The following is a 520,708-nucleotide window of genomic DNA, read 5'->3' as shown; positions in this document are numbered from 1 at the left end:
AGGAACGATCGAAATATAAAGTTCTTGTCCGAAGGTTCGTTTTTTGGCATGTTAGCTTGAAAGTCGATTACTAAATTGTTTATACTAAATACTAAATTGTTGTAATCTGATTAACTAAATATTTTCTACCTCTCCTGAGCTTTTAAAGTCCAAATATTAATAGATGTATGATAATTTGACTTTACAATGAACTTATCAAAAACGTTTCGATTATTTAAAAGAATTTAACATTGAAAATAGTTTCCTTCTAAGCTTGTCTGACCGCAGAGAAAGGCAGATTTGTACTATGTTGTTATTTTCGGCAGTTTACGAAAATTCTCTTTAATGCAACTCGCGTGCGCTTCAATCGGCAAAGGCAGACAACCCACACACATTCGCACACACACGCACACACACCTTGTAGACATCGAGTCAAACACCTGCGAAATTGAATGCGAATTTTCCTTTGTGTGTTGTGCGTTCAAAACTTATTTCCACTACTACGAGTACCAGATAGATATATATATATATGTATATACAGATCAAAAAGACGAACTGCAATGCAATATACATATATATATCCGAATCCGAAAATAGTTGGCATAACAATTTCTGCGCCAAAAAAGATGTTTGCCGCACAAAGGCTTGGAATTGCAGCCGAGAAAAAAAAACAGAATAAAAATAAATAAAATAAGAATACAAATAAATTGAGATAAGCCCAATGTTAAGGTTAAAGCTGCGCAGTAAATTATATTAAAAATAAATATGAAGAAAAAACGAGAAAGAAGTGCTATCTTCGGCACACCGAAGATTTAATACCCTTGCAGACCCAACCTTTTCAAAATGCTCATAGTGCTTTGCCCGTATCTAAGAAGCACAGGGAAAATAGTTAATGCCGAGTATGGTTAAGATATCTTGAAAAACAAAACAGGTTTCCATACAACAACTTAATTTTCGACCGATCGTTCCTATGGCAGCTATATGATATAGTTGCCCGATGTGAATAAGATTTTGCATAAGTGGAGGGAGCATAGTAAAACTAATAAATGCCGAGTTTGGTCAAGATATCTTGAAAAACAAAAAAATTCCATACAACAGCATAATTTTCGACTGATCGTTCCTATGGCAGCTATATGATATAGTTGTCCGATCTTAATAGAATTTTGCATATATATGGGGACCGTAGTAAAACTAATAAATACCGAGTTTGGTTAAGATATCTTGAAACACATAAAAATTTTCTATACAAAAACTTAATTTTCGACCGATCTTTCCTATGGCAGCTATATGATATAGTGGTCCGATCTTAATAGGATTTTGCATATATATGGGGAGCCTAGTAAAACTAATAAATACCGAGTTTGGTCAAGATATCTTGAAAAACATAAAAATGTTCCATACAAAAACTTAATTTTCGACCGATCGTTCCTATGGCAGCTATATGATATAGTTGCCCGATCTTAATAGGATTTTGCATATATATGGGGAGCGTAGTAAAACTAATAAATACAAAGTTTAGTCAAGATAACTTTATAAACAAAAATGTTTTTCATACAAGAACCTACTTTTCGACCGATCGTTCCTATGGCAGCTATATGATATAGTGGTCCGATCCAGCTGGTTTTGACATATGAGCTGCGTGCAACAGAAAGAGGGAATTCTGCAAAGTTTCATAAAGATAGCTTTAAAACTGAGAGACTAGTTCGCATAGAAACAGACAGACGGACAGACGGACAGACGGACAGACGGACAGACGGACATGGCTATATCAACTCGGCTGTTGATACTGATCAAGAATATATATACTTTATGGGGTCGGAGATGTCTCCTTCTATGCGTTACACATTTCACGACAAAATTATAATACCCTCTGCAAGGGTATAAAAACTGTGGCTAAATTTAAATTAATCAAAACTTTGCTCATCAGCTCGCAGCCCAGATATGAGCTGCACATATATTTATAAATGTTGTTGTTGTTGTTGTTATTTAACACATATCGTTGCTCTGGCTGTCAGTTGTTGTTGTTGTTGGCTTTTTACTTCGTCATAAAGCGTCAAAAGTCAGAGACAGGCAACGGCGCGTCGAACAATTTCAAAGTTGAATTGAGTTTCGTCTGCAACGCGAACTGTGAAGCTCTGCAGAGCTCCGGACTTTGCCAGGGTTTGTCCCAGTATCCACTCATTTCGTCTGGCTGTTTGTTTATCATGTACAGGGTATTCCCACTGGCGCTGCTGCCGCTGCTGCTGCTTGGCATCCCCCACTGGCAATATGCGCTAGCCGTTTGACGATAATGAAAGATTTGCCAAACCAGAAACCGAATGCTGCACAATGAATCACACACTCCGATTATATGCACAACTATATATGTCTATATATATAATGTATTAATACGCTTTCATTTGGAAAAGAAGAGTATATTGGTTGTCCATCTGGCGGTCTGTGCCTATGCAGCTTGCGATTTGTTATTTGGAATCTTTACTCTTTTATGCCTGCATTTAAGTGTTTAAAATTTTAGTGCCACGCCCACTTACCCACAGCTTTTAAGCTGGAGTCAGCCAAACTTCCACGTAAGTATTAAATACCTACATAGATACTAGCGGACATTACCCGGCCTTTTCCGTTTTTTGCTTAAAATTGTATATACAGTTTTTTCACTCAGTTCTCGCCTGTGAAAATGTTAAATCTGCCCGTACTGTCTTGAACTCCACATCTATTTGAAGTACGAAAGTTTCATGCAACTGTTTTTGGCAATTTTTTCAAACTTGCAGGTGGAATTTCGCCGCGTCCTAGCGTGCATATCCATCACAGGGTACAGTGCAAATTCAAGCTTCTTAACTCTTAGGGTTTGGACTGTGCGTTGATAACCAATCTGTTAGTTAGTCAATCATTCAGTCGGTCAGTCGGTCAGTCAGTCAATCAGGACACATTTAGAGATATAGTATATATATAATCTATTCAAATCATCTGAAGATTTGGCTTAAAATTAACAAGTCACGACTATAAAAATGTCATACACCCCTACTTTCTAATAAATGGAACTGAAAGCGAGTATTACTTGGTCGTTCGCACCCGGCTGAAAAATGCTTACTTGTTTCTATATTATATACGCGCAGTTTTGTTTTCTCAATGTACTCGAAGAACACGCTCAAACGGCTCTTGAGTCAACGTGCGCAGTTTCCGTACAGCTCTCGAGCTCAAGACTTTGCACAATGAACGCGACTACAATTTTGGACTGGCTGGAGGAGGAGCATTATTGTATTAGCCTAATGTATCTGATACCATCTGTGGCTATATGCGTGCTGCTGCTGATCTGTTATACCTACTACTGTTATCTATGCGTGCGCGAATATCGTCGCATGGCGCAACTCGAAAAGTCCGCTGCGTCCCGCCAAACCGAAATTCCAAGACGCCCGCGATTTAGCACCGTGGAATGCATCCGGAAAGTACATCAAAGCCGACAAACCGAGTTGTACTAAAAACTACTACAAAATTAAAAAAAAAAAGCAAAATATTTTAATCTAAGTATTGGATTATAATGCGTGACGCGATGGTGCGGCATTCGAGTACAAATTAAATTCTTTTTTATTGAATAAAAAAAATGGAATAAAAAAATAAATGAATATAAATAAATACTTACATAATATAGGCATTAAAAAAGCTTAATGAACATGTGTTACAAATGTAAACAACAATTGTGAATAATTAAATTGAAAAATGTGTTTTTATATTTTGTATTGAAAAATTGTGCTTGTTTATAAAATTCTTGACTTTAGGCAAAAAAAAAAGATACGAAGCCAAGACTCTAATATATAAGGGATCCACTTTGATAATAATGTGTTATATAATAATAGAAAAAAATGTGTAAAAATGAACTATTTGTTGAACAAATTGTTTATATATTAAGTGTCTGCTTTAAAAAGTCAGCTATAATTAACATACATCGCGCATTATAGCTTTATTGTTTTTATTATAATATATTACGCACGATTATATTTTTATTATGTTTTCATTGTTTTTATTATTCCATATCTTAAACATGTGGCATGCATACAGGAACTACCCAATGCCATAGTTTAAAATGGGTTTTCGTATAAACATGTAATAAATTTTATCTTATATAATATTCTTTATGAGAAAATTTAAATTTTCCTAGTTTTTACATAATTAATTAAAGTAATTCATTATATAAAATTTTACCAAGCTCAGTGTAAAGCTAAATCGTAATTGTGAAACAACATTCGAGTAGCTGAATTTCAGCAGGGCTCGCCATGGAGATACCCTGTAAGCCGAACCGATATAAATTATCTTAGGGCCTTGATATTTAGGTAAGTATATATATACCTGGTCCACTCTATTTCACAAAAAGAAACTCTATGATATGAATTCCAGAGAGCTCGCCTTGCAGATACCCTGTAAGCCGAACCAATAAAATTTATCGTAAGGCTTTAAATTATGACTACAAGATCAAACTCTGATGTATATATAAATATATATATATAGTTTTTTATAAATGAAAAAAATCCTTTGTATTCGTCTTTAAATAAATGTAATTATTGCATACAACAAAAACTAAACTATGTTAAGTTTTGACAGTTCTTCAGATCAATTCAAGAATTTCTTCTACTGGCAGAGATCATTTATTTATTTCTATTCTGATTACTAAAAAAATGATATATTCTTGGTTAAATATTTGCCTATCCCTTTGTACCAGAGTTTGCATAACATTTTGATACCCTTAGCCAGTTATGCATAGGGTATAACAGGATATATAAAGCCGATAAGCAGCTGATTGCTCATTAACATCATTGCACTGAAAACTTTTGTGATTTCTCTATTGTTTTTAAAGAATGCACTGAATCACAGCCCGCAGCCTCAAAAGCCACAAACACGTCCCATATATTATTTATAAATACCCTTTCTGATCACAAATAAATACCTTAAGTCTTCTGAACGATTTTGTTGCAGTTTGTTTCAGTTTTGTTTCCTTCGTCGACGAACACGCATAGCTTTTGTCTGCCCACCCAAAATGGATTTCACAGCAGAGTTTGAAAAGTTCTGGGCGTATCTTAACGAATCGGATAATTTTTTGCACATACCTTTGCTCTATGTTGTAATACCCTTGGCTTGTCTCACTCTACTCTTATTAAACTGCTGCTGTTTCTGCTGCCTGACCCAATGCTGCGAGGAGACTGAAGTGCGTTTCGTACCCAGATCTGTCCCCACTTTACCAGCACGTCGCAACACGGCGGATATCATTCGGCCCGGAGTGGACAATAGGCAAACGGCATCCGGCTCCAGGGCTGGGGCCAACGAAACAGACGCCTCTGGTGAGGAGCAGTCCGCAACGTGCGTCGAGCTGGATGAAAACGTTGTGGACCAAGTAAATGCCATGTACAAGAAGCGTAACTATCGGGTGCCCAAGTAAATAAATGTTTTTGTCAAGATATACGAGTTCCTTAAATGCAGCTTAAAGTGTGAAGTGTGAACGTGCCTTGGGTTGCCTTTCGAGCGGTGGGTCATAAATTCTCGCTGGCTGCGCTGTGAAGCTGCTTGTTGCTGACGTTTTCTTTTCATCAACCGCAAATTTAGCATCGCACGGCGCTTTTTGATGGCCATCAGGTGCAGGACGAAATGCGCTAATAAACGGCATTCGACATTTTAACTTAGCTGACATTTTAGTAGACGCGCGAGAGCCAAAGTACCAAAAAGCTTGTGCACAAAGTCAGGAATAAAGATGGCACCGCTGAAAACTAAATAATTAAACAGCTTTAAAAATACATTTAAAAATAGCCCAAAAATAAAAACCATATTAGATCAAGTAACTCTGGACTCCACAGACTCTGTTACCGAAGCTTTACACTATTTTTTAAGACTTTCCGTAATTATTCCAAATACTTAATGAGCTTTGACAAAGGGAGATCAGTGAAAAAACTATTAAAAGACCTAAAGCTTGATTTGTAATGCTTTTTGCGTCATTCGGTTAAAAGCACTGTTACAATTAGCCGCAAGCTTTTCGCTTTCGTGGCTTATTTAGAGAATATTAGAGAATATTGCTAGATCTTATGATAAGGCTGAAAGCACAGTTACACTTCAACGCAAGCTTTTGCAGCAGATAAAATCTGAAATCACTTTTTCGAGCTTTTGGCGAATAAAAATAATAAATCTATTAGACCAAGTATTTTTTAAGCGTAACAAGAATATCTTATTTTTTAAGCGTAACAATAATATTCTTATTGCTTAATGAGCTTTAACAAATACAAATCTTTGAAAGAAGCAATTAAAGCACATTAGAGCTTAAAGCTTGATTTAAATTGCGTATTTTTGAGACTGACGCAAATTGGCACAAGGTTTCAAAGTACATTAAAGTTTTAAATCATTTTGTATAAAGACAAAGAAAAACTATTAATATTAATCATATTAATAATACAAGTTTTACTGAGATCAAATTCTAAAATGATTACGTTAGTTAACCAAAGGTCCCAAAACTAATTGTATCAAAAGATGTGCATTTTGACTGGTAATTTAGTAAAATAATATATTTATATATATACATATATACAATGTAAAAAAATGTTATTTTTATTTAATTTAACTATATATTGAAGATTTTTCTTTTTTTTAAGTATTTATTATATTGTATAAACTATTATTATTTTTATTATTATTATTATTATTTTTATTATTATTATTATTATTATTATTATTATTATTGTTATTATTATTATTATTATTGTTATTATTATTATTATTATTATTATTATTATAATTATTATTATTATTATTATTATTATTATTATTATTATTATTATTATTATTATTATTATTATTATTATTATTATTTTTATTATTATCATTATTATTATTAAAACTGAAAAGAAATTTGACGAACAAAGGTTCGTTAAACAAAGCCTGGGTTAAATAACTTGTTTAACGACTTGTTTAACGAGCCGAACCTTAAAGCGAGGCTTGGCTTTGAACCTTGAACCGAACCGCCGAAATTTGTTGCTTGTTTTGCAGCCATGTTTAATATGCCCATAAGCTAGCCAGAAAGACTGGTTAACAAGTTCTGCAGAGTTTCAGCTATTAATTAGTTTACTAACAATATTAGTTTTGTTTTAAATGAATTGAATATAAGATACCAACAGAGTCTTTACAATTTGTCCACGCTAGCAAATTTTGAATGCAAATTGTAATTAAATGAAATTGGCTAACTTTGTGCTGGTCCAAACTTGTTCCACTCCTTAACTGGTCACCTTACTGGCCAAATTGAAACGCTAAAATAATTTACGGCTCAACTAGCTTCATACCAAGCACACCAAACTTGGCCAACCAAGAGACATTTTGGCCAGAAGGCTGATGTGTTCGACACCAACGAAATGCTCCCAGTTGGAAAATTAGTTTAAAAATACTTTGGCAAAGGACAACATGGAGCACAGCCACAGCTGCTCATCTTTGTTGTTGCTGCTGCTGTTGCAGCTCCTGCAACGTGCCGCGTGCGTTTTGGGTGGCATAAAAATTCACTTTGCCGGCCATTTGCCACGTTCAATAAAGGCTGCCAGAACTTAAGAGCGCCAACGAAGCTCAATAAAATTTCGTGTTTTACAATTTTATTATGTGACGCCTGTCGCGCGTCTCTTCGGCAGCATCAAATATTTAATAAGAACATTTTGGCCAATTGCCAGAAAAAAAAAAACACAAGTCGGGTGTGCCCGACTAGAAGATTTTCTGAGCTGTTCCGCGAGCTGCCGCTAAAAACACTTTTACTTCCTTTTATGTACACATACTATGTGAAATGTATTCTTGAAGAACTCTAATATTTATAGCGTGATATTTATGAAATTTCAGATCTCAAAAATTACATCCAAATGTGTGTAAATACCGAAGTCCAAAACTATGCTCCTTAAATATGCGTTTTTTATAATTATGTATATAAAGCTCTCCTTTGGGAGAAATCCAAAAAGTGATATATTCTGCATCGGTGAAAACTCTAAGATATCCAACATACCAAATTTGGTGTCTCCAGCTCTTATAAGCTCTGAGATATGGTAAAAATAAAGCAATATTCAATATTTCAAGCATCTAGTATATATATTAAATTTATTCTCTATTATTATGGGGTCCGAGAAGCCTTCTGCTCTCCTATTGCATTTGCAAAGTATATCTTTATTCACCACTTCGATAGGTTCAGGGCATAAACAGCCATTGACTATCGCCCACTTCTCGTGCTCTGCAGAGTTCGCAGTCGCTTTTAAGTAATTGCATTTTAGTGGACACACGTTTTATACTTGACCAAACCTTTAAATCATTTCGGCCCCTGCCTCGGCGACCGTTCAATCGTTTCGGTCTGTTCGTTGTTTATCTTGCGACCATAAATTAACGCATTACCAGTGCTGTCTCATCTTGCATTACTCTATTCGCAAAGTTAAGTTGGGTATATTGGTTTTGTTAAATCGTTAACAAGGACTTTTTTAAACTATATTGGTGAGCGGAAAAATCCCCAAATATAAATATTCCCACAGTTCTAGACTGAGAGTTACCAACTTTGTCAGCTACACAAGTTCTCCTCTCAAGAATGAGCCTAGTTGAAAAACATAGTTTTAATGTCACAGTTTGAAAGTAACAGTATGAAACAACAGCTTGAAATCAAAGTTAAAAATACAGTTTTAAAGTCACCGTTTGAAGGTCATTCTTTTAAATACACAGTTTAAAAGTTACAGTTCTTAAACCACAGCTTTAATGTCAGTTTTAGAGCCGCAGAATGAAAAGCAGTTTGAAAGTCTAGTTCAAAATTCGCATTTTAATGTCGGACGTTAAGAGTCACAGTTTCTTTGTAAGTCACAAATTAAAAGTCTGTTTTAAAGTCAGTTTAATCCAATTTATCAGGGAGATAAATTTCGGATGATTCCATGGCTGTGAACCAGATTTGTCATATCTGAGCTCTAACTATTCAATTTATGATAAATTAGATTAAATCGAACATTTTTTCGGCTATTCTGTATCCAGCTAATATGATCGAAGATTTCATAAATGGTTAATAAAAAATTGTAAGGTCGTGCTGAAGCCTGTCCTCCCCAGGCAGTCGTGCTGTGAGAAGAGGATTGTGCAGTCGGCTGCAGCTTATTGCAATGTACCCACTTGTTGTTGTTGTTGTCAGAGTCCCTGTGCCAAAAGCAGGCATCGAACTATTTGCATTTCGACCGTTGCATTAGGCCATGCAGCTGCTGCCGTGAAATTCGTGGCCATTGTGGGGTTTACACAGCGGCCGAGGTTAACCACAATCGAAGCACGAAAAACTCCCTTCTGATCATTAATTGTCCCAAAGAAGTGCGTGTGTGTACGGGTGCTTGTGTGTGTGGATAAAACTTTGCCTTCACATTTTGTTTGATTTAGAACAGAACATTGCCTTCATACACTTGAAACTTTGGCCATGGCCAAGTCAGCCAAGCCAGCCCAAAGAAATTCGGCTCTTTGTCTGCTAATGAGCCAATTTAGTTGCATCGAACGAAATTGCATTGTGTCTGCCCGTCTACGCACTTCAAAACTTGCCCAATGTATCCGGCCAATGCTTTGAAATGTTAAGCAGTTGCAGCTAGGTGTCAAATAGCAGCTGCCAGTTGGGGCATGCAGCATAATGATAGAGGGGGTGGAGGCACAAGGTATTGTGCGCACATATTGTATACATTGCACTCACAGAGGAATTCGGGGATGATATTAAAGTAAAGTGCACCTTTTGCACCTTTTCAATGGTGTTTGGTCTAATCCAAAAAGAAATGCTCAACTTGAATAAATAACTAACACACACAGGAAATTAGCGCAAAAAGGCATAAAATGTACAAAACTACCTTTCACTGAATATAGAGTATTTAGTTTTGAGTCCCAGGCTAGTGTATGGTATAATATTGTCTTTGCCGAAGGCCAGAGTAGCTAGCTAGCTATAAAGAGCAAGCGTTTCATAGATGAGAGTGGCCGACGCGGATTTACCCTAAATGGAGTGCCCAAAAGATACTGTAAGGAATTCTAGCTTACTTCTTATTTACACAAAGAAACACACACAAGCTAAGCACTTTGTGCAGCGGTTGTGCTTGTTCTTTCCACATATCCCCCATCAAAAACGCTCCGGTGCTAGCTGTCCGATTGGTTTGAAATTTTCAGGGCTAAAATGTGAAATACATATGAGCTTATATACCAAAGCCCAAGAAAATATCTATGAATATGCGGTTCCTTTTTTTTTTTTGCACCGAGCACTAAAAATGAAAGACATCGCGTGGCGGGGGAACCTAAAATTGAATATTCGATGAATACGCTAAGATATAAACCTAAAATTGAATATTCGATGAATACTCTTAGATATAAATTGGAGTGTATAGATCTTAAGAGCTACGAGATAAACTAAAAAAATACTAAGTTTCTATATAAATATTTATGATATGGAATCCCATAACTTTTGTGATATATGTTAAAAATCTGGTCTTCTAGATTGATTTTTATAATAACATTATAATACCTTCACTTTTGTGTTTTTTAATTAAATTTTTGAGTGAACGGGAATATATTTTTGGTGTCTATAGCTCATATAACCCTTGAAATTAAAAAAAAAAAAATGAGTTGCATTACTTTTGGTGTCCAAAGTGCGTATACGCTTCAAAATGTCTTCGGAAAACTAGAAGATCCAAAACGACTTTTATTGATTTCTTGGCTATTGATGATTTTAAAAAATTGAGATCCTTTCATGCATTGGGATGGCAATTTAATATTTAAAATTTAAGCAGAAGAAATTATATAAAAAGAATTTATTTACCACTTGAGATCAAGTTTTTTTAAGCCTAACCGACAGCAGATACTTGCGGCAGGCATCCAGGGAGTGTCGTTTCAGATAGCACTCCTGGCTAAAGTACTTGCCACACTGTCCGCACTGGAACTCCCAGCGATGATGACCCATGGTACGCTGATGAGAGCGCAAATTGGAGCTACAAATGGAAAATAATATTATACATTATTATTAAGTGGGTAGCTCACCGATCGGCAAATGACTTCTGGCAGTTCTGCTCTGGGCAGACGAAGGGCTTCTCGCCCGTGTGGGTGCGTTTATGTGCCACCAGCATCCAGGAATGATCGAATTTTTTGTTGCAATCGGCGCAGACGAATTGCTCGCCCGGCTGCTTGAGACGCCGTCGATCCGTTGGCTTCTTGACCAGCTCCTGCTTGATTTGCTCGTTGGGCAACATTCTCGGCGATCTGGTGGACATGACCTGTGCCGTCGCCTGCAGTTGTTGTTCGGCCCGCTTTTGGATATCCGTCTTTTTGCGTCGACCTTTGGCCTTGGTCAGCATTTTGATTCTGCCCAGATTGGTGCCGCCGCTCTTCGCCGTCTTCTTGTCTGCAAATATGCTCAGCTCCTCTCCCGGCAGCTCAACTTCCCATATCGTGTGACTGAACTCACTGCTCGGATTCAATTCAATGTCCATCAGCTGTATATCACCGGCCTCCTCCATGCGCCGGCGCTCCACAATGGGCACATTATCGCCGGCGCGCCAATCGCTGCTGGGCTCCCCACTCCCATAGTGAAATTTCTTGCCGCCGAGCTTGTGCTCTCCACCCACAGATTTCGATGCATGGATGCCTTTGCCTTGGTATACGGGAGGGCGTGGCATGGGCGCCATATTGGGTATAGCTAGACATATGGCTGAAAAATGTACAATATATGTATAGCGTATAAAGATAGCTCTGCACGACTTCGTGCTTTCTTACCTTCATATTTGTCATAGAAGCGTTCGTGCTTTTTATTGTAGCGATCGGAGAAGAAACTACGAAAAAGTTTGGGCATATTTTATTGTTTTCGATATTTTCAAATGGCACTTGTTAAGTTATTTACTTGAGCTCCTGTTTTTAATGACAACTGCTGTGGTTTTGACAAGTGACAAGGCTTTTAGAGCTGCCAACCTTTAAAATGTTTCGATTTAAAAGCATTTGAACAATAATTTGATTTATTTAATTTTATTTTAGTTTTATATAACGGGAACCTAGCTTCGAATACCAAAAATCAAAAAGGAAAGGAATCAATTTGATATATTTTTTTTTAATAACTTTAAGCGATTTGTAGTTTCTTGTATAGTTATATATAATACAATTATTTTTGTAATTATTTAACTTTTTTATTTACATGTTCAGTGCTTTGCATTTTTACCAGTGTGAAGTGCAGTGTTGCATAGTTCTAAAAATGAATTGTTAAGTACTGCAATATTTTTTTTGTTTAAGGGCAAACAGATGCGGGAATTTTTAATGGATTAAGAAAAATGAGAATAATCAAATTCTTCGGAAGTATGTGGAGCGAATGTGGTTTCAAAATGTTAACAGTTGCAGTTTCTATAAAAAGTATTGGCAATATTTGCATTTTGATAAACGTTATAATATTGAGAATAACAGCATATTTGCAACAATTATTAAATGTGTGATAAATAAGATAAAGGAGTTAAGAGAAAGATAAAAATAAATGTATTTAATTCATTTACAATAATTAGTGTTTTGAAACTGTCAAAGTGTTGCACATTTCCATTAAAAGAAATGTCAAACAAATCATTAGAAATAATTATGAAATAAGTAAAAATAAGGTAACAATAAATGTATAAAAACAATTAAATAAGTAAATAAGGATAATGAAATATGTCATTAATTAACTAGATCTGCAAAATGTTAATAACAAAAGAATCGAGCAAGTATGTTTTTAAGTGACCTTTGTGTGATATTTTAAATTCAAGTAAATTTAAATTCAAAAAAGAAAAAATAGCTTAAAGTCAATCTATGCAGAAGTTTAGTTTATTTCCTTGCAACCTGATTGGCTTAAAGCCGCTGGCTAAGCATTTCCTTAAACTGGCCTTCATGAGGCCACTTAAGACGAAACACTTAAACAATTTTCTTGTTAAAATTTTTGCACACGATTGCCATAGGACATGGAACAAGGGCTATAGAGCAGCGGAGGGTTAGGATCAGAGTGCTCATGAATGTGGTGTACAATAAAATTAGTTTGCTGGGCTAGCTTTGTGTGTGTGTGTGGGTGTTGGTGTGCTTGTGCGCGAGACATGCAAAGACGGTTGCAATTTGCCTGTAATCCTGCTGCTAGAGGTTGGTTGGCAGCTCTGCCTCAAACAAGAAGGTAGGGGTATCCACTAGAACGCTTTAAGCATCGAAATTGAATTGTGTATTTGCAGTTGGTCTTAAGCAGCACTTGGGCGCTGCCTTTAGTAAGCACTTAAGATCCTGCATTGTGCGAACAATTTTCAATTGTTTGGCAGTTTATGTATTATTTATTTGCGTTTTTATTTGTGTGTTTTAAGTGTGTTTTGTAATAAAAGCCGGAAGAAACATAAGACTTGTTCAACAGCTTTATTTCATTTATTTGGCACTTTATTACCCACGTTCTGTAGTTGTTGTCTGCTGCCGTTAAATGGCTGCAAAGGCCACAAAATATTGGCCAGCAAATTACTTGGGTAATTTTAGATGCAGCAGCCTTAAGTATGACCTACAGCATATATAGTCAAAGATAACAGAAGCAATTTGCCAGTTAAACATTAATTCATTTTGACAATTGCAAACTTACTCAGCTGTTACCCAATCCCCTCTTCTCCTTTTTTTTCTTTTTGTACCCTCAACTTGTTCAATATGTTTAAAAAGGGTATAATGGATTTGTGCACATGTATGTAACAGGCTGAAGACGGCATGTATAATAAAGATCTAGCCATGTTTTCGTCAGTCTGTTTATCTTTGTGATCCCTTCGATCTCGGAAACTACATAAGCTAATGACTTTAAATTTAACATATATATTCTTCTATAACATACACAAAATAAGATTAAAAATTTTTCTCTTCCATATCCTTTCCCATTTTCAAATTCCAATCAATATTAAGACATGGTTTTTAGGAATACCTCGGAAATAATTAAAGCCCCGAAACGAAAGCATTGCTCATAGTGTGGATTAAGAGTAGAAGAAACTTGTGGCATGTGTATATAGAAGTTAATATTATATTTTAATTAATATTTATTTTTATAGATATTTATTGTTTTTATTTACTACAGAAGATAATAAGGAAACCATATTCCATAGTGCGGATTAAGGAAAGAAGAAGCTTGCGCCATGCATGTGTGTGCGTATCCGTATGCTTGTTTGTGAGTGTGTTCATATAGATGATATATAGGGTATCTTCTAGTCAGGCACTTCAGTCTAGAACACTCACACTAGTTTATCTCTTTTTAAATGCTTATAGAAGTATTTTGTATCTGCACATTTCTCATATTGTGTGTGTGTGTCTGTGTATTTCATAAATTTTTATTTGCTCTGTGCGTCTAACGACAAAATCGCATAAATGTTTTCGACTGTCAACAAAGGCTCAACATAAAAGCGACTGCCAGCCCAATGAAACGATGCTTTCTCTGAGTCGCTCCCACTGCATGTGTGTGAGTGTGTGTTTGGGTAGGAGTGTGCGTGGGTGTGTTTGTGTCAGTTGGACTATTAAAAATCTATTTGAAGTACATTGCAATTGCGTTTGTCTTGGCACAAAACAGCGCACTTTATTGCAGATTCAAGAAAAATTATAGCATACTTTTGGGCTGGCTATAAAGAGCTGTCTCTAGCCATTCGCCAACTGCAACAAGCCAGGAAAAATGTAATGAAAAAGCATTTGCCTGACAAAATGTGTTTTGCATTTTTATGCACTGTCAGAATGCCGGCCACTAATTTGCAAAGGCAACAAACAGAACGGCAAACAAACGCCGCAAATGAGTTGTTGAGCTCGGGACAATCAACAGCCACATTTTTATGCAGGGTATTAGCATTTGTCATTCTGTTCGGTTCTCGTACAAAATTAATATATGTATGTATATGAATATCAGCTGTTGTATTCAATATAAGGTAATGGCTAAGACTTGTTAAGCCGGCAAATCGAGAGGCTGCTGCGTGTATCTTCCCTCTTTTCTACGTTTTTTTTTTCTCGATTCTCAGCCTTTTCTTGCTTTTACTGTTTTGTGATCTTTCTTACTCGTTTTTGATATTTTGCAGTATTTACTCATTAATATAAGAATTTTGTATTTTCTCTTGTGCCTTTCTGTTGTCTTTACTTATTGCGAAGCTTTTATATTTATGCACTGTATATAAACCGAGGCATTATCTCTATGTAGAGTATATATTTATTTTTCTTAGTTTTTATTGTTTTTTGCTCTTTTTGTACCTTATTTTTAGTAATTTTTGTGCAGCATTTACCAATTAATATAACAATCTTGTTAGTTCCTTTGTGGTTTTCTGTTGACTTTACTCTTTGAAGAGTTCGTGAAAGTTTTATATTTATGTATTGTTGATCAAGCGAGGCATTATCTCCCTAAAAAATATATATACACGTTTTATTGGCATGCCTAATCAATCCAGCCACCCGCTTGGTCGACTATAGAATAGCTATACTATACTTAGATTTTGCAATATTCTTAACTATATATTTTTTATTATTTGTATTTTTAAATCAATGTCCTAATTTTTGGTACATGAACATTTTAACATTCTATCTTTGTACTCCTAAAGTTCACACAAGAGATCTTAACGAATGCAATGCAAACTTTCAAAGCTGGTAGCCCAATTATAGGCTTTACAGATACATATAGATACTTATATATAAACATATCTGAGTAAATCTATCGAATTTAAGGAACATATATAAATGTTTATAAATATTAAATATTTTAGATTATTTTACAACTGGGCTACAGAGCATCTACCAGTGAAACCCTCTCGGCAAAGGCTTGATTATATTTTTTTCTACCCACACAATTCACAGGCACGCGTTTTACGTGCGTGCGTGGCACAAGGCTTATTAAGAGCTCGGTTGTCAGTTGTTAAAGCTAGTAGCCGGTTTAAGCAGTGATTGTGTTAAAAAGCAGAACGTAAGCCAAGTTAAGCCGAGTTGAAAGTTTGAAACGCAATAAATGCGTCTCGTTGCTCCCAGATGGCCTTTGGCCAAGATTGCATTCAAATTTTGTCATCAACATATAAATGAAGTATGAATTGGAAAAACGAGCCACGTTACGGCCAATAAATCTGTACGGCAGCAGAAGCCATGTCTAAGGGAAAACACACATCAATTGGTCCATTCGTCTGTTGCATATTTTCCATTTGCAAAAGTAATTACTTTAGCTGAGCCCAAAGAATTGCTTTCTTGCGACAGCGCATAACTCCATATTTGATAAATTACTTAAAAAATTGCAAATTTACCGCTCAGATTTAATATTCAACAGATACCAACGAATATTCTTTATGAAAATATATAATTTAATCAAATTGTGTGTGTGTGTGTGTTTGTTTGGGGCACGACACGATAACGACCCGGTTTGCCTGCAGGCGTTGGCAAATTAAATTTGCATGCCGCAATTCTATGCAACAAAAAAGTGTCAAAGTCCGAGCTCGTGTCGAGTTATTTACTAAAGAAAAACACACACAATTGTTTGTAGCATTTGTGGCCTGGCCACAAAATTTGACCATGCCCTCGCCACGCCCCATCAAGGTAGCAGCATAAACAAACTGCGACATAGGCAAATAGAACTTATTTTTGTTGTGCGAGTAGATTTGAAAATTTGTTAATTTGCGCAAAAGTTTGCATTGCTATTCCACTGGCGACGTGTGTGGCATAAGCCAGTGAGTGAGCCCAATTCGGGGATATGAGCGCGTGTGTCGTGTCCATTCCTACGTGACACGAAAACGATGTATTCGTGTTCAATAATTGTATACTGCGTATGTTAAACACGACTCAACACGATGAAACATACCTGAACACGGCCATGGACTGAACCTAAAGCCAGAATTGTTGAATAAAAAACAGCCACATCCGCTACTAAACCGAATCATATATTTAATTAAAGCAGGTTTGGTTCAGAAGATTATTTTAATTTTTCCTTTTCGAAATAATCTTAGAACTTTTGGAGGCTTTTGACATTGTGCTAAAGACAGTTTGTACATTAAATACTCAACGCAATCAACTAAAATATAAAATAATATAAAGTTAATTTATGTTAAACAAAAATTATTCTATTGCAAATTGAAAGATCTAAAGTTCGAGTCGTGAGTTAAGAGATGTGGAAATCTGGTTCACAAACCGAACCTTAAGGCGTGGCATTGGTTTGAACCGAGAACCAACTTAAAACTTATATTCAGCCTTAATTTGGCATTAAAAATGTGAATTTGGCTGACATACAGGTATATATAAAAAAACATATACTGCAAATATTTATTTAGCTGGCTCGAGGTACAGAGTTTATTTTATTAAAATCGAAAATGAAAACAATTTTGTATTGTCTTGCAATATATTTCCTTTGCGCCTCGGCAACAGTCTTCAGGTCACTAACACAAATACATGCAAAAATTAACAATCAAGTAATTTAAATTAAATTACTAATTAAACATTTTAAAAAAATACATTATTTTACACGTTTACGCTCTTTGAAGTGGAGGTTGAAACTGTTTCATCGTTCAATAGGTGTCTGTACAAATGGAACCAACTTTATTTTTTTGGTGTCATAGTTTTTAAACAGAGTTTAATAACATTCTTTTAAAATACTTACCATTCAAATATATAATTTATATTATAGGTAACTAAAAAAACGAAACTTAATATTAAATTTTGAATTGTATATTTCTGAAGTAAATATGTCAACAATTTTTATAGTGGCTGTATGTGATTTATTGTTCGTGCTGAAAAAAAGTCACGACACGCGCTCTTCTCCAATTCAAACTCAGGCTCAGCCCGACGGGCCTGTTGCCTGGACCGGCGATTATGCGATTTGGCTGGATTCGGTCGAGTTCCGAGTACTGGGTTTGGGTTTGGGGCTAACCACTTTGCTGTAATTAATGAACACAACACATATTTGAATTTCCAAATAAAGGCATTGCCGAAATACGCACAGTCGAAAGTACGTACAGGATTTACACTGCAATTTGCATTGTTAAAACAACAGTTCTTAAAATCAAAGTACTTTATGATACTATTTCAATTGATAAAATAATTTTTTTATTTGTTAACGTTATCTACTTTTAAACAATATTCTTCGGATATTGCATTTTAATAAGAGCTCGCAGACAATTTCTTAACAAATTTGTATATCCAGCTGTCAACATTTGAGCAAAGCTAGAAACTAGCTATATTTTTCTAACACGTAGCTCCATTATGGGTCTATTACTTGCCCAAAATGCAACAAGGCACTGAGTTGGCCAATTCGTGCTAAGAAATTGCAATCATAAATAAAACAGGCAAGTGCTCAAGATGGAAGTTCCCGACTTGGAGTTACTCTGCACTCGGTGCAGAACTGTCGCTATACGGATCTTCTTCTAGACACACAATCTGGACAATTTATTCTTGATTTCCTTCGGTGTCTACAGTCGTACAATTATGAACTTTTCAGGAAAGCAATACAGCATAGAAGTGAATACTAAGGCCAACATCTTCAACTTTCAAAATGCGTTGCTTTTTAGGTCTTGAGCAGAATGGAAATATTCGGGATCTACATAAACTCTTACATCCCAAATTTAGTATCTTTAGCTTGTAAGCTTTTAATATATGGTTAAAAAACAAAATGTTGATATAGATTTTTGATCGGTTTTGCGGCAACGAGCCAAGTTATCGGTAGTATGATAAATTCTCGTTTATGCACCAAGAGAACTTACTTTTAAAATATCTACTGCCTCTCTCTCTTTCTCTTTTTCTATCTCTCCCGTTCTCTCTCTTTTCACGACGCTTTTTCCACACAGCCGCACAGTCGGACAGGCAGGAAGACAGACAGAAAGACAGACATGTAGACAGGCAAATGGCTATGGCTAGATAGACTCAACAGCTGCTGCTGATTAGGAATATATATACATAATAGGCAAGGAAAAGCTTCGACTGCTTGTAACATACCTTTGCACAAAACCATCATTCCCATTTCAATGGCTTGAGGGTATAAATATATGACAGCATTCGCACGCCCTGGCTTTATCTCTCGAGTCGAAGTTCGGTCCATAAAATGGCCTCGATGCCATTTTTGGCATCAATGCAACATGACAAATGTTTATTTGTTGTGAGTTCCTTATTGTTGTTGTTGTTGTTGTTGCTGTTGTTATTGTCCACTGTACTTTTGCATCATTTGTATGCTGTTTGGGATTTGCCTGGGCGATAACTTATAGAGTGCACGTAGCCAATATATTTGTACAAATTGTGGCTTTAGCTCGTTGTTAGCGGCGGGGGCTGCTGTCAGCCGCATTGGCATTGAGTTTGGGGTTAATCGCTGGTAATTTACACTGCAATCATTTGGTTTACAGAAAAACAAATAAATATTAATTGAATAATGCAGCAGAGCACACGCTTCATATGCGAATTTTTACAGCTGAAAATATAATTTCCATATCAGTGGAATAAAGTGAAGCATTTCCACTTGACAGCATCTAAGCGCATTTGAATGAGATGCAGAAATGGGCGCGTCTTGTGTTTAAAGTCGTGACACGAGCACGTTGGAAACATAATGGATAACACGATTAGGCTTTTACATAATAAGCATAATTAAAAAAAATATTTAATTAGATAAGATAAAATAGATAATGCATATACATATACTATCCAATACTAAGGCCAAATGCACTCTATGAATATTTAATAACAAGATTTTAATATTTTTTTTTTTAAATATTTAAAATTGATATGAATAAATATTTAATATTTTAGAAAAATGTTAAAAATAATTGTATGAATATAAAAATGTTATTCTTATAACCTTTGTTTAAAGCAGTTTCATATTTGCTTATTATTTTAGTTTAATAAATATAAATAAAATTTGTTTTGAATGTTAAAATGTTCTTCAAATGTTGAACAGTGGAAACACTTAAAACAGCGCATGTATAAAAAATAGATCTGTATCCTGTGTGTTTGTGTGTGTTTGTTTATTGCATTGCTCATGGTAAAGAAATATGCAATGCATATGCAAATTTAATTTACACACAGGCACACTCAGTGCACACATACGCATACACAACGCACACACAGAACGCCTAGTCAAAGTCGTAGCATACTTTTCAGCGCCGCTGGGCATTAAAAAATGAATTCTCTTCAGCCAGGCGGCGTTTGTGTGTGTGTGCGTGTGTTTATTTAAATAAAAATAATCACACATGCAAATTAATAAATTCAGTCTCTTCTGTGGGCGGCACATGCAACGCGCGTACCATTCAAATCAAAAATGTTGGCCATAAATAAAATAATCGTATCCAAGGCCTTGTTTAATTTTTTTAGTATTAGTTATGCGTTGTGGCACGAACAATAAATGCTTTTTGTTTATGTGTGCCGCAAATCTGTTGCGCATTGGTTTTTGTTTATCGGACAAATAATTTATTGGCTGGCATAAAAAAAGAAGCTATTGAGGTCTTAGTTAGGCGAGCCGATTTATCAATTTATCAATTTGTCACTTTAAACCTTGGTTGTGCGGCGGCAATTTATACTTTTGTTTATTTTCGTATTATTGTTATTTCGCAATTTATTGTATGGTTTGTTAAACAATAAAAATAACTGTTAATTTACATGCCATAAGTGTCAATAGGCCGTTGGCCATTTGTAATTATGGGCAGCAGATTTACTTGGTTTCATAATTATGGTTTTCTCTTTGTTTTTTATATACTCTTACAGAGGGTATTGTGGGTTTGTTATTTAATGTGTAACGAACTGAATAAGATACGTTAGATCCCCATTAATTATATATGTATGTTCTTGACCAGCATTAAAGACGTCCATCTCTCTGTCTCGTCTGTTTCAATATAAACTAGACTATGCCGACAACTAATGTGTCGGAACCGCCCGGATCGTACTACTATATAATGAATCTGACTTTTAAATACTTGAACATTAAGTATTTGCAAACTAGTTTCCGTTTTTTTGTAGCCGGAAATAGAAACGTTTGAACCGGCCGAAAATTGAAAATTGGAGGAGTCCGAATGCGGAGGAGATTGCAGAGGTCTTATCCAATTGGTCCCTCAGATCTATTTACGTAACCAACCTATTCTTGTTAATTTTATTTTGTTAGACTTAACTGTAGAATAAGTTGTGTTTTTATTTATTCATATAAGTTTAATTTAAACAATTAAAAAAAAAAAAAAATCAATGAAAATTTAAGAAAATATAAAAAAAAATTGTAAGTAGACAGATTTTGTTTTTCAAGAACTCTTGTCCAAACTTGGCATTCACGAGTTCTACCAATTATCAATATCGGCCTACAATATCATAAGGCCCTTTATGGTATATCTGTCTGAAAAAGATTTTTTGTGTTGAAAACTTTCCGGTTTTTCAAGTTATCAAATTGACCAAACTTATCAATTATGAACTTCCCTATTCTTGTCACATTTATTCAGACCCGTAAGCTATATGTTTATAAGTGTATTTGAGTTTCGTCTTGTCATTGATCGCCTTTCTTTCTTGCTTTTATTTTGTATGGTTTATATAAAGTTTTTTTTTTGTTTTTTTTTTTTTTTAAATGGCACAAAGTACTTCATAAAGTGCATTGGCATGCAAATTACGTTAAGCTCATGAATTTATAATTTAATGAAGACACTTTGTCGCCATAATTGGTCGACAACAACGCGCGATGCGGCCATAATATTGTTGTTAATTTAATAAATGCGATACAGCGATTGCAGCTCCGAATGCGCTGACTTTTTTCATATTTATTTATTTATTATTTTTACATTATTGTCGTGTGTGTATCGTCGAAATATACGTACTTAATTATATTGCACGTTTTCGTTTTTTTTGTTTTGTTAAATTTTATTGGCGAAAAGCAATTGTGGCTTGGTGTTGCCTTTTTATGCACAGCCGCAATCATCGAGCGGCCAAGGATTAAGATGCACGGCAAGAGGATGCAAATGCAGTGACTCGAGTCACTCTGCCTTTATCCTTCACTCTGCACTCTTAATCTTTATCAGTTGGTTTATGCGTATGCGATTTATGTACTTGGAAATTTGCAGCAATTCTGAAGGATGATCGTAATATTGTACGAAAATACGTTTGAAGAACTCGAACTGTACTTTTGAATAAATAAATAAATGTGAAGATAATTTTATGTTTAAAGACATGGTGTTTTACAACTGCCTAAAATTAGTCAAATGTCAAATATACACATGAGATAATAATAATTACCCATTTTACAGCACTAAACCATGTATCAGCTAAAACTGATTTACTTTTAAAAGCACTTGCCTATGTATTGGATAATTGTAATCTATTTATAAAATAAACATAATCAGCTAACAAAAAGGGTAATAATTATTTTTATTTTACAACACTAATCCACGATTAAGCTAATTAATATAAACATTTTGTTGCACTCATCTATGTATTGGCCAATTATAATCTAATTATAATCCAAATATAATCAGCTGAACCTATTTGGTAGGTAATATTACACATTTTACAACATGTTTTTGATAATTAAAATTAATAATATTTATAAATTTTTAATAAATATTTGAAAAAATAAGTTGATACGTGGGCTATGTTTTGCCTAATAATAATCTAAGTACAATAATATAAATATCAGCTGACAAATAGGCTGTAATTATTAATCATTTTACAATACTTGCCCATGTATCAGCTAAATAAAATTAACATTTTGCAGCCCCTTATTGGCTAATTATAATCGAACTAAAATATAAATTTAAACAGCTAACAAAGGTAGTTATTATACCCTTTTGCAGCACAATCCCACGTATCAGTTAATTAACATTTTGCAGCAATTATCTATGTATTGAATAATTATAATCTTATAATCAGCTGACAAATAGGGTGGAAATTATTACTAATTTTATAACACTAGGCCATGTATCAGCTTATTAAATTTAAAATTTTGCAGCACTAACCTTTAATTAAATATAATCAATTTTGTATACATATTAATTATAATTATATAATTGTAATCAATTATAATATAATTATAAAATGCCGACAAATAGGGCAATACATTCTACCAATTTTTCAATACTAGCCCATGTATGAGATGAATTTAATTAAGATACAATCGAATAAAAATTTAAATTAAATAAGCTGATAAATGGGTAAGTGTTGTAAAATGCTAATTTAAAATAGCAGATTCAAATGCGAGTGTTGGAAAATACTAAAGGATAAGATATATGTGAATGCAATTGTTAGACGTAAATTATGTTATATTCAAATAAATAAATACTTGAAATGCTTTTTTATTTAGTTGCTTATAAATAGGAAGGGTCTTACGAAAAAATAGTTAATCCTAAGAGCAAATCTAAAGGCTTCACTCTAAGGCTCAAAATATAGCATACTTTTTCGCGTACTTCACAATACTGCACTAAACTAAGCTCTGAAATCAAGTATAGCTTGTTCTGATGCTAATAAATGTTAAAGTTTCTACTGAAATTCTCTGAAGTTTTGGGTATTATCGCACCTCAGACTGTTTCTTCCTTTCAATTATGATTTATAAGTGTATCACGAAATGTGACCGCATGTACGTCGCTGCGCAGCTGACAGCTCTGTCAGGTTTCATTCTTGCGTGTGTTTCAATTAACTTTTTGCCAGAACCAAAGACGCATGTACGAAAATGCAGTTGAGAATGTGTCGAGTTGGTGGTGCTGGCGGTTCCGGTGGTGTTGGTCGTGTGTCGGCTGCTTGTATTATAAGCAGCTTCTTCGCTTGTTTGAACATAAAAATGCGACGCTTAACATAAATTACTCGTCGGTGTCAGTTCTTGTGCGTGTTCGTGTGTGTTCCGTGTGTGTGTGTGTTGTGTTTGTGTTTTCGCGGGGCATGCAACGTTGCGCGGCAGGTGCAAGTCAAGTTAATTGTTAAGTGCTTGCCGCCTAGCTTGCAGCAGCTACGTTCGGATTAGCAGGCGCTGCTTCCTCTTAAGCATCAAAGTTTAAGCCATGTTTTTTCTTCCTATTTTTTATGTGCGTGCTGCGTTTCAGGCACAAAGTTGCCCCAGCAATTTCAGCAATTTATGTGGCAAGCGGTATCAAACAACCAAAAGAAAAGAAACTGTAAATTATAATTGCATATTTTCATATTTTACAATTGACGCCGTCAGACTTGCGGCTGCCTCACTCGCGTCCGTGTCTTGCAGTTTAATGAGAAATTAAATGTCTGCACTGCTTATGCATGCAGTTTTCTCACAAGTTTTCATATTGAAAAGCAACTGAAAATTCCGCATTTTCCGCTTGGCATTCAAAAGCCGCGTTAAAGGCGCAGCTGCTCAAAGTGCATTTGCATTTAGCGCAGCGAAGAGAATGATTCAGAAGGAATTTCAACGGAAACTAATTATTTATACGAGTCAATTATAATTGTGTATATGTGTACATTAACCAAAGAAAATTTGGGAAAGGACAGTTTGTAGAAGGGCTCAAAGCATCGGAAAGAAAAGTTCATTTGCAAAGAAGGATTAAAAGCTTCGACATTGACATTATGCAAAGTAGTTTATCTACCTGTATAAAATTGGCAACTTGGAAATCTATTGTAGATATGGCAAAACCGAATGTAATTAATTTAATACATGGTAACTACAGTCCTCATGACAAAATATTTAACTGCTAGATAAACTGCCTAGCATATTTTTTGTCGCTTGTATTCCGATGCAAAGTACTCCATGCCACCACCCGCCCCACATACTACAAAAACGAATACAAACTAAGACTATAGACTAAGACTTTCGACTTTCTAATTAGTTTAGAATAGAAAACTTTTTACGACGAAGAGAAGACTATGTAGAATTCTGTCTGGGTGAATGGACTATTGTGGCAACCAGGCTCTTTGTCATGCGTGGATGGTCAAACTCCTTAGAACGTCGCTTGATGAAACCCAAAAAGTAAAGTTGTAAGGTTTAAGAGCATATGCTATATTGGTATATTTACTAAGTGCGAAGAACATTTGACAAAGTTCAGAAAATCCCAGCGTATCCTCTTGTGTTTTCTATTAACTTATCTAAAAGCCTAATCATATAGCTTTCATGTTATGAAAAATTAAATAATATATGTTGTTAATGTTGACAGATTTCTTTATTTGTTAGCATTTAATACGGTAAATAATTAAATAATTCTTATCTGTTTTTATTCATAATTAAATTTTCTTAAAAGACTTTGCTGATTAAATAGAAAAAATTTCTAAAATTCTTTATTTCTAATTTAATTTTCTTAAGAACAATATGTACAGTATGTGCGAAGCTCATTTATTTTTCTTAAACTATCGATAGTATTTATGTTAATGACAATTATTAATGCATATAATATAAATGTGGAATAAATAAAAAACGCCTTCTTGACCAATATCAATTCGGAAATATTTCTAAATGTCTTTATTCATAATTTAATTTTCATAAAAAAACAATATGCGTTTATAATTATCAATTTATCGACAGTATTTGAGCTAATGCAAATTAATTAATAAATTATTATTGCAGCATTAATTTCACCCTGAGTTTTTTATCAAAGCCTTTAAATGCATTTTAAAATTTCGGAGTCTTCCGCTCACCCGTCTAACTTCTCTGTCGATTTTCTTACTTACCTTCACATTTATCTTTGCCGACAATTGAGAAAGTTTTCAGCCAAGCTAATGCACACACATTTTTATAAACATCTAATTTGAAAAAAAAAAGTGTGACAAAAAGGAGCAAAGAAAAAAACTAAAACTATAATGCCCGAGGGCAGCAGCAACCATGCCCACACCACACCCCCACAGCCCACTCACAGCCCCAACGAGCGGCCGATAACAAGCTGCCAATAGTTGCCTTTGGGGATGCTCGGGCTGTCGAAAAATTATTTCAAATCTGCAGCCATTTTCATGAAATTAGTTTTTCTTTTGCCACTTTGGCATTTGGATTTGGTTTAGGTTTAGTTTGGTTTTTTTTTGGCCATGGCTTTTCGCAAGCGGAAAATCTCATTTGCCTTGGCTGGCACAAAACTTGAGCACGTCGCGACAAAATGAAGTCGGATAAATTACCCCGCCGAAGTGGAGTTAATTCAGATACAATGCGTCTACGATTAATATTTTATAATTTTGCGCACGATTTTCAATTTCTGTCAGGGCCAAAATCCTGCTGTATTTGTGTGCCAGTGAAAGTTTTTCTATTTTCCATTTGCCGTTTGCCATTTTCTTTGCTTAGCTGCTTTTGTGGCTATTGCCTTGCGGCTGCCAGACATGCATTTGAATTTTAATTCCGGCCAGGTCTTGTGACTTGCCCTGCTCTGCCCACAACAAGTGAAAGGCTTTTTCTTTTCGGGCCTAATGCAAATGAATATTTGCTTAAAGAGCCGTGCTACAGTGAAGTACAGGCAAAAGCCTTCTTCTCCGTGCACTTCATTCGAGTGCACATTATGAATAATTAATTGCTGAACAATTGCCGCCCAATGTCAATGCCAGTCATCATTATTAAAACTCAAGGGTTCAGGGCCAGCAAATTTTCGGAGTACTTGAAAAACTAACACTTTACAGAAACTGCACCAGCTCCAGTCTTGTTTAACAAGCCATTCGCCAGGATAACTGGCATAAGGCGCTGTCTTTGGCGCGTCGAAAGTTTGGCGGATTAATTTCCCATTTGGCTGGCCGAACTGTAATCCTGTAAAAATTGTCTGCTTGGCCCCAAACAAGCCGAACTTGTTTGTAATTGTTAAATGCAATTGAATTTATAAGCGGCGCATAATTAAAATTAAGCAGCCGGCACGAGCAAAAACTTTTGCTACAGTTGCACTTCCTGAGCTTTGCAGCCTGATCCTGCCGAATGTCCTGTGTTCCTTTGTTGAGTTTTCCACTTAGCTGGCTTTTAAGTGGCTTTGCTTGGCTTGCTTGTCTAACAGGATGCGCTGCGCTTAAAATATGTTCAATGCTTAAAATGTCCTTGCAGCCAGGAGAAGCAGGAGCAGCAGCCATGCCTTGTGGCCATTACTTTTACAGCGGTTAATGAGGCTTTGAGCAAGAGAATGAACGCAAGTTGGGGCATTTTTTTGGACAAATCTCAGAAAACTACGCATTCACGGAACTATTATGATTATTTTCATAACCACATCCATGGAAACCGATTCCAGAGGCCATACGAGTCTAGAGACTTGAGACTTTGAACCTAGTGAACCTTTGAACTTCATAGTGCACAAGTTGATCGAGTTTATTTAAAATTTAAGCTTATAGGAGAGTATATACAAAACAAATGTATTTCTCGATATTGATACCTCCCCAGCTCCCTCCAGAAATGTTTTTAAATATTTTTTGGTGGAATATGCTTGGGCTTATATTCTTTTATATTCATTTAATTTAAGTCTTGGACATTTAATAAAGAACGCACCTTAATACCCTAGTTAATCAAGGCCTACTTCAAATAACACTATACCCATACGTGTAGAATACTTTAGCTTAAACTAAACTAGAAAAATATTTCGCTGGCTGCTGAGGCCTTCGGCTATGTACAGGATCCAATTGTTATTTGGGTCTAATGTACATGTTTTCTTATAACTAATACTATATTTTCGAAGAGTGAACTTTGAAAGTTGGCATATCGTTAAAGTGAAGTTGGAAAATAATAAATAATAAATAAGATGGGTGGTAGATATTACTTTGTTTTATTATTATTTTTATTATCATTTTTATTACTATTTTTTTCTTTATTATTATTATTATTATTTAAATTGATCTTATTATTATTCAGATAAGCCGCTTCGTACCACATCCTCGTTGTTGTTGTCGGATATGTTAACTAAATATGTAAGCCAAGTTAATACTCATTTGCTTAAACAGTTAAAGAGTTGGTCAAGTGCTCTTCAAAGTTAAAGAATAATTATTTTTCCAGCTTTAAAGCTGGTTTATAGATGGAACAAACGTAATTCAAAGTACAACAAAGATTCAGAGCCTGAAAATTTTAACATTCATTTTTAAAAAATATGTAAATTGTTAGGCATTTACTTTAAAAAAAAATCTTGGTCTAATAACAAATTTGCATTGTTTGCAGCGTACATCAATTTATTTCATTTGAATTATTTACTTATTTATATTTATAAACTCTTTTTTTGTTTTGCCTGAGCATTTTCTAGTTCTTTCCGAAAATCTAGAGCGCCTTGCACTGGCATACATATATCTCGCTTCTAAGTATAATGCGGCTGCTTATCTGCTGGCTAAATATGCAGCTGCTCAAACTAAAAGCCCAGAGAAGAACAAACAACAATTCCCATAAAGAGACACAAACCATTTGGCATTTTCATCAAGAAGATACACACATACAATCGCACACACACACATACACACACACACACGACTCATTTGCCTGTCGCCAGAGCTGTAATGCGAATGCATGAAATGCTTCTGGAAAATGCTGCTGCTCAGTTGTAAACACAAGACAACACAGAGTTTGAGCTGGTTTTCCTTGTGTTTTTGAGCCAAGTTTCTGAAAATTTTCCGCTGATGAAAAGCTGCCAAATTTGTAAGCAAAAACATTTCAGCTAAATTAGTTTTGTGTATTTTGGGCATTGCATTAACTAAATGTAGTTTTCCCGAGCGAATTTTCCAGCATTTACGGCTCGTACACAAACACTGCAGAGCTGTGCAAATAAATAGGAAATTTAAATTGATATTAAAATGACATTTAATTAAGATTAAAATTTATGCAACCAACAAGAAACATAAAAAACAACAACAAAAAAAAGGAGATAAAAAAAGTGGCAAACCAAAAATTGTTTTAAATGCATTTTGGTTGCAAATACTTTTTGTAAACTATGCTCCGCCCCCCGCCCGTTGCGCTGCGCCTTGCCTCGGCCAGGCTTAGGCTTACGAAGCCAGGCTCGGCTAAAACGAGCAACATTGTATTGCCCCAATTCGAGGCAAGGTTGTGGGCGAGGGCCATGTCAAACGGCCGACGAATGAGACGACGAGCTGCTCCGCGGGCCGTGCCCCTCGCCGTATATACCGAGCCATGTAGGCGACATGAAAGCCCGTCGTTGGTTGGCCAAATGGAGCCTATGTAAACGACGCACGCACTCGTCGTGCTGTGTGTGCGCGCGAATGTGTGTGTGTGTATGTAGGTGACATGTACCACAACAACAAGAGTCATGGCAATGGCCAAAGGTAGCGGAGTAAAAGCCAAATCTGTAGGGAGCCCATTGCTGGGGAAGTTACGTCAAACATGTTGCAAGAGGAGGAGTTTCTACGGGTTGCATCCAGATGTGAAGCAAACGAAAATATGAAAATTTCTAATTAAAATATTCCATTATTTTAACGCTTAGTTCAATTTCCACCTGTACAAAAGATAACAAAATTATTTATAATTAAAATAAACTTCTTTATAGATTGGTAAATTTATGATTCTATTTATATATGTATATATTTTAAATATATATATATGTATATATTTTAAATATATATATATATATATATATATATATATATATATAAAAGAATTTCTTCAAATATATTTGAAAAGTTGCCCAAAATATTTAGATTTTAATTTTTATTATTTTTATTTATTAATATTATTATTATTATGATTATTTTACATCTTATTATTATCATTATTATTATAATTATAATTATTAATAATTATAATAGGCTACTTCAGGCAGCTAATTTTACTTAAATTATTTTTATAATTTAAATATTTTATTCATTTGTATGTAAAAAATTGTATACAAACTTGTGATTTGATAGGCCAAGAGACTTTTGGATTTTTGAACTTTACCCCCCAGCTCTAACGTAACCTGCATCTGGGAGTAAGAATCTGTTTAGGTTTTTTGTTATATGACTTGTGTTGGATTTCTTCTTTGTCAAACAAATTTGTAGTTGTTATTGCTGAAAGCAGACAATCTTTATTGAATGTATTTGCTATCGAATTGATTTATACATTACCGATTAATCTAAATCTTAAAGACACGGATAACCAACAACATTTCCTTTTAAGTAAGTAAAATTTATTTTAAAAAGCTTTAAAGAATTTGTGGGTTGCAAAATCCAAAACTAACCTAAAAGATATAGCCCAAATATAACCCTCGTTTTATAAGAAATTCATTTCTGTGCAACTGGTAATCAAAAAAAAAAAGCCCGACCTGCCCCAAAAACGCATGCAATATTTAACTGGATTTTAAGACAACGCCTAGCAATTAAAACGAGCACACATACAACGAGTAATTCGCACATTTCATTCGTTCTCCGATCGGACATATGTATATGTATAGGTACATACATACGTAAATATGTAGGTGTACATATCAATTTACTGAAGTTCTGTAGGTGGAGCCCCCGCCTTATGTAAAAATTTATTTTTTGTTGTACGCACGACAACTGTTTTGTCTTTTGTTGGCGGGGTAATGCGCGAGCGAGACGGCTAGCGTTGAGCGCAACATGTTCGATGGGCCGAACACTTTCGTTGCATGCTGCAGGGCGCCAAAAAGTTAACCGTGGCCAAGTTTGTGCAGTGCACTGTTGTAAACATAGCGCCGCCCGCTCTTCACTTTACAGTGTACGAGAGAGCGAGTGGGAGTGAAAGAGAGCATGAATACAGAATGCCGGCCACGTGACACTGTTGCATTTCCTGTTTATTGTGCCTGTGTGTGTGTGTGATAAGCAGCAGCGAAGTTATTAATCAAAACAAAATCAAAAGAACGCGCTGTATCACTGTGTGCGTGCGTTGAGTAGCGTGAGAGAAACACGTGCCGTGCACTTAACAGTGCCGACTTAACAGCGCTCTGTAAAGGGGTTCAGTTGGCAACAAGCTGTGCGATTTGTGCACTGCCGCCGTTCATGCTGTTGATATTTCCCTTTCTAATTATAGAATTAATTCCTGTAAATGCGCCGAGCTCAAGTGTAAGCGTGAACGACCATAGTGGGGCACCCGGGGCGAATTTGCATTGCAATTAATGAGGAGCGACAGGGGACACGGTATTGATTGCATAATTGCTGTCGTTGCAGCCATCAAACTTTAACCTTGATACGCATTGAAGAGACTAGTTCATGTACTTAAGCATTAGGCAAACGCATTAAGTCAATTGCTTTGGCAACTCCCCAGGCGCTGGCTGCATTGTTGCTAAGCTCTAAAGCGACTGCTGTCAGCTTTGCTTTGCCTGTTTGCCCAACACTTGGCACACGCACACGCTTCAAATGCATCCACATATATATTTATATATATATATATTATATACATATATTTGTCCTTGTACTTTTACATAATAAACGAGTCAATGCCAAACCCGGCAGCAACAGCAAAAAAAAAAAAAACATTCATAGAAGGAAGCAAGGTGCTGCAGGAGGAATTAACAGAGCGCTGTTAAATACAGAACTGATAAGAGCCGGCATATTGCAAGGCGCGTGAGAGCGCAATTGAAGAGAGAGAATGAATGTTACTGCTGCTGCTATGTAAGCTGCAACTGTAAAGTGCCCTGTAGTTGCGTGGCACTAAGCCAACGCCAACAGTGGCCGGCTAGATGTGGGCCAGAATTCGGGGCGCCGTTGAACGAACGTGTGGCTTGCAACACTGCCGACTGCGCTGCGCTGTGCGCTGCTCAGCTGCTCTGCTGTTTTTCGTTGGTTTGCAACTACAACTACAACTTATGACAGGGTCGGGTGTTCTGGGCGTTTTAGGGGGGTTGGTGCAGCTACACAACCCTTGACCAAGGCGCTACTTCGTGCAGAGCTCGTCCGTCGTGCATTATGTACTTGCGACGACACATGCACATGAAGCCCTGCGTCTATGTATTAGTTGGTGCTGCTGCTGCTGCGCTTCTTTTGCGAGGACAGTCAGTCGTTGCAACAATCGCATTTTGCACATTCACTAGCATTCAGTTGTACGCGGCTGCTCCTTCAGTAAGGACGCACAGCACTTCCTACAGCCAAGCAAGTCAGCCAGTTAATAACTTGGCCAATTTTTCAGTGTGTTTTTGCCTGTGCGGTGTAACATGAAGATCCAACAATTAGGCAACATTTAGACTGTCTGTAAGCCGCACCACACAAGCCGGTACTGTAAACTTTACAGCGCTCTTTACATAAATTCTAAAGCGCTGCTAAGCCCTCAACAGCAGGCTATTTAATTGACTCGTTAAAAAAGGCCGCCAGCACCCCAGCCAACTTTTTGAGTTTAGTTTTGGGGGCAATGACAAAATTGCTAATTGGCAACGACAATAAATCGTTGCATGTAACCTGACGCTCCAGTTGCTCTATCGCCATGCAGCAAATTGCAGTCTAAGAGATTTCTTTTTGTGCTAAGTGAAAAGATATTGCCTCGTTCTTGTTGTCGATTTCCTTTTTTTTTTTGTGTTCTGTTGCGCTCCTGTGTGTAATTTTATTAGCCTTTCGTGCTCAGTGAACATTACTTTGAGATACTATAACATCAAAACTAACACTAAGTAGATGAACTTGTTGTTGCCACTGGTGAGCCAGGTGAGTTTCATGCCACAAGGCAGCTATTTCTTGCTTATATCTATTATTACATGCTCCCATTATGCTTAAGTGTTGATTATGTTTAGGATATTGCCTTGCTTGGCAAGTGGCTCAGCTTGTGTGCCACAAAAGGTAGGAAAAGTGCTGTGGAAAAATGTGAAAATGTCAAGAAAATGTGAATTGATTTGAACAAAGCCGAATTGCTATTCGAGTGATAGGCAATTTTTTAATGTAATTTTTGTTTTTCATTTTTTGTAAATGTAAAATTATTGATATAGTTATAACAAAATTGATTAATGGGAGCTCTTAAATTTCACTTCAATAATTTTAAAAATAAAAATACATTAAGCGATCGCTTAATAAAATCAAAGAAAAACAAAAAAAAAAATAGACTAAATAAATAAAAAACATATATTATAAAAGTAAACAAAAAAAATTAAACATTTAAAAATAATTTAGTTTTTATTTTATGCACACTGCAAACGACTGAGCTAGTTTCTATGTGAATTTATTAGAAATAATCGGTTTTTATTAGCTACCTTTTATTTAAATTTATTTGCGATTTCTATAACATGTTTTTATCAAAACAAATTTTAAACATTTTTCTCCGCTAAGCAGGAAAGTGTTGTCAACAGATTCTCGCAATAGTTTGTTATTTCATAAATCATTGTTTCTTATAATTTTGAATAAATTTTATTTAACACTTCAACATAAAATAATTAAATTTTTTGATAACTAACTATGTAATATAACAAGTTCTTTCAAATTAAAATATGCGCAATACAATTTGGTTTTAAATGAAATTTTTTAGTGTACAGATAAAATAAAAGTAATGTATAAAAGTTATTGCGAATTTTTAAATATTATAAAAAATAATAAATATATATAATAGAAGTAATAAATACAAGTTATGCCGAATTTTTTAAATAATACATTAAATAATATGTAATTATACTTAGTATGAGTGATAAAAAATGAATAGCGAATTAATAATAAAAGTAATGATGAAAAGGTTTTGGGAAGTTTTGTATTTAATTTAATAATGTAAATGATATCAAGTACAAAATATTTTAATTTAGAGAAAATATTATAAATACTCAAGAAATAAATAAATAAAATAAGTTAATAAAAATCTAAGGAATATTTTACTTTAATATATTATTTAAAAATTATGTGCATCATAAATAAAGAAAAATTAATTACAAAATAAAAAAATAAAGAATAAAATATATAAATATTAAAAAGACATAAAGACATCTCAGCAAAAATATTCAAGTCAATAAACACATTAATAAAATATATAAAAAGTTTAGAATATTTGGTTAGCTGGCTTGAAGTCCGGCGTTTAACTTATTATAATCAAAAATGAAAAGATTTTATTTAAATAACAGTAGTTTAAACTGCAGCAAATTGCATTGTTGCTATTTCTTGGTGTTCTTTTACAGATTTGTAATTTTGCATAAAGCCTCGAGGCAAAACAAATCATTTTGTTAAACAAAAATATTAAGAATAATAAACCGTTTCCAGAAAGTATCAACTATGCCAAAAAAACAACAAATACTGAGTTTCCATTACAAATAAACTGCTCAATTCTGCAGTTATTGCCAGTTCACAAAAGTAAGCACAACATGTAATTCCAATTAGATTTTATCGTTGTTAAATAATCCAAACATTTTTCTAAGCGCTCCCTTTTGTAAATGCAAAACTTTATAAGCCGACGCCTTGGTTTGTTTACACGCTTCGCAAATGCTGCAGCCGCAACAACAACAATAACACAGATGAAAATGGGAAAAAAATTTCCATATTTACACAAGACAATTTACACACTCGCCTATCTGAATGACACACGCTGCAGAAGGAGCAGAGAGGGGCTGTTGAGGGTGAGTCGAAGGGGGGGCAGCTGTCTGTCTATTTGTAAAGTCTATGAGTGAGCGAGTGTCGAGGTTATTTTGTAAATGGTGTGTAAGCCGAACTGCTGCCTGCTGAACATGTAGACAAACCGTTGCAAAGTCCAACAAGTTAGCCTGGCGTGTGGCAAGAGGCATAAATATGTGGCATGAATATGTGGCAAGTGGAAAAACGGGCAGTGTCGACTTAGGACTCGGCAGCAGGGAAATTGTTGTTATCGTTTCTGTCCGGCGGCTGCCAGTGGGGCATACACACACATGTGTGTGTGTGTGTTTGAGTGTGGCAACAACAACATACGGAAGTTATTCGATTTCGTTGGCATGTTGATGATGAGCCTATGACATTCTTGTGCAATCCACGGTCGGGCAGTCAAATAAACAGTCATACAAACAACTCTCAACTGTCTGGAGCTGTCACAATTGTCACAGCTGTGGGAGCAGGCGGACGCGGAGAGAGGTCGAGGGGCAGGCTTTATGAGGCATGCAAAAGACAGGAAGATCGTAATGCACATTAATAACATTTTGGTTATTAATGCATTTATTTAGACAACTTCCGTTGCAGGCTACCAAAAACTAATATTTAGGCCTGCAAGTGCGTATTATTATTGTAATAATTTATTTACAACATTAAATTATATTAATTGTTGCAGAGCGACAAATTGTTTAATTTAACATGGCCACAGGCGAAATGCTCGCAGTGCGGGCAGAATTATAGTGTGCTAAATTACATTTATTATTAGTATGAAAATAATGTGTTTTAAATACATTTGGCGTTTTTTTAGTTGGTTTAGTTAGTAAATTTAGTAACAATTAAAAGAATAATAGCGCTACGTTGTGAAATTAAATTGCGTATGTAATAATTTTAATTAAATTTATACTTTTGGTATGCTGCGTTTAAATACCCTGCACTTGATTTGATTCGAATTGTGTTGTTCTGCTTGCTTCAAAATTAAAGAGAAGAAACTTGGAACTGTTCTGAATACAAAGTACTTTGAGAGGTTGTAACTACATTATATATATATATGAGAGAGAGGGTATATCTCGGTCTTGCTAGTGGCAAATTTTGTGCTTAACATTTTTCAAATCAAATTTTTCCCGAGCCTGAAAGTTGTAAATTTGCCCTATCTATATTGAACTCCACGTCTATTTGAATATATTTTTAAAGGCCATCGAATAAAGAAGCGAAAGTTAGAATCAACGTGGATTTTTTTATTTTTTAATTATTTAACCCAAGCTTTAGCTGCAAATGTTTCATTATTTTCTGTAATGTTATTAATACATAAAAATTAAATAAATATTGAAACGATTACTTCAATATTTTTTGAACAACTTTATTCTTAAAAAGAGAAGCAGCTCCTTATCCTTTTCTAATCCCTAATTTGATAGAAGGAATGCTCTGCTTTTAATAACAAGATAACAAATTGCTCCACTTATATTATTTAAATTAATTTCTTGTTTAAATTAAAAAAATGTTTCACTTATTTCTTTCGTTTCTTTTTCAACTTTCAACTCAAACCCAGTCATGTTAGGTTACGAAATATTGCAATACCTATGAAGAACAATTGAATTTTAAATAAACAAAAATATATTGTCTACAAAATATTCTTTTATTTATAATTTTTATACCTCTCTAATTTGTTAAACGTTCGGAACTAGACAAAGACATTAATATTATTTTTCTATAACAGATTTATTTTTGAATTAACGTCGAAAAATTGGAAATGCATTTTTATAACTCCAATTTAGGGTCGATTCCTCTGCGTTTCAATTGAGAGTTGACAGAAAGCCGCACTTCTCTCTCGCTCGAGCGGAAATGATGTCCAATATAAGTTAAAAGCAAGTGGAAAGCAGAAAGATTGACTGAACATTCGATCTTTCTGCTTTACTTCAAAGCGGTTAACTATGTGAATAATGGGGCGAAATTAATTTCTTTAAACTAATAAAAAAGTCGTTATACATTTTCTGAAGGCTTTCTCTATGAAAATTCGGTTGTTTAAATGTGAAATAGGCATTTCTTACCTGAAAGGTGTGATATGTTGTAAGTGTTCAGGACTAAATATTGCAACATTAAATTGAGGTAAGGAAGAAGATCAAGTATACGTATTGAGAGATTTTTTTGTTACCCCTAGCCGGACGAATCTGCCCATTTCTTTATTAGTTAGTAAATCTTAAAACAATTTAAAAAGTGCTGCAAAATGAAATAGTTAATATTTAGTTCCTCCAGCTTTTGGGGTCTGTCAGACCATCTGCATACAGATGGATAATATCTCTCTAACCTACATAGATAACATCGTGTAAGCCTTCATGTTCCGAAGAAACCATGTGCTAGGGAATTAAACCATACGAGACTATTTTCTAAAATAATTTCCAACATAATTAAAAATTTAACCAGTTTGCCTAGGTTAAACATATTTTGCTATCAATTTACGCAATTTCTTTGCGCATTTGTTACACAAATTTTGCCAAAATTGCGAGCACTAAAACAATTATTAAACCAACCGCAAATTGTTAAATGAATTTCCAGGCTCAAAAGTGTGCACACAAAATTGACTAAAAATTGCTAGTCAAGTGTCAAGGGGCAAACGTTTTACATGTGAAGTCTGTCGGATTGTCGACACGGACAGGCTGCCAATTAAGGCAGACACAGAACTATCTATGGTAAATGCAGCTGCCACATAATTGCTTCAATTTAAAAATGCATGACAAGTACTTTTTGGCGAAAATGCTCAAAGTAATAAAATGACTTGAAAACTGAGAAATTGCTGGAAAATTGTATCGAAAGAGTATGGAATGGGATCAGGTTATATTTTTATTGGGCCTGCGGTTAATGCTTGCTTGTCCAACAACAACAACGACTGGGCGTCAATATTTAATTTGATTACAATCCACAAAGTACCAAAAGAGCATCAACAATGCCAAAACGTAATAAATAATTCGAAATATATCTATGAAAATGTCCATTTAAATATGCCTTTGAGCCGAGTACAGTTCAGAGTCCATTAAGGGTTGCCTGCTGGACATGTGTGGCTAGTTCAGGTGTGTGTGTGCGTATATGCGTGTGTGTGTGTGTGTGAGCCATTTACACCTTACTGTTAACCAAGCTTAAACCAATTTGATGCTTGTTCACATATTTGGCTTTAAGCTGTTGCCCATATAGCCAAGCGCATTTTATATTTTCTGCCTCTGCCTCCAGCTGCTGGCCTGCAGCTCCTGGCCTGGCCGGCAACCCAAGCCGTCCTTGTCCTTGTTGCCCGCCTGCCCTTCAGCTCGTGCTGGCCTGTTGGCTTGCGCCGGTGTCTGTTTAAAATGATAACGTTGAGAAGCCCTGGCAATCCACAGAGAAGACAAATGTGTGCCATTCAGGCGTGAAAATATTCCACTATAAATACACATGAAGCGAAAATCCGAACTTTAAGCTCTCTGTAATCTTCTATATCAAACTGTGGGCGTATGTTTATTTATGGCTGCAGCTGCTAACACGCAATTGGCAAAAAAAAAGAGCTGTTAACCAGGCGCTAAATAGATTAAATATGCTCTTAAAACTATTTGCAGTCACAAAAAATAAAACTGGCAGAAACTAAAATCGATATAGAATAACAAAAAATGACGCGCTTTTATTTCAAATGAAAGACTGTAAAGATTAATGATGGTATATTAAAGTGTCTGACCTTTCCAAGTTGTTCTTTTATATAGTTTGCATTTAATGTTAACTAGCTATAGATGTAATATATTTCACACTGGGCAAGCCCTAAATAACTGTTTTATATTCAGCATTTCCTACTCTGGCTTTCAGATGCATCCAAGCACTAGTCGGGGGCTCGAAGTCATGTCTTCGTTGTTTTAGACTGTGTCTCTTTAATACCTTATCTACTAAAAACTACCTAGAAAAGAGTTGTAAACAAAATTAAGCTTATCTATCTATAAGCAACCGAATTGTGCATATACCCTACACAAAATGTCCAGATATGTGATTTTATATATAATGCAACTTTAAGCATTATATTTATATATTTATGTTGAAAATAATTTGTAATGAATTTCCAATAGGTATTAAAAAAAACTAAATAATTGAAATACTCCTTATTCATCTATATAAATAAATTATTTACTCTACATATTAATGCAGCCCTAAGCATTAAAATATAAAGTACTTCATTTATTTAAACATTTGAATGTAGAGTATAAAGACTACTTCATTTATTTATATATTTGAATATTAAGTATAAGAGAGTATTATATATTTATTTAAATCAAATATTAAATAAGTTCTAATTTGGTTTAATTTATTTAGATAAGCTACGCTCTTTAAAAGATTAGAGCGCCATTAAAAGCTCTAGTAAACTACAATATTCCACATATTATTAAGAAAATTAAAGATAAATAAATCTCCGCATTCTAAAGCTGTTATCTTTGCTATAGGGTATATAAGAAAGTTGACGGCTTCATAAAGTTAACTGCCATTTAATTTTACTTTATTTTCTAGACTTGCCTTAGATAAACAAACGTTAAGTCAACTCTTTAAACTGTCAACTAACTTATATAAGGGTATACCCTACGTTTGTCTCTGGATGTTGCACGACAAAATTGGCAAGCATCGCAGACAGCATGCCCCTAAACCCTCTCTCCCCCCGCTCAAGCGTGTCTGCCGCTTGGCTCCTCGTTGTCGGCAGCCGGCAAAAAATGCCAGTAAATGGCAGTAAATGTAAAACGAGTTGCAAAAACCGAACCGAGCAACGGCGACCCAATTTTCTTTAGCTGTAAAATCGCAGCTTTCATTAACCGCAACGTCACACGATTGAGTCGTGGGCGGGACTGCGTCGCACGGGGCGGGACGTTGTGCGGCATTGAGTGGAGTCTGCAACAACTGTCGCGACTGTCAACGGCTGCGTGGAAATCTGCAACAACACGGCTTTCAAACAAAAACAAGCACATTTTGTTGTGGCTGCTTGGGGGTCTGGTCTGGTCTCTAGCTTGCCCCAGCCCACCCCCCACCCCTTACAGCCCTGCATGTGGCATGTGTAGCGCTGGGCGCTCTGCTAGCTTTTGTCTTGGCAAATTGTTGTTGTTGCAGGCATTTTTTTTTAACAGTATCTATGTTTTAATAAAGATATATTTATATAAACAAAATTGTTTATCCTGATTGATTGATTGACATATTGACCAACTGACTGATTGAGAATCAAGCTGATTTTTGTGTAGATTGATGATCTATACACAGCCCAAGCCGCCAGAATTAGGAATCGGATTTTTTTTTGTGAAAAACGTATCAATTCAGTTTGATGATGGTATTTAAATAAATTTCATACAACTCTTTTCCGCCAATTTGCCACAGTTGCAGGGGAAATTTTCCAAATCGCTGAAACACGTATTCATTAAATCTTTTTTTCTTCTTCTTCTTTCCTTTGAAAAAAAGATTGAAACCAATCGGACGAAACATAAAACTTTCCCCAAAAAACCATTGAATCGCATTTTCAACCGAATAAGCTTGCATTCTGCGGAAAATGTGCAACAGGTCTCAAATGAATTTTCATAAAGATCCTTGGATATGTATTCGAACCCGAAATATCCCCTACTAAATCTTTCAACCTCATTTCTACCAACAAGAGATGCTTTTTGCGGAAAATGTGAAACACTTCCCAAATGAATTTAAAGAAATATCTTTGAAAATAAGTTTGAATCCGATTGGCTGTTAAACAAAAAAGTTCATCATGTTTTTTTGAGAATCGCGGAGTAGAGATATAGCTGTAAATACTTTTCTAATGAATTTTCAGCATACACACATTTTAAATACATGCGTACATGTATATTGTTACTCTTATTTTCAATATAATAACAAAAAGTTAGGTTTATAATAGGAACTAGTTTTTTCAATGGCCTTCGCTGCTGTTTCTTAGCTTAATCCGCGTTCTCCAATATTAAGGCCACCGTCTTCTCCTTTACTCAAGGTACCGCCTCCTTCGTAGTTGAAGCCGCCGTCTCCTCCACTGTTCAAGCTGCAGTCTTTTCCTATGTTTAAGTTGCCGTCTCCTCAATTGTTCAAGCTGCCATCTCCTCCTATATTAAAGCTGCCGCCTCCTCCTTGTCTTAAGTTCACGTCTCCTCCAATATTAAAGCCGCCGTCTTCGCAATCGTTTAAGCTGCCATCTCCTCCAATATTAAAGTCGCCGCTTTCTTCTTATGAAGTGTAGCTTATGAGACTTACTTGAATTCATGAGAATCGCGTAGTTAAGAATATGTTTTTTTTTAATTTTGAGCGCAGCTAGAGATAAACTTGGTCTTTCATATAAACAAACAAACTAAATGCATACATTCATGTACATATATAAATGCATACATAATATATACATACATATACACATGTATACACACATGCATATATACATGCCAACATACATAAATTCATATATTTTTACATACATTCATATACACATGAAAAAAAACATACATGCAAACTTACATACACGTATGCCTTCATACATACTTACATGCATAAATGCACACAGAAACATATATATATAGATATATACAAATACGACATATATACACATATTAACCCAAATACATGCATTCATACATACATATAAACACACACACATACACACACACCACATGTATACACACATAGATACTTACATACATGCAAACGAACATGCATACATACATAAATAAATGCATTACATACACACATACACACATATATACATACATACATACATGCATAAATAAATGCATTACATACACACATACACACATATATACATACATACATACATACATGCACACATATACACATACATATATACACACGTACATACATACACACATGCACATACACACATGCATACTCATACACATACACATAGCAAGAGCTTCCCGGCGATGCTCGTGTTAAGTTTGATGCTTAACATTTTGGATATCAGTTTTACATTCAGTTCCAGTCGATGGAAAGTTTAAATTTACCTGCACAAAAATGAATAGTAAAATATTTTGGCTGGTCAAAGCCTTGCTGGATATACCAGCAAAATGCCTGAAGATATACCAAATATGTATTTGGAGGGCATCTGTTCACCTTTGAGCAAAGTTTAGATCTAGAAAAGTTTTTATTTTGCCTTGGCTTGCAGTCAATACGGAAATTAAATTGTCATCGCTGGCCTGGCAGTTGGCAAAAAGGATGCGTTCGAAGGATGTTTGTGTCATTTGCAATTAATTTCCTTTTGGCCAGGTTTTGCCGCTGTCCGTTTTGGGCATTTCAATTAGCTGGCTCAAAGCAAATAGGCAAATATTGCAATAATTTTCTCATGTATCGAAACCATTTGCAGCGCCTAAAAGCCGACTGCATTTTTAATTAGTCAAAGCTAATGCAATTATGCCTGACAGATATCTAAACAAGTACGCTTATCGTTATCGAACTTTTAAGCAGCCCGAGCAAAAATGTTGCCTTTTTACTTTTGATGACAAGGGGTTGGTTAGAGAGGGAGGAATGCTAATATCCTTACGGTCATTTATCCTATGCCATGTTTTGCTTGTTAAGCCCTGGCAGAAAGCGACTGCTGCTCCCATATGCTAATGCCAGGACGAATGTACTGTTACTGGGACTGCGACTCCAGGACACGGACTGCTACTCTTTTTGCAAACAACTGTCTAAATATGTATGCCAAATGTGATTTACATAGAACGTTCTGTTCTAACCAGAGGGCCACTCTTTGGTATGCCTTTTAGCTAAACTTTTGACTATGGACTTACGAGTTCGAGCGTAGGTGGCAGACAGACTATGCACTTTGTGCCACAATCAGGTATGTCTATGTGCTCCTCGGCAACCCCACTAACAGACATTTGTCAGCTTTGACGTGCTGAACCTGAGCCTGCCCAGTTATAACACCAGGCTGTGCGGCCAATTGCACTTGATTTACATGAAAATTAGCTGGATTATTTCAACCGAAGCGTATGTCATTAAAATGCTAAAATCTTACAGCGTATGCATAAAATTAGTTATCGCAAAATTTATGCATATACTCAGTACCCAGTTGCCTGTCAAAATAACTTTCAATTTAATGCGAAAATCATCATCATTTTCATTTTCATCAAAATCGAAATTAGAAATGAGCCAAACGCCAAATTTGGTGAGTGAAAGTTGCTGCCAATTTTCAGCGGCATGCCAGAGTCTTTTGTCATAAAGGCTGCGAGTTGGCAGCTACATTCCAACGAGGGCAGGCTCAATAATTATGGGCGTTGCCAGAAAATACTACACTTATTTTTATTATATCTGCAAATTTAATTCTATTTCTGCTAAACCATTTCATTATGTTTAGAAACAGATTTAAGTTATGTCTGCAAAATCTGGTGATTGGGGAACCAATTTTAGAGCGTAGCTCATATTATCTAACAGTTCCTTGAAGTGGTTACGAACGCGTTCTCAGCCCTGGACACCTATTTAGCAGTCCGCTTCTCATATCCAAATATTTGAGTGAAATATGTTCAACCCGGTCGCGTGAAATGCCTACGATCTTAGCAATTCCGTTTGGTGACTTTAATCAAACATTTTTAGTGGTGGCTAGGCTGGGCGATTCTCATTTAAAATTCATGTTTACCGAAGGCTTGTTTCAATAGTCTATTATTTTGATGATTTCGTGAAGCTCAACCGATTTCAAGAAGTTAAAAGTTTTCAAAATTTCAAAGAGCTTTATCTATTTCAGAGCCAATAGATATACCAACACTTAACAATTTTAACACATCAAAAATCGTAAATCTGAAAATATATAAGTTGGTTCATTTTCCGTATATTTTAATAAGCAATATTTAATACTTCAAATACGACTTGTATTTCATTTATCTTTATAAATCAGGTACTAAATATCGAATATAGGATTTTTATGTTTTATCTAAATTCCCTAATCAAAATTTAATGAATAATGTGCCACTGTGCTCTTTTCTTATTCTTCGCAAAAATTTAATTTTCCCAAGCTATTTTATGGACTTAATTGTTCAGATATGGCGAATATAGTCACTTCCGACGTGGCTATATCGGCTTGAGTGTTGCAACAGAATTCAATTTTTTTGTGAGAGCGTTTGAATTAACCGACATTTGAGGATAGATTTGGTGATTCAAAGACCGAAATGGATTATTAATGCAATTATTGGCAGGCAAGGCAATTTTCCTATATCAGCACTAAGAAGCCAATAAAAGCTTTATACTTTATATTGTAGATTTTAATAGTTAAGGAAAATATTACGAAAAATAGACAAATATGGGACATTTATTTTTGACAAGTTCTGACTTTAAAAATTAAAAAATGAGGAAAAAAATGTGTTTGCTAGTTGTATTTTTCTTTTCGTCAAAAAAAGTTTATTGTGCGTTGATTGATATAAAGAATTTCAACAACGATTATAACGATTTTTGAAACACATTAAATTCATTCATTCAATTTCTTAATACAAAACGTCCGTTTTGGGGAAACGCTTTCTAATACAGCTATATGATGCCTTCTTCAGATTCGTTTAAAACTTGGTTTATGAGTATGTTTATTCTACTCAAATTAAAAGCTTTTAACTTTGGTTGACATTGCTTTAAAAACACTAAACTTTTCCCTACAGCGATTGGGGTTTGAGCAAAGAATTTGGTGTATGGTAAAAAGTAGGTAAAATTAAAGTCATCCAAAATATATACTTTAAGTGCTTATAAGGTATAGGGAATACACAAGAGTATATGTTGTTTCTTGGCCGATAACTTTTCAACCTGCCTTCGTTTGGGCATTTGTACATATGTGTGGCAGAGTTGTTCTGTTGTGTGCAGCAGCAGCTAAAAGGCATTGCCGGCATAAGTTTTGTGCGGCACAAGAATTTTTCCTTTTCGACCAAGTTGCACGATAAATCTCGGCCGAAAGTTGTGCTTGGGTGCGGCAGTGGCTACCAGGGGTACGGCCAGGGATGGCTGCACGACAGATTGTGTAAAATATGCACCGCTGGGCGGGGCACAGGGCAACATCCCAGTTCAGCAGGCCCCAAGCAGCAAGCTCTTGAAGCTGACACAACGCCACAAAGCGCATTATGATTATCAACTTGGGATGGCGAAAGGGCGAGGGTTGGGAGTTACCGTGGCCAAAAAACGTTAACAAACGAGCAAAATAAATGCCACTACACACTGCAATTGGCAATTGGCCATAACTCTTCAAGCAGCTGCATTTACTAATATTTTAAATGAAAATGAAAAGCATCTCAAGAAACAATATGAATATCAAAATCTATCTATATTTGGAGAAAAAATTGTATTTCCACTCACAACACTAATTACGAATAATGGCTGTAGGCAGAAGTAAATGCAAAGTTATGTAACATAAAAATAAATACTCTATTCCATATGCATTATCCATGGCATATCAATAAATCAGGCTAACAACTCGGAGTTGTGGGCAAAGCTTTTAGCCCTTTTAGTGGGCGCTGTGTGGCACGCAGTTTTCAGTTACTTTTATTGGTATTTGCTGTTTTGGGGCATGGCAAACAGTACGTTCCTGGCCATGGAATTCGATTTGCAGCTACTTTCTATGCCAAATACGAAGTTTGGCCAATGCCAACAAGCTACTTACTGTGACCAGGGGGCTTGAAGGGGTTTTACGGTCCGCCCCATAAACACGTGATAAAAGCTTTACTTGCAATTTTAACTTTGAAGACGAGTGTAACAAGAGCAAAACAGGATTACAGTGCAACCAAAACAACAACAACTAGTGGGAGTGCTCCAGTCGGGAGTGAACGACTAGGTGATACCCTCAACCCAGCATCCAGCTGCCGTTCTATACATACTTATATACGAGCACACCTAATGCTTCCCCCTGACTCTTCTTTCCTTTACCTTACATTATGTTAAATGCCTTCTGGGTTAACTGAAGTGTGTATCTTGTCCGATATTTGTTTAATATTTATGTCTTAAATATGACGCCAAACTGTGTGTATATACCAAAGCACAAGACTTTAGCTTTTTAATTGGAGTATTACGCCCAGAACCCATTGATAATGGGTATAAAAAGGGTATAATGTTTTGTGCAAGTGTATGTAACAGGGAGAAGGTAACATTTTTGACCCCATAAAGTATATATAATCTTGGTCTTGGTCAGCATCGATAGCCGAGTAGATCTCTACATGTCTGTCTGTCTATGCGTCCGTCCGCCCTTTTTGGTTTTAATGGCTAGAGCCACCAAAATTGACAAGATGCTTCTAGAATAGTATAGCCAGATCAAGTATCTTTAATTATATTATATTTACATACCAATTTTGGTGTGACCAGCTCTTATAATCTACGAGTTATGTTTAAAAGACTAGTCTTAAGATCGATGTTTATTGATATTAACGGAAAATGATATGGAACAACAATTTAAACTTGTTCTGAATATGGTATACGAATGTATTTCAATATTTATCAACTTTTGTAGCTTATGGGATTTTGGACATGGCTAAGTCGACTCAGGTCGATGTCCTGATAAGGTTATAGAATCTTCCTTCTGCCTGTTACATACACGTGCACCAATCCATTCAAAACCTTTTCAGTGGTTTTAGGGTATTTCAAAAGATAGTTGCAACTTGCAACAAAACACAATGCTGCGTCGCGTTGGGCGTCAGAGCGACGCGTCTGCACTGCCAATGCCAAGGCAGTCAGATGGACAGAAAGACAGACAGTTTGTCCGACAGTCAGTCATATAAAACTGATTGTCTGTCTGTCCGTTTGTCTCCGTCCGGTTGTGTACTGTGCCATCTACTTACGAGCTTCGTTGGCGCTGAGAGTTGTTTAACCGTCTGTGTGTGTCGTGGGTCATTTGGACTTGGCTTTGAATTGAAGTTGTCTGCCCATTTTATTCTCTTAAATACCCTTGCCGGGTGCATTGGAATTTTCCACCAAATATTGAACGCCATAAAGAACATTGTGATCAACAGGTGAGTCGCTGTCTACGCCAAGTAGGATCTCAATTTTAAAGACATTTTACATATTTTTCTAGATTATATAATAGTTGATAGTAATAAATATGTATTCTTTTTTTTATTTAAATTAAAATTTTTGTTTGGGTCAAGCCATATTAGCAAAATAGCAAACGCTTTGAACAATCGCGTAGCTGCCATGGGAACAATCGGTTGATTGTATAAAAACCTTTGATTTGTTATTATTATTTCTTCTTATTTTAAATATCTTGCTTCACCTCACCAATGCTCATTACATTTGAGGGACTTATATAATACAGATAATATAAAAAAAAGCTAGCTTTATCACAAAAATATAAGGTTTAATAATTAATTTTTTTTATGCATGTGGGCGAGAAAATAATTTGTAGCAGGATAAACATACATAGCTACATAGATATATATTCACACGTACATCTCTCAGTCCCATATAATTTTAGCATAACAAAGCAAAAAATACTACAATACTTTTTAAATACCTTGAAGGGTATCTAAAGTTCGGTTTGCCCAAATTAACAATTCTTCTAAAATACCTTAAAGGGTATTTAAGCTTCGGCTTGACAGGGATAACCTTTACATTAGTTTCTTTTTAATAATTCTCCTTCTCTAGCTTCTTTTTTGGTTTCCTTGCATTTCACAGACATGTTGCCTCTGCTTTTATGGTAACCGCAGCTCTTGGCTATGTTTTTTCTTGATTTTGGCCTTAAAGCTGGCTGCTGCTAGAGTTTAAGTATATATGTACTTATTATGACTGGCATTTGACCTCTGAGTGTTGGCCACAAATTCAAGCCAGATATAACTTAAATATGCCACTTAACATGGGCCAGGCAAACATTTGGCCTTGGCTCATCAGCAGGCGGCGCGGCGCTTGGACTGAAGCATTTCAATTTATTTAATTTGATATTTGTTTTTGCAAGTGCAGCTGCGAATGGCTGTTGCAAAGATGCATGCCACACAGGCACACACACACACACATTACCAATGCCCCAGTGCATTGATTTGAATATGTCAGCAATTTGTGTAGTTTTGTGCTCGACTGCGTCTCGGCTCCAGCTCCTACTCCAGCTCCAGTTCCAGCGCCTGTTCCAGCTCCAGCTCCAGCTTCCGCCACGGCGCCTGAATGTATGCAACGCCTGCAGCCGTTACCGCCGCCGGGCGACGCCGCTTGTTGCAATGTAAACCAAACCAAACCAAACAATTTAAAATCATGGCGTGCATTTGGCTTCAATTCAATTTAAACTGAAATGAGCTTCATGGGCTGCGTGCAGAGGTGAAATACTGGCACAGTAGCACCGCACGGTGTTCACTTTATTAAATTGCAATTTCCACTTTTATAGAACGTTGTAAACTATTAAATTGAAAGAAGAAAAAACGCATAGATATAAAATGCTTAAATAAGGGACATACGATTGTATTCACGATCAGCAGAGCTCAGATTAACTCAGATAAAGTATATATATTCTCAGCATGATCAACATGTATGTTTCTATGAGAATTTGTCTAAGTTTTAAATGTATCGTCTTTGCATAGGTTCGTCTTTTTGTTGCAGGCAGTACATATCTCGGAACCGGCTGGATCGGATCACTATATCATATAGCTGCATTAGGAACGAACGGTCGAAAAGTAGGTTCTTGTATGGAAACATTTTTTGTTTATCACGATATCTTATCTAAATTCGGCATTTATAAGTTCCACCATGCTCCCTACATATATGCAAAATATAGTTGCATTAGGAACGATCGGTTAAGAAAGTATGTTCTTGTATGGCTAAATTTACTGTTTTCCAAGATATTGTCATCAAACAACAGCTTCACTATATTCACATGAGAGAATTAAATCTTCGGTGTGCCAAAGATATCTTTACTCTTTCGTTTTTTAATATTTCTTACAATTCTTACAAAAATTTGTGCTACTATTTCTCATCGCTAAAAGTATTGAAAATTTTTTTTTTTTAATTTGTTTTAAATATCGTTTAATATTTTTAAAGTGTTGTTTTTGCACTTGAACTTTAAACAACTTTATATCTTGGATTTTAACTGCTTTAGTTGCTATTAATCTAGCATAAAATATTGTTTATGCATTTCCCTTTGATCAGCTTATTTTATTGGTTTTTTTTAAAAAATATTTTTAAATTTGCATTTAAATTTACATCGTCATTCACAGTCTGTTAAAAGTCTCGGAAGCAGACTTCTCTGCACTGTAAACGCGCTGTAAGCACGTTACAGTGCATTTACAGCGTAACAAAATATGTTGAAGATTTTGGCCCGTAAATTTGGCCAATATTATGTGTTTTTAATACGGGCTCCACGAACTTGTGCTATTGCAATGCCAAGGCCCAATGTGGTTGTTGATGTTGAGAAGTTGTTGGCATTGTTTTTTATTGACACTTGCATACAACTGTGTCATATAATTTACGGCTAGCAATTCGTAAACAAATGACAGCCGGAAAGTGTGTGTGCGTGTGCGTGTGTGTGTGTGTGTTGTTGTTTTTCCTTTAAAGCTCAAGAACTGCAAACATATCTGAGCCAGAGACTGTTGTGCCCAAGTCTGGCCAAAAAGACAAAACAATTAAAACGTTGCTCTGGCCAATTAAAAGTTTGGCACAAAAAAAGAAGATCAACCTCTGCCGTGGCCGAAATGCAATGCTTTGCCGCACGAACGCCTAGTTAGCGCCAACTTTATATCAAATGCCAACTATTTGGCGTGGCAATTTAATGAGAAAATGTAGGACAGTGCCTGCTGCCGCTCTATTCACAGCCAGCCAGCCTGGACAGACAGTGCCTGACAACGTCTGGCTCAAGACTGAAGCCCCATTCAAAACGGTCTGAGATCCGTTTATAAAGCTATACCCCCCACGCTTTGCTCTCGTTAAATAATTCAAAAATTTGTTACGTTTTCGCAATTGGCGGGAAGCGCAGTTTATGCTGTAAAATCAGGGACGGCCAAATAAGTTTGTTTACAACTGGCAAACAAGCGGCGACAAAAGCCTCAACAGCAACAAATGCAAACTGACGTCCAAATTAATTATGACACCTGCGTTGCCAAACAATCCACCCCCCTCACCCTTTTACAACACTGCGTGTTGCATAAAATGCGTTGCATATTTTAGTGCGGCGCCGCCAGCAAATAAGTTTTGGCTGTCGCGCGTTTTGCGTGCCCCTTGGCTGGTTGCACAAGTTGTTGTAGGCTTTAAAGCTAGCCACAGTCTGGGCCAGGCACCACGAATGCCAAGTCTAAAAAAAAGGAAGAAAAGACGACACGCCGAAGATTGAATACCCTAGTAGACATATTGTTTATGATATTGCATATAATTGAGAAGCTATTAATCCCATACCTCGTGCGATTCTTCCTATAGATATAGTACTCTGATGTCGATAAGATTTGGCTTATATGTGGGGAGCATGGAGTATGAGCAGTGGGAGCAATATGATATGGAAGTATGATCCAGCCGACAGAGAGAGAGAGATTGTTGTGACGAAAGCTTTAAAGCTAAGAGACCAGTTTGCAGGGAAACAGCAAAGTGGATAATCTTTCCGACTCGACTGACCAATAACATATATGCTATATGTGTTTAAACACGTCTCCTTGTATCCGTTGCACATTTCGAGGGTATATAAATGTTGGCAGACCACAAGCATAGCGATTGGTACAATAAAAGCTGAACAGGGCAGTCAGGTGGCCATGCCCATACCCCACCCACATACCCTACTCCCGTGGCCATAAACTTTAGTGTTGTGGCCTCTGGACATCTTTACAACTTGCTGCAGCTAGCACAGCGCATGGCAGCACCTACCACTGCGTCGGTCCTCTGCCCTGGCCACTAGCTTTCACCGCTACCATTTACAGGGCTTTTAAACTGCCTTTAGTTCTTTATGATCGTCGCTTGATGTGCTCAACCATGGGTTGTTTGATAATTTAAAAGGGCTTTAAAGATTTTTGCACCAGTCGATTGGGTCACAAACTGTTTATGGCACATTTCATTTGGTTTCATCTACAATCCACTTACATGCTTGTACCATAAAACATTTAGAAATAATTGGTTACCTTTGCAAGATCAATTTACTTTTTTTTCACCCATCCCTGCACTGACGTAGAGAGATAATTTATTTGTTGACTGTTCCGTTATATTCAAAACCATCAAGTAATAAATATTACTATCAAACATTATGACATCGCATTTCATAGAATTTCATTTCTTGTGTTGTTTAGAATATATTTCTATCTTTATTACGTACTTTTAAGTAACTAATTAATAGGGTCTTTTATTTGAATTTATAAATTTATTTAAAAATTGCAATAAAAATCTGCCAGGCTGCTTGACATGACTTTGGGACTTTGCGAATTATAGGCATAGCAGTGCTTAGAAACCACAACAATGAATAAGAAGAGTGCAGAAGCTAAGATCATAGGCTGTAGCCCGAAACAAAAAGGGAAAGCAAGGACAGAATTTGTAGGTGATTTTTTTTTTGTCGAGTTGTTTGTTTTGATTATGGTTGTTGTTGGTTCTTATGGAAAATGTGCTGAAGTTTTCTTTGATTTTTTGGGAAACAGGAAATAACCTTGGTATCTTGCTTCAATCTTGCAAAGGGTATATTTATTTTTTCACTAAGATTACAACTTATTGAAGGAGAAATTAGAGACCATATTACAAATCATATTAATATATTTATCTATTTGGCTGAATTTTTTTTGTTTTATGATGTTATGCTTAAGTCATAAAAAAATAGGCAGCTTTGGCATTTTGTGCTAACTGTAAAAATGCACTTGTAACTTGATTGCAGGGTATAAAAATAATCAAATAAATATTTTAGCCTCGTCAAGATTTAAGCGCGTTGCCCAAAAGAGCGCTACAGAAATGCTTTAAACAGTTGGGCAAATGTTTGTGTTGTTTTATATGCGAGTAATTTTCACTTTTATTGGTGCACAAAAGTTGAAGAATTTAATTTTATTTTTTATTTTCAATGTCTGCGCATTTTTAATTATATGGAAACTGAGCTGAATTTTGTTTTACAGCTTGCCTGGCGTGTGGTGTGTGTATGTGTGTGTCTAACTGTCTGCCATCTGATGAGCCTGAGCTAATTAGTGCATTAGCATTTAGGCGAAAAACTTTCGCTTAGGTAATGTGGGTTAAACGCAGCTCTCGATGATTATCAGATTGTGGCTTGTCGCTATATGCTTATCTGTTGCTGATTAGTTCTGAGTGTGTGTGAGTGTGCGAGCGTGTGTGTGATTATTAACGCGTCTTATAATTGCAATTTGCTAAGCTCGCAGCGCAGATTGGTGACATGTTTAAATTGACATAAATAACCATGATGAACTTCACTTGCCACGTGCAGCAATCAGGTTGAAATGCGATTTGCATGGCCGCACCGTTAATTTAATGAGAATTTAAGCAAGAAAGCCGAACGAACGAAGATTAAATACCCTAATGCCAGAGATCAAATATCCTTACCATAAGTTTGATGAAGTAATCTGATATGATACGCTTTTGAAGATATGTTGGTGGAAAGTTAACGTTATTGCTGAGTTTGTTCAACGTTTCGACAAAACCGTCAAGTTTTTCATACAGAAAACCAGAATATATATAGTATATTGATAAGACACATAAGCACATATGTGTGAAGCATGTTAAATTTGAAAAATCGGAAAACGAAAAGTTTATTATAAACGAATTTAATTTTCGACCCATATAGCAGCTATATGATAAAGTGACCCAATTCCGACATATACCACTGGAAGTCGGACCTATGCAAAGTTGCATAGGAACAGGCAGAGCAGTTCAGAGAGGTCCTTTCCATGCGTTCCACATTTCATGACAAAGTAATAATACCCTCAAAAGGGCATAGAAACAAGCACAGTCAGAGAGAAAGAGAGACGGAGAAAGAGAAAGAGGGAGAAACTCACAGAGAGACAGCCTGTCTGACTGGATTGTTGGTCAGCAACGGCGCAAGGACGCGTTGATTTTCATGTAAAACAAATATCACTTAATGTGGCTCTGTTCTGTCGACGCTGGCTAATGGCAAAACAAAAGGCACGTAGCTGCATTCCAGTTGTTGTTGTTGTTATTGTTGTTGTCGCAGCCCACTGGACTGGCCACGTCAACGGCGTCATTTGGCCAACACGCAGCTGCTATCGCAGTAGACGGACTTTCCACCTGGACACGTGTGCGTGTGCGGCCCATAATAAAAAGTGTGCATCAGGTTGCAACGAGCGTCGAGGGCGGAAGGGGGGACGTGGAAGGGACATGTTGGCCGCTGTGCGGCATTAAAAGCAACTGTCGACAAACAACAACAAGAGCCATAGAAACGGGCCAGCTGATGGCAATAGTTGGCCGGCTCGTGCACCACTGCACCGTGGTGCCAAGTTATGTGTACAGCAAGTGAAATATAAAATTTCAATTGGAATTGGATTTTTTACGTTGACCCAATAAAAAATGGGTAAATATGGTATCATGTTTTTGTGCAAAACGTATGTAACAGGCAGAAGGAAGCATCTCCGACCCCATAGACTATATATATTCTCGATCAGCATCAATAGCCGAATTTTTGGTAAACGTTTTTGTATGGAAATTGGGATACTGACATGATGCTTAATACCTCGGAAGTATTTTTGAAAGTAAAAGAAATTAGAAATTATTATTTATTTTATTTTAGAAATATTTTTACCAATTTCTGCATATATATATTTATTATCGGTTCACGAAGTTGAGAGAGTATGTTAAATTTTATTCAACCTGTTTGAAGGCTCAGCCTTGAAATATATACCAGGTATATCCGCATTGAATTCATAAATTTTAGTTGGTCACACCACAATCTCCACTTTAAATCGAGACAAACTTTTTGAATTACACTAGTTCCTAAAGCACAGTTTTAACGTCACGGGTTGAAAGTCACAGCTTGGCGGTTATAGTCTTAGAGTCGCCTACCCCATAGTTAGGTGATATTTAAGAACACACGAATGACTTAGTGGCAACAATTCCTGTTTTTTTTGGCATTACGATTTAATCATTGGGCTTTAGGAATAAGTTAGGTAGGATCGACCCACTGTGCACTGGGCAGTGTCCATGGCACTTAATTTTAATAAACAAAATACTCGACGCGTGTGCTTGGACCAGGGCCAGGGCCTAGTTACTGGACCGGGTCTATCAGCCGCAAGGCTAGTGAATGTCATATGGAATATGGACACACACATACGTAATCTACATACGTAGCGTATTTTTGCAGCTCTGTTGGAGTTGTAATGAGCCGCACGAGAAATGCATAAAGTTTTCGGCTTAAGTAGTTCAGGGCACCGGCTCCGGGTCCCAGTAGATCGATGTCTAACCATAAGTCAGCCAGAGACGGCTGCGAGTGTCAGGCGGCGGCGAAGCAGGCGAAGCGCGACGTAAACAAAAGCCCGTAAATGGAAGTACGGGTCTGCGAATCTACGGGAATGCGGCTACGGCTCAGAGTTTTGGCTCAGTGGCAGGTCGCACGTGCGCTTGTCATTTTACTTTTAAAACTTTTGCGTTTTGCTGGCGTTGTAGTTATTCTGGTTGTTGTTGTTGTTGTTGTTGCTCATTTTATGCCTTATGTCAGTGCTTAAAAAAGGGTATTTTAGTTTTGTGCCTTATCCAAACCCAAAAAGTATATAAGTGCTTATATTTTTGATCGGGATGACGATAGTTGGTCGATGCATGTCAGTCTGGGTAACTATATTAAGCTTATACAAACATATATTCTTGAAAAGAACGACAGGAAATCATCGATTGGTGTAATTCTATGACTACAAGAGCTGGAGACTTGAAATTTGATATATGTATATACTAGCGGGTATAACCCGGCCTTGCCCGTGGCACGTATGTTATAAAATCAATGTTTTCAAAAAGCTTTGAATATGATTTTGAAACTGATCGGACTTGAGCGCGAAACGTCACCCACCAAATCTTTGACCACCATTTCCACCAAGAAGGAATGGATTTTCCTAAAAGTGTGAAACACCCAAATGAATTTGAACAAAGATCTTTGAAAATAAGTTTGAGGCCGATCGGATGGTAAACAAAAAAGTTACATACAAGGGTTTTTCGCGATTTGTCAACACTAGCGGGTGGAATCAGTCAGTCAGTCAGGACAAAAGGTTTTATATATAGAAATTTAGGGATATCATAAGCAGATTATAGTACCTCAGAGCTAGAGAGACCAAACTTGATATTTAAGTTCTCTTAAAGAACATATAATTAACGCACCAACCAACAAACGACTAAACTTCTAAACTGAAGACGGTTTGCGATGTGCAGCCGAAATATATTACAGAAATATTAAACTCAATTGTTTAAATATTTTATTTTAATAAGCCCGGACCTCGAGACAGCCAATAAAATAATTAAAGGTCGGCAAAACCAGCACTAAATGTACACACAAATATATATATTATAAATATTTATATTTTTGGATGACTTTCCTCTATTCCCAACCAATAAGTCTTTCGGCATCTAAGCGCTAAATACAGGGTATCTGCCGACCAGAACTCGTTTATTCAGTGTTGTTTTTGTTTTTGGTGCTGTTTTTGGCTGCATTTCAATTTTATTGTGAAAAACAACGGTAACTGTAAAAGGCGTTGGAGTGCTACGTGATTTACACCTAGGCGGATGTGCATCTGTGCATCATTTTACGAGCATGCTGGCTGGCACTTTCCACATGCCACATGCCACATACCACACATGCCCTACCAAACAACTTGCACCCACTGTGCTCCTTTGCCCACCTGCTGTGCATCAACCCGTTTAATGTTTATAAGGTGCTGCTTTTAGCTGACAGTCAAGATGTTTGTTTATATTTCTGTTGATGACTCGCTGCAGAATTTATTCGACTTTACAGCGCGGCCTCAACGTCAACGTTGATGCGACTTTTACGCGCGTGTTGATGCGCGTTGCTGCCACAGCTGGCAGCATAGAGTCCTAGCTGCGGGCCACTAGCTGTTGGCTTTCTGCTTTTTTTTTGTTTTGTTCCACTAACCGCTTTTCCGCCTGCCTCCAGCCATTGGCCATGTCAAAGTCAAAGCCACGCGCAACCATTGTCATTACACGCGCGAGCGCTTACACGATTTAAGTTTGGCTTCGGGATTGTTGGGCTTGGGTAGGGAAATGGTGGGGTTGGTTCTGGACTTGGTCAGATTGATTGTGGTCGCCGCTCGTTCGATTGCCACGCTGAGCAACCAGAATGCATTGCATTTTAATGAAGATGTACGACGCTGTGTTGGCCGGCGAGCAAGCGGGAAAGCGGAAAAGCGTGCCAGCCGTGTCGCCTCTCTGCCGGCGCTTGGTTAGCACTCGCTTTGCCTCTCCACATGCGTTTGTCAGTTACTCGAATTGTCGGGGTTTTAAGCCGTGTTTTGGTTACGCGCGCCTGTCATTTCGCGCGTGGTCCTGCCCAAAGGCCTTGAATGTGTTGGCGCTTACGAGTTATTAGCTCCAGTCAGTGGGACTATTAGAGTCCTGCGTGGGTGTGTGTATGTGTGTAAGTATGTGTAAATAGCGAAGGTTTTATGAGCCACAAAATCAGTTAAGGTAAAAAATGCTAGAGTATAGGATTTTAATGGTATTGAGAGATGGACGGAAATTGATGGAGAGAGGGAAAAAAGATAGAGAGATAGAAAAAAAATAGGGAAAGAGGGAAAGAGAGAGAACTAGAAAAAGAGCGTGAGGGAGAGACAGATAAAAGAAATAGAGAGGAATAGAGAGAGAGACAGAGAGATAGAAAGAGAAAACAAGACACTAATATGTAACAGAGAGAAAAAGTGTGATAGAAAGAGAGAGAGAGAGAGAGAGAGAGGGAGGCAGGAATTGAAAGCAAGAGTGAAAGCAAGAGTGAGATATATAGAAGAGAGAGGGAAGCAGGAAGTGAAAGCAAGAGTAAGATATATATCACAGAGAAAGAGAGAGAGAGAGATATGAACAAAGAAAGAGATATAAATATTATCTGCATTAGAACTTCATGAGAAGCCTTAACTCTAAAATGCTAACCGAGATTCTGTTTTAAAACACTTTTGTATAGAGAATTATTAGGACATCTGTATCATTTGGGTATCATATATCTAAATTTAATATATAGTAAAACCAAAGACAATATAAACACTAAGATAAGCAACGCCACTAGGCATACCACATATAGATGGGTTAGCTAAAAAAAGGGTAACTATTTATTTTCTGTGGATTAGGTCCCCGATCGACTTCGTTTTTATGCGGATCCAGTGAGTTAAAGAAGCATATGTTTTGGCAATGGCATTGAGTAATAAAGAGAATTTAGAAACTAGAATTGCTTTAAAGCCTTCCAATTTGCGAGCGATCCCTGTAAACTCACATGAGAATCCGTTTATCAAATTTAAATATATTACCAATTTGTGGGATATCTACTAGCAAATTAAAATGCCTGGATAGCTTAAGAATATTTTTGCGGAATAGTCCTTTAGATATATTTATATTTAGTGGTATTTTAGTGGTATTTTATGAGATAAACGTTTGACTTAAACGTTAACCTTTAGTATTATAATAACAAGACTATCAAAACACAACCACTTAATCTTTGATGTTTCACATTATTAAAAACTTGGATTAACTCTGAGTAATTCATTTTAACCCCAGCTTCCTGCAGCATTCAACTTTCACTAAGCCAGTTGGTAATAGTTTATAATATTCCGATTGTTAATTTCAAAGTACAGACATTTCAGAGAATTGGCTTAAGCGTACGCCAAAAAGAAAGAGCTACAAATGATTTCTTTGTCTTTGTCTGGCAAAATTTCTGTTTGGCTGTTTGCTTTCACTTTGTCCTCACGAAAATTCCAAGCGGCTCTGCCAAGTCCTTTGTCTTTGGCGTCAGAGCCAACTTTACGCATTAATTTTGTTAATAAATTTAATGTCTGCACATGTTTCGACAAGCCAAAGCTCACATACACAGGAAAACACACACACACACACGCAGGGTAATTAAAAATTTAATTGCTCTGTCAATATGTGCCGCCAAGTTTTTACTGTAGCACAACTCTAAAAAAAAGGCGAAAATCAAAAGTTACAAATTGCACAAAAAGATGGATTTGCATTGCAAATGACTTACCAGAGTAAGGAGTCGCTGGCACTTTATCAATTTTATAGAGAAACACTTCAAGTTGTTGGGCAAATTACGCAACCCACTCGCGATGGCTTTGGCGTCCGGCTGCTATTGGCAGCTGCCATCCATTTGTGCTGTCAATGGCACAAACCCACACGTCCGCATGTGGGATATGGGCCCACTTTTATTATACCCTGAACCTATTGAAAATGGTCAAAGGGGTATATTTTCTCACTCCACATCACTCGAAAGCTCTAAGAGCTAGATATTTTTCAATTCTCGTAAAGTATATGCAGATTAGGAATATTTTACTTTACATATTAAATGCCCCAATTCCTCCCAATTTTCAAAGGTAAAGTTCTTGGGCTTTGGTATATAACTATTTCAGTATATCATATTTAAGCCCTGAAAATTTCATCAATATCAAATTATAAACACCCGAGTTAATCAAGAATGCATTTCCCATATAAAATGTGAAATAATAGGAAGAAGAAGCACATCTGCTGTGTTAAAGGCGCAGTTTACAGCATGCTTGCAATCGTCTCTATATGTGTGTGTTTTTGAGTATGTATGTATAAAAGGAATCCAGAATCTTTGTAACTGCAGCTTGGCGTTGGGCTTAGGGTATGTCCTAACGGGACACCTCTGACTAGAGCGCACCACCTGTTTATCATTTAAGTACGTGTACTTTATTGGCTGCGTGCCGGCATTCACGTTTGAAGTTCTGGGCTCGACAAGGTAAAAGGTATTCATATAAATGCAAAATAGCCGCAATAAATGCATATTTTACTATGCATTCGCTGTGCATGCTGAGTGGAAAGTACCTGCTCCTATACTATTTCCTTTTTATTGGTCTAAACAAAGGAATTGCAAATTTTTTTTTACTGTTTGCTCTACTTTACGTTCACGAAATTAAGGCTTCACTTTATTTTTATTTATTTTCTTTTAATAATCGACTAAAGGTCAGTTAATACGAGGCCCATTAATTTTTGTGTGGATTGCCTTTACCTAGTTGTTAGTACTTTATGCCCATAACATAGTTAACAAAAAGGTTTTAAAAATAAAATGTTAAAAAATAAATAGAATATATAAAAAAAATATATCCAGGGAAATTAATTGGCAGAAAAGGAAAAACAACTTGGTTTTTATTAACTCTAAGCCCAGACCTTGAGCCGGCTAAGCAAGCAACAAATAAATAATATAAATCTATATTTACATTTAATTATACGTATAAATTTATTTCTTATATTTTAAAAATTTTAATAACATAAATTAAAAACTATATTATAAACTTCTCAAATCATTCAAGGGTTTATGAATTTAACTGCATACAGGGTACTTCTCAGTCGAGTACACTCAATTAACAGACGTCTTGCTTGCACAACTTGTCATTTGTATTTAAATTAGTCAAGCAAATTCTGTGTAAATCTGTGTAAATCGTCTAACAATAAATATTAAATGTGGCAACAAGGCGAGGCAAGTCAAGATGTTGCCACGTCCGAGTCGAATTATATTTGATTAACTGGTTGCACTTGCAACTTAGTTACAAGAACTTGGATTATTATGTAACTAACTATTGGCGCTTGCTTAGCTTAACTTTGATTTGTGCTCAGTTGGACAGTGTGGCAAGCAAATATTTGCGGCAATCATCTAGCGAATGCAGTTGCAACTCGCAGCTTTGGCCAAAATGCTTGCAACACATGTTGCACTCCAGCCGGGACTCAAGCAACTGGCAGCTGCAATGCAAAGTAGAACCATTACAATTGGTCAATGGAAAAAGTTTTATATGTTCGTATACCCTAGTAGAGGGTATAATAGATTCTTTTGGAAATGTGCTATGTATAGAGGGTGACAGAAAATATTTTTTTGTTTTTTAGGATATCTTGACTAGACTTGATCAAAATCTTATCAACAACGGATATACAACGATATAATAAAGTTTTATGGGAATAATATGTTGAAAAACGGGTTTTTATATGGAACAATTTTGTTGGTTTCAATACATCTTGTCCAAACACATCAATAACAAACATCACCATTCTTCTAACATATCTGAAAAAGTGCGTCAATTCGTCTAACTTCTCTGTATGTCTCCTATAGTAAAAATAAGTCTGAAATAGGTCTTCGCTAAAAAACGTTTTCAAGTCACTCATCTATAAGGGTATTCAATATTCGGCATGCCGAAGATAGCCACCCACCCGTCGATAAAAGTCTCGGATGAGCTGCCCAGCTTATTGTCCGCGTCAAGTGAAGGCAGCTGCTGTTGCCATTTGATTGCGCCGCTTGTCTCCCTGTGACTTGGGTTGCCAATTTCGTTAAGACTTAAATTTGGTTTATCCGCGAGACGTAGCGAACGTCTCGGCTCAGCTGGATCTGCTCCACTAGGCCAGGAGCGCCAGCTGCAGGCATCGCTGCCTAGGCTGGATACCGGTTCCATCAATTGACGGCGGCTCCACTGTTCAATGGCGCGGCGCACCACTATCGACACAAAATGGCCGGCAATCCTTTGGGATTTCTAATTAGATTTTATGCTGGCCTGAAGATACTCCCGCCCTAATAGCCCGAAACTTACCACTCATCGTAATCGTAGTCTGCGGGTTTTCTTATTCTTCGACTATATTTTGGAGACTTACAGCTTAAAGGCTCTTTAGGTCGCTTGTAGATGGGCAGATTGGAATATCGCTGACGTGTCTCTTAAAAAAATATATTTATTTTCATATGAAAATTGTACATACATATGTATTAATAAAAAAAATCTACATATAAATTTCACATTAAGGCTCACCCTCATATTGAGCATAGAAAATTTCGCGTTTCTTATTATATCGATTGGAGAAGAGGCTGTTAAACATTTTCCATGCACCTACGTCCAATTGAGAATGCGTTGCGTAATCAACTTGAGTTCTATTTTAAAGCTTCATGACTGCAAGACCGCAACAACAACGATAGCGATAAGAAAATAAACAGTTGCCAAACGTTGAGTCACAATCAGACTTTGCGACAAGTCATCGCAGCAGTCCAGTTTGATAATTGTTTATAAACAATTTTGTTGATATTCCAGCATGAGTATTTGGAGATAGAACTCCGCTCTTGTGTCAATTAATTATTCAGAAAATTTTCGATTAACAGTCAAGAGTCTGGACTCAAGACTTTTCCTTATAATTCGTCATTCATTTTATTAGGAACTTGTATACCACAAACAGATCGGTTTGATTTCACATATTTGTCAGTCTCTCATTTCTTCAAATTTATGAATATCGCCTTTCTGTGAGATTCTCAGAACTTTCCATCTTAGAAATGTATATGTTTCTTGTGTGATAATAATTGCGATACACAATTATTATATAATCTGTGTTTCATTTATTCATTTAGCCTCTCTCTTGCTTACGTTTATCACTATCCCCCTCCCTCTCTCACGCTCATCAATCTTTCCCTAAAATTGTATTCTTCTATGCGATTCTCAAGGCTTCATGCCAGGCTTACTGATTTTGTCGATTGTTAATGATTTGATGTGTGTAAAACATTCGGACGAATTGTGTCTGTGTCTGCATATATTTTGTTTGTTTATAAGTAAATAAAAAACGATTGTATTTGGGTTCCTAGTCAAGTACTCTCGAGTAAAGCACTCTTATTTCTAGGAGTACGTTCTACCTGGCAGTACTCAAATAAGTGCTCATTGCTTAAGTGCTCTGCAGCATATTTTAATACCGATACCGCTTTTAACTACACAAACCATTTTGCACAATCAAAATTATAGACTAATGTCGAGTGGTGCTCATGGCTTCCAACAGTTTTCGACATCAAATCGCAAAGTTTCAAAGCCGAGCACGTAGGGACACTATGCGAGTAACCGCAGCCACGAGCTGCACCTGAATGGGCGGAAGCTGGACACTGGCACAGACACACACACGCACACACACACACACGTTCAGCACAGGCACATGTGCGTACACATGTGTAGCTGAAAATAAGGCACATAATTGGCTATTTACGCTGCCCGCTACACAAAGCACAATGGCCAATTGCAGTTTTTGTTGTTATTGTCAATTTTTGCTAAAATTGCGTCGCGTTAATTGAATTAAAAGTGCGAAAACGGTTTTCAAGCGCTAAAATCATATTTTAAAAATACTAAATTTTAATAAACAAGAACGCAGGACGAAAACCCAATACCCTTGGGGACATGCGGCTTATGTGAGGATTTGCAAATATGTGAGGATAATTATGAAGCTCGCAATTTCAGAGATTGGTCAAGATATCTGTATTACAAGAACGTTTTTCCAAACAAAAACCAATATTTCGACTGTGTTCTCTTATAGAACTTAATGATATGATAGTCCGATGTTGTTGAGATGCCGCTCATATGTATAAAGCATCAGAGAGCTCTTATATGAGAAGTTTGTTCAAGATATTGATAAACAAAAACCTTTTTAATACAAGAACTTAAGTCTTGGCTGATCGTCCATAGTTTGCATAACAACAGAAAGGTGAAGAAGACTATATCAGTTCGTCTAATGATGCTAATCAAGAATATATACACTTGACGGGCTCAGAGATGGCTCAATCTATGCGTTACACATTTCATGACGGATTTATAATACCCTCTAACAATAAAATAAGTGAGCGGCATCTAGCTAAACAAAACAATAATGTAAATTTAATTAAATTTTGCGCATTAGCCTGAGCTTTCAGCCAATTTAAATAGGCAAAGCACGGGCAAAGCCGATTTAATTGAGCGGCGGCGTTGCTGCTGCTGGTGTTGGGGGCGGATGGCAGGACACGATATAAAAATAATCCCAATAAAATGCATTTTTCATGTCAAACGCCTGAGCTGCTGGAATAACCTGAATGCACGCACAGGACTTTACGGAATTGCACGCAAACAAAGTGGTGCACAGGCAGAGCGTATATGGCAGCAGGGGGAGCGGTGGCTGTGGCAGGGGTCTGGCATTTCTGGTAGTCCGGAATGGGCGTTGCAATTGTGTGCAGCTGCGGGCGTGGCAGCTCTTGTATTATGTAATAATAGCGCAAAATTCAAACAAAAACCAACCAAAGAACAAAATATCATTTTTACTGCCGTCGAGCTAAGCTAATAGCCAAGTCAACACAACACAAAGAGCAGCCAGCTATTTGGCTAAGAGCAGTGCGGAGGAGGGAGCGGCAGCGGCAGCGGGGCTCAAGAAAGTGCATCAAATGCAATTGCCGCAAATCAGCTTATGCTTATGCATTTGACTAAACAAGTGCACTCGCTGCATGCCACAACCCGGCTTACTGCATGCCACAGCTGGACGCCTTTGTGGCCATTTCGCTTGGCGCCAAATTCAATTTATTGTCTTAAAGCGCTAAACCACAAAACGACAGGCTAACGCAATAAAAAACAACAAAGGATTATCTCTTGACTTAGCCGTTGGCCAACCCCCACACAAACCAACCCCTCAGCTCCCACTGTCCTCCAATTGCAAAACTTAATATAACTTGTGCTGCCCCGGGGGGGGGGGGGGGATTGGGTACAATGTTAAAGTAAAAGTCAGCAAAAGTTCCATAGTGCACGCTGATAGCACGCGGCTCACAACTTTTCCAGAGTAAAATATATATAAAGAAAAAATATGCTTAATACAGGCAAAGTTTTGCAGGCGTATTACTTGTTCTATGGCATTAAAATTCCCAAGTAGTTAAATTAATTAAAAGTCAGGCAAATGCATAACGAGCAGAAATACTCGAACTGACAGGCGCCCAATTGGCAGCTGCAGCCCAGGACCCAGGTGTTTCCCTCTTACTTATCAATTAGCCTCGAAATAAAACACATTCGACATGCCTGCAAGCCACACATAATCTATTGTTGCGAATTTATTTTCTTTCGATATTTTATTCAATTTCTATTCTATTCTATAAAGCAATCTTAGAACCTAGATTTCTGCAAGCTATGGCATCCGGGCCCTTTGGCTTGCTGAAAGGCAAAAAGTATAAGATTAAATAAAAATATGTATATTTTTTAAACTGAACAGCACGAATCCTGGTATGGTTTTAGTATAGGGCTATAGTTGCCAGCTATTAAAATTGTTATATTTTTTTTAATAGGCAGATATATAGGCAAATTGAAAAATATGTTTATATTGATATAGGTTGTTAATACTAAAATAGAATAAATATTTTCTTTCTCGAGTCTCATATACTATAACTACTATACGGAATATGGAAGGGCACAAAATAGTTAAAATTCATCAGCGTGCCAAAAGTCCGACGGACTTATTAAAATACTCGCATTGCCTTTTCTTTGATAGCCACTTACGATCCAGCAGATAGCAGTATTTCACTTTACTGGATAAGTCAAACTCGCGAATATGTTGAAAAACTAATTAGGGAAAGCTTTGCTATAATTAAATGAAATCTAGCCAAAAATATTTGGAAGTTCGCATAAGAACAATTTTCATTATAAGTGTTTGGTTCTCCGTTTAATAGACGGGAAAGTATACTTTGCTTATGGTAACACACAGTGGCACGATTTGACTTTATTCGTGGAAAATAAATAAATAGCATATCTTCTTCAGATATAACTAAATTTATCTTAATCTATCTTCATTATGTATAACTTAATCTATTTACATAGTCGTGTGGGGTTCCTTTTTAACCAATTGGAAGCGTTCTAACAGCTTATTAGTTGACTAGTTATATCGTAATTTGTGTAGAAATTCATTCAATCAATTCACCTTTCAAAGAGTTTCTAGATGAATGTTCACACAGGGTGCTTCAAACTCTTCTGTAAAAGTTCTATCATTTTATTTTTGTAATCGTAATCTGTGTTGAATTTTCTTTTCGATTCACTCTGAATTATTAGTTTTTTTGGGCCCCATTGTGCTTCAAGAAGGTCGACAAGGTGACGCACAAAAGTAGGCAATACAAAAACAACAAACCGGCGGCATTGTCAACGTTGCCTTTGTTGTCGTCTGTCGGGCTTCAGAGCGACGCCAACGCACTTAGACGCACCCACACACACGCACATACACACATATACATACGCATACACACACACCGACTGCATATCTTGCCTCATTAACAGCACACAACTCGCTGCAGCAATTGCCAGCGCGCTGCAAATTTGCCGCAGCAGAGATTACTTTGCAACATTCTGTGCGCCCTGCTTCCCCGTTCAGTTCAGTAGGTGACACCAATGCGCGCGTAGGTGCCACCGCCGCCGCACGGCGTCTGGCCTATTTGCAAGAGTCGTGCCACCTTGCCGCACCGTGTGGCACAGACTGCGTGCACTTGACGCTATTGCTCCAGATTTGGAAGCGGGTGTTTGTGTGTATTTTGCTGGAATGCATACGTTGCATAGGTGTGTATATGTGCGTGCACACAAGTTAAAGTCAACGATACTCTGGGGCATGAGCGTGCCATTAGCGCCACGGCGAGCTGCCATCGCCTTGCATTTGATTTTATAAAAACTTGCCCTACGTAAGTTTAAGCTGTGCGCGTATCTCGCAGCTCTGATACGCTGACTTTCTCCCTTTAGTCAAATTTCTTACAAAGTTCGAACCGTCTCGTCCTACCCGCTGCCACGATAACCATCATAAAAACCCGCAAGCTTGCAACTTCTCTTCTTACACGTAATTATGCAAAAGTTAAACGCCGCCAACATCAACGCGTCGCGCCTCGGCTAGCCGGTTGGAAAATCAGTCAGCACTTGAGCTGTCGCGTTAAATTATGCAAGAAACAGAAAAACACGACGAACTGCGGCACGCCGAAGATTAACCACTCTTGCAGGCATAAGGCTTAATTGTGCCTTATACAAATTCTTAGTTCTTGTAGAGCTATATGATATAGTAGTCCGATTCTGAGTAGATTTTGAGATATCTTGAAAGCCCAAAAAGTTTCTCATGCTCATGCAGATGTAACATATGACTTGTAATCTGACCGATGCAAAGTTTAAAATCAAACCGAAGATCATGTCTATACTCCGCTTGGCTGTTGATATTGATCCGGAATATATACTGTGTTAGCTAGAATATATCTTCTTCTGTGCGTCACACGTTTTATGACAAAATTGTAATTTCTGCTGCAAAAGTATAAAGAGTGAGAGCACAACAAGAAAACAGAAAAGTAAGGTTCATTAAAAAAGCGCACGCGTTTGGTCATTGTATGGAGCGTTCACTGTAGGTGTATAACGCGATTTGTGGCATACGTAATTGTGGCTTGGCATGCTGCTCAAATGTGTCGGGCACTTGATGCCAATTGGCTGGAAATTGCGTTAATCCGTCGAGTGCCCAAGCAGTGGCTTACAAAATCGCGCCCAGGCATTAATGGCCACAATGCCACCGGCAATTCTTAGCAATATGCTCTTAATGCGATTTTAGCGTGTGCCTTTTCAGCCCTTAATCCTTGTACAAGTGGATTCTAGGATATTTCAATATAGTGCATAAGTTTCAAATATCTGAGTTTTTCCTTTAAGTTGAAACAGACTTATGTCTAAGACAAGATATTTTTAAATTGTACTAAAATTATTTGAAGAAATCCTGAAAAGTTGCAATATGTTTTAAAGGTATACTTTTAAATATCCAAAAAATTAAATTTATTTGTATATCTAATTATGTAAATTATACATAAATTAAATGAATATTTTTGAATATGTAAGCCAGTTTCATAAATTTTCGACTGTTTAATATTAATCAGTTTAATATTATCTAAGACTTTGGCTCTTCTGTTCATTAGTTCTGATACGTCAAGAAATGAATACTTGGAAAATATTTACTACAGTCAAGTACTTATATTTAAGGTTTGAATATTTTAGATTTTTAGCTGTAAGATTTATATTTTAGATAAAAATGTTTGATAACTTGAAATAATTAGACTTGAAATAAGAAATGTTTAGTTTTCATAAAGGCTTCGAAACGAACCGTAACCCAAACTTACCGAACCGAAACGCAAATCGGCTCATATTAATGCAGAAAATATTCTGATTTAAAATAAAATAGTTTTAAGCTATCATTAACCAAAACTAACGCTGATAAATGTTGCTAAGCAAGAGTAACAGAAGATAAACTGTAAATAAATAAATTTTAACACACAAAAAAAAAAAAAAATGGGCAGCCAGGCTCAAATCGTAAGTATACTGGATATCGAACTATTGCATTTGTCTATTGTATAAATCGAAATTCATTAAAGAAACCTAAGAACGGGGAATCGGGTGAAATTGTAAACCGAACCACCCGCTATTTTATTTGGGTTTGTAGTCGATTATATCATCATATCATATCATATTATACCATATCATATATCATGACATATTATAGCATATTATATCATAATCTCATATCATATCATACCATTGTCCACAACCTTAGATAGTAGCTAGCGGAAACTTAAACTCTTAAATATTTGAATTTTGCAAATGCAGCTAGGAAATAAATAATGGCAATAAATAAAAAAATAAATAAAATATATCAAAAAATATTAAAATCATATATTGGCATTGAATTAGGTTGTACAAATAAATATTTCTATAAATATATTTATCTAAATTAAAATCTTAAATTTTATAAATCCAATACGTTAACTGACAGTTAAAGGCAGCTTTTAAGATTTATACCCCAACTATTTGTACCGAGGCGAGACCCTTCCTCAATCAAAGGCGCTAATAATTGCTGTTTGCGTTTATTACCGGGAATGTGGACACTATCATCAACTGCTCGTTAGGAGCACTGTGGTATTGGCTAGCACTTAAAGCGACAGGCGGGGACAGGACACTTAATTACATGCATTGCGCAGTCCTGTTCTGTTGTCGTGACATGTCCTTCGCTGTCAACTGTCCGCTGTCCAGTGTCTGCTGTAGGCTGTCAATTATGGCGTGTTCGACATGTGGCTGAATCCGTGCTCTGGGTATCAATCAAATGGACATGTTACAATAATTTCATTTCACAACAAAAATTAAATGCAGTCGCGTGCCGCACATATTTACATGACTATTAAATTAAAAAACATGAATGGACAGGACACGGAAAAGATATGAGCTGGGAAATCGTTTAGTCAAGTTTGAATGGCTGCCCATAAAAATGGTTTACTGACATGCAACAATTTAAAAGTATCTATAAATATGAATAAGTGCGCGTGTATAGAGGCGGGTTTATTTGCTTTTAATAAAGTGGAAAGAGTAAATATGGTATTGCAAATATATTAAATTCTATCTTAGATATATAGTGAACGGTTAATGCTACTTTAATAATAAGTCAACTAATTAGATCAACGGTGATAGCTAGTCAGCTAAACTTTGTGCAGACGGTGCCATTTGGTTCGAAAGTAAGCTCTAAGACGGGCTTTTGTGAATATTTGAACTACAATTTGAGGAAAATGAAGGTCAATACTTATATGAAAAGGATTAAACTCGAAGGTCGCCTGATATGTGAGGTTTCCCACCGAAATACCTAAGGCCTGTGATCTTGGCATTTTAACGTCGGACCAACAAGTGCGAGAATTTAAAAGAAAATTTCCTTTTGCTTTGATTATTTTATTTATTATAAAGCTGTCATATGTATATATGAGTTTATATGTATTTATTGGCAGATACTAATAAATTCATTGGGTATCGCGTTGGGAGACATGCTTAAGCAAATCAAAAATTGTGCTGTTTTATTGCTTGCACATCTGTCTAAAAGGCGCTTGCACTTATATAAGCAAAATTATCAAATATAACACTGCATTTTTTCTTCTACTTATTTATCAATTATTTTTCCGCTCTCTATTTCAGTGCAAAGTTCCGACATGATGGCCACTTCACAAGATTATTTTGGCAATCCGTATGCTCTATTTCGCGGCCCGCCCATTACAATGCGGCCGCGCACATCGCCGCTGGGCGTGGCTGGTCATACGCATGCCAGCTATGCGGCACTCGATCTGCAGTCGCCGCACAAGCGCCACATTGAGACAGATGTGCGTGCACCGCCGCCACCGTTGCCGCCTCCACCGCTTTCGCTGCCGCCGCTGTCCGCAACATCGCCGAGGTAAGCCCGAGTCGAGTGTGCAGGCGAGAAAGCGCTAGACAAGCACAGAATTGAAAAACTTACTGAAATGCATATCATCAGCAACACATCAACACTTCTATGCTAAGTCTTCAATCAACCAAAGCGCGTCAATCACCAAAGAAAAAAAAACAAAAAAAAATCATGTTTCAGTCTAGATTTTGTTAAAACGTTTTGCTTAGCGTTTCCAATTCAAGTTAAAGTAAAAGCCCTTAAATAGTTACGGCCAAAACAAAATTAACGTAAAAAGAAAAATTAGAGTCTTGCAACTAACTTTTAATCCTTGAAAAAATAAGAAAAAATGGACCTTGATCCCATCATAGAGACAGTGAGAATTGAAGTGAGAAAAGTACTAAATGAAAAGTCCTATAAAAAGTGTTTGCTACGCTATTTGAGATAGGTTAAGATAAGAAATATATAGTTATTTGTAAGTCAAGTCTTAAAATATTTCAACCAAACTTAGCTCATTAAGCTGAACATGTGTATATGATAATCGCTGTAAGACAAAACACCAAAACAATTTAAACATAGTATAATTATAATATGATATTAAAGTCTAAAGTCCTTAGATCTTAAGCTATTGCAGAGCAGTTCGTATACAGAAAGCACTTGTACCGTTGAAGCAGTCATGTTCTTCTATAGTTCGGATAATATAACTAAAATAAATTTTTCATCTTCTAAAGTATTTAAATAATTAGCATAATTAGTTATGTCATATTTATATTTATATACACAAATATATTCTAGTTTTAGCTATTTACAAGTAGATTGCTAAACTTTGCCCAAAATCAGCGTATCTTATAGTCAAGACTACATATATTTATTGGAAATATTTAATATACATACACTGCATAACAAAAGTATACAATACAATAATTAAAGCCAATATTCTAACTAGAAAGCAAATATATATATATATAAAGCATTTTAATATACATATATATAAATACGTATTAGAGAACAGCTAAATTTGTGGGTCCACTTGTTCCCATACTTATATAACAGCAGCATATATATATGTATGTATGCACTTAAAGTTAGACAAGTAGTGAACATTTAATATTGATATACTAAACATGTTAATTGATATTCTAAAATCTTATTGCCTAATCAAGTTCTTAGTGCTTGCCATAATCAACAATAACAAAAAGGGAAATACAGTTAATGTTAACTTAAAGTATACGTACACGAATAGCCTCTTGAAATTATAGAATTTTTTGCAAGAAAAAAAACAACCTAAGTAGTTCAGATAAAGCAATAAATTAAACAATAATTCATATTTAAAAAAAAATATTAACAGTAAAAATTATTAATGCAAAAGTAGTTGAACTATTTAATATCATACATTGTATACCAACAATTCTGCTATATACACACATAAGTAGAGCGAATTAATTTCTAATTTTTTAAGCGATTCAAGTTTATGCCTAACAACTATTAGTCACTCTTAAGTCCTAGGCTTAGACACGCGCACCTAATGAGCACATTGTAAAATGCAAAATTTTAAACCAAGAGTACAAAATGTAAAAAAAGAAGTATCCAAAAAGTAAACCAAACAATTGGCTAGCCAAAAATAAATATCAACTTGTACACTTTAAGTAGTCGTAAGCGATTGTAAAGCAAACACTTTTCAAGTGACAAATCTTAAAAGATAAATAGCCAAATATCAAGCATAACTGTGAGAAGCAAAAGGAAATGAGCCCCAACGAGCGCCTGTTTTGCCAACGTCTTCAATCAACATACCCCACATTTTTGGAGCAGCTGGAGCAGCTCAATCATCAATCAACACTTTAAAAGCCGTTTATCTAGTCGACAACTATTTATTAGCTTAGTATTTTCCAAATCTCTCTCTCACTCTCTCCATTCTATATATGTATATCTCATATACGAAATGTAATCAATACCTAACCTAACCAACAATCAACATGCACCCAAAACCTGTCAACGAGCGCGGTAAGTCAAGAGCTATTTACATTTATCTGTAACTCCCCCATATCAAGCACCACTCACGTGCCTCTAGCCAACGTAGTGCGAACGTAGTTAAATTCACTTAGAACTGCATTCCGTGCGGCATGGAGCCAAGTAAAAGGGCGTTGCGGGCCGCTGCATGTGTGAAGGGCCTGCCGGGTGCTTAGTTATATAAGATTTAGACCTAGAACTTAAGATCTAGCTGCATTGTGCGCATGCCAAACAACAATTGTAAGCCTCTTAAAGCCGTCAACGGTGCAGCAACATGCAACAAAAGCCGCGTCACATATAACTAATACAATAACTTTAATCCAAACACTTACTCATGCAACAAAGGTCTTAATATATGCAACCAACCTAAACTTCCTACACAAATATAATAAAACCAAAAGAACTTCATAAAAATAAAGCAATTTTTCGTCAAGCTCATGCAAATGCCACTTTAATGTGCGATATGATGCAGATATCTGCATATATGCATTTTGCTCAATCGGGCAATATGTCCCCCAAGCATTGACGATAATCAAATCTAACGGAAATGTCTTTACAAGAACTCTAATGTACGCTATTCAAATGCCGCCAAGCACGCGAAAGTGTTCTTTACATACAAATACTCGTTTAATACTCTTTCCCCACAATTCCGTTAGCAACACTACCATAAGGAACTTGCCCATAACAAAAGTTATGTTACATAAAACTAACGAAAATTCAATAAATAAAAAAAAATTAGTGTTAGTATTTAACATGTTGAATGGTAGCGACTTTTTCGAAAGTGAAATCCTGGCGCTGTCTGATAAATTTATACATTTTATAAATTTCTCAAAATTATTTTAATCTCATGCAATGAAGTTTTTTTTATAAAGAAATATTAATGCGAATTTAATTATCGCAGGAGAGTGCATAGAAAAAATGTATATGCCTGATATAGATTGCCACAAGAGGCTTTCCCTCGATTTTTTATACCCTGAACCCATTGATAATGGGTAAAAGGGGTATTATGTATTTGTGCAAATATATGTAACAGGCAGAAGCAAGCATCTCCGACCCCATAAAGTATATATATTCTTGATCAGCATCAATAGCTGAGTCGATCTAGCCATGTCCGTCCGTCCGTCCGTCCGTCCGTCCGTCAGTCCGTCCGTCCGTCCGTCCGTCTGTCCATATGTATGAAAGCAAAGAATCTCTTTAGCTGTAGGTCCTCCTAGTCCCCGCGCAGATCGAGTTTGTTTTCGATAGTCGATAACTTGCCCCGTTTCCAAGTAATCGATAAAAATTGATATCGAAATCCTGTTATTTGAGCAATTTCGGCAAATAATATGAGCTAGAGTCACCAAACTTGACATGTAGCTTCTAGAATAGTATATATATATCAAGTATTTTTCATTTTATACCTATCGCCTGTCGGAAGAAGAGGGTTCAGGGTATCCCCTAGTCGGGAGCTCCCGACTAGAACCTCTTACTTGTTTTCTTTGAAGTTTAGCTTACGCGACGATAGAGTTGTAATGAGTCATGCAATATATACAATTGCCGCCAGTTGTTGCGCGTGTTGCATGATGTGGTGTGGCAAGTTGACAGCTGAGCGTTGGTCATGCATTTCCGGCCCAGCGTGCGATTTGAACTGTTTTGCATTTAAGCAACACGTGTAACTATCACATAGCCACCCTTATGGGGCAAGTTCGTTGCTTGTGGCACTTTGACATGCCAATCGGTAATCCTGTGACAATCTCAGCCACATTTCGTATCAGTATTAAGTAATGTCTCAATTTGCAATTTGCAAAGTGCTCGGACGATAACTTGAGCCAATTGCCCGGCAGCGTATCATATGTATTGACCCAAGCGCAGGCTAAGAGATGATTTGTTAAATATTCAGCTCGCTTAGGCCTTATTTTTAGTCCAATAGCAAAAACGAACTGCAGGCCATGACGGCCGCCACAGACAAAATAATAATATTAATGAAATGAATGAATAAAGAAAGAAAAGCTACTTGTGGCAGGCCGAAATTTACATACCCTTGTACGCATATGACCTACTGCTTTGGAAAATAATTAAGTTCGTATTTGCTGAGTTTGGTCAAGATAAATTCAAAATCAGAAATGTTTTCCACACGAATTCTCATTTCTTGACCGATTTTTCCTTTATGATATAACCTTCCATGTTGACTCGATATTTATCATATGATGAAGCATTATAAGACTCGTTAATGGCGAATTTATTTAAGAACACATAAAAGATTTTTTTAACCTTTGACCGTTCATACCAATGACAGTATCCGGACTCCTACGTGTTCAGCTCAAAGAATATATTTTTCTGATATTCGGAAAACTTTTTTCTAATTTTTTTAAATTCTTTCTCTTTAGAAAATATTTTCTCCTTTTGGCAAAAAAATTCTACGTATTAAAAAGTATTTTTTTTTCCATTTTTTTTTTTGGTTTTGTGTTCAGGACTTTTTTTATAGGATGTTTCACTTTCAAAGGCAAATTTTTAAACTTCCGGTCAATTTCGAGCTCTTACTTTTTCTAAGAGAGCAATAAAAATCGTAAGCCTTAAAACTGGGATAGAGGTGCATAGGCGGATCCAGAATCTATATGTATACACTTTATGATGTCAGAGTTACGTCGTGTGCTATTGACAGAATTATAATACCCTATACAAGCGTATTATAATAATAGTAATATGCATTGTATGCCCCCAAGTCATGTAACACCATTAGGCAGCTGCAGTTGCAGAAGGCCAAGACTGAGGCCTCTGGCAGCGTCATGTTAATGGAATTTAATTCTGTGCAGCTTTGGCAACTCTGGCAGGCACTGTGAATGCCACTTGGCTAAGTCTAATGAATGCAGCAGACTGTGGAACTGGAGCAGGATAAAGACAAAAGACCGAGGCTAAGGCTGCGACTGGGACTGAAAACTGAAACTGAGCCTCAGTCTGGGACGGGAACTGAGCGCTGTTGAGGCTGCCAGGAAGCACGCACTGACAGCAATAAACACACAAACACACACAAACACACACACACACACAAACGCACAATGCATGTGGGGCATAGGCAAAATGATGTCGCTATTTGTTTGTACGCCCGCCGCTACCCTAACCACGCCCCACCGTCGGCTAAGTGGCCCCACACTGCATGCTGTGTGAAAGGAATTGCCCATGGTTATGCCTAGCATTTACCTGTAATTAAAAAGTGCACAGCATGTAGTGCCCAAGTTCATGTGAAATTATGTTGCCGGATGTGGACAGTAAAAGCTATTGGCACCGTTCTATATAAACAACAGCAAACAGTACCAAGTGGCAAAAGTAATTGCGGAAGCAGCCACAAACAGTAGAGCATAGCACCTGCGGTCAGGACAAGTCAATAAATCACTATTGCGAACAAATTCCAAAAAAAGAAAATACAAAAATAATATATATACCAATGCAGCTGGAAAAACGAGCTGCATTTTTCATTACTTGCTTGGCAAACGTGCTGGCAGTTTCAAGGTTTCTCGAGAGCAAAAACGGTTTACACTTTTTACACACTTTGGGGTTGCGTTTCGCATAAGCTAAACAGCTTAACTTTTTGAGCGCCATTTTGTTGGTCTGCCATATTTTGCCCGAGTAGCATTTCCGCTTCCGTTTTGTGCACATGCTCGCTGCGTGGCGCCCCGTTAAAACACCTTGCCCCACAATTAGAAATAGAGAGTGCCTGTAGAGCAAGAATTTTCAACAAATTGTTGTAGTTATTAAGTGAAAATGAGACTGTTGCAATTCAGAGTATATAAATTGCACAGAACTTTTTAGATGATTATATAGTAAAAGTAGATTTTAGTAAATTTCTTTATCAATTAATAATTGCTTTAAGCTACCTCAAATCAGGTTTAAGTAAATATCCAGCTCCATGTTTGCACCTAATGCATTCTGACCATAGATTAGAGAAATATATTTATCATAATATAATATGGGATTACAATGGGTCGTATCATGTCTAGCTCTAACGTATTCCAACATTATCTTTTTAATATATATTTATCTTTAATTTTCTGTATATTAAGATCATTTGATATTTGCATACATAGGCGAAGAAAGACATCGTGAACTTTAATAACAAAATCTGATGGTACTTAAGTCAAATTTTCCTTATCACGGCTTTCTATTGCTGAATTGACTCACAATACGCAACAAGATTTATATATTATAAGAGAATCTATTTATTAGTAAATTTATAATATTCACAAATTTTATACAAAAATACCAAAGAATTTACACGATTTTGTCTAGAAGATCTTTACTAAATATTTAATAGACGTTTTATATATCCTTTTTCTAAAAACTTATTTATATTAAAGGCGTATAAAAAACATATTTTAGAAAATGTACATATATTAAATAAATTACAATAAAAATACATTCCGAAATTTACAGAAAATTTTTGAAGCACATTCAAGTTAAAATTAAGTAATTGTTGAAAAAAGCACTAAAAATCAATAGCTAACAAAGAAAGTCTAGCAAAAGCTTTCAAAAACAAAAAAAAGTTTTTCTCTCAAATGGAGTTTTTCGACTAATTGGCAGCTGACGCACAAGTTCACATAAAATGTAATAAATTGCCAAATTTATTAAAGTTTCATGCTGACTGTTTTAATAATGCACAAAGGCCTTAAAGTCAAGAACTCTGAAATGCTCTTTATAATTAACTGGCTGCACACACACACACGCAGACATATTTGCACTTGAGCCCTGTTGACACCCACAAGACGCAGAGTCAAGTCAAAACAACTGCTTTTCCGTGTGACCAATGCCACAAATCATAATTTTAAATATGTATATATAGTAGATATTTATATATAGTGCGTCTGCTTTGTTGCCACTGCAACTTATCACTTGAGCAAATGAACTGGCAGCTTCTTGGCAGGTAGCTCCTGTAAGTCGCATTGTCAGCTTCACAATTGTCAGAAAGATTCAACTCTCTGTGAAGCACACATAGAGGTACGTGCAACTCTGCCACCTGCAGTTGATGCCGCTTTCTGCAACGCTTGATTTACTGTTGATTACAATTTATTTACGTTGAGTGTCGGTGGAGTTCTGGCATTATTTACACAACAGACTGAACAAGTAAGAGTGCTCTAGTCGGGAGTGTTCGACTAGCAGATACCCTGAACAAAAACTCTTCTCAATCTTCGGCTTTCCACCTTCTTCCTTTTGCCCCAAACTATGTATGTCAAATGTCTTTTTGATTAACGTTGGTGTTCACAGTCCGATCCTTATGATGTGCTCAGGGCTGAGCAACCAAATGTGTGTAATATTCTGAGCGGAAATAGCGGTGGTATGAAAAAAGTTAAGTATTCTGAATCTTTTTCTACTCCGTGATCCTGTGATCCTACATAACAAGTTCTGGGTCTTATAATCTTCGAATTATGCTTTTAAAACCATGTATTAAAATCGATATTTATAGATATTATGAAAATGGAAGGATTTATCGCAGCTCGACGCGTTCACTCAAATAAGCTCATGATTCTGATCGTATATAATATTCTATATACAAATCATACTATCATTGTTTCCAAGTTAATTTTAAAAAGATTAAAAATGCAGTTTAACTAAACTTAATCTAGTGAATTGCAAATATTTGGAACAAGTGCAATAGCTTAAGTAATACCTTACACCAAGAATGAAGTGGGAATAAATAAAAAATACTTAATGGATTGTGAGATGATTCCTTTTTTAAGCATCTAGACTACCGTTTTTCCCAATGGGCGTAGGGTATAAAAATAAATATCAGACTGCTAGAATTTAATATGCATATTCAATTTGTCTGATATGGCATATTATGTAGGTGTTTGTTTGTTTGCCCCTAATGCAATTGTTTAATTAAATGGAAAATAGCTGCTCATTAAGCCCATTTGCTATATGCTTAGCCATACTTGGCCCTGGGTTAGCATTGCTTGCATTGGTAATTTAATTACATTATTTATTATACGCCCCGTGGGCCAGTTAAAAGACTTTGCACTTGACTTGCTGCCGGCAATTATGATTTGTGCAACATCCACGTTACGTATACGCAATGTGGCAATGTAAACGGTCGAGCTCTGGCAAAAGGCTACAGTTATTGCTCTCTCACCCTCCCCTTCTCTCTCTCTCTCTCTCTCTCTCTCTCTCTCATTGCCGGCAATTTGGGTCACTTAGCGTCGAGGTGCAGTTAGGATTCGAGTACGTAATTTGCGTTCGGGGGTTATTAAATTGCCAGACAAAATGCAAGCGTCTCGACAATGATAAAACACACTCCGATTACCATTTACACAGTCATATTCCCTCGAATTCCTTGAAGCAATTGCAAAAAATTATGGCCACATTAAATAGACTGTCTGACAAACAGACGTTTTGAGCAGTTCGAGTTTGCGGCGGGCTTCACTATGATTGTTGCATATTTGATTGCATGCTCTTGCCTGGCTGAGAAATGGGCTTAGAACCCTAACTTGGCTAGTTGGCTAGCCTAGCAGCCCCTCAGCCCAATCCTTGCATAACTGTGCTGTGCATGTGCTTTAGAACTTACACACGCGCACACGCACTCACTCATGTGCGTAACACTTAAGACCAGGTTAAAAGCAGGGTCTCGCATTGCCCCGCCTCGTTGCGTGAATGGGCCTCTGGAGAACTGGTCGTCATTTGTGCGTGGGCGTTCGAGATTTGTGCGTTAGTGTGAGGTGAAAGAACAGTTGAACATATTTTCATGCACGTGCCCCTTGCCGCTCCCCCATGCAACTGCGCTTCATGGTGCACAACATTTGCTCTTTTTCTTGCTTACATTAAGCCAAAGGCAACTTATTGAATTTGTGAAGTGCATGGCGTAGTTTAGTTTTTCTTTTAATTAATGCGTCAAAACCCTTTTTTATTTGTGCTCAAGTGTTGTGCATTTCAATTAAAATTGTAAACGGAATTGATTAAATGCTCTCAATATAGTGCGTTAAATTTGAATGCATGATTCATTCGTTGTGAACATTTTTTGATGACTTCCTCAGCTTTAAATTAATAAACAATAATTTAAATTAATAATTTGTTGATGCAACCTTGAATTTAAAGTTAAAAATAAGAACGTAACGCAATATTTTAAAGTCCCATTTTGATTTTATGGCATATAACAGTTATGATCCCTTGCTACATACTGTAAAGTCGACCAAATGGGTTTCATATATTTGGTGCCCCACTTGAGTGAGATTTGTTTAGTTGCATTGCCTACTTTTGTGCGTCAGGTGAAAATGGTGCTATGCCAGCCCAAGTGTATGCAATGGCATGGCAAATGGCAGAGCTGACATTGACAGCAAGCCAGGAGAGAGAAGAGAGCGAACAGCTAAGTAGTAAAAAACAAAGGTGCTCAATCTATATATATAACAATACACTAAGTATACCAGCATATTTATAATTTAATCTAATTAACTTGTGACACTTCGCTTGAACTACTGTGCCAGAAAGGCAGCGCCAGACGACAATAAAGGCGGAATGAAAAGGAATAGCGGTGAGGCACATGGCACAACAAATGCTCTATCCACAACTGCGAGACCATATAGAGACTTCCATACCCTTTTTAAATCAATTGAAAAGTTTACGAAAGATTTAGCTCAATACGGCTTTTGGTTTTGTTGATGGGAAATAAATAATTAAATGAACTACATTATATAAATATTGATAAGAAATAAATAACTAAATTATATTAATAATAATTATTACAAATTTTAAATCAGAGAAATATTAAAGCGTGCATATTATTTCTTTCTTAAAAAAAGTTCAATTACATTTTTCAAATTTAATTAGTTAATATTGCTGAATTTATATTTTAAATAATTCCCTCTAATACCTGAATTGAGAATTCAAACGGATTTTATTTCCTTAAATTCTTTTTTTTTTTAACCATTTTTTCATATCTTTCTCTATCTCTCTCTGCTTTGTTTTGCTCTTCTACGAACAATATACTATATGTTATTTTACATCAGGGGCTTTTTGCTCAAGACGAGTTATTTTAAAATAAAATATCTATGAATATTTCTCTCGCTGACTCGAGGTCCTGTTCATGATTTGTATATTTTGTGTTAATAAGTCCAATATATTCGATATCTTCATGGATTTGGGACTATATTTTTACTTGTCTTCGCCATTTATTTTATATCTTTAAGAAGTCCTTAAATTAATCATTGATATATTTTTTTATATATTTAATTTTTTTTTTTTTTTATTTATTTGTTTTAAGTGTAGAACCTGTACAGTCATAATTTAGTACCTTAACAACACATGGATGGCAAATGTAATTAAAAACCGAACCCCATACCGCTGTATGAAGATTTTAGTATATATTTAATAACTGTTTAACTTATAGGTATATTAATATATATTTTTATTTATTTAAACAGTTGTAAAATGTGCAATTGAACACACGCGACAGGCGAATGTAGCGCAAAATCCATACTTTTATAAGCAGCTTTTAGTAATTTTCAAATATTTCGCTTTCTTCTCGCTTGTGCTTTGGTCTTTTGCACTTTGTGTGCCAGAAGCATGCGTAACCTTCAGCGGGCCGTCACAGTTACCTGGTCTGGTTTACCTGGTCCTCCATTTTACCTTTCACGTGTTATGTGCGCAGGCCATAAATTGCACTGCATATTATTTGCCTCTTGAAAAGCAAAACTGTTCTTGAACAGTTTCAGTAAATGGTAAAACGTCGCGGCTGTAAAATCGCTGAGCGAAAATCGAATTTTATATAAATTGGCAATAAGTAATTGAAGTGTGAGTAATAAACGCAGGTCAAACGTTGACGTTGACAATTAATAGTTATATATAGAGTTAAAATTAATTGTATAATTGATGGACAGTTAAATGCCCATCGAGTGCCATTAGGCTGCACAATAATGTCAGGCATTGCCGACCATTTTTGGTCAGCAAAGTGGCACCGATTGCGGCCCCGAAGACAATGCAAATTTCAGAGCAAATTCCATTGCCTCCACATGAACCGCCGCTTGCCCATTTTGGCAGTGGCAGTGGGAAACGCTATCCATTTTACCCAATGAAGCCAATGAAGCTATTATTTGTGGGGTCTGGCAGCACACACACACACACACTCAGACAATTGCCAAAGCTGTCTCCGCTGTAGGTGTCACTTACCCGAGGGGTCTATATATATATATATAGGGAGCAGAAGTAGCAATTGGAGTTGGAGTTGCATGCCCCAATCCTCTCCCCACTTTCCGCTGCACGTGCCCACTTGTTGTCCGTTGGCCCCGTTGGAATTACAGGAGCACTTTTCGCAATTAGCTGAGAGCTGAAATTACCTGCTCGCTGCTCGGACACTTGTATCTGGGTATCTGTTTGTGCAATTGTTGTTGCATGCAACAATTTAGATTAGCCTCCGACTTTGCCATAGCAGCGTCGATTGTTCTTGTCTGCTCCATAAAAATGCATTCCTGACGGAAGACTGGCCAAAGTAGTCGTCGTCGTCGTCGTCGTCGTCGTCGTCGTCGTCTTTTTGCTTCTAATCTGAATGTTTAGCCTAGACATTTGATGGCCAACATGCGCCGTTGCCGTTGTCGTTGCCGTCACAAGAGCTGAGTGGCAGCTCCAGCTCTGCTGTCAATCGTCGTCTTCTTCTTCTGCTTCTACTTGACTCTGCCTGTTGCCCGCCAGCACCACAAACGGTGGCACTTTACAGTTGCACTTGCGGATTGGATTGCCTCCGCAGCGTGCAATTATTGTAATCCATCCGGCCTGCTGCCGCCACTGCCTTGCCACTCCAAATCGCTTCGCCACAGCATCTTCTTGGTGGGCGTATATATGTATCTATATACATATAAATGTATATATTTGCAGCGTGCCGCATTAACCCATTGACCTTGTTAAGCGGTCGAGGTGGGCGCCTGATTGATGCGGCACGTTTTTGCGCCACTTCAGATACGCTTGACTTCCTGCCGCAACCGGTTCGCTTTTGGCGCTCGCTAAGCAAAAATTCGACACCCAGGAAAAATCAATCGCACACAAATCTTATCATTAAAACATCAAAAGTTTGCCATGTAAACGCTGCCAGGCAGCAACTTAATTTCCCAAACAGACGACATTGGCAACACACAGCTGCAAACATCAGCGGCAATCAGCGGCAGACAATCAAATGGCCAGGATAAAATCTACAGGTGCCGTCCAGTCATTCACTCAGTCCTCTAGTCCATTCCAGTACTGTCCGTCCCAACAGTCTGTCTACCGTGTTGAGCTGCAGCAACTTTTCCGTCAACCGGTTTCAGTGATTTTTCAAAAAATTGTGCATTTGTGTTGATCCACGAGCTGAAACTGAAGATGATGACCAGGATTAGCCGACGCATTGACAACCATCTCCATTTCCAGCTCCGACTCCCGACTCCGATTCCGACTCCAACCTGTCTGAGTGACATGCAAAAATTATGTTTTGCCACATTGCAAACTTATAAGAGATGCCTCTGGCTACTTAACGCCCCGTTCCATTGGTCTCCTGCTTCGTGCTAATCAGTGTCAGCTGTAATTAGAGGCAAGCCACACTGGGGCAACAATCTTGATAGAGTAATGAAATTTGATTTGCCTAAAGTAAACAGCTTAAAAGTCGTTACAAGTGCATTTGTAAAAAAATTGTTCAGAATAAGTTTATAAAAGTTAAGATTTTATGTTTTTACAAAAGAATTCTTTTGATGTTAGGCTATATGATATAGTAAACTGAAAGTAATTTATATATGTATGGGTTGAATAGTTAAAAGCTATGTTCAATGTTGGCCAAAAACATATTTATCATTAAAAGCAGAATATGGGTTTCTTTAGCCAGATTATACTTCCACTTACTATTTACAGTTTTTATACATGTTTTCCTTGCTATTACAAAATATTAAATAAACATATATAAACACATTTAAAATTGCAGCGAACTTTGAGCCAGCGATCTATCGCTTGCTGGTCCGACGTATATAGCTAAACTTTCCAGTCTTACGCTCAGATATCTAAGCTACGCAGGCTTTTGACATTTCGGCAAAGCATATATATAGCCACTTGCCAGCTGAAAGCTTTTCATACAAACTTTGACCTCAATTTTCTCTTCGATGCAAAAGAAAGCATCTGTACAAATTGAAGCCTTTATATGTTATTCGTCTTAACTTATTGTACTTATCGACATTTGCATACAATAGCTACTAGCCAGACTGATAAAATATATCAGCTGCATAATCTATAGAAAACTTTCCCACAAGAATTGAAATTAAATATTTAAAGGATTTTTTTTTAATCACTCGGGAGATGCAGCAGTAATTTTATAATGTAGGAATTCCTTGAGCTGATCTCTAATATATACAAATATTATATAACATCAAATTGGAGTAATTGCATTAATAAAGTATTTATGCATATGAACGATTAGCTAGAATAATTTCCGATTACAAACTTATCATTTAAGTTTTTTAAGTGAATCCTGGTTTAAATGATGTCCTACATAAGATACTCTATAGAAATGTTCTATGAAAATTAATTATGTTACACTTAAAGTGATAAATTGTGCAACAAAACGGTTGCGCCTGTTGCATGTGCTGCAAAAATTGATTCGCCTAATAACTTCATTAGCAGGTGGATGGCCAACGATTTGTTGTCTGTTATATGTAACAGCTGGATGCTCTGCTTCCCCCCCAACCTAGCTTGGTTGCATCCTCAGGTCAAAGACAAGCGTTGGCAGCGTTTTACAGTTTTGTTTTCGCTTCTTAGCTACAAACCGTTGCTTGTTGCACCTGCAGCATCAGCAGCAGCAACCACTGGCGCATCAGTGGCATCAGCAGCAACAACAACAAGAACAACACTTGCTGCCTGCAATAAATCTCAATTTAAATGGCGCCCCAGCATGCGTGGCCAAAACGGTGCTTGGTGCTTGTTGCTTGGCCTTCCACTGGTTTTCCTTCAGCTTTTCGCTTGATTTTTCTCCAACTGTCTCTCCCTCTCTCTCTCTCTCTCTTTCTCTAGTTGCCACTGTAGCTCTCTCACTCACGCTCCGGCTAGGCATTGAGCTGCTCATTTGTAGCAGCGCGCGTCAAATTTGTTGCCGAACCAGTTGATACCAAAGCTGCAGCTGCTGCAATTGCGATCTGGGCGGCTCATCGCAGCAGCAGCAACAGCAGCAACAGCAGCAGCAGCAGCAACATCACATTCGAACTGTACTCTCCGTGTCCGTTGAATTTCGAATTGCGATTTACTGTGCCAAAGCGCGATCATTATCCTAACGCAATTTATGCGCGCTCCAGCCGAGCCCCACGCCCAGACTAATTGCAACAGGCAGCGGGCAACGGATTGCATTGTTAGCTGCCTTTTGTGTGCAACAGTAGCTGCTAGCAACAACAACAACGGCAGTCGGTAATGGCGATAATCATTATAAAAATCGAACGTTGCTCGATAAGCACAACAACAACAACAACAGCAATGTTGCTGCCACAACCCAACAGGTTCTGCACGCGTCACCAGCGATCGATAGACATCGACCCGTTTCGACTAGCATTAGCAGGCAATCTTAGGTCTTTGTCTTCCTGCCATCAACAAGATCGTTTCGCAACGACATTGAGCCCGGCCCCAAAGCCCGGCTCCAGCTCGGCCCAAACCCTGGCCAACAGCTTTTAAGTATTAACATTGCCATCAACGGATTTGTCGGTCTTTATCAATTACGCTGGCTGCATTCTGTATGCGGCATTCGACATTTGCCACATTTACAGCAAGTGGCATCCACATCGACAACATGGCATCTGCTCCTGCTGTAACTGTTCCTGGTCCAGGCCAAAGCTAGGCCACAGCTGACAGCTAGCCAGGCCGAGTTGTCCCATCGAGATTTATGCGGCCAATATGAAGATTGCTTCAGATTCCAAACGGAATTAAGATTATGCTGCGCTTTTGAATAATATAGGGGTACATATCATTTAATATATTAGGCCTTCGATCAGTCCGCTGATTGGACTATATGCTTATTATTTCTCTATTGAATTTTCCATTTTTCTTCTCTACTTTGCAAATGGCATTTCAGCGCATTTCTCACCTTGTTTCCTATATTATTGATGATATTTCCTATTGCGCAGCTGTCAGTGCTTCACCCAAGATAAATGATATTTGTGACCTATTTTTCTTTTGGTATATCCATTTTACATGATAGCGTCGACCAGGTCGACAGCTTACAAAATACAAATGCCACGAAAACACGCAGCATAACTGTGGAAAATGATTTTTCCAGCTGCTAGTTAAGGTCTCAGTTGATTAAGTTACAAGCCAAAAACAATCCAAGAAACTCAGGAATTATTTTGTAATGTTTCTTTACTTACTATTACAGGTGGAGTTAAGAAGTATATCGATTTTCTATATACTTATTAATTACATACATTTATTACATACTCTTAAATGGAGGTATTTTATATTCAATTAATTTCGGTATATAAATTCACATTCAAAATAAAACTATTTCTTCTCGAAAAGTGGCATTAAAGATTCAATTAAAATTTCTGTATTCTTGGGTGTTCTTCTCCGACCGATCACTGTATTAGCTTAAGACACAGCGACTTCATCAGTGATCAAGTACAGTTAACTCTTTCAAGGACATATAACGGCCGGCCAAGTGACAGCAACTACAGCCGCTGCTATCTGCAAAGCCACACACACACACACACTCATACGACAAGAACAAGTGCAAATAATGAAAGAAAAAAAAAACGAAGAAAAATAAAAGAGGGAAAATATGTATCTTAGAGATACTTCAGCCAATGCCACACGACAGCCCAACAGATAACTCACTTTATAAGATTTAACAGGCCAGCGAAGCCAGCCAAAAGAAACTAACAAACATAACAGGGAACAATAACGAGTACAAGCGGCGTTGATAGCTAGCCGATAACAGGGAGTAACAATAACAGCACCAGCAACAACAAGTAAGAGTGCTCCAGACGGTAATGACGACTAGGAGATACCCCGAACAAAGACAATAAATTAATATAAAACAATATTTATATTGTCTTTGTCTTCAGTCAGGCACACAGCTGCCGTCACAGATATTCTCTCTAAACATTTATACACGAAAACACACACACACAGATATAACACAGAAGTGTATAAGAAATGCATTCTTGATTAACTTCGGTGCTTAGAATCCGATCATTATGAAATTTTGAGGGCTTATAACACACAAACGTATATTGATACCAAAACACAAAGATCTACCTCTAGTCTTGTTTTCCAATTAAAGCGGGAATGTATTTAAGAAGAGATATATGCCTAATCCTTGTTTACTATAAATAAAACTACACCATAAAAAATGAATTTATTTTAAATAAGCCTATTTTTAAGAAGCCTCAAATCGATATTTATCGATATTATAAAAATATCAGGAGATATCGATATCGAAATATGATATGGTATATTAGAAAATATTTACTTAATCTTTTAAGTTTCAAACTTTTGTAGCTTACGCTTATGGGCTCTCTCCTATGGCCTGTCACATACATTTGCCTGAACGCATTATACCCCTTTTCAATGGGTTCAGGGTATAATAAACAGGGTTAGCAAAAATCGAGGAATTTTCAAGTGGATTACCCAGTTTTTGCAAATGCAACGTGAAAATAAATAAACTTGTGGCATGATTGGCTGTGCATGATTAGTCACATGCTGAAAGGAGAGTGGGATAACAGCTCTGGAAAATTGAAAGATAGAGAGAGACACACAGAGAGAGAGAGAGAGAGCGAGAGAGGTGGTGAAGTAGTTGAACAGTGAAGTGGAGCTGGGAAGCTGTTGTGCTTAATAGAATTGATATAAGCAAGGCCGGCCGTAAGATACACGAAAGATAGGCATCATCAACTGCAACTGCAGCAGCAGCAGCAGCAACTGCAACTGCAGCATTGCAATGCCGTTTTTGCTGTTGCAGCCAACAACAACAGTTATTGTAACAATAAAATTAGCTAACGATATGAAGGCAAGGCTGTGCAAGCAACAATAACGGCAAACTAAGACCAAGAAGAAAACAGGAACAGGTGGCAAACGTTGCACGAACAACGGCATTTGCAATTGCTCACCGCAGTTGCTGTTGCAGTTGCAGTTGCAGTTGCTGCTGTGCTCCTTTTTTCCCTAATGCTAATCATATTCGTGCATTTTATTTTATTGAGCCTTACGTGATATTCAATATAATCTAAGAAGCGCTCAAAATTGAAAAATTTTACATATTTCCGTCGGGTGTAAGCGACTCTTAATACTCTTTTACAGTGAAACAACAGCTTAATCAATAAAATGAAACTTAAGAAATATCGACTTTTACAATTCGCCTCGATCATACGTAGGTCTTCGGGCTTTCAGACTTATGAAGACATCGCTCTTCACGGTTTTCCGGCTCCTGGTAGGCGTGACTACACAATTTTACACCTTGTTCGCTGTGGATGTAATCTATACATATATACAAAACTGGTTGTCCTGACTTACTTACTGACTGCCTGATTGGTGATCAACGTGCAGCCCAAAACTTAAGACGGGTTCAAAATCATTGAGTAATTAAACCAAATTTCAAACTTATAAAATCGGTTAATGTGGATAAGAAGAGCTTCATACACCTTACAAGCTTTGTGAATGCATCTCCTCTACTCTAAGAGGTATACAAAAACATGACTCCAAATCGATATTAATCAATTTCATTTCGAAACTAAAACCGAAGTTTATCAAGAATGCATATAAGGGAAGAGGAAGCACAATAGCAGTGTATCTCCCAGTCGGGCACTCCCGACTAGAGCACTACTAGTTGTTCACGTCGTGAACGTGTATTAAAACCCAGCTGAGGCTAAGGACAATTGGTAATTGCCATTACCTGTTGCTCACTGGGCCCTCTGCGCTGCGCTGGCTGGCTGTGCAGCTTCTTTGAATTTATTGATTGTCTGGTTCACGCTTTTCATGTTCGCTTGCTTGCCACTGTGCGCCACCGAGCTGCCACGTCCGCCCGCACCGCCCCCGTCTTCGACGCTGTCTATGTCTCTGGCTTTGTCTTTATCTTTGCCCCATTGCTGTTATACACTTTATTGCCACATTTATGCTGGACTGCGCTTCTTATTGCCATGTTGATGCCAGGCTCAAATATGCAATTATTTTATTAACTTTTGGCAGGGAGCACAACAAGGTCTGCTGCCAGCGGTAAACAACGTGAGGATAATGAAAATGTCTTATGTTTTTTTGACACTTACCTTCTGAGTTCTGTCAGTGAATGATTATTTTTGTGTTCAACAGGACGTATGTGTAATACAGTAAATGCTTTAAACTTACACTTCAAATCATTTTATACATTGTATAAATCAGTCTAAATATTAAAATATATTGAAAATGCACTTAATTATCGAAGCTATGCAGATTTTAAGCCTGGTATCTTACTGGAGCTTGAAAACGCTCGATATTATGATTGTATGATTTTAGGCATAATTTTTGAACAAAATTTCACCTTGCGGTAGGTGACTTTCAATGAGTTTCAAAATAGACTTTTAAGCAAAATAAATAAGTCAAAATTGACATGCCATAAATAAAGTCTACAACTTCAAAATATTAATTAATTAATGTTAAAAAGAAAAAAATATATACAATTTTTAGATTTAAAGAACAAATATATCAAGATGAGTGGGGGAGCTCTTGATTAAAATTACAAAAATGTCAACAATACATATATTTGTTCATAATTGAATAATAACAAATCCACAAAAAACAAAGAACGAAAAACACTTGGGAAATGTATGCGAATGTTTATTGCTTAAGATTTTGGAACTTTAGAAGTCAACATTTTTGTCAGTTTTGGCATTTTTCTTTGACAAAAATTCATACTAATTTATTCACTGGTAATCGACTAAAAATTAAATTTTGATATTATAAGAAAGCAAATTTAAAGTTGTGTAAGGGGGGACCCTTGAATAAAAAAACAAAAAAAAAATCGAATTAAATTTCCAAAATTAATAAAATCTTACTGTTGGAATCAATATGGAGGTCAAACCATGAACAAAATATCCCCAATCATTTAAGTGGGTTATCTTAAAAGCTTAAAAAGCTTTTGGGGTAAAAACGGTATGAATATTTTTCGAAACTTAACAAGAGAAACTAAAACAAAAAGTTTGTTCTATGCCACTTGTTGCTTGTTTACTGTCAGCTTTAGCGTTTTCTATTATTAATTGAATATATTTAAATAATTTCAAACATCATCTATCATAACTAACGAAAATCAACATAGGCAAGCAAAGAAAAAGACTAGCAACAACTAGAGACAACAGAATTGAGCGTAGAAAAAATCAATTTACATAAAAAATGCATACGCCATGGCGCCCAGCCAAGAGGCGGAGACAGGGACAGAGGCAGAAGCAGAGAAAGAGAAAGAGTCAGGGAAAAAGTGCAACACGATGCTGGTCAGTCAGCTGGCCATTGAGGCGGCAAATGCGATGCGTGCGCCATTAGAAAAAGCCGATGGGCAGGCTGACATGGTGGGCAGGTGGGGAAACGGTTGCCTCTCGATGGGTTTACGTGGCTTGGTACCGTTAGGTACCGCAGCATGAAGCATCTGGGAGTTTCATTGATGGCAGCCCCGTCCGGTGCGATGCGGGCCAACTCAATCAGCCAGTCAGTTAGGCAGACATGCGCAGGGAACAGTTGGCTGAGTCGCCAATTGCAATTGCAGTCGCCCAATGGGACGCCCCAAGGATCAATGGCAGGTTTATGCCGTTATTGGCCGCTTGACTGTTGTGTAATGCATGTTAATTTCATTTACTTGCTAAATTATTGTTATTATTAGCCAGACTGCAAAAGCGAACCTAGTCAGTTAGGAGGGGAAGCTGTCAAGCATGAACGGATACCTGTTGCCATCGTGTTGTGGGGGGTATTTTTCAAGTTATACAATCATCTTTTGGCATCAGAAAGATAAGGTTTATTTTCAAATAGTTTGCTTTATTTGAATATGCCTATGATAAATATATAAAAGAAGAGAAGCTTAAATTTAAAAAATCTTGCTTCTTTGTGAAATATTTCCATTTGAATATTTTAGGCCAATCCAAACCGAATTTACAAAATATAGAAAATTATTAGTTCCATAAGTAGCTACGCGCATTACTCATAACTGGATTAATAACTGTTGCTGAAGTATTTTGGGATGTTGTTTTTATACCCTTGCAGAGGGTATTATAATTTTGTCGTGAAATGTGTAACGCATAGAAGGAGACATCTCCGACCCCATAAAGTATATATATTCTTGATCAGTATCAACAGCCGAGTTGATATAGCCATGTCCGTCTGTCCGTCTGTCTGTTTCTATGCGAACTAGTCTCTCAGTTTTAAAGCTATCTTTATGAAACTTTGCAGAATTCCCTCTTTCTGTTGCACGCAGCTCATATGTCAAAACCAGCTGGATCGGACCACTATATCATATAGCTGCCATAGGAACGATCGGTCGAAAAGAAGGTTCTTGTATGAAAAACATTTTTGTTTATAAAGTTATCTTGACTTAACTTGATATTTATTAGTTTTACTACGCTCCCCATATATATGCAAAATCCTATTAAGATCGGACAACTATAACATATAGCTGACATAGGAACGATCGGTCGAAAATTAAGTTTTTGTATGGAAATTTTTAATGTTTTTCAACATATCTTGACCAAACTCGGTACTTATTAGTTTTACTAAGCTCCCCATATATATGCAAAATTCTATTAAGATCGGGCAACAATATCATATAGCTGCCATAGGAACGATCCGGTCGAAAATTAAGTTTTTGTATGGAAAATTTTTATGTTTTTCAAGATATCTTGACCATTCTCGGTATTTATTAGTTTTACTACGCTCCCCATATATATGCAAAATCCTATTAAGATCGGACAACTATATCATATAGCTGCCATAGGAACGATCGGTCGAAAATTATGCTGTTGTATGGAATTTTTTTTTATTTTCAAGATATCTTGACCAAACTCGGCATTTATTAGTTTTACTATGCTCCCTCCACTTATGCAATTATGATATACTATATCATATAGCTGCCATAGGAACGATCGGTCGAAAATTAAGTTGTTGTATGGAAACCTGTTTTGTTTTTCAAGATATCTTAACCATAACTATTTTTCCTGTGCTTCTTAGATACAGGCAAAGCACTATGAGCATTTTGAAAAGGTTGGGTCTGCAAGGGTATTAAATCTTCGGCGTGCCGAAGATAGCACTTCTTTCTCGTTCAAGCTATGCTTGAAGCTCTTGCAGCCAAAAAGGAGAAGTTTTTCTTGCTTTAAATAATTTATCATCCATCCCTATCAAAAAGCTATCTAAAAAATCTGATAAAAAATTAAGTTTCATCTTTAGTTGTTGCACATTGCTCAACACTGCAATAACTTGCTAAGCGGGAATATAACGCTGATGGGGAAGTATTTTGTAGATATTCGGAAAGTTATGCAGTCAGCCTCCTGCAATCGGAAAGAAAAGGGCTTTTTTCTTTATTTATTACCTATACCTATTAAAAACTGCATCTTAGTTATGCGTATTTCCCAACACTGCAAGAAATTAGCAACGATTAATAGAAGTATCTCTTGCAAGTAGAAAAAATAAGTTTTCGTTTCTATTAACTATCAATGAGGCATATTCAAATTCTTTTTGCTACTATATACCCCGTCTTCAATTCAAAGCCATAGTTAGGTCCTTTTATAGTTATGGACGTTGCCCAACACTGCAATTCTTGCCAAGCAAGGATTAATAGCTGATGTTAATGTCACATTATGAAGCGCATTTGGCGTATTGTTCCGTCAACTCTACCAAGCAAATATATTGGAAGAACGCTCTCTTCTTAGATAAGTAGAGGAAGTTTTTTATAAATTATGGTTTTTATTACCTGTATTTACGTTTGGGTATATGAAGCTAATCGAACGGAAATCAACAAAATCTAAAAAATTCCTAGGTACATCGACCATGGACACACGAGCAATTTTAAACACTGTTTTATTATTAATAGAGAAACTGCTAAAGCTAACTATGGTAAGCCGAAGAAGACAAAGACTGATGATGATTGATGCTTTGAGTGGGGTATTTGCCGTTTTATACTATCAGCTGTAATAATCGAAATTGATATAGTTGCTTTCTCGTGAGTAAGTTACTTACTGACTTCTTAATATACTTACATATATGGAAGACAAAAAATATCTTAGATCTACCAACAATTATTGTTTTCGGTAGATTAGGCAGCTATGCCTAATGGCATCTTTGAATGCTACGAATTTCTTCAGTTCGTTTCTAATTGATACGCATTATCCAACACAGCATTGATTCGATGTTTATAATTAGCTCGTTGATTTATTTGGCCCACTAATAAAACCGTTTTTTCTTATTGTCTTTTTGGGCAGTCGAAACACCTGCAACCCAATAAGCTGATAGATACTTACTTTCAATTGAAAGCTTTGGCCACACGGCCGCCGTCGCTGCTCGATGGCGCGATTAGCGTGCAACAAATTGCACAGATTTATTACGCGGCGATGGCGACTGCGCAGCGACTGTGCGACGGGCGGCTTATCAAGCCGCTTTTTTTTTCTTCTTTTTTGTTGCCAATTTTGGGCAGCAACAACAACAACAGTTGCCGTGGCGCTGGCAATGGCTGTGTTATGAATTATTGGACGCTTTTGACTGCCGCCGCACGGCGTGCTACCAAATTTGTGCTCCATGCTGGCCGGAGGACCTGCATTCGTAGCTGATGCTGGCGACAACAGCAGCGGCAGCAGCAGCATCAGCAACAACAGCAGCGGCAGCGGCAGCAGCAGGAGGCGACTGCAGCAATTTGTCAGCAGAGCCGCAACGTGTCTGGGTTTGGGTTTAAGTTTGGGCAGTTGGCAAAGCCAATGCCAAATATGGCCGGGCCATGCCAAATGCCGCGTCTATCGTTGTGGCCAGCTGCCTGCCTGCCTGCCGCATGTTGCCGCAGTTGCATTTGCTGCTGAACGTTGCCTGTTGCCGCAGTTGCTGTTGCACTTGCCCATGCGCATTTATCGTTTACGTTATTTGTTGCCGCTAGTTTTCCAGTTAGCCTCAGTTAGCTGTGCTGCATTTTGCTCAAAGTGAAAGATTTACGCGGCCTCGGCCAGCTCTCGGCCTCGCCAGCTCGCCCTGCCTAACTGGGCTGGTGGTGCTGCGGTGGTTCACTTGTGGCTGTGCTGCGCATGCGTGCCGTTATGGTTTATTTAATGCGTTTTGAAAGTGCATTTTCATGTTCGATGAGATTGATGAGAAAATTTGATTTATTTTTTCTACGTATCGCTCGTACGCTCATCATATTGTATTATTATCTCTCTCTTACTCTGGCTCCCTCTTTCTCGCCCTCCCTCTCTCTCTCTCTCTCTCGCACTGGTTCTTTGCGTCTATTGGCCTGGTCAGTGGCCATTGGGCCATCGCTTGTCAGTTACACTTGCAGGTTGCGGCATTTTGTCAGAGGGACAGTTAGAAAAGGCCGCCTCGCAGATCGGTATTCGGACTGGCATTCACTGCCATAAATGGCCCCGCATGGGAAATGTGATGAAGTATTTTCCTACTTCTCTACCTCTCTCTCTCTCTCTCACTCATTTTCTTTTCCCTGGGAAATCGTAGCGCTTTGAATGCTTAAGTTGGGTTTGACATTGACATTGGCATTTTGCAGAAATTGTTTACCTTATAAATTTAGTTTGTTGTTTAGCTGCATTTACTTAAATAATTTATGGAAAAATAGAAAATAGCAATTAGAAACATAAAATTACATAGGTTCTACTTAAGACAGTGTGATTTATTTTAATAAACACTTAACTATAGTAGCTAGAAAATGCAATACATAATGCCTGCTGACTCTTTACTAAAAACCAAATTTATATTAAATTTGAAATTCTTAAATTTAAAAAAATTTTAATCAAACAAATCTAATTTAAATGAATAATTAATTATATACATATACATACATATTATTATGAATGAATTAATTAATATAATTCAATACAATAATTGTTCAAGCTTGTGTTATTTCAAAACGCGTTGCACTTCTTGTTATTATTATATTATAACATTATTATACATATTTAGATATTTTAATTTGTCTTATTTAGTTTTATTGAATCATGATTATTATTTATTATTATTTTTAATTCTTGTTATAAATATTATTGTTATTATTATTATTATTACTGCTATTATTATAATTAATGTTTTATTATTACTATTATATTGTATTGTAATATTATTTCCTTATAGCGAGTATCATGTAGCTTCTTATTTAATTTCAAAAGGAAAAACGGATTATTTTCATTTTAAATGCCAAAAAAAGAAACTATTATTTTTGAGGACATTATTTTCAAAATTGTATATGAGTTATTATAAGAACCAATTGTTAATAAATAATACAAAATATCACATTAGTATTAGACAATATTTCTTATATCAAAATAATTTCATATTTTTACTAATTAATTGCCAGAAATGTTTTCTAAAATACAAAATTAGGAAAGTGTCTGTAGACACAATACTTACTAGATACAACCTCCGCAATTATACAACTCATCTACGAAAATAAATTTTAAAATGAAATACAAAATTTATATTTAATACATAATATATGTATATATGAGATATATAATACATGTATTAATCATATTCTATTTGTGATTAATTCCTAAAAATATGTTATATTTGATTTAAAAAAAGGGCTTATCCTAACCATGGTAGCTAAAACTACAGTATACTCTCAACTGTATCGTACAGTACAGTACGACCATAAATTAGAGAATATTTCCGCGCCCATAAATTGGCAGCCACTTAATGCGATCGTAAAAACCTTACAAGCCGCGTTACATTGAGAAAGTTGCCAGCCAATTGGCAGACAACAACTGGCTGCCCAGGGAGAGGCTCGGCGACTTTGTTGCCGATATTAGTTACGTTTGGCCAATTAATTACATTGATCGTAAAACATACATTTCTAAGCGTATTGATAACGGAGATAAAGGCGCATAAAATGCGGCTCGACTGTGATTGTATTTGTGATCGTGCCACAGCCGCTGCCACAGTCACTGCCAATGCCGCTGCCACTGCCCCAGTCGTTGACGGTATCAATAAACGCATCGTTAAATGTTGCTGCTGCCGCTCGCAGCAGCCGCTCGTTATAACTGTGTGTGCTCGCATCTTGAGCTCAACGTTCTACGTTCTTCGGACTTTTTGCTCAGTTATTAAACGAAAAATTCACACAGGGGTGCTGCCGCTCGGCAGTGGCAGCCGCCACATCAGAGATTGGCTGGCAACGTGTCGCCTCATTTGCTGTGTCTGTCGCGCATCTTGCATAATGTTTATTAATGCGCAAATTTTTACGAGGCAGCGGCTCCCCCTTTTAACGATGCCTTTTAACGATTGTGGGGCCCAAGACACAACCAATGCCCGTTCAATAGGTGCCAGTTGTTGTTCCCCCTAGTTGTTATTGTTGTTGTTGTTGGCATGCAACAATCGCTTTTAGGCCTTAACAGCATTTTTATGGCCCATGGATGCGGCCGGCTGGCCAGTTAGCCGCTGCCTCTGCTGCTGCTGCTGCTGCTTACTGTTCTTTTGCAACAATTTAAATTGCAACAATTTACAATTAGCCACGTTTGTGCTCCATTTTGTCGTCGTCTTGACCATCTAACGGTCAACCAAGTGCACTATGTGGTCTCCGCTGTAGTACCACGACGCGTCGGCAATTAAATTCGCCATTTGTCGTTTGCCCGTCGCCGGTTTATAAATAATTCTGTGTCATTTTTGCTCCTGCCAGCAATTGTGCCTAATGCTCTTTAAAACAATTTATCAATATTTCTGACAACACCCACTCGGCCGGTTTGCATACTCTTGTAGAGGATATTCTTATATTGTAACGAATTGTGCAAAGCATAACTAAATTATTTTTAATGTTTCAAAAATTAATAAAATAAAATTTCACTTAATTTAAAATGTGTACACTCATAAAGTTTGAAAAAAATTCGCTTAATTTTAAAAAAGTTTGTGCTTTAGTGGAAAAATTCATTCCAACAAGAAAATATATGTCCCAAAGCTTAAATTTTTAGAAAACATTTACTATAATTTACAAAAATTTTTAATTTCGTGGGAATTTTCCAAAATTAAAATTTGAGTGTATAAAAGGGTCATACAAGGGTATTTAATCTTCGACGTGCCGTACTTGCCTTTAACTTCGCTCTGCGCTGTTGTCAGCTACTCAGCTGCAGTTGTTGTTGCTGTTGTTGCAGTTGCTGTTGTTGCAGTTGCTGTTGTTGCTGCTGCGCTAACCTTGACCAAGGAATTGAGCTAATGCTGCTGCTGGCGCATCCTGCTGCTGCAACTTGTGCGCACGTGGCGTGTGGGCGTGGCAGGCGCCTTGCGCTCGTGCGTGTCATTACATCACAAATTTGCTAACAGCTCTGATAGTTTTTTTTTGTTTTTGTTCAACTATTCCATGAGCTGATACAAAATTGGTAGTACGCCGTCTTTTGGGCTTATAATCGGTTGGCATTAGGAACACAGAAATAAAGTGCGCCCGCCTGTAATTCCATTTGCCTCTCTAAGCTGCAATTTGATGAACGTGCCAACATTAATGCTGCCTGTCATGGAAAGTGCTGCTTCTGAAATTGAAGTGGAATATTATGTCGAGGGCGAACAGCCTCAAGGACGTTTTACATTTGCTAGCCTTGCAGTGGATATAATAATATTGTTTTGAGCTATGTAACACATAGACAGTGATATCCCTGACCTCGTAGGTTATATGGAATCATGATCAGCTTCACTATAAAGTATCTTTACTATGATCCAATTTTGATTACCTTAAGACTGCCTATTCGTACCAAGCTTGTTTTATTAATCTTCTATATGTTTTTTAATAATATCTTTTTTGATGAGCTTCTATAAGGATTACATGTTAAATAAGGTGAAACACGTTTCAAACGTCGAACATAGCTTGCCGGACAGGCTGTAAATTTTCCCCCACCGGGTCGGTGATTTCCCATTACTTTCCCAATACTATGTCTTCATCCTATCTACTTAACACTCTGTATATCTAGCATACAGTTCTTTACTTTATTAACAATCTTTTTACTTTCTTTTCTCCTATTTATGATATATTCTTAAATAATATAGCAAATTAAGATTATTTTAAATTTTACTTAAGAGAACTTTTTCCTACTTACACCCTTCTTCTTAGATGTAGGCTCTAATAGCGTCACTGACAAAATTAGCTGTGAAAAGGGGCACAGCTGGCCGGACTGGCAAATAAAACACGTCCATTTGTGTGATCCAAATTGTAGAAAATCGCCAGAAAATTAACATCTTTTTCTCTTCAAACATTTTGCAATTTGTTTACGTTTATTTTTTGAGCATTAATTTATTAATTTTGTATTTATTTTTTAATGTTTGTAATATTATGTAGAAAATGCTTTGGTTGACACTCGTTTTATCGACCATTCATATATAAATAAATAAAATATATAAAATATATTAAATACATAAACCAAATGCACTTAATCAAATAAATAAAACAAATAAAATATATAAAATAAATAAAGCAAACCAAAAAACGTTTGTATGTAACTTTTTTTTTACCATCCGATCGGCCTAAAGCTCATTTTCAAAGATCTTTGTTCAAATTCATTTGAGGGGTGTTTCGCACTTTTTGAAAAATCCAGCTCCTTGGTGGAAATGGGGGTCAAACATTTGGTGGGTGACGTTGCGCCCTCAAATTCATTGCCAAGGATCTACATAAAAACTCATTTGAGACGGGTTTCACATTTTTCGTAAAATCCAAACTTCTTCGGTGGAAAGTGCTATTCAAATTTTGATTTTGGTGTAGTTTTAATTTTATTCCGATTTGCTTCAAACTTTATCTTCAAAGCTCGGCATAAGAATTTTATGAAAACGTGTTTCATCGATTTGGGAAATTCTACCCGCAACAGTGGTAAATTGGCGGAAATCGATTGTATGAAAGTTGTTTGTTGACCATCCGATCAGTTTCAAAATCATTTTCAAAGCTTTTTGAGATTTGACATTTACTTTACACGTGTCACGGGCAAGGCCGGGATATACCCGCTAGTAAATATATAAATGAACAATGAAACAAATAAAATAAATAAAACAAATATTGCAAATTAATGACTAAAATAAATAAAAAATATAAAATAATATGAATAACATAAATAAATAAATGTTATTAAAATAAGTAAACACAAGTAATACAAAAATTAAAATAAATAATATAAAATAAATTAATATAAATAGCTTACACTTGTTGAACTAAATGCATCCACCTTCCTGCGGGTACTTATTAAGATGTAAATGACTGCACCGTTACCCTGTTAAATAAGGTGAAACACGTTTCAAACGTCGAACATTCTGCCCATTGTATGTGTCACTGTCGCCAGAATGGAATGTGCTAAGCTTTTATAGTTGTTCAGTTCATATCCATGAGATTAGACCAGCTGTTCCCCTCGACGAGGTGTCAATCACGCCCCTAGAAACTAACTTGTCGAATGAAATTTCACCCGAGCAGCTGCTTTATTCCCGCGACTGTAGATGTTTTTGTCACGCCCCGCAAAACTTTTGACCTATAATTATCCATAAATGCATGTCAATAGAAATAGTGTAATCGAATTTGCAAACACTTATTTTTCGTGACGGAATTTTTAATTTTTCAATAAGGAAAGCGTTTATAGATATTGTAAACTGGACATGAGTACATATAAGCAGCGGGTGGTCTTCGCTGTTATAAGTTCGCTACTTTATGAAATAAAGTAAAATACACCATGTAAAATTTAGGGATTTAACATGGTACTCAAATGTTTGCAAATGCCAAAGAAGAAGACCATACCTTAATAATTACAATATTTTCGATTTTGGGGGATACGGGTGAGATATCCAAACACTAAAACATTCCTCATTTGTATACACTCTACGACAATCTACTCCAAGTTTGGGGAATGTAGCTAATAAAATTCTCGAGTTGTGGTTACAAAACCAAATCTCAAATTCGATTATTATCGATACTAGGGAAATGGAGTAAAATATCGACAAAGAATAATAAACTAGTTCTGTGCATGATGTGCCAGAATATATACTATATAACTATATCCTCTATATTTTGTAACTTCCAAGATGAACGCGTTCTTATAGCCACACATACGGACTTGGCTGTATTGACTTAGCTCGTCAGCCTGATCAGGTATAAATAAGCTTTATGGGGAGATGCTGTCTACTACCTTTTTCACACATTTGAACAAAACCATTATCTGTGTTTAATTCTCTTTTAAATAACAAAAAATTAACAACAAAAATACTCAACAAAAACACTCAATACAAATTATGATAGTTTCAATCAAAATTTAACGGGAAACCTATTTTAACCGGTCGGCCAGGTTCATTTGCTGCACTATGGTCATCACGCTAAATGCAAACCTGGCCATCTGAAAATATTGTTGAATAACATCAATGTGTTGTGTTACATTCATTTAGCTCTACCCACCCTTATATTACTGTTAACTGAGATAGGAAAGACGATACCGGCTACAAATACAATCGGCCGTTGCACGTGCTGTATAAATATCATCAAGGCGGACTTATATTTGCGCTCGGCATTGATCCAGTTCGATTGAGCCAATAAATTAGATAAGTCCTTGCTATCGTCGGCAAGTAAATCGCTTAGGTAGCAGCAGGGAAAAGATTCCAATAAGATGCCCGTAAGATAAATAATCGAGGAAACGCCATGAATTAGATCCGAGAAATAAAAAATGTTAATAATGGTCACTCCCAGCACTACGCCAACTAGCTGAAAATGCACAAATATGATGCCCGAGATAACTGGACGCATAATTTTACAGCATCTAGGATAGGAAATGGGAGAGGAAATTAAAAAGAGATCCCATGAGTTAATCGTCAGATTGACTTACTGCAAAATAAGCTTATGGTCCAGAATGCAGCCGACGAGCTCGTCATAGTTGTCAGCCTCTGTTTTATGTGGATCACTGCGGAGATTTCGAATACGGTCCCTCAGCACATCGATGTGGGCTCGCATCATAATAAGAAATATAAGAGGATATGTATCCGAAACCAGAAGCGTCAACCCCGTAAGGGACACAACGATTTGCTCAAGGATCGATTGCAGCCAAAATCTGGTAGATCCATTATGCCAATCGAAAACTGGATTGTAAAACAGCCACGGCGGGTGCCCATTTAATACACCAATAACAAATGCGGACGTAAGAAAGGTCCCATATATTATAGCGTAAACTAAAAATATGTAGTTTGAATCAGCAACTGCTTTGTGAATCCTTCGGCGATCGTCATCCCTACACAGCCGCTCGTCCATAATGTCAAGTATGGACTCCACCTGATTTAATCTTGAAAAAAAAAATAAAACCACGATGGTTTTAGCTGTCGCTCCACTGACGTTAAAAGTTACTTGGAGTACGTTAAAAAAATCACCGGGCGTAAAATTAGAAAAGTTCTTAATGAGGCTAAGCACAAGGCCAACGGGAGCGTACAGCTCTGCAATAGTAAACACCAAACAAGACCAAAACAAGTATAGATATCGCTGTACATCCTGCTTTGGTGGTGCGTAGCCAACGAACTTCACAGCGCGGTATAAATAGGTGAAACATTTCCTAGAACGTATTTGAACACCAAGTGGAGCCGGGTTTATTTGTCGGAATATCCTTTTCATTGCAAGAGTAACTGTGACTAGCACTGAATAGGTTGTTATATCATACTGGACTTATTTCGGAATGCCGATATACCAAAGGCAAATGGCTTTGAGATTAGGCCAGCTGGCCAGGCTTATAATTAAAAGAAACTGCTCTTTGGCACGCCGAACATTGAATACCCTTGTAGACATATGCAGTTATGTGAGAATAGTGAAGCTCGTAAATGCTGAGCTTGATGAAAATATCTTGGGAAACAGAAAATTTTGCCAATTAAATCCCCACTTATCGACCGATTATTCCTATGGCAGCTATATGATAGAGTAGTCCGATTCAGCCGGTTTCGAGATATGTACTGCCAGCAACAGAAAGACGGACCTATGCAAAGTTTAAAAATAAGAGACTAGTTCGCATGGCAAGAGACTGACGGACAGACGGATTTGGCTATATAAACTCGGCTGTTGATGCTGATCTAGAATATATATATTTTTTTGTAACGTAGAGGTTTCCTTCTATGCGTTACACACTTCATGACAAAATTATAATACCCTCTACAGGGGTATAAAAGTAACTCTCTCTGCGAGACTTGAACTCGCCCCATTAACCGAACACACTGTTTCCCATCACTCCATTCCATATCCACTTACTTACACTTAGATTTGTGGGAAGAACTGACTTAAAATATCAACACAAGCGCACATACATATATAGTAAAATCGCAATTAAAATTCTACTAATATAATTTGCAAAAGAAACGCACGCAGAAATACAGAAAATGCCCTTGTTTTGGCGCTTACAGCCTCTGTGTTTTTAACTGATCTTAATGAAATTTTCGGTAGTAGATTTTGTAGATATTAAATTAAATATATTGAATGAAATATGTTCACGTGGGTATACTACCCATTTTCATTGGGTTCAGTGTATCAACAGCTAAATTAAAGAATAATTGTTGATTCAAAGTTTACCATACGAAACATTTTTTTCTATGACCTCACCTGATTCATTCGTGAAAACAAAAATAAAACCACTATGGTTTTTGCTGTCACACCACTGACGTTAAATGTTACTTGGAGTACGTCAAAAAAATCACCGGGTGTTAAATTCGAAAAGTTCTTAACGAGGCTAAGCACAAGGCCAACGGGTGCGTACAGCTCTGCAATAGTAATCACCAAGAAAGACAACAGGAGGCTATGGCTGTGGCTTATGCCAGCTGTTAATTTGCACGACTATAGATGTACATATATTAAGCCTCAGCAAAGCGCTAGACTTTTAATAAAAGATAGTGTTAATAGAGTGGGAACTTCTAGTTCAGGTTGGTGAATAAATTCAATAGTTCAATTCGAGTCGTCATTCAAATCAATCATTTCATTTCCTTATTCAGTGGTTCATGAATACAGACATGAAATTTTTATTTATTTCAATTTAAGTTTAATATTTTATAATTCGTTATACCATATATTGCTTATAAAGTAAATAAGTAACAACGAGATAGAAGGACTATCTTCGGCATGCCGAAGATTTAACACCCTTGCAGACCGAATCTTTTTGTAATACTCATGACGAATCTGGCTAAAATATCTTGAAAAACAAAAAAGTTTTCCCAACAAGAACCTACTTTTCGACAGATTGTTTCTGGTCCAATCCAGCCGTTTCCGACATATGTCGTGCCTGCTACAGAAAATAGGACCTTCGCATAGAAACAGATAAACGGACCGACAGACTTGTCTATATCAACCTGGCTGTTGATGCTGATCTAGAATACATATACCTTATGAGGTCGGAGATGTCTCCTTCTATGCGTAACACATTTTGAGACAAAATTATATTACCCTCTGCAAGGGTAATGAATTTCAATTAATTTCATAATGCTGCCGGCCAATATATAATGCTAAGCCTATTCTAGTCGATCAGCCAGATTCATTTGCTGCACTATGGTCATAACGCTTAACGCAAACTTGGCCATCTGAAAATTTCATTGAATCATCAAAAGTAATATGTTTGAAACATCTAAGTACTCTTTTAAGGTGTGTAATATTACTGTTCATTGAGAAAGGAAATATTCCACCGGCTATAAACTCTATCGGCCGTTGCACGTGCTGTATGAATATCATCAAGAATATCATGTTTGCGCTCAGCACTGATCCAGTTCGATTGAGCCAATAGATTCGACAAGTCCCTGCTATCTTCAGAGAGTAAATCGCTTGGGTAACAGCAGGGAAAAGATTCCAACAAGATACCAGTTAGATAAATAATCGACGAAATTCCATGTATGAAATCCCAGAAATATAAAATGTTAATCATAGTCACTTCCAGAAAGAACTACGCCAACTAAGTAGTTGAAAACGTAGTAAAATGATATCAGAGATAACTGAACGCATAATTTTACAGTATCTTGACAAAGACAGATCACATTAGTTAAAGATTAATGGAAACGAAAGATTGTCTTACTTCAAAATAAGCTTGTTGTCCAGAATGCAGCAGACGAGTTCGTCATAGTTTTCAGCCTCGGTTTTATGTGGATCAGTGCGCAGATTTCGAATACGGTCCCTCAGCACATCGATGTGAGCGCGCATCATAATTATAAATATGAGAGGATATGTATCCCAAAGCAGAACTGTTAACACCGTTAGAGACAGCATTATGAGTTCGAGGATCGATTGCATCCAGAAACTTGTCGATCCATTGTGCCAATTGAAAAGAGGATTATATAACAAGCATGGCGGCTGCCCATTCAAGATGCCACTCACAAATACAGACGTAAGAAAGGTACTGTAAATTATAGCGTAAACTAAAAATATAAAATTTGAATCAGCAACAGCTTTGTGGATCCTCCGGCGTCCGCTATCATTGTCTTTGCTGTCGCTTCGCTGGCGTTGAAAGATATTTGGAGCACGCTAAGAAACTCACCGGGTGTAAAATCCGAAAAGTTCTTACCAAGGCTAAGTGAAAGGCCATTGGGGACAATAACTCGGAAAAAATAAACACCAAACAAGACCAAAATAGGTATGGATATCGCTGTATATCCTGCTTTGGTGGTGCGTAGCCAACGAACTTCACAGCGCAGTATAAATAGGTTGAACATTCCCTAGAACGTTTTCGAACCCCAAGTGGAGCCGGGTTTATTAGTCAAAGTATCCTGCTCATTGCAAGAGTCACTGTGTCTAGCACTGGATAGGTTTAGTTATCAGACTGGACTTATTTCCGAATACCAAAATGTGTGCAATGCTGTGCAATTTGCACAACTATAGATATATATCGAAGCTCAGGAATGTGCTAGACCTATAATTACATGTTGTCAATATAAAAATGCCCATGACTATGAATTACATAAGGTTGTGAAAGTTAAAATATGTACAAATTTTGATGTTTATTTGATGTTTAGAATATGTAATGAATATAAGATGAAAAACTATTTGTCCTGACTGACTGACTGATTGGTCATCCAAGTGACTGCACAGTACGATGGGGTTATGAAGAGTTTAAACGCAGTTCTGAAATGTTGAAAGGAGTTAATATGAAATTATTTTGTTTTCGGTATACTGATCTTAAATACCTCTGCAAATTATAGTACGAGTAGATTAAAACGGAAAATGGGCGTTAGAGTGATGTCTAAAATTTGAAACCGAAATAAGTACCTAAAATATATATGATAGAAAATTAAAAGTATTTGATTTAATCTCTTAGTTACAAGAGCACAGAAATGGATACTTATGCAAGCTATGCTAAATGTGTATAAATGAATTAATAGATAGATAAATACATAGGTTTTTAATATTTATCCTAAGGTTTTCCTCTTCAAACTCCACTATTTAAATAAGGTGTAGTCGAAAGTAGTTGACCTGAAAATACCTTTCGAATTATATTAAATTAATAATTGGCATAGCTTCATTTAAATCACAATTAACTAGCGTTTGAACCGAAAATACGAAAACTAGCTTCACAAAACGAAGCCAATAAATAAAAAGTTATTGGTTCAAACTCCATACGTATTCTGTTAAACATTCGACTTGCGTACTCGAAAGACAGCCAGATTTTGCCAATTAAATATTTCAAGCATATAGAATACATGTTTAGATCTTGGAAAAATAATCCACTTATTAAATGAAATTCATAATTCTATTTGGCATGTCAATGATCACGATCTGGCTATATATAAGCCACCTCAGAGGCATCAATGGAGGATCAGCATACTAGCGGTAGATGCAACTTTTACTGCTGCCATTGCCAGTTACAGTTAACATTATTAGGCCCGGCATTGAGAACAAGCCAGAAACAACAACAACAACAACAACTCGATTTGAACAACAACTGCAAGTGGCCGCTTAATGACTTTAATAATCCTGTCACCGATCATTAAAAAATCTCTGGCGAACACACAAAAGAAATTCCATGGCAGCTCCAATCAAAATAAAGTACACGCTCTTCCTGCCCAGGTTTCAACTTGGTTTCGGGGGCAGCTCTCAGAGCTGAGAGCCAAGAGCTGGCGTTGGCCAATTACAGTGAGGCCAGAGACATTGTTGACCAAATCGTAGCCAAGTTGTGGACAGTGGAGTGTTGTTCGTTGTTTTCTGTTTTTCACTTTGATCATCGCAATGGCGCGGTTTCTTCTCACATGGTATTCAAATTTTTTTAACAACATTTTAATGATAACTTCAGCAAACATTAAAACTCATTCAGGCATAATAAACATTAATAACACTTTAATCCAGCTAGCGGGGCGGGCCAGGGGGACAGGTGGGAGCGGTCTTGGCTGCTGCAGCTGCGCGCCGAGCGCTATCAAAATAATCAGAGGAGCGGGTAAGATCTGGAAAAAAACATGTTAAAATGCTTCAGTCGGACGTGTCCGACTGGGAGATACCCTGAACCCGGGCCAGGCGTAAGCGTTTTTGCCTTTTCTTAGCATCAGCCTTTTAGAAATGTGATCTTGAATTGCATCGGTGCTTATTGTCCGATCTTTTTGAAATATTCAGCGCATGAATACGGCTTTCAAATATATGCAAATGCCGAAGACTAAGGCTATAACTTCAATGGGTATATTGAATTTTGGCTAAAGCGAAATAATTAGGATCTGTATATACTCTTGAATATCCCATCTCCAAATATTGTGTTTATAGCTTTCAGATATGATACAAAAAACAGATGTTGAAATTGATTCTGATAAATTTAATGAAAAAGGGACATTTTATGAATAATTTGAAACAAATTTGATCTGCGTGGGCAATATGAAGAGCTATGGTCAAAATAAATGTTCTCACGTTTATAGTCTCGGACACTCAGGGAGTCGGACATGAATCTACTCGTCTGACAATGGCGCCTTCTGCCTGTTGCATACATGAGCATAAAACTATTATACCCTTTGTAACCATTTTCAGTGGGCTGAGGGTATGAAAAGAGTAGAAAATAGAAACAGTGCAATCGTGGACTGTGGCCGCCAGCTTGGAATAAATAATAGAGAAACTTGTTGTTGCCTGGGCGCGTTGTAAGGCTATAAAAATGCATGTTTGCTAAATCAATGCAACAACTTGGGGGCATGGCAGCAGCATCAGCAGCAGCCGCGGCAGCAGCAACTGCGGCAGCAATAGCCATCCCACATGCAGCCCGTTGGACCTATGCGCACATGTGTATGCCTCTCTGTGTGCATGTGTGTGTGTGTGTGTGTGTGTGTGTGTGTATCTACCTGCCCACCTTTCGCTTGGCATCCTTTAGTGGCAGCTCGGGCGGCTGTGTGCGATCTTGCCACTTACGTAGGCCGCGTGTGGCAGGTTGCCGTTGCTCGTTGCATTGGGCTCAGGCCGCATGCCCCATACCAAGGTCTTTCTAGCTCGCAGGCCAGATCAGTTTGCTTCCTAGTTGCACCAAGCTGTTTCATGAATTGTGCGCCCATGTATGTGCGTGTGTGCATATGTGTGTGAGTGTGTTTGTGTGTGTGTACCTGTTTGTGTGTAAAACAACTCGCCTGGTTCTTTGGCGGGTTCTAAATGTCGCTGTCCCTTGGACTATGATGTGATAGTCCGGCTCAATGAAAATACTTATGCAATATGCAACACAATTAGGTATTATATGAGATCTTATATAGATATATACTTAAAGATACTAAAGTAATAATTATTTAATCTATAAGGCAGAAGAATGAAACATTTAAGATCCATATACTTTCATAATATTTTTCATTGTTTTCTTAATCTGTTTATTTGAAGAAAAAAACAAATAGAGACAAATCAGTAATAAATAATCAGTAATAAAAGAGTAAATAAAATAGAAAAACAAATAAATATTTTTTTTTATACAAATAAAATAAAAAATATTTTATAATATAATATTATTTAAAATAATATTTATTTAATATATAATATATATATATATAATAATATATAATATATAATAATATTTATTTAAAATTTTTAAAATTATAAAGACACAAGACAAATTATATAAAAATAAAATAAATAAAAATATATATATATTCTCATAGAATAATCAATATTTAATAGAAATAGATGTAAATAATAGAAATAGATAAAACCATAAACTATATTCTCCAATCCGAAAGTACCTTTGACACCCTTCAATATGCATAAGGTTAATCTAGTAGTGTATTTGAAGGGTCTGCCATATGCATTGTACTTTTTTTGGATTGGATTCTATTACTTTTATTTCACTTATCAAGCAAACATGTTGCCGTTGCACAAGCCCCCCTGCCGTTAAGTTGTTGCCACAGGAAAACGCTGGCAATGGTGGACGATGGTCCGCTATCTTTCGGTTTGGTCGCGTCTTATGGCCTATGCGAGTAGGTCCGCCAAATAGCATTTAGAATCTGGCATCTGGTTGGGACCGGACCGGTCCGGTCTGGCATACTATTTAAAAGGTTATGTGGAGGGCTGGCTTGCTGTTTGGCTGCCTGGCTGGCTGGGACTGAGTTGAAGTGCCGGACTGCGTAATAAACATAAAATTCAATTTTCATTAAGTTGTTGTCTAGATCCCTGGGCTATTTACCGTTATAGGGCTTAAGAGTTAAGAATTATTTCAATAATGAATTCGCGATAAGCTGCTCGATCCAATGCTGGGCCATTCCACTCGCAGGCCCGAACTGAGCCCAAGTCAGCCAGGAATTTTCACTTGATACGTGCAACGGGGTTAAAGCGATCCCAGCCAACATCTTGGCTGCCGCAGTCGCAGCCGCTGCCGCCCGAAGGTTCTCAGCCAGCTCAAGTGCGCAATTTTCTCACATGGCAAAAGTAACCAGTACCTGCACCGATACCAGGTCCAGCCAGGTTGTTGCCTGCCGTCGCGACGTCCCCAACTCAAGTTGTCCCTCCGAATGTTGTAGATTTAAATGAACATGGCGCTGGTTGAATGGACGGCGGGACAAACGGGCTAATGCCCAGGCCCATGCGTGTATGTGATGTTGTTGTTGTTGTTGTGGTTGTTGTTGTTGTTGCTGTTGATCTTCCGCTTTTCCTTGCTGCGATTTTCAGCTGCGATTGCAGTTGCTGTTGGTAGTGGTAGTAGTAGTTGCCCATAGAGCTGACACCGTTCGTTGACGAACATCATCATGAGACTGGGCGGCGATAATGAAGATTAGCGGCTGGCCAGCCGATTCAGATTGCAGATGCATTCCCCTAGCCTTTTTTTTTTAACCCAAAAAAACAAGTTTGCTCCTACTGCGCAGTTGCGGCTGCAGTTGCAGTTGCCATTGCCGTTGCAGTTTCTTGCCGTTTGTTGTTGCTGTTGTTGCTATTATTATTTTCTGTTGCTGTTGTTGCAAGTGCAGCGCGGCAATATTTAAATTGTTTTATGCTGGAGTGCTGTTAGCTGCCCCTTGGTGCTGCCCTGCCCCAGCCGCCGACTGGGCCAACGCATGTCCTAATGCGTAAAGCAGCGCTCGGTTGGAGAGCTGCAACGCAATTGCTTCCTTGTTGGGCTTGGATTTACCTCATACCTCGTTCCATGTTGCAGTTGCCGTTGCTGTTGCTGTTGCTATTTGAATTGCTGTTACTGCGGCTACTGCCTGTACATGCTTTAAATTTCCGTTTATGCCTTTTGAGTGCCGGTAAAATGTTGAATAAAATTCAAATTTATTGCATTGGCCGTACAGCGATTGACGTCCGAGTGATCAAGTGATTGCCCAACCAGCTGGCCAAAAGAGCGTCTCAATGCTTATCGCAATTGCCTATGGCCAGCTACTACATACAGCTACCCAGAGTTGCTTGTTTTTGGCTAAGGCCTACAGCGAAAAACCGCGCGAAGGCATTTTTTGGGTCATCCAACTATTAAATATGCTCAAATTATTGCAAAACACATTCAGGACTCCACTGAAAATTCATATTTTCCTATCGGATTGAATTTATAAATTAACTAATGAAAACTATTTTTAGAGCAGAGAATATCAGTCTAATAAGGACCTTTCCCAAATTCTAATGCACATTCAAGACTTTACTGAAAATTCATATTTTAAGGTTGGACACATTTAAATTGATTTCAAACTATTTTTGAAGCAAAGAATATGAGTCTAATAAGGCCATTTGAGATCCTAAACTGCAATACACATTTAATACTCTACCGAAAATTCAAATTTTGGGGTTGAACAAATTTAAATTATTTAAAACTAATTGTGGTGCAGTCAGATTAGGTCATATTAGAACCTCGCCCTTGCAATTGGTTTGACTTTTTGTTGCTTAAATAAATATTATATAAAAAAAAATAAACCTTTAATTCGTTAATACATTTTTTTATTTATTAATTGTATTTCATAAATTTAATTTATTAATTCAATTTATTTGATTTATTTTATTTTTTTAATATATATTTAATTCGTACTTCCTTTTTATCATTTATTGTTTTTTATTTTGTTCTATAAAAACCAAAAATCTTTCATTTTTACGTATATTTTAATAATTTTATGTTTTCTTCGGTTATTTTATTTTAATTTTTCCTTCTTTTTATTAAAATCTTAGTCTACAATCGAGAAAATAACATCCAATTAAAGCAGTACGGTACCAGTACACTCATATGGAACTTTGCAACACTATTTAGTTATAGTTAAATACTTAAATGCTTATTTAAAAAACTTGTAGATATATTTTATATTATTCTTTTTATTTGTTTTGCCAACCAAATCGACCAGAAATTCGGTCTGTTAAATGAAAAGAAGGATATATATAGAGACCAGGTATTGTCAAACTTCTAAGCAAACATAAATTAAGCTTTTTTCTATGCAGAACAAATTAGAGATTGTGAACTATTAAATTTATTTATTAGTTTGATTTTTAGTTAAATGTTAAAGAAAAAGGGATATTAGATGTAAAAAATGTATTTAAAAAAATAAAAGATAGGAAAATATGGGTTGACATAAAAAATAACTATAAATGGTAACAAGTTGTATTTATAAAGCGAGTATTTTTGCGATTTGTTATAGTATTATTTAGTTGAGTCACAATTTCAGTGCAAAAGGGAAAATCTAAGCAGCCTCTAATACAAATTATCTAATTGGTATTAAAATTAATTATTTTTCTAAATTTACCTTATTTTTTTAAGCTCCCAAATCTTGGGCATCAAAATCACAGAATGATCTGGCATATTTGTTGTAGTTCTTGTTTGTCTTGTTGCCGCTAATGCCGCGTGGCAGGCCTGCTAAATATGGGCATTAAACGCAAAATGAGGGTAACCACAAAGCGGCAACAACAACAACACAAACAACAGCAACAACAATTTTCCACTTGACTTGAGCGGTGCATTTACGAGCAAGTGGGCAGAGGCTGGCCAAGGCATTTAGTTGGGGAGTCGCCCCGCAGGAGTCGCCGCCGCTGCTTCTTTTCTTTTTATTGGTCTGCCCACAGTTTTTTTTACCTAAAAGGAGACCGAGACCCAAACCCCGAACCCCCGACCCAGACCCAAGCTCGAACCTGAACTCGAACCTGTTGCCTACTGAAATGTAAATCTTGATGGTAATTTTAATAGAAAAAGGCAAAAAAACAAAAAAAAAAAACAAAAAACTCCGTTGCACGGCGCTGCTCTGGTGGGAGGGGATTGACAGCAGGAGGCAGACAAGAGGGTGGTCGCGGAGCAGGAGACGGTCGAGCATAAGGCTGTGATGTGGCAACAGACAAAGGCGCTGGGCATACAAAACGTTGGCTAACTAAGCGCTGGCACGGGATAACACTCCAGCGACAACAAAAACAACAGCAACAACAACAACAGCAGCCACAGCAGCAACAACAACAGCGAGTCCCACACCCATGCGAGCAGGCAACACCTAATGTTTATTGTGCCATATAAATGGCAGCATTTGCAGTTAAGCAATGTCCGCTGCTGAACGCATTCCTTGGCCAAAGTGGCTGCTTCTCAGGTACATTGGCCCAATCCTATCCAGCTTTGCGCGCTGGGCCGTCGCCCGCTGCGAGCTGTGAGCTGCGAGTGGACAAACCAGATATTGATAACGGCTCTTCGATGCTGTTACTTTGCAGCCGCATTGCTTAGGCCCTGGTTGTTGCAGCAGCAGCAGCAGCAGCAAAGAAGAAGAAGCGGCGCAACGTTGACTATCATGCAACATTTGTTGCCTGCCTCAGCAACACTCTCCTAGGTTCTTTTTTATACCCTTCTAGAGGTTATTTAATTTGCGTCATGAAATGTGCAACGCTTGCAAGAATATGTCTTCGACTCCTTAAAGTATATATTCTCGATCAGCCTTAATTGACTAGTCAATATCTACCTATTTCGAAGCTAACTTATATGTCAGTTGTAAAGCTAACTTTTCGAAAGATTGTATAGATTCTCTTTTTTGTTTTAGGCAGTACATATATCGAATTGAAGACAGGATTTGGCATTCAAAATTTAAGTTGTATGAACAACTATTTTGGTATTTGAAGAGGTCTTGACTAAACTTGGCATATACGAGCCTCATTAAGCGCCTTACACATGTTCAAAGTCTTATCAACTTCGAACTTCCATATCATATCGCTCTATTGGAAAAATCATTCAATAAATGAGTTTCTGCTTCGAAAAGTTCAAGGTCCAAAATCGACAATTGCGAGCTTCAGCTTCAAATTGCAAGCCCGTAAGCGCGTAAGGGTATTTAATTTTCGGTGTGCCGTAGTATCCTTTCTTTTTTGTTGTTTTTGTCTTTTGGCTTGGGCTGTTTGTTTTCGTATGGAATTAAACGACGCGCACAGGTGCTTGGCCAAGTACGAAGACATTGGCTTCAGGTGCAACACTGCTGCAGTTGAAGCTAGCTGCATTTTATTTGCAATTATTTTGTAGCGCACTTTATTCTGTTGGCCAATGGAATTACCTGGCCATGGCTTTGGGTTTCTGCCTGGATAGAGAGAGCGGGAGAGCGCGAGAGAGAGATAGAGCGCGAGGCTTTTATCAGCTAACTGGCCATCTTCAAGTGCTAAGACAAAATTCTAATTTTACAACGCAGCTGCGCGCCAGGCTGCACAGGGTACACCTCCTGGCCCCAAACGGTGTGTGTGTGTGTTGGGGGAGGGGGGTTAGGTGGTGGGCACAGTACCCATTTTGCCCCCATCCCTGACAATGTCGACCTGCCTGTCGCGCGCCGTTGGTGGCGCTGTTGGTGTTCATTACGCAAGAGGTTAATGCACCTATCCTCGCACCGCTTCGACTCCTGCACCGCACTTGCCCTCCAGTCATTGCATTAAATCAAGACGAACTTGTTCGCTAATTGGTGCCGCCGTGCGGTCCGTGTATGTGCCACTTAGGGACAACAAAAATCAGCCAGCAACTTGGCACTAGACACAGAAAATTCATAATTTAAATGTGCATTTTAAATTGAATTTTAATATGAAAATGTGTTCGGCTGGGGGGCAGACCAAAATGTACCTTTAGCCACAGTCAACTGTACTCAAATTCTATTCCCTGCAAAACTATACGAAAATTCTATATATATTTAATTAAATATATTAATTATATTTAATTATATATAAGTTATATATTATTATATATTAACAATATTTAATGATAAATTAAATTATTATATATTTTTTAAAATGACATATCCTTTTCGTGCTTAAAATTTGTATTTTATTATCCACTTAAAGTGGGTTCAAAGGGTATAATTGTGTAATGCAAATGTATGTACCAGGCAGAAGGAAGCATCTCCGACACCATAAAGTATATATATTCTTAGTCAGTGTAAATAACCGAGTCGATCTTACCATGTCCGCTTTTCTGTTTGTCTGTCTCTTAAATATATATTAAAGTATATACATTTTTTTAAATGCTCAGATATACTTGCTGTCAAATTTAGATTTTGCAAACTTAGCTAAGTAAAATAATAAAGCAGAATAGCTTAATAATTAGTTCTATAATTAACTTATGAAATAGCCTAAAAGCATGCAACACATATTATTGCGTTTATATGAATTTCTGATTATGGTTCTAACAAAACAAAACATCGAAACTTGTTGAACATGTTCAACATTGCACACTTAAGAATCCCTTATATCCCCTTATATCCTCTTTGCCCATTTTACATGCATTCAGGTTATAAAAATATTCTAGGAAGTATATCACAAATTCTAATTATAATCCCTAAATATTAGAAATTGGTAAATTACTAAAGTCGCTCTTCAATTTGGTTTGGAAAAAAAATGATCATAAATATAAATATGTCTGTTCTCCTTAAACTTAACCTTCTACCTAAGCTTCTTTGAAAAAACAGCAAATCTTATTAATTATTTGTGCCATTGAATGGGTTCTATTTTGTTAACGTCTCGCTCGAGTCATTCATCTGTAGATTTCTTTAATAAAAAACAAAAGACGCGCAACTTAACTTAACTTAAAACTGTATCGCGTCATGGATTATGTAAGCATTGAGAAAACATGTTTTACCAAAAAAAAATAAGCAAAATAATACAACTAAATATGCAAAAAAATAAAAATCTAAGCTCTGCGAAATAGCAAAGGTCGTCAAGCAAATCAGCAGCAGCAACAACAACAACAACAACAACAAAAACAACGACAACATTTAGCTACGATAACGAAAACGATTTTGAAGGCTGTTCTCATGCAGCGGCCCAAAACCCGAGCAAATACATTAACTAGTCGCAGCGCCAAAGAAAGACAACAAAAAGCTCGCCAAATAGCAATAATTAAATAAAACAATAACAAAGCAAAAAAAAGAAGACTTTGCAAACAAATCGATGACTGCAACAAGCGCTGAACAAATTTATTACAATTTAAGAAAAAGACAAGTATAACTTTGCAGGCGGGTGTCAACGACTGCCTTATACTCGTTCACAGACCAAGCGCTGCTGCTGTAAACAATCGCTTAATAAATTATTTTAAAAGAGCTCATCAGCATGCTTTATTCCAAATGTTTTCACTCTATCTATCAAACTGTGAAACAAAGAGTTCTGTCCGGTAAGAGGGAGCGAGTGTGGACCTGGCCAATAATCCATACATAAAGGATGTTATGGCAAGTCTATCTGCCAAATTTGTTGACTCTTGGCTGAAGACTCTGGTAGACATAGATTTTTGCGCTTGTGTGCCCTTAGTAGGCGTAGCTCGATCACTTTAATACTCTATGTGGCACGAATATATAGGAAGTGGAATATGTCCCAGGGCTGCAAAAAACTTACCCAATTGTCCTTAAGCTAAAATATTTTCATGCACAAGTTTTTCCCTAAACTTCAGCTTTATCCAAAAACTGACATCAAAATATGTTGAGATAAATGTAATGCTTATGGACTGAGTGTTCCTCAAACGGTTTTTATCTTAAACCAAAAAAAAAATGTTAATAAATGGGAATAAGTTTGCATTTCAGTTCGTCTGGTTTCGGGGTTTGCTTGAAGGTTCGCTTCATAGTCAAAACTAAGCTGGAGTTCCCGCTTAAAACAGGTTTGCCCAAAAGAACTTTTAGCACATTTTTTTCAATACCCTTGAACTTACCAGTCCGTTATTGCACAAGCTAATATACTCTCTTTTCTACACTGTAAGCGCGTATAAAAACCGCGAAAAAACGCAACGAAAATAAAAACTTCCGTATTTGCCAAAATGTTGTTGTGCTGTGTTGATTGTTGTTGCTGCTGTTGAATGTTTTTGTTGTTGCTCTACGATTTTTGCTATAAATTACGAGGCGACCTGTCATGAGGGGGCCAGGAGGGTGTCATGGGGCAGCGCGGTTGAGGGCAGCGCGCATAATTTTGGCAAAGTTAACGAAGGTCCCCGACACTGGCGTCGGAGGCCCCCGCTAGACCAGTTTTTAAATTACATGCAAAGCATTCAAAATGCAAACTAAAACATTTATTTTATTTGTTGTTGTTGTAGCTTTCGGCGACGTGTCTTCCTGCGTTTATATGGTGTGTGTGCGTGTGTGTGTGTGTGTATCAAATGTTAAACAAAATGCAAACAGAGCACCAAAAACAAAATATCAAAAGCAACAACTTTTTTTTGCAAACTAAAATTTGTTTTCAAGGGCAAATGTGCGAATTTTTTTCGAGTGTCTTTTTTATTATTTTATTTTTATTTTTTGTGATGCCGCTGTCGACGTTGCAATGCGTCTTCTTTATGGAATACCCTACAGTTGGTACGGCAATATTTTGATATTTAATTTGTTACGCTTTATATAGGTTCGTTTTTTTTTTCAAAGGTGAAGGTCGATTATTTTTTTTGTTTAAACATTTTTTTCTATTAATATATAAGTATTATAATAATCTTAGTACTCTTAAGGTAGTTAGCGTAGAATTTATTATAAATAAATCAAAAATTGATGTTTATCTTTCGAGTCGTATTAAAAATGTATTTAAATTAACTCAAAACACAGTTTTTTAAAGTATAAGAACAAGTTCTATTCTCTTAGCACTATTTAAGTTGTCAGTAACCCAACAAATGTTAAGAACGATGAGACAGGTCTTCAATTTAATATACATAAGACACGAGAGATGGATTTCCCGAAAAGTATGAAACTCTCCTCAAATGAACTAAACAAAGATATTTGCAAATAAGTTTGAGGTCGATCGGATGATAAACAAACAAGTTTCAAGCAAATATGTTACGCAATTTTTCCACACTTTTGGGTGGAATTTCCCAAAGCCCCGTATTAGCATGCACCTTTGCCACATAAGGTAACACAGTATTAATTTCAGTAAATCAGTCAGTCAGTCACTCAGTCAGTCAGTCACTCAGTCACTCAATCAGTCAGTCACTCAGTCAGTCAGTCAGTCAGTCATTCAGTCAGTCAGTCAGTCAGTCAGTTAGTCAGTCAGTCAGTCCGGATAAATAGTTTTATATATGGTATAGAGATGTCTAAAACTTTTCTTATACAAATATCATATATAAATTATTTTAATTTTTAGAGTTTATTTATAGTACTGAAACAAACAGAGATTTTTAAACTACATTTTAAAGCAATAACAATAAAGGCCTATCTATGGTATATATTACTTTCCTTAACACAACTGGGATACTGAGAATTTCAGGGGAATTGATATATATGAGAATTAAAAAACAATAGTTAAAATCCATTTTAAAAGCAAGAGATATGAGAACATATATTGATATACATCATGAATCAATATTCAGCTTAGTATATATAAAAATATTTTATGCGAATACGAGTGCAGAAAGTTTCAATTTAGTGCAGGACATTTGCTAGTCGTATACTCTTGCAATTTGTTGACCATTTTTTAGTCGATTTTTAATAAATGACGCGGCGCCAAGCCCGAAACGCTTTGTTTTCTGGGTAAACTCAACTGAAGCGCTTTAGATTTATGCGCAGGCAATTAAAATCATTAAACGAAATTTATGAGTGCCTCAAAATCCTTGTGGGTGACATAATTGATCGCGGCGAGGCAGCAAGATCTTCAAGATCTGCAGTTCGCCCAAGTCGGTTCAATAGCCTGGCTGGCGAGTAAACAATATCTTTTATGCGGAATTTCAAATTGGGCTAAGTAAATTACGCACATTCGACTCAAGCAAACAGTTGGGGTAAACAAAAAAAACAGAAAAAAAAGACTAATAATAATAATAATACTCTGTAAGGCATAGAATGTATGTGTACATTATATAGCGCTATATTTGTAGGCAGACTTTGCACCACAGCGTGTAATATTTTTGCTATAATCAAAATTTCGGCGATAAAAACCATATTGTTTTGTATAACACGCACCGATTCGGCTAGGTGTGCATATGGCGCCCTAGTTTTAGTTGGGTTTTCTGTAGCTATATATTGGCATGATATACTTAGCATTAAAGTAACACACATAAATATGCGCTATAGTACTTTCTCGAGGCGTTCCAAATTGAAATTTAGGGCAGCTACAGGCGTTTATTTGTAAAACAGGTTGTTGTTGTTGTTGTTGCTATTCTTGCTGACTAAAGCAAAACACATGTGTGCAAACTTTTACCAAATGCTAAAATAAAATTTAACAAAAAATAGATAAAAACAAGAGTGCTCTAGCAAAAAGTGTCCGACTGGGATATACGCTGAACACAGCGCGAAGCTGCCTTTAAAAATATTCCAGCTTCCTTCTATAGATACACACAAGGACACAAACTGTGATTCTTCTTCCTTTAGGCCTTCACTTAGGTAACTGCATTCTAGATTATCTTCGGTGTTTATAGTCCCATTCCTATGCGATTTCAAAGGCTTATATGGCAGGGCTTATATAAATCGCAATGTGATCGCTTTGAAAATAAGCTATTTTATATTTTAGTGCGAGCTGGCGGAGCTATCCAAAAAGTAAAACATTCTTAAACGCAAATACTAAACGAGCATCTACATACCAAGTTTGATTTTTCTAGCTGCTATAATCCTCGAGCTAAGCTTATATCTCAAAATCAATTTATTTTATAGTATGCCAATGGTAAGATATCAAGGAACAAATTAATAACCTCGTACTGCTTACGACATCTGAGGATATATATTTTACATTTGAAGTTTTTGTACATTCCGAGATGGACAACAGACGGACATGACCAGATCAACTCAACTCATGGCCCTGGTCATGAATAACGAACGGTCGCTGTAATCTGTATATTCTATTCTAGCATCTAAATACCAAGCTTAATGTTTATAGCTCTTATAATCCTCGAGTAATGCTTATATCTCAACATCAATTTTGTTCTATATTCTGATAATGGGATATGCTAATATTATCGAAAAGATTACCTCGTACTGCCTTCGACATATGAGAATATATATTTAATACTTCAAGTTCTTGTAGTTTCTGAGGTTAAAAGTCACCAAGGCAGATCGATTCAGCTCAACACCCTGATCATGAAGTATATCTTCATAGGTTTCAATATGCTTCCTTCTGCCTCTTACATACATTTGCCAAGAGCCACTGTGCCCTTTTTTACCCCTTTGCAATGGGCTCAGGTTATATTGTGCAAAATGCCGAAGAGTTGTTCAGATACACGGCAAGAACTGCGCGTTAAGCATGCGCCGCGTGTGCCATGTTGCCAGTTCTACGGCCCGCTGTTCGCACCCTGCATGTGCATAACAATAAACAACTGGCAGATTATATATTTTCGCGATTACTTGACCGCACCCAGAAGACTTCCAACTGCAATAATAACACAGGGAACCAAACAAATTCACTTTCATTTGGCTTACGACCCGTACTTATACACATACTGTACTATCTGTGCATAAATAACAACTAACAAGAGTTCATGATTGATAGCTCAGATAAGATATGGCCAAATCGTTTGCATTATTTATGGCTTTATCAAGGCGACAGGTCAGATGATAACAAACGCTGCTGAACTGTTTTTTAAATTCCCTTTTTTTATACATTTTTTGTTGTTTATTTTTAGTTGAGCGAGTCGGCAATTTAAATGTGTAAATGAATATATTACACATGTATTGCAAAAATTAGTACAATTTATAATTCAATTCCCTGCTATTAAATTATAATTTAAAGCATATATGCACATAATATACATTCAATCCCCGACTTTGAATGGTGCTTTAATTAAATGCATTTATTTTTCTTGCGCTTGAACACTTCGGGATATGAACGTTTATTTTATAGGAATCGAACTTTTAATTCAAACTTATCTGAGGCTTAAAAGTTTCAGATACAAATTTAAAGTTATCTGAGCTATCTCCAGAGAACATTATTTTCTATATTTTTAATAGAACTATATTTTTAATTTTTTTTTTAATAAGTGTATATATTATAATATATATAAATTTTGTTCAAAAATATATTCCTCTCGCTACCAAATACAGTATAATTTGCTAAGCTGCCTCGAGTACTTTGCACAGACATTAGAGTCAGCTATCCTAAAAAGGCAGTTAACTTAATTTATTTTTTTTTCCTAAAAGTGAATCGATTTGATAGTAACCTCGACTTTTTTAAGTTGCACTGAATTCTATTTAACAGGACTAAGATTAATAAATTAATTTTATAGTCTATATTAACTTTATGTATTTAAATTACATTTAATTCAATTTCAATACAGTTTATTGTATACATAAGAAAAACTAATCAAAAATCAGCACATCTGATCATAGATGGCGCAGTTAACTTACATGATATACATGGAAACTGGCAAAAAATTACTGCCTATAGGAGGCGCTTAAGTGCAAAAGGCTGTTAAGTTAGATGCACTTAACGTAATTAATTTTTTTTTTATTGCAGCGAAAAGAAAATTTCAGGCAGCTATCTTACCGATGCAGCTAAGTATCGAGGCAGCTAAGCAAATTATACTGTATAACAAATATTTTAAATAAATAAATCTCTATATATAAAACTGTTTGTCCTGACTGACTAACTGACTGACTGACTGACTGACTGACTGACTGACTGACTGACTGACTGATTGGTGATCAACGCACAGCCCAAACCGTAAGAGCTAGGAAGCTGAAATTTTTACTGTAGCTACCTTATGTGATGTAGGTGCACGTTAAGACGGGGTTTCAGGAAATTCCACCCGCAAGTGTGGAAAAATCGCGAAAAACGTTTGTATGTAACTTTTTTGTTTACCATCGGATTGGCCTCAAACTTATTTTCAAAGATCTTTGTTCAAATTCATTTGAGGGGTGATTCACACTTTTAGGAAAATCCATTCCTCCTTGGTGGAAATGGAGGTCAAAGATTAGGTGGGTGACGTTTCGCGCTCAAATTCATTTCCAGTGATCTATATGAAAAATCATTCGAGACGTGTTTCTCACTTTTCGCAGAATTCAAACTTCTTCGGGGGGAATGCGATTTAAAGATTTTTTGGGCGGCGTTTTAAGTTGTGTCCGATTTGCTTCAAACTTATTTTTAAAGCTCTTTATAAGAACTTCATAAGTACGTATTTCAGCGATTTGGAAAATTCCACCCGCAACAGTGGTAAATTGGCGGAAATCGGTTGTATGAAAGTTTTTTGTTTACCATCCGATCGGCCCCAAATTCATATTTAAAGATCTATTTTAAAATTCATTAAAGGGGTGTTTCACACTTTTTGAAAAATGCATTCCTCCTTGGTGGAAATAGAGGTCAAAGATTTGGTGGGTGACGTTTCGCACTCAAATTCATTTCCAGAGATCTATTAGAAAAATCATTTGATACGTGTTTCACACTTTTCGCAGAATTCAAACTTCTTCGGGGGGAATGCGATTTAAAGATTTTTTGGGCGAAGTTTTAAGTTGTGTCCGATTTGCTTCAAACTTATTTTCAAAGCTCTACATAAGAACTTAATAAATACGTATCTCAGCGATTTGGGAAATTCCACCCGCAACAGTGGTAAATTGGCGGAAAACGGTTGTATGAAAGTTTTTTGTTTACCATCCGATCGGCCCCAAACTTATTTTCAAAGATCTTTGTTCAAATTCGTTTGACGGGTGTTTCACACTTTTAGGAAAATCCATTCCTTCTTGGTGCAAATGGGGGTCGAAGATTTGGTGGATGACGTTTTGTGTTCAAATTTATTTCCAAAGATCTATACGAAAAATCATTTGAGACGTGTTTCACACTTTTTGCAAAATCTAAACTCCTTCGGTGGAAAATGCATTCCAAAGATTTTTTTGGTGAGTTTTAAGAGTTTTCCGATTTGCATAAAAGTTGTTTGATTCCCGTTCGATCAGTTTTAAAATCATTTTCAAAGCTTTTTTGATTTTATAACATACGTGCCACGGGCAAGACCGGGTTATACCCGCTAGTACACCTATATATTAAACATCAACAACATCCGATATAACTGAAAATGTATCTATTGAGCTCGCAGTAGATAACTCTTTTTATTTCCCAAATCTAAAGTGCAATCAAGGGTCTTTGGTTTATTTTTAAAGTAATTTTTAAAAACAAGTAAAACAAAACGTCGAAGTAAAATATTTGCCAACTAAGAAGCCAAGCAACCAATGTCAAATTTGGCAGCAGAATGCCCTTTTTTGCGAGTGGGTTGCATTGTTTTAATACCCTGTAGCTATTGAAAATAGGTAAAATAGGGTATAATGGTTGTGTGTGCGTGTATGTGACAAGCAAAAGGCGACATATCCGAATCTATAACTTATATCTTCTTGATCAGCATCATAGATCAGTGTAACTGATCAGTTCTATATCATACTGTCGATAGCTCGCAAAATCGATAAATATCGGTTTTCGATTTTTCTATAGAAGATAGAGACTCCAAATTTAGCATATAAACTCCCACAGCACAAGAAGATTTGACTTTTTTTGGATATCTCCGCCTGTCGTTTTGTATGACAGCTCGTAACTGCATACAGGGTATCTGCTAGTGAGCTAAGCTCGACTTGAGGACCCTTGCTTGTTTGTTGTTTTTGTTGTTGTCGCTCTTAACCACTGTGGCTGACTGCCTGCCTGGCTGGCTGGATGGCTGTCGCTCTTCATGGGCCACACAACAAATGCAAACAGGCAAAGTTTGTTTTGTCATTCGTTCGTTTGCAGTTGTTGGCCAAAAAGCAAACGCAGCGCCGGCAGAAGCCAAGCAAAACGTTGCCAATGATTACGACAAATGCCGAAACGACCTTGCCAATTACTCTTTGCCGCACGCCCCCAAATACCCCCCTCTCCCTCTCTCTCTCTCTCTCTCTAACTACATTCACCAGTTAGCCACAATTTTTACGTTTCTCCGTTTTTTAGCGCGCGCGCGCGCTGTTTGCGTATGCGTGGCGAATGCTGAGTGTGCGAGTGTGTGTGTGTTTGTGTGTGTGTTTAACTAAGCAATGTTAAAGGTTAAATGCAAACCTTAAAATTATTGACATATTGCGCTCTTTAAAAGCCACAAAGAGCGCTCGCTCACAAAAAGATACATCCATTATTTCATAGATACTTTTATTTATAATATGTAATATGTATTAAATACACATTTTGTGTATGCATAGGTTCGATGAAAAGAAAAAAAGCTTGCAAATAATTAGCGCAAATTTGACGCTAGTCGCTCAGCGCTGAGTGCGTGCGATCGCCTGCGTTTGTGTCTGTGTATCTATGAGATACAGCTGTGTATCTTTTGGCGTTCAAATTGTTTTCACATGAGCGCCAGAGAGAGATAGGCAGGCATAAAGAGAGCGGATGAAGCGTATGTGTTTGAGTGTGTGTGTGAGCGATAGAGCCAGAGAGAAAGACAGAGAGAGAGAGAGAGGGAGAGAGTGCGAGTGAGAGAGTATGTAAGAGGCAGAGCAACAAGCTTAGGCGCGCAAAATTTTTGTTTTTATGCCCTTGCAGACGGGCATTTGAAGTTTGCCAGGCAATGTGTGACGCTCAAAAGAAGACATCTTCGATTCCAGATGTATATATATTCCTGATCAGTATCAACAGTCCATACAGCTGCGATATAGCCATGCCCACTAGTCACTCGGCTTTAAGGCTTTAAGTCGAAACTAGCTGGATCGAAGCCCTTTATCATATAGTTGCCATAGGAATGATTACTGACAAATTTAGTTCTTGCGTGGAATACTTTTATGCCTTTCAGGATATTCTTACCAAACTTGACGTTTTACCATGTTCCAAAAAATTTTTATAAGCTTATATAAGAATTGATCGAAACTAAACTAACTTATACAGCAAGAATTAGTAGAATATATTTCCTTTAAAAACATGTGTAAACCATCTACAAAGGGTATTTGATATTCGGCCTGCCGTAAATAGCCATTCAATCTTGGTTCTTTTTTTCTTTAGCTTCAGATAGTTGGGCTGTGCGAAAAGAGCGATCTATGTGCGCTTTTCGGTGTGGCATCTTTTGTGTGTGTTTTTTGCAAAGTTTACGCACGGCCTCTGCCGCTGCCGCTGCCCCCGGCCCCTGCCCCTTTGTTTGTGTTTGCCTTTGTGTTTGCTTTTGTGTTTGTGTTTGTAGCTGGGCCAGTAGCAGCAGCAGCAGCGGCAGCGACAGCACTTCGAAAGCCACTTAAGAGCTGTTGCGCACATGTGCCGCAAGAACTGAGCAACAAACACACAAACCTAAACACACACACAAACTAACACATACACGCGTGCAGACACACACACAGACTCAGCTGCAAACCGGCAACCGATCTGGCCAAAGGCACGAAGCCCACTCGGACTTTGGCTCGGACTTGCGGGACGTCTTAGTCTTAATCTAAGTCAATTCTAATGCCATGCAAGCTGCCCTGCTGCCGAGAGAGAGATACAAACAGAGTGTGCGAGAGAGAGTGCAATTGCAGTTTGCTTCGACTACGGCATTTGCCGCATGCGGCGGCGACGTTTGCTTTTTTGCTCTCAGCTGCAACTGCTTCGGCAGCGACTGCGACAGAGACGCTGCTGCTAAAGTTGTAGCTTTTGTTGTTGTTATTGCTGCTGCTGCTGCTGCTGAACGTGTTCTTTTTAGACTTTTAGCATTATTTGCAGCATTTGCAACGAACACTCGCTAAAAACAACTGCAACCGCAACGTTGTGGCACGCGTTTCTATCGCAGCAAAAAAAAATAATAAAAAGACAAAAAAAAAAACAAACAAACATACACGCAAATCAAACGATCTTAGTCTTAGACTAATTGTGGCTAACTGTTATCAAGTGCAAAGTGCTGTTCAGAATCTCAGTCAGACAATTGGCAAACATCGGTGCAATATACACAAATATATACAATCTATGGATAAAACAAAATTTACGTCTGCTTCAAGTTGAAACCAAAACATCTTAAGCTTATCAAAACAAGCATGCAACATGTGTCGCGCAACATATTGAACTTTTTGCGCGTTCCAATGAGATCAGCGGCTATTTGAGCAACGCACACACACACGCACACACACACACGCACACACAAATACACACACCCACGCACACACCACAGTGTGTGGCAGGCTTGAGGCTGCTGCAATTCCAGTGGGTTTTCTTTGGATAGGACTTACTAATCATCATTTTTTTGACACAAAATGCCTAGGCGATAAGCTCTGGCCTTAGAAATTCTGTCTGCAGTTCTGCGAAGCAATCAACCAAGTTGGCATTTCTATGGAAAACAATATATTTGATTTTTGTTGCTATATTTCTTGGCCCTTGCTTTTGAATTAAATTTAAAAAAAAACACATACACATTTGCATATGCCCACTTATTTCTTGGCATACTTTCGTATTAATGTAATGCTATATATCCACTTATCATAAACACAATCAGAATAGAGTTCGATAGAAATGCAAATTGTGAAAATGTGCTGTAAGAGAACAACAACAAATGCAAATTGCAAATTTCCACTAAAACAACAAAAGCTGCACGCACACAAAAGGCATGCCCCAGCCCAGCCCCAGTCCCAGCCCCAGTCCCAGCCACAATCGTCCCCCACTCGATCCCGAAAGCGCAGCTCACAAACAGCTGATGATGATCATTAAAGCTGGGGAGCTGCACATGAGCACAGATCCTCATCATGTGGTATATGTCAGACCCTTTAGGAATATATCTAAACATGTGAGGAGCACATTTTGCGCACAGGCAGCCGACATCGGTTTGAATTGAATTTTATTTTATTTCAGTTTTTTGCGCTTAATTTTCAGACAATTCCATGGAATTAAAATGATATGAGACTGAGACTTTTATATATTTGAGGGGATGATGTTGTTGTTTGAGCGCGCACGAAAACGGCAACGAAAAAAGAGACAAAACAAGACTTACACACGCACACACATACACACAGCCGCACCAGATATAACGCCGAAGATCGGGTACTAGGTTAGCAGGCAAAAGAGGTATAGGAATAAAATAAATGCTCTTAAGCAGACGAGCGGCTGTCGAACAAAAAAAAAGAAATTCGCAAATTGCTCGTTTGAAAGCGAAAACCCATCGTCAGATACACAGACACTACAGCTACAGATACAGATACAGAAACCGACACAGATACAGATACAGATACAAATACAGATCGCTGCTGTAAGCGCCTTCAAGGGTGAGACAATAGCTGCGACTGCGACTGAGACTGCGACGCCGACAGCGACAGCGACGTCTTCGTGTCCAATATGCCCTTGATCGTTGCTGCTGCTGCTGAAATGTCGCCGCAGCTGCGACGCCGGCAGATGCAGCAACTGCCGACAGCGGCAAAGTATTTGTAAGCTTTGCCCGTCCCTTGCCAGGCCCGATGCCGCGCCAGCCCCGGCTCGGCCCCGAATTTTGGCAACACACAAAAAAATATATATATATACATATAAAAAAAAAAATAATAATAAGAGCGTTTGCCGTTCGCTGTTCGCCGCCTTTAGATACTCGCGCATTTTTGCTCAGTTTTTGCGCTTTGTGCTTTTTAAATTATGTTATTTATTTTGTTTACTTGGGAATTGGCAAGGGTCCGTCTGTCGCATGGTCGGAACGGCCGGCCAGTCGGCGGTACGTGCTGATGCGGTACGCTTTGGTTTCGTGTGCTTCGAGCATATTTACAAGCATATCCGTATCCGTCAGATACGAGCGCAGCTACGAGTCCCAGCTACTAATTAGCCAGCCAACTACTAGTACGCTCTCTTCACTAATTTTTACTTGCTTTCGGGGCGGTCGGGGACTCTCTTTAACAAATTGTGTAATCATTTTTTTTTTGCCAAAATGCCAACAGCAGCTACAACAGCAGCAGCAGCAGTAACAACAACAATTGCTAAAAACAACAAATATTTCGCGTGTTCTTCACAGCTCATAAAATTTTTTACTGCCGCTCGCGTAGGAAGTCGCACGTAGGCAGTGGAACGTTAGAATGCGCGTGTGTATTTGCAGATACAAAGATACATTCAAATTATTGATGATTGGTGCTACAACAAATTAATGTGCATGTTGGACACGTTAAATACTGCAGCATACCAAAAAGCAAAAAATTAAACAAAATCAAAAACAAATAAATAAATATTAAACATAATACAAAAATACACATAATCAAAATCAACTGAAACAAAAATACTCAAGCCAGATACTCTGCATGTATCTCAACTTTTTTCACACGGTGCAAATGTTATAACTGTCTTTTTGCGGAAATGACCAGGTTGGTGCTGACCCTCTAATCCATCTATTTAAACAAACAATGTCTTGTGCACATGTGTGTTATATAATAAAAAAAAAAGTGAAGGGCATTTATTAATATAAATTGATTAATATTTTTAAATTACATTGCATACAGAATATTAGCTTAAAAATAGCGATACTTTTAGATATATTATTTGCATACAATATCTAAAAGGCATTTATTAAATAACTTATTCATTTTTTTAATTATATTGCACAAAAAATATTATGTCATAAAGAGCATAAAGTACCTGGCGATTATTTTGGATATATTATTTAGATACATTATCTAAGAGTGTATTTGTGGATATATTATTTAGAAACATCATCTAAACGGAATTTATTCATTTAAATAATTTATAAACTTTTATATAGTTACATTACCTGCAAGATATTATGTTATATAGAACATAAAGTACGTAGCGATGCTTTATTTAGATAGCGATACTTTTATGTAAATTATTTAGATACAATATCTAAAAGTATCGATAGGTAAACTATGTTGCATACCACATATATTTCTTGCTTCTAATAATATTGAAATTATTTACAAATATTAAAACGCTTCAAATGTAAATTGTTAGTCCTAAAGTCAAAAATTGCCATATTAGATCAATTTGTAGAAATCTACATTTCAACAAAAGTCTTGTTCCGAATTTATCATAAATGTATCTCAAAATCATGCACAGATATAAAACTAAAGTCGCCAGAACTTTTGTCCTGACTGACAGACTGATTGTTAATCAGTTGAGAATTAGATATATTTAATATAGTTTCCTCTTAGGACGTTGTTATTAGCCAATTCCATCCACATGTGTGGAAAATTGCGAAAAACCGTTTAATGAAAGTTCTTCGATTACCACCCTCTCAGCCACAAACTTATTTTCTAAGATCCTTGTTCAAATTCAGTTGTGGAGCATTTCACACTTCTCGAAAAATGCATCCCTTCTTGGTGTAAATGATGCTCAAAGATTTGGGGTTTGAGCTTACGATTTTAAGTTCATTTCCAAGGATCTTCATGAATATTTTTTGCAGATATGTTTCACACTTTACGCAGAATCCAACATTCCTCGATGGCAAATGTCATTCAAAATTTTTATGGGCGAAGTTTTCCGTTTTGCAATTCCACCCGCTACTATGGAAAATAAGCGGAAAACCTTTTAATGGTTTTTCTTGCGTAAAATAGACGGAAAACTTTGAGTGCACTATTTTGATTCAAATCCGCTTGACTTCAACCTGAGTCATAATCCATAATATCTATATAAATTATATACAATTTCTCACGCGCGTGCAAATGCAGAAAAGCAATGTCCTTAACCTTTAAACTTGGCCCGGGCAAAACTGGGTAATACACGCTAGTTACACATATTAATTGTATTATACGTAACAAAATTTTATTTTATAATTAATGCTTAAGAAATAAAAGTATGTAACTAATCCCAAGCAACTCAAAGCTGCATTTTAAATTTGCGTACAATTTGTAATATTGGCCAATGGCTAATGACCGACACTGGTGGCCCGCATATTGTGCACAGCTTGATATCAATTGGGCATGCAAGAAAATGAATTTTTGCATCGCAAACTTTAATCGTTAGCATTAAAGTTTTAGTTAAAGTTTGAGCATAAATATCGTCTGCCCGCGCCCATATGGTCAAAGTCAAATTGCCCGCAAATGTTGCCAAATCAATTCCAATTTAGTCAACGACTTGTGAAGGACAAATACAAAGTGATCGTGCGGCTATAACTGGGGCTCAGCCAGCTGCTGGTGCTGCCAGCCAAATAGGAGCAGCTCCAAGCTCCGGCGACGTCATCAATTTAAAATAGTTGATGGCAAACAAAATACGCAATGCATGCTAATTGAATTAATTTGAATTGTGGCACCTACAACAACTACCGATTTTGCATTTGTCAAATTGTTAATTTAGTTGTTGTTGTTGTCGCTGCTGCAACTGATATTTTGACAGCTTTGGTTAGGCTCGCGTGGGCGCAAGCGTGCATGTTGCATGTTGTGGGTGGCAGCAACATCGCCAGAGCAAGAGCAACAGCAACTGCTGCAGCGACAATTCAGCTATGTCAGCCAAATTAGCTCTTTTCCAGCTAAATTTAGCTTTTTTTCAGAGTTGACGGAAACTGTTGAAATTTCCAATTACCTATCATTCAGTCTCTGTTTTTGCATATTGCCATATTTTGCAGCGACAGTTGGCAACATTTACCTATTATGCAATTTAAGTGTTGATCTTCTTAAGCTTTATCTAGCTATTTTCCGTTTTATTTAGCTGTTTGTAGGCTTAAATTCAGAAATTATTTTGCAGCGACAGTTAGCAAGCCTGCTATTTAAAATTTTTAAGCTATTTTTAGTGACTGTTAGCAATATTGACCAATATCCATTTAAATTTATGTAGCTATTTTTAGCCTTTAATTCAACTTATTTAGTTTTATAATGCTTTTTTAAGCCATTATTTTAATGATATTTTTAGCTTTAAATTCAGCTTTAATTTTGCTGCGATAGGTGGCAACGCCGACAACCGTGCTCATTTAAATTAAGAGCTATTTTAGCTATTTTCACCATTGAATTCAACCACTTTTTTGCAGCGACTGTTGGCATCATAGACCAAATGTTTGAATGTATAGCTTTTTTACCACTATTTAGCTAATTTATCTTTAAATTTGCAGCAACAGTTGACAACATTGGCCAGCCTGCTCATTCAATTTTATAGCTATTGCCTAGCTATTTTAACACTGGATTTAGCTACTGTTTTCCTCGAAAGCTGCCTGCTTACTAAATTTTATTAAGTAGCTATTTTTGCTATTGTCGTTATTTTAATAAGGTACTCCTATTGCCTCCACAGTTGGCAACAATGATCAACTGTTTGAATGTATAGCTTTTTAGCACAATTTAGCTATTTTTAGCATTAAATTCCGCTTTTATTATGCAGCTACTGTTGGCAACACTGGCCCGCCGCTCATATACACTTATAGCCGTTATTAGCCATTTTCATTATTAGATTCGGCTACTTTTTGCAACGACAGCTGGCAGCACTAGTCACCATGCTAATTCAAACTTTTAGCTATTTTCATCATAAGATTCAGCTACTTTTGTTGCCGCGTCAGTTGGCTACGCTGGAAGCAACCCCCGTTGTCTAATCAATGCAAATGCACATTTTTGGACAATTGTGCGCAAATGTAATTTATAACATTTAACATTTATTTTGTTTTCTGCTTTTGTTGCTTTATTAAACAAATGGCAAGGCATTTCAGTGATGTCATCCTGCAGCTGCTGGCTCGATCGCTGCTGCTGCTGCTGCGGCTGCGGCTGCTGCTGTGACAGACACGCGGGGTCAGGTTAAAGTTGAATCATTTGTTTGTTGCGCAAACACGATTTTTCTTTTAGCCAACATTGATACGAGCATTTGCCAATGCAATTGCCTGCTAATTAATTGAAAGCCATTTTATCGCTGCGCACAAAAGCCGACTGGCAATCAATTTCGCACACAACAACCACAGCAACAAAAGCAACTGTTGCTATTATTACGTGATATTGCAACAATGGGGCAGCAATAACGGCCAATATGAGCTGCAGCAGCAATCTTCAGTGGCAGCTTCTAACTGATGTTTTGTTAGCATTTCAAACACGCCCCAAAAATAAAAAAATTGGGCACAGGCTCGCCCAGACAAAGTCCTCCAACAAAACAAAAGCTGAAACAAACAATAACACTTTTGACAACAACAACAACAAGTAAGCTCGACTAGCTGATGCCCTGCAATCTGCCAAATGTGAGCATAAATCAATGCACATGTCTACGCCGCCCAAAACTGCTTTAATTGATTTTGCCCGACTAGCTGATGCTCTGTGAAAGTGTGCAGAAATCTAAGCGTTAAGGCTATATCTTCTGCGTCTGCTTTAATCGGATGTGCTCGACTAGTTAATGTTGCTCAAGGCTAAATATTGTTTGATTTTTCTTTTAAATTAAAGTTAATTAGTCAAATATTCTTTTTTATAGTGAAATATTCCATAATTCCAACAATTTTTAAAGCGGGATATCAAATATGAAAAAATTATCAAGCCAAACGGGGATTTATCGATGTTCATAATCAAGTATGCATACCAAACCTAAGGGCAAGACATTGATTCGAACTATGAATCGAATCCCCGAACACGTTTAAGGATTATGCAGCCAGGCATTATACGAGACATACTTAATTATATGTAACTAGTTCCCATAAGCTTTGTGCTAGGCTCCAAAAAGTAATCTGAAGATCGATTTTTATCGGTTTCATGAGAACATGGTAATCGAGAAAACAATCTTTATCTACGTGTGCATAGAAGAATCTGTAATCTAAATTTCAAGTCTCGGGCAGATCTATGAGGACGTAAGAGATGGACAGACATGTCCTTGGCTGTTGGTACTTATCAAGTAAAAACTGATTTTTATCGATTTCTTGAGAACAGAGTTATCGGGGATTTAAAACTAATCTGCGTTTGCATTGAATGAGCTGTCTTTCAATTATCTATCACTTGGAGTTATCGAAATCAATCAGGACGGAAGGGATGTCTATGATGGACATAGAATTGGCTTTTGGTGCTGATCAAGTAAAAATTGATTATTATCAATTTCCTGATAAAAGGGTTATCGAGGATTTAAAACAAACTTGATCCGATTCTACATTTTAAAGTCTCTAGTATTTAGAGTTCCACAGATGAATAAGGACGGAAGAGATAGACAGACATGGACTTCGCTATTCGTTTCGTGAGAATTTAAAGATAACTTGATCTGAGTCTCCATTTTAAGTCTTTAATATTTCTAGTAGTTACCCAGTCCCACGAAGACGGAAGAACATATAAACGGACATGGGCTTTTGGCCTATTGCTGCTGATCGAGAATATATTTACTTTATGGGGTTGCAGCTCCTTCTGCCTGTTACATAAATTTGCGCACAACCAATATACCCCTTTTCTAGCCACTTTCAACAACAGCTTGAGATTCTTTTTGGGTTTTTTTTTTATTTTTTTTATTTTTTTGGCGTTTTCAGTTTCGTTTTTCGCTTTTGTTGGCCATCGCCTGCTGGCTGCGCTGCTTAGCTGTTTAGCTGTTGGCCATTTGGCCGCTGGCTTACAACAAATAAACTGCTTTTAACCTTGAGCCGTGCGCATTTAGTTTGTAAGTCACGTCTAAGTCGCCATCGCCGCTCAAAGGTTTGACAGTCGCCGATGACGGCAACGCCGGCAGCGACGCCTGCTGCGCAGTCAGAGGCGACGACGACGACGACGGCACATGCGCTCGTTTTGGCCACAGGCTGCGACGCGTCGCGTCGCGTCGGCTTCAGCTTCGCTTTGAATTTTTTTCATTTGTATTTTTAGCTGTTGTTGTTGTTGCCATTTTTGCAAATTTTTGGCGTGCCTCGTTTTTACCCTTTTACCTTGTTCTTGTTGTCAAGAGTGTGTGTGTATTTCTTTTTTTTGGAACTTGTAAAGCGGCTGCGCCGCTTGACCAATTTGAGTTTGAATTTTGCACGCCACGAAAAAGGTTAAAACATGTTTTTGAAGTAGGTTTTCCAGTCGTTTCTAATGGCCTGCAACATTTAACCAACTGGGACGCTGAGGGGCAGTTCCGAGGTGTGAGCTGTCTCAGGTACGGGCTTATGTAATGCCAGCATGTCGGGTTAACCAAAAAAAAAGAAATAAAATGAAATAAAACAAAAAATTGAAATTCCCATTCAAGTAGCTTAACAGTATAATATCTAATATCAGGGTTAACTTGATTTTTAACAAGTTGCACAAAATCAAGTTTTAGGATATTGATTACAAGTCTGTTAGCCAAGAATGAATTTATAGTGTATTCTACATATCGAAACAAGTTAAAGTCCACCCTATTTGATACATATACATACATATGTATCTTTGCGCATGCGAAAGTTTCCGTTATTTTTACCATCAAATTTCACACATTTAGTTAAACCAAGAAGTCAGACAAGAAATTTGTTTAAATTTATCTTTAATTTAAATAATTATCTATAATTTATCAACGCTATTAAAAACTTATATTATGTTTCAAAAAATTCTTCGTCCTTAACGAAATTCTATATCTTACCCACAAATTGCCTCAACTTTAATTGTAAAAAAAAAATTACTAAAATAATTCGAAAAAAATGTATATAAAGAAGTTTAAAATTAATTTGAAAAACTCTTTAAATATTATATAACTTATTTTCTATTTTAATTTAAAGTTTCCTCCCAAAAAAACGTCTTCTTGTCAAAATTAATAGTTGTTAAGCCAACGAAAGTAAAAAGATAATTATAAAAAACTAAATAAAATCAGATGTCGGTCAATTGTTGAGTTTCAGACACTTAAGGTAAAGTGTTTGTTGTGCCCGGCTCCTATCTTGAATGAATTCTGAAACAGATAACAAAAATACATGTTAAAAACTACGGAAATCTGTTTTCCGTTCGCTTATCAATTGTTTTGATTAGAAATACAATTTTAGATTTTGTGTTTTGTTAGGTTTACATTTAACTTAGCTAAACACGCGCTCTTCCATTTGTTTAATCCACATCATTAATAGCTTTGCACACACACACACACACACACACATATACAAAAAGTTGCCAAAAAAGTCACACGCACAGAGCGATAGCACATTCAGAGAGCAAGAGCGAGAAAAACAAAGAGTAATACAGTGAGAGAAGCAATAAAAAGTGCATTTGTATTGGTTTGGCTTTGCTAAAAATTTAACAAATACACATCAATAAAAAATTAAAAGAGCACAACAAATAAAGAAACGTACAGCAGCAGCAGCTACAACAACAGTAACAGCAAATAATAAAATTTAACAGCAAAAAAAATTAATATAAACATTTTGATGTAGTTGTTAGTGGCCCATGCAAACATACATATGTACATACATACATACATATACATATACGCGCATATTGTTGTTGTTAGCTATTTCGGGTTTCTTTTAAGTGTATTCAGTTACACACACACGGACACACAGCCATAGCCTTTTGTGTGCATGTGTGTGAACTTTAAATTAGACGAAGCACGACAGCAGCAGCAAACACAACAACAACAACAGCTGCCCATGCGAACAGACCCTAATAAATTTCGCATACTTTGCGAATTTATGCTGAGAGGCAACAACAACAACAAGCAACGACAGTTGTTCACTGCTGAGCACCAGCAGCAGCAGCAGCAGCCAAGCCCAAAGGCAACAACAACAACGCCGTCGCTTCGTCTAATGGCGTCGCCGCAGACGTTGACGTTGACTGCATTTGGCAGCGTTGGCGTCGCTGCCATCGCGTCGGTTGCTCATTTGGCGATTTTGTGATCTTCTTTTGCTTCGCTTAACATTCAAGGACAAGTGGCTGGAGTTGGAGCTCTGCCGCCTGGCTGCCTGCTGCGCTGTTACTGCTACGGCTTGCGCTGGATCTCATGTGTATCTTCTGTACATAGCCACTCTTGCTCTTCTCTCTTCTCTCTAATTATGCTAAAGTGTTTATGAGATGAATCAAGCCTTTATTTGGGCTAACTTGGGCCAGTGCAGGATAATTGCAATGTGATTCCAAAATTTGTGAAGTATTTATTTCTAGTCATTGACTGTAAAATAAACATGATGTAATCTCAACCTGCATATGTATGTACATACATATTTCAAATGTTAAACCCCCTTTTGCACTTTCTTATCAAGTAGCGCTGATTACTTCAACGCGTTAGATATGAATAAGCATGAATGGATGACCGGAAAATACAATAAATAAATGAATATTTATAGTAGTTACTAAAAATTGCTAGTTTTTAGTACTATACATACATACATACATATGTATATCAATAGAATAAAAATACCTACACATTCATATGTATATCTATGTATGTATGTATGTACATATCAGAGCCAATTTACAGTAAAGGAAATTAAGAGCTAGCAATACATACAAATTTTCTCATGGCTAGTAAACACCCTATACGCAATCGCGTAGGCAATACAAAGATGGGCTTAGCTATGGAGATTTCTTTATTTTTTATATTTTAATTGTAAATCTTTCTTTATAGCCTGCTATAAGCTTTACATACATACATACATATGTATGTACATACCAACATATACTCATACATACATACAATTAGGGTAAATTGAATTGTCGCTGTCACACTCTAAGAATTACATATCTATGCTACATACATATATGCCCTTTATTATCATGGTAGGTTACGCCGAAAGAAAAACAGAGCTGAAAAGTGAACAATTTTGATTTCTCCTCTGCTCATTTCTTGGCACTCTCTTTGTCTGTCTTCAGTTTTTTTTTTTCGTTTCGCTTACTTTTTATTCGCTCTTTTTTTGTGCGCTTAATTTTTGCATGCACGTTTCGGCGCTGACCTTGAATTTTTTCTTTTGCTTTGCTTTTGTGTTTTGTTTGCTGCCTTTGTTGTTGTTGCTGTTGTCGCTGCTGCTGCTGCTGCTGCTGCTGATACGTTACTCTTGTTGTATATTTTATTTTATTTTTTGTTTATTTAAATTTTATATATGTAAGTATATTTTTATATTACGTTACTCCGCATGCCGAAAAGGAAGCAATATTCGCAGCGCAACAACGACATGCGAGCGTTTATTATATATAATAGTAAAACAACATTTGTTTTTGTATATTTTAATTATTTATAGCATATATGCATGCTATATAATATATATATAATTTTTGTTGTTTGTTAATGAGTATTTCTAAAACGGGCGTTAACCATGTGGCATTTAATACGCCAAATTTGGGCTAGCAATTAATTTAATTTACTTAAAATTATTATTATTGTTCTTTAAAGTATCTCATTTTGTTGTGATTATGATATGAAACGGGTTCACTTTGTGTTAAGTTACTGTAAATTAACAATTTAAATGACTTAATGCAGCTTTTCAACGGGAAAAGTTAAGTTTAGAATAGATTGTTAAGTGGTAGAAATAATTAAACTTTATATGGCTTAAATTATGAAAAATTATTCTCTGATTGAACGCTGCAGAAGGAGAAAACTTTTGAACTGTGTGTATTGGGTTCCAAAATCTCGACAATAAACTTATAAACTTATAAAGACCTTTGGGTAGTTTTACTTAATTAATAACTGTTTCAGAGAAAATATCCACCCTAGAGGGGTGTCCGCCTAGGAGGAATGTCCCTCAGCGATATATGTAATATTTTAAATGTAACTTGATTTACTATCCTAACGAAGAATTAGCGAAACTGTCACCTAGAAAGAGTTTTTACTGTAGTAACTTACAAAGGTTTGTTTGGAACTCAATTAACTATCCTACCTTAGAATTCGCGCCTATTTCACCCAAAAAAGTGAATCTTAAGAAGCGCACTCGATATTAGAAAGATCTTGAAAATCGCAGTAAAACAATAATTAAAATAGAAATTTGGCATACATTTGATTTAGGCAATCAAGTAGTTGCCAGATCTGGGAATTTAATTAATTTAAATGACTTTTGATTATTTGTTTTTGGGTTCTTTATAGACAATATACATATATTTTTATATGTTTTTATCGTTGCCTTTTTGCAGCTCATTAAAAATTGTCGCCAACTTTTGCACCTGTCGCATTGGTGGTGGCACCTTCAAACATTTTTACTGACAATTGCGGCCAAGTGGCAGCTACACACACACTCACACACACACACTCACACACTCTCTCTGAATTGAAATCGAAAGTGTCAGCGATGCTTGTTTTTGGCTGTTTTGTAAATTTGTAGACATCTTTCGCCTGCCAGCGCAGTATTTAATTTAGTTTTTCATTTTCATAATGTATGTGCGCCTGTGTATGTGTGTGTGTGCGTGTGCGTATTTTCATTTTTATTTATTTTTATGCGTGCTTTCGCATTACTAGTGCACATTTTGTACACGCATTTTTCTGGTTATTAATTTGACCCAATTTCGTTGACAGTTGAAAAGTCGGCAAATATTGTGTGGATGGCCAACACATTTGGGCTATCTTTAACAACGCATACTGGGCGGGCCTTAAGCATGCAAAGGTGGGTATACCCTGTAGGAAAACTATGCGAGACATGCACGGATTTGGGAATGAATCAGTGTTCAGCCTTATGAATCATTTACTTTGAATCTTATGAAGCTTTAACGTTTCATCTTTGAATCTTATGAATCTTTCACGTTTTATCTTTGAATCATATGAATCTTTTAGATTTCGTCTTTGAATCTTATGAATCCTTTACGCTTCATCTCTGAATCTTATAAATCTTTCACGTTTCATCTTTGAATCTAATAAATCTTTATTGTCTCGTCTTTGAATCTTATGAATCTTGTTCGTTTCAGCTTTGAATATTCTCTTTAAGGGTGCTTCTTTCTTAAAAAGCTTGCCTCTAAGTTAAATATTAATTGGAATTTCGGGCTCGAATTGGGTCGATTATAAGCGTTTGAACCTTGCAATATGGATGGTGTCAGACAAATGCTCTGCAATTGACGTGTTGTATTTAAAGACTTTCGATACAGGGTATGTGATCTTCTAGTTCATGACACGTACTCAGCAATTGCTAGATTTCGCGCAAGCAATGCATTTAGTGTGAAATACTATTGTAATTGAGCAGCGTTTCGTCAGAGAAGAGTCATTGCAAGGCATTTGAGTAATTTGTCAAACGCGCGCCCATCCACAGAGTCAGCTTCATTATGCAAATGACAGTTTTGTGACAGTTGCTGTGACAGCACTTTCCGCATTATTAGCCAGCATTATGCTGAACAGAATGATGAAAGCGACAGCTAAAATATGCCAATTGCGCCAGTTGGAGCGATAGATGATAGATACAAAATTTGCTAGATGAAAGCACTCTAAATGCGCTGCAGATGTTAATTCTGTCAATTATGCCATGTGTCAATTGTGAGCTGTTTGTCAATTGTTGTTAAACACGGGCGGGAATGATGCGCTAATAATTTGTTTAATTAGAGAGAGTGAGAGAGAGAGAGAGAGAGAGAGAGAGAGAGAGAGAGAGGGTGGTGGAGTGAAAGAGTGAGAAGGGGGCAGAGCGCAAGCCAAGCTGCACAACGCTGCGTATTATTAATTTTCGCACATTGCGCATACGCCACGTAAGCCGTCCAAAGACAAACAGGCAAAAACTTGTGCTGCAATTTATCATTCGGCCAGAGTGCATTAGATTTGCACGTCTACACCAATTACAAATTAAATACATCAGAAAACACAAAAGACGCCACGAAAATTAACTTGTCCCAAGCGTCTAAGTGCCGGACTTGGCAGCCGACAGAGAGCACTCCTCGTGCCCCGTCTACTCCCAGCCACTCCCGTGTCGCCACAAATGCAATATTTTGCTTGACAGAACGAGTGCAGAAAGCGAAGGCGTTGCCGTTGCCGTTGCATGCCCAGAAAGGCCGCACGTCTGCCTGTGCCGCCGCCTCCCTGCTGCCATTCTTCGGGCCGTAAAATGTTTTCTGTTTTTCTATTTTTCTGTAAATAATCGCATTTTCGTCCAAATGCAAAACATGTTGGCCATTTAATTGGGGTTTCGCGCTGGAGCCCACGCACTTACACGCATAGAAAAAAAAATTGTGAAAAGCTGTCTCTCATAAAGTTGCACAAATTATGTCTTATTAAGTGTGAAGAGACCGTCGCCCAGTTTCTGGCCACTTGGCTGCATTTGTCAAAAGCATTTTACTTGTCGCCGCAAATTATGCCAAAAGGCAATTCCAAAATGTAACAAAAAACAACAAAATCTTGTAAAGTATAGCTATATATATATCTACCTATATATATATAAGTATATATATATAAGTATATATATAGTACTTGGGCGCTGTCAGCTTGGTTGGCTTCCAGTTTCGTTTCCAGCCCGAAACATTTGCTGCTTAATTGCACCGGAAGTGCCGTCATCAAAATTTGTGTTTGTATTTGTTTTTTTTGCAGTATGCATATTATTATTATTATTTGTGTTTGTTTTTATGTGCGCACATTTATTTTATTTGTTGTTAATGCTTTTTGCGCTGGCCAATTAAATGCGGCGGCTGTTATTGTGTGTGGTCAAGAAATCAGATACACCAATTCGAATATTACTTAAGGCCCAGAGCTTTCGCATATAAATCTTGCACGCCCATGAATCACAAGCCACTGCACATATATACGTGTATTTATATGTATATATATATGTGAGTATATATGTATATATGTGTGTATAGATGCGCTCCCACATTCCGCGACAACTTTGCATAATCCTCGACGTTGTCAACTTAGCACTGCCTTTTTGTGCTGGGCTCCAGACTGGGCGTGTGTTTTGGTGCCTGCGGCCTGTGTCTGGACACTTGCGTAGCTAAATTAATTGAGTCATGCCAGACGCCGCACACACACACACACAAAGTTTGTAGATATATATATATTTATATTTAGTTGATCCGCAACCGTGAGTCAGTCAAGCCAAAATTGCTGCGCATCGGTAAGCCACCTTACAAGCTGTAACTGCAACTGCAACTTGCGGCAGCGAAGCGAGCAAAAGCCAACCAAATTGCCAACAATGTGAAAATGTGGCAAATACGCAAGCTGGCAAATAAAAACAGCAACCGAGCAGCCGACTTTTAGCTGGTTGTCAACACCTGAAGATGCTCAACTTCAAGTTGGTTGGCAACGGCCAGAATTCGGCGCAAGCGGGGGTGTTGGGAGGGGTGCATATGGGGTGCAGGAGCGTTGCTGCTGTCAGAGAAAGTTGTTGGCGTTTGCAGCGTATTCATTTCTTAAGTTTTCTATATTTAGTTTAGAATTTATCTGCAGTTCATTTTGACTGTTAAACTAACATAACAGCACAATGGAATGTTGTGTCTAATAAAAGTCTATATGCGCAGCTGGATTTCATTCTTAAACTGAAAAGATTTAAAATTAAAGCTTTTAGGAAGAAGCACAATATATAGAAAAGTTTTTGTAGATAGAAGAAGAACTCCAGTCAGAATAATAAGCATATTAATACATAACATTTATTCAGCTTAAGTAACTTGCACATACTTTGAAATCCAATTGAATCACGTTGTTACAAACATTTTGATATCATTTAAAATTAATTGATTGAAAGCTGTAATTTCTAGTAAGATTTTGGGGGTCTAGTGCGATCTGCAAAAACTATTAAAACTCAAAACTGAACGGAAGGCTTTGCCAACATCTATTTTTCCTGAGTTTTATATTTTAGTAAAAATTAAATATAATTAAATATATATATATATATCATTGTTGGTTAAGTTTTTATTCTTTTTAATTTTTTATTTATATTTGTATTATTTTTTTATTATTAGTTTCAATATTTCAGTTAAGCACAATTAATATACATATTGTACATATTCTTTGATTCAGTGCTCGACATTTAGATATTATTTCGCTATCGATTTTTATCAATTGCTGAAAACGGGGCAAGTTATCGATTAATGTGCTGCGTGGGTACTAGGAGACCTATGATCAAAATTTCAATTTTCTTGCTAAGTATTAAAGGTTCTCAGATTACATACATTTGCACAAAACCCATTTACCCTCTTTACCAATTTTCATGTTCAAGGTATAAAAAAATGAATCCTGTCTGTCTGAGTTAATATAGTGCAGATTAAATATTATTTTAAAAATTAAAATAAAGCTTAAAATATAAATATTAAATGCATTTTATACAAAGCTCTCGATTTAGTTAAACTCAAACTTAAATGATAGTTGATAATTAAGTTTTGAAATATTCATGCGTCAACAACAACCAGATAATATTTGCGAATGTGCATTAAAACCTTAAGCAAATTGACCTCCAGGGCTGGGCGCTAAAAAAACATATGCACCTAACATAAAAGTATTTAAAATCAAATACATAAAATAGAGACAACTAATAAAACAGCTAACTTTCTATGTTTTTATTTAGCTCAATTAATGCGTTTGTAACAACAATAAATTAGCAACAATTTGAATTCAAGGCTAGATTCAAGCACAAAGCTAACGATGAATTTCTTGTAAAATTTCAAAAGCAGAAACAAATTGAAATAAACCAATTTCGCATGCTTTAAAAACACAACAACAATAAAAGCAACGACAACAACAACAAAGACAAAGACAGCAACAACAATTGTAAAATAGACCTGGCAATCTATTAGGTATTCAAATGCTTACAGCGCGAACAACTTGCGACTGTATATCATAGCGGGCGGTTGTTGTTCAGCTATGGCCACGGGGTATAGGCTTTGGGGGGGGGAGTGGGGGCAGCTTGGGGTAAAGGTAGGTGGTTTTGTTGGCTACAACGAACGCCCTTTACCTTGCTGACACACATTTTATGCTAAACAGCCGACGGGCAAAACAGACGGATAATGAAGTGGTTGTTGTTGTTGTTGCTGTTGTCGTTGTTGTCGTTGTTGTTATCGTTGTTGATGTTGTTGCTTTCATTCGTGCTGGTTATGTCAGTGGGTCTAGTGGATCTGTTGTCTTCGACCCACTAATTTGGCAATAAACTAAATGTTGTAGAGTTGTTTTTGTTTTTTTTTTCTTCGTGTTTTTAACCTTCAAAAACGGCAACAGCAGCAACAACAACAACAACAACCACCAAGTAAATTTACATGTAAGCTGAGCAACTACAATAACAAATTGAGGCGAAGGTGTAGACGCATATTTACATATAGTAAAATAAATAAAAAACAACTAGGTTTTTTTAAAGTTGCAAATTTTTAAACTATTTCTTTTTCCTTATATAATTCTTAGTTTCATTTATAAAGTAAGAGCTGTGCTTATATAACTAATTGTTATATGCTTATGCGTTATATGAGCTATATAATATAAGTAGTAGTTCGATCTCGACAAGATTCGGCTCACATATAGGCAAACAAAACTGTTTTCACAACAAGAACCTACTTTTCGACCGATTTGTTCTATGGAAGCTATATGATATAGTGGTCAGATCCAGCCGAATCCGACATATATTTCTAGACGATATTTCAAACTGAGAGACTTGTTCTTGGCTATTGACGCTGATGTAGAATATACATACTTTTTGGAGCGTTAGTCATTTCATGATACAATTATAATATCCTATACAAGGTTATAGAAAAATAAAAATTAATTAAGCAATACTTAAAATATTCCCATAAATATTTGCTTGTCAGCTTAAAGCTCGTCCATTATACTTAGTAGATAGTTACTGTACTTTTGCTACCAATCCTTGGCCGTCTGCAAACTCATAACACAGGCCACCAAAAGTCGTAAAACTCTTTGGGCCAATAGCAACAAAAATTTGTCGAACAAATTTTCGGCCGTTTATGGCCAACTAAGCGGCACATTACAGTACTTATGCGTCTTTTTGTTGTTGTTGTTGTTGTAAGTAAAAAATTGTTAAGTAAAAACTATATATTTTGAATTGCTTGACTGTTTGCAATTTCTGCTGCGGCAGCTGGCGCTTGCGTAGACCTTCGCGAGGGGCTGTCTCCCCGCCGGCGTTGGCGCCAGCGGCTCCAACATTGTAAGCCGAGCGAGCGACCCCTTGCCCCTGCCCGCAAGTTGAGCTCGGCCCAGCTGCGTCAACAAAAAGCTAAAGAGGTTTTCTCTTCTTCACTTTTGCGGCTTTTTGTTTAAACAAATCAGCAGAAATTATTTAAATTTTTTGTTCAATTGTTTTGGGCCAAGTTTGTTGGCGCTTGTAAGCGATTTTTAAGATGGCACAAAAAGCATTATTTACATTTATGCATAAAGTGAACTATAAAAAAATATATAAAAATTGTTACAGTTGTCTTTTTCATTAATTGGTATATTCTTTTTTTTTTAAGAGTTGGTCTAATTATTTTTTATTGGCGAGTTATTCAGCATTTTTTTGTGACCAAAAGCTGTAAAACCTTTTACCCAATTAAAGCTTTGGTAAACGATTTCCGATTATTTTTATTATTTACTAGCGGCCTTGCCCGTGCCACGTAGATTATAAAATCAATGTTTTCAAAAAGCTTTGAAAATGATTTTGAAACTGATCGGACAAGAATCAAACAACTTTTATGCAAATCGGACAAAACTTAAAATTCACCAAAAAAATCATTGAAATGCATTTTTCAACAAAGGAGTTTAGATTTTGCGAAAAATGTGAAACACGCCTCAAATGATTCTTCTTATAGATCTTTGGAAATAAATTTGAGCACAAAACGTCATCAACCAAATCTTCGACAACCATTTGCACCAAGGAGGGATGGATTTTACACCCCTCAAATGAATTTGAACATAGATCTTTGAAAATGAGTTCTGGGCCGATCGGATGGTAAACAAAAAACTTTCATGCAACCGTTTTCCGCCAATTTACCACTGTTGCGGGTGGAATTTCCCAAACCGCTGAAACACGTTTTCATAAAATTCTTATGAAGAGCTTTGAAAATAAGTTTGAAGCAAATCGGACACAACTTAAAACTTCGCACAAAAAATCTTTGGGTCGCAGTCACCCCGAAAAAGTTAGGATTCTGCGAAAAGTGTGAAACACGTCTCAAATGATTTTATCTTTTCAAATCTTTGAACTCCATTTCCACAAAGGTGGAATGGATTTTCCTAAAAGTGTGAAACACACAAATGAATTTGAAAAAAGATCTTTGAAAATAAGATGTAGGCCGATCGTATGGTAAACAAAAAAGTTACATACAAACGTTTTTCGCGATTTTTACACACTTGCGGGTGGAATTTCCCGAAACCCCGTCTTAACGTGCACCTACATCCCATAAGGTAACTACAGTGAAAATTTCAGCTTCCTGGCTGTTACGGTTTGGGCTGTGCGTTGATCACCAATCAGTCAGTCAGTCAGTCAGTCAGTCAGGACAAACAGTTTTATATATAGAGATTGGAAGACATCTATATAATTTCTGAAGAATACCTTTGAGCCACAGTGCTTTCTTTTTGCTCTATGAGAAATATTTTCTAAATTTCGTTCCTTTAGAATAATGCGCTAGAAGCTTGAACCCGACGAATTATATATATATATATATATATATATATATATATATATATATATATATATTTTTGTTTTTACCCTTGTAGAAATGAAATGTCACTCCATAAAGTATGTACATTCTAGATCAGCACCAACAACCTAGTTTATATAGCCATGTCCGTCTGTCTGTTTCTATGAGAACAAGTCTCTCATTCTTAAAATTATTGTCCTAGAACTTTTAGATCCGTCTTTCTGTTACAGGCAGTTACAGTTATTGTATGGCAAAATATTCTGTTTTCCAAGATATTTTCATCAAGCTCATCATTCACGAACTTTACTTTTCCCACATTTCAGCAAAAAACAAATGACAAATGGGCATACTCTCTTGTTTTATTTTTTCCGTGTACATTTTTCAACAATTTTGTCAATGGTCAAGCATCATGAAGCAAAAGTACAGTCATCACTCTATTAAATGCTAACTCAGCGTTTACTTTTTTTTTAATACAAGCGCTAAACTCTGCCTAGTTATGATAAGCAAAAAGGTTTAAACATATTTTAAAAGGCTGTAATTAGGCAATTGGGCAATTTTTATGATTTTAGATAAATATTTTGTATAGAATTTTCAACAATTTTTGTTTTTTTTTTCAATATTTGAGGTTTATTTAAAATAGCTGTAACTTTGCAATTGTTTTAAAAATTTTACAGTTATGTTCATTTATTAATTTTTTGTTTGTTTGGCAAACAAGTTTATTGTTTTTTTTTTCTGTTTTTTTATGCCGCACAAAATGCCAGCAGAGCGAAGCGTGCAGCTTGGCTGAGTCGACGTCTTCCACTTTGGTTCCCGAACTAGAAGTCGCCCCTTTGGCTTGGTTACCGGATTGCCATTTGGCCATTTGGCTGCGTTTTGGCCGCGTTGCATGCGCGTGTTCTAATGCGAAATTAATTCAGCATGTTTTTAATTCGGTTTTTTATTTTCTTCTTTTTTTCTGTAAGTTTTGTTGGTGGTTGGCAAATTAAAATCTACAGAAATACAGAAAGAAACACAAAATAAAAAAAAAAAACAAACAGAAACACAAAATTCTAAAGCTAATTTTACTACTAGTTAGTTAGTCGCAGCTGCTGCTTGGTTGCGCTGCAGCTAACTGGTTTTTGCTTAACCGAATATGGCATTTTTTTTAGGTTTATGTCTTGCTATGCGCTCGATTGTCGTTAATGAACGAAGGTCAGTTTTGTGCCGGCTCACTTTTGGCTTAAAGCTCTATGGTTTAAAAAATAAAACATATTTTACGGATTTTGTATGTCTTTTAATAGAGAAAAAAATTAGAAAAAGTAAAGAATAAATATAAGATCTTTAAAAACTTATTTTTTAACTGACTGTTAAGTTGATTGTGAACCAGTTCGGCAAGCTAATCAAAACGGTTTTAAATGTGAACTAGCTATGAACCCTTTATGATATTTGCTTTTAAATTCGTTTCAAAAACCTTTTATTCCGGTTTTTGCGGGACTTTTGCACTTGCTTAAAGTGCATTTGTTTAAAAATCTAGGCTTTATTTACCGTTTGAAAAGTGACTCAAAAATGGCACCAAATATGTGGAAAAGGAATACCCTTAACATTTCATCAAGCTTCTTTTAGTTGGTAATTTATACATGGATCAATATAAATTGTGAAATCTGTTTAGAAAGCTTGGCAAATTTAATTGGAACATTGAATTTAATATTTGAATACTATGTTTTTTTATTATCATATCAATTTTACTGATTTTATAGAGCATTTTAATCCCAATTAAATTAATTTTGTACTTAAATCTGAACAGTGTAAATTAACGTTCAATTCCTCACAAAGCATGCAACAACACATAGCCCTCTGCTGATCTGTTTAAAAACAAAGTAACGATCCGCGCACCCCACCGCCGTCCCCTTGAGATATGGATATGGGCAAGCTGAAAGCTCAGCGAACCGCCCATTTCTGTGGCGCGCCTCATGTGAAATGCAAACAGGCAATTAAATGGCGTTGCAAAAGGCGCAAAAGCTTGCAATGTGCCACAGTTGCAGTTGCAGTTCCAGTTGCAGTTGCAGTTGTTGTTGCACTTGCCCAGACCAAGGCGGGCGCTCCGCATCTGTGTATCTCTGTGTGTGTCTGTTTGTCTGTGTATGAGTGTGTGCGGTGCTGCGCATGCGTCCAGTTTTTACAGTTTTATTAACTGCATTTTTATCTAGCTGCAACCAAACAACTTGCAGCAAACTGCACGAACTGGCTCTGAAACTCGGCGCATTGAGCGGAAAAAAACATTGCCCAGGTTGTTGTTGTTGTTGTGGTTGTTGAGGTTGCTGTTCGTATCGCACGAAATACCCTTTTGGCCAAGAATTTGCTGGCTAAAGGTACTGTTCACGAGCAGAAGGAGGAAGCTGTTGTGCGGCCTCAATGCCGCCTTGTTGCCGCTTAGTTGCCGCACTTGCCGCACAAACCAGTTGAGCGCCAAGCGACGTCGATGTCGACGTCGACGTCGACGTTTCTAACTGTTCACGACGTCGCGGCGGCCAGTTGGGGCAAGTGCAACTGCAATGGCCAGCCCGTTGCTGCATCTCTTGGCTTATTACTTATAGAATTTATTTGGCCAACAACAAGCCAGGCAGCGGCAAACACGACCGACTTGTAGCAAAAGAAAAAAACTAATAAGAAAAATATATAAAATAATGATAACTGCTGAATCGTAAAAAAGGTTGTGCATTTTTTATAACTACTGGCATTTGGCAATGCCCAGGAGCCAGCCAGCAGCAGCAGCAGCAGCGGAAATTGTTTGTCCTACAAAAATTAGAAGCAGAAAAAAAAAGACTATATACATATATAAAGAACAGAAAACAGGAGGCAGTCGACGGCTGCTGTTTGTTATTTGTTCCCATTGCCGTGTTCTTGGCCGTGGTAATAGAGATAGCTGCGCGACGGCACGGGCTGTTTTCCTTATAGGGGCAATCAGCCATCATCGACAACTTGGCTCTAATTCAGGTTGCAGCCAGTAGCTGCCACTGCCGCTGCAGTTGCCGCTGCAGTTGCAGTTGCAGTTGCAGTTACCGTTGCAATTGCATATTTACCAAGGAATGTCAACTATTTCCTTTTAATAATTTGCCTCAACAGACAGGTTTCTTGTTTTTTTTTCTTTTTGTATCTTTTACGCTGAACCCATTGAAAATGGGTAAACAGGGTGTAATGGGCTTGTGCAGAGGTATGTTACAGGCCCAATACGGCATCTACGATCCCATATATTATATAGTTCTTGATCAGCATAAGCAGCCGAGCCGATCTAGTCTGTCCATCTATATAAAATCGTTATCGAAAGCTAAATAATATTAAAAGTTTCACAATAGCGATAAATATCGATTTCGATACGTGTTCTTTTAAGCATAGCTCGATATTTATAAAAGCTAGATGCACCAAATTTGGTATTTAGATGTTCGATTAAAAACAGTTCACTTTTTTGATAGCTTATAAGATTATAAAATAAATTTTTTTAGAGGGAGCCCCTTGTGTTAGGTTATTATACAGACAGTTGGATAGCATATATAAGTCTCGGAAATGTTATAAATATCGGTTTATAAATACCAGAGTCAATCAAGAACGCATTGCCCATACAGAGCGTGGGGTGTATTGTACCTGTGTGTGCGTGTACATGTGTGTTTATATGTGTTTTAAGGCATGTATGTATAAAAGAAAATTCCAATTATTTTTATATTGTCAGCTGAGTGCAGGGTTTATCCTAGTCAGCCAATCGTACCCTGTTTTCGTTAGTTTTGAGCTTTTTGATTGATGCAAGAAACAATAAAGTTTCGCCACATCGGCAATTAATTAATTAAGCAAGCAGCTGCTTAGCCACAGCCTGTTGCATACACACACACACACAAACACATGTGTATATATACACATATGAAGAGGCTGAAGTGTTAAGGTGGCAAAGAGCTGCTTGGCTCAAATCCGCGCTACCGTAACATTTAAGAGTCAATATTGAAACGTGTTGCAGTGGCAAACAAACAGCCAGCGGAGTGCCGCACTTGGCTAGCACACACACACACGCACACGCAGAGACACACACAAACTCACTCCCGCCCACTCATAAGCTCCTCGGGACCTTTGCAAACCTTGGTAGTTGACTTTTGGCACCGTGTGCTTGTTTTTTTTTGGCTAGCTGCAATTGTTTTCACAGTTTCTGGAATTTCACACGCCAATTTGTGACGTCTTTTTTATCTGATTATGCTTATGAGCAGAATGCTTGATAAATATATTAACATTTTGGCATACAGCTGGGGGATTTTTGTATTATTAAGGTCAGAGCTACAGCTCTTCGTATTTTATTGTTCAGTTGCCAAAGCGTACTACTCGCAACTCGATTAAACTTGTTTATGCAGAAACATAAAATAAATATAGTATTTAATATTTAGACAATTTATATGTAAATTTATCTAATACACCATTTAACTCGATCGAAAAATGAGAAACAATCCGTGAATATATCAATTTATAATTCACTTGAACCAAGGCTCCAAGTCCTAACAAATATGTTGGGTGGTTTTCTAATATTTGGAAATTTATATGGAAATTTGAATAAAAACATAATATAATAATAATTTATGAGTATTTAAATACAACAATAGAGAAGAGTAAAAATATATTAGTTGAATATAATTAGTAGAAATATAATAATTAATTAGAAAAAAAATACAAAACATATCAAAATATATTACATATGTCTCTATAGTTGTCATTCGTGTTGATTTGAACTACGTGCATTTATTTCAATTAAAAATATTAGTAAATTATTTAAATTAACAATTATAACAATTTTAATTTAATACATATTCCTCCGATATATTTTGGTGCCGTCTCGGCAACCGTCTGCAGGGCAGGTGTTTTCCACCTCCTCGAGCCTTAATAAATATTTAACTTAAATTTAATTTGTTAATCTTTATATTTTCATTGACCGAAAGCAACTAATTTTTCATATTCACACATTATTGGAAAACAACAAAAATGTTCTCAAATATTTAAAAATTATTAATTATTCCAAAAATATGTTTCGTTTCCGGCTGAAAGTTTGATTTATTCAAAGTTTTAGAATTCCGTGCTCAAATCCAATTTGCGACTTTGCTTCGACAATATGCTTCGTCTTTGCTAAGACAATAAAATATGCTAAAAATAAATCGAAGTCGGGAGTAAGCAGCTACTTTTATGCCTTCTCGAAGGCGTGGAAATCAATTGGCAAAAAATATATCCTACCTAACGACACGTTAGGTAGGGTATATTTTTTGCCAATTGATTTCCGTGTTGCAAAAGTCGAATTTCCTTCAGACAGTTGCTGAAGCCTTTTTCTGCTAAACTTATTTAAATCGATCGGCCAGATTCATTTGCTGAACTATAGTCATCACGCTGAACGCAAACTTGGCCACCTGCAAATCGCAATGATTTCAATAATTAAGTATTTAATAAAAAAAATGTAATATTTACGTACCTTAATATTGCTGTTCAGTGAGATGCTAAAAATGCCGCCAGCAGTAAAGATAATCGGCTGTTGCACGTTGTGCATGAAAAACTTCAGCGTGGACTTATATTTGGGCTCTGCATCGATCCAATGCGATTCACCCAGCAGATTTGACAATTCGTGGCAATCATTGACAAGCTGATCGCACAGATAGCAAAAGGGAAAGGTCTCAAACAGCAGGGCCGCGACAAATAAGATCGAGGAAATCGCACGAAATAACCCAGAGAAATATAAGACATTTATCATAGTCACACCCAGTACGACGCCGACCAGTAGAAACTGTATGAAAATGGTTTTAGACATAACTGGACGCATTAAGTTGCAGCATCTAGCGGGATGGAAGATTTTATGGCGGTCGAAATAATATAAATATCACATGCACTTACTGAAGTATTAGCTTGTGATAAATAATGTTGCAGACCAGTTCATCATAGTTCTCGGCCTCTGATTGCAGTGGGTCGGTGCGCAGATTACGAATGTGATCCTTCAGCACATCGATATGGGCTCGAAAGTTAATTACAAACACAACAGTGTATGTGTCTACGATGATCACCAATATGGTCATCGATAGCATCAGAATATACTCGAGAATCGCGTGCAGCCACAAGCTGGCCACGCCTTTGCGCCAATCGAAGAACGGATTGTAGATCATCCAGGGCGGCAGGCCATTTGCCAGGCCGACCACAAACACAGACACCGTATAGCTGATATAAAGCACTGCATAAACCATAAATAGATAATTGGAACTAGCCACTGCCTTGTGGATCTTCATGCGATCGCTGTCGCTCTGCAGTCGCTCATCCAGGGCGTCCATTATCGATGTTATCTCTTGCAGACGACTTTTATAAACGTACACAATATAACTTTTAACGGTTGCTCCCGATACGTTGAAAGTCATTTGAAGTACACTCAGAAATACGCTGGGAGTAAAATTCTCCAAGTTAAAAAATAAACTTAGGCCGAGGCCAAAGGGTAGATAAAGCGATTGAAATAGAAAAACCATAGACATCCAAGCCAAGTACAGATATCGTCTAATACCATCTTTGGGTGGTATCCAACCCATTAACTTCATAGCTCGATACAAGTAGGTGCAACTCTCTCGGGAACGTATCCGAGCGCTCAAAGGAGCTGTATAAGCTAGTCTGAATATCCCGGTCATTGCAAGTGATACTGTGGGCAGAAATAAACTTGGGCAGCTTTTATAGCTGCTTTTTAGCCCTGGGATTAAGCCAGCTGCCTTATGCGCGCTAGCAAAGGTGTCCATCACAAGCCCGGTCCGGTGGCACGCGACACTTGGCCTGTAATTAGGAAAGTTTTAGACGTCAATCATTTTCGCGCCCGTGCGTGAAACTTTCAAAAACTAATGTAGAATACATATAGTATATTCATAATCTGCGCGTAGGGTTTAATTTGCAGTTTTAAAAGATGAACAAACAAAATATTTTCGGAAATAAGAGCCCCGAGTTTAAGATCTCTGCTTTAAATCGGTACAATCGAGTGGGCGTGCTCTACTGTCCCGTTAAGAGTTACTCTGTACCCACTTGAAGCTCTCAGTTTACCGGGTCCTCGTTGTCGGGCACTGATCTCTCCGCAGACCGTCGGCATTTGATGTCACAGGGACTCGCTTGCTGTACTCATGTTTAATGAAAAAGATTAAATTAGCTGATTATGAAAGATTGAAAGACATATACAAAGCAAATTTCCATCACACATCTATTCATTTGTTTTTATTAAGAACATTGGAAAGTGCTGCTGACTTTGAACCAGCTAACTTACTCTTGCAGGTCCGAGCACTTTTACAAGTTTGACCACTGTTTCCTCCAATTTGGTGGTAAATTTTTCTTTTCTTTGGACTCAGCTTCCCCGCTCCTTCGTTTTGGGCTGAACAACAAAAGTTTTATATATAACAATGAAATGTATTTCATTTTATTTTTTGTGCTGCATTAATAATTCAATCTTAGTTGTGCTTTATAGACTTTCAGATACATAGATAGCTTGTCCGTAAATGGATTACTATTGTACTCATATATTTATACTTATTTAAGCCGCGCTGTCAGATCCATTTTGTTGCACAATGGTCATAACGCTGAATGCGAACTTGGCGACCTGGAAGATCCAATTCATCATATGGAATTCAACTGGTGCATTTGTAAATAATGCTACAGACCTTAATATTGCTGTTCAATGTAATGGGAAAGACGCCCCCAGCAACAAATATGATTGGCTTCTGAACGTGTTGCATACAAATTTTCAAAGTGGACTTGTATTTCTTCCCAGCATCAATCCAGTTCGATTGAGCCAATAGATTGGCCAACTCTGCACAATCATCGACGAGAGCATCGCAAAGATAACAAAAGGGAAATGTTTCAAACAGGACATTACCAAAAAATATAGCCGAGGATAAGCCTCGGAGTAGTCCGGAGAAATATAGAATGTATAGCAAAGTTAATCCCAGCACAATGCCGGTTAGTAGAAACTGTATAAATATTGTGAACGACATGACGGGACGCATTAATTCACAGCATTTTAAAGTAGGAAGTAAATCAAAAATATGTAGTTCGAATCGGCAACAGGTTTGTGGTTCTTTTTACGGTCGCTGTCGCTGTGCAGTCGCTCGTCCAAGGTATCAAGAACCGATCTCGTCTCGTGAAGACGCGTTAGGTAAAAGAACATACAAATATTATTCAGTGAGGATCCGAATATGTTTGAGCATATTTGAAGCACACCCAGGAATTCGCCGGGAGTAAAGTTCTTCGAGTCTAGAATAAGATAAACACGATGTATGCCCAACACTGGTACAGATATCGCCTCCAGCCCTGTTTGGGAGGAATCCAACCAACGAACGTCAACCCTCCCTGGAACATATCGGAGCGGCCAAAGGAGCTGAAGAAGTAAGTCTGAATATTCCAGGCATTGCAATTGAGAATGTGCGCGAAAACGGAACGTGGCCAGATTTTATAGTATTTAAGGATACCCTTGGCATGAGACCAGCTGGTTAGTTCGCGCGACTGAAGGTTTCCTTCACAAGCCGGGACTTGGAACTTGGCCTGTAATTAGGGACATTGAAGTGTCAATCATTTGCGACTTCTCAAGGACAACCTTCTGTGAAAGACATTTAGAAATGGAGATAGGATAAGAAAGTCAAGTATGCTGAAATTCCTACAAATCTGCCTTTTGGACAAAAGTCGGCAGAAAGATGAAGTTTTAGAAAATTCGAGCTGCAAGCATGAAACGCTCGCATATATATGTGATATGCCATCGAAATGTGCAAAGTTTGCGTGACTTAGTCATCTGAGCGTCGAACTGCCAAGAGAGAGAATCTTGCAGCAATTAGATTATGAGATTAAAAACAAAAAAACGAGGCTATTGCAAATTACTTTGATTGATTTGTCAATTACAAGGCTAGCTGTGTGACAGACGCCCCTACGAAGTTTGGGGTACAAACCTCACCCAGTAAAGTCCAAAGAATAATAATGTTTTCTGTTCATTTAATACAGATGAGTATAATTAATTAATTAATTAATGATAATTACTTTCGAAGCTGTTTCACATGCAGAGAATTATTTAAATAATTTCAGTATGTTTGGATATTTTGTTCTGGTACAATAAATAATGTTCCTTAAAATATATATCTTTAGATATCTTTAGACTCATAAATGATGTGTTCAAATCAAATTATTTAAATCGATCAGCCAGATTCATTTCTTGCACTATAGTCATTACGCTGAACGCAAACTTAGCCATCTGCAAATCGCAATTAATCATAAGATATTTAAATGATTCATACATTTATAAATAAATTTACGCACCTTAACATTGTTGCTCAATGAGATGGGAAAGATGCCCCCAGCAATGAACTTTATCGGCCTCTGCACGTGTTGCAAAAAAATCTTCAGCGTGGACTTGTATTCCTTCTCAGATTCGCCAAGTCTGTGCAATCATCAACGAGCGAATCGCAGAGGTAACAAAATGGAAATGTCTCAACCAGGACACTAGCAAAAAATATAGCCGAGGATAAGCCTCGGAATAGTCCAGAGAAGTATAGGATGTTAATCAACGTTAATCCCAGCACAAAGCCAATCAGCAGAAACTGTATAAAAATTGTGCACGACATAACTGGACGCAACAATTCGCAGCCTCTGCTTAAAAAGATAGAAGATATAAATGAGAGAGAAAATGGGATATACTTCTCAGACTTACTGAAGAATCGACTTGTGGATCGGTGCGCAGACTTTGAATGTGATTCTTAAGCACGTCGAGGTGAGCTCGAAAAATATTTAGAAACATGATGGGATATGTATCCATTATAAGTATCACAGACGCCATCAAGAAAATCTCCATGAACTCAAGGAAAGATTGCGACCACAAGCTGAACATTCCCTTGCGCCAATCGAAGAGTGGGTTGTACATTTGCCATGGTGGCTGGCTATTTGCCACTCCGGCAATAAAATCAGACACCGTATAGCCCAGGTATAGTTTGCCATAAACCAAGAAAATGTAGTTCGAATCGGCAACAGCTTTGTGTATCCTTTGACGATCGCTCTCGCTGCGCAGTCGCTCGTCAAGGGTATCAAGAATCGATATCGTCTCGTGAAGGCGCGCTAGGAAAAATAACAAAACGATACTTTTCAGCGAGGCTCCGAATAGGTTTGAACAATTTTGAAGTACGCTAAGGAACTCTCCAGGCGTAAAGCTCTTTGAGTCAATTATCAGGCTGAGCATTAGGCCGATTGGTATATAAATTGTTGAGTAAGCAAAGACGAAGCACGCCCAACATAGGTACAGATGTCGCCTCAAGCCCTGCTCAGGTGGAGTCCAGCCAACGAACATCATAACACGATACATGTAGGCACAACTCTGCCTGGAACGTATCCGAACTGAAAGCGGAGCGATATATGTTAGTCTGAATATTCCGGTCATTGCAAGTGCAACTGCGGGCAGATAGCTATAAACTGAGCCTTTATACTAAATTCATAAATACCGATTAGTGAATAAATGTGGGATAAGGCCAGCTGTCTATTTGCCGCGACTGGATGTGTTCGTCATGCACTTTGATTGACCTTTAATTGCCGCAGGAGTATAGCAAAATGACTAATGATAATTAAATTGCAAAAATTTTCAATTTATTATATGGCAAAACTATTTAATATAGTCCGATTGCAGAGACGAAACGAAAATCCAGTTGCAAATTCCATTTGGTGTGTCTGGAAGTAATGCCATAGCCGAAAGTTATATATACATATATATAACAAGTATTTTGCGTGTGTGCACATGTGTGCATGCATTTTTTTTTTCTAATACCAATCGCAGACCAATCTTATTATTCGCTGTGCTCCAAATTTAAATAGCACGAATTTCTACCAAGTGCTCTACTACTCGAATCTCAAGAATTCAAGTGGGCTCTGCAGTTTTTCATGCTTAGCTAGTGGTGGACTGCTTTTTTGTTTTATTCTTTTTTTTGGTTTTTATTTTTGGTTTATGTTTTTGTATATTTTGTTTTTGAGTTTGAGGCGATCGGATAGTAAGCTTAAAAGTTTCATAAAAACGTTTTTCCAGATTTTTCCACCCACGCGGGTGGAAAGTTTTAACGTGCACTTACATCACATAAAATCATCACAGTGAAAATTGCAGCTTCCTAGCTTTTAAGGTTTGGACTGCGCTTTGATCATCGTCAGTGAGTCAGTCAGTCAGGACAAACGGTTTTATATATAGAGATAAAATATATCTATATCAAATAATATTTTAATAAATGATAAAACAATATAAAATATTTTAATACATAGTCGCAATAAATGCTTTAGACTAAATACTCTTAAGTAGTTGTGATAAGAATGTTTTATTCTTAACAAAACTTAAAATTTAATTAATAATTAATAAAAAAAAATTAAAAAGTGATTAGCCAAGGATGCATTTCTATATTACATTTCTATATTATACTTTTTGATTAGCCTGCTCGTAAAATCATTTTCAGAATATTTTCTTGTCCTCAACAATTAAAAATAGCAAATAGAAACCGGTCTTCAGATGTATTTACTTTATATCAAGTAATGTTTAAGGCGCGATTTGAAGCCTTAGTTGGATGGCAGTAATAAAATAAAAGGGAATTGATCCATATATAATATTCTGCTACATTACACTAGTTATTAAAATCTAATTTTGATTACGCTTTTTATCGTTTGCTTAAAAACGAGGCAATTCATCGATTATCGGAAACAAAATCGTACTGCGCGGGCATTAGGACGACCTATTTTGAAATTCAAGCTCTTATAGGTTCTGAGATCTATGATTTCATACATACGGACGGACAGATAGACGGACGGATCGACGAACGGACGGACAGACAGATGGACATCGCTAGATTGAATCGGCTATTGATGCTGATCAGGAATATATATACTTTATGGGGTCGGAATACTTCCTTATGCCTGTTACCCATTTTTAATGCGTTCAGGGTGTAATAACACAAAATAATATATTTCCGTGTTCTTTCTTCATTAAATGCCCACGCAACAAATTGGCAGCACTCGTTCGTGTACAAGTGCTGCCAATTGGTGCAAAAAGTGTTAAGCTAAAAGCTATTTAAATTGCTTCACCTGACAGCTGTTGCAATTTAATAAAGATTGACAGCTCTTCAATGAACTCTTTTGGGGCAGGGCACGCGGAGCTTAGTTTCTGGTTGCATTTGCTTGAGTTCTTCGTTGCCGCACTTTGATATCGCTTGATGAATTTGAAGTAATTTAGTTGCATGTTGCTGCCAGATTGGCCGCAGAAGCGGCTGATCAAATTGGCTGCTAGCTGAACGACAAAATAGAGTTGCCAGATTATTATAATTTGCACAAGGCTTACACGCAACTTAAAAGACTGGGCGTGGTCGCCGCACATGGTACTGTAGTATTAAGCGGCCGTAGTTGATAAACACTTAACTGAAGTGTATATATATAAATAGATATATAGACACATACATTACTTGTATCTAATGTAGCTTAGCTGTAAGTAGCTCAAATAATTGCAAAGTTGCGTGCAAATTAGTTGACAATAAAATATACACTAATTAAACTAATCCATAGAGCTGACATGCATATTAACTAACATAAATAAACTAAATATTATATAAAAAACAAATAAAACCAAAAGCATCAACTAAACATTTTAGCGTGACTGTACAAAGATATGCATTGAACACATTAGCTGATTAATCAATATTATTTCTATAATTTTTAAAAATTTATTTCTTGGACAAATTTATTATTGTATATAACTAATATATATTTAACTCTTTTTTTAGGTAAGTCCCTTCGAGAGAAGCATCAACCACATAAAACTGATCCGATTAAGTATTTGAGTATTTTCCCAAAATCAACGTGAGACCAGGTAATTTATCAATTTATTAAGCAAGCACCAATTTGGGCCAGTCCGTTTATTCATTTTAGGTTTCAGGTACTTATTTGATCCTCATGATTTAAATAAGTACAGATTGTGCGCGAATATGGCAACGCTGCATTAAATAAATATAAATATCTATTATGTAAGCAGCAGAGCGCGTTTATCATTACTGTTTTAATTTGGAAATAAAATTCCTTTCGACCTTGACATGATGCCAGGCAGTTTCTCTGGCTGTTAAAAATTGGCCTGAGCTTGCGGTGTTGCCACTTGGCAATCTATTGCAGATATGGCAGCACCGAATGTGTAAAATGCAATACATGGTAAAAGCAGTACTCTTGTAAAATGTTAAACTGCCAGATGAAATGCCTGATATTTTATTTTCGCGTGAACCCCGATGCAAAGTCGTGTAACATACGAACTTCCAAAACGAATACAAACTAAGACTAGACTAAGACTCTCTTCTTGCTAAATGATGACTTTATACGGGGATCAGAAGACTACAAGCTGAATACTGTGTAATGCTTTTTGTATTCATCAGAGGTCCCGGAACATCAAGGCATAGTTAGTTGAGCAAAATGTAAGCGATAAAGGTCTATATTTACGTGTTAGTCTAGCAGGGACAGAGGAGCTTTAAATACACCTTGTAGTAGTTGACAGCATGTTAAATCATTTCAATGCCTTTTAGCATTGACAGGGAAATGAGAAGATTGAATCTAGAACTGTTTGATGTATAGCAGAAAGAAAAACTCAAATTAAAAATCTTGTGCCGATTTTCATAAAAATATAATTAAAATGTATATTATATATTTTAATATTCGATATAAAGAGAAAATAAAATTAAAAAATCGATATCAACTTATAACAACTAGCAGCAATATAGCTAGATTAAATCATTTCAATCTTTTACTGAACTACATAGCATGAACAACGCACTTTCAAAAATTGTTTGCGAGATTTTTCTGGCTGCATTTTAAACATTCCGCTTTGACGCTTTCCCAGCGCCCAAATACTGACCACAGCAATGAAAGGCTAAAAACAGCGGCAACAAAAAACAAGTGGTAAATAAAGCCACAAAAAATGCCACAAGGGTAAAAAGCAGCACGCCTGAAGGGCAAAAAAAAAGAACAAACAAATAAACAGCAGAACGTTTAACCAAGTGGGTGGGGTGCGGGGTGGCGGGACGGCTGGTGCGGTGGCAACCACTTGCCGGCAGAAAAAGTAAAAGCGCAAAATTGTCATAAAAACGCATAATAAACTGGACGCCTCTCTTTGGCCACGCCCCGTGGCGTAATAATTGCCGGCCAAATAATAGCTACAATTTGGAATGTCATAAACTTTAATGTGCACACAGATAAATTTTCGTTTAAGCAAAATGATGTGAAGTGTCTTTGGGGCCAGATTCAGGTTGCAAGCGCTGCAACGTTGCGTATACGCAATATTTTAATGCTTTTGCATCTGCCTGGTAAATTGCGCTTAACTGGCTGCAATACTTTAACGACTGCAAGTGGTCCGCGTGGGCAGACATTCGGCTAATAAAGCCATAAAGCAATCAGCTACAAATTAATTAAACAAATAAACAAGACAACTTGCGGGCGAAGAGAGAGAACACAGCAGGGAGGCAGGGTAAGCTGCGCATAAATAACTCAATAACTCACAAAAGCTATGCAAAGCTGGGGAGTTGCATGATGTCAGCGTCCAAAAAAAAAACTACAGCAGCCCCCAAAAAGCTAAGCCAACAGCCACAAAGATACAAATGTATCTGTACACCGGTATCTATACACATGCATGTATCTATGTCTTGCATGCAGCATGTGGGCCGTGCAGTGCGCATCTGTCAGTTACTTTTGCCATGTTTGCGCCTCGCTGTCACCTGCTTTGCCGATGGCGGCTCTAATGGCCTTTAGCTGCCCACGATGCTGGCTGCCGCACAGCCAAAATGATCGCGTTATCTGTGCAACTTGTGGTTGCAAATGCGAGTGACCAAAAAGCCAAAAGCCAGGCATTAGTCATAAATGTGTCGGTCGCGTAGAGAAAACCTTTTTAATACCTCGTATTTATTGAAAATGGATGGGGTATAAATGTTTGCTGATTATAAGTAAATGGCAAATAGCTAAAAAATACAAAAGTATGCAGTTTTAGCAAGTACATACATTCCCGATGAATTTTTATACATAAGGCGCGGAATAAATTTATCTTTTCGATAACTTACCACATTTACTCCTAATCGATAATATCGAAATATCGATCTTAAAGACAAGAGAAACCTAATCCAGCCTGTACTATTTTTTCTACTCTTTTTTCTGCTTTTTGAATACCGTTCACCACTATCCTGAAATTTGATTAAGAGGCAAATTTAAACGTAACCTGAATATTTCATAATGATCAGATAGTATATACAGTTATTTACAAAGGATTTTCCTCAACATGGGGTTTCCAAAAGATTTGGAGAAGTCTTCCGACTCTCCCGAAAATTGAGCATAACTTTACGAAACACAACCTCGATTTTTGGTATATGCACACATTTTGACATAGCATCGAACTGTGTGTACTTTTGTGTATTGATGCGTATAGCTGAACCCGTACAGGGTATCTACTAGTCGTAGCACTTTTTACTAGAGCACTCCTACATATTTATTTTTACTTAAGTTTTTGTTTTTTTTTTTCTGAGGCAACGCGCGTTGGCGTGCTTTTGGGTCAAGCGGCAGCTCCTTTTTGGCATTGTTCTGTCTTTGGCTTTGGCTTTGGCTCGTGATTCGTAATAAAGTCAAGGAGAACATTTTGGGTGCCGGACCAAGCGAAGCCAACCGGTTCTTGTGGCATGTCAGGGCGTGGGTGTGCCACAGCCGCAGCCTCAGCGACAGCCTCGGCCACAGCTACAGCCTGTGCCTTTGCCTTTGAACAGCAGCCACGGCAGCCGCGACTCTTGTTGGCCTAAACCGCGCTGACGGATTGCTTTCTAATGGTCGCCAAATGTAAGCCGCTGCCGTCTGACCCTTTTGCATAGCTGGCTGGCCCGGCGATTTGGCGTTGGCGTGACCACAGCGAGGCCAATAAAGGCAGGCGGCACGAATAGGCAGCAGCAGCAGCCGTTCTTGTTGTTGTTTTTGTTGTTGTTGGTTGCATGAAAACGGTTAAATCGCCGCAGGCGCGTAACCTGTCTGAAGACCTTTTGCGCAAGTGCAAAAATTGGCCAAAGTGGCGACGACAACGGCAGCGGCAGCATTTAACTGCGTCTCCGTCGCCGTCGCCGTCGCCGTCTCCGCTTCCACCTTAGCCAAAGTCCATGTCTGCGCTCGTAATGTATCTGTGCCGTTGCCTGCCACATGGCCGCAGCATGCGATCGCCATATTTGGCCAAAATAAAATATATATATATGTATATGTACATAAGCTGCATTTAGCTCGGCTGGCCATTTTGGCTAGCCAAAAAATACTATTGCATGCCACTTGACTTGCCGCCTCACTCGTATTTGGTTAGACGTCGCCCTAGGCTCCAGCTTGCCACCCGGCCGCCCTGCCACACCGCTTGGCTCGCACAGACCCTTGCCTAAGCCGGTTTCCTTTGCATGCTCGCTCATAAATCCCCAAGAATTCACATTTTGTCTTCTTGTTGTTGCTGCTGCTGCTGCTGTGTCTGTTGTTAATTCAAGCTCACATTTGACTTTTAACTTTGGGCCAACCAAAATGTTCAACGTGGCTAAAATCGGTGGCAGCCATTTTGGTCATACGTGTGCCCAAATTGATTACAATTTGGGCCAAGTCTGCGAACCGCATCGCCAAGCGCACTAATATCTCTTTCTGATCTTGAAGATATGCTTGATATGCTAGGTATTACGACAGAAAGCTGATCAATATCTGTTGAAGTATAACTTAAATATATTATTATGATTATTAGGTCAATAAATAAATAAATTGTTAACAAAAGCGTTTTTAAGTTTTTACAAATATTTCTAGGAAAATTGAAAGTTTTTTTTATTAATTAGTATTAAGCAAAATATTTCTTGATTTATGACGGAGTACTTTAAATCTTAAATTATTGATGAGGCTGAGATTGTTAATGCTTAATTTAAAATATTTTTTTTTAGGTGTACCTTATCTTATTTATATTATTTTTTTATTTATCTTTATATTTTTATTTTTTTATTTTCACCTATTTTGATAATTTATTTATTTTTCTTGTATTTTAATTTTATATTTAATAAGGACTAATGACTTTTTCTATATTATTTTTATTTATTTTTTTTTCTTTCATTTAGTTATTTGTTTTTATATTTTAATTTTATATTTAATAAGGCCTAATATTTCATTTTTTTATCTTAATTTTATTTCTTTTTTATATTTTTATTTAGTTTTATTTTATTCTTATTTTTATTTTATTTGTTCTATTTTACTTTATTTTATTTTACTTAACTTTATTTTATAAAATATTTTAATATTATTTTTATTTTATTTTATTATATTTATTTAAACATTATATTTTGTAAATCCTTAAGAGATATGAATAGGTTACAAAGTAATGCCAGCTGAGTTAATTCTTGTTCCTCTCGCTCTTACCCCTTAATCCTTGTCTTTGTCTACGTCCAATTATTAACCAAAGAAGTTTTAGTTAATTTCTTATGAAATTACCTTGATAGAGAACACAATACCTAAGCCCGATCACAACTCTGTTGAAGCCAGAAAAAACCACATAAACTTAAAAAATAATAAAGTTTAATGTTAAGCTTGATTTAAAGCAGCAGCAATATCCATATTGAGCACAGTTTTTATTAAATAACTAATTTAAAAAATTAAATTTCAATATAATTTAAAATAACTGTTGCCCACTTTAAAAAGCCACAAAATTTCCTGTGCCCCTTATAAGAAAGAAAATAAAAAGGAATGGTATTTAGGAAGCGCAGCGAAGCAAATCTAAACAAATCAAATTAAGGCCACACTTTAAGAATTAACGTGGCTTGTAAATATGTTTTTAACGGTGCTGAAGTAATGCGCGACGCTAAAATCGCTGCAGCGTGCCACCAACAACAACGGCAACTGAAATGGCAGCTAAAATAATATATATCTACAGATATATATATAGAAAAAATATAGGTATAAAAACAGTAAAGCGATGCGGCTGCAGCAAAAACAACAATGGGCAAAAACCGAAGCAAGCATATTATAAACAAACATAATCGCTGGCGCCACGACACGCTTCGTGGGTCAAAAGCGGTTGCAGTTGCAGTTGCAGCAACAGCAACAGCAACAACAACAACAACAACAACAACAGCAACAACAACAACAGCAGCAACAACAACAGCCAACAAGCACAACTGGCCAACAGCTTAGTGGCAAAAAATGCAGCAACAAAAACACAGCACAAACAAGAGAAAATTGGCTAACTTGAGCACGCCGAATGTCAAATACCCTTTTAGCTAAACGTCTTACGACTTGCCCCAATGCAAGCCACATTTTGAAGCTCGTGAATGGCTGAGTTGAGTCAACATAGCTTGAAAAACCCAGTCTCAGGTATTGCTACCTCAAGAACTATATGTTATAGTAGTTCGATCTTGATATGATTTTGCAATTATGTGTGGAGCATGATAAAACCCAAAAATGTTTTGTTTGTGCGACGGACGGCGGACGGACTGGCCTGGCCATTGGGACTCTCCTGCTGATGTTGATCAGGAATATATATGATATACTTTATAGTATGTAGAATGTCTCCTGCCACGCGTTAAATAGTTCACGACAACGTAAAAGTAACCTCTGCGAGAGTATTCAAATAAAAAACACACAAATGAAAAGAAACAAAATGCACATGGAACGTCAGCGCGCACAGAATCTGTGGCAGCAACAGCAGCAAGGCTAAGGGCTATAGGGACTGAGCTTAGGGTAGAGGGGGCGTGGCATTCTGTCATGCAGTCAATGGCACATTTCATTTTAACTGCCTGCAAAGCCACTTGGCAATCCATCAATAAAATGAGCCGCGGCGCGTGCAAAGAATCAGCCAGCAGGCCAATAAGCACTGTGGGAGAGATGATGGCAGGAAGGGTATGCCTCAGGTAGCAGCTGGAGAGAGAAAGGGAGGGGGAGAGGGAGATATGGGGGAGAGAGTGAGACAGGTGCATGCAGCTTGTGGGTTTTTCATGACTTTGGCTTGGCTGCACTTGGCTGCATGCCGCCGTTTCAAGCTCATGTGAGTTGCCTTTTTTTTCGTTTCTATATAGCCTGGGTACATTCAGCTCATGTGAGTTATGTTTTTATTCTCTAAACTCATTGAAAATAAGTATTAAAGGGTATAATGGTTTTGTGCCAATGTATGTAACAGAAGCAAGAATCTCCGAACCCATAAGGTCTATATATTCCTGATCGGTTTTAATAGCCGAGTCGATCTGGCCATTCAACGTGTCGATCTCAGAACCTTTGGGTCTTGAAATTTTAAACGTAGATCCTAGCCTTGTCGATAACTTGTCCCGTATCCAAGCAATCTATAAATATCGATATCGAAATCCTGTATTTTGAGCAATTTTAGAGATCTCATTTTATAGCACTCCCGACTAGAGCACCTCTTACTTGTTGTTAAATATATACCCTGTGCACATAAAGCAGCTAAGAGCTCTAAAAAAAGTGCAGTAAATTTAGGTGAAAATAATTTAAAAAGTGCATATCAATTGCAAGACTTGCCGACATACTTTACAGGGTATGTTGCAGTTGTTCAATAAAAATTGCATGAAATTAATTTACACTCATAGCATGACGCTCAAACTAAGACATACTAGAGCAAAGACTACATCATAGTTAGCCGCGTTTTACAGGGCATCTTGCAGTCGTGCATGCCTCGCTTGCTAATTGCTAACTTGCCTCTATGGCTGCCGTTTGTGCGAGTACTTTACGTTCATGATTATCATGATTATGATTATTATTTTTTAGCAGACATTTTGCTGCCGCACATCCCTTCAGATTGCCCGCTGTGTCTGTACCGCCTTCCGTTCCTTTCCGCTCCGTTCCGTTCCGTTCCATTCCTCCTCCATTCACTTGCTGCTAATGTGGCGCACTCATTCAATCAGCGGCAACAACAACAATAAACAACAAGCTGACTGCAGCAAACAGGGCGCAATCAACGCGCGCATCAACGTTGCATATTTCACATAGCACGCTTCAACATCTGCCCCAACCTGGCTGCCACACAGTCCCCGCCACCGCCGCCGCCGCCACGCCCTTGACTACCTACACCGTGTTCACATTGTTTTTTTTTGTTGCTTTCCTGTTCTTTCCACACGTCTTTCGCACTGCTTTTTGCACATCTCATGCAGCCACTTAACGGTTTTTCAGTATGCAACACTCGCCAGTCAGTAAGCAGCCGCAGTTAATTCCCGAGTAATTGGCAAAGCGTTTCGCTTGCGTTCAGATTGTGGGGCGTCTGCCACGGCCACATATATACACGTACATATATATATATATATATATATATATATATATATATGACGGGGCAATCAGACCAAGCTTAAGTGATATATCTGCCACGATGAGACCGAATCACTAAAGATACAACAGCTATTCGTATATTTTAGCATAAGGGGCAGCTGAAAATAAGGTTCACAACCCCGAATCTCTGATTGAACGACCGACTGTAATTGATACGACATAATACTTATAATTATAATATTAATAATAATAATAAAAATATTAATAGTAACAATATTAGGATTCGGTTTACGGCTTGAACCAATTTCCTGCCTTGAACTAAGATTCCTAAGGTTTCCGTTTCCATTTTCCGCCAATTTATCACTGAGGCGGGCGAATTTTCCCAAATCGCTGAAGCACTTATTTATTAAGTTCTTCTGTAGAACTTTAAAAATAAGTTTGAAGCAAATCGGACAAAACTTAAAACTTCACCAAAAAAAAATCCTAGAACCGCACTTTCCACCGAGGAAGCTTTGATTTTACGAAAAATGTGAAATACGTTTGGAAATGAATTTGAACCATAAAGGAGGAATGCCTTTTTTGAAAAGTGTGAAACACCCCTCGAAAGGTTTTGAACGAAGATCTTTGAAAATGAGTTTGAGGCTGATCTGATGGTAAACAAAAAAGATTCATATAAGCGTTCTTTGCGGTTTTTCCACACATGCGGGTGGAATTTCCCGAAACCCTGAAAGTGCACACATCACATAAGGTAACTACAGATTCCTAGCTCTTACGGCTTTGGCTGTGCGTTAATAATCAATCAGTCAGTCTATAAGTAAGTCAATCAGTCAGTCAGTCAGTCACGACTAACAGATTTATATATACAGATTATATTAATTTTTACATTATTTATGTATTTATATTAAATAAAATTTAAACATAATCCAATAAACTTTAAACATAATCCAGCTTCCCACAAGTAATTGATTGCAAACACTTAATTGAACAACTCTAGCATATAATTATGGCTCAATAAAAGGGTGAGCTTTGCCCTTTTTCCCTGCCAACTAACTTCAGGTCATTTAGTAGCCAATTAGATACGGTCGACACGTTCACTCGTCTGAGCCATGTTTGTTGGCCATTGTCAGCAATTTAAGCCAAAATCGCAAGCAAAAAACAAGCAAATTCTTGTGAGGCGCAACTGAATGAACTCAGCTCAGCTGGCTGTATTTGCTCTACTTAAATGTTGTTGTTGCTCTTGTGATTATTGTTGTTGCTCTTGTGTTGTTGTTGTTGTTGTCGTGACACGTGCCGGCACATCATCATTCATAAAGTGCAGCAACAACAACAACAACAACAACAACTGCAAGATGCAACGGAAATAAACCGAGCAACAGCAGCCAGCTGAAAGTAGCATATGGGCTGTCTAGCTGAGAATGGAATAGCACTTGCGTATACCCTGTAAAAAGCTTCATTCTATATCTCCTTTGCTCTATTCGCTAAGGTAAAGGTAAAAAAGACTAACTCAAGACGCTCGAATTTTAATACTGGGCTAAAAACTAAACTGATTTTCTGTTTAATGACATTTGAAAATTGTTCAACCTTTAGTTTCTATTTCAAATTTTTGTTTTGTTAATTTAATATATATATACTTTTAACTATTATGAGAAATTTTCTTACCTATTTTGAAGTTTAAAAAGAACAATTTTTTATTTAATCAATTATTGCTCTTAATCTTTTTTTATTTAATTGTACCTCTCAAACGTAGTCTTCACCCAATTTTATATAATCGTTTGCAGTTCTTAAACTTGGTCTAAGCACAATTTTTTTATTGATTACAGCCCTCAAACTCAGTCTTAGATTCTGATAGAGTCTAATTTGTTTGGTCAAAAATCAGGCAAAAATCAACAACAAATTTGAATTCTGAAAATATATGCATACTTCACTTATTTCTCAAACTTTTAAAACTTTATTTATATTTATGCTTTATTTTTATTTTATATTATATATTTATACGTTTATTCCCAATCTTTTCTCAACATTAAATTTAGACCAAATGCGCACGAAGATATTTTGAGAGCACAATAACAAATGTTAGTTATTAACGATCATCTTTTAGAGAATTTTAATAAAAAGTAGATAATTTTTTCTCTCAAGCCATGCCAGAAATGACAACAATTTTGACTTGGAAAGCTTCCAAATTCATTAAACTACAAACCTTGGCAAAAACTTATAAAATTTATAGGCTTCATTTTTGGCGCCTGATTTCATTTGAGATTTGCATACTTTTAACTATAACCATTATAAAACATGTTTTCAATTTTTGGGAATTATATAAATTTATTTATTTCCCAAATTTAGAAGATTCCAATTTAATGTGTATTCTAAAAATATAGCTCAGCTATGTTGGAAAATATATTTTATATACATTTTTGTTGTAAAATATTAAGCCAATAAGTGTGTAAAGTATCTAATAGTCTAACACTTTTGATGTTAGCATTTTGGTTTTTACAATTTGTCGCATAGATAGAAGCCAGGGGCAAAAGTAACGTAAAGTAAAGAGTGCCTAAGCAGCTAACTTGGCTAATTGGCTGCCGGCAACAGCACAATTGACTCCAACAGGTTGCCGCCGGGATAGACGCGAAAAGCAGCAACAGCAAGGCAAACAAAGCTGCCAACAACACCGCCAACAAGGCAGAGAGCGTGCCACAAGCTGCCGCTGCTGTTGCTGCCTCTGCTGCTGCTGTTGCTGCAGCATTGACGCTGCCTCAACTGCTGCTGCCTCTGCTGCTGCTGCTGCTGTTGGTTGTCTGTCAAAGCAGACAGCTTGTGCCGGCAGCCAGCGCTCAATCGGTGAACCACTCACGACTGAAGGTCGACACGGCGACGTAGTCATCATTATGAACGAAGAAAAACTGACTCACGTTTCGCTCATTTGTCGCGTTGCCCCTTTCACCCAACCAGCACAGCGAGCATTCGCTCACCCACCCGCTCATTCAGTCGCTCAGTCAGCCAGTCAGTCAGTCAGTCAGTTGCTCAGTCAGTCAATCAAGTTCGTACTCTCACCAGCGCATTCGCTTCATTCAGCTGGCGCTCTCGGGGTCAAGGTGGTCGTCACTTGATAATGATTACGTATACGTCGTGTGGCCCGGCGCGGACTTTGCAAAACGAACGCGCGGCAGCTTATTTAATCTGGTTTCAAGACATTTTTTGCGCTCGCTTCGCTTTCGCATTAAATTGTGGGTCACTTGGCTCTTTGTGTTTGACATTTCATTAAATCACAAAAATCTGACTGGGAAAGATTCTCAAAATTAAAAATAAAACAAAAATATAAAAGATCGCATTTTTTCTACGACGCTCGCTGACGTTGTTTAATTTCACAGTTCAGTGCGTTACGCGGCTTAGACGCGCCCATCTGCCCAAACACATAGCTTTATCTGTAGCTCTGCCCAAATGTATCTGTATCTACATGTATCCGTAGCTCTACCCAAATGTATCTGTACCCAAATGTATCAATATGTCTGCATGCTACAACTCTTCATGCTTTGAACCCATTGAACACATCTAAAAAGGGATAATACCCTTGCTTTCGCATCTTCAACCCCATGAAGTATATATATTCTTGATCAGGCCAATCTCTACATTTACGGCTGTGCGTCAGTGTGTACGCGTCGATCTTGATAACTACAAGAGAATAATTCTTTTCGAATATCATACAGAAATCGAGTTTATCATATCTGCCTCCATTTTCTGATATCGATTAATATCTATTTTGGGAAAAGAACAGTTACAGATGTGAAAAGCCTTGCGCCTTGGTAGATACACACTCTTGTATGCCAAATTTAGGCTTTGAAAAGGTCATAGAGATCGGACCATAAGCCCCGAAGTTCTTCAAGAACGCATTTCCCCATACATAGTGTGTGATAAAGGATGAGAGAAAGAAAGGAGAAAGAAGTTCGTGTAGTTTTATGTGCTTATGAGAAGTTATATTTAAAGGGGAGGTAGAATGTTTGTAGGGACAACTTGGCATTGGCTACAGGGTTACTTCTAGTCGGTGACTTCCGACTACAGCACTTTTTCTTGTTTTGGTTCACTTTCACATTTACAAACCGCACGCAGCCATTTGGTTAGACAGCCGCCGACAGCCTCAATTTTGGTTTTTGGCAAACAAAGGGCAACAGCAACAGCAACAACAACAGCTTTCAATGTTGGCCAAAATGTAACCTTGGCTTTAAAACGGAAGTTCATGTGCGGCAACGCTTTAACTTTGGCTTTGGCCTTTTTCATTTTAATGTTTTTATTTTGCTCTTGTTTACGGCTTTAATTATATTTTATTGGTTTTTGTAGGAGCGCTCTGCATTACACGTATTTCCATTTCCGATTTGAAAATATCTAAATAATAATGTAAAGACTGTTATGTATAAAATGTTCTATTTATATTTGAACTAAAAGTCAGTATATTTTTTTTACAAATGTATTCACATATATTTTAAGCTATGCACAAGTTATCTGTGAAATAATATTTATTTATTATTTAATTATTTTCCTATTAAGATTTCACAGACTATAGTCTGAAAAGTCAAATTATTTGAGATACATGCATAATTCGCTTGGAAAAAGGTAAATTCCCTCAACCAAACTCTTTAACCTCTGCTAAGGTAATAAATAGCCCTATACTGATCCGTAGACTCTTTACCTAGACGAGGCTCACTTAGAAAACTAATCTCGTAAAGACTGGAAGCTCGAAAACAGCGAGAAATGGAAAATGATTTCACAAAAATTTAGCTTTTGCCCACATACAACTTTTAACACGCATTTTCCACTGAGGTAGGTGAATTTGCCGAATTGAGTAAACCATTTCTTCCTTGGATATTCACGAAAGATATTTGCAAATGAGTTTGAAGCTTGGTAAATGAAAGAGTTTCACGCAATTGTTTTACAACAGTTTTCCACTGTTTAGGGTGAAATTTGATCAATTTCACAAAAGTTTTATTAGGCTTAAATTCACGATAATTCGAAGTGTTTTAAAGTTTTTTTGAGTGGGAAAATGTATACACTTGTAGGTATATAGTAGTAGGTTTGCATATACAGTAGGTATTTACTGGATAATAGAACTATGTCATTGAACAAACCAAATCCAAAGAGTATCTTTACAAAATTTGCTTTAAAAAATTGTTTTTATAAAGAGTATATTTCAGCAATAATAAATCTCGCCTAGAGCTCATAATGATATGCATACGTTAATAAAATTACAATGACAGGCTCTGACACAAAGCTTTTATTGCGCTTATTTATGGCATTTATTTTTTATTGATTACAATATTTCTGCTTTTCGTTGGCGCAAAAATTGAAATGCTATTAAAGTCAATTACAACTTTTTGTGCCTACTTTTTTGTATACACTGCATGAGGGTGTTTTTAATTTGAAATGAAGGATGTAACGCTTAATATAAAATATCTTTGCAGCCATAAATTATCTAAGTATAATTCACATATTTGTCGTATTAGCTAAGATTGGATTAGAATATATAAAGCTAAAGAGTATTTAGAACTCGGCGTGTTGTGGGTAGCAGTATAGTATATGTCTTTGCAGGCCCAAAGTATCTTTATATGCTGCACATATATGTCTGCATTGGCCGTATTACGTCAGTATGCCATAGAGCTAAAGAGTATTTAAACTTCGGCGTGCCGTAGAAAGCAATGTAAAGCCTAAAAGAAAATGTCTTCTTCGGTCGGGTCGCATAGCTGAAGAGTATTTAAACTTCGGTGCGTCTTGGATAGCCCTGTAATGCTTAAAAAAAAGTGTCCTTGCCGCCATAAAGTATATAAATAATATATATCTGCAATAGTCGTATCGGATCAGTATATCGTGTAGCTATAGAGTATTTAAACTTCGGCGTGCCGTCGAAAACCTTTCTTTCACGCTAAAGGCTGCGAACTGAGCATAAATAATAAACGCTTTTCGCGAGGGCCAATTTGAAAAGCTCGCTGGCTTGGCGCAATGTGAATGCCAGGATATTAAAGTCAGGCACACAAACTGGCAGCAGGCACTGTTTGGCGACGTGTGTAAGGTTTTTTTATTTTTTATTGTTCGACTCGCGTCACTTGACTTGTCCAGCGACTGGCAACTGTTTGTCGACATCTCGGCAACGCGGCCGCTCTTGGCCATTGTTGATTACAGGGATTTACAGATTGGCGATTTAAGCCGCCAGCCACGCCCACCGCCTATACAGGCTCTTAATTACGCCATAATTTCGATGTCATGCGGCGCTGTCGCCAAACCGCGTCCGTTTCGCGCATTGTTTTTTAATTATTTGCCCAACTCTTTTGGAGTTGTAAAAGAAGCCGTCGAGGCTGGGGCTGTGGCTGGGGCTGGGGCTGGGGCTGGGGCTCGGGCTGAGGCTGTTAATGAGCCAACATTGTTGTGTTAATTTGCCAGGCAGGGCACAGTGTGCCGTACAGTGGGTCGAAACTGCACGCCCCCCGCGGTCGCCCGTGCCAGCAATTTGGCAGTTATTAAATTGACATTCGCGCTGATGGCGCGTTGATTGCAGAATTCCCGGCAGAAGGACATGTAATTTTTATGGCTGCCGCCATTTTTTGCCGAAATTCAATTTGTCATTTAATTGATTTTAATGTGGAGCAATGCGCAGAACGCGGTGCTATTTGCACAGTCCGAATGCAAATTGCTTCAATCGAGAGCTTAAAAAATGTACATCAAATATAAAGAGAGCAGCGGCAGCTGATCATGTTTTATGCATATTTTGTGGGCATTAAAAATTAAATTAAACAAGCAAATGCATTTTTGTCCAACTCTTACATACACACACATTTTTTTATTTGGCGCTTTTTACACAACGACTTCGCCCCGGGGGGAAAATATAGCCAAAAATATGCGACTATATAGATATAAATATATATATTTATTTACATATATATATATATATATATATATATGTGTATATATGTGTGTGTTTACATACCTACACTCACATGTGGGCACATTTATCGCACAGGCCACACAAATGTTGTACAAACATTTTCAAAGGGTCCCAATTGCATTGGCCCTCTTAAATATACAGTGTCAGCCTTTATTTTGTGTACATGTATTTATTTTTGCCAGCAAATGTTTTACAATTTGTTTATTTTATATTCAAATAAAAATAATTCGCACACACAATTACATAGTTAACATGCAAGACGTACAAAAAGTTGAGTGTTGTAAACTATGCAATTCCCAAGGCTGTATACGGCAGTGTTTGGTTTTGTATAAAGACATCTATGCTTTTATGTTTTCTGTGCGTCTATAAACTATTGTTTGCCCGCCAGTATTGTAAAGGCAACGTTTTGTAGAATGTTCTTGTTCGCAAGTGTTGTAAAGGCAAAGTGTTTTAGAATACACTTGATTGGCAGTGCTGCAAAGGCTAAGTGCTGTAAGGGCTAAGGGTTGTAGAATACACTTAATAGCCAGTGTTGTACAATATTAAAATATTTTGTGAGTCCATAGGTTTAGAAACAACAAGAGATTAAAAAAGGCGGTAAATATTCTTTAGGGGGAGCCGGTTCGAGTCTAGAGGATCAGTTTTTTGTTCATGAATTATATCGTAGTCCGAATTAAACTATATTTTTTCATGTTTATTTAAATGCTTTATAATATAAGTAACCAAGTTACGAATTAGAGGATTATTGAACATAAGAAAAAAAAACAAGTTCACATGGCGGGGTCTTATGCCAGAATTTCCTTTGTCTAACAAAAAGGGTATGAGTTCATAGTTCATAGAACAAAAAAACAAAGAAGTATTTTTTAAAATAATAATTCAGTGTGCCGCAGAATTAATATTATTCCAGTTTATGTATATTTGTTCAGATTGGCATATACTGGTTACATATTTCAGAAAATTCATCTCTCAGAGAACTTAGAACCAAAAAACTTAGTTAAGGCTGCACAATGGGTTTATACCGAACCGGTTCGAGTCCTCAACTGAAACATGAAATAAAGCTTAAATCTAAATAAGCCGGATTAGAAACATTAGAAACCATTTTACTAACAGAAAACGCTGGTTCAAACCTAAAATTGAATTAGCAGGAAATTTGTTTGATTAACTGCAACTACTTCTATGACAAATGTCTTTTAACTTTCAAGTAGTTTGATCTTCATATTGCAAAGGCTTTATTTTATTTGTTATATTTATTAACTTACATTTGAATAAATAATTTTAGCTGATTTATCGCTAGGCTTCTCATTGGCTTGTTAAACGATTTGTTTCAGCGATTTCTATCATTTCTGATGCTTATATCTAATACCATTTGCATGCACATATATTGGCCATATGCCTGGTAAAAAATGTGTTTTTCAAAGCCATAAAAGAGTACTTTATAAGCCCGAAGAACTTTGGGCGCAGGGCCATAAATCGCTTGGAGCCATTTGAGTCAACAATTATTGCTGCTGTTGGCCAAATGAGCAGAGGGCTAAAATTAAATATTTATTGCAATTTATATATGTGTGTGTGTGTGTGTGTGTGTTACATGGCCAAAATAAACAATCCTTGTGTTTGACAATAAATAATTGTGCTGCGAGTTAATTACAAATTGCACTCGGCGCACATTTTGTTTAGCTTATTAGCGAATTGCATAAACCTGCGACTGTGTGTGTGTGTGTGTGTGTGCGTGTGTCTGTGTGTGTGAGTATATTTTTTGACCGAGCCAAGTGGAATTTTGTGTGTACTATTATTTGGCCGGCTGATTAGTTAGACACACGTTAGCTGATTTGATAAAATTGTTAGTGTAAATATGCGAAAGTAAATGAGTTGTTGGCAGTTCCATTCTATTCAGTTCATTCACGGTTGCCCCACATACAAAGCAAAAGTATTTAAAATTAAATTACATTTCACAAGAAGAAAGCAAAAGCTTAAGTAAAAGTGCTGTAGTCGGGAGTGCACGACTAGAAGATACCCTCAGCGCGGAGAAGCCGTTAAAAACATTTGAACTTCCTTCTGTGCATATAAAGACTTACACAGACATGCACACATACATACACGTACATTGACATACATATACATATATACATACACACACGCAGTCACACGCATACATACATACACTCTCCCATAGGGGCACACGCACACACAAACGCTACAAGCTCTACTTCTTCTTCCCACCACTCCACACATTGAATACACAATCTTGAATATCTTCGGTGCTTATTGTCCGTTCAGCGTTACCCATCGGTGATGCCATGAGGGGGAATCGGGGAGAAAGTGGATTTTTCCCACACTTTTCGGTTATTAATGCTTTTCCCTCCTCTAAAAAATAACTGTGTTCTTTCCATTTTGGATGATCCAGTGAAAGTTTCCAAATAATTAAACTATTCTGATCTATTCAAATTCAACGAAATCAACAAGTCTTAGAGGATATGATAAGATATCCATAGTAGATATAAGGGATATGAAAGAACTCCATAGTAGATATAAGGGATATGATAAGATATCCATAGTAGATATAATTAAGATAAGGTATCCAAGATATGGTAAAAACCCTAAGCCGAAAATCTAAATCGAAACTGGGCGAGTTATTGTTAAATTTAAGCCGCCCGCGCAAAAGTCGAGACAAGCTTCCAAATTTCAAGCCCTTAGCTCCTATAGTTACCAGGGTCAACTGCTCTGTTGATGCTGATGCTGAATATATACATATAGTTTATAAATGGTTGGATATGCCTGCTTCAACCTGTTACATACATGTGCACAATACCATCATGCCCTTTGCTGAACATTGTACAGGGTATTTTTATTAATGAGCGCGCTAAAATGCTGATATTTATAAAATATATTAACGATAACATTTTTAATTTACAAACACTTTTTAGTGTATATATACTGAATAAATACTATACAGTATTTATCTGAGTGCTTGCTACGTGCACGCGTAACGGTATCTACGCGCATTGCATTTTTTCTTTTTGCATTTTTCCGCGCACTCTTCCCATTCCAAATCAGCTGATAAAGCATTACAAAAGCCAGCCCCTCGCCCGCTCGTCCGCGCGGGTCGCCCACGCGCCATTTACGGCGAACGTGAACTTTGCGCGGCAACTGTATCTAGAAAAGGCAGATACATATATATATATGCATATATATACATATATGTATATATATATATATAGGTATATATGTTGTATGCGCTTAAGATACTTACAGATACATATCCATAGCCGTTTCTCACGCTCACAATATGTTTTTTGTTCTTCTTTGTTGTTGTTGCTTTTAGCGACAGGTAAAATGCCAGCAAGATTTTTGCCATTTTTGGGCGCCAGAAGGTTTTGTTGCCTGAGATTTTTGCAGTTTACATGACAAGCGCCCGTTTGGGCCTTTTTGTTAGCTGATTGTTGTTGTTGGGTCGCTTTTTGGCACGGCGCATGCGGCACACGTTTTGGGCGAGTGTGTGTCAAGGCAGCGCCACTGTAAGTCCGAGTACAGCTGGCAGCCACTGTCGGCGCCGCCGCCAACGTTTACTAACTGATTTGTTAGCCTTTTATGGCCATTTTGTTGTTTTGGATTTCATATTTTTTTACTTTTGACTTTTTAAGCACAACTCAAGCAACAGCTCCTAATTATTGGGCGCTAATCGAGCTTTAATTAACTCTTGTGATCAACAGTCACGGCCAAAGTTGGAGTCTCGTGATTGAAGCTCCCGAAAGAAACTTTTTTAAAGTTGAACCAAAAATTTGATTAGTATTTCTGTAATTAGATTGTTTCAAGCATGTAACTCTACCTAAAATTAAATTAATCAAGCATTTTTGTATTTATTTTAAGATAGCTTCAAGAGAAATAGAGTATTAATTATATCTTGAAATGTAGTTCAATTATTGCCATAAATTGAATTCCCATTTTTGACTTGTTGTGTAAATAATATACAAATATTTCATTTTTAATTTGCTATATAAAATATTTATATATATATATACATATATATATATACTGTATGTATACACTGACTTCTTAAAGCGGCAAATTTTTTATGTTCCAATTTTATTTATTTTTATTTTTTTTTTAGCCCTAGTTTTTTGGGCAAACAAGTTTGTTATCTGAAAAATAAAAATTAATTAGAAATATTTCCAAGCGGACAGCTTCCTTAGTGGTAAGCGTGGGTGTACGTTCAAAAGAGCTTTCCCTGTACCAAATCCATTTTTTAGCGCAGCTCTCTTAACAAATATTTTGTACTGCCATTTCAAATATTTTCTATTCAATAACAGTTTTTCTTAAAGCTTCCCCGAACACAACTTTTACAGGACTACAAACTTTGTTTTTGCATCGTTAACACTGAAATCCCAACGCAACATGTTGCGAAACATTTGCTAGCAACAGCATTTGTTGCTAGCCTCTAAGCTTTGCTCTGCGTCGATTTCTCGTTGTCCTAATTCTCTGCCGCCATAACGTTAACGCAGGCGCAGCGTCAGCTTCACGAAACAAACGCACACACACAAGCAGACACGAATAATTCTTTGGCTGCGTCGCGACGTTTGCTAAGAGAGCTGCTGACACACGCTCTTACTTTGCGCTTCGTTCTCTTTATTGCCTGCGACGCAAATACCGTTCTTTTCATTTTTTTTTGCTATATTTCGCATAACTTTTTCGCTGTGTGCGTGCGCGTGCGTTTTTATTTAATAATTTGTTGTTGTTGGCGCTGCTGCTGCTGCCGCTGTCGCTGCTTGATTATGTGAGCGCGACGCCGCAGTCAACATTATTGCGTGTTCAGTTCTTTTCTAAGCGGCATGCCGTGTAATTCTTCTTCTAATCGCTCTGAAATTTTGCACTGCGTTCGCTCTCGCGTTATTTGTTGTAAGCAAAAAAAAAACTTTCGCGGCGTGCGTGTGTGTGAGTAAGTGTGCTGAAAGTGAAGTTTTTTGTTGTCATCGTTAGCTCGCTGATTGATATAAATGTGTACATGTGTGTGTGCTTGTGTAGCAAAAGCTCCTTGTAATAATTGCAAGCCCCAATTGACGTTCATGTGAAACCGTAGCCCCAACCGTACCAAAGCGATAATATTGCGTATTTATAGACGTCGTCTAATCACTCGTGATTGATAATCGTGTTGTCAATCGCAACCATATGTGCACACATATTAATGTACTAACATATGTATGTATGTGTACGTGTGCATGTATGTAAATGACATACATTGCGCCCTTTTACAACACAGGCAATTTAAATATTGCCAAAGCTTGTGGGTCTTGTGAATTGAACTTTGATTGGACTTGATTGCGATCCTTGTTTAAATGCGACTCACTCAGGTTAAACATACATACAAACTTACATACAGTACTCGCTCGCGACGTAGAACATTTTGTGTGGGAGCTTTCATTCGCAGATAAATTACAATTTCTGCTAGCTGAAATACTTTTTTATTTTGCTAAAAAACTCTTTAACAACTAACAAGAAAAGAGTCACAAAAATATTATTCATATGTTTTTAATAAGTTTTCAAAAATGTGCGATGCTAATTACTGTAATTTAATGAGTCCAATCGTTATACCAAAAGAACAGTTCAATTGATAATGATTTGTCATAGATAACATTTATCTACGGAGCTCCTGAAGCTTATCAATGCTTTGATTTTCAGTTTGATATTCATTCATAAAAAATCATAACACTTCTTTTTTTTGGACGCCAACATTTGCCTGGACGAAACGGATCTTGAGTAAAAGCTTTGGCGAAGCTTTACAAAGGTCACATCTGATTGGTCAGGTACAGGCACACAACAAAACACATATACTTGTATACATGCATGAGCAAATTTAAATGTATTTGTAACTGGCGGCAATAAAAAAAACAACAATTAAAAATACTCAAACGGAACGAGCCCAGCAGCGGTTTTGATTATATAAATGCAAAAAAACTGCAAAAATTCTAAATTTATAAAAAGGCAACAACAAAGCTCCATACACTTGTATTTGTACATATGTATGTGTGTGCTTCTTTTATACGCTACAACAAATTGGGCAGCTAGCCTAAGTGTGTGTGAGTGTGTGTGATCAAGGCAGCCGGCGCAGCAGCAGCGACGCCAGCAGCGGCTGTTAAAAAGGCAGCAGACCCTACACGCGCATGTAAAGTTACCCGAGCACACACACATACACACATTCAAGCGAGCGCAGAACCAAACGGCCGAATGTGCCAAAAATAAAGCAAAAAAGCAACAACAACAAACTATGGCAGCGTCAACGCCAGCCGCGACAGCGGCAGCGACGCAACTAACGCCAAGTAAAACAGGCGGCAGCAACAAATTTTGCGCTTATGGGTCGTAAAGTTGACCTTCAAAACACGAACACACACACACACAACATACACCGAAAATTGGCCAAAAAATTGCAGGTTTTTTTTCGTTGGCTATGCTGCGCCCAGTTTAAGCTTTTTCAAAAGCCAACAGCGCCCGACGATGACGCTATGTGCATGCCATTGTCGTTGTTGTTGTTTGTGTCTCATAAATGTGTGTACGGCAGCGGCAAAATCTAATTTCGTGAGCGCATTTTACAAAGAGAGCCAGCCAGTCAGTCGATCAGATCGCTGCTCAAAGCGGGGGCGAGGACGCTGCACATGCTGTTGCTGCTGCTGCGGCGACCGCTGCTTCTTTTTTTTTTTTTACTTTTGCGCGGCTTAATTTTTTTTTTTTTGCAAGCATCGCTCTCTTACTCTTGGATTTTGTTTGCGCTGCTCTTTTGCTGTTGCCAGCGTCGCTCTTATTGTGCGCAAATGTTATTTGTTGTTGCTTTTGCCTTTTGCGATTTTTATACCCTGCCCGCAGGAAGCAAAGGGTGTATGTGTTGACTGCAATTGGTATATGCTAATATATCTAGAATATATTTAAAATTAGGAGAAATAGATGCGGCGCTGGTTTGTCTGTTGAGCCACTTAGTTTGCTTAGCTAGCCTGTGGTTAGGAGAGTAACATTTTTGTATACGTTTCGTCTTACGCTGGTGAGGGGTATTTAGCAGTCGTGAACTGAGCTGTCACACTCGAACTTATTGTGCGTGTGTGTGTGCGACGCGATCGGTATCAAGGTTTTTGGCAATTTGGTTTGTGCTGCCGCTTCAGTCGGTTGGTAGGTCGCGTCGTCAACGCCGGCGTTGCTGCTGTTGTTCTGCTGCCGCTGTCGCTGCCGTTGTTAACTGCGCTGCTTGCTGCGGTTGCGCCTTTTTCTAGCTGTGTGGCTCGCTTGCTTTTTTAATGTATTATTTTTTTTCGCAAATTGCCAATGCAGAGATCAACATAGCCGCGTCGCTCGTATGTGCTCCGCTCGCGTGCGCGTTTAGTTTGTTTTTTGAAACGTTGACGTCGACGTCGCGGTCAACGCCAACGCAGTTGTTGCCGCTGCCGCTGCGCGACACTCTTAACCTATTTTCTCGCGAGCCGAACATTAGTTACAATTTTGTTGTGATGTTGCGTGGCAGATACGCGTCGGACACGGACGCTGCTTGCGCGGATTCTAAGCACGCACACTTACACTAGTACACACACACACAACTACACGCACGCACGCACACATCGTATGAAATATATACACGCATACACACACACATACGCACATACATGTGATGATTCCCAATAAGATCTAGTAACAAAATAAAAAAAATAATCAATTAAAGAACAATATTTGTTCTAGAATTTCGCAAAAAGTGCAAAATATATGTATGCACATGCACACATACATATATAAATATATATTTATAAAAGTGTTTAAATTACAGTGCCTTACAATAATAAATGAAATCGGCTTACAATTAAGGAAAATGCGGTGCCTTGGTACAATCTTAAAGTTTTATGCATGAATTCGATCGAAAGAGTGCTAAAAAGTGAAGTTTTACGACGAAATAATCTTTACCTCAACAAATCAAAATCCAAACAATAAAAAAATACCCCTTAATCGGATGAACTATTTTTGCTCTGCACCAACTGTACCTTTGAAAAACGCATCAAATTGGATTACACAAAATTTTGGCTACTGCACTCGCTCCGTGAAAGGTTTGTATCCACATCAAGTATACGCCGTGACGGTCGACAAATGATGAATGGGCCCGGGCTCGGGCCCGGCCCAGACGTAACGCTTCTCTGAACGAAAGCAAAAGTGCTTAAGTGCCGTTACACTCAATATCTGAATATATGTATGTATATGTACATAGTACGCGGCAAGTGCTGATAACGTTTATTTTTCTTTCTTGGGAATTTCAAGCAAGTTCTACAGAACTGAGTACCGGGTGATCTGCAGGAATTTGGGTTAAGCTATTGAACAGCTAAAAAGCTAGCAATTAGCTAAAATTGTCGAACCTAAGCTCTTGCGTGTGTTATGTAATACAGTGCCCGGAAATTGTGATCTCTGGATATGGGACATACCAGTTTTTGGTGTCAATAATATGCGCTCTTCATTCAGTTATAGATATTGTAGATAGATAGATAAAGATAGCCTCTTATATTTTGTGAATACATTTATAATAAATAGTTAAATAAATAATGAGTATTTATTATAAATTAAAGTAAGATGATTTTTATAGTTAAATATTAAGTGGAAATTTTGCAAAGAGAACCCTTTAAATATTTTTGCTAGATGTTAAATATAATGGATATTACGATTTTAGTGTCTGAATAGTTTGTATTTTCCTATTCCCTTATTTGCCAGCGCCTTTCTATTGGAAAAAGTTTCTAGGCCCAAATACCAAAGCGTGAATAGTTCTCGTACTACTTCTAATTATGCTTTTATCAGATTTCATAACTTTACTAGTTTAAGGTATACTCCTCCATAAATTTAAACCACATTTAAACAAAGTAAAGCCCTTTAGCTCACTGTATATATAAAACTATTTGTCCTGACTGACTGACTGACTGACTGACTGATTGGTGATCAACGCACAGCTCAAACCGTAAGAGCTAGGAAGCTGAAATTTTCACTGTAGTTAAATTACGTGATTCCACCAGCGTGTGTGGAAATATCGCGATTAAAAATTTTTAAAAAACAATCGGATTCAAACTGATATTCAAAGATCTTTGTGACAATTTAGTTGATACGTTCTTGGGTGGCAAATGCGTGTCAAAGGTTTCATAAACGAAAGTTATTATTCAGCTTCAAGACTCTCACCGCAAGACTAACATGTGCGGAAACCGTTGATTCCAACACTTGGTTCTTAATTCGATGCACTTGAAGGATGTTTTTAAATAGAAGTGGAGATCAAGATGGGTAGATTTTAATTTTCCACGGGCGTGTCCTTAGTGGAAAGGTAATATCTAAAAGTTGTAGCACAAAATGTTCCACGGGCAAGGCCGGGCAATACCCGTTAGTTATGTAATAAAAAACATTAGTCGAGTTAAATAAATAAAAAAAATTCCATTAAATTCGTCAAGGACTTTCTATAAGCACGATTTAGCAATTATGTTGTATTATTTTTGCCTATATTTCATTTATAACTGCAATTGGAAACGCAAAATGATCTTCTTCTTTTTCGCGAAAGTGCGAACACAATAGAATCTTTTATGATCTTGCTGGGGATGTCTTCGGGTCTGTGCAAACTAGTTTCTGTCACGGTCTCGACTGTCCTGTCCAGTGCAAACTGGTTTCTTTTTATTTTTGCCAGTTGTCGTATCTTATCTGCGAAGGGCTGTTCCTTAACAGAATACCCAAAACGAGGCGCTGTATAAATTTTATAATAATTGAAATTAAATATTATATCATGCACAAATCTGATTCCTATTTAAGTAAACATATATTATATATTTTTTATTTAAATTTGTTTATATATAATATAATTTATATAATGTATTTAACAATATAAAATATAAAAAGTAAAGTATATATTATTTAATATTATATAATATAATAATAAACTTTAAATGCATATATACATATGTACATACATACATACATACATATAAGTGTGCTCCCCCCTTTGACCATTATTTTGGGCTAACATCAAGTCATGCGTAAAAATTATTTTTAAATACTATAGGGAAAACTGCTAAAACATGCGAAAATGATCTATAAATTAAAATTTTTACAATCTGTGTACGATTATACAAAGCAACAACAACAACAGCAATAAATGCTGCCCAAAAAAGCTTTGAGCTGACGTCAAACGGCAACGCCAACAGCAACTGCGACAGAGACGCCGGCAGCGCCAATTTATTTTACACAATTAAGGGTGTGCGCCGTGTGCGAAAGAGACAGCCCAAAGGCTGAGGGTACGTGTGGGGCGAGAGCGGACTGTCAAAGATACATGGTGTGTGTGTGTATTTGTATACATATGTATGTATATACCTATGTAAGACACGGGCGATCACACACACAAAGACGGAGAGAATGATGTGAAAAAAAGGCATTACTATGCGCCAATTTAGATTAAAGCAACGAGCGGCCACGCCCCAGCCCCTGCAAGGCCCAGCTAACTGTCAAGCACAAAAAAAAAACAGCAAATAGGATGGCTTGCTTCGTGCTCAACTGGTAGATACCCTGTAGTCTCACTAAGGCCTACACATCAAGGCAGAGAGGAGGGAATATAATTTAATAAATTTTATGTTCCTTAACTTCCAATATCTCTGAGGTGTACTGCAGAAATCCTAGATCAGAAATTTCAAGCGAAGTTACGTAATATCTAAACAAAAAACTTCTTACCAGGTTTTTAAATCTCTCGAGCATAAATTTGAGTTTGTGAAAGATTTAGCTTCAACTGCAAACATTATACTATTATATTAAACCACTTAAACCCAACTTTGCGCCATTACAGGGTATTATACACATTTTATACACATATGAATAAAATTTGTTACCCGCTTTTAAAATAATAAAAGCAAAGAACGCTTCACGAAGCACAAAGCACTGTCATTGTTGTTACCATTTCCATATTTATTTAGTTATATATTTATGCAACATTTATTATTATTTTATGCACAAATACATGTATATATTTTTTAAAATATTTTGTGAAATAACAGCCAAAACATTGCCAGGTTTTTGTTCGCGCCAACTGTGCAAATATTGCGCGCTCTTAGTGTGTGTGTGTGTGTGTGTGTGCGGGCATGGGCATAAGAGAAAATTACCCTATCTCTCTCTCTCCCTCTCTCAACGTATGCGCCCAGCAGTCACAGGCCCTGGGCCCAGGCACATACACACACTTATGCATGCATACCGTTGGTTTTATGTGTGTGTGTGTGTGTGTCGATCATTCGCGCAGATCCGATCCACTGGCAAAATACCAGCAGAAATTGGGATCTATGTCAGTTCGCAGCCACCCGAGCGGGCACCCAGCCACCCACCTACCGCACACCTTGTGATGCTTGCGTACTTTAGCAGCAAGTGTTTGTGTGCGTGTGAGTGTGTGTGTGTGCCCATTACGACTCATTTCGTCTAGCTTGTTGTTGTTGTTGCTCGTTCTCTTTGCAGCGGCGCAAATTATTTGTTTAGCTTGTTTTATACTCTACCTGAGAGTTGTTTAATTTAATCACAAACTGGGTAACACATTAAATAACCTCAAAATTTAAAGCTATATATTCTGGTTCCGTATAAACAGTAGCATCGATTTAGCAAAGCCTTTTCTGTCCGACGTTCTCAATATTTCAGTTAACTTGATGTAACTTGGCTTCTTGCCATAGGCAGCAGATATATGCGTCGATATCAACTACATCGAATATATGTAAATATAAAAATAATACAAATATAATCTTTATAAAAATAATATATATATAAATTTGCCGTAGAAACTATCAATATACAATTTATTTATTTTTTATTTTAAAAGATGTCTTCACCAAGTTTAAGAATTAGGATTTTCTGGAAGTTTTTGGCTCAAGATTAAAACGTAAGAAAATATCCCGAGACTTAGCTAATACTATGCTAATATCGTATTATATGGTTTATTCCATTATGTATTGTATTCTTCCATTTTATCTAACCAATATATCACATATATCTCTCAGACTTGGAGCTAATACTATGATAATATCGTATTATATCGTATTAATTTATTATATATCATTTTATTTAATTTCGTCTAACTATTATATCGCATGCATCTCACATATCCGCAAGAGTATTTCAACTTTGTCACTCGTAAGATAACTGCTCTTGTTTTCTTATTGCTCTCGCAGCTTATAAATAAATTTGTTGGCAATAACAAATGAAAAGTTTAATATGATTTTCATATGTAGCCTTTGGATTGGCCGCGTTGTTCCTGTTGCCAGTTTGTCGGAACGTTTGCCAACTGGCGACGGCCCGAAAGTATTTGCAAACAAAAACATAAATTCATCTCGTGCTCGCATATATTTAGACGCATATTAATAAATGCCCGCTACCAAAAACTTACCTATTTATACATCGCACCATGTGCGGCATGCCGCATGCGGCAAGATTAAGTAATAATCAAATAAAAACAAAATTGTTAAACACTAGAAAACTCTTAACTGTTTATGCACTTTGCTTCTTTTATATGCCAATCTGGCCTAATCTATAGGAAATAACATGCTAAGCTTATCAGCCCCGAAACTTTTAGTACTTAACGGCAATTCATGACGTTGGTTCTTTCCCTCTTAAAGATATTTTGGCGCGAATGCGTCTAAGATATGTGCGATATAAATCTACCACATTTTATTTTACTAGAAGTAGTTTAGAATACAGTGGGGTATTTGGACTATCAGATGCTCTAAATTTAAGACGGGATGAGAATATGTAGAACAAGTTTGCTTTCAAATCGACTTTTTGGTTTTATACCCTTGTAGAGTATACTATAAGTTTGTCATGATATGTTTATCGCACAGAAGGTGACATCTCCGACCTTATAAAGTATATATATACTAGATCATCATCAACGGCCGAGTTGATATAGTTCCCATGTCTTAATGCCATCGTCTCGAAACTTTGCAAAGGTCCGTCTCTCGGTTGCAGGACGACTAAAATATTCCAACTTTCGGATACCTTTGGACACCTTCCCCAATATTGGAAAAATCAAAGCTACATTCCTATTCTCTATATATTCAATCGCTCAAAAAATTTAAATAATAATTGCATGACACTTCCTATGATTAATATTTATTTGCTTATTTTAATAATATTTATTATATGATGTAATTTGAGGGTCTATGAATCATAATATAGAAATAGAAAATAGGAATGAATATATAACCTCAATATAACATGTACAATATAACTAATGTATACAGATTCAAATGTTTGAAAAGTCTTTTATACGTGAATTTTGGAAACCCTTTCAGTCCTAATTCACGTCACCGAAACTTCAGTTAACTGAGGCTGTAAGAGGATTTATATTTCATAATATATAATAGTATATATAAGCGATCGGAAATAAGTGTTATACATGAATTTCGAAGCCCTTTTCGTCCTAAATCACGTGCATCCCATGCAGAAACTTCAGTTAACTGCGGCTGTTAAATGCGGCTGTTAGCTGCAATTTATTTGACAGACTGTTCTTTTTGTTCACCTTAGGCGTTTCCTGCCGCACACCTAATTGCGATCGTTGATTTTCATCTCATTCGTTTGCATGAATTAGGGCCACATGTTGGCGATCCACGATCCAGCAACAATAACAACAACAGCAACAAAGCGCACTCAGCGCTGCGGCTGCGGCTTCTGCCCACGCAATGCGCGCGCGAAAAATTTACGCGATTTGTCAGCCCGTCGAAAAATTGTTTTTGGTTTTTTTTTTCACTCAGCTTTTTTTTTTTTGCCTATTTATTGTGTGCTTACATTTCGCTTGTTGGTTCTTTGAAATGCTTGAGGTTGCTTTCGGCAGGGTTTAAGTGGGCCTACACACACACACTCACACATACACACACTCACACTGTTTGTTTTTGATACTCTGCTTGTAAATTGCAAATGAGTTTTCACGTTAGACGCTCGAAAACTTGAAAGCAAACATTCTGTAAATTAAAAAATTTAATAATACTATATTCCTACTATAATTTTTAGGCATTTTTGTTGTTTTTGTTTAAATTCTATAAACAGTTGTCCTCAAACGTCACAACAGTTGACAATATAAATAATTCTTCCACCAATGCCTAGACTACAAAGAAGGTTGCTGGCTCGAATCCCCCTGGAAAAAGTATTGTCTCAGTTAAAGTCCATAGTTGCTCTTAATAATCAAAATTGTTAAGTTGAGAGCTTATAACTACATACAATAATAATAATAATAATTTCCGTACATTTGAAATTCACTTTCATTTAAAATTCTTGTTTTTGAGAATTATTATATTATTACGATTACTAATTACATTTATTTATAATATTATAATAATTAAATATAATAATATAATAAATAATTATAAAAATATAACAATTAATTATAATCACATAGTAATTAATTATAATAATGGTATTACTATTATTTTCGATGACAACTTTAGGCATTGGAATTACGATCGTGTATAAAAGTTAGTTAAAAGATAGCCATGCCCACATTTGCTACCACAACTCTAGATCTGCCTCAATTTTAGAAGCTGCAATCTGATTACAGATGATCTTCTGATAAACCTAAAATAAACCTTAGCTGCTGCTTTAGCTATAGTCTTAACGTTACAGTTTTAAATGCACCGTTTGACAGCCACTGCTGCAGCAACTAGTTCCAATTAGCCAAAAGCTGATATTACACTGTAAACAGAGTATTGCGCAGTCGAGTGAGCCCGACTGCAATGTTTTTACTTGTTCATATTGTGTACTTATTGCTGTCGCTGATGTAGTAGTTGTTGTTGTTGTTGTTGTTGTAGCTGCTGCTGTTGTTGCTGCTTGTAGACAATTTCTAAGTGTGCTCAAATTTAGGTCAGCTCTTCTACGCATTGACGCGGACGCGGACGCTGACGCTGCTGGCTGTCAGAGTGTCATTGTAATTGCAAATATCGCAGCCAAACAGCGACACTCGCTCAGTCGGCGACTCGCCAAAAAAAAAAATGAAGGAAAACAACAACCAAAAATCACTCATACGCCAGCGTGTGCATTCGCGCTGCCCACGCGCTGCTTAAGCCGAAAACAAAACGAACAAGAAAAGAAAAGCCAAACGCAAATTGTCATCATTTTCATTTCGGGGGCCACAAAGTGCCTGCTGCAAAACTATAAATGAAAATTAGCGCATTTAATTGCCCAAAATGTGTCTGCCAAGCGGCCAACAGCAACAGACGCAGCACGACTCTTACCAAATGCAACAACAACAACATCAACTGCAACAACTGCAACAACAACACTTGCAACGTCTGCAACAAGGCGCTTGACGTAATTGCCTAGACAAGTTTTCTGCCTTGCACTTTTCGCGTTGCATTGCGCCTTTTTGACAGACCCAAACGTGAAGGCGTCTCTTAACAGCATTCGAATTTATTTCATATTATTGTGGACATATACATATGTATATACATATACATTAAATTTACCTATGCCTGTATTAAATATTATTAATGGGCTTGACTTGGCTTTATTTTACTCATGCAGGAGGCTGTTAAAATAAAATTCTTTTAATTACAGTTTGGTAATTAATCTTCTAAGCATATGTTGAGGCTTGTTAGAATGTTATTATATTAAAGGAAATTAACCGCGCTGTCCATTTCAAGTAACTTTTGCTGAAAATGCAAGTGACTCAATTTCATTTGTACTTTGCGGCGGCTACAAATCTGCATCAATTGCCACCTCGTGTCTAGGCATTTGTCCTACGCCCTACTCACCCAGCACTAGTTAACAATCCATGACAAATAAAACTGTTATAAATTGATCATAAACCGTCCTGTCGATAGAGATCCTACCCGGCTATTCACATCAACAAACAAAAAAAAAATAATTTTCTACATGTCTATTTTTACGCATCAATTGCACAAAGAAAAAAAATGTATGTACTTATTCATAAAAAAAAGAAAATATTTGCTAATTGAAATTAACCACAAAAAAAACTATCTTCACAAGGTTTTTTTTTCCAAAACTAAAATAAATATTTCTACTAATTTTTTACTTTTTATTAAGCATATTGTATTATTCTTACTATTATTATTATTTTCATTGTTTTTTTATTATTATTATTATTATTATTATTATTATCATTATTATCATTATTATTATTATTGTTATTGTTATTATTATTCTAATTATTATTTTTACTATTATTCTAGTTCTCATTATTGTTATTATTAATTTCATTGTTATTACTATTTTTAATAATATTAATACCAACAACCGAGTCAAATATATATATTATTATAAATTGGTTAATATATATATATATATTAATAAATTCTAAGCTTATCCGTTTATCTGCTTAATTCCGCAGTCACATTTCCAATTAAATCAATCACAAGTTCATCTCTACTTGTTAGCTACAGGGTATATCTAGGCCGAGCATGCTCCATAGATTAGATTAATGCAATTTGCAATTGATTTTCACGAGGATTGACATTTATTTTGTGTGCTTTGTTGACAGCGTGTTAATTAATTTGTACTGCGTTGCACGTGACGTATGCGCAATGTTTGCTAGAAAACATTGCGCATACGCCTAGTTGCTGCGACAATAAACAACGCGTGATGTTGCCGAAGCTGAGCATTTAGCAGCTAATAAAGGCCGCTGCTGCTTCTGTCAACCCTTTCGCACAGCCCTTACTTCGCCCTAATTAATGCTAATTCAATATTGGCAAAATTTGCTTTATTTTTGTTTTTTGTTTAGCTCACAATTAACATTGCGTTAATGGCCAAACACAATATTTGCCACTGACAACACACACACACACACACATACGCGCGCAGTGCTTGACAGCTGGAGAGCTGCTTAACATCGCATTCGGTTGAGTCGAGTTGATCGCCAAGTGCCTGACAAGCTGCCAAAAGGGAGTCTCGACTCGCGAGCTTCGAGCCGCAGCCTCATTTGTTGTAAAGATTCATTCGACATTTTTTTCCCATGTGTTGTTCTTGTTGTTGCTGTTGTTTTGGGGCAGCCCACGGCGAAATTCACAAACAACAAACGACTATCGAGCATCGAACCAATCGACCATCGCTGCCTTTTCAAGTGTTAACAAGTTGTTGTGGCCACGCCTCCCCACCCGTGCCCCCCTTTGCCCAAATGTGTAAGCCGCAAACTGAAAGTGGCAACAAGTTCCTTCTCTGTATGTTGCCAGATTATGGCATTTGGCACCCACAACGACAACAATAACTGGGCGACCTAACTGTAATAATTACATAGAGCTGTTACCCCCGCCCAGCCCCCTCCAGTCGTGCTTTGGCAATTGGCTAAAGTGAGTCACAGGGCATGAGGCTTACCATTGGACACATATTTGGTGCGTGCCGCGGCCAATGAGAGGCGGCCTTTCATTAGGGTCCCAGTCCCAGGCCACGTGCATGACATCATCATCATCTGTTGTAAGCGAACGGCAAGCGAAAAGCCACATCAATAGAGGCCAACATTTTGGACGCAAAACCAGGCAACGTTTTATGGCCAATTGAATAGCTAATAAATATACATACTAACTGGTTTAAGCCGGCATTGCCCGGTCTAAGTTTTTCCATTCAATTTAAAAAACTGTTTTTGACTGTTTATTGTTTCCCGATTTTCCACGATGCAGTGTGAATTTGTTCAAATGCGTAAAAAACATAATCGCTAAATTTTCACGAACATCTTTGAATAATATCTTGTCAATCGGATAATGAAACACGTATTCATTAGTTTGCCTTGATTTTCCACACCAGAGTGTGGATTTACCAAAAAGTGTGAAAACGTATTCACTAAATTTTCACGTAGATCTATTTTCATTTTCCCCGATTTTCCACACCAGAAGATAGATTTTTCAAAATGTTTCCACGAAGATCTTGGAATCGATAACTTAACACGTGGTTATTAATTTTCACCGATTTTCCACACTAGAATGTGGATTTGCCAAAAGTGTAAGAAACGTATTTTCACGAAGATCTTTGAAAATGATTTTTCTTTCTTTTCCATTAATTTTCACGGACAGCATAAAAGGTAACTAAAATGAAAAATTCAGCTTTCTATATGATGCGGCTTAGAGTCTACGTTGATCATCAGTCAGTCAATCAATTAGTCGGCTAGTCAGTCAGCTTTATTTACAGAGATGTACATTTAATATAGTCGCCCAGTGCAGCGTGAACAAATTGCAGTTGTCGCACTTTTACACAATTTCGCACTTTGCAGTAGTTTATTTGATTTGATTTTGTTTTGTTTTTTATTCGACTATTCGAACGCCCACACGACGCTCGACACAGTTTTGCGCCTGTTGCCGGCGATTTGGCGCTGCTTTAATTCAGCCCATTCAGCCTCATTTTGAACCCCCTCCGGCCACTCACCCCCCTCCCGCCTGTTAGGCGCTCTGTAAACAGTTGCGTGTGGGCGTTCTATTCCTGGCGCACGCACTGCAGAGCGCAGCGCAATTAACACATTTGTATCTGACAAATGCAATCTGTGCGCTCGTATCTTAAACCGTTCACTTGCACTTTTTTGAGATACTTTTTTTTTGCTGCCTAATAATGTGCATTGTGCACTCGTAAATAAATGTGAGACAATTTAAATTATTAAGTGCTAAAAGCAAATAAATTAAAATAAATAGGAAAAAAATTAAATGCAGTTCTCGCTTGTTTTATAAAATTGTCAGGACATATTACGTATACACATATGATTAAACGGCATCTGCAAACCTGAAGCTATTTCAAAGAAACTTGGCAGAGATCCTGCTCTTTTTGATGTTTTATTAGGCCTTTTGGAAAATTATGTCATGTGGCTGTAAACAGGATGTTTTTATGAACCTTTTGGTTGTTTCGTGTTTCTTTGTACCGTGAAAAAACCTTACAAATACTTTGCTTATAAAAACTTGTAACTGAGAACCGACTAGCAGCTTAAGCATCTGGAAAACAGAATATTTTGCCATATAAAAACCAATTTTTCGATCGATCGTTTCTATGGCAGCTATATGATATAATGGTCGGATGTTATAGATGCCGAGTTTGGCAAAGATATTTGGATAAATAAATAATTTCCATACGAGAATCTACCTTTCGAACTATCGTTCCTTTGGCGGATATATGATATAGTTTTCCGATTCAGTCGGTTCCGGCATTTGTTCTGCCTGCAACAGAAAGACGAACCTTTGCAAACAGATGGACATGGCTATAATCGGCTGATCTTCACTTTACGAAGTCGGAGATGTCTCCTACTTTGCGGTACACAACTTATAATACCCTCTTCAAGGGTATAAAAATGTGAGAGCCCAGATTTGAACCAAAACCTGGGCGCAGAGAGACTATAGGAGCTAGAGACTGGGAATTCGGCATGTAGATTCTTTTAGGGTATTCACAGATTCTGAGTATTCAACATTTTATCAAACTAGATTCATAGAGTGAATCTCAAGGCTCTCATTAGTTCGAGCCACCGAAATTATTTGCTGGAGTTGCGCCTGCTGCAAACTTTATCAAAATCGGATCACAAAATAAACAATTGCATTGAGATCAGTTTATGAAACATATTTCCACCAGGCAGCCCAAAATATAATACTTCATTGCCTGCCCGCAGTCCGTCTGCATTGGGCTGACCCACATATTGTGGTGCTCGGTCAGCTTCACCCAATAACCTTTTGGCATTTGACCTTGCTAGCAAAGCTGGCCAAACCCCTGGCCCAAAGTCAATAGCTGAAATCAGCATTTTGTGTAGCTGTAGCTTAATCAATCATGGCTAGCCAAGTATCTGTATCTATGTGTGTGTGTGTTTGTATATCTTTATATTTGTATCTGTAACTGCTGACCTTCATCTTTTACAATTTACTGCGGGACTGATGCTGGGGCCAAACCTATTGCTACTCGGTTTATTCAAATGATTTGTTGCTGTTGTTGTTGCCTTTCGGCTGATTCATTTGCCAGTTTTGAGGCATTTTGCACATTTGACCATTGAGCCAAGGTGAACTTCAAACGCAAATCTTGATCTCGTTTACCTTCTGCATAGATCTCTGTATGTCTGTGTGTGTGTGTGTGTGTATCTATGTGCGCGCATTAATAAATATTAAATTTATGTATTTTCTGTTATCTCATTTGGCGCATCTTTTGGCAATTCGCAGTTGATTTGTGCCGTCGCTTTCAATGTTGAAGGGCAATTGTGAAACACACAAAACTTTATGATCTATTTGTTGTGCGTGTGCGTGCGTGTGTGTGCGTGTGTAGCTGGCTGATTGATTTGCTTAGCGGCTGTCATGTGGGCGCACAGCTTGTTGTAACGCTCACGCGTGTTTCCACGGTGCGGTCATTCAACTTAACGGTAAATTTACAGCGCAGACAAAAAAGAAACAACAATATTAATAACAGGTAAAGCAACAACAACAACAACAGCTGCTGCTGCCAGCGACAAACGCGCAAAACCTACGCCAACATGTAAAGTTCTAATGCCAAAGATAAACAAAGGCAAAAATTCAAAATGAGCAAAGAGAAACAACAAGAACAACTACTACTACAGCAACAACAACAACAACAGCTACAACAAATATCAACAAACTACTTTGTATATATAATTATTATCGGCTCCGTCCGGCACACAGCTCGGCATTTCAAGTGCTCGTGTATCTCTCAGATACACTTTGGCTCTGGCAAACTCAACGCACCACCCATTACCCCAACGATCACCCGCCGCATTCCCCTTGCCCGGGCCATGCCCTGTTTGCGTCACCAATTTAGAACGTGTAAATTGAAAAACTATTTGGCTGTTACAGCAGCGTCCGGTGCCGGCGTCGCTGCTGCGCACGATAAGGCGCAGCTAACTAAAAGTTGAAGGCCATTGCTGATACGCCGCGTGGGACGCGTGTGTTGTATAAGTATCCATGTGTGTGTGTGTGTGTGTGTGTGTGTGCTGTTAGCATTGATTATCTAAGTACACACACACACATACATATTGTACATACATCTGTTCATATGTACATATGTATGTACGACAGGCACGTGACAATAGAATTCTGCCCATCTACATCTCTATTTGTATCTGCATTAGAGATTGTTGCGTGAGCAAAGTTTAGCGGGCGCAACTCGAAATGAATTATTATTTATTTATTTAATTCTTCCAAACATTGTTATTCCTTATTATTGTGTAGATAAAGCATTCAAAGCTGTTGCTTGATTGTAAATTAATTGTTTTCTTAAACAAATGAAAAAATGTTTGAAATTTGTTCTCTATTTAGTTAGCAAATTTGAGTTGTGTAATATAAATTATCTAAGAAAAACGTTTAAGAACTGTGAGTGGAACTGTCCGCACATGTGTTATCCTACAAATTCTGTTTCCCAACCTTGAAGTTAAATATAACATTTGCAACTTAATCTTAAAACCGCATATGCGTGTATCCATGCTCCCTACGAGTCCCGGATCTCCAATATGAAGGTAACAAGTCTCAAATAAATATTCTCATCCCAGGAAAGTAGTCTGAAATCCATGGAATGATAACTAGTTCAAATTTATAATGTGCGTAAAGGCATACCAACACGTCATGTGATTGCTGTTAAACATAACGGACTGCAATTACAGCTGTTAAAACATGTAAATGTTAAAACATAACGAGTGCTGTTAAATGCAACATTTATGTGGCAACAAAACGTAACAGAGAGCAATTACAGCTGTTAAGTGCAACATACAAATGTTAATAAAGATAACAGAGTGCAATTGCAGCTGTTAAGTGCAACAAGTACATGCAAATAAAACATAACAGAAAGTCCACTAACAGCGGTTAGATGCAGCTGAAATTCTAATACAACATAACAGAGTGTACTCACAGCGGTAAAATGACAAATTGTGTTTATGTTAATAAAAGTTCGTTGAGAGAGCGCAACAATCAATGCGATGCCCACAACCATTAACTAAAAGGGCACACCCAATGCTCAATAGCTCGCCCCATTATAATATAATCTCTCGAAGAGCTTGTCAGATGACGGATCAGACGGATCTGTTACAGTATCGCTGGCAAAGCAAACAGCGAACGGATAATGCGGACATATTTAACATATTGCGCAATTTGCTGATCATTCAGCTGAACTCAACCCTACAATTCAGCCAACTCTATGTGCTCTTCGGGTTTTATTTTGTTTTTGTTCGCTTCTGTTTGTATTCTCAAGTGTTTTTTTTTTGCTGTTCGCTTCTCCCTCCGCCGCTGATAAGCACACACACACGGAATGTATATTTCAACAATTTGACGTAAGCAGCTGAAAGTAAAAGTTTGCTACTGCCATTGCACCCATTAATTAAACAGAACAACAGGGGCCGGCAGGTGGGGCTGCTTGCCAGAGACTAGGGGGAGGGGGGGAGGGGTTAATTGTGTTTGCATTCGCAGCAACATTTGCATTAAAAGCGCAAGTGAAAATGAGAACTGCAATCGCAAATTACTTGCAAACTACCGCAAACAGCGATTCGCCAACTGCAAATCGCGTCAATGAAAACGAAAATGAAATTTTCTGAATACGTTGCGGGTTTTTATTTTTTTCTTAACCCCGCTGGCGCCGGCGCAATAAATCATTATTTTTTGTATCTCTCTTGTTATACCCTTGCAGAGGGTATTATAATTTTGTCGTGAAATGTGTAACGCATAGAAGGAGACATCTCCGACCCCATAAAGTATATATATTCTTGATCAGTATCAACAGCCGAGTTGATATAGCCATGTCCGTCTGTCCGTCTGTCTGTTTCTATGCGAACTAGTCTCTCAGTTTTAAAGCTATCTTTATGAAACTTTGCAGAAGTCCCTCTTTCTGTTGCACGCAGCTCATATGTCAAAACCAGCTGGATCGGACCACTATATCATATAGCTGCCATAGGAACGATCGGTCGAAAAGTAGGTTCTTGTATGAAAAACATTTTTGTTTATAAAGTTATCTTTACTAAACTTGGTATTTATTAGTTTTACTACGTTCCCCATATATATGCAAAATCCTATTAAGATCGGACAACTATATCATATAGCTGCCATAGGAACGATCGGTCGAAAATTAAGTTTTTGTATGGAAAATTTTTATGTTTTTCAAGATATCTTGACCAAACTCGGTACTTATTAGTTTTACTAAGCTCCCCATATATATGCAAAATTCTATTCAGATCGGGCAACTATATCATATAGCTGCCATAGGAACAATCGGTCGAAAATTAAGTTTTTGTATGGAAAATTTTTATGTTTTTCAAGATATCTTGACCAAACTCGGTACTTATTAGTTTAACTACGCTCCCCATATATATGCAAAATCCTATTAAGTTCGGACAACTATATCATATAGCTGCCATAGGAAAGATCGGTCGAAAATTAAGTTTTTTGTATGGAAAATTTGTATGTTTTCAAGATATCTTGACCAAACTCGGTATTTATTAGTTTTACTACGCTCCCCATATATATGCAAAATCCTATTAAGATCGGACAACTATATCATATAGCTGCCATAGGAACGATCGGTCGAAAATTATGCTGTTGTATGGAAAATTTTTATGTTTTTCAAGATATCTTGACCAAACTCGGCATTTATTAGTTTTACTATGCTCCCTCCACTTATGCAAAATCTTATTCACATCGGGCTACTATATCATATAGCTGCCATAGGAACGATCGGTCGAAAATTAAGTTGTTGTACGGAAACCTGTTTTGTTTTTCATGGTATCTTAACCATACTCGGCATTAACTATTTTCCCTGTGCTTCTTAGAATCGGGCAAAGCACTATAAGCATTTTGAAAAGGTTGGGTCTGCAAGGGTATTAAATCTTCGGTGTGCCGAAGATAGCACTTCTTTCTCGTTTTTATTAATTTTTCATTTTGTGCTAATTATACATTTACGTACTTATTTTGTTCGTTCCTAAAATATAAATTCTTTCGAGCACAACTGTCAAAGTGATTTATGCTGGAGTACCTAAATAATTCTACTGAATATAATTCATTTAAATTAGGTTTCCAAATATTATTATACATTTGTGGAGGGTATTTTTAATTTGTCAAGGACCCCAAAAAGTATACATGTATATTCCAGATCAGCTGCAACAGCCGAGTTGATATGGCCATGTCCGTCCGAACGAGTCTCTCCGTTTGAAATATCCTCTTGAAAGATTGCATAGGTGCGTCTTTTTGTTTTAGGCAGTACATATGTCTGAACCGATCGGATTAGAAGACTATATCATATATAGATATTTATCAAGATATTTTGATCAAACTCTGCATCTATAAGTCTATAAGTTTCACTATGCTCCCTACATATATGAAAAACATTATCTAAATTAGACCAATATATCATACAACTGCCATAGTTAACATCGGTCGAATAGTAGTTTCTCATATAGCATAAAATTCTGTTATCCAAGATATTTTTATCAAACTCAGCATTCACTAACTTCGCTATACTCACATATCAGCAAAAGGCAAATGTCTTCAAGGGTATTAAATCGTCGGCGTGCCATAGATATCCTTCCTTTCTTATTATTAGTTTAATTTAAATATATGAAATATATATACGAAAATGGGCGTTCGTTTATATATTTGATTGTTTTTAGTTGTCATTTAAATCGAACAAATCGTAAAATATGATCGATCTATATGGAATGTGTAAATATGTATGTATTATGATTAGCCTTTATTTCATGCCCAGTTCAATTTACATTATTTTCCGCTAATTACCAAGCATACATATTATGTTTGTATGTAATAATTGTGTATTTTAATGGAGTGTAATTTAAATATTTGCTGGGAACTTTATCTGTTACATATAATTGTTATTATCTAATGAATGACATCAAACGAAAGAAATTCGCTCAAATGTTTTTATATGCCAAATGCTAATAACTATTATATGATTTATTAGGGGAAACCCCAGTTTGTGATAAAAAGAAAATTTGTAAAAAAAAATTTTATAAATAAACATAATCAATTTAACAAACATTTCGTATAAAATCTAGTTTTATTGTCAGCAGGCTATAATATGAAGTTTACTATAGATAAACGAACATGAAGTATGATTGTAATCTAAATACCCTGTAAAAAGAGGATATAGGTATGCACAACATGCAAAATGAATGCACAATAAATATTTCATGGCGAAATCAAAATGTATATTACATATATTTAAATAACATACATACATATATGTACCTACACATATACATACATATGTATATGAAAATCAAATTGTAAAAGCAAATGAAAGCCGCGTGATCGTCTGTCCCTGCAAAATTAGAACGTTTGCAGAAACAAAAGAAAAAAAAGTAAAATAAATAAATAAAATGCGAAAAAAATTAACAGCCAAAGTTATTGCAAAAGTTTTCTCAGCTGAAAGCGAAAGTTCTCTGCGAGAGATAGTTTAATGCCCGTTGTATATACATACATATGTATGTATGTATGTTGTTTGTGCTATTAAATTTTAGAAGCCACACAAACACAGCGAGAATAAAATAATAATAGTACAAAAAAAAAACAATTCATTGCGGGCGTCGCAGTCGGCGCTGCAAATAAAAAAGCGCTTACGACAGCGCCGGGCCCCATGGCGCACACACAAACGTGTAGCTGTAATCGTTTTTATTGTTATTGTTACTGTTCACACATATGTATATAGATGTGCACACACACACACACACGATGTTCTCGCGATTGTCCAACTCAGTCGCACACATTCGTTGTGCGCTCTAGCGCTCGCTCGCTTACACACATTTGCGAAAAAGTTCTTTGACGTTTTGTTTATTTATTTTGTTAAGCTGCGCGCGTCGCCAGCGACAGCAGCAGCAGCAACAACAACACACCATTAATATATTTCTCTTACTTGAAAGCTTTCGGTCAGGCTCTCTTTCATGTGGTCGCGCTCTCTTGCTGGCTTTGCATTGCTTGGATGTTTTTTGTTGTATTTTAAACGTATACAAAGCGCAAAGAAAAGCAAAAGTACTTCTTATCAATTGCTTAGCGCCCCGCAACGCTGTCTTCCACTCTTCTGTTGCTGTTTGTTGCATTAGAACTTTGCCCAAAAGCAGTTAAGATTAGCGCGAGCTGTAAAAAAAAGTACTTATGCATACATGTGTACATGTGTACATATGTATGTATGCGGGACTTACAAATACGAGGGCAGCCATCAAATTATTGAGTTTGCACATACACATGTAAATATATATGTACATATGGATGTGTGCAGCTGTACATTAATTAGCATTAGCTTATCTGTGCCATTACATTTGGCCGCAAAACATAAGCCTATGTACTTAACCCCTAGTCGTTTACTGCCATGTTTTCATGGTCATTTGTGCGAGCAATTAACAGTTAGCCAGCAGTCAAAACATGGCGGCAACTAACGGCAATTAACACGCCACACACCAATGCACCAACCACCCGCCCCTAAAAGGCAAACACACGCTGCGTATCGAGAGTGAGATAGCAAATGGCACACGCCAAGCGCCTGTTATCGGCTAACGGATATGCAATTAATAATGTTGGCCCAGCAACCGTATCCGGGCCAAGCGCAGGCATCCGCCCAATTGCAATAAAAAATTCATGTTTGATGACAAATTACAATTTGTTTGTGGTAGGTAGCACAGGTAATATATGTATATCGATGTGCTGAGATAATGTAAACAAGCCAAATGCCAAAATGGGAAGGGAACTATTTCCGCTTCCGACCTGCAGACTGATAATAGCTGATAAAGAGAAATAAGCGACGGAAACGAAAATATAAATTTAGAACAGTGCTAAAACTAGCAATGGGAACAAAGTCCTATTTTCGATCACACTCGATAAGACAACACAAATTGTACAGACGTTTGTCTATTTGTTTAAGTGCAAAATTGTCAAATGCTGGCAATTATTGCTACGGTAAATATAGCGGAAAATAATAGACATATAGTGTGTGTAAAATATCAAAACACCTGTCACAGACAATACCAATAAATATACGAAATTAACATAATCATTTCCCACAAATTCTCTAGTGCTTCTTCTTATCCCTTCAAAGAAACTATCACGAGATCTTGAAATACTTTTGCTCATAAACTGGCTTGTAAATGTGTTAATGTATGTTAAATGTTAGTAATAGACTATCATTAACAACATTTTCTAAATAACAATCCGCCCTCCGTTCCTCGCCTCTGATAAATGCTAGAATATCTTTTATTCATATTTAGCAAATTTGATTAAGTTTTGGAACTGATCGAAAAACCAGTTTCAGAAAGTTGCTGTTATGATAGAATAAAAAAAATACGTAAAGTAAAATAATTAATCTTAATTGAATCTTATAAAAAGAAACTTTTTTCGTTAAATTTAAATATTAACAAGTAATTTAAAGTTTTCACCCATTTTCCACTGTTGTGGGTTAAAAGTGAAATTGATTTCGTTTACTGAAAAGGAAACTGTTGGGCAAAAAGTTTCTTGCCATCACTTGGTAAAAATAAGAAAGTTATAAACAGTACTTTTTCACTCATTTTCCACGCGGATGTGTGAAATTTCACAATTTAAATGTTTGGAGCAAAAAGAAAACTACTACAAGGAATGCAGCGAGTTAGTTCTTGCCGGATTTGGGTTAGCTTTATATATTTACACAGAGATTTGAATAATTAAAACTACTTTCTTAGCTTTGTCCCTTTAAAGCTCTCACTTGAATCTCATATTAATAAAACTGATATTCGTATTGCAGGTACAACACTGAACAAGGAGCTATGGACCAGCAATTCTGTTTGCGCTGGAACAACCATCCCACAAATCTGACCGGGGTGCTGACATCGCTGCTGCAGCGTGAGGCGCTCTGCGATGTCACCCTCGCCTGCGATGGTGAAACAGTCAAGGTGAGCAGCATAATATCTAATTAATTAAGCGGAAGAACTAATTAATGTTATTTGCAGGCTCATCAAACCATACTGTCAGCCTGCAGTCCATATTTCGAGACGATTTTCCTGCAGAATCAGCATCCACATCCCATCATCTATTTGAAAGATGTACGATACTCAGAGATGCGCTCCCTGCTGGACTTCATGTACAAGGGCGAGGTCAATGTGGGCCAAAGTTCGCTGCCCATGTTCCTAAAGACCGCCGAGAGTCTGCAGGTGTGTGTTCTTTAAGCTTAGCTCGTCTTTGTAGTCTAGTGTATTAATTCCCGTATCTTTTTTATGGGGGTTTTAGGTGCGCGGCCTTACAGACAACAACAATCTGAATTATCGTTCCGATTGCGACAAGCTGCGCGACTCGGCCGCCAGTTCGCCCACCGGACGCGGGCCCAGCTATGGCGGTGGCCTGGGCGCCGATGTGCGCGACTCACGTGACTCCCTACGCTCCCGCTGCGAACGCGACCTGCGCGACGATCTGCAGCGAAGCAGCAGCAGCCTCAGCCAGAGCGAACGCAGCTCAGCCGCCGCGGCGGCAGCTGCTGCCGCGGCCGCTGTGGCCGCAGCCGGCGGCAATGTGAATGCCGCCGTCGCAGCGCTCGGCCTGACAACCAGCGCCGGCGAACGATCTCCCAGCGTGGGCAGCGCCAGTGCCGCGGCGGCTGCCATGGCCGCCGCAGTCGCGGCCGCTGCGAACAGAAGCGCCAGCGCCGATGCTTTAAACAGTCGCGGCGATGCCGGCAGCGATCGGGGCAGCGAGCGGGGCACGCTCGAGCGGGCTGATAGTCGGGATGAGCTGCTGCAGCTGGACTACAGTACCAAGGATAATAATAATAGTAACAGCAACAACAACAATAGCAGCAGCAGTAGCAGCAACAATAACAACAACAACAGCAGCAGCAACAACAACAACAACAATCGAGAGCGCAACGATAGCAGAGACAGAGATCGGGACAGAGAGCTCTCCACGACGCCCGTGGATCAGCTGTGTAGTAGTAAGCGCAGACGTAAGAACTCATCATCCAACTGTGATAATTCGTTGTCCTCGAGCCACCATGCGAATGCGGCCCACATACAGGACAGACCCTACGCGCAGGACTCTCAGGTGAGTTACGAGCGGAACGAGAAGGCATAAAGAAAGTAATAATGATAACATTATAATTGAGCAAGAAATATGCGACTCCATAAAAGTATGCATATAATGTTGGAAGAATCGTACTAATATGTTTTTAAGAAAACAGTTCATACAGTTTATCACATACTGGCTTTCGTACGAGGTATTAACCCCTTCTGTCAGACTTCGTATAATTCAAGTATTTTTTCCGTTAAAAAAAAAGGAGTTAGACAATTGAATTTTAAATTTTCCTCTGACATTTGCCTTGTAGACATTATTTTTGCAGATACGTAAGAATAGTTAAGCTCTTAAGTGCTGTTTAATAATGTATCTTGGAAAACAGAATATTTCGCCATACAAGAAACTAGGTTTCGACTGATCGTTTCTATGACAGCTGTATGATTTAAAGTCCGCAGTTGATAAGATTTTGCATATATGTAGGGAGTATGATGGAACCTTTAACTGCCGAGTTTGATCAATGTATCTTGCTAAACAAAAAAGTTTTCCATACATGAACCTACTTTATGGAGTCGGAGATGTCTCGTCCTATGCGTTACACATTTAACAGAAAAGTAAAATATCCTCTATAAGGATATAAAAATATCAAGCAAATCTAGATGGAATATAAATATATCCGAATACCCAGCTCGCATTGTAGCCAATCAACGCGTCTGCGGTCCGTTAGATATAGATTCAACAGTTTCTAGAATTGATGCATACCATAAGAGGAGCTGGCTTTACGAGTCTGTATATACCGGTTCCACAATGCAAACACTTTTTGAAAATAAGCGCGAAATTCCAATTTGCGCCACTATTGTGGTGTTGACCACGCCCCAAAGTTTTCCTTAGCGTATAATTAAGTGTTCTATATGTAAAATCGTATGGCATATGACAAATTCCCTGACGAATTACGTATTAGATAGATCAATGCAGTAGAAAACATATCTCATAAAGTATTTTTTTTTCTATTTCGATAAATATCTGGGATATACTGTTTTCAAAGCATAACTCGAGGGTTATAAGTGCCAGAGACAACCAACTTGGCATGCAGTTACTTGTATAGTATGCCCAAATCGAGCATATTTCACATTCAAAATACCTTGCCTCATTCCCCAGAAATATTAAAAATACTACTCATTTTTAAAGATAGAGCCCTGCGCTTAGGCTTATTTGATTTAGGCGATAATTGTGTATTTTGCGATTGCTTAATGAAAGCAAGATTATATTTAATTATATAATATTATATTATAGTTAGGCTATTTAAACGAATCCTCCAGATTCAATGTCTGCACCAAAGGCAAAAACATAAATGCAAACTTAGCCATCTGCAAGTTTTAACTCAACTCAAATCAAGATGATCACCCACCTTAATATTACTGTTCATTGTAATGGGAAATGTTCTGCCAGCCACAAATATGATAGGCTTTTGCACATGCTGCACGAAGATTCTCAAAGTGGACCTGTATTCCACTGCGATTGACTCAATTCTCGACAAGCAGATCGCAAAGGTGGCAAAAGGGAAAGGTCTGCAGCAGCTGTAACAAATACAAATTGAAGAAATTGTACGAAATATATCTGAAAAGTACATAACATTTATCAAATGTTAGATATATCTCGGTCAGAGTAAATACCAAGCACGTCCAAAATAGAACTAGAAATCGCCCGACTCCCCCTTTCGTTGGCAACCAACCCATGAGCTGGATAGCCCGACTCAAATAGGTGCAACACGCCTTGGACTGATTCCTTACCAAAAGCGGAGCTGGATAAATAATTCTGAATATTGCGCTCATTTAAAGGGACACTGCGCACAAATTGCCAAGTGTTGAGCTCTTCTAAGAAATCAAGGATATGAACTTGTTGTGGAATTCCACCTGCTGTTCCATTCACACAGTTGTAGGTGCTAAGGCATTCGCCTAGTCTGTAATTAGTCGGAACAACTGGTAATATTAAATGTCAATCACATTGCAGTCGGTGACAGAATTTTAAATGCATTTAAAGTAAAAATATCAACTTTATGGCTATTTTCTCAGTGATTCATTTATCAGATCAGATCCTAAAACAACAACTGTCCGGGCTCCTAGCTATTAAATAAGTTAGATTTATATCAAGCTCGATATGTTTTGTAGATTTAATTTACTTTGTTGATTCGGTATCGATAACAGACCAATATCCGATTAAAACCTGATACCCTAGCGGACTTAGGCTCGTTGGCGCTAATCAGTATTGTGATTGGATCGGTAGCCGGCTAGAAGCAAATAAATTATCGATAAAAACGTCAATGGATCGATAGCCAGTTAGTAGCCAATAACCGAACTATAACTTTATTTATGTATAACCTTAGTGGTTTGATAGCCAGTGAGCAGCCAACGCTGATCGATTAATGCATTTATCGGTATCGTTAATGGATCTATAGCCAGTTAGTAGCCATTGACCGATCGATAAATACATTTATCGCTAATCGGAATCGGTATTCCTAGCCGATAATTTTCGATAACATATTTATCGATTTCAAACAAATACAAAATTCGTTATGGCATGACGAAAATGTACATGAAGTTTGAGTTTATATAAATTCAGCTAGCAAAACATATGCCAATTCTTGACGGTCGGTTATCAGTGCGCGTTGAAACACGGACAAACAACATTTATGTTTGGCACTTGCGATAGGCAGATATTTTGACTTGCCCAAAGAGGCGGGCCTATCAGCTGTCAGTGGTCTTTTCTGATACGGGAGGGTGTGAGCTTGTGTGTGTAACTTATCTTATTGCTGTTTTAGGCAACAGGCACGTGCCGCTCTCGCGCAGCGATTTTAACTTTTATGTCACTGATAAAAAAAGTGTGCTCCAGACGGCAGTATCCGACTAACAGATCTCCGAAACCCAGCGGCAAAACTACCATTGCAAGTATTCTAGCTGTCTCCTATACATACATTCACGAATACAAACTTACACACGTACCAAAAGCTACGCACCTTATGCTGCGGATGTGCTAATTCTTCCCTCAGTCCTACAATGTGTATAGGAAATGCATTCTTGAATGAATCTGGAGTTTATGGTCTAATATTTATCTATATAGCAAGTTTGTGTATATCAAAGCGCAAGGCTCAAGCTATGAAATTGAGTTTATTTTCTTTTCTTATCAAAAAAGTTAAATATGGTTAATATGTGTACTCTATTAGGTAGTCTAGATACCAAGTTTTGATTAAATAGATCCTGTAATCTCCGCGTTATGCTTAAAATACCCTTTCTTGAAATCGATATTTATCGATACTATTAAAATGACAGAAGCTATCGAAATCAAAGTGATAATATCGTTCTGCATATAGTTTTTGAGAGAAAATATCAAGTCTCTAGCTTGGGTAAAGACACGCCTGCTTCTGTCTCTTCATGGGTTCAGGGTTAAAGAAGAATACACTTAACTGTAAAAGTGCATAGGACATATTGAGAGAAAGTGTACGCTAATTCGTTTTATTTATTTTTGTGACCATTTTACAGGCGAGCAACTTCAAGTCGAGTCCGGTGCCGAAAGCGGGCGGCAGCACATCCGAGTCGGAGGATGCGGGCGGCGGCAGGCGCGATTCGCCGCTCTCGATGACCGTTGGCCATCTGGGCGGTGGCAATGTGGGCGCGGCCAGTGCGCTGAGCGGACTCAGTCAGTCGCTAAGTATTAAGCAGGAGCTAATTGATGCACAGCAGCAGCAACATCGTGAGCATCACGTGGCGCTGCCCCCCGAATACTTGCCGGTAAGTCTATGAATCGACTATCGACTACCTGAACCAAAAGTCAGCCCGTTCCCCCTCCATGATTAGATTTCAATATATATATATGTTAATGCGTAATGCCTTTTAGTTAGCTAAGTTTATTGTTAAGGTTTTTTCTTTTGAACCGGTGCGATGGTTCCAAATTCTGTTCTTAACCACAAAAAAAAAAAAATTGCAGCTACATTATTTTTTTTTTCTTTATACAATATTTCTGTACATATAATTGCATACTTTAAGCCAATTGCAAAATGCTTCAATAGAAAATTTACAAAAAGAAAAGAGAAAAAGAGAATACTCGAAAAAAGCTGCTAACAAATTGTTTTGTTTTGTAAAATTTAAGAAAAAATCGCATAAAGCAACGGCATGTGAGAACGAAGGATTGGTTGTTTGGTTTGGTTTTTGAAATATAGATTTCTCGGAATTCGAATATCTCGAAATGGAATATCGGCCAAGAAAAAGAAAAAATCTCAACAATTATTGCAACAGCATAAAAAAGAAAATTTAACAACAAAAAAAAAAAGAAAAGAAAACAGCGTCAAATCCTTCCTTCTACCAGTAGATTGTTTCTGCCATTTTTTCTGAAGTTGATTTTTCCCATTTTCGTTTGTTTTTCGTTTTTTGTTGGTTTGTTTTTTGTTGCGTTTCCATTGAACGCGCAGCCCAAAGCGAGCAGCACAAAAGACACAGACGCGTTTTCAGGCAACAAAAGCTCCATGCATCAGCTGCTGCTGCAGCAGGCGGTCGAGGCGCAGCTCAAGTCACTGCAGCTGCAATACCAGCAGGAAACGCTCGACAGCACCGTGCAGCGACTGCTGCAGCAGCAGCAGCAGCAACAACAGCAACAACAGCTGCAGCAGCGCCAAATGGAGCCAAAGCAACTGCTGGGTCCACCTGCAACCGCTGCCAGCAGCAGCAGCGGCAGCACTTCCCGCAAGAGCGGACGGTTCCGTGCGAATTGGTTATATCAATTCGATTGGCTTAAATACGATGAGCTGGCCAACACGATGTTCTGCAAACACTGCCGCAAATGGAGCACCGAGCTGGCCGACATACGCACCTCCTTTGTCGAGGGCAACTCCAATTTTCGACTGGAAATTGTTAATCATCACAACAAATGCAAATCGCATCGCCTGTGCTATGAGCGCGAGCTCCAGGAGCAGGACAATCTGGCCACTTTGGCCGCCAGCAGCAGCCGCAGCAGCAGCGGCACAGGCAAGCGGCAATCACCGCCCGATATAATCACCATAAATGTGGGCGAGGACAGCGCCTGATGCCCACCAATACACACAACTAAATGCACAGACGCACACCCGCACACACACAGACACACACATGATGCACTTGCTCAGGTTTAGTTTTAGGCTTAGTTTTAGCAGCTTTTTGTAATTTATTTTAAGCGGCTTGAAGCATTTTGCAATTGAATAATAATAAAATATATAAATATATATATAAAAGAAAAGAGTTTAACAATTGCGTACAACTCTCTACCCCACTCTTTCTCTCCCTCCCACTCTCTCTCTCTCTCTCTCTTGCTCTGTGTCTGCTCTCTCTTAGAGCGCTGCTCTGAAAATGCACGCCGAGGATATGTCCACGCTGTTAACCCAACACGCGCTGCAGGCCGCCGACGCACGGGAGGAGCACAACGATGCCAAACAGATACCACTCGATCAGACGGACAACATTGACGGTGAGTAGCGCCAACTCTACCAATATCTATATATATCTATATATATATATATATACAAACATATATATATATATCTAGTATATATGTGTTTCGTTATATTCTATCTGTGCTTTTAAGCTAATGCACTCGAAGCTAAACGATACCGACAAACGTTATACATATATAAAAAAAAAAATAGAGCGAAACTTGTACAATTTTTAAATTAGCTTTTGATTTCTGTATAAAACTTCATATTTTTTGTCGAGCTACCAAAGTCCGAACGAAAAAAAAAATTGTAGTAAACAACTGTAAAAAATCCGTAGTTCTTAGCTTAATTATTTTCGTATAACCCGTTCCTAACTATCCCAGCATACGTTTCCAGTAGACAAAAATTTTCTAATTGACTGCGGAATAGCTGCGGACAATGGGCATGATATAAAGCATTCTCGAGGCCCCACTGTACGCAGTTATTCCGTTTAACTTGTAAGCTCCCTAAACAATCAAAATCCTGCATGCACTTGATCGTATCCATATATACATATATATATATTATCCACTCCTTGTACCGAACCGAAATCAATTCACATTTCGATGCTGTTAAAGGGTCTTTTCACCCTACACAACTCTTTCCCCTCCCCCTTTTCCACCGCCTCCATGCGCTGAAAGACAAGTTTACTGTACCTCTACAATTTAGTATGTATATTAAGTTCTTTATTTTTATGCTTTTGTATTTATGTATTTATCTATTTTCTGTATGTATATCATTTCTCCTCTATTTATTTTATTATTTTTTTTTTTTTGGCGTTTTGAATGACCACTCTTGAGCGAAAGTTAATTCAAGAACATTCTGCCACGAGAAATAAATGCCATTTGCTAGAGCAACTGATCAACACCTCTCCTACCAAATAGTTTATGCTATATATATATACATATGTATGTGTATATATAGTACATACATTATTTCGTTGTTTGTCGTATTGCCATCATTATTTTTTTGTATTACTCTATATATATAGTTTTAGGCGAAACTACTTTAGCTGACTTATCGTAATCGTAATTGTAATCGTTAACGCAATTTCGTATATTTACGGTTTAGTTTTTTGTATGTTGCCGCATGTTGCATGTTTCTATGACGCATACACACACGCCCACTATTATTATTATTATTATTATTTTGTTTTTAGTTAAGTATCGATACATTTAATGTTATCTTTAATTGATTTTTATCATTTTAACTCGATTCCTCTCAACTTTGAACTTAAGTTACATTTTTCTCATAGTTGTACCTATATAGGAAATGCCTCCGCTGACATCCACGAATTTGTTCAGTTTAAGCAAATTGGCTCACATATTATACCATAACAAATTAAACCAAAACTCATACACACACACATGCATTCTATAAATAATAAAAACTCATAAAAGAAAAAATATTAAAACGAAAAATTAATATAAAATATTATTATCTCAAGTACCATAAGCATAAAACTTCACAAATAGACTCACACGCACACACATACACATTGAAAATTATTATTCACATTCTCTACAATTCCTAATTGCTTTTCAATGCATTTTTAATTTTTCTCTATTTAAAATAATTTTTGAAGCCTTTTTCGAGCGTTGTTTTTGCCTTCTTTTTTTTAAACATTTTGAAGAACTGTTTTTTTTGTATTTTTTATTAACTATTCATAACTGTGCTAAACTTCAAAACCCCTCAAATTTTTCAACTCTATTTTCGTCTTTAATGTTGCAACTTATTGTCTAAGAAAATCGAATACATAAAAACCAAAACCAAATTCAATAACTTTGAGTAATTCTAAAAACCAGACTTTCGGTAAAAAACCAAAAAATAAATACAAAAAAAAAAAAACGCTAAAGCTTCAAAATTCATTCAGTTTCTATATAATTTTTCTGTTGAATATATTTACACTAACCTTGCTGCATATATCATTTAATGTGAGCTCAATTTATTTGCCACCACTGTTTAACGAGCTGTAAATGGTTGTCTGTTTTCTTATAATTGGTTTGTCAATCTACTAAATGTTTTTTCGAATATCTTTTCGCCTCTTTATACATATACTATATTTATGTGTATGTGTCGTGCGTATGCCTGTGTGTGTGCGTGCCTGTGTGTGTGCGTGTATGCGTGTGTCTGTGTATGTGTGATTATAGTCTTACGGTCTTGCCCAATGCGAAGCGCAATACTTACGGCAAAGCGAAGGAATTTACCGTGCACATTGGTTACAAATTGCGCAAAAATTGAATGAAACAAAATTCCAACAAAAAATAAAAACAGATCGTACCCCATCTAACCCCTCTTAAGCTAACCACAGTTAGGCCTAATAAAAGAACTGGAATTTGCACCACAAAAAACATTAAAAAAAACTGGAATAGAAAAAATGAAAAGAAATTCAATTAAATTAAGTATTACAAGTGAAACAATGAGTATATCGTTTATTGCTGAAAAATTTGTTGCAACATTGAAGTACTAAAATAAAAGACCAAAAGAAAAGTGATTTAATAAATAAATAAGGAACAAAATTGTATTATAGTATACTGTAAATGTCCACAAATGACACACAAAACATATAAAGTTAACATTTTGATTTGTTTACACTGTTGTGTTTTCCTTATATGCCATATAATGCAATATACATACACACAATACTATCTAGTTGAATTGATTCAATAGAGCCTCTAATTACCTTACGAAACCTGCCGAAACCGAATCGAAACCTTAGCTTTAAGTGCAATTTTTAATTTGTGTTTTATAATACATTTAATTTAAGATAAAATTAGTGCAATTTCATTAAGACGCTATAAATATGTTTTCCTTTTCATATTATAATTTTGTTGATGTTATTTACAAAAAAAAAACACACACACACACATTCGATCTGATTTGAAAACCTTTAGAAGAACCCGTAAAACCAACAACTAGCCAGCCTAAGCTTCATTCCTAGTTCCATTTGTCAATGCAATTTATTTTTACAATTTTGTAATTTTTACGTTACGTTCTGATAAACCACATTTGCCACAAAAAAAAAACACACACACACCAAATCCCAATTGAAATGTATTGAGAACTTTTACAAATGTTTTACCACAACTGAAACCCAAACTAAGAACAATTCTTGTAGCTGACTGTTGTTCCAAATTCGTTTGCATATCTAAAGACAAAACATACCCATATATATACATAAAAATATATATATCTACCTATACCATAAATACAAGTAACTGCTATACAAATATACCATATACCATATATATATATATATGCAATCCTTATGGCTTGCGAATTGCGCATATCTTATTCAGTTCAGTTCCAATTACCAATTGGCCAAAGCCCACTGTGCGCATGGAATGTAAACGAGAGCGCATCCCATTGGCCAGCCATTGCATTCCATGGTCGCAAAGCTCGTTAAAACCAAATCCTATCGCCATTCGCTCACAGTGATAACGCATTATACGAAACGCAAATGTTTGCAGGTCGCGTTAAATGTTTTAACAGTGCCCGCAAGCACAATGCGGACGACGATGTCGAGCTCGGTGTGGCCGTTGCCGTCGTTGCAGCGGCTGACCAGCAAATGGCTGCTGATGAGGAAGAGGCAGAGGCGGAGGCAGCGGCAGCGGCAGCGGCGGCGCTCGCCTACCATGCCACGCCCAAGTATAGGCGTGCCATTATCTATGCGCCGCACGAAGAGAATATGCCCGCGACGGACCTGTACATGGACAACAACAACTACAATTGCGAGTACAAGTGCAAGGAGCGCAATATGCGCGCCATACGCTGCAGTCGCCAGCAGCACCCGCAGCCGCATCATCAGCTGGCGGCGGCGCCGCAAACGGCACTGAATCTGGGCCGGCACAGCAGCGCGATTGTGGCAGCCACAGCCGCCGAGACGCTGTGCGGCGCCGAGGCGGCCTACTCGCCCACGCCCAATTCGAGCAGCAGCAGCTATCGGGAGCAGATGCATCAGCAGCAGCAGCAGCAGCAGGCGCCGCACTTGAGCTACGCACTGCAGCAGTCGCCCAATGGCATGGCCAATGCATTGCAGCCGAGTCATCAGCTGGAGCTTGCCCATAGCTATGCCCACCACGGCCATCATGTGCCGCCCCATGGCGCACTCAGCTCGCCGCACTATCAGCCGGCACTCTCGCCGCAGCCCAGCTCGTCGTCCGCCTCGGGCAGCAGCACCTCAGCAGCGGCTGCGGCGGCGGCTGCGGCTGCTGCTGCAGCAAATCGTCGGGATCATAACATCGACTACTCCACGCTCTTTGTGCAACTGTCCGGCACGCTGCCCACGCTCTATCGCTGCGTCAGCTGCAACAAGATTGTGTCCAATCGCTGGCATCACGCCAACATCCATCGGCCCCAGAGTCACGAGTGCCCAGTCTGTGGCCAGAAGTTTACGCGGCGCGACAACATGAAGGCCCATTGCAAGATCAAGCATGCGGATATCAAGGATCGTTTCTTCAGCCATTATGTACATATGTGATCACTTTTTTAGATAGTTAGACCCCTGTGACGATATGTGAAACCCCCTACAAGCAATTGCAGACCCCCCTCAGTTATATAATTACGTATACGTAGAACCCTAAGAATTTCCGAGAGTTTCTTCAGCGCTCACCGCAATTTAATTAAAGACAGGTAAAAGAAATTAGCAAAAAAACAAATCAAATCAAATCAAATCGAATAAAAGGTTTTCAATTTAAACTTATAAAACAACATACGTAATCTTATAATGCTGAAAGATTAAGGTATTCGAGCAGATTTTAGCTAAATAACGAAATATATATATATACATGTATTGTACTCTTGTAGTTGATTTATCAAAAGACTTTCTATTATTTGTTATTCAAATAACCTCTAGACGCTTTTTTACATCATTTTAAAATATGGTACTACACATACATATATGATTATTATAAACCGCATATACCGAGGCCAGTACTTAAGTAAAAACTTTAAAAAGTATTACAATTAGAATTCCACAACTTTACGTTTACCAGTTAAACTTATTTGTTTAGGTTATCATTTCTTTGTTTATTTATTTATACAATTTATATAATTTATTTAAACATTTAACATGTGCTGTAGTGAGTTTTGACTAATACTATTTTGTGTGCCATATTATATAGTACTTAAACTTGTATTCTTATTAATCAATGCAACAACAACAAAAACAATAACCAAGATAAAGAAAGTAAATCAAATTTTAAGCAACAAATGCAACGAGTGAGGCTTTCAACAACGAGACTTAAGAGTAGCTAAAACTATGGAAAAGCAAAGATCAAACGTAAACAAAAGCAATAGAGATCAAAACGATTTCATAAATCATTAAGAAACAAGATATTTTAAATATATAAACAGTGAAATTGTTAAAAAATAAAACTAAACCAAAACGCGCTCAATTTCAAAGGCATTCATAAGTGCCACAGACAAATTTGAGCCCCTGCGAGCACTTCGAGCCAACTTTTATATATAAACGAGGCTGCAAACCCAACGAAATTTGGCGCTAGTTCGGTTCACGGTTCGGTTCACGGCTGGAACCAGTTTTTTCACATTCATGAAACCAGGTTTTGACACTATTGTTTAGCATATATTTTACAAATTGTAATAAAAACCATTCGATTTTCAATTTAATTTTGACCCTTCGACCGAAAATATTGCAGAGTGTGCATGTTTTCATACTTTTTCTTTTTATTTCTGCGCGGAATTGGCATTTACAAAATACAATAAATATAATTTACCGAAGCTCCTTCAAAAGATCCAATTTTTTAATACTGAACCAATTTGTATAAAAAAAGAGGTTCATATTTCGGTTCCTAGTTTATTCGAGCAATTGATTTGATTGAATATTCAGTTCACACTCAATAATAAATATAAATTTCGAGTTTGAACCAGCTTGGTTCAAACCCGCTTTGCAGCCTTGTATATATGGCAAGGTATCATCTGATATTTGCATTGAAATTGGGCGCTCGTTAAATAATTGCACTCGTATCTTTGGCAAGACACCCACCGAAGTGCATTAGTTGCATATTTATATTTGACATAATTATTTAAATTTTAAAAAATAATGTATTTGAAAGTGGTTTGCTAAAGAAACAATATGTTAGCCAAACAAATACTCAGCAATAAACAAATACAAAAACAGCAAACGCATTGTATTTAAAACAAGAACAGAAATAGTCGTAGTTTAAGCAAATGCAAATGCAAATGCAAACTCTTAAAAATATTTAAAAGATAAACACAACAAATCAGCAAGCAATACTTAACTTCTTTAACTTTACTTAATAAATCTCTTTCAAATCGAATTCCAGTTCTTTTCAATTTCAAACACAAACAAAACCCAAAATGTTTCACATAGGAACTAACAACCAGATCAACCAACTTAACCCAGTTTCTTATATAAAAAGAAAACAAAATTCGATTAATCCAAAGAAAAATTAAAAACAAAATAATAAGAAATATATAAACTACAAGCGCACTCTCTACCTACGGTAAGTTTCCATTTTCTAAGCTCTATTTAAACATAAACCTAAGTTAATTTTAAAATTTGTTTGATTTAATTTTCATTAGTTGTTAAATATTCTATAAATGTTTAAGTTACGTATTGTTTTTTATGTATGTGCATTCTTTTAACTTTTACAAACACAAGAATAAGCAGAAAGAAAATTTAAAATTTTTATAAAAATTACTGGAAAAAAAAACAGGAATTGGCCAAATAATTGAAAATGTTTACTATATATAAATACCTAATGTTTTGAAACACTTGCTCTCTCTCTCGCTCCCTGTCTCTCTGTCTCTCTTACTCACTTGCTATCTATACGTCTTTCTCTTTCGCTCTCACTCACACTCTGTATATCTTTCTCTCTCGCTGTTACTGTCTTTCTCTCTGTCTATGAAAGACGTTTTTTCTTTGTTTTTTCGAGCTCTTTATAAATGTTTGTATGCAGCAGGCAGGAGGGGTGTTGAAAATATGTTCCATATCGATGTCTCACAAATTTCCGATTTTCGAATTATTTATATATGTATATGTTTATATATATAATAATATATTTGCTGTGACTATATCGAATCAATCAGTTAATGCCCCTCTCTTATTTACCCCCCTGTATATTCATATATTAGCAAATACCCCCACAATATAAAATATAATACAACAACTACTCCTCAACACCCGTACAATTCAGTACAACATATCTTGAAACTAATACGGTTTCGGTTTACAACAAATAAATACAGAACTTAATACATGAATATATATATATATTTATATATATTAACAAACAGTAGAAACACGTTTAAACATCCAAACAAAACACACACTCATCATCTATTAAAACATATAACAAATTATAAATATTAATTATATTTATTTATAAAAAACAAAAATTGGTATAACCCAAACAAAAACACAGCTCATTGCATATGCATATGCATATATATATGCAAATATATATATTTATCTATATACATATATATATCTTATATTGTCGTATACATACATAATTTGGTTTGGGTTCTTCAAAGTATTCAGCACCTGAAAATTGAGCCTAGTTAATCTAATCGAATATTATTAATTTTTGATTATTGTAAATAATATTTTTATAAATTATTTCTTAAGCAATTATCCATTTCGCCAATGTCAACTATTTTTAATTGGTTCCAATTTCATTTTCTATATGTATACATAATTTGGTTTACCTTACCCCACACCCCGCGTGTCCAACACTTCCAAATTCAATGAAAATATTTAACTAAATTGTTCTTTGTATTTTTTTGCTGTTTTTTGTTTTGGGTGTAACAAAATTTTTGCGTGAAATTTGTTATTGAGAAAATGAATTTAAAAAAGAAAATCATCTATTTAACTCAATCAAGCTCCCCGCCACCTCTCATGGTTCCCCCCAAGCAACACACTTATGTTTCCAAATACATATATATTTAAATATTACTAAAATCCAGACAAGACGTTACATGTCTTCTCATCTCTAGATTATAAACTATTTAAACTTCAAACTCTCTTCATTGGCAATGCTAAAAAAGGGCAACAAAACTAGTAAAAAAAAACACACACAAAATTAAATGCAGTTTATGAAAACCATTGAATTATACAGCTTAAGAATAATTATAAAATAATTTTTCTGTTTCTGTGAATCACCAACAACAACATTGTTTTTCTCTTCTTTTTTCTTTACGCGTTTGAACGAACAAACCAAAACCAAAACCAAACCAAACCAAACCAAAAACCAAATCGAAAATTTTAAATATGCAAATCTTAACAATTACAAAATAAATATATGAATCAAAAAAATATATACAAATAACAAAACGAATCGAATTCCGTTATGCGGCGAACGTAGGCTCGAAGGCCTGGCACATGCGGCTCACCTTTGAGCGTCTCTCCGGTGGCTGCAACCTGCATCGCTGCAAGCTGTGCGGCAAGGTCGTGACGCACATACGCAACCACTATCATGTCCACTTCCCCGGCCGCTTCGAGTGCCCCCTGTGTCGTGCCACCTACACCCGCAGCGACAATCTGCGCACACACTGCAAGTTCAAGCACCCCATGTACAATCCGGACACGCGCAAGTTCGACAACCTAATGTCCGCCTCGGCGACAACGGTGGGCGCGGCCACGCCTACGGCAACACAGCTGGCGGCCGCATCGCAGGCGGCCATGGCGGCGGCGGCAGCAGCGGCCTTTACAGCAGCGCACCAGCAGCAGCAACAGCAACAACAGCAGCAGCAACGCGAGCAACAACAGTCACTGCAGCAACGCGAGCAACAACAGTCACTGCAGCAACAACAAGCGCAGCAGCAACAGCAGCAACTCCAGCAACATGCACATACACTGGCGCAGCAGCACATGCTGCATCAACAACTGCAGCCGCAGCATCACCAGCAGCAGCAGCACAATGCAACAAGCGAATGATATAGCCAGTACCTGGCCTGGAACTATGCTGCATGGAGTCCAGACGAATCGTCCTTGAAACAACCGCCGCCGCACTTTGCCAGCAACTATCAACATCAGCAACAGCAACAACTACGCCGGGCGCAGCCCTTCAATTTCTATGCACGCAACTACTATCAACAAAACTTTGAGGCCAAACCACAACACAACGGCAACATGAGATTGCAACAGCAACAACAACAGCAGCAACAGCAGCAGCAACAACAGCAGCGCCAGCAAAATCAAACGCAAACGATTGTCATTGATGAGAGCGACAATGAGCTGGAGGAGCTGGAGCCAGGTGGCATGGCCAGCTGTATGCGGCGCAGCTTCGACCATTATATGGCACAGCTGAAGCAGCTGGCGCCGTGCGCGGCAGCCAGCAGCAGCAACATGTGCAACAGCGACAACAGCAGCGGCAACAGCAATCAAATGGAAGCTAATACAATTACAACAACTACAACTACTAATGCTAATGCTAATGCTAATGCTAATCGTAATAATTGTAATCCCAGAAGCTACAGCAGGCAGCTGCCATAAGCAGTGGCAACAACAGCAAAAGGCAAACGTTTGATACTCAGACTAAGCATATACATATATATAGACAATTATATATATATATATATATATATATATAAAGCACAACTAACTGAATGAAATCTTAAATGTTGACCATGCATTGCAAAACATTATGGTAAGCCAAATTTATTTGTCAATTATATAGGAAAAGAAAGAAATCTTGAGTTATGAATTGAAGGAAGAAAGAAAGTATGGAATCAAATGCTGACCTGTGCACGATTCATGGTTTCAACTGGATTCAGATGTTGCAATTTCATAGTTACATAAAAAACCAACAAAAACAACAAACATTAATTAAGAAAAAATTAACAATAGTTAGAAAGAACTTGTAGCAAGAGGCAAGAGGCAACAAAAAAGGGTTTCCGAGTGCAGCCAACAGAGGACTTTATGCAGTTTGAAGGCAGTTAATCATAAACAACAACAAAAATAAATAGTACATTTCATATACAGTAAATATTAAATACTCTAACTATTTTATCAGCACATAATTCTAGTTGTTAGCTAAAGCAAAAAACATTTGCTGGCCTCCTGCTGCCAACTGTGGGGCAAGTATATTGTGCCAAGCTGTTTGCACCTGTTTGTTGTTGCATTTAACACTAACGTGCACACGCTTACAGCAAGTTTGTGTACATATATTTATATATATACACCATATAAAGCCCACCCCACTAATATGCAACCCAGCCCCAAGCACTTTATTAATAATTATTAACAGAGATTTCAAAAGGCACAAAGACATTGTTAGGCGCAAGATTTTGTGTGCAGCTAATATTTCAATACAATTCTTCATGTTAAATAAGTATATGCATATATATATACTTTAACCACACTGTAATATATTATAATAGGACCCCCCCCCCCCTCCCAAACCTACTAACACCACTTGATAGTACAGTTATATATATATATATACTATATGCTTAGAACCTAAACGAGATTTGAAAAGAAAAGATAACAACAAAAAATAATAATATTTATTTAATGTTAAACTTTGAAGACATGCATACGATGCCCTATTAGTATACAATTATATTAATTAATTAACTAATTAATTAATTAATTAATTAATGCAACATACAAAACGAAATACAAACAAACAAAAATGTTAATTTATTTATAACACACACGCTGGTGTGCAGGAGTATGTGTGCGCTGTGTGAATGAGAAAGTCCCAACCCGCCCACAACCCGCAACCTGCGCCCTGCCCCCCACCCACCTACCCTTTGTATTATATCAGCCATAACGCCATTAACCCTTTATATATATATATATATATATATATATCTTTATATATATATATATATGTGTCTGATAACTGAAAAATGCATGTGCGTGTCGGGCTAGGGCGCCTTCTGTTATCCAGTCCATATAATTTAGTTATATTAATTATTAAACATAATTTTGCAGCATTTTTTTATAAGCTACTGTATATATATATACTTATGATATATATATATATATTTTTACACATATCTTTTTTCACTAAGTAGTTTTGTAAATTTAATTTGTTGTTCTTGAAACCAACTGGTGCGCACATGAATTGCCGAAACAAAAACAAAATTAAACACAAAAAAAAAACATAATACTTTAATGAATACTATTTATTTGTTCTAATTTTTAACATGAATTTAGTTAAGTAATTAATGCTACATCAAATACTGCCCCGACTTAATGTTTTGTTTAATGTTTATTTTGTAACTTTTCGCTTTGTTAAACAACATGAAATTTATCTATATATATATGTACATATATGATGTGATAACTATAGTTAAACTTAAACACACACACAACCACACACACACACACACACACATTACAAAATGAAATTATGTTAATTATAAAAGGCAAAGATGGAATGTGGAACAGATGTCTATAATTATGATATTGATATGATGTGGTGTACATCTAATTTGTGGTATGCGAAAATGGTGCTAAATCCAAATATACTTTAAATGCAAAGCAAACCCATAGGGATACAATTCTTAACCCCAGGATGGCCCCCGAACAGTAGACAGCTTTTCAACCTATGTGCAATATGACTAGTTTTTTCTTTAAGTGCAAACTGGAAATGTGGAATATGATAAAAAAACAAAAAAAAAAAATTAAATAAAATACGTGAGAATGGGTAGTTGGAGTTGGGCGGGTGTATTGTATTTCAAAGGCAAACCATTTGAATTAAATATGAAATATACACAACATAGAAACATTTAATACGAATGTTAGCATATCACTTAAAAACTATAAATAATAGAGAATATTTATGTGTTGTATCTGTAACTGGAATATTGGTACTATATACGATTTAGCTGCAGTTAGCTACATTTCTGTGTCTATTTTAAATATTTAAATGTCATAACTTAACAATACAACTTAAATGATTAAGAGACAAAAAGAACAACAACAACAACCACACACACAACAAAAACAACAACAACTTAAGCAGCAATTAATTCAACCACGCCCCCGTCCCCTACCCCAAGCATATTTATTAATTTGTATAACCCAAACAAAAACAAAAAAAAATGAAAAAAAACAAGACTCAAAAAACAAATTGTTTCTTTTGTTTTATAACTTTGTTTAACTAATTTAACAGCGCATTTGTTGCAGTTCGAGCTGAAAAAAAGTTATAAACTTTTAACTAGTTTCAATGTAATCTTAGTTCTTAAGTATTCATATAACTTGTATTAATAAAACGCAATACAATTAATTTTAGTTTTATTTATAAAAAAAAGTAATAATAAAAATATTAAAATTAAAAAAAAAATCAAGTTTATTTAACGCTAAGCAAATTGAAGCAAGTCTCAGTTGCTTGCAGCATTTGTTAAAATCTTTTTTATATATATTTATGATTATAAATATTATCTTAAAATATTTTTAATAAACATTCTACCCATATATAATGCCAGCGTTATATTAATTTCAATTGAGTGCAAAATACCGCAAAAGCAGCAAAAGTAATCAATAATCATAATAATAATAATAATAATAACAATAAAAAAATAATAACCCAAACGTTAACTGAAGAACAGGCAAAAATCAAACGACAAAATTGGAAACTAAAAAAAATTTCAAATAAATTGAATTTTATGGATTAAAAAATCAAATAAAACAACAACAAAATGGTGATCACTTTTTTCTTTCTTTCTGAGTTGAGTACGCTTTGAATTGTGCTTCCAAAGAGTTAGAGGGGTGCCCAATAGGAACTTATCATTCACAGATATATATATATATATATTACACACACACACACACACACACACACACACACCCACACACATGAACGATAAACACATATGCATTGTGTGTCAAATTTTCAAACCTCGGCCCAATTTCCTGTTTTTTTTTACCTTTAACTTTTATAATTATTTTTTTATAATTATTATATATGTATATGTACTCTTATATATTTATTTTTATATTAACAGTTAATTTTATGTGCAACGTCAAATGTTTTTTTAGGTTTCATTTTGAGTTTTCGCTTGGTTTAAGAAAAGTTGGCAAATAGAAATGCAAATATTTCTTCGCACAAATGAGTTACACCCAAAATGAATATGTTTAAAATTCTCTCTATATATATATATTGAATTTTATGTTAAATTTACTCACAAACACACACACACACACGCACACACATGCAGCTATTTCTTGTACTTGCCATCAAGATCAATTGTGTTGCCCATTTGTGCTCAAATTTTTATTATATCCACAAATTATATATACATATATAACTACTATATATATACACCTTCAATGTACCTGTTTACCTAATCATAATTTGATGCAGCTGATTTGTGACTAATTTCATTTATATATACATATATACTACATATATGTATATACATATATATATCAACTATATGAAATCAATCAAAAAAAAAAAAGAAAAAATTTCAGCAAAACGAGAGCAAAAACTCAACGGAGGCATTTTAGAGTTAAATAAGAGCTTAGCTATATACATATATGTATTATTTTTATAGTTTAAGATTTGGTTAAAACAAAAAACTGCGCTGAAAATTTATAAATAATTTATGTTTTGAAAAACTTGCACGCTTGAATGTGAAGGGAAATATTTACGTAATATATATCACAGGCCAAATCAATAGCTCCCCATGATATAATATTTAGTTTTTTCTTATATAATTATAATTAGTTAGCTTTATTTTTCATCTATTTCCATGTCAATCTATTTGTATTTGATTGGACTTTAGTTTTGTTTTCCTTTTTTTTTTATTGTCTTTGCCCAGGCTAAGTTTTAGTTGCTTGAACGTAGTTTGAGATCTATATATGTATACACATATATATATATATAGTTTGTTTTTGTTTCTTTCTCTTTTATTTATATATTTGTTTTTTAATTAGTAACCACATAGTCTTTAGTTTGTATTATTTTGCCTATGACAAAATTATTTTGCTCACAAAAAGAATACTCTATTTCTCTCTCTCTCTCTCTGTCTGTCTCTCTTTCTTTTACCATATATCTATCATACTCTGTCTCTTTCTCTAACTCGCTCTATCTCTATCTCATTGTCTGTCACGCTCCTCTCTATCCTTATCATAAAATTCAAAAACAAAAACAAACCAAATAAAAAACAAAAAGATCTATTTCTCTGGGCTGATTTTCGTCCCGCTCGACGGGCTGTTGTGTGTCTGTTCTTCTCTTTCTCGTTCTCGACACAGGCCTCGCCGCTCGTCACCATCTCTCGACACCGCTCTCGACCTCCTCGTCGGCCTCGCCGCCGCCCTTTGGCATGCATCTATCCGCGGCCCTGAAGAGCGAATACCATCCGCTGCACTATATACGCGCCGCGGGCAATGGCCACAATAGCGGCGCCGGCGGCGGTGGCGGCGGCACGCCCCCCGCCCATGGCTATAATCCGACACAGGCGGCCGCATTGGGCGGCGGCGCCAATACACCAAGCGGCACCGGGCACAATTCACATCACACCATGTCCTATCACAACATGTTCACGCCGTCCCGCGATCCCGGCACCATGTGGCGCTGCCGCTCCTGCGGCAAGGAGGTCACCAATCGCTGGCATCACTTTCACTCCCACACCGCCCAGCGCTCGATGTGTCCCTATTGCCCGGCCACCTATAGTCGGATCGATACGCTGCGCTCCCATTTGCGGGTCAAGCATCCGGATCGCCTGCTCAAGCTCAACTCCTCCATATAAGGGCGGGGCGGGCCTTGTCCAGGCGGCTACAGTTATGCACAGGAAAGAAAGTTCAGCAGCAGCAACAGCAACATTAACAACTACTACAACAACAACTACAACAACTACAACAACTATAACAACAACAACTACAACATGTAAAGGACATCAAAAGTTTTTTTAAGTGTTTAACTCGCGACTTTTCCTACTAACGTGTAAGTTCTTTAACAACACGGAGTTTATGTACATCCAACATATTAAACGATATATAAATCAGATATATATATATGCATATATAACTGTAATTCTTTGCATTTAGTCGCCTCCAAAGTCGCTTCTGTACATTTCTCCCGCTTAGTTCGCAATTTAACCGCCTCCTCAAGCAATAACCCAAAATATATAGAACCGAAGATGCTAAAAATTATAAACATATACTATATATATACTGCGATACCGCAGGCATAAATACAAACTACATACATATATATAAAGTATGCAAATTATATATATATATATATATAAATAACGAAAAAGGAGAAGAAAACTAAAGAAAGTACATACCATATAAATGGCTAGTTGTAAACCTTTTTTTCTTCTAAATGGAATAAAAAGTTAAGAGATCCTACCTAAATTCTATAAATGATGTCTACAAAATGATTCAACTCGGCGCAAAATAAAACACTTGGAAATGGTGGCTCCCCCTCACAAGGAGTTCCTGAACTAAGTATAAAAAAAATAAAACAAGCGAAATTAGCATTGACAAAAATTTTACTAAAAAAACCAAACAAAACGAAAAAAAAAAAAAAACAAATAACTTTAAAGGTTTCTGCGTGTAGTTTCCTAGTACATATATGCATATAAAAATATTATATGAATACACACGATAAATGTACATCATTGAGAAGAAAAAACTATTATCTAGATGTAAAACGCAGGGCTTCTGGTCCGGCCACAAAGGCAGCCACAGTCACCTACTCGTACTACTCATATATTATCACATTAGTCTTTAGTTGGCATACATACAAACACGTCTATATATATATATATATATATATATATATATATATACATATATACATAAGTGTGCACATTTTAATATATATATTTTTTATTAATTTTATCGTATGCTATATAATTATATAACATTTGCAAAGAGTACATACTTTTATATAGATTACTCAAAGAACTACGAAGAAATTTTGATATACCTCAGATGCATTTCAGTTTTATTGTTGATTGATTGCTTAATTTTAATGAATTGTGTTTATATATCCACACACACACACACACACACACACACACACACATATATATATATATACATATATATAAATAAATTACCTAGCTACTATTTTAATTTAAATGCAACAAATGTTTTTAATTAACGTTCGTTTGTTTGTTTGCTGCGTGTAAATGTGTTTTTATTATTATAATTTTTGCGTACGGTTAAAGTTCTTGATAAGTTTTTTTCTTAGACTAAATGCGAACCACTTGAACCACCTCACAATTTTGTTAAACATTTACGTTAAGCTTGCTTATATTTATATAGTATAAAAAAAAATGGAAAACAAAAAAAAAATCACTTGTGTTAAACAAATAAATGTTAAATAAAATTCAAATAATTCATATCAGCAAACTACGAGGTACATTAAACTTATAAACAAGTTAAGTAATTGCTTGTGTGACATTTGACAACTACTAGAACTCAATGCCCGACGGGGAATCATTTCAGCACTATATTATTATAAAACTATTAAACAATTAAATTGATTAATTTTAAACATTTTGTGATAAGCAAAATTATGGTTTGGCACTTATTGAAATTAATAATGGCAAAATTAATAATGATAAAAGATAAATTAAAAAAAAAAAACAACAAATATAAAAATCAATGTGATATTTTCGGCACAAAACTTTACATAACAAAACTAATGAAAAAAAAAAAAACAAAAACAAACAAAAACAAAAAAATAACGAATATAATATTAAGGAGAGGCAACATGGAAATATTTTTGAAATTACATTTATGTTGCTTGCCTTTTAGTTATATTTAGTTAGGACAGTCTTTTGTTAAAATGCGTAGTACATATTATCAAAATTTTTTATATTTCGGTCCAAAGCACAAAATGTATAAAATGATTTCTTAGCTCATAATTTTTAACTACTACTTTATGACCTTTTGTTTAGTTTCGCGCACTGTTCTTTTAAGTTATGTATGTGTGTAAATAAATGAATAATTTTAATTTTATTTAGTTTTACAACTATTCAGTTAACTATACTACATAAACCCACAAAAATTGCAGCAACAATTGAAAGAAAACAACAACAACAGCAACAACAACAGCACCAAATTTAAGGCAATTCAAACAAAACACACACACACACACAGATTTATGTACCAAAAATGTAATAAATATGAAATTATATTAAAAACAACCAACATATACTACATAATATACAGATTTAGATTTGGGAATAACTAACCATAACCAAAGGATTGCTTTTTCGAGCGCAATAGGGAGTATTTTTATATATGACATAAAAAACTCTAAACATATACATATATAGATATGGGTTGGCTGACGGATAATACAAAAATTATTAATAATAAAAATAATAATTTTATTAAAAATAATCATAATAATATTGCTAAAGTCTTGCAGCACACATAAACAAGATTTTATGTAATTATTTTTCACTCTGCATTCGAACATTTTTATATTAATAAAAAGAATTATAATAAAAACGTGCTCCAATACTTGAGCGCAGCCATGTGTCCATCATTATATGAAAATTATGACACAAATGGCAAATATTAATAACAAATTTTTCGTCGTCTACCAGTTTATATAAATCAATTTGATATGCTACACCTACATAAACAAGTATATGCATATATCTTGCAAATTTATTCAAATTAAATCAAATATATACATCCCTAGCTGCATTTTAATGTCGATAAATAAAACCAAATAAACTTTATGACTTATTAAAATAACCCAGTTTCATTTAGGGCACACAATTCTATATTATCAAGCCCTCTGTTGGAAGCACAATTCAAAACGTTCGTTAGGCTTCGGGGTGAAATTCTGGGTACCTCTCTCTTTTTTCAGCCATATTTCTCTGTATAAACTCTAATATATGGAAATAAGTAAGTATTTGCTTTTTGGCTAATATATCAGCAAGTATATTAAACCAAATATAACGACATTGTAAGTATATCTCAAAAGCAAGAAATCTGTAGAAATGTCTATATACATATGTATCTAAAAAGTAAAAGAATTTTTCCTGACTGTCTAATTAGTAATAAACGCACAGCCCAAACCGTATAAGCTAGGAAGCTGCATTCTTATGCCCTGACCCCATTGAAAGTGGGTAAAAAGTGAGGGTATAATGTGCTTGAGCAGATTTATTTTACAGGAAAAAGGGAGCACCGACCCTATAAAGTATATACATATTAATAAACATATTCAGGATGACGAACTGAGATGATATAATCATGTCGCATTCTTGTAATGTCTATAAATACCGAATATGAGACAACTTTTCTAAACTGGTTAACAAATTAATCTGATTAAAAAGATGGAGCCTTGATCCTTGGTATATATACACTTTTGTATTCCATATTGAACAGCTGAAAATTGCATAAGGATCAGACTAAAAACGCCGAAATTAATCAAGAATGCACTTCCCATGCAACGTGTTGGGTAAAGGGAAGAAGAAGCACCGCCGCCACATAAAGTGCATATTTGTATGCTTGTGTTCAAATGCTTGTAACAGCAGCAGCTCAGGGTATTTCAAAGTCGGGCTCTCTCAAACAGAGTACTGTTGTATTAGTTACTTTATGTGATGTATATAACTTTTGTTGTTTATCATCTGGTCGGCTTCAAACGTTTATCCAAAACATACAAAGTCAATGTATTTTATGTTAGGAAATGAGTATTACTCCGATAAAAGAAGCTTTTGGACTCGCAAAATCCCATTTTGCAAAACAGAAACGTGATACAGCCCAATGCTATTTAAAAAAATTTGATTAGCATTTAGAATTTGTTCATTATCATGCCAATCGATAGTACTGACCTGTACGAGTCCATTAGAAGGTTAGTCATGAGAGTGGAGCATTTCAAATGTAGGAAAAACGTGTTTTGTATTCCCGCCTTATTTTCAAATACCGTACATACATATATAAATACTCCATTTTAGAGCTGCCACCTATGGTATGTTGCAATCTGCATATTCAGTATTTTTAGTATCCCGCTATGTGGTATTTTTGATGTTGTCATTGCGGTCACACAGACGCTAAAGTGCGCAGTTTTGGGATTTTTAACAGGATTTGTGTGCCCATATTTGCAGTGTGTGAAAATATCAATGTAAAAATACGAAATTAAAAATACAGACGCATAGATAAAAGAAAACGGAATAACATCAAAAGACGCGGGAATATTTTTATAACTAAACAAATTATAACAACAAAATATAAAAAACGGCGTAAGTACACAACAGAACAGCGAAATAGTGCAGCCAATGCAAAATTCGCGCGGTGCGCTGAAAATTTTGCATAAATTTGTGAAGTATATATATATATGTGTGTGTATGTGTGTGTGTATGCGCGCGGGTATATGTGAGACCAAATTGTGTGTGTGCGTGAGTGTGTGTATAGAAAAAATCCATCTCTTGGCTACGCATTTCACCCCTCAGAGCTGGTGTTGCTGCTGCTGCCGCAGTCGCTGCGCTTGGCACTGGCCATTTATTAGACATCTTCAGGGTCATTGCTGAGCAAAACTGCAGCAGTTGAGCGCCGCTGGGGACAATGCAGCGCCCCGTCGCATACCTCTCGGCTGCTGCCTCCTCGCACTGAACACCCCTAATGACGCCCACGTAATGCAACGCTTGCCTACCGCAAACCACCGCCACTGACCCGTTTTTTGCGCATTCATTGATCTTCCTGCCTCTTCTTGTGTATCTGTTGTCTGTCGCGCGTTCGCGTACAGGTTAAACCGGCTAAGCGGAATGTGAACGACCCTTAAAAACCATATTTTGGCAAGGGAGGTGTTATGCAAGTGCAGTTGCACACACACGCACCGAAAGTGAAATTGAAAATGCGTCCCAAAAAAAAATGTGTGCGTGCCAAAATGCGTGTTTGTCTGCGCCACCGTGCATTGGGTTCGTTTTGGGTCAGGTCACACTGTGGCGCTTGATTCTTTTCTTGTTTTTTGTTGTTTGTTGCGCTCTCTTTTACGCTTTTTATTCTTTGTTTATATTATGCATACACTTTGTTTTGGTTATATATTGTTATTGTTTCTGCGACTGTCGATGTGCGTGTGATAATCAAATAAATAATTTGTGATGTTTGTTAAATGTATCTAGCTACATGCTTATGTATCTACAAGTTTGCTATCTATTTAAGCCATTAATCAAAGACGTATCCTATACAATCTGTGTTATCTACACACCCACATCCACTCGCCATAACGTAAACATCAAATAATGCAAATATATTTTCCTTAGATTTTAATTTTCCGTTTTTGATGCCATAGTTCATAAATCGTAAGATAGATATGTATGTACAGTGAGGTGCGCTTAAATGAATTTTTCAAAAAATTAAATTAAATTTTTCAAACTTGTAAATACTCGTATGTACGTTATTTTATCCTAGAAGGAGACGCATCCGACCCCATAAAGTATATATATTCTGAATCAGTAGAACGATCGGTTTAAAATTAAGTTCTTGAAGGAGCAAATGTGTTTTTCAATAGGTCTGCAAGGAAGAATCGAAAAACTGAGCAATTACGAACTTTATAATTCTTCACATACATCTGCGAAACCATCAGCCAGAGAGCTTTAAGTTTTCGGCACGCCAAAGATGTCCCTTCTTTCTTGATAGCGTTGAAATAGTTTATCCGGTTCAGCTTTGCGTACCAGAAATAGTGCCGGTTCCTTAAGATCATTCGCTGTACGTTAGCAGAGCTTTTACTGTATCCCAAAATAATTTCATTGAATCCCTAGCGATACTCATTGCTATGCTTTTGCTGCTGTTGTTGTTGTTGTTTTTGGCTTGTTGTTATTTCTGCCCAAGAGAAATACTAGTTTTCCTTTCATTTTTTTTTTTTGAGCACACACGCAGTTCGATTTTGGCGGCGGCGGTGAGCGCATCTAGAGCTCGGCAGATCGTTAAGAGGCTCGAAAGAGGCGGAAAATGTTGTGTGGTCGTGCGTGGATTTATTTATAGCATTTGTGCTGATTTTCAAGACTTTTAGCCCCGAAAAACCAAAGCAAATTTCCATTTAACTGCACATTAAAAAGAAAAAAGACGGAAGACAGAATAATAGGAATAATTTTCCTAAATACTTTGATATATAAGTGAAAACATCGCTGGGCCCACAGACTTATATAACTATGTAATTGCTTTAGTCTGGCCGACATGTCTAACAAATTTCAACGCAGCTCTCCGCAAATGCTGGGCGCAGGCGTGGGTATGGACGCCTCGGTAGTCTCCTCAACGGCAAGCAATCAGCCGCGGAAACGCGTCAAACGATGCTGCAGGAACTTTGTCACGTTCATGTGTACCCAGGTGGGCGTGGGCGCCCTCATCGTTTTCTATGCCATCTGCGGCGCATTGGCCTTTATGAACATTGAGCGGGAGTATGTGGACAAGACGGCGGCATATGTCCTTGAGCTGCGGCAGAATTACTCGCAGCGTCTCTGGAACATCACCGAGGAGCATAACTTGATTGACAAGCCGCTTTGGGTGAACGAGACGAATGCGGTGCTTCGTGAATATCAGGTGCAGATAGCGGCCATCATTAAGAATGGCTACATGGGACGCAGTCCGGCGCAAATCTGGAGCTTCCCGGCCGCGTTGATGTTCTGCCTGTCGGTGATCACCATGATAGGCTATGGGAACATGGTGCCGCGTACGCCCTGGGGCAAGGGCTTCACTGTCATCTATGCCACATTTGGCATACCCCTCTATATACTCTACTTTCTCAATATGGGTCGCGTGCTGGCACGTTCGTTTAAGTTTCTGTACCGCTCCATGCACGATTGCACCCAGGAGCGCAGCTACGATGCTCGCCTGGAGGCGCTGGAGAACGGAAGTTCTCTGGGCGCCCTGACGCTGCGCAAAAAGATAATCGTGCCCTCAACGGCCTGTCTGTGGGTCATCATCTTCTATGTGCTCACTGGCACCATTATGTTTGCCAACTGGGAGAAATGGAGCTTTTTAAATAGCTTCTATTTCTGCATGACATCACTGTGTAAAATCGGGTTCGGGGACTTTGTGCCGGGCGCCTCGCTAACGACTGCCGCCGATGTGGATGCAGCCACGCATAAGCTGCGCGAAGACATATCCGCCGATCCGAATGAGGTGTCCGAGCTGCAGCGCATTACCGATCAACACTCCAAGCTAGCCATTAACTTTATCTATATGCTGCTGGGCATGGGACTGGTGGCCATGTGCCGTAATCTGATGCGCGAGGAGGTGCGCGTCAAGCTCAAGGAGATGAAGGAGGATGCCAAGCTGTGTGTGGAGGATACGCGTCTACGTTTTGTTGGCTGCTGTGGCGATCCGCGTGATTTATATGAAAATGATTATTACTAGGTGTGCGAGCGGCTGTCTGTATGTGTGTGCGTGTGTGTGTGCTTGTGTGTAAATGCGTGTGTTTATATTGTGTGTTCTATGGTGGCTGTTCCGCGGGACGCTTGGAATGATCTCTGATGATTCTCATTCCTCCCAGCTCACCATTGATCAATTTTTGCAACTGCAAGAGAGGATACGAAACTTCGAGGGCATGCTTGGCGGCAGCAGCGGGGAGCGTTTATGCACGCCAAGCACTTCGGCCGGTCCATTTCGCATATTCTCCGTGGCCGGTTTTCAGAATCGTGCCAACGACATTGTCTACTGCCCGCCAATTGTGCGGCAGCAGTCGCAACATGTCGACGATTCCAAAGCGATTATCTACTTCGGCGGCGATGTGCAGGACTTTCCGGAGAGCATGGAAACGAATCGGGACAGTCGCGGGTATATGAAGTACAATCTGGAAAATTCTGCGATATTGCTGCGTGAAGCCTTTCCGCGCTCACATATTATAGTCATACGGCCGGTTCGGTAAATAATTCAATTTACCATATTGTCAGTCATTAACTAACTGATGTTATTTCACTTGCAGCATGGAATTCAAGACCTTCAGCTGCTTCGATAATTTCGTACGTGGAAATAATGCTGGTGTGCCAGATCATACGCCCATGAACCATGCGCTGCAACATTTAGAAAAGTGAGTTGAAGAGAAATCACATATGGTTAGACTTCGTCAATATCTATGAAAAGCTAAGAAATATAATAAGTGTTGTCTGGAAATTTGTATAACCTAAAAATGTGTAAATGTATTTAGCACATGGAGGCTACTCCGACCCCATAAACTGTTTATTTCTTGGCCGGCATTAGTAGCCGTGTAGATCTATGTTTGTCCGTCCGACCGACAAATATAAGAGCTAGAAACTTATAGATCCTCCTGTTTCCCACGCAGATCTGTTTATTTTAAATTATACATTGATCAACCTGTTTCATCATATCTCAGAACGTATATATTTTATATCTCTGACTCTCCTGACTGACTGATTGGTGATCAACGCAGAGCTCAAACCGGAAGAGCTAGGAAGCTGAAATTTTCACTGTAGTTACCTTATGTGCAATTCCATCCGCATTAGTGGAAAATCGGGGAAAATTGTTGTATGAAACTTTTTTGTTTACTATCCGATCGGATTTAAAATCATTTTCAAAGACCTTTTTGAGAATTTATTTAATACGATCTTGGGAGGCAAATGCGGGTCAAAGGTGTAAACGTGTAAACGAATGTTATTATACAGCTTCAAGATTCTCGCCGCAAGACTAACATGGGCGGAAACCGTTGATTCCAACACTTTGTTCTTAATTCGATGCACTTGAAACATATTTTTAAATGGAAGTGGGGGTCAAAATGGGTAGCTATCAATTTTCCACGGGCGTGTACTTAGTGGAAAGGTAATATCCCGGCAAGGCCGTGCAATACCCGCTAGTTTATATATATATAAATTTTTATAAGATGCAAGTATACAAGAATAGTCAATTTTTTGAATACCTTCCCCCTTTCCCGCAAATTTGATGGAAAACAACTTACTTTTCGAAGTATCTCAATTGTTGATCCATCTAAACAATCTACTCTCTCAGTTTTTATATTATACTAGCGGGTATAACCCGGCCTTGCCCGTGGAACGTATGTTAAAAATCAACGTTCTCAAAAAGCTTTGAAAATGATTTTGAAACTTATCGGTAAACAAACAATTTTCATAGAAACGTTTTCCGCCAATTTACCAATGTTGCGAGTGGAATTTCCCAAATCGCTGAAACACGTATTCATTATATTCTTATGTAGAGCTTTGAAAATAAGTTTGAAGCAAATCGGACACAACTTAAAACTTCGCACAAAAAATCTTTGAGTCGCATTCCTCCCGAAAAAGTTTGGATTCTGCGAAAAGTGTGAAATACGTCTCAAATGATTTTTCTTATAGATCTTTGGAAACGAATTTGAACACAAAACGTCATCCACCAAATCTTTGACCTCCATTTCCACCAAGGAGGAACTGATTTTTCGAAAAGTGTGAAACACCCCTCAAATGAGTTTGAACAAAGATCTTTGAAAATAAGTTTGGGGCCGATCGGATCGTAAATAAAAAACTTTCATACAACCGTTTTCCGCTAACTTACCACTGTTACGGGTGGAATTTCTCAAATCGCTAAAATACGTATTTATTAAGTTCTTATGTAGAGCTTTAAAACATAAAACTTCGCCCAAAAAATCTTTAAATCGCATTCCCTCCGAAAAAGTTTGGATTCTGCGAAAAGTGTGAAACACGTCTCAAATGATTTTTCTTATAGATCTCTGAAAATGAATTTGAGCGCGAAACGTCACCCACCAAATCTTTGACCTCCATTTCCACCAAGGAGGAACGGATTTTCCTAAAAGTGTGAAACACCCCTCAAATGAATTTGAACAAAGATCTTTGAACATAAGTTTGAGGCCGATCGGAAGGTAAACAAAAAAGTTACATACAAACGTTTTTCGCGATTTTTCCACACTTGCGGGTGGAATTTCCCGAAACCCCGTCTTAACGTGCACCTACATCACATAAGGTAGCTACAGTGAAAATTTCAGCTTCCTAGCTCTTACGGTTTGGGCTGTGCGTTGATCACCAATCAGTCAGTCAGTCAGTCAGTCAGGACAAACAGTTTTATATATAGAGATGTATGTAAGGCTACTTGAGCTTTGGCGTTTGTTTGACTTATTTCATAACGATCTTTTTCATTGTCTCTTCTTATTTAAACGCTCCTGACAGACTGCTACAGAATCTATCGCAACGTCTGATCTCAATACCCGAGAACGAGATACTCGATCAGGCGGCGCAAGCCGCGGCAGCAGCTGCTGCCGTTGCTGCAGCTGCAGCAGCCGCAGCGTTGACGCTCTCGAATGCCACGGTAAACTCAGAGTCTAGCTCAGCCTCAGCGGCGGCGGCGGCGGCCAATGACAGCAGTCAGGAAATGGACATAGACATATTGCAGGTGCAGGAAAATGTTACAGTAGATGCAGATGGCGCCGTGATCTTTCCCATAGTTTCCGCTGGCACCACGGAAACGGGCACAACTGCAAATAATGTGGTGAACAACAGCAACAACAAAGACGCTGTCGCAAACAACCATCAGGAGTCAAACAGCCTACAACAGGAGCAGCAGCAGCAACAACAACAACAACAAACAGCTGCAAAGGCAAACTCAACGCCAGTGAACAATGTGGAGCACTACAACAACACAAACAGCAGCAACGATTGCGCCGCGTCGCAACCGACGCTGCCAACGCAGCCGCAGCAACCACGACCGACTACGCCAGCGGCCGACAGCAATCCATTGTGGTGGCGGGAGAATCTGAATTTGGACAAGTCCAAGCTGGTGCTGATTGGCTTCAGCAAGGGCTGCGTCGTGCTCAATCAAGTGAGTCACATTTGGTGTAAAAATCGCTAACAAAATTGATGACGCTGCCGAAACAGACGAGAATACCCTTACTGACACATTCCATGTATTTGTTGATTATGATTATTATTATTATGTTGCAGTTCATCTATGAATTTCACTATCTGAAAACGTTGACGCCGGACGACAGCAGCATGTGCCGGCTGCTATCACGTATAACAGACATGTACTGGCTGGACGGAGGTCATGGTGGACAGAAGAACACATGGATCACATCACGGAGTCTGCTAGAGACACTTACGCGAATGGGTATGCATTATGCTCTGGATTGTTAAATCACAGCTCGCTTATTTGTATTCAATTTTAGGCATGAACATACATGTGCACCTCACACCCTACCAGGTGCAGGACGATCGGCGGCCCTGGATACGCAAGGAAGAGAAACTGTTTACTGAGATGCTGCGGCGTTTAAATGCGCCCATTACGCGACACTTGCATTACGATAATCAGCCGGCGAATCTGATGACGCACTTTGAAGTACTGCAGGCATTCTGTCAGCATGTCCATTCCCTCAATCAACAGCAGCTTCAGCAACAAGCTGGCAATGAGCAGCCAAATGTGGCCACCAACAATGGCGCTGGCAGTGGTAGCAACAATCTGCTGGATGGCAGCGATGAGGCAAAGTGACAGCTTCAATTGCATCCCCATCATCATAGGCGGCGTTTACATGCGATGCGCAAAGGCGCCGCCGCAGCTAAGCGACAGCAGCTGCAGCAGCTACGCCAACAGCAACAACTGCTGCTCTCAACGGACGCCGCCTCTTCATCGGCATCTTCTCGCTTGGCCGCTGCACTGATTTCATCGGCGGTGGCTCTCAGTGCTGTAACGAGTTCAGCCGCGGCTGCCACTGCGAGCCTTGTAAATAATCATCATCAAAGCCATATGCAACAACAACAGCAACACAGTTTAGCACGCCCTCACTATCAGCAACAGGCGCATTCACAGCAGCACTCCCACAGACACCATCATCACCATCACCAGCCAAATCAATCGCACAACCATCATCAGTGTCGCTCGAAACGCAAACTGCAAAAATTGTATTATACGCTTTGCCGTTAGACTAGTACACCTAATTATAAACTATCTATACATACATCATATGCAATTCATTTTGTTTAAGTGTAGATTAAGTTACCCTCAACTCAACTCTCTCTTTTTATACCTATTATGTAAAGCTAAGTTTAGGTTCAAATATTGTGTCAATTGTTGTGCTGAAACAGATTCTAATTGTATATTTTTTCTATAATTTATGTTTGATGTCCCAAAAATATTTATTTATTTTTTTTATTATACCATATACATTTTTTTTGTCTTATACATATCCCCTTTTCATATTGTCGAAAGCTTAAGCATAAAATCTCGTCAGTGCAATAATACATCTCTTTTATAATTTCGTATATGCAATTTTTTTACTACCCTTCTTATTTAGAACGCGCACGTATTTAAATCATATTTAGACGTTTCGATCAAGAGGAATTTATATGAAAGTAAAAATGTATCCACGCAAACATAGAGCCGCAGTATCCAAACAATATTCAATATAGAAAAGAAAAGAAAAACTCTGATTAAGTATTACTTAGCGTTAAGTAAGAATAACTTAAGTTCCAAAAACCTTAAAACACATAGGCTTACAAATTCAATTAATCTTAATAGTAATGCCTTTATTGTACTTTATTTAATGAATTTTGTAAGATTACAAAAACGATTTTGCTCTATGTATTGTGTACGTAGTTGAACTTTGTACTACGGAACTTTAAGTAGCCCATCTCAATGAAAATAAACAACAATTCTAAAATAACAAAAACGTTCCTTAACAATACACAAAAATAAAATTAAATTAAAAGCAACCATCAAATCCCGGTTACCACTTATATAACAGATAAATGCATACACCCTCCTAAACTTAGCATACACAGTGATTACATACTTTACCTAAAATATCGCTATTAATCTAATAACAACCGTTTCGTACCTTTTAGAATTTGCAGTTCAAAATTGTCAGTAAAAATTATATGGCTTGAAAGTAAAGTAAATATGCTGCGAATTTTAAACCAAAAATGAAGACATTAAATGATAATGTTGATAAACAAAGCATTTAATTGTGCTTGGAATTTTCTTCATTATTAAAATAGAGTTCTATGTAAAACTGGCTTCTGATTCTTGCGAGTCTAGGAATAAATGAAATTAAGCATAAACAATCATGTGAAAGCCTTAAATGGGGGTTAAAAATAAGTGCGGTTTTCTTGGACCATGTCAACCAGTAGAAACAATCAAAACCAAGAGGTCTCGATTGATCATAATGTTAGATAATATTGTGCAGTTGCATTTTTATGATTAATGTGTTTTATTCAGTCTACTTAAACATACCGCCTAGTTATTTTTTTTTTTTTTTTTTAAATAAACTACAAGTTTATCGTAATCGTAATCAAAAATGTTCTACAAAAAATATCTTTTGTGATGCGATTTTAACACTAATATAGTAATCTTTGAGATGCGTATGAGATAGAAGTGGAGTTCTGCGCCCGGTGGTCTGCTTAGCTGCACCTAAGAAAAGCTACGCACATTTATTTTGGCACTTGGCATGTGTCGTCCATTCGTCGCTGCCATCGCAGCAATCACAAACGTTGTCGTTCACCCGAGACGCCCAAACCCAGACGTCCAGGCCACGTCCCGTGATATGTCTTTTTTGGTATTTGCAATAAAAACGCCCATTGGCGCAGGCATTCGTGCTCGGCTCATCGCTGCCATCAGCATCACAGTCGCAATAGTTGTCATTGAGATGGTCAAACGGAATCTCCTTGCTACCATCCAGGCACTTGAAATTGCCTTTATAATTGGGCTTGTAGGAATCATAGTCGAAGAGCCGTATGCCGCTTCACATGGTAGACGTGGTTATTGTTATATAGCTGACATTTACTCTGCATTAAAACGTACCGTATAATCTTAATAGCGTCTACATCTTGGGTGGCAGGCACAGCTAGATTAAGACCCCATCCGGCACCGCCTCCGCCATCAAAGTCATCCACATCCAGCTGTTTGCTGCCCAGAGACTGCATCATTTGTTTGTGTTTGCGTCGCAGCTGCTGAACGCTGGGCAACTGATTCAGCGAGAAAGCCTATTATTTACTTTTGTTTATTAAAATAAAACAATATTTAACACAAAATCGTTTACTAACCTGATAGGCAATGAATGAGATTCCAACCAAAAATATTAACAGCAAAAACATTTTGGATTTGTCCTTGTAGAATGGTTTGTAGTAGATATTCTCGCGTTTCACCCATGTTTTGCGCATTTTAATTTGTTTTTTAATATTTATTAAGAGCTCTTAACTGTATTGTTTATTTGTTGGTCAGTCTGCGTCAGCGATGTGGCCAAATAATGTGCATAAAAACAAATGTTAACCTTTATGTAAATGATTGATAATGAAAGCTTGGCTTCTCTACGTATTGTTATGCGGTTTCTCTGATTTTTTCTAAACTTACACATTCATTTGTTTAAATTCTTGGTCTATTAGTTAAAATGTCTCTTAATTATTGGGTGGCAGATATATTGATATTCGTATTGATAGCAATCTTAAAAACAAAATTTTTAAGTCATGTCAAAGGGTATCTAGTAAAACTTCAGGCACACATATCGGTTAAGTAAATCAGCTGATGTTCAATGTTGTTATTCAGCTGCGTTTGTTTTCAGTGTAGAAAAAGATTGCATTTCGCGATTAGATGTTTTTCAACACTGCAAAACATCAAAACCCAAAGAAAAATATTCATGCAACACGAATATATATAATGGAATTGGATCAATAAAGTACGAACAGCTACCATTAAAATTATCCACTAATTGGATTGTTAACAACAACCCAGCTGACGGGAAACGCACTGTTGCGGAAGTCAGAAATAAACTGGCAGACGTGAAGAAACAAATACACAAGCAAAACAAAAACATCACAATGAAGGCAACGGCAACAAAAACGCGGCTAACAAGTCTAACCGAGGACATCTCCATAATACCCGAGGATGCGCCATTTCGTGCCCGCCTGCACTTCCTGTTTGCCCAAATCGAAAAGGAATTTGAGCAGCTGTACCTGGAGAACCTGAATCGTGAGTAGACTCTTCTGAAAGAGTGCGCCAGCCGTATGAAAAATGTTGTTGATCTTTGCTTGCAGTCCAGGATAAACTCGAAATCGCCACCGCAAACACCAAAGATTCGCTGACGCCTTACGATCAACGTTCCGCAGCGGGCGGAGTCACCACTGGTTCGCTGGTCGCCACAGGCAGTGGTGGTGCCTCATTGGCAGCTACGCCCGCCACACCTTCGGCTCCTCTGAGCGACGAAATTGGCGCTAGCTTGCTGGCTGCCGCTTCCAGCACACACAAGAGTCTCAAAGCCAAGCTGAGCAGCGCAACCGGTGGCAGCAAGGTAAAGGCCAGTAATAAGATCAAAGCGCAGACCAGCCGTATTGTGTCCAGTTTCAAGGCGCAGACGGTGGTCAGTTCAGTGGTGCGCGAATTTGGTGGCCACAAGGATGGCATATGGCAGGTAGCCGCCAAAGTGGGTCAGCCCATTATTGGCACAGCGTCAGCCGATCACACCGCCTGCATTTGGGGCATAGAGAGTGCCCGTTGCTTGCTGCAGTACCAAGGACACGCAGGATCCGTCAACTCAATTAAGTTCCACCAGCATCGAGATCTGGTGTTAACAGGCAGTGGCGATGGCACTGCGCACATTTGGCAAGCAGCGGTCAACTGGGAAGTGCCCAAGTGAGAGATTATAGATTTAAGAAAGTTGCACAATTATTAGTTCATGCATTTATAGAAAGGGGCACTCGTCCGAGGAGGAGCTTGATGACAGTGATGGCCAGCTGGAGGATCGGGACCGAGTGGACACATTGCGTACGCCGCTCTGCGAGTTCAGTGGACCTGGTGGCCATCTTTCAGTTGTAGTCGCTGCAGATTGGCTTTCGAGCATGGACCAGATTATCACAGGCAGCTGGGATCGCACTGCAATATTGTGGGATGTGGAAACGGCACAGCCCCTACAGCCACTAACCGGCCACGATCATGAGCTTACCCATGTTTCGGCACATCCAACGCAGCGTCTGGTTGTGACCGCATCACGTGACACCACCTTCCGTTTATGGGACTTCCGCGATCCGATACCTGCAGTATCCGTCTTCCAGGGACACACCGAGTCGGTCACATCAAGCGTTTTTGCGCGCGACGATAAAGTCGTCTCGGGTTCAGATGACCGCACTATCAAAGTATGGGAGTTGCGCAATATGCGCTCAGCCCTGGCCACCATACGGACAGATTCATCCGTAAATCGCTTAGCTGTCTCCAGTGGCGGTATTATAGCTATACCCCACGACAACCGACAGATTCGACTATTTGATTTGAATGGACAGCGTGTGGCGCGTTTACCGCGAACCAGCCGCCAGGGGCATCGTCGCATGGTCTCGTCCGTCGCCTGGGCGGAGGAGCCTCTACTTAATTGTGACTTGTTCTCCTGCGGCTTCGATCGACGCGTATTTGGCTGGTCCATAGTGTTACCAAAGGATAATTGAAAATTACTTAAACGTTGAGCTGCATTCCAGCCACAAAAACCATTAAATCGCTCTTTTTGAAGTGGTTACACAAAATCGGTTTACTCTCGAACACATCATTTACGTTTTACTTTGTTATCTCAAATAGAAACGCGTGTATTTACTTAAATCGTAGCGTACATCAAGTATTTTGCGAACATAAACAACTATTTTAAATGCGTTCTTTATCCATTGCATGCAACTTGCTTTATGCCAAATAATCGCGATAAACATATGAATATATATACATATATATATATATATAAATAATCATTGTTATTCCCGCATATACTAAATGTGAAATGTGTAGATAAGGGATCGAAAAAATCTCCATAACTTTTAGCTGTGTTTTATTAATATCGATCATATATACGATTTATAGTAACTTAACTCTATATGTCTAAGGCATGGGTTTAACATGAATGTTAGAAGAAAATATAAAAATATTTAATAAAAGTCCATATCCACTACGAATAGATCTAGACTTTGGGATAATAAATCGATTGATGCCGCCCGCCCTTCACAGCTGGGCAAACTTTAAAACCAGCAGGCCAATGAGTATGGCCACTTCCAGAATGATAATTAATATTAATACAATCTTGTTGTAAAGAACTTCACGGCTCAGTTTGCGTATGATGATCCGTGACTTTGACAATTCCTGATCGGCATCCTCCAGGCGGCGTGTGGTGCGCAGCAGTGATTCACGCTGTTCACCGAGTTCTCCGAGCACCTGTGTGTGGCATATGAAAAAGATTATTAGCCAAGCATATTTTTTAAATGTTTCTTTTTAGTTTACCCCAGTCCCAATGTTTTCCGTCTCGATGGCCACCTGATTGGAACGCTGTATGCTTTCGGTCGTGCGCTGCAGGACATCGTAGGTGTTGGCCACCACCTGTTGATGGCGGTGCTCGTAGTCGATGCTACCGCTAGGCAGTTGGGTGTAGCCATTATAGGACATACTTCGGCTTTGGGCTGTAAAATAAGATTAAATAAAATTTGTTCAACAGTTGAACAGTTGCACACAAGTCTACAAAAAAAATGTAAATAGCATTCCGCCAGCAATTATCGACAACCCACCACAACAACTGTTAAGTGTAGCAGCCCTGGTAGCATGAAACATACAAACACTCATACATATGTATGTTGTGCGTTTAAACTTAACGTACTTGGTTGCCAAGACCCATTTGTTTAGTACTGAATTTGAACGATTTATAAGACTGACATAACCAAAACACATATAATCAATATCAACTTGCTTATCAAGCCCAGGGAATTACTCTTTTGACGCATTGTTAATTATAATTGATAGTGTCTCTTTTTTAAAATTATACGTACATATGTATGTATTTGCAAACACACAAAATAAATATATAGCACTTGAGGGCTTGGACTTTTGTATTTCGATTTATGATAAGAGAAAAACTTGATCACACGTATCTACATATATACAGTTTGTGTGCGTGTGTGAATTTATATAAGTATGCACACATATGAATATTTAGCATGCTCGGAGGCCGCCATACACCACACAGTACTTCTCAAAGGAGAGCCAGCGAGTGACAGAGAGAGCGAGAGAGTGAGCGTGCGCTACTATTGGCTTCATGTTCGCCACAGCTGAATACTTAACATCAAAAGCAAGTGAACGTCGGTGTTAACCAGACGTGTGCTCTTTTGGCTCCGTCGAGATCGTTTTAATAACCTATACAGGCGCAACGGGCAAAACAAGTTCTAAATTTAACGCACGTTCGCTTGGGGAATCTTGAATATTTTGTATTAAAAATCAGTCTCAAAACTGCAAAGGTAAGCAAGAAGACGCGCAAATAAAACAAACCGATAAATTAAGATAAAACAACAGATAAAATCGTAAGACTGTCGGGCAAGTACATATGTACATATATTGTATGTAGAATATATACTATGTACATATATATAAATTCGCGTGTGACTTCAAGGTGATCTTCTGTTAAAAAAAAAGACAGCGTGCGTACAAGGCGCCTTAACAGTGCATGTTTAAATGAAAATTAAACAATTACTGTCCCCGCACGTGATGCCTACACAGAGCAGCAGGCATCATTTGTGGGCGCAGCTCTGCGACTCGTCATGGGACTAATGTCAAAGTAAATGCCGCGACACCAGCTGACGCCCGCCACCTGCCCCCGCAGCGAGCGTAACAGTTAGCTGTAGACGTGCTGAGTATCTATTCCAGAGTATCTGTGGTCTCTCACGCACGTTAGTCAGCAGTTCGCGTTCGTGTGTGTGTGTGTGTGTGCGACCAGTGGCGTTACAGAGCTGAGTTTTATGCAATCCCCCATATCATGTGACCTGCACTTTTCTCACAGAACATCTTTAGAATGCGTGTTTGAATGTTTTTTAAACAATACTTAAGTAGCTCTCTTAATAGAAGTGCATTAATTTCAATTGAATTATGATTTATGAGCCGATCATAAATATTCACAAGCACTTCCATCAATCATTTTGATTAGAACTACTGCCGATCGTTTGTATATATTTGCTTATTCATAGGAAGTCTATAAAAGCTCTAGATTCAGACTCTAGGTATTTGAAGTATTACACTTATTAAGGGTATTAAACGCTTGGCGTGTGCTCGAGTCGTAGTCCCCACTTATATAACTTTGGCCTGGTTATCAACGTCTGGGCGGGGCTTTTGAGTCTCTTATGTTAAATATTTTCCTCAAAGTTTATCATTGCTCTTATCGCAGGCATAACATTTGTATTTTAAATTTTTTTATCAAAATGCTTGTTTTGCTTCATAGATAATAGTTATGAAAAACTGTCAAAAAATTAAGCACAAAATGATAAAAAATATATTGAATAAAAATGACCAAATAAACGTTGCACACACACACACATAGTCTTAAGTGAGCGCACAAAAGAGCAAGCGCGCATGAGAGCAAAAAACAAACAAAACAAACAATTTTTTAACGAAACTTCGTTGTCGTAGCGATATTAACTGAGCCTGGCAGGGGCGTACATTGACGGGGGTCGCCAATGCCATTAGCGTTAAACACGAAGTGCTGTTGCTTCGTTAAAATGTAATTAAGACTCACCCGCTTCTTGCGTGCATTCGGGAGCGACAGTAAACGCACACACTCTCACACATTGGCAAATGTTATGCGTATGTAAAGCAAACCGAGACACAAACTGACACCCACACGTTACACGTCCAGCCCGACTTACTCACGAAAATGACCAGCGAAAAGTAAACTGCCAGGCACGGCCAGGCAGCGGGAGCGAGAGCATTCGAGCAGACGGCAACGGTGTGTTTAGTTGTTTTTAAGTTGAACTGGTTTACAGTTATTTGCCTGTCGTTTTGTTGTGCGTGTTTAGAAACTGAAAAAATATTTGTGCCTTTTTTTGTGGTTAACAAAAGTATACATACTTACACACGATATCGGTATGCTTGTACATATGCATGTTCATATATACAATATATTGGCTTAAAAGCGCATATCGTGTTAAGCAAGGCAAGTTGAAATACAGCTTGAAAAGTTTCGTATTAATTGAAGCTTAATTAAAAACGATATGTGATTGCTGTTTGTGTGTATGACAGTTGCTGACAGTGCTGCCTAAAAAACTACACACGTATCCACATACAGTAGAAGCTCTTGTGAGAACATTTATGATTTCAACGTTCTTTTGTCCTGCTAAGAATATGGCTCGGCTTTTGAATATTATTTGGAGAAATGTTTTTAAAAAAATCTAGAAAGCACACACCCAAGCAAGGGCTCTGTACCATAAAAAGTAATCCGAAATATTAGGACTCAAAACTGACCGGCTTAAGGTGATGTCTACCCAAAAGAGGTTTCCGTTAGTAGAACTTTCACTGTATATACATTTCTAACTCGCTCCAGTTATAGGTGTGACCAAGTAGCAGAAATCGTTAACAATTTATGAGCCCTTCATTCATTGATGCCAATCAATTACCCACGTGTATGGCCCAAATTAGTTTTAAATTATACTGGCTCGCCTAGTAAAAGCAGCTGTACTTAAACTACAATGCATGTTTAATGTACATTGTACGTAGTTAGTATGTACTCTATAAGCAGGCTTCTGTTTAAGCACTAATTCAAATAGAATTTCCCAACTGTTATCTTTTGTGGAATTGCTAACTTATTTAGCGATAATTGTGTACTGCTCGAAGAATTTTTATATTCATTGCTTTACTTTGGTAGAGAACCCATAAATGTTGATAAAAACTTGTTGTAAAATTCTACAGAGAAACATTCATTGAAAGGTTCTGTCGAATCAGCCGTTGAGTGTTGATAAATGCAAAAATCGGAGACTTCCGTTTAGGCAGCACATTAACTACCCGCTGCACACATTTATCCATTACGGAATTGGCAGCTAATAATTGGCAGCGATAATTGTGCTATGCTCGTTTAATTTTGATTATTTTAATTGCGTTGCTATAAATATTCTTTCATATATTCTGATAAAATGTATTATAAAAATGCCAAACAGTACAGTCAGATCGGGTGTCGAGTAAATGAAGGAATAAAAACCAAATCTAAGCGAAAATAAGTTATTTTCGGGGTCCGATGATTAAATACTCTATAGTACTCCGATGTTGAGCGGAGCATGCTCATGATATGTTGCAAGAACAAAACAATTAAAACTTTTCCACTTTTGTACTGCCTACAGCAGAAATATGGCTCAAATCATTAGCTTGAAATCTAATTTACATAGAAACAGACAGACGGAAAAAGCTATATCAGTTATTATTATTAGTTAGTTATTAGTACATTTATTTATATACTAAATAGGAGCGAAGATGTTACACATTTCGGGAAGAAAATAAGAACACTCTATGTAAGGGTATAAAAATACCTGTGGCATTCCTCAAGCAACAGCAGCCGGTTTAAATAAGCAACAGGCGCGATAAATTTTTTTTTTTGTGTGGAGCTGCTCGAATTGCAAGGGGCTTGAATTGGGTTAAAAAATATGAATGCCTGAGTGCCTGAATGCCATGCAATTGCTGGCTCAGCTTGTATGTAGTTCACGCCGCGGACAGATCCAGGTTCCATTGGGGACAACTTCTAGGTAAGCAGCTGGCCGGCAGCCAAGAGGCTAGCATAAAATTGTATGCAAACGGCGGGCAGAAGGCGGACATAAATACAAATGCTTTTTAACGAGCATTCAGTATGTATGTACGGGCACATTTATCATCATTCTGATATGTATGTATATCTACATATGTACATAAGCTAAAGCTAATTCCTGGCCAGGCCATTAAAGTTCGATAATGTGCGACGCGTCGCACTGTCGTCCGTGTCGTTGACTGTTTCGAGTCGGATGATGTCACAGTGAACCTTGGCGCGTCGCGTCTGTGTGCTCATTCTATTTGTTTTACTTTTTATACCCTGAACGCATTGCAAAGGGTATCCTGGTTTTGTACACATGTATGCAACAACCCTCTCCACCCCGATAAAGTAGATGTTCTGGATTATGACGACGAGCTTAGTTTGTATGTGTCTTAGGGACTTTAAGAGACTGAAATATTGAAAGTAGCTCCTTCAGTTTGTTCGAAATCATCGATAAGCTGTTCGGTTTTCAGAAATCGATAAAAATCGATATGTAAATCCTGTTATTTGACCATATTTCGGAATTATTAAAGCAAGGGGTTCCAAATTTACTTATGTATACTTTTGTCTAGTATACAACAATCCAAAATATTTAAAGTTTTTATATCTTTCCTCAAGTTGCTTAAAAAACATTGGCATAGTCTTGAGCTTTGAAATTCAGGCACATTTGGTTTCGGGTTTATGCCCTGCATTTTGGATAAACTTCGGACAATAAACGTCGAAGTAATTGAGTATGGGGTATGTATGTACATACACAAGGAAGCTAGAATGTTTGCAACTGCAGCTGGGCACTGGGTTCGAGGTATCTTCTAGTAGGGCACTCACGACTAGAGCACTCTGTTTTAGCCAACAGAGAACCACCCGCAGCAGCTGCGTTGCTTAGTGCAACGCGCTCTAATTAAATCAAAAACATTAATCACACGCATTATCTGTAAGTGCCGTCGATTTCGACTGTGTCCAGTCTCATATTCTCATATGTTTTTGGCAGCATTCTGATAAAACAGATATTTATCAGTTAATATGATTAATCGACTTTGCTAGATTTCCAATATTATTCCATTGCGTCAACTAATAACACGCACAAAAAAAAAACTACTTAACATTATTAAATGTATAAAGAAAATATGCTATTCAAATATTTCAAGAATTCAAAGTATGTGAATGTATGTGAAAAAATGTCTACGAACAGCTTAAAAGATTAAATAAGTATTATAATAATAAACAATGTGATCCACACAAATTCTATTCTTGTTAGAAAACTTTTTATCTCGATCGTGAAACTATCAATTTTGATTTTTATTCGGGATATAAAAAGTATGCTTCGCGTGTAAGAATTTTTAATAATTTATTGAAATTGGGTTTTTTTATTAAATATTTAAATTGTATATTTTTTTGTTTGAGTGTGCATAAATATAATAACAATAAGGTTTTGGGGCGAAATCCAATAAAACTTCGAGAATGAGTCAGAGAAACTATCAAGTTTCAAGTTGAAATACTCATGCTTACTCTTCTTACTTAAATATATTGCAAAAGCATAAAACAAAAGTTGTTGCTGTAATATGGATTATTGTACTGAGAATGATAAACTTTCTGAGAACACAATTTCATTTACATTTACTCCCAAGGAATAATTGGAATGATTTACGCTACCCACGTAATACCATGAATTATTTTATGGTTTTCATTTCGACGGTGCATGGCAATGTGCACAAGTAATTACGATTAAACACATGCTACTGAATTAAGAAAAGGGATAAACAAATGAAAAGAACAATAAATAATATGTAAAACAAATCCGTGTAGATAAATACAACAAAATAAGTTCGCTTTTCGAAACAGCGCCAATGAAAATTTCCTCGACCGTTTTCTGCGGGCATTTACAAAATTTTATGGCGCGTGCAGCATATGCTTGCGAGTACAGTGAACGCCCGAATAACGGGCTCCGTTTCTTAGTGCCAATATTACAGAAATATGTAGAAATATAAACCAAGGTAAATGTTAACAAAAATTATTTTCATAACTTTTGAGTAGACATCTCCTGCTGATGAAGGACGAAAACATTTAAATGTGGCTGTCCGCTCAAGCGAGCTTTCCCTGCGTATCGTATACGATATGCTAGACAAAAGAAGCCATTGGCTGTCATGGTTAGGCCAAAACAAAAATACAACAAACAAAAACAATTCAAATCACTTGCCAGGCGACGACGGCAACGGAGACAACGACGACGTCTTCGTCTGGCTGCTGAATATTTTTTTCTATTTGAATTTTAATTGCATGTCTGTGGAATGTTTAAAACTAACCTGCCCCCGCATCTTCTCACTCTATCTATTTTATGCAGGGAACGTGAAGCGTCGCCAAGATGGGGGATATGTTCCGCAGTGAGCAAATGGCATTATGCCAGATGTTTATACAACCAGAGGCCGCATACACCTCCGTCTCGGAGCTGGGCGAAACCGGCTGTGTGCAGTTTCGCGATGTAAGTCCAGACGAACACGAAATATTCGAAAACGAAAGTCATTCGTAATTCCCTTTGTCATTCCCACAGCTGAACTGCACTGTGAATGTCTTCCAACGCAAGTTCGTGACGGAGGTGCGTCGCTGCGATGAGCTGGAGCGGAAGATACGCTACATCGAGACGGAGATTAAGAAGGACGGCATTGCGCTGCCGGATATCCAGGATGATATACCGCGTGCGCCCAATCCACGCGAGATCATCGATCTGGAGGCACACTTAGAGAAAACCGAATCGGAAATGATTGAGCTGGCCCAGAACGAGGTGAACATGAAGTCCAACTATTTGGAGCTGACGGAACTGCGCAAGGTGCTGGAGAATACGCAGGGCTTCTTCTCCGACCAGGAGGTGCTCAATCTGGACTCCAGCAATCGCGGCGCCGGCGTTATTGATGAAGCGACTGTCCAGCACCGTGGACGTCTTGGATTCGTGGCGGGAGTCATCAATCGTGAACGTGTCTTTGGCTTCGAGCGCATGCTGTGGCGTATCTCGCGTGGCAATGTGTTCCTTAAGCGTTCTGATTTGGACGAGCCTCTGAACGATCCAGCCACTGGACATCCAATCTATAAGACCGTCTTTGTGGCCTTTTTCCAGGGCGAGCAGCTAAAGAATCGCATCAAGAAGGTGTGCACCGGCTTCCATGCCTCCCTGTATCCCTGCCCCAGCTCGCACAACGAGCGCGAGGAGATGGTCAAGAATGTCCGTACACGCCTTGAAGATCTGAAGCTGGTACTTAGCCAGACCGAGGATCATCGCAGCCGTGTGCTCGCAACTGTCTCCAAGAATCTGCCCTCGTGGTCGATCATGGTCAAGAAGATGAAGGCCATTTATCATACGCTCAATCTGTTCAACATGGATGTGACCAAGAAGTGCCTCATCGGCGAGTGCTGGGTGCCAACGAAGGATTTGCACATCGTGCAGAAGGCTCTTTCCGACGGCTCAGCTGCTGTGGGCAGCACAATTCCATCATTCCTCAATGTTATCGATACGAACGAAATGCCGCCCACTTTCAATCGCACCAACAAGTTCACGCGCGGCTTCCAGAACCTTATTGATGCCTACGGCATTGCCTCGTACCGCGAGTGCAATCCGGCTCTGTACACTTGCATTACATTCCCCTTCCTCTTCGCCGTTATGTTTGGCGATTTGGGTCATGGCCTCATACTGCTGTTGTTTGGCGCTTGGATGGTGCTCAGTGAGAGGAAGCTGGCTCGGATTAAGAACGGAGGCGAAATCTGGAACATCTTCTTTGGCGGCCGCTATATCATTCTCCTCATGGGTCTGTTCTCTTGCTACACGGGCTTCATCTACAACGATGTGTTCTCCAAATCCATGAATCTGTTTGGATCGAACTGGGTGAACAACTACAACACATCGACCGTGCTGGCCAATCCGAGTCTACAGATGCCACCGCGCACTTCCGCCAAGGGTGTCTATCCTCTGGGCCTGGATCCTATTTGGCAGTTGGCAGACAACAAGATCATCTTTCTCAACAGTTTCAAGATGAAGCTGTCCATTATTATCGGTGTGCTGCACATGGTCTTTGGTGTCTGCATGTCCGTTTGTAATTTTGTGCATTTCAAGCGTTACGCCTCCATCTTCCTGGAGTTTGTACCTCAAATTCTGTTCCTGCTGCTGCTCTTCGGCTACATGGTGTTCATGATGTAAGTGAATTGTGTGACTTATCTTATCACATATTACATATATTTTAATTCCTTTTAGGTTCTTTAAGTGGTTCAAATACAGCGCCTTCACCGACATCCAACCCGAGACTCCTGGCTGTGCTCCATCTGTGCTGATCATGTTCATCAACATGATGTTGTTCAAAAACACACCGCCACCAAGTGGTTGCAAAGAGTTCATGTTTGACGCACAGGATGGCCTGCAGAAAACCTTTGTCATCATTGGCCTCATCTGCGTGCCATGGATGCTGCTGGGCAAGCCGCTGTACATCAAATTCACCCGCCGCAACACCGTCGCACATGTAAGTAGAGCGTAATCAGGCTGAAGGAATAGCTTTTGTTGATTTTTAATTTGTGGACAGGTCAAGCACAATGGCGAGCTGACAGGCAACATGGAGCTAGCCGAGGGTGAGACACCATTGCCCACTGGCTCCTCAGGACAAGAGGAAGGTGCTGGCGGCGCTCACGGTCACGAAGATGAGCCCATGAGCGAAATCTACATTCATCAAGCCATCCACACCATAGAATACGTGCTCAGTACTATCTCGCATACGGCCTCGTATCTGCGTCTCTGGGCCTTGTCCTTGGCTCATGCTCGTAAGTACTTTAAAATCTTTAAGTTTAACTTTTTTTAATGTATCTTAAATTACTTTCAGAACTGTCCGAGGTGCTGTGGAGCATGGTGCTGTCGTTGGGCCTGAAAATGGCGCCCTATACCGGCGCAATTGCTCTGTTTGTCATTTTCGGCGCCTGGTGCATGTTCACTCTGGCCATTTTGGTCATGATGGAGGGTTTGTCCGCCTTCCTGCACACCTTGCGTCTGCATTGGGTGGAGTTCATGAGCAAATTTTACGAGGGCTTGGGCTATGCCTTCCAGCCCTTCAGCTTCAAGGCAATCATTGATGGCGAAGAAGAGGAGTAATTGAGCCACAGCAATAGCCACAAATATATGAATACTATACATATATATATATGAATATAATTTTGTTTTGTTAAATATTTTTGTTTTCTCAATACTGTCAGTATTGTGGTGCTCTTCCCACATATTCCCTCAGTCAATGTATTCCATCCGTTGTCAAAAGATTTTTGTTATGTATTCTCATAAAAAACCGTTTCAAGCAATAATTTGATATTCGTTGTTACAAATAATTGTAAATTATCAAGTCAGTTCGGTTAATGTCTGTTTAGAATTTATGTTGCTGATATCTGTGAGCCCTGTATCCTTATTATAAATTTTAAACACACAGTTAACTAACTCGATAAAATAAAGCAAGAAGAGAAAAGCAATATTTTTGATTTATCTATACTTATACATATAATCTACTAGCGGGTATAACCCGGCCTTGCCCGTATGTTATAAAATCAATGTTCTCAAACAAATTTGTAATGATTTTGAAACTGATCGGACGGTAAACAAATAACTTTCATACAAACTTTTTCCGCCAATTTACCGCTGTTGCGAGTGGAATTTTCCAAATCGCTGAAACACGTTTTCATTACATTCTTATGTAGAGCTTTGAAAATAAGTTTGAAGCAAATCGGACACAATTTAAAACTTCGCACAAAAAATCTTTGAGTCGCATTCCACGCGAAAAAGTTTGGATTCTGCGAAAAGTGTGAAACACGTCTCAAATGATTTTTCTTATAGATCTTTGGAAACGAATTCGAGCGCGAAACGTCACCCACCAAATTTTTGACCTCCATTTCCACCATGGAGGAACGGATTTTTCGAAAAGTGTGAAACACCCGTTAAATGCATTTGAACAAAGATCTTTGAAAATAAGTTTGGGGCCGATCGGATGGTAAAACAAAAAACTTTCATACAACCGTTTTCCGACAATTTTCCACTGTTGCGGGTGGAATTTCCCAAATCGCTGAAATACGTATTTTTTAAGTTCTTATGTAGAGCTTTGAAAATAAGTTTGAAGCAAATCGGACACAACTTAAAACTTCACCCAAACAATTTATAAATCGCATTCCCCCCGAAGAAGTTTGAATTCTGCGAAAAGTGTGAAACACGTCTCAAATGATTTTTCTTATAGATCTCTGGAAATGAATTTGAGCGCGAAACGTCACCCACCAAATCTTTGACCTCCATTTCCAAGGAGGAACGGATTTTTCGAAAAGTGTGAAACACCCCTCAAATGAATTTGAACAAAGATCTTTGAAAATTAGTTTGAGGCCGATCGGATGGTAAAAAAAAAAGTTACATACAAACGTTTTTCGCGATTTTTCCACACTTGCGGGTGGAATTTCCCGAAACCCCGTCTTAACGTGCACCTACATCACATAAGGTAGCTACAGTGAAAATTTCAGCTTCCTAGCTCTTAAGGTTTGGGTGCTTTTTAACAAGGTGCGTTGGCAATTTAATGATTATGTTTGTAATGCATGTACGTATGTTTGTGTGTGAGTACGTGCATACATGCATATATGTATGTATATACATTGAATGCTTATATGAGAACTAAAAGAACTTAAACTTATTTAGAGTAACTTGTTTTTAAGATTGCCCCTCTATGCGATTCTCATGAACTTACTCAATTAAGACTTACAGGATTTCAAGCTCTAAATATAAATATTTCATAAAAAAAATTTGTCAAGGTGTGCAGGCAATCGAATGAGATTTCTTTGTTTGCATCTATGTTTATATGTATGTGTATTTCTATTTGTTTAAGCGTGTATGTATGTGTGTATGTGAGTTAAAGAGAGGCTTACAGGTTTTCATGCTTTGATTATAAGTAGGCATTATATAATGAAGTTCTGTTGGCTGTCTTATAAATACTTCATACTCGTATTTGCTCATGCCCTTACTCTGACATGCTCTCTACTTCTTTTCTTCTTTTAGTGATGTGTATTAAATTATATTAATTATTATAATTATAATGTATAATAATACGTAAGCCATTTTTTAACTTAACAAACATTGGCACATCCATACCCAAGCTTGGTATTTGAGCCCAGATCCTCAATGACGCGGTCACTTGAACACCTCATCCGTCAAGAAATATATTCTTGATTCTTAAATTCATTTAAGAAATATAAATTTTCTGTAAACTTTTCTATATTTTTCTTTCATCCAACTATGAACTTCTTTCACTGACAAATGTTTCACAACTAACGAAAGACCCAAATGAATTATGTACATAAGAACTCGCTGCAAATGGTTTTCTAATTGCGGGCCAATTAGCTTTTAATGCCTTGGGATCTGCTACAATATCAAACGGTGGACTGATAAGACACCCCGACACCATTCGATCATGTTGATAGATGGGCTCAATTGTCTGTTACCTTGTGGCAGTTTATCCAAAGCATGCGCCCGGAAGATAAGCCTGGAAAGTTGTACATAAGTGGCGTCCAAGCTATATGACCAAAGCTTCAACGAAGAAGTCACTTGACCACGACGATCAGTTCACCAGGCGTCATTAGAGTGCGCTGAGGTGTCACTGCCAGTTCCAAAAAAAAGAAAAATAAAGAGAAACTTAAAATGTGCAGCAAACTGAAAGGATGGATGTGCGGCACGGGTCCGCAGGACAGCATTTTTCGCAGCGAGGAGATGTGCTTGGCCCAGATGTTTCTGCAGCCGGAGGCGTCCTACGAGACCATAGCACAGCTGGGCGAAATGGGCTGTGTGCAGTTTCGGGACGTAAGTATATCCAAGTGATCCTGAATTTGGGTGTTTTGGTATTTTAATATGTCCTGCGCCTGCAGATGAACGAGGGCATCACCGCGACGCAGCGCAAGTTCGTCAACGAAGTGCGCCGCTGTGACGAGCTGGAGCGGAAGATACGCTATGCCACATCGGAGCTGTCCAAAGATGGCTTGAAGGTGGTTGATCTGATTGAGGACTTTCCGCCCGCACCCAAGCCCAAGGAGATCATAGAGCTAGAGACGCTATTGGAGAAGACCGAAACGGAGATCATCGAACTATCTGCCAACAATGTGCGCTTGCAAACGAACCTTTTGGAGTTGAAGGAAATGATTCAGGTGCTGGAAAAAACGGAGCAGTTCTTTTCCGATCAGGAGTCGCACAACTTTGATGTGAATAAGCGCGGCACACACAAGGATCCGGAACAATGTGACGGTAGCTTGGGCTTTGTGGCTGGCGTTATTCGTCGCGAGAGACAGGTATGACGGATGCTACGGCGGGATAAGCCCTGATCTATATTTATTTTCCATATTCATTTACAGTTTGCTTTCGAACGAATGCTCTGGCGCCTCTCGCGTGGCAATGTCCTGGTGCGCAGCTGCCAAATGGACGAGCCTGTTAAGGATCCCAAGACGGGGGACATGGTTTATAAGACCATCTTTGTGGTCTTCTTCCAGGGCGATCAGCTGCAGGGGCGCATTCGTAAGGTGTGCACCGGTTTTCATGCCACCATGTATCCATGTCCGAGCTCGCATCTGGAACGCCTCGATATGATTAAGAGCGTGCATGTACGGCTCGAGGACCTCAAGATCATCATCAGCCAGACCGAGGATCATCGGTCCTGCGTGCTAAAGGTAATCAAGAAGCAGCTGCCCAACTGGACGGCCATGGTCAAGAAAATGAAGGCCATCTATCACACGTTGAACATGTTCAATGTGGATCTGGGCAGCAAGTGCTTGATTGGCGAGTGCTGGGTGCCCAAGCGTGAGCTCGAGGACGTCGAAACGGTGCTCTCCGAGGCGTCGCTTGCCTTGGGCAGCACCGTGCCCACAATTTTCAACATACTCGAGACGAAGAAGACGCCGCCCACGTATTTCCGGACCAACAAGTTCACCTATGGCTTCCAGGTGCTGATCGATGCCTATGGCATTGCGGAGTACCGTGAGTTGAATCCAGGACTCTATACATGCATATCCTTTCCGTTTCTGTTCGCCGTGATGTTCGGTGACATGGGACACGGATTTTTGGTCTTTCTGCTCGGCTTATGGATGGTGCTGGACGAGAATCGTCTCAGCAAGACACGCGCTGGTGAGATTTGGAAAATTCTGTTCGGTGGCCGATATATTATAATGCTAATGGGCATGTTTGCCATCTACACGGGCTTCATCTACAACGATTGCTTCTCCAAGTCATTTAATGTCTTCGGCTCGCACTGGGCCGTGCAGTACAACAGGACCACGGTGCTTACGAATCCGGCACTGCAGCTGAATCCAACGACAGATCAGCGTGGTACCTATCCCATGGGCATCGATCCAATTTGGCAATCGGCTAGCAACAAGATCATCTTCCTGAACACCTACAAAATGAAGCTATCCATCATATTTGGCGTGCTGCACATGGTCTTCGGCGTTTGCCTATCTGTAGAGAATTTCGTTTACTACAAAAAGTATTCGTACATTTTGCTTCAGTTTGTGCCGCAAGTTATTTTCCTGCTAATGCTTTTCGGGTACATGGTCTTCATGATGTTCTACAAGTGGGTGCAGTATTCGCCCAGTACCACGGATATTGCCCATTCGCCGGGCTGTGCTCCGTCTGTGCTAATCATGTTTATTGACATGATCCTGATGAAAACTGAGACGCCCGCCAAGGGCTGCACATCATCCATGTTTCCGGCACAAAGGGAGCTGGAAACAATCTTGTTTGTGGTGGCTATCATCTGCATACCCTGGATTCTGCTGGGCCTGCCCATCTGGACTATGTGCAAGCGCAAGTACATGGTGCGTTAGCCAAGCCCAGCTTGGATCTTAGCTAAGTATTAATATATTTGTTTTTCATTTTTAGCGAAAGAATACTGAACACTTTGGGGATACTATCATGGAGACACTTGAAATCTCCGGCAAGGAGGTCATCATAACCGAATTCCCTGAGCACCACGGCAAGCCTGCCCACTTTAAGGAGGAGGTGGAGGAGGAAGAAGAGGAAGAACCCATGAGCGAAATCTGGATCCATCAGGCGATTCATACGGTTGAGTATATTCTGAGCACCATTTCCCACACGGCCTCGTATCTGCGTCTCTGGGCCTTATCCTTGGCTCACGCTGGTAAGTTCTATGTGAAGAAGTCCGAATGTTCCTTGATTCCAAATTCCAAACACTTGCAGAGCTCTCCGAGGTCTTGTGGACGATGGTGCTGTCGGAGGCTTTGCAGATGAGCGGCTACGTTGGCTGCATTGCCGTATTCATCATCTTTGCCGTTTGGGTGTTCTTCACCATTGCCATAATGGTCATGATGGAGGGCCTATCCGCCTTCCTGCACACCCTGCGTCTGCATTGGGTGGAGTTCATGAGCAAATTCTACACCGGCACCGGCTATGAGTTTCAGCCGTTGAGCTTCACGGCCATGTTGACGGCAGAAGACGAGGCCTAGGCGCTTATGTAATTTTAGTGGGTCATCCATTAATAAAAATCGCAGCATACCAAACCTAGCGGGTGTCTTGTTTTTATTGCTCTTTATTCCGCCTGCTCCGGGGCTGGATGGCCCACTTAGCGACGTGATTTTGGCTGAAAGAACAAAAAGGTCATTCCATTGAGGGCAGCGCTCAGCGAAAAATTCTTGCCAATTGCAGCAGATTTCTATGGAAATGAACTACTATGGAATTCAAAACTCTTTGGCGACAAACGCCAAGCGCAGCTTATTAGCTTGGCCCAGAGCCCGGCGTTGCGCAGTTGTGCAGCGAACAAGCTCCGGTCAAGTCATCTATTCCAATATGTTGTGCCCGCAGCTGGCGCTATTTTTACTCGCCCTGTTGGCTCTGTGCCAGGCAGACACCTTGGTGCAGCTCCATGTGAATCGTCCCTATAACGATGTCAACGAGAAGTTTGTCAGCTTTGCCGTCAAGCCGGAGGATCTCTATGATGCACTGGACGGCAAGAATCGCAAGGCTGTCACCAGCATGGCCGCCCTCCTAGGCGATGCCTATGTCAAGTTCATTGGCGATTTTTATTTTGCCAGCAATGCGCCGCAACGCCTACGCAATCCCACCAAGATCATATGGAAGGGTTTCAATCGCTGGACGCGGTAAGCGCCTGAGTATTTCTGTGGTTTCCCTGCTGCATATTAAAGTCTCTTCTTTAAGCGCTGTCAACTGGACCATGATTATACCGGTGCCCTATGCGCCCGACGAGTGGGATTCGATGCATACGCTGAAGATACTTAACACCTCCTACATGGTGGGCATCACCGACTGCATATGGCAGCTGGGCACAGACTTTGGCACATCGCGCGCCAAGGATTATGTGCAGGAGCTGAGCACACTGAAGCTGATGACGGACACCTTTAGTCCCTATGTGGATAACTGGCGTGTTATGGGCGCCGATATATCGGCTGGCAGCAGCGCTGAGGAGACGCGCAAATATGTGAACATGTCCAAGGATTTAAATGCGGCCTTCGGCTGGACCCAGTGAGTATTAATCTCTGTACATAAAACTATTTGTCCAAGTAGTTTAGACTTTTGCTAAATCTAACCCTCCGTGGCGGAAAAAATGGGTAAAAAATGGGGGCCACAACTTTTATGGGCGGTGCTGCAAGTTTCGTCCGACCGGGTTCATACTTATTATCGGACTTCCCACAGAAACTTAATAAATAAGTGTCTTGGGAATTCCACCTGCTACTGTGTAAAATGAGCGGAAAAGGGATGTGGGAAATAGGATGTCCGGGTATTATAAGGCAATTACTCTTTTCTAATCTGTGAATCCATTGACAGACCCGCCAATATGCTGCCTACCAGCAGCCTGGGCAGCTACATCTACGACAGCGATCCGGCACTGAGAACACTCCAGCAGCAGCGCGTGCCGCTGTGGCTGACGCTGCCGGAGGATAGGAATGCGGCACAGTCCATAAGCAAGCGGCTGGTGGGCGATGAGACGACGGACGCCTTGCGCTGGGCACAGACCTTGGGCGATGCGGCTAGCGGTGGCTTCGACGTGGTCTTCAAGCGCATGAGTCTCGAGGATTTCGAGCGGCCCAATTTAAGCTACTATGTGACGGCGCTCTTCAAGAAGGTCATGGGCTCCAGAGTGTTTCCGGCGCGTCCACTGAATGTCTTCGCGCCGAGCAACAAACTGTATACGCACTGTGCCAACGCGGTGTCGGGCGGATTGGCTTTCATGGTGGTCAACACCGAGGAGCAGCCCACAACGATTACGGTGAGGAGCATGAGTCGTTTGTCCAGCAGCGACATATGGCAATATGTGCTGACCTCAGAGGATGGTCGCATGCGTCTCAACAATATGAAGCTGTCTCTCAACTCCACGCTGCGTCCGCTAGTCAAGCCCAAGGATGCCAGCAAGCCGCTGCAGCTGATCACGCCCAGCATGTCGGTGGGCTTTTGGGTGCTGCCCAGCGTCAATCTGGAGCACTGTCAATATTCCGAAATCGAAGCCGACAATGTCAGCGCCGAGTCAGCTGCCGAGAGTCGCCATTCCAGTGGCTACAGCTCGGCAGATCGTCTGCTGCAGCGTCTGATCGAGGAGACCGCCGTCTCTCGCGGATCGCTGCAGAGCACCATCAATCGCCAGCGGCGCTTTGTGCTGGATAACCCGGAGCTGGAGGCACCGGACTCGCTGCTTGGCAGGCTTCTGCAATCATTCAATTCGCCAAAGGAGAAGCCCGTTGTAGAGTCTGTGCCAGTCAAGCGCCAGGTGAAAGCTGAAGTAAAGCCCAAAACTCAAGCCGTGCGCCCCTGTGAGGCACTTAACTGGCTGAGAAACGTCATGGAGCAGAGCAGGGATGTGGCCCAACGACGCAGCAGACGCAGTGCAGCCGACTATGTTGGGCCCTTCTTCTACAATCGTCAGGGGAAGAAGACGACGTTGACCAAGAAGATAACAGAGATACGTAAGCCGGAACGCAAGGTCAAGCCACTCTTCGATCTGGCCGAGTTTGATGAGGAGGAGTTTTTCAAGAAAATGGGCGAACAGCCGGAGCCACCACCATATACCCGTTTACCCGAGGGCGATGTCCATCTAAAGCACATTGAATCTCCGGACGGGGAGGAGAGCGAAATGCAGCCAGAACCGGAGCAGCAGCAGATCCGCTACAAGAAACGCAGGCCAGCCAAAGGTAGACGGCAGCTGAGCATTGTGCAGCGTTCCCAGGAGGACAGCGTGGAGGATATGCCTGACGCACCTAAGCAACAGGAGCGTCAAAAGCTGCGTCTGCTGCCCACGGAATTCTTTGAGGCTTTGCCGGCGCCTGTGCCCAAGCACGGTAAACGTTTGAATCTGGGCGCCACATTAAATTCGCTGCTGTTCCCCGAACCCTTCTCCAGCAAGGGCACAATAAGCAAGCAGGAACAGCAGCCGGATGTGGAGCCAGTCGAGGGTGATGACAACAAAAAGGGAGCTGGCAAGACCGGACATGTCGCCAGCGATTTTCTGCAGGCACAGCGTGAGCTTGGCAAGCACTTCCTCAGCCACATCAATGAGCACGAGCACGAGTTCTCGCTGGGGGATGAACACCTGCGCGAACCTGCGCCCCAGAAGGAAGACACCTTGAATAGGGAACTGAAGCCTCCGGCGCCCGCGAAGCTGTTGCCTGCCACTGACAATGAGGAGGATTATTTTAGCGCCAAGCGAGCTCCTAGAGTGCCCGTGCCTGCACCTAAGCGGCTGAGGAAGAAGCTCGCCGACGAGAGCATCACCTCCTGGTGGGATATGCCGGCAATGCGAAGACGTCGTGCCCTGCCCTTCAACTTGGCCGACGACATGCTCAACTCCAATACGATACACAAGGACGATCAGCAGGAGCTGTTGCCGCTGGGACGCTATTCAATCTATGAGTACAAAGTGGACTTGTCCACGGTGACGCCGCCCACCGAACCCACTGAGTCGAAAATCATGAAGATCTCTAGCACAAAACTTCCTGGCACAAACTGCCGCAAGGTCACGCTGTCCGATAACATCGTGACAACCGTAAAGTCCAAGGTATCCAGGTTTATGAGCATCATCTCACGCCACATGAACGAGTGGTACCATACCCTGACAAAGCATTTGGATAGTGAGCCAGGGAAGATGCGTGCTCCGAGTATGGGAGGCGAGAATGCCATAGATAAATAGAAGATTCTCACAGCTAAAACATTAATTGGGGATTTTGGCTGCAAAAATCTGTAAGACGCAATGTAAATATGTATTTATGTACAAGGCAATATTATTATAAAAATATGGAAAGCACAAAATCGAATTGTTCTATTATTCACGAAACTAATACGAATCTAATTGATTTGTTGTTTTCCAAAAACTCAATAAAGCCAAATGTCAGTTGGACAAATGATTGAAAATATCTAGTTTTCGCGGACTTTTGAAAAGTTTCAAAAAACTAAAATATTGGTATAATAATTTAACCTCGTCAACAATAATAAAATTATAACTATATATATTATATTATATAGTAAAATATAAAATAATATATTAGTATTTAAGTTAAAAAATGTATAAGAAAATAGTAAAGTAAAACAAATTCAACAAATTATTAGAGTTAATAAAATAATAATAATTAAATCAAAGATAATTTTCAGATAAAAAAAATATTTAGGTTATGTAGGAAGCTTAATAGAAATTTGTATAGTTTAATTAATTATATTTATGTGAAGTTCTTGAGCTTCAACTCTATGCATCAAAAATAATTCACATAGCTTTAGAAAAGTGTTGTGTAGATTTTACACTTAGCTCTGGCTGCGCTTTCTCTCTCTCACTCTCTCTATCACACTCTCACACGCTCTGCTACTCTTTAAACCAACGAAAGACCAACGCAAAGGAAAAGCCACAAATATAAGCGAGACTCTCTCTTTGGCGGCATTCAAGCTCAGCTTCAACTTGTTTCGCCGGCCAACAGCAACGACAACAACAACAACAACAACAACAACAACAACAACAACAACAACAACAACAACAAGAACAACAAATAACAGCAACTATTGCGGCTCATCACAATAGCAATGCACAGCGCTGATCGCGAGACGTTTTTAGCAGCGACTCTGCAGCCAGTCGCAGAGCAAGCGTTCAAGGCGAAGGTTGTGATTGAGTCGAGTCTTTGGGTCTGGAATCTTACGGCAGCTAGTTCAACTATAGTATATATACATATATACAAAATCAGACAACACTTTGCCAGGTGAGTGTGCGGAAATTCGCAATATCGCATAACTGACTCAGCAGTTTTAGACGTGTTGTTGCTGGCCAAAAAACGGGTCAGTTCTAGCCAGCAGAGGTTGCATTCAGGGCGAGGCAGTCAGGGAAGCATAGAAGCGTAACCACTAAACCAGTACGTCTCAAGCCAGACCATTTTTTTTGTGACGTGGACAGTCAAGAAAAAGAAGCAGCAAGCGATGCGCTGTTGTTGTTGTTGCTGATGTTGTTGTTGCTGCTGCTGTTGTTAAGGCGACAACAAAAAAACATCGGAAATTTCTGGCTTTCTTTTGCCTACCTGTAAACGGCAATGAACTTTGCCTTGGCCTCGTGCACAGCGCTTCAAAAATCGGTTTCATAATTATTTATCTTGCACATATGAAAAGTGAAAGTATAAAATTTCGAATATCATATTGATATTGAACATTTTTTTTCGTAATTTTTTTCATATATTAAAAACTGTTTAGCGGCTGCAACAAATTATTGACCAACTGAGACTGACCGAAAAACTAAATTTATTTTTTGTACGATCTTGAGCCGGTTAAATGGCCAAACGTGTTTCGAATTTGAGATAAACGAAGCTTTTTGTCTTATATAAACTAATTTGCATACATACATACATACATAATACTGTGCACAATATTATTTATAGCATGGGCTTCGTCTTGGCCTGGTTGCCAACTGATCATTATGTCCGTGATATATTCATCATGACACTCACAGCGGCTTTTGTGGCCACCTTGCTGAGCATTCGCTTCTATTTACGCATTACGGCGGGCCGTTGTTTCACTGAGGTAAACCTGAGAGACCCAGCCTCAGAACCTATTTACCCAATCCAAAACATTCCTATCCCAGCCCGAACTTCCGCCAAATGCTTAGTTATATATCTAAACAAGTCGCGATCTTTGAGGCTTCGTCCAGAGTCGTTTGTTTTGACTATTTTATAAGTCTGAGATTTGTTGAGATTTAATTCACTGTAATTAATACTAGCTAAAGATCAGTTTCCTTATTATAAATGAGCAAAGATCACCTTTTTTTTTATAAGCAGCAGATTTAAAAAGAACTCTGGAGTGTACTTTTTTCTCTCTAATATGTTAGTTCGCCAAGCCGTGACGTGGACACTTAATTAGCCAGATCTGGCAGTTACTATTACGGTATTTGTATTACACTCGGCGAGAGATCGCTTAGCTTAAAAAATTAGAAAAACAAAGCGCATGAGTTTATGAGCTACACGCTCACAGTTTCCACGGGGGTCGGCAATTAAACACGCCGCTGATGACCATAGAGAAAGAATACAAATAAAAAGAACTCAACTTAGAAACCGCTTAATACGACCTCAGACGAGAGCTATGATTATATTAACTACAAATTCTAATTTGGGTTGTTACCACTTATTTACCGGTCCCGCCCATTAAACACAACCAACGCCTAATTTCCACGCCAAACTGTACGATAATATATAGTCGTAATATTTTCTAGACAAAAATGGAGGGAAAAACTGTCATCATCACCGGGGCCAACAGCGGCATTGGCAAGGAAACAGCCAAGGATCTGGCTGGACGTGGTGCACGCATAATCATGGCATGCAGAAATCTGGAAACAGCAAATGCTGTAAAGGGTAAGTTTTTAAATAGAAAAAGGGGACAACAGTTACAGCATAAAATAAAAGTTTTGAAAACACTTTTTTAGTTAATATCAAAAATAAAAATAAAATTATTCTCTGAGTGATAAAAAATCAAACAAAATTATTTATTTATTTGAAATGCTTTCACAGTAACGTTTCTTTATTTATATTCATATATTAACATAATATTAACTAACACAATTACTATTTTTGCCAGATGAGATCATCAAGGAGACCAATAACAACAAAATTCTGGTCAAGAAGCTCGATTTGGGCTCACAGAAATCTGTGCGCGAGTTTGCAGCTGATATTGTCAAGACTGAGCCAAAGATTGATGTACTCATACACAATGCAGGCATGGCGTTGGCCTTCCGTGGCCAGACCAGCGAGGATGGCGTTGAGCTGACCATGGCCACCAATCATTATGGTCCATTTTTGTTGACGCACTTGCTCATCGATGTGCTGAAGAAGAGCGCACCGGCACGCATTGTCATTGTGGCCTCGGAGCTGTATCGCCTGGCCTCTGTTAATCTCAATAAGCTGAATCCCATCGGCACTTTTCCCGCTGCCTATTTGTATTATGTGTCCAAGTTTGCCAACATTTACTTTGCCCGCGAGCTGGCCAAGCGCATGGAGGGCACCAATGTTACAGTCAATTATTTGCATCCGGGCATGATAGATTCTGGCATTTGGCGCAATGTGCCCTTCCCCCTCAACTTGCCCATGATGGCCATCACGAAGGGTTTCTTTAAAACAACCAAAGCTGGCGCTCAAACAACCATTTATCTGGCCACCTCCGATGAGGTGGCCAATGTGTCTGGCAAGTATTTCATGGACTGCAAGGAGGCGACATTGAATGCAGCTGCTATGGATATGGAGAAGGCGCGCCAAATTTGGGAAGAATCCGTTAAGATTGTCAAGCTGACGCCACAGGATCCAAAAATCTAAAAGACGCTCCGAAAAATTATCTCTTTTTTATATAATTTGTCTAACTATATTGTGCATTATTGGGGGAGTATACCGTAAGCTTAAGTTTTTCACGTAAATGAATAAAATATCTTTTATAAAAACCTTATAATTATAAAATCATCAAATTTCTTTAAAATTAGTTTGCCTGTCGAAAATGCTTTATGGATACGAATATTAAATCAGCTGAAATTTAGTTTGATTATTAAAATAAATATTCCAAATTATTCTGAATGCCGCCGTTAAACTTAGCAAATATGTACGTTTTTTCCAAACAGTTATTTAACGGCCCTTGTTAAGCGTTGCTGTTATTAACAGTGCACAAATGTTAATGCGTTTGTCGCTCACTGTTATTAGTATTTTTGGTATTTATTCATTTAGACAAACTGTCGATTAGACTATTGGCTAAGAACTAGTTCCATAGTTATGCTTAATTCGCCGTTCTGTGTATTTTGAAAGTCAACTATTTTGAATTTTTAGCTTCTTGCCCGATTTTCTAAAGGAGTTTCAATTTCAGTTCATGAGAATTAATAAAACCGACAAATCACAGCGTCAATCGGAAACTTGATATGGCCAAAGAAGAATCACTAAACTGGCTGCCCCAAAAAAAAATTCTCACACAATGTTTGCTCATTTTGTCACCTGTTGAGGGCGGTTTAATGCAGTGGCAAAGAGAGAGCGAGGCGCAAAGGATACACTCGAGGGACACAGTTGTTGCCGCTGAGGGTCTTAATCTGATAAAATTGCGTGCGCATCTCATTGTCTCTTTGCCAAATCGATGGCACCCCTCTGCGGTTGCTGAGCCCCGATGATTATCAGCGACTGGTTGACACGTGACTTCTGTTCCGCTAGCGCCTGGCGCCAACGATGATGATCGGCGGCTAATAATATGTTAACGGCTATAATTGAAATTTAATATTTATCCAAAGGCTTACAGGATAATCATTTGCGGTTTGTCTGCGCTGATAGCGAAACGTGGCAGCTAGGATAATTGCCCGTGAATACCCACCCTCTATACAGTCCCGCCCCCTGCTGCTGTGAGAAACCGAGAAATTGTCATCGCCCCATTTGCAGCACATTTGTTTGCGGAAGTGATTCTCTAATAAAAAATAAACAACGTAAAACAGTAGCAGACAGCGTATGCATTTTATTGGTACATTGGCTTGTTGTAGCTGCCCGCACTCCCTCCCTCCGACCGACCGACCGTCCGTCCGTCCGTATGTCCGACCGACCGTTAAGGAACTTTACCCATTGATAAGGGACGAACCCTTGCTTCTTGCGGCCTCTTGAAAGTATCGTCTTACAAATTCAATTTGGCGCGCTTCACTCAAGTGTAATTTCGTAGTATCCACCAAAACATATTTCGGAGTCCCAGTTCCAACTGTAATTCAAGTCGTTTTGGGGCAGCTCACGGGACACGTCCTGCCAGTGTCCTGGCAGTTGCACAAACTGTCACATTGGCCACTTTCAGTTAGCAATAAGTCGCTATTTAATAAGCTGGCTTAGGTTTTTAATAAGAAATGGGCTATGAGCCGCACTCGGATCCCGGCTCGTCCAGCTGTCAGCAATGCTGAGTCCTGTGCCGCTGCAACGGCTGCAACTGTCAATTGGATATCGATACTTTCCGCAGCCGGAGAATGACGTGTGTGTTGTGGGCTGTTGGTTGTAGGAGTCAGTGGCCTTACATACATATAAAGCACAACTGACAGTTGTTGGGACACTTTTTGAAATAATTATGAGCTACGCATACATTGCCCAGAAACTTCCCTTAGATATAAGAAATATTGCTGCCAAAAGAAACTATACATGTATTAACTTTCTTTATGGTAGTAATCTATATATCTATATAGAACTTTTTATCCTGAACAACTGACTTCATTTTTTAAATATTTTTGTGAAAATTTATGTGAGACTTCTGCGGTTCATATTTTTCGGCTTTATTCTCATTTTTATACCCTTGTTAAATCTGTATATGGTTATGTGTTGCTCACCCCCCGGGAGTAAAATGGTCCAGTTTCTTCACATTTTTTTGTTTTTATCAGATTGAATTCAAATACATTTTCAAGTATTTTAATCATATCAGAATCCAGCGCTTTATTTTTCTTATGTTAGCTAAAGTTTTAACTTTAAACTATTCTGTATGTAAATAAAAAAATTAAATAAATTTCTCACCAGCGGGGAAAAGTAATGTTCAAAATTTGAAGACAAAAATGTTGCCCTGGCAGAACTGGATAATATCAACTGGTTTAATTAAATATTTTTACCGATTTTTATACTCTGTTCATAAAGTAACAAAGGGATTCCGAGTATATTGACTTTGTTCAATGTGAGAGACTCCTAGCGTGGAATATATACATTCGTATACACGCCAGAAGGAGAGCAAATCGGGAAGCCCCATTTTCTTATAGGTTTGAAATCCCCAAATGCGAAAGGAACTTCTGATACTGATTACCTGCGGGTTTCAATAATAAACATTACTTTTAAAAATGTGTTGTTATGGCAGCTATTTATTTTATCTGTCTCTCAAATACCATCCCTAAGCTTAAGCTAAACTTAACCTAACCCAATCCCAAAGCTAGCTCGATTTACAACTCTGTCGTGAAATAATATTTCGCACATTCCATGCCCACTTTCCCTCCATGCTATAGAAAAATGTTTTGTTTTAAATAATTGACTTTAAGATATACATATTTTGCAACATGGGAAATTAAAGTAAATATTGTCCAAAATATGTGGTGTGCCTCAATATGTTGAAAAAATAAATGCAAGCAAATGGTGTGCGCTACACTCTATTCCACAGAGCTTGTCAGTTTGGCAATGCGAACTAAAAGATATTCTAGTTATGATTAGCAAATCAATTGGAAACTGAAATCTATTAAAGAAACACATAAGTATAATTGGGCTAATTGCTGTTGCCCCCTCTCGAATGGAATATGTTTATTATAGTTATTCGGTGGCAAACAGAGATATATTAGCATGTCGAATGACTTGACTGCCAACATCATAAAAGCAAAGTGTAGCCAAGCCTGAGAAGCCCTAAGAATGCCACCCGAAAAGTATTTCATTGATTTTTGAAGCCTCTGAACGCAGAACACCGCGCCGAGCAAAAGAATACAGAACACAACGCAAATGAAACGAATGCCTGACTGAATTTGCGTTGGAGGCAGGGCAGCAGCAACAATTGTGGTGCAGGACCAGCAGCAGGACCAGCGCGGCAGGACCGAAACCAGGAGCAAATACTTTGAATAAATAATGGCCAGGCTGAGCTCTAAGTAAACAACTATCACGTGCCGTTGGCCAGTTGATAGCGACGATGCGCTAATGTGATAACAGGTACAATAGAGGGTGGTGGCTCGAACCCGCGCAATGTTTACCCACTTACTTATAGTAGATGTAACAAATCCCAGCAACGGCAACAATTTTTAAGAATTTTGTGGTTAATTGATAGATGACTGAGGCGTCCAAGCCAGCCACTTGGCTGGCGGGGCGTGTGGTGTGCACAGCTGACACCTGAGCACACTTGAAACCTAAGCGATCATTTCTAATCATCGTAAACAAGCCAAAATTGTTATTGATACCCCAGTCCGGGCAGCAAGCAGCTACCAGGCTCTGTGCTCTGCGATCCTGAGCCTAATACGTTCTGACAATCGGCAGCAAAACATGGCTCACAGCGAGGCCTCAAGCTCAGCCCAGATCCTGGACAAGTTGAAACCGATCGCTGTTGTAGCCAAGAGCAACAAGAAAGAACGACTGACTTCGGCACGCCGAAGATTAAATACCCTTTCAGACATGTGGGCCTTAATGGGTAGAGGAGCTATAATATAAGCTCGAAATCGTTGACTTTTGCCAATATATTTCGAAAAAAGGAATAGTTAAGTTTTATAGTATAGTAGTTCGATGTTCATAAGATTTAGCTCCTATGTTAATATTATGATAAGAACTGTAAATAAAGTGTTCAAGCAAGAACTTTATTTTTGACCGATCTTTATTATAAAGTAGAGCGACCAGACCGATTCCGACATCATATCTATCAAGATGATAGCTTGAAAAACGAGAGGCTAGCTTGCAATGAAAATACAGACATATCTGACTTTAAAGGCTCGGCTTTCGAATATACATATAAAGTTCTCTCCTTCTATGCGTTACACAGCTAGTGACAGGATTAAAGTACCCTCTAAAAGGGCATGAAAACTGGTTAGTGTTCCGCCAGACATTGATTATGTTGCCCAAAACTTTAAACACACACGACGCTCGACTAAAAATTCCCACCAATATATGGTAAAATGATATGGTAGTACCCGAGCAATCACTGAAAGCCCTTACACTTAACTGATTTAATTAGTTGCCAATTTCTGCGTGTGAATTTAGAGATACTTTGGAAATGGAAAGCCGAGGCTAGCCAGGAGATGCTGTTGCCAAGCTTAGACTAGGCGATGACAACTGGCTGTGAAAATAATAATGTTTCATAATTTTTTGCTCTGCTTTAACTTTTTTGCAATAAAAAAAAAAAACAACCACAAAGCGAAATATCGAATGTCGCAAATAAATCGTGTTGTTGTAACTATGCGAAAGAGCAACGATCGATGAGCTTAAATCGAGCGGAGCTCCACGCACAGATACAATTGTCATTGGTCGCTAGAAACGAGAATAAGCGCTGCCAAAGATACAAGCTACAAGATACAAGATACAGAAGCAGAGGGTTGCTACCAGAGTGCGTGTGTGTGTGAGTGTGAGTGAGATAGACCGATGGACTGATGGACTGTCACAGTGGCAGAGGCAAACATGTTTAACCACAAAGAATGGAACGAAGGAAGCAGAAAGCCGCCGTCGTTGCCTGCAGTTGACGCCGCTCCAAGAGACGATCAATGGTCGCTGTCCGGGCCGGGTCGGGACGGGCCCGGCCAGGCCTGGGGGCCACCGGCTCGGGGATATCTGGTGTCGAACTGTAAAGATATTGGGTGACAAACTAAAAACTACTGAAAACTGCTGCTGCTACGTATGAATGAGCGTGTTGGATGGGGCGTTGACGGGCTCGGGGGTTGGGTCAGTAGCCGCCGCAAAAGCCGGCATACCGGAGACGTAGGCCGGAGCGCATTGGTTGGCTGACTGCCTGCCTGCCTGCCAGGCTGGTCGTGCTGGTGGTGTTGCTGGCGGCGGTGGTTGCTGCCGGGAGGGGGTGGCTACAACAAGAACAACAACAACAACAACAACAGTAGCAGCAACAAGAGCAACACACTGCTGTAAGGGTCTCTCATATGTGATAGTATGGCATGTAGTTGGCCAGTTTGTGTCATTGTATCTGTTGTGTGTAGTTAGTAGTGTGTGTGTGTGTGTGTGTGTGTGTGTATCTGTGTGTGTGTTGCTGTTGGTTGCCTTTTGCGCCCTTTTTGTCGCTTGTTTGTAATTAAGTGAGTATTTTTTCTGTGGTTGTCGCTTTGACGCTGACGCCCTGACGCCTGACGCGGGATTCGTCGCCAATATCGGCCGAGAGACTTCGAACCGAAACTGACAATTAGTTGCAGTCTTATGCTCGTCGCCGATAGTCGATAATTGCCCGCCCGCCCCCGCGTTTTAGCCGAGTGTCTAAAGTTTAAACAATAATTCCCAAATACAAAAGGAAAATCCAACATTCGTGTGCTCAGCGATCGTCAATTGAATTTATTGATCAAAATTCATAAAGTTGTGATAAATATATATTTAATATTAATTATAATAAATATCTAATATATATACAGTGCTGTGAATTGGCCATGCGAGATATATATTTAACAACATGGTGCGTTGAGTATACTGAAATATTTTAAAGAAATCAATTGAAAAATAAAAATAAAAAATGTTTATACTATAAACATATTGTGTTTCGAAATCAGCTTTTAATGGATACACCTTAATGGATATAAGCAAAATATTAGATTCTTCTCTTAACAAAGTTGTTTGCTGTGAATAAATATTTTAAACTGCAAAGTTTTAAAGTTTTAAGAACTAAATACGTGTATATCAAATAATTGCATTTAAATTATACACTATATAACTATAATTATTATTGCTTAATTATATACTCTATAATATTGTGGAAGAAACTGCAATAGAATATATTTAAAATCTATTTATTTAATTATAAAGTTTTTAATATTGTGTATGTTAACTAATTATTTAATTACCTATTAACCTCAAAGTAACTTTGAAACACAGTAAATTGACAAAATTTGTTTAGAAAATAATATCTATAACACAGTTAATGCGACTATCGATATTCGACAGATTAGTCCAAATTTTGGGCTTGCTTAAGAACCCTTGTACTGGATGGAGATACTTAAATCAAAATGAATATGGGGGAGCAGGGGAGATTGGAAGATCTTACTTAAAGTTATAATTCGAAAAAAGTTATCTTCGGCAAAACGATTTAAGTTGGCGTTGTGATAAGTGTGACAAGTGAAATCTTCAGCTGATATAGTATTTGATTTCTCTAAAAGTACCACTTGGAATATTTCATATATCGAATACTAAATCGGTAGTTAAATTGACGCTGTCTTTGTCTATACTTTAGCCTAAAAGTGGTTGATGTCCTTCGAAAAAAATGATCCAATAAAAGTGCGACTTTTCTGTAAGATAAAATTGAGAATGTTTTAAATTTGCTAAAAACTGAATAGTTTTGGAAAAAAGTTGAAATTGGATTGCACCATAAGTGAATATATGTATATGGGACCAGCAAGTGCCCATATTTTCAACCCAAAATAAAATAAAGTTCGGGTTTTTGTTAGTGTATTAAGGGTCAACGGCTTATGTTATATATTTTATAAATATAGTATACATAGTATATCTCTATATGTATTTAAAAATATTTGTCTTGACTGACTGACTTAATGGCTGACCGTAGGAGCTAGTATCTTATAAATATAGTTTATATAGTATATATTTTATAAATAAGGTATATAAAGTACATCGACTCTACTTGTTGAAATTACTAAAAACAATGGCCTTTGGTAGTTATAATAAAATATTCCTTATCATATAAAATTACATACATATCCCTCTTTTGAACTTCACCTCGATTCCTATTTGTCTAATTTCCTGAACAAGTCGGTTGCTGAAACTGTAGGTTTCAAGTTCTTTATCCATGTCTTCTAAGAAAGTTAGGTTTAGGTAAAAAAGTTTTGCGCATCTAAGTTTTTGATTTAATTAGTTTAAATATCTTAATCTATGTCTCCTTAAGAGAGTTATATTTATTTTGGGCACACAGTTCATACTGCTGTACTTTCATCTGATCTCTCAATTCATAAAGTTGCGTAAATAAATAAATGGGAACATATGTATTTGTGTTAATTTACAGCTGGAAATGGCAATTGATGCAGCAAAATGAAACGTAGAAAAACGAGAAATAAAACGCCAAGACCAGCTGGAGTCATGTCATGGGATTGTTATATAAAGGTTCCAAACTCTTGAACATAATTCTGGGTAAGTGTTGAATTGCACGTAGTTGAGCAAACTCGCCCCAAACCGAGACCTGAGAGCTGAGAGCATAGGCAAAAGCAAAGCAAATGGCGTCGCGTTCGCTCATTTGCGCGCTTCTGTGTGTTTGTGTGTGTGCGTGTGCGAGTAAGTGTGTGCGTGCGTATTTGTGTGTGTTTAGGGGCGGAGTTTTGCGCGGCGCACAGTGGGCCGCAGCTAGCTGTGCACTGTGTGAAATGCATTGCATAACTACGCATTGCTTAGAAGCATCTTTCCAATGATTTTCTCTCCGCTTTTTATTTTTGGGCACACCTGCGCAGATTCCCTGGAAGATCAAGAGGGTGGAGCTATGTACATATCGTGCGATGTCTCAAACGGAGGTCCTGTGGAACCAGAAACGGGCTACGTGCCCAACAATCCATTATTCGGCCTGGCACTGGACAGTCCGCAGGTATTTTTCTCGCGCTTCAAAAGTTTTGCCTGGTCGGGTACTTGCAGAGATTCATATTTGTATCTCTCGCCTTTTTAGCAAGAGTGCGCTGCATCCTGCGTCGGCTGTTTATCCTGCCAAGGCAACACCGCCCTGCCCATCTCCTCCCTGACCAGCAGCGACTTCGACTGCGGCGGCTGCTTCGATCCAACGATTGGCGTGCTGGGCAGTCAGATAAATACAACACCGCCGGCCAGCAATCTATCAGCGTCTGGGAGCGGCAATCACAACAACGGCGCCGCGCTTACTGGCAACGGCAACAGCTACTGGAGCACCGACGAGATGGCGTCCACATTTCCCGGCCTACCGCCGCTGGACATTGATCCGCTGCCCAGCCTCTTCCCGTTCTCGCCCTGTGGCGCTTCCTATAATTTTGCAAGCAACCCGCATCAGGCCTCACTCTCCTACACCGTGCATCCGCATCAGATGCTGATCTCACCGAACGGCAGTCAGCAGCAGCAATCGCAGTCATCTACACATCCTCACCAGCTTCAGTCCCAGCACATGCAGCAGGCACTGACCCAGGCATCGCACGGTGGTAACGCGCTCCACAACCACAACCACAACAGCGGCGGTGGCAACGGTCCTGGTGGTGGCGGCGGATCTGGTTCAGGCAGCGCCTGCTACTACGAGGCCGCCGCCAATGCGACCGCACCGCCCATGTATCCCAGTATGAGTGTCAATGTGAGCATGAATATGACCATGCATCACGGTTATGGAGCCGACGGCGGCCCAGTGCCCATGCAGTGCTCCCAGATGAACTGGACGCCACCGAACAACTCCTCGGCGGCCGTCAATGTTCTCTATCCGCCGCTATTGAGTCCTACGCACTATCCAGCCTCGGCCACCTACTCCTTTACAGCTGACTTTCGCGCTCCGCCGCCGACAGCTTTAGGCGCACTTCCCTCGCTGGCCGACAAGGAGTCGCCATCGCCGCCCGCCTCCAGTACAGCAGCTGCCTTGGGCTACTATGCGACAGGAGGTGTTGGCCAGGGCTATACGCCGCCACACAAGAGTCCCAGCTATCAGGCAGCCGCCCTCAGTCTGGGTCTGGCTGCCTTTGAGGATGAGGAGGAGAGCATCGAGGATGGAGATGCCGATGCCGATGGTGAGGGCAGCGTCGGTGGCGATATGAAGCCGAATTTGTGCCGCCTATGCGGCAAGACATATGCGCGGCCCAGCACACTGAAGACGCACTTACGCACCCATTCCGGGGAGCGGCCGTATCGCTGTCCGGACTGCAACAAGAGCTTCTCACAGGCCGCCAATTTGACGGCCCACGTACGCACACATACGGGGCAGAAGCCGTTCCGCTGTCCCATTTGTGATAGACGTTTCTCGCAAAGTTCCAGCGTCACCACGCACATGCGAACCCATTCCGGAGAGCGGCCCTATCGCTGCTCATCCTGCAAGAAGTCCTTCTCGGACAGCTCCACGCTGACCAAACATCTGCGCATCCACAGCGGCGAGAAGCCCTACCAATGCAAATTGTGTTTGCTCAGGTGAGTCCAAATCAGAATCCTCGACTGGAAACAGCCACTGGAACCGCATCCGTAACTTACCCCCACAACTCTTGCCACACAGATTCTCGCAGTCGGGCAACCTGAATCGGCACATGCGCGTTCATGGCAACAATGCGAATGGCAGCGGCGGAGGCAGCGGCAACGGCAGCGGCAACGGCAGCGGCAGCGGTGCTAACGGCTCTGCCGGGGCTGGAAGCGGACTCATTACATGACAAAAGCCGCGCAGTGCAGGCGGTTTTCAGCATTATCATCCCCCGCACCCGCACCCGCACACGCACCCACATACGCACCCACACCACATGCATCACCACGCCCACGCTCATATGGCCAACTATGACTACGGGAATTACAGCATCGGCGACTATACTCCACCCGGCGCTACACAAAATTATTCAGGGTATTATTTCTGCGCACTCAACAAGCCACCCAAGTTCGAACGTTTCTATTAGAGCCCGCACAACTTGAAGTGGTCTCTAAAAAAAAACAAATCAGAGCACTTCCTGGAGATAATACGGTTCCAGAAAGCATTCAAAAAAAGATATATATATTAGTTTCGGGGCTGCAAACCCAAAAAACGGTCGTCCATGATTTAATTCATTCACATTCATTAGGCCAGGGTCTGGCTCACACATTTTGGTCAAATATTTTCAATATTTTTCTGAAACCATTTAATATTTATTCTATAACGGTTCTTTCCTACAGTCGTATATGATTTCATATATAAAATGGATTAGTTTAAACCCTATTCAAACAAATATTGTTAGATAAATGCAATGGTTGACCCAAATTATCTATGCCTTGAGGCTGGCTCTCCATCTAGTGTTTTTCGAAAACGGCTTTGCAGCCTTGATAAGCTTTGATCGCAGTTCTTGTAAATATTATTGCTTGACTTCAGCTCTCTAAAAACCACATTGTAATGCAATTGTAAATGCTCAAAGTTCAATTGAAATCGACAAACACGAATGAAAAAAAAAAACAAAAACTAATCGAGGCCTAAGTGCTTAATTGTATATAAAAATCATTTTGTATTTATTATTCGCATAAGATATATATATAAAATATCGCAATAGTTTATAATTCGTTTGTGTATGTATATGGTAGTTGAAAAACACGCATAAATCTATCCAAAATTAGCCAACTAATAATATTACCTTAAGTCTATACAAACCTAGGCAATAGAACTATGAATATGAAGTTTATTTTTCAAAATCATTTTATTTTTACTCAAGTTCCGGAAAAAATCATTAAAAGACGTTTGAAAATTCTTAAAAAAAAGTAAAATTACATTCAACTGTAAACAGATTGATCTGGAATATAATTATTTCAATTTCAAATATGTTCTTTAAATCAAATTCGAAAATTTTCGACTAAAAATATTTAATTATTATATTCAAAATATGTCATAACTATTAATAATTTTGTACCTTCATTTTCTCGGTTTCTTTTTGTTAGTTACCACACAGCAGCACCCAGAAATATATATTTAAGACATTGTATATTTAGATGTAGTTGTATTAGTAGGCATAAATAGTATGTGTAAGTCAGGTGCTTTGATTTAAGCCAATTTTGCGTGTACTGAAATTAAATGCATAAAATATACAAAAAGTCGTTAACTTATTTAAAATCGATTTCTTTAAGCATGGTTATCCCAAGATGTTGTCAAAACTTAAAAGGCTCAATTCTAAAAAAGGCGATAGAATTGTAATTCTTGCGATGCCGAATATTAAATACCCTTGCAGACATGGCATTTAGCAAACTTACAATGTCTTTCTATACTAAGCTGTTCTTTTTAACAAAAACTCAATTTTTGACCGATTTTTACCAGAGAATCTATGTGATATAGTATAGACATTGAAATCAAAAACATGATTTTATACTCATATTGTAACCGTTAGTTCAACTATAAGGATATGTTGGCTCGATCTGCTCAATTCTAACTTATTTTCCCCAACAGAAAGCTAAAGATATTTTAAATTTTATAAAGAAAGATTTAGAACTGAAAGAGTAGCTTACATAGATACACAGGATATCGTTATATCGGGTCGCTTGTTAATACAGGTCAAGAATATTTATATAAAAACTAGAAAGATGTCTATATATCTCGTTATATAATTACTCCCTCCTAGAGGACTAACATACGCTTTGCCAAAAGAAATATTTTGTTGACCAAACATCTACAAGGATATGCGACCTCCAATCACTCCTTTGATTTGCCCTATAAAAGTCAGAATAACAGAAAACCAGAATATAATAGAAGTAGAAATTTATTTAAAATGCAGTAGAAATCGAACAATGTTTAAACATCATTCACGATATAAACGGCTTCCGTATCGCTGCCACAGACCATCCTTGAGCCATGGACATCGAATGAATTGACCGCTTTGCGTATGTTGGTCAGGACGCCATCAACATTGACCATGGTGCGCAGCCGATCACCGCAGAGCCAGGCGCTGCTGCCATCGTTTTGGCTGGCATCAAAGTGCTGTTTCTTCTCCGACCACATCCACACCTCACCGGCCTCGGCTGCACTGAACAGCTTGGAAGGATCCTGGCGATGAAATCCTATATCGGTGATAGGGCTATTGTGTGCGCTCAGATATGAGGCCGGGTATTCCAAATTGCGCAGATCCCACACTGTAATAGAGCCCTCCTCGCTGCCGCAGATGAGTATGTGCTGCTGCATGGGATGTGTGGCCATCGCAGAGACAAAGTTCGAGCTCTTCGTGTCCTGGCAGGCGGCCATAAATGAGGCTTTCGGCTGTCCATCGCCGGCTGTGCGTACATCGAACATGCGAATGACGCCCATTCGATTGGCGGTCACCAGCTGATGCTGGCTAACATAGGAAACGGCCAAGAGTGTCATGCTGTCCGCGTCGATGGCGCGCTTCACCTGCTTCAAATTGTTGGCACTCAACACATTGAGTCGTCCATCCTCGCCAACGGTGGCTATGTCCGTGCCGTATACAGCGATTGCCGTGCAAGGCGCCCTAGTTTGACTGCATTTGAATTCGTGGAGGCGTTCACTGCGTGCCTTGCGCTGAATTTGATCTTCCTCAACGGCTCGCTGCACGTGAAACAAGCTGAGGTGACCTGCCGGAATATGGAAACATAGAAATGCAATGTTTTTAACCAGTTTTCAATGCTTACCGTCGGCGCAGCCCACAGCGAAGGTGTCGTCGTTGAGAAACTCCAAGCCTGTGACATCACCTTCGACTGCCACTTTGTCGTTGCAGCGCGGTGTATGCTCCAGACCCTGTGCGTATGGATTGGCGTGCAGACGCCACACGCGCACAAAATTGTTGTCCATGTCCCAACTGCCGGTCAGGAAGCGTTCGCTCTGCTGCAGTTTCTCTGGCAGCCAACGTACCTTTGATACCTTCTCTGATATGTAGTGGGCACCAACTGATGTGGACATTTCGATGCTCTTTCTTTTATAAACTTGAACTATTAATTGAAAAAACACAAAATAACTAAACTGATGCCGGTCTGTGGGCAAAAACATATGTTTTCGGCAACAATCAGCTTAACATTTGGCCGAACTGTTATTAACCAGACTGTAAAGGCACAACTGCTCAAATTTGAGCTGCAGCTGTTAAAAGTCACTTCAAATTTGGCCACTTTCCGACAACAGCATTATAACGAACACAGCTGCTTCCAAACATTATCGATTATTAGCCATCCCGCACTTGACTCATTTTAATGTTTATCAAGTTACCTACCTATTATGTTTTCATATTAAGAAATTTTAAAATGTGCTTGAACCGATCTTATGACAATTTCAATAAAGTGTTTAAATTGGTTTTCGTGCTTGTCTATCGATATTTTCACATATCGCTAAATTTAATGCTTATGCTATCTAATGCTAAGATATTGCGATTTTCAGTACTGTCAAATATTTTGGCGGCAATTCAGAGTAAACAAAAATATTGAAGAAGAATGGATCAATATTTAATCAAAATGCCTCCAAAATCAAAAAATAATGGTAAAACAGAGCAGGTATGTATAGCAGAACAAACAAAAGAAACGCATACTTATTTTAATTAAATTTCGTTGAAGAAAATACCTGCTAAGGAAAACACAACGAAGCCAACTAAAGACGCCAAGCAAAAGACTGCAATTGCTAATAAACGAAAGAATCAAGATACGCCGGAAATAGTGAGTAATTCACTACATATTTATAAAGAATAAAGAAATATGATTGTGTATTTTAGATTAAGGACAAGGAAAACGCCGATACAGAAAACCCACCCAAGCGCAGAAGCGCACGCTTGACGCGCAGCACTCGATCATTGGCTGAGGACGGAACTCCTTCGCCGGAGAAAGAAATTCCAGAGAAGTTGCCATTTATAAAATATCGCGGAGCCATCAAATACTATACCGAATCCCACGAGATTGCAGCCTCAGCAGATGAAGTCATGTAAGTACAGGCACCACATTGGAAAGTACAAGCTAATATTTTATATTTTGCAGGCAATGGGTAGAGAAGCAAACCAAAGCGGATGTTGTGCCCATGGCCTTTGACATGGAGTGGCCGTTCTCTTTCCAAACCGGACCTGGCAAATCATCCGTGATACAAATATGCGTCGAGGAACGTTGCTGCTATGTGTACCAGTTAAGCAAACTGAAGAAAATACCAGCTGCGCTGGTTGCACTGTTAAACCATCCTAAGGTGCGGCTGCATGGCGTGAATATAAAGGCGTAAGTATTCTATATCGAGAAAATAAATGGATACACTCAAAGTCAAGACTTTTTAGCGACTTTCGGAAGCTGGAGCGCGACTTTCCCGAGGTGGCTGCGGAGCCCCTTATCGAGAAATGCATCGATCTGGGCGTATGGTGCAATGAGGTCTGCGAGACAGGCGGTCGCTGGAGCCTGGAGCGATTGGCAAACTTCATTGCCAAAAAGGCCATGGACAAGAGCAAAAAGGTGCGCATGAGCAAATGGCATGTGATACCGCTGGACGAGAATCAATTGATGTATGCGGCCATAGATGTTTATGTGAGTATAGAAGTAAATTTACAATTTCAAACATTGCCTAATGCCAAAACATCTTAGATTGGTCAATTTATCTATCGTGAAATAGAGCAGCGCGAGAAGACGAAGCTGAAAAATGAGGCCGAGTTTAAGGAGCAAAACGGCGATTCTGCATTCAAGGCTGTCAAGGCGCTGGGCGAATCCTTTTTGGCCAAAATCAACGAGGTGACACTTTAAACCAGATGTATACCAGCTTAATTTTCAACTAGATATTTAAGCTTTATTTCCAATTCTGCTAGAGGTGCAATCTTTTATTATTTTTTAAGTATAACCCTGACTGTTCAAATAGTTATTTAAATTTTATTTCCAATTCTATTGCACCTTTTATTATACATGTATTGTTTATACTATAACCCAATTTTTGTTAAGGTTCTCACTTATAATTTGTACTTCTGAGACGACCTTATATAATTTTACTACAGCTCTTAACTTGCATTAAATTTTAATTTGGTAAATTCGCTTTTGAACATTTCTAAAATTATAATAATTATATCAATGATCAGATGCGCGCTCACTTGAATATGGGCCGGCGTGATCCAACCGCCTCCAGCTTGCGCTTGAGCACATCATTGTCCAAGTCGATCTGTCGTTGATATTTCTTTCGATTAACCGCAGCGCTTGTCAAGCGTGGCGCCGGTGGCGCCTGCTTCTGTAAAGTAGGTTGTATCTAATACTCAGATTCCATCATAGATTTACTCACCTTTGTTTGCAGATTAGTGCTGGATTTGGTTGCGTTAATGGTTGGCTTAATTGTAGGCTTAACGTTCATCATTTTCTTCAGTAAAATATTATTCTGTCGCTCAATTTCGCGCACCTGTGGATTGGTGAAGCTGAAGCTCTTGCGTCCCAAATTCTTGTAGCTGGAGGAAGCGAGTTGTACATATGAATATGGGCTATGGCATTGAATTGGACACTACTCACTTGACTTCCGAGGAGGCAACGGAGCGCGGGCGCCGAAGGTCAACATGATAGCCAGTGTTGTCACTGTTGAAACTGCTGGGTGTCTGGCTGTTGATGCGAGCCGATTGGGATTGTTTATGATGTGAATAGCGCAGCAGGCCATCGCCCTGGCCGCACTCATCCATCAGAAACACATCCTGCTCGGACTCATTAATGTCTGTGGTTGACGGGCAACGGCAGTTGCCACGTCCTACTTTTTCCGAGAGCACCGTAGCTGAAGTTTTGTCAGACACCATTGAGTCTGCCTCCTCATCCACATCCAATTCAGACAGTTTCTTGCCTTGCTTTTTCATCAGTTTTGTGGCCAAAGCCAGCTGTTCCAGTGCACTGTTGTCCGCGGAGCCGCCGTTGAGACGAAATGTTTTCATAATCATCTCCGACATTTGTGTCATTTGCTGTTCCAGGAACTTGACATTTAGCGGATCACCTGCTGCAAGTCCATCCTCGTCCAGATTATAAACCTCCTCCCCGTTGTCATCATAGATATTTTCGAGCTTGGGCACAAGTGGTGCATCCTCATCCACAATGGGTTTCCTTAGTAGATTCGGATGGTACTGATGTCCACGCTTCTTTTTTTGTCGTTTTGTCACATTTTGATTATCTGGCATAGTCATATCTCTCAGCTCAATGTCTGCTATGTCGTTTTGAGCTGTCTCGTCCGTCTCGCTTTCGTTGGCATCTTCGACATCGACTAGATCGTCGGTTGATTTCTTTAGCTTAACATCAACGATATCTCCCTCCTGCTCTTCGTCGTCTTCCAATTGCTCTATTTCCAAATCATCTTTTTCGGATTCCAAATCGTTGCCATCATATTCATTATCGGACACAATTTCCGCCTCTTCGGCCATCTCATTTTCCATCTCGTCCTCCACTTCAGTCAATTCATTATCGTCCGATTCCAGCTCGGTTAGATGCCCGCTACCGTTCTTAGCGCTGCTTGGAATTAGTGTGCGCACCGACATGGTTTCATCATCTGTCAGCTGCATTGATTTATTTACTTCGACCACAGTCTTGGTGATGACCACCCCTGATTCGTCCTCGGACGAGGAGCTGGCGTAGGTCATTTTGGTTTGGCGTACGAATCCGCTGCCGCCGCCCGAGCGATTGGCAAAGATCTGTTGACGACGTGCATGGGGCTGTGGGAGTGGCATAGGGTTGAGACTAAACTCTTTGACGGTCAGCACCTGCAGCTGCATCTGCTGCGTTGCACTTACATTACCGCGCAGAAACTCGGCCTCAACATCGGTGTCGCTTTGAGAATCGCTCTGCTCGTCAATTGGCTCCCCCTCCTCGTACTCCTGTCCGTCCTCAACCTCGGACGGCAACTCATCATCAAATGGCTCATCCATGTAGAAGTCCTCCTCAGAGTTGACTGGCGGCGTTGTCATTTTGCTGTATAGCGGCGTTGACTATAGTCCGGCTTGATCAGTGTGATTTTTATGTTTTATTTTTAGCGTTACGATCCAGATTTTTTTTTATTTTTGTAAAATAATAGGAACAAATATAATGTCTTTATCGAGTCGTATTATTGAGAATTGTTTCGGGCACACTGAAATTTATTGTAGAATATTCCCATGTCCGGGACACATCGTTCGCCGATTACTGGGTTTTCAGAGTTCGATTTCTCACTACGTTTTCTACATTTGACTGGGATGTGGGACACCGACGGGGCGACCAAACGGTGCACTGAACCCATTGTGCCCACTGCTTTTGGTTGAGCTTGTGGCAGGTGCTATGTAACGTTAGTTGCGAGCAATAAATATTTGATTTCTTTTCCTTTTACTTCGTTAGCTGCTTTCTTCACACCCGCCGCACTTTCTTGTTTCAAATTTCTCTAACACCTTGATTGTGCTCCACTTTGACTTTGCAGTGTCTTAAGGTGTTGCTGCCAACCGTCTGCTAGTCACTGGCAGGTGGAACTCAGCTTATTGGTTGCATTTATTTTTGGACTTCAGTAGCCCTTGCTGGCCGTGGTTGCCGTGGACAACGGAGCAGGCGCAGGAGGTTTGTTTATTGTCCTAGCGCCTACCAGAAGGAGCACACTTGTTGTCCAACTAATGCTTTAAATACATTAAACATATATGACGAGAATAAAATTAGAACAAATATAATATTTAAAAATAATATATTTATCTTTATATTTAAAACTGTTTGTCCTGAATGACTGACTGACTGACTGATTGACTGACTGATTGACTGACTGATTGATTGATGATCAACGCACAGCCCAAGCCGTAAGTACTAGGAATCTGAAATTTTTACTGTATTTACCTTATGTGATGGAGGTGCACGTTAAAAAAAGGTTGCGGGAAATTCCACCCGCATGTGTGGAAAAATCGCGAATAACGTTTGTATGCAACTTTTTTGTTTACCATCCGATCGGCCTCAAACTCATTTTCAAAGATCTTTGTTCAAATTCATTTGAGTGGTGTTTACCACTTTTCGAAAAATGCATTCCTCCTTGGTGGAAATGGCAGTCAAAGATTTGTTTGGTGACGTTTCGCGCTTAAAATCATTTGAAAGGATCATTTCACAATTTTCAAAGAATCTAAGCTTCCTCGGTGGAAAGTGCGATTCAAAGATTTTTTAGCCGAAGTTTAAAGTTTTGTCCGATTTGCTTCAAACTTATTTTCAAAGCTCTACATAAGAACTGAATGAAAACGTGTTTCAGCGATTTCAGAAATTTCGGCCGCAACAGTTTCAAAATAGCGGAAAACGGTTGTATGAAAGTTTTTTTTTACAGTCCGTTCGGCTTCAAACTTTTTGAGAGAATTTATTTTTTACGTGCCACGGACAAAGCCGGGTTATACCAGCTAGTAATTTATATATATCTAAGTCAATTTAAATGTTTTATGTAAGTAAAATAAAATCGCATATGAAATTTGCCTAAATCGCAGTTGTGAAAATACAAAACTTTTCTATATATATTTATTTTATTTACACTTTTTCAGAAAATGTTGTTTGTGAGCTTCTTAGTCAATGGTTCTTCAACTTATTTCGAAAGTCGTTTATTTTAAAAATCAATTACTTTATAAAATGTTTAACTTTACCGAATGCTAAAATCACAATCGCATTGGAGGTTTGGATCAGGACATTTTTAGACAAAAAAAAATGTTAATATTAATTAATTTAATTTCATTGGATTCAGGGCGTAAATAACCTTAGTATTCAACTTGTGCTGATGTAATTGCTTATGCACCGAGTTAACATAAAGTTTCAAACCTTTACAGGAAGTAAACAATTTTACTTTTAAACGTTTAACAAACAAGGAGGCAGGAGAGAGTTAAAAGTTAAACTTTTTAATGAAAATTCAATTCAATTCATATTTTTGGAAACTTTGATCAGAATGCGAATTAGCAGCAAATCTAAAAAAGATCCGTAATTCGGTTGACGGTTCAAACCAACTCCCAGGCTGAAGCTTCGGTGCGTGAGTCTGTCTTTTCTCATCCATAAGCCCAGGTTTTGGTTTAAGTCTTGAAATTTTATATTTATAATTGCCTCTGTTCATCTACCAAAAATGATTAGGTAAATGTAATGGTTGAGGTGCAAGCTTTCTATGCTTGCTCAATTTTTTGCTCATTTATTTTGAACCTAAACAGTTCTTTTATAAAATATATATATATATATATATATATATATATATATATATATATATTAGATATATTTTACCCCCCTGAAAATCATCTTAGACAGCGGCACTGTGGCGAAAAGCTTTCTTACGCACTCTCCCCACAATCGCAAAAGTTGAATGAATGCTACGCGGCGGCAACTTCAGGCGCCGCCAACTGCCGCCTCGCGTCAACTTCATATGTAAATATTGGCCCGAATGCCGAGTGCCGAGCGTCGAGCGGGAGCGAGAGCGCCACGTGGCACACGGCGCCGTCGCAGGGAGCACAGCCACCCCGTGGAGGCGCCACGTGCGAGCGGAGAGCTGAAAGCAGAGAGCAGAGCACAGCATAGCAAAGACAATCTGGCCAGCGGGCAATACATTTGACCAAGCAGCATTGTCGCGTGCGGGCGTGTTGTCGGGCCGTAAAATGCGCGCGTAAACTGATAAAAACCAGAAAGCACAAAGATTAGAAATAAAACAAAAAAGTGAAAAAAAAAATAAAAATAAAAAAAAAAAAAAAAACAGAGTAAATAAAACAAAGTGGAGCCAGAGCTGCCAAGCCTGGTCAAGCTGGCCAAGAGCAATGTGTTGATGAAGTGAGTAAAATGGCCAAAATGGAAAGCCGAGCACAAAGCTAATTAACAGCCGGCCCTCAAAATAAATTAATAATATGCAACAGCTGCGAATGCAGTTCAAATTGAGTCAACACACGCACACACACGCACGCACACACACACACTTCAACCGCTGTGGCTGCGGCTGTGGCTGTGGCCCAGATCAGCTCCGATTGCTGCGGGCTTTAACCACACGGTTTCGCCTTTTGTTTGGCTGCATCGTCGCTTGTTAAATCAATAGAAAACCTCGCTACGCGCTGTGTGTGCGTGGCTTTAACCAAACTGCGGCATTGCTTATACGCCGCGTTGTTAGCTGTTAGCAAAAATATAACTAGCCTGACTTGGCTTTGGTTCGGCGACAGCAACTGCTAAGTAATTGCGTGCACGACTTTTGCCCGCAAGTTCACAAGTTTCTTCGCTTTTTACTTTTTCCGTTTTTTTTTTTATGTGTGCCAAACTGCAGGCAATGCTCGCGCAATTTGGCTAAAAGCCGTCGCCATCGTCGCCCCTAGGTAGGTCAAAAGGCGCAGCCACAACCGCACAGCAACAGTCATGCGGCTGGAAGCTTGCCTCAGTCTGCGGCGTAAGCCAAGTCAGGAATAACGACAACAACCAACAACTATGAGCCAAATAGAGCAGTCGAAAGTCAAATTCATTAGGTGTAGGCGTGGGCGTGGGCGTGGCCATTTATGTAGGCGTAGGCCTGAGCACAGCAGCAGCAACAAAAAGTACAAAAAAAAAACAGAAAGGAGTAAGCACGCCAGGCTGCGGCTTCATCTGGCCCATTTTTCTACTATATGATGTTGTTGCCATTTATCGATTTTTGTCACTTGACTTGAGCGGGCCAAAACGCTGCGCCGGCTAATAAGGCTCAGTGGGTCAGCGGCAGCGGCAGCAGCAGCAACTTGAAGTGCGTAAGAAGCAACAGTGGCCAGCGGCAATAAAATGAAAATGAATGTGAAAACTGGCTCAGCAGCAGAAGTAGGAGCCGCAGCTGGAGCAGGCCTTAATTTGTGACATATAAAAATAGCAGGCTCTACACACACACACACAGACAAGCAACAAATCCACCCCACACACACACACAAAAGTCAGCAGACGCATTGTAAACTTCAAACGCGCTTGGCCTACTTTTTGTGTAACGGGCTAGGATGCCACAGTCCACGCTGTCGTCCACGCCATGGTACTCGCCTACAGTTCCGGCCCCAGGCCCCCGGCTCACTTGCGTGCTCGTCAACCGCAGCCAAGCTAAATGAAGCACATTGCATGGGCAGTGGGGCCAGCAGGTCTGCAAACAAATGACCAAAAGCTAAAGCAAACCAGCCGGAGTAGTCAGGACAACGGACAACGGACAACGGACAGCGGACAAAGGCCAACGGCTACAATTCTAGCCAAACAGGCGCGCGCGTTAATCATACGCCCCGTGCGCCAATCCGTGCCTGGCTGAACGCAAAGTCAATCAGCGCTGAATTGACAGCTGCAGTCAATGGCAAGCGTTGCACAGCGTCACAAACACAAAAAATTGATGGCATCATGCCACCGTTCAGCTGCAACTCGTTAGCAGCCCATAGAGATGAGCCTTATGACCAGGCCCAGCTGTGGAAACTGTGCTGAATAGCTCTCAGTTATGTGCTTAAATCGAACTTTTTCACTATTAAAGTTAGTAGTTAGTAAAGTCTGTAGTTAGTGTATTTTGTGCTTATTTTGAATATTTGTTTACGATTTTAAAAATCTGACAGCTTCAATTCCTAAGTTAAAGATTCTAAAAAATATTGATGTGAAGCTTAAAGGCATAATCCATCTGTTATAATTTGAGAAATATTTTTTGATAATTATTTTATTCTGTTATGCTTGATATATAATTTTTGTTAGCAGAAATAATATATCAATATATACATTTTTTTTTTATATTTACCATTTTTTTTATTTTTTTTTATTTATATTTATATATATATGCATTTTTTTATTATTGTTTTTATTAATCTTATAAGGTTTTATCTAAATATTGAACTATTGAATGAATCAAATTAATTTAATTTTCTTTCAAACTAATAAGAAAATGTATGCAAAATGTGTTTATTTATTCAGAGCTCTGCACATTTATCTTGCTAGCAAAAGAAAATATTGCTTAACTTGAAAATTATTTGCCTAGGTTATTGACCAAATGGAAATGTAGCTTATTGACACTTGAAAGATATTTAATTTTGTTTTGTTTTTGCTGATATTGATTGCAATAACAGCTTATATTTTCATGAATTGACTTTGAATTGGCAATTAACTTTAAAGTTTGGTAGTTTCAGGCAAAGGTCTTTTCTAATTTATTTAAATACATCGTTTCACATTATTAATCTGTTTATTATTTTTTCGTTATGAATATAATCACAACAGCTAAAATCCCAGATTATTTGATTATATATAATGCATAGACATATTTTTTTAATATTTTAATAAAGAAATTGAAATTTAGGCCTTTGAGATTTAAGCCTTGAATGTTATGTATATATTTATTCTTATTTTATTACTATTATATATTATTAATATTATGATTATAACTATTATTGTAATTATTATTATTATTATTTTTATTACTAATATTATATGTTTTATTTTAATTAATTATTATGTAGCTGGAGCTCCAGGATTTAGTTAGTTAGTTTATTAAAAACAAAAATGGAAAACCATTTTTTTTAATCTGAATTTTTTTCGATATAATTCGGCTGCACTTCGGCATTATTATATTTTTATATTTTTTATTTTTATGATTGTTATAATTATAATTATTATTTTTATTATAATTATTCATATTACTTGGGTTATTTTTATTATTATAATTATTATTGTTATTATTATTATTTTTTTTATTCTATTCTACTATATAAATATTTTTTTTTTTAATACTAGTTATTATTAGCGAACCATCATAAATAATTTTTTTTACATTTAATTCAATTTAATTCCATTCAATAAATCTTGTTTTTTTAATTCTAGCAGTTTTGTAATGCATATAAAAAAGTTCGCCTGCCTTTAAACGAAATCTATCATAGTTATTAGAACTAATAACATATGACTAGAAAACTTACTTAAATACTTAAACACCTATTAAAATTCCTAACGCTCAATTATGCCTCATCTCTAGACGCGTCGCATTATGAGGAGAAAGCACAGCAAAGTTTTGCTTCGAATGCTGCTCCAAATTCAGCCACATTCCAAAAACCTACCAACAAAAACACACACACACACACACATGTGTATATATAAGTTGCCATTTATTGGTAGCTTATTCGAATTACCGTTGGCTGCAATTTGTTTCTGTCTATGTGTGTGTGCGTGTGTGAGTGAGTGTGGCACATAGTAGTACAGAGTAGTCCGTAGTAAAGCCCGCTAACTTGTCGCGTACACCGACAGTTTTTCTCATTTTCCAAATTAATTGCCCGCCAAAGGGGGACGGAGGCGAGGAGGTGGTATGTTGCGTCGCAGTTGAATGTCAAACATGCGTCGCACGTGAACGGCAGGCAAAAACCATTTGCTCCACATAAGCGTGCGTGTGTGTGTGTGTGTGTGTGTGATGGTGTAGGTGTGCGCCCGTGCGTGTGTGTGCATGTAAATTACGAAATCGTGCAAAAAAGGTGCCATTAAAAAAAGCGCTCAAACACGCGGCTGCCTAAGCAACAGCAACACACAAATATAAAATAAATAAACTAAATATGAAAAAGAAATAATAAAAAGAAATAAAACAAAAAAAAAAGCGAGAAGCAGTCGTTGGCTGTCGTCTGCTCTGGACAGCAATTGGAATTCGCGTTTCACACGCTGCACGGCATTGCGTATACGTATACGGACGTTGCGTATACGTGGCGTGCGCCGCGCCGCGCCGCGCCGCGCTGCCAGCAGCACTTAAAGTATTTCTCCAATAATTGCAGGCGTCTTGCGGGCTGCGTGCGGCTGTAGTCGATAATGTTGTTGGCGTCGACGGTGCCAGGAGCCGTTATCCGGCCAGGCCATAATCATTATTTGAATGCGGTGAAGGTGAATAAATCCAATAACTGCAATATGTACAATAAATATACGTAAGTGAAAACGATTAACCAGCAACAAGAACAACAAGAACATTGCCCAACAGCACCACCAGCGGTCATGTTAGCAGCAAGCTTGAGCGGCGCCACAGTTAACCCCACAAGTACAGCATTTACTGGAGCAGTAGCAAAAGCAGCAGCAAAAGCAGCAGCAACAGCAGCAGCAGCAGCAGCTGGTCTTAGAGCGGCGTCATGGTGTTGAGCACCGAATGGTCGCAGGTGGAGGTTATCGATTTGATCAATGATGGCAACGGCTTGGGCTTTATATTGGTGGGCGGTCGCAGCACGGGCGTGGTCATTAAGGCGCTGACACCGGGCGGCGTCGCAGAGCGTGATCAGCGTTTGCAGGTGGGCGATCATCTGCTACAGATTGGCGATGTAAATCTACGTGGCTTCAGCTCGGAGCAGGTGGCCACAGTTCTTCGTCAGACCGGAGCTCAGGTGCGTCTGATTGTGGCAAGGCCGGTGGAGCCGACGGCCATCGATTATCATACGCTGGCCAGTCATGCGCCCATTATACCAACTAAGCTCCTCTCCGACCCGGAAGAACTGTCGCGGCATTTATTTCAAAATCCGAGCTTGGCCACGGCAACCACTCCACTGGATGTCGGCAGTCTGGTTGGCCTGGTCACTGGCGCCCCGGCTGGCGATACAGCCGATCAGGGCAATGTGTCAGCGCTTGTGCCCCTGACCCTGCCCTTGCCCCTGTCCTTGCCATTGTCCTTGCCCTTGCCCTTGCCCTTGCCCTTGCCCGCAATTTCCGCCGCCGCCGCCGCAGCCGTGCCCGATACAGAACTGGCCGATCTGCCGCTGCCGCCCATACCCACTCATCTGGCCAGCAGCAGCTCGGACAGCAACCGTTGCCTGCAGGATTTGGATATTGTGCCCTACTCAATACTGTCGCCACCGCCGACGACAGCACTCCTGACGGCACGACAATCGCTGCAATTGCCGTTGGGCCCTCGCTGGCTGGATGATGATGACGATGATGATGGCGATGGGGATGGGGAGGAGGAGATGGAGATGGCGAAGGCGCACATGGATGGCACTGTGATAGCCGGCAAAAAGTTGGCAACGACAATGGCGACGACGACGGCGACGGCAACGCCCAATGCCGATGATGGCGACTGTTGCTCTCTGGGCTCCGAGTCGCCCTCCACATACGCGGACTCACCCGAAACCGAAACGTATATCGTGGAGCTGCACAAGAATGTCTACGGCTTGGGTATTACCGTAGCCGGCTACGTGTGCGAGGAGGAGGATTTGTCGGGCATATTTGTGAAGAGCATCATTGAGGGCAGCGCCGCCGAGATGAGCGGCCAGATTCAGATCAACGATCGCATCGTGGCCGTCGATGGTCGCACTCTGTCGGGCGTGACCAATCACCAGGCCGTGGAGTTGCTGCGCAATACGGACATTGAGGTGCATCTGACGTTGGAGCGTTTCCTGCGCGGCCGCAAGTACGAGCATCTGCAGGTGGCTCTCACGGAGATGAAGGTCGGCCCGAGCGTCAACGATGGCGATGCCCAGTCGCAGCTCTCGATGCCCGGCTCGCCCTCCATAGCGACGCTCAGCTGGCTGCCGCCAAAATCCGCTGATGCGGACTCCGTTGTCACCGATGCTGGCGACAATCAACTACTGGCGGATTTTCCAGAGCTGCCCTCGCGGGACACCGTGGATTCGAATCTGTCGCATATGCTGGATCGCAGCGACCACAGTGCCCCACATCTGACCAACGGCAACGGCAATAGCAATGGCCACGGGCATGATCATGATAGCGGCAATGACACCGACGAGCAGTGTCCAGAGCCGGAGCAGGAACTGGAGCCGGAGCTGATGGCTGAGTCGAAGCCCGCAGCTGGAGCTGCAGCCGTTGGCCAGCCGGATCATGGCAAGACGCCCACCAATGAGCTGGACACGCCCACGGCCACGCCCACACCGCCCGTAGCCATGCCGCCGAAATTGTCCAGTCCCAGCGCCACGTCGCTGCGGGCGGCCTGGAAAAGTGAGTTTCCCGACAGTGAAATTTTAGTTGCCGAAATAAATAAACTTTCAGGTCTAGGGATCAGCCTCGAGGGCACCGTCGACGTCGAGTGCGGCATTGAGAAGCGTCCGCATCATTACATACGCTCGATACTCGAGGACGGTCCCGTCGGCAGGCAGGGCATACTGCGGCCGGGCGACGAGCTGCTCCAGGTCAACGAGCACAAGCTGCAGGGCCTGCGTCACGTCGATGTGGTCAAGATACTTAAAGAGTTGCCGGCTAGCGTGAAGCTGGTCTGTGCCCGCGGCACCCGTGCGCCCTGCATTATCAATACCTCGCGGAATGCGGAGGCCTTCGAGTCGCGCAGCCTGCTGCCCGGCGGCCATAAGAGCCTGCAGAATCTGCTGAGCAAGGCGCAATCGGAGAGCTCCCTATACACATCCAGCTCGACGACGCTGACGGAATCAGCAACCGCTGCGGCTGCTGTTGCCGTCGCCGTAACCGGCGCCGCGGCCTGGGCCGGGACCGGGGCAGCAGCGCAGCGCTCCAAATCGCTGGAGAATGTGTCCGGACTGGCGCTGTGGAGCTGCGAGGTGACAGTCGTGCAGATTGACAAGTCAGAGCAGGGCTTCGGCTTCTCCATACTAGACTATCAGGATCCGCTCGATGCGGAGAGCAGTGTTATTGTGATACGTGGCCTGATACGCGGTGGTGCTGCGGAGGCAACCAACCAGATCTTTCCGGGCGATCGTCTAATCAGCGTTGGCGACTATATGCTCCAGGGTCTCGACCTCGACGATGCGGTGGCCATACTGAAGGCCATGCCAACGGGCACAACGCGTCTCGGCATTTGCCGCCCACTCTCCACCTCGGACAGCAACAGCAACATGGCCTCGCCCATTGGCGATTCGGCGAGCAGCACATAGTGCCGGGCAGGGCCACAACCGGAGCGCCCGCTTCTAATGCGTGAGTATAAAAAAACAATATATTTTGATAAACATTCAATTAGATTAACGAATTCTCAATTAGTGGTCAGTTCGCATGTCTAAGCAATTCAGATTTTACTTTTTAATTTGTGGTATATACATGTTACGGTCTAATTTTGTATACCCTGAACCCACTAAATATGGATAAAAAGTACATATATTCTTGGTCAGCAACAATAGTCGAGTCGATCTAGTTACGTCCGTACATCTCTTCATCTGTCCGCCCGTGTAAATAAACGAGTAGATCTCGGAATCTATAAGAGCCTAAGACTTACATTTTAAACGTAGGTCCTCCAAGTGCCCGCACAGTGCGAGTTTGTTTCTGGTAGTCGATAGCTTGACACTTTTCCAAGCAATCGATAAGAATCGATATCCTGTTTTCTGATCCCCAATCGGACACTTCCGATTACTTTTTATACCACTGCGAATTGTATTATAATTTTGTCTCGAAATATGTAACGCATAGAAGGAGACATCTCCGACCCCATAAAGTATATATGTTCATGATCAGTAACAACATCCGAGTCGATATAGCCATGTCCGTCTGTCTATCCGTCCGTCTGTCTGTTTTTATTCGAACTAGTCTCGCAATTTTAAAGCTATCTTCATGAAACTTTTCAAACGTCCCTTTTTCTGTTGCACGCAGTACATATGTCTGAACCCTTCGGAACCCGTTCGGTCGAAAAGTAGGTTCTTGTATGAAAAACTTTTATTAGTTTTACTTTTCTCCTTATATGCAAAATCCTATCAACATCGGACCACTATATCACATAGCTGCCCATCGGTCGAAAAGTAGTTTCTTGTATAAACAAGTTTTTTGACCAAACTATTTTCCCTGTGCTTCTGAGGTTCGGTCTGCAAGGGTATTAAATCTTCGGCGTCGCGAAGATAGCCCCTTCTTTCTGATTTTTCTAATATTTTTATTGCAAATGTAGGATAATGTTAAATACTATCCACCTAACTTATTCAATAAGGCTTCGGCTAAGACTATACAACATCAATCACAATACATTATACGACAATGCATTAGCCTGGGACTCGAATCCGGATGTTCGTTGTTCAGTTGCCTAAATGCCTGGCTCACCTGGACAGCACGTCGACACAGAGAGAAAAACCGACGGGCTTATGAAAAGTATTTATATAAAGTGAGAATTTCATTTTCAACTAAAGTATTTAACGTTAAAAGTCTGGTTTTACTGTCTTTAAATACGAAGTTTATCATTTTTTTCTGTATACAATGACCGTTTCGCTGCACATAATGTAAATCAATCTGAAATTTAGCAAAGTAGTAAAATCATCCAGGTTCAAGCACAGCTAGTTTTGTATACCCTGTACCCATATAAATATATAGAAGGGTATTATGCAGTTGTCTTAGTGTATGTAAAGTCAGAAAAACACACTGTTAAGTAGATATATTTTCATATTATTATAGATTTTTTTATTAAATCACAAATAAAGTAGATTAAATGTGCGGCAATTTAAAAGTTTTCAAAAGCTTGGGAACAAAAAACAATAATATAAAACAATAATAATAAACAAAATAAATGACGCATATTAGTGCACATGGCTTACCTTTTTTTTGAATGCATTGAAACAATATTAAATGGACAAATAAAATTGTTTAATTGTATTTAAAATGCATAAAATATAAAATAAATAAATAAATATTATTATTTTTATTCCGGTGGCAATTAAATCTGTTTGTACACACATACAAGGTTTTCCCCAAATTTGTGAAATGTTAATATTTAAAAAACAAACAAATTTGAAGTAAATAACTGAAACAAAATTTACTGTTAAAAACCTGTTGTGAATCGTGCTAAAGCCAATAAAATGTGAAAAAATTTTACATTTTTTGTTTTGTTTTTCAAGCCAAATTATATCAAAATCGTGTAAAAAGTGAGCATGTACATACAATAGAATGCCGTTTATAAGTCCTGAAAATATGAAAATGATCTATTCTTTGAACACAAAAGTTACTAAAGACTTAATTTACTACTGAGTGTGACAGAGAAACGAGAACTGATTGTCCCCATGTCTGTTTATAGTTAAGTAAGGATTTATATCAAGTGTATTCCTTAGTCGGTTAATTGGCAACTCTTCCACAATTAGTCCTCCACTTGTGAAGCCATCCAAAACGTGTGTTACACCTGTTGCCCAGAGTCAAATAATATGAATACGTTTGGCATTGCGTTTGCCTGCGGCATCATTGAACCGTCTCTTCTGGCAGCTGTCGTCAATTTCCTTGCGAGTTTTTCTTAACTTTTTATTAATTTTTCAGATTTAATTTCCTTAACATTTTTGTGAGCCCAAAACGTCTGGCAGTGACAAATGCTGCCACTTCAATGGACCCTTCTTCAATGTGGCTGCCTTTCACTCCTTTTGGCTTTGTGTCGCTTTTTGAGCCTTTATTTAATTGCTGGCCAAAACAACGCCCCGCTTTCACGCCCCTCTTTTGGCAAACTTCAACCCTTTTATGGTGTGGGGCTGTCAAATTTATAGCACTCATACCCTTTGAAAGCCATGTTCATATTCGTGCCTACCAAAAAAAAAAACCAAAAACAATGGCCGAGTGCGTTCTCTGGGGAGTGTCATCCGTTCGTTCGAGTGTTTGTTTGTCCAACGGCTGACAACGACGTCGGCTCTTTGCGCTTTTGTCAGCCACTTGTTGTCCTCTAATATGCTTTGATTGCACACATTCAGCTGCTCCGGTGGGCGGGTGACCTCTGCTCCAAGCGAGCCAGGTGGAAAAGTTTCCTCAAAGAATCTGTGGCACAACCCGCAAAACTTTTCATTGCACACTTTAGTTGTGATACTCTCTGCAGCGAGGGTCTTCGAATTTTGTTAGGAAGTACATTTTTAAGAAATAAAGCTGAGTCTTTTTAGCTGACCATTTATTTATAGTAAGTTTTGAAGATTTTTTCGCTGTAGTTACCAAAATTTACAGTCAAAGCGGACCTCTTTTTTAAGCTTATACATTTTTTTCGATTTTAATATTTTTACCGCTTTTCCTTTTTAAAAAGTTCTTAACGTTAAGCGGGCCGTATTTTGGTATACATAAACAGTCTCTGAAGAGTATAAGCAACTTTTTTAATAAAGGAATTTCAAGAAAAAAAAACGTTGAAAATAAAATAAAAAAAATGAGATATGTTTTAAAAATACATAAAATTTGGCTGACAAACATAAATAGCCTAGTTCTTAGACTTCCATTTATTATATCGTTTGTGTTAATTTTTTTGATTTTTTTCTATTCCTCCAACATAGTAGTTATTAAGCAAATTGTAGGTGTACGCTCAGGAGAGTTTTTACTGTATTTAACTGATCGACCGTATATCGTATACCTACAACGGAAATACTCCCGCACAAAAACCTTTTATAAATATTTTATTTCGAGATTTTCTAAACAAATTTCACAATTACGACTTGCTGAATATACCTAAAAAATATTGATCAAATCAGATGATTTATTAAAATTATAACATTTCTTGATTACAAGAATCAACAGAAAATAGATTTCTTGAATGAAAAACTTGTTTACATTTGTAAGCTATATTCACTTTGCTCAATTGCTCAATTGTAGACGTTTTAACCTTTGTCGCCTGTTTTGCTGGTCAGCTCAGGGCCAGACGGTTAGCATGGGTCCATAGTCCATAGTCTAGAGTGTCCATTAATTTGGGCACAGTCTGAAGTCACACATAGATTGTTGCATAAAGTACAAATTCGAATACCATAGAGAACTCGACATATTACCTAAAATCGAACAGGCAGTATCTCAAATATCTTAAGTCCAAGGTAATATCAATGTTGCTTTATATATTTATACTTTTCATTTTGAGGAAAGGCAACTTTGTCCTCTTATGAGGCAGTCAATTATGATAAGCCATATATTCGCAAGAGTATGTCATATTCGGCAGCTCGAATTGTTTCTTTTTCCTCTTATGTTGTTTTAAATTGTCTTGCATAAGAAACAGCTTTTAAAGGTGAACTGCCCGCTGGTGCTTGGGGGAGACCTCAGCCAGTTCTTTTAGAATGCCTCAACATATGAGTATGCTGAAAAGTTTTTAATACACCTACACCTACTCCTCAATGTACTTTTTGGCACCTAACACACGGCAACAACAACAACAACAACAGCAGGAACAACTTTTGCCCGGGCACATTAACCGAGCAAGTTTCGTCCAGGGAGCAGACAGCTTGGTTTTTGTACCCATAAATAATTCATGCAAAGAAATAAATACGAAACTTTGAGGAGACTTTTAAGATGCACTGTAGTTGTTTTCCCTGTCCCTGTGTCTGAGTCTTGGTATTCGTTCTGGCTCGACCTGCTGGGGACAGACAACAATTTGCTGCTAATCCTAAGGGGGTCAACAAGCTACGCATTAAGCTCTTCACAAGTGTGTGTGTGTGTGTGTGTGTGTGTGTGTGTGTCTGTGAGTGTGTGTTTATGTGTGCGTGTGTGTTGGGGGTGTCTCGCAAAATCCCATAAATAGTAATTTTGTTAATTGAGTGAGTGTGTTGTTGTGCCCCCCTCCCCTGACGGCAACAGCCCGTCGCTTGCTTTCGTTTATTCATTTAATATTTACGATACATCTGACATTTGTTTAAAAAATAAAATAATAAAATAAATAATTTGCAATTGTTAAAAGCGTAAATTATGTGCACGAGTTTGCCGACTCGGCCTTTCATTTTGGCATCCTATATTAATGCCTTCGTGATTTATGTGACCGGCGATAGATAGCGATTTTTATTTATATTTTTATTTATATTTTTATTTATTTATTTATTTTTTTTTATCCGGTCCATGAAAAAATGCAGTCTATTGTCCAGCAGCTGCCCTACAAATAATAAAGTCTCGCACAGCAATTATTAAAAAATTGTTTGCTGCCGTGCTCGGTAAATTTTTACCAGACATGTGCACACACACACACACACACAGACACACACACACATATATGCGTAACTATATACCTTTATTTGTTGTTATTTGGCCATTTAATTAATTGGCTATTAAAAGTGTTGAAAATTGAAAACAAAATTTTTCGCTATTGCACGGCGCGCGTAACAAAATAAAATTGCTACACCCTCCCTCCCCTCCCCTCAGGGGCAGCTGCGGCATGCCGCCCGGTGGTCATCCGTCCGGCTATTCGTGTGTTTTCCACATATACTACATACAACTGAAGCGAGGTATACATCAAATCAGAGATACCCTGTACTAAGTTGAAGGATGACTCAGCAAATAGGTCTTTTTTTAAATGATTTATCTTTTATCATTTCATTATACTTAATTTATTTTATTTATTTTTATTATTATATTGTTATTAATACATTTTAGCTGAACTAACAATTAGGATATTTCAATTGAAAATGTTGTCCGTTTCATTCGCTTTTTTCTTTTGCCTGTTACATCCTTAGTTCTAACAGTATTATACCCTGTTCACATGATATTTTTTGAACAGGGTATTATTAAATTAAATTACTCTGTAAAAGCTTAAAAAAATGTATTTTATATACTCGCCCAAAGAGTGAAAACATGCACAAGTACACTGTATATTTTACACATTTATTATTCATGGTACTTAATTCTTTATAGCGGTAAGCCACAAACTTTCTAAAAAAACTGAATGTGAGCCCGAATAGAATGAATCTTAAAGTTTTCAATTACATCAATCCGATATACGATATGCAATCATATATATATATATATATATATATATATATAGTATTCCCTGACCTTGCCAGGGCGAGGGCCATCAAATTGAATTTAACCCTAAAATCCAAAGTTTTAGGTTACATTTTAGATTGATTCACAAAAACGATCTGAAGTCGGTCGACTGAACCAATTTGAAGAACCAAGTTAAATTCTAAGTTTTGCTCCCACTTTTGTCCCTTCAAAAATCGTTGAAAGACTTATTCGTTCTTTCTTGTAATGAAGAGCTTTAATAATGAGCTTGAAGCCGAACAATAAACTTTTCCGACTATTTTTTACAATAGCGTGTGGAATTTCAAAAATCGTTTTAATTAAGTTTTCAATAAGTTTTAATGTAGTGAAAGCTCATCATTGAAAATGAGGATGGCAAACAAATAAGTTTCATCAAAATGTTTTCCGTGAATTTTCCACATTTGTGGGAGAATTATCCAAGAATTTTGTCTTAGCGTGCTCTCTTATCCCTTAAGTCAAGTACAGTCAGAATTTCAGACTCCTAGCTCTATTTGGCACTTTATTTTGCAGATACAACGTGTATGCAGCAACAAAAATGGGATGTATGTAGATATCATATACCATAATCTTTAATTAATAATCGATTTGTCTCTTTACGCAACACCATTTAAATTTGCAATACCTAAAAAAGTGTAAATAAGTCTTTAATTATAAACAGAATTGGGTACACTGCTTAATTGTAATCCCTGAAAACAAAAAACAACAAGATTTATATAAAATTGCATATTTTGTGGTTGCTTTTTTGGCTCAACGTTAATTTAATTTTAATGAGAATTATTTATAATTTTAATAACGCGGCGAAGTCTAAAAATTCTAATTAGAGATGAAAGCGTGACATTTTTATACGCTTGCAGACAGTATCATAATTCTGTCATGTTTAACCAAATGTTTAACGCATAGAAGGAGACATCTCCGACCCTATAAAGTATATACATTCTTGATCAGCATCATCAGCCGAGTTGTCCGTCCCTGTTTCTATGAGAACTAGTCCCAGTTTTAAAGCCGTCGTCTGAAACTTTGCACAGGCCCTTATTTCAGTAGAACGCAATACATATGTCTGATCCGGCTGGATCGGAACACTATATATTATTGCTGCCATTGGAACGATTGGTCGAAAAGTGGGGAACACTTGTTTATCAAGATTTCTTACCCAATTTTATCAATTGCTTACTATGCCCTCACTATCCGTATAGCTGACACAGAAACATTGGTCGAAAAGTAGTTTCTTATATGGAAAATAATACTGTTTTCCAAGATGTTTTCATCAAACTCTGCATTTCCGAGCTTCGCACTACTCACATATCTGCAAAAGGGAACTATCTACAAGGGTACTAAATTCCTACTTTCCGTCTATTTTCAAATTCTCTTTATCATAATTTTTCAAAAATAAATGTCAGCATAAATGACAGATTTAATGGGGAATAGATACAGATAACATTAATTTCGTCTTCGAATGAAAATCTGGGTTCATGAGAGTGAAAAACAATGTTTATAGCAGGTCCAATTAGTTAGTTAGTCGACTAGTCACGATTTGCACGCCTACAAAACGTGTCAGAGCCGTAATTTGATTTGTGCCAAAGCCGAAAAATGTTTGGCAGCTGCTGTCAGCGTTGACGTGCACGTTGATATTGACGTCGTGGATGTCGTTGATTTTAATAACATTTTAATTAAGAAAACAACCGATGCGCTTTTAAAATCAGCAAAATGCCAAAATTGCCAAATTGTTTACTGTTTACAGCTGCTGTCTGTCTGGCAAATGGGCTCGAGGAATGGGGGCGGTTGGTTGTGCTTCTATTGTGCGCACGTTGCATTTTAAATCAAATGCAATTTGTTGTCAAATTAATGTAAACAATCGCATAATTGACTGGCAGACAGTTTGCCAGGGGGTGGAGGTGTGGCAAATTACATAAAACGTTTTTACCACTAATAATGTGGACAGCGTTCAGCAAATGTTCTCTGACATAAATGCAAATCCCATAATGTAAATAGCTAAATAACAACAATAATCACAACAACACACCATTTGGGCTTAACTTGTGGGTGATTAATGCATTTAGCTTTTTGTTGTGCAACAATTTGATTTTGTGTTGCATTTTGTGTTACATTTTGTATTGTATTTTGTGCATTCTCTCTCGTTTCTAATATGAGCCATAAAATAATTTAGTTCATTTGCACGTTGTGCATAATTATTGGAAATCCGATAACAACAAGCTTTATCGCATAATGTGGCAAAAATGAACGAACAATTTTGTATGAAGGAATGTTGTTTACTCTATCTTCAAAATTAGTTCAATTTTGGTGGGCATGGAGTCAAATATTAGAAGTCTAGGAACTAATATGCGATAACATATATAACAATTTTTGTGTAGCTAACATTTATGGTATATGCTAGGTATGTTTACAAAACCATGTCTTAAAATCGATATTTTTCGATATTATGTAGTGGAAGGAGATATCATCTGCTTGTGGTATACGAGAATATATATTTAAAAATTCTAGTCTATAGCCATATTTTCTGAAATATAAACTAAAACTATTTACAATTAATTTTACAAATTATCATATTTTTAAAATATTGTTAGACACCTGGCAATTTCATGTGACTAAAGACACATCATGCACCCAAGACACCTTTTGCGTCTGACAAATAAAAATAAATTAATAAAAAAAATGTCTAAAATATAAAGCTTGTGCATTGAGAGCAACACTTACACTAACTTAAAGATATGCGCTTGAAATGTGCTTTGTGCATAGAACTTCAATAATTTGACCTATTCCATAAATTGCATAATGTTTTGATAGTAAGATTGATAGATAGTAGGAATCCATTGTTAGCTTGCAGCGTGTCTTTATATATTATTGATTAGCTATATATATATATAAATATATCTATATATTGCGTACTGCAAAGTGCATCGAATTCAAACAAAGAATATACTTTCCTCCAGCTCGCTCCTCCAAACTCTTTGCACTGCTTTTTTTATGCTGAGTACCTTCATATATCATATATAATCGCATTTGTAAGTTGATGCCGTTGAACCTTTTTTTGCAAGCTCTATTGAAATGCCTGGAGGTTTTTTTTTGTCCGCCAACTAGAGACATTCTCCCTATCACTTTGCCACATGCTGATTAAAAGTGCAGACTTGCAACTGGTGCAAAAGAATAATTACGCCAGAACAAAAACTCATTAAAAGCCATTGTGAGTGCTACTAGACACCGCAAACACGTCCCCAGTTACTTTCTTAGAGCAGTTGCCGTTGTGGCATGCGAGCATGTATGTCCTCACACACACACGCACACACACACACTGATGTACATGCATATTTACTGGGATATATGGAAATCTATCAACGTCTTTGTGTCTTAGACGCGCTCTACATATCGTGGAGATGGAAACGTTTGCGTGTGGCGCTTGGAATACAAAACATTTATTTAATGCAACAATTGTGTTGCAAGTGCAGCTGCTGCTGTTGCTGCTACAACGCCAACAGTTGATGGAGCCATGGCTACAAGGCTGCAAAATGAAGAAACAACAGAGCACAACAAGCAGCTTGTTTGAGTGTGTGTGTGTGTGTGTTGGTGTGCTCAAGGGAAGAAGCACTAAGTTGCATGCAACTTTTCTTTACAGCTACAACAACAACATGAACAAGTAAGAGTGCTCTGGTTGGAAGTGCCCGACTGGTAGATACCCGATATACCAGAGCCCAAGTCCTTACCTCAAAAAAAGGCAAGTTTTTTTTTAAATTGTAAAGGAATAACAAGTTTGTTAAGCTCTTTTAGATATGGAAAGAAAACCTGGTCTGAAAATCGATAATTATCGAGTTTGTGATTTGAAATAAAAAGAATCTATATTCTATATTTCATGTGTTTAGGCTCCCATAATCTTTGAAAGACGGACAGACTTAATCGACTCGGCTGAACCATATGTACAGTAAAAACTCTCCTGGGCAAACAGCGAGGGTCGGGTAATTTTTAAATATGGCCTGATTCATGAGAGATAATGTGTACCCAAGGACGAAGTTCGTCCCAGAGGAGTGTCCGTTAGGAAAGTTTTCACTGCATATGTATATTTTATGGCATCGGGAAAGCCTGTATTTGCACAAAAATGTAATGTAATTTTTCCCATTTTCCTGGGTATCTCGGCACATTGACTCGCCAACTTTTCGCATCCTCAGCTGCCACTTGAGGCACACTCGCTGCAATCGCGAGTGCGTCGAAAATGAGCTTGTTATCCGCTTGTTATTTGCCCAGCTATATTTGGTGCGCCAACCCCGCGCGAGTCGCTGACAACGTTTAATATTTTCCTTTTGGCAGTTCCTGAGACAAGTGCTCGAATTCTCATCATCAGCAGCAATATTGAGTGGCTTTTGTTGATTTTAATCTGGGCACTGACACACGCCCTTTGCTGTTAATATGCCCATGTCCGCGATTTAAGATCGTTAAGACCGTGATTACGCGTGCGGCAAGTGACGGGGCCAACGAGCGCCTTAAAAATACATAAAATATTAAGAGCTGACGCACAGGAGACCCAGAAACAGCCGCAGCCCTTGCTCTGACGCACTCAATGTACATTCCATATGCCATAACCTTACACTAGCAAACTGAAGATAGGACCGTGACACGAAACAGTTGTGTGCTGTGTGCCCCTGAGTGTCTACAAAAACATCCAATCTTTAAAAATAACTTGAGGCATTTCAGCAGTTTGTTAAGTAATTTATGTCTAAGTGCTGGTTAACAGTTAACAATTTCGAGTTGTACTGTAAAACTCTTTTCTTTAAATACTTCTCAACACTAACAAATCCAAAAAGCACCGTTTTTAAGACATTTTAATTCCGTTTCGTGCTGAATAACTTCCATACGCACTCATCTCTAGCTGGAGAGTACGCGCCTTTTTAACCCTCTGCTCAACTCATGATTTTGTCATTTGATTTGTAAACGCCTCAGTTTGTCTTGTTATTAATATTTGAGGGCTTATGTTCGTGAACTGATTTACCTAATGCGCTTAAATTATAAACTACTTGATGTAGTTGCCATTGTTGCCATGTCTCTTAATGAATATGGTAAATAAAATGCCTGGCTTTGCTTGGCTTGGCTTGAGTTAAGTTGAGTTGGCTCTGGCTCTGGCTGGGCTGTTACTCTGACATTGTTTTTATTGATTTTCTGTCAGTGAAAACACTGGAAAACAAAGGAAAACATATGTGTTCATATTTAATTACACTCATTCCATAATCCGTGACGCAATTTGTGGGTGTGCGTGAATACGCGTGTGTGTATGTGTGTGTGAGAGAGAGAGAGTGTGACCATGTGTATATACGAGTAATAATCATAAACTCGAGCAACTCTCGCAGCTCCATTGCAAGCTTGTTAATGCTTTATGGTCATTCCGGGTGCGTGTTCCTGCAGCTGCAGGTAGTCAGCCCTATAATAATCCCTGCTGAATTCCCAAGCCCCACGTTAACTCCATTGAATCTTAAAACAAGAAAGCACGGCCAAATTCGGCACGACGAAATTTGAATACCCTTGCAAGCTTTTGCTTTTGCTTTTGTTTAAGGAATAGAAGAGCTCGTTATTGCTGAGTCTGGCCAAAATATCTAAAAAACAAAAAAGGTGGCTCATATAAGTACTCAAGTATCGAACTTTGCTTCTATGGCAGCTATATAGATATATATAGTGCTGTGATCTTAAAGATAATGTCTGCAACAGAAAAGTGGATCTGAGAGATTAGTTTGCATAGAAACAGGCATGTTTACATCGCCTCGATTGTTAATACTGATCAAGAGTATATATAATTTATATAATCTGAAATGTCTCTACACTTCATGACAATATTATAATAGCCCTTACAAGAGTATAAAAAAGCTGTGTCTGGTGTTGCATCGCATGGCTCAATTCGCAGCACATTTGTGTCTTAAACAAAAGCTGCTCGCATTTGCAGACGCGCAGCTTATGAGTCATGAAAATATTAAATTTGATGTCTGTTTTTGATTTTTCGCAGTGTCATTTAATGGCAATTACTCAAACAGTTATTTATTACAATCGCTTTATCGTTCATGCTTAATAAACTTTATTAAAATAACGGCATGACTTTACCAAATTACCTTAAATAAATCTTTTATGCGCCAATTTTTTATCGAAAGTGCATAAAATATACGATTTTTCTAGAACCTGCCCGAACAATGCAATAATATCAGGGAACTCTTGGAGTCGATTCTATATTTAAAAGGGCAAGCTATTTCTAATTGTGTGCCCGAATTAATAATTTACGTGGCAGGCATCTTAAGCTTAGCTACACGATTCTAAATTTAAATTAAAATTGATTTTATATACGTCCACACACTCATCAAGTATTCACACGCACTCTCCAACTGATTCACTGAACACTCACGAACGGCTGAGAGGCCTTCGATTTTGAATGCACGGATTAAGTAAATCCTGGCCGAACTATTAGCAACAAATGGATTTCCATGCGTGTATCGCATTTAGGGCAGTTTGTACTTTCAGCAGCTCCAGTTAATTGCTGATCAAATCGTTGGCCCTTTTTGCTGCCAGTTTGTGTGCTCAGCATGCTCTGGCAAAATGTATTCAGCCACTGCAAATGGCCAGATAGGTTGTGCACACACACACACACACACACGCACAATGCATCGGGAGCGAATTGTGCATGCAAAGATTACCGCACAAATGTAGCTGAAGCCCTCTTCCGTTCCACCTCTCATTGGGCCTGCAGACACATCTCCCACTCCCGTGCCTGCTCAAAGTGAAGGCTGTTGTCAATAGCAAAGCAAAACTGATGGAGTAGCAGCTGCCGCCGGCTAGCGGCAACTTGTAAAGTGCAATGGGATTTGCATTTACAAGGCAAACAAAAAAATTGCTTAAAACCTTGCAGCTGACAGCTACATACTGGAAAATACCCTATAAATCGAAGGGATACAAAAAATTGTCTCTGACTCGCCTCTATGCCCAAACCATTTACAATCAATACTTTAATCTGGCAGGACGCTGGTTCGAACCGTGATTTAAGCCAACAACTTAACTTTATATTTCGTGTATGTGAGAAACCAAATGAAACACATTTCAAATATAATATATTTAAATATAATATATTTAAATTATAAAGAAAATAATGTAAGCCAGGTCAGTCTTTTTTATTCCAATCAGTTTTAATCGACTGTTTCTTTTGGTTCATTCTTACTAAATTTGAGTTCAGGTATCGAATCGGTTCCAACCTTGCTCTTAATACATGAAAATAAAGAGAAATAAAGTTGGCGCCGAAGATTTGGACTGTTTTAACCTTAAAGCAATAGTATTATCAAGGCTGCATTTCGCTTTTGAGCCGAATCGATTTAAGCTTGAAATTCCAGCTAGTTAATTACCAGGAACTTCATCTTAAAGAACGGCCGAAATTAAACCCGAACTCAAAACGATATTTAGATTTTTAAAAAATGTACAAGCGTGAAGCTCTGATATTTCAGTGCTTTAAATATCAAAAGTTCACTAATTGCAATAAATAAAAAAATTAATTTAATTTATGGTACAATTTGTCGATCAAAGTTGCGAGCCTGGGTTCACAGATGTGGTAAAGCTGGTTCAAGAGCTGAATCTTAAAGTGAGGCATTAGTTTGAACCGTGAACTGAACCATTGACTACGTTTGTTGTGTTTGCTTTAGAATCTTGCTTAAAGAGCATCAGTTGGTGCTTGAAGCTGAAAAGGATATAAAATAAAGGCTGAGAGAGCCAGCATCATTTCCACTTATGCCTTTTTGTACATGGGTTTTTGTTGATTTTAACTTATGCTACCCACTGTGGCGCGCTTTCACATTTATTGTTTGTAATGTTATTTCACAGCTCTCGTGGTTGTTGCTGGAGTTTTTGTTGCTCTTGTTTGCTATCATCGCGAAAATACATGCATGTATATTGAATGAAGATGTATGCGATTGCAAATATCAGAATAGTGCGTGTGTGTGTGTGTGCATGTACTCATGTATTTATATGCATAAATTACGTATACGCCACGGCAAGTTTGATCAAAGCGGGCGCTCGCGTACAACCACTTGAGAATCGCAGCCGCAGATGTCGCCAGTTCCTGCTCCTCTGGTTCTGCTGCTGCTGCTGCAGGGGCTGCTGCTGGGGCAGCTCCTCTTCTCTGCTCTCTGCATTTTGTCATACAAGTATTTATATGCAATTCTTCTTCATCTTTTATGTATATGCGTTGTCGTCGCCGGCTTTCATATCCTTTCGAGTGTGCATATACTTATTTTATGTGCTGTCAGCCAGCCGTTTGCATATGTAAGTCGCTGTAATGATATTTGTTTGTTTGTTAGTTTGCGTGTGCGTTGAAAGCATTGAAATGTCGCTTGCCAACTCGACTCCTGCCCCAACCCCAACCTTAATCCCAACCCCATGCACCCCTGCCTGCCTCCCATCTATGCAAAATACATATGTACCGCGTGCACTTTTCTAATGGCTGCGCTGAGCCTCCGGCAGGTTGGCTGGCATGCGGGAAGGGCGGACGCATTACAATTCGCTTACAATTCGTAGCACGATTCAATTACCACGTGACTGGCCATAAGGCCGCTTTGAGCTTCACATTTGCATAGTTAGGCCCCCAAAGGCATTTGTCAGCGCCAACTGCACTCTCAAAGTAGGCAACAACATTTTTAAGTGCACATTCTGGTGAACCAGTTGGCCGGAGTGGGCCAGAAAACGTGTTGGAACTACCTTCGAGCTACGAAACGATTATTACTACAATATATTTTAAGTCTGTGTGCATAAGGCCTTTGTTTATTAATGGGTTTTACTTGGAACGCAATTAAGGGTACATATCAAAATTTAGTTTAAATGAAAAAAGTACCATAAATGGATAGTTCCATGAAAAGAACCACATTTCTAAAGGAGAGCACGGTGGCAAATTTCTTGTTCAATTCAAAAATGTATGTAATATGATTGAGCAACCACTAAAAGCTAACTTAAAAATTAGAGAACACTTCTTTTAAAGTATGTTTAATTAATCAAAGAAATATCGATCAACCGATTATTACGATTCGTTACTAAATGCAACCGATATAAAATAATTACCCGTAATTACCAAACTATATTTGACTGCAAATATTGAAAACTTATATTGGTATGGATGATGCCACAATATAGGCTTAACCACACTACTACCGATCGAATGGATTGTCTGCTATGCAGTTATCGACATTATTTCAGATTATCGATAGCTTTCAGTAACCAAATTAAAATATCAAAAAAAATTAACAGTACTTATATATCGAAAAGATTACATTAAGTGTGCGGCTATCAATAGTTATACAGCACAATTCTTCGGATCTTGTAGATGATCCGACAGAAGTGGGGTCTAAAAGAAAATAATCTAGGTCTAAGCTTATTGAAGTTTTAATACTCCTTACTATCGATAGCTTATGAATATTGTCCTTGTATTGCTGAAAGCTCTAACCAAAGAACATATAGATGAGACATGCCTTGTTACCAAAGTGGGGACAACAAATATCGGTACATCTGGTCCAACGAGCGAGTAAGATATACATATGATGATCGCTTACACTACAGGAAACTGCCTTGGCTTCCTCTCTTTCATATGATTTGTGCGATAGGACGGCATCGCTGTTTATTTTTTTCTCGCTCGCACTTACTCTCAGTGCTGCTATGTCTATGTACCGTTTAAATGTTTGTGTGTGTATGTGTCCGCACAAGCAAAAATGCCCACAAATCCAATTTTTTTCAAATATCTTCCCTTTTGAATGGACGAGTAATGTGAAATAATGAAAGGGTTTGCCACGTCGATGCGAAATGCTTGCATTTTAGCTCGTTATTGTTGGAAAGGGTACCTAAGCGTTGGCATGTGTGCATTTAAAAGTTTTTGCTATTTACGCACACTTGCATATTTTGTATATGAATAGAAGCATTTATGCGGATGTGTGCCTGTTGGTCCCTGCCTGCCTGTCCGATGCATTTATTTAACAATTCAAACCCAAATTCTAAAAAAGAAGGGCGCGCGTCAATAACGATATTTTCTTTTGCGCCCATGATCAGCCCATTCACACACATTTGTGTCTGTGTGTGTGTGTGCATAGCTCGAAATTTTGAAATCCCAAAATATTGTCAAATTTGCATCGGACAGGCAGGCAGGGACCAAAAACTATTAACAGTACTGATCGAAACGATTCTATAGATAGTTTTTATAGTCTTTAGACTTTGTAGATGATCCGTGAAGTATGCTCTAAAAAATAGTCTAGGTTTATCAATGCTTTGTCTTTTCTGATTAGAAATAAACCAAATAAAAGTTTCTTGACATATTGATTAAAAAAGAGTTAAGTTCATGTAATTATGCGTTTCAATAGAGTTAAATATAGAGGTAACTTGATGCATTCTTAAAGGCACAAAAGTCAGCTCCCATTTGCGCTTACAAATTTCTGAGCCCAGGAGCATCGTTTACAAAAGCCCCCACAAGATACACATAAAAGTCTGTATACTCAGTACATGTGAATGCACATCTGATATGTTCGACTTGATTGATGGTGATATTGGGCCTACGGTTAGGTGAGGCTGTCGCACGGGGAGCCACAACTCGTACATTAAGAGGCGGCAGGAGTGGCTGCTGTATAAGGAAATGGGTTTCGGTTGCGCCTCGCTTGCCGTGCACATAATTCTGCCTCTTGTGCCTGTCATGCTTAAAACCAGACAAATTCTATTATTTGTTGCCACTCAGGGTCTCTCTCCTCCTGTCTCTCTCTCTCTCTCTCTCTCTCTCTCTCTTAGTGTGTGAGTGTGTGTTTGCACAATACAAAGCGCCACATGCAAACAGGCAGTCAGCCAATATGATATGGTTCATATGGCACAGTAAATCAGAGCCAAAGCTGGGAATATGCGAATGTGTGATGTTGGCAACTTTTTCGGCTTGTTTGGTTGTTTTGTATTTTAAAGGATTTCTATTGCATGATTTGCCAGGAATAGTAACAATTGCCATTAACCATAGCCACAATGACACTGTCAACAATCCGTGATGATGCTTTGTTCAGCTGGCTTTTTATTATACCCTGTGGCCATAAACTTGCTAGCAACGGTTATTATACCCGTTGTGCATAACGCAGAAGACATCAGGGAGTAGCATGTCCGACCTTATATAACATATGCTTCAAAGCGGAGAAAGGCAACAACTTTACTACTACTTACCAAAGAGCAACATAAAGTTGATTTACTTAAAAATATTAATTAAAAACTTATCATTTGAAATTAAAAAAAAATTAAAAAATCTATGATTTAAACAAAAACTTGTGAAGTCGTGATTTAAGTAAGCGAGAACTTTTTTGATATATCTAAACACATATTAACGCTACAAATCGAACTTGAACCGAACCGGTTTGATACCGAAATTTTAATATTTTATTCACCATGAACCGGTTAAAAGCCCGAATTAGTCATTCACTAGTTCATTACATAACATTTAACCTATATATAAATATAAATATATGTAAATTAATTTTAAAATAAATAAATTACGATAATATAACAAATCTGGGCTCATAAATATGGAATAGCTGGTTCACGAGTCGAACGTTTGCTGTGCGCTCAGCCCTGTTGCATATATGTTTATTAGCGTATTATGCACATATTTACAGGATAACCTAATATTGTGTCCTTACAGCGCCTGAGTTTTTTTCCACTTCTTTCAATCTGCAAATTGGAATTGATTTTACGCAAATTAAATTCATGTGAGCCGCATTAAATTGTCTTGTTGTCATTGTCAATTGTTGTTGCTGTCGCTTGTTGGTTTGTGAGCTTGTGTGTGTGTGTGTGTGTGTGTGTGTGTGTCTGTGTGCACGCCTCGTTGAACATTAAATGCTGTACTAAAATCGTCTAACTAAGCAGTCTACCCAAACTGGCGCCGTCCGCCGCACAGCCAGCTGCTGTGCTCGTGCTTCATTATCATATTTAAATTCATTTATTATGCGAATTTCATTAATTATAAAGTTTACTTAAAGTTAAAGTTAAATTCAATATTTCAATTTATTGTTGACATGGTGGCCTGACTAAGCCTGGGGGCAGGCGCGTGGGGGCATTGTGAAAGGCAGCCGTTAACACGCGTGCGGGTCAAAGTTGACTTAGCCGCAGGTCGTCAGTGCCAATTAAATGACACTTGGCATTTGATTACTCTGGGCCTCGTCCAATCAAAAAACTTAACACTTCAGTCGGACTGACTGATCAGGAATACATATACAGAACGCTTGCCAAAATAAAATCTCTTGCTCGCGGAGATACGCTCAGTTGGCGATTTAGAGGCTGGTCTCGTTCGTTTTTTAATTCTATTTTTCTGAATGCCCAAGGCTTGGCTGCGACACTAGCAGCTGCTACACACATACACACACACACAAACACACACATATACTCAAGCAGTCGCCAACTCAAACTGAAACAAACTTCCATTATATGACAACTGTAGCATACTTTTCAGCGCCAGCGAAGGCGAAAGCATTAAAACAATTTAGACACCCGCCACTGCTTAAATTATGCAACATGCTTTTAAGAGCTTTAAAGCAGGACATCAGCAAATACGAAAAAAAATGACACAGATTGCAAAATATGCACCCAACAAACAATAAAAAAAAAAGGGCCAGCCGAAAAGAAAAAGTTTGGCTCCATAAACCAGTCCTGTCATTTTGTATACCCTCAACTCATTGAAAATGGGCAAAAATGGGTATATTGGTCTTGCGCAAATGTATGTAACAGGAAACGAGTATGTATACTTTTGGGCAGGACGACGAGCTGAGTCGATTTAGCTATGTCTGACCACCTGTATGAACGCTTCGAACTCGGAATCAATAAGAGCTAGAGATTTCAAATTTGAAATATACATTCTCCGATCAGTTATTGTCGATATCTCTTCCCCTTTACAAAATATCGATACAAATCGATTGCCCGTGCGTTTATATAAAGGCGAGCTAGAGACATAAAACGCTGTACTTAGTTATTCATATTGTCCGCGCAAATAAAATCGATTTCGAAACATCGATAACTTGTTCCGTTTCTATGAAATCAAAATCAATCGATATCGACATTTTTATCGACCTATTATGTTGAACATATTTTTCTGATAATAGCAAGAGCCAAAATATTTAATTTTTTTATGCCGTCCCTATTTCCCTCACAATTGATAGACATTCTTTTTCGAGGAATAGCCGTGGATTTTGGGATCGACAAACAATTGTATGCCACATTCAGTCCCCAAAAGGATCGTACAATAGAATCGGAAGTTATTTAAGATCACATTACGCAAACATAGATTGGGGCCAAGGGTAGAAAAAGCACAGCCGCAATATAGAGTTCGATGCCTGCGGTGTACGTGTGTGTGCGTGTATATGTGTGATTGTCTGTATCTTTAGAAGTAAGCAGGCAAGCTTGTAACGGATGCTCTGCGCTATATTCAGGGTATCTGCTAGTCGGGCACATCCTATTAGGAAAGTCTTACATATTTTTACTTTTTTTGGCAAGCCTTTCGGCATGCTGTTCCATGGCGGACACCGACCACACTTTTAGCTCACCCACATCAACGAGCTATTTATGAACACGCACACATATATACGGGTGTCTGTGTAAATGTGTGTGTGTGTGTGTCTGTTGGTTTGGTTTGGTTTGGCTGTCAATTTTAATGGCTGGCCATGAAATTGAAATGCAAGCTATGAAAAATGCAAGCATTTCAACATGATGGACACTAGAGCGGCTTTAATTTATGGCCAAGGCAATGCCACAATGAACGCTCTGACAAGTGTCATGAAAACAGCAACAACAACAGCAACAATAACAACAACGACAACGACAACGACAAAAATAATTGCAATAATCCCTGCCACAACACTCAAGGCTGAAGGCAAGCCCGTCTTTTGGAACAAGTGAAAGACATTTCATAAAATCGAAACCCTTGAAATGTATTTTTGGCGTTAAGGCATTTCGAGTCGTAATCAAAATGTTATTAGGTTACCTTTTCGTATTTGCCACAGCCAGAGCCAGAGCCACTGCTTGGAGCAGCTATGACAGTATTTGGCATTTCAATTTGTCCTTATTTTAATTATTTAACTCTTATGCCCTCTACTTTTACTCTGCTAACGCACTCAAGCTCCAACTTTCTCATTTCCCCAGCTAGCTGAAAGGGCGTTTGCGTTCTATTGACAAACTGAATCAAGTAAGTGACAAGTTGCTTTTACTGGAGCCCCAAACTATTGGGGAAGTTGAGGGTTCTAATTGCGATTTAATGATTGGCCCATGGGGCTGGTTGGGCACAGCTGATAAAGCCGACAAATAACTGATGTCTCTATATACAAAACTGCTTGTGCCCACTGCGTGACTGATTGACTGATTGAATGACTGATTGTCTATCTGCCTGATTGGCAGTCGACACACAGCCCGAAGAGCTAGGAAGTCACAGAAGTTACCCTATGTCAAAGCTTGTGAATCTTTTCCGTAAATTCACACAACTGTGTGGAATATGAATGTCCAAGGCTGCATAGGCAAAAGTTAAATTCATGTCCAGCCGCTTTCAAACTGATATTCATACAAATTTAATGAATGCGTATCAGCGATTTTGAATTATTTATTATTTTTATTAAGCTTTTGATTTTTCATTCGATTCGTTTCAAGCTCATGTTGAAAGGTCTGTGTAAACCCACTGGGTAGAAATTGGTCCCATGAGCGAAAAAAAATGTATAGAGCAACACTTGGGCCGAACAAAGCCGGTTAATGCCTGCTATAATCAGCAAACTAAAACGTTGCTGTGACAAAAAACCTCAATCGACCAATTTGCTCTGCCCCCAAGCTAAATACAGACATTTGGAAGTGAAGCAATAAATTGTTACAACAATATCAATGAAATGCGTTTAAGACTGAAGCCCAACGAAAAACAAATGTTAAATTTATTTTCATAATATTCGTACGAATTGAATGTTTTTAGTTCAACAAATAAAACAGCAACAAAAATCAATATAAATATTTAAATATGCAGATGGCGCATCAACTGAACTCTCAAAGCGTTCAATTTTGAGTGGATTATGACATAAAATAAATTGTTGTGCGAGAAATTTGCATAAATGCCCGAGAATATGTTACGGCTAATAACGAAATTGATTGTGCCAACAATTATTTGCAAATTGTGTAATCAATTTGTGCGCACAGGTCGTATGCGTAATAAGCACATTGCGTATACGCCAAGTTGTGCGGAATAAAACGGCATTTGCCCCGCACGGCTTTCTGATGGCTTAACTCAATTTGGGGCACTCTGATAAGCTGCAAATGCTGCTGTCGTTCACAAAATCAGCCCAAAAGGGATGTAAATTAAATGTATCTATGTCAATGCCTGGCATTCGTTTTGATAAATTCCATAAAAGTACCCCAGGACAGTAACGAGTATTTTAAGCCCATTAAAGACAGGCAAGGCAGGCTGGCTGGCAAAGTGTATCCTTTTTCTACAAAAACAACAGTCGAAGCAGCAGAGCAAACATAAGCGAAGACGGAGCCAAGCATCCAACAAACAACTTTTACAGATAAGGCCTAACATTTGCTTTCTTTTTAACGCGTCCAACAACAAAATATTTTCTTTTGGCCTTTTAATAAAAGTTGCGGCTGCAATAAAAAGAAAAAAATGAAGCAGTATGGCCGCAATGCCGATGTCCTGCCCTGTTGAAATCTGTTGCTATGCCCGGACACAGACGCTGCTTATCTACGGCCTGCCAGCTGTGTGCTGGTCTTTTTGCTCTGCTGCGACTTTTGGCTGCGTTTTGCAAATGGAATTATTTCATTTTTATGAGAAATTCGCACAACGCGTGTCGTAAGACAATAAAATCCAGCGACAAGACCGTCAACGCAGCCCGGACATATTTCAACATGTCACTAGCTCTCGCTCTATGTCGCCTGTCGATACGTGGTCCTTGGTCCTTGTATAAAGCAAAAAAAAATACGTGCAAATAAATCATTTTATTGCAATACAATTTCTCGACACGCCTCAACCCGCAGCCTCCCCTACCCGCTTACGGCATGAAAATGGCCAACGGTTGCTTAACATACGCCGATGCCTGCCACTAGCTGTCAGTCACTTCTGTGTGAGTGTGTGTGTGTGTGCTGGTTGTGTGTGTGTGTGCACTGAAGCATTTTATGTGACCATTGGGATGGCATGCTGGAGCGACAGTTCCACATTGATGCAATATTAATAAGAGTGGCACTGTCAATATGAGAGCGCGTCCGGAAGTTATGCCACAAAGCCAGCCAAGACTTTCATCATGCAACGTATTTCATTCCAGGCAATGCCCATTGAAGCGAATCAATAATAGAGGGTTAATACAAATAGATACATAAAAAGTAGAAGCAGATGTTTTTAGAGCATGATGCACAAATATTCTAAAGTAAGAGCTAGAGCTGCGTATTTAATTTCTTCTATAATGCACGAGTATCAATTGTATTTTTATTGACCGAAACGATCGATCTATAGAAAAAGAATAAACTTTTATGATTTCTTAAGCATATCTCGGGGATTGAAAGAGCTCCAATTAAAATTAAAAATAAAATGTAAAAAAATAAACATTTCTGTTTATGAGCTCTTATTTTTGATTTGTACAAACTATCTATCACATAACGACCGAACAGTTAAGACAGAAGTTATTCAGCTGAATATAGAACATATTATGGCAACTTACAACTGTAAACAGGGTATCTATAAGTCGCACACACTTTGCGAACATTCTTGCCTGTTTCTGTTTATTATCGCTCAGCTCAATCTCGGAGCAGCAGCTCACCCGCTTTTGGTGTATATCGAATGTACAATTGGTATTTTTCTGCCGGCGCCGGAAACAACAAGCAACACTTTGCAGCAAACTGGGAGCGGATGTGTTGCTTTGATATACGTCGGGATTTGTTTCCCACTGTCGGTGTGTGTGTGTGTGTGTGTTTTTGAAGCTTTTGCTGAAAAGTCAAGTCCGGCCTCGACGAAACTTAAGCCAGATTCGGCGCATTGCAATTAATACTTTTATGGCGCGCGCGTTGCCTTGGCGGAAATTTAATTTAATTATTAATTAAGAGTGGCCTGCACTGCGGCCAGTCAGCCAGCTATTATGCTTATTAAACCAAGCGCAAAGCCAATTAACTTTTACACACACACACACGCTCGCATACTTATCTGAAGTTAATTTTGGGCTCGTGCCGCGCTATTTAACTTGGCCCACTTCGCTGCCATTATTTGCTCAGAGGCCAGCTTAATTGCGTTTGAATTGCAAACAAAGCAGCTAAAACAACAACAATAGCAAGAGCAAAGAGCATCTCGGCCAGGTAAGCGCTGGCAGGTGTAGGGGTGAAGGGTTTGGCTGCGCCGCCCCAAGATCAAAGTCAACGTGTCGTGTTCTGTCGCCTTGCAGCCAAAAGTTTTGTGGCCCCATTTCCTTAACGGTTGCACTGCACGAAACTTTGTCCTTTTGGCTGGTCGTCCCCATCTAGCACCTGGCTAGTTTTCCTCTTTACTAGCCCTCCCACCTTTCCCTCTATACTCCTTAAAATATTCATAATGAAAGTTATTGTTTGCCACTTTGCGAGCACGTATGCTGCGGATGTGTGGGGCTGTGTGTGTGTGGCTGTGTGTGTGTGGTGTGTGGTGTGCGCCACGCCCACCTTTAGAAAGCACGCTCAAAGTGTGCACATTCCTCAGTGGACGGTTTTGATTGTTTTGCGGCCGGCTCTGCTGTCAAGTTTGCCAACGCGGGGGTTCTTGGGTTATTTCAAAGTTGATCGAAGTTCGATTGCAGCTCAAAATGGCAACGAAATTTAATTGAAACAACATTGAAACAAAACAAAAGTCAATTTTATGGCTTGAACATTTCACCAACTCGACAACTATCTAGATATCGACATGAATGACTGAATGACTGAAAGACTGACTGACTGACTGACTGAATGACTGATTGGTGATCAACGCACAGCCCAAACCGTAAGAGCAAGGAAGCTGAAATTTTTACTGTAGTTACCATATGTGATGTATGTAGGTGCACGTTAAGACGGGCTTTCGAGAAATTCCATCCGCAAGTGTGTAAAAATCGCGAAAAACGTTTGTATGAAACATTTTTGTTTACCTCCTATCGGCCTCAAAATTATTTTCAGAGATTTTTGGTCAAATTTAATTGAGGGATGTTTCCCAATTTTTGGAAGTCCATCATTCCTTTGTGGAAATGGGTTCAACGATTTGGTGGGTGACGTATTTTGCGTGAAAATTTATTAAACTTATACGAAAAATTATTTGAGACGTGTTTCACCCCTTTCGCAGAATCCAAGCTTCCTCGGTAGAAATACGATTCAACGATTTTTTGGGCGAAGTTTTAAGTTTTCTCCGATTTGTTTCAAATACGTGTTTCAGCGATTTGGGAGATTCCACCCACAATAGTGGTAAATTGGCGAAAACAGGTTGTATGAAAGTTTCTTGCCTACCATCCGATCGGATTAAAAATCATTTTCAAAGATCTTTGTGAGAATTAATTTGATACGTTCTTGGGTAAGTTTATTCTTTAGCTTCAAGATTCGTACAGCAAGACTAATAAGGGCGGAAACCGTTGATTCCAACACTTGGTTATTTATTCGATGCACTTGAAACATATTTTTAAGTAGAATTGGAGATCAAGATAGGTAAATTGAAATTTTCCACGGGCGTCTACTTAGCGGAAAGGTAATATCTTAGCACAAAATGTTCCACGGACAACGCCGGTCAGTACCTGCTAGTATACAATATAAAGAGACATCAGACATAATTTGACATGAAATAATAGCTAAATTCTATAAGCTTGCACATTATTAAAATTAAATTTAAGCAGAATGTGCTATTTATGTTATGACGCTTTGAAATGACATAATCTCGCCCTGGTCAACGGCGGAGCTATGTCGTTTTAGAACGTCATATCTCCGCGCGTAGATGTCGAGCGGATATATGTCGGCAGAGTTATGTCGCTATGCCTATAAAATGTGAATTTATTATTTAACATAATTTTAATTTAATATAAATTATATTCGCGTTATGCGGCACAGTAATCAATAATCTCTATATATAAAACTGTTTGTCCTGACTGACTGACTGACTGACTGACTGACTGATTGGTGATCAACGCACAGCCCAAACCGTAAGAGCTAGGAAGCTGAAATTTTCACTGTAGCTACCTTATGTGATGTAGGTGCACGTTAAAATAGGGTTCCGGGAAATTCCACCCGCATGTGTGGAAAAATCGCGAAAAACGTTTGTATGTAACTTTTTTGTTTACCATCCGATCGGCCTCAAACTTATGTTCAAAGATTTTTGTTCAAATTCATTTGAGGGGTGTTTCACACTTTTCGAAAATTCCGTTCCTCCTTGGTGGAAATGGAGGTCAAAGATTTGGTGGATGACGTTTTGTGTTCAAATTCGTTTCCAAAGATCTAAAGGAAAAATCATTTGAGACGTATTTCACACTTTTCGCAGAATCCAAACTTTTTCGGGAGGAATGCGACTCAAAAGATTTTTTGTGCGAAGTTTTAATTTGTGTCCGATTTGCTTCAAACTTATTTTCAAAGCTCTACATAAGAATATAATGAATACGTGTTTCAGCGATTTGGGAAATTCCACTCGCAACATTGGTAAATTGGCGGAAAATGTTTCTATGAAAATTGTTTGTTTACCGTCCGATAAGTTTCAAAATCATTTTCAAAGCTTTCTGAGAACGTTGATTTTTAACATACGTTCCACGGGCAAGGCCGGGTTATACCCGCTAGTAAAATATATATTTAATTATATTTATCAAGGTTGCAAACCAAGTTTTTAAAATGGTTCAAAAAATAGAAACACTTTTGAAGAAGACTAAGCCCCAAAACATAAATAACTTGAACCATTGAACTATTGAATTTATACTAAAATAGAAGATGACAATTATGTGTAGATTTCAAATTTAGCCCGCCAGTTCTATATGAAAATATGAATAATATGCAATAGAATAGTTTGGTAGAACAGGCAATTAATTATAAATTAAAAACAGAATTGTTTAATGAAAATTCTGAAAATATATAAAATATTACATTGAGATTACATTTGAGATTGCAATTTTGATAGTTTTATATCTATATCATAAAACTTAGTATTATATTAGTTAGTAATATTAGTTATTTTGGCATCTAGAATTTCGTACTTTAAACAAGTAAAACATTTATATACAGTATTTTTTGTTTTAATTCAACACTGAGATTCTAGTTATATATTTCTATTCAAATAAAAATCAGATAAAACTTTAATTCGGTTGGTAAAAGTTTAGTTTGTATTTATTTATAGAGACACTATTTTTGATAAAAGCATCCTCTTGTTTCTTTGAGTGAGTATCTACTTGTTAAATTTAAATAAGAAAATAACTATGTCAGAATGATTGTGCTAAACAATGTTTACTAAGTCCAATACATTCGATTAGTAATGGTAATATTATAAGTCGTTGGTTAAATATATTTTGTAATCAGAAAAGTACTGCTTATCCTCTGGATCAAGTGTGGTAATCGTTGTTCGGCTTTTTCTTCGAAATTACGGCTGATCTGCAACTTTCACTGCTCTCCCGCGACTATCCGTAAGGATAGGCAATCGCTCTAGGATACAACCTCATTCTATGTAGGGAAGGTTTGCCTTACATATGTTGTACAGTACATTGCATATTCATTTCTTAAATTAAAATATAAAACTGAACATTTATTTAATGTTGATGTATTTCATGCTATTCTATTGCGACTCATTCAGGTAGAAATAAAAGCACATTTTCCTATGCGCCGCTCAGGTCGGGCCTAAGCTCCCAAATGGACTTGTTTGGGCACATTTCGTTGACTGTTTCTTGACAAATTACTTGTGCGAGCGTCTCAAGAACCCGTCGCTGTTGGCATTATTTCCCGCAGCTGTACGGCCCGTTTATGGCCGACTGGTATACACAGCATAAAGTCGGTGCTATTAAATATAATTGCCAGCCATTTTTACAATCTACTTAGGAAATCATTTTTAATGTGCTTTCAAAAGCCAGACCGGCTCGCCCTCCAACATGCTAATTGAGGACTGTGGAAAAAAAGTGTCCGCCAGTCCGTGAATACGGGCGCACAAAACAATAGAGCTTAGAAATTTAAATTAACATTTTGAGTGAATCTAATAAAAACAAAAAAACAACAACAACAACAATATGAAAATGAAAATGAAAGAGTCTGCGATAAAAAACTGGCCAGCAAAGCAAAACAGTTAAATTGTTTTTGACCAGGACTCGGTGGAATGCGGCCGGTGCCAAAACCACAGCCAGGTGGGATGGGCACGTCCCGGCTAACTCGCCAGCTGGGCGTTAGATTTTTTTATGCATAGCCAACATTGTTGCGGCCGGACTCTGGTTTACAGTTTCTCTACTTTTTCACTGCCTTTGTTTATGCGGTCAAATTTAAAATGCCAACAGCAGCAGCTGCGCCAAGCGCCAAGAGCCGAGCAGAAGCGACCATGTATATATGTATATATTTTTACATATTTTAATGTGCTCTTGGCCAGCATTCGATGCCTTTATTTTGTATTCTAGACCTGGTCAAAGGGCTGCGACTGTGACTGCGACTGACTTGAAGCTGTCCAGAAAAGAAAACCAAACAGCAACAGCGGCAACAGCTACAACAAAACTGGCATAAGCCACAGCAGGCAAAAGGCAACGAGCAGCATACAACCACCCAGCTATACACCCACGCACCCACGCACCCATACCGACACACACACACACACCGCACACCACATTAGCATTGGGCCCCCATGCATACATACATAAAATTTCACACTCGCTCGACGAAGGCGCGCAACGGCTGAGGGACAAATGCAAATACACAAACAATGGCGGCGAGGGGCTACTAAGCCAAGCTAAGAAGGTTTCGGTAAACAAATACACACGCACACACACACAAACACATTTAGGAGCACAGGCGTTGTTATTGTTGTTGTCGCTGCCATTCGGGCACATTCATAGTTAAAATTTGGAGAGACCGCGTCGAGAGATTTGGCAAACAGCCATGCCAGAGCCAACCCAACCAAACCCGAACCCTCAACCCAGCTCCACCCATTTCCCCTTGTCCACTGTCGCGTTAATCAAGGTTCATACAATGGCCAACAAGTAAAACAACTGTAACAGCAGCAACAATGCAAAGTTAGCACGTGCCAAAATGGGCATCACATACATACACACACACACACACACACACACACACACACATACATACCCTATCAGAAATTGTGTATTCTGTGCGCTGTTGTAACTGCCAGAAGGTATTTAACATAGACTCGAACAGATTCACCCCCAGCATAAGCAACTGTTAAGTATCCTTAGGAAATAACACACAATGTTACGAATCCTAACAATAGATCATTGCTGGGCGCTTCTGACTACGTTTAATTCTGACCAAGTTTTATTTACTCAACTTTCTTTATTCACCATTCCCCCACTTGGTTCGGCGCATTCAAAATAACATTTTTTCATTTTTTCGTTTCAAATCTCCCAAGTCCGCAGCAAAAGCTCTCCCGAGCTTTAAATAGCTAAGACTTCGAGAGAAATGTACTCGCGCGAAAATATTTCTTTTCCAAACTTTTTAATTATTAGAAATATTATTTCTGAAATATAAAAAAAAATGTGTTTTCTTAAGTATTTTGATTTAACATTCCTGACTTTTCAAAAAAGATTTTAATAGACGCGTTTCTCATAAATTTCAATTTTATTAACTTGTCATATTACTTAACAATGTCAACGTTTAGCTCAAAATATAATTCTCCTAAAATTTATTAAAATAATTGTTTATCAACCGTTCCTATTGGCTAGAAGCACGCGTGCTCACCAACTCATACGCACGCACGTAAGTGCGCAATAAAGACTAACATCGATATACAAATAAAATAGAAGAAAATAACCGCGTCTTGATATATAATATACCTTGGGTTAAAGAGGTAATTGCCAAGTTGAGTGATCGCTACATCGCCAGACTAGGCAACCACCCAAATAATCTTGCCACCAACCTTTTAAACAACAACTCAACAACAAGACGGCTCAAAAGGAAACACCCACTTGACCTCCCCCAAAGAGTCTAACTCCACAAATTCCACTGCTTCCCCTACACTAAACACACAAAACAGACACATAGATACACGCAATACATAACTGCCATAGGTCAAAGAAAACATTTAATTATTGCCCAAAAAGGGGGCAGATTTTAAATAAAATAAATAATAATTATGTTAAAAAAAAAAAAAAAAAAAAAAATAATATTACTTAACATATTCGAATTTAGCTATTTAGCTTTCCAAAAACCAAACTTTTTATTTTTAATATTTGTGGGAAGCATGTTTGAATAATTATATTTTTGATATAATTAGAGAGTTTCCTCTGTTTCTGAATTATTTATGCCTTTTGAACGAAATGAAATATCTAATAATAATTATATACCATGACAAGAGTTTCCTGTGTTTCAGCCCTATTTATGCTTTTTGGACCCATAAAAATTCCAATATACTACAGCTGCATATTAACAACAGCCCGATATGCATAATAAAAGCACACAAAATAATGAACTCTGACCAGCAATTTGCCCGAAATCGAACCATCTGATTGTATGTTCAAGTATGTCTATTAAAATCGATTGATTTTTTGATGGTTATTGCCATCGATGGTGCTAGAATGCAGTTTGTTTATTAATGGGCCCTCGTTAAGGTAGTAACAAATAACTGAGTAGCACATTAGGCCTACCAAAAGTAGTCTGAAAGGGGGAAATGGCCAATTAGAAGAGTATGTACAGGCAAGGGAGATGCTACGGTCAAGGAGTCTGTAATATAACATTAATAGGAAAATCAACAGCAATTTATATTTACTTACTTGAGCTAATTACAAGCTCGACCATCTTCATTAATTTACTAATAGATATTAATGATAATGATAATGATAAGCACTACTTAAAGCCTGATAAGTACCATAAACATATAAAATGAGTGCATATTTTGACCCTTTATAAGAGCATTATAAATTTGTCATGAATTTTGTAACGCACAGTAGGAGACAGTTGCGGTAACATGAATTATATAATTTCTGGGTCTGCAGTCGATCGTATGTTGTAGGCATTATCGGACACATCGGACCCAGATATGAAACAGCTGCCATGGGAGAAATTACTCCAAAATTGAGTTCTTGAATCAACTACCTTTTTTTTCTTCAACTATCTTAATCAAACTCTTCATTGACTAATTTCATTATGCTGCTTACATATGAGCAAAATATTATTAAAATTGGATAACTATCTCATATAGGTCGATGGGAAGAATCAGATAGATAATGATACCCTGAACCCAGGGAAAACGAGTAAAAAGGGTATAGGGTTTTTTTTGCAAATGTAAGTAAAAGATAAAGGGAAACTTTTCCGACCCCATAAAGTATATTTATTCTTGATCAGTATCAATAGCCAACTCGATTCGACTGTCTGTCCGCCTGTCTGTCCGACCATCTGTCCGTCCGTCTGTCCGTCCGCCGTTCGTCCGTCGTATGTATGAGTGTATCGATCTCAGATACCTATAATAGCTAGAGACTTAAAACTGAACGTAGTTCTCCCACTGCCCGCGCAGGACTCTTTCCGATAATCGATAACTTGCAGCGTTTCCAAGCAATCGATAAAAACTGATATCGAAATCCTGTTTCTGGAGGAAATATTTTTATATTATTTAGGTTTCACCAAATTTGACATATAGCTTCTGAAATAGTATATACAGATCAAGCATCATTCATTTTATAGCTACCGACTCTCCCCCCCCCCCCCCCCTCCTAGCCAGAGCTGCATTTGGTTTAAGTTGAAAAATGTGCTAGATCAATTACATGTTTTTTGTATGGAAAATTCTTTTGTTTTCCAAGGTATCTCAACAGGAAACCTTCTCCTAAATATTTGCAAGGCGGCATCAAGCCGAACTATTATACTACTTACCTTCTACAGGAACAATCGTTAGTGAATTTAGTTTATATAGTTAAGTCTTGAACCTTCGACGTGTCGAACATAGCTGTTTTAATTATTTAAATTTTTTCTTTGCGGATTCATTCGCATCCGCTTAAATTATTTTTAATAATATATATTTGAATTGTATTCAATAAAACGAATCGACCACTAATTGTATTTTATGCAATTTTATGCAATTTTTGCATTATATATACCCAAATTGTTTTATGTTTTTTATTTACCATATTGGCCGTTGCGAATGACCAAAAAACGGGCAATTTACAGAGGAATGTTTGACATCCATTCGTTTCGCTGTTGAATGATTTATAAGTGCACACAAAATGGAAAGCCGCTAATCGAATTTTCATATTTGTATCACATATATGCATTTATGTGTATATGTGTATATGTATTTGCAGATTATATTTTGACCCTCGTAATGGCCACTTAAATGCGGAGCTGCCAACAGAGAACCAAAGAGCTAAAACACCAAAATGCCAGCAGCAAAAACCAAAAACGCTGCAGTATAAATCAGCGGAACTGAGCATGCGACAATTTGTACATAGATGATGGCCCACAAAAATACATATACATATATAAATTGTGGAGTAGTATTAAAAACACACACACAATACATATGAGTAGTATTTAGTATACCCCCTCCCACACAAACAACCATACACACCCACCCACATACATCTAACGTAGTCATAACTAATTGATCCGATGGCGCTGACTTGTTATTGATTGCATATACGAATAAATAAATAAATAGATAGTTATGCATGCGAACTTTTCGCTCTGAGATTACAAAATATCATAAATTGTAATGTCCATAAATTGTTAATGACAACAAGTTTTTTCATCGTCAGCTGTCGTGGACAAACACAAACTCTGGTCGAGATATCAGAAAACCAAAAAAAACTATCAATATTGCCGAACAATTTTCAAAAGTAGTGCTCCAGTTTGTACCAATTGTAAATACCTAATAGTTTTTTTTTTATATTATATTAAAATTTCCTAATTTGATACATAGTTGAAGGTAGTTACGTTAAGGGGTTAAGATTCATTGCCTTGGCGGGGAAGCGCCTGTGCTGGCCCCTAGTATTTAAGTAGGCAATCACAAGAAACTATTGAAAATTGTAAATCGGATGGAAATTAAAAGAATAATAGTTAAAATTGTATGCTTACGCTAAAACTATATATTAATATATATACTATACATATATACACAATTGACGACCAAACAAAAGTTTAACTTTATATTTAGAAACTCTAAAGATCATACTTTAAATAAATGCAACTAAATTGAAGCCAACTGAATAGACTAGTGGCTGGGGCAGTGCGAATCTATGAGAACTATTTCAGATATGTGGAATATAAAACTGTACAAGCTCGAATGCAAAAAATCCAAAATTTATAGAGCTGAGCATGGTTTTGAAGGCCTTGCACTGCCGCAGCTTTAGCTCCACTTAATATTCTATAAACGAGTAAATGATAAATTCATGATAAGGAAAAGGAAAAAAGAAACAGAAGGCTTGTTAGTGATATTAATTTAAAATAAACTGAAACTAAAACCAATTAATGGCTCCTTAGCGATTATATACGTGTTAAACGAAGTCTTTTCATTTGCCGAAAAACTTGAAGATGACACTTAACTGAAGAAACTATACTTAGTCATCTTCAAGGGCACACAAGAATCTTTAGTTAAGCACGCCCAATATAGTTAGTCATATAAGCAAAGGATCTGATGTAAATTCTACAATTTCTGTTCGTCAACTTTTAGCTTGTCATCTTAGGCCTGAAACTGATTGTAAATAAAAGCAAATGAAAACTCAGAAAACTCAGCATTTGAAAGAGAAATTAAATCCCTTTAGAACTCATATATCAACTTAATTAAATAATACATTTAAATAAAAAACATAAACACACACACACACACACAGGCACATTAACAATAAGAGAAACACTAAGCAACGCGTATGTAAACAAGTTCCAAGCAAGTCTTACAAATATTCACACACACACAACCCACTCTCACACATACACACACACACACATGCACATCAGCGCAGTATATCCCAAACAAAAAAAAACAAAAAACAATTTAGCAATTATTAAATATTTACGAACTGTCTGAGCAAAAGCAAACTAACTAAAGCGAATGACTAAGCTAAAGTGAAAGCAAAACTAAACGAAAGGCGCCATCAGCTATACGAGTAATGTAAAACGAAGAAACGTTAAATAAACGAATAAAAACAAAATAAAACAAAACAAAAAATATGAACGAGAATTATTTTAAATTTCATCCCAACATGCAATTTTGTGTGTTCTCGTAAACGAATGCATCAATATGCTGGTCGTCTGAAGCTGGAGCTGGAACAGTTCCGAAAGCGCTTGGGACTCGTCCACTCAAACCTTCAATTGAATAGCCGGAAATGGATGCGAAAGACTGCAGCAGTCAGTGATTGAATGCTCTGTCGTTATAGGGGTCAGTAAGTATATATATAAATACATACGTACACTTATGCTCTGATAGATTAAATTTAATTGGAGCAACAAAGGGTGTTCTCGGTAAGTGAGTCAGTGAAGGGAAGCTGTCATGCGGTAACTAAACGATTCACCATCATGATTTGAAGCTGATTTCATGATTTAACAGTCTGGCAACACGAAAAAGTTGGAGGCATGAGTTAAGTTAGCTGCAGCTAAGCTTGTGACTTGTCACGATATTCGTGAATTTTATAACTACGATCTGGCAGCATGAAACCTTTATTCACGTATGCGCTAAGTTGGCTGCGCTTGAGAATTTTATTTTTAAAGCTTTAGCTTATAAAATATTTTATGCATTTACAGCAGCTGGACATAACAAAATGATTATGTATGTATATATGAACGCCATAAATCCTTTGCCTAGGTACAGTTGACGTGAAAATACTTCGAAACACTTTACTCCAATCCTTTAGCTAACCTTCATCAGGAACTTCACCAACTTATGTCCCGATCAGCTGAATAATGAAGCAGCCAACAAGCAAAATCGTAGCACCCAGCAGCTGTTAAATCTAATTAAATTAAAATTGGTGGCCAGTGCCAGGGGCAGGCACGCAATGAATTAAATTAATTAATTTAGCTGCCAGACGCAAAAAATATGCAAACCGTAAATGCGTAAAACCACAAAATAAAATTAAAAAAAAAAAAAAAGGAAGCGAGGTTAAAACCCAAATGAAATATGGAAAAACGCGTGTAAATAGCGCGCGCGTTTTTTATATTTTTTTAACGCCGGAGCTGGGGCAAATTTACACCTAACCTAAAAGTGGCAGCGACAGGTGCTTAGCAACACTGGCATCAAGTATCTGTCGCGCCCGCTCGCACTCACCCGCACCAGCTGGCGTCTCTGTCTAGCGCTCATTTAAATGCCGCGCAACAAGCATTTATGTAAATTGGAAATATGCCGAAACGGGGCAGCCATTTAAATTCAATTGTCGCCATGGCAAAACGTGAGAGCGAGTGTGAGTGGGAGAGGCAGTGGGAGTGGGAGTGGGAGAGGGAGAGGCAGAGTTTCGCAGACAGACCGACCGCAAGCTGAGCGGCTTTCCCGCAGTGGATGCATACAATCAGAATTTATATTTATTATTACGATTACAGTACAGTCGGAGCTCGCAGGCGGTTCAGTGCAGCAGCAGAAACACATTTGTTCATCAGCAAGCGTGCGGAGACAGTCTTCAAGCTGCACACATACTGACACACACATACTGACACACACACACACTCGGAATGGAGCGCCTGCTGACCATATTCGAGCAGGCTGATCCCTTCTCCACCTGGTGGCCCACCATTGCAGCCGTCGTGGTCGGAATTGTGATTACGGTGCGGTAAGTGAACGGGGACAGCAAATGCATATTCATGGGGCAACAAGGAAACGCGTAGTACGCAGCCCTAACGATAAGTTGTGGCCCATTGCAAACTTTTGGCCACGTCGCGACGCTTCGCCGAACACGTGCATGCACATAGATGTCGTGGTTAAGACCAAAAAAAAGGAACAATAAGAATATTGCAGTCGGGTGCAACCGATTGCGCAATACTCGCTTACAGTTCACAGACAGGCTAGCCTGTTAAGAGATTTGTATTTTCCGATTTGCCATGCCATCATCAGAAGTCTTCGTTTAAATATGAATTTCACAGCTTCAAGACTGCGAAACATACATATATAGACCGGCTGGTCGAGATAAAAGTTAACTCGAATACATTTCAACCCGTCTTCGTCTTAGGTATTCTTGTCCGATTTCGAAAAGTTTTCGAATAGTTTTCAATATTCAATCGATGCCAATTGGCATTTTCAAAAGCAGTCTTCATTAGATCTGAATCGAAATTGGGAGCACAAACAGGTCTAGAACAGTTCCGATAGATTTTCTCGATCTGCGGAAATGCTTTGCCAAATTATTTTTGTGTCGATCTGTAGAGGTTACCTACAGTATTTGGTGTTCTATCTTGAACCTGTGAAACATATATATTTTCAAGATTTTCCCGCGAATATACATGCCAAATGACAAGTCTCTTCAATTGGAACACACGAGTATGCTCTTTTCGCCGTGTGCACGGGGATAAGAACGCGCTTCACTCGAAACTTTTTAAGTGGATTTCATAAAGAGGGTCGCAAGTCGGGGCTAAGCCGGCCCCAGCCCGCTCAAGCGCCTGCTCCGTGGAGCAGCGGGATAATATGTAATATCTAAAGATTATTTTTGCGCGTTGCGCTTTTGATAAAAGCGCGGTTTTTGTGGCCTGCCCCAGTTGCAGATGTGCAGGTGTGCAGGTGTGTCATGGTCGAGATGTGGGGGCGTGGCACTGAGAGCAATGTGGTGCAATATGTAACAACTGGCAACTGACAACTGCGGTAAGTGCCAAAAGCTGCTGCAAATATTTGTAAAGTGGATTTGCACAAGTTGGCTAAAAGTAAATGCGATGGCAAATGAATTCTGAAACGCTGCAAATACCTTTGAGAAGGTAAAACTTACTTAAGTGCCAAATAAGTGTCAACCAATGAAGCGGAAGGTCATAATGCCAAGCAGCAGAAACAATCTAAGAAAGTTGCTGAAGTAATGTAGAAAATTAGATAAGTTTCTTACGAGAGCCTCAATCAATTATAATTATTATGTGTGGGCTATAATTGTGAAACTTTATAATTAGTTGAGTCGTATACGAAAATAATTTTAATACGAACCACATTTTAATATTTTTTCAACCCCATCTGATAAGTTTTACAGTTAAATTTAAGATATTCTGTCCGTCTGTCTGATTGTTCCCTTTACAAAAAAAAGTTGTTAGCCCTCAATATAAATAATTTATTTGCTGATTTTTTTTTTTTATATTTTAAGTAAAAGCAGTCAATGTTCTTGAGCAGTTAAAACTTTTGCCAAGTAAAAAAAAAAAGAAAAGAAAATATATATCAAAAATAAAATAAAAAAGAAATTTAAGTTTCTGTTGTCAATTTGAAGAGAAGAAACAACAAAGTTGAAGTTTTTGTATGAACAATTTTTATGCTCAAAACTTTAACTATTTAATATCAATTACTGCGGTTTTTAATGTTTGGTATCCATGTTGCTTGTTATAAAACAATTTAATATAAAGGCACAATCAGCAGCAATTTGCATTTGCTAAATACAATTTATTTTGCAGAATTAAAGAAAGGTAAATTTTGGTTTAATTTAAAGATAATTGTTAGTTTGCAAATATTCCGGAAGCCTAATTTAAAACTTGTTTTAAAAAAGGGTTGAAGAGAACTCTGTTAATTCGTTAGCAACAGCTTGACATAATACACAGACAATAACGTATGACTGTTAAAAGTCTGCCTAGGCTTGGCATCATAACATAAGTGCTTACTGTTATACACTACAGTAGTTCACAGCTTATTTCCACATCGCCCTGAGAATACAGAAATTAAATTACGACTTCTTCGATTGACACTTAAAAGTCAAAGTTAAACTAACTGCGAATTAATTAAAAAGCAAAAATTTAACGAGCTTGTTAGAGATAGAAGTTTATAAGAAAATGTTTTAACAATATTCCGGACTGTTTATTGCAGCCTTAAATAATAGTTAAACTTCTGCACTTGTGAGCTTGCATATGCAAATAGGCAGTCCGATGTTATTTACGCCTATCAATGAGCCAGATGGGCCGCACACACAGCAGCCCCGGCTTTAGGCCACATGTTGGTTACACAAAATTACGGTTGGATTTGCACCACATCCATGCCTGCAACTACACTGCATTTCTCTATATAACCCGCATTGCAGCACCATAATGAGCGGCCAGCGGTGTCCCAACGATAATCAAATCAAGGAGCAAATTGTTGTAGTTACCGGCGGCAGCAGCGGCATTGGCTTTGAGATTGCCAAAGCGCTGGCGGCGCGTGGCGGCCGCATTATCCTTGCCTGCCGCAATCTAACCGAGGGCGAGCGAGCCGCAGCAATTATCAAGCGGGAGCTGGGCTGCCGCACTCCAACCTCAGCCGAGGACAACGTTAGCCCCGCCGAGCGCTACTTTGTGGAGGTTCGCCATTTGGATCTGTGCTCCCTGCGCAGCGTGCATCAGCTCGCCAGCCAACTGATGTCCGAGTTCGAGCGCATCGATGTGCTGGTGAACAATGCGGGCATAGTGTTTGGTGACACACGGATACCAACGCCGGACGGCTTCGAGCCGCACAGCCAGGTGAACTATTTGGCGCCGTTTTTGCTGACGCAGCTTCTACTGCCGCATCTGCGACGGGCGGAACAGGGCCGGATTGTGTTTGTGTCGGCGCACGCTCATCAGGCGGCCAAAATTGATTTCGATGATCCACTAAATGTGGGCACCTATTCGGTGAAGTTCCATGCACGCGATGCCTTCGCCCATTCCAAGCTGGCCGTGATTTTGGCCACGCGCTGGCTGGCCCGAGAGCTGAAAGGTAAGTGCTGGCCATGAGGGAATATTTTTTATATATTTTTATACCGTTGCATAGGGTATTATAATTCTGTCGTGAAATGTGTAACGCATAGAAGGAGACATCTCCGACCCCATAAAGTATATATATTCATGATCATTATCAACAGCCGAGTCGATATAGCCATGTCCGTCGGTCCATCTGTCTGTCTTTATGCGAACTAGTCTCTCAGTTTTAAAGCTATATTTCTGTTGCACGCAGTAAATATGTCGGAGCTGGATCGGAACTATATTAAATAGCTGTTATAGGAACGATCGGTCGAAAAGTAGGTTCTTGTATGAACAACGTTTTGTTTATTTAGATTTCTTGACCAAACTCGGCATTTATTAGTTTTACTATGCTCCTCATAAAAATGCAAAATCCTATCAACATCGGACAACTATATCATATAGCTGCCATAGGAACGATCGGTCGAAAAGTAGGTTCTTGTATGAACAATTAAGTTTATTTAGTTTTACCATGCTGACTCCATTTATGCATAATCTTATTTACATCGGACTACTATATCATATAGCTGCCATAGGAACGATCGGTCGAAATTTAAGTTGTTGCGTGGAAAACTTCTTTGTTTTTCAAGATATCTTAACCATACTCGGCATTTACTATTTTCCCTGGGCTTCTAAGATACGAGCAAAGCACTGTGAGCATTATGAAAAGGTTGGGTCTGCAAGGGTATTAAATCTTCGGCGTGCCGAAGATAGCCTTTCTTTCTCGTTTTTCTTTCTGGGCTGTGTAAATTGCACAGTTTTTCGGTCGGTAAATTATTGAAATGCTTAACTCGACCGGGCCAAGAGTATTTCATTTTTAATAACGCGCTGATTTCCCCGCAGATACCCCCATTACGGTCAACTGCTGCACGCCCGGACTGGTGAGAGGCACCCGGCACCTGCGCAAGTAAGTAACCAGGCCAGGCCAAAAATAACAGCTAAGAGTGGTTAAGTAAGAAATGATCGACTGGTAAATACCCTTGAACTTAGCTACAAGCTGCCGCTTCAAGCCGCATAATATGTATCGGAAATAGAATCTAGATGAACTTCGGTATTTATAGTCCGATTTTTCCATATTGGAGGGAATGTGGGGAGGTATACAAATAAGCAATTATTTTAAATCTCGATTAACTATAAGTGAAACTAAATACCGCATTTAGTGTATCTAGCTCTCATAATTTACGAGTTATAGAGTTATATGAGTAAATTTGTCTCCTTTGTACTTTCTCTTCGATCTAATATTTTCACACAGATAGATCGACTCAGCTCGTGGTCTTCATCATATACATATATACTTTAGCGGATCTCTCAGAACCTTCCTCCTGCCTGCTACGTACATTATGTCTTTTGTAGCCGTCCTCAATGAGTGCAGGGTATATACGAAAATTGAAATCAAAACCGAAAACCCACAAGTTGCACTCAGCGCAAAGTGCAACTGCAACTGCAGCTGCAACTAAATTTTTAAGCTCATTTCGCGGTCGCGCAAAACTTTTTGCACTTTCATTTGGCTAAACGTGACCCAACTGTGGGCGTTGATGGTGGTTCAAGTGCTGGCCAAATGCTGAACGTGACCCGACAGTTGGCATCGCATTAAGCTATCATCAAAGGCCAGAGTCCAAACCAAATGTAATTATAGGCTTCGAATGGATGGACTTGAATTCCGTTTGAGCTGCGAGCTTACGGAATGACCATGACAAGATTGGAAGGTTGGACTTATCTGCTGATTTCGTGGAATCAGAAAGTGCTCGGCTTGAAAACTAAACTTTTCCCTTACCAGTAGATATCTCTTTATTTGAAACTGTTTGTACTGACTGACTGACTGACAGATTGGTGATCAACGCACAGCCCAAGCCGTAAGAGATACGAAGCTGGGATTTCGGAAAATTCCAGCCGCAATTAAGGAAAAATTGCGAAAAACGTTTGTACACAACTTTTTTGTTTACCATCCGATTGGCCTCAAACTCATTTTCAAAGATCTTTGTTCAAATTCATTTAAGGGGTGTTTCATACATTCCGAAAAATCCATCCCTTCTTGGTGGAAATGGGGGTCAAAAATTTGGTGGGTGACGTTTCGTCCTCAAATTCATATCTAAAGATATTTATAAAAATTCATTCACTTTTCGCAAATTCCAAACATTTTCGGTAGAGTTTAACGATTCAACGATTTTTGGGTGAAGTTTTAAGTTTTGTCTGATTTGCTTCAAACTTATTTTTAACGCTCTACATAAGAACGTAATATATATGTGTTTCACCGCTTTGGGAAATTCCACCCGCAACAGTGGTAAATTGGCGGAAAACGGATGTACGAAAGTTTTTTTGTTTACCATCCGATCGGCTACAAAAACATTTGCAAAGATCTTTGTGTAAATTCATTTGAGGGGTGTTTCGCACTTTTTGGAAAATCGATCGCTCCTTGCTGGAAATGGGGGTCAAAGATTTGGTGGGTGACGTTTCGCGCTCAAATTAATTTCCAAGGATCTACATAAAAAATCATTTGAGACATGTTTCACATTTTTCACAAGTTGCAAACTTCTTCGGTGGAAAATGTAATTTAAAGATTTTTTTGGTGAAGTTTTTATTTTTCCGGATTTGCTTCAAACTTATTTTCAAAGCTCTGCATAAGAATTTAATGAAAACGTGTTTCAGCGATTTGGGAAATTCCACCCGCAACAGTGGTAAATTGGCGGAAATCGTTTGTATGAAAGTTGTTTGCTGACCATCCGATCAGTTTCAAAATCATTTTCAAAGCTTTTTGAGAACATTTACTTTACACTTGCCACGGGCAAGGCCACTAGTATACATAGGCTAGGTAAGTCGGACAGTTCTTTATACAGAGACTTGTTGGTCTAAGTGCACAGAATGATTTAGACCATCCCAAGGAGTAGTCCAAACAAGCCTATTCCGACTCTGCAGATCTTCAGGTTGAAGCAGATTATTCCAACAGATGCTGGCCCAGAGTGCTACCCATATAGACAATAATGATGGGATTAATATTCCATCAATTAACTGATGAAGGAAAGGTCCTCTTTTAAAATATAAGCAGACTGCCCAGGAATTTAAGAATTTATCTGGGTTAATAGCTCTTAGACGGGCAGAATTAATTCGAAAACAAACGAAAAAGAAAGAGGTCTTCAAGGAATGACCAGCAACGAGTTTGTCCGGAGGTTTGTGGCCCATTGTGAGATGGAGCAGGGGCTAGGTAAAGAACAGGATATGTGATTAACCATGTTTGACATCATTCCCTTGAGCAGCACCCCATTCAGAGGTTTTTTGCCTAGCTGATGGTCATGTCGATGGAGATGTCGTTATATATTCCTTGAATTACACACATCAGTGAGAAGTTAAGAGGATTGCAAACTACTTTATAAAAAAATTGTTGGCAAAGGAACGAGCTATTTTTCTCAAATGTGAACAGTCGCACAGGAGTTATCTGCTGCGTTCTTATCGCTTCCTTTTCCGCAAAACTGTGACAGCAAAACTTGACGCAGTGCGCCCTGCTAATACACAAAACTAAGCGTATCCTGTTCTGGTTGAATGTCTTCTTCCTGTGTGTATTCCTTGCGGATTGCAGCGGAGCCAGAATGACCGCAATGATAGACAGCTCTGCTTAGATGTCCATGGTCTCTCGACGATTGGCCTGGCTTCAACTGTGCGACCAAAAGAAAGATAAATGCAAGTCCATAATCCAAAATTTAATTGCTTTTGTCCTTCTAAAAGTACCCATTTAATATAATTTCAACCAAGATGCGACAGCGAAATAAGGGGACTCCTGCTATTATAGCTAGATGATTATCACAGTCGTTGTAAAAGGTTTAAGCGCTGTGTAAACAAAAATCCATTAGGATAACTGTCAAGGACAGCAGTTGCAAGTGCATTAAGCAGAGAGTAGAATTAGCAGAACTGGGCCAAAAAGGAGCGTGCTGACATAGGCTTCAAGGCAGCGCATGCAAATTGGTTGCCGGCGCAGCCACCAACTACCCAGAAATTTCTATATACATGATGTTTGTGTGCGGGTTGGAAAATACAAAAAAAAACGAACCAAAATTGCACAATACACAGAAAAGGACGTGCAAACACGACAAACAGTTGCAAATTGCGAAAAGCACAAAATGAGTACAAGCTGCAACAGCAACGGCAGCAACAGCAGCAACTGACAGCTGCAACCAAGTTGCGGGTACTTATGACCGCAACCCTGTAGCCCCCCTGTCATCAGCTGCTGCGTAGATAATCCAGCATCGAGTGACACTTGCCACACACTCAAAGGCTCGTGCATACACATTTGCAACTGCTTATGCAACAGAAGGGAAACGTGATAATTAAAATGCCAAGCACGAGGCGCGATACGTTACGCTGCCCGAGACCAACACTTGACAATTGCCTACTTTTTTGGGCCAACAAGGACAACTCGGGGTCCTAAACTTTGTCTAAATCGTGCAGCTTTGAGTTATTGCCACGTGCCACGTGCAGTTGACAATGGTTGTTGCTGTTGCTGCGGCTGCTTCTGCTGCTGATAATGCTGTTGCTGCTGCTCATGTTGCTATCTGCTGCTGCTTCTGATGTTGTTGTTGCTGTTGATGTATCTGTTTGCTGCATCTGTTGTTGGTGTTGCTGATGCTGTTTCTGATGTTATTGATGTTGTTGCTGCTACTGTAACTGATATTGCTGCTGCTATTGCCGCTGCTGTTGCTGCTGATGTTGCTATTTGTACAGCTCCTGATGTTGCTGTAGATGCTGCTGCTATTGCTGCTGCTTCTGATTTTGCTGCTGCTGTTGCTGTCTCTGTTATTGCTCTTGATGTTGCTGCTGCTGGTGTTGCTATCTACTGCTGTTTCTGATGTTGTTGTTGTCGTGGATGCATCTGTTGTTGTTGCTGATGCTGTTTCTGATGCTATTGTTGCATGTGATGCAGCTGTTGTTGCTGTTGCTGCTGCTACTGTAGCTGATATTGCTGCTCATGTTGCTATTCCTACTGCTATTGCTGTTGCTGTCTCTGTTATTGCTCTTGTTGTTGCTGCTGCTGCTGTTGTTCCTGTTGCTTCTGCTACTCTTGTTGCTGTTCCTTTTTCTGATACTATTGTTGTTGCAGTTGTCGTTGTTGATTGCCCTGTTGTTGCGGCTGTGACTAGCATTTGCGTCTGTTGCCAATGGGCGCCGCTGTGTCAGCAAACAAAGTTCAAATGACAAACGTGTGCGACGCCCCGCCCAGCTCGTCCCGCCTGGCACGGTTCCCGACATCTTTCAATGGTGTCTACAATATTAATGCAAGATTTATTGATACTTCAGTTTTTGTTGCAAACGCAAATCTGCAACTTTTTGGCAGTTATAAATTAGTCAGTGGCAAACAATCTGATGCAAAGCAAAATCATTTTTCAACCGAAAAACCCGTACACAGTGGGTAATAGCAGTGTGCAGACAAAGTCTGACGTCTTATAAATACAAATGAAAATATAAGAGAAAAAAAGTTAACTTTAGATCGCAAATTATAGAATACCCTTGCAGACATACTTGGGAGTATATATACACTTTTATTTTCATAAACATCGGACCATAAACAGCAGGGCATCTGCTAGTCGGAAGCTCCCGACTGGCGCACTCTAACTTATTTAAATTTCGCTTGAATAACATTTGGAGCACAAGATAAAACAATAATAATGACTGTCGTTAACATCTAAACAGTGTGCTTGCTATGATATTTGGATTCAATTGCTCGGGTCAGTCAAAGGTTCTGTTGCGCTCATTTATCTGGGCTAGCTCAGAGTAGGTTTGCAGCAGGCTTTACTTAGGATTTACTTAGCTTAACATGTTTTCACCAAAATAAACCAAACAAATGACTGTAACTGATGTGTGCGAATGCGTGCAGACATTCAAATAGTTAACAACTTTGCAGCCATGAGACGATCACAATCAGAAATGCTGTCCAAATGTAATTACACACACACACACACACACACACAGGTACACACACGTGTGGAAATGTGTGCATCACAAATTACACAATTCAATAGAAATAATTGAAAATATAGTTGACTATAGTTGTGGGTATAATGGCATGTGGCAGGCATTTGTGTTATGGCCGCCACCCAGCTGGACAGTTGCCACACATAGGTTACAGCTGTCAGAAGCCACAAAAGCATAATCCATCATAGACACAGAATTGTAATGTCGACATATGTTTGTATCGTATATGAATGGTGGCCGCTTGCCAATGGCAGCTGCCACATGGCTAGGCCAAAACGTTGTTAACATGCGTCATTACGATTTGCAAATGCTTCGAGTTGCACTACGAAGCGAAGTGAAACAAAGAAAAGAATCAAATGCCGGGGCAAGCGTACAAATCATTTGGACATAAAAAGCAGCACCTTGACGGGAGAGTGAGTGAGGGCCTTAGGCAGGGATAGGCACGTGGCACGTGATCCTAGCGGTAACAATAACAACAGCAACAACAGACCAGCACAGGCCACATAAACTGCCCTCGAGCTGCGGCAATAAAACAGCAAATGAACAGCGGAAGTAACATCAAGTGGACGTGTATGAGATGGCCTACAGTTCACCTACATATCTGCCTTGACTGTGCACCATGGAAAAAAGTACCCGATTTTTAGGCGAAAAATTCATAACTCACAGATTAGGACAAGAACTCACGTTAATTGAACCAAGTCGGTGTTCACAATTAAGCTATTAATTATAAAGATATAAAGATCTCTGAACTTAAGTTTAATTTTCTTATCAAACTTTATCTGAAACGGCTTGCTGCAAATCCAATCTCTATAAATCAACTATAACTATATTTCATATATATACATAAACATAGTTCAAAACAAATAGACAAAAGTTTTTCAATTTAGTTTTTAAAATATTAAAATTAAATCATTTGAAAAGCATGCAAAAGGAATTAGGCGCATGCAATGTTTAACAGCCGTTATCTTAACATAATTAGTTCATGTTAACATGTCCGTTATGTAAAATTGCAGTTTAATGCGTTTCCTTTCTCGGCTAAGGCCAAAAGTTGTGTTGTATCTTAAGCAATTTACGAAATGGGGTTTTATCAAAACCAAACTATCTAAGTTTCCCATAGTGCTGTGTGTGTGGTTGTGTGTGTGTGTATATTGCTTCCTTGATGCACACAGATACAAGCAGCTGGCGTGCATACACTTCCTGTCCCTTCCGCTACCTGTGCACCCTTACTTCACCTCACCCCACCCCTCGTTCCCCAATTCTAGTTCTAGTTCCAGCTCCAGTTCGTTGGCGTCGTTTTGAACTTTTTCTGTACATGTTGTGCCTCTTCAAGTAGGTTTTCTATTTACAGACTTTGTAGCGCCAAATTGAACTTTTGTTTCACTTTACACACACACACACAGATAAAGGCACACATGCAGGCACACACAGAGCAAGAAGAGCCTGTACTTGGACATGCATCTGAGATATAACTCTCTGACTTTCGTTGTTTTTATGACTGTCAGGTTCGTATCTGCTGAAACAGCTGTCAGCTATGTGTTGCACTTTGCCAACTCTTCAGTTTCTCATTCCCCTTACCGGGACGGTCAAGGCTCTGCCTGTCTGCCTGCCTGTCAGTCAGTCCGTCAGTCAGTCCGTCAGTCAGTCAGTCAGTCAGTCAGCCAGTCAATCAGGCACATTTTTGTTATAATTTATTGAAGTGCAACTGCGCCTTCAAGCAGCTGTCTGTCTTATCTATTCCTGAACACAATTTAGAAATTCAATGTTGGTCTAGTTGAAATGGTTTACGCTATATGTTGTCTTAAAGAATTGAAAATCAATAAAGTTTTAAAGCTGCTTTGCCTAAATGTTTGTTGAACGTATAACTTGGCAAATCTTTTAAGTCTTTAACAATACCTTTCCATATGAACACGAGCAGCGAGGCTTGAGTTTCAGGCTAGTGTATGAATGCAGTCTTAATAAAAGGCAATAGATGCCAGTACTATTTTATAATAATAAAAATGGCTTGATTGCTTGTTTGGCCTATTCTTATGAAAATTAAAAAAACAAAAAATCATTCATTTCAATTGTTCAACAATTTACTAAACTATCTGCCCGCGTGAGCCTGTCCATAATATAATTTTTTTAAATAGTTTCATGAAAAACCAAAAATAAAGGACTGTAATTCTTCTATGCTTATAAGCATTATAAATAGCTCATAGATATTTCTCAGAATTAATTCACATTTTCTAGATAAATAGTAAACAAAAATGTAGGCCTCGCAGAATTCATGTGTTAAATGAATTACCGAAATATATGATAACAAAAATTAAATACACTAAAATATCTCTTGGGCATGCTTAAGTTAAGCCTTATAATTATTGAAGAAACAATTAAAAATACTCTCACGACTTTTTTTAAAGCACTTTTGCTCCAAAAAAATGTATGAAGCTAGCAACCATCAGTTATAGAATTTCGTAGATTACAAAATTGGATACCCTACACTCATTGGCAATGCATTTAAATACATGTGTGTGTGTGTGTTTGTGTAATTTGTTGCGTTTTTCTACGGGAAACATTTACATGTAATCGACTGCACTTTGGTGGGTCGATGAACGTGAATTTTGTCCGGCTTAGCGGTTCAGCCCGCACAAGCCCTACGGTCGCCTAATGCGATTCAGAAATGCATCTAAAGAATTAGAAGTTCAGGTCAGGGGGCAGGGTAGGGCAGGGCAGGTTGATGGTTGTGGCAAGGGCAACAAGCTTTAAAAGCGTTGCAACCCCGGGCCCGTTGAATGAAACCATTTACACTCTATGATAGGGGCAGACACACACAGCAGCAGCAGCAGGTGGAGGAGGAAAAGGAGAAGGAGGAGAAAGAGGAGCAGTCAGATAGACAGACGCACGCACACTCTGACAAGCTTTTGTATGGCTGCGCGCGCGCGTGTGTGTGGGTGTATGCTGTTGTATCTGTGTGCCGTGCTGTGAAATGAAAATGAATGAAAATGAAAAGCAGTTAATGCTCAAGTCACGGAAAAAGCGTAAATGGAAAAGTTAAACGCATTAATTATTTATTTATCGTTTTATTATGTTCAAGTGTCGGTGAACCTGCGCCATTGTATGCGACCATTGGCAGCGGCAGGACCAAAAAAACAACAACAACAACACACAGAGCTAAACAAATTGAGCGAGAGTTCGTAATCCTCCTTGAAAAGGCATCTGCATGGCGTATACAAAAAGTCGACCCTGCTCGGCGGCAGCTTTGGATATGACGCGCGTTCAATTGTAGCATGCCCCAAATGGTTTTTATTTTTGTCTCTTGTCGCCACAATTAAAAATGCCATTAAAGTTGTCCATCACATTGTCCTGAATCTCGCGACTCCCCGAATGCCTGCTCGCGCTTAAAGAACCTTTTGTTTTGTTCGATTTGGGCATGATTAATGTTACTTAAGATAAACCAGTTTAAATATTTACAAGACTGACGAGAAAAGTTCCAATTACCGAAAATCGAAGTGGAAGCATTTATATCCCTTAAATTGGGCCATTGAAGACATTCGTCTTGACAGATCTGACCCAAATATATCTACACCAAACTCGTAATTTATTCTGAGCCTTTATGTTAATTAGTACTTAAAAGATGCAATGAAAGGGGTTAAGATAATGTAGGCCAAAGGCATATAGGTTATGGAAATATAAGTTACAAAGGGAATAAGAGACTAACTGTGGGGTATAAAAGGACGTGCAAGCAGCATATTATAAGTTGAAAGTATATTAAGGCTGGTAAATTGATATCAGGGCTACAAACTCAAAGAATAAATGTTTTCCTGGTGCAATCCCATGTTTACTCGTATATTTTCAAAATCTTAATACAAAAATCATATTTTTACTTATACTTACCTGTTCGAGATTAATGCTATGTTTGGGACCCAAATTGGGTTTGGTCTTCCTCCAAACATATTTATTTTGAGCAAAACCACATTAAAAATTAAAATAATGTGCCGTTCGGTTTTCGGTTCAGCTATTTTTGGGCAACTCGTTTAACTTTTCTAGATTCTTGGTAAACAATAGTTCTTCTTCTTCCGAGTGCGAACCGGTTTGGTTTAGGGCCGGTTTGCAGCCCTGATAAATATACAAAGTGCTTACTCTCATAAATGCATAAAAAACATTTTTTTCAAATGAAATTTTACTTTTTCCTCAATTTTAATCCTTTTAATTAAAAGTTCTTTAAAAATGTTGTCATAAAAAATTAAATATATTTATATATAAATGAAATATATATATATATAAATTATGTTTGATCATTTGAGCTTTTCTTTATTATCCATAGAGCATCTGCCAGTCGACTTATCTCTATTTGCTTCGTGTTTTGCATTTTAATTACAAGGGAAACGAAATTAAGCTAACTTTTGTTCTCTGTTGTATTTTTTATTCGTCTTTGATGTGGCACGCAACACGCATAGCTCACCGCTAATGTCGGCTATTTGCGTTAAGGTGATCACCTACCCGTGGATGTGGCTGTTCATGAAGAATGCCAGCGAGGGCGCCCAGTGCGCCATACGGCTGGCCACGGATCCCCAGCTGAAGCAAGTAACCGGCGAGTACTTCAAGTGAGTTGTGAGCCATTTTGCCGGAACCGGCTGTTGCCGCATTAGCGGCATTTTCTTCCATTTTCTTTGTAGTGCAACATTTCTTGGCTACTTGCAGTGACTGCGAAATTGCGCCAACTTCGGAGGCTGGCCGGGACAAGGAATTGGCCAAGAAACTGTACATGCAGACCATAAAAACGCTTCAGCGCGTTACCAAACTAACAGTCGACAAGGAGGCGTGCACCATGGCGACACAGCTTCAGCTTGAATCCGGCAACTGATTTATGTGCTGCATGCGGCCGGGCATAGACGAAGTCTGCAACTTTCAACATCTATTTGCATTTGGTTTAACAATTGCCGCATTAGCCAGGCCCGCGCCACCCCGCCCCCTCCCATTCAGACCCAGGCAAACTGGCCACTTAGAAGCCGCCCCAAATTTGAGGGTCTGCAACTGAAGCTGAAGCTGAAGACTGCCTCTGTGTTTTACTCATAGAAATATATGTAAATTTAATGTGCTAGCTAACAAAATTGCTGAGCTTGAGTTTTGCTTTTAACTTATTTTTCTTATCCAAAAAAAAAAATGGGGGAAAGAGAAGGGACAGCCGAGGAACTCGGCATTGGCATAGATTTACGAGGCGAGCTCAATTAGAAAATCACCATATGTTTGCCTTAACTTTGGTTGTTCTCATCGATGTCATTTTGAGTTTATTCAAAGCATTTTTTGAAGGTCTGCTCTAGGTACGTAAGTGTATATATGTCAGGCAAACAAATCTCCAATTATTCAAATGGCTCCCATTTATATGATAATATTTGCTTTTATTGATGCGCAATATTGTTATTATTATTATTATTATTTTACACTTATCTACATATTTCTTCAAATGATGTCTTGGGGCATGCATTTGTTTAACAAGCATCTACAAATTATTACGAAGTTTGCATAAAACATATAAAAATCAAAGTCCTATTAAAATGGAGCTTAACAACAAAATACAAGAGGCTTACATCGTGCTGTATAATGAACTTTGACCATTGTTTGATTGAGTCGACCGCCAGCTGTAAACTACAAACTATGTTTAAAGAATATACTTTAAGAGGATTACGTCAGGTTGCTGCAGCAGAAAAGTTGACGGTGAATACAGGAAACATTCAATAGCTCATATTCCAAAGATGTATATATATAGTACTTACGTATCTGTATATATACAAAACAGTTTGCTTCTAGTTAAATGCATTTCTGCTGAAGCACACCTTTGTGGACAATATATATTCACTGATTTCCCAGATTATGCATAAATTTCCAGCTAAAGTAACATGTTGTATAAAGAATTGGCAAGCAAGCTCGTCAAAAAATTCACGGTCGAAAAATTCCAATGCATACTTTTAGGGGCAACACTTTTGGGAACGAATGTGCGAGATTTTTAATGCGAATTTCAGCGGAAATAGTATGCGAATAGAAATCCATAGTAAGCCGATTGCGAAATGCTACTATATAATTCATAATAAGCGGAAGGAATTGAAAGCCATTCATATATTTTCCGCAAAATCCACACACACGCGAGCACAAAATGGAATGCAGTTGCAACTGCAGGAGTTGCCTAGGGATGAAAGCGCATATATATTGCTTATATACTTTTAGCGAGAATTTGTTGCTTTAGGTTTACCAATACTAATCTATGATACGATTAACATGGAAATAAAGATTGTCGAGGAATCATCGAATATATCGGCCGGAGCCGATGCGAATAGTGGAAAATCAGATCTTTGAATGATTAACCTTTATGATTATGTTAAAAATAAAATTCTAGATATAGAACAAAATTAAATACAAACGAGAAGGAATGCCTATCTTCGGCATGCCGAAGATTTAATACCCTTGCAGACCCAAGATGTAAGATGTCTTGAAAAACAAAAAAATTTTCCATACAACTTAATTTCGACCGATCGTTCCTATGGCAGCTATATGATATAGCTGTCCGATCTTAATAGGATTTTGCATATATATGAGGAGCATAGCAAAACTAATAAATGCCGAGTTTGATCAAGATATCTTTTATACACAAAAAAATGTGCCATACAACAACTTAATTTTCGACCGATCGTTCCTATGGCAGCTATATGATATAGTTGTCCGATCCTAATAGGATTTTGCATATTTTTGGGGAGCATAGTAAAACTTATAAATGCCGAGTATGGTCAGGATATCTTGGAAAAGAAAAACATTTTCCATACAACAACTTAATTTTCGACCGATCGTTCCTATAGCAGCTATATGATATAGTGGTCCGATCTTAATAGGATTTTGCATGTATATAAGGAGCATGGTTCAACTAATAATTGCCGAGTTTGATCAAGATATCTTTATAAACAAAAATGTTTTTCATACAAGAACCTACTTTTCGACTGATCGTTCCTATGGCAGCTATATGATATAGTGGTCCGATCCAGCTTGTTTTGACATATGAACTGCATGCAACAGAAAGAGGGAATTCTGCAAAGTTTCATAAAGATAGCTTTAAAACTGAGAGACTAGTTCGCATAGAAACAGACAGACGGACATGGCTATATCAACTCGGCTGTTGATACTGATCAAGAATATATATACTTTATGGGGTCGGATATGTCTCCTTCTATGCGTTACACATTTCACGACAAAATTAAAATACCCTCTGCAAGGGTATAATGACAAAATAACCCCTTAATATTGCTTGCTGATTTTTTGGAATATTTCGAGTAAATATACTTAGTTATTGGACATATATACCATGTTTGGACTTTGACAGAAGTCATCAGTTTATAGCTCGAATAATTAAAGTCAGATCTTAAAAAAATCTCATTAATTTTAACCAGTCAAAAAATTAAATCTTCTCTTGGCTTTGTCAAATGAAGAATATATACTTTCAAATGAAGAATATATACTACAACCAAGGGCAATCTTGGAAGAGGTATAGGCATTAATTTTGGTATTACTTTTGAGAAACCTAAGCAAAGGGCAATCTTAGAAAAGCTCTGCCAGTATTAGTTCTGAGAAACCTAAATATTTAGAAAACTTACATTTGTTGACACAAATAATTGCCACACTCTATCCCTGGATTAAAACATTTAAGCTCGTTGCTTGGATAGCTCATTAGCCAATGTCAACTTTGTGAAAATGACAATGTGTGAGTGGAAAGAGCATGGCGTAGCACATGTATGTATTTTATTAAACAAGGCTAATTGGAAAATGCCTCTCTATCTGACCAACCGTGCAGCTCTCTGCCCCACTTGCGATCCATCCTTATGGGGACTAGGCGACGTGTGCCAACAAACTGTTGCTGTTGTTGATTAGCACAAGTAAAGCACAGAATGCGATAAAAGAGATATAATAAAAATCTCTATACAAAGCGAGCAGGCTCTCAAAGTACAAGAGCAATTATATTTTGCTCAGCGAAAACCGATTTCGATTAGAATGTGGGCGCAAGCCCGATATGGCGCAGGCACGTGGACCAGCCAGCCGCTTTGTATGCTACGGAAAATCTCTTTATTATATTACGTGAGGCGCTTTTGTTGTCTGTGGGCAAAACCTAGAACTCCGAAAGCCAAAAAACCCACCCAGTCAGCAGCTACCCGGGCGGATGGAAGAGCTGGGTAACTGGGGACGCCATGTGTTGCTGGCACAATTTTACGCTTCCCTTTTGAAGTCGCTTCGTGTGCCAGTTCCCATTTTGCTGTGCACAGTAATTGCATGGCTGTTGAAAATGAAAAGCTCTTGGCGTGGAAAAACGATTATGTTGTTCTTGTTGTTCTTGTTGTTGTTGTTATTGCCATTTCCACATTTGTGCAAAAGCTTTACGTTTCCGTTTACATTTCCGCTCTGACGTGCATTTAACGCTCTTCAATTAGAAAAGGCCAGGCACAAGAAAAGCATATAGGGGAAAAAAGCTGGAGAAAAAAAAACAAATACCATTTTTAGAAAACTTTCAATAATTATTTAAATTATGTGTGTAAAATGTAAAATAAATAATAAATCCAACAGCAAATTGCTTACGTTGCGTATACGTAATTTTGAGCAGTGTACTGCAAGCTTTACTACGTGAGAGGACTATAGAAAGCTCCCTCGTGCGGCTCTCTTATTTAGCAGTCAGAGAGCGCTCTAAAAGCTTTCAAACTCTTAAGGGCTTTTGAAACAACACAATATATCACGCATACGACAAGTGATGCGCAAGGCGCTGAAAACTAGAGAATTGACTATACTAAAAAATAGCTAAGAAATGTATAGAAATGCGTTTAAGAAATGCGAAAAAAAATCAAAAATAATTCAAATGTTTTGTTTCATTAAATTTGTTTCTGTTTTTTGTAATTCTGATATTAAAATACATTTTATTATTACTTTTGATAATAATTGGACACTTTTATTTAGCTGGCTCGAGTTTCGGGGCATAATTAATGAATTGAGCATCTCCACGTAAAGAAACGCAAACGTGTAAAACAATTACCGATGTGTAGCCAAAAAATATCAAAAAAATATAGCTAAAACAAAATTGTATTTCATTTTGGTTTTTGAATAAACCAAACCCCGGACCTCGAAAGGTGGCAAAAGCCAGAATTAGTTAATAATTTTAATTAACTTCATATATCAATCTCTTTGTCTTGACTAATTATCGATTTTTAATGATTTTAAATGAATATAACTCGGCTAAATTAAGCCTGTTCTTGGACATACATACATGTTCACAATTTACTTTAAAATAATTAATAATATAAAAAATTAATATCAAAATTTGTTTAATTTTAGAATCGACTCCGTTTTGGCCTACAGTACAAAATACATACACAAAAAAGTGAATCCTTTTAAAATCTAACCTTATTTAGCCAAAATATACTAAATACTACCCTGGCCAGTACAAAGCCGGATAATATTCGCTAGTTATTTAATTAACTCGAATTTTATCTTAGTATTTTAAGTATTTTAATACTAAAATACTTACTTTGTTCCGTTAATGTTCAAAAACACTTTTCCGTTACACCGATCTAATCAAATCTGGCAACTCTATCGAATGTGCGCTCTTAAATAGTCAACGGCGCTCTTACACACATGCGCCGCTCTCTTTTCAATTACAAGTCCGCAAGCACAGACACCTGTAAAAGCTGCCAATTGAATTTAGCGGCTATAACCTGCCAGCGTAAACAACAGCAACAACAATCAATGGCCAAGAAGCAGAAGCACGTAACGCAACCACAAATGATATAAATAAACAAAAGAAGCTGCAATTAAGGAAACGCGTCAAGAGGCCCAAAACAGCCGCAACGTAGCATCCAGCGTAAGAACATTGCGTCAACATAGCGTAAACAATAAATGGCGCGCTCTCCCTCTCTCTCTCTGTCTCTCTCTTTCGTGCCTTCTCTGTCTGTCGCTCTGGCAGCGGCTCTGGGAGCAGCGCTAAGCTCAGGGAGCACAAGAATTTGAAGAGCGGAAATCAGTTGAGCTGAGCGATGCTTTTGGGTATATTTTTTCTTTTCTTCAGCCAACGTTCGGCTTTAGTTTCCTCGTATCAGTTGCGCGGCAAGCGAGCCAAAGTCAAAACGTGCGAATTAACCTCGTTAGCGTCTGTGGCAAGCACATTGGGGCACAAACGGCGTGAACGATGCTGCTGCCACAACGGTCACGTTAACAGTAGAAAATTTTGAGATTCTAAAGAAAAGCGCCTGTCGAAATGGGCCACGAGTGAAGGTGTGTCGCGGTTGTGCGCTCTCTGTGTGTGCGTGTGTGTATGTGTATGTGTGTGTGTATGTGTATGTGTGTGTGTGTGTGTGTGTGTGTGTGTGTGTCTGTGTGTTGGCAATGCATATTAATTATTCAAATTAATTGCAAGAAATACGCTACAAAATTTATACACATATATACTCAAGCTGGCAACTACAATAAGTATTTTGTTGGGCGAAAAGCCATGAAATTTGCTGTTATTTTTGTGCTCGAATAAAAAATTGCTAATGAAAATGCATATAATAAGTAAATTATAGTTGGAAGAAAAATAAATACACAAATAATTAAGCAATGCCATTCCGCCAGCAAAATGTATAGAAATAATATAGAGACAAGTGCAAATAAAATAACAAAATGCGAAAAAATAAGAAAAAACAAATTACTTTGGCACGCCGAAGATTAAATACCCTTGTAGACATGTGACATGGGAATGTTTTTATAAGAAAGCATTATTCCCGTTCGATTGTTCCTATATCAGTCTTATAATATAGCAGTCCGATTCGATAGGGTTTTGCAGATATGTCAGGATAACTGTGAGGCTGAATTTGGTCAATATGTCTAAAAAGACAAAAAAGTATGACTAGCCGATATTTCTTACATGTAAGTTGCATGATATGACCCAAAAATACTATGATATCTGGTAAAACAACAAAATTTAAAACTCGAATATACCAGATATGTGGAAAACCCAAAACAATAAATGTTGCAGACAAGAACTTCATTTTCTCCCAATCGATCAAAATGACATCTATATGATAAAGTGATTTGATCCGGCTTACAATATGAGCTCTGGAATGCCTGCAACGATGCGTTACACATTTCATGACACACTCGTAATACCCTTTAGAAGCGTATCAAACAAAATTCCCAAGATGAGCGAACAGCTCGCGACTCTACTGGTCACCATGTTTATAGAGCAGGTTTTTATTTTGTTCATTTTGTGTTTTTTATTTTCGTTCTCGAGCTGGCCTTGCATACGAGTGGGCCAAGCTGCCCCAATGGCAGTGGTATGTGTCATTTTGTATGGCATTTTTTGTTGCTCGCTGATGTAAATGTTTGTGCGCCGGCAGCAAGTCCAATTCGATGCCCATCTTCATAGAAGTGGAGCGTGGCTAGAAATACAAACAAATAAAGAAAACACGTTCAAGTTATTCCTTGGCCTTGGTATTTATGACCAGTGCGTCAGCCTGTCCCATGCTTGACACGAGCTCTGCCCGTATACCGAATGCGAATTATGGGTTCTTCGCACTCGCCCTACCCTCTCCGCATACACACACATTTAATGGGCCCCAGTCGCCACCCACATTGGAATTTGAACTTGTCGTGGCATGGCAGCATCTCTCACTCTCAGTGGCCCCATTATCACCTTGCTAATTATCTATCGATGATGATGAAGCTGATGATGATGATGCCATTGCGCCATCCGCTCTGTTCCGATCGCTGTCGCCTAGCCTTATCAGCCAGCGTTTCCAGCCGACCCATCTATTTGCATTTCATTTCTGTTTGCCCAATCTGAAAAATATTAAAAAAAAAACCAAATCTAATAATATTTCAACAAATAAACATGTGAGCTTGGCCTCTGAGCTAAAATGAGACAACTTGAAGAAACCGGCCGTATATGAAGAAAAAAAAAACAAACAATGGGAAAGAGCCCTGAATGTCCTGTGCCATTGTCAAGAGCAGAACAAAGACTTGGAAAACATAAACGGACAGCTTTACGGATTTGTAAACGTGACCATTTCGAGCACTAATTTGCACATTGTTTTCTAATTAAATAAGTATTATACGATTATTATTTGCTGAATGTCTACATTGGCAAAGAGGAATGATAAGACTTGATAGTTGTCATTTGACTAAGAAATACCCTGTAATCCAACAGGAAACTATATTTATATTGAAAAAAAAACTATAAATATAAAGTTAAGCTTTTACAGTTTTATTATCAGCATTTTGGTAAGAAGCTGTAACCACTTGAGAATTATAAGCATCAATTGAATAATTAAATTCTAAAAGTATTTATAATTGTTTTCAAAGAAGAAATTTGCTAGCAGAAAATATGAAAGTAATTGTTTATTTCCAAGAATAGTTTATTTTTCAAAGAATTAATAAACAAATAGTGCGCCAATGCAAAGTGTCCGACATAGAGATACCCTGTACCCAGCGCTGAGCTGTCGTTACAAACATTTTAAAATTTTTATGCACATGTTGTTGATTTGTATAAAAATATCCGAATGTATTACCTTTTTACAAAATCAATATTAAAGTATCTGGAAGAATTGTTGAGAGGGGTGGCGGGGGGTCCCCTTATGGAATCGGAGATTCCTCTTATACTCATTTATAATGGGTATGCAAAGGTATGCAAATAAATAACCAATTTTCCTCTATAATGTTCACCTAGCTCGAGTTTCTTTAAATGTGAATTATGCAGTTGACAAAAAATACAGGGTATTTCGAAATCGAAGCAATTTTCCACATCACGTACGCATCTCTAGGCGAAAAGAAATTTGCGGTGTGTCGCAATGAAAATCGCTTATCAGCTACCACAGGTAGTTTTTCGCACAGCCTTGACAATGACAGCGAAACAAAATGGGCGCGCACCAAGTGGCTGGGTGTGCGGGGCGGGGGTCGTCGGCGGCGGCAGCGGTGTTGAACAAAAGAGAAAAAGTGCAAAATCGGAGCGACTGCGGCAGTGGCAACAACAATGTTAGTTGATTACTTTAAGGCAACGGCAACAGCAGCGGCAGTAGCAGCGACAGCGGCATCGCCTGAAGAAGTGGCACTGGCAACGGTCGTTACAACAAACAAACAAAGGAAACAAACAAAGTGGCGAATATTATGGGGCGAAGAGCCATAAACCGATGGGGCATAGAACAAAGCAAGGAAGCGTCGAGAGGGGGGCTTCGTTGGGGGACGAGCTGTCGTGCTGGGTCGAGTGCTTTGGTTCATAGGCAGACACACACATGCCCAAACACACACACACACACACCCAGATGCGCGCTCTCTCTCACACTCTCTCTGCAAGCGAAAGAGCAGTCGCTGTGTGTGTATGTGTGTGTGTGTGTTGGTGTAGTAAAACGGGTTTTGAGTTGGCTTTTGCCACTGCCAACTGCTGCTACCGCTGCTGCTGCTGCTGCTGTCGCCACCGCTGCTGCTGCTGCTGCTACTGCTATTGTCGCATTTTCAGTCAGTTGGCCAAATCAGTTGCTCTTTTGACTTAGTTAACACAGAACGTGCCGCGGCGACAATGGCAACGACATCGAATTGCAACGCATAGAACAACAAACATAACTGGGAAGAGACAAGAGCAATAACAACAACAACAACAACACAAAGCAACAACATATATAACGGGTTAGTCACAATGCCACAAAGAGTGGCCAGCGTCTGCTGCATGCAAACAGTGCATCAAAATTTTGTTCAATAGATATCTAAAGCATAAATCGAAATCAAAATAAGTATTGAAAATAAAAAACAATTGCGTGTTCGGGGCAGCTGTTGCTCGCTGTTATGTAAATGTCAAAAAAATTCAAAGCTGCCTTTTTGTATCTCATAGATACAAATAAGATTTAATGCTGTATCTACGTGTGTGCGTGCGCGTGTGTCTGTGTTAAATGCCAGCATCGGCTTTAGGCTCTGCGCTGCGTCATTTGCTACTCAAATTCAGGCAGCCACTTGAAGTGTTTCCAACTGCTTCCAAGCATCGCAGCCCAGTCCCAGTCCCAGTCCACAGCCTCTCCCATTTGGCCAGCAGCTTCAATTGAAATACGAAACGTACTTGATTCCTACGCGCTTATCCCTCTGCCAGCAGCAGCAGCAGCTGCAGTAACAGCCGTAACCCGACTAGAAGATACCCTGCAAGCAGTGTCGAGCTTCCCTTTAGACATATGTACATACAGCAGCTGTGCTTCTTCTTACATTTGCTCCACACTTTGTATGGGGAATGCATTCTTGATTAACTCTGGTAGTCCGATCTTTTTGAAAATTTTAAAACTTAAATATGGCATACAAAATAGTGTATATCCTAAATAAAATTTGTTGTTTTCTTTATTTTAGAGGGAATGGAGAAAGGCTTACAAAAAGAGAAATATTCCTTATAATTTTCGAGTTGTTCTAAAAAGAACATGTTTCAAAATCTAAACTTATCGATATTACGAAAATGGGTGGATATATCGAAAATAAGCGACAAATACTTTATGTATATGGAATAGAATAATATACTTATATTTTCAATTTTAAATCTCTAGCTTTTGTAGTTTTCGAGATCGGCGCGTTGACACAGATGCACAGATAAATAAAGATAAGCACATTAAAGATGATTATAAGACCTCGAAGATGCTTTCTTCTGCCTGTAACATGTAATTGCATAAAACTGGTATACCCTTTTCATACTGTTTAAATGCGTAGGGTATGACAACAACAACATTTACACTCCATACACCTACTTAAAAATTTAGAAAGTTGCTTGTCGGCCGCAGCGTTCGAGTCTTTTTCTTGGCTTGGCTTTCATTTCTTTGACTTTGGGCCTCTGGTCTTCCACACACACATACATATGTATATATGTATATATATATATGTATGTATATGTGCACGTATGTACTTGCCTCCCTTTCGTTTGCCCCTCTGCATTCTTGGCCCCCGCCCGTGTTGAGCCTCATTATTAATTGCTTTTAATATCTGGCATTTTCTTGACATGAACTATTCACATTTTTTGTTTGCTTCTATAGAATTCTTTGTGTGTGTGTGTGTGTGTATAAAGAATTGTTCCCATACTTAGTTTCATCTGACGGCAATTAGCAACCGGTTTTTGTAATAAACCCAATTAACTATATCTAATATATATTGAACTAATCGAATGCAGGCGACGTAATCAAACAATATTTATAGCTCCATTGTTTTGAGATACACGTGCCATGACCTAACTTACTAAACGATTCGATTTCAAAAGGGTTTCGAGAGAATTGGCTCAATTTATTTACAGTCGAGTCTAACAATATTATTGCCTGAGACAGCGAGTGCTAAGTGCTCTTGGGATAACTATGTAAATTCAATTAGTATAAGTTGAGCTTGGTTTTATTTTTTATTTTTATTTATTTTGTGATAAGCAAATATTTTTACTATTTGCCAATATATTTTCTTAATTATTTCGTTTATCCTACTCACAGTTTAATAAATGTTAAGATATTGAGCTCTTCATATAGATTCCCACTTACGCTAGTTTCTCAAGGGCGTATCCGACTCGAAGATACTCTGAAACGCCAAACTTTCGTTACAAACATTCTAACTTACTGTTATACATACACACATAAAAAACCTATACACACCCATTCACACGCAAGCTGTGCAGTGTCTCTAAGCCTCACACTATGGCAAATCCATTTTTCAAAAGCTTCGGTGTTTGTTGTCCGATCTTTATGAAACTTCAAGGGTTGGACACTTAAATATCCCAAAATATACTCTAGCTATGGATACTAAACATTTTTTCATTTTAGATAGATTGGGCGCAGCTATTCAAAAACTGAAATATTCCTAATATCAGCTATACAAGAGCCTATATACCAAGTTGGATGTGTTTAGCTCCCATAATAATCAAACGTAGCTAGATTTGAATCAGGAATATTTATACCTTATAGGATTGGAGATGCTTTCTTTGGCATTCTGTTACAAACGTAACATACATAGGAATTCTTCCCTTTTTCCCCATTCTCAATGGGTTCAGATTATAAAAAGAAGCTCTCACTATTACTGCAAAAGTCACAGCTTCTTCTATATCCTCTAACTCCATACCTTACTCAAATGTTGAATATTGATAAAGTGCTAATAGAAAACCCGTTATTACATTTTTGATCTGCTAGTTGCTTTATATCGTGCCCTAAATCATAATTCGATATGTCTAATGAACCTTTTGTCACTTTGAAATTGTAAATCTTTCCATAAAGTTATTTTCATCAGCGACTCGAGTGAAATCAATAGCAAATAGATATATCTTATGTATCAATTATAGTAAATTAATATATCTTATACGTTTATACATATTCTAGACTTAAATTCCAATCTTTAAACTGTTTACTGAAAACCAAACATAGGAGAAAAAGATCCAAAGAATTTATAAATAGATATTCTTAGTTTAAAAATACTTGCCAAATCGAATCATAATAAATAATTGCATTCTATTTTTGATGCACTGTAGCTTAATCGTATTTGTTTGCGCCTGCATTTTTATACCCTTTACAATTAACAAGAAAAAAGGACATATTGATTTTGTGCAAGTGCATGTAACAGGCAAAAAGAAGCATCTCCTATCCCATAAAGTATACATATTCTTGATCAGGACGACGAGCTGAGTTAATCTAGCCATGTATGTCTGAATGAAATCGTATAAGGCTTAATTTTAAAATATACAGATATTCTCGCATATAATAAAAGAACGATAACTACAGAGTTTTTCAGAATATCGATGCCATAATTCGATCTAAAATCTGGATTCCCCAAGTTTAGTATATAGGTTTTCTAATTGCTTATTCAGAATCCAATTATTTCCCTTTTTGATGCCTGACCCGTTCTCCCAAAAGGGTATCTCCCAGTCAGGCACTCCCGCCACGAGCACTTTTACTTGTTTCTTTTTTATTATTTTATAAACCATTAACGTATCCATGCAAAAGCCATCAAATTTTAATTGATTTTTGCTTTATATTTCATGGGCAGCGGTTTAATAAAGTGCATTTTCGTCTGCCAATAAATGTCGATAGAAGCTAAACTAATAATATTTCATTTTTGGACATAATTTCAGGTACATTTAAAATCCGTTAATGGCTGTCTAAGATTACAAACCGACTGAATCCGAAGCCAACCGCAAACTTTCATTGAAACGTCCAACAACAACAACAACAGCCGCGGGATTAAAGCAATATCAAAAATAGTACAAAACATCGTTCGTCCTTGGCATTTGAAACAGGGCCACCAAGCGGAAGTTGCAGGAAGAAACAGCTGCTGCCAGCTTGCAGCATTAAGCGTAACTTTTATTGAGATAACGCCAATCTAGAGGCGGTGCAGCCAAGACGCAATCCTGGCCCAGCGACAACAACAACACCACAGCAGCAACGGCAGCGCCAGCGGCGTTGGCAGCGTCGCGAGCAGCGGCGTTGGCAGCGTGCCCGTCATCATGGAGGGGCCGGAGGTAACATTTCTCTTTCAATTTGGCAGCATTCGCGATGCAGTCTGTGTACCGGTAAATGCGCTCACGCTCAAATCGCTCAAGGATTTGGCATGTGACTTCATCAACACCAAGGTGAGTGCGCGCTTAGCCATCGACCTGTCCTTAATCCCTCCACCTCCTCCTCCTCCTCCTTCAACAAATGAAAAACAAGCAAAAGTGCGGGGCTGCCCGGTTAGCAGATACCCTGACCCATATACATGCAGCGGATGACCTTGTTCTCTTAATCCTTCACTTTTGAAAATGCGTTCCTGAATAACTTCGGTTTTTATTGTCCGATTCTTATCAAATTTTCAGGGCATAAATATGACATCCAAATGTGTGTAAAGCCTAAAGCCCAAGGGTATAGCTATAACAAATTCTTTAAATCTTGGGTGAAGGGGTGAGAAATATTAAAAAAATGAAATATTCTAGATATACTCAGCTAAGAGATACGCTAAAAAACAAGAAAGAAAGCCTATCTTCGGCACGCTAAAGATTATATCTCCTTGTTGACCTATGTCTTAAGGTTTTGCAGATATGCGAGGAAAATCGTCATGCTCGTAATTAAGGAGTTTGGTCAAAATATCTCGGAAAAACTGGATTACATTCCATACAGAAAACTTTATTTCGACTGATTCTTCCTAAAGTGCTATATGATATAGTAATCCAATGTTGATAAGAAACATGGTAGGCTCGGATAACACCATCATGGCTATATGAACTGACTGCAGCAAAATGACGGATCTATTTTCAAAAGTAGAATAATTCGCATAGAAACAGACAGAAAGACAGAGATGGCGAAATCGGCTGAGCAAGAATCGATATAAGCGTCATAGGATGGAAAGCGTGTCCTTTTAAGCTATAAACACTTCATGACAAAATTATGCTACCCCTTAAAGGGGTATTAAAATTGTGGATAGCTGGGATCGCATAAATGGGTCAACATCTGTCGACTTAATTATGCAAAAGGCAGAAAACACACACAACAAGTCAATATTTTTTGCTAGCCGCTCAGGCGGAACGCGGTCAAGTCAACAGACCAACTTTAGCCATGTTCCACTGGCCTATAGATTGCATATTCTAACATACTAGCAACTATGCCTGTGTGTGCGTGCGTGCGTGTGTGTGTGTGTGGGCTTGTTTGTGTAGGAGTGTGTACCTAATAAATTTATGTGTGCACTATAATTGCTTAATTTCATTAAGTAAGTCGGAGCCACATAGAGTAGACATTTCCGTTTTGCGCTGTTATCCATGACCAATTCAATTAACCAGTTAGTAGCCAGCAGCAGCTGGGCCACACTGCCTCCAGTCCTGGCCCGAATCAGCAGCATTCGTTCCTTAACGCCATGCTACTCAGTACGCGCGTGGCACATTCTGTGGCCTTTCCCGACGCTTTGTTGAGCTTTGACAGCTGCTCCCGCCGACACAAGTATCATTTTTCAATGTCCATACTAAATAATGGGCAATGATGACTATGTTACCAACTTGGTAATATATCGCAAGTAGTTGGAAAGTGGCAAACAATGTCACAATTACTTAGGGCTTCCTATTTTCGCCCAATATTTTATAATGGTATTTTACTCAAATATCAATATGCTTTCAAGTTAAAAGAGGGTTAAATAAATATGGCACAAATATAAAAAACAAATGATAATAGAATAAAACCAAGCCCAGAAAAAATTTTTGGTTGTTCAGCTAACGGTTCGAGCCAATAACATTTTCAATAAAACACATTCTATTATTATAAATTATTATTATATAATATAAATGAGAAATAATTATTTTTACTATTCCAATAAAATTATTGTTGTTCTTCTGAAAAATGTGAGTACTGGTTTGTATTTGTCTTAAAGAATAGGCAGCTTTTCCGATTTAAGGTTTGGTTTATGGTCAACCAAAGTTATCAAAATTAAAGTCACAAGTCGGTTCGATTTAGAACCAGTTTAGGCTTATATAATATAACCAGGATATTTCGTACGAAATGATTTAAATCCATGAGCTAACAATGAGCGAATTGCAAGCGCAGTATGATTATGATATGATTTATAATAGCTAATAGATAGATAATAGATAGAAACACACTAGGCAAATCGCGCTAATGTATGGGTAATACCTCATTAATAGAGTATTTCAAGCATAGAATGTTTCAACTGATTTCATTAGGCATAAGTAACAGTATTTTTGTAGCCTTATTTTAATTGATATCGATAACACATTTGATAATATATACATATGTATATGTATATATATGTTATATATACGTGCATATGTATGTCTGCTGACGCCAGAATCTTATCACACAATCAATTAAGATATGGCTATGATAACTGATATAGTATGATGATAAAACACCATATGCAAAATGAGCGTTAAATTAAGCAAAACATCAAAATTGACATTGTCCTCACTAACAAAAGGTTGCTCCCTCTCGCTGCCTCTCCCTCTCTCTCTCTCTAACTGTGTTTCTCTCGCTCTTCTTTGTATTTTGCTAGATACCAGATAGCGGACTCACATATCTGTCAGAGCGCATACTGCTCTTCATACATGACTATAGCACACCCAATGTGCTGCACATTATCAATTCCGCCGCGGAAGTTGTGGACGAGACATTGGTGGAAATTGTATTAACAGCCAGTCGTAAGTAGTTGTATATAAAATGCACGCGCCGTCACCTTCAATCTCTGCCTTGCGAGCGAGAGGAGTGACAGCCATTTAACAAAAATGTCATCAACCATATCCATTTGATGCCCCCAACAGCCATACTGTATCCGACATCGGAAATGCCAACACTGAAGCCGCATAGCCTGAACGTGCACTCCTATAAGGCGCCCACATTCTGTGATTTTTGCGGCGAGATGCTGTTTGGTCTGGTGCGTCAAGGACTCAAATGCGATGGTATGTAGCCTGACAGCAGAGACACACACACACACAATCGCACCCGCACACACTCGCACACATGCACGCATCCTGTCTCATAAAAACTAACTCGATTGTGGCGTATACTTTATTCCCATAAACCCGTCACAGGCTGTGGTCAAAACTATCACAAACGATGTGTGGTGAAAATACCCAACAATTGCAACCGGTCCAGTGATGCCACATCGCGACGTTCGTTCACATTGCAGCCGCCCCGCAGCCCATCCGGCAGCTCACAGCTGTCGCTTATCTCCAACGAGGAGTCGACGGGTCGTCATGACTCCAGCAGTTCACTGGTAAAACGCATGTCGGAGCTTATGAATGATATTATTAAGAATTAAATGTGGGCCACAAACTGGGGTACATATGGGTGTGGCTATAAGCGAGTGCTTGTTAACGGTAAGGTAACGGGGCTCCCTACGAGTATTTCAAAACTATTTACTTAATTTTGCATTTAATTTTTTGTATTATTTACATTTGAATAAACTTGATTTAATTTTGCTAAAATGCTTAAGTGGCTTTTATTTGAAATCCAGTTAAATACTCGTAGGGAAACGTTATTCAATTAAAATTCAATTAAACGGCTTAATAGTGGGAACAGTTAAATGGGCGTGGACAGTTGCAAGTCGAGAAGAGTGGAGAGTGGAGAACAGAATATATTTATGTTAAGCTTGCACTAAAATATTCTAAAATCGCGCAAGCTTTGGAACGATAAACTTTTAGGTATTAAAAAGAGAATTATTTAGGATTTGAAAATTAATATAACCTGATGATATTTATGACAAACAAAACCTGGCAACCCCGTTCGTCCGACTGCTCCTATATATATATATATATCAATTTCTATAAATTATATCATAGTTTCACGTTGATTAACTTTATTTGAAATTTTTAATTGTTCTACCCCAAAATTGATAGAAATGCATGGCAGCCATAATTTGCAAGGGAGTCTCCTAGTGAAGTAGGGCATCTCCTAGTCAAGCGCTCGCGTCCACGATTATTTTGTTGTAAAACTATTTGCATTTCGTCCGTAGAACATACCAGGATATACCGGCCGTCATCAGCGCACTCACTCCGCCAGCAGCCGGAACGGTCAGATGGTGCTCCGGATTCCGCACACCTTCATGGTGCACACATACGGCATACCCACGGTCTGTCAGCACTGCAAGAAGCTGCTGAAGGGCCTCTTCAAGCAGGGCTTGCAGTGCCGCGACTGCCAGTACAATACTCACAAGAAGTGCATGGATAAGGTGCCGCAGGACTGCACCGGCGAGACGCAGCTCAGTCAATTGCAGGCGGAGATTAACGATGGGACGCCGCGCAAGGAGCGCGACAATTTCTTTCGCGAGGAGTTCGATGACAGCGACTTTGAAGATGGACCACAAACTGAATATGCCAAATATAACAAAGCCAGCGGCGGCACAAATCTGGTAGCTGGGCGACCAAGGGAGCCACCCAAGGCCTTGACCAATGCACATAACTCACCACCGGAGCTAGTCAATGGTGGCATGGATGGCAGCAGCAGCAGCAGCACTGCGGGGGATACCAAATCCAGCGACGGCCAGTCGGAGCAGTCGCAATCCTCATCCTCCTCTTCACCTAGCGCCAATATACCCCTCATGCGCATTGTGCAGTCCGTGAAGCACACAAAGAAACGTGGCGGCCAGGCCATCAAGGAGGGTTGGCTGGTGCACTACACCTCCATGGACAAGGCGCTGAAGCGCTACTTTTGGCGGCTGGACTCCAAGACCATAACGTTGTTCATATCGGAGCAGGGCAGCAAGTACCACAAGGAGCTGCCCCTCGCCGAGCTACTATCAATTAAAACGCATCGCGATCCGCGACCCGAGAGCAACTACTGCTTTGAGCTGTGCACGGCCAATCTGAGCTACTACGTAGGCCAGGATCCTCAGCTGGGCGTGGCTGTGGAGCAAGCCGTACGCCTGCCCCCGCCGGACAGTGGCATCGGCTCAGACATAGCCAAGAGCTGGGAGACGAGCATACGCCAAGCCTTCATGCATGTAACCAACACGCGTGAGTAGCAACCACACCGTCATGGAAGCCCAACTACAAGTTCCTAATCCCTTGCTCTGTCCCTCTTTCTCTTTCTCTTTTTACAGAATGCTGCGAATCGGAGGAACAGGTGCAGGACATGGGTCAGCTATATCAGATCTTTCCCGACGAAGTGCTCGGCTCCGGTCAGTTCGGTGTCGTCTACGGGGGTGTCCACAAGAAGTCTAAGCGGGAGGTGGCCATCAAGGTAATTGACAAGCTGCGCTTCCCCACCAAACAGGAGGCACAACTGAAAAACGAGGTGGCCATACTCCAGAACATAACCCACTGTGGCGTCGTAAATTTGGAGCGTATGTTCGAGACACCGGAGCGCATATTTGTGGTCATGGAGAAGCTCAAGGGTGACATGCTGGAGATGATACTCTCGCATTCGCGCGGCCGTCTCAGCGAGCGTGTGACCAAGTTTCTGATCACACAAATCCTGATTGCCCTGAAGTATCTGCACTCCCAGAATATTGTGCATTGCGATCTGAAGCCGGAGAATGTGTTGCTCTCTTCGGATGCTGAATTTCCGCAGGTAAAACTCTGCGATTTTGGCTATGCGCGCATCATTGGCGAGAAATCCTTCAGACGTTCGGTTGTGGGAACTCCCGCCTATCTGGCGCCCGAGGTGTTGCGCAACAAGGGCTACAATCGCTCGCTGGACATGTGGAGCGTCGGTGTCATCATCTATGTGAGCCTCAGCGGCACATTTCCCTTTAACGAGGAGGAGGATATTAACGATCAGATACAGAACGCGGCATTCATGTATCCACCAAATCCATGGAAGGAGATCTCCTCGAATGGTAAGCCCAGATATCTATCTATATAAAGCTGTTTTACCTGACCACGCTAAGACGGGGTTTAGGGATATTTCACGCGCAAGTGTGGAAAAATCGCGGAAAGCAGTTGCATACAACTTTTTAGTTTACCATCCGATTAGCTTTCAACTCACTTTTAAAGAAGATAGTTTAAATTCATCCGAGACCTGTTTCACACTTTTCTTTGGAGCTTTGGAGCCAAAGATGGGTGAAACTTCGACCTCAAACTCATTTCCAAGGAATTTTATGAAAATTTATTCAAGAGTTGTTCCACACCTTTCCCAAAATCCACTCTTAGATTAAAATGCGAGTTAAAAATTGAATGAGCGAAATTATATATTTCTAAAAATTTTATATTTCTAACTCGATAGACCTTAAGCTCATTTTCGAATTTATATATAAAATTTGGAACTTTGATGTTTAAAATTAGAATCAAAACTCAAAAAAAGAAAACCTGTATCGGGCAAGGCCGGGATATACCGTAAAACTATACAAGCATATCAAAGAAAATATTGAACATCTTCTTCATCCACCCTCCGCCAGCCATTGACCTCATCAACAACCTGCTGCAGGTGAAGCAGCGCAAACGCTACACATGCGACAAGAGTCTGATGCACTATTGGCTGCAGGATAAGCAGACATACAGGGATTTGCGTAATTTGGAGACGCAAGTGGGTCTGGGACGCTATCTCACCCATGAGGCGGACGATGTGCGCTGGGACAGCGCTGGTGACATTTGACCTGCTGCAGGTGGCAAAACAACAACAGCAACAACAGCAACAACAACAACAACAACAACCGCAACAAATCCAGAACTGATGCAACCGCTGTCCGGCTGCCATAGCGCGCCCAGCGATAGCTATCCATCCCCATCGAACTGTGCCGGCTGCCATCGTCTGACCAGCTCGCCGAAAGTGGAGGCCATTGGCGATAAGGCGTTGAAGTGGATGCGCTTTCATCTCTGCAAGCACATCAAATAGCGTCCACTTAGCCATTGCTTTTTCTATACATATTTTATTGTTTATATACACATACATACATATGTTTCTCACTGACTGTAAATTAACGAAAATTTTTAATTAGCACCTTGTTCGAAAGTGAAAAAAACTAAATTAAAAATTTTCATCGATCTAAACTTAACCGCCAAAATTTCGATGTAACTGTGAATTTTGAAATATCTTTTTTCATGCTCGCACTAGCGCTTGCTCTTGCTAAAAAAAAAAAAAGAAAAAGAAAATCACATTTCCATCTGAAAAAATTATATTTCTCACATGCTTGTCCAGCTACATTTGTAACTGCAATATCTGTGCTAAATTTTTCTTAAGAATCAAAACTAGTTTATAGCCAAAAGAAAAACCTAACGAATTACAGTACATAAAATATGCATACTATATGATCATATAGACCAACCCGAAAACGCTCAGCTGTACTCGTATTTTAGAACCAATTATAAAAGAAAAGAAGAAAACAATTTAGATAAATAAAAAAAATGCTTGAAAATGAATCTTGTTTATCTGTGCCACAAATCGCTGACAGATCCGTTCAGTGGCATGCAACGGTTGACACCCTTTTCTTTGAAAGACTTTTCCAACCACTTTTCCAGACAGTCGCGGCACAGCCATTTAACGAACAAGATGCAACTCTTTGTGGCCAAGCTGTGCCTGCTGCTGGCACTGTCCCACTTCAGTCTAAGCGAGTGGGTGGAGATATCTCACTCGCACTCGCACTCGCAGCCAATTGAAGCCCCCAAGCAAGTCAAGCAACTGCCCGTTGAGGGAAATGTTAATCCCGAGGGCTTCACCACGCCCAGCGCCGTGTGGATCGAGTATCAGCGCGAACGATTTGGACTGAGCAACAGTCAGAGCAATCCGCTGATAGTCAGCGATGCAGGCGGGCTGAAGCACAGCTCACAAATTGTTGTCACAAACGGCAGTCAGGTGATTCATGCCAGGACCAAGTTGGTGGTGAAGAATAGCTCTAGCATGCCGTCAGTGGATGTGGATTTGGTGGTTACACCCAAAGTGGAAACCACATCACGCCGTCACTCGTCGCATGTGGAGAGTGCCGAGGATGCAGATGGCATTGTGGAAACGGCCACCGAACAGTCGGATAACGCAGATCCGGTCGATAATGAAGAGCTGATGTTGCCCAGCATGCAGGGTTTTATAAAATTTCTGAAAAAAATGCAAGTCGGCTGGATAAAGAAATCAGCGCTCAACTTCGAAAGCAAAATTAAATTACTGAAGCAACTACGCGATACTTTCATGAAAGTTATTGGTGCGTATTTAAAATTGAATAAAGAGTTGACACTAAGTGCATTATACGTCCCACAGAGCAACAATTCTCGGTGCTGTGGCAGCCAACGGAGCGTCACAGACGACGACGACGCAGCCTGCTGGATGAATCCAATTTGGATTTTCCACCGGAAGCGGCACTTATGAGCATAAATTTTCTGACATTTGCAGTATTTTTAATAAAACTTGTGCTGGTGAGTAGATAAAACCTGAACAATTAAAATGTAGCTTAAAATATATTTAATATTACAGCAAGTTGTGAAAATAGTCAAAAGCAAGCATTACAACTTTTCGGGATTTAATATAAATGCAGAGGTGGTACGAAATCCATAATATCTACAGTTTAAAATTGGCGGGCTGCGCAGCGCGTGCTGAATTTGGTAACTCTGGTGACAGCAATCATCTGGCAACGCCGCGCCGCAAATCAGCTGCTTTGCTATTTAGAATTCTTACACGTGCAACGGCACATTCAAACTTTAATATAGTTTAGTTTTATTTTAATTAAATAAAAATGGATGAGAAAACATTAATTGAAACGGTTCACAAACGAAAAAAAGATGCATATTTACCCACAATGCGTATGTATTGAATAAAACCAAAGCATGCCGCCACTAAAACGGATTCGGGTTGCAGTAAATTTTCAGAATGGCTCGCTCGGCGCTAGCTCCAATTTTTGCTTGGTTGAGAGCAAAAACAATCGAAATCCACGCAAGCGCGCCTTGGTCATGGCCGGTGTTAACACCTATGTGGGGGATCTGCAGGATAGCGAAGAGTTTGATACGTATATTTGCGTGCGCAACAAAACCACAAATAAAGCAACAATTGTGCCTGTGCAACAAGCGCTGCTGTCCAACCACATCTACGAGAAGATGGAGAAGCTGGAGAACCGACCAATGCTGAGCAAAGAACATGCCACGAAAAAGCTGCTCAAAGAATTTGGCGGACGCAAGGCATCCCGCTATGTGGCCAATCACGAGCAAATGATGGTCAATGTGGATGTGATGCGTAAAGATTTGGATGAAACCGTGCAGAGCTCTGTGCGCCATAATGGCGAGAATGAAGAGGATGATAGTTTGCCCGAAGTGGACGCAAACAATGCGGAATACTTGGCCACCATTGTGCCCAAGTGTGATAAGGCGGCAACAAAAGTAAGCGAAATTTACGAAGTGGAGGACGTGGTGCCACAATCACTACTTGATCGCCTGGACGAAGAGGCCAACAGTGTGTACTCGACGCCATTGGAGACACTGCCGTAAGTTGAATATACCATTAACCAAATCTCAGCTAATAACATTCACATGCAGCATCGAATCGGACTATTTGCGCGATTGCATCAAGCGCATACAGGATAAGGAAGTTACCTCGAAACAGGACATCCTCAACATTAAATTGATTATCTACATGGATGCGCTGCAATCGCTAATCGCGCTGCGTAAAAGACAAATGAAACATGTTGAACTGTCGCGCATCACGGAAAAGGTGGAGAACGATGTACGACATCGTTTTGCCGATCCCAATGTTGCCAAATCCTTCACACGCACCAGCTTTAGCACAGAGAAGGCACTCACTCATTTCATTGTGCTTGCCCTGCTTATCAGTGAGAAGCATGAAGTGGACGTCAATATACTCTCACGCATTCTGCGCACATCCAAGGATCGCATCATTGCCTATGCTCACATTGTAAATGCCCGTCCGAAAGCCCGCTCGGATATGCTATCACTGCGGCTACCCAGCACTGTGCCCGCGCTGACGTCTTCCAGGCGCTTTCAGCGCAAGAAATAGCAGACACAAATTTAGTATCAAGAGAGCAGTTAAAAAAAAAAAACACCCTGTATTGATTGCAGCAGTTGCATCGATTAAACAATTTCGGACCAATTTGAGTTCAAGGCCGAATAGAGGACCTAAAAACCGACGATTTATTTTTCGTCGTGAGTAAAATTTAACGCTGCGTGCCGTTTTTTGTATCTTAAAAAAACACAATTTATTTTTACATTTCATTTTATTTAGATTTTTAAATGATAAACCGTGAGTAACATTCAACACTTGCGTGGAGTTTTTGTTATTCAGAACTCGAGAAAATAATACAAATACATTTCATTTTGCTATATAATTGGAAATTTTGCTGTATGTGTTTGTTGCATTCTTAGAATTTGACAATGCTTGGCTCGTCGTTGTAACGTGATATAGATTGGTTAGATTCCTTGTTATATGTGGTTGGAACAAACAGTTCGCTGAAGTATTTTAGCAGAGTTAAGTAAACTGATTTGGGCTCTGTGTCCAGCTGTAGAATGTGGCAATTGATAACTGGTTTTTGAAAATGTATAAAATTTTTACTCACACGCAAAACAAATGCAAGGCAATCTTGTTAATCCCTCCCCCATTGATGTTGTTAGTGATTTGTGTGTTTTTGATTTCTGGCCTAGACAGCCAGGCCGAAAACGGAAACAATGCAGTACATGGTCTTATTCTCCCAACGCACTGTGCAGCTGCCGTCGGTATCGTTGTTCCAATAGCAGGAGCTGGCCGTATGCAAGCCGGCGCCATTCTTTTGCATAATCATAGCGGTGACAATGTATTTGTATGGCTTCTGCTCCTTGGTCAGCACAGTAAGGCAATTCTCAACCACCTGGCCGGTCCAGTTGTTTACCTTATCGTGCTGGTACGCGTTGCCACCGATAGTAGACTCGATTGCCTCTTTAATTGTTTTGCTCACATCATCCACAATAAATTGGCTTTCCTCGCGTGAGTCATCCATTGTAGTTGTAGATTTGCAAAAGTTTTCACAATATTTCGTATCTAATTTATGCTTGTCTGCTGTCGCTTCACGTTGAGTTATGCGCGCGTATTCTCATTCGTTGGCGCGTCTGATTCCCACAAAAACAAATATGTCTGGTCAGTTTCGACAAATTTCGCTTGCCTTCTTAGTTGGCGAGCAGTTTACTTAGTGATGTGGAAAGCACTAAATTATCGATAGCTCATTTTTTGAGCGATATGCACTGATTTTTTAAAATACCTCAAATTCCTTATATTAGAGCGAGACAACTACAGTTGTACAATGTGTAAGACTTATCGATAGGTAGGTACATATCATCTTGCTTATCGGCCTTTCACTTCATTTGTTTATTTCACGATCTTTGCGAATTATTTAAAGGAATAATGACAGCATCTGCCTTTTCCAGCCTGGATACGGCGGCGTTGGAGCGCCAGGCAGAATTGACAGCTGAATTACCGGTAATATTTGAACAAATCTGGAACGAGACGCACAAAAAAGTTAGCAGCAACTGGATTCGACAAAATGGTTATAAGCGGGTGCGTAGTTTCTATCACCAAATGTCGTTTCTAGATGTTAACGCATTTCTCAGATCTGTCTGCAATTCCCAGATGATTATCTGCCACACAGCAATGCTATTAGCACCTATCTACAGACAGCTCTGGCAGCAGAGGAGTGCAAAATATTCATTTTAGCAGACACGACATATGGAAGCTGTTGCGTGGATGAAATAGCTGCGGCTCATGTGGAGGCGGACAGCATGATTCATTTTGGCAATGCTTGCCGCAGCAAAGCCAGTCGCCTACCGGTGCTTTATTTGTATCCGGTGCTGTCGATAGATCTGGCCACAATACTGCAACAGCTAGCTACGCTGCAGCCGGAGTGCGGCGAACGAGAGGTTTGCGTCTACCTGGACATTGGCTATCAGCATCTGTACGAGCAGCAGCCAGCTGGTGGCGTATTAACTGAGGGCGAAGATACGCTTTATAACCAGCTGCGCGATGTGCTGCAGCCCAAGAAGCTGCTCATCGAGCCGTATCCACCGCCGGCTGAAGATTTCATTGAGAGCAAGCAATTAGCGGAGTCCGCGAATGCCGAGCGTATTTGCATTTTTGTGGGTGCCGATAATCAAAGTTTTGCCAATTTGTCGCTAACTACTAAAGCGTTCCAGTGGCATATATTGGACGGTGCCAAGGGCACACTGAGTGCCAAAAATCCGCTAACAGCTCAATATATACGCCGACGCTATTACTATATAGAGAAGTGCAAAGATGCACAGACTCTGGGCCTTATTGTGGCCACATTGAGCGCTGTCGGTTATTTGGACGTGGTGACGCGTTTGCAGGAAATGGCAAAGAGTCGTGGCATCAAGACGCAGCTGATTTCCGTTGGTCGCATAAATCCCGCCAAACTGGCAAACTTCCTGGAGATTGATTGCTTTGTGCTAATTGGCTGTCCCTTTAATAATATGTATAATTCCAAGGAGTACTACAAACCCATTGTATCCGTCTTCGAGGCGGAAATGGCGCTGAATCCAGCCTGGCATATGAAATACCCGGAGGCATATGTCACAGATTTCAAGCAATTACTGCCCAAGGGTCGCAGCTTTTTGCCCTTTGATGCGCAGGCCGTGCAGCCACAGGATATGAGCCTGGTCAGCGGACGCATGCGAGGCGGTACTGGCTGCGATGAGACCGTCGATGCAAGCAATACCACAGTGGCTACTCAGGCCAAAATGGCTCTGATGACAACTGACACGGGTCTGACGTTTGAGGATCGCACTTGGCAGGGCTTGGATCCAGCTTTGGGACAAACCGAACCAGCCAAATTGCAGCAGGGTCTCAGCGGTATACCCATCAAATACTCGCACGATTAGGTTAAAATTTACACCAATTTCTTAATAATATTAAGTTATAAATATCAATAAAATATATCGAACAATTAACGCATTTTATTTTAGTAAGTTTTATTTTATTTTGGTTTTTACTGATTCTCTTGCATAAAATTTTCTTCAATTAAACTACTCGGCTAGCAACAATGTTTTAGCACCGGCATGGATCCTAAACCCTCAACCAGTACATGGAGGAGCGAATTCTGTTGTAGTCGGGCAGATTCTCAACGGGCCCAACGGCGGACACAGCGGGGCATCTGTCATAAATATATTTCATGCCCACGTCGCGCACATTCTGCACACTGACGGCATCGATGCGCTGCTCCAGCTCGTGCAACGGGATGCGGCGATTATAACACAGAATCTGGCGACCAATGTCCTCGCAAATAGGTGTAGTACCATCCAATTGCAGCAGCATGTTTGTCTTCAACAAGTTCTTGGCGCGCTCAACCTCCGCCTCGGTGACCATGGTGCACAGGCGCATCCATTCGGTTTGCACGTTGTAGATCATATCCTAAAATAGTTCGCTCTATATATAAAAACAACCCTATGCAAAAAAATATTTTGATATACCTCACACTGCAATGGATCGCAAACGAAGTAGATGCCCCAGAGGCCAGTATCCTTATAGCAGGTGTTGAAAGACTGGAAGCTGTGGCACAAATCTGCAATTATAACACAAAGCGAAGATTATACAATAGAACAAAGATCAATTCGTTATTAATACTCACTGTCCTCGGCACTGGCGCGTGCTAGGTTGGATGCATTGTTGGCGCCGCCGCCCTGGGAGCGGTCCCAGGCACCAACTAAAGTGTTGGCCACCATCAATGGGATGTTATCCTGATCGGTCCAGCCGCATCCCTCAACAGCGACAGCTACGTGAGCCAATGGCAGCGAATCGTCACGCACGCGCACCTCTGAGCCGGTGAAGCGACAAGGTGTCACTTCTGCTGGCAGAACGCTAGCCTCCAAGCGGCCAAGAGACTGATCCGCCAACTTAACCAGCTCGTCGTGCTTGACGCCACCAGCACCAGCCAAAACAATGCGCGATGCCTTATAGTGGGTCTGAATGTAATCGGTTAAATCGGATTTGCCAATAGACCTGCAAGCCACAGATGTTTACCCACATCTTAAATATAAAACAACTTATTTTCACTCACTGAATGTTCTTGGTAGGGCCGAGAATGGTCTGGCCCAAGGGGGTGCCCTGGTAAGCGGTGGCGTGCAAGTGATCAAAGACCACCTCCTGCAAGTTGCTCTCCACCTCCTGCATCTCGCGCAGAATGACCGAACGCTCGCGCGCTATCTCAGACTCGCCCAGTTTTGAATTCTGAATGATATCGGCCAAAATCTCAACTGCCTTGGGCACATCCTTGGACAAGCACTTGGCGTAGAACACAGTCTGCTCCCGAGAAGTGTACGCGTTCAGGTGAGCACCCATGTTCTCAACTTCAAGCTCCAGATCGGTTTGGGAACGCTTGGCAGTGCCCTGATAAAGAAGACAAATATATTAATATAATTTTATATACTTGATTGTATGTAAGCTTACCTTGAAGGCCATGTGCTCAAGAAAGTGGGCAACGCCATTGTTCTTGTCATTCTCGGAACGGGAACCAGCATCGATCCAGAGTCCAACGGTGGCAGTGGAGGCGCCGGAATCCTCGCTAGCGACGCGCAGGCCGTTGTCCAGCTTGGTCACCTGCGTGGCGGGTATGTTCAACAGCGTCTTCTTGACGGTTAAAGCCGATTTGTAGCGCTAAGGAAATCAAAACAAAATGTTGACTTTTGCATTGGTTGGGCAATTGGCGACACATAACCTCAAATTTGCTATAGCAATTTTGTAACTATTTTGTGTAGTTTTCAAAGAAATTTATTAAAGGGGCATGCGAGTGCTGGCATCACCATTAAGCCTGAGGCACTACGGACGCATGCAACGCGCAAATTGCAAATGTGAAACTTACAACATACACAATTACGTAATTTTAAATCCTGGGGTGTAAGCTGAAATATGGTTTTGTTTCCTTACCTTGATGAGGTCAACGCCGCGCATATATGTGCGAATATTTTGCGTTGCTCCAAGTACACGCAACGCCATCGTTTCTTATGATCGTTCGATAATTTATGCACTTAAAATAACTAAAACTTCTGCGTTCCCGATGTCGCGGCGCCTGCTGAAAATTTCACACACAGAAGTTAAGGCGTTAAGTTGGCTGCGCACAAATCAGCTGTTCGCTGGCTAACAACACTGGTCACACTGTTTCAAGTTGGCAACGCGATAAATGCGGAGTTTTGGGCTGTTTTTCCTAATTTTTGCTGTTTTCGGCAATCTGTTTATTTTTTTTTATTAAAATACATACAATTTAATTTACTGCCGAAAAATCAAAGCCGACTTACTACAAGCTGTTAAGTTTATAATGGCCGGCAACTTCTGGCAAAGCTCGCATTCACAGCAATGGATACTGGATAAGCAGGATTTGCTACGAGAACGCCAAAACGATTTGCTGGCGCTCAGCGAGGATGAGTATCAAAAGATATTTATATTCTTTGCCAATGTCATTCAAGTACTTGGGGAGCAGCTAAAACTGCGGCAACAAGTTATTGCCACCGCAACTGTTTATTTCAAGCGCTTCTATGCGCGTAACTCATTGAAAAATATTGATCCGCTGTTGCTTGCGCCCACCTGCATACTGCTAGCCTCCAAAGTGGAGGAGTTTGGTGTCATTTCCAACTCGCGCCTCATCTCCATTTGCCAGTCCGCCATCAAGACCAAGTTCAGCTATGCCTATACACAGGAGTTTCCCTATCGCACAAATCACATTCTCGAGTGCGAGTTTTATTTACTGGAGAATCTTGACTGTTGCCTGATTGTGTTCCAGCCATATCGGCCCTTGCTGCAGCTGGTGCAGGATATGGGTCAAGAGGATCAGTTGTTGACGCTTAGCTGGCGCATTGTTAACGACTCGCTTCGCACCGATGTCTGCCTGCTCTATCCGCCGTATCAGGTAAGCATAAAATAGGGCCCCTTATTCTCAATGGACAACTTAATCCTCAAATACTTTTAGATTGCCATTGCCTGTCTGCAAATCGCCTGCGTCATAATGCAAAAGGATTCCACCAAGCAATGGTTCGCTGAGTTGAACGTGGATTTGGACAAGGTGCAGGAGATAGTGCGCGCTATTGTCAATTTGTATGAACTGTGGAAGGACTGGAAAGAGAAGGACGAGATTCAAATACTACTGTCCAAAATACCCAAGCCCAAGCCGCCGCCACAGCGATAAAAAATACAACAAAATATTTATATTAAATTAATTGTATACTTTCTTAAGAATATATTTCCTAATTTATGTAATGCTTATCATAGATACTTCGCTTGTCCGCTGGAGAACTTTGTATTAAGTATCTTAGCCTTATCCACTATTTGCTTGGTTTGATTTTTGTCAATCTTGTTGAGCTTTAGGTCCACGTCACGGCTAAAGGGCCGCCGGTCGGGCTTGGAACCGCTGGCAGCCAGTTCCCTTTCCTGCAAATATGGAACAGTTAGCACTTTTAAGGTCTTTATTGTTGATAAATCTTACCCGTTCACGCTGCTCCTTGCGCAGTTTTTTCTGATGCAGATCGACTAGAGACTCATCTCGTTTGTGCCTTTTTTTGTGTTTCTTAGCAATGCGCTCCTGTTCCTCGTCACGCTGTCGCTCATAGTTCACCAGCGCTGTTTGCTCCAAATCCTTGGAGCTACATGGTTTTGGGCCAGCGGCGACACTCTGCGGTGTCTTGGTCCAGGCGCTACGATCACTAAAATCCGGCCGCTCCTTACCCTGGTAGAATGTCCGCTTCATATTGTTCAGAGCTGCAAGGCCGCTCTTCAGACCCACCTCGGGTAACTCCAGCATCCATTCTTCGCGTACATCTTGATCCGTTGTAGAAGTGCCCAGGCCGCCTTCCAAAGCAGCTAGTTTTAAGGCCAGAGCGCGTTCTTCCAGCTCTACTTGTGTGGCATTTGGTATGGGTCCAAACGTGCCCACCAGGTCATCATCGGTATCTTCCTCGCGTTTATCAAAATCAGCTTGAACTGTTGCTGGCTCCGGGAGTTGGCTGGGCATCACGGGCCCAATGATCGACGGAGGTTGTGCCTGAGGTTCTACCTGTGGACTGGTCAAATGTGGTGGAAGCGCAGGCCCAAAGGCATCTGAATTGTCAACCGGCTCCGGTATCTGTCTGGGTGGCACCACGGCCATTTGTAGGCGCAGTTGCTCTTGCTCGGGTGATTCGAGACGCTTGTTGCGCTTCTTTTCCTTGTGGCGCTTTTCATGTTTGTGTTTTTTCGATTTCTTCTTCTTATCGACATCATCCCTGTCTTGCTTTTTATGTTTTCGCTTTCGCCGGTGTTCTTCGGCGCTGGAGCTGCTGGAATCGCTGGACATGGCTTCTGAAATTGGCAAAAATTGCTGGCAATGAAAACTCAATGGCTTTACTTTTTTGAATTTAACTACAGTTTTTCTATTGAGGTCAACAACTTTGGGACTTAAAATTAATTAACAAAAACTGCACAAGAAGCGAAACTTAGTCAATAATTGGCAGGAAGGATTAGCGGACCTATGGCAGATGCGAAAATTACTTAAACGGCGAAAGTCTTCAGTGCCTTGCGATAGCTGTAGACCAAGGACTTGATAATACCCGCAGTGGCAATATTTTTAAGCGATTGCGTGACGCTGCTGCGCCAGACAATGTCATTAACTGAGACCTGGACTATTTTGGAGGGCTGTGGTGCTGCCACCAGATATTCTACCACATCTGTGTAGTCGCCGCGGCAGGCGGCATTACGCTGCAGCCGACCGCACAGTTCCTTGGGCAAATGGCGTAGGTGAAATCGCGTGGCATCACGCGATTTATCTTGCTCAAAAACAATCGTTGGCTTTTGTGAACCCGGTTCCACGCCATGCATATTGACAGCCAAGTACTGTGACAGATGCCGCATGACCGGCTGGTAAAGCGCAAAGAACTCGGAGAGTTGTGGCTGGACAATATTGTGCACCTTCTGCTTATTCTCGCCAAAAATCATGCGAAAGTCGCCCTTGTAGCTCAGCCCGGCAATGGCAGTGAATAGATCGTAGCTGGTAAACTTCTCGGGCAACAGCAGCAAAGCGACTTGGCACGCTGACTGCAGGTTTCGTTCCATGGCAGACTTAAGTCGTGGATTGTCGTCCAGATTAACGAGATCAGTCACGGGCTTTTGCAGGCGTCCAGCCAAATATAAGTGCCGCCAATGAAGCAAATCCTCAATTAAGTGCTCCTCATGCACCACACCGTATTTGATGGTCACGCCAAGATCATGCAACGGCACAAGCGTATTGAAATAAACCCGTGCGCCCAAGTGCTCCTGATACTGTGTCACAAAGTTTGCGCCTAGGTAACGCAATGCCGAATAATGACTGGAATGCCGATGTATATTCTCCGCATGGAAGCCCATGGTATCGCGTACGCAAAATACTAAATCGACGACACTTTTAGAATCCGGCCTCTGGCTGACAATTTCGTAGCCCACCTGCTGTTTAACGCCGGAACCATAGGCGAACATGTAACTGACATTGCCCAGTGGAAAGCGAGACACCGCGCGCCTGTACAAGTCCAGCATGACGGCCCGGTGTATGGATGTTAGGCTGAGTTATGGATGGGGTAGTTTGGTGCAGTCTTAATAGATAACTTTATAATTACGTTTCGTTCTGGCGGCTTGCGCTGGTATTTCGTATTATCGAATTGGCATCGACGTAATTGTAGAGAATGCCGCACGGCTACATTTTCGATACTTTCGATATTTAATTGCCTGACGATAACAATAGCTAGGGCTGCCAGTTGTCAGATTAAAAACATGATGCGGTCGAATATGTTGTCGAAATCATTCCAATCTCTCATTCAATTTTTTATAACATTTTTTGCTGTAAAATTGAATGGCCAGCTCGAATTGGAGCGTTTTTAATAGTCTTTGATTTCAATGAGTTGCTAAAATTTTGCCGCTGGTAGTAGTATTGACAACCCTAAATTATCGGTGTTTTCAATTCTTTCGGAAGAAGAAGAAACGCACATTTTTGTACCCAACCAATTACCGGACCCACAAGAGAACAGCAAAGAAGTCAGCAATCCCAAGACCATTCAGAAAAAAATATAGAATAACTGCAAAAAATTACACACAAACACAATGCCGCAGCCACCAAAGCGAAGCAATCCGACTCAGCCCGAGCAGTCGACTGGACCCGAAGTGGATGCCACTGCCCAAACATCTACTTCCCAAACCAGCTCAGAGCCCATAGACTTGATCAGCTTTACGACGGTAAGTAAATGCAGCAAATATTAACCTCAATAACTCCCCTTCATCTCGACATTTAGGAGGCTTATCGCAATGTTGTAGCTGCCACACGCAACTGTAATGCGTTTCCCCAGGGTGCAGCGCGTTCGCTCTATCTTAGTTACCCGGGCTATGCACGCATGTTGGAGGAGCAGTCGCAGCGAGTGCTGGGCCTGATTAACAAGGTTTTAAAGACGGAGAATATTTCAGGGGATATTAAACGGTGCGCAGCAATTCCATTTAGACATATCCAAACATGATTTTACAACTTCTTTACACACACATAGGCGACAGGGCGACGAGCAGCTGGAAATGGTGCAGGAATGTAATGATATTCTATTCGAGCGTATCACCACAAATCTAGACATTATAAGCGGCCTACGACGCGGCAATCCACACATGGTAGTCGAAACCCAGGTCGATGTTCAATCCACATCAAGGGCCGCAACATCAACAATAACAAAAGAAACACCTCGTGCTGGTAGCTGGAATCGCTACAGCACAGCTCCGGGCACACCCTCTCGCAGCATGGTCTCGGCACGTCTGTTTACAGCGCAGAATATTATGCGGCCGCAAATGCAGTTTAAGGTCCCTGTAGACAACAGCGCACAAAACCCTTTTAAGCCACGTCTTAAGGAGAAGCCCAATTCATTGAAGCCTTTGGCACTACTGCCCGAATATGATGATGCAGGGAACGTGGTGTCTTTTCTACATCCGTATGAGTTTGAGCTGCTGAAGTTCGAGCCGCCCAAGGAGCAGCTGCAGAAGCAAAAGCCGCTGTTGCCGGCGCCACCAGCCCAAACCGAACTGATGCTAGTGGACAGTGTAGAAACGCTGAAGCAGGCTCTAGAAGAACTGCGTCAGGCGCCTCAAATAGCCATCGATGTGGAGCATCACTCGTATCGTACATTTATGGGAATCACTTGTCTGGTGCAAATGTCGACGCGCACAAAGGACTATATATTCGATACATTGACGTTGCGCGAGGACATGCACATACTAAATCTTGTGCTCACCGATCCCAAGGTGCTAAAGATATTGCACGGTGGCGATTTGGATATCGAGTGGCTGCAACGCGATCTCTCCCTGTACATTGTTAACATGTTTGATACGCATCGAGCTGCCAAAGCTTTAAATATGGCGCGTCTATCGCTGGCATTTTTACTGAAACATTACCTTGATCTGGATGTCGATAAAAGCCTGCAATTAGCAGACTGGCGTATGCGCCCACTGCCTCAGAAACTGATTGACTATGCGCGCCAGGACACACACTACCTCATATATGTGTACGAGCGCCTCACAAACGATTTGCTCCAAGCAGAGCAAGGACAGCCGCAGGCTTTACGCATGGTTTATCAGATGAGCACGGAGGTTTGTAAGAAGCGATACACCAAGCCGCACATTGGTCCAGATTCACATCTGGATTTGGTGCGTAAGACGAAGCGCTCCTTTGACAATCGCCAATTATCTGCACTGCGCGGCATCTTTGTGTGGCGCGATGCAACTGCACGCCAGGAGGATGAGAGCTATGGCTATGTGCTGCCCAATCATATGATGCTGCAGATTGCCGAGAGTTTGCCCCGTGAAATGCAAGGCATATTGGCCTGCTGCAATCCTATTCCGCCACTGGTGCGCCAGCAACTACACACGCTGCATCAGATCGTGCTACGTGCGCGCGAACAACCGCTTGTTAAAGTAAGTCTTCCAGCCCTAATCCTGCCAAAAGTGGCGTCGCTGCTTGCCCATGAAAATCAATCATTAACTTTACCCCATCCTTTTGCATTCTTTGTCTATTTGCAGCCCATATTAGAGGCCTGCAACAACATCACTGGACCCGTACTTTTACAAACAACGAACAAGGATTACAACAGCAAACTGAACTGTCCGCATGACTTTTCGCATCAGGAGGAGACACGCGATGATCTGCCCACACTTCTTGGGCGGAACGAGACGGGAAAATTACAGCGTCCTAGCAAACCGAGACTTGAAGCACCTTTGGTGCCGTTAGTTGCTCCGACTCTCTCCTTGTTCAAAAGACAAACGGCATCAACACAAGAGGAGCAGTTGCGTTGGGTGCGCGCTCGCAAGGAGAGTCAGACAATGCGTATGCCTTACAAGCGCTACATGGCTATTTTGCCGCTTATGCAACAGCAAAAATTAGAGCAGACCGCTAAGGAGAACAATGAGCTGCTCAAGCGACGACTGTGCCCCGCAGAGCCTGCCCCAGTAAACATCAAGTTGGAAATCACTACAAAAGAAGAGGAGGATCCCCTATATAAATTACCACTGAAAGAACAGCTGAAACGTAAACATCAGCCTACAGCGGATCAACCCAGCTTGGCTAAACGCAACAAAAATGAAGAGAAACCCAGTGCGTCCATGTCAGGCCTAAAACCAAAAATTAAGAGTGAGCCCATACCTGCCATTACCCAAACCTCAAACGGAGAGGATAGTGAGGATGATGATGTGCTCGAAGTGCCCATCGAGAAGAGTGCCACGGAAAATCCCACTCCTGTTCTAAGTAGGCGCCAGCAGAAACGCCAAGAGAAGAATAAGCGCTTTAAGGCCAAAGAACGCATGCAGGCACAGAGCTCCAATAAACCCGTGCAGCTGCCCACCAATACCGCAACGGCACAAAACTTTGACTATAAGAATGTGGACTTTCGACAATTTCAAGGCGGCGCTAAACGTGCACAGGGCACAGAGATCAAATCTCAAATACGCGGCAAGGTAGGTTTTAAATAAATGTAAACTAAAATAAAAATTTGTATTCATTTTGTTTGATCTATTGCAGAGTCGACACAACAATCGCAACAATAAACAGTTTAATAAACTGTTTACTTTCAGCAAAATTAATAAAGAGCGAAAGAAGTAAATGAGAGAGAAATGTTAACATTTCGACCCGATCATCAGACCGACATATGTAGTAAAGAAAACTACACTCAGAGAATATTAAGTTTTGTTTTTCTTTCAATTTGTATTCTGTTTATACTAGGCAACAATCTTATCTATAAATAAAACTAATAGTTACAATGAAGTGTGACATTAAATTAAACAATATTGTGCATATAAACTATTATTTCAATTGGTGGTCTGGAGAAGTAGTCGATACGTAATCAATCTCTAGATATTTTAAGAAATCTTTGACTGTCATATTCTGTGATTGATGCGTGTATTTTGGCACTTGATTTTGCAAGCTGCTTACTAAAACTAATAACAACCTAGGCTTTATCTAATTGGTACTAGAACTAGAGCGTTTTAAACATCTTGTCACCCTCCTTGTCCATGCAGTACTCCACAACCGCAAATACAACAAGTAATCTTCGTTCAACGCCACGTTTGTGCTTGTCTGTGATGAGCGGATAGAGAGCATCCTGTTTGGATAGGCGATCAACTATTTCGGTTAGTACGCCGCCGGAAAACACCTGCAAGCGATCCCAGGTAGATTTACGTATGCTTAAAAAATAAAACAAATACCCAACTTAGACATTAAACTCAAGGATTACCCAGTTCTAACTTACAGACAGCACTGATAGAGCGGTGCCAGAATATCCAGATGATCCTTATGGGGATTACCAAATGACTTGCCATTGTCGATAAGCACCACACGCTCCTCACGCGTTTCATAATGATGACGATCCCCATTCTGTATGAGATAGTCGAAAATGGCCACATCTATGAGGTCCAGCAGGCGGATAGTTTCCATTTTGTTTTTGAGCGCTCTGCAAATTATAAATAAGATGAAATAGAATCGATATTCACGAGATAAGTCTCTCCCTACTTGCAGTAGGTCATGTCATCCTCCCAGACGGCACGCTTATCCTCCTTGTAGGTGCGCTGCCAGGGCGAGCGGCGTTTAGCCAACGTGCCAGGCACAATGTAAATGATGACGCCTTCAATGTAATGCTGCTCATCGCCGCAGATAGTCTCCTCCTCGTTGCAATAGTGGCATTTGCCATACAAACAATATGTCTCCTTGCCCTCATCGTCCACTTCTATTTTAATTGTATTCTGTAGCTCTTGATCGCCATGTGCATAGATCTCATCCTTGAGATTCACCACACGACCCACTACAATGGGCGTCCAGCGTAGATCCAATACAGCGCCCAAATAGAATGCATACACTTCTGCCACATGACGATCTTTTCCACTGTAAACGACTCCCTCGATCACAATGTCGCGCGGATACCATTGTGGCTTGAAGATCACCTTCTGTTGCTGGCTGAGACGCAACAGCAGCTTCAGCTGTGTGCCGCGTGCCAGGTTGCTGGCTCGAGTGATGGGCTCATCCCGCAGCGTTTTCAGCAGCTGGCCCATGGAGGAGTCATACAATGGATAGATCTCGTTCTCGTGCGGCCACTGCAAGCAATTAAAAAGACTTAAGTAAATTTGAATATTGATATATGAATGGCAAACTTACCCAATTGGCAATTTCCCAGAGCACGCTGGCATTCTCGTATGCTGCCTGTTTGTAATTCTTCAGCAGTTTGTTGCGAAACATAAAAAAGCGCGGATTGCGATTCAGATAGGCCGGCTTTAGGTGGCGTATCTTGTGCCGGATCATGTTCTCCAGGGCACGCACGCTCGCCAGCTGCCCCTCCTCGGCATTGAGGTAGTACATGAAGTAGAAGTTGGCGCCGAGTCCAATGCACAGCAGCGTGGCAATGATGCACAAAATGATGATGCCGCGTTTGTTCATCTTCTAAACGGGATTCCTAGTCGATTATCTGCACTCTGGGCGGGGCGACCAGGTGATGTGCTCTTGCCTTTTCGCTGGGCGCTCGTACTTTATTTTTAATATTGCCTATATGTAACGCAGAGCTAGCAAATTGCTCAATGGTAGCAAATAATATGTTGTTGCCGTTGTTGCCACTGGGCTGTTTATGTTGCTGTTGCATGCTTCGTTCTTTTCTTTTTAGTTTTCTTTTTGTTTTGTTTTTTGGCAGACATCGGCAACAACTGTTCGCATCAGTCCATTGTTGTTGCTCTAATTAATTAATGACATGCCGAAAATTGTTGTTTTGTATCTTAATTATATGTCAGCAAGTTGGTCGAGTTCTAATCATGCTATACGAATATGTTCCTTTTAGTTATCCAAATAAAATCCTGGATAACTGAACTACGGCCTCATGGCATAGGTTCAAGTCTGTGCAGGTGCGTTGCTCATGAAAAGAAGTAGCACGTGACGTCACCATTGCTGTTTGACAGCGATCCTAAACGCGTCCAATGATCATAATAATTTGTATACACACGCTCGCTGTTCTCGGCAGGCAACTAGCGAACTCATTTTAATACAGCCTGACGCTTTCACACAGTTGTAAATCAATGCCAAAATATATGCTGGTGTTCTTTTAAATTATTTGTTTGGCCCCGGCACATGCGATTGCCGCTTTCAACGCTGCCCAATTTGTTTACATGTGTGCACACACATATGTATGTTTACACATCTAACATGTTTATAAATACGGTCACACCATAGTCGTTCGGCAGCTAGGCGCAAATGTGGCCTAACAGGAAATTAGCTTATATTAACATTTGAAAACTGTTATTAACAGCAATCTAAACTATACAACTTGCATTTTGAATAAGAAAATAGCAAAAATAATAATTTTCAATGCAAAGAATTATTGTTAATTATATCCACAGCTTACAATTTTTTCAAATGCCTTAATAAATGTAATTTGGGATTTCGAAAAGTAACAGTTGGTAATAACATAAGCATTGGCCGTTCTCTTCTGTTTATGTGCTTCTGGCAATGCTAACTATTTTATCTTAACGGAAAGCCTTAAAATTGTTGTTTTGAAAGTATGTCAGTTGTCCGGTAAAATTTGTGACGTTAAGTTTTCAACCAAACTTTTAAATAACTTTTCTAAGTTGAGTTCCGTGGCAGTTGGGAAAGATGACAAGCGTCACATGTCTGTGCCGCTCAAAAAAGGAAGCGCGTGTGCATGTCATCTACACCGGCGGTACTATTGGCATGATACGCAATGATGCGGGCGGTAAGTGACGAAATTATAATTGCTGAAAATTGAAAGAAAACTAATTTTTAGTCTTGGTGCCCATCAAAAATGAGTTGCCCAAGCGACTGCGCGAATATCCTAGCTGCCATGATAAAGCCTACGAGCTGTCCAAAGAAAATGCAGACCAGTGGCTGGTGCTGCCAGCAGTTGAAAACGAATTGCGTGTGCTGTATGATATAGAAGAATATACGTCGCTAATGGAATCCAGCTGCATGAACACGAAGGACTGGCAACGCATAGCCAACGACGTGGGCGTACGCATTAACCCAACTCCAACCCAAAGCTCAACTAAAGCGCAATTTTCTTTGCAGGACCTCTACCAGCGATATGATGGTTTTGTTATTCTGCACGGGACGGACAACATGGCCTATACGGCCTCTGCGCTGGCATTTTTGCTGGAGAACCTGGGCAAACCCGTTGTGGTTACGGGCGCCCAGTTACCCATCTTAGATATGCGAACAGATGGACGGGACAACTTTATTGGGTCGTTGCTGCTGGCGGGCAACTATAACATTCCCGAGGTGTTGCTCTTTTTTGGTGGTAGGGTGTTGCGTGGCTGCCGCAGCACAATGGTTAACCCGGAGTCATTTCATGCATTCGACTCGCCCAATTATGCGTTTCTCGGGACAATTGGCGCAAATATCGACATTAATGGCCGCAAAATATTTAGATCCTGTAATCTGGATACCTTCTCGCTGCACACAGAGCTGGAGCCGAATGTGGGTTTGCTGCGCATGTATCCAGGCATCAATGCAGATGTAGTACGAGCCTTTCTCAGCGAGCCCATGAAGGGCGTTGTTATACAGAGCTTCGGTGTCGGTAATATACCCACCAACGACAACAAACTCATGGAAGAGATTAGCAAGGCTGTCAAGCGTGGAGTCCTGATTGTTAATATATCGCAATGTCCAAAGGGTTCAATTGCTTCAATTAACGAGGCGGGCTCTTGGATGGAAACGGGCGTGATTTCGGGCTGCGATATGACACAGGAGGCTGCTTTCACAAAGTTAGCCTATGTGCTGAGCAAAAGGGAATGGGACTGTTGCAATAAAAAGAATATGCTGGAGGTAAGCTTGCGCGGCGAGATGACCACCCACAAAGTGCCAAAAATAAACGATGTTGATTTGATTGAGGGCGTGGCGCGCACATTGCATGTATCCATATCCAGCGAGCGGCATCAAATGTGCTCCACATTCTTTCCGGCGCTTGTCGAGGCAGCCGTCAGGCAGGATGATGTGGTTAAGTTAAAAAATCTGCGACAATACGGTGCCAACCTGAGCGATACCAATACCGAGGGACGCACTGCATTGCATCTTGCCTGTTTTCTGGGCAAACAAGACAGCGTCAAGTGCCTGCTGGCAGAGGGTTGTCCCGTGGACTTGACCGATCGATTCAATCGGACGCCACTGCACGAAGCCATCGATTCCGATAATCATGAGATTATTGAACTATTGCTAAAGAAGGGCGCCGTGCTGCCGGAAGCCCCAGTGGAGTTGGCAGAGCAACTGCGCGCCCTTGCCGAGCATGATCGAATCGAACGTCTAGAGTCCTATCGCTTGGCGGGCGCAAATCTAGATGTAGCCGATGGCACCGGTCGAACAGCGCTTCATCATGCCTGCCAGCTGGGCAAGGTAGACGTGGTGAAGTATCTGTTGCCCTTTTATGAGAATCCTAGTGTTAAGGATTCGCTCGGCCTAGGGCCTATACAATATGCCAAGGTAGGCAATCATTGTGACATTGTGGCCATGCTATGTGCAAACAAACAAAATTAAATTCCGTTTATTAAAAAACGAATAATTAAATGGCCAAATCCGGCAACTTGGTTCGATATCTATTGAGCATTCCCAAAAGAAATTGTTTTCGGTTCTTTTCACAGTTCGATCCAACTCCCTGTCTTTGGGTTCACTTCCTATAGCTGGTACCTACATCAGGTTTCAAAGCAAACCATGCTTTGTCTAATATTTTTAAAATTTGTATGCAATTCCTTTTTTAATTTACAACTGAAAATAATGCAAGACAAGTATTTTTCAAATACGAAATGCGGCCTAAATTTTATCTGCCAAACAAGGTTAGATAAATGCAATGAATGGCTTTTTGGCAACTGTTTCATAATAAAAAAAAAATAAAATTGGAATTCCGGTTTGTCGAACCGGTTATGTACAAAACTGGTTTGCACTTTTGGTAAAAGATATTTGTTTTTCTTTTTGTTTTGTTTTATGTGAAATAATTTCAAATATAATTTTAGCTTATACCTGGTATATGTATAATTAATTAGTTGGTTGTCTGTGAGTCCATGTCAATGGCGACGACAACGACGACGACGACGACGACGATGCGTAGGTAACACATTAAAATTCATTTCTACATAATATAGGTGTGGTGTGGTGTGTATGTTGAGTGCGTGTGTGTGTGTGTGTGGTTGTCTGAGTGTGTGCATGTTTTACAATTCAAAATTGTCGTTGCTTTTGCTTACATCGAAATACAAATATATGTATGTATATAGTAGTATGCACAACGCTATTAATATTTTATGTTCTGTGTTTTGTTAGTTAATACGCTTATATACTTGAAATATGTGTGTGTTTGGGATTGTGTGTGTGTTTGTTATTGCCTAATTTTAGATAAGTAAAGTATGTATGTATAGCATATATGTATTTTATGTATATGGTTTGTTTTTTTTTTCTCTTATTTTTTGTTTGTTAAATTTAAATTGTTCTTCATTAATTCATATTTGAGTTATGTAAAAACACGCGAATCGCAAATTGTAACATAAATAAACATATTGGCAACATATAAAAAAATTAATAGAAAAACAAAACTAGTTAGGTTCTTAAAAAGAAAAAAATTTCAAACGCACAAATTATTTGCAATAAAAAACTCATCTACGCTGCGCATATATATAAAGTATAAAAAAAACTAGTTGCTTTGTATTGCTACAAGACATACACGATATTTGTATATATATATATAGTATAATGCTACTTAGTATTAACGTTTATAGTTAAAATAATGAGTTTGCATTATTCGAATACTCTGAATACTTCCCGCAAACCGAAACAGTACTGTTTTTTGTTTAAGCTTAAGTGGCTAAAATGACACAAATATATTCGTTATGCTTTTCGCTATAAATTTGACATTTAGACATGAAATATTGCTCATTATTTTTGATGCTTATTAAACGCTTTTGATTCTGTAAACTGTATTTATGTATAGTTAGCTATATAAATGTATATATATATATTTGTATGCTTGTTAGTTTTGTTGCTAAAGCAAAAAGCGGCTGCTGTTCGTTCATCTAATTTGTTATTAATACTTAAAATTGCTTTTCGAATTGTTGTTGTAGTTGTTTTTGTTGTTTGTCAACGGCTTAAAATACATTTCATATCGCTTTAGTTTTTAGTTTAAGTTGGAATTTCCAAAAAAAACTCTACTTAGCTACATTACAAAATTGATTTCTTCACTGGGTTTTTAGGTTTCTTATAATCATTGTTTATCAGCCCTAAATCATATGCTCGTTTCTTTGTTTATTCAAGTTTCACGTTTTTCGTACAAAAAGAAATGCAATATTTTGAAATTGTATTTTGTTTCGTTGTGACAGTTTGTGTGGGATATTGGGACAAGCGAAGCATTTCCATAAATTGTATTTTGAATTGGTTTAAACTAAATTGCACATTGAGTTAAATTTTGAACGCAGATTAATTATTATTTATATACAATCAATTGTATTATTGTGAGCGTGTGTGTGTTTTAGTGAATATGTACAGCAACACGTGTGTGGGAGTTGTTTTGTTACCGAGCGCGCCTTAAAGTCTAAACAGTTGAGAGCTTGAAAGCTTAATTGAAAACAAAAAATACCATTGTTGTGTTCTTGCTGATGATGATGATGCTGCTGCTGCTGATGCCCTAGTTAACCATCAGTGTGTGCGATTCCATGGGTGCTGCCGAGTCATAGAGCGTGTCCGTGTCCTGCGTGGGCTCGCCCTGCAGCTGACACTGATTGGACAGGGTGCCGGCACCGCAGTCACAAAAGAAACTGTAAAAAAAAAAATAAAAATAGGATATTAAAAAATGTATAAGGTACATATATAATTAAATAAATGTCTCACCGATCGTGTCGTATAAATTCAACATCATGTCCTGCATGACAATTCTTTATGCAATTCACGCATATAGCATTCCGATCCGTTGTATTGCAGGTCTGGCAGCGATAAAAGTCATGCATGGGAAAGGATGTATAGCTGCTTATCTTATACAGGCACTGGCCGCTGGATACGGCCTTCTCCACCTCATCCTCGTTATTGAATATGTTATTGCCGCGTGTAATTGGCTGCACACCGCTGGCCAGGCACAGGCCTCCGAACTTATTCTTGAATATCTGATTGTGCTCCAATGTAGCTGTTGCGTTGTTGGTAATCTCTACGCCAGCCGCTTGTCCATCATAGATGCGATTGCGTCGCAGTATCGGATGCGATTGCGTTGAGATTAGGACGCCCGCCTGCGTATTACGAAATATATCGTTCTCCTCGAGTATACCCTTGCCGCCATTGAATATGCATATGCCGCCGTCGCGTCCATCGTAGATCTTGTTCCGTTTGAGGGTGGGATTCGAGTCGGTTTTTATCCATACGCCGGCCATGGCATTGTCAAAAATCTCATTCTGCTCAAGCAGACCCAGTCCGCCATTGTAGACCAGTACGCCGCCATTCTGGCCGCCCCAGATCTTGTTGCCACGTATCACCGGATTGCTGCCAGTGCGTATCTGCACACCCGAATACAGATGGTTAAAGATGTCGTTATCCTCCAGCTTGCCATGTCCATTATCATAGAAATAGACGCCCACTTGCTTGCCGGAGTGAATGCGATTACGTCGCAGCACTGGCGTGCTGCCTGTTGTTATCCACACGCCAGCCAATGTATTGGAGTACACCTCATTCTCCTCAATCAGACCCTGACCCTTCTCGTGCACATAAATGCCGCCATGCTGGCCATGATGAATCTTGTTGTGCCGCACAATCGGATCGCTGTTCGTCCGTATCTGAATACCAGCCAATGCGTTCCCATAGATGTTGTTGTGCTCAATGAGGCCGCGACCCTCGCCAAAGATATAGACGCCACCCTGATGACCATTATAGATTTCGTTCTTGCGTATGGTGGGATTGCTGTTCGATGTTATCCACACGCCTGTATATAAAACATCATTGATTAGATAGCCAAATTAAACTTAGTACTACAGTTAAGTCTAGAACTCAGAAATTAATCCTTTTTTCCATATATCTTACTGTATTCCTTATAAACATTTTTGTTTCTGTAGCTCTGAATATCGATCAATTATCGCTAGTTATAAGGCTTTCACCTATATTTTGATCGTATATTATTTTTATATTTACCTGCAAAATTATTCGAGTGTATTCGATTTTCAATAAACTGTCCCAGTCCATTCTCATGCACATAGATGCCTCCCGTCTGTCCATGATGTATCTCACACTTGACCACCGTGGGATTGGCTCCAGCCTTGACCTCAAAGCCGGCAATGCGATTGTTGTGTATATCGTTCTTCTCAAAATAGCCCTGAAATGATAGCAATCAATGTAGTTACGACCATGACCAAACCTATTTTCAGTTGTAGCTTAAAGTTAAGTTGTGGCTTTAGATGAGAATCAGGTAGCAAGCTGTAGACTAAAATATAAATCTTGGCATATGACCATGACTGAGACTTGCTTCAGTTTAAATTGTCTTTTCCATATAAAATATATTTAAACAACGTAGTGATTTGCAAAATTAAGCAAAGCAACTTTTTATGTTGCGCCACCTTAATACCCTGTTATATTGAATTGAAAATGGATAACAGGTTAGAGACGTGAAATTGGAAGATTTTATCATTTTTTTCTGCTCATTTTTGAGTTACAGATTTTGGGACATGGAGCCTTTTCAGCAAAGGTCCAATTAGCTATATTCACTAAACTTGGTATGTAGAGTCTCGTACGTATATTATACTTTTCGAGACCCCTCTTCCGCAATTCCCCCACCAAAATTGAAAGACTGTCGGAAGTGCGCAGTTAGTGGGGTGCCCGTTCGCGTGTGTGTACATATTTGTAGGTTTGCATATAGATAAATATAGAAATATTAGTGCTTGTATTGCCAGCTCGGCACTAGGATTGGGGTATCCTCTAGTCGGGCACTCCTGACTAGGGCACTCTTCGTTAGCATAACTCATATATATATATATATATACATAATAACCATTTAGCACTTACCATGCCATTCTCAAAGGTGAATATGCCGACATCGCGCCCATGATGTATGTGATTCTCACGCATTATGGGGCTGGCAAAGTTCTTCACCCAAATGCCGGCCAAGGCATTGCGGCTGATCTCGTTGTGCTCGTAGGTGCCCTGAGCATAGTCCGTCACGTAGAGGCCGACATTCTCGCAGTCGCTGATGTCACAGTTGCGTATAACGGGATTGGCACTGACGCCACCAACGCAGACAGCGGCACCCACCACAGATGTGGAGCGTATGATGCAGTTGTCCACCGTTGGCGAACAGTTCTCACCAATGTCCAAGCAGTAGTGCTTGTGATGCGAAACCGTGGACGTGACCTCTGGGGAAAATTTGAGCGTCAGGTAGCCCACATAGGCGTATTTGGCGCCCTCCACAAACATCACAGTGGAGCCGGCCTCTCGTTCCAGAACCACAGATTCGGCCACGTTGCCGGGCGCCGCGCCTACGAGTGCCACGTCGGAGTCAATGAATAGATATTCTCCCTTGTAGTGGCCGGCATGCAGGAAGATCAGTGGACCTGGATGCTCCGCTGGCGGCACATTCTCCTCGTATATGTTGGCTAGGGCATTAACGCTGGCGGCGCCTCCGCTGCCGGCGCTACTGGTGTTTGAGAGACCAGCATTGAGATTGCCAGCGCCAGCGCCGGCATTGGAGCCCGAGGCAAAGGCTGCAGCGGCACGCTCCTCGGGATAATCGAGAGCTGCTTGTATGGTATTAAAGAAGACAATGCTGCGACCAGGTTGCCGTCTGTCCTGATGGCCGGGACGAACATGAACGCCACGATAGAGCTGGCGGAAACTCTCCTTCCAGGGATTGGCAAACTCCGATTCCTCGGGCTTTTCAAAGACAAATTTACACAGCTCCGGATTAAAGAGCGGTAAATCGTACTCGAAGACAGACTGATAGAGACGCTTCCACAATTCCGTGTCGTTGGCAATGGTATTGAAACGTTTGCACACCAGAGCCAGTCGGCATAGATCCTGTTCCAGCAGGTAAGAGAAAATGGCCAGAAGCACCTCATCTGCCAGCTCATACTGCAGATATTGGGCGGCCGTGGGTCCACCTCCGCTCGCCGCACTACCGCCACTGCCCGCTTCCATGCTGGGCATCGCCGCCGTATCGGCCTCCCCGCTCTGCGTGTAGAGGCGTCGAGAGCGTTTGCGTGCCGGCAACATATAATTATTTTCCTCAATGACCGCTGCTGCACCGCCCACTGGAAGCGCACCACAATGCTGCTGCTGCGGCACAGAACTATGCACATTCGGCGGCTGGGCAAGCGTGGCACCTGTTGTGGGCGCATTGTTTACGGGAAAGGTGGCGCTGGTCGATGGTGCCTGCACTATGGCAGATGGCGATGAAGACGACGAGGCTGATGACGAGCTTGAAGCTGAGGAGCTGCTGGCAGGTGATGTGCTGGGATTTAATAGAGGTGGCGAACTGCTGGCTGGACCAACCATTATGGCCACCGATTGGCCAGCGCTGGTGCCTGTGGAGCACCATTGGTCGTGGTTGCTCACAGCGGATATCTTGCGACGCAGATCATATGGCGACTGATGGCAGCAGGAGGCGCTGCTATTCTGACTGGCAGCCGATGTGCTGGGAAAGTTAGAGTTGCAGGTGAGGCTGTTGCTGCTGCTGTTGCTTGGACCGGCCGCCGACGAGGTGCTGGCCAAAGCAGAGTTGCCGTCGGAGGTGTCCATAATCTGCACAGCATTGTAGATATTACTCATGCTCTGGTTTTGATTGGGACCAGCGGACGGTCCTGTTGCACCATTGCTGCTACTGCCCCCAGCAGCGGCACTACTCGTCGACTGACCGCTGTCGAAGTACTCCGTGGAATTGCCGCTGCCAGGAGCAGCATTATTGTTACTGTTATTGTTGGAGCTATTGCTACTTCCAGCTGCTGATGCTGCCACGGAGGCTGTGCTTGTGGTTGCGGCACTGTTTTGCTGGGCATGCACAGACTGCTGCAGCATGGGATCCATTATATTGCCAGTGGGACGATTTGGCATGGCAATGCGATTAGCTCCTTTTCGTCTGGAGCGGCGCACATAGGTGCGCGATGATGTGAACGAGGCGCTGGGCATTTTTTTTAAATTGAAATTCTTGCTCCGGAGGAGTGCGGGGGAAAAGTCTTGTGGCGTTTAACACTTTTCACAATTTACCAACCCCAAACCCAATTCCACACTCACTCACACTTGCAAACACGCACACACACACAGATGCAAATGCACAGACACAGACAGAGAAACAGTTTTACTAGCCGATGACAACGGATTTTCTCCTTTCACTTGCAGTTCGCATGCATTGCTGCAAACTAAGCACTCTGTTCACAGTTAGTTTTTGATCAATCTGATTTATAAAAATAAGAGTTTATAGTCGTACATTTTTTATAAACTTTATTGTCGTTTATCGGCCAGTTTTTTGCCTGCTTCATCATCTGCTCTTCTTCCTATTGTATGTATTGGTGTGCGTATGTGTGTGCGGAGTTTTTCGGGGTTTCTATCCTTTGTTTCTCATTTGTTTTGTTTTATTTGGAAAGAAGAGTTGCACTAGCTATCACACTGGCGCCTGCTGTTTCGCTCGCTCATTGTTTCTTTTGTTTGCTCTTTGTGCCTTGCTTCGTATTGGCAGCTGAAAATTTCGTAAAGTTTTCTTCCTTATTTTCACACAATTTTAAATCAGTTGCACTTTTGATTGTGTTTCTGGCAACTTTGTCGCCATATGTGATTGCAAATCCGCACGATAAGCAAAATTTATTAATTTGCAAACGAGGCAGGTACGACAGAAACGAGCACGACAGGCCTGCAGTTCAGCCTACGATGACTTTTCGATAGCGCTGCGGTTAATAAGCCATCGATAGACATATACATAGAACAGAGTTGTATTTTCGTCACTGATTGAAGAATACTGCGTTATATCGATAACATCATCGAATACAGTTTTTTACATTACTATTCCCGCCACTTCGGGCATCACTCACCTTGGAATTGCGCCGTCTTTGTGAAATTCACGAATATTTCATTTTTGGCAAAAATCAATTTTGCTTAAGGTTTATAATGGCACCGATTGCAAGTCTTAGCACAGGCGTCATTGCGGTAAATATTTGTAGATTCTTTGTGTTGTTAGACGTAATAATTGATTTCGCGTTGCAGCGCATTATGAATGGCGAGGATGTGTCGCAGCCGGTGCTGCAAATTTTGGGCATCAAGCGAATTAATACCAATTCGGATCAGGAACGTTATCGGCTGCTTATGTCCGATGGGAAATATTACAATAGCTATGCCATGTTAGCAAGCCAATTGAATGAAATGCAGAACAGGGGACTGCTCAATGAGAACACCATTGTGCGTCTGGATAAATACATGACCTCCATGGTGGGCAAAGAGGGCTCCGGAAAGTAAGTTATATTTTGAATTTGGATGACAATGTTAGGCTTATCACGTGTTCCTCTTTAGACGTGTGCTCATTGTTACTGAACTGACTGTGCTTAACTCGGGCGATGAAGTAAAATCCAAAATAGGTGACCCTGTCACCTACGAGAACGCGGCCAAGCAGGACACCGCTCCAAAGCCAGCTGCTGTTGCGGCAAGTGTGCCAGTGAAAAAGGAACAGTCATACAACAACAACAATAATAATAACAACCACACAATGAATAGCACGTTGAACGGAACACTCAACTCGAGCCTCACACATCCCATTGCCAGTCTGAGTCCGTATCAGAACAAATGGGTAATCAAGGCACGCGTTACTTCGAAGTCGGCCATACGAACCTGGAGTAATGCGCGCGGCGAGGGCAAGCTTTTTAGTATGGATTTAATGGACGAATCCGGCGAAATTCGTGCTACTGCCTTTAAAGAGCAGTGTGATAAGTTCTATGATCTTATCGAGGTGGACAATGTCTATTTCTTTTCCAAGTGCCAGCTTAAGCCGGCCAATAAGCAGTATTCACAGCTGAAAAATGACTATGAGATGACTTTTACCGGCGAGACAATGGTGCAGCCATGCGAAGATGAGGACAATGGCGGCATTCCCGAAATTAAGTTCGATCTGGTGCCAATTTCGCAAGTAGCAAACATGGAAAACAAGGAGGCCGTTGATACAATTGGCATTTGCAAGGATGTGGGCGAACTGCAGGCCTTTACTTCGCGTACGACCAATAAGGAGTTCAAAAAACGCGAACTCACTTTGGTGGACATGAGCAATGCCGCCGTCACTCTTACGCTATGGGGCGATGAAGCCGTCAATTTCGATGGACATGTGCAGCCAGTCATCTTGGTCAAGGGTTCGCGCATTAATGAATTCAATGGCGGCAAAAGTCTCAGTATGGGCGGTGGCTCAATTCTTAAAATTAATCCGGATATACCGGAGGCGCACAAGCTGCGCGGCTGGTTTGACAACGGTGGCGGTGATAATATAAGCAATATGGTCTCTGCGCGCACTGGCGGTGGAAGCTTCAGTACTGACTGGGTAACGCTCAAGGATGCTCGCATGCGCAATCTTGGCTCAGGTGACAAACCGGACTACTTCCAATGCAAGGCAGTTGTGCACATTGTTAAACAGGAGAACGCCTTCTACAAGGCGTGCCCGCAAGCGGATTGCAACAAGAAGGTTGTCGATGAGGGCAATGGCCAGTACCGCTGCGAGCGCTGCAATGCCGCATTTCCCAACTTCAAGTATCGCCTGCTGATTAATGTGAGTCTCGCATCCCTTTTGCTAAATTTTTTAGTTGAATATAAAATATTTTGGCTTACAGATGAGCATTGGCGATTGGACCTCGAATCGCTGGGTGACCTGTTTCAGCGAGACGGGCGAACAATTGCTCAAGCACAACGCTCAGGAAGTTGGTGAGGCTTTGGAGAACGATCCAGCTGCCGCTGAGAAAATGTTTGCCGACATTAATTTCTCATCATACATTTTCAAATTGCGCTGCAAAAATGAAATGTACGGCGACATGACGCGCAACAAGCTAACCGTTCAGTCGATGAGCCCCATCAATTACAAGGAATACAACAAACATCTAATCAAAGAGCTCAAGGAAATGACAGGCATTGGACCTGCCCATTAGATTCTTCCTACGTGCTGCGCACATACCCAAACATTAGCAATAAGTTTGTTAGTTAAGCTTAATTATTATAAATACCGAATATGGTTGGAAATATACTAATGAAACTAATGAAATTGTTTTTTATTTTTTATTTTAGGACAATACGAAACTGTTTTAGCTTTCTCGCGGGCCAACTTAAAAACTCTGCGCGCTGAAAATAAATGTATTTATGTGTAAATGATTGATATTTTATTGATTTCTAGTAAATTCATATTTTTTTTATACTCTATGCGTATATGCATATAGGTATATATATCAAAAGATTTCATTGCTGTTGACTAGAAAGCTTTTCAGCTATTCAAATTGTTGAATTTGTTATTTTCTTTAGTTTTCTTTATAAATATGAGTATATGCGCTGATATATCTTACGTTAATAGAGGGACTTTATGCTTATATATTTAGAAAATGTACAAAACTGGAAAACGCACGAGGCTTTATGTATGATAGCTTTGAAATTTCAGATTGCTTATACATACATATGTATTATATATCTTTTCGCTAAATATGTATAATTGTGTTTTTTTTTTTATTGTTAAAGTAAAAACTGCATTGCACATTTCGTCGGTGTGTGTGTGTGTGTGTGTTTGTGTAAATTTTGCTTGAGTTTTGATTTTGGTTTAGAGTTTTGATTTTCCATATGCGAAATATGTATATATATATAAGTATATTTATAGAAATTTGATCTTTATTTGCTTAGATCTAGAAACTGTTGTAGCTTACATTTAGTTTATTTATTTTATTGCTGCGGCTTAGTAACTTTAGCGACAATTCCCCCTTTTCTGGATATACAATTATAACATAATCCTAACTGATATATATTTAATAAAAATTTGTATTTAAATTTTAAATTTCGTGTGGCAACCTATTTTTACAACTTGCGCTTTGGATTTGCAGCGAACATTTGGCACCAAGCATGTAATTAAAATTAAAGTTAATTAATTAAAATTAATAATGATTAATGATTAATGTATATTAATATCGACACAATACTTGTTATCATATAAGAAACTAATCCTCACTCTCTGCGGGTAACTCTGTTGGATTTCATTCAAATCAGCGTGGCTCGTAGACGCAGTCAGTCTGGGCGTGGACATGGGCTGATGGCACCTGCTGCTGCTGCTGCTGATGAAAATGATGATGCTGGCAGCTGAGCTGCTGCTCCAATTGGTAGCCATGGGTGTGCCGCTCCAGCGTGGAGTTTGCATGCGCCTGCACCGAAAAGCTGAGCCCACAGGAACAGTGCTCAATGTGCGGCAGCGGCGCAGTTGCCGGCATGGCATGCACCTGGGCCTGCTCCGTAATAATTGTGGGCGTCGGTGATGGCGATGACAGGCAGTCCTGGCAGTAGTGAGCCGACGGCCCAGGCGTTGGGGCATGCACGTGACTGTGTGTCCCATGAAAATGATTGTACATAGCTGACGTAGCTGGCGGCGGTGGTGCTGGTGCTGGCGGTGGTGTTGGTGGTGTCAACGATTCTGTGGAGGCGCTAGAGTCGCTGCTCTCGGTGGCCGTCTCCGTCGCCGTGCTGTCCGAAGTCGATGTCGACGAGGATGGTTTGTGTGGTTGATGCGGCTGATCGGGTGGATGATGGCAGCGACATATTGTAACTCAAAAAGTGCCGCCATCGTGTGGATGACTGGTGGATGTGGATGTGGCCGCCTCCACAGCTGTGGACGCCGGCGGAGCGAGCAGGCTACCTGCCAGGCCATTGCCATTGGGCAACTGATGCTCCGGCGAGCCGGCGCCGCCGGCGCCAACGCTGTCGCCATTCTGCTGTAGCTGATTGTTGTGTAGATGATTGTGATTGTTTATGGAATGATTGAGCGATGGATGTGTGTTGGGTGAGTGTGCCTCGTCGCTGGTTAGGCCAATGCCGCCTACTCCGTTTGCTGCCACGCCCAGTGATTTGGGCGGTATGGGAGGCGGCGGCACGGGTATATCCTCAACATCAAACGAGCTGGTGGAACTGTCCCGTTGAGTTATATTCATGGCGGACGCATGCATGTGCACATCCAGACTGCCATTGGAGCTGATGCGACAGTGCTCGCGATGATGCACGGTACTCATCGAAATGCTGGATGACTCCTCGCTCAGATTATTCAACTGGTTGAGCTCACGCGAACTGGTGGTGGAGATGCCCGAGTCACGAAAATCGTTGGGAGCAAAGCAAACGTTCAAATGGTTGCCGGCCTCCTGAAGATTATGAGGCAGCGAGTGCGGCTGCTGATCCGCTTCGGGATCATCGAAGCTAATGTCCACCACGGAGTACTTTTGGCCGTGCTGCTGCTGCTGGGCCGAGTGACGGCGCGCCGCGGCATCTGCAGTCATGCCGCCGCCAAAATCGTTGAAGATCAACGGATTTGAGGCACGTTTGTCCGGCGTAATGCCACGAGGCGGCAACGGCGGTGCACTGGGCGAGCTGTTGGGTGGCTGACGCTTGGGGGGCACCTCCGGACTGTCCATGGCGCCGTTGGTAGTTGTCACAAAGTTCTGTGAACGCGGCCGATTGGGCACGGGCGGCGCATCGCCCTGCTCAGCGAGTGGCAGCTGTATGCTGAGGCTCTCTTTGCTGAGCGTCTGATAGGAATTCATTGTTTCCACCGGGCGCAACGTGTCGCCGGGTCGCGTATATATCTCGTCCAGCTCATACACATAGTTGGCATTCGGCTGGCCACTGGCCTGCTGTTGGGCAGCGGAACGCTGCTCCGTGGGCAGCGGCGGCAGTGGGGTATTCACAATGCTCTCCGAGGGCTGACGCTTAAGCCGGCCCATGCCGGAGAGGCTCTGCTTCAGCTGAGAGAAGCGTTCCAGCAGGCGGTTGTGCAGCGGTTGTACGCCGGCGGGCGCCAGCTGTCCGTGCAGCTCCAGTGCCTGCTCCAGAATTTGTATCTGCTCCAGTATTAGAATCTTGAGCCGCTGCACGTTTGCCTGCTGGCCAGCGCCTTGCGGCGACTTGAGAAAGTGATCCGAGAAGAACGCCTCCTGATACTTACTGATGCCGCCCATGACATTGGCATCGATGGTGCCCTGCAGACGCATCGAGAAGGGATTTATATTGCGCTTTGGATCGCGCTTGTACTGTACAATTAGATCCGCCAGCTCCTTGCCCGCATTGTTGATTATCTCGCAGGCATACTCCACTGGCGTTAGCTCCTGCACGGACTTCTGCTTGACCTCGAACCAGCGCAAAATGCCAGGCAATGGACTGGCAATGTCCAGTGTGGTGCGCTCGATCCACAGCGACTTGAACTCGTTGTCCTTGTCAATGGGTCCCTTGTACATGGGTCGATCGTAGATGAAGCGCGTCACATCGTTCACCTCATAGAAACGGGCTATCTTCTCCGGCACGGGCACCATCGCTGTCTTGAGAGCCTGCGCATCGCCCACCGGACGCACATTGCTGATCTGTATATACTGCTCGGGTGCATTCAGTATAGACGCCTCCGGCGGACTATTGTTGGCCAGTATCTGTGCGCTGGGAAACTCCGTCTGCAGGCGCTGCGTAAAGGCACCAATGCGCTCGTATTCCAGGCCGCGATAGACGAACTGTTTGTTCTGTGAAAGATTGGCGGCGGCTCAACAATGACGAACTATTCACCAAACAGACTGAATGCTTACCCGCACGAAGAGCGGCAGGCCCATGCCATAGAAACCAACACGAAAGTATTCCGGCTCCGGACGCAGCTGCGTCAATATATTCTGAAAGAACTTGGCCTCCAGGATGAGGATGTCGCTCAGCTTGTTGTAGTCAAAGCGGCGCGTCTCATAGAGCTGCGCCAGCTCCTTGCACAATGGAATGCCCTTCTCCCAGCATTTGCCCTTATCAAAGTACTTGAGTATCTGTAAGCAAAGGGAGCAAAGGGAATATATATTATATATTCTAGCTGGTATTATCCGGCCTTGCCACGTCCAAGTTTTTAGCCTGTTATTTTTGTTTTAATTTTTTACCCATTTCACGTCCATTAAAAATAAATAAGCCACGTCTCTGGTTATATTTAACATAGATATTTGAAAAATGCTTTAAAACTATTTGAATAAAGAAGCCAAAGTTTCAATGGCCGCTTTTCGCCCCCTGGTATAATATTTGAAAACGAAATATAAACTTTCCTTCATACAACCTGTGAACCGTATTTTTTATATCAGTGAGCTGACTTTTGTGGGAAGTGTGAAACACTTATCAAATACATTTTCACAAAGATCTTTTAAAATGATTTGGTAGTTGAAACAAAACAAATTCAAAATGGGTGAAATTTACGAAGCCGCTTAAACACTTATCTATAAAACGCCTTTATTATGTAGGGCCTCGAAAGTAAGTGTGAAGCAATCGAAAAAAAGTTTGAACCTCAAAGAGAGATTTTAAGAAAAGTGTAAGACACGTTTCAAATCAATTTTTATAAAAATCTTTGGAAATGAGCTTGAGCTCGAAACTTCCCCAGCGAATCTTAAAACTATATTTTTAACACAGGAAAGGTTGGATTAGATAACGTATTAAATAAATTTAAATTTAATAACCGATTTCCGCCAATTTTCCATATTTGCGGGTGGCATTTTCCAAACATGAGATAAAGTAATAACAGTCAACATTTCAGTCAGTCAGTCAATCAGTCAGCCAGCTCAAGCATTTTTATATGTTGATAGAATGTTCAACTTATATTTGCAGTTACTTCTCGCTTACCTCGTGATACAGTCGCTCCTTGCGCTGCCACTCCGGCTGTCCACTGTTGTCAAAGGGCGCAAAGCTTTGGGTTTCCCGATCCCAGCTCAGCATGGAGGCATATAGCTTGAGCGTATAGCCCGCCTCCGTGTAGTTCTCCGCCTGTAGATGCAGATTGTGCAGCTTGTAGATGTATCTGTTGGAGGCATATTTGACTATGATTGCTTTCGATTGACCTGGATTGAGTGAACGTACCGAAGATACATCTCCTTGCGGTTGATTTCGTTTTTGTAAAAGTTGAGTAGATTGACGGTGCAGGTCATGCGTTTGTCCCGATTCTCCTCACCCTGCATCACGCTGCGATAGTCCAGGAGTCGTTCCAGTAAACGGGTAACCGAGGCTATGAAGGCAGTGCCCGCATCCTTCCAATTCGGATTTTCCGTTTGCACCTTCTCTAGCAAACTAGTTGGCCGAAAGAATAGATATTTATGTTAAAAACGTTTCCAATCTGCAGTTTTGGGTATTTGATTTTATAAAAGGAACTTAAAGTGACAAAGAATTGATTTCTTCGCATTGCCGAAGACTAGATACCCTTGCAGACATATGTTATACTTGCGTGTATTACCCAATTTTGCCCTGGTTATGCTTTTTTTCTTAAAATTCTAAAAACCCACATACAACCGTTTCCGCCAATGTTCCACAGTTGCGTGTGGAATTAGAAAAAATGCGGAAACACGTATTCATTAAGATTTTATGCAGTGTCTTGAAAATAAACTTAAAGCCAATCGGAGAAGACTTTAAAAATGTGAAGTCGGTTATATTTGAGTTTATGAATTCGCAGTAAATTTTGAGTTCTATAAAGACTGTAGTTTTGAACAAGTTGTCTACCTATAGTGGCTATATATATTTCTTACGTAATATTTAAAATGACTATTAGAAAAGTATTGGAAACATTTTAATACTTCTACTTTGTAAATACAATAATATATAAATGCAGAGTTGATTTCTCGGGATCGGAAAAGATTTTGAAGCAAGATCTCAAATTTCGAGACATTTTATAATGGCAGCTAGTTGACTAGTTTACGTAGAAACAGACAGATGGATCGGATAGTTTACATAGATAGTTTATCAAAGATATATAAGTATATGCCTGAAGGGTTTGGAAATGTCTTCTTTGAAGCATGACATAAAATTATAATCATTTCTACAAGGTTATAAAGAGAGAGAATACAAAAAAGAAAATCAAGATTTAATGTAGGCATAGGCGTCATATAAGTAGTATATGTATATGTTTATAACAAAAGGAGTTTCTACGACAAAGGCAAATAAATGCGAGTTGAACTTACACCAAGCTGAGATGTTCCCTTTTTATATGGATGGCGATTGCAATGAGTGATTGAGGTGAGACATTTATACAGACATTTATATATATACATATTGGAACAAACATTAACGAGTAAATATATACATATATGGTATATAGCTGGGAGTACTTACATGGTGCTAAAGAGCTCCCGATACTCGTCGTCGCCCTTGTTCTCGCTTATCAGCAGATCCAGCTTGTCGATGAGCTCGCTCTCCACCAGACGAAAGGAGCCACGTGCAGCCTGGAGGATTAGAGGAAGTATGAGATTTCAGGAAGAGCGGACGTAGGAGCCACACACTTACCTGCTCGCACTGCATCATGTCATAGAAGACCGAGAGGGTGGCTTTGCGCAGCGCTGGCTCCGGCACAAGGGTAACCTCTAGGAATGGGCCCACCATTGAGGGTATGAAGTGTAGTTTCTGCTCACCCAGCTGCGACCACATGCTGAGTATCTGGAAGCCCATCAGGACGCGCATATCGCCGTGTGAGTGCAAGATTTTCAGACGCTTTGGCTCCCTGTACTGTTCCAGCTGCAGCGAGGGCTGGGTGAGAAATGTGACCGCCAGGCTGAAGTAGCTCCACCAGAGCTGTGAGTCAAAGGCCTGCGGTCCGAGAAAACGATAGACCAGCGGCTTGGCAAACTCCTCGAGCGACTTGCGCAGCACATCGTTTGCGGCGAGCTTCATAATCAGCCAGTCGGTGGGAAAGACGAGCCAATCCTGGGTGAGCAGTTCCTCATAGACCAGCAGCGATTTGCTCAGAAAATCCTTCAGATCGCGCGGATCCTTGTTGGGCGTTAGCTCGTCCCAGTAGCGTTTATAGTGCGTCTCGTCCAGCAGCTGCAGCAGACCCAACAGGCAGGACACCAGCTGTGGCAGATTCGGATTGGAGCCCTCCATGATGATGCTAATGGTGCGTATCAGTATACCCAGAATATTCTTGCACAGCGAGTCCAGATCATGCTGCAGCGTGTTGGTCACCTTGTCGCGCTGCTCGCGCTGCAGCTCATACAGCTGGGTGAGAATCTGCGAGAGAATTTCGGCGCAGAGACGCAGTTCATCGCGTCGGCTGAGATGCATGCGCAGGTGCTTGCAGGCAACCGAAAGCACAACGGTGCGGGAATCTGAAAAGGGTTAAAGGAGTTGGTTAGCTGTTCTAGTCAGGGCCAGAGCACAAGCAAAGTAACTCACCATCCTCGTGGAAGAGCTCGCCTGAGACCAGATCCTTGACAGCCTGCAGCTTGGCCTGTATGAGCCGTATGGGCGCACCGCGTGGTATGGCATCCAGCATATTGCGCGCCAGCATGCCCAGCTCTGGTGCGGGCAGCGTATCCTTAAGCTGTTCAAGCACAACGCCCGTCGAGGCCAGCAGCGCCTCCTGGGTGGGTATTATGACATCGTACGACGGCACCGCCAACATCCCGTTCAGCGCCGTAAACAGCGAGTGCAGATCCCGCCTGAAGGAGTCCTCGTACTGACCGCCAGTGGCGCGTGCGAACAAACGACGCGATTGAATCAATAGCTTGAATATATACTCCAGCGAGCCAAAGCACTTCTGGAAGGGATCCGGATGCTCGGCCTTCGTCATGAAGACAGCCATATGTTCGACGGAGGTGATGAGACCCTTGTAGACCAGCGCCGCGGCAAAATGATTCTCGATATATTCATTCATGACGGGACGAAAATGTTGGAACTTGTTGCTCTGCAGCAGGCTGAAGATGCTAACGAGCACATGGAAGACCAGGCCCGAGTGCTGTGTGCTGTTGCCCTCCTCGTTGGAGAACATGGCAAAGAGCGCATCGAGCACATCTTGCAGAAATTTGACCAGCTCCTCATCGTTCAGCCGCAGCACGCCGGTCAGCGAGTCCTGTATGGTGTCGGGATGAGCGCGCCACTGCAGCAGCGACAGCAGATCCGCATTCTGCGTCAATTTGGTGGAGCAGAGCAGTGAGCGGAGCACAAATACCTCCTTGGAGCTGCGACTAAAGCAGCCACCGCAATCCAGCTTGGCCTGCGCGTCTCTGGGTCGGCATTGCAGCCGCAAATAGCTGGCCGCCTGCAGCTTGGCCGGATCCTCGCACTTGTACACGTACAGCTCGTGCAGGCCATCGCCCAGTGTGGCGCCGCTGGTGTCCATGAGGCGGGCAAAGCTGAATGCAAACAATTTCGGCTCCGATTTCTCACGCGTCGAACAATGCCGGAACTCGAAGCGCACATGGGCGGTGGCAAACTTATCGATGGGCACGCTCAGGCGCAGCATCTCATTCCAGCTGGGCGCGTTCTGATGATACAGTATCATCGAGCGGTATTGCGGCAGTGCATCCATGCCGGAGGCGCCCCACAAACAGTCGCCGAGCACATTGCCCGCCACATCTAGGACGACAACGGTGACCAGTATATTTTTGCCCGTATTCTTGCCGCCACGCTCGAATTCGGCGCGTTCCAGCGTGAGGAAGAGATCGTTGCGCACATCGCCCGGCATGATGACATCGGGAAAGCCCATTTTCCGTGTTATTGTGGTGCCCTGAAAGAGCAGCGGCTGCTCCTGCCGCGCCTGCCCCAAGCCGCCGTGCAGCAACTTCAGTGAGACGACAATGCCCTGGGTGCTTTGATTGCCCGGCTGTATGGGTGAATATTTGCCGCTGGATTTCTTGATAATCAGCTCGGGCAGCAAATGGAAATCCTTCTCCTCGCTCTGGTATAGCTTGAAGCTATACTCGCGCTCCTCCGACGACTGCTGCTCCAGGTTGCTGTCAAACTGGCAGATGTCCGCCAGGGAGAGCACGCCCACGCCGAAAGGCCGACGATAGGTGGGTCCAGTCAGGCAGGAGCTGTTCTTTTCAGTCTTCTTTATGGAATCTGATTGTATTATTTTGCCCACGCGCATAACGACGGCCACCAGATGCAGTTCCTCGTTGAGATCAGCGGCGCCTGCAAAGACACAAAGTTAGACGAGCTGCAACTGGCTGCAGTTGGGCAACATTTACCCAGATCTGTGAAGACGCTGCAATTACTGTGCAGCTTCTCAATGTAATTGGAGAAACCATCCTTGGAGATCTTGACGAGAAAACGCTCGGATACCGGACGCATGCGATTGCCATCGTATAGAAAGAAATAAACCTCCGCATCATCGCCGCCAATCCGATGACCAAAATCTCGCATGCAAAAGTACAAATGATGGCTGAGTATCTTGCGCTGGGTCTTCCTTCGCAGCGTGCCGCGGCTCTGCAGGGGAGTGGAGGGTAGTTGGAAATTAAATCTATGTACTGCCTGATTATACCTGTAGGGGTACTTACCGATGAAGCCTTGGCATTATCCGCGCTGCTCACATGCACATTGTAGAGCTTCACTATGCCAATGCCATGCGGATCGACGGCCAATGGACCCACGCGCGGCACCAGATCGAGACCCAGTTTGCTGCAACAGATTCAAGATTAAAGATCAAAGATCAATCAAAAAATGGGTGAGTATATTGTCGCTGACAAACGATAGGTGAGGCGACAATATAATCAAATGAGAACAGCTAAAATAACTTTGCCACTTAGTCACGTTCCGAGCTGCCTGATATGTAATCTGAAAATGAATCCACGGTGGGCGGGGAGGTAGCAGTCGCCGAGGGAGAAGACCGCATGCAAACCAGCTGCGTTTATTTGGGAAACTATCGGAGCTTAAATGACTTTGACGCATTCATTATTAATTGCCACAGTGGAGACGAGTTGTGCGCCAACAACTTGAATTCAATTTGGTCAGTCAGCGCCATGCGGCTCCAGTGGGGATCATTAATCAACGAGCGTTCCCAAAAATAAAAACTAAGAATACTGCAGTCGGGTGCAACCCGCTGCTCAATACTCGCTCCAGCCGGCAATCGAGTTGACTACGAGATACCCTATGCCTAGTGCCCAGCTGCAGTTGCCGGCATTCGAAGTTCCTATACCTTCTTCTGTTTCTTCTTTCCTTTGCCCAGCTTTATGTATGAGCCATGCACTCTTGGTATACCTAGGTGTTTATAGTCTTAATTATATGGGAGCCACCCAAGATCCACCCAAGATCCACCCGGACAAACAGACGGACGGACGGACGGACGGACAGATGTGGCTCGATCGTCTCGCTCAACGCTTCGACAGACGCACAAAGCCGATATACTCTTTAAACTTGGCGAATGGGTATCATAAAACAAGAGGCATATTAAAGGTAACAACAAAAGGTGTGCTGCAAAGATAGCTCAAGACTCTCCGGAGCGAGCTTAATTTTCTTCACACTGAATGATTTCGAGAGTTACGCTTGATCAGTGTTTGGCAGTTTTGTGAGCAGACATATTAATGCTGGAGAATATCTGTAAGATACAACGAGCAAAAACGGGTCCCAAAAGAGTAATGAAAAAGTGATTATAAGTCGCAAAATATGTGCTCTACATATAGGAATATGTCTTCTTTTTCCGCATTGAAGTTTTGTTTACTTTCCCATCTATTCTTATAGGCTCCACGATCCTAGATCTGTAAGTTGATTCAGCAATGTTGTCAAATTTAATTGCTTCAAAAGCTTGAATATTTTAGAATACAAAGTTACATTATGATCAAGCTATATGAATTACGGCCCTTCTTGAGTCTTAATAATCGATTTACTAACAAATATTAGTTACAGTCAAAATCTTAGAACGTGTAAAGTCGCCAATGCAAACAAATTATATGACCTTGAATAATTATTTATTGAAATTGAAAATGCCAATAGAGAAGAAAATCTAGCAGCAATTCAAAAATCCAATGTTGCGGCAGGATATTAATGAAAGGATATTGAAAACTCCCAGAAATATGAGGTAATTGTTTGTATTATTCTAGTAAAGAGCAGAAGGGAGCGAGTCTCAAAATAACAATATATCTTAATGTGTTATAATAATAATAATATTATTATTATTAATATTAATGAAATTACAAAGTATATGTATGTAAATAGAAAAATATAATAATGCTTAAGATAGTAATATTAATAATGTTGATAATGTAATAATTAATTTTATAATAATAAAAATTAAATATATAAAAATGTCAATAATATAATTGTTATAGTAAAAACAAATATAAATATAATAATGTTAATAATAATATAAATATTATTAAAAAGCAAAATATAATAATGTTAATAATGATAATGATAATAATATTAGTAATAATAAAAGTTATTATAAATAAATAAAAATCAATTTAAATCTGGAATACTTCTGACGATTCAATATAAAGTATATATTGTCAACACTTTCCAATCAACTAAAATTTCAAGTATGCAGAAATTCTATACTTAAGAAGAGCTAAAAGGTCAAATGGGTCAATTTCATCATAATTCAAAGGTCTGCACATTTCGAATACATTTCATTCTAACAAAATATGTCAAGCAACAATTAAGATTGTAATCTAAATGACAACAACTCCGCTAGCCTTATAAATTAGGTTCTAACGTGTTAAGAGCTTCCAGTTTCAGTTTCGGGCTAAAAAAAAAAAACCAAAAAACAAAAGGAAAAACAAAAAGCCGAGAGAAATTTACATTGTGACGATCGGAGTTAACGTTAAAGTTAAAGTTCTCTCGCATTGCCATTGGATCCGCATGATATGACGCATAAATTTAGCTTACAAAGTAGCTGCCCGTCTTGCGGCCAACTCGATTCGACCGGGCCAGCCAACGAGGCACAGACACATTCACCAGCAACAGGCACAGGCACAGGCACAGGTAATGGGTTCACGGCATTCCGGTGGCGCATACGCGACTTAACCTGCCTGCCGCAGCAGCTAAAGCAGCAGCGAGAGCCCATCCAACGTCATCAGCAATATGTTGCCGACGTCGTCGACGATGTTGCTACCTCGGCTACGCTTGAGTTTTCTACCTGGCTTACGCAGTGAGCGCGACGGCGGAGCGAGAGAGATGGCAAGTGAGCGAGCGGGTCTAGGCGAGTCTTCGAACGCGTTGGCCAGAGCAGCTCAAGAAGCCGTTTTTGTTGTTAACGAGGCCTAAACGACTTTGTCGTTGTTGTTGTTGTTGTTGTTGCTGTTCTTCTTCTTCTTGCTGCTGCCTGAGAGCGGGAGAGTGAGAGTGTGAGAGAGCGCGAGAGAGTTGCCAGCGTTTAAGAGTGAGCAAAAAAAACAATGTGGTTTCCATTTTGGAACTGGAACTGGCCAAGAGCAGAACGCTCTTTGGCATAGCTGTGAGTGTGTGTGCGTACGTATGTGTATGTGTGCGAGTGTGTGTGTTTTGAGCCACCTCTGTTACGCCTTAAACTGGGCAACTGGCAACTGGGTAGCTGTGTGCAGTTGACGTGACCAAAAGAAATGCCTTGCGCCTCAAAATGTATCTCATGGATACCAAAATATGAGAGGAGCAAAGCGAGGCGCGCGCGCGCGTGCGCAGTTGCGCTCGCTGGCTGCCCCGAGCTGCCCCGAACTGCCCCGCACTGCCACCGACTGTTGGCTGAACAAGCGATACATACGGTAGCAAAGCGCGTAATAAACCCCTTAAATCGTTTTTAATTAAGTCCCGCAACGCAGCTCAACAGGTGAACAAGCAAAAGTATCTAAAAAAAAAAAGAGATGCTTGGCCTGTGTGTGTGTGCGTGTGAGTGCGTGATTTATAATTTTTATCTTAATAAATTCACAAATTTGTTGTTTAATTAGGCGTCATGCGGCGTAGAGAACCAATTCCAATTTAAAGTGTTGAAAATTCTATTGAAGATATGATACGAAACCAGATACAACTCGAAGCTGTAGCAGAAGCAGACAAGGCGTTGCAAAGGTGATACAGAGAGAGAAAAAATTTAATTATTTACACATCGATAAGCAGCAGCAGCGCTGTCAACCACAAGCAGCAGCAACAACAACGACAGCAACGATAACAACAACAACAACAAGGGCAACACGTTGTTGGGCATTGTATCTGCATCTACAGGTCGCAGCAGTAACAGATACATTTTTATCACAATCACACATGCCATATATCTCGTATTTAATGTCTTTATAAAAGGTGTGTAGCTGTGAGATACATTTACAAGCAGCTATAGAAACCAGCACAGGCAACTTGTGGCAGGCAACGGGCAGCGGGCAACGTGCAACGTGCAACAGCCACAGACAATAAACAAACAACAAGCGATCGGACCAGGACACGCAACAGCAGCCATTTCGAAATGCCATTTCATTATGGCAGAGTCGAAAGCGACCAAAGCCAACCCGAAATGGCTGACTCATCTGGCCAACAAGTTGCCGCCACCGCAGCAGCAGCAAAGGGGTTAACCAAAAGGTGGAGCAGGCATTGAATTTACGCCTGGCAACAAGTTGGTCGTCTTTTCTGCTCTAGCCGGCTCCACTAGTTCTCGGCATGCAAATTGCACTAGATGTGCGTGTGCGTGTGTGTTTGGTGTGTGTGTGTGAGTGCGCCGCTGCAATAACCGACAGCCCAGCGACACACTTTAACTCTGGACAGCGCGATGTCCGCACAGACGCACTTGGTCAGCCGCACTTGAGCACGCACGAAGGCAACCAAGTCTAGGCAACTTGGCTCGAGACATGAATGCTCTTCAAAATGATTACTATGGCATTAAAAACAGTTTAATTCTGGGCTTATAATTCCTATGCGATCTTCAGATCTAAGTAAGATCATTAGCAAGAAAGTACGGAAAGCTGAAGTTCATATATCCTTGAAGACCTACAGCTCATAGGATTTGCAGATGTGCCTGGAGAATTGTGAATTTCGTATTTGAAAAAAAAGAACATTTTCCGAAACAGTACTACGATGTTTATAAGATTTTTCTCATAAGGAGGAAGCCTAGTAAAACTAATAAATGCCGAGTTTGATCAAGATAAGTTGAAAAACCAAAAAGTTGTTTATACATTATAATAATTTTTGACGGAACATTCCCTGGACAGCCTGATATAGTGATGATGATACTATCGGAATCAGCGAGGCGAAAGGTTTTATGATGTTGCCTTTAAAACTGAGAGACTAACTGGCATTGAAAGAGCGAGAAGGACGCGACTATATCAACTTGGCTGTTGATACCGATCAAGTATATATATACATTAATGGTCACAGATGTCTACTTATAAACATTTCATGACAAAAATATAATTTATTCTACAAGGATATGTCGAGTAACAAGAATTTTGATATTTTTTACTTTTTGTAGAATTAAATTTTGCATGCAAAGTTAAATAAATAATTGCCTTTCGTGTATTATGGTAAAGATGATAGAAAGTATTTGTGTGTTGGGTTGAAAATAAGTTGAATACTGAGAAAATTCAAATTTTGACATTCAAAGATAAGAATGGAAAGTTAATGCGGCTTTCAAGAGGAGAAGGTGATGAAATAAAAAAGAGTTATAATGCTTCAGTCAAAACTAAAAGAACTAAGCCAATTACTGAGAATAATGCTCAAAAATATTTTTAAAATTAACTAGTACACGGCATATTTGGAAAATATTACCATAATATTTAAAGAGCACTGAAGAGTCCTTCAACTGAGACAGCGCAGCATATCTAAAAGCCTTGGAGTCAGGTTCAAGCCCAGATTCATATTTTTCAGTTGTCTAATTGACCTAAATGACTTGAATAAATAATCTATCAAGAACTGCTATGGTACGTTAGATTTCATACTGGACATTTTCGTGAATACAATATTCAATACATACATTCAAAAACTTATTTTCCTAAATTGCCACAAAAATAACTATTTTGTTACTATCATAAAATATTTTCCTAATAATCTTTATAATTAATGTTTGAAATCATTAATTAGAAATTTTTCCATTTCCTCCCTAATTTCTGAAACTTAGGAAAAAACCTTTTTGAGTAAATGTGCACGTTTTTGAATGAATGAAAATTGTGATTTACTCGTGAATCTAATGAATCTAAATCTAACTGTATTTAGAGTCTAGTTACAGATGATAAGGCTAGATTAAGTCCAGTTAAGATTAAAGTCAGACAATTTTATGAGTTGCTTAAGCTGTGCTAATCTTGCCGCAAAGGGTATTCAATGGCTTAACAAACCCAAACTGAGGCGGCTGTTAACTTATTTCGGCTAACGTTGCGTTCGGACAATGTGCTTTAGCCGCGGCCAGAACCAAAACCGGGCCCAGATCCAAGCCAGAACCGATAGAGTTGTACGCAGCGCTGCGGCAGTGGGCGCAGTCGCGGCAGCAGGTTTCTTATGAAGCAATAAATTTGAATCGGCTGTCGCTGACAATGTGGAGCGAGGCAAGATAACTTTCGATCCAGATATACGTATATGCATATGAATGTACATATGTATGTTGTCATGGTCTGGGGTTAAGCAAGTAAGTAAATCAACATTGAATGCCATTTGCCTGCTCTAATGCCGGGCTAAATAAATAAGCGATGCAAGCGCTCTACCTGGAGTTGGTGGCCGATACTGCGCCCAGGTAACCAGGCCGTGCAAATGCAATCTGAGCGTAATTTCCAAGACATGAGCCGGAACCAGTCGGCGATTGTGATCAAGCAACTGGTTCCCAGAGAGACAGACTCAGAGAGCGATGAGAGAGAGCCAGAGGCAGAGCCAGAGAGTGTGAGAGAGGGGGTGTAGCTGAGCTCCAGAGAGACAGCGCGTATCTGTGAGTAGCTGCTGCTGTTGCTCAAACCTGGCAGCGTTTCGCGTCAGATTCAGTAGGTTTTGGAACGCCGCTGAGCGCAGCTGCACATATTTAGAAAACGGTAATCACAGCCAAACATCAAGCTGAAGTTTTACATTACACAAAAAAAAAACACACACACACACATATACACAGTTGTAGATACAGATACATATGCAGTTACAAATGCAGCCAATACAGCTGAGGCGATTGTGTGTGCGTGTGTCTGTGTGTGTGAGCGAATAGCCCAAACAAAATTTGCAACAAAGTGTAAAAGCTCGAAACAACAATAAATATTAACAATAATAAAGGCCAACGCAACGCGCTTAAAACAAGTTTCTTGAATGTGTCAAAAGTGGCCATAAATTGTACGCGAAATGCCAAATTGGCAGCAGCAAAGGAATCACTTTCAAGAATAGCGGCCCAAAAGGCTGCAACCAGGCTAAGCTAATCTTGGTAGCGCAAAAAAAAACTACAGAAAAATGAAAAAAACGGCAGCAAAGCGCAACAGTGGCAATACACTAACCGACCCGACCCGAGCCGAACTTGGAAGCCTCTCGCTCTCGCACAGAAAAAAAAAAGAAAATACCTTAAAACCAGTTTTTTGAAAAATTTAACGAAAAAAAAGAAAAAAGCAGCCGCAGCAGCAGCAGCAAAAGAATTGAAGTTGAAATGAAGTGCCTGGCTCTCTCTCTCCCTCTGTGTATGGCGTGTGTGTGTGAGCGTGCGCTGTTTGTGTGTGCATGTGTGTGTGTGTGTGTAGGGCATGAAACATTATGTGTAACTTTCAATGCTCAGTGCTGAAGGCAGAAGCTGCTGCATTTTGAAAAAAAAGGAGTAGCTGCCGCGGCCGCTGCGCAGATGCAGATACATTTTGACTTTAATTGCAGCGTGTGTGCGACAGAGACGACTCTATGTGTGTGCGTGTGTGTGTATTGGAGATTTATGCGATATGCGCTGCTGAAACGAAAGACACACAGCTCGAATTTAAAACAACAGCAACAAACACGACAAATTTGCATATAAACAAAAGCGCCAAAGAATTTCGTAGCTAAGAAACTCAAAAAAAAAAAACAAAATTTGAAAGAAATGGAAAAAAAAGAAAACAAAAGCCAAACAGAACCTGATCTCGATCTTATATGATCGAATTCGAATTCGAGTCGTTAGCTCATATATGTACATATGTATATATGTAGCTGAGGACTATACAAAAGCTTTGACTTTCAAGTGTGTGCACAGAGAGATTTGTATATATATATATATATATATATAGCGTATAGTTTTTATGCAGACATATAAACAGACTTGCCTCAAAGTGAAATTTATGCGTGGGTTGACAAAAGCTTTAACCAGAGCCACAATTTACCGGTTCTGCTGGTGGCCCAAGACTCGCTTTGAGGCCATTCAACTTGTGTGTGTGTGTGTGCACAGAAGACAAAGATTAGATTAGATTGTGCCACAAAATAAATAAATAGTTAAAGAAACAAAAAAAAAAACAGATCTATCTATGCCTGACTTTCGGGCCTCAGACGTAGAGAGAGCGAACACTTACCTAATTGTAAGTGCGGCTTGTAGTATGCCGATAAGAGGCAGCCAGCGGAAATGTGTGCTGTAGTCGTGCATCATCATTTCAAATATGTCACGTTGTGTGTTGCGCCAGATAACGCAGAACTTAGACGCACACACACCGAGATACACAATAAATATATGTATACACACACACAGTTACACCATATAAATTTCCACATTACAGCCTGTTGTCAGCGTCTAATTGCATAATAGGCAACTATAAACATAAATGTTTCCTCTTATTTACAGCTTAGCTGACAACAATAACAACAACATCAATTAGCAATAACAATTTAAAGAAGAAGCAGAAGAAGAAGAAGCAGCTAGCATCATGGCAGTCTTTGGCATGGTCTCGGCTGTGTCCAGCTTTATCAAGATACGCTATCTGCTGGACAAGGCGGTCATCGATAATATGGTCTTTCGCTGTCATTATAGGATTACCACAGCCATACTTTTCACCTGTTGCATTATTGTTACGGCCAACAATTTGATTGGTAAGTGCTTTTTTTTTTGTTATTTTCTTAAGCACGACTCGAGTTCGATACCTGTGAAAATTAGTGCAGTCTATGCAAATGTGTTAGCCATGCATTTGGCCATATTTGTGCATACATATTACACCAAATGCGCCAATGCAGCAGAAAGAGTTAACAAAAGAACTAAAAAGACTGTGACGGCAATACACGACTGCCCCGTACTCTGTACCAAATGTAAACTGGGACACTGAGAACACAAGAATATTAAGAAGATAGTTCAGATCATAATAGTGTGAAATATTCTGCGCTTAGTGTAAAAACAGCTGAGAACAGTATAGTATAAAGCTGGTATAGTTCATATCTTAACACTGAGAAATATTCTGTACCCAGTGTAAAAACAGCTGAAAACAGAAGGGAAGACAGCTGGTAGTTAATATTTTACGATCGTACCCACTACGATCCGTACCCAGTGTAAAAGCAGCTGAAAACAGCAGAGTATAAAGCAGGTAGTTCATATCTTGGCACTGAGAGATATTCTGTACCCAGTGTAAAAACAGCTGAAAAGTGAAGTAAAAAAATTTTACATTGTATTTCGTGCCTACACAATACTCTGTTCTCAGCTACGAATTTTTGACTCTGAAAATGTAACTCAAAATCAGTGAATTTTAAACTTGGTAAATAGAGATTTTTTTTGCGCTAAGACTCTTGACTCTGGAAAATGTTTATCAGGAAGCGTAGAAAATCATAGCTCGAAAACTGTACAAACTGTGCGCAAACAAAACTTTAACACAAACTATTCCATGTTTAAACAAGTATACATCTAGACTCACACGTCATTGCCCAAAACCGAATATACCCCGCTTGCCTTTTGTAAGTAGTGTAGAAAGCACCTTAGTGCTTATTGAATTTTGAAACCCATTTGAGCTTGCCCAATACTCAATGGTCCGCAAATGCCTGTGGCACGTTCATCAGATTTCAGACGAACACTCAAATGACTCGAATGAGTCAAATGAGTACAATGTGAGTCACAGCGGGTGGTTGCGTGTCGTGGCTGTGTGAAGATCCATGTAGCGGTCCGAAATAAATGAAACAAGCCAGACAACAAGCTTTTTCGTGTGGCCAGCCACAGCAGCACGTCTGAGCCCGTTTGTGGAGTTGATTTATGGCCAAAAGACGCAGCCAGAGCCAATGTTTGTGCATTTAAAAGAAGCGCTCCAAACGTATATGGTGCCAATATAAATATTGACAATTGAGTTCTAGGAAACTTCATACAAACCCTAAAGCACCGCGCACCCCTCCCCCTTCATCAACATTAGCTAGTTGTTTACGCAAGAGCAAAAGAGAGAGAGGGAGAGAGAGAGAGAGAGAGAGGGAAGAGGAGAGCGCGCGCATGGTTCTAGCTGGGCCGGCACACCCATCATCAGGTTGTCAGCGCCCACAGAGAACATTCCTCTATGACCAGGGTTAGAGATTTAGATTGGCTTAATGCCACTTGACGTTGATGAACGACATTTGACTGCACTGAATTGAAATGGAATGAGGAATACAAGTGCATTTGATTTAGATGTACACAGAGGGAGGTCACCGGCTCAAATCCCCAATTCGCCTAGCACAAAAAACTAATTCATACTATTATTATTGTAAGTATATTATATAGCTACAAACAATCAAGCAAAATTTTTGATTAGCACTGGCAACTATGGCCGTCTGCAAAGATAAGGCCTGGGATTCGAGCCCGGAACTTCCTTGTTCAGCTGTTAGTCATATACTGGGTCCACGCATCTACTAAGGACTGCATTTGATTATTGTTAGTAGAGCTTAAAGTTACAAGCTATCAATCCATTTGGTACTGTGAACTTCGATTACCACATGACTAGTCTGGGATTTGAGCCCGAAAAGCTGCCTTTTCTTTTCCAGCTGCCTATTTATATATCATTAATATGCACTTGCAGGTGATCCGATTAGCTGCATCAACGATGGCTCTATACCCATGCATGTGATCAACACATTCTGCTGGATAACATATACCTTCACGATACCCGGTCAACAGCATAGGCAAATCGGCACCGATGTCGCCGGCCATGGTCTGGGCAACGAGTATGGCCAGGAGAAGCGCTATCATAGCTACTATCAATGGGTGCCCTTTGTGCTGTTCTTTCAGGTAACTCTGCAAGTCCTGAGACCTAAATTGACATTCTTGACTAAATTCGTTCTATTTTTTAGGGTCTAATGTTCTATGTGCCCCATTGGATCTGGAAGAATATGGAGGATGGTAAAATACGAATGATAACTGATGGCTTGCGCGGCATGATCTCAGTGCCGGAGGATTATCGAAAGGATCGACAGGATCGCATCATTAAATACTTTATGGAAAGTCTTAACACGCACAATGGCTACTCGTTCGCGTATTTCTTCTGCGAGGTGTTGAACTTTGTCAATGTGATCGTCAATATCTTTATGGTGGATAAGTTTCTGGGCGGTGCTTTTATGTCCTATGGTACGGATGTCGTCAAGTTCTCCAATATGGATCAGAATATGCGTTTCGATCCCATGATTGAGATCTTTCCCAGGCTGACCAAGTGTACATTCCGTAAGTTTGGTCCAAGTGGTTCCCTACAGAAACACGATACACTCTGTGTGCTAGCTCTGAATATACTCAATGAGAAGATCTATATATTCCTGTGGTAAGATCAGTTACACAAGCTAATCGAGTATGTTTCTTAATGGAGTTCTTATTGCAACAGGTTCTGGTTCATTATATTGGCCACAATCTCGGGCGTGGCTGTGCTCTATTCCCTGGTGGTTATCATGATGCCCACCACACGCGAGACGATCATCAAGCGCTCCTATCGCTCGGGTCAGCGCAAGGAAATTGCCGGACTAGTGCGGAGTTTGGAGGTGCGTTGCGACTATAAACTATGTGATATATATATCTTAAATCCTTTTGTTGCTTTTTGCTGCAGATTGGCGACTTCTTGATCTTGCACTTCCTTAGCCAGAACCTGAGCACACGATCGTACGGCGACATGCTGCAACAGTTGTGCGGCTTGATGGCCGCCTCGCGCACACCCTCTGCCCCCTCGACGCTGGAAATGAATCCCATTAGCCATTCAATTTATCCGCCCGCCGAGCTGTTCGGCGGCAAGGAGACCGAGACATAGGCGCTATAGCAACTATTTGGCGCTAATATACAATTTCAATGATTTCTCAATAATATTTTGTAGCCAGAGATGTGACCAATTCGAAGGTGTTTTTTTCGTAGTAGGTGTTCTAGGCTTTTAGGCTTTCTAATATAATATACTAATATATATGTATGTACATCTCTAAGACTGTTTTTAAGTGGAAACATGGAATTTGAGGAAACGTCAGAAAAAAACAAAACGAAACAAATATAAAAAAACAAAAAGAATTCTTTAGCAAAATTTTAACGCCTATATAAAACAAAAGCCCTTAGACACACACTTAGAGAGAGAAAGAGAGAGAGTATGAGAAAGTGCAAGTTAAATGAAAGAAAGAGAGAGATAGAGAGAGAGACACTCAAACACACATACACACACACACACACACACTCACAGGCAGACCGTGCAATTTGTAGGTTGGATTTGTGGAACGATAATGAATATTAATTATCCGATATATGCTTATACTACTACCTAATACAAAATTGTATCCGTAGTATAAAGTTAACAATGATGCGCCATTTAAATATATACAATTTAGTTTACCGCTTAGCTCTATAGTTATTTGCTCTTTGATCAAGCCAAGATCGCAGCTCACGAAACGTTGATCCATATATATATATATATATATATATATGATCTATATATATATATACACAGAAGAGACATACTTGCAACTAAATTGTAGTAATCGAATGATAAACAACAACATCAACAACAAATTATAAAAAAAAAAAACAGCAAAATGCTCTCGCTATTTTTGTCTTAACGTTTAGTATACACGCATATGTATGTAATTTTAAGCAATTTTGTTTATAACAAAATTATTGTGATTATTGCTAGAAAAGAACACATTTTACATAAAAAGAAAACAAACTATCTAAGTTTTAAATTGTAATAAATATGAAATACGAGTCTATTCAATTTCAGTCTAATTTGATACGTTTTCAGTTTGAAAAGCTAAAGACCATTTTAGAAAAGAAGGGTTTCCTATATACCTGATACCAGAGAGGCTGAAAATACTTGTTGATCTGTGGGTGAGCTTAGAATTCTTGGAATTTAACAATCCATCGGATAAATTGTAACTTTAAATTAACTCAGGAACGGCTTAGAGTAAGATATAGGAAACTTTATAATCTGTGGACTTGTATCTAGGAATTTGTTCTACCGAAGCCGTTTATCTGATTAATTTTCAGTCTGAACAATTAAAGATACAGTTTTAACTATATATCTCAAATTGGGCAGGCTTATAATATCTGTATATGCAATTGAAAGAAGACGTCTACCTATATAGAACTTTAAATTTATTTGATTAAGACAATCCACTTGATTTAAAATTGTTTACCGATATCTGTTTGTTGAGATCGATTTTGTGGAGGAAAAAACTCATTTGGATATATGTATCTATTTAAAAATGATTCTTTGTTTGCCAATGACTTATCAGAATTGGGCAACATTAGGGTGAGGCACTAGCCCGCATTATAGAGCCCCTCTTAAAATGTACTATATAAATAGATGAAATACACATTTTAAGGGGCATGACGTAATTTGAATAGTTAAAATTTGTCTTGACTCTGCTTTACTAAAATATTGCATAACTATGTGTATATATGTATGTATATGTATATACTCATGAGTCTCTCAGTATTGATTAACATTTAAAAACAAAGGGGAATATGTATATGTATGGCATATTTATATAACTTTAAGGAACCAGTTGAGATTGTGTTACTAAGCGGGAACTGGAAATGTTGATCTTGAAACCCCAAACTGAACCTAAACGTTGATAGCAGCTGAAATCTCAGGGTGCCTCGTAACTTTATGGGTTTAGTACAGAAGTCGTTCGCATATAAGAATCGCGCCAAAGGTTATTTTACTGTCGAAAAATGTCAATTTCTAGTAGAACTTTTTACTATATTAATTGCAATGGATTTTTAAGAATTAAATGTAAGCAAATTTGTTTAAATTATAATTTTGGCGATAGTTTTTTTTTGAGTTCCAACATTCGAGCGACTACTGTACTATACTATTAAGCATATCTTTGAATAATTGCAGCTCCTTGACTTACCGATTGCCCCAATCAATTTTGGATACCACAACCATTTGCAGCTCAGTCGTTTGATCCTGTGTCATGGTCGCGCCTAGAAGCTCGCGGCGACTCTCCAAAATGGAGTACATAACTTTGCGCAGCGTCTGAAACTTGTACGCCTCGCGATCCTGTCCAGGAAAGTGTCAATTAAGAAATGATCCCACATTTATCTACAGGCACTTACCACATAGAGGCGCTTCCAGATCTCTGACCATTCGCGCAGCACTTGGGTGCACTCGGCAACGACAGGATCGATTTTCGACAGATCCTTGATGTGTATGTAGGTCTTGGGGAAGATGCCAACGGCACGCGATCTGCGCGGACAGGAGCCGCGAAACCAGTGCCTGCACTCCTCAACAATATCCACAGAGTCGCCAACATCCAGGGGCAGGCCAAAGCGCACGTCGCCATGCCAGTTGTGTATGGCTGGAAAAAAAAATGGAGAATGAGATGGAATAAATCTTAGATGCGATGGTAACAACCAGTTGCGCGTTGGCCATGACATTGCCCGGGAGATGGGGCAGAAGACACCAGGCAACAGTCAGGCGATTGCAGGCAATTAAAGTGCCTCCATGAGTGGCTACTTGAGCATGCCACGAGTGGCACAACAACAATAAATACTTCAACTATAAATAGGCAAATGGCTTTGGAAACAAAATACTCATGCATATAGGGGGTGTATGTCTCTCAAAGAGCTGCCAGCCAGGCAGCCTGGCAGCCAGGCAGCAGCAACAATAACACAACATCAACTGCCACAAGCAGCACTTGGCACTTGGGCACGCCAGCAATTGAACACTTTGCTTGCAACCAATGAACAATAAAGAGCGACCGATTCAGCTGGAGCCGAAGCTGCAGCTGAAGCTTCGGCCAGGGAAGCTGCTGATAAGTAGACATATAAATCCGCAACGTGGCCGCCATGCCAGCCAATTACAAATGCGAGGCACGCACTGGAGTCCGGCCGGCGCCGCAAGAGCATGTTGCTCTCCGCTGCCAGGGAAGCGGGGCTGTAGGTGTGTGTGTAGGTGTATGCAAGTGTGTGTGTGTGTGTGTGTGTGTGTTTGCGCACGCTGAAAGACAAACGAGCGAGCACGGCCTTAGCATATCAACGAAAGGAGCTAATAAAACGCACAACCAGGCATAAGACAGAGCGTAGAGAGCGGACGGTGTAGAATGGGGAGGGGGGCATACTTGAATGTATGTAAGTGCTATATGGCTGTCTGTCTGCCTGTCTGTTAGTCTGTCTGTCAAATGAAATGCTTCAATGCGATGAAAATGGGCAAACTGCTTCCTGTTGTTGTTGCTGCTGTTATACCACGTAGCCTTTAAAAAGTGAGTGAAACCGGGTATAATAACTATTGCAAAATCAACGATACTTTGAGTTGAGCTGAACGTCGAGCTTATTCGAACTGTTGATGCATGTGTCTGTTAATCTTTGATAGCACGTTTTTTGTAACTTATCCGATTGACTTCTAATCAATTTTTAAATATCTAAGGACATTTTCATTACAGTTTCCTCGGTCGGGGAATGGATGAAAAATTAATCTCTAAATTAAAAGAAAAAAAGTGCTGGGTAATACCCGCTAGCATCGTATATATTACTGATTTCAAACTTTTAAAATCTTTCACTATTTTCTGCATACGACTCCTTAAGCTTTTTATTTCTAACACTATCATATTTTCGATAACTACCATTTCGTCATTCCTACCATATCGATAAGTATCGATTTTCAATCTTTCTTTATTGAGAATATATCATCGAAAGCTAGGTTCACAGAGGTTTATAATCCTAACATATAAAATTTGTTTTGGGCTTACTTTATTTGTGGTATATGTTTCCGCTCTTAACAATTATGTAAATGATGCAAAAATGGTAAAGTTATAAAAAACTTTTCTATAAGCGCAAGAATTTGGGTATAATGGAATCATGGAATAAAATGTAATTTGTCGAGTTTTATATTTACAAACATGGCTGGAAATATTCGATTTTGCCTGTGCGACGTTTTTTCTCTGTGATTCAACACGAATATGTGTTGGGACACAGAGTATTTTTTGGTCGAGCAACATTAAATTGTAACTAATGTTGGGCTGTTGCTGCTGTGCATTATGATTGCGGCGTCTTCGTCTGCGTCTTCCTGCTTCAGCATTTTCGTGGCTGCCGCGTTACTTTTGCAACTGGCTGGAGCCGCCTGTGGCTGGAGTCGGTGCCGGATTTAAATGGATTTCAAGCTGCTAAATAGCTAAAATTTTATAATTTAAATGGATGCGGCAGCGAGGGCGATGGAGGGCGGCTTGGATTTAAGCTTCGGCTTGAGGCACTTCAACTTGCGCAAGCAAACACTCAAGCAAATGAGCACACACACACACACTACACGAACACACACACACACTCGCTGACATATGTACGCAGTGGCAGTTACAGGCAGGCACAGTGCCAACCGTCGCACTATTTAGGTCAGTCACATTAGACAGGCGTCGGGCTGGCAAGCAGCTAGCCAACGCCCCGCCCTACGACGACTGCATATGTACATCTATATATACACACACACACAATTTTAAACATATATATTTAAATAAACAGCCCATCCACCCACCCACAAGCATCCGGCTTTAGAGCCATGCATAATTCTAATGAGCATTTTTTAGCCGCCGCTTAGACATCAACGCGCATTTAATGAAAATGCGGAAAAATTTTAATATTTCATAGCCTGAAATAGTTGAGAACGGCGCCAGCGCATATAAGAGTGGAGTGGAGAGTGGAGAGGGGAGAGGGGAGTGGAGGGTAGGGCAGATAATTACCGTTGCCCTTTAATTGCGCTTTTGATAAAGTACTTTAGGTCCACAACAAATGGGATTTGCCAGAGTTTTACTTTGTTCCCCAAAAACAAAGCATAAAGAAAAGATAAAGACAAGAGGGACTGAGGGATGGAGAGAGCAAAGAGAGAGGGATAGAACGAGCAAGACAGTCCAACAAGTCCGCAATGTCAACAAACGTATTTAAATAAAAAAGTCGTTAAGCCAAGTGGACGCAAAAACAAAGATGAAGAAAACGACACCAAAGGAAGAGGAGCCAACGGCAGCGGCAGTTGGAAAATAATTTTAAATTAAATAAAAGAGCTGGCTGCATTAGCGCAATGAGCGCCTCAGACATGCATTTTCTCTCAAAGCACGAAACCCCTTTATTACGTACATATCTGTAATGCATATACGTATACATGTATGTATATACATACGTATATGAACATAAGCACTTCTATAAAATTACAGCCCAGGTTCTCTCTCTCCTTCTCTCTCTCTTCCTGTCTCTCTTTCTGAAAACAAAACAGCAAAAGGCATCTTGTACGTCAGTTTTTGCTACAACGTCATCAAATGGATTAAAAGCAGCACAAAATAAACTATAAGAAAAAGCGATAAATAGATACCCTTTTCTTGTGGTAACTGCTTTTTCATATATAAATTCACCTTAAATTCTATCTTGGCTTGCATTCTATAAATGTTTTTAATATTACAATATTCTTATGAATTAAATATGGAAATTAATGTGACTATGAAACATCAAATGAACATGAATATGAATAGGTTGCCAATATAAATTTAAATATGAAACTTTACATACTTTATAGCGACCTTAAAAGCTATTTAATAAATAAAATATCTAACTTAAACATACTTTATATATAAATGAAATCAAATATGTACAGGTAGGTCCATATGAACATGAACATGAATATGTTTGGCAATATGAAAAGGATTATGAATGAATTACCCGGTGACACAATAAATCAAATGAATAATGCCGAAAATGCAAGTCATGTCAACTTCATTGTTCGAATTGTCACCTCGCGTAAATTATTATATAGCACAAACAACATCTGTTTTATAATATTACAAAATAAACACATACTTTTTTAAATTTAAACTACAAAAAATCGTGTCTTCACGGAGTTTGATCTTTAAACTTCTAGTCGACATATGACACCATTGCAGTAGACAAAGCAAACAAAACAAAAGAACAATTTAAATTATTACTGTCAAAACACATTAATTTTAAATTTCTTTGTTTTTTTATTTTTATTATTATTGCATTTTTCTTGGTGAATAATATAACAAATTGAATAAACAAATCTAAAAACGGAATAAAAGTGAAATTTGGACCGACAACCTGCCGTTTGTTTGGAATGCACATTTTTATGACTGGGTTATTTTTAATGTTTCTGCTACAAACTTTGTTTTTTAAAAATAACCCCGTTCTCCGTCCTTCTCGGGGGTTCGAGCCTTAAAGCTTTTTGCTCGGTTTTTCGGAGCTTACTTAATCAACTGTAAATCAAAATATGAATATGAATGTGAGTAGGCCAAAAAAACGGCAAATGTCAAGAGGCAGTCAAGCATAGCCGAAAGGGTTTCAGTGTAAAGGGTATACAATGCAAGGCATGCGAATAATAGCACTGGGAGCTGGCAGGCCACAAAGGAGAATCTTCACACTTGACCCTTGTGCGCGCTGAGGGCTCAAGAATTTAATTAATTAATTGTGTTGTTTCGCACACAGTTAAGTCATGTGGCAAGGGCGGGGCAGTTGTTCTAGTCTAAAGGGAGCTGATAAATGGGTCAAGCAGCTACCAGAGGGGCTCAGCGCAGAGAGTAGAACAGAAAGTGATTAAAAGCTATACCAAACCCATTCGCACACATTTAGTAGGCTATTACACATGCTGAAGATAGTTTTCCACGCACTTATAAACAACCGAAGTGCTGAAAGCTGAAATTACAAATAAATAACATTACGCTGGGCATAAAGTTATCTAGCTGCGATTCATATGTATATCAATCCATTGATGTGAGCCACGCCCACAGGAAACGTGTCCTCAATGTCAATCAGATGTCATTAGACGACGCACTAAATGCTGGAGTTGGCCACGGAATGCGCAATACTTTAACAAAACAGTTGTGAGCTACTTTTCCTCTCCCGTTGAGTAGCAAATCAAATGTAAAATTCTTGCTCAACGATCTTCATTCTCTGGTTGACGAGCAGCTTTTCATTACTGCATCTGACATCATGTTTTCCTACGGACACACGAGCACACACACACACACACACACACACACACACACACACACATGCGCGCACAAATATGTATGCAAACACATACTCAAGCAGAACTTATATGAGAACGTGTTAGCATGTTGCTGAAACGAGCAACATGCAGTTCTATACCCTTTGCTTAGAGGGTATATTTGTTTGGTATATAAATAAGTTGTTTTGTAAGAAAAGAAAATCTTTATAGAAACGAACCTTTGCACTGACAGACAGAGTCTAGCTTAGCTTTTACTGGAATGTTGAAGATTACGCTTTTAATAAATCCACCCATATGGGTGGAAAACAGATGAAAAATCCTTTAATTAAAACTGTTGTGCAACTGTCAAACGCCCTTTAACCTTTTTTCAAACCTAAAATTCACTGCAAGGGGCAGAAATTATATGGAGAACGGATTATTTGATTTATACAAGTATAGCTTGTTTATATAGTATTAATTGAGATCAATTATTTTATGGAAATAAACAAGTTCAGTCAGTTCATTCCGTTTTCTCGTGTCTCGACAAATGCTTCTATACTTAAAATAATTTTGGGTTATGAAATTTAACTGCTCCATTTATTTTGCACTTTCAAAAGTTGACAGGGCATCTGTTAGTCAGTTCTAACATTTCCGCATGTTTTTTAAACGCTTGCCAATGTTATGGACTGTAATTGAGTGCATCGCACAATGAAAAATATGCAGCCTATTAAATATTTGCATATTTATATTTAATATTTGCATAATATAAAAATCAAATGCGGAAGACCGCATTATAAATATTTGAATTGGCAATCAAAATGTTTGCTCATATTTGAATGCACATTTATTTATGGTATAAACGCACAAATTTGAGAGGGAAATCAGTTTGGATTGTGGCCAGTTGGCAAGCGCTCCCCCCGAATTATCAGTTGGTTATCAAAAAACCGGAATTGTTGACGGTTTTTGTGGCACCAAGCAGAAGCAAAAGTGCGATTCACTTGTTAATTGTTTGTGTACACACTCGTATAAGTCTAAGTATAATATATTGTGTGTGTATAATCGTAGCCTATCTAAAGTATAATTTTTTTATATTTTTTTATAGTATGTAGACGACTATCTGCTAATACCCTGAACCCCCTGAAAATTGCATTAAGTGGGTATAATGTTTTTGTGTAAATGTATGTGACAGGCAGAAGTCGAGGAAGTTAAAGTTCTTAGGTTCTCATAGAGAATGCACATATCGAGATTATCAAGAATTAATTGAGGTATAGCCGTAGGCCTTGGCATATGCACTCTTTTGTATGCTAAATCCAAAGCCTCAAAATTTGATAAAGATCGGACTTTAAAAGCCGAAGTTAATCAAGAATGCATTTTCCACCAAAGGAAGAAGAAGCGCAGTAAGCAGCTTGTTTTTGTATATAGATGAAATCTTTAGCTGGTTAGCTGGGCAAACGCGCACTTCTAGTCGTGCATTCCCGTATTCGGAGGCACATTTATATTGTTTATGGCTTTATAAGCGCTTGCCTGTCTTATCGCCCAGACATTTATCAGACGTTGTGGGGCCGTCGCGAGGGAAGGTAGAACTCTGTGGCTCATAGAAACGTATTGGGCATAAATGCATATCAGTTCTTGGACTGCATTTACATAAATGCGTAAAGCAGAAGCGGAGAGAGAGCCACGACAGAAACGTGCCTCATCCGGTAAAGTGACTGATAATGCGCCACAAATCGGAAGTGTGATAAATGTGTGTGCGTGTGGGTGCCTCGTGGGTGCGTGTGTGTGCGTAGTTAATCATAGACAGTGGTATAGTGCTATGGCACAAATCATAAATACATCGTTAAAGACAAATAATGGTTGTGCCAATGCCGAATTGAAGCCAAAGTACAGATGGGCCGTTGAACGGATGGATGAGGCAATGCGCATGGGCAAGGGTTAGGGTGAGGGTTAGGGCTGTGGGTTGTGGGGGTCGAGGTAGGGCGTAGCAACACAAAGTTGCCGACAAGCATATTAAACAATGAATATGAATCAATTTAATGCGCGCACACACGCACACACACACACACACATCGGTGTATCTGTGTTTGCATAACGAAAAGGAAACGCTGCACAAATTTGTGCGCTGACTCCACACACAAACGCACACTCGCACACACACAGACACACACGACAGCCAGTGGCCAAATGCATAAAATGAATATTAAATTAAAGTTGAAAACGAATTTGCCCCCTATTGGAGTAACAGCAGCAGCAAGCGGCAAGCGGCAAGCAGCAACAACAACGGAATTCACTGGAAAAGGCATCGGCAACATCCGGCCTGCGCCTGTCTAGAAATTTTTTGTATTTCGCTTTTTTTTTTTTTTGGTTTTTTGGCAAAGTTGCGCCAAGAGTTTTCAGTGGCTGCGGTCTGTGCCAATTCGCTGCGCACAGATGAAACTGCCCGCATGGCCCAGCTACCAGCTACCAGCTACCATCTACAATGCCGCCAGCAGCTTCGGTTGCATGCAACCACCCAAAACTGTCGCCGACTAACTGCGTAATTGGGAGCGAGCAGAAAGAAAATCTCTGCACGACTAAAAGATGCCCTGCAAACAGCAACGAATTAAAGATATTTGTATTTACACGAGCAACTGCAAGTGTTATCACTTTTCGAAATACAAATTGTACCCCAATAAATATTATGTTATTATTTTTTGATTTACTTTTATTTAACTGTTAAAAGAATGTTTTCTTCATTTTTATTTTAGAGTTTTCTTGCAAACGTTGAATAGAAAATGAGATTTTTGCAAAGTTTTAAATATTAATTAAATAGTAAGATCTAAGTAAAAATGTAACTATAAATATAAGATTAAGATTAAAGATTAGGCCAAAATAGATATAACTGTGTTTAACTTTAATTTTTGTATCAAAAAAATTAAAAAAAAAATTATTTATTATTCAACTTTAAAATAATTGTGTTTTTGACATGCGAAATTAGTTGCATGCATTCGCTTGATCTTCATGTTAGAAATAGTTTATTATACCCACATTGCAGTTTCTCAGTTGGTACAGGGTATTAAAAATCTCTGATTGGTTGCCCTGACAATGCTTGCAATTACTTCCCAAAGCAGACAAAGAACGTGTGCGCCGGGCCAGGGTCTGTGCCTGGGCCTGGACTTGCGGCATGCGGATGTTAATGAAGCCATTGCCCAGGCATCGAAAGCTGCAACCGACCAGCACGTGTCGGATGACAGTCAGTTCCGCAGTCGCTGCGGCTGTTTGTTGTGCAAGGTTAGGGCGTTGCTCGCTGGGCTGTGCCAGCCGCTAATGGCGTTTACATTGGTCGATGATCTTCCCACCCCACCCAAACGCCGTAGCTGACGGCTGACTGATTGATTTGAGTAAACTTTGACTGGCTGCCATGTCACAAATCATCAGCAGATGCATCAAAACTGTAAACTAGAGCAGCAGCAGCAGCAGCAGCAGCAAACTAAATATAGATGACAGCTTACGCTTATCTGGCACAACGCGCAGACGGAAGAGAAGCTACTGACCAGCCTGCAGCTTCGGGGGCAGCTTCAGTGGCAGCTTTAGCGGCAACTTCTTTCGAGGCAATTGTCATTTGTAAAGCGCTGCCATTGAAGCGAAAAGTATGACGAGTGCGTTGATAATGTGAAAATAAAACTGACAAATGGAGTGCGGAGAAAACACAAGAATAACAACAACTGAAGCGACAACAACAACAACAACTAAAAAGACAACAACAGCAACAACAACTTAAACAATAACAACAACAAAAATAACTTAGTTGCAAGCAAGATTTGTGAAAACTGAGGATGAACTGTGTTTGCGAAATGCCGAAGTTTAAATACCCTTGCTTAAACATATTCTATTCAAAAATGTGTTCCGATCGAAGTCCAAACCAAACTTTTATACAGCTCAGCTCATTCCTTGGCCGATTTTTCCAAAATATATGTAACTAGATACTGAACAATACTCTCCAAAATATTAGGCGTGGTATAAGTAAAGAGTTTTATTAATCTTGGAAAACAAATAAGTTTTCATTCAAGCAATACATGATTTTACAGTGCCTTCTATGGGTGCTATATGATATGGAGGTCCAATTAGATTTTGACCAAAAACTATTGTTCAATTGCTTTAAGGGAGATAAGATGATTGAAAAACCCATTTTTCGTTCTAAAATTTAAGGGAAACAGAAAAAATAACTTTTATTTATACACCTGTATTACATCTGTATTAAACCAAAAAAAAAACAAAAAACTATTGGCCAGAGCGGTTCACAAGCAAAGTGTATGCAGCAGGGATAATTATACAAAGGAAGACTGGATTATTTTTAGAGTCGTCGTGTTTTCGTTGCTTATAATTCGCAAGTGGTTATAACTTTCGACTATATGGACTTGCACATCTACATTCTGCTGATAATAGAGCCGGAAGGTTCTTAAAAAAGCTATACAGACTCACACACTTGCACACTCTTGGTGCACGTTCTTGTAGTTGGTAATTATAGCCAACCTTGACCTTGACCGGCCAGTCTAAATTCAAAAGCATAAAAACTTTTTTAAAATAATTCTGATTTTGAGCTATATAATCTTGTCAACACAATAAAAAGTCGACACTATGCAAATGCTTATTAAGAAAACTATAAAACTAAGTTTGATATAAACTGAAGAAATATGTGCTTAATTTTTAGCATCTGTTACTTTATAGCACATTTATTATGCAGTTACACATTTCGTGGCAATATTATAATACCCCGGTGTAGAGTATGAAAAGGAAAAGATACATTTTTATTTGCTGGCAGTACATAGTCTCGCGTCTTATCAAAACAAGTTTATTGTACGACGCCAGTGTCACGATTACAGTGGCAGCCGCAACAACGTTGCCAGTTGCTAGGTAATTACAGCGGCATTTAAATTGGCAACACCTGGCGCACAACACAATTGGCAACACGAGTGAGAGCTTGATGCCAATTGCGAACGGGCGTTGGACAGCGGGGCGGGGCGGGTGACGGGCAAATGAAAACATAAACACATCAAAACGCAGCAGCAACAACAGCAACAACAGCATCAACAGCAACAACAACAACATGAACAACAACAAACAGAAATCTCTTTGAGTTTCGTCGCTGCCAGCGAATAAAAAGCCTAAAGAAAAGGCAAGAAGAAGAGGAGAAGGAAAGCGGCAGCGGGCATGCTATAAAAATATGTAGAAAAATCGCTTTTCCGCCTTTCCGGCATTGTTGTTGTTGCTGCTGCCGGGGGGTGTCTGTCTGTGATGCTGCACGGCGTTTCGCGGAAAAAACTGTGAATCAACGCATGGCTACAACAGCAACAACAGCTACAAAGCAACAATAACAACAAAGTGTTGTAATCGTGCACGTGACGCATCGCAGCGCACCGCGCCGACCCCCCCGCTTTCCCAAAACCTCCGTTACACCGGCTCAGGGGGTGTTGTTGGGCCTTGGCCAAAAGCGAGGGATGCGACAGCCACATACATACACATACACACACACACGCGCGCAATTTTTTGAACTTTTTTACTCACCGACGCCGTATTTGTTGTTCGATGGTATCCACATAGTGTATTTATATATTTTTTTTTTGTTGGTCGCAATCCAATTGGAATATGGCTAAAGCGCAGTCCAAGGCCACTCCCAAAACGCTGCCGTCCTGCCGGTTAAATCGCCTTTTATATATTTATTTTTTGTATGCCTTAACGAGCAACTTTCAATGACAATTTGCATTTGCTGAACACATTTTCTTGTGTGCCTTTTGCATCTTCTCAAATACACACACACGCACGCACAACCACAAACGCAGTGTTGAACTTTTGCTTTTGTTGTCGTTGGCGTTGTTGTTATTGCATTTGTCGCTTGCTCTCGCTCGCACTTCAACGACACTGACACTCGACTTAGTTAATAACACTTACTAGCGACAACAACAAACGCGTCTACATTGTTGTTGCTGTTGTTGTGGTCGCGTTCATTGCGGAATTGGCAAATTTCTCAACAAGACCAACAGATAATCTTGGCTCTTATTGGAAGACGAAGTGGTTGCTTTTTGTCGCCTTTTTTTCTGTTCTTTTTTTTGTGCACGCCACAAAAATCAATATTAATTTTTGGAGCTGAGTTTATTTTTTGGAATTTGTTCGCCTTTGCCCTAATAAATAATATTCATCGAATGTGCTGACTGGCACTTGCCTCGCCTTTTAATTCAATTTATTGTATTTCGCTTTTTTTCTTTTCGCACAAATACAATCGCCAACCGCGCTCTCTCTCACAACCGCACTCGCGCAGCTGTCCAATAAGACTAACAGCCAGCTGTTAAAATAAGACAGAATGCCACTGTTGACGTAACTTAGTGACTGTTAGATACCCTATGCAGTTTAATCGCCAGATATATATTCGTTTAACATCAAGTCTGAACTTTTGATCTTATAGATGGCACAGAATGAATTTGAACAATATAATATTACATGATGATAGAATGACTAATCTGTTCATAATTTCAATCGCAATAAAACAATGCGCTTCTTACAGAGTATGAAAATACTAAGATAACATCGCTAACAAAAGCTTATGTTACTGTTAAATTGCAGACTGATAAATTAACATAGTGGACTGCTGAATGTTTAAAATAGCGGTGATATCAAGCGGAAATTACAAGAAACTTAAGCAGCGAGCGACACCTGGCGGCAAACTTAAAATGCTGATAGCTAGTTTTTATCGTATTACTTGGGATGTTGGAATACAGCGCCACCTGGTGATTTGGGTTGCAAGTTGCCAGATTTGCTTAACTGTGAAGTTGGCTGCGCTACAGCGAAGAACCGAACCGAATTGGAAGTCACATGAAGTTGGCTGCAGACAAGTCTATCAACGATAGCTTAAGCTTAGGCATGCACCCAGCTCAAGTCAAGACACACACCCATTACCAATTTTGGGCAAAAAAATATTATTCGTATTTAATTAAATTTTAATAAATAAATAGAATTATTGAGAAAACTTCAAATATTCAACTTGATCATGTAACACGATTTGTTTTTCTGTTTTTGTTGTTGTAAGCGTCTCAGTCTTTGCCCATTTAAACGGGAAAGGCAAGCAAATGAATGTGTTGGCGGTGTGTTATTCTTTTATATTTGTCTTAACTTTTATTATTGCTCTGTTTGTTCGTTCGCATTTTGTAACTAAGACTAGTTGGCTTAGGCTATGCTTAGCGGCTACAAATATTTAACATTTAACATTTACAAAATCTATTTACAAAACTCACATATTACACATTACAGTTAACACTTAAGAGTTACGTTTGCCAAACTGGGCAAAATTAAATATACATATAAATATATATATAAATTTATTTGTATATATATATATATATTTATGTATATATTTGTATACGGCGCGCATTTTCGAGGTTCTAAAATTAAATGACTTAAACTTATGCTTAAGATCGTAAAAATTGGCCCAGTTTTACTATAGTTATCTAAGATACATTGACAAGCAATCTAGCAAAGTTATCTATATGGTGAGTAGCTGCAACAAAATTGAACCCAGACATACATTTATCTTTCTATCTATACTATATTGCATAACCCCTGGCAGAAAAAAGAAAATCTATGCGGGCTAAGCGTTTTTTTTTGTTGTTTTTTGGGCATTTTTTTTTGCAGTTCTAGCTAAACACATTTATGGCTCCCCATTATAATTAAAGTAAAACCTTTGTACCAAAAACGACTTCCAAATTTGTGAGCTGCCCGCCTTGTGAACCAACACCAATTTCTATCGTATTTTACAGATTTTAGCAAGCGAGCAGCGCTTGGAAGCATTTTTTCATTCTCTGTTTTTTATCTGTCTATTGCGCCTAGTGGGCCTTCAATTTGTGCGCCAGGATCTGCTCCTGTTGCTGCTGCTTATCCTGTTGTAGTGCGCTGTTGTTGTTGTTGTTGTTGCCGTCGGCCTTTGAGCTTAACGCTGGCGTCGCCGCCAACTGCTGCTGCTGCTGCTGAGCCTTGGACTTCCGGTAGCTCTGCATATAGAAGTTCATGAAGAGGCAGAAGAATATGGATGCATTCAGCAGCAGAAGCGCCGATATAAACTTGGAGAACTGGCACTGATTGCTGAAGAGCGCCCGCGTGGTGTGCACAATGCAAAGCACAAACTGCGCCTGTAAAGAGAGAGCAATTTTTTAAGGAACAATTGTAAATGATTAATAATATTATTAAATATATGACTAGGATGTGAATTTCGTGCAGCACAGCGTGTGAATTGTTCAGGAATTGTCTTGTTTTCAATACTGGGAATATTTTCTGGGGCTGGCATTAAGTTAAGCTGGGGGCGTGGTTCGCAGCGGAACTGACAACTGAAGGAAACAAAAAAAAAAACGTTCAACTAGAAAGAAAACAAATGTAAGCCCTGAAGTGTGGCCAGGCGAAGAAAATTTTAATTGCCCGCAAATCAAATGGCAAATTACGCGCTCATGGGCCGTAATCACCCTTGAGCGTGGCAAGGTAATCAAAAAGCGTTTACAAGCGCAGCTTCTGTTGTTTGCTTGTTGCCAGGCCAACATACACTTAGAGAAAAGTCAAGAGTTTCAAGAACACATTAGTTACAAATGTTGTCCAAATTTGGGTTAGCTATCAGAACTTTTGTTAAGCTCCAAATTTCTATATACAAGACATAAACGAATATAGGGAAAATCTGCATCATGTAGACTTTATTTGGTTATCTGCAGGTGCCGGAGGGAACGATCTTTTAATAGTTTGGTATATTCTTAATTTTCTTTTATTTGTGTGTCCTTACATTTGTAAGTTGTGGGAATTTTACACAACCTTATGATGCCATTCTTCTTTATACTGTTCACTTGGTACTTTTTGGGAGAGAATGCCAAAAATATACCAAAATATTATCCAGCAGAAATCACGAAAGGAGTGTATTTACCAACACTAAATTTGCAAGTCTACAGCTAGCAACAGGAGTAGAATGCGTGTGGGAGAGCAGTAGAGTGGAGAGTGGAGAGTTGAGAAGGTTTTACATTTACTGTGTGTTACGATAACACTAGAATTTAGAATGTTTGTTTTTTCTCTAAGTGTACAAGTATGTGCATTATAAGCACACAGACTGCAATTTGCCATAATAACTGTAATGTCATATAGGCATTACTTCTAGTATATAGAGCCCAGTGTATTGCTGCCTGTTTGTCTGGCGCTGACTTTGACTGGTTTGCACGCTTCTCTGTCTGTCTGCGGTTAACAAGTTCGTTGTCTAAGTCTTTTGATTGCTGCTCTCATTGACCTTTTTGGCGACACCCCATAAGTGTTCGCGTTATGCAAGCCATAATTCAGATTGCGATTATGGATATTGTTATGGATATTAATGGCTGGCAATTTATGTATATTTCATATTTCAATTTGCTAATGGCCGGGCATCACCTCATCTAATGCGGCTGCCCACGCCCACATTGCGAACGCCCGGTTATTTGTTTTTGATTTTTTCTCTATTATTATTATTATGTATTTATTTTGGTTTTGTTTTTGTTTTTGTTGCTGTCTTGTTTTCAGCTAGTTGGCAACTTGCGCTTTTTTGTGACCTACAAACAACGAGCAACCAATGTTGGTCAACCAAGCGCTGCAAGTTTCCATTAACACAGCGGTGCCAAACACTGCAAAGTCACTGAGCCAACAACACGATCCACACGAGCAGCCACACACACGCACACACACACACACAGTGGACCAAGAGTTGGTTGGCCAAAAAGCCACTCGTTTTTGGCCAAATGCAGTATTGGTCGCATTTGAACGTTGAAAGCAAACGTCAACGCTTAAACGCTCCATTACACACGCAATTGCAGCTCCATGTGTGTGCGTGTATGTTTGTGTGAGTGTGTGTGTGTCTGTTTGTACAAGTGCATCTGAGTGCACGGTGGATTTGAGTGGCTGCTTTTGTGCGCAAAGAGTTAAGAAGTCAAACATATTGGAGCCAACTGATGGCCTCTGTGAAATCGGAAGCAGCTATTAAAAAAACAATGGAAACGCCTTCAATATTGTCGGTCTGATATCGGTTTCTAAAGCCACAAAGTTTCCCTATAGCTGTTTAGTATTTTCTACAGTTTTCAAGTTTTCATTTGTTCAATTTCCAATTTTGACATTAGCTCTGAGCTTAACATAATTGTACAAATGTTATAAGCCTAATTTTAGTTGCAATTGCTCAACATAATTTGCAGTTAAGGACAAAGTGTGTCACATAGTCGATGAATTTTGTTTTAGCATATAATATACCCTATAATCATAAAACTAATAATAATAACATTAATTGTATTATTAATTAATATTATTATTATTACTATGAATATGAATATAAATATAGGATATATTTATAGGTTATCTTCCGAGCTGCTAGATTTGAACCAGTAACCTTCTTGATAAGTTCCCTAAAGAAATTCTTTTTTGAGTTAGAGTGTGAATTCAGGGTCATTGACGCCTATCAAAAAAGTCAAGTACTTTGACATGCCATATTTGGAGGAATCTGCAGAGATGGCTAGCCCGACTAGCAGATACCACGGATCAGGCGAGTAGAAGCGGCGTGTGCATCCAAAAATGGAATTTAAAAGTCAAAGGACAGGCGCGGCTGTAAATGCTGATTAAAAAAATATGCACCTTATGGGGTCAGCTAAGCTACTTTGTGCCTGTTATATGCACTTGCACAACTGCAGTATACCCTGTGCTAGCCATTTTTAATGGTTGTGTGTTATGCAAATTATACCCTTTCTTAGCCACTTTTAATGGATGTGTTTTATGCGAATTTCTTGCATCATTTACAGAGGTGTGTTTTATTAATGATATATCCAGGCTATGATTATGGAACTGATCTGATTTGCTTTTGTGCAACGTGTAAGAATTGTTGCAAAATGCAATTTTGTATATTGATTAAGAAATGAATTTAAGTATGAAAACAATTGTTTAACAGATGCAGATGTAAATACCACTGTGGCAACTGCGACGCCGGCGTCGGCGCCATCTGCACAATTGGTTGCACAATCGTGCGGTCTCGTGTGGGGCAGTGGTAGACGTTGCCGGCAGTTGGAAAATATGCAGTTGCACTTGCAATGTGAACGAGTGTTGGGATTAGCAAACGGGCAACAGGCGCCTGGAAACCGAAAGCGGCAATTTGCCGGTCGACTTTTACCCATAAGACCACACAGATACACAAACTCACACACACACACACAGACACAAACACACACGTAGATGGAGTGGCTGTGGCTATGGCCCACTGGCGCTGGCTGTCGTCGACATAGACACTCACACGGTGTGGCAAGTTCGCTGCGGCGGCGCATAAAAGTGAACGCGGCGAGCGAGCACGAGGCACATTCATTGCCGCAAAACGGAACAACGGCAAAACCAGCAAATGGCGAATGCCAAGCCGAAGATAATGTAATCGAAACTGGTCGGATCGGAGCGCGCGAAAATGTGGCAACTTGTGGAATTGGCGCAGCAACCAAAATGCAAGGATGTTGCAACAAAAGCGGGCAACAGCAGCCGCAGCCGCAGCCGCAGCGGCAGCGGCAGCGGCAGTGACCAGCGTTGGCTAATTGGAACTTAAACTTGTTCGTTTCTTGCCAAATTAGACTGTGTGTGTGTTTGTGCTATTCATAATATTGTTTATATTGTTGCGCTTGCTTGTGTGGTTAACAACAACAAGAAGAGCTGCTGCTGCTGCTGCTGCAACAACTGCAAACTGCGGCAGCTAAATTATGCGCCTGATGCGCCCATGTTTATCTGCTTATGTATTTTGCATTTGATTGCCGTGTCATTAAAAAAAAAAATGTCAACTGCGCTCAAAGAATCAAGTGAAGTTTAAACATGAGGCGTACATCTATCTAGACGAGCATATATAGACGCTTGTCTAATGTTCATTTTGCATGCATGTATGTTAGAGTTGGGAGCGTGACACGAGTCAACGAACGGCTTGTATCAAGAAGAAGACTAACTTCGTGCGTGACACGTGTTGAGCACGTGAGCACAACAAATTTCAAAAATATTTACAAATATTGTTTAAAAATCAAGCTAACTAAAATTATATTAAATAAAAGTTTTGTGCATGATAAAATCAGAAATTATTAAAAAATAATTTGAATAGATTTAAAAAAAGAAATACAATTTTTTATAATATTTTTGTTGCATCAAATCAAAAATAATTATTAAAGAAAAAAATATAATGGAATTATTTTGGAAAAGATTTAAAGCAAAAACCAAACATGTTATTAAGGATAATGTAAATAGAACAGAAACTATATGCATCTGTTTTTTTTCTATTTATATATGCGATTAAAAACTCTAGAGCGTGTGATCATGAATTTTGCAGGCATATTTCCGAATTGTGTTGCGTGCTTGTGACGTGTCGTGTTCTCAAGATCGGAGACGAGCCCATCTTTAAAAGTGACCGAACGTTTGACAACTCAACTGTGTAGCCCAGTGAGGCCCAAGGCAAGACACACACACACACACAGAGAATACTTAGAAACAGGCCAGCGACAATAATAACAACAACTTACAAATAACAACAGTAGCAGAACTAACTAAACTCGGCAAGTTTTTTTTTATGCGTTTCAAGAATTTCGCAACATTGAAATACTGCAATGAAAACGTATTTACCGACGAATACCATGCCGTATGTGTGCGTGTGTTGTGTGTGTGTGTGTATCGGTCTTACACACACATACAGACACACACACATTGGAAGACTGCATGGAAAATCAGTGGAGTGGCGCAAATGCCATCGCCACTGAGAAAACGGAAAGACAAGCAGCCAACTGAAATCTAAAACTAAAGCTGAAAGTAAAATCGAGCTTTAAATTAACAGCAACAACAACAACAACAACAACAACGAAAACAAAAACTCACTTGACTGGTCAGCACAGTTAGATATTTTGGTTAGTTATTACATTAAAACATTAACTAGCTGTCGTGTCCAATAAACAGGTCGTAGAACACACTTCGTGGGGCGTTTTCTGAGCCCAGCTAAGAAAGTGACACGCGGCGCAATGAACCCCAAGTGCTTAAAGCCGATGTCCATAACGGACACAAATTATGTAAGCCGCAAAAAAAAACAAAAAAACAAAAGACAAACTGAAAATCTGCCAACTTGGCCTTTGGCTGAAGCGTTGTCTGAGTCGCTGGCTGTCTGGCTGTCTGCCTGTGTGTGTGTGTGTGTGTGTGTGTGTTAAACACAAGCCACTTCCACTTGCAGCTGAGTGTGACTCGGCCTGGCCAGTTGCAAGACACAGTTAGAAGCATTAAGTAACATGTTTTTTTTTCTTTTTTTTTTTTTGCGGTTTTTTGGCAATAGGTATATCCAGCACGTTTAATACCATTTTATGTGACGGCGGTCAGGTCTAACAGGTTTGCCATTGGGCTCTGCCGGAGCCTTAGTTAGCAATATATATATATATATATATATATTATATATATTCTAAACAAGTTTCTAAATACATTCGCGTGGCGGCCTGCCAGCTATATGCTGGAACAGATTTTATTCTGATAATGATGACTAGGCGACACTTACGATCTGCAGCTCCGTCATGTATTTCTTCCACCACAAAAATTTGGCATACTCCGGTCCCATGGCGGACATCATGTAGTAGAAGTACATGCACACATGCACAAAGTTGTTCAGCAGATTGGGGAATGTCGCATTGCCGCCTATGTTAATCAAATTGTAACTAAGTCAAGAATGTATGGAATTTATTTATTTTATCGCAACGCACCTGCGAGGAACTTGACCAGCACCCAGGTCTCCAGTGGCGTCACCGAATGATGATAGACATGCAGCCAGGTGATTTGCGATGATTTCTTGCGCAGCACAAAGAACACGGTGTCGGCGAACTCGGTCAGCTTGGATAGATAATATATGTAGCACAGATTCAGCATCTATAAAGAAAGAGAGAGAGAGAGAGAGAGAGAGTGAGAGAGGTTGAGAGCTGGGCTTTAGCTGGCGACAAGGTCAGCGATTCTTGAAGCGTGGCCAAACTTGTTGATGACATTGGCAAACAATTTCCATTTCAAGCATTTCGCCGCGTTGTCACATTTTGTGCGGGCCACGCGGCGTATGCGCAATGTAAACAAGCTTTACGATAGGTGTCACAAACGCCGCAGCTGAAAATTTGTGGCATCCAGCATTTAACCTTCAGTTTATGGACTGTTTTCTTTGTCATTATTTTTCCCTGGCGGATGTCAAATTTATCAGAGTGTGGAGGATTATGCTCTTCGAGTAGCGGCTCTTTGGTTTGTGTTAATATGCGTCTGGTTTATGGCCAACATCGAATTTTATGAGTTTCGCAGCTCATTGATTTGCGGCTCAGACAAGAGCCAAAACTGGGCCTAAAGTGTTTGATTATATATTTGACAAATGTGGTTTACTTCGACTGCTAAACACCATAAAAATGCACAACCTTGGTTTCCAACAGCTATGTAAATTTAAGTGCTTTTTTTTCTTTTTCCTATTTTTTTGTTTGGGTTGCTGCACTTTTTAGTACAGTTTAACTTCGCCATTTAGGTTTTATGTCTTACAAAATTGGTGCCAAATTATGCATTTAATCTGAAAACGCTTATTAACCAATTATTTATTTAAATGCCTTTACGCCACACAAATTGAATAGCTTGAGAGCTTTGTGTGCAAACAATAAGATCGACAGGCGTAACAAATTGCGCTTTGATTAGCAAGAACCAAAACTCACATTCAATTGGGCCCTACTCGACTTTGGCAGCTGCTTTGTGGCAGCGCCAGAAGCCATAATTAAGCTAATGTTGGCAACAAAAATATGAAAAAAAAAAAACTGACCAAATGACTGGCGAAAAATAGCTTTTTGTACTGTCTGTGCCTGAACTTGAAAACGAACGTGGTCAATGATTCATCCAGAGGCAACGAACTGTTGCGCAGCCAGCGAAGATATAACAAGTAAAAGTGCTCTTGTCGGGAGTGCACGACCAGCAGATACCCTGCAACCAGAGTCAAGTGAACGTTGCAAGTACTTTGGGCTACTTCTATAAACAGTCGACAAAATAAATACACTTTGCTCCCTTTGTTTAGCCATTGTGCTCCTTCTTATTTCAGATACACGCGATTTAAAGGAAATGCAGTCTTGTTTAACTTCGGTGTTCATACTCCGATCTGTACGGGCTTAAATATGCCAACCAACAAAGCGCAAGGCTCTACTTTTACCCATTTGTGAGGGCAAAGCTATCCAAAAAGTGAGATATTTTACATGTGTGTATTCTACATAAGAAACTGAATACCAAATTTTGTGAAGCGAGCTCTAGCTAAAATACTTTGGAGGTGATATGCTTAGAACAATATGTTATGAAAATGGAAAGAGATTTACAAGATTTACGTATGGCATAGGACAATTTTGATTACAAGTAACAGCCTTTCGCTTTTGTTGTGTCTGAGATCGACGCGTAGACAGAGGAACCTGAACAGACGTTCTGCTCAAGAAGATATATATTTTATGGGATCAAAGATATCTATTCTTCTGCCTGTTTTACACTTTTTTAATGGGTTCGGGGTATCAAATGTTAAACTAATAAAACCGAGCACAACTATTAATGTTTATAGCTTGCACAGAATTGGTCGCGTCTGCTAATAAAAATCGAATATTTCGCGTTTATGCAGTCTCTTGAAACCTACCCGCTTAGACATGGGTCCATCCGAATAGTCAACCGGTTGGCACTTCAGATTGTAGTAGTTCAGCCAGCCTGCCATTAAATGCTGTAGAATGAAAGAAACCCGTTAATTAAGCTGTTAAAAGCAAAAGCAACTTCCTAGTGCAATCAAGAGCTTACCTCATAGAACATGTAGCCGCTGAGCAGCACCTGGAAGGCATTGTATACGACGAGTGTGCGGCGCAGCTGGAAGGGTTTGCGGTCTCGCATAAAGAAAGGACCCAACACCAGCACCCAGGATAAGTAAAGGGCGACCAGGCCGAATGTGAAGAGCGGATGCTCCATAAGGGGAAAGCGTACAGCGCGTGGATCTGTCAAGTCAGAATAAAATGATTTATATATATTACATATTAATTATAAAATTAATCAGCTCTCTCTCTCTCTCTCTCGCTCTATTGCTCTCTCTCTCTCTCTCTTTCGACTTATGCAAATGCTGACGTATTCCGTGTGTTATTGTCGAGTCAATGGCATTTAATTATTTGCACTTAACGTTTATTAATCTGTAGAATTAATCTTAAAGCCAGTAGCCAATTTGCACGAATGAATGAAATCGTGGCCAGCTACAATAAAACCTAAACAATATGCCGGTTCGGTTTGTTTGTTTGTTTCTATTGACTATTCACTACGGCTTGGGGTGTAATGCGAGCGGCTCAAGTGGACAATTATCTTGTTTACACTGAGGGTTTTATTTGAATACAACCGCAACAACAGCAACAAGAAGTACATTAGTTTAAACCGGATTTGCAGGTAACACTTTAATCGAACCGTACTGGACTTTAAATTGGCTTAGTTAATACGACTTGGCGGCAATGTCGTCATAGATTGTTATGAATAATGAATCTTGAGTGAACCCCATTTACAAATCTGTTATTGATATTTCCATCAATTTTCCGTCATAAATATTTTCCGGAATAAATACCTCAAGCCAATCACAAATCTCTTGTTTACAAATTTTCCACAGAAATTAGCTGCACATGGACTTGTGTAATTATAGATGGAATTCATAGGTTTTTAACTTGTTCTCAACAATTTGAGTTGACAGTTCTTGAACTGCGAAAAGCTTGCACTGTTTTTTTTTTATTGCAATGCTTGCTCTTCAAATTAATTAGCAACCTTTTTGTCTACAAATTTGCATAGTTTTAAGTTTTAACGAGCTGGACACCTTAATTAACATAATGTGGAGCTCGAAAAAAACTAAATATTTAATTTGTGTTTGTCAAAAAATTTGCATTTCTTGAATTTTAGAAGAGTTATTTGTTCTGTTAATGTTATTCAATCTATTATTGAGCTCTAAAAACCATTTTGAATACACATTATAAACTTATTATAAGTTATATACGTTGTTTGGATTTCTGATTTATTAATAAGTTTGTGCCTTTATATTCTGAGTATAACTATATCCAAATCACTTCTGAGTAGGTCTATATCTTAATCAAAGACACACATGTGTCTGTATATATATATGGCTCTATTCATTTCTATATCATTAAAGTCCAAATCCTAATCAGTTCTAAGTAGATCTATATCTTCATTAAAATATCAATATCTATGTCAATATATATATATTTACTATCGATATCTATATCTATTTATCTACATCTCCTTCCATTTCTCGATCTATATTTATATCTGTAGCTAAACCTTAGCTATATCTCTATTCAAATCTTTATATCTTTATATTAAATTATAAATCTCTATATCTGTGTATGTACATAACTTTATATATATATATATCTATGTCAAGATCAATATCTGCAACTATATACACATATTTATAAATATTAAATTTCTTTTTGTATATGTATCTTCGAATTTGAATACCTATATCACCATTTACATTTGTATCTATATCTATCTCTATCTGTATATAATTATATATATACATATTAATCTTCTGCTCGTGTCCTTAGCTCGTTTTTCGCCATCTTAGCTATTGCCAACGAGTTTCGTATTGTCGTCCCTGTCAAGTTTGTGTTCTAAGTCTTTTGTTTTTTATAATTTTCTTTTCCTTAATTTTCTGTTTATTGCGGACCTTTCGAGCATTTGGCATTCGCATTTATTGCTTATATGTATATTATGTCGTTTGGCATGGCTTACGTTGTCGGCTCTGCTTTTAATTGCTGCTGCCTTCCATTGACCTTTTCACCCGCGCGCGGCAGTCAAGAATGTCAATATGCGCGGTGTGCGATGGTGTGTGTGTGTGTGTGTGTGTGTGTTTGTGTGTGTGTGTGTGTGTGTTTGTGTGTGTGTGCCTGCCTGTGTGTGGTGCATACTTAAACACGTTTTAAAAAGAAAACGAAAAACCAACCAAAAATTCAAAAAAAATGGTATACGACTAAATAGATCGTATTGTAAGCACATATGGCATATGCATCATCTTCAGCAAATGTTATTGTTATAATTGTTGTACGGATGCGTATGTACATACATATTGTATGTACTGTACATGCTCAGCTGCACACAAAAAATGACGACGGTCGCGTCATAAAAAATGCTTAAGTTCAACTATGTAAATACATTTTAATTACGTTAATAATTGTCAAAAATACAATTGGCATTGCCAAGGTCGCCATTAAATACACAAAAGAAACCTTTTTTTATTGTCCTAGAAGTTTTTTTTGTATTTTTGGCTTCTTTTAGGTTTTTTTGAAGTTTGTTATTGTCGCTTCGTGTTGTTGGTGTAGTTGTAGATTTGTGGCTTGCCAATTTTGGTGTTGTTACGATTTGCTTGTACGCAAAAAAGCAAAAAAAAAAAAATCATATAAAATTTGGCAATTCATCGTGTTGTATGGCTTTTTAAAGTCTTCGCTTAGCTGTGATCTTACAGCGTAAGCTGCCAATTGAGACAGTGCACCAGATGGGCTAACATTAAAGATTTCCACTTCCCGGAGTGTTCAACAAACACTTTGATGGCCTGGCAATGACATCAGACGTACCCAGTTGTGCATGTGCTGAGCTTTTAAAGGGGTTTTTTGTTGTTGTTGTTTTTTATTTTGTTTCATTATTAGCCCACATTTGATATGGCTAAGGGGCGCTACTAACTGCAATTTGCATTTTAGCATGTTAGCATTTAGCATTTTACACCTACCGCCGTAATCCTCCTCGACGAGCTGGTAGTAGCGCTGCACCAGACCCGTGTAGTTGCGGGTCAGATGATGTGTTTTAAACTCATCTAATGCAATGTTGGCTATCTCAACGACCATCTCGTAGCGTGTGCTGCTGTTGTAGTTGTGGTATTGCATAGCCATTTTGTTTGACTGTATATAAGCTCTATATACGATAAGTTATTCCTATATATATTTATATATATATATATGTATATTTATATGTGTATATATCCTGTATCCTATTTGAATGTTGCTCGCTTTACAGGCCTCTTAGTCAATGTCAGCTGGTAAGAGCAAACGACATGCTGCACGTTAGTTAGTTTTGAAGATTTCGTTTAGTTTTGGCCAAACGGGCACAAATTCACAACACTTCTAATTGTTTTATGATAGAATCTGATTTGATTTGTAAGTCTCGTTATTAGCACGCGCTGCTTAGCATTTGCTGATTTCAGTTAGCCACCAATTCGAACCACCGCACCGTAGAAATGTTTATGCTCAACTGAATCTAAAACTTCTCAGCAATCACAAGATAAAGTAAGTTTTTAGCAGCAGCGCCGGCAGCGACGCCAACGCAGGCAGCGCTGTGCAAGTAGGCACGGGTATGTACCCCAGTCTACACACACACACACACACACTCAATAATAAACACATTCGTAGACTCGCTCGCCTGGCCTAAGCTCAAAAACTTGACGAATGTTATTAACATCCACACAGAACGGCGGAAGTTTCGTTAAATTCGACGCTTGTGTGTGTGTGTTAGTTTGCGTGTGTGTATGTTTGCGGCTCTAAGCGCTGCTTATTTTGAGACTATGTGTGTGTTTGTATGTACAGCTTGGATTGGCCCACTGAGCGCACGCTTTGGTGTTAGCTGATTTAGCAAGTTCCGAATGGCATTCAACTTTGCAGTTGTTGTTGTTGTTGTTGTTGTTGTTGTGATCATGCTGCGGGCGAGCCAGATTGCAATTTTTATGGGTCAATGCACTGCAAAACGGGGGATGGTCTTAATAAACTAGTTTGGATCAATGCAAAACTTTAAAACGCAAAAACCTTAGCTTGAATACAGTATGTAAATTTAAACTGTTGAATACAAATTTATTTACATTTTTTTCTCAATATTTATATATAGTCAATATGTATTTATTAGACAATTTAATAGGTAAATCCAAAATGTAATAAATATATTGACAATATTTATATTAATAATAATATAAAGATTGTTTCACTTTACCGTAATGACAAAAAAATTAAAGCTCGTACTTAAGTAAAACATTCGCAATTCTAAAATAATACTTATTAAGAATAAAAAGGAAAACAGGTCAAATACGTTTGGCTTAATTACATTTAAGTCAAACTTGTTACTTTGCCTGAGTTGAGTTTTGCACTAAAAAACATTAATTATTGTCACTCACAAACTGGTTAAATGCATATTTATTATCTTTCATCTCTATGCTGGGCTGCGCATATGCATATGCATATGTCCAGGCAATAGTTGTGTAGTTTGTTTCATTTACTCATAAAACAATCTAATTAATTACTTATTAGCTATTCTAAGACTGTGCATAAAATGTCTTGGGTTTTAAGTGCAACATTCCTAATGGGTTTTGCGCTGCTAGCTAATATACATTTTCAGAAGTTTATGCTTTTTATAACCCATTTAAGTGATTTTAAGGCTTCCCGAAATTCAAAAAGTATTCAGATTTAAAACAGGTTCACATAAGTTCAGGTTCTATGGGACAGAAGTCTGCTTTTTGGCTTATGTGACTATATATACTCTATGGTATATATATGGGTATTAAAATAATAAATAAAAAGGTTTTTGTGCTTAACATTAAATTTGATAATTGGTGCAATAATTATTTGCATATGACAGTGCGAAATATGAGCATAAATATTAAGCAACAAAAGTCAGAAACTTTCAAATACGTTTGTTTAATGGTTTTCAAAATATGCCTGCCTTCAGTTAAGTCTAATGCCAACCATGCCAAAATAATCGACTCTTAAGCCAGACTGTTAAGAACAAAAAAAAATTAGTGAAACCAAAACAAGAATTTGGTATAATATAAGCCATTCGCCGGCTGTTGCTGTTGTTAGCTCAATTCTAATTTTAAATTCTGGTTGCCCATTCATATATATTTAGACTTTCGATGTTTCCAAGCCAGTTTTTTATGCACACCCTTGGCGTAAATCATTTGAATATGTGATCAACAAATAAAAGTGGCATCCAGAAGCGTCTCGTTATCGATCAACATGTGTTAAGATCTATAAACTTTTCGGGTTGGACTCTGAGACCAAATGTGACGTGTGACCAAGAACGTAAGACCCTTCATCTATAATAAAATGTATGGCGGTATGTGTGGCTGCGTGGCAGGGCGCGGACGTGCATGGACGAGGTCGCAATCGGTTGTCATTTTGTGTAAACGAAATAAAATCTTAATTATGCCATTGAAATGTGCGCGTGCAACAACAATTGACTGGCTGCTCTGTTAAGACAATTCCAAAATGATTCTCATTTGACAAATTAACATTGTCCAAAATGGTTCTTTAAAGTGCGCTTGACCCTCTGTCACTTGATTATTTTGGCCATGTTGGCAAAGCCACAGCGAACTGTGCCTCAATGGCAGCAGGATGACATTGCAGTCGACGCTGTTGCTAACGGTTATCATAATGAGCACGATTTAGTCTAAGGCTTGATCAATTCTGCGCAGCTTGGCATGAGCCGGATTTGTAGCCGGTGTGTGTGTGTGTGTGTGCGTGTGTCTTTTTTTTATTTTGCTTTCACGGTCTAGGTCTAGGTCTTGGCTAGATGCCGGCTGTCGGAAGTCGCTGCAAAGCCGACAAAAAAACAGCTGACCAACATCGATGATAAATATACGCGGTGAAACAATCTAGCTACCGCCGTCTCATAGCTCCAGTTAGCCCATGGCAAAACGCTTTTGACTCATAACTAATAATAATTTGTGTACTAAAATGTTTATGCATAGATTAATTTTTTGCTCAGATGCGCGTCTTTGATTAATAGCCAAGGTGATGCAGTTTGTCAGCGCTGCAAGCTGTTTGAAACATTTCAATTTCACATCTAGCCAAAATACAAATATATATATATATATACCCTATATAATGTTAAGAGTCTTTTTAAAAGTCATGCTCCGAAAGTGCAGCGTCATTAGCCGGCAAATAATTTGCTGAATTGAAGCAGACTAAAGAAAAAAAAATATAACAAAAACATGTTGCTCAACAGCAATTAAAACTAAGGTAATAAATGCAATAATTTTAATTAGCAACCACACATGAAATCAATAAATTTCTAACTAAATTAGCACAACGTGCCGGAGGCGTGGGCTATCCAACTTGACCGCTAACCCCTGTTGCTTAGTTCATTGATAAACGGAAACTTTTCGAAAGGCCCTCTGGCTGTTGACTGTCAATTTAATAAGCAGCTATTAACCAAATCATCAGATATATATATGTATATGCTATTATTCAATGATTTGCAATTAAACAACTAGATCCAATTAGTTAACAATGTTACACGACTTTATTGCCAGCGTCATGGAAACAGTTAGGTTTTTCAATTTGATTTTCGTTTGGCTTTTGCGACGATAAATGTAAATTTATCTTCTTGTTCGTATTAGCCAAAAGAGTCCGCTGCTTAGCCGTTTTATTGTGACCTTGAAAGCTTTTATCGGCTCAAAAAATTATAGCCTTTTCTGTGCTTTGTTGCAGTTCGAATAATATTGTTTTGATAGCTATCAGACAGTAAAGTGCGATGCTTCATAATCTCTTTTAATCCTACATATTAAAATTAATTTTAATTCTGTGATAAGTATTAATAGTTTTATAATTGTTATTGCTTACATCATTATTATTATTATTATTAATACTTTTTTTTTGTAATATTATTTATTATTTTTATTATTATTATTATAATAAATATTGTATTTTTTATTATTATGATTACTATTACTATGAATATTATTATTATTATTATTATTATTATTATTATTATTATTAATATTATTATTGTTATTATTATTATTAATATTATTATTATTATTATTATTATTATTATTATTATTATTATTATTATTATTATTATTATTATTATTATTATTATTATTATTATTATTATTATTATTATTATTATTATTATTATTATTATTATTATTATTATTATTATTATTATTATTATTATTATTATTATTATTAATATTATTATTATTATTATTATTATTATCATTATTGTTAATTTTATTATTACACTTAATATATAATTGTCCATATATGCTACAGTTTAAATAGCTTATATTGGCCAGATACTAGCCTAGAATTTGAACCCGGATCCTCGTTGTTAATTATATATGCACACTAAGAATAAGCTATTATTTAATACATCACATTATATCATAATAAATCTGGTTTGTGCTGTCATATACCCATTTCTTAAGCAATTATAATACTTTTTGCGATTTCAATTAAACAGTGCAAATAGTTGGAAATAACAAGGTAAATAAACAAAACTTTTTGTTGGCTACAACATTTTCTTAATTTTAATATCACAGCTTTTGCGTCTTGTGGGGCCCTTGGGGAAGTTATGTATTCGCCTGGTATAGTTAGAAAGGATTTGTTTAAAAGTAGATGCCAGTACAAAGGCTGATCATATTATATATCACCAAGAGTATGGCTAATAACATTATATATATATATATATATGTGAAAGAAAAGTTAAGCATACAACACGTATAGTTACATGTGAAACTATATTTTGAAATATGTATATGTTTTGTATAGAGAATCTAAAAGTCGTTAGCGCTCAACGTTAATTGTTCTTGTTTGTTTTCATATATTGGCAAGCACACAAATATTTTGGTACTAATTGATAGCACAAACTGAGAAGTTAGTTGGGCAATACCCAATGCAAAAGGCTTGGACCAAAGAATCAGTAGTTGTGGAGACATTAGGAAAGGCCATAGCACATATACACAATCTCCGAACCATAGATCCATTGATGGCCGGCCATTGACGGCTAGCTCCCGACGCTCACTAATTTGCCCAAAAGTGCCGTGTGGCCATGTGGCAAGCCCGGCTGTTAATCAGTTGGCCAAATATATATATGCGTTGCTTACAAATGCCACTGAGTCTGAATGAACGTCATATTTATGCATGTACCCATCATCGTTCACTTTGAGGCCAGTCAAAGTACATGAATCGCGTCATGACGGAGCAACAACCGCACAAGTTGTGTGTATGGCTCGTGTTAAGCGAGCGCAAGAAAACAAAAACAAGTAAAAGTGATCTAGTGGCAGTGACCGACTGGGAGATACCCTGAACACAGCTTCCTTCTATACATAACTCCATCGTCTCGCAGCCACACAGTATAGGAAGTGCAGTCTTCAACATAAAGCTTCGACTTTGACAGTCCATTCTTGACATTTTCGGCATCCAAATGTGGCGTCTAACTGTGCAAATGGTGGAGGATTCAGAAAGTTAAATGTACTCAATCTGTGTGTACTATACGAGAATCTAGATGCAATGTTTTGTGTATGTTACTTTCAAAGTCTTCGAGCTAAAGAACTCGAACTATGTCAAACTTGCTCTGCTTTTGTTATGCTACTCTCTAGGTTTTAAGTCAGGCGTACATGGCTAGATGGAATATTCTCTTCAAACTGATCAAGAATATATAAAGCTTATGGGGCTGCTTGCGACTGTCTGTTACATACACTCCCGTGCAAACATTATACCCATTTTCAGGGGGTTCAGGGTATACAAACATATATAAAGTCTCTACGACTTTGGAGTTGAAGTGAAGACAAAATCATAAACGCCGTTTAACGTGTAGTTAGCACAAGTAAAGCCGCAAACTGGAAATGTTCTTGGCAACATTTAGCCCCCGACTTTGAACTTGAACAGCGTTTTTTTATTTCTTTTTTTTGATTCTGAGTTAATATATGCTCAAAATAATAGCCCAGGCCAAGCGAGTCCAAGAATAGTTCATCAGACGCTGCGTCTTTGGCCAAACAAAATTTCAGCTTGAACTTGACATAGTTGGGTTCATGCGTTTCTTCATTAAATCGCGAACTGCTCACCTCAAATTGGCCAACTAGAATTAAAAAAACATAAAGCTATAAATTAATCAAGTAAAATGCAAAACGTTTGCATAATGCTATACATTTAGCGCAATATGTAAAACGTCTAACTGTAAGTAGGTTTATCGGCTTTTTCGCAGTTGGTTGCGATCAGGAAACGGAAGTAAATAAATGATTTTTTTTAATTTCTGTTAACTAATCTTTTTTCAATACGTTAAACGAGTTTCTGGCAAGGGCACACAGCATCAACGGTATTTCGCTGATTTCGATTAGCCGCAAAAGCGCTGAGGCTACATTTGCCAGCTCGATCGATCCACAACGCCAGACGCTAAATTATTAAACGGCTTCATATAATTTGATAGATTCAGACGGTATTTCCGTGCTTTAAAACAAGTTTAATTTGCGCCACAGTACACAGCGTAAAACTAGACTAGTGATAAGACTAGAACTATTTCGCAGTGCAATGACTTTTTACAAACACATTCTCATGTGTTCTTGGTAATACGCAAGGGCTTCAAATCACATTTACATGTATTTTACATATTTGAGAGATAACGTGTTTTGCACACGTTTTGTACTCCATTCAAATTTAACTAGCATAAGAGAAGATAATATGAAACGGTTTATTGTTCTAAAGATCAAACCATAGCCAAAGAGAGAAACCAGAGCCACATTATTATACTTATTTTGATGTTAGAGATCAACGTTTAAAAATGTTTGAAATCAAATTTTTAAACACATTCTATCGTGGATATAAATATATACAAAAGGTACAAATATATATTTAAATTAAGAAACAATCTACAGTTACGCGTCAACTCAAAATTTTATTAAAAGTAAAAATCGGTGTAGTTTTGAAAAAGTCTTTTGTCTTTTCTCACATTTGTGATAAGTTGAAGTTCAAAAACAAAAATTTTATATTATATTATATTATTTTTTAGAACAAGAAAAGATACATTTGACATTATGTTAAATATTTTTTATTTATTTATTATCCAATATGCAGAAATGTAAAGATCCAGAACCCTTCTAATTAATTTGCCAATAAAAATATTTTAATACTTTCAAAATCGGATTACTTTGCACCTACTTAAGTAGTTAGGGATGATTGAAATCTATGATTAATTAATAAGTATTTTATCTCTTTATTGGAACAGTTCGGCCATGCGAAGAATAGTTAGTAGACTTTAAGGCGTTGAAAACAGCTTCAAAGCTTTAGCATAAGCAACGAAAAAATCAAAGCCAAGCTTAACTTTGAAAAAATATCTGGTCACATCTGTAGAAGCTCAAAGCCAAGCTTAAAGCAACGAGCTGTAGATGGCGCTAACAATGCTGCAAAATATCTGAAAAATGCGCAAGCAACAATTAAACGATTCATTAAACATTTTATTACATATGAAAATACTCATCAACTTGTCATTTGTGGCTTGTAATAAACATATTAATGTTGTATTTAGGTAATTAATGTAATAAATGCCTTATTAATTAAAAGTGTCATTTGCAAAACGCCTTTGGGAGTTGCATTTGATCAGTTTTTGACAAATATGAGAATCCATGACAAGCTGTGGGCAGAATAAATGTGTAAGGCGAAATTAACTAATAAGTAATTTGTAATAACTCGGAACTTGATACTGTCAAATTAGGAACTGAATAAAAATAATGCGGCAAAACAAAGAGTCAAAGAAATTTGTACATTTAATTGCGCGTCTTTTTTTTGTTTATAAAGAATCGCAATTAATAATTAAAAATCAATAATAATTGTTAACGGTTTTTTTTTTACGATGTTTATATGTAAATAGTTGCGGAAGAAATTAGCATATTCTGCAAGTGGTTCGTGTCTTGCGGCGCTCGACTCACAGCTCGTGGCAGCCGCCTCGTCAGCGAGGTGGAAACATCTGCAGCACGATAATAAACCAAATCAACAAACTTTTGCATATGATTACGATGTGTGTTTGTGTGTCCGAATGATCGGAGATTGTAAAAGACACGGCAAACAAAAGCAAGCGACAAATCTGGTTGAATGCTGCTGCGGCCGGAAGACTGCGCGCTACGCTGCGTATGAGTGATGTCTTCCATTTGCCTAAGGATAAACTATTGATAAGTGACTAACGGCTGTTATCATTCACAGCTGTAGGCATACTGTCTAAGCCGGCTAATCGTAAAAATGGCAATCTTGGCCCAGAGCAGCTGGTACCAGTCCAAACCCAACTGGACGAGTTTTGCAGGCCATAAAAAGAAAAAAAGATAAAAATCTGCCGTTGGTCCGGCAGGGTCAAGTTCAATTTGCCGGTGACACAGTTAACCAAATTTCAACTTCAAGTGACCCCAGCCCCAGCTAGGTAACAGAAAATATTGGCCATTAATTCATATTGATACGGAGTTTGCCTCAAACTTGACCCGGAAGTGACATTGGCGAGCAATAGCGATCGGCGTGTGGCTCGTGTGTCGAGCTCAAGAATCGCGCCCTGGGCTTTAAGAATTCATATGTAAATTATCAAAATGATATAATAATTTTTCGACAGGTTTTAGTTTTTGTCTTACCCGGTCAGGTGTCTCCTTGAATAGAGCCGCAATCAACGGAACTCAATGGCCAGCCAAATGTCAACCTTGAGCGTATGAAGATTTGTTTTTAAACTTTTTTATTGTGCTCTATTTCCTCTCCCTGTCCATAGACACAGTCTGATATTACAACATGTTTGAACATTTTGAATACTTAGCACTTGCTCGGCTCTAGTCAGAGGTCAATGCGTGTAATTCTAGTGGACCTAAAGCCAGAAAGTGTTTAAAGCTGAAATATGGAACAAGGTTTGGGTATGCCAACAAATAACAGCTGTACCTAAAGCTTAATGCGTGAATATACATATATAGTATGTATATAATTTATATAGAATATGTTTCCGAGTTCTTGCTTGCTCTCTTTCGGCCAATACCATATTTTCTAGCCAATAACAACAATTATGGTAAGCATTAATTATTATACAAATGCTGCAAACGTATGCGCCAAAATCAATTAAAATTCAGTCAACAACTATTTGAAATAACCGGCAAACCTGACAACACTCTAGAGCCCGCAATAAACCAAATGCCAGCTGAGCTTTTGCCAAAAGGCTGTTGTCATTATGATCAATAGAAACAAAAAAAAAACAAGACCAGGCAACGCAATGAAACGCAGCTTCCAAGCAAATGAGGCGACACAAAAGAACATTTAAGCAGCAGATGAGACAACAAACAACAGCAGCAGCATCAGCAGCAACAACAACAACAACAACAACAATTGCCAGCAGCAGCTAGCCAAGAAGAAACCATCACTAAGCCAACAACAACTAGTTAAGGGGGGGGGGCAAGGGCCAGTTTCGGAAAAAAAAACAAAATTCAAAAGCTATAGACGAAATTTTTATACATAGCAGCGAACAAATCGGCGTAGCAGTTCAGTACGCGTACAAGTCTCGTGGGTAGCGGATGCCAGCAGAGGTCTCTCTCCCTTAATATACCAATAATTATAATTATACAAAATAACTAAAACTAAAACTAAAAAAAAAAAAAAAAAAGGAAAAACAGTTGTCATGGTGTTAGCATTAAGAGCAGTCACTGTTGTTGTTGTGGTTGTTGCTGCTGCTGCTGTAAATTAAGTGTAAAAATCTTGGAGAAGGCAACTGTCAACTGCGACGATTGCGACAGGTGCTTGTGCTCCGATTTGTCAGTGCTTAAATATATATACACACATATATATATAAAGAAGATTTTGAAAAGACTTTTAGAATTCGTGTGGAACTGCAGTGCATGCGCTTATCAAGTAGCCGCAGCGGGGCATCTCTGGGAGCTGGGAGCTTTTTGAGCTGCGCGCTTGGTTAATTATTATGTAAATCATATGCAAAAATTTAACGGCACCCGCGTGTCAATAGGTTGTCGCCAAGGTCATTCAACTTTTGGTTGACCCCACCTCCCTCCCCCACACAGAGCTCTCACTAATTAAGCCACAAATATGACGCATGATTCTTACGAAATGTTGTCGCTTCGATTTGGCAATTGTTGACACAATTTGCTGCACACCTTAGGTGTTGCCAAGGCCCAAGGTAGAAGAAGCTGCCTGCCCCTGCATAGCTCCAATCCCATTTTAACAAATGACTAACCAAGTGGAAACCACACACACGCACACACACACAAAATCTCTAGATGATCGGAGGCGCAAGGCAAGGCAAAGCGATTTGTATGCCTTGTTTTCGGCCAGTACAACCGCCTGTGGGTTCCCACCGAGGCACAGGTGTCGCCGTGCGACCATTGGTCAGAATGGGCTGGCCGAAACGAAAAAAACCAACAAATATGGCAAGGTCTTAGGCATCATTTGTTCATTAGCCAAGCGCAAATTTGATGGTTCATTTGCGCGTCTATTTGTTTATTTGACTTTTGTCAGTCTTAAAATTGATAATTTGAAAACCCGATTCTGTGCGGCATAGTTTTGGGCCGAAAATACGGTTTTTTTTCTCTTTCAAACACGGGCTTTTTAGCACCTCTATTTTAAGGTGTTTGTTTTTTTGTTGCTTTTGGTCACAGCTCATTTTCTGGTTCGTTCTGCGTTGATTGTTGCAGCAACGAAAAATCAAACAAGCGGCCAGTGCAGGAAATGAGCCAAAACCAGTTGGCTTACGGCTTGCGGCTTGTTAGAGCCAAGCTTTGCCCTTCAACATACAATTAATATATTTCATTTTGATCGAGCCAAATAGATGAAGTTGCCCAGAATATTGGTGCTAACCAAAAAACGCAGTCACGGAAATGGCCAAAATTCGGAGCCACTTAAAGCCGCTTGATAAATGTTGGCCTTTGCGGAGTTCAAGTAGCCACTTCTACCAGCTCGTTTACAGTTATTAGCGGTTTTTTTTTGTTGCTGCTGCATTTTGTTAATTATTTAACGTACAATTTGTTACTGCTTCGTTCGTTTCGTGCCACTGTGCCACACGTGAGCTGCGTGGATGCCCAACATTTTTGCTGCGTCGCCCAATTACTTGTGATCTTGTGAAGCAACTTGTTTTCTACGCTTGTTTAATTCATAATAATGAATATAATTTACTCTTACTCGGTTACATGATAATTTTGCATTGCACAGCAATCACAAACACACTCACACACACACACACACACACACACAAGCAGGCACAAAAACAGCCGAAAGTAAACGGCGACAGCTTTCAGCAGCCCAGGGTTTATTTTATACACTTGTAGAGGGTATTTTTGTTTCGTCATGAAATTTGTAGCGCATGAAAGGAAAGATATGCGATCAGTAACAACAGCCGAGTCGATATGTCCATCTGTACTTCTGGCTGTTTCTATGGGAAATAGACCCTCAGGCTTAAAGCTGTCATCACGAATCTTCGCATAGGTCCCTCTTTATGCATCCTTTTGATCAGAATATCATTGAGCTTCCATAGGAAAATGCGGTTGAAAATGAAGTTATTTGGTGATAAAGTTTGTTGTTTATCTTTTACATAATTAGTTGTGCCATGCTCCACATATATGATCCAAGCTTAATCAACTTCAGGCAACCTTATAATATTACGCTCTAGAAAGAATCGACCAAATGTTGAGCTTTACTCAATATTAAACTGTTTTACGAGTTATCTTAACGTAAGGTCAACGTTAACGTCAACAAATACGATCTTTACAATTCTCCTCGCATATCTTTCAAGCTTAAAGCCGTTTGTTTGCAAGGGTGTTTAATCTTCGGCCTGTCAAAGCTGGCAGTTCTTTCTTGTTTTAGTTTTTAGTTTTCGGTGCCAACATGAAGCCGAAACATTGCGTTTGTCTAATAGCCACGCCTTAAGCGTTGACATCACACAGCAAACTGTATATTTATCTGTATCTGTATCTGTATCTGTATGTGTATCTGTGTCTCAATTTGCATCTTTAGCCGCTTGAGCGTGCCGCAACTAAGAAGTCAACTGCTATCGTGTTTTTTTTTTTATTTTAGCCAAATCATGTTCGCTCGGCAACAGCAACAGCAACAGCCGCTGCAAAACAAAAAGACCCAAACGATCTTGTTAATGGCAAAGTAACTGGTCGCTGCTGCTGCTGCTTCTTCTTCTTCGTTTTAACCATCAACATATTTTTAAATATTTAAATATTTATGAACTTGAAAAACGCACACTTTTTCTTAACTTATTTTCAATATGAATTCTCCCTCCCCATTGCAGAACATTGGACAAAACTCGTTCGCTTAGACGCTTGCGCGCTTAGCAGATTTTTAAATTTCACACACAGCAACAACTTCTGCTTCCCCCCTTCCCACCGGTAACCCACCAAACGTTTGTCTTAAAACACGACAACCAGCAGAGGAAGTTGACACACAAAAATTTAAAAATGGCGGCCGTCAACGCAACACAAACGGACTATTGGAACTTTCTGTTCATCGAGCTGGCCGGTAAGTGTCATTTTTGGTGGCAACAGATTGCATCAGGATTCAAGCACTTAACCTTTCTAATTATGTATTATCCTTGCTTATATAGATCCGCGTACCAATGACTGGTTCCTGATCAAATCGCCGCTGCCGCTGCTGACCATTCTGGCCTTCTATCTGTACTTTGTGCTGTCGTGGGGTCCACGCTTTATGCGGGATCGCAAACCCTTCAAGCTGGAGCGCACGCTGCTCGTCTACAATTTCTTTCAGGTGGCGCTCAGCGTTTGGATGGTCTACGAGGGCGTGGTCATTTGGCAGTATTACAGCTGGCGCTGCCAGCCGGTCGATTGGTCACGGACGCCGAAAGCGTACAGAGAGGCGCGTGTAGTTTATGTTTATTATCTGGCCAAGATCACCGAGCTGCTGGACACGATCTTCTTTGTGCTGCGCAAGAACGATCGTCAGGTGACATTCCTGCATGTCTATCATCACACAGTCATGCCCATGATCAGCTGGGGCACATCCAAGTATTATCCCGGCGGCCATGGCACCTTCATTGGCTGGATCAACTCGTTTGTGCATATCATCATGTACTCGTACTATTTCCTGTCTGCATTTGGACCCAAAATGCAGAAGTATCTGTGGTGGAAGAAGCACATCACCAATCTGCAAATGGTAAGTGCAGTATAGATTACTGTATATGTATATGTATGTAATCGTGCCTATTTATTTCCACTTAGATTCAATTCTGCTGCGCTTTTATACATCAAACCCAGCTCCTCTACACCGACTGCGGCTATCCGAGATGGTCTGTTTGCTTTACGCTGCCCAATGCCGTGTTCTTCTACTTCCTGTTCAATGACTTCTACCAGAAGTCCTACAAGAAGAAGCAGGCAGCGGCCAAGGCCAAGGCCGACAGAGAGAGCATTACCAACAACAACAACGATAGCTGTGCCAAGAATCTAAATGCTGCCATAGCCACAAACACAGCACAGCAAAAGAAGGTGCTGTAGAGCAGCTCACCCCTCCAACCTCTCCAAAAATACCACCCACACATACACACACAAATACGTAATGGGAACTCACATACAAAATCTAAATATGCACTGATAAAATGGTTTATCTAAAGTTTTGAAGATCGCCATAAAATTATTATTTTACTCATTTTCCAATATTTAGAGAAATGCAGAAAATGTGTAACATTGCAATTTTCTAAAGTTGATGGCAACTTTCGAAAATTTAGGCAAAACATTTCATTTTCGAGTGTGGGAATTAAACCATCTAATGCTTAAGTCTATGGAGCGGGCGTTGTTCTATGCACAACTTTGTTGACTAATTTGTTAAGTAATCCGCCGCTGCCGCCAAAAAAAATAAGAAGAAAAAACAACAAGAAGAAAACAAATGAAAATATTGAGAAGTTGAGGTTCGAGTTAATAGGCAAACATTTAAATGCTTTTCGCAGCCGACGCTTCGTTTGATGTGTGTTTGACACAAATGAAAGAAGTTGTATGTTTTACGGCCCAAAAAACAAAAACCTCGATTTAAGTTAAGCAAACCCCTAGGAATACAAGAAGAAAAAAAAGGAATTAGTTGTTTAAATAAGTTAAGATACGCATTTGGCATAAGCAAATGTGCCTTTAGATATTATACAAATAAAGTGTACATTTATATATATATATATACATATAGAGATATTGGCATGTAAAGTACTTAGGCACAAACGAAAAGAAACCACAAATACAAAGAAATATACGTCATATTTTTCCAAAAAAAAAAAAAAACACACACCATGAATTTTTGAATTGTTTTTAAGCATTGCGTATAATTTCTGGTGCTCCATGAATTGCAATTTTATCTTAATCATACGGATAAAGCTGAGTGTAGCGGAAGCATTGAATCTTTATCCAAGACATGGACAAAAGACTTTAACCAAATGCTTTGGGCGTGTCAGAACAGGTCCCAGAGCTCGATCGATGCTTGCCATGCAGATTGATCAAGCTCATGAATTTTAATATAATTGCAGAACAGATATTGCCATTGTTAAGAACCCGGCAAGGCAGTCAAAAGACAATATACATAAACCGATTTCAAGCTCACCTTGAGGATGACAGCCGTTGAGATGAGAATATTTTTATATATTTATATAAACATATATATATGATGCGCACAGGCCATGGGTTTTTCACACAACCTTTTATTGATCAATTTGTTTGAAAAACGGAACCTTAAAACCCAAAGCGGAAGCGAAAAGCATAATTGACGGGCAGCGAGCAGCAAGCAGCGGGCAGCATCTCTGAGCATCAAGAGCTGCCAACAGTAGCATTTGAGCCGGTTCTGCTTTCGGCCTTGATCTTGACCACAAACTCTTAGCGTCTGCGCATTTGATTCTTTGTGTCTTCGATTTTCGGTCTGCTTTTGATATTGTTTAGATTATCGCAGATTTCAGCGCAGGGTCGTGATTTGGGGTCGCCTAAACAATTCATGATGCTATTTTTTTTCAAATTAGAAATTTAATAGCTTTTGGTCTAATTAAAAATAATATTCAATGACCATTAATCTGGTATAAGAGAAATAAGCCTTTTGTGAGTATTTAAATTTATTGTTATTATTATAATGTAATTTACTTCAGTAATACGTTTCCAATTGGAATTAATTATGAATCAGATTTGAAGGCTGCATTTGTGTTTAGATCTTCAATAAAAAACAACAATCTTGATCGAGCTTAATATAATAGTGGAGTTGTCTTTAAGTGAGTATATGTATGTGCCGAATCGTTATCGAGCAGAAATAATAAGATTTGTGATTTTTACAGTTCATTTTCGCACTCATTTCCATAAATTTTCAATTGCGCCTCAAAGTATGCCAGTTTTTTGACGCAAATTCCCATTTTTCAATATATTCGAAACGCTGCTGACCTAATTGGTCAACGTATTTGTCAACTCAACGAGACCTTAACTATGCAGGTTTTTAAATACACATCAGGTATATAAATAACTGGCCTACAGTCCAAGGGAACTGAAAAACGAGAATCCGGGCTCGAATCCGTTGCTTGTTTATGGATGTAGTATTCTCTTAGCTAAGGGCCATATTAGTCAGTACTATATCTATAATCGTATCTATATATCTACTGACATACACACACAATTTGGTGGGAGCGAGGCATGATTTCCCTGTTCTAAAATAATCTCGATCTTTTCATGCAACAGGACCATTGTTCAAAATTGCATTGTAGTGCCATAAGGCCTGAGGGACATAGCTGCATTGACTCAGCAGATGACGCTGAGCATGAAAATATATGCTTTATGGGCATGGAGAAGTCTCCTGATGCAGTTACATCAATTATCCCTAAAAAAAATACCAGTTTTACCAACTTTCAAAAGGTTCACGTGCTAATAGCAACCGCATAAAATATTCCACCTTCAAATTGTCAATCTATATATAAAGATTACCAAAAATACAGACAGACAGATGATTGGTGCGGCCAACGCGCTTTATACTTGATCTCTGGAAGACACGACTCGTTCAGGAACTTTCTGAAAATTCATTTGCATATGTGGTGATTAATGGTATGATATACTGCCTGAACAAGGGTGGGCGACTATGTTAAGTCCCTCGCCTTTTTATTTCTGGAATAACTTGTCGGCATGGACTCGCACCGGACAGCATACCAGAACAGCTTTTCGCCGCTTCGAGCACAAAGTTTTAAATAAGAAATTATTTAGGCATCATACATATATCAGGCCACAATAATAATATACCCTTTGCCCCATGTGTAGCTGAGTATTGGATGAAAAAAAAGGAATTTGAATTTTTAATTTCCTTTGAATTGGTGATTCTTAAGAGTCGCCATAATGTCTCAGCGAATCGCTGGATGAACCTGTTTTTGTGTTAGATGAAAAGAAAAAAAACAAATAAAATAAGAAACAATTGCATAATTATAAGGCACGCGAGTCAAGTTCGAGTCGAAGGCCCCGTGATTTGTCTGGGTATTAATCATTGCAATAATAGAAACTCAGCAGTTGGGATCTGCATAAATTTAGTATATCGCTTGACACGAGCTAATTTTCAGCGTTGGTCTCAAGTTTCAGGGGCTTGGGGGAACCCTGCGGCTATCGTCAATATATATTATATATATATATATATATTGAAAGACAACTGGTTTGTCAGGTGATTAGAAAGAACTCGAAGGCCAAAATGGTTTAGAACGCATAGAACACATTTGAAATAGTAATAAAAAGTCAAATTGATTTTTTTGTTTTCATTTTAAAAAAAGTTAAAATAAATTTGGATTTATTATTTTGTTCAGAAATCATATAATTGGAAACAATCAAATTTCGAATAAAAAATTAACAATAAGTTTCTTGCATTTCAATACTTAGGGCAATACACAGACACGCACGCACTCACACACACTCAGGCACACGCACACTCGCACACAAACACTTACACGCCTAGGTATTTGGATGTAATCTTCTGCTGTTTGGCATAAACTTTATACATTCTACATTTAAGAAGTTCATTATTCAGAATCATTTCATATACAGTTAGGGTTATGGATTAAACATTTAACACTAGACTTAAGCCCTGCTCTAAAAAAAGGTAAAGTTAAACTATAAACAAAGAAACCCCACCAAGCCCCGTGCATAGCCTAAATGGATCATTCCACCTTCAGGGGCTTCACATTGTTGTTGTTCAGATCGATATAGGGCTTGAAGTCGCTGCTGCTGTTGTTGTTGGTGTTGTTGTTCTTGGAAGGCATCGGCATGCAGCCCATGCCGCCGGCAGCGCGCAGGGCCGACTGGGCCAGATTCAAGCTCCTGCCACCATTGCGCATGGCATGACCATTGGCATCGAGGCTCTTGTTCTTGTTGTAGGTCTTGCGATAGAAATTGCCAAAAAGATAGAGGAAGATGATCGTGTTGCCCACAAAGAAGAAGGTCAGTGTCTTTGGCATATTGCAGCCCTTGGCGCCGACGGTCAACATGTAGCCAAGGATGAGGACGAACTGTATCAGCTGAATGCTGGTCATATACTTCTTCCACCACAGATATTTCTGATATTGAGGTCCCATCGCAGCGACCATATAATAGAAGTACATAATGATGTGCACGCCAGAGTTGAGAATGCCAATGATGACGCCCTGCTCGCCGGGCGCATACTTCAGATAGCCCCAGGAGAAGAGCACTGTGATCGTATGATGATAGACATGCAGGAACGAGACCTGATTGTTCTTCTTGCGCAGCACAAAGAACGTGGTGTCCAGCAGATCAATGATCTTCGAGAAGAAATAGAACCAGGCGCCCGAATAAAGTGCCAAATTCTGTTCTCGTGTGCGATTTATTTCGCATTTCTTTGATAATATCGATGCCATGACATTGCTCTCCTTGATGGACTGTGGCAGAAGAGTGTTACATACAATTAACAATTGTCTCCGTTAAGTATACGCCACGTGTACTTACCGTGCGACACATCCAAATGGAGTAGCAGACCTGAAAGGCATTGTACAAGACCATAACACGCTTCAGATCCATGGGCTTGCGATTCTTCATGTACTCCGGCCCAATCTTAAGCACAAATGCCAAATAAACCAGAACAACAGCGACAACGGGAGCCGGTGAGCTCATCAGAAACCAGCTATCCACCGTTTCATCTGTCCCAATAAAGTTTGGGCTTAATAAAAATTGAACAATATGTAGATCAAGTTGTCTACACTTACCCACACCCTTGGCCAGACCGGAGATGCGCTCCTCGAATATCTTCATGTAGGTCGTCATTTTAGTTTAGCTACGACTGCAATAAAATAAAAAGAGATCGCAAGACATTTAGAAATTTTCGTTAGCTCGAGCGTGTTTTTTCGTTTTTTTTTCCCCCATTTTTTTTTATAAATTGGCCGCTTGACGTCTGTAGAGCGCGTTGCCAAATTATTGAATGAAATATTCTAAGCTGACCGCTGCTTAGACAGGCCGCGCACGTCCGGCTCAGCTCCGAGACGGAGACGGAGAGGGAGACGGGTTGGAGCTGTTGCTATTGCTGCTGCCTGGAGACGGGTGCTTGATTATGCTCGCCAGGTGAGCGTGCGCGGCATAGGAATGCAGTTAAGCACGCAAATATTTTATTTAATGAAAAGAAAATGCTTATCCCATATGCAAAAGGGGCCGCTGCCGGCAAGGGAGGCGGAGCCGGCGGCGGGGGTTCGACGCAAGCCCAAAACCGTATGAGCAATAAATGACGCCAGCAACTGCCACACAGAGGCTGCAGCAAGCACTTATACAAATGTCTCAATTGATCAATGCCAAGCCGGTGCAACAAGCAGTTGCTATGAAACAAAAAAAAATTTAAAAAAAAAAAAACAAAAAACTAAAATAAAACTAAAAAAAAAATCAATAATAAAAGAATTCGCATAATTAAAACGCGCGGCTTCTTGATGGCTTTTGGTTTTAGTGGTTCTGCGGCAGCGACCGCAAAGACCTGATCAAGCTGTGCTGTGGTATTAGTGTGAGCGCGTGTGTGTGTGCGTGTGTGTGTGTGTGTGTAGTGGCATTCTACAAGGCTAGATTTGAATTTTTCGCCTTGGCACTAAAGTCGTATAACTTTGGCATTCATCTTGCAGATGCCAAGTGTAGCTACACACATGGGAGATTTTAGTATTCAAGATGGCGCAGACTCACACACACACACACACACGCGCGCACACACGGATACTGCGACACATAAAGGCAATGTTCTAAGCATTTACATAGCAACATCTGCTGCTTGCATAACTCGCTTATGGCTCGCTTATTTAAATATTGTATATACACACATTTATTCCTTTTTGTTATTTAAATTGCACGCGGAACAGCATTGAGCACATTTTTTTTTTTTGGTAGGAGGTTGGGAGGGGTTTCTGTTTTGTCTGCACATCAACTGAATGTGCTTAGAAAATGATTAAGAGACATTAATTTTCAATTACTTTACGTTTCTTTTGTGTGAGCCCCGTTGGGTAACTTGTTTTATGTTTAACTTGAGTAAACGTATTTGATCTAGTGCCTAGAACCGTAACATAGCCAACACTTCCGGTTGACGGCCTTGCTAGGGCCGCCGTTGAATCCAGTATTTTGTTTTAATATTATGTATTTTTAATTTTGGTTTTGTATTTTGTGTAAGTTCTTGGAAATTTCCAGTTTGTCGGCTGGAATTTCAACAGCTTCGGGCCTCCGCGTTTATTGAACTGAACTTGGTGTTTATTAATTTGTAAAACTTCTATATATATACTATAATTATAATTATTTTTGTTGGATTTGTTAAACGTTTTATCCAAAGCCTGGCTGATCGATCAACAAGTCTGCTCTAAAAACGAATTGTTATGCGAATGGGCGACACGCGAACTCAATGTACTAGTTCAGCACACCTGGCGTATGCTTGATGTATATCTGTGTCAATATACATCGCTATCTGAAGAGCTGGCTAACTGTGACAGTTGCAGAGCTATTGTCAGCTGTGGACATTTGATGACTCTATCAAACTGATCTTACACGAACGCTGCAATGCCAACGACTGTGCCACATTTGCAGCCCAGACAATTAACAACCCCAAAGGCTAGCTATGGTGGACCGGACTGTGCCTGAAGCAGAGAAGCGTACCAAGTGACGCTGGCAATCTGCTGAGCCCCGAAACTGATTTGTATGCAAGCCCAGGCTGGGCCGAGCTGCTAGCGTCAGCAGCAGATTGACACTGGAGACAGGAAAATAAGCTGCGCGGCATTATCATGACCAAAAATGTGACGCCAAACGACGGACAGTCGGCCGACTCGATAGCTGGACAGCTGACAGCCACTGCACTTGCCCTTGCCCAGTTTGGGGAGCGCACCTTATGAGCTGATACAGTTTGCCATCGTTTTGTAAGCCAAAAGGCCGCTGGCCGTGCAGTGTGAGCTGTCAATATGTCTAGGCTCTTCCGCCTCATTAGTTAAGAGCATACAAAAACCAACTACTTAAATATATAAATAAATAAATAAACAAATGAAAGCAATAATGGATGAGTAGGGGGGGGGGGGGGGGAAACAAAACAGCAGCGCAGGCAGCGCAAAATTGATTTGTATGCATAATTGATTTTGCGAATTTCGTAGCCTTTAACAGCGTGTATTTGTCTCGAATTGTTGCTTTTCTAAAAAAAAATAAAACAACAACAATAAAATCGCAGCGTTGTCAGAATTGGAATAGCTCAGCGCTGGGTTCGATTTTTATTTTATTTTATTTTTTTTCGGTTTTCGTTTTTCGTTACAGCAGCATCGACAGCTCGTGTCAAAAATCGTGTCCAGACTGAAGCTACTCCAAATGCTTGACATCTAATTATTGTGGGGAAATCAGAAACAACAGAAACAAAAAAAAAAGTGAACCACAGCTGACAAAAAACCAACTGAACTAAGCGAACTAAGGTCGCAGAAGCGCAGTTTGGCTGGCACTGATCCGTGTATATACAAATGCATCTATGTAAAGCTATTCTTTTGTTTTTTCACACGCCGCAATAAATGATCTTTACTGCAGCTGCATCTGCAGCTCGCTAGTTGCACTTAGGTAATTGCACTGGGCAAATAATTACAGGCCAATGGGCGACAAATGTGTTGATTTTTTATTTTTTTATCTGTATAATTTTCCCTCTGTCGTTTTTCACACAAATGCCGTGTGACCCCCAAGCTCAGACTCAAAGTACCACCAAAAAGCACCAGATCTAAGCCCCGGCACGGATGTTTGGTGTGTGTATACATTGTAACGAGATTTTCACACGCATATATGCTAAGTCAATTCAAACAATCGCTCGTAGACACAGACTTTTCTATATAGCACTATACACAGACAGAACAACAAGATGCAAGTGCGCAAATGCCAGATGGATAGTAAGTATATACTAAGACGTCATCTGCTGTTCCATGAGTCATCCAAAAATGTAGATAAAGTTCGGCAGAATCATTTTTTAAACCAACGATAAAGTTGAAGATAATCTATATGAATATATAAACATTTTTTTTAAATTGTATTAGAAACTTCAATTGGACACATTATGATTAGGCCATTGAAAATTGAAATTTAAACTCTTAAAGTAAAACCACAATAATTAAAATCGTATTAATTCCAGAAAAGTCTTCCAAAATATAAAACTTTGGATATATTACTCTTTTCTTATGTAGTATTTCTGCACATATACAAACATATATGCACACATGAAAAAAAAATATCTATATATATATTCATTAATACATTGCACATTAATTTTCAAGTTTGGCTAAACCTATTATGAGCTATATTAATGTGTTTTGTTGCCGTTTTTTTTTTCAACTTGGACTTAATAGATTTCCTTATTGTAGTAGTAGTCAACGCTCTATGGTTCTACGAGGCACGGTACGGTGAGTACGCCGTATGGAAATGGGGCTCATAGAGCACATGCTCCATGGTACTACTATAAAACCAAATACATAAATTGCTTTGCATAAACCGTTTTGTGAATTTGTGCTTTTGTTGGGGGTAGTGCAGAGGTTAATCATTTAGTTTTGCTAGCGCCAAATGCAGACACTCGGTCATATATTATATAGCCAAATTTATGTGTTTACTGACTAGGAATTAATTTGACTGTCGGGCCAAAGTTTAGCCGAAACGCTGCGTTGGCAACAGGGCAGCTAACCATTGAGGTTCGTCTTCGGCAAAGAGGCAGTGTTTAATTAGTTAGTAAATATTTGCAGCGTTAATTGGGTTTTGACTATTCGGGTCTTTTCATGTTGTCAATAGCTTTTGAGACTATTGCACGTGATTCGGCTCGAAAGCGAATGCTCCATTTGTGGGCTTAGCCATGAAGTTGGGTGTGTGTGTGGGGCACTGAGCAGTGGCAGCGGGGGCAGCGGGGCACCGGGGGTAGCTGGTTAGATTTGATCTTGGTGCAGCTGCAATGCAATCGCCATTTATTGATTACAAGTTCAAAGCGTTTAGTTTTGGCCGCCTCAAAGTTGCCAGTCTTGGCCTTGGCTGACTGGCAAAATTGCAGCAACAGCAGCACAAGTAGCTGCAACTGCAGCAGCAGCACAGCAGCACAGCAGCTCCTCAGACAAGTTTTCAGCACTTAATCTATGTGCATTGCATTGGGTTAAGGTCAACTAGAAAAAAATCAGACAGCCAGAGCCAAGCACCAATAAAGAAGCATTAGCAAAGAGCAACAAAATTGCAACTAACGACAAATTAGTCAAGGCAGCCAAGCTCCAAGCCCCGTCGACCAACTGGAGCCCAGTCGTTGCAAACATCACCAACTTTGTGTGCACAGCAATGCAGGTTAGTTTGACAGAATGATTTAGCAGCCAGTTCGGCACTGCCCACACTGCTTTGGGGACGCTGTCCAGCTGTCAAAAGCTGCACACAATTGGCCAATAGTGATTTATGCATGTGTTATCGATAGGTTTCACTTTCACACTGGTCTATTGTCGATAACTAAAGCGAGACACTTCCGTACCTGTTTGTACTTTGTAACTGCCTGCGATGATCCCGTTGGACACAAACACACACGCACACACACACACTCGCACTGCACCACGAAGCACTGAGCTGCTGAGCAGAAACTCACACTGGATATGCTGGGAAAATAGATACGAGAAAACCGTCAACGGCGAACGCCAAGAAGACACTAATACGGAGTTCTACACGCTCGGCTGTATAAATAAACAAAACATGCGCGCTCAACCGCCGGCCGAAGCGTTGACGTCGCTGTCGACGCTGCGCGGCCAGCGTTGGCAGCGGCCAGAACGTGGAGCCAGGCCCAGAGACAGCGGCACAGACACAGACACACACGCACACAGTCAACGCAAAAGCCCAGGCCCAGGCCTGTCGCTTTGGTTTCGGCTTGGTCTTGGTCAATCCATTTGCCGTTTCTTTGTTATACGGCTTGATGCAAGTCGAAGTCGCGTTAATTGCCGATTTGAGTTGCGGAGGGTTATTTTATTTTTTATATTTGCGTTTTTCTTTTTTATTTTTGGTGGTAAGGTCAAGTTTGAAGCAATTAATGCGAATGCTAAGCGGGCCAAAAGAAAGCAAAACTGTTTTTTTTTTCTGATTTGCCATTTTGTGCAAAATTTTTGTTGTTTATATTTAAAAAGTTTATTAACCTCTTTTTAAAGTCACGCGCTGTACATCGAGATGATATCGCCCGGTAAATCCAAAATACAAAATAAAAGCCCGCCGAAAATTACAAATACAATATCTACTCAAACGCTAAGAGGCATAAAAATAGCTTCCACTTAATTGATTTATTATCATTGTCACGGCAACAAATTGTAATGTCAGTGCACGAACTAAAAAGGCATCTCTTATGACATGTTGCTGCTCCATTACGGTATTTTATGAGAAATTACGCAAATGCGAAACCAGTTAACACATTTCATTTATGGGAAAAATGGCCCATCGAACAGTCAGAGCTTTCCCAAAACCCAACTGCTAACTACATAGACCAATATTTACTCCAGTCCAAATAGGCAATTCAATTGTCTCAATACCGGCTCACCAGTCTTCCGGGTCTTTAGTCTTAAAATACATGTTTCAAAACCGAATTGTATTTACATATTTAGTATGTTTATCATTGGTATGCGCTTCGTGTGGTTTTTAATTAGTGATTTTCTCGATTCTCTTTTGTCTAGCAGCGATTAAGACCTTGAACTTCAATTTAAATACTATCATCGTTTAATATGATAGAGTTTACCGCTACGAGCAGCTAATACTGATACGAATACATAGTTCAGTGGCAAGTTTAGCAGCTCCTTGGCCGAGATTATGCTAGCTCCGGCTAATGTGAGCTTATCAGAACGATGCCTTGACTTTGTTAATACGTTGACCTGCTTTAATTTTCTACCTGCAAGCAACAAGCTAACATTTGCAATCATATTTGTACTGAGTGAAAGCCGATGTGGTGTGCAGCTATTACGTAATTTTTACAGCTTGTTAATAAGGTTTCTCATTATTTTGAACGTTTTATGTCACATAATGGGCTACAGTTGTTAAATATATTGACAACCTACAAAGCGCACTTGTGTTTGAAGACATTAAAATACTGGCCCTTGTTATCAGTGCTGTAAAATATATCAAAATAGTGGGCTTTATATCTGTTGCCGCTAATACCTATCGGCCCAAATTGGATTTGATTAGAAAACATATCGATGTTTGCTAAATTTAATTTAGTTAAGCGCCGTAGACCAGTTGCGGATACTCTTCATTATCTCCTAGATGAAGTAAATTCGCATGAGTTCCAATCGTAATAACGTATATATGATTTTATTTTTTATCAATTACGAAATTGTTATCGTTGTAATATAGAAAATATATACAGAATATTCTTAACTAGTTTATGTATTAAACATAATATTCTGTACATTTTTCTACACAAGGCCACTGCATTGAGGTGCCACGCATAAATCATATCTATAAATATGGAAAATATTCTGTTCAATATCCCTATGGCTATGCTTTCGATTTCTATTAGCTCTCACGACGAAAGCGGCAAAGAGTATAGCCATGAATATGAAATTTTTTATTTATCAACTAGCCCAAAAAGTTTCTTGGTATTTGCAATAGTTGTATTTTAATTCAAATTTTGCACGCATATGCGGTATTATACTGATACTTTTAGTGTATGGTATTTTTCTATCGATAACGATAATATTCATCACAATTGCGCTGCAAAAGTATTATTGATTGAAAATAAGAAGAAGAAGAAGCATCAGCAAAAGAAAGGCGCAGCAAGCAAAAAGTACGCTATTTAAACCGTATTCTATTTTCAAGTTTGTCTTAAGGTCCAGCTGATATTAATGTTTTACACTAAATTTACTGAGCGTCACATTTTGCATTAAAAACCACTAGGCTGGGCTGACCAATAGCACACACACACTCACACATATATACTTCACAGAAATTCGCCGAACATCAGAGAAAAAAAAATAAAATCAACAAAACAAACAGCTAAGCAATAGTGGAACCATGACAAATTTGGAAAAGCAACACGAGATGGTTAAGAGGAGTCTTGTCCAGTTTGTCAGTGCGCATATACCAGGTGCCGACTTTAGCGTTGTGGATGAGATTGTACTCTCCTATATCATATCTATACTGGAGGAGGCTTCGCAGGATCCTTGCTTTGATGTGGAGGGCTTTGTTGAGATGATGGGCGCCTACTTTGAAGAGTTCCCCACCATTGATCAGGGTGTCATATGCGAATGGATATACAAGCTGGCCAACGAGCTAACCGATATGGAAAAGATTCAAGGCAACCACAACACGGTCAATTTATCGCTCCAGTAAGTCATGACATTTTATCCGATCATTATCATTTGCCTTATGTTCTATATATGGTGTGTCGCCTTGCAGCGCCCTAAGCTTGTCCAGCATTATACCAGAGTCCAAACTGCGTGCACGCAACTCTTCCATCTCCGAAAAGGACGAGTTATCTTCGAACAATAGCAGCAGCAGCGGCGGCAATGGTGGCGGCAGCAGCAAGCGTTCTCAGCACTTGTCTGAGACTAGTGATGGAGGCTCCACTGACAGCTCTAGCTCCAATTGCGATTACTTTTTAGATGAGGCTGAGGTGCTGCAGGAGATGTTTCCCGACACCGCTTACGTGGAGGTGAGTTGGTAGTGTACTTAAGAGCTAAGAAGGAGGGGAAGTAATTCCCAGTGTCCCGTGTACTACATATCTTATATATCGGATGTGTGATTCATTTATATACTTGACGATGTTTTCGTACAAAACTATTTTTACCCAAATGTTCCTTTCGGAGCTATGTGAGACGAATTAATACGATTTACATAATTCAAATTGTGGAGGTCAATAACGCCATTATTGGATCAAGCGTCACTTAGTAGTATAGCATAATGGGTACAATTATTTAATATGTTTGCAGATAAAGCATTGCATTGCAATATCCAAGGGCGACATCGATAGCGCTACTCAAATACTATTGCATCGCCAGGAGACCAATCAGAGCCTGACCGACAAAACTTATACTGTGGGCATGAAGAAGAATATCGTGGTTGATGACAATGAGCTGAAGAATCGCATAATAGCAAGGTAATTATTGTAAAAAAAATTAAATGTGATTTTTCACTTACGTAACTGTTGCTCCTTAGATACTCCTATGTGGACAAGAATGCCACTCAGCGCGAATATAAGCCGGTGGTTCCCAAAATGGAGCCGCGCAAGCTTGTGCGTTATCGTGATAATAAGATTGTATCTCTTAAGGGCGAGCGTTACACTGAAGTTAAGCGTGACGAAGATGCTGAGTTAAAAAAACCCAAGAAGCAGATTCAACCGTAACTAAAGATGAACAAAACCCACAAGTATTTTATCAAGAAGCAACTTAACCCACAACCACCTAATAATACCGCACCAACGACACCTAGAATTGAACGATGCAGCCGCAGCCAATGCGATCAGAATGTTTTCGGGCACAATTTATGCAGAGAGCTGCATATTCGTGTGACTCGAATCCAAGCCAACATCGCTCCCAGCCCCAATCACAATCCCCGTCTGGCCTTAGCGCCAGTTGTAGCCATGCTTAGCCAACGTTTAGATGCTTCCTTGCCAATACCCACACAACAGAACGTAACAGACGATACAATAGGACAACAACAAGAGCCGAGCAATATAGCAGCCGCGAAGTGTGACCCGTTAATAATAATCAAGGAATCCCCATGTGAGTTAACTGGTAGTTATTTGTTGTTGCTGTTGTTAGTTTGCCTAGCCGGTTACTGTACGCCATGGAATTTTCATCATAATCAAATTGTGGCTAAAGACACAAAGACTTTACATACCAAATTAGTTAATAGTTATGTTTTAGGTAAAGCTCTTGCATTTCTTTATGTTCGCCCCGAAAAGGGCATTATAATCGACAACTACTTATGAGTTTCGTTGCGGTGACAAGGAGGCGGCTCTACTTTATTTGGGGCTGTTGCCTGTCGCACATGACAACGCTTGCCGTCGCGCCTGTACGTGTGTGGATCGTATTTCTTAGTTCCTTATGCCACAAAATCGCAATCAATATCGAATAGAGACAACTGTGAGCTGTGACAAATTGTGCGACCAACTGCCAGATACTTGCTCTCTTGTGAATCTCGAAAAGCATCAAACAAATATATATGATAATAATATAAATATATTTCTAGCCGTGTGCTCCCACAAGCAGGCGCGACTCTCAACACGAATTTGGCGCTCAAATAGACTTATTTAGACGATTTTAGGTATTCGAATTGAAGTGTTTATGTAAAGTGTGCGTTTTTAAAACGCAGCTGTACAACATCTTGCCATAAGAATTATGTTAAAGTTCTCATATCGTGATTTTATCTTTATTTTTTGTTAGTTTTTTTTTTTTTTTGTCTAAGCAAACTAGCAACAGTAACCAAACTAAAACTAGTCCTCGTCCTGAGAACCCCTCACACCAAAGCGGCTGCTGCTCGGAAGGACACAGCAATATTATAAAACATATTCAACGTATAAAACTAATCAATATTAATCAATCTTAATATAACCTTATCTTAGCAAGCTTCATTGTAATTCCTACAAGACGTTAAAAGCCCAGCGCAATTCCTATTTCCTTATTTTTTAGATTTAAGCATCGGTATATCATTCAACGCATTTGCATTACAAACTTTTATTGCTTTTTAATCGCTATTTAAATTTGTATAATTTTATAAGTGTTCCTTCCCGTAACCACCGTTGTATTTATATTCAGCTAATTGCTTACAATTTTTACGTTATTTTCGTTTTTAGCTTAAACACAGATTTATCGGTATTTATATGCATATGTATAAATTTATATTTATATATTTCATTGGTTTCGGTTTGATATTATGCAACAATTTCTCATATTTTAGTTTTATATATTATTTTTGTGATATTAGCGTAACAAAAAATTGATTATTACAAGAAAAAGGCAACTCTCGAATTAAAATTTTGAAATTTAATAAATATATATTATATTGTAACCAAAAAAATATGCTTTTTCAATTTACGCGCGCAAGTTGGTCGCTTGATGTTGCGCTGGTCACACCAAGAAAACAAGGGTGTTTGCATGTTTTGAGCGATATGGCAACTCTGTTCTTGGGCCAAGATGGCGTCTGTCGCATAGTGCGTTTTTCGCATATTCATTAATTCAAGAAAAAGCGCTATTTAAAGTCGGAATGACCACAATTGCGGACTTGTTCACAAAGTACAATTGCACTAATTGCCAGGATGATATCCAGGGCATACGTGTGCATTGTGCTGAGTGCGAAAATTTCGATCTGTGCCTGCAAGTAAGTATAAGAAAATGTATATGTGTGTGTGTGTACGCTACCACACCTACATGTACATTATTGACGCACACTGACACAGACATCGTGAAAAGAGCTGGCCCCCGTGTGTGTGTTTGTGCTGACGCATCTAAAACTGTACATATAGCCGGGCGATTTCACAATGTTGTTTTTGAACAGCTGTTTTCTGTATATGGAGTGACGAAAATGTTAAAATATATATGAATTTGTATGTGTATGTGTTTGAATATGTTCTTATACTCTGCTCACATAGTGTAATATATTGGTTTGATCTCCATTTCAAGTAGACTTGCAAACTCGGAATATATGCTCCCGTATATTCGTTTCAGATAAAGTTAGACTTTCGATATACAAAATCGATATCTTATAGTTTTCCAGCCAGAGTCACCAGATTTGGTAGTTATTCTACTGATGGCCTATTTTGTATATCGAGATCGATATTTATTAGTCACAGTCTAAATTTCGGCGTCTCGTGGATCACTTAAAATAACCAAACCAATTAGCTTTCCAATTGTTTTTACATTATGAACAGAGTATTGGGCAGTCAGCAACACCCGACAACGTTGTTAATTGCATTGTTTTTTTCTAGTGCTTCGCTACTGGCGCAGAGATTGGCGCCCATCAAAACAATCACGCATATCAGTTCATGGACACAGGCACTGCAATATTGAGCGTATTCCGCGGCAAAGGTGCCTGGACGGCACGCGAGGAGATTCGTCTGCTGGATGCCATTGAACAGTATGGTTTTGGCAACTGGGAGGACATTAGCAAACATATTGAAACCAAGTCCGCTGAGGATGCCAAAGAGGAGTATGTAAATAAGTTTGTTAACGGCACCATTGGCAAGGCCACATGGACGCCTGCGCAATTGCAACGACCTATCCTGATCGATCATACGGAGGATGATACTGGGCCCTTGGGCGCCAATTCACTAGCCCGCCTGCCACCGCTAGAGATAAGCAACGAGGAAGCGCTTCAACTGGGCTATATGCCCAATCGTGATAGCTTTGAACGCGAATATGATCCAACTGCTGAACAGTTGATCTCTACTATTACATTCAGCTCAGAGGATGTGGAAGTTGATGTCATGCTTAAGCTAGCTCACGTTGATATCTATACACGTCGCCTTCGGGAGCGTGCACGCCGAAAACGCATGGTGCGTGACTATCAACTAGTGTCCAATTTCTTTCGCAATCGCAACTATGCATTGCATCCGGGCTTGAGCAAAGAGCAGAAGGAATTCCGTGATCGTTTTCGTGTCTTTGCACAGTTCTACTCCTGCAATGAGTACGAACGCCTGCTGGGCTCACTGGAGCGCGAGAAGGAGCTACGCATAAGGCAGTCGGAGCTGTATCGCTATCGCTATAATGGCATCACCAAGATCGATGATTGCCGGCACTTTGAGCAGCATGCGGCGATGGCTACACATCGTTCCACGGGACCGTATGGCCATGGGAAAACTGTAAGTTGGCCATGTTCTTTGTTTCGTGTCCCCCATATTTGAATGCATGGCGAGTTGAATATCGTGTCTGCTAGAGCTAGAAAACAATATGGCAACTGGAAATTGTAGATTTATCGATCGACAGTCGATTAAAGAGTAGCTTAATTGTTTTCCAGCTCTGGTTCTTAGCTATGTTAGTTGAATCGCAACGCAATGAAACTGTTCTCCTTGTCTCTTGTCTTACTTTCACGATATTCAGCTCCTTTGTATTATCAACGCGCCCAACTCGCAGCGTTTGAATGGTTGTATAAGACAATGTTTAACCACAGGACAACACACAGCCCTTCAATGGAAGTCATCGGCCGCTAAGCTCTTCCTTGCACTCCCCTCAAGCGAATCCCAGAAAGGCGTAAGTCTTCCTATTCCATAAAACAATTCATATATATATATATATATATATATATATTGCTTACTATTTTACAGCGAACCGTTAAGCGGCGCCGAGGCAAGTTCAAGTTCAATCGCACCAAGAAGCATGCACCACATCGGCGACCCGATCTGCTCCGGCGCATTATTGCCCAGCAGAAGCTACTTGGATAGCTATCGGACATCGTCGGCAGCTACGACAACGATGCTGCCGACGACAATGACGACGGCGACGGCGGCGGCGATGGGGTTGAGCACGGGCATGGGTCAGGGGATGACGTTGGACTCGGCAATAACAGCGACGGCAGTGACTTCCACGGCTACGATGACGGCAGCCCAGGCGAACCTGCCACAATCGACAGCAGCAGCGAAGGGCAACCCACAACATCAGCAGCAGCTGCTGCAAAGCGGCGCAAAAATGCCGTCGCAGCTAAACGAGGCCGCCGCCGGCAGCAATAGTGCGACAGAGGAGCAGCAACAGCAGCAGCCGACCAGTATGAGCTACATACTGCGCAGCCAGTTGGATGAGTTGAAGCGTCTACCACAGCCGTTGGGCAGCAATTTGCTCACGCACAACGAGCTGGATGTGTGCAAGAAGCACAACATTACGCCCACAACGTATCTTTCCCTGAAAACGGTATGCCTAAGCGGCGCTCCATCTTTGGGCAGTCCCATGGAAATCTCGTTGCGCAAGTTCTTTATTAAATGCGGCTGGCTGAGCCATTGAACTTTGCGATGTTACTGTCGTTTTAGCTGTTGTTGCCATTTCCCTGAAAACACACACAGAATCAATTCACTGCTTCAAAGACTTGAAATTAATCTTTATTTTATTATGTAGTTATATAGTTAAAATGTATGATAATAGGTCGCCCTAAACAAATTTTATATTGTTCTATATATAAATATTTTTTTTGTACAGATTTCGTTGTTGCCATTTGAGGTAAACTACAAAACTCCTATTTGTATTTAAATTTAACTTGTATCAAGTCAAGCGGACAGATTCCCATAATTTCTTAGACAAAGAATACGCTTGTTTTTGTATTTTTAACGCATATGCTATATATGTAAAATGTGAGAGCTCTTACAAAAGTTCCAGTTTAGCATTGTTGGTATCGTTAAAAAACAAAATTGAAAAATGTAAACTTAAGTAGGGCACCTTAACAATTATGTATGTGGCCACGTATGTGAGTATTTAATGAAGTGTATATGAATTAATAAATGTACTGAATAATGCAAATTGGGAATTTCATCAACAGCTCATCTATAGACATTTACATTTAACATACATGCTAATACCACAAACCTATAAAAATATAAAGTATTATATGCATACGTTTATCGTTTTTAATCTAAAATAGGCAGAATTTGCGTTGAACGCATCTACACGACATCACTTGTTCCTCAGGAAATAACGATATAGGGTATTCTTCTGTGTGCTGCTGCTGGCGCCACCGCCGCCGCTACTGCTGCCGGTGTTGGCTGAACTACTGCCACTGCTTGTTGTTGCCTGCTCCACTGCATTTGCTGCAGCTACCACCAACGAACTGCGCCACGAGGCAATCAATTCATTCTGCAGCTCAACGGGTAGCTCCTTGAACACCTGCGCATCTACACCGGCGGGACAGGCGAGATTTGCGAGTGAATCACCTGTGGCTGCCTCTGTGGTCGCGCCACTGTCAGCAACACTGGGCGCTGGTGAGGCCACCTGTAACGCTGGCGCCATGGTGGGCGTGCTAGGCGCACTAACCGTATCATCCATGGGCGAGGGCAGCGGCGATGATGCCGTTGAACTGGCATTTGAGCTCATGCGACTTGCCGTGCGCGTGGGTATAAAACGCAGGCTACCATCGATGCGGTTGAGCAGCGTATTGGGTGGCTGAATCGTGCGAAAGCGTGGCGCTGCAGCTGCTCCAGATGTGGACGCGGCTATGGGGCTCATGGGAAAATCCTTTTCACTGTCGCGTGAATTTAGCCGCAGATCGCATACGCGTAATTTGCTCGGCGAAGCCACATCGGCGGCCGTGTCCGCTGCATCTGCTGCCAGGCGACTACGCTTGGAGACCAGTACACGTCCAATGCGACTCTTTTTCGGCGACGGCTCCACTTCGGTTTCAGAGAAATCACTAAAATCCGAATTGGTAGCAGCCGATTCGGAGCCATTGTCCAAGAGCATGGGCACTGGTGACGCTGTGGTCGCGCGTCGCCTATAAAACTGATCACTTGGTTTGAATGTTGTGGGTGAGGAACGAAAGGCGGCTTCATCGCCGCTCATTGCTGTCGGACTGCTCTCCGACGTAGGACTAGTGAGACTCGTGTTCGTTAGAGATGTAATGGACTGGACTTCCAGGTCAGCTTTTTTAATCAGAAAATTTGCTATAGATGAGGAGCCAACTTTGCGTTCCTGAAACTTGGAGAAGGCCAAGCCAATCAAAGTGATGTTGAAGGGTTTCTTCAGATCCACAATGCGCTCAAAAAGACGCATTATGATCTTAAGTAGTTTATCTAATGCGCCATCTGCCAACTGAACTTTGCAAACACCTGTCTCGCCAGGGCATACCGAGGTCTTGAAGAGGGAGGGCAATATGTTAGCTTGCTTGGTCTCGCGATGGCTGGTCTTCTTCTGGGAATCAAATTTGCGCAGAACTACCTTGATGGAAATAGGTATACGACCGTCTTCAGCCACCTGTGAAAGGATAAAAGAATGAGTTTCTAATTGTTTTTGCTTAGACGCTGCTGCTTGCCTGCTCCATCAGTCGCTTGAGCAGCATGCGAAATTTGTCCGTCACATCCGTGTGCACCGAGATGGTCTTGCAGGCATCCTCGACGCTTATCGTCTTGGGTTTGCCCGTCGCACGCACGGAGCTGCCATCGCGGCCCAATGCCAAATCGCGTAGTTTGGTTGCAGTCTCGAAGCCGAACTTCTTGCGCATAAACTCCATGTCGCATTGCTGCAGTTGCTCCACACTGGAAACGCCCGCCTCCATCAGCAGCGATTGCGTTTTCTGGCCAATGCCTGTGACGCTATACAAATAGTTAAGTTCCCGCATAAACTGTTCCGCATAGGTGGACACTAGCACAGTCTGCTGATTGGGCTTGTGGCGACTGCCCACGAGCTTGGCCAGCAGCTTATTATAGGCAATGCCCGCACAACAGGTGATGCCCAGCCGCAGATGCAGTTCGTCACGTATCTCCTGGGCTATACGCGTACCTATGGCCAGGCGCTGGGCGCAGCCGCAGCTGCAGGCGGTCAGTGCTGTGCCATCCGCCGGGTAAATGTGTCCAATTGGTGGCTTACGCTGTGCCTCGGCTGCATGAGCCTGCCGCAAATCCACCAGCGCCGTCACATCCATGAAGTTCTCATCAAGACCCAGCTTCTCCACATCAGGCGTGTAGTTGAGCAGCAGATCGAATATCTTTTGGGACATCAGGCGATATGGTGCCAGGTCTTCGCCATTAACCAGCACCAAATCAGAGCACAGTCGCTGCGCCTCTGTGATAGCCATCAGCTTGGTAACTCCTTTCGCCCGTGCCACATAGTTGCAGGTGACCACACAATTCTTTTGCTGAACGGCCAACGGGCGGTCGCGCAATGTGGGCTCCCGCAGCTCCTCCACCTGGGCATAGAAATAGTCCATGTCCAGGTGTATGATGGTGCGCTGGTGTGGCTCGCTCTTATTTAGTACGCTGGCGAAATCCATCTTGCCGCCTGACAACAGCAAAACAAAAAGCGAATTTAATACTCTGTTCCTTGAATGAAAAAGAGAGTATATGAAGTTCGTTTAGAGCTTGGCATATATACTCCGCATCTGATAATATGTCTATCGCGGGATGCTTTATCACCAAATATATCAGGTATTTGGCGACCCTTCCACGTCCACAAATGGCTAAAACTGTTATTTCCTAGTCAAATCTTGACATGCACGGCATTACGGTAACAGTCTTAGAGTCAGCTGTTATTACAATAAAAACGGAGCATTAAACGGTAGCTTGCATCCGACAAACATTTTTTTTATCATCGTATTTTCGCGTTCTTTCCGCCGCAAAACAAAACAAAGCGCAACAACCACCACCGCCCGCCTCCCGTGTCCGCCCGTGACCTTTATAAAGAGCTACGCGTGCCGACGCGTCGTCGTCGGGCAGAATATTTCGTCACTGAGCGCGTAGCAGCCGTCAGGCGGCAGATAGCGAGAGAGAGAAAAGGAGAGAGAGAGAGAAGGAAAAAGCATAACTCTAGGCCAGCGGGTGTCGGCGAGCGCTGATTATATTATGATTTTTTATTTAGCGCAGAGTTCGCCTTGACGTACGATGAGAAATTTTTGTAGCTGCTGTTGCTTTCGCTTCGCGTCCCAAACGGTATTCACACCCACAATATCGGCAGCCGACTTTCTAATCAAACAAACACATGCGAAACAAGATGTACAGTGCACCGGCAAATTATTTAGTTCGTCAACAATATTGCACATATTTACAATACACTAGCCAAGACAATGATGACGCACAAATTATACAGTAAATCGAGCTGGGCAAGAGAAAATTGTCACTCAATGTTAATAGGTGATCACATTTATGTTTGTTCTCTTTGCACACTAGACACAATTTGTTTGCTTTAATATTTAGAAACGTAAAAATTTCCGGGAAAAACATTTAGTAAATGTATTTACCTTTTAACAAACAATAAACTAATCGCTGCGCAACGCATCGACAACACTTTCGACAACGTTTGCGAATATTTTGTAACGATAAGCTCTATCGAATGCCTCCACACACAAATGTATCGAACTCACTGTGGGCGATAGTTAAGAGTGTGACCGTTCAGCTTTTAAGCGATATGTGATATTGTGTTTTTACTGATTTGGCAGCACTCTAAGATTGCCAGCTGACTTAAAGATATGAAAAGCATGTGACGTCAACGTTGACCTGGCGCCGTTATACATTTAAAAATGTTGTTAATCTAAATTTAAGCAGCTATCTGCGGCTCATCGCATTTTCTTTTTATTACAACAATTTAATGGCTGCTCACGGTGTTTTTTTTTTTGTTTCTTAATGATATTCATGAGTTTAGCATTAAATATTTTACATGATGAAGGCGCGTTGTTTGTCGGTCAGCAGGAAAAAATGCCATAAAGCAATGTTCCGATAAGTGGGTGGGCACCGCAGCGCTTGGGGGCAACTGTGGTCACGCGCGATGCCGATGCCGATGCCGTTGCCTTTGTTGCAACAATATGGAGCAGCCTTATGGCTGGTTGTTCTTATTATTATTTTAATACCCTAAATCCATTCAGATTGGGTAAAGAGAGTATGAAGGCTGTGGGCAAATGTATTTTACAGGCAGATTGAGGCTGATATAAAGGATCAAAATGACGATCAGAGTCGATTTAGCCAAGTCTGTGCGAACGAGTTCGCAAACTATAAGCTAAAGAAAGTGATATTTGAAATATATATTCTATTATACCTTACTCATGATAATCGATAAATATCGATTTTAAGACAAGGAATTTAAGAATATAGGAGCTCAATGAACCGAGCCTTCTATGTATGCTCTCGTATAGCATACACAGATTAAAACCATTTCAGTTTTTGAATACCTATTTCCCCATCATTGTAAAGTACACATTCTTAAGCCTTCTGTATTTACTTTAAACACATTAACATATCTTAAAGATCGGACTATATACACCGAAGTTAACCAAGAATGAATTTCCCATACATGTTGTAGGACCAAGGTAAGAAGAAGAACAGCCTTTGCATAAAGTGCTTGTTCTTGCCCATATATATACATATGTGTAGAGGAAAGTGAGGTGCTAGGTTCAGGGTATCTGCTAGTCGGGCACTCCCGACTAGAGCATTATTTCTCGTTTCTTTTTTTATTTTGCCCGTGGTGCTGTATGAAATGCGCTTGGAATTTGCCCCAACAACAACAGCAACTCCTACAATATGCAGGCCTTTGCGTTGTCGTCGCGCCTTCTTAGTCGTCCTCGTTCTCGTCCTCGTCGGCGTCGGCGTCCTCGTCCTCGTCCTGCGCCTGTGATAATCGCCCTTTGCCTACTGCTTGACAGGCAAACAATGCTGTGAATTTGATTAAAATCAGGCTGCGTGTGCGTCGCAGTTGTTCTTGTTGTTGCTGTTGCTGTTGTTTGGCTTTTGGCTTTTGGCTGCTACATTTGCTTGATTTTCTGATTTTCTTATTGAAATCTTGTTTGTGGCACAGCCGCAGCCGCAGGCGCTGCGTTGCACTAATTGTGAAACGCCATAAAAGGCGCGTCCGCAGTTTGATAGCTGTCCAAGAGCTCTAAAACAAGGCCAGAGCCAAAGAATAGCTCAGCTACTTGGCACATTTACAATAAGGTCAAAAAGAAAAAAAAAACGAAAAAATAAACAAATTAGTTGGTTGCTCGCCAACTTTCCAGCCAAGCGTTAACCAAAATGCAAAAAATTTATAAAAAAAAAGTTAAATATATGTGTAAAAAATGCGCCCCCTCTTTGGGCGCAGGATCAGCCACACGGCAAAGTGAAACGGATGTTCTTGCGCGGCATCAGCGACGCATCCTCTCTGCTCATTTGAATACCCTGTTCGCAAAGGGAAAAGGGTATGTTGAGCGTGTTTCTAGAAATCGAAGTTTTCCAAGAGTAAGATATTTTAAACTTCAAAAGTGTTAAGACGGTATATACACGTTGAGAAGAATCGATATCTTTTTATATCTATTTGATCATTCAATTTTACAGCCAGAAGTCCGACGACCGCCTTAAAAGATCACAGCCGCAATTCCTATACTTAATCCGTTTTTCGACCTATCTTATTTTATTTTTTATTTTAAGCAAATTTAAGTTTCAAATAATTATCTTGCTTTCGAGCCTTCAAAAGCTGAACCTAAGCCCGAACTAAATTAAATTGTTGTCCTCAAATGGTTTGGATTAAAATAAAAAACGTTTGAGATAGACTCCGGATCTATTTGCATAGGATTTATTTAAACATATTTCGAAAATGCGACCCGTGCACCGAACTAACAACAGTTTGTTTCCTGGGTTCGCCTTTAGTTCTTGAACAGAGTATTGTGCAGTCGTTTACAGTCGATTGAAATGTTCTTAGTTTTTTTTTCGGGGTGTGTGAAAATCGCAAGAGAGCTGCGTGTGTGTGTGTGTTGGCTTGTGTGTGTTTTTGTGTGTGTGTGTGTGTGTGCGGCTAGTGCGGGGCAGCAAAATGTTAATAAATCTTATTTTTATCATTTGGCTATAAATACTGAATTTTTAGCTCCGGCCATGCTCAATTTATGACCATTATTTATGTCGGAAAAGCGAAAACCGCAAACATGTTGCCACACTTTTTGCGCCGATTCGCCCGTTTGCCGTGTAGCCGGCTTTCCCGCCGCCGCTTTTCCGTTGCCTGCATTGTGAATCCATTTTGTTGCTGGCCAAAGGAAAAGATACACAAACATATTATTGCAATTTTCCAGTTGCTCCGCCCACGCGCGCTCTGAGTTAAATAAAAGGAAATATGAAAAATTGCATTACACCTTAATAAACACCTCACCTGGCAGCGGCAACAGCAACAACAACAGCAGCAACAACAACAACATGAGCAGCAGCAGCAGCAGCGGCAGCGACTGCGACTGCATCAGCATCTTCGGGTGTATCTCGAATCGGAGCTGCTGCAGCTGTGTGCCCTGCAGTGTCCATAATGAAGATTGTCTGCGGTTTAAGTGGACGCACGTTTGCCGGGTCTCTGTGTCTTGTCTTGGCTGGCCCGGCTCCAACTTCTGGATGGATGGGGCTGGGGCAGGTAACTGATCGCGATCATTTAGGCGCTCATCTGGCATAAAATTGTTAGAAACGCCCCGTGTGTATGCGCTGCTCGCCTCAAGGTACTCCGCATCCTCCCACTTGTTCCTCTAAACCTGCCCCCGCCCTCTTCCACCGCTCGACCATTCTACCACACTCTACCCCTCTCCACCTTGGGAAGCATAACGTTTTTGCCATTAAATTAATAAATTAATGCGATCGTGCACGGTTCAGACTGCAATCCACATGACCAAAAAGAGCTCCCCCAAAAATGCTTGTCAGAATTTTCAAAAACTCAATAAAAACAAGTAAATGCACTCTAGTCTAGAATGCTCGGCTACAGAGATACTCTGCATCCAGTGCTAAGCAGCATTCACATACACATTCGTACTGCCTTCTATACGTACTCACACACTAAAGACACACACATCTAAATGTGGGTAAATACGTTTAAAAACAGGGAGAGGTATCTGTGCATACTATAGGAGAGTCTATATCTGAAAAGTTTCTAGATATGCTCAAACAACAAGATTTCGATAACGATATTTATCGATCTCCTCGAAAGGGGATAATATATCGATGAATCAAAACAAACCAGACTTGCGAGAGCCTGTGTAGGTGCTTCGTTTAAAGAAACTTATAGCCTTTCTCCACTGGGCTTAAGAAATGTCACATTTTCAAGTTTCACATTTTGGTATTACACCGGTTACTTCTTTAAATAAACAGCTGATCGAGTTGCTTTAATTTACATAAGCTCCGCAAAGATTAACATTTTGTGACATTTTTGAAAAATGTGTAAAATGTGTTTACTTATGGGAAAACGTACATGCCGCATTTTACACATTTTGCAAAAATGTGACATTTTCAGAAATGTGTAAGAAATGTGTTCAGTGGACAGAGGCTATAACTAACTTCTTTAGGCTCTGAGATCTGACTGACGGACATGGCTTGAACGACTCGTCTGTTGATGTTGAGCAACAACATGGGTCACATACATTTGCGCACAATCATCATACCCTTTTTGGACATTTTCAAGGGGTTAAGTGTTTATAAAACTGCGCCGTTTGGTTCATCAAAAGCTCATGAGCTTTTGTCATAAATTTCTCCGCAGTTAGCACTGGGCAGACTTTGCTGAGGGGGGCTGGAGGGGGCGAAACGTTTTCCTGGAGCTACGCTTGGGACACCGAAAAATAAAAATTCGGCACAAGAGCGTTGCATATTGCATTGCCCCTGGTTGTACCCTGTACTTGTTAAAATAGCCTATTCATCTATCTGTATCTGGATATCTCAAAATTGCTAAAGATTTTTCAGCTGCACATCGAAACATATATTTGACATATAGATTTTTGTATACAACGCCAAGTCCATGTTTATTTTAGATTTAAACTCTGCACAGGTTCACGGAAAGCGATAAGTATCGATCTCCTACTGGCTTGCTTTAAGTAAATCACCGATATTAGATGAGAAAGTGTCTCCAAATTTGAAATACAGCTTCGCATATACCAGACTTAGTCTAGGTTTATGTTAGGTTTTCTTTATTGCGCCCTGTTTCGTTTACCATACACGTAAATTTATTTTTCGACATCGCCGTACAAATCGATAAGTATCGATTTATGAACTATTCTCTTTAAGTAAATCTCAGAGATTATTCTCATACACACTGCCCAGTAGGAACAGCCTCCCATTGCTCTCAAAATCGAGTAATATGCGTGATGATCATAATGATATGATATATGTAAGCAGCTACAAATATGTCTTGGCTCCCTTCAGACGCTTGCACAGGGTATTTTTTAGTCAAGCACTCTCTTAGTAGATAAAGCTTGCTTGTTATTGTTGTTGTCATCGTTGTCGTGATCTTAAAGTGGGTGTTGCTAAGTGCCTGATGCTGCAGACGCAATGGCTGGCCTGGCCTGGCTTGGGTCTGCTCTGGCCGGGCTCGGGCTCGGGCTCGGGCTCGGGCTTGCGGAACCAGTCTGCCATTTTTTGTTGTTGTTGCAAGCGCGCGCCCAACCGCTGCCCCAGCTCCTCCTGCATCATTAACGCGCAGCGAGCGCGGCCAAAAGGCAATTGCAACAGCAACAACAAAGAAATAATTGCACATGGCAGCAACAACAGCAGGCACGGATATACTTGGGGCCGTTCCCTCGCTGGTTGTTTGGAGCATCGTTCGTTGTGTGTTGCTCTGTTAATTTTACAGCCATGTCTGATATTGCTAAATGGCTGTGAGTGGATTCGTTTAAGCACCAATTTTATTACCAACAAGCATCACGTTGCATCTGCATCAATTCGGGCTCCATTCGTTGTTGTTGCCGCTGCTGCTGCTGCTGCAAGTGCCAGTGCCTGGGCCAGTGCCAGTGCCAGCGAAAAGATCCAATCACATGCAATCCTTTTGCATTGGCCTCGCCAGTTGTAACTGCCAACAACAACAGCAACAACAACGAGAAACTTGTTGCCCATTATGAGAGCGGCCTGACCACAGTTGTTGCTGTGATTTTTGCGCCTATTTTGCATTCGGCAGGGGATTGGCTGCTCACTAAACAACGCCCTCCTGCAGCTGCCATTAATCGTTAATCACCCTGGCATTAAATTCCACAGATATTATAACAAATCATTTCTTAATATTTATTCAACTTAAGCTTAATAAATATCTTTTCCTAAGAACATAAAGAAATGGGCTTCTTTTTCTTGCTTAAAAGAGAAGTTTTACAATATAAGGATAAACATATTGTTCAAGAATAGAACTGTTTTAACATTCAATTTATATTTATTTTTTATACCTATTAAAAAATTTGTAGAAAATCCTTAGATATTATAAACACATTTAGAATTACCCTATTAAAGCTTGTTTATGTTTTCTACAATGGGGAAATGCGGGCCTGGGAAATTATTTTATCATATTAATACATCTTTTTCTTTCCATTTTGCCCATGACAATCAATAAATATTTTCTTTAGTTTAGATTGAGAATAAATTTGTAAAAAGTAAAAATTAATTATTATTGAAATCTTTAAATAAATACAATATTTTAAGTATGTATAGACAAAATATGCTGTGATAATGTAATAAAGACCTTGTCACTTGTAAAATAATGCAATTTTCTGTATATTTATATCATACTAGCGGGTATAACCCCGCCTTGCCCTTGGCACGTATGTTATAAAATCAAAAAAGCTTTGAAAATGATTTTGAAACTGATCGGACGGGCATCAAACAACTTTTATGCAAATCGGAAAACTCTTAAAGTTCACCAAAAAAATTGACTGACTGATTGGTAATCAACCCACAGCCCAAGCCGCAAGAGCTAGGAAGCTGAAAATCGGAAAATTCCTCTCGCAAGTGTGGAAAAATCGCGAAAAACTTTTGTATGAAACTTATTCAAAGATCTTTGTTCAAATTCATTTGTGGGCTGTTTCACACTTTTCAAAAAATCCATTCCTCCTTGGTGGAAACGGGGCTCAAAGATTTGGTGGGTGACGTTTCGCGCTCAAATTCATTTCCAAAGATCTATATGAAAAATAATTTGAAACGTGCTTCACACCTTTCGCAGAATCCAAACTTCTTCGTTAGAAATGCGATTCAAAGATTTTTGGGCGAAGTTTTAAGTTTTGTCCGATTTGCTTCAAACTTATTTTCGAACCTCTACATAGGAACTTAAAGAATACCTGTTTCAGCGATTTGGAATTCAACCCGCAACAGTGGTAAATTAGCGGAAAAAGTTTATTTGAAGCTTTTTGTGAAAATTTACTTTATACGTGCCACGGGCAAGGTCGGGTTATAACCGCTAGTATGTATATATATATATGTATATATTACATACATATATGTATATTACTTAGATCTTGTACGGCACTATATTTTTCTTAGGTTAGCTATAATACCGAAACTAAGGAACCTTGGAGCTAAACAACAACTTAATTTTTAGCCTGCAGCCCTGGTAATTAATCGACCTTATTACGTTTGATTTCAGATAAGTCACTCAGTTTCTTACATACATATATGTATGTATAGTTTTCTTAGGCTAATTATAGTTTCAACTCAACTATCCTACATATAAAAATAAATACATAAATGTATCCCTACTTAAACATTTTTTTAAGGCACAGAGTATTTAAACGGCACTGGCAACAGACTAAGCATCTGCGTCTGTCTCTCTCGTTATTGGGAAAACAAATATTCATTTGCCTACTTGAGAACTTTTCACGCGTTTTTCAACAGAAATGCCATAAAACTCCAAGTAAGCGGTGAAAATCCCCAAGCAAAGGTAATTAACGCAGGCATTAAACACAGTGTGAGTGTGTGTGTGAGAGAGAGAGAGAGAGAGAGAGAGAGAGTGAGGCAGGGAGAGTGAGCGAGACAGTGCCAGAGATATGCCAGTAATTAGTTTTTCCCCCAGTTAATGCGTTCCGATTGCTGCCCAGTCTCTTAAGCGAGGCGCATTTAAAGCCTTTCTCGTTGATTTTTATTTTAATTTGATTTCGTTTTTGGTTCTTTTGGTTTTTTACACCCTGAACCCATTGAAAATGGGTAAAAGGGGCATATTGGTTTGGTCAAATGTATGTAACAGGCGGAAGAAAGCATTAAATATATGAAGTCTAAATATCTAGAACCAGCTTATTACTTTTTTTCTCGATATCTTCTTCCATTTTCCAAATAAAGATTAGAATTGCTTTTGGTACATGGGTATTTAAGCACAACTTGAAAATTAGATGTGATAGATACCCCAAATTTTGTTTATAGATTCTCGAATAGAATATACAAATTGAAAATATTGTACTTTACTTACAAAACGCGAAAAAGCCCATTTATAAAATTGCGAAAAAGCTCATTTTCAATGTAGAGCCTTGCGCTTACTTGCACAACCTTTTATACTCCATACTGAAGCACTGAAAATATCTTAAAGATCGAACAATAAGCACCGAAGTTAATTGAGAATGCAGAGACGCCAGCTAGTAGGTCTGTAACAGAGTATCTGTCAGTCGGGCACTAGCGACGATAGCCCTCCTACTTGTTTTAAATAACATTCCCGAAAGTGGCGGCCATTAAGTGGACGCCAGGACAAGAGTATGGCTATTTTAATGGACTACCAACGGGGAGTACTCCAATAAAAAGAAACTCTTATTGTTGTCAGCTAATGAACAGCGTGTTGGAGTGGTGGAGGGGGTAAGCGGGGCGACGACGACGGCGACGGCTACGCTGTCGGCACAGATTAACATATTAAACGAAATCGATAGCGATAAGGATAAGGATAGCAAACGCAGCCAGTTAAAGGATATTGCGGCACAGGCGCACGTGATGCGCTAATTTTTGCTCTGACACTTGCCCGCAGCTTCGAGCGAGGATAGGGCGATGGAATGGAATGGAGAAGGGGTGGGGAACGGGGGTTGACGGTGGCGTGTGGTCCGCCGGATATGTCAGAAGTGTCTTCATTGTGGCACGTGACTCGCTTTACGAAAAACAAAAAAAATATATATAAAAATAAAAAAAAAGCGAAAACTGACAAAGCCAACGCGGGCGGGCGGTCGGTCCTTGGCAAGGACCTTGAGGGGAATCGCAAGCTGAGGCTGCGCTCTGCAACTGGAACTGTAATCTGAGACAATGCGCTGCCACCAAAAGTGGCAAAGGCGAACAATGAGCTTTAATTTGTTTTTATTCCGTCGAGAAGTGCCTGAAAAAAAATATCATATAACAAAGATCTGAGGCAAGCAGCTAAGCGCCAGACGTACCTCTGCGGGTGGGTTAAAAGTTCAACTGTAACAACGTTCTTTGAGATCCAGGAGGCAGCAAACCCGGTTTCGAACCGAACCAGTGCAAGGCCAAGGAAACGAACCAGTTGAATAAAAAATAAGTAAACCTTTTTTATATTAATAGAAATCCGGCAAACAAAGGTTTATTATTTTATGGTTTTATTATAATTTTGAAAACTTGGGTTCGTGGATACGGAAAACCAAAATCGAACCTAAAGAACCTTGAAGCTTCGAGTCGCGAACCGAAACAAATGATAGATTAATTTTAGGCTTCAGCCCTGGTAATAAATTTATCATATTTGATTTGATTTTAGGTAAGTTTTAGTTATAGATCAATGTTCTACATATACATATATACTTAATTTGATTCACCTGAATTGTTATCTATTGTGAACTACAATCGGCAGTTTAAAGGTAACATAGGACCTATGACGAAGAATGCATCACAAAATAGAGCTATGAAGAAAAATTAATCTGAAATTTCATTGTAAAACTTGGATTAAAATTTAATTTAAAAAGTTTGTTTATTATTTGTTAAGGGTCCTAACCCTCAAATCATTACTTATAATATTATACTTTTAAGAACAGTTATAGATTGATAACGATTTGAATTAATATCTATAATTTAATAAAGAGATTTAGAGAGATCAAAAAGGGGATCAAAATTAGCGGCTCCAATTTTCCCGCGCTGGAAAGAGGGTTCAGACAAAAACTGTTATTCTGTTCAAAATGTCTTTGGTTAAGACTGAGAAAAATGCTGACTATTCTACCAGATAGATATGAAAAAATTCAAAAAAATGAAATCGAAACGAAAATAAAATAATAATAATAAAATTAGAACAAGTAACAGTCTATAATCGGGAGCTCCCGACTAGGGGATACCCTGAACTCTCTTCAAACAGCACCAAATGCAGATCACGCTACGAGCTCAAATGCAGTAAAAAATATAATTTTAAATATATATCCTCAATTGGACTCGCATCCATAACCAACCGAACTTCTTGCCACCGAACTACTCAACAGCCGGACCAACAATTTCTTTTCGATTAAAGAATTAAAGCAGACCACATAATACAATCGTAATTCTAATGCTGATCTGTATATACTATTCTAGAAGCTATATGTCAAGATTGGTGACTCCAGCTCTTAAAACCTAAGAGATTTTTACAAAAAAAAACGGGATTTCGATATCGTTATTTATCGATTGCTTGGAACCGGGGAAAGTTATCGATTATCGGAAACAAACTCGTCCTGCGCGGGCACTAGGAGGACCTACGTTCCAAATTTCAAATGTATCTAACTTTTATAGGTTCTGAGATCCTTGCGTTCATACATACGGACGGACAGACAGGCGGACATGGGTAGAACGATGCTGATCAAGAATATATACACATTGTGGGGTCGAAGAAGCTTCCTTCTCTCTGTTACATACGTTTGCACAAATACATTATACCCTTTTTATTCAATTTCAATGGGTTCAGGGTATAAAAATCTATAAATTTCCAAACAAAGCAAGATCGAATAGTTCTCTTTGGATTGGATATATCTTAGAAATAGACTATATTTTGACTGTATCATAAGAAAGGTATTGGGTCAAAATTTAAATTTATGAAAATTTAAAAAGTTAAATAAATACTTCAAAAAAATTCTTAAGCGATCATTCCTATGGGAGCTATAAGATACAGGGCTCCTACAGATCTGGCAGTAAATGTTATATGTTGTAAATGCTGTTTATAAGATGGATTGGTATATACATATGTATGTATGGGATATATAATTAAAAATAAAATTAATAATAATAGTATTTAACCCCAAATATAAACCTCGACACCAGGCATTTCCCAGTCAAGCACACTCAATCACGGCATTAATATTTTTTAAAGTATTTTTTAATGTGTTTTTTTTTCTCACACTACCAAAATCGTTTTAGAGATTGCCCTTTTTGTTGTGCCTGGCTGGGCTGGCAAGTCAATCAGCTCTGAATAGTGCCAAAAACTGAACGTTGGCATATTTTGGACGTCACCCTGATCAATTTCCCATAGCACGCCCGGCACGGCGGACACAGCCAGCGGCCAGGGTGGCTGCTGTCTGTTGGGCTGGTGCACGTTCGGGCGCACTTGCAACCCCGTTATGCAGCATCCTGGGCAGCACCAGCTAAGCGGATATTCATTACACGAACCGCACGCCGGCACGCGCTGCCGCTTTGACAGTAGCTCAACCCCCGCACGTTGCACGTCCTTGGGTGAGCTTACACTTTACATATGTCACTGATATCCCCGTGGGAGTGTTTGTCGCCTTGACTTTTGAGTGGGAGGGGGACGGGCAGGAGGGGGGCTATAAGCAGTTTGGCCCCTGTCCGCTCAGACGCAAAAGTCATGCCGCTGATCCTGTTTGCTGTAAATAATGCGATTAACGTGCAACACGCAGCGCTTAGCGCACTTCGCTGCGGCTTGGCCGGGCAACGGGAGGGGAAGGTGGGGCGCTAATGAGACAGCGACGCTGTCAAGGATTAGAACAACAAATTCGCGCCTAAGCATGGTGTGAAATACATGTGGCAGAATGAAATGAAAAATTATTGATACATGTTGCCAGCAGTGGGAAATCGCTTGTGGTTGGCCATTGTCTCTTCTCAGGCTGCCAAACCATTAAAATGTCTTTAATGCGGCACCCAGCCCCCTCTAACACCCTCCCCCCTCCCTGGACGTATGCCATTCACTGACTTGGAAATAATTCCATGAACTTTGCGACTGCCAAAAGTGCACTGAAATAATCGCATTAATGGAGCCTCAGCCACGTGTGTGCTGAACAAAATGACTAACTGACTGCTTAACTGATTGACTGCTTGGCTGCTTGACTGCCTGACTGATTGACTGCTTGACTGACTGACGCTGTGGTCGTTCGTCGGCGTGGGGTCGCGCCATGTCATCGTCGTGCCGCCCGGGCCCAAAATGTCTGGGAGCTGCCGGCGGCTGCTGTTGCACTTTGTCTTTGGGGCGTGTCTCATAAAACGCTTGGAAAATCACATTTTCCAGCCAAAGCCAAGTGTGCGAAAATTTGATAAACGCAGCCGAAAACAACAACAAAACAACAAAAAAAAATGCGCGCCATGATTTATGAAGCGAGCCACAAGCAGGAGGCGGCGATGCGAGCTAAGCCAAATAAAATACAAAAAAAATAAAAAAATAAAAATAAAATACGAAAAATACATACAAAAACATAAAGGAAAACCATTCAATAAAAAATCCAAGTAAAAATTGACTAAATACAAAACATGACAGACGGCGTGCGAGTATTAATAATGCGTTCAGGCCAACGGCGGTGCCTGGATTTGGTTGTGGTTGCGCCGCCAAATGTGGCACGAAATGTGATTGTGATTGTGTGTCTGTGTGTGTGTGTGTGCTGCCTCTTTTATAAAGTGCAAAAAACGTTGTACTCTTTTCCACATTCACATTCGATAAAAATCGCATGATCATAAATTTACACTTTGCACAGCCTCCGCGGCAACGCCCACCCCGAAAACGGCAAAAGGGGTGAGCCGGCGGCGGCGGCGGCGGGGAGTAGCATTGCTGCGGGTTGCGGGCTGTGTGTGCTGGCCTCTACTCTAGTGGCACGCAATAATGCTCTGTGAACTGGACGCTCCTGGACGCGTGAACGATTGGTAAATTGTTGCGCTGACCGCCCCCTCCACCCGTTGAGTTTCATTTCTTGCTCTGTTTTTTTTTCTGCGAGTTGCACGTTGCACGTTGCTGGTCGCTTGTGGCACAATTGCAATCGCTGCCTTTCGATTTTATTTCTTCTGTGCTTACAAATCGTTGAAATATTTTTCATACAGAAAAAGCCGCGCGCGCTTCACTTTTGAACGCCCACAAGAAACGCGCTGGTGTGAAGATTTTTTTAATTGCCGCGCGTTTTGCGCGCGTCCCAAAACGCTAACACAATGCGTGCGAAAAACGCTAGCAAAACGCGTGGTAGCTTAAACTAATTTCAATGCTGTCTCGCTCTAAGCTTTACACTTGATTAGGCAAGTGTGTGTGTGTTGGTAAGGGGAGGGGGGTGACGAGTAGGGGGCGAGGCCTGTTTGCATAATTAATGCGCTGCACATAATTTGCATATTTCTAATTTAATCGAAATGATTTCACAACATCCACAAAAACAATAAATCCAAATTGAATATGCAGCTATAACAACAACAACAACAACAACAAATGCAATGAGGCAAGGCCGTGCAATGCTGCCATCAATGCGCCCCTCTGGCCAAAAACCCTCTGTCCCATTTTGTGCTATGTGTGCATGTCGCTGTAACATTATAAATAAATCAAAATACAATTTCTCAGAAATTGCGATGCCATATCAAAATCTTGAGTGCGAGTGCGCGCTGGCACCCAAGCCCGAAACCCAGCACCCGTCGCCCGTCGCCCGTGGCCCGTGGCCTGTTACCCAGCAGAACCCTCTAAACATGGTCACAATTTCCACCCAAAACATGTCGTAGGCAAATCTGGCCAGAAGGGGGCGGTCCAAGGCAGCGTCGCGCAAGTGCAGGCGGCAACGGAGGCGGAAAAGTCGTTGTTCAAGTTGTTCCTGTGTTGGGATGTGTTGTCGTTATTGGTCAGGCGGAGGCAACAACAACTGGCTGCCACCGCGAGGCAGTCACATGTTGCACACACGACTTGTCCTCTGCCTCATGCCGTGCAATTATTTTGAACTTAAATTCGTATTTTGTACGAATCTGGCAAATGCATCTTGTCTCTGCGACGACTGCCTTGTGTGTGCCTGGGCAACATTTCATATGCAAACCTAGATGCCAATATGCAACAAGAACAACAGCCACAGCAGCAGCAACAACATCTACAACAACAACAACAACAATGGCAACAACAATGTCAGCATGCAACTTTAACTAGCGCTAAATTGTCAGCAATTGTCGTTTAGTTCATGCAGCTTGAAATGCTTGGCAACATGCTGCTCTGCAACATGTGGCTGCAATAAAGTTTATACACTGTCCAGAAAAATTGGAGTATAATTGGAAAACTGAGCAAAATATGTGCGCAAAGTTGAAAAATATATTCCGAATCTTTGCTGATTACAGTAAAGTTAATACACTGAGCGAAAAAGTCAAAATACTTCTAAAATAAAATGGGATTGTATATTTCGTTAGTTGGAAATAAATTTTTCCCAATACCAATAAAGCTCATACACTGTGTTAAAAATTATAAATAAAACTACGATATGAAGATGAATATGTGCCTAGAAAAATTTGTAAATAGGCAAAGACTTACACTGCAGAAAAGATTTAAATATATGTATGTCTAATAAAATCCGTTTCTGGACTGACAACAAATTCTACTAACTATTTTGTAGCTAGAAATCAATTTTTTTTGCAACATGAGACTGCAATAAAGATTATACACTGTAAAAAATGTTTGAAATAATTTATAGAACTTTTGTTAAATTTTGTAGCTGCTGTTGATTAATTTTGATTAAAATATTTACAGCTTGCATAAAGCTTATACACAGTGAGAAAATGCAAATGTAAAACTCAAAATCAAGCATCAAAAGTTGTTGCTCGTAATAATAAAAGAGTTTTCTTCCCTACATACATATATATTTTTACATAGCTTTTAATATTATATAATATATAATTATATTTACAATTATTTATATATCTATTCGCGCATGTTTTATACATTTTATTATTTATTTGTATTCTTTAAAAAAAAATAGCAATTTGTTTTTAAATAAATTTACCTTGTGTTGCCAATTGATTTGTGCTAAGGATTTCTCTAAGTGCATGTTTGCTCTCACATTTAATCACTTGAGCTCTGTTGGATGGGGGCAAAAGTGGAAAATAAAAAAAACAAAACAAAAAAGAAAAAATAATAATACAAAAATAATCAAACGCCAATTCATACTTGAGAGTCCTGCTCGTCGAGGCGCCTGGGTCTGGTGCCATTGGCCACGGCCGGCTGCATGCCCATGATCCAGTGGTGCATGCGTCGCAGCCAGCCCTCCTCCTCCAGGATGCGATAGAGCTGCATCAGCAAGATGATGAACACCACCAGCAGGGTGAGGAAAGCCAAGACATCACGTGTCGTCCAATATGGATGAATGCCGGTGACACCCGCTCGTGTTTGAGCCTGTGCCGCCTCCGGCTCCGCTGGCTCATCCAGCGTTGTTCTGGCGTCCATGCTGCTGTCCGGCTTGTGCAGGCAGTGCACGGGCAGGTGGACGCCACGATCGCTCAGGTAGAGCATCATCTTGTGCATAAAGCTGTAGCTGCCCTCGGTATCGCAGATGCCCAGCTCCTGCAGATGCGGATGCTGGCGATGGAAGAGCTCGTGGTCGAACTGATGCAAGCGATTGCCCTCCATATGCAGGCGCTGCAGGCGTGGCAGTGCTGCAAAGTTTTGTGCACTCACCGCTAGCATATGATTGTAGGATATGTCCAGCTGAAGCAGATGCGTCGGCAGCAGCGCCGTATCCGGCGGCAGACTGCGCAGCTGATTGTGGGCCAGATTCAGGTGGGTGAGACTGGGCAGCAGGAGGCTCAGGCTGTCCGCACTGGACAGCGATTCAATTTGGTTTTTGGCCAGATCCAGACGCTGCAGATTCCACATGCCCTGCAGCAGCAACCATGTTGCATTGCCGCTCAGCTGATTCCCATGCAGGTCCAGTTCGATGACGGCGCTCTTATCGCCAATGCTGAGCTGCGTAAGCGTATTTTTGCCTGCCTGCAGATTGATAACGCCGCCTTCGATGATTAGGCGCCGCAAACCGCTGTTCTCCAGCATCAGCTGTTGAACGCCCAGCAGATGCAGCTCCTCCAGCTGGCCACAATTGCTTAGATCGAGCAGACGCAACTGGGACAGTGCTGCCAAGGAGTTGGACTCAAACTGTGCCAGCTTATTGCCACTTAGCAGCAGCGTTTGCAATTTGCCATTGCCGGCAAAGGTGTGTCCATTGATCTGTCTAATCTCATTGTCACTCAGATCGAGGTGTCTGAGATTTGTGAGTGCTCCAAAAGCGCCCTCCATCAGCTGCGTGATCCCATTGCCCTGCAGTCCCAGTAGCTGCAGCTGCGCCAGACCCTCAAAAGCCTGGGCGTGCACAGTCAGTATGATATTGTGGTCGAGTTGGAGCACCTGCAGCTGCTGCAGTGTCCCAAACTGTTGCTCCTTCAGCCGTCCGATGTGATTCCGCTGCAGCAGCAGTTCCCTCAGCTGCGGCGTCGCCTGGAAATCCTCCTTGTTAACATGGTAAACGCTGCAGTTCTGCACCAGCAGGCTGCGCAGATTGGGCGCCTGTCGCAGCAGCTCCACGAGCGGCACACGCATGCGACAGTTGCCCAGCAGCAGCTGCTGCAACTGCGGCACTTGGCCGCCCGCGTAGCGCAGTGGTCGCTGATAGTCGCTCTGCAGCTCCCACAGACGGCAGACGGCGTCCGGGCAGCTGGCGCTCAAATTCAGGCGTTCGTTGTCATCGTAGACGGGCGCTGCTAGCAGGCACTGTGCTCCGAGCAGCAGCAGCAGCAGCAGACATAGCTTATACATTACTGCAATACTTCCGATACTTCCGATACTATATACTATATTTATATTCTGCTCGATTTTGTGAGCGCTACAACCGAAGCTTGAAAACGCGCTAAATGCACTAAAGTCACGATCGACCTAGACGACGACGGCTGCTGCGGGCTTATCGCCAGGCTCAGCTGTGTCGATAGAGTGAGAGAGATGGCGGGGAGGGAGGTACGGGCTGATGATTTACCATTTACTTATATGCTTACCCAGATAAGCCGGACAGCAAGCGTGTGTAATATTATTTCCCCTCTGGGAAGCTCTTCGAACACCCAAATGGCTCGTCAGCAACAATGTTGAATTGAACATTTTATTTAATTTTTTTTTGTTTTCTTTGTCAGTTGAATAAAAGTAATGCACTCGCGTCCATCTATATAGGTCCGGCGTGTAGGATATAAGTAAAATGAATCAATTTTCAAATTTAAATGTTTAGTTATTTATCGTTTACAACTTCCATTTCTTAAGATGTACATAATACAATAATTTTCATTATATAGACGGTCTGCCTAGGTCTCAATTGCTTTTTATACCCTTGCAGAGGGTATTATAATTTTGTCGTGAAATGTGTAACGCATAGAAGGAGACATCTCCGACCCCATAAAGTATATATATTCTTGATCAGTATCAACAGCCGAGTTGATATAGCCATGTCCGTTTGTCCGTCTGTCTGTTTCTATGCGAACTAGTCTCTCAGTTTTAAAGCTATCTTTATGAAACTTTGCAGAATTCCCTCTTTCTGTTGCACGCAGTTCAAATGTCAAAACCAGCTCGATCGGACCACTATATCATATAGCTGCCATAGGAACGATCGGTCGAAAAGTAGGTTCTTGTATGAAAAACATTTTTGTTTATAAAGTTATCTTGACCAAACTCGGTACTTATTAGTTTTACTAAGCTCCCCATATATATGCAAAATCCTATTAAGATCGGACAACAATATCATATAGCTGCCATAGGAACGATCGGTCGAAAATTATGCTGTTGTATGGAATTTGTTTTGTTTTTCAAGATATCTTGACCAAACTCGGCATTTATTAGTTTTACTATGCTCCCTCCACTTATGCAAAATCTTATTCACATCGGGCTACTATATCATATTACTGCCATTGGAACGATCGGTCGAAAATTAAGTTGTTGTATGGAAACCTGTTTAGTTTTTCAAGATATCTTAACCATACTCGGAAAAGGTTGGGTCTGCAAGGGTATTAAATCTTTGGCGTGCCGAAGATAGCACTGCTTTCTCGTTATATATAATTATATATGCATTTCTTCATTTACCCAAAAAAAATCAAGCATAGCGGAGGGGACAGACAGAACATTTAGAGAGCAGGAGAAAAAAATATTATTCCGATAAGAAAAAGAGAGGGATAGAGAGATAGAGAGAGAGAGAGAGAAAGAAGGGAGAGAGAGCGATAGAAAGCTAGAGATTAAATAAGAGTGAGAGTATGAATAGAGATAGTTTCCTATTTTGTCAACACAACTTGTGAAAATTTAATTTTTATAAGCAAAGCATACAACCCTGTAAGTCTTTCTTGAACTCTTGAGAATCGCGTAGTAGGGCGATTTAAAAAAAATGCTCATTCTTTCTATAAAAACCGCGTGTGCATTTGGTATCAATAAACAAACCTACATACATACACACGAAATGTATATTTTGTCAATGAGTTTGAATCCGATCGGATGGTAAACAAAAGGAGTTTTACAAAGGTTTTTCGCGATATTTCCACACGTGCATGTCGAATTTCCATCTTAGCGTGCACCTCAACTCATAAGGTAAATACAGTGAAAGTTTCAGCTTTACACATACACACATGCATGTGCATGTATTCAAATCTCTACAAACAAACATACATGCATACGATTGTAAAAGTTCATACATATCATAAGACCCATTTATGCTTACGTACCTGTTTTTCCAATGGCCGCATTAATTAATGCCCCTTCTCAGCCAAAGCCATATTAACTTTCTCCTCTAATATTAAAATCGTCACCTCCTCCATATGTGAATCTGCTTCCTTCAATATTAAAGCTGCCGTCTCCTCCAGTGTTCAAGCTGCCGTCTCCTCCATAGTTGAACAAGTCTTCTCCTCTGAAAGTGAAGCCTCTGAGACCCACCTAAATTTATGAGAATCGCGTAGTAGGGCATTAGTTAGGAATATGTTTTTTTTTAAATTGCAGCGCAGCTAGAGATAAACTTGGTCTTGAATAGATAGATAGATAGATGGGTGATTTCTATATCTAGCATACAATTCTTTACTCTATTAACAATCTTCTTACTTTCTTTTCTCCTATTTATGGTATATTCTTAAATAATATAGCAAATTAAGATTATTTTTAATTTTACTCAAGAACAATTTTTCCTACTGTGTAAGTAGGAACATCTTAGATGTAGGCTCTAATAGCGTCACCACGTCACGGACTGGCAAAATAAAACACCTCCATCGGTCGGTGATGCTATTAGAAATTTGTGTTCTCTAACTTGGCTTTTAGCATTTAATTTTCATAAGTGTATATATAATGTATTGAATAATTAGGAAGACACTCGTTTTGTCGACCACTAATAAATAAATAAATAAATAAATAAATAGATACATACAAATATACTTTCATAAGCAAATATGCATACATATACACATATATACCCTCAAACACAATTACACAAATCATGCACGGATATATATACACTTCTACATACACGCATACATACATAAATACATACATACATACATACATACATACATTCATACATACATACATGCACACACACATACATACATACATATACATAAACATCATTTATGCATATAGCGGGTACTCCCCGTCCTAGCAAGTCTTATGCTTAGAAATTTTAACATAATTTTTTCATACTGTTCCAGCCCATGGAAAATTTTAATCTACCTGTACTATTTTGAGCTCTACGATGGAGATATTTAAAAATAAGTTTAAAATCTATCTTGAAATCTATTTTTTACGACCATGTTAACCTTATGAGAGTCTTGAAGACGAAAAATAATCGTTGGTTTATTAAAACGCAATTAACTTTTGGCCCACTTTTATCACCAAAAAGGCTCAAATTTTTTGAAAAGTGTGAAACAGATATCTGATGAATATGAAGAACGATCTTTGAAAATGCGTTGGAAAAAGGAAAAAACTTTCATTTAATCGTTTTCCGCCAATTTTGCATCATTAAGTGCTTATGCAGGCTTTGAAAATTAGTTTAAGGCCATTAGGACAAAACTTAAAAAGTCGTTCTAGAAACCTTTGATCCGCATATTCCACCGAAAAAGTTGAAAACGCTTCTGAAATAAATTTTCATAAAGATTCTTTGAAATGTATTTTAACCAGGAGGAATTGAATTTGCTAAAATTGTGAAGCATCAATCAGTCAGTCAGTCATTCAGTCAGGTCGAACAGTTATAAATATATATATATAAGTATATATAAATATATGTGAATAGCCACAAATGTTGACAGCATTTGCTTAAAGAATGAACCAACAAATCTGCGCATTTGTGAGCCGACATATCATCAATAGATCATCAAGATGACATCTAAGGCACGATACGATCGAGCAGCCCATATGCCCACATAAGAATGTGTGTGTATGTGTCTGTGTGTGTGTGTGTGTGTGTGTATGCATGCGTGCACATGACATTGCCATCGCTGAACGGAGTCGGGGCGCAACTTAGAAGCCATCATAATTTCAACATGAGTGTTGGCTGCCACTGCGCACGCCTAACAATGATGAGGCTTCAGCTGTGGCTGACGCCGCTGCCGCTGCTGCTGCTGCTGAGGTACAAATGCGTTCGACACTGGGCTACAAGCTCGACAGGGTCGCCAGGGCGTTATCAGCAAAAGCGATGCAGATTAATCGCCGCTGATAAGCGCGCAAGCGCAGCCCCGTTTGCCCCGTCGAGTGTCTCTCAGTCTGTCTGTCCCTCTGTCTCTGTCCGCCTGCCTGGACTTATGACGAGCCGCAATGACGAGGATGATGATCGACGGTAGCGTTGCGTTGACGTTGACTGCGTGCGGGTTTTGGGTACTCCAACAATGCCCATACACACACTCACACACACACACGCACACTCATGAGTACATTTGTGTGTGCCTCATACTCATATTCTATGCTTTTTTATACGCTGAACCCATTGTCAATGGGTCAAAAGGGTATTTAGGTTTTTTTTGCTAATGTATCTAACATGCAGAAGGAGACATCTGCGAAGTATATATATTCTTGATCAGGACGACAAGCTGAGTCGATTAAGCCATGATATTTTGTCAGTCCGTCTAGGGACTTAAAGTTTATCTAGTTTTTATATGATATGGCACTCTTTTATTACATTATCGATAAATATCGATTATCAAACAAGGTTTTTTAAGCATAACTTACATACCGAATTTGGTATGTAGGTTCCCCTAGAGTATACATAAAATTCTTGGAAAGCTCTACCCCCGAAATGGTAAAATCTCTTTCCTTTGCGTGTTTTTCTTTTACTCATTACGCATAGAAGGAAATTGTAATGTGGTATAGGGTATATTCAAGTCAGGCACGCCCGTATAGAGAACTTTTTCTTGTTTGCGTGGTGCTTGTGGTTGCGCTGTGGTTATTCCCTTTTTGGTGCGTTTCTCTTTTTGAGGCTTTTGTGAAAAGGTGTGCCTGGGCTATGCGAAATATGCGTGGCTTTTGTCGAATGTCGATCGCTCAGACCGATCTGCCGCTGCCGCTGCCTCTGCCGCTGCCGCTGCTCCTGCTCCTGCTTGTACCCTTTCATTGCCCAAAGTGGTTTAGATTAAGGGCTTAAGTTTAGTATTTTGGCAACAAATGGGGCGTTATTTGCTCAGCGAAACGTGCGACTGGTTTGGCTTTTGGCTCGATCGATCTGGACAACGGTCGGTGCACCCCATTGACCTCTGCAGTCCTCCTTCTTTCCTGCCTCCGAGACGTAGTCGTTGTCGTCTTCATTGTTGTTGCTGTTGTCCATGCTCTCGGTTTTTGTTGAACATCTGTCGATCTTGTTTGCCGATTATTTGAATTGAGTTTTCTCCGTTTGCGATCCCCAGTTCTCGCTAGTTGTCCCCCGCCAGCGCTCCCGCGCCCGCAACCGCATTGCCTGGCTTGTCACGTGTGGTTTAATAATAGAGCTTGATGAATTCTTTGCCAGATGCGGGTCAGCTAGAGCCGCTGCCCACATAATTATGCCATATCATAGGCATAATGGCAGCTAATCAAAGTTCAGGGCTTTCTCACTGCGCTTAAGACGTGTCACAGCTCTGTCTCTCAGGTGCAGTTCACCAAAAACAACAAAAGAAAAAAAAAAATATCACAAAAATGCAATGGCTCCAAGCCGCATGCCCCATTCGCATTTGCTGTTGCTGCCACGCTGTTGCACGTTCAACTCGTTTTCTCGCAATTAACGCGAAATTCTACGAATTGTTTAATTAGAACTCCGGCTAAAGAACTGAACTACACAGCTCCAGAGCTCTTCAGCACGTTTGCTGGGCGCTGCATAATCTTTTTTGTAAACATGAAACTCGCGCCATTATATCTGACTGGCAAGGGGGGAAAGGGGGGGCTAGCGGGGCATGAGGTGTATCTCTCTGTGGGTTTTTACATGTTCTGCGCTCTGTGGCTACGTTTTAAATTTAAAATCTGTGAATTTGAAGCAGTTAATCGAGCCACGTTGTCTGCAGTTGGCTGCAGCCTCAACTTCAGCTTCAGCTTCTGCTTAGGTGTTGCCTGTGCAGTTCTTGTTGTTCTTGTTGTTGTTGCCTTTCAGACTCTTTGTTGTTGTTGCTGTTGTGGCTGATTTCGTTGGCCGATTAAATCATTAAATATTCCGATTGTGTAGCGTTATAATGAAATGTTTTTAACGCTTGTCTGATTTGAAATTATGCAGGGAATTAAAGGATCTCGCGTATTTGCACAGTTAACAAAAGAACTCGCACTTTTTTATGTGGAAATTGTTAGGGTCTTCTTTGATAATAATAATAAGAAAGAAGTAAAAAAGCTTTTAGCAAGGTTGGTCAAAAATGTAATACGTAAGCGTTAATTTTTGAGTTAATTGTGTCTATATATAGGATATATATGATATGACAGTCGGATGCTTATAAGATTTCGCAAAATATCATGTTTTTGATTAGATATTTCTATACATTTGTTAGCACATAAAGGATAGGATATGATGTTTAAATGAATACCCTTATAAAAGCCGTATTAGATAAATAAATTAATTAAGCTACCTTGGCATTTTAACTTGGCAGTGCGATTTCTTGGAAAAGTGCGTTTCTATGACTGCTTTATGATATACTGGTTCGATCGCTGAAATCGAAGATGTCTGCGTGCTAACGTTGGATATATCGTGTGGCTTTATAAAGCGTGAGCCATGCATTTCAAGTCTTAATGCCAACATTAGAAGCCACAAGAGTAGTTCTTATAAATCATGGGTCTGTTTTTTTCTGATCAAATCTTAGTTAAATTAGCAGCTCATTTGTGACTTATCAGTCGACATCAATATATAAATACAAGAAGGGCGCATCATTTTGTGATATATATCGAATTACATATATGTGCAACAGGGCGTATGGTTAACTTGCAACAGCTGCTGCCGTTGATGCTGACAACAACAAATGTGAGAAAAGGAAAGCAAAAAAATAGATGAAATAATATGTGAAAATCTCTGATAAATAGATTTGACTGATATGCATTTTTTTAAACGCAATCGCTGATGCATAATTAATTTAAAGGTTTTTTTTTAATGTTTTGATTGTTGTATTTTTGTTTTGTTTACTGCGCACAACACGCCCCAAAATGCTTTGTTGTTGTTGTTGTTGTTGTTTCTGTTGCTGGTCGCCTGGCTGGTTGGCTGGTTGGTTGGTTTGTACGCCTTATCTTGTAAATTGAATTATGAAATCGTCAACTTGAAGCTGAACTGAATACAGCCTGGCTGCTGCTCCTTTTAGCCCATAGACTGGAAAATCAGTTAAGAGAGCATGACGACGCATCAGCAGCAGCAGCAGCAGCAACAGCAGCAGCAGAGGCAGCAGCTGCCCGCGCGTTACGCCAATGACCAATGACAGCAGGCAGCATGTGGTCTCTGCCTCTGCCTCTACCTCTGCCGCTGTCTCTGCCACTGCCACCGTGAATCCGCATCCGAATCATGTGCATGTGAGTGAGCGAGCAAACAAAACGAGCGTTTAACATAATCATATCATATCGTTGTAGGCATCACATCGCTGCCGAGAAACCACTTAAGTTGCCTGGACAGGCCGCAGGATGACTGCCATTTGCATATGTATGTATATGTATCAGTGCCTGTGTCCCAGCGGCATGCCCATCCACACCGCCACTCCCCACCCTTGCCGCTGGGGTTTGTTTGTTTGGCTTGGAGTGTGCACGAGTGAGCAGCATTTAGAAGTTTATCCCATTCATAGCTATATTTGTTGTTGGTCTGCTTTTGATTTTTCCATATTTTTGGTTTAGGAAAAACGCTTTGGACTCTCTAATCGAGACGACATCATCTGGCATCTGGCATCGGGCATCGGGCATCTGAATCTCTGCTTTGTTAAGTAATTGAGAATATAATTACACGAATTACGACGCAGTCGACATGCTTATCGAAACGTTAGCATCTGTTTTATCTCTGAACTCTGCTGCTGCTGTGGCTGCTTTTGACAGTGCGTACGAGCAGTCGTTGGCCGTCCACTGGCCTTTCTGTTGTTGGCCAAGTTCAAAAGTCGTGGCAAGCTCCACTTGTGACATGTGTGCGCTTTCGCAGCGCTTCACAATTGAGACACACACACAATACCCTATGTTCCGAGCCAGACTAAGACCGATAGACACACACACACACACACACACATAGCAATTGCCACTTCCCAAAGCAATTACGCCACAATTTAAGCGTGTAAACAAAAAATTACAAAGTTGTTAGAGCAAAATGGCAAACATAGTGCAAGTCATCGTCACTGGCGCCTCCAAATGACAGAAAACAAGTCACAGAGACGGAGAAAGAGAGTAAGAGCGCGAGAGGGAGAGAGAGTGAGCGGAAGAGCGGGGGCGAGAGTAAAAAAGGAGAGAGAGAGCAATTTGACAATTCCGCATAGAAATGATTGTAACTATCACAGTGAATACTGCTAGTTGATGAACTTAAATTTATTAAACGTTATTAACAAAATCTTTTAAATGTTATATTTAATTTTATTTTGTTTTATATACTCTTAACTATTAATATTTGACATTTAAGGTATTTAGTATCTTAGTCTTCAGTTCTAAATAACGGATATATATATATATATTATAAGGTATTACTATTATTAGAATATATTCGAATTTTAAGTAAAGTTGCAAACTCTGAACCCAATTTATTTTGATAGTTCTAACTACCTTCGCGCTTGATCCTAATATGAACACACTAGAAGCTTAATACCGGAAAGACAGCGCATTTGCCGACTATTGAGATGAGATAAGGTTCCTTTTAAAAATTCATCGATTAATTTATTTTATTGTGATTTTAGTCTTAATTCTAGAAATCGTCAATAAAATCTGTTTGCTAAAAGTTGTCCATATTAATGATTAATATAAAACTGATTCAATAAAAAACTTAATAGCCAAATTGCATAGGAACTCAATTAATTTGTTGTTAATGGCTTTGTAATGGTTCCATTTCATTGAGTTTTCACTGTACCGTTTAAAAATGTGACCCGTTTGGTGTAACCCCAACCTAATGCTAACAAACCACAAATAATGACAGCGTTGAAAATCGATGTAGATGTTGCTTTGGGCCTGGAACAGTGCCAGTGGAAACACACACATCTGGCGACACACATCATCAAGCTGCTAACTCTTAATTGGTCAATTGGGCAACAGTTGCACCTTGTTTTTCCCTGTCACCCTTCAATCTGCCCCCCCTCCGCCCAGCCATTCCCTCAACTGCCGTGGGGCAAGTGTTACCTTTCCAATAAATATTTGTTACGCACAAATAAACTTGTAGCGCGCGTTAGAAATTACGTGTGTTCCCTCGTTTTTCTTTTTTCTCTAGCGGAGCAAGTGAACCGCAACATCGCTGAGAAGTCCTCTCGAGCTGGTGCCCAGTGTGTGTGTTTGTGTGTGTGTTTTGGTATCTAATGCTTTATCAAATTTTGATAATCAGCGCGTTGTGTGTTTGTCTCTCGCCTTGCGGTATTTGTACGGTGTGCCTTGTTTGTGTGTTGATTTGTATACCCTGCAGCTGTGTCAGCCATAACGGGTATATTAAGTGAGCGCAATGTAAAAACTAGGCACGATTTGGCATAAATAGTGAGCCGATTGGGTGTTTAATTTGTCAAATTATACTAAATTAAATCATTTTATATAGTTAATTCATGTTATTTTGAATGGTATACATTATTTTTAAATGATGTATAAAAATAAAACATTGATTGGAAATAAAGGTCGATATTTTACAAAATTATAGTTACCTTTTGAAGTAAAGTTTTGGAACTCTGGGAATATACTTAGTTTATGGCATTAGAATATGCAACTGTTTAGCTTTAGCTTAAACTAATTAGTAGCAGTATAAAATCAAAAGTTAAAATTTAGTTTCCAATTTGAGTATTGTGATATGTAAGTGGCTAAGCTTGTTGGTTATTTATATAAGCTTTACTTTTTTTTAGCTGTATGCAGCTGTGCCTATCTGCTGGGAGCTTGATCTCCAGCTGATTACTCCTACACAAAGTCGAACCATTAATGCAATCAGAAGAGACCTAAACGAAGGTACCCTCCAGAATCCCAATTTTCAAGTCCCCCAGCTCAAATATGTATTTATATTTCTGTAATATTAGTTATGTCACAGACCGTATAGCTAAGTCAATTAAATAGCCAGTTATATTTTAATTTGGCTTACTCTGATTATTTTAATATTATTTTCATATAATTATTATAACTATTAATAGGTATTGAATATACACTAGATCTGAGTTTCGAACTGTTAACTTCTCTTTTCACCTTCCTGATTAAATTTAATTAGAAAGCTCATCTATCGAGGATTGCTTCTATAATTACATAAAATCTATATTTATAGAAAATTTAAATGCTCGTAATATTGGTCTGTAGCATAAAGTAATATGGGGTATGCATGAGGTCGCGCCACAATATGACTGCAACTTGTTATTTGCCGCGGACGACAAAAATGTTTGCTTAATTTATCGCAGTAGCATCGCTCGGGCTTGTTCGAAAATTGAATTTAATTGGATGCCACCGTAGTGCCCCCAGAACTGTGGCAAGCTGAACAATTTAAAGACTGAATGCTAGTCCCCTATTCCCAGTCAAGTCATAATTTGGCGGCAGCCTCGATATCCGAATGGCTTCCTGTTTCTCGTGCTGCTTATCGCAACATTTGAATCGTTGTTCGCACCTATTCAAATGATGGCTAGATGAGCTGGATGAGATGGCATCGGCTTTGGCCTTAATCTCGGAAGTCTTTAGCTGCATTTGGCGCAGTCCAACAAAAAGTGAAGTCGTTCTTTTTTTCATACTTTTTTTGTTTGTTCTGTTGGCCTCTCGTCGATTATCAGTTGGGTTTTTGTCCTGGCCATCTCGCAGTTGCAGTCGCATGGCCCATCACGTGTCTAATTTCTCGCTGGCCAAATAGTCCCCTGGCCCCGGAGTGCGCATTGTGTTGCGGTTTGTTGTTTATCTTGATGCAGGCGCGCAAAAATGTTTACAATTTGGTTGCCCTTTTTTTTGTATACACGTTCATATAGACTGAAAAGAGTGTATTGGTTTTGATCCTCTGTTCTGCTGCTGGTAGAACTTTTGATGCAGATGCAAGTAAGAAACTAAACGAACTATACACATTTCTTTACTTTATTTTATAAAATGTAAAAAATTGGAAATATTTCGAAATTTTTTCTTGGGTTAAAAAAGTTTCCCCATATAATTTTGTTATATTTTTTCTCAGTGATTGAATGCAATGTAGCCCATGAACGTCTGACCTCCCACAGTTTTAAAGCTACCTCAACAAATTTCGAAGATAGATAAATGATGATCTCCTCTAAAGATCGACTTAACAAATTTTTTATATCTTTATCTTCCATAGTTTTATAGCTAATGTAATCAAATTTGGAATGAAGCTCCTCTGAAGAATGGGTCAGGATATTCTAAAGCTTTAGAGCTAAAGCGACCAAATTTGGGGAGAAATCTTTTAATATTTAGATTAGTTTTTGTTAGATTGAGATTTAGATTTAGATTAGCCGCAATGTGAAAATCTGTGCATCACATGGGCAGCATGTCTTTGGACTGTGAACGAGTATTACGCAGTCGGCTGCACCCGACTGCAATATACTGATTCGCTTTGTTTTTTTGTTAGTCTCTCGTTTTTTTGTTTGGTTCACAATTAAAAATGTTGCCAGCTTGGTTTTGTCATGGCCAGAGCTGCGTTTCATTTTTCATGTTGGTCACTCAATTGTGTCTGGCGACACATGCCACAAGGTGGCACGGACTTGGACCAGGCTCGGTTCAGTTCAGTTCTGTTCAGCTTGTGTCAAATAACAAATAAATATCACGCATGGCCAAAAGCAGCAATCAAAGCCATCAAACTGGCAACAGGCAGATGCCAATGCAACGATAAGCAAAGCCTGCCACACATTGCTGAGCATCCTGCAGCACGATATATTGTAACGATAAAGTGGCAAGCATTGTTGTTGCTGCTGCTGCTGCTGTTGCTGTTGCTGTTGCAATCAATGTTTGATTAACATGCGTTTTAGGTCTCAGTTGGCTGTAACGGAGCGTGTGTCTTGTTGGCCAACATATAAATGGTCAGCCCTAAGGCGCAACCATAATTATTTCATTATAGCCATTTCTTTCATCAAACCCATTGGCCACAACTTCTGTGATTGTTGCTGCTGCTGTTGTTGTTGCTGTCGTTGTTGCTGTGGTTGATGATTTGGCTGCCAGCTTATCAATTGGTCGCCATCTTAATTGTTTGTTGTTAAACACGCAGCTCGTTCCCAACAACAACCTTTACCTTACCTTAGACCCGGGGCTTGGGCATGGGCTCGCGTCTCTGAGCTGTGCTCTGTGACTTGGCCAATAGATTTTTTTCAGCTTATTGATTTTTCATTTGAATTTCGTCGTCAGCCGCTGATTTATTGTTGTCCACTTAAATTGCTCGAGATGCTGTTCAGATTTGCCGCATTTTAAAGCCTGCTCGTCTACAAATGCTCCTCAGCTCGGATTTTAACAGCTATTTATGAGTCGAGTGTTTATCATAGAGAAGTTTGGTTTTTTCTCTGAAGCAATTTTCAACCGTAAACGTAAACAGAAATAGTTTTGTTTAAAAGCCAAAAAAATGCAGTTAATGTTTCTTGGAAGCCATTAAAATAAAGTACGCCATTTGCATAACCAACTGATAAGATTAAAGTGGAAAACTTTGAGCATTTGGCAAATCTGTTAAATTAAATGTATTTAATTAACTTAATTATAATGCATTTAACATAAAAGTGTGGTTAATATTTTATTTTTATACACAAATCTTTAAAGAGTTCACAAGCTGCGCTGGAGATTATGACTTTAAGATAACTAAAGCTATATTAAAAAAGTGATGTGTATAGAGTTTATATATATAAAGTTTAGTACGACATATAGATCGGATAGATTTTTATGCCAGACTAAAAATATGCTCACTCTGTATAGAAATTACAATTGTATTGTACACTTTGTTGTACAATAGCATTAAGTTAAAGGAATTAATTTGAAGAATAATCTTATAATAGAAATATTAATTGTTCCTTTTCCTTTAAAATGATCTGCCAAAAGTCGCATGAATATTAAGATTTGTATTTTAAGAATTTTGTTGGTTATCAAAAAACGTTGTTTATGATAATAATATAAAAATTAATTATATATTAATAAATAAACTATAAAGAGCAAATACCTAATTTTCTTTTCGTTTTAATTAAAATTTTGTAAAGGAATTTATTTATTGATTTATTTATTAGTATTTAATTAGTAATTTAAGTATTATTTAAATGTTTAGCTGATTTATATAACGACCTAGTTCAAGCTTAAAAATACCCTGACATGTATATTATTTTATATTAGAAATTTAAATACAGTTTTTATTAAGAACATGGAAATGGAATATTAGGTTGTAATCCTATATTTTTATAAAATATGATAATCAAAAATATTATTAAAATAAACAAATTTATTATGAATATTTTATATTTAATTCATAAATTATTATTATAATGCACAAATGTATTTTGAAATATATAGCTATTTATTTTAAATTAAATCTCTATATGGTTCTATATTGGTGGTTTTTCTTTTCTGCAATTAACCAAACCTATCGCCATTTAGTCCTTTTGTCAAGTTCTCGAATCGTGTGCTTTGCGGTTTGCTTCATCAGACACAGGATTCTCTCCAAGGAATAGCCGTCTGCTTCAAGACCGCAATTAGACACAGTTGCCAAAACAGTGGCCAACTGCAGCAGACAGTCCAGGTGTTTGTGTGTGTTTTTGTGTGTGGTCATATACCGCTGTATAGAAGCGCGCCCCTGCTCCTGAATTGGCGCGTTGAGAGGCAGACAATGGCAATTGTGGCCGGCTGAGAATGTTGTCATATGTCGCCTCCGTTGTCGTCGCACGTCGGTGTATTTCATGTAAACAAATAACAAATTAAATGAAAATTTAAATAAAAGAGACCCGCACACACACAAACACAAATCACAATCCAGCCCGAGGGCTGGTCCCGGCCAAAACAAACGATTTATGTGGCGGGCGAGGGCAGGATAAACCGAAAAACCCGGCGCTAGACGGCGTCAACGTAGGCGAAACCCCGCTGATCGAATCAAATAAAACGAACACACACATGGCTTTGGGGGTGGGGGGTAAAACAGAGGTGCACAAAAAAAGGACAATCAGAAGGTTGCCTGGTAGCTGGCAAGGATTTCCACACACACACACACACACGTAGACCGAGGGGTTGCCTTTGCTCAGCCGTGACTGTCTTCGTGTTGGCCCAACCAGGCGGGTGGCACTCGACTGTAATTGGGATTTGTATTGAGTTATTATTTATTGTCAGTCCCCGGTCGGAGCCCGATCCGGAGCCAAGTCAAAATAGAGAAATTATCGGACTGGTTGCCTACATCTGGCTGCGGCTTAAATTGCGTGCTGAATTGATTGATTTGCTGGGCCAATTGCAGCCTGTGTGGCCAGAGGCCTACTCTGCCGTGGCTCCGCAGTCGCTTTGCATGTCAATAGGTGCTAAAAATTGACTTTGGCGACGACCAGGCGGAACCTGCTTGAAACTTAATTAACCAAACGCCGGCTCGCAGAAGAGATATATCTCTCTGGCCACAGAAGCTATTCCACATCAAAAGATAAACGCACGACAATCAGTCACAGCTGCGGGGGAAGTGCAAAAAATACAAAAACAAAATAAAGTTACAAAAAAAAATGCAGCTGCAGCCACTCGCAACTTGCAACTTGCAACTGGCAACTGGAGACGCAAACGACATTTACATACTTACAAGGAAAGCAAGGAAAGGCTGCCATGGCGATGATATATAAAAACACAAGAAATTTGACATGAACTGTGAGATTTCAACGCAAAGATAGCGCCAAAAGATGCGACGACCGCTTGCGAATGAGAGACTCGGAGTCGCAGTCTCTGGCTTACTCCTTGAATAATGGCGGCCACGAACAGGACGGCCACGTTTGGACCCAAGCAATTGTAAGAAAAACTCAAGAGGGTACAACATAAAACACACAACAGATGAGATGAGTTGGAATGGGTTGCCTTTGGATGGGATGAGATGAGATGAGATGGGATGGGATGGGATGAGAGAGCGAACTCCGTTCGAGTTTTCGAGTTTGGAGTTTTGGTAGCTGAGAAAAGGTTTGCTTGTGGTTTGTTGAAGACGAGCCGATTTCTAGATTTGATAAGCAAAATCATTTGTGATAAAATAAATAATTGAGTTCGTTTGCATATCATGGGAAACATCTGCGGCGCAGCCATAAAGTAGAGGAAGAATGAAATAAAAAACCATCAAAATGTATATATATATATATGTGTGTATATAATAAATTCATAGGCATGCGGCATACTCATAATTTTCCAATTGTGTCACAGATTAAAAGAAAAAAAAATAACGAACGTCTTTAGACAGACTTCAATCAAATCGGACAACGTTGTTGTGGTTCTTGTTGTTGTTGTTGTTGTTGCTGCTGCCAGCAGCTATCGACTATCAGCTATCAGCGACTATCAGACGGGGCGCACCTCAATGCGATAAAGCGTTAAAATTAATTATCGACTGCCACATTGCTGCGCTTGTGCTGTCAAATCTTTATCGCGTAATTGATTTCATAGCTACTGCGTTGCGTACTTCAAATTACACGCCAAGAAGGGCCCGCTGAGTCTTTACCAGCCCATTGTTTAGACAGTCAAAGAAACGGCTGAAAAAAACCCAAAAAAAAATAAGCAGAAACAAGTCGAAATTTAAGCTTAAATACATAAATGCTGAACTAACAAATGCCCTGTGCTAAGCAGAGGCACATAACTTGAACCTGATTCATTTTTTTAAAAAAATATATTGACTCAATAATACGATTTTCGAATACTCTGCACAAACCAAGGACCAGAATCTAAAACCTAATCCCATTTTCTCAGATATTTTTGTACATACAAATATGTAAAATATATGAATTCCAAAATGTGAGAATTTTTTTTAAAATATATTATAATTATTATATTATAAAAATACCTTTAGTTAATATATTTTTAAACAATTTTTAAGCCCAATTAAAGTTCTTATAATAGAGCCAAGGAGACAACAATATATTGATATATTGACTTTATTTTTAACCTCTATCAATTTATTCTATTTATAAACAACATACCCAACTCCCCTGCTCAGACAGGGTATTCAGAAATACGTGATGGCAGGGGGATAGCAATTGGGGTAAGGCGTTAGAAAACATCATGATAAGAAACTGTGATTTTTATTTTTCAAACTGATTTTTGATTTCCTGTACAATTTTGATTAAAAACTTTACGCAGAGGCAGTAGCTCCTACATCCCCTGCTCCTCCTTCTGTTGCCAGCGCTCCGAGCACCACCAAAAACAAATTGAAAACAAAGTCTAATCAGTCACAATTGAGAAATTTTTTATAAGTTTCTTCTTTTTTTTTGTGTAGTTGTTGCTGCATTTACCTGGCTGAAGTTGCTTTGAGAGCTGGAAATCTAATCGCTGACAAGCTATGGCTGCCTGTATTTGATAGATAGTTTCAGATGGCACGTCATGCTAACCGCCATATTGTGGCTAGGTGTTGGCCCATTGAAGACAGCTAGAGAGGTGGCTAAAGATTTGGGCTAGTTGATAAGCGTGGTGCCAAGCACAAGTGCTGTCTGCATATAGCCCAAAATATGCCTTGGGACTGTCATTAGTTTAGTCAATTTCAGCTTAAGTTCTCCAGCTAAATACAATTTCCTGATTCAACCCCCTTTGGACTTATTCGCAAGGACCACCACGTGTCGCTACCTACCTCCCTCCCCCCTCCCTCTGTTCATATTGTTGCAACCTTTTGTGCCTGTTGTAATTAAAACTTAAAACGCTTTTTGTTTTGCAAGCAGCTCTTGAACCATTGTTCTTCATACCAAAAAGTTCAGACCACCCCGCTAGCTCGGCAGCTACTCCACACGTCTCGGCACAATAAAAACAAAAAATGAAGGAAAAAACTCAAGTGTTTTCATTGTGCAAATTCCAATGGAGAGCGTGCGACTCTCCTTTGCCAAGTAAAAAAGCGGCTGTTAAAAAGTTTTCGAGCCAGACCCACTCCCCACAACCACTCCCGCTCCCCCCGTTCGATCTGTCTGTGCTGCAGGACCTACAGCAGCACTTGGTGCTTGGAGTTCAAGTGTTGCAACGCGCGTGCCTGGCGAACACCTCCTCCTGGGCTGCCAGGTCGTGCCGTCTCAAGTGCCCCAATATGTTTCAACTTCGAACCGTAGCACATGCCATCGCATCCATTGGCAGGAAGCGAGCAGAAGGACACGGAGGGGCACACATCGATGCCTGCTTGCATATTTCCATATTTAATACGTGTTGGCAACCGATTTTAATCACAATCTTATTTAAACGTAGCTCTGAGGCTTCGAAATACCATTTCATTTGTCGCTAACAGAGCATTTAATATATATATTTGAAATATGTATTAATCAGCAAACAAATAATCATCAGCATAATCACATTGAATACTATAATTATAATTGGTAAGCTCTCAATTGCTTATAATTTAGTTCTCTTCTTTTTGTAGATATTCAAACCAAACAAATTTTCCAAAATTTGTCCATAAATCATTCGCCAAATCTATAGATCCAAACATAATCAAAATGACATCAAGCATGAAAATCGATTTATCGGAGCTGAAAAATTAAGAAATTAAGAAATTGGAATTTCGGAGAGAAGTCAACATGATTGAATGAATGAATTTGTGAGAGAATGGTAAAAATTCTGAAACTATTTTCGAAATAACTCATTTTAATTCTAGAAATCAAATAAATCAAATGTCAAAAAAATGTTTTTTGAAATACATATATCTTTGCAGATTAAAATTAGATGGTGAAACAAAATCAAGCCAGACATGAAAATTAGTTTAATTTTGACAAGGCTATGAATTTATGCAGTCTTCGCAGGGCATTTACCAGGTATTTGTCTAGTACTTTAGTTAAAATTAGCTTCAGATTTTAAATTTGTATTATTCGACTAGAGACGCTCGTGTCTCTTTCTGTCCAAGACATGGCCCAAAGTCAAGTTACAGCTGAATGAAATCTCTTTTTTTTTTATCGATAACGTTATCGATCCTACCTGAGGCAATGCACCTGTAACCTTAGTATGTGCATAAATCATGAATGCAACGGCAATAAAAACAACAAAAATATAAGGAACCACCTTAAGGGGTCAGTAGAAATCTACCAAAATAAACGCCCGCAGCGCCGTCTGCATGCCATTGGGCCTTGAACCTCAGTGGCCAGAGTTCGGAGCCCGGAATCTTAGAGGCATGACCCACGCCCTCAGCTGCTATGCTGCTGCTGGCTGCCTGTGACGAAATATTTAGTCGAAAATATTGTCCCTAATGCTGGCGCCAGACAAGTCTTATGCTGATGATGATGACAGACTTAGGCACCGTACACAAAACAAATCCAACCTGTCACACTAACGACTTCTGCGAAGACAATGGCCAGCCTCTGTCTCTGGCCCGGGGTCTCAGGTCTGTGTTCGAGTTTGCAGTTTGCACCGTTGCATATAGCACGTTGCACGTTGCAGGTTGCAGGTTGCAGGTTTGCTGGCTTTGTCTATAAGCCAAAAGTGTTGCACTAGTTTTGAGTTCTTAGAGACAAAAGGCTATATGGTTTTAGCCGCGCGGCGCTTTGTTCCCCGCGCTGCTGTCTCCATATGCGAGCATTGTGTATACATTTTATGGTGCAATTCTTTTGTGCTCTTGTGCACTTGCCGAAGGCAGGCGAATATTTTTATTGCCGCTTGTAGAAAATTTATGAAATACAAATAGCTGCCGTTAAGAGTTATGACCCGGCGCTAGGACCTCAACCAAAGAGAGGCTGTGAAAGGCATTTTGGCAAGTGCATTTCGAATGCTCAAATATCATGCGGTGATCGTGCAGAGCCGATCGTACGGGCTACATGTACCCTGCTGGCGCCAGGATTTCAACGGGATAAGCCGTAAAATAGTCTACACAAGTATTTATTAGATATTTGCTTACGGAGCAAGTTATACGGCGCGTTTAAATATAAAAAGAAATAATACTTTTTAAATACTTTTGATTTGATGAGGTGCTAACAGATTACTTGATAAGGCTGCAAATTGAGGTCTTGTAAATATTATTATTAATTATATTTCAAAAATATTATCATATTTAACTATATTTAAGTCTCATATAATATCTGATTTGATTTATTATTTAAATATTGAAGTGCTCGTGTAGTACCGATCGTGGTGAAAAATACATAAGTAATTATGATATTCTAATATCAGATTAAGAAAGTTGTCGACTGCGTTCGAAATAAAAGATAAAAAACGATCATCTGATCGTAATAATATGGCTTACTGAGCCATTTATTAATTAAAGATAATTACATAGATTATTTGAAAGGTCTACAGCTTGAGTTTCATATATTGAGTATTTAATTATATTTAGTACTTAATTATTTAAGTGAATTTTGATATATTATTTACTTAAATATTCTATTTAACAATTAAATGCACTGATCGATCTTGGAGGAAATGTAGAGTCTAATCTGTAGAATGATTTATTTAAGTATTTATTAAATATTTAAATATATTAACATACATGGGCTAAGAACCGATCATATATGAAAAATATACTAAAATATATCCTCCTTCTTCTATTTTTAATGTTTTATATTATGGAGCTGAAGCGAAGATTAAGTTCTTAAGGCACCCACCTGACATCTCCATAAGTATTTCTTAAACATGTTGATTCACACAGATCATAGATCATAGATGAAAGACAGTTATTGAGCTGTTACCTTATCAAGCATCAGAAAACTAAACACGTTGTAAATTTGTACATGGCTCATGTGACCGATGTTGGCTTAGGTTTTTATTGTTGTGTTCAGCACATCTGCATGCGATTTGAGGCCCGACTATTTGTCTGGCTGGCTGATGGCAATAGTGCCGGCACAATTGCCGAACAGATTCAATGCAATTGATAGGCAAATCCCTGCGATTAAGAACTGAGAGATTTCCCGGGAAATCTGATATGATATGGCAGAGTTTTTCAGGGCCAGATATGATCGAAGGCGCATAACGCCTACTGCACACGATAAGCACTTGTCTGATCGGCAATCTAGGCAAATCGCTATCAGAGCAGAAGATCTGCAGCAAGAACTCACCCACTGAATGGACACAGTGACGCCGCTGATCGAGAATGATATGCACATTCCTCAAGTCTGAGTCCGCATCCGAATCTGAATCCGAGTCCGAGTTCGAGTCCGAGTCGATGCTAATCCTTCTGCTCACGCTCGGCTAACGCCCCGCACAGACGGTCGGCTGATGTGAGGGAGTTCGAGTGTCTGCCGCCGTTGTGGCTTTATGCTAATGATCGGTGTCGACCAAAAACTAGACCAGGCCTTGTCCGCAGCCGCAGTGCAAAAACCACTCAAACGCTCATTGTCTGGCGATTGTTTCATCAAAAAATCTTGTGCCGTTGTCTGTGTGTGTGTGTGTGTGTGTTGGGCTGTGTGCCTAAATATTGCAAATCTCTGCCTGCTGGCGTACCATTGTTTCCCAGTTTGGCTGCTTGCCTGGTTGGCTGCGAGTGCGAAAAACAAAAAAATCTCTTAATCGGCACTGGCGACAGCATTCAATGAGTTTTCTGGTCTGTGTGCGCCGTCCGCGGCGCTGGGCACTTGAAACATGACAATATCAATTTGTACGTACAATGGCCTAATCTGATAATCAGTGCAAACATGTCCTTTGTGTCCATTGTGCGTGAAACAATGCAAACGGCATAGTTGTGCGCCAGGATTAAGTGCTAGTCACCCAGAACTAAAACCACTGCCAGACTGCCACGCAAAAAACCTAAAATAATACGAGTAAGAGTGCTCTAGTCGGGAGGGCCCGACTAGTAGATATCATGTGCGCCGAGATGATTTCACATATAATTTAGCCTTCTAAATAAACTGGTTAATATACATACATAGACATGCCGCTAACTGTGCTCCTTACGCTGTGGGTGTGCTTCTTCATTCTTCAAGAAATTCGGCATTTAAAGATCGATCGTTATTTAATTTTCAGGCATGAAACATGGCATTATAAAGTGTGTATATGCCAAAGCCCAAGGCTCTACCTTTAAAAATTGATTTCTTTCAATTTTGGCGAAAATGAGAGGAGGTTTCCAAAAAGTAAAATATTTCCAATCCGTATATACTACACAAGAACCAACACACCAAGTTTGCTTTATCTCGCTCTTGATATTTTCGAGTTATGATTAAAAAGCCATATCTCAAATCGATATTTATCGAAAGTTTAAAAATAGGAGGATATACCCCAAAAAACTATGAGTATATATTTATATATATATTATAAATACACAGCTCAGCTCGTCATATATATATACACTTTAAGGCTTCCTCCGCCAGTTACATACATGTACACGATACTATAATACCCTATTTTGCTCATTTGCAACCGGTACAGGGTATAATAAAACCCATCGATGCTGCCTTGCGCCTGGTTTTTTGGCAATTTGGCGCCGAGCCGCCTTTACAGCAATCTTTTGGGGCTGGGCCAACTAACTGGCCACCAACTAAGCGCACAGTTCATTATGTGCAGCTCATAAAATGATTAATGCGTATTTTATGTTAATAACTTTTGGATGCTGGCTCATAAAAATCACTCAGAGACGGATCATAAAAGGCGACACACAAAAGTTGTTTGCCCATAAACTGAAACCCAAACATGGCGAGTGCAGACGGGAGGCGGAGCTGGGGCAAGAAAGTTGATCAGCCACGAGATCTGACGGTTTCGGGCTCTGCGTATGCTGGGCATGTCAATCAAATGGAGCTGAGGCACATAAAAATGATCGACAACAATGACACTTTGGGCGGCAGGAATGCCACGGATAAGCATCTAACAGATACTGAGGTGAGCGCCAGTTCGTATGTTCATTTATCATGGGCTAAGGGCAGATCGTGTCCCGGACGGGACGAGTAGGTGTGGCTACTGAATTAATCAACGGCCAACTGAAATTGAAATCAAGACAAACGCATAGAATCATAACAAATGCAATTGTAATTGTTGTGGCAACAGACGCAATTAATGAGGCATGCGCTAAGGGTTGCTGCGGCTCTGCCTCTCTCTGCTGTGCTATCTATTAGATACAGATACGCGGTGAATCCTTCAGTCGTTTGACTCCCCACGAATTAGTTGCGTAATTGAGTCATAAAAACAAATGTGCCAAATGTTACAAAACTTTTCAACAACTTGCTTCTGTTGTTCCTGCCGCTTGTTGATGTTGTTGTTGTTATTCTTGTCAAGCACCCAATTTGATTGCGGTGGCAGAATAACAATTGTACAATTGCATTAATTGCATTGCAGTTGGGCAACACAAAAGCCACGGGTTGCCTTGCCACAGAATGGACCTTGCATATGCTGCAATTTAAGCCAATATTCTCACTTTTCCTTGTGTACTCCCACCCAAAGAGTGGAAAGAGTATATTGGTTTTCTGCAATGTTCGTTTACTAAGACATTGACTCTACTCAGCACAAATCAAGTATCTTGTACTTAAATTTAGTACAAAAGATCCCAAATACTGCATTTCTTTCGTAATTAATTTCAATAGGAAATACTTATTTCAAGTAAAATTATTGATTCAAGATTCTTTAAGTAGATTCGGAATTACTTAAGGTACGTTTTTAACTTACATTATGCGCGATTCAGAATGTATTTTCTCCTTTACATACTTATAGTCTATATACTGCAGACTGAGAGAAGAAGAATAAAATAATTAATATGAGGAAGAGAAGACTCCGAACACAACATCGTGTAATGTTTATTGAAATTCTAACATAGAACCCGGATAGTTTATCCATAAGGCATAATGGTATATAATTATTTGTTAGTTTGCCGCTTGTCGTTTTTTTCGGTGCATATTTATGATTCAATGATTATTTAATGAGGGAAAACGGATCAACAGGCGTCTACTGGAAGAGTACAGCAGCAACCGGACACGAAAATCTCTGGAGCCGAATGGTATATTCGCACACGAGACATCGCAAAGGACCTTAAGGTTCCTATGATAGGAGACGTTATGAACAATCAAGCAACAAGCTACCTATTTAAGCTCCGCAGCCACCCTAACGTCCTGGCAAGGAACCTGCTAATGAGGCGAAGAGTAAGGAGGCTTAAAAAGTCATATCCTATAGACCTGGCCAAACGCCGCCCTTAATGAAGCAAAATAAACATGTACAGAAACATACACAATGTAAATATTTAATTTAAGCTATCATTAATCAAAATACACGTTGATAAAAGTTGCTAAGCAAGAGTAACAGAAGATTAGCTGTAATAGAAGAATTTTAACACAAAAAAACAAAAAAAAAAATAAAAAACTAAAAAATAAGTAGCAAGAATTGTTTCTGTGTAGATTCAATTAAAGGTAGAGAGAGAAAGGTAAAATGTTGAAAGCCAGGGTTGTGCAGACCTTATCAAATCAACCTATTTTGCAGATAGCCCATTGAAGACATCCTTTAAAGATTGGCCCAAAATGTGCTTGGCCATGCCCTTGCCAACCCTCAAATCGCAAAAAAATCGGAACGTTACAGTTTTGGAGAAAGAGCGATCCAATTTGGAATGAAGACTTCCGAGTTCCACTATAAGATCGGTCAAAAATATGTTACCTACGCGCACATAAAGCTTTAAAATTAGGGAAAATCGAATTCTCTGTCGGAAAAAATCAAAATCTCGTAGTCTATTTGACTGATAGCCTGTTGTAAGCTGATGTTGAACTGTGAAAGGATATTATGCAGCCGGTTGCACCCGATTGCAACCTTCTAGCCTGTTTCTGTTTGTTTTTCTCATTTTCCTTTTGGCCAACACGATAAGCGTCCACTCAATTATGCCATATCGCAAATGTTAAATGGAATTTTAAGTTGCTTTGATTATGTGCAGCGCATATAAAAAGTGCTCAAATTATATTATATGTAATTTTTTGGGCTTACCTTTTATGGCGGCCGGGGCCATTAAAAATGAAAACGACAAGCGCCGCTGCTCAGATTTATCGCATTGCTGTGCACGCTATAAAGCAACAAATAAATTTAAATACTAATAATAATAAAAAGCCGAGTTGGCCAAAAACCAACAAGAGCCTCACGCATGCTACTCCAGCGCCTACTGCTGCTGCTTCAGCTCCTGCTTACAGCGCTGCGCCCCACCCGTCGCAGCAGCTAACTGTTTTGGTAGCATCCATCCATTTCATCCTTCAAAGGATAAAGGGCGCCCATTTATGGCCAGCAATTAAATGGCCTGCCATTTGTTTTATTATAACGCACAGCGAGCGGCGTTCACATCAGCATCTGCGATAAGCCACAGTTTTATTATTATCCTTCTCTTTTTTACTTTGTGGGCAAACGGGGGCGTGGCCAGGACTGTGCTACACATTAGAATAGGCAAAGCGAAAACAAGACAAGGCCATAAAAAGTCGCAATGCGCCATAAAAACAGTTAAAGCCAAGACAAAAGTTACACACACACACACACCTACACACACACGCACACACTCGTTGGTTGTGTGTATGTGTGTATGTGTGTGCGGTGCTCTGTACAAATTAAGCCTTTCTACATAAACAAACGAGCTCACATCCTAGCTGTGTGTAGATAGACACTTACACTTATTTATAGACCCGTAAAAATTGCTTTGCTTTGAATGATCAGCTATAAGGATATCCATTGTTGGCTCTTCAAAATTTGAAATTGACTTGAATTAAAATTATAGTCGTAACTATGATGTCAAGTGATATAATAATATGAAAAAAGTTTCAAAACTTTTAAATTATGCTTTTAGTAATCGGGCTGCCGAATTAAAGTCATTTATGCCTATTAAAAATTATTTTTTTCATTCCTTCACTATTTTTGAAACTTTTGTAAGCTTCTCAAATTCGCTTGGCATACCCCTACTGCCTCAGCGAAGGCGAATTTTTTTTATTTATATAACAAAACCAACCGACCGGCTAACATTTGCCTCTGCCTTTCTCTGGGCCAACATTGAAGCATGTGCAAAGTAGGTTGCGCAAAATCGCGCACAACATAAAACATTTTTAATGCCAAGCAACAAAAATGGTAACAACAACAACAACAACAACAGTTAAAAGCAGAACGCAAAAAATGAGCATAAAAATGGCAGCTGGCAAAAGAAAATGGCCGACCAAGCTCCCGTTGTGGTTGCTGCTCCTGCTGCTAAGGCCAGTGTTGCCAAATGTCGCTTCAAAGAATTAGCTATATCTAATGTTAAGAGTAGCTAAGTAGCTATGTTTAGAGTCAAAAAAGGCAAAGAGTTGCTTTCTTTAAGCAGTTTCCCTTGAAACTTGATTAACTCCCAATTATTTAGTGTTCATCCAATCAAGCATCGCAAAGCTTCTTCTTATTCCACAGATTAAAACAGAGCGCACCGCAATTTCAGTTAAAAAAGATTATACATTAGTCTAGTGATGACAAAACCGTAAAATATCGATAGCGATAAGCAATATGTCTAGATTATCGATCAAGTATCACAAAACTTCTGCTTGCGTTCCTTGGGAGCTTTTTCACAGATTAAAACAACAGACGATGCAATTTCAGAAATATGTCAATCAGTTTCCGAGCCCTGCAAATATTTTAGCTTGCAAATAGCTGAATTGCCAACACTGGCTACGGCTGCGGCTATGGCTGGTGATCCGTGGAGCCGCCCACATTGCACACTGCATACAGGATATTGTGTAAAAAGGATTAATGTGTCCTTTTTGTTTTAATTGTATTGGTCCCTGCGCTGTGGCTGAGCGCGTAATGCCCAAAAGCGACGAAAAATCTACGTATAAAATATTCCCGTATATATATGCATACTATGCCATAAAAATGTCACAAACTCCTTGAGTTATGTGCGTGGTTGTGGCTTGTGTGGCGCCGAGGTAGCCCCCCCTCACACCCACCACCATAAGTTTTGGTCAAACCCTTTTGTTTTTTAAATTTATATACGGCTGTAAGAGAATTTATTGCTATATTATATAATTGTATAAAATAAAGAAGGAGTAAAGCAGACGAAAATGTATCCAATGTAACTTTAATCGTACCCAAGTCGAAGAAAATGGTTACTAAAAGTCTTGTTATAGTTCCATTAGGGAAAATCGCATTGCAATTGAACAGATTGAAGAAATATTTATATTACCAAAGGGCATAGATCGAATTAATACCGTTGCTTAAGGCTGAAAAGTATAATCCACAGAGTAAAATCCAAAAATTTTGAATTGTAAAACGCAAAAGTAGTTATGTAGTTAACAAATCGCTTTTACATGCAATATATACAAGTTACTTATCAGAGTAGTCAAAGTTTCTTCTTACTACCCCATCATTGAGCTTTAACGATTTATCTTTGTAAACGACAGATTAATAGACATATCAATATACATAGTTATATATGTGGACAGAAATCGATGTATATAGATTTTAATCGAGTTAAATCGATAGTGACCGATAGTTATCGAATTAGCAGAGCTTACTAACTAACTTATTGACTAGTTTGAACTAAAACACACTAAGAGAATGCCTATTGTTATACCTATAAATAGGATATTCGATATATATATCAATACACTCTTCGATATATATATCAAAGCATTTATCGATATGAATATCGATAAACTAATCGAAATAATATACGATATTCATATCGATATACGTATTAATACACTTATCGATATAGCTATGGACTTTATATTCAATATACATATTCATAGATTTATCGCTATAAAAATCAACATACTTATTTTTATACTTATCGATAAAGCTGTCAATTTATCGATCTTCAAAATCTTCAAGAATATTATTTGCCAAAAGAATTCCTTTAAGCCTTAACCGTTTTCCTAAACTCAGGTAGCTGTGGGCAGCCTACACCAGCCCATCTCCTGCCCACGGCTTGCCACATTCACTGCCGCATGGTTGCATGCAATGCGTGCGCTGTTTTTGGAGCCACTGTCGCCTAGTTAAACATCTCTCATTTATATGCGGCAGCTACAAGCAGACACAGTAGCAGCTTAGCTGTCCGCACACGCAAATTTTGTGGCGCACACCTGCCCAAAGCTGAGAGCTGCCTGGAAGCTGGCAGCCAGCAGTAGAAGCCTTCCTTTAATTTATGGCGCTTGTCATATTTTGTTAGACACGGCGATTAATTAAAGTGCAGAGAGCCCGCGCCCCGGGCGCTGCATAGCCAAGCAGCCGAAAAACCGGGCTAATTGAAAAGTGGCCCAGGAAACAGAAGGTTCAGACGACAACCGCTTATTAAAAACGCAAACGCTGGGTTCAAGTGGCCTGGGCTAATAAATGCGTCCATAAGTCCGTCAGAGTCCGTCTACAGTCTGCACTCATGAGAGTGGCCACTCAATGGTCGAGTCATCGATATTAGCTCAATTCCGCGTAAAACTGGCGAGGCCCAAAAATCGCCGATCATTGAAGGAGCGGCTCCGGGCTGAGTGGCAGCCAGCCAGCAAATACAAAAATGAAAACAACTGAGAAAAATATTTAAAAAGTAAATTGAATTTAGTGCAAGTCATGAAACGAAATGCATTTCGCGCCCAGCCCAAGCCAGCTCAGCAAAGAGGGCGTGGCATATCCAAGCGCAGGCAGGAGCTGAAACTGAGGCTGGGGCCCGATGCTGAAGTGCCCGACTGACACACATGACATGCTAATTAAAAGACCACAAACAGCCGACGCAGACAGACAAACAGCTAGAGAGAGAGAGAGAGGGAGAGAGAGAGAGGGAGAGAGACTAACAACAATAGCAGGTGGTTAGCTGTCTCGCTCTCAAGAGTCATTGCTTTTGCGCAATCTATCATATTTGGACTGCAATTTGTCAAACACAATTACGTGCACATTCCATATAGGTTGGAGTTGGCCCCGCTAGGGTTTTGGGTTACGCTCGACCCACGCATTTCCCAGTAATCCCCCGGGCTAAAGCCGCCCCAGTTGCTCCGCTTTGATATGCCATCCACTTAATTACATGGCTTATTGTCATACGCCTATTCGGCTTATTATCCAGCGCAAAAGTGCGCTGCCCTTAACTGATCGAACTCTGTGATCGAACCGCGATAATCACACACACACAACCACTCACAACAGCTAGAGGAATGGGCTTAAAACGAAATTGAAATACTCTTTATATAATATTTATTGTTAGTATTTTTATAACTATTTGTATTAATTTAATACTAATAATTATAAAAATAAAAATGTAGGATATAGTAAAAATATGTATATTGCTGCTTAATTTATTATTTACCAGAACAAATTACCCGACTCAGCCCGTCTCAAGTAAGTAAAATTGAAAATGCAAGTGATGCCAAAATTGCACAAACTTACAAATATACAAAGCCGCTCAAATAATCATATTTTGTTTATTCAAATAAAAATAGATTTCCAATCATTTTCAAAAGACTATAGAAAAAAGAAAGTTCTAGCTTCAAGCATTAATCTTGCTGAAGCTTCCCTCCTTACGATTTAAATGTTTTATGATCAGTTTAATGTCTTAGTCCCATAGGTTTCACCTGAAAGTTAATTTTTATGTGGTCTAATTTATTTCTTTTCATAGCAAATTTTTATTATTTTTTTAAAATTATTCTATTGGCTGTATCGAGGTCCGAGCTTCGAGCCAGCCAAAATAATTTTATTTAGATTGATTTTTGTAAAAAATTGTTATTCATTATTTTGATTATGTCATAAGATGATTTAATTGATTGCACTATTTGCAAGTATTTAATTAAGTTTTTTCTCTTAAAACTATTTTTATATTTAAGCTAAAGATATTTCATGCTAAATGTCGAAATCCCATACGCTAAGCTGGTAGAAATTGACTTTAAAAGATGGATAAACCTACAACTGTTTTTTATTCACTCAAATAAGCCATTTAATCCCCTAGCTAAACAACACATTGGCAGAGTATTTCATGTGTATAAAACTTGACAACCGGGCGCTGGGGCGTTGCTGCGATTCATTGATCAAAAGCAACGCAGGCCAGCCTACCTACATATCCATATAGATATCTATACACATACATACACGTATCTATATAACGCATATATAGGTATTTTTGTCATGTTTACTTTGTTTTTGTTGTATTGTTTGTGTTTCTGTACGTTGTCACTCGTTCGTAGGCGAGAATTTCCGATCAACAGGCTGTGATCGACGGCAGCAGGCCACGCCACAAGATCTGCAATATGAGTATGGTAAGATAGAAAGATGGATCGTTGACGAAGCCACACAGCGTGTTGATTTATTCCCCATAGACTCCAGCACTGTGGCTCTAGCTGTAGCTGACTTGACAGCCTGGAGACTCTCCAGCTATAATTCTTGTAAGTATGTGATCTTTGCCATAATAATAATGAGCAGTCAACAAGCCCAAGCAACGCCATGAAAATTGGTAATTTATTAAAAATGGGTTCTTATTTTGAAGAGGTTTCGGCACGATTTCTAAATGCTCTTAAAAAATCATATTTCATCTTAAATAAAGGTAATCGAATCTTGAACACGGATATAAATTAAATATAAATTTAATCTAAATATGTGGTATATAAATAGATGTATAGAGTTATATAAATACATTTTATGCCTAAAAATATGATTTTATATAAATATAATAGCACAAATATAAATATAATATTAAAACTTATAAGTATAATAGTATAGATTGAAATATAATATAAATGCTTGTCAGGAAAATGGAATACATAAATATATATATGTATATGCTTCGTTATCAATGTATAAAAATATATTTGATAAATTTATTTGACTTGCACTTTATTTCGTAATTTTGTTTTTTAAAGAAAATTGCAAAATTAAATTTTTCTTACTTTATTATATTAGAATTCAAAATGGAAATATTTTCAAGTGCAACTATCATAGCCATATATTTTTTCATTTAAAAACAATATATAGTTTTACCAGTAACGTAAACATTCACTAAAGGTAAATAAAAAAAATTGAATAAATCATAATTGGTCTCTTAAATGTTGATATATTTTTAAGCACACCTTCCGATTAATACAGAGGTAGTCTTTTTCGTATTTTAATAAAATTATTAAGAATTAAGCTTAGCTTTAAAGATAATGTATTTATTATAGGCTGCAAACCAGTTCCAACGCCAGTTAATGCCCTGTAGTTAATAGCTTTATTAAGCATCAAATGCCTTTCCAGAACCAATTGATCGCTTCGTATAGCAGTCGAGAGCTATACAACCTTCATTTTTTGTCCAAGACTGTGCCCATATATCTACCCATAATAAATAAATATCATCGTGAAGCACATTAGCGAGACAAACGAGTACGCAACTCCCTCTTTATAAATATACAGATCTATATACACACACACACACACACACACACACACACACCTATACGTGTGTGTGGTGTATGTGTTTCTAGTTTCGTATGCAGCTCAGGATTGTCGCTTGCTCCTCGTCGTTGTCAGCGACGACATCGTTGATCATGTGGCCCCCAACAGCAATTGTCGCTGATGATGATGATGTTGTTCCTTGTTGGAGTTGCTGCCGTTGTTGCTGTTGCTGCTTGTTGCTTGTTGCTGTTGTGATTTCGTTGATCGTGAGCCGAGGTAGTTTCGGGCGCGACAAGAATAATTACAAATGTCACATGAAATCGACGAGCATCATAAATCAAATCAAATTATAATTAAGCATATTTGATCAGTTTGTCTGGGCTGCAGCCACTGTCTGCCAGATAGCCTTCCCGTTGCCCACAAATCGACCTTATCGATGTGTGTGTGTGTGTGTGTGTGTGTGTGGGTTGTGGCTAGGCTATGTAGTTTTGTTGATTTAAGCATTTCGACTTATTTGGCATAAGTAATTGAAATTGTGTTTTGTTTTTATTGATATTGACGCTGATGATGTCGCAAGGATAATCGCTGGAAATTCATTAATTTCAAGGCCTCTCTCGTTCTCTCTCTATCTCTCTCTTTGTCCCTCTCTCTGTCTCTCTCTCCGTGTGGGCTGCATAACTAGTTTATATAGTTTTTCAATATTTGCTTTTAATAACATTAATTTGTCTGCTGCCTGGAAACAGTTGCTTTTGTAGCCGGCTTAGCTGCGTGTTTGTTTTGACGCGAATAAAGTTGATATATCAGATAATTTGATTAAGTGTGTAACCGCCTCGTCTGTGTGTGTGTGTGTTTGCGTGCGTGTGTGTGGGCACGAGTCAAAATTGTTTTGTCATGGCGAGTGCTGCTTGACTTCAAATTGTATCTTTAAGTTTCTTTTATTTTATTTTTGGTACGCTTTAAGCCAATTTCAGCTGGCTTTTTATGGCTATCATATATATTGCACAATTTATCAGTGCAAATAAAAGTAGCGTAAAACGAAATAAATATAAACGCAGCTCATATGTTTCACACACACACTCAGACACACACACACATACACATGAGATAGAGATACAAAGCGAAAGCGAGCTAGCACATACAGCTTGGAAATTTATGTTTAGATTTAAACATTTGCAAAACGAAAAGTCATAAATTACTTCCGTTGGGGAAACGACAGCAGCAGCAGTAGCTACAGCAGTAGCAGTAGCAGCAGGAGCAGCAGCAGCAGCTTTTGGCATTAGGCAAGAAGTCGGCAGCAAGAACAACAATGACAGCGACAAGGATGCGCCTCAGCAATCCACATGAAAAATCTTCATTTTACGATTCTTGGCGCACACACACACACACACACAATGAAGAAGCAGCAGCAGGGAGGACGGGGCAGCAGCAGCATAGCCCACTCGCAGGACGAGGCTAAACATATCAAGTGTGCTAGGCGCAGCTTTAGCTGTGAGATAAGCGCTGCCAAAATCAGTGGCATGTATCTTATGGATACAGCCAGCCATTTTTATTGTAGATTTACTTCTTAGGTGGATGCTAACGCAATTGTAGCAACTGCCGCTGCTGCTGCTGCTGTTGCCGTTGTGGCTGCTCAACATTAAAATAAATATGTACAAATGCGCAGATAAATAGATAGCGTTGCCATGTGATGCCTCCTGAAAGGATGACAAGGCAGCCAGCAACAAAAATGGCGCAAAGGAGGCACACACACACACACGGGCACACAGCGAGTCAGCTCATACACACAACATTTATATTTCAGCGGAGAAAGCTCGTATATTATCATAAAACAAGTTGCTGGATGCGACGAGAGGGCTGCAATACTACGCTTCTAGGGGTGTGGAGGGAGGGGGCTGAACAGGGCGCATTTGTGTGGGTTGAGTGTAGAACTGGTCGGGGGGTACTGGCAGCAGCGGGCGTGTGATGCGCAAAAGTCGGGTCGTAAATCTTTGCGATAACATTTTATGCGAAACATTTCTTTTTCTGGTCCAGAGGGAGCTACAACAGCAGCCAGCCACGGAGCAAGGACGAAGTACGCCCACGCCAGCGCAAAGGTCGGGCGACGGAGGGGTGGGGCTGCTGAGGGTGGTTGGCTCTGTGTGGTTGCTGCTGCGTTTAACATTGGCAATCGCACGGAAAATGGCGCGTACAGTGTGCTCGCAGCTAAAAGCAAGCAAAAGAAGCAACAACAGCAACAACAATAACAATAGCAACGGCAACAGCAACTTTGGCCTCCAACTTGTGGGCAGGTTAGCCATGGGGGCGGGGCACTGTTGTTGTTGCTGCTGCTATTTTTTTTTCGGGTGGCGACTGCCGTTCTGCCACGTTTTATTGTTTTTGTTGTATTGCCAAGCGGATAACTGAACGGAGGCGGAGGCGGCGGCGGAGGTTGAGGTTGAGGCCGCAGCGGTGGTGGTTTAGGAGCTCGCTGCTCTGTTTGAAGAATTTATGGCTTTCAGAGATGTATCTATGTGGCAAGCGGCAGGGCGGCTGGAGCGGGGCACAATAGCGAACTGCTTTCTGATTGTAGAAATCGCCCGAAGCGTCGCTCAAGTGCAACCTGCTCGCAGGCAACATAGTGTTGACTGCCATCGCAGCGACATTTCAATAATTTTCCCCTACTTTTCGTTTTTTGTTCCACTCTTTTTTTTGGCAACAAAGGCAACGCCCTAATGAAATCTATGTCGAGTGCTTGGGCACAACAAACAACAACAATAACAGTAGGTATAGGCGGGAGCTGCAGCAGCATTTGGTAGGCGACACGCAGCATTAGAGAGGAGCACACGATTTCTGAAATCTGGCAAATGAACTAAGGCACGACAGAGGCTCTATTTGAAATATGTTATGCCTTCATAAGAAGGCTGGTCAGCCTTACAGCTTAGAAACTTTTCAAAAATAATGTTCAAAATCAGTTTCAAGTCACAATTCAGAGTGGACCGAAAACGGTTCCCAATCTGATAATTAAAACTGGTTCACAAGAAGTTTGACATCAGATCTCAAAGATATTAACAACTGGGCTGCAAGACCAATAAAAATCTGTTGCTAGTTCCTGAACCAGTAATATAATAATATATCAATCCCCGAGTCTGGGCAATGGTTGAGATCCATGGTACACATTTATGGTAATTGGAATCTAAAAGTTAAAAGAAAATATATCTGGTTCGATTTGTGTTTCGTTTCGGCGTTTTTTGGCCATCAGATTTGGCTTAAGACTCGGCTCAAGCTACAAAATAAGTTTATTTTCCAATTTTGATCCGGTTTGGTTCGTTTGAGATTACAGACCTGCTTTACATGCACTATGGATAGCACATAGACAAATAAACTTTTAATAAAAAAATAATGAATAGATTACGGTTCTGAGAGGAGATATACATGGATATGAGAAAGTGCAGTGATACAGGTATCTAGACCTGGGTGCAAAATATATGCCAGTCGGCCATTCTCCAGAGTACTCTAATCCTTTGTACTTTTGGAAAATTTCGTGATGGATACATTTCACGTTTATATCAACGATGTCACGCAGTCATCTCTAAATGGACCAATTTTTTGTCGTGCCCATTTGTGTAATTCTATGCTCCCCTAGAATTCGGTGCTGTTTTTTCTTTTTCTAATGCATCCAGACAAAAGGATGTGCAGCTTCAAAGCAAATGCAATGCGAGCGGCAGGACGACAAAGAGTGCCACAAATCGGACGATGATGTGACAGTTTTTCAACGCAATTTTCATAATATTCCACGCATTGTTATGGCAAAGGGAAAAGAACGCAGTCGTGCGCATTGTTGTTGTTGTTTGTTGATGTTGTTTAAGTGCCTGAAATCAGCGATTGTTGTTGCTGTTGTTATTGTTGTTTGTGTTGTTGTTGTTGCCGTTGCTGTTGCCAAACATGAAACGCATTTCATCAACCTTTTATCCAACATCTTTTTTTTGGGCTATGTCAGGTGTAGAGGTTTCTTCTTTTATTGTGCTGAGAAAGGGATTCTCAAATTGCTGCAGAAAGGATTTTCAAGTGAAATCAACATAATTGAAGGCAGGCAAGTAGAATAAGAAGAAGAAATGCATGCCACATATTTGTGGGAAGCTGTCCTGAAATGGCCATAATTTTAATTAGATGCCGCAACGGGCACGCGTAACTTTCTCACAGTTCAGTTGCCCATGAGCCAATTAAATAGCCATCAGCCGGGCCAAGTTTCCCAGCATCATAAAAATTGCAATAAAATTATGCGCCTAATTTTTGCATAACAACATTTCGGGCCACGTTCCCAGCCAGTAAGTGTCACAACAAATCAAAACATTGTGGGGCGATGTTGGCGTTGCACTAACCCTTAACGAGGCACAAATTGCTGGCAGCAACAGCAACAGCAGCAGCAGCAGCGTTGCACGCGCAATAAAATACAAAAATCGATTCGTTGCGGCTGGTAAGAAGTGGCAGCGGGTAGCACGGGGCAACACTGCCAGGACCTCAACCGATGCTTCTTCTTTTCTAATTAGCTTGTCTGGCGATTGCTGCTGCCGTTGCCGTTGCTGTTGCTGCTGTGCGTCGTGTTGCTGGCGTATAATTGCTGCGGTTTGTTCAAATAATTGCGCATGCAAATTTCTATTATGCACGCCGAATGCATTAGGTGTGAGCTCGCGCGTGTGTGTGTGTGCGTGTGTGTGTACACACTCATTTATTTAGCTTGTTTGTGTGTATATTCTATGCCTGTTCTATCTTCGATCTGATGCTGTGGCTGTCGTAATTATTTAGCTGCCGTCGACGACGTTGAGAGACTTTGAATTTGATGTAATTTGGTTTTGATGCATTTCGATATGCCACCACCCCCGTGTAGCTCCTGCCAAGCACATTTGAGGCAAACGTGCGATACATGACATATCTTGTATCTCAGCAGGGGCAATCTTATCTCAATTGTGACCAGGCAATCCCAGCTGGCAATCACCAGCAGCAACACCGCCATCCCCCCAACAGCAATTGAAGCCTGCAACTTGTGTTGCACACGTCGAGGTTGCCTTTTTTCGGGTTTTGCCCATTTGAACGAGCGACAGCTTTTGGTAATTTAATAGAACGATGCGATCAACGATATGAGACTGGGATTGTGGCTGCTGCTGGTGCTGGATTTGTCGTCAGTCGATGGGCTGTTTGTTTGGGGGTTGCAATCGGTGGTTGCTGGCTGGTATCATATCTGGTTTGTGTGGGTGGGTGGTCTCTAATCTGGCGCCAAAATCGCCGCCCGGCCACTTTCTGTGGCATTTGTGGCATGAACAATTGTTGCAAATTTAAGCGCAATTATTATGAAAATGGCCAAAATGCGTTGGCAGAGTAAGAGCGAGAGAATGCCCAACTGTTCAAATGAAGTCAAGCGGCAATTTTCATTAAAATGTTGCCATTGTTTTTTTCTGTTGACTGCGAATGAGCAATAATAAAAAGCCACAGCGGCGGCTTAAAACAAACAGCAATTCAATCAAAACGAGCAACAAGAACAACAACAACGGCAGCACCCACACAATTGGATGCGACAATGACAACTCTGGCTGATTGCTGAGAGACCCGCTCCCTCTCCCCTTCCACACCCAATCAGCAATTTTTGAATCACCTTCAACCCGTGCACAGGTGAAAAGTTAATCTGCATGCGCTGCACGCTTTGTCGGGCAAAAGCTTGCACCGAAAGCAACGAGCAAAAATCTGGCAAAAAGAAAAGCAAACAAGAAATCAGCAAAAATTGATAAATGTCAAAGGAAGAGAGAGAGAGAGTGCGGGGAGGCAGAGAGCGGCAACGTCAATACACATACAAATGCAATTATCATGGAAAACAAAAGCGACAGCTTTCGTTGTTGATAACAAACAAAATGGCGACGTCAAAGGATGCGCCACAATTGAAATTGAAATCAAATAGCAAAAGGATTGCAGCAGCAGCAACAGCAACAACAACAATAACAACAACAACAACAGCCGTTGGATTTCGATGATGAGCTGGCCGAGATGACCGGCAAAAATAAGCAAAACGCTTGTCGCAGCAGCCAAACAAATCCGTTTGCACTGCTTGACATGGACTGCTTGCCAAACGGCCAGCTTGGGCTTGGCTGCCTGCGTACGCGTGCGCTAAAGCGAGACAGCTCTAGCTGTGCGGCATGTGCTCTCTGTTTTAAACTCGCCATTTTTGATTTGGGCGGCGTTTGCCAGACGCGCTCTCATTGGCCGCGGGCATGCGCAATGTGCCGAACATCTATGCTGAAACGGCGTTGCAGATGTTCGTTGTTGTCGACGGCAAGAAATTAAAAATGGTACATTTAGCCACAGCAGCAGCAGCGACAGCAGCCAGAAAACTTTGTCTTGGCTGTGGCTCGTTTCGCTTTTATTGTTTGCTGCAGTTTTCTGCTATAATTTTGGTCACACAGCTGTCACACACTCGTACACACACAGGCACAGCACAGAGAGAGCGCAAGAGCGAGGCGAATGAGAAAGAGAGAGAGACGGCGGCTTGCATAATTTTCTATGCAAAGTTCAGTGAACGTCAAAAATATTTGCATTGGCTTGCTGTGTGTGTGTGTGACATCTTTTGTCTCCATTAGCTGCCCTAAAGCAGCCGACGCACACACACATACATACACACATAAACATGAGCACGCTGTGTTTGTCGCACTTTTTGCTATTTGCATCTCTGATAAGCGCTGCGTCTGCTTTATGCGGGCCAAACGTCGACAGCTGCAGCCTTTTAGGCGCACACACACACACATATATACGCTCACACTCATGTAAATTGTGTTATGTTTACTTTTTCATGTCCTTCCGCAAAATGTTTGGTTCAATTCATTTGCTGGCAATTTTCACAGCTTTTTTCTGCTCGCTTCTGGCTGTTGCTGATGTTGTGCTGTTGTGGCTTTTGTTGTTGTGTTTGTTGGTGAGCGCAGCGCGTTAATTGCTTCATTGAAACAAGTTGCAGTGCTGTCAAAAACTGGCTTATTAGGTGCCAACGGCTTTTGGCCGACATTTATCAATGTGGCTAACAAATGTTTGTCCGCGTTTGTTTGTGTTTTGCGTTTGTTTACTGTTGATTCTCATTACAAAAGCAATTTAATTTAAATGACAGCGTCGAGTGTTGCATTCTAGTTTTTGGCCGCGGTAAAAGCCAATTTATTACGCTCTATTGCGTTATCGGTCACCAAAACATAAACCTCAATAGTAGCAGTAAACGAAAAACTAGTCATTAAAACTAATCACAGCTAAAAGGCACTTAAACAGCGCTCAGCTCAGATACAAATCGAACCAAATTAGAACGTCCAATAGCCAATGGCCAAATGTGGACCATGTAAAATGAACTCATTAACAGGTCGAACACAAAAAGAAGACAACTCCACTTACAATCTGCAGCGAAATCAAAACGGTTAAAGAAAGTGCTAAGCGGGCGAGTGAAATTAGGCGATGGCCTCGTCAGGAGCTGGCTGCGTCATAAAAATCAAAGTCAATAGCCGACGCGATGTCGGCTGCTGCGGTCGCTGTCTGGAATTCCCAGGAAAACGCATTAAATGGCCAAGTGACAAATGAAGTAACTCAAATCATGGCCAAAGCGGAGCACACGCATCCAAAAAATCACATCAAAATCAAATCATTTGTATGCGCAGCGCAACGACTATCATAAAAGCCCGAGTCAACTGCAGAGCTCGTAAACGATCCGAGCTAAACCCACAACAACAACAACAAGAGTATCCATTAAAGTAGCGCCGCCGTCCAAAAGCAATGAAAGAAACGCGTGCTTGGCCCCAGCCACAGATATATGCAAGCAAAGCCAAACTGAAATTGGACTCAAGACAACATTGAATGTAACCAATGCCCAGATGAACATAACATTCGAGTGGCAGATCGTCTCAAAGACGCCTACAACACACAGTCTCAAAGATAGCGCCAATATCTAAACGGTAGTTAGATCTTATATACCATATCCTAGATCCTGTGTAGTTGCCGCTTGTGGCAGGTAAATCGCAGTTGACACAGCGCGGCTAGCTAGGATCTCGCTATCTCTCACTCATATCGCACACTGTTGTCTGTGTGTCTGTGTGTATGTGTGTGAGTGCTTGTGTTTGTGTGACACAATATGACATCAAATTACGACAAACCCTGTTTCAGTTCCCGTTCCCGTTCCCAGTGCCCGAGTTCGCAGCTCTCAGTTCCCTTTTCGGTTTGGCATTCCCTTCGCCGCACGCCCCGTCGCACACGATCGCCTATCTGATCAGCGTAATCGCAAAACTCTCTCAAAAAAATGAAAAAAAAATACATTTAAGTTGTTTTTGTTGTCGCTGCGGCATGCTCTAGCACATATGGCCCCGTTGCCAACTACCCGGCTACCCCTCGCCCTTGGCTGGGCATACGAATCGCGTCTTTCGCACTCAGAAATGCGTAAGCGCTTATCGCTTATCGTCTATCGCTCACGTTTATCGCTCGCGTCTCATCTCTCTCGGCGGCCTTTTAACAGCAACTCCTCGACCATCAGTTGAGATTTTGTTGTTGTTTAAAGTAATTTGCAAAGAGATTCGCATTATGCGCATGAATGTGCCTCATCTGCCTGCTTCATTCTACTCTTCCCTTGTTATATATTTATTTTTGTATTTTTAGTTTTGAAGATTGCGTCGCATCTCAGCTGCAGTCATGTAGGTGTTGAACGGATTGTCACACTGGGCCAGGGCCAGATTGCTTAATGGGCAGCGGTTCCAGTTCCAAGCAAAAGGGGGCTCAAATGCTTTGTTCGCATTGCATAGCAAGGAAATCGTAAAATTATCCTGGCAGACACCTCGTTATTTAGTCGCCAAAGGTGTAGACCGAGAGAGGGCGATGGGTGTGGGGCACGCCACACTCACGTTAACCTTGACGTATTCGGTTTTGGTTTCATTTCGAGCTACCGGCGACGGTGTCGGCGACGGCGTCGGCGACTGGCAAACAATGCGCAGTCCAACAATAAGTTTGCTCAGGTGCTTAGCCAAGCTTTCAGCAGGAGTGGCAGGAGCAGGAGCGGAAGTAACCACAGCCACAGTCCAGGCCCAGCTGGGACGGCTGCCGCGTCTGCCTGTCTGTGCGTCCGTCTGCTGGTCGCGCCACGTATGTGTGCCTGCCTGCACGTAGTTCGTTACGTTTACCAGCCGGAAAAGCGGAAAACTCGCATGCATATATGGCTGGCAGGCTGTCCGCTATTTGCCAAGCGTATTGTGCTGGAGCAGAACTAACGGCAGGGCAGAGACTAACGGGCAACGCCTCATGAATTGGCAAAACTTCGCGCAGACATTGCGCAAACAATGGACGTTGTTCTAGACTCTAGACCCTAGACCCTAGACCCAACCAGGGACGGAGTGGAGCAGCGAGCAAGCACTTGGGTATATACATGGTCAGGATTTAATGCTGCATTAAAGGTATCTGTAAATTCATATAACAAAATATTTTATAAATCTAAAGATAGTTCTTACCAGAAAATTAAATTAAGCAATTAATAACTTATACGATTTATTATTAAGTCGTGTGGTATTAAGCTTTTAGCATAGCTTTTCTTCAGCGCTTACTTAAAGACATTTTAAGCATAAGCATAAGAAAGAGAATATGGCACAAAAATCTCTTCTTGAAATGAATCTATCTATCTATTTTTGGTAATTCTCGACAAGTTAGAGCTTCGTTAAGGAAACAAGGAAACTCTAGAGTCGATAATAAAGTCTGCTGATGATAGATCCAGACGATTTTTAAAATAGATACATGCTCGATATTATTTATATAATAAATAGGCAACATTTGAGCTAAAGCTTAATATTCTGTACAAGTTTGTGTACAAGATTCAGCTTTTTATTTATTCGACTTTGTGAGATGATTTTCATTTGGAATCTGTAAACTAAACTATTGTAAGCTCTTAAAGTTCTATAAATTAATTTATTTTATTCAGTTTAATTTTTTTTTGAATAGGCACACCAAGCTCTATATTTTCATATTTAAGATCGATGCTGAAAAGGCAAGCTTCTAATCCGCCCCTGATGCTCGTAAGTATATATGTATGTATATATACATATATACATATGTATATACCAAAAGGTCGCATTTGAAACCAGGCTGCACTGCGTCTGCTTTCCCCCCTCAGTCACAAACCGTCCCCCTCCGTTACCATCGTCTATTTTGCCATCCTGTTCGTCATGCTTTGCATACGTGCCCGGGCATTTGTTTGGCTGCTAATGCGGCGGCTGCTGCTGCTGCTGCGAAATGGAAAGCACTGCGGGCGGGTAGTGAAAGTTGTGGGCATTTGGACATTGTTGAGCAGTTGGTAGTTGTGGGCCCAAAGGCCTAGACCATTAAAAATGTCTGGATCGCTTGTTTCGGCTGCCATTTTCAACTTAATTTGCGCTAAAATACTTAATATGAAAACAGATTTGCGCTGCCAAACAACAAATCACTTTCGCCATGCCGCACATGTGTCCATGTCCTACCCAGGACATGGTATGTCCATGTCCACGTCCACGTCCATGGGCATGTCCATGTGCATGTGCATGTGCATTTGCATGCATGTGTGTGTGCGCGCCCAGACGAGGTCGAGAACGAGCCGCTCGGAC

The 520,708-nt window shown here is 39.3% G+C and overlaps 46 protein-coding genes and 1 long non-coding RNA gene across 63 annotated transcripts; 25 read left to right on the top strand and 22 right to left on the bottom strand.

Moving 5' to 3' along the window:
- The first annotated feature begins 4,975 nt into the window (after window positions 1-4,975).
- LOC135438636 (uncharacterized) lies at window positions 4,976-5,696 on the top strand. Its single transcript, XM_064697010.1, has 2 exons — window positions 4,976-5,490; window positions 5,569-5,696. Exon 1 carries the CDS (start codon window positions 5,006-5,008, stop codon window positions 5,402-5,404), a length of 399 nt encoding a protein of 132 aa, XP_064553080.1. The 5' UTR covers window positions 4,976-5,005; the 3' UTR covers window positions 5,405-5,490; window positions 5,569-5,696.
- Window positions 5,697-10,704: 5,008 nt separating this feature from the next.
- Window positions 10,705-11,886, bottom strand: LOC135438415 (zinc finger protein 213-like). 2 transcript variants are annotated; one of them, XM_064696737.1, is made up of 3 exons: window positions 11,728-11,886; window positions 10,996-11,662; window positions 10,705-10,946 (listed from the first exon to the last, which is right to left on the bottom strand). In XM_064696737.1, exons 1-3 carry the CDS (start codon window positions 11,801-11,803, stop codon window positions 10,787-10,789), a joined length of 903 nt encoding a protein of 300 aa, XP_064552807.1. In that variant the 5' UTR covers window positions 11,804-11,886; the 3' UTR covers window positions 10,705-10,786. The 2 variants fall into 2 exon arrangements, with proteins under 2 accessions (XP_064552807.1, XP_064552808.1); XM_064696738.1 differs by having other exon boundaries at window positions 10,705-10,924.
- A 5,761-nt stretch (window positions 11,887-17,647) lies between these two features.
- Window positions 17,648-22,111, bottom strand: LOC135438598 (uncharacterized). The gene is made up of 3 exons (XR_010437905.1): window positions 21,744-22,111; window positions 18,904-19,283; window positions 17,648-17,849 (listed from the first exon to the last, which is right to left on the bottom strand). It is a non-coding gene; the product is annotated as an uncharacterized LOC135438598 (long non-coding RNA).
- Window positions 22,112-59,446: 37,335 nt separating this feature from the next.
- Window positions 59,447-60,187, bottom strand: LOC135438627 (uncharacterized). The gene is made up of 3 exons (XM_064696999.1): window positions 60,096-60,187; window positions 59,883-60,003; window positions 59,447-59,814 (listed from the first exon to the last, which is right to left on the bottom strand). Exons 1-3 carry the CDS (start codon window positions 60,160-60,162, stop codon window positions 59,460-59,462), a joined length of 543 nt encoding a protein of 180 aa, XP_064553069.1. The 5' UTR covers window positions 60,163-60,187; the 3' UTR covers window positions 59,447-59,459.
- A 7,861-nt stretch (window positions 60,188-68,048) lies between these two features.
- On the top strand, window positions 68,049-218,612 carry fru (fruitless). 4 transcript variants are annotated; one of them, XM_064696504.1, is made up of 7 exons: window positions 68,049-68,298; window positions 196,127-196,274; window positions 196,332-196,532; window positions 196,609-197,415; window positions 200,919-201,167; window positions 202,740-202,872; window positions 217,071-218,612. In XM_064696504.1, exons 1-7 carry the CDS (start codon window positions 68,060-68,062, stop codon window positions 217,565-217,567), a joined length of 2,274 nt encoding a protein of 757 aa, XP_064552574.1. In that variant the 5' UTR covers window positions 68,049-68,059; the 3' UTR covers window positions 217,568-218,612. The 4 variants fall into 4 exon arrangements, with proteins under 4 accessions (XP_064552574.1, XP_064552573.1, XP_064552572.1 ...); XM_064696503.1 differs by lacking the exon at window positions 217,071-218,612 and adding an exon at window positions 211,225-212,398; XM_064696502.1 differs by lacking the exon at window positions 217,071-218,612 and adding an exon at window positions 206,347-209,175.
- Window positions 97,638-101,515, bottom strand: LOC135438446 (odorant receptor 59b-like). Its single transcript, XM_064696774.1, has 4 exons — window positions 101,388-101,515; window positions 98,190-98,411; window positions 97,766-98,123; window positions 97,638-97,706 (listed from the first exon to the last, which is right to left on the bottom strand). Exons 1-4 carry the CDS (start codon window positions 101,513-101,515, stop codon window positions 97,638-97,640), a joined length of 777 nt encoding a protein of 258 aa, XP_064552844.1.
- On the bottom strand, window positions 146,595-147,569 carry LOC135438445 (odorant receptor 59b-like). The gene is made up of 3 exons (XM_064696773.1): window positions 147,142-147,569; window positions 146,726-147,083; window positions 146,595-146,663 (listed from the first exon to the last, which is right to left on the bottom strand). Exons 1-3 carry the CDS (start codon window positions 147,567-147,569, stop codon window positions 146,595-146,597), a joined length of 855 nt encoding a protein of 284 aa, XP_064552843.1.
- LOC135438444 (odorant receptor 59b-like) lies at window positions 148,651-149,669 on the bottom strand. The gene is made up of 4 exons (XM_064696772.1): window positions 149,606-149,669; window positions 149,482-149,514; window positions 148,923-149,338; window positions 148,651-148,861 (listed from the first exon to the last, which is right to left on the bottom strand). The coding sequence occupies exons 1-4, from the start codon at window positions 149,667-149,669 to the stop codon at window positions 148,796-148,798; spliced, it is 579 nt and encodes a 192-aa protein (XP_064552842.1). The 3' UTR covers window positions 148,651-148,795.
- Window positions 150,365-150,881, bottom strand: LOC135438443 (odorant receptor 59b-like; the record flags this gene model as incomplete). The annotated part of the gene is made up of 3 exons (XM_064696771.1): window positions 150,365-150,499; window positions 150,565-150,624; window positions 150,741-150,881. Coding segments are annotated over 3 exons (270 nt in total), but the record flags the coding sequence as incomplete, so codon positions are not given.
- A 3,261-nt stretch (window positions 218,613-221,873) lies between the features above and the next one.
- LOC135438544 (box A-binding factor) lies at window positions 221,874-230,765 on the top strand. The gene is given in 6 exon segments (XM_064696890.1): window positions 221,874-222,034; window positions 225,283-225,653; window positions 225,715-225,819; window positions 227,918-228,566; window positions 228,689-228,854; window positions 228,913-230,765. Coding segments are annotated over 5 exon segments (1,989 nt in total). The 5' UTR covers window positions 221,874-222,034; window positions 225,283-225,336; the 3' UTR covers window positions 229,665-230,765.
- On the top strand, window positions 223,670-225,261 carry LOC135438546 (potassium channel subfamily K member 1). The gene has a single exon (XM_064696892.1). It carries the CDS (start codon window positions 223,968-223,970, stop codon window positions 225,144-225,146), a length of 1,179 nt encoding a protein of 392 aa, XP_064552962.1. The 5' UTR covers window positions 223,670-223,967; the 3' UTR covers window positions 225,147-225,261.
- Window positions 230,766-230,979: 214 nt separating the features above from the next.
- On the bottom strand, window positions 230,980-231,999 carry LOC135438547 (uncharacterized). Its single transcript, XM_064696893.1, has 3 exons — window positions 231,782-231,999; window positions 231,540-231,721; window positions 230,980-231,478 (listed from the first exon to the last, which is right to left on the bottom strand). The coding sequence occupies exons 1-3, from the start codon at window positions 231,896-231,898 to the stop codon at window positions 231,160-231,162; spliced, it is 618 nt and encodes a 205-aa protein (XP_064552963.1). The 5' UTR covers window positions 231,899-231,999; the 3' UTR covers window positions 230,980-231,159.
- Window positions 232,000-232,243: 244 nt separating this feature from the next.
- On the top strand, window positions 232,244-234,471 carry Wdr37 (WD repeat domain 37). Its single transcript, XM_064696891.1, has 3 exons — window positions 232,244-232,703; window positions 232,769-233,363; window positions 233,419-234,471. The coding sequence occupies exons 1-3, from the start codon at window positions 232,553-232,555 to the stop codon at window positions 234,164-234,166; spliced, it is 1,494 nt and encodes a 497-aa protein (XP_064552961.1). The 5' UTR covers window positions 232,244-232,552; the 3' UTR covers window positions 234,167-234,471.
- A 46-nt stretch (window positions 234,472-234,517) lies between these two features.
- Vti1b (Vesicle transport through interaction with t-SNAREs 1b) lies at window positions 234,518-235,212 on the bottom strand. The gene is made up of 2 exons (XM_064696894.1): window positions 234,981-235,212; window positions 234,518-234,914 (listed from the first exon to the last, which is right to left on the bottom strand). Exons 1-2 carry the CDS (start codon window positions 235,140-235,142, stop codon window positions 234,705-234,707), a joined length of 372 nt encoding a protein of 123 aa, XP_064552964.1. The 5' UTR covers window positions 235,143-235,212; the 3' UTR covers window positions 234,518-234,704.
- A 607-nt stretch (window positions 235,213-235,819) lies between these two features.
- On the top strand, window positions 235,820-244,767 carry Vha100-2 (V-type ATPase subunit a family protein Vha100-2). Its single transcript, XM_064696889.1, has 6 exons — window positions 235,820-235,984; window positions 241,625-241,762; window positions 241,832-243,462; window positions 243,521-243,782; window positions 243,843-244,077; window positions 244,137-244,767. Exons 2-6 carry the CDS (start codon window positions 241,646-241,648, stop codon window positions 244,400-244,402), a joined length of 2,511 nt encoding a protein of 836 aa, XP_064552959.1. The 5' UTR covers window positions 235,820-235,984; window positions 241,625-241,645; the 3' UTR covers window positions 244,403-244,767.
- A 2,099-nt stretch (window positions 244,768-246,866) lies between these two features.
- Window positions 246,867-249,825, top strand: Vha100-4 (Vacuolar H[+] ATPase 100kD subunit 4). The gene is made up of 5 exons (XM_064696888.1): window positions 246,867-247,123; window positions 247,189-247,605; window positions 247,669-249,123; window positions 249,188-249,446; window positions 249,506-249,825. The coding sequence occupies exons 1-5, from the start codon at window positions 246,965-246,967 to the stop codon at window positions 249,769-249,771; spliced, it is 2,556 nt and encodes an 851-aa protein (XP_064552958.1). The 5' UTR covers window positions 246,867-246,964; the 3' UTR covers window positions 249,772-249,825.
- A 218-nt stretch (window positions 249,826-250,043) lies between these two features.
- On the top strand, window positions 250,044-253,683 carry LOC135438541 (uncharacterized). Its single transcript, XM_064696887.1, has 3 exons — window positions 250,044-250,422; window positions 250,481-250,804; window positions 251,108-253,683. The coding sequence occupies exons 1-3, from the start codon at window positions 250,112-250,114 to the stop codon at window positions 253,458-253,460; spliced, it is 2,988 nt and encodes a 995-aa protein (XP_064552957.1). The 5' UTR covers window positions 250,044-250,111; the 3' UTR covers window positions 253,461-253,683.
- Window positions 253,684-254,395: 712 nt separating this feature from the next.
- LOC135438601 (retinol dehydrogenase 14) lies at window positions 254,396-257,235 on the top strand. 2 transcript variants are annotated; one of them, XM_064696966.1, is made up of 4 exons: window positions 254,396-254,511; window positions 255,178-255,319; window positions 256,005-256,143; window positions 256,367-257,235. In XM_064696966.1, the coding sequence occupies exons 2-4, from the start codon at window positions 255,179-255,181 to the stop codon at window positions 257,095-257,097; spliced, it is 1,011 nt and encodes a 336-aa protein (XP_064553036.1). In that variant the 5' UTR covers window positions 254,396-254,511; window position 255,178; the 3' UTR covers window positions 257,098-257,235. The 2 variants fall into 2 exon arrangements, with proteins under 2 accessions (XP_064553036.1, XP_064553037.1); XM_064696967.1 differs by lacking the exon at window positions 255,178-255,319.
- A 6,335-nt stretch (window positions 257,236-263,570) lies between these two features.
- gl (glass) lies at window positions 263,571-267,152 on the top strand. Its single transcript, XM_064696615.1, has 5 exons — window positions 263,571-263,719; window positions 264,446-264,570; window positions 264,885-265,015; window positions 265,094-266,556; window positions 266,639-267,152. The coding sequence occupies exons 2-5, from the start codon at window positions 264,525-264,527 to the stop codon at window positions 266,787-266,789; spliced, it is 1,791 nt and encodes a 596-aa protein (XP_064552685.1). The 5' UTR covers window positions 263,571-263,719; window positions 264,446-264,524; the 3' UTR covers window positions 266,790-267,152.
- Window positions 267,153-268,823: 1,671 nt separating this feature from the next.
- Nup43 (Nucleoporin 43kD) lies at window positions 268,824-270,124 on the bottom strand. Its single transcript, XM_064696658.1, has 2 exons — window positions 269,725-270,124; window positions 268,824-269,667 (listed from the first exon to the last, which is right to left on the bottom strand). The coding sequence occupies exons 1-2, from the start codon at window positions 270,077-270,079 to the stop codon at window positions 268,874-268,876; spliced, it is 1,149 nt and encodes a 382-aa protein (XP_064552728.1). The 5' UTR covers window positions 270,080-270,124; the 3' UTR covers window positions 268,824-268,873.
- A 300-nt stretch (window positions 270,125-270,424) lies between these two features.
- On the top strand, window positions 270,425-272,066 carry WRNexo (WRN exonuclease). The gene is made up of 6 exons (XM_064696659.1): window positions 270,425-270,573; window positions 270,634-270,732; window positions 270,789-270,994; window positions 271,048-271,275; window positions 271,332-271,575; window positions 271,633-272,066. The coding sequence occupies exons 1-6, from the start codon at window positions 270,514-270,516 to the stop codon at window positions 271,786-271,788; spliced, it is 993 nt and encodes a 330-aa protein (XP_064552729.1). The 5' UTR covers window positions 270,425-270,513; the 3' UTR covers window positions 271,789-272,066.
- Window positions 272,037-274,119, bottom strand: hmw (hemingway). The gene is made up of 4 exons (XM_064696657.1): window positions 273,786-274,119; window positions 272,533-273,707; window positions 272,312-272,471; window positions 272,037-272,260 (listed from the first exon to the last, which is right to left on the bottom strand). The coding sequence occupies exons 1-4, from the start codon at window positions 273,957-273,959 to the stop codon at window positions 272,123-272,125; spliced, it is 1,647 nt and encodes a 548-aa protein (XP_064552727.1). The 5' UTR covers window positions 273,960-274,119; the 3' UTR covers window positions 272,037-272,122.
- Window positions 274,120-276,682: 2,563 nt separating this feature from the next.
- LOC135438550 (patj homolog) lies at window positions 276,683-316,704 on the top strand. 2 transcript variants are annotated; one of them, XM_064696896.1, is made up of 4 exons: window positions 276,683-276,777; window positions 280,713-282,870; window positions 282,922-283,815; window positions 314,982-316,704. In XM_064696896.1, exons 2-3 carry the CDS (start codon window positions 281,058-281,060, stop codon window positions 283,773-283,775), a joined length of 2,667 nt encoding a protein of 888 aa, XP_064552966.1. In that variant the 5' UTR covers window positions 276,683-276,777; window positions 280,713-281,057; the 3' UTR covers window positions 283,776-283,815; window positions 314,982-316,704. The 2 variants fall into 2 exon arrangements, with proteins under 2 accessions (XP_064552966.1, XP_064552965.1); XM_064696895.1 differs by having other exon boundaries at window positions 280,713-283,815.
- A 1,511-nt stretch (window positions 316,705-318,215) lies between these two features.
- On the top strand, window positions 318,216-332,570 carry naz (nazgul). Of its 2 annotated transcripts, none has more exons than XM_064696899.1 (5): window positions 318,216-318,431; window positions 320,850-321,499; window positions 322,366-322,429; window positions 331,917-332,063; window positions 332,136-332,265. In XM_064696899.1, the coding sequence occupies exons 1-5, from the start codon at window positions 318,334-318,336 to the stop codon at window positions 332,161-332,163; spliced, it is 987 nt and encodes a 328-aa protein (XP_064552969.1). In that variant the 5' UTR covers window positions 318,216-318,333; the 3' UTR covers window positions 332,164-332,265. The 2 variants fall into 2 exon arrangements, with proteins under 2 accessions (XP_064552969.1, XP_064552968.1); XM_064696898.1 differs by having other exon boundaries at window positions 318,222-318,431; window positions 332,161-332,570.
- Window positions 332,571-344,617: 12,047 nt separating this feature from the next.
- Window positions 344,618-352,045, top strand: PKD (serine/threonine-protein kinase D3). Of its 3 annotated transcripts, XM_064696989.1 has the most exons (8): window positions 344,618-345,070; window positions 347,470-347,614; window positions 347,735-347,872; window positions 348,005-348,189; window positions 348,928-349,927; window positions 350,014-350,751; window positions 351,197-351,247; window positions 351,310-352,045. In XM_064696989.1, the coding sequence occupies exons 1-8, from the start codon at window positions 344,945-344,947 to the stop codon at window positions 351,504-351,506; spliced, it is 2,580 nt and encodes an 859-aa protein (XP_064553059.1). In that variant the 5' UTR covers window positions 344,618-344,944; the 3' UTR covers window positions 351,507-352,045. The 3 variants fall into 3 exon arrangements, with proteins under 3 accessions (XP_064553059.1, XP_064553060.1, XP_064553061.1); XM_064696990.1 differs by lacking the exon at window positions 351,197-351,247; XM_064696991.1 differs by lacking the exons at window positions 344,618-345,070; window positions 347,470-347,614; window positions 347,735-347,872; window positions 348,005-348,189 and adding an exon at window positions 348,709-348,854.
- A 342-nt stretch (window positions 352,046-352,387) lies between these two features.
- LOC135438623 (uncharacterized) lies at window positions 352,388-353,448 on the top strand. The gene is made up of 3 exons (XM_064696993.1): window positions 352,388-353,043; window positions 353,100-353,254; window positions 353,313-353,448. Exons 1-3 carry the CDS (start codon window positions 352,401-352,403, stop codon window positions 353,391-353,393), a joined length of 879 nt encoding a protein of 292 aa, XP_064553063.1. The 5' UTR covers window positions 352,388-352,400; the 3' UTR covers window positions 353,394-353,448.
- Window positions 353,449-353,481: 33 nt separating this feature from the next.
- Window positions 353,482-354,953, top strand: Polr1E (RNA polymerase I subunit E). The gene is made up of 3 exons (XM_064696992.1): window positions 353,482-353,638; window positions 353,694-354,312; window positions 354,365-354,953. The coding sequence occupies exons 1-3, from the start codon at window positions 353,572-353,574 to the stop codon at window positions 354,840-354,842; spliced, it is 1,164 nt and encodes a 387-aa protein (XP_064553062.1). The 5' UTR covers window positions 353,482-353,571; the 3' UTR covers window positions 354,843-354,953.
- Window positions 354,954-355,040: 87 nt separating this feature from the next.
- Window positions 355,041-356,008, bottom strand: Dlc90F (dynein light chain 90F). The gene is made up of 2 exons (XM_064696988.1): window positions 355,399-356,008; window positions 355,041-355,341 (listed from the first exon to the last, which is right to left on the bottom strand). Exon 1 carries the CDS (start codon window positions 355,813-355,815, stop codon window positions 355,480-355,482), a length of 336 nt encoding a protein of 111 aa, XP_064553058.1. The 5' UTR covers window positions 355,816-356,008; the 3' UTR covers window positions 355,041-355,341; window positions 355,399-355,479.
- A 137-nt stretch (window positions 356,009-356,145) lies between these two features.
- Dph2 (Diphthamide biosynthesis 2) lies at window positions 356,146-357,777 on the top strand. The gene is made up of 2 exons (XM_064696979.1): window positions 356,146-356,369; window positions 356,423-357,777. Exons 1-2 carry the CDS (start codon window positions 356,217-356,219, stop codon window positions 357,704-357,706), a joined length of 1,437 nt encoding a protein of 478 aa, XP_064553049.1. The 5' UTR covers window positions 356,146-356,216; the 3' UTR covers window positions 357,707-357,777.
- Window positions 357,778-357,779: 2 nt separating this feature from the next.
- On the bottom strand, window positions 357,780-359,892 carry LOC135438613 (mitochondrial-processing peptidase subunit beta). The gene is made up of 6 exons (XM_064696980.1): window positions 359,748-359,892; window positions 359,271-359,477; window positions 358,882-359,210; window positions 358,453-358,823; window positions 358,295-358,386; window positions 357,780-358,235 (listed from the first exon to the last, which is right to left on the bottom strand). Exons 1-6 carry the CDS (start codon window positions 359,814-359,816, stop codon window positions 357,891-357,893), a joined length of 1,413 nt encoding a protein of 470 aa, XP_064553050.1. The 5' UTR covers window positions 359,817-359,892; the 3' UTR covers window positions 357,780-357,890.
- Window positions 359,893-360,057: 165 nt separating this feature from the next.
- Window positions 360,058-361,070, top strand: CycC (cyclin C). The gene is made up of 2 exons (XM_064696987.1): window positions 360,058-360,723; window positions 360,784-361,070. The coding sequence occupies exons 1-2, from the start codon at window positions 360,136-360,138 to the stop codon at window positions 360,997-360,999; spliced, it is 804 nt and encodes a 267-aa protein (XP_064553057.1). The 5' UTR covers window positions 360,058-360,135; the 3' UTR covers window positions 361,000-361,070.
- On the bottom strand, window positions 361,016-363,577 carry LOC135438617 (GPALPP motifs-containing protein 1). The gene is made up of 3 exons (XM_064696986.1): window positions 363,434-363,577; window positions 361,297-362,147; window positions 361,016-361,241 (listed from the first exon to the last, which is right to left on the bottom strand). Exons 2-3 carry the CDS (start codon window positions 362,140-362,142, stop codon window positions 361,077-361,079), a joined length of 1,011 nt encoding a protein of 336 aa, XP_064553056.1. The 5' UTR covers window positions 362,143-362,147; window positions 363,434-363,577; the 3' UTR covers window positions 361,016-361,076.
- LOC135438616 (phosphatidate cytidylyltransferase, mitochondrial) lies at window positions 362,189-363,570 on the bottom strand. 2 transcript variants are annotated; one of them, XM_064696983.1, is made up of 2 exons: window positions 363,434-363,570; window positions 362,189-363,378 (listed from the first exon to the last, which is right to left on the bottom strand). In XM_064696983.1, exon 2 carries the CDS (start codon window positions 363,351-363,353, stop codon window positions 362,337-362,339), a length of 1,017 nt encoding a protein of 338 aa, XP_064553053.1. In that variant the 5' UTR covers window positions 363,354-363,378; window positions 363,434-363,570; the 3' UTR covers window positions 362,189-362,336. The 2 variants fall into 2 exon arrangements, with proteins under 2 accessions (XP_064553053.1, XP_064553054.1); XM_064696984.1 differs by lacking the exon at window positions 363,434-363,570 and having other exon boundaries at window positions 362,189-363,208; window positions 363,264-363,350.
- Window positions 363,578-363,586: 9 nt separating the features above from the next.
- Window positions 363,587-367,119, top strand: Rrp6 (exosome component Rrp6). The gene is made up of 5 exons (XM_064696976.1): window positions 363,587-364,046; window positions 364,103-364,284; window positions 364,349-365,756; window positions 365,862-366,791; window positions 366,856-367,119. The coding sequence occupies exons 1-5, from the start codon at window positions 363,915-363,917 to the stop codon at window positions 366,934-366,936; spliced, it is 2,733 nt and encodes a 910-aa protein (XP_064553046.1). The 5' UTR covers window positions 363,587-363,914; the 3' UTR covers window positions 366,937-367,119.
- On the bottom strand, window positions 367,014-369,492 carry LOC135438615 (glycosaminoglycan xylosylkinase homolog). 2 transcript variants are annotated; one of them, XM_064696981.1, is made up of 4 exons: window positions 368,482-369,486; window positions 367,843-368,420; window positions 367,583-367,783; window positions 367,014-367,517 (listed from the first exon to the last, which is right to left on the bottom strand). In XM_064696981.1, exons 1-4 carry the CDS (start codon window positions 368,758-368,760, stop codon window positions 367,310-367,312), a joined length of 1,266 nt encoding a protein of 421 aa, XP_064553051.1. In that variant the 5' UTR covers window positions 368,761-369,486; the 3' UTR covers window positions 367,014-367,309. The 2 variants fall into 2 exon arrangements, with proteins under 2 accessions (XP_064553051.1, XP_064553052.1); XM_064696982.1 differs by lacking the exon at window positions 367,014-367,517 and having other exon boundaries at window positions 367,645-367,783; window positions 367,847-368,420; window positions 368,482-369,492.
- Window positions 369,493-369,868: 376 nt separating this feature from the next.
- Window positions 369,869-372,272, top strand: LOC135438611 (L-asparaginase 1). Its single transcript, XM_064696978.1, has 3 exons — window positions 369,869-370,060; window positions 370,112-370,335; window positions 370,393-372,272. Exons 1-3 carry the CDS (start codon window positions 369,961-369,963, stop codon window positions 371,851-371,853), a joined length of 1,785 nt encoding a protein of 594 aa, XP_064553048.1. The 5' UTR covers window positions 369,869-369,960; the 3' UTR covers window positions 371,854-372,272.
- A 1,179-nt stretch (window positions 372,273-373,451) lies between these two features.
- On the bottom strand, window positions 373,452-379,197 carry FBXO11 (F-box protein 11). The gene is made up of 4 exons (XM_064696975.1): window positions 376,336-379,197; window positions 375,469-375,649; window positions 374,188-375,262; window positions 373,452-374,114 (listed from the first exon to the last, which is right to left on the bottom strand). The coding sequence occupies exons 1-4, from the start codon at window positions 378,448-378,450 to the stop codon at window positions 373,985-373,987; spliced, it is 3,501 nt and encodes a 1,166-aa protein (XP_064553045.1). The 5' UTR covers window positions 378,451-379,197; the 3' UTR covers window positions 373,452-373,984.
- A 105-nt stretch (window positions 379,198-379,302) lies between these two features.
- On the top strand, window positions 379,303-381,544 carry RpA-70 (replication protein A 70). The gene is made up of 4 exons (XM_064696977.1): window positions 379,303-379,461; window positions 379,519-379,763; window positions 379,822-381,058; window positions 381,120-381,544. The coding sequence occupies exons 1-4, from the start codon at window positions 379,423-379,425 to the stop codon at window positions 381,429-381,431; spliced, it is 1,833 nt and encodes a 610-aa protein (XP_064553047.1). The 5' UTR covers window positions 379,303-379,422; the 3' UTR covers window positions 381,432-381,544.
- A 593-nt stretch (window positions 381,545-382,137) lies between these two features.
- Window positions 382,138-415,767, bottom strand: spg (dedicator of cytokinesis spg). The gene is made up of 12 exons (XM_064696974.1): window positions 415,005-415,767; window positions 404,603-404,844; window positions 404,398-404,546; window positions 390,786-390,906; window positions 390,477-390,714; window positions 388,681-390,420; window positions 387,793-388,613; window positions 387,622-387,731; window positions 386,380-386,586; window positions 386,146-386,320; window positions 385,089-385,310; window positions 382,138-385,025 (listed from the first exon to the last, which is right to left on the bottom strand). Exons 1-12 carry the CDS (start codon window positions 415,036-415,038, stop codon window positions 383,079-383,081), a joined length of 6,006 nt encoding a protein of 2,001 aa, XP_064553044.1. The 5' UTR covers window positions 415,039-415,767; the 3' UTR covers window positions 382,138-383,078.
- Inx3 (innexin 3) lies at window positions 397,126-403,112 on the top strand. Its single transcript, XM_064696873.1, has 6 exons — window positions 397,126-397,190; window positions 398,927-399,171; window positions 401,103-401,311; window positions 401,374-401,834; window positions 401,895-402,048; window positions 402,114-403,112. Exons 2-6 carry the CDS (start codon window positions 399,009-399,011, stop codon window positions 402,309-402,311), a joined length of 1,185 nt encoding a protein of 394 aa, XP_064552943.1. The 5' UTR covers window positions 397,126-397,190; window positions 398,927-399,008; the 3' UTR covers window positions 402,312-403,112.
- An 813-nt stretch (window positions 415,768-416,580) lies between the features above and the next one.
- Window positions 416,581-428,764, bottom strand: LOC135438647 (very long chain fatty acid elongase 7). Its single transcript, XM_064697025.1, has 6 exons — window positions 428,257-428,764; window positions 425,289-425,479; window positions 425,134-425,214; window positions 423,215-423,377; window positions 423,013-423,149; window positions 416,581-417,616 (listed from the first exon to the last, which is right to left on the bottom strand). The coding sequence occupies exons 1-6, from the start codon at window positions 428,414-428,416 to the stop codon at window positions 417,314-417,316; spliced, it is 1,035 nt and encodes a 344-aa protein (XP_064553095.1). The 5' UTR covers window positions 428,417-428,764; the 3' UTR covers window positions 416,581-417,313.
- Window positions 428,765-437,781: 9,017 nt separating this feature from the next.
- On the top strand, window positions 437,782-443,701 carry sit (stuck in traffic). Its single transcript, XM_064696997.1, has 6 exons — window positions 437,782-437,829; window positions 440,544-440,770; window positions 440,856-441,421; window positions 441,487-443,328; window positions 443,411-443,495; window positions 443,559-443,701. Exons 2-4 carry the CDS (start codon window positions 440,710-440,712, stop codon window positions 441,757-441,759), a joined length of 900 nt encoding a protein of 299 aa, XP_064553067.1. The 5' UTR covers window positions 437,782-437,829; window positions 440,544-440,709; the 3' UTR covers window positions 441,760-443,328; window positions 443,411-443,495; window positions 443,559-443,701.
- A 1,324-nt stretch (window positions 443,702-445,025) lies between these two features.
- On the bottom strand, window positions 445,026-451,390 carry bond (james bond). Of its 4 annotated transcripts, none has more exons than XM_064696876.1 (4): window positions 451,331-451,390; window positions 446,463-446,536; window positions 446,206-446,396; window positions 445,026-446,138 (listed from the first exon to the last, which is right to left on the bottom strand). In XM_064696876.1, exons 2-4 carry the CDS (start codon window positions 446,518-446,520, stop codon window positions 445,404-445,406), a joined length of 984 nt encoding a protein of 327 aa, XP_064552946.1. In that variant the 5' UTR covers window positions 446,521-446,536; window positions 451,331-451,390; the 3' UTR covers window positions 445,026-445,403. The 4 variants fall into 4 exon arrangements, with proteins under 4 accessions (XP_064552946.1, XP_064552948.1, XP_064552945.1 ...); XM_064696878.1 differs by having other exon boundaries at window positions 451,220-451,343; XM_064696875.1 differs by lacking the exon at window positions 451,331-451,390 and adding an exon at window positions 447,699-448,002.
- Window positions 451,391-453,401: 2,011 nt separating this feature from the next.
- On the top strand, window positions 453,402-455,694 carry LOC135438787 (CUE domain-containing protein 2). Its single transcript, XM_064697275.1, has 5 exons — window positions 453,402-453,502; window positions 453,662-454,043; window positions 454,114-454,369; window positions 454,647-454,813; window positions 454,873-455,694. The coding sequence occupies exons 2-5, from the start codon at window positions 453,730-453,732 to the stop codon at window positions 455,057-455,059; spliced, it is 924 nt and encodes a 307-aa protein (XP_064553345.1). The 5' UTR covers window positions 453,402-453,502; window positions 453,662-453,729; the 3' UTR covers window positions 455,060-455,694.
- A 1,137-nt stretch (window positions 455,695-456,831) lies between these two features.
- Ada2b (Transcriptional adapter 2B) lies at window positions 456,832-460,157 on the top strand. 2 transcript variants are annotated; one of them, XM_064697274.1, is made up of 4 exons: window positions 456,832-457,035; window positions 457,643-458,515; window positions 458,754-458,903; window positions 458,978-459,232. In XM_064697274.1, the coding sequence occupies exons 1-4, from the start codon at window positions 456,922-456,924 to the stop codon at window positions 459,092-459,094; spliced, it is 1,254 nt and encodes a 417-aa protein (XP_064553344.1). In that variant the 5' UTR covers window positions 456,832-456,921; the 3' UTR covers window positions 459,095-459,232. The 2 variants fall into 2 exon arrangements, with proteins under 2 accessions (XP_064553344.1, XP_064553343.1); XM_064697273.1 differs by having other exon boundaries at window positions 456,833-457,035; window positions 458,824-458,903; window positions 458,978-460,157.
- A 97-nt stretch (window positions 460,158-460,254) lies between these two features.
- Window positions 460,255-463,691, bottom strand: PolI (DNA polymerase iota). Of its 2 annotated transcripts, none has more exons than XM_064697271.1 (3): window positions 463,582-463,691; window positions 461,662-462,626; window positions 460,255-461,603 (listed from the first exon to the last, which is right to left on the bottom strand). In XM_064697271.1, the coding sequence occupies exons 2-3, from the start codon at window positions 462,616-462,618 to the stop codon at window positions 460,311-460,313; spliced, it is 2,250 nt and encodes a 749-aa protein (XP_064553341.1). In that variant the 5' UTR covers window positions 462,619-462,626; window positions 463,582-463,691; the 3' UTR covers window positions 460,255-460,310. The 2 variants fall into 2 exon arrangements, with proteins under 2 accessions (XP_064553341.1, XP_064553342.1); XM_064697272.1 differs by lacking the exon at window positions 463,582-463,691 and adding an exon at window positions 463,225-463,370.
- Window positions 463,692-478,090: 14,399 nt separating this feature from the next.
- LOC135438637 (insulin-like growth factor-binding protein complex acid labile subunit) lies at window positions 478,091-480,069 on the bottom strand. The gene is made up of 2 exons (XM_064697011.1): window positions 478,350-480,069; window positions 478,091-478,259 (listed from the first exon to the last, which is right to left on the bottom strand). The coding sequence occupies exons 1-2, from the start codon at window positions 479,985-479,987 to the stop codon at window positions 478,245-478,247; spliced, it is 1,653 nt and encodes a 550-aa protein (XP_064553081.1). The 5' UTR covers window positions 479,988-480,069; the 3' UTR covers window positions 478,091-478,244.
- Window positions 480,070-520,708: the final 40,639 nt, after the last annotated feature.

This window comes from Drosophila montana, unplaced genomic scaffold, assembly GCF_035044405.1.
Source record: "Drosophila montana isolate Dmon_TW-CO22-7 unplaced genomic scaffold, ASM3504440v1 contig_3848_1, whole genome shotgun sequence".
Taxonomy (NCBI): Eukaryota; Metazoa; Arthropoda; class Insecta; order Diptera; family Drosophilidae; genus Drosophila; species Drosophila montana.
This window is presented reverse-complemented; position numbering and strand designations above follow the sequence as displayed.

Excerpts from the sequence above, each read along its gene's own strand:
- LOC135438613 (XM_064696980.1), bottom strand. The coding sequence starts at position 359,816 with ATGGCGTTGCGTGTACTTGGAGCAACGCAAAATATTCGCACATATATG. Across the intron at positions 359,211-359,270 it reads TTGAGCACATGGCCTTCAAG|GGCACTGCCAAGCGTTCCCA; the intron begins GTAAGCTTACAT and ends CTTCTTTATCAG. Across the intron at positions 358,824-358,881 it reads GGCCCTACCAAGAACATTCA|GTCTATTGGCAAATCCGATT; the intron begins GTGAGTGAAAAT and ends TGTGGCTTGCAG.
- LOC135438617 (XM_064696986.1), bottom strand. The coding sequence starts at position 362,142 with ATGTCCAGCGATTCCAGCAGCTCCAGCGCCGAAGAACACCGGCGAAAG. Across the intron at positions 361,242-361,296 it reads GCAAGGAGCAGCGTGAACGG|GAAAGGGAACTGGCTGCCAG; the intron begins GTAAGATTTATC and ends CCATATTTGCAG.
- bond (XM_064696876.1), bottom strand. The coding sequence starts at position 446,520 with ATGACGACCTACATGAAGATATTCGAGGAGCGCATCTCCGGTCTGGCC. Across the intron at positions 446,397-446,462 it reads CGGTCTGGCCAAGGGTGTGG|ATGAAACGGTGGATAGCTGG; the intron begins GTAAGTGTAGAC and ends TTATTGGGACAG. Across the intron at positions 446,139-446,205 it reads CCATTTGGATGTGTCGCACG|TCCATCAAGGAGAGCAATGT; the intron begins GTAAGTACACGT and ends CTTCTGCCACAG.
- Rrp6 (XM_064696976.1), top strand. The coding sequence starts at position 363,915 with ATGCCGCAGCCACCAAAGCGAAGCAATCCGACTCAGCCCGAGCAGTCG. Across the intron at positions 364,047-364,102 it reads ACTTGATCAGCTTTACGACG|GAGGCTTATCGCAATGTTGT; the intron begins GTAAGTAAATGC and ends CTCGACATTTAG. Across the intron at positions 366,792-366,855 it reads AATCTCAAATACGCGGCAAG|AGTCGACACAACAATCGCAA; the intron begins GTAGGTTTTAAA and ends GATCTATTGCAG.
- LOC135438637 (XM_064697011.1), bottom strand. The coding sequence starts at position 479,987 with ATGTATAAGCTATGTCTGCTGCTGCTGCTGCTGCTCGGAGCACAGTGC.
- spg (XM_064696974.1), bottom strand. The coding sequence starts at position 415,038 with ATGTGGATACCATCGAACAACAAATACGGCGTCG. Across the intron at positions 404,845-415,004 it reads GAACAACAAATACGGCGTCG|CCATACACAACTGGCATGGC; the intron begins GTGAGTAAAAAA and ends TTTTTTTTCCAG. Across the intron at positions 388,614-388,680 it reads CGAGCTCTTCCACGAGGATG|ATTCCCGCACCGTTGTGCTT; the intron begins GTGAGTTACTTT and ends AACCCTTTTCAG.
- LOC135438636 (XM_064697010.1), top strand. The coding sequence starts at position 5,006 with ATGGATTTCACAGCAGAGTTTGAAAAGTTCTGGGCGTATCTTAACGAA.
- Dlc90F (XM_064696988.1), bottom strand. The coding sequence starts at position 355,815 with ATGGATGACTCACGCGAGGAAAGCCAATTTATTGTGGATGATGTGAGC.
- WRNexo (XM_064696659.1), top strand. The coding sequence starts at position 270,514 with ATGGATCAATATTTAATCAAAATGCCTCCAAAATCAAAAAATAATGGT. Across the intron at positions 270,733-270,788 it reads ATCAAGATACGCCGGAAATA|ATTAAGGACAAGGAAAACGC; the intron begins GTGAGTAATTCA and ends TGTGTATTTTAG. Across the intron at positions 271,276-271,331 it reads CATGGCGTGAATATAAAGGC|CGACTTTCGGAAGCTGGAGC; the intron begins GTAAGTATTCTA and ends AAGACTTTTTAG.
- RpA-70 (XM_064696977.1), top strand. The coding sequence starts at position 379,423 with ATGGCACCGATTGCAAGTCTTAGCACAGGCGTCATTGCG. Across the intron at positions 379,462-379,518 it reads TTAGCACAGGCGTCATTGCG|CGCATTATGAATGGCGAGGA; the intron begins GTAAATATTTGT and ends TTCGCGTTGCAG. Across the intron at positions 381,059-381,119 it reads AGTATCGCCTGCTGATTAAT|ATGAGCATTGGCGATTGGAC; the intron begins GTGAGTCTCGCA and ends TTTGGCTTACAG.
- gl (XM_064696615.1), top strand. The coding sequence starts at position 264,525 with ATGGGATTGTTATATAAAGGTTCCAAACTCTTGAACATAATTCTGG. Across the intron at positions 264,571-264,884 it reads ACTCTTGAACATAATTCTGG|ATTCCCTGGAAGATCAAGAG; the intron begins GTAAGTGTTGAA and ends ACACCTGCGCAG. Across the intron at positions 266,557-266,638 it reads TGCAAATTGTGTTTGCTCAG|ATTCTCGCAGTCGGGCAACC; the intron begins GTGAGTCCAAAT and ends CTTGCCACACAG.
- LOC135438615 (XM_064696981.1), bottom strand. The coding sequence starts at position 368,760 with ATGAACAAACGCGGCATCATCATTTTGTGCATCATTGCCACGCTGCTG. Across the intron at positions 368,421-368,481 it reads TCTGGGAAATTGCCAATTGG|TGGCCGCACGAGAACGAGAT; the intron begins GTAAGTTTGCCA and ends AATTGCTTGCAG. Across the intron at positions 367,784-367,842 it reads GATGACATGACCTACTGCAA|AGCGCTCAAAAACAAAATGG; the intron begins GTAGGGAGAGAC and ends TATAATTTGCAG.
- Inx3 (XM_064696873.1), top strand. The coding sequence starts at position 399,009 with ATGGCAGTCTTTGGCATGGTCTCGGCTGTGTCCAGCTTTATCAAGATA. Across the intron at positions 399,172-401,102 it reads TACGGCCAACAATTTGATTG|GTGATCCGATTAGCTGCATC; the intron begins GTAAGTGCTTTT and ends ATGCACTTGCAG. Across the intron at positions 401,835-401,894 it reads AAGATCTATATATTCCTGTG|GTTCTGGTTCATTATATTGG; the intron begins GTAAGATCAGTT and ends TTATTGCAACAG.
- LOC135438546 (XM_064696892.1), top strand. The coding sequence starts at position 223,968 with ATGTCTAACAAATTTCAACGCAGCTCTCCGCAAATGCTGGGCGCAGGC.
- FBXO11 (XM_064696975.1), bottom strand. The coding sequence starts at position 378,450 with ATGCCCAGCGCCTCGTTCACATCATCGCGCACCTATGTGCGCCGCTCC. Across the intron at positions 375,650-376,335 it reads TCACCTTTGAGAATGGCATG|GGCTATTTTGAGAAGAACGA; the intron begins GTAAGTGCTAAA and ends CTATCATTTCAG. Across the intron at positions 375,263-375,468 it reads ACACTCGAATAATTTTGCAG|GCGTGTGGATAACATCGAAC; the intron begins GTAAATATAAAA and ends TTTTATATACAG.
- Wdr37 (XM_064696891.1), top strand. The coding sequence starts at position 232,553 with ATGAAGGCAACGGCAACAAAAACGCGGCTAACAAGTCTAACCGAGGAC. Across the intron at positions 232,704-232,768 it reads GTACCTGGAGAACCTGAATC|TCCAGGATAAACTCGAAATC; the intron begins GTGAGTAGACTC and ends CTTTGCTTGCAG. Across the intron at positions 233,364-233,418 it reads GTCAACTGGGAAGTGCCCAA|AAAGGGGCACTCGTCCGAGG; the intron begins GTGAGAGATTAT and ends ATGCATTTATAG.
- LOC135438446 (XM_064696774.1), bottom strand. The coding sequence starts at position 101,515 with ATGATGCGCGCTCACATCGATGTGCTGAGGGACCGTATTCGAAATCTG. Across the intron at positions 98,124-98,189 it reads GACCATAAGCTTATTTTGCA|ATGCTGTAAAATTATGCGTC; the intron begins GTAAGTCAATCT and ends TTCCTATCCTAG. Across the intron at positions 97,707-97,765 it reads CAGTTAACAGTAATATAAGG|ATGGCCAGGTTTGCATTTAG; the intron begins GTGGGTAGAGCT and ends CAATATTTTCAG.
- CycC (XM_064696987.1), top strand. The coding sequence starts at position 360,136 with ATGGCCGGCAACTTCTGGCAAAGCTCGCATTCACAGCAATGGATACTG. Across the intron at positions 360,724-360,783 it reads TGCTCTATCCGCCGTATCAG|ATTGCCATTGCCTGTCTGCA; the intron begins GTAAGCATAAAA and ends AAATACTTTTAG.
- LOC135438627 (XM_064696999.1), bottom strand. The coding sequence starts at position 60,162 with ATGTTTAACAGCCTCTTCTCCAATCGATATAATAAGAAACGCGAAATT. Across the intron at positions 60,004-60,095 it reads TTTCTATGCTCAATATGAGG|AGACACGTCAGCGATATTCC; the intron begins GTGAGCCTTAAT and ends TATTTTTTTAAG. Across the intron at positions 59,815-59,882 it reads GACTACGATTACGATGAGTG|GATTGCCGGCCATTTTGTGT; the intron begins GTAAGTTTCGGG and ends GAAATCCCAAAG.
- LOC135438445 (XM_064696773.1), bottom strand. The coding sequence starts at position 147,569 with ATGGACGCCCTGGATGAGCGACTGCAGAGCGACAGCGATCGCATGAAG. Across the intron at positions 147,084-147,141 it reads TATCACAAGCTAATACTTCA|ATGCTGCAACTTAATGCGTC; the intron begins GTAAGTGCATGT and ends CCATCCCGCTAG. Across the intron at positions 146,664-146,725 it reads CACTGAACAGCAATATTAAG|GTGGCCAAGTTTGCGTTCAG; the intron begins GTACGTAAATAT and ends TGCGATTTGCAG.
- Vha100-2 (XM_064696889.1), top strand. The coding sequence starts at position 241,646 with ATGGGGGATATGTTCCGCAGTGAGCAAATGGCATTATGCCAGATGTTT. Across the intron at positions 243,463-243,520 it reads GGCTACATGGTGTTCATGAT|GTTCTTTAAGTGGTTCAAAT; the intron begins GTAAGTGAATTG and ends AATTCCTTTTAG. Across the intron at positions 243,783-243,842 it reads GCCGCAACACCGTCGCACAT|GTCAAGCACAATGGCGAGCT; the intron begins GTAAGTAGAGCG and ends ATTTGTGGACAG.
- LOC135438415 (XM_064696737.1), bottom strand. The coding sequence starts at position 11,803 with ATGCCCAAACTTTTTCGTAGTTTCTTCTCCGATCGCTACAATAAAAAG. Across the intron at positions 11,663-11,727 it reads CTTCTATGACAAATATGAAG|CCATATGTCTAGCTATACCC; the intron begins GTAAGAAAGCAC and ends TACATTTTTCAG. Across the intron at positions 10,947-10,995 it reads CAGAAGTCATTTGCCGATCG|CTCCAATTTGCGCTCTCATC; the intron begins GTGAGCTACCCA and ends TTCCATTTGTAG.
- LOC135438541 (XM_064696887.1), top strand. The coding sequence starts at position 250,112 with ATGTTGTGCCCGCAGCTGGCGCTATTTTTACTCGCCCTGTTGGCTCTG. Across the intron at positions 250,423-250,480 it reads GGTTTCAATCGCTGGACGCG|CGCTGTCAACTGGACCATGA; the intron begins GTAAGCGCCTGA and ends CTCTTCTTTAAG. Across the intron at positions 250,805-251,107 it reads GCGGCCTTCGGCTGGACCCA|ACCCGCCAATATGCTGCCTA; the intron begins GTGAGTATTAAT and ends ATCCATTGACAG.
- sit (XM_064696997.1), top strand. The coding sequence starts at position 440,710 with ATGGCGGCCGTCAACGCAACACAAACGGACTATTGGAACTTTCTGTTC. Across the intron at positions 440,771-440,855 it reads TCTGTTCATCGAGCTGGCCG|ATCCGCGTACCAATGACTGG; the intron begins GTAAGTGTCATT and ends TTGCTTATATAG. Across the intron at positions 441,422-441,486 it reads ACATCACCAATCTGCAAATG|ATTCAATTCTGCTGCGCTTT; the intron begins GTAAGTGCAGTA and ends ATTTCCACTTAG.
- LOC135438550 (XM_064696895.1), top strand. The coding sequence starts at position 281,058 with ATGGTGTTGAGCACCGAATGGTCGCAGGTGGAGGTTATCGATTTGATC.
- LOC135438547 (XM_064696893.1), bottom strand. The coding sequence starts at position 231,898 with ATGCGCAAAACATGGGTGAAACGCGAGAATATCTACTACAAACCATTC. Across the intron at positions 231,722-231,781 it reads TCTCATTCATTGCCTATCAG|GCTTTCTCGCTGAATCAGTT; the intron begins GTTAGTAAACGA and ends AGTAAATAATAG. Across the intron at positions 231,479-231,539 it reads GACGCTATTAAGATTATACG|CGGCATACGGCTCTTCGACT; the intron begins GTACGTTTTAAT and ends TACCATGTGAAG.
- PKD (XM_064696989.1), top strand. The coding sequence starts at position 344,945 with ATGGAGGGGCCGGAGGTAACATTTCTCTTTCAATTTGGCAGCATTCGC. Across the intron at positions 349,928-350,013 it reads CATGCATGTAACCAACACGC|AATGCTGCGAATCGGAGGAA; the intron begins GTGAGTAGCAAC and ends CTCTTTTTACAG. Across the intron at positions 350,752-351,196 it reads GAAGGAGATCTCCTCGAATG|AATCAAAACTCAAAAAAAGA; the intron begins GTAAGCCCAGAT and ends GTTTAAAATTAG.
- LOC135438611 (XM_064696978.1), top strand. The coding sequence starts at position 369,961 with ATGACAAGCGTCACATGTCTGTGCCGCTCAAAAAAGGAAGCGCGTGTG. Across the intron at positions 370,061-370,111 it reads GATACGCAATGATGCGGGCG|TCTTGGTGCCCATCAAAAAT; the intron begins GTAAGTGACGAA and ends ACTAATTTTTAG. Across the intron at positions 370,336-370,392 it reads GCATAGCCAACGACGTGGGC|GACCTCTACCAGCGATATGA; the intron begins GTACGCATTAAC and ends TTTTCTTTGCAG.
- Nup43 (XM_064696658.1), bottom strand. The coding sequence starts at position 270,079 with ATGTTTTTGCCCACAGACCGGCATCAGTTTAGTTATTTTGTGTTTTTT. Across the intron at positions 269,668-269,724 it reads CGCTGTGGGCTGCGCCGACG|GTCACCTCAGCTTGTTTCAC; the intron begins GTAAGCATTGAA and ends ATATTCCGGCAG.
- Dph2 (XM_064696979.1), top strand. The coding sequence starts at position 356,217 with ATGACAGCATCTGCCTTTTCCAGCCTGGATACGGCGGCGTTGGAGCGC. Across the intron at positions 356,370-356,422 it reads GACAAAATGGTTATAAGCGG|ATCTGTCTGCAATTCCCAGA; the intron begins GTGCGTAGTTTC and ends CGCATTTCTCAG.
- Vti1b (XM_064696894.1), bottom strand. The coding sequence starts at position 235,142 with ATGTCCTATAATGGCTACACCCAACTGCCTAGCGGTAGCATCGACTAC. Across the intron at positions 234,915-234,980 it reads CGGAAAACATTGGGACTGGG|GTGCTCGGAGAACTCGGTGA; the intron begins GTAAACTAAAAA and ends TGCCACACACAG.
- LOC135438601 (XM_064696966.1), top strand. The coding sequence starts at position 255,179 with ATGGGCTTCGTCTTGGCCTGGTTGCCAACTGATCATTATGTCCGTGAT. Across the intron at positions 255,320-256,004 it reads CGGGCCGTTGTTTCACTGAG|ACAAAAATGGAGGGAAAAAC; the intron begins GTAAACCTGAGA and ends AATATTTTCTAG. Across the intron at positions 256,144-256,366 it reads AACAGCAAATGCTGTAAAGG|ATGAGATCATCAAGGAGACC; the intron begins GTAAGTTTTTAA and ends TATTTTTGCCAG.
- Polr1E (XM_064696992.1), top strand. The coding sequence starts at position 353,572 with ATGGATGAGAAAACATTAATTGAAACGGTTCACAAACGAAAAAAAGAT. Across the intron at positions 353,639-353,693 it reads TGCATATTTACCCACAATGC|TAAATTTTCAGAATGGCTCG; the intron begins GTATGTATTGAA and ends TTCGGGTTGCAG. Across the intron at positions 354,313-354,364 it reads ACGCCATTGGAGACACTGCC|CATCGAATCGGACTATTTGC; the intron begins GTAAGTTGAATA and ends ATTCACATGCAG.
- hmw (XM_064696657.1), bottom strand. The coding sequence starts at position 273,959 with ATGACAACGCCGCCAGTCAACTCTGAGGAGGACTTCTACATGGATGAG. Across the intron at positions 273,708-273,785 it reads CCGAGTTTCTGCGCGGTAAT|CCCCATGCACGTCGTCAACA; the intron begins GTAAGTGCAACG and ends CCACTCCCACAG. Across the intron at positions 272,261-272,311 it reads GCACTAATCTGCAAACAAAG|AAGCAGGCGCCACCGGCGCC; the intron begins GTGAGTAAATCT and ends CCTACTTTACAG.
- LOC135438616 (XM_064696983.1), bottom strand. The coding sequence starts at position 363,353 with ATGCTGGACTTGTACAGGCGCGCGGTGTCTCGCTTTCCACTGGGCAAT.
- LOC135438623 (XM_064696993.1), top strand. The coding sequence starts at position 352,401 with ATGCAACTCTTTGTGGCCAAGCTGTGCCTGCTGCTGGCACTGTCCCAC. Across the intron at positions 353,044-353,099 it reads TACTTTCATGAAAGTTATTG|AGCAACAATTCTCGGTGCTG; the intron begins GTGCGTATTTAA and ends TACGTCCCACAG. Across the intron at positions 353,255-353,312 it reads TTTTAATAAAACTTGTGCTG|CAAGTTGTGAAAATAGTCAA; the intron begins GTGAGTAGATAA and ends TTAATATTACAG.
- naz (XM_064696898.1), top strand. The coding sequence starts at position 318,334 with ATGGAGCGCCTGCTGACCATATTCGAGCAGGCTGATCCCTTCTCCACC. Across the intron at positions 322,430-331,916 it reads GGCACCCGGCACCTGCGCAA|CTCACCGCTAATGTCGGCTA; the intron begins GTAAGTAACCAG and ends CAACACGCATAG. Across the intron at positions 332,064-332,160 it reads GTAACCGGCGAGTACTTCAA|TGACTGCGAAATTGCGCCAA; the intron begins GTGAGTTGTGAG and ends GGCTACTTGCAG.
- LOC135438647 (XM_064697025.1), bottom strand. The coding sequence starts at position 428,416 with ATGGCTATGCAATACCACAACTACAACAGCAGCACACGCTACGAGATG. Across the intron at positions 425,215-425,288 it reads GCGGCTACATGTTCTATGAG|CATTTAATGGCAGGCTGGCT; the intron begins GTAAGCTCTTGA and ends TTCATTCTACAG. Across the intron at positions 417,617-423,012 it reads ACATGACGGAGCTGCAGATC|GCGCAGTTTGTGCTTTGCAT; the intron begins GTAAGTGTCGCC and ends CTCTCTTTACAG.
- Vha100-4 (XM_064696888.1), top strand. The coding sequence starts at position 246,965 with ATGTGCAGCAAACTGAAAGGATGGATGTGCGGCACGGGTCCGCAGGAC. Across the intron at positions 247,124-247,188 it reads GCTGTGTGCAGTTTCGGGAC|ATGAACGAGGGCATCACCGC; the intron begins GTAAGTATATCC and ends CTGCGCCTGCAG. Across the intron at positions 249,124-249,187 it reads TGTGCAAGCGCAAGTACATG|CGAAAGAATACTGAACACTT; the intron begins GTGCGTTAGCCA and ends TTTCATTTTTAG.
- PolI (XM_064697271.1), bottom strand. The coding sequence starts at position 462,618 with ATGGATTTCGCCAGCGTACTAAATAAGAGCGAGCCACACCAGCGCACC. Across the intron at positions 461,604-461,661 it reads TCAAGCGACTGATGGAGCAG|GTGGCTGAAGACGGTCGTAT; the intron begins GCAAGCAGCAGC and ends ATCCTTTCACAG.
- LOC135438787 (XM_064697275.1), top strand. The coding sequence starts at position 453,730 with ATGACAAATTTGGAAAAGCAACACGAGATGGTTAAGAGGAGTCTTGTC. Across the intron at positions 454,370-454,646 it reads CCGACACCGCTTACGTGGAG|ATAAAGCATTGCATTGCAAT; the intron begins GTGAGTTGGTAG and ends ATATGTTTGCAG. Across the intron at positions 454,814-454,872 it reads AAGAATCGCATAATAGCAAG|ATACTCCTATGTGGACAAGA; the intron begins GTAATTATTGTA and ends GTTGCTCCTTAG.
- LOC135438444 (XM_064696772.1), bottom strand. The coding sequence starts at position 149,669 with ATGCCTGGAATATTCAGACTTACTTCTTCAGCTCCTTTGGCCGCTCCG. Across the intron at positions 149,339-149,481 it reads TACTCCCGGCGAATTCCTGG|AACCACAAACCTGTTGCCGA; the intron begins GTGTGCTTCAAA and ends GACCGTAAAAAG. Across the intron at positions 148,862-148,922 it reads CATTGAACAGCAATATTAAG|GTCGCCAAGTTCGCATTCAG; the intron begins GTCTGTAGCATT and ends TGGATCTTCCAG.
- Ada2b (XM_064697273.1), top strand. The coding sequence starts at position 456,922 with ATGACCACAATTGCGGACTTGTTCACAAAGTACAATTGCACTAATTGC. Across the intron at positions 458,516-458,823 it reads CGTATGGCCATGGGAAAACT|GACAACACACAGCCCTTCAA; the intron begins GTAAGTTGGCCA and ends GTTTAACCACAG. Across the intron at positions 458,904-458,977 it reads CAAGCGAATCCCAGAAAGGC|CGAACCGTTAAGCGGCGCCG; the intron begins GTAAGTCTTCCT and ends ACTATTTTACAG.
- fru (XM_064696502.1), top strand. The coding sequence starts at position 68,060 with ATGATGGCCACTTCACAAGATTATTTTGGCAATCCGTATGCTCTATTT. Across the intron at positions 196,275-196,331 it reads GCGATGGTGAAACAGTCAAG|GCTCATCAAACCATACTGTC; the intron begins GTGAGCAGCATA and ends TGTTATTTGCAG. Across the intron at positions 202,873-206,346 it reads TCAGACGGACAACATTGACG|GTCGCGTTAAATGTTTTAAC; the intron begins GTGAGTAGCGCC and ends AAATGTTTGCAG.